Source organism: Eschrichtius robustus, chromosome 11, assembly GCF_028021215.1.
Source record: "Eschrichtius robustus isolate mEscRob2 chromosome 11, mEscRob2.pri, whole genome shotgun sequence".
Lineage (NCBI taxonomy): Eukaryota > Metazoa > Chordata > Mammalia > Artiodactyla > Eschrichtiidae > Eschrichtius > Eschrichtius robustus.
Window position 1 is genome coordinate 35692978 of NC_090834.1, and position 576716 is coordinate 36269693.

The 576716-nt window shown below is 37.3% G+C and overlaps 2 protein-coding genes and 2 pseudogenes across 3 annotated transcripts; 3 read left to right on the top strand and 1 right to left on the bottom strand.

Moving 5' to 3' along the window:
- The first annotated feature begins 4908 nt into the window (after positions 1-4908).
- Positions 4909-104779, top strand: PGR (progesterone receptor). 2 transcript variants are annotated; one of them, XM_068555141.1, is made up of 8 exons: positions 4909-7282; positions 8535-8686; positions 41555-41671; positions 76498-76803; positions 86131-86275; positions 87773-87903; positions 101685-101842; positions 104490-104779. In XM_068555141.1, exons 1-8 carry the CDS (start codon positions 5637-5639, stop codon positions 104643-104645), a joined length of 2811 nt encoding a protein of 936 aa, XP_068411242.1. In that variant the 5' UTR covers positions 4909-5636; the 3' UTR covers positions 104646-104779. The 2 variants fall into 2 exon arrangements, with proteins under 2 accessions (XP_068411242.1, XP_068411243.1); XM_068555142.1 differs by having other exon boundaries at positions 7191-7447; positions 104490-104772.
- A 39403-nt stretch (positions 104780-144182) lies between these two features.
- ARHGAP42 (Rho GTPase activating protein 42) lies at positions 144183-425453 on the bottom strand. Its single transcript, XM_068554521.1, has 24 exons — positions 424782-425453; positions 352844-352939; positions 328407-328468; positions 271060-271131; positions 222765-222866; positions 213070-213180; positions 203559-203663; positions 201424-201553; positions 195024-195124; positions 193193-193302; positions 190820-190898; positions 189386-189425; positions 170728-170790; positions 169704-169778; positions 168982-169066; positions 168318-168376; positions 165423-165528; positions 160646-160805; positions 159286-159430; positions 157644-158024; positions 157109-157265; positions 155006-155068; positions 145149-145228; positions 144183-144785 (listed from the first exon to the last, which is right to left on the bottom strand). Exons 1-24 carry the CDS (start codon positions 424933-424935, stop codon positions 144697-144699), a joined length of 2625 nt encoding a protein of 874 aa, XP_068410622.1. The 5' UTR covers positions 424936-425453; the 3' UTR covers positions 144183-144696.
- LOC137771316 (importin subunit alpha-8-like) lies at positions 343014-344089 on the top strand (annotated as a pseudogene).
- A 69125-nt stretch (positions 425454-494578) lies between the features above and the next one.
- Positions 494579-496736, top strand: LOC137772174 (elongation factor 1-alpha, oocyte form-like; annotated as a pseudogene).
- The last annotated feature ends 79980 nt before the right edge of the window (positions 496737-576716 follow it).

The window sequence follows — 576716 nt, forward strand, 5'->3', positions numbered from 1 at the left end:
GAATTCCAAATTAATTATGTAGATACTCTACCCTAAAGGAGGGAACTAGTAACTCCTTACACGCCCACACGTTCTTAAGTGTGGGCTGTTCATAGTGACTTCCTTCCAAAGAGCACAATATGGTAAGAGGGGAAAAAGAGTAACTATGCAGAGGAGAAAACTGACAAATACTACTTCAGCCAGGTGATCAAGGTCAACGTCAACAGTGATAAGTCATGTTGACAGTGTATACCTTTGATATGTTGTGATGAATATGGCACTTTACCACTGTAATTTGCCTCCCCCAAACCCATAACCCCAGTCTAATCATGAGGTAAACATGAAATTCCAATAGAGGGGCATCCCACAGTATGCCTCAGGACTGCCAAAGTCATCAAAAACAAGGAAAGTCTGAGAAACTGTCATAACCAAGAGGAGCCTAAGGAGACATAACAACAATGTAATGTGGTATCCTGGATGAGATTGTGGAAAGGAAAAAGTACATTAGGTAAAAGCTAAGGAGATCTGAATAAATTATGTATATTAGTTATTAATAATGTATCAATATTGGTTCATTAATTGTAACAAATATACCATATTAACATAAGATGGTAATAAGAAAAACTATGCAGATGATATAGGGGAACTCTCTACTATCTGCTTAGTTTCTCTGTAAATCTAAAACTATTCTAAAAAGTAAAGTCTATTAATTAAAAAATTAAAGCAGACACAGTCCTAAAAATCTATGTGTATATAATTTAATACATTTAATAAATCAGATATAAAGTTAAAAAAAAAAAAACTAATGTATAGTGACAAAAAGCAGATTAGTGGTTGCCCAGCGATCCATAAGGAATGACAAGGATAGGAGAGGATAGAAAAAGGAAGGGATTAAAAAGTGACATGAGGAAACTTCTAGAGGAAAAGGGTATACTTATCATCTTTTTTTGTGGTGATGGCTTCACAGGTATATACTTATGTCAAAACTTAACAAAGTGTACATTTTCAATATAAGCAGCTTACGGTATGACAATTATAATTTAATAAGCCTTTTTCTAATATAAACAAACAAACAAAAAACCTTCCAAATTTGAACTATCTTCTTAAAAAATAGTCTGTAGGAATATTTGGAGTTAGCCCTATCACACCTGAATTTAACAAGTGAGTTTTTTTTCTTCCAGTTTTATTGAAATATAATTGACATACAGCACTGTATAAGTTTAAGGTGTACAGCATAATGCTTTGATTTACATACTTCATGAAATGATTATCACAATAAGTTTAATGAACATCCACATGTTATATAGATACAACATTAAAGAAATAGAAAAAAATATTTTTCCTTGTGATGAGAACTCAGGATTTATTTGCTTAACAACTTTCATACATAAGCAGTGTTAATTATATTTATCATGTTGTACATTATTTAGTACTTATTTATCTTATAACTGGGAGTTTGTACCTTTTGACTGCTTTCATCCAATTCCACATCCCCCTGCCTCTGGTACCCACAAATCTTATCTCTTTTTATATGAGTTTGTTTGTTTGTTGGTTTGTTTTTGAAGTATAATTGACCTACAACACTATGTTAGTTCCTGTTACACAACATAGTGATTCAATGTTTCTATACATTTTGAAATGATCACCATGATAAGTCTAGTTACAATATGTCACCATACAAAAATATTACATAATTACTATATTCCCCACACTGTGCATTTCATATCCCTGACTCATTTATTTTGCAACTGGAAGTTTGTACCACTTAATCTCCCTATTTCTTTCATACCCCATCACCATCATCCCCCTCTCTCCGGCAATCACCTGTTTTTTCTCTGTGTCTATAACTCTGTTTCTGTTTTATTATGTTTGTTCATTTGTTTTCTTCTTTTAGATTCTACATATAAGTGAAATCTTACAGTATTTGTCTTTCTCTGTCTGACTTATTTCACTTAACATAATGCCCTCACAGTTCATCCATGTTGTTGCAAATGGCAAGATTCAATTCTTTTCTATGGCTGAGTAATATTCTATTATTTATATATACTTATATATATATATCACACCTTCATCTTTATCCATTCATCTATTAATGGGCACTTAGGTTGCTTCCATATCTTAGCTATTGTAAGTAATGTTGCAATGAACATAGGGGTACATATATCTTTTCTAATTAGTGTCTGTGTTTTCTTCGGATAAATATCCAAGAGTGGAATTACTGGATCATATGGTAATTCTATTTTTAACCAGTATATTTAACTAGTGACTTTGTTTCACTCAAAGATTCATATTTTTAGGAATTCTTGTGCCAACAATGCTAATCACCCAGCATCAAATTTCATGGCATAATGGTGATTTAGGATATGCTGAGCATCTTTATTATTGTTTCCTTACTTCAAGACTTTCAATCTTATGGAAATATCCTAGTCAGACTTGTCTGGTTTGAGGGAATTTTTATAGTCAATCAAAATTAAGCCAAATATAGTCTGTCATTTAAAATGAGACTTAGTGCCAATTTTATGGCTACAGCAACCTGGAACCCACATTCTGAGCCATTTGCTATTTAAAAATCACACTCCTAAGAAGTCTGGTATTTGAGGTATTTGATTGCCTGGGATCAAATATGGCTATGCTACTTATTATCTTAATAATATTGGGAAACTCTGAGCTTCAGTATTCTCAACTATGAAATGCAGATAACAGTACTTACTTCATGGGACTGTTGAAGGATTAAATAAGTTAACACATGTAAAAGTCATAGAAGACTACCTGGCAGTGCTATCCAGATTCTACAAAATCTACAGATTCTATGGCACTAATCATCAGGGAAGTGTAAATCAAAACCAAAGTGAAATACTACTTCACTCACACACACTATGAGGGCTATAATAAAAAGACAACAACAGGTGTTTCTGAGGATGTGGAGAAATTGGAACCTTCCTACACTGCAGGTGTAAATGTCATATGTCCAGTCACTTTGGAAAACAGTCTGCAGTTCCTCAAAAGGTTAAACCTAGAGTTAGCATATGACCCAGAAATTCTAATCCTAGGCATATATGCCAGAGAAATGAAAATATATGTTCACACGAAAACTTGTACATGAATGTTAATAGCAACATTATTCATAATAGCCTACAAGCAGAAACAGCCCAAATGTCCAACAACTGCTAAATGGATAATCAAACAGTATATCCATACAATAAAATATTATTTAGCAATAAAAAGGAGTGAAGTACTGATACATGCTACCATGTGGCTGCACCTTGAAAACATTATGTTAAGTGAAAGAAGCCAGCAAAAAAGAACACATATGGTATGATTCTATATGAAATGTCCAGAATAGGCAAATGCAGAGAGAAGGAAAGTAGATTAAGAGGTTGTTGAAAGGTTTTAAGGCAAAATGAGGAGTGACTATTAATGGGTGTGGGGTTTCTTTTTGGGGTGATGTAAATGTTCTAAAATTAATAGTGGTGATAGTTATACAACTGTGCATATGCTAAACACCATTGAATTGTAACTTTAAAACAGGTGAACTCTAAGGTATGTGAATTATATCAAATAAAGCATGTTAAGTGGTTTAAAATAGATTGGAAAAGGGAAGCCCAAAAGCAACAATAACAGTATTAATAATAATAAATTAGTTCATCTCTCTAGCCTTATCCTCTTCCATTCCCACATGTACTCTATATTCTATCCATAATGGCCTCCTTGCAGTCCCCATATTATGTCTTCCTATTTGATGTCCTGTGAACATAGTATATCTGCTTCCTGAAGTTCTCTTCACCCCTCCTCTACCCGCCTAACTCCTTTATATTTAAAATTAGTCAGTCAGAGTAAGCTAATGGCTGGAACAATGGATTCCAAAATCCAGTGGCCTAACATGATAAAATTTATTTCTCACTCATGTAGACCCTCCCCAGGTGATTCAGGGATCCAGGCTCCTTCCCTCTAGTAGCTCTGCCCATCCTGGAGTCTTGGAGTCTTCCAGTGTATTCTCTATACCTGGCTGACAGAATATGTGGGGCAACAGTACAGACAGAACTTCGAGGAATTTTCCAAATGATTAATTCACTTTTGAACATGGTATATTTAAGATGATGTCAGGATACCCAACGATCTTGGGTTCAGCACAGAGATTGTTACCTTATAACTCTGTATCTCAAATATATTGCACTACTCCCCCTCTACCATATCTTAGGAGGCAAGAGGTGATCTGCTTAAAAAACTCAAAGATTATTTTTAAGAATAAGAACGCTGAGGGGAGAAAAATACAATTTAACATCTCTATTGAGGAATTTACGATGTAGCACAGGATATAAGCTGGAGCTAAAGAAAACTTTCCTTAAAGTGCTATGTGTTAAAAGTTGGAATGCATTCCTTAGGACAAATCAAAGTGTGACACACAACATCCAAACTTCCTGTACACGTAGGTAAGTGTTATCAACTATCTCCCACTCCCAAATTTCTCTGCCACATTGAGGATTGTTCACGAGGAGCAGGACATGTTGGTTGTAGCAAGAGAAATTTGAAAATACTCACTTTTATGGAAGTCATAAGAGAGAAAATCTCTTTCATGTTATTCAGGATCATCCTTGATACGTTTATTCTAAAAAATAATACACATAGCCAAATATTTTCCTCTATGTAAAATCTTTACAAAACTGAAATCCTGAGAATTCAGCTTCTGATAGAATCCATTCGCTTTTCCAGTTAGATTGGGCATAATTCTTAATTGGTCGTACAAAATCTCATATGCTTATGAAGTTCCATCCCACAGTACCTGTTATTCAGACTAGCGGTTGGAAATACCAACTCCACAATTTCAGATCTGGTCCATAATTGGGGCAGGGAGGGACTTTGGGCGGGGCCTCCAGATAGGGAGGAGGCGTTGTTAGAAAGCGGTGGGGCTAGTCTACTGGCTGTCACTACTCCAGTTAAGCCTAGTAATATTTGAGTGAGCGAGGGTCTGGTGTGTGAGCAGCATTCTCAGTGAGAACTAGTTTCACTTGGCATTTGAGTGGAATCTGCAACTACAGGCGTTTCGTCCCCCCGGACTGCCGAGAAATGTGAGAGCTGCAGAGATGGTTGTCGCCAGCTATAGGCAGCCGGCAGAAACAAGGCTGTTCCTGAGGATGGGCTCTGCCGAGAGGCCAAAGTAGCCCCAGGGTTTTAGTGAGAAGGGAAGTGGAATGCAGTCGGGGATTGGGAGCAACACGGCACTGAAGCGGGAGAAACAGTCGAGAGAGAGAGCCGCTTTGCATCGCTTTCGAAGCCGCCGCCACTCGAGTGCCGACTTGTGAGTACTCTGCGTCTCCTGTCCGCAGACTGAAGTCGGGGAACTCTCTTGGAGAACTCTCCCAGTCAGGAAGCGAGATCCCTACAACTGCCTTCGCCTGCTCTCCCCACCTGCCTCAAGGACGGAGCAACTGCCACCCCTCCCCTGCCTACCGGACCGAGGGCAAGGGCAGTAGCTGATCGGTGCCGCCCCCTTCCGACCCAGGAGGTGGAGATTTCACCCCCCTCTCCACCGTCCGGTCCAGCCAAATTCAACACCTATTTCCTCCCCCCGCTGCTCTTGTATTCCTGACACCCCCTCGTCCTTCCCCTATCCCTCCTCCCCAGAGACAGGGGAGGAGAAAAGGGGAGTCCAGGTCGTCATGACTGAGCGGAAGGCAAAGGATCCGCGGGCTCCCCACGTGGCGGGCAGAGCGTCCTCCCCCACCCAGGTCGGATCCCCTCTGCTGGGACGCCGGGACACAGGCCCCTTTCAGGCGAGCGAGACCTCGGACGCGTCGCCTGCAGCCTCGGTCATACCCCTCTCCCTGGACGGGCTGCTCTTCCCTCGGCCCTGCCAGGGTCAGGACCCAGACGGGAAGACTCAGGACCAGCGTTCGCTGTCAGACGTGGAGGGGGCGTATTCCAGAGTTGAAGCCACAGAGGGTGCTGGAGGTGGCACCTCTAGACCCCCAGAAAAGGACAGCGGACTGCTGGACAGTGTCTTGGACACGCTACTGGCGCCCTCGGGTCCTGGGCAGAGCCACGCCAGCCCGCCCGTCTGCGAGGCCACCAGCCCTTGGTGCCTCTTCAGCCCCGAGCTTCCCCAAGACGCCCGGACTGCCCCTGCCACCCAGGGGGTATTGCCCCCGCTCATGAGCCGACCAGAAGGCAAGGTTGGTGACAGCTCCGGGACGGCAGCTGCCCAGAAAGTGCTGCCCAGGGGCCTGGCACCGTCCCGGCAGCTGCTGCCCCCGACGGCCGGGAGCCATCACTGGCCCGGGGCCGCAGTGAAGCCCTCTCCGCAGCCCGCTGTGGTGGAGGTAGAGGAGGAGGATGGCTCCGAGTCCGAGGGCTCCGTGGGTCCGCCTCTGAAGGGCAAAATCCGGCCTGCGGGAGGCCCGGCGGCCGGAGGAGGAGCCGCGACCGTTGCTCCAGGGTCGGCCGCAGGAGGCGTCGCCCTGGTCCCCAAGGAAGATTCCCGCTTCACGGCGCCCAGGGTCGCCCTGGCGGAGCACGACGCGCCAGCGGCGCCCGGGCGCTCCCCGCTGGCCACTACGGTGATGGATTTTATCCACGTGCCCATCCTGCCGCTCAACTCGGCCTTCCTGGCCGCCCGCACCCGGCAGCTGCTAGAGGGGGATAACTATGACGGCGGGGCCGCGGCTGTCAGCGCCTTTGCCCCGCCGCGGTGCCCGCCCTCGGCCTCGTCCGCCCAGATCGCGGCCGGCGACTTCCCCGACTGCGCGTACCAGCCCGACGCCGAGCCCAAGGACGACGCATTCCCGCTCTATGGAGACTTCCAGCCGCCCGCCCTGAAGATCAAGGAGGAGGAGGAAGGCGCCGAGGCCGCCGCGCGCTCCCCGCGGCCGTACCTGGTGGCGGGTACCAACCCCGCCGTCTTCCCGGATTTCCCGCTGGCGCCGCCGGCGCTGCCTACGCGAGCGCCGTCGTCCAGACCCGGGGAAGGGGCGGCCGTCGGCGCACCTCTCGGTGCGTCTGTCTCGTCCGCGTCCTCGTCGGGGTCGACCCTGGAGTGCATCCTGTACAAGGCGGAGGGCGCGCCGCCCCAGCAGGGCCCGTTCGCGCCGCCCCCCTGCAAGGGGCCGGGCGCAGGCGCCTGCCTGCTGCCGCGGGACGGCCTGCCGTCCACCTCGGCCTCGGCCGCCGCCGCCGCCGCCGCCGCCGGGGCGGCCCCAGCGCTCTACCCGCCGCTCGGCCTCAACGGGCTCCCGCAGCTCGGCTACCAGGCCGCGGTGCTCAAGGAGGGCCTGCCGCAGGTCTACCAGCCCTATCTCAACTACCTGAGGTGAGGGCCCGGGGCGGGGCGCGCCCGGCGCGTCGCGAGAATAGCGGTGCGGCCGCTGGCCGCCGCCAGCTCCCGGCCCTCAGCGCCCGGCTCCGGCTCCGGCTCCGGCTCCGGCTCCCCCGAGTAGCCGCGAGGGGTGGGTGGCCGGGGCGGGGCACAGCGCAGGTTGGCTTCCTTTTCCTTACCTCTTCTCCTCATTTTTTGGGGGGACACCAAGGGGGCGCAGAATATGCTGTTTCCGGAGCGTACCTCCCCGAAAATAGGTTTCTAAACTTTTCAGATCTGCGCGATCCCAAGACGAGACCAGCCGTGATTTCTAAAAGTGCAGCGTCACTCTAGGTCCGCTGTAGCCCCGCGGAGCGGAAGGGGTGCGGCGAGTCGGGGGCCTTATAAAATGCTTTTCTTCGTAGAAGGACGATTACTGGGAATGTCTGTCTTGGAGAGGAGACATTAACGCCCCGTTCTCCCGGGAGGGGTGGCACTGGATGTTGGGTAGCGGGCCAGAACCCAAAGCAGAACCGTCTCAGGGGTCTGGACACTCAACCGCTTCATTTTCATACGAATCTCAAGATTAAAATTAATTTATGTGTAATATGTTTACATTATGGATTGAAACATCAATCACTGCAGTACCTTGTATTCTAATATTGTTTCGAGTTCGCTGCAACTTTTTTTCACACAGGTTTTAAAAAACATTTTAATTTACCTACGGGAGTAATGGAATTTTAAAGAAAAAAGAAAAAAATGCTCTCGGTTTGGAATCTTGTTTTGTGAATAGTCAAAACAGTGGCAGCATACTGAACAATACTTTAAAATGACAAACACCTATTCTTGTTTAATTACAGAGTTGAGTTTTAAAAACTCAGTAGCATCTCTAAGTATGATTGTACTCTTAAAGCAAAACCACGTTTATCGTTACCCAGCGTACAAGGTCAAAACATTTGATTTGTCAAAGACTGAATTGATTCTCTATAAGGAGTTTTGTAGAAAGATGTTTTTCTGGATATAAAATTATATATTAATTCTTTATTATTCTTTCGTGTTGGTGCTCCTGATGAAAGGCTAATAACTTTGACAGTCTGATGAATCCAGTCACAGGTAGTACATCAAGTTTAGTTTGCATGTCTTTCAAGTGTATTCGCTTCTATTTTCTAAAAACCCTTTCACTCTGTCAATTCTGGATTAAGAAAACTTTAGTATTAGATAGTGGTGCACCTAAAAATAAATGGAGTACTTTGTTTTGCATTTCAAGGCCGGATTCAGAAGCCAGCCAGAGCCCACAGTACAGCTTCGAGTCATTACCTCAGAAGATTTGTTTAATCTGTGGGGATGAAGCATCAGGCTGTCATTATGGTGTCCTTACCTGTGGGAGCTGTAAGGTCTTCTTTAAAAGGGCAATGGAAGGTAGGCTCCTTTCCCCGATCCTTTCTTGTTGGTTTAATTGTAAATGGAGACCATCTAATATTTTATAGATTTTAATCAGCCCTTGCTTCCTCTAAGAAATGGTGATATTTTCGTATAACTTATATGATGATGTTTTAACAATATATATTTTATTTATAATACTCCGTATTGAATGGGGTTGGATATTATAATTGCATACTATTTGACTAACGCTTTTAATATTAGACACAAGTCATACTAATCTTGGGAACAATGTGAACATTGTTCATTAACTATTTAACTTTAAAGAAACAGATTTGTTCTGATTGTATTTTTACATTTCTATCATATATATTATATATAATATATACCAAATTAAAATTTTCTTTCAAAAGAAAAACGGTAAAAGTTGTCAAAATTCTATATGTACATATATATATGATGCAGTTACAAATTTTCTACATGATTTTGTCTTTTCCCTACATGCATGTTTATTTAATAATTATATAATGGTAATTCTAAACAAAGTTTAAAAGTTCCCTTTTTGTTTACTATATTTTTGTAAGTGTATAAGAAATAGGTGTAAACAGTTTAAAGCAAAAGAAAAACTTAGACATCACAGTTATATAATTTCTGAAGAAGTATGTTGCTTTAAGTAAGGCTTTCATGTTTTTAAAATCATCTAAATTACATATTTACCTAATGATTTTGGTTTGACTTGCATAGTGTATTTCAGACTTGAACTTTCATAGAATATATGTTTTAATTTCTCTTTCTATCTACACTAAACTCTAAGCAGCCAAACACATTTATATCTGAAGACAGAAATACATTTAAACATCATTTCACATTTGAATTCTAGCAATAAGTGTATTTTATAACAAGCTGACGTGAGTTTAGGGTTCTCTCTGGAGTTCTGATATCACACCTAGACAAGGAACCGAAGATCTGAATGTCTGCTTTTTTGCTCCCTGTTTGTGAGTTCTCTAATTTCAAGAGCCCTCTACTTACGAGCAGGAAAGGAGGGAGTGGGGAGTTTTTACCTTAACAGAGAGTTCAAAGGAGTTGACATGCATATTTAATACACATTTACACCAAAAGAATATTAACCCAAAAGACATTTAACAAAAAAATTCACTCTCCCTGTAGATAGCTAACATATAATTCTTTACAACTGCTATGCCCTTTTGATGAAAATGATTCCCAACTATTTATTAATGGTATGTGTACCCCTCCTACTGAAATTAATTCTTCATAAAAAATAATCGCTTTGTGTATTTCTAGAACATGATTGTTTTCCCCAAAGGATGAATGTATTTAACTGATGTTGAACATATGTATTCAGCTTCAGGGGGTTTTAATTACATTTTAAATTAGTTGAGGTACTGTGACAAGACGTTATGTGAGAAAACGGGACAACTGACAGTAACCTTAACTTTCCAACTGACATCATTTAGTCATAGTTACAGTTTGAAGTCCTTTGTGTGGACGAGTGAATTCTCCGGTGCGTAATTAGAATTACTATTCCCGTCTGACTTTGGTTCTGGTTTCTTGAACATTCCCCCCTGCATTAATATGATTTTCTTTATGCTTACAGTCTCCTTAGTCTAATTCTTAAGTGAATGACCCCCTTGGAGTCCTCTAAAAGCCAGTTTATTCTAGCCCAGCTCCCTCATTTTACAGATACACAAGTCCCAAAGACATAATGAGTTTCTAAAGAGCATACAGCTAGTCGGTAGCTGATTGTTAGTCAACATAGGTTAGATTTTCTTTAATTGCAATCCTTATAAATCAGAGATGGTATGCAAAAGTAGATATATGACAAATGCTACTTCATTCTTGAAAGTTACTTCAAAAGTGCATATAGCACCAAGAATACTCTAATTAAAATACAAATGCTTTCATATCATTATTATCAGAATAGCATCCTAAACATAAAGGAAGTCTTCCCAAATTTACTCTTAGAAAGCATTTGTTGGACCACTACTGTTGGCGTGGTTCTGTTTTAGTTTTGAGTAATAGAAACGAAGTACCTTTATTCAGCAATATTTACAAAGAGGAGCTCAAGATAGATGTTGATAAATCATTCATTTGGCTGTTAAAGGACAAGTAAGATTATTGATCTCTGGACATTGAGGAGAGCTTGTAAGTGTATATGTTCAAGGAAGAGTGAAGAGATTAAGATTAGACTGACTAAGACTCGAAGATTCATATTAGAAAATTATTAGAGTTAAAGATTAGGAAGTTTGATTGCCAGTGCTTGCTTGAATCAGTGATTTAAGGCAAGAAAATAGAATGTTCTGGGAGTTTTCAAGAGTGAGAAAGATGAGGAGAAGAATTTTTGTAATTGGAGAAAAATATCAGGTTTGAAATCTTAAAGTAGGGCTGTGTGATAAGCTGCTTCAAGGTAGAACTATGTGTGGATGCCAATATGTCCAGAAATTGAAAGTCAATAGTCAAAAATATGGATATTAATGTTACCAAGGATAATGATAATACTGGTATTCGGGAGTGCTTTCTATGTGCCAGTGACTAAGTGTTTTATGGGTCTTAACTCATTTAAGCCTTATAATGTAGACATTATTATTACTTTCAATTTACAAATGAGGAAACTGAGGTTCAGAGATGTTAAATTGCCTTAATCACAGTTAAGAAGTGGTGGAGTAGGATTCAAATCCAAGGGGTGTGACTCCAGAATCTGTGCCCTCCACCACTATACTTCCTTTCTCATAATAGGAAATTCAGTTTAAATTCCAAAAAGAAACAATAGAGGGTTGGAGGAAAAAGATGTGAGCCAAGTGATAAAACATCTAGGAAGGTAAAAATGAATCCTAATGGAGAATTCAAGATCAAGGGTGATTAGAAGTGTGTGACGTAAATGGATGGGTGATACTAACTCCACATTTAAGGCAGCAATGAGAAGACACAGTTAGGGGCCAAGAGGCAGTTTCCCCACCTCTCCTCCAAGTTAGAAGTGGGAGACAATAATGCCTATGAAGAAGTCACCCAGGAAAACTGGATTTCCCTTGGTATGAGACAGAAAAGAGAAGAGGCAGAGAAAAAAGATACCACTCAGGAAGTAGGGGTATGGGGTGGGGAGAAATGACCTCTCTTAAGCTGAGAAAAAAAAAAAAAAATGAATTAGCCAAAAAGTAATCGGTTGAATAGCCCATTGCATTCCTTTACTAATACTAGGACTGAACCAGGAAGTGGTCAGAAATTGCCTTAATACCTTTAAAGGAGAAGTCATCATGACCTGCCAGTCCTATAAATGCAGGCTACTGGCCTTGTATTAAGAAGGAAAAGATCATTTCTCACTGGCTTACCTCTGTACTAGCTCAGTGCTAGGAATATACTAAACATTCAGTATATAACTGTTTGCTAAATGAACCAGTCATAACAGATGATGCCAAGCTATTATTCTTTGCATGTTTTACACTGTGACAGCATTTGTAGTGAATACATTGGATGGAATATGGTTGGGAAATATTGTAATACAGTTGAAACATACGATTTAGAAGACACTAGGCTAAGTAGGTATTGATGGATTTTTAATTATATTACATTGTTAGCCTCATTTTTTCTATCTTTATTGAGGTATAACTGACAAATAAAATTGTAAGATATTTAAAGTGTACAATATGATGATTTGATGTATATGTGCATGGTAAAAGAATTCCACCCCCCATCAAGTTAATTAACGTATCTATCACCTCACTTATTTGCCTTTCTTTTTGGCAAGAACGTTTAAGTTCTACTCTCCTAGCAAATTTCAATTATACAGTACTGTACAATGTTATCTATTATAGTCACAATATTATACATTAGATCCTCAGACCTTATTCACCTTATACCCAAAAGTTTGTATCCTTTTACCAACCTCTCCCTATTTCCCCATCCTCCAGCCCCTGGTAACCACTTCTCTGCTCTCTGTTTCTATGAATTCAACTTATTTTTTTGATTCCACATGTAACTGATACCATGTGGTATTTGTCTTTCTCTGTCTGGCTTATTTCACTTAGCATAATTTACTCTATGTTCATCTAATTTTTTGTTCATGTATTCATTAACCAAATATTTATTGAGCACCTGCTGTATGCCAGGCACTATGCTAGGTGCTAGTTGAAAAGCAGTAAAACAGGACAGACCTAACTGGCTGCAGCACTAGTGGAGTTTTTAGTGTAGTGCAGGGAAGGGACATTCTATCAATTAGCATGCAGGTATCAAGTTATAGATGTGCTAAATGAATGGGTTATGCCTGGACAACTAGAGAATTGACCCTTCTGACAGAAGCTGGGGATGGTGGGAAAAGTCTTTTGGAATTCGAAAGACACCATCATAAGCAGACCGCAGAAGAAACTGAATAGAAATGAAGTATTTTTAAGGAAAGCATATTTCTTTCTGAAGTTGAGTAGAGTTGGTGTCATCGTCTAAAAATGAAAACTGACTTGGCAGCATCATTCTCCCTGGTATGGCTTTCAAAACAGAAACAATGAACATTCAAATTTTTTAAAGGTTTTATTATTTTTTAGAGCAATTTTAGGTTTACAGCAAAATTGAGAGGAAGGTACAGAGATTTCCCATGTACCTCCTGCCATGACACATACATAGCTTCCCCTATTATCACAGTCCTCCACCAGAGTGGTACAACTGATGAACCTACATCGACACATCATAATCACCGAAGTCCATAGTTTACATTAGGGTTCATTCTTGGTTTTGTAACATTCATTGGGTTTGGACAAATGTATAATGACATGTATCCATGGTTAAGAGTATCATACAGAGTATTTTTGCTGCCCTTCCAAATCCTCTGTGCTCTGCCTATTCGTCCCTTCCTCCTCCCCAACTCCTGTCAACCACTAATATTTATATTGTCACCATAGTATTTTGCCTTTTCCAGAATGTCATGTAGTGGGAATCATACAGTAGGAAGCCTTTTCAAATTAGGTTTTTCCCTTAGCAATATGCATTTAACCTTCTTGCATGTGAAAAGCTCATTTCTTTTTAGTGCTGTATAACATTCCATTGTCTGGATATTCCACAGTTTATTTATCCATTCACCTACTAAAGGACATCATGGTTGCTTCCAGGTTTTGGCAATTACAAATAAAGCTGCTATAAAAGATCTGTCTGCAGGTATTTGTGTGCACATCAATTTTCAACTCCTTAGGGCAAATAGCAAGGAGTGCAATTGCTTGGTAAGAGTATGTTTAGTTTTGTAAGAAACCACCAAATTGTCTTCCAGAGTGGCTGTACCATTTTACAGTCCCACTCTCAATAAATGAGAGTTCCTCTTGTTTCACGTCCTTGCCAGCATTTGTGTTTCTCAGTGCTTTAGATTTTGGCCATTCTAATAGGTGTGTAGTGGTAGCTCATTATTGTTTTGACTTAAATTTCCCTGATGACAAATTATGTGAAGTATGTTTTCATATGCTTATTTGACATCTGTATATCTTCTTTGGTGAAGTGTTTGTTAAGGTCTTTGGCCTATTTTTTAATTGGGTTGTTTTCTTTCTGTTGAGTTTTAAGAGAATTTTTTGTTTTTTGTTTTTTTTTGTATATTTTGGATAACAGGCTTTATCAGATATGTATTTTGCAAACATTTTGTCCCACTCTGTCTCTTTATTCTCTTGGCAGTGTCTTTCACATAGCAGAAAATTTTACTTTTAATGAAATCTGGTTCCTCAGTTCTTTCTTTCCTGGATTATGACTTTGGTATTATATCTAAAAATTTATCACAAAACTCAAGGTCATCTGGTTTTGCTCCTATGTTATCTTTCTTTTAGGAGTTTTATTGTTTTGCATTTTATATTTAGTTCTGTGATCCATTTTGAGTGGATTTTTGTAAAGGGTGTAATGTCTGCGTCTAGATTCACTTTTTTGCATATAGGTGTCCAGTTGTTCTAACACTACTTGTTGAAGAAACTGTCCTTTCTCCATTGTATTGCCTTTACTCCTTTGTTAAAGATAAGTTGACTATATTTATGTGGTTCTATTTTTAGGCTTTCTATTCTGTTCCATCCATCTATTAGTCTGTTCTTTCACCAATACCACAATGTCTTGATTATTGTAGCTTCATCATAAGTCTTAAAGTCAGGTAGTGTCAGTCCTCCAACTTCAATATTGTGTTTCCTATCTTGGGTCTTTTGCCTCTCCATATAAACTTTAGAATCTTTTGTTAATATCCATAAAATGGCCTTCTGGGATTTTGATTGGGCTTATATCTGTAGATCGTTTTGGGAAGAACTGACATCTTGACAATATTGAATCTTCCTATCCATGAACATGGAATATCTCCCCATTTATTTAGTTCTTTTAGCCCATTTATTAGAGTTTTATGGTTTTCCCCATATAAACCTTATACATATTTTGTTACATTTATACCTAAGTACTTCATTTTTGGGGGGTGCTAATGTAAATGTATTGTGTTTTTAATTTAAAATTTCACTTATTCATTTCTGGTACATAGGAAAGCAACTGACTTTTGTATATTAGTCTTGTATCCTGTGACCTTGCTATAATTGCTTATTTCTTCCAGGAGTTGTTCTGTCAATTCTTTTTGGATTTTCTACATAGGAGAACATATCATCTGCAAACAAAGACAGTTTTATCTCTTTCTTCGCAATGAGTATATCTCATATTCTTTTTTTGTCCTATTGCATTTATAGGACTTCCACTACAGTGTTGAAAATGAGTGATGAGAGGAGATATCTTTGGCTTGTTCCTAATCTAATGGAAAGTCTTCTAGCTTCTCACCATTAAGTGTGACATTAGCTGTAGGTTTTTTGTAGATATTTTTATCAAGTTGAGAAAGTTCCTCTCTATTTCTAGTTCACTAATAGATTTTTCATGAGTGATTGTTGGCTTTTGTCAAATGCTTTTTCTGTGTCTGTTGATATGATCAAGTGATTTTTCTTTTTTAGCTTGTTAATGTGATGGAACACATTAATTTTCAAATGTTGAACCAGTCTTGCATACTTGGGTTGAATCTCATTTGGTCATGATGTACAATTCATTTTTACACTTTTTTGGATTTGATTTGCTAAGATTTTGTTGAGGTTTTTTGCGTCTATATTCGTGAGAGATATTAGTCTATAGTTTTCTTTTCTTGTAATGTCTTTGTCTAGTTTTGTATTAGTATAATGCTGGCCTCATAGAATGAGTTAGGAAGCATTCTCTCTGTTTTCATCTCTGAAAGAGAATGTAGAGAATTGGTATAATTTCTTCCTTAAATGTTTGGTAGAATTCATCATTGAACCCATCTGGGCATGGTGCTTTCTGTTTTGGAGAGTTATTAGTTATTGATTCAAATTCCTTAATAGATAAAGGCCTATTCAGATTGTCTGTTTTTTCTCATGTGAGTTTTGGCAGATTGTGACTCTCAAAGCATTGGTCCATTTCATCTAGGTTATCAAATTTGTAAGAATAGAGTTGTTCATGGTATTCTTTATTGTTCATTTAATGTTTATAGAATCTATAGTGATGTCTCCTCTTTCATTTCTGATATTAGTAATTTGTGTCCTCTCTCTTTTTTTGTTAGTTATCCTCTCTAGAGGCTTATTGATATTATTGATCTTTTCAGAGAACCAGCTTTTGGTTTTGTTTATTTTCTTTATTCATTTCCTCTTTTCAATTTCATTGATTTCTGATCTAATTTATTATTTCTTTTCTTCTACTCATATGGCTTAATTTACTCTTTTTTTCTAGTTTCCTAAGGTGAAAGTTTAGAAGATAGACCTTCGATCTTTTTTCTTTCCTAATATAATATTTAATGCAAAATATTTTCTTTTCTAATATATTTAATGCTAAAAATTTCCCTCTAAGCACTGCTTTTGATGTATACCACAGATTTTGGTATTTGTGTTTTCATTTTCATTTAGTTCAAAATACTTTTAAATTTCTCTTGAGATTTCTTCTTTGAATCATGTGTTATTTAAAGTGTGTTGTTAAATCCCCATGTACTTTGAAATTTTCCAGTTGTCTTTCTGTTACTGATTTCTAGTTTAGTTTCTTTGTGGTTTAAGAACAGACATTGAATGATTTCTGTTCTCTAAAGTTGTTAAGGTGTGTTTTATGGCCTAGTGTTATGGTGTGTTTTATGTGGTTTATCTTGATGAATATTTCACGTGAGCTTGAGAAGAAGGTGTATTCTGCTGTGTTGGATGAAGTAGTCTATAGATGTCAGTTATGTCTAGTTGACTGTTGATGTTGTTGAGTTCAACTATGTCCTTACTGATTTTGTGCTTGCTGGATCTATTTCCGATAGAGAGGTGTTGAAGTGGCTAACAATAATAGTGGACTTATCTATTTCTCCTTGCAGTTCTATCATTTTTACCTCACAAAATTTTGATGATCTGTTGTTAGATGCATACACATTAAGAAGTGTTATGTCGTCTTGGAAAATTGGCCCCTTTATCATTATGTAATGCCCCTCTTTATGCCTAATAACTTCCCTTGCTTTGAAGTCTCCTTTGTTTGTTAAATTTTTTTTTGGACAAACTCATGAATTATTTTTGCTGTCTTTAGAGCTCTATAGTGCTTTCTCCATCTTTTTTAGTCCACAACATTATCCAACAGTCCCTTCCACCATAATGTCTTTGATTTATATTTGGGCTCTTGAGAAGACAATTTGCCAATAATCTTATTTAATTTAATTTTCTCTCCATAGAGTCAACCCTATGGCAGTTTTCCTGTTACTCTAAAAATAAACATGTGGTAATTCACTGGACTTCACTTCTAAACTCTATAAATAATAATAAATACTATTATTAATAGATAATAAATTGGATAATTTATTCTCAAGCTGCAGGTCTCTCAGTTTAGTATTTAGCCTGAGTAGTAAGCTGGTTTTAAGCACATTTTTGCATTATGATCCATTGATATAAGCCTCCGCTTTACTGAAAAGAAATGGTGAGAAAGATGGCTTTTGGTATCATCAGCTCAATATTTGGTTATGTAGGGTTCTTAATCCTACTGCAGGAACATGAAGGGGAAGTATTGGTATGAAGACATCCATGCCAATGCTAACAGTGCCCTTTTCCAGCCTTTAAGTTGTTGTACTTTAAGTACTCAAGTAGTGCAACAATACATTCGCCTTAAAAAAAATCGAAACATCACCAATGAGACTTAAATTCTCTTTATCAATACCTCTAATCTGTTCCCTTCCCTACCATTCTTCTATACCTCTATCTCAGTTTTTTACAAGTTTGTGTATATGTGTGTAATATGTTGTTTTAGATATGTTGATACATAAATGGTATCATATATCACAATTTGTGTATCACTCCTCATTTTTTTCATGAAACAATGACTTGAAGCCAAGCCCTGTATGTTGATATATATTCCTAGCTTGTTCTTTTAACTATTACATAATACTTTATAAGATAGAAACCCTCTTAGCATTGCCATTACTTGAGTAAGCACTTTTTGTTCTTGTCTGCTTGGGTACATGCCTTACTCCTCTTTCTAGAATATAATTAAGTATTTTGATACTTTAAAATAAATCTAAATGAATTAAATGATTAGCTTGCTTCATGCTGCTAAAATGATTTAATTCATTAATTTATTCACTCCACATACATGTATTGATACTTACTGCATTTAAAAGTTACTTGTGCTGGGAATACAAAGATGAATGTGTATGCAGTCCATGTCTTTGACATGTACAAAACCAAGAAGAAAACAAAAACAAAAATCCTGTCAATCAATTAGTGAACATGAGAATACATTGATATGAGTTATGCCAAAGCCATGCATGATCCACCCTAGGTTTCAGTTAGAGAAATCTAGAAGGATTGGAGTTTTTTCCACTATTATATCCTAATGTTGTGTGAGAAGCTTATTCATTTAACAAACACTGCACTTACACTTGATTATGACCAGGCACTGTTCTGAGTGCTTTACTATATTAAGTCATTTAATTCCTCCAAAAGTCCCATGAGGTGGAGGTACTCTCATTATTTGTACTTCACTGGTGAGTATACAGAAAGGTCACTACACAGTGTAGGGACCAAGATTCAAACACAGGGCATCTGACTCCAACTTCTATGTTTTGTGTGCTTCTACACTGTCTCTCCAGATTGTTTTGTACTTGAACAAATATTAATTACTTTATAATTTTTCAAACAAAAACATGATATTTTATGGGGGACTGGTTTTCAAGTTTTGCTCCTTAACTCAGTCCCATTCATTCTTAGCCCAGAAGAGCTCCGCTTTTGTCTGTTTACTTGGTTGACTCTTCCACTTAAGATTTTATTTGAACAAAGAATTCTCTGCCAACATTTTCGTTCAATACCGCTGCGTTATGACAGGAAACCCTCAGGCCGCAGTCAAGTGTTTATTCTGGTACTTGAGCCAATCCTACACAGTTTCTTGACTCTATTTGCTGAAAACTTTTTGACATCTGTGCAAAGATAGGGTGAACATTTGGTCAAGATTTCAAATCTAACTCTTCAGTATTCTAACAGAATATCAACATTGTCACATGAAAATCACATCTGAGTTATAGAGCTCTATCTTTTGTCAGCAAAACAAAGTAACTGCAGGAAATCTTTCAGCAATAACTTCTTTAAAGGACTGATTGAAATAATTGATACTTAAGACAGAGACTCCAAAACAGGAACACAAATTTTTTACTTGCCTGGATTTTTAAGTTTTATCCTCATTTACAACATCAGAAAATCACATATTCTGTCATCTTCCATACCTACCTAATTTGTGGAAGGGTAGATGAACACAATCTCCTTCTTGTTGCTAGATGACCTTCATGTAATAAAGTACATAATGCATACTTCACCAAATTTATCAGCCTATTGTGTTTTCCTTTTTACTTTGACTTCTACAAAGCAAAGAAGTAAATTTTCATACCCAAATTTTTAAAAATGTAATTAACTTAGGTTTCTGGTTTCGTTCACAACTGCTACTACAGCCTTTGGTGTTATGTACTTTATACAACATTTTAAGAAATCGTATAATCTTTTTTGAAACACAGTACTCAATAATAATCATTATTTTTTAAGGGAAAAAATACTTCCTATGTTATTTTTCTCTTGTATGACACAGTGAGTTATTTATGAAATTGAATAAACAAGTAGTGAGTATGGACAATGAGCTCAATATTGTGGTGTAACATTTGTAGGAGACATAAAAATTAAAGTGCGAAAATAATGGTTATTATTTATTAAGTGTTTACTAAATTTAGGCACTCCCCTAGTTTTTTTACATGTACTAACTTATTTAACCCTCAGAACAATCCTTTCAGGCAGGTTCTGTTTTTCTCATTTTACAGATAAGGTTCATTGAGTTAGTGAAAAGTAGGGCAGAACTCAATTCCTGGAGCTCATGCTCTTACTCTTTCCTGAGTCCTTGCAGCCTGTACAGTAGAAGGTACAGTCCTTGATTTCAAGGAGCTTGTGGGCAGCCTACAGTTTAGTGTCTGATTAAATTCTTTGATGCAGACTTGGAGTGCTGAAGTGCATCAGGGAAGAAGGTACCAATATCTATCATTACTGACGGCCTGTGTAATAGAAATCATGCTAAATGCTGTATATTTATTATTTCTCTTCTTATCCCCACTTTTTAGGTATCTGAGCAGAGACTCACGAGTTAAGTAACTTACCAAAACTAGTAGGTAATGCTGGAAGAGCTTATTTATTTTGTCCTGTAATAGTTAGAAAAGGTGATTTATTGGAAACACTAGGATATTCACAACCTTTAAAAAATAGATAAAGGTTAGGAGTTAAGAAGCTTTCATTTTCAGATGGGTTATTCAATAAATGGTCTTGGAACTACTGGCTTATTATACAAAAGAAAAATTTCAGGTGGGTCAACAATTTAAGTGTTTTTTTTTAAGGAAAAAGATTCAAAAGCCTGGAAAGAAAAGATGGAGGTATGTATTTATAATATTGGAATAGCAAAACTTTCTAATATTGACATAAAGTCCAGAATTCAAAATCAAATTTGGTCCATTTTGCTACATAAATAAATTTCAAACTTTTTTCTATAAGGCAAAAAGCAAAGTCAAGGGACACATTGGAAAACTATTTGTAACACATGTATAAATCAAAAGAATGTTATTGCTAAAATGCAGAATGTTCTTACAAACCTTTGTTCTTACAAAGAAAAAAAGATGAACAGCCAAAAAGAAAAATGAACAAAAGATATGAAGACAATTCACAAAACATAGTCTATAGAGCGATGAAAAATGTTCAATGTGCTAATAATTATTACTGATTAAAATAATAGCGGGCATGCCAACAGTCAGAATGATAAAACAATGAATAATGGCCATTTGAAAGTTGGAGGGCAATTTGATATTATCTATTAAAAGTATTCATTACTTTGGCCCAACAATTCTACTTCTAGAAACTGGTCCTTAAAAGAACTCTAGAAATGTGTAGAAATACCTCTAGGTAGATTTTGAGTACCACATTATTCGCAATACTGAGAAAATGAAAACAGTTCAAATGTCTGTTAATAGATTAAGAAATTATGATATACCCTTGCAATAAAATACACTGTGACATTAAAAAGAATGAGTTAGCTGTCTATATTTCAGATTGAAAAGGCATCTTAAATGTATGATTTTGTGAAAAAGCAAGTAACAATATCATTTGGCGTAAAAATAATTTCACCCTTTTGATATTACTATATATAGAAAACTATCTGAAAAAAAAAATACACCAAACTGCTTACTGTTGGGATATGATATGATGATATGTTTTGTTCTTTAAGCAAGAATTTCCTGAAGAGGCCACTCTTGCACATCTACCTAGTGCCTGACTTCTCTCCACACTAGCTCTACCTAGCATGAGCTGGGCTCTGCTCCCCTAGTGCTATCTAGTGGCAGTAATGCACCACTTTTCACCTTCAGGCACCCAAGGAAGTTGAAAGAGACCAACAAAAGGTGACACTTAAGGCAAAAATATTCAGGAGGAAAGCCTGAGGTCTCCCTGCATCATGAATTAAGGAATTCAGCCTGACTATATGGAACCAAGAACTGACAGAAGCCCACAATTCCTCATCATGATCTCGGTATCCAAAAAGACCTGCAAACAAAAGTTTTGTTTTAGTCCCTTGTCAGTAATTACCTGATCTGACCTGATCTGAATTCATTCGGCAGCAGAACCTGACCCAAATTCATATTTTATGGGCTGTGTGAATATTCATACATTTTTCTGCATAAGTATTAATGTGTTTTATTATGAAGTTTTGCTCAACTATCTAAAATCTAAACAATTCTGAATTCTGAAACATATCCTCAAAAGGTTTTAGCGAAGAGATTTGGACATGTACTAAGAAATAAATTCATAGATGTTTTGAACAGAATGTCTGCTGGAGTTTTGCAATGTAGCAGCCCTGAAAATTACAATAAATATTTACTAAACATTTATTGGCATTTATTCTTCCTATACTTTTACTACCATGCTGGGTCCTGCAGAAGGCTGCAACAGATAAATAAACTATAATACCTAACCTCATAGAATTTTTAATTCCATCAGGGAGATAAGACAACCTCATAAGGAAGTGTAACATAGGTAACATAAACTGAATGTGGTTTGGATTTCGAGGGGAAAAAAGATCATAATTAATTAGGGAGACCACAATGTGTTTTGTGGGGAAGATAGCACATTAGATGGACTGCTGAGAATGCATGATTTTGATAGCAAGAGTTGTAATAATGGCTGTTACAAACAGAAAGTATGAGCGGAAGCAGAATTTGGCTAGAGCATGGTCAGGTATCCAAGAATCTTTTGTCATTATGTATAACATTTTGATGGTTTTATCCCTGGGGTGATTGCTTTCATGAGATTTTTCAAAGGGAGATTTTCAGAGGCATCAGTGACACTTTCCAAAAAAGTTAGGTACCACTGCGATAGAGGAATGGTGAGAATTATTATTAAACAGAAGGTTGAAAAAATGTGGAATGACAAAATGTATTGTTCGGCAGTTAACTGAGTGGAGAATACGATACCCCTAAAAATTTTTGAGCACTGTAGTGGCATATTCCAATATGTAGCTTAGGAAATTTAATATGTCAGCAGTGTATAGGAAGGATTGAGGTGGGGAAGCTATAAACCCATGAGAACAGTCTGGAGATGATGCATTAAGGAACTGAGCCGGGATGGTGGCCCAGAAAAATGGGTTCGGTGGGTAGATGGGAGCCAAGATCAGCCAAAGCTGCACAGAAGAATTTTGGGGGAAAAAATGTAGATAGAGGAACACAGACCTAAAGAAAGAGGAAGTACATGATTATTTTATGAAGTAAAGGAGTGATGTTGAAAGTAGTGTTTAGAGAGGATTATCCTCAGAGCACCATGCAAAATGGATTTGAACAGAGGTTATATGCCTTTGAGTCAGAGGGAACACCCGTGGAGCTGATAAATAGATTATGAGATGTGGTTCAATTTCAAATTGTATATATTATATGCTACGTAATATACTTGCCAGGATCTTGAAATAATATAATCTTTTGTGCACAGCATAACTTCTAAGAATTGAGACATTCTGGACTATAAATTCACTTATTTGTTCATTTATTCATTTATAAACAAAAACATGTATTCAGTGACTTCTTTGCACCAGGATTTGTAGTAGATATTGAAACTCAGAAATGAATAAGTCAAGTTAGTAACCTAGGGAGAAAGAAGTAGAAATACATTATTAAATACAGTCTAGTAGTATCTAGGGGAGGTGTGAACTACGAATTGTGGAAGCATAGGATAGTGGGCAGCTAACTCTGGTGTCTAATGACTGGGAAAAGAGGGGAGCAGTATGAATCTTGTGTAAGCATTGGCTGAAAATATTCAATTTTTTAAATCTTTATAATTTCAAAGCTTGTGGCAGCTTTTGAGTTGTTAACAGTAGAGACCACGATGGTTGATCTTTCATTAAGCAGAGCACTTTAGCGAATGTTTCTTTATGCAAATGTCAGTCCAGAGCAAACTTGGGGTTGGGGGAGATGAACATGTGAAGAACTGAACCTCTCTGTGTAAAAGTATAATATTAAGAGGGTTGTCAGCTGGCTGCTGGTGCAAGAGGTAGGAAATAGAGAGAGGGCCTAACAACAGAGTAAAGGGCTAGGGTACAAAGAGAAATAAATGCCCGTGAGAAATTCCCTGTTATAGGGGATGTTTGATAAATCCCTAGGAATGGTAATGTCTGGCAGCAAATTTGGCATTATTTACTGACTTGTGTTTTCATTACCTCCAGCTACCCTGAAACCTTAAGTGAACTTTCACTTTACGTAATCACTCTGTCTTCCTGTTGCTTTGGGGAAATGAAGGAAGGTGGTGATGTCCAGTACATGTGGCAAGGAGCCCAGAAAGAAAGTACTGCAGAAAGAGCCACGAGCATTTATTAGGGCTGGAGTGAGCCATTTTTCCCCAAATATACTAGACCGCCAGTTTTCTAATATGATGCACCCACCCCAGGGGCTGTGCATTGAGGTGTGTGAAGGAAATGTTATTTATTATTATTCAAAAATAAGAAATGAATCATTGATATCAATGGTATCTGTCCTGGCATGCTCTTTCAAAGCATACGTCAAAGGCTTTTGGAGTGCAAGGCCTCCTAATGGAGGTGCCCAAGTTCCATGGTGCAGAGGTGTTGACGAATGCAAATTCCCCCCTTAATTCATGCTTCGGGTATGGCAAAGTACTGCAGCTTACCTGGATCTGCAAACAAACCACAGATTAAAGATAATACCAATTAATTAAGCACAGTGAACAAGAAAAATGGCGGGGCTGGAATTCCCCTAACTCTAGTAATAGTTCCTCAGATGTAGAGCTCTAGACAATGTAGTCAGGCCTGTCATGAAATTGAAAAAATTAGAATTTATCAAGACAACAATTTGAAATATGGATTTATATACATTATCATAAAAAATGAACCTTGCTCTAAGAATATGTTTTGCTAGAGATCTTGGCTAATAACTGTATGAAGCCATTATTGTAAACTAGGCATTAAAAATTTAGTATTCAGAACCTGAGGACAACCTGTACAATTTTTTAGCAATGTTTAAGTTCATGCAATACTCAGTTTAGTCATTCACAAATTGCATCTAACCTAATGAAAAATGTTTAGAAGCCTCCTTTGAGGGTTTCTATGGAAAAACCCACATACACAGGTTTTTGCTGTTCTTCCTACTATAGAATACATGACTGAAATAGTACATCTAAAACAAAACAAAAAATACATGTAAAATAACTGGGTGGCCAGCTAAAATGCATTCAGCAAATACTTTTGGAAAATATATAGAAAACATTGCTCAAGATGTTAAAAAAATAAATATTAGAAAAATTATAGTGTGGGAGGTTTATTAGACAAAAGAAAGAACACAGAGTTTCACATGTCTTGGTTGGTATTACAATGAGTTACTGCCAAAAGGTAATTACCAAAAAATGCAATTTAGTAAACTTTGCAGTTGTGTTACTCGAGGCTAATGAAATGATTGGATCTCAAGCAGTCCACTGTGCAGTCCAAATGCATCTAGGCTCAATTGTTATTTTTACACCATGCTTAAACCAATGGCTTAAAACTAGTGCCTTTACACCAATGGAAAAGATTCTGGATCTCATGGGCAGAGAGTCCAGGAAATCTGGTTGGTTAGTACCCATTTTGTTGGTCTACCTAGGGCGACTAGCACATATCAAGGTTGATGCGGTTGCCTGCCTTTTCTCTGCCCAGCCTCACTCTCCTCTTGATTTTTAAGAATCGGAGATGGCTGGAGGACAGGAGCTGTTTGAGAGTTAATCTGAGTTAACATTATCTCATTATCACTAGCTGCCTTATGATGGGATTTTACTGGTTGCTAGGTTTTATTTCAAGAATGAAATATACAGAAAAAGTGTTTTTGATGAGTCTGTAAAGCAAAGATGTAGTCTCAATAGTAACTGCCTTCTTTACTAAATGAATGTTTTATGGAAAGGCTGCATACACCACTGATAGGATTTTTGCTGTGATATTAAAAAAAAAAAGGTTCAAGTTAAGGTTATAGGTAGCATCATTTATGAAATTCATTTACTGCTTCCTTCATAGGTAAGATATATGTTGCAGTAAATAAGTGGGAATTTTAAGTGAACAAAGCTCTGAAAGATGTCATTACTGTGGCAGATTTTTAACACAAGGCCCTTAAGCTACAGTAGAATCATAACAATACTTTGCAACATAGTGAAGTGTGACAATGAAAATCTTTTACCACACCATGGTTTTCTCATTGCACAGTACTTTAAAGGAGTTGTCAGGTTTAAAGATAAGCTACATATTTTCCTTTATAGAAGTATATGTGTTCCAAATTGCTGACCTTTCCTATGATAACAAGTGTTTCAATTGTATGCTACTTAGCAGAAGGAACACTTGATCTGCCCCTTCAAGTTAAAGACAATGTTTTGGATAGAAAAACAGAAGTGATTCCCTTTTGCAAGAGAGCTTTGTGATGTAGAGAGCATTTTGAAAAACATGTGTCTGTAGATGATTCTGTTATTTGGTTTTGTTGTGAAGGCATCATGAGTACATTATAGATAAAAAGTGTTTCATAAGTACATACACTTGGAAGTAGAATTTTCTAACTTCCTAAAAAATATCTTCCAGGGTGTCAATGATTATTATATTTAGTAGTAATAGTGGCATTTATATAACACTAATTACATACCAGGAGCTTGGCTAAATGTATTACGTGAAGCGCAAGGTGGTTAACTCACTTGGACAGGCAAATAGTGAATAAATGGCAAAGCTGAGATTGGAACCCAGAGAACCTTCTCTCTTATCCATTACGTTTCTTCTTATCCATTATTTAGTGCCTCTTTGTCCTAATTATTTGTAACGAAAACTAATTTACATTAGGGAGGGTACAAATTTGCTAGCTGAATTTCAGGGGAAAAGAAACTTTGCATAATTGATAGGTAGAATTGAAAAATGAATATTTGACTAAATAACCTGTCCTGAAAACATGGTTTCTGGATGACTGTCTTCCACCTTCTCCTTCTTTTCAGCCTTCCAACACTCTCCCATCCTCACTTTCAGCTGATGACCTGGCTTCCTAACTTTATAAGAAAACTTCCGGAAACTGCTACCATCCCATGTACTCCTGGTGGCATCTAACCCATAATTGACTTTTCCTTCTGTTACTAGGGATCTGCACTCCTCCCCAAGGCCAGCCTTCTGCCCTTGTGCATTAGGTCCAGTCTTCTCCTGTTGACTCAAGGGCAGGCTCTAGCAATTTTTCTCCTCCCTGAATCATTTTTTCCCCTCCCTCATTGATCATTCTCATCAGCATGTAAACATGCTATTATTTCTCCCATCTTAAAATAAAATAAAACCAAAATACTTCTGTTAATTTTCTCATCCTTCAGCTACCAACCATTTCTCTACTCCTTTTGCAGCCAAACTCCTCCAAAAATTTTTTTTCTCCCATTCTCTCTTAAGCCTAATCCAGTCAGTCTTCTGTCTCTTACACTTACTTCACCAAGACTTCCCTTGTCAAGATTACCACATTGCAAAATCTGGTGGGCAATTCTTAGTCCCATCCTATTTGATCTATTGGTGGCATTTGACAGTTGATCGCTCCACCTTCCTGGAAATGCTTTCTTCACTTGGCTTTCAGGACACGACACTCTTGATTTTCCTCACTTGTTCCTGTTCAGTCTCCTCTTCTCCTTTAGCTTTTAACATTGGAGGGCCCAGTGCTCAGTATTTGGACCCCTTCCTTTCTGTTTTTATACTTACTTCCTCAGAGAGCTAATCTAGTCTCATGACTTTAGATAAATCATCCATATCCTGATCACACCCAAATTTTTATCTCTAGCCCAGACTTTTCTGCTGAACTCTAGACTCATATATCTGGCTGTCAACTTGATATCTTCACAGATGACTACTGAACATCTTGAACTATTCAGTCCAAAAGTTATCTCCTAATTTACTTTGGATTTTGTTTGGTAAACCAGTGTTCCTCCCATTTTGGTCTTCAAACCTTTCTGCCTGGGAACCAGTACCTGGAGTACTGGTTTAAAATGCAGATTTCTGAGCCTCAACCCAGATATGCTGAATCAAAATGTCTAGGAAAAGAACTCAGAAATCTGCATTTCAGTGACCTGCTCAGCTTTTTCTTATGCATAGTAAAGTACTGCTTTACTCAGAAGGGGAGCCAGAGTCTTTAATCTGGGAGGTAGCAAGATCAGCTTTGTTTTTGAGAAGGTAACTGTAGAAGCAATGGTGAAGATGGGCAAAAAGTTATGCCAGGAGGGCAGTTCTAAGACGATTTAAAATACTATTTGATCTAGATCAGGGGCCTTTACCTTTGCTGAGAAGCTACTTTTCATTCCCTGAAGCAGTGAAGTTAAAGTGTAGAGGGCAGATGGGCAGTTGCCCCTACCAAAAATATTCCCTTCTCCAGAAAGAATTCTAAAAAATGTGAGAGGAAAAGGAGGAAGTGTTACCAAGTCCAGGCTCGACCTGCTTACTGCACAACAGGCCAATAAATTGGGAGATGAGGTATTGAGGCAAGGAATAGCGACTTTATTTAGAAAGCCAGGTGTCTGAGAAGATGTCAGACTAGCCTCCTAGAGTACCATCTTATTGGGGTCACCATGCTAGTTTCTTTTATAGAACAGAGAGGGGGAGGAGGTGAGGAAGTAAAGTTAAAAAGGCCCCAAGTCTTGCAAAATATCTCCTGGTTTTGGCCAGCCTTGGGGAGGGCATGTGTTAATTTCTTATTTTCTGCAGCCATTCACAGGTGGGCAGGGTCAGGGTGTTTCCCTGTGAACTGAACAAAGGCACTTTAACATTCAGGCAGAGGGGCAGGGTTCCCCGAGGCAGGCCATTATGTATGCCTATAGCTATAGACAGAACAAAAGCAATGGAAAGCAAAGGTCAAAGTAAAAGTAACAGATCCAACATGGAGTCAGACTTTGTTCTTCCCTGTTATAGAAGGGTGGAGACTCTTTTTGTGTCTTTATTCTATACCGGAAACAATAGTAGAAACATGGTACTGTTTTCATTATTTCCTTTAATTCTCAGTTAGGAGTTGTTTGAGGAGTTACTGTTACCATCCCCACTCTGCTGATATGAGAATTGAGACAGGGAGGGAAGGTAACTTGCTAAGGTCACCCAGCCAGTTAGTGGTAGAGCTGGTTCTGCCAGACTCCAAAACCTAACCACACCATTCAGCACTATTTGAAGTAAGACACGGTTAAGAGATTTATCATAAAACTCTTAACAATCTGGTAGTAGTACAGTCATATATTTGGGGGCCTAGACCTAAATAACGAGTAGGAAAATGCTAATTAATTGTCCATATAATTCTAGTTTTTTACAAAGCCAATTTCAGGTGAGACTGGGGTGACTCAAGAGAATTATAAGAGAATCTTAAGTCACTTGATATGCCTAAATAGAAATTTGAACAAAATAATGAAGTTGAACAATGATAAATTCAGGATTACTATACTCAAGAGAAAAAATAAACTATAAAAATATGAGGGAAAGAAGCATTTACATGTGTGTAAAGAGTCATAATCTTGCATCAGAGTGGTACAGTGATTTAAACAAACTTGTTGACATAGAGTTTTGTGATTTTTTCATATTTTTTATCAATATATAGATGTCTTAAACACCTCCTTTCTCAGTAGTATGTGAAATTTTCTTAAGGTCAAATAATTGTGTGGCTTTTTAAAATTTTGTATGTAATCCCTTACCTCCCCTAAATGCCTACAGGTTATCTAAATAGATAATTAAAAGTACCAGGTGTAACTAATTGGATGCTGCATACAATTTAGTCTTTTACAACTTTAAAGATACATGGATAATTAGGAGAGAGTTCAGAACAGATCTGGAGGCATCATTTTGTTTATAAAGAGAGCAGTAGAACTAGCCTCAGGAAGAATGGATGAGAAGCTGATACATAGTCAGAAAGAATTTAAATGTAAAAGTGATGAAGAGAAGAAAGAAGAGGAAACAATTTTGAATGGTAGCATTGAGGCCTTTAAAAAATTAAATATTGGAATGTCACTTGGTAAGATTCTATAAACTATTTAGTTCCTTTTTCAGATTATATCCAGAATCTGATCTCTTTTTATCACCACCTCCACTGACCACTTGGTTTCAAGCCACAATTGTTCTCCTTTGGATTTATTTCAACAGCCTCTTAACTGGTCTCATTTCTACTCTTGTCCTCGTAGAGTCTATATTCAACCTAGAAGCCAAAGTGATACTGTTAAAATTTAAGCCAGATCATGTAAGTCCTCTACTCAAAACTCTGCAATGGCACTATATTTCTTTCAGAGAAAAACCAAAGTTCTTACAGTGGTCTCCAAGGCTCTACAGGATCTGAACCCCGTTGCACTCTGACCTTCCTCTCCACTACGATTCTCGCTGACTGGGGCAGCTCTAACCTTACTAATTTCTTCAGACAATCCAAGCCAACTCTCAGGATGTTGGCAATTGGCTCTTTCCATTCTAATTTTGTTTCTTGACACTCTGCACTCACCAACTCATTCTAACTTCCAGCTTCAGTGAATGTCCTGGAACAAACTTTGGTGACCTCCAGTCTCTCATTTAACAGTCACATTCCTCCACTAGAGCGTTTCAAGTTGTTTAACACCTCTATTAGTAATACATAGATTTAATTTTAGGAAAAAGCTTATTTAAAATTGATTTGCTAAAAGAAACAGAAGAAAAATTTGGGTAATAATCTGCTTTCAGTTATTAAGACAAAAGATGACAGTGTCTGCAAAACAAGAATGAATTTCATAGGAAAGAACTAGATGAGATGAAAATGTAGCTGGATGAGATAAGAAAATGCCACAGTAGGATCCAAAAATGTAATAGCAGATTTAAACTCTGTATTGGAATCCATAAAGAGCAGAAAATAAAATCAGTTATGTAGAGTTCATATTTAAAGAGTTATTTCACAATGAAGGAAAAACGGCAAATTGGTGAAAATTTCAACCTGTGATTTATTGTTTTGACTATGTAGTACTCTGTGTGCTATTTTATCTAATTTAGCTCATTTGATCCATATAACAGCCTTTTATAGTGTTTATTTCCATTTTATAGGTGGGAAAATTAAGATAATTTTCTCAAGGTGTAGCTAGTGATGGAACTAGAATTTGAGTGGAAGTCTATTTGACTATAAGGCATATGGTCTTATCACTGTGTTGTTCAATAACAGATATGATGAATAGAGAGCAGATATCCAACCTATAAATAATCAGTGTTTCTGAAAAATAAACTAAAAAACAAGTTAAACAAAATTATTAACTGATTATGAAAAGTAGGCTCCTGGGATCTTATCATCATCACCTAGAAAAATGCCAAGACATGGAAGATATTCAATAAGTATTTGTTTACTGAACTATCATAATTACTATCTATTAAGCATTTATTCTATGTTTGTCATAGTGGTACGTGTTAACACGTTATTTTATTCAACTCTCAAATAGCTTTTTAACTATTATATTATAGATGTGGAAAATGAAGCACCAAGAAGTTAAATGATTTATTCAAGGATTTATAGTTAATAGGTGATAGAACTTGGATGACAGAAGCAGATTAAATAGTTAAATAAAAATTTTATTCTGTACATCAAAATAGCTCACTCTGCCCCGAACAGATATAATGTAAAAAGCTCTACCTTTGCATATATTGAACAAGTTTTTCATTTTACATAGAAAAAATACCTGCTCCATGAGTTTAAACAAGAAAAAAAATAACTGGTTAACTACCAGGTAATAAAAATTGGGCTGACGTTAGACTTCCTGTTTGAAGCACTAAATTCTGGGATATTGCTATCAAGCTGAGTTGCTATTCTTGGGTGAAGACAACATACATTCTCACATATGTGAAATTGGATTCCTGGGATGCCCTCTGGTTCAGGATGAAGCTTAGCAACACTCTTGTTTAAGAGATGGGAGGTGCCTTTCTGTGGCCCTTGCTACATGCCAGGGTGATGTAACTCTCCAGAGCAGCCCTTGCAAGTGCCATGCTCATGTCTGGTGCCCAGTACAGGTGTCTCTGTTCTCAAAGAACATATTCTGTGCCCTCTTTGTTCCCAGCCTGAGCCTCTTATATCTACTCTATCTTTAGGTATTTCCATGTATCTTACTAGCCATTTCCCCTTGGGAAAATTAAATACCTGTGTCATGTCTATTTTATTTATAAGGATTACATGAAATAAACCAGTTAAGTTCCTAGTATACTTACCCATAGTGTGGGTCGATAAAATGTTGTCTCCTTCCTTCTCCCCCTCCCCCCACACCTTTTTTCTTCACTTTACTCAAGAACCCTTGATTCTTACATTAAGATACTTTAAAACTTACTGGTTCATGATTGTCCAGCTTTTTTCACACTCTGCCAGATTTTCATTCTTCCCCCCTCTCTTCACTCTGGTTTTATATGACCAGCCCCTGTTTGGCTAATAGGAAAAACTGGTCCAAACCTTTATCTCATTCTGTATGTGTCTTCAGAATACTTTGCTTCTAGAAAATTCAAAACAATACTGGTAAATGAATATCTGTACTCAACTATTTGAAAGTAAGTTGCAGACGTAGTATTTCACCTCGCAACATTTCAAAAATGTGTTCCTAAGGACAATAACAATATAACCACAATATTATTATCACACCGCAAAGTTTAACATTGGTATAATAATTTTATCTAATATATAGCTAGTATTCAAATTTTCCCAATTGTTCCCAAACTGTCCCATATAGATTGTTTTTTCATGCAGGATCCAATCAAGAACTATGTATTTCATTTGGCTAACAAGTCTCTAAGTCTTTAATCTAAAAGGACCTTCCACCTTTTTTTTTCTCTTTCAGGACTTTAACATTTTTAAGGAGTCCAGGCCAGCTGTTGTAGAAATTCTCACAGTCTGGATTTGTCTGATGTTTTTCCCACATGATTAGATTCAGATTAAATACTTTGAGAAGAATCATACATAGGCCAGTGGTTCTCAAACACTCTGGTCTCATAATCTTTTTACATGCTTAAAAATTATGGAGAACCCAAAGAGTTTTTGTTATGTGGATTATATCTATCAATATTTGTCATATTAGAACTAAAACTGATAATTTTAAAAACATTTTTTATTAACTCACTTAAAAAATAGCAAACCCATGAGATGTTAATTTTCCAAACCAAAAAAATTTAATGACAACAGTGACATTATTTTACATTTTTAAAAGTCATTTTAATGTCTGCCTTAATAGAATGCAGCTGTGTCTCATACCTTCGTCTACATTTAATCTGTTGCAATATGTTGTTTTGGTTGAAGCATATAAAGAAAACATGGCATCACACAGATATGTAATGGGAAAATGGAGGAGTTTTTTAACTGTCTTTTCATACTTCTCAGGTGGTGGTCATTTCCTTAGAGATTGCGAAAGGGTTATATTCTACTTCTATTATTCCTTCTAATTTTATGAGCTATAAAATCATTTTATTCTTTCTCTCTTCCAAAAGGCAATTTGGTAATCTTAAAATTTATACTGGAAGACCTATTAGTTGCTTAATTATTTCTTTTTAATTATCAATTTTCAAAGTAATGAGTTTATGCCCTAGCAACCTCCAGTAGTTTCCAGTGAGTTCATTTTGTACTCATGGCTTTTTATATAGTCAATGTGCTTTAATCACTCTAAACTATATATAGTCAGTGTGTTTTAATCACTTAAACTAAATTCTTTTTGATGTAGAAATTGTCTTATCTTTGGTCAATGTGGCTTTGACACATTTCATTAACTCTCAATAACATGAAACTCTGTCACAACAAAGTATCCCAGTCCTGTATCAGCCACTTCTCCAAGGAGCCCTGGTTGCTTTCAGATGAAAATGATATTAGACTTGACGATCAGTCTGGATCCTAGTGTTTATTGCTGCCATGGTTGTTTTTGCTTCTGGGCATTTTCAATGGACAGACCTAGAAAATACATCTTTTTGAAAAAGCGGGGCAATCATGAGTTAACACCAAGATATCTCAAGCTTGGCACTGTTAGTATTTTGGGCCAGTTAATTCTTTATTGTGGGGATTGTCCTGTGCATTGTAGGATGTTTAACAACATCCCTGGCCTCTCCTCAGTAGCACCTAACCCCTCAGTTGTGTAAAACAAAAGTGTCCCCAGGCACTGTGAAATGTCCCAGAGTGGAGGTGGGGGATGGAGGTAAAATTGCCTCTGGTTGAGAACCACTGGTTTACACTTATATTACTAGCAACATTAAAATAGTTCCCTGATTGTTTTATACACACACACACACATACAATTTTTTTCAAAATACCAATATTAGCATGACCTTTATTCTTCCATCCTCTGCATGAAATCTTAGTCCAATCATATAGTTTTTAATCAGAAGAACAATCTTATTTCAGGATCAAAATGTGCAGGCCAGGAATAGAGTAAAAATTACAAACTCTCATCTAATTTAGGATTTCTCCTTTGCCCCAGCTCAGCACTGCTTGGGGCCTGGGGCCTGAAGCCTGCAGGGAAGAAAGAACAAGATCACTTCCTTCTCACCCTGCTCACACGAATTAAGACCAATTAGCAGCTGATTTTGACCTTTTCAGGGCTAAGGCATGGGAAGAGGGGTTGAAGGGAAAGGCACTGTTGTACACGGCGGGTACATACATGACTGTCACTGGAGTTCTCTGTGTTGGGTGGATGATTGTAGTTGACTCTTTCTCCGGCAAGATACTTTGGTAGGATTCTTGGGGATATTTCACTGGGAAGCCCCAACTGTAATCCTGCAATGCAGGTGATGCCTCTCTTCTTTTCTGGACTCCTTAGCCTCTGTACTTCCAGTGGTCAGCCTTATGCAGACTCCCTCTGTTGGACCACAATGCCTTCTAGGCTGTCCTCATAGGTGGAACCATTTTAAAAAAGAAAGAAGGAAATTTTTTATTGACATAAATACCTTCAGAAGAGTGCTCAAATTAAAGATGTAGATCTTAACGAATTTTCACTAAGCAAACCATGGAAACCTTGTTACCATCACCCAGGTCAAAAAAATTTTCTAAATCATTAGCTTTCCAAAAGTCCCCTTGCACCCCTTCTAATCACTCCCAAAAAGTAACTACCATCCTGGCTTCTAACATCATAGATAGTTTTAACTGTTTTGGAACTTTATATTAATGGAGTCATACATTTTCCTGTGTCTAGTTCTTTCACGTAACATTATACTCATGGAGTCCATTCACATTTTTGCATGGGCTAGACATTCATTCTCATTACTGTATGATGCACTGAATGAATAAAATAGAGTTTGTTTATACATTGTGCTGTAGATGATCATTTGGGTTGTTTTCAATTTAGGGCTATTTATGAACACTGTTTCTATAAATATTCTTGTACAATTTTTTTTTCATATGTGCATACCTATCCTTACAAGATAAGTTTTGTATGTGCCTCTCTGAGGATCCTGGTAATTTCACTGGTCCTGGACCAGTATTTGTTCCGTGGCGCAGGTTTATACACCGTGTGGTAGTGAAAATCGTCTCCCGTAAAGACCAAGATATTTGTTTGTTTGTTTGTTTGTTTGTTGTTTTTAGTCGTGGATAATAACTCCTCTCCCAACTCAAAGCTTTGGACAGATTCCTGGCTTCGATGAAATATTCTTTAAAAAATATTTAAAAAATATTCTTGGTAGTGTTTTTGAGCACGATTTTCATGAATAAGGCAGCCTTTTGAGAATCTCCATTTTGTGCAAACTTCAGTTCCTGCCCCTTTCTCCCATTAAGCCTGATGTCACATATCCCAAACCCTCGTGGGCTTCAAACCCCAGCTCTTGGCTCCTAGGTCCTAGATCTGCATCTGAAATGTTTTTGCATTACTGCAAAGTTCACTCAAGTTTACCCCTCTGGCTTTCATATCTTTCTTTTTTCTGACTTATGAAATTCCCTTTCTTCCTTCCTTCCTTCCTCCCTCCCTCCCTCCCTTCCTTCCTTTCTTCCTTCCTTTGCTCTTCCTTGACTGCAATTTGACAACATGCTTCTACCATAGTTTATCCACTATTTGTGTATTTGTGGTGGAAAGAGTGTTCCCGTTTGCACTAGCTTATATTACCTCAAGCCCAAATTTTGGTGGGTTATATCATACTTTTTCTTCTTTGCTCCTTTATCTGTTGAACATATACTCATTTCTCCTGTCATTTTGCTACATATTTCCCTCTCCTTTTCATAAAAAGCCATGAAACATTGTGACTTTTCTCAAACTAAATTGAAATGTGTTCACTTGTGCTCAGAGAGGCAACACAAATACTATAGATTTCTTATTTTAAAGGTAAATCTCTTTCTAGCTTATAATAAAGAGATTCATTTCAATTAAAATGGAATTTTATTTGTCCTGTATCTAAAATTTTTGTACATCACTAGACAAATAAAATGATCATATTTTAATAGTGCTAATCACATTTTAATAGTGCTTTTATTTTCACAGAATATGATTTTTTAAATAATAGTAACACTTGGAGTTATATTAAAATGTTAAATATAGAGACCAATTAGAAACAGTATATAGATATAACCATTCAATAATCCCTATTTTACATTGTTAAACATACGTTTTTCAGAGATAGTTTAAAATATTTATGTTTTTGCGAAGATAGATATTAAAAATAAGCTTGTTAAAGGCTCTACATGTAACTTATGGTTTACTGGTATAAAAAGGCAAGGAATTTACTGAAATAAAAGGCATTCTGTAATAAAAATAAAAGTTGAAAGGTGGTAAGTAAAAATCTGGAGCAAGTAATTTTTATGACAATAAGTGAAATATTATTATAGACCTTATATTGTTGATTATAAATATATTTATGACTGTTGGCGAAATAATGCATATAATTAGGTTTACATGTAGTTGACAAACATTTATGAAACTCTTACTAGACACAGGGATCTAAAGACCTAGTTTCTACTCTCACAGAGTGTAGGGGAAACAGGCACACAGCATTTATAAGAGGAAGATATGGAATGTGCAGTTGCACAACAGAAGAAAATCCACACCTTTCTAGGATCAGTCAGTTAAGACCAGAATTGAAAGATGAGTAAGAGTTTGCCAAGCAGATAAATTTGGAAAAGGGAGGAGAGTCATAGAGACATTAGAGAGTTTGGGGAAATACAATGATATTGTACAATGTAGTACAACTGGAGCATAAAGAAAATAAGAGAGTAAGGAATTAAAAAGAAAAGACATAATAGTTAGTACTCACCTTTCACTTTTCCCACCATAAAGGAGGTAAGAGGTTTTCCAAGGAGCAAGAAAAAATAGTGCTCTATTACAGACTTCAGGTAATAGTTCTCTGGTTTTCAACAGGGGCAAATGCTGTATATATTAAGAGGGAGCTGTAGATAGTATCTCTTATTTGGGTAAACTCTCCTATTGTTGATCATTATGCCCCTCTTTCTGTTTGTGGTGACCCATAGCTTATAAATACTCCTGAACGTCTTGTAACTCCTGAGGGTGATGGTGTGGGTAGACAGCAAGGACATTAGAAAGCAGAATGCATAGAGTGGTTTAATGGAGTGACTTTTTATAGACTCATTGTATAGCGACAATGTTATGTTGGACTCTGGAGCAGCAGCAATATGCAATTTGAACCATCAATCCGTGACTTACGAGAAATCAGCAAGTGGATCTGGACGTGGATGTGGTTTTCGAAGCCAGGATATAAATTTGGGACTACTGTCTGAAGAAAAGCGATAGCAACAGACATTATGTTGGATTTGCACCCACCAGAGTTTAGTATTTTGCAGACTTCCCAGATAATGTTGTAACAGAGCCAGTGCTTTTAGGTGTGAACTTTCTTCATCTGCATATACAGCCAGGTACTTGGTGGACTGACGCATGTGATGGAGTGGTCCTTTCTACATCCCTTGCCTTCTTGGTGGCTCTGAGTCCAGGCCAAGTGTTGTGCTAGGAGGCAGGCCTGGGCCCCATGCCAGCTTATTTTAGTCATCTCTAGTTGGGATTGGCTGGCTGCAACATTTCTTATGCCAAAAGATCTCTTAGAGAAGATTAACCTCTAACTATACCCCCTATATTTGCTTGCATGATGCTGTAGCTGCTTTGCAGTTTTGACAGCCCAAAATTAGTGTTAAACATAACCATAGCTTAGAGTGGACTGAGCTTCCAGATTTCGTTGTTATTCCATTCTTTATATGAATCTATGTTGATATGAGTCATGCCAATTCCTCAAGGTAGTGACTTCATGCCGGTAGCTTTAATTACCAGAGATATTCCTTCCCATCAAACATCAAATCTTGAAATGCTTATCGTTTTTGCCCCCAAGAGTTATAAGGATCGCATTCTATTTGGTAACTATAATTTCTTTATTTATACTTAAATATATATTTCAATTTATTTAGAACTTGTTATCAATCCTTTCACACCAGACTTCTTCTCTCATGCATTCTCTGTTGTAACTCATCTATTGTTGGCTAGGTTACATCTTTAGGAATCTCTTTAGGAACAGTAGTATATCAGGGCCTTCTTTCCTGATTTTACGCATATTTGAGAATGTCTTTCAATTGCCTTTAAAAGCGAATAACTTGGCTAGGTACAAAATTCTTGGGTCATATCTAGAACAGATCTACCTGTATTTGGCATTTAAGGATGTGATAATAATCATAATTGTAGTAGACATTAAGTACTTGCTATATACCAGACTATTCTAAGCTCTTACATGAGCTCATTCAGTCCTTAAATGTGGCCCAAGTTACTAACATTATCTTCCTTTCACTTGCCATAGGTCACCCAGCTAATAAGTAGTGAGGTTGAATTTCGAACTTAAGCAGTATTGCTCCAAAGTTCATACCCTTAACTTCCTATACAACCTCTTGGGTTAATTAAGCTAAAATGTCTAGTTGTGTGACCTTAAGCATGTTACTTAACTTATCTGTGCCTCAGTTAATTTTATAAAATGGGAGTAATAATACCTCCCAAGGTTGCTGTGATGATTAAATGAGTTAATATATGCAAATAGCTTGTAACAGTGCCTAGCACATAGTAAGTGCTTAGTAATTGTCTGTTGTTGTTGTTATTATTATCTTACAGATTGTAGGTTTCATATATGAGCTTTGAACAAATAATCTGACTTCAGTAACTGCTCTTCAGCACTGCAGTATCAGCAGTTAAGATGGAATTTCAATTAAGTGGGGAAAAGGGATTATTCAAAAAACAGTGTTGGGACATACTCAATAAACACTCAATAAATATTTGTTGAATTAATGAGGATTTTGTAAAAGTGTATATATATTTACTTAACAAATGTTAACAAATAGATGTTAAATACCTTCTAGGTCTGTATAGACAGACTGGAAGAAAACACAAAAATGAAAATAGTTGCATGATAATGGGATTGTAGATGATTTTCTGTTTTGAATTTCCTTAATTTGTTACAAAATTTCTCTGATGATACAATTTATGAAATGAACGATTTGCCCAGATAATCACTGAATTCTTTTTCATATATTTTAAGTTTGAGGTACCTACAGAGAGGTAGTTGGAAGGTCAGAGCTCAGGATGAGATTTTGGAGCCATGCAGAGATGATGAGACTCCCCACCTAGTGTGTACAGTGGAATACAACGTATAAGGAATAGGCAAAGGAAGAGGGATCGCCAGTGGGAACTTAAACTGAACTGTTGGAAAGAAGATGAAAAGTCAGAAGAGACATGCTTCAAATAAAATGGGGGACAGGTGTGGAGAGAAATCACCCACGGCAAATTGTACAGAAAGTCAAGGAAGAATTCACTGTATTTAGGAATGAAGAAAGCTTTGACAACGTTACTCCACTTTATAAGAACAGTGAACGTATAAGCCAAATTACAGTATGCTGAGGAGTAAAGGAAATTGAATGAAGACTGCAAATATAGATGACTTTTTCAGCAACTTAGATGACAAAGAAAGGGATGAAGTCAAGGAGACTTTAGAGTGAGACAGTTTTTTTTTTCCTTGATGCTGGAATTTTTGAAATGGAAAAACTTGAGGAGAAAGGAGGACATCATTGGAGGGGGAGAGAATAAAGATTTTAGGAGAGAAAGGGGGAAGTGGATGATGAAGATTTGAAAGCAGGTGGGAAGGAATGGTTTCAGGAACAGACTGAGTGCCCTCTAATGGGGACTCTTTCTCTGAAACACTGAAAGGGTTGCTGTTGTAAATCATTTAAGAAACAGAAATGAGAAAACTCAGCAGCATTGCAGCTGCTTATGGTTCAGGATTTTTTTTCTGGATATTCACGACAGAGGAGCAGAGAGTAGAACAGCCTCCCTTCAAACAACAATTACATCTCTGACACTGTTTGTTTAAGTTTGTTCTCTGAATAGCACGGAAAATCTTGCTTTCTATTGTCTGTTCTCTCTTCTTGTGAGAAATCAGTGTAGAGTCTAGATAAATGATGATAGATCAATAGGTAAATAGATAGATAAACTTACACACACTTTTACTTCCACACTCACTCCTGCAGCCTGCAAATATAACTTGTGGAAAAAAATTAAACCATAGTTAGATCAGAAAGTAGCATGCAGTACATTCTGCTCATCTAGTGGGCATGGATGTGAAGCTTCATAACTGCCCTTTATTAGGAGGAAAGCTCAATGCCCAGGACTCCTAAACGAGAGAATGAACACTAGTATGTGAGAGTACGTGAATATAAGTTTGTGGAGGAATACATTTTTAAGAAAAGTCTGTCTGTTCTTATCCAAAAATGCCCCAGGTCAAGAACCACTTTGTTATTAGCTATCCCATAGACATGGCCTTTTTGCCATTCGCCATTGGAGCATAACCTTTTCCCTGCTCAGTTAAGCACACATTTAAGGTACCTCTGTGTTCCTGTACTACAAACTTTGGCCAAAAGAGTGGATCTGATTTTAATGTCGACTAATATAAAATACTATAGGAAAATTCCATAATTTTTAAAATTATTTTTTATTTTTAAGTATGCTGGTGATGTTAAAAGTCTCACAGTCTGTTTCATAGGAATTTATTGGAAAATAAGAAGTGCCAAAGCAGTAAATTTTCTAGTTAATAAATATTTACATGTTTAAGCTGAAAAATTTTTTTCATTTTTGTTTAAGTAAGTTAGATTGCTCCATGCCTTATTAAATATAACATATTTTTGGTTTAAATAATCATCATCGTTGAATATTAAATTCTTATTCCAGACTTTTTGAAGGGTATAAGTGGTTTCCCCTACACAAAATGACCCCAGGATCACGTTTTACCCTTATTTTTTTGGAATTCTTCTCTCCTCTTCTTAATTGAATTCTTCTCATTGTTTTAAATTTTTCTCCCTTTGTCATTGTTTCTATTATCCTGTTTTCTAATTTGTTGCCAAAATAAACCAGACAATAAAGTCAGTACAGTTAATGACATTTTGTTTTACATGCTCTTCAAATTCATGAGATCCTTTAAGAGTGAGCTAGCTCCAGGATTTTAAGAATTAAACACATATGTTTTATAAAAAGCCTATTACAGAGACTTCTTTAATTGTCTGTATCTGTTTTCTTGAAGGTTTATATGTCAAAAAGAAAAGATTTTACTAGAACTTGCCTATCTTAACACACCAATGCTTATCAGCCACATATAGCTAATCTTTAAATAACAATGATCTAAGAGCATTCTGATGCTGATGCCATTAGTAAGATGCACAGAATTTTTTTACAAAATATTTTTAAAGGAGTCCTAGAATTGGTTTCTAAGCTGTATTTCCCCTCATTTAGGCTCCTGAAGCCATGGGTAAAGTATTGAGCAAGTTTGGAGCATTACCAGTATTCAGCTATGCAAGCAAGAGGCTGGCTGAGACAGTCATGCACTTGCTAATGTGCACCTCTCCTCTTTTTCAGTTGTCACTGCATAAACTTTCCAGTGGTCTTTAGATATTATAAAAATAATTTTTACTTTTTTGTTTTTTAGGGCAGCATAACTACTTATGTGCTGGAAGAAACGACTGCATTGTTGATAAAATCCGCAGAAAAAACTGCCCAGCATGTCGCCTTAGAAAGTGCTGTCAGGCTGGCATGGTTCTTGGAGGTAATGATGATGTTTTCATCAATAACATACTGTCTGATATTTACATTATAAGATGGTGGGTCAGAAAATCCTAGTTTTCTTATTTCTGTCTTGATTATTGGTGTCTGGATGAGGCAATCAATACCATCTCATTAATGCTGTGGATTTCCAGCATGTTGAAGTTTGTTATAGAGAAGTAGTAAACCGCCATTTGTCTATATTGCCTATAAGAAGATGTTATGGGATGTTCACCAACCTCTCATTAAGTGACATGGTTGGAGTTTAGGCTCTGCTACTCACTGCCTTTGCGGTCTTGAGTAAGTCACCAACCCTTTCTGAGCATCAGTCTCTTTGTCTATAGAATGAGAACAATGAAGTCCCTTCCAGCTCAAAAACTGACTCCATGAATTGGTTAAGTACATTAATCTCCATCCCTTCCTCTCTCTATCAACCCCTCCCTTTCTATTTCCCTCCCCCATTTTCTTTAAGTAACTAGATATTGCACACTCACACTTACCGGGTACTATTTTAAGTTCTGGCAGTGTTAGCAGCAAACAAAATGGACCAAATCCCTGTCTTCATGGAGCTTACACTCTGGGGGGAGGAGCAATAAATATATATGTCAAATGATGATAAGTGCTGTGAAATGTATTAAGCAGGGTCAGTTAATGGGGAGTATCAGGGGGGAGAATCACTCCTGAGCCCTTTACTCTGATTAATATTTTCATTTTATTTAGTCATTTCCTAAAGCAATAATGCCTCTGAAATCCTGAGTTGGATGTTGTAGTTATAATTTTCCTAACACAGGTTTTAAAAATTCATAACTATTTAAATATATATTCAGTATACCACCTAACACAGATCATGTACCGTAAATGGTATGTGTTACCTTCTGAGAAGGAGTGTATGAGACCAATATGTTTTGAATGCCCACTGTGTTAAGCACCCTGCTTAGTTCTGTCTTTGCTGCCTGTGAACACGATACAGTCTAATCAGTAATAAAATAATTATCAAACAGAACAGTAGGTGATTTAAGAGAAGTTCCAAACATGACTATGCAAGTAGAGCAAAAGAATGAATTAATTCTATCTGAGGGAGTTGGCAAAAGCTTCAGAGAGGAGGCTTTCAAAGAGTGAATAGAAACTTTATAAGTGGAAAAGGAGAAAGGTATTTACAATGAAAAACGATGCATTCCAGTGATGATTTTTCTGGAAGTCACCTGTTTACTGGGAACAGCAAGAAATGAAGCTTGAAAGCTATCTTGGGCCAGCTGGGATCTGGAGTTTGAACTCTATTCTGTATGCAGTGGAACCAGTGATCTTTCTAATAAACCGTCTGTGGACCATCCATGGGATAAAGCCCAGATTTCTAAATGCAGCACATGGGCCCTTTCATCACCTAGCAACTGCTCTCTCTTTTTCTAAGCCCTACTCCCACCAATCCTTGGGGAACCCGACACTCCAGTCACCAACTTTCACCGGTCTTTGCACACATTTGACTTTTTCCTGCACCATTCTCCTTTCACTCCTTGTGAACTGTTACATATCCTTCATATTAAGTTCAAGTGTCACAATTTTTGAAATCTTCCCATCACCCCAGTCAGTGCAGGGGCAGGGGTTTTGTGGGGACACAGTTCAAAGTAGGGCTTTTCATATCTGGGGAGGCTGAAAGCCCTTGAGCCGGCCTGGATTGGACCTTGCCCTGATTGTACTTACTTCAGCATTCCTACCCTTGCAATGTAAGGTTGACCAAAGTGGAAGTCATGAGACCCAGCCACCCTACCCCAGCCCACATGAGGCACCAAGAATTCACTGTCTTCCCATAGCTTCTTGTATACCCTTGTTATAGTACTCACCTCATTGCTTTATAACTGTTTACTGGTATCCCATTCAAGGATTTTCTCCTAATCCAAGATTGAGTTGTTTGCAAGCAGGAATTTCATTTTGGTGTTTTACCACCAAAGTACTTTTACTGTACTGTTTAAGAAGTGCTCACTAAAGATTTGTGGCTTTTATTTTGAAGTCATTTGAAGTACAGGTATCTATACATTCTTGAACATGAAGTCCAACTGTAGTCATTTCCAGGACACAAGAAAGAGTGTTTGGAAGAGGCAAAGGGGATATGGTCTAATGTAGTGTTTTTCACTTTGAGGAAGGGTGCTAGCCCTTGAAGCAGTCTTCCATTCTGTGATTGCATTTATTTTAATGGTCTTACTATTATAATGGAAAAGTGATTTAAGATGGACCAAAGTAAAAATGATGAGACACCCAGCCACTGAGAAACTTGGGTTTGTTCAGAAGAGAAACTTGGGTTCTAGCCATCAACAAGACAGATGCTCAGTAAGAAATAGAGTAACAAGGAGAAGAGAACTTCAGAGAAGACTCAGAACTGGGATGAAAGGGGAGGATGTCCATTCCAGGGACATAGTCCAAAGTGGCATCAGAGCAGGGTCAGCAGCAAGACCACAGAGCTGTTGTAATTGACTTCAGCCCCAGCCTCAGAGATTAGAAAGAGAAATAGGCAGAAATATGAGCATATTGTCCTTAATTTTCTTGTGTTCCCATCACGTTCGCAAGGTTCTCTTACTATCCTGTGTCTCAGTTCTCCTGAAATCTTATGGATTTTTCTCCCCTTGCATAATTTATTTCAATCAGTAAGCTACCTTTTATTGCTGGTGACCATAAAAGTTATCATTCAAATCAGGATACAGCTGAGAATAAAATGGAGCATAGGAATAATTAAACTGGCATAACAGATGTAAACTGACACTGTCCCAGGCTATCTGGACCACAGGGCAAGTCCCCCATTTTTCCAATTAGAAGATGCAGATGTGTCCTGACCAAAATGAATACGTAAACTTCTGGGAATGTAGCTGAAATAATCAAGTGTTTACTTATATAATATTTCATTTATTATTCTAGTTAAATACAAATATTTAAATTACATACAAAAATCTATTGATTTAGAGGTATTGCTTTTCTACTCTCACATTTTATAAACAACTTTATTCCAACTAATTTCACAAACCTTTGGCAGCAGGACCTTTGCTCCAGTAGAGCCATTTTTTAAGTCAGCTAATCATTTTCCAGAGTTCATCAGCATTTTATCTAAAATGTTTGATATGTAGCACTTCTTGAATTCATATACAGTAAAAATAATATAATTGGAAATCTATCCTAAGACAAAAATACCTATTCATATAACAGTTTTAATGATTGTCCTGTAAGAGATTTTTTTTAGTGACTCCCCATAAAATAAACACTTGCTGTATTATTTAATTGTGGAATATATCAAGCCTACCAAAATATTAAATGAATAAACACCTATGTGTCCATCACTCAGTTTTTAATATCAGATCATTTTTCATATTTTCTTCATTTTTGTTGTATTTTATAAGGAATAAGACATTACAGGCATTTTGAAACTTCTGATTTGTCCTTCCCTAAACCCATTAAGTTCATTTCTTATTCACAGATAACCAATATGCTGAATTATTGCTCAACGTGTTCATACTCATAATTCTTGTATATGAATTCTTGAGTAATACAGTACAGTATTGAGTATTTCTAAACTTTATATACATGGCATTACACTGTACATGTACTTCTTCAATTTGCTTTTTCACTCCATGTTGTGTTTTTGAGATTTGTTCATATTTGTACATGTAGCTAGGGTTACATTTTAACTTCTCTATGATACTTCATTTTACAAACATTCCATGGTGCTTTTCACTTTCTTCTGTTAATGGATATTTATTTCTAATTTTTCATAATTATAAAGTATGCAGCAATAAACATTCTTGTACCTGTATCTTTATGCATATATTTGAGAAGTTCTCTAGGGCTGTATATCTAGAAAGGAATTAAGTCTGGTTCACTAAGATATTATGTACCTTCAAACTTACTAAATGTTACCTAATCACCAAATTACCCTCTAGAGTCTTTGCTTCCACCAGTGTTTGAGAGTTCTTGTTATTATGCATCCTTACCTGTACTTGGTATTTTCAGACTTTAAAATTTTTCTAATTCGATGGTCATAAAATTGGTATCCAATTTCAGTTTAATTTTTGTGTCCTGGATTAGTGGTGAAGGCAAATATTGCTATCTTTATTGGCCATTTATATTTCCTGTTCCATGAATTAGCTGTTCATATTTATTGGCCATTTTTCAACTGGATTGTTTGTCTTTTTTCTTATTGATCCATACAACTTACCTCTATACTCTCTACTAGTCCTTTGCAATCTATGTCTTAAATTTTTGCCTTATTTATGATGTCTTTTTTCTAATTTTTATATAATCACGTGTCAGTATTCTCCCTTTATATCTCTTAACCCTGAAATTGTACAGATAATCTACTAAAAATCATCTAAAACCTTATAAGTCTGTTTTTCACACTCATGTCCTTAACCTACCTACAAGTATCTTCTTAGGTAGGGAGGCAAGAATAAAACCTTATTTTCTATATGGATAACCAGGTGCCAGAGCACAATTATTGACACATGGTCTTCAATATGTTTTTGATAGTGTACTCCTGTAGAAGTAAAAATGTTCTCAGCCTTCACCCCCAACTCAGGTCTATTTATAAGTAAATTATACATATGTGCTACTATCAAATTATATTATATATTAGTGGTGCTTAATTTCTTTTTATTTCCTTACTAAAAATATAAAAAGTAATTGTAATATTTTTCTGACAGTACTCCAATTACAAATTCCACTGGAATTTTTAATCCATTTCCGTTATATATCTAATTTCCGTATGTCTTTGCTTTTCTTCCTGGCTTCTCTGTTCTGTTCCATTGTATATACCTGCACCACTACCACACACTCTGAAACATTACAGGTATCAAGCTACATATTGATACCTGGTAGAATAAGTCTCCTTAAGTTACACTTCTTCCAAATTGTTGGCTTTTTTTGGCCCTCTAAATTGGTCTTTTAAAGTGATGCTTAAAAGGTTTATTCATAATGGTATCTAACACTTAAAACCATGAGTTCTTACCCCTGGGAATTAGCTATATATCAAAACTCTTTGCCTCTTTTTTTTCCATCAGATAATCTTTACAATCCTGTGGTCAGCATCACACACTGAGAAATAGCATAGTGGTGCATTTCATTATTTCATAAGTAGGTTTGCACAGAGGTTTATTAGAAAGAAGCTGGCAGCACACCCTGATATGTTGCAGTCCAGATGTTGTTCTTCCTGGGATAGTCAGTGGTAAGAGTTTGGAAGTCAGTAACCCAACTCATGGAAACCAGGAAGAAGGTAGTCAATTTATTGGATTAGATTCTAATTGCTAGTCCTGTAATAAGTTTCTGGAGTAAGGGGGAGTGTACTTGTGGTCTACTGAGAATTACAACTTATTTTAAAAGACGATAAGAGTTGCTTAAGGTTCAATTCTTCAATAATTAGAAGAGTTTCACCGAAGTAATAATTGCCTATACACTACTGAAAGTAGAGCCCATGTTCTCTTCCTCCCTTGTTTCCTTCCATCTTTCCTTCTTTTTTCTTTCCTTCTTCATGTTTGTCACTTTTCTTAGGTTTCTCATTTCTAATAGAGTCCATTTGAATAAAAAAAGATGAAACAGAACATTGACTATTGTAAATAATGCTGCAATGAACATAGGAGTGCATATATCTTTTCGAGTAAGTATTTTTATTTTCTTCAGGTAAATACCCAGAAGTGGCATTGCTGGATAATATGGTAGTTCTACTTTAGTTTATTTGAACACCTTCATACTGTTTTCCACAGTGGCTGCACCAATTTACATTCCCACCAACAGTGCATGAAGGTTCCCTTTTCTCCATATCCTTACCAACACTTGTTATTTCATGTCTTTTTGATGATAGCCGTCCTGACAGGTGCGAGGAGATATCTCATTGCGGTTTTGATTTTCATTTCTCTGATATTAGTGATGTTGAGTACCTTTACATGGCCATCTGTATGTCTTCTTTGGAAAAATGCCTATTCAGATCCTCTACCTATTTTTTAATTGGATACATGATTTGCAAATATTTTCTCCCATTCAGGTAGTTGCCTTTTCATTGCAACATTATTTACAATAGCTACAACATGGAAACAACCTAAAGTGTCCACTGGTGGGTGAATGGATAAAGAATATGTGGTGTATATTATATATATACAATGGAACATTATTCAACAATAAAAAAGTGGAATCTTACCATTTTTGGCAACATGGATGGGATGGGACTTAAGGGCATTATTCTAAGTGAAATAAGTCAGACAGAGAAAGACAAATACTGTATAATCTCACTTATATGTGGACCCTAAAAAAAAATGAGCTCAAAGGTACAGAGGACAAATTGTTTGATGCCAGAGGCAGGGGATGGGGGAGGGTGAAATGAATGAAAATGGCCAAAAGGTACAAACTTCCAGTTATGAAATAAATAAGTTATGGATATGTAATGTACAGCTTGGTGACTATAGCTAATAATACTGTATTGTATATTTGAAAGATTCTAAGAGAACAGATCTTAAAAGTTCTCATCACAAAAAAAAATAGTTCCACAAATAATGAATCATCATGTGGTACGTCTAAAACTAATGTAATGTTATATGTCTATTTTATCTCATTAAAAAAAGAGAGAGAACATTGAAAAACTTTTAAAAGAGTTAATAATCTTATGGTAGAATATCAGAGATCAGAAATATTAATGTTTTTGACATGTCATGACATAGATTTGCAGATCGTTCTTATTTGCTTCAGCAGCTATGTTCTGATTATGAGAAATATGTTTGAGTTATTTGGTTCTCTTAGTTGCGTATGATTCTTGTTTTTAATGACTCACTTCCCTTACCTTCACCAGGTCACAGTGAACTTTTGCATTTTGTTCATTGCTGTACAGTACTGAGTAGGAAAGATAGTTCACTCTAAAGGATGGTAATATATCTTCTAATTTAGGTGTTCTGCTTCTAACTTCTTTCCTTTAGAAAACATTTTGTGTAATGACTCAGAAAAATGTTTTTCTGGAATGAATACAGCTCTGTATTTTGCATTTGTGGTAAAAATGCTAAACTATTATAAAATAATTATCTCTTTCAAAACTAAGTAGCTTTCTACATAAAGCAGTGATTAAATGCATAGTTATATTTGCTGATTTTTTTTAAAGCTGGAGACTATTTTTATAGGTTTGTTTTTGTTTTGTTTTGTTTTGTTGGTAGAGAGTCTTATCCTCAAATTTTAAAAGGTTATGTTAGAAAGCAGTTTCTCTCTTACCTCCTCCTACACCTAGATTGACCTCATTCTCTGGGCAAAGATAATGACTTTCTGGGCTGCAGAGTACAGGTTGTGTGGTAAAGTTGGGTTTCTTTTCTTTTTCTTTTTCCTCCTCCTACACTTGAAGCCAACAAAGTCTCAATTTCTTTTCTGAAGAATTCCAAAATTCTTGAATTTGGGACACTTAACACCACCTTTTCTGGCAGTATAGGTGCCTACTCTCTGCCTTTAATTACTATAAAAAATGAAATCTGCCTTCTCTAATGAAGGAATTGCTGTGGGTGATGCCTGCCACCTATCTCTTTAGAACTCTCCTTGTCTTCCTCTTATGAGCACCTCCTTTTCCACCCAACCCCTCGTGTTTGCATCAGCACCCGCCAGAGACAGTATCTCTCACACTGCTCCCCCACTTTACTGCATTGAAACCTGCAGCTAAATAATGTATTTTGGTCACTGTCTGATTGTTCACCCTAAACGCCATCCCATACGCACTTGATAAGGATATTCCTTAGAGTATTTATTCTCACTTCTTTGCTTAAAGTTTTATGGGAGTTTTCAGAGACTACTTTTATGGCTGCCAGCCTGAACTGTTCAATTGTATCTATCAGTATCTACTATTCTCTAGACACAGAAAAAGTCAGGATTGAAGGGTACAAAGATTCCCTTCCATTTGCAGTCTGATTTGTTTGAAAGATGGAGGTGTTTACTCTTTTAAAAACAAGTCTAATATATTTATTGGCAAGTACCTATTTTAAATTTATAGCTCCTATTCTCTAGTATTTTTTGAAGTATTTTGATATGGGAACTAGAATTAGATTCTGAAAAAGGGAAAGCAAGCTAAGTCAGTGCTGTAAGGGGTTGTGAGAGCATAGTCCCAGTGAACTGATATCAGCAACATCATCCTTTTGCTAATCCAAAGTAACAACATGTATCTAGACATAACCTAATGTTGGGATAGTTGCCTGTAAATTCACCCTAACTACAGTGATGCTTATTATGATTCTCATAATGTCAAAGGATTTGCACTATTACTTAATTGTCTGCTGAGCTTTACCCTCTATTTCCCCATTTGATTCTCAGAAATCTTTCTGGCTGCCATAAAACTTACACTTCAGTATCCAACATAATATTCTTCTTTTGCTTCTCTGCAACAGGTCCAGCATTATCTCATGAGCACTTTATGTCTCCATTCAATAGAAAACATTTTTGCCAGAAATAAAAAAAAATAGCAGAAAGAGAGGCCATGGCAAAGTAAACAGCACTCATTTCAGAACATGATCTAGAAATAATACTCATTATTATTTTATTCAGTCTAATAGATTTACGTACATGTTTAACTATTTGCTTGATTTTTTTTCCTAGCTCAGTGCTTCATTCAGTTTCTTTATTTTTGAAATAAACTTTTTATTTCTTCTGTGGGAATTTGTTAAAGTCATTTTTTCCACAGAAAATATCTTTATTTCAGTTTTATTTTTGAGTAATAATTTTGCTGGTTATAAAATTTGGGGTTGACTTTTTTTTCCCTCTACACCTTAACAGTGTCAGTCTACTGTCTTCCAGCTTGTATCATTTTTCCGAGAATTCTCCTGTATATCTAATATTTGTTTCTTTGAGGTAATATTTTCTCTGTATTTGTAGAAAATGTTTTTTATACTTGGTTCTTCAATTTCATTGTAACATAACTAGTTATAAATTTAGTTTTATTTGTTCTACTTGGAAATCATTGCGATTTCTAAATCTGAGAATTAATGTCTTTTATAAATTCTGGGAGCATCAAAACCATCCCAGTATTCTTCAAATATTGCTTCCCTCCTCATTGCCTCTTCCTCCCTCCAGACCACCTGTTAGACATATATTAGACTAGTGCATTTATCTTCCATATCTCTTTATCCTTTCTAACATTTCCTGTATCATTATCTTTTTATGCTATATTCTGTGTAATTTTCATCAGTTCTGTCTTCCAGTTCACCATTCTTTCATTTTAGTGATGGTAGTTTTTTTAAACATTCTACTTGGTTCTTTTATAAATTTGTCTATTTCTTTTTACTAGCTTTTCCATTTCTTGTGTTTTCATCCCTTATCATATATCTTTAATAATTATAAAATACCTATTGCAAATATTTGTATTCAATAATTTCAAGGTCTCATAACTCATGATCTGGTTATGCCATTCTGGTGTGGTGGTTTAAAAATATCTCTGATCATTTATAGGGTTTCCCAATGATTCTGGTGTAAATACTCGCCTATGGTAAATTTCAGGCTGCCAATGGTTTAAACAACTGACTCTCAAAATTCCTGAACACTTAACAATAAGTTTTCACAAGCCAGTATGAGTCAAATCCAGAACACTATTCATTCTTTCTGCTACTTCTCACTCATTGTGTCCTTTGTGATTTTAATGTGGTTATAAACTCATGTTTGGCAGAGTTTAATTTTTTGTAAAAGCCTGTGTGGCCTTAATTGAGGGAGTTTCTCTCCAGAGAGAATTTTCATTTTATTCTTCCAGTTACCGTAGGGATTTCATCAGCGAAGGACCACGTTTCATATTCACTTTTTGCCTCTAGTATTCCCATACCTTGCAGGTAGAATAATTTCAAGCTGCATATCTGGGTGAGGGAAGCCTATGATTAAAAATGATCAAAGAAGAATTTTTTCACATACTGAGCCAAGGATGAAACAGACATGCTTCCTTTTCATGTCCCTTTGTCAGTGGATAAAGATATTCTTCATTTTGGACTCCTTGATGTTTTACTGATTTTTTGAGGAGCTTAGATATGCATTTAAAATAGTGTTGGTTATGTTTTATCCATCATTTTTAGGTGTTCTGGAGAATATTTATGTTATTCAATTTTCTACATTTCCAATAAGAGAAGTTTATATAAAATTTTATGCCAATTCTAATCAAATACATTAACTCCACCTTAAAATTTTTAATTTTATCAACAGTTAGAAAAGGATTTTCAAAACACCTCTAAGAGATAGTATAGCATTGTAACGAAGAGTAAGAGTATAGAGTCAGAACAAGTGGGGTTTGATTTTAACTTCCCCACTAATAGCTGCTGGACCTCAGGCACAGACATCTCTTTATACATCTTTATTTTCTTTTCTAGTATGACCACATAATGAGAGTTATTATGAGGGTACATAAAATGATACATCTAAAGCATACAGCACAGTGGCTGACATATAAAGATTTCTTAGTGGTAGCTTAAAATATCCTTTATTCATAACATCATTTAATACAAATTCTATCATTGGCAGACTAAAGGTTTAACTAATGCAAAACAGATTCTTGTATCTTCTAAAAGTGTTTCATTATTTATTTGCAAGAAGCATTGAAAAATCAGTGCGGGTATCTTGGAATTGAAATTAATTTACCCAGTCATAGCTACTAGAGGTATTTAGTTAACATAATAGTTATTAAATAGTTATTGTATATACTTATGTTCTCAAACCATGTTTCCCATGGGAACATAATCTGAAAGAAATGGTATATGTTTTCACATGGGAGAAAAATTTTCTGAATGACTGAAAATATTCATTAATTGAAGATTTTTTGTTTTGGTTTTTTTTCCTTTAGAGGAGAATGTTCTATTTATTTTGATTTTTAGAAGTGCTTTGATAAGCTGCTTGGGATAGGGCTGTGACCCCAGGAGCATGCTGGGTTACAAAAGATATTTGCTGATTTTATCCATCAAAGGCAAAGAGGAGAATTTGTGTGGCTTAAGATGAAGAGAAGGAGGTAGGAAAAGTGAGGTGAAAAAGGGAGGTGAAAGTGAGATGCTTACTGTGTGTACTACTTCCCTTGGCCTCCCAAATCTTCATTAAAATCCTATTAAAGCATGGGAAATGTGTATATGGCCCTTCCTCCTCAAATCTGTGTATAATGTCTTTGTCTTTTTTTATTGAAGGGTAGTTGATTTACAATATCGTGTTAGTTTCAGGTGATACAGCAAAGTGATTCAGTTATATGTATTTTTTCAGATTATCTTCCATTATAGGTTATTACAAGATGAATATAGTTCCCTGTGCTACACAGTAAATCCTTGTTGCTTATTTATTTTATGTACAGTAGTTTGTGTCTGTTAATCTCATACTCCTAATTTATCCCTCTCTCCCTCTCTTTCCCCTTTGATAACCATAAGTTTGTTTTCTGTGCCTGTAAGTCTGTTTCTGTTTTGTATTTAGATTCATTTGTATTATTTTTTGGATTCCACATTTAAGTGATATCATATAATATTTGTCTTTCTCCGACATACTTCAATTAGTATGATATTCTCTAGGTCCATCCACATTGCTGCAAATGGCAATATTTCATTCTTTTTAGGGCTGAGTGGTATTCCATTGTGTATATGTATATATATATATATATATATATATATATATATATATACCACATCTTCTTTATCCATTCATCTGTTGAAGGACATTTAGTCTGCTTCCATGTTTTGGCTGTTGTAAATAGTGCTGCTATGAACATTGGAGTGCATGGATTTTTTTCAAATTAGAGTTTTTATCTTCTGACAAGAGCTTAATATCCAAAATATACAAGCAGCTCATATAACTCAATAGCAAAAAAGAACAGTCCAATCAAAAAATGGGCAGAAGACCTAAATAGACATTTCTCCACGATGGCCAACAAGCACATAAAAAGATGCTCAGCATTGCTAATTATTAGAGAAATGCACATCAGAGCCACAAGGAGATATCACCTCCTACTGGTCAGAAGGCTATCATCAAAAAGTCTACAAATAATAAATGCTGGAGAGGGTGTGGAGGAAAGGGAACCCTCTTGCTCTGTTGGTTGGAATGTAAATTGGTACAGTCACTATAGAAAACGGTATGGAGGTTTTTTAAAAAACTTAAAGCCACTAGGTGATCCATCAATCCCATTCCTGGGCATATAGTGCCATTGTCTGTAGGCTTCTAATTTAACTGAAAATAAATCTGACACTCCAATTTATTGTCCTTTGTTGAGACCTGCTTCTTTTGCCTGAATGTGTTTCTTAATCCTTGATTTTCAGTAACTTCATCAAGATTTAGCTCTCGCTTAATCTATTAATGTTCTTGAAACAAAGTAAGCCCCTTTTGATCTGAAAATTCAAGTCTTCTTATATGTTAGCAAAGTATTCTCTTAATATGACTTTCAAATACTTTTTTCTGTTTCACGTCTTCTTTCTCTTTTTCATGGTCCCTAATAATAATCTGTATGTTGGCTCTCTGTTTTTTCTGTCGTCCACACCAATCTTCTTTTCTTTACTCACATTTTAATCCTTTTAAACTTCATTTGACAATTTTTCTCAAAATCTCAGTCCAAACTTCATGTCCAAGGTTTAGTATTTACACTGGCAGTTCTCCTTTCTTATTCTTCTGATAAGGTTTTAAAATCTACAATGACTTTACTTTTTTAATTTTTTTTTAACCTAAGTATAGTTGATGTACAATACTATGTAAGTTACAGGTGTACAGTGTAGTTATTCACAATTTTTAAAGCTTATACTCCATTTACAGTTAATATAAAAATTGGCTATATTACCCATGTTGTGCAATATATCCTTATAGTTTTTTTTAGTATCTTTATTGGAGTATGATAGCTTTACAGTGTTGTGTTATTTTCTGCTATACAACAAAATGCATCAGCTATGTATACATATATCCCCACATCCCCTCCCTCTTGAACCTCCCTCCCACCCTCCTTATCCCATCCCTCTAGGTCATCACAAAGCACCGAGCTGATCTCCCTGCGCTAGGCAGCAGCTTCCCACTAGCCACCCATTTTACATTTGACAGTGTACATAAGTCAATGCTACTCTCTCACTTCGTGCCAGCTTCCCCTTCCCCCACTGTGTCCTCAAATCCATTCTTGACGTCTGTGTCTTTTTTATTTTTTATTGTTTTTTAATCAGTCATCAGTTTTATACACATCAGTGTATACATGTCAATCCCAATCGCCCAATTCAGCACACCACCGTCCCCACCCCACCACGGGACGTCTGTGTCTTTATTCCTTCCCTGCCACTAGGTTCATCAGTACTGTTTTTTTATAAATTGCATATATGTGTGTTAGCATACAGTATTTGTTTTTCTCTTTCTGACTTACTTCACTCTGTATGACATAGTCTATGTCCATCCACTGCATTACAAATAACTCAATTTTGTTTCTTTTTATGGCTGAGTAATATTCCATTGTCTATATATGCCACAACTTCTTTATCCATTCCTCTGTCAATGGACATTTGGGTTGCTTCCATGTTCTGGCTATTGTAAATAGTGCTGCAATGAACATTGTGGTACATGTCTCTTTTTGAATTGTGGTTTTCTCAGGATGTATGCCCAGTAGTGGAATTGCTGGGTCATACAGTAGTTCTATTTTTAGTTTTTTAAGGAACCTCCATACTGTTCTCCATAGTGGCTGTATCAATTTACATTCCTACCAACAGTGAAAGAGGGTTCCCTTTTCTCCACACCCTCTCCAGCATTTATTGTTTCTAGATTTTTTGATGATGGCCATTCTGACCGGTGTGAGGAGATACCTCATTGTGGTTTTGACTTGCATTTCTCTAATCATTAGTGATGTTGAGCATCTTTTCATGTGTTTGTTGGCAATCTATATGTATTCTTTGGAGAAATGTCTGTTTATGTCTTCTGCCCATTTTTGGATTGGGTTGTTTGTTTTTTTGATATTCAGCTTCATGAGCTGCTTGTATATTTTGGTGATTAATCCTTTGTCAGTTGCTTCGTTTACAAATGTTTTCTCCCATTCTGAGGGTTGTCTTTTTATCTTGTTTATGGTTTCGTTTGCTGTGCAAAAGCTTTTGAGTTTCATAAGGTCCCATTTGTTTATTTTTGTTTTTATTTCCATTACTCTAGGAGGTGCATCAAAAAGGATCTTGCTGTGATTTATGTCATAGAGTATTCTGCCTATGCTTTCCTCTAAGGCTTTTATAATGTCCGGCCTTACATTTAGGTCTTTAATCCATTTTGAGTTTATTTTTGTGTATGGTGTTAGGAAGTGTTCTAATTTCATTCTTGTACATGTAGCTGTCCAGTTTTCCCAGCACCACTTATTGAAGAGGCTGTCTTTTCTCCATTGTATATTCTTGCCTCCTTTATCAAAGATAAGGTCACCATATGTGTGTGGGTTTCTCTCTGGGCTTTCTATCCTGTTCCATTGATCTATATTTCTGTTTTTTGTGCAAGTACCATACTGTTTTGATTACTGTAGCTTTGTAGTATAGTCTGAAGTCAGGGAGCCTGATTCCTCCAGCTCATTTTTCTTTCTCAAGGTTGCTTTGGCTATTCAGGGTTTTTTGTGTTTCCATACAAACTGTAAAATTTTTTGTTCTAGTTCTGTGAAAAATGCCAGTGGTAGTTTTATAGGGATTGCATTGAATCTGTAGATTGCTTTGGGTAGTATAGTCATTTTCACAATGATGATTCTTCCAATCCAAGAACATGGTATATCTCTCCATCTGTGTGTATCATCTTTGATTTCTTTCATCAGTGTCTTACAGTTTTCCGCATACAAGTCTTTTCCTCCTTATGTAGGTTTATTCGTAGGTATTTTATTCTTTTTGTTGCAATGGTAAATGGGAGTGTCTCCTTAATTTCTCTTTCAGATTGTTCATTGTTAGTGTGTAGGAATGCAAGAGATTTCTGTGCATTAATTTTGTATCCTGCTACTTTACAAAATTCATTGATTAGCTCTAGTAGTTTTCTGGTGGCATCCTTAGGATTTTCTATGTATAGTGTCATGTCATCTGCAAACAGTGAGAATTTTACTTCTTCTTTTCCAATTTACATTCCTTTTATTTCTTTTTCTGCTCTGATTGCCATAGCTAAAACTTCAAAACTATGTAGAATGATAGTGGTGAGAGTGGGCACCCTTGTCTTGTTCCTGATCTTAGAGGAAATCGTTTCAGTTTTTCACCATTGAGAATGATGTTGGCTGTGGGTTTGTCATATATGGATTTTATTATGTTGAGGTAGGTTCCCTCTATGCCCACTTTCTGGAGTGTTTTTATCATAAATCGATATTGAATTTTGTTGAAAGCTTTCTCTGCATCTATTGAGATGATCATATGGTTTTTCTCCTTCAGTTTGTTAATATGGTGTATCACATTGATTTATTTTTGTATATTGAAGAATCCTTGCATTCCTGTGATAAACCCCACTTGATCATGGTATATGATCCTTTTAATGTACTGTTGGATTCTGTTTGCTTGTATTTTGTTGAGGATGTTTGCATCTATGTTCATCAGTGATATTGGCCAGCAGTTTTCTTTGTTTGTGGCAACTTTGTCTGGTTTTGGTATCAGGGCGATGGTGGCCTGGTGGAATGCATTTGGAGTATTCCTCCCTCTGCTATATTTTGGAAGCATTTGAGAAGGTAGGTGTTAGCTCTTCTGTAAATGTTTGCTAGAATTTGCCTGTGAAGCCATCTGGCCCTGGGCTTTTGTTTGTTGGAAGATTTTTTATCAGTTTCAATTTCAGTGCCTGTGATTGGTCTGTTCATATTATCTATTTCTTCCTGGTTCAGTCTTGGAAGGTTGTACTTTTCTAAGAATTTGTCCATTTCTTCCAGGTTGTCCATTTTATTGGCATACAGTTGCTTGTAGTAGTCTGCCTGATCCTTTGTATTTCTGCGATGTCAGTTGTTACTTCTCCTTTTTCATTTCTAATTCTGTTGATTTGAGTCTTCTCCCTTTTTCTCCTGATGAGTCTGGCTAACGGTTTATCAATTTTGTTTATCTTCTGAAAGAACCAGCTTTTAGTTTTATTGATCTTTGCTATCATTTCCTTCATTTTTTTTTTCATTTATTTCTGATCTGATCTTTATGATATCGTTCCTTCTGCTAACTTTGGGTTTTTTTGTTCTTTCTCTAATTGCTTTAGGTGTAAGGTTAGGTTGCTTATTTGAGATTTTTCTTGTTGCTTGAGGTAGGATTGTATTGCTATAAACTTCCCTCTTAGAACTGCTTTTGCTGCATCCTGTAGGATTTGGGTCATTGTATATTCATTGTCATTTGTTTCTAGGTATTTTTTGATTTCCTCTTTGATTTCTTCAGTGATCTCTTGGTTGTTTAGTAGTGTATATTTTTGCTGCCATGTGTTTGTTTTCTTTCCATTTTTTTTTCCTGTAATTGATATCTAGTCTCACAGCATTGTAGTCAGAAAAGATGCTTGATATGATTTCAATTTTCTTAAATTTACTGAGGCTTGATTTGTGACCCAAGATGTGATCTATCCTGGAGAATGTTCCATGTGCACTTGAGAAGAAAGTGTATTCTGTTGTTTTTGGATGGGATATCCTATAAATATCAGTTAGGTCCATCTGATCTAATGTGTCATTTAAAATTTTTTTTCCTTATTTATTTTCTGTTTGGGTGATCTGTCCATTGGTGTAAGTGGGGTGTTAAAGTCTCCTACTATTTTTGTGTTAATGTCGATTTCTCCTTTTATGGCTGTTAGTATTTGCCTTATGTATTGAGGTTCTCCTATGTTGGGTGCAGAGATATTTACAATTGTTATACCTTCTTCTTGGATTGATTCCTTGATCATTATGTAGTGTCCTTCCTTGTCTCTTGTAATAGTCTTTATTCTAAAGTCTATTTTGTCTGATATGAGTATTGCTCCTCCAGCTTTCTTTTGATTTCCATTTGCAGGGAATATCTTTTTCCATCCCCTCACTTTCACTCTGTATGTGTTCCTAGGTCTGAAGTGGGTCTCTTGTAGACAGCATATATACGGCTCTTATTTTTGTATGCATTCAGCCAGTCTATATCTTTTGGTTGGGGCATTTAATCTGTCTACATATCAAGGTTATTATCAATATGTATGTTCCTATTACCATTTTCTTAATTGTTTTAGGTTTCTTTTTGTAGGTCTTTTCCTTCTCTTGTGTTTCCTGCCTAGAGAAGTTCCTTTAGCATTTGTTGTAAAGCTGGTTTGGTGGTGCTGAATTCTCTTAACTTTTGCTTGTCTCTAAAGCTTTTGATTTCTCTGTCGAATCTGAATGAGATCCTTGCTGGGTAGAGTAATCTTGGTTGTAGTTTTTTAACCTTTCATCACTTTAAATATATCTTACCACTCCCTTCTTGCCTATAGAGTTTCTGCTTAAAGATCAGCTGTTAACATTATGGGGATTCCCTTGTATGTTATTTGTTTCTTTTCCCTTGCTGCTTTTAATACTTTTTTCTACTGTTTAATTTTTGTTAGTTTGATTAATATCTTTCTTGGCATGTTTCTCCTTGGGTTTATCCTGTATGGGGCTCTCTGCTCTTACTGGACTTGATTGACTATTTCCTTTCCCATGTTGGGGAAGTTTTCGACTATAATTTCTTCAAATATTTTCTCAGACCCTTTCTTTTTTTCTTCTTCTTCTGGCACCCCTGTAAGTTGAACGTTGGTGCGCTTAATGTTGTCCTGGAGGTCTCTGATACTGTCCTCCATTCTTTTCATCCTTTTTTCTTTATTCTGCTCTGTGGCAGTTATTTCCACCATTCTATCTTCCAGCTCACTTATCCATTCTTCTGCCTCAGTTATTCTGCTATTGATTCCTTCTAGAATATTTTTAATTTCAGTTATTGTGTTGTTCATTACTGTCTGCTCTTTAGTTCTTCTCGGTCCTTGTTAAATGTTTCTAGTATTTCCTCTATTCTATTATTGAGATTTTGGATCATGTTTACTATCATTACTCTGAGTTCTTTTTCAGGTAGTTGGCCTATTTACTCTTCATTTATTTGGTCTTGTGGGTTTTTATCTTGCTCCTTTGCCTGCAAGACATTTCTCTGTCTTCTCATTTTGACTAATTTACAGCATTTGAGGTCTCCTTTCTTTAGGCTGCAGGGTTGTAGTTCCTCTTGCTTCTGTTCTCTGCCCCTGGTGGTGAGGTTTGTTCAGTGGATTGTGTAGGCTTTCTGATGGAAGAGACTGGTGCCTGCATTCTGGTGGGTGTAGCTGAGTTTGTGCCCTCTGATAAGCAGGGCTGTGTCAGGTGGTATGTTTTGGGGTGTCTGTGAGCTTAGTATGACTTTAGGTAGTCTGTGTGCTGTTGGATGGGTTTGTGTTCCTGTCTTGTTTGTTGTTTCGTGTAAGGCATCCAGTGCTGGGAGCTGCTGGCAGTTGGGTGGAGCTCAACTGGATTCAGATAGATGCCTCTGTGAGAGCTTTTGGTGATTAATCTTCCCTGGGGCTAGGAATTCTCTAGTGGCCCAGAGTCCTGGACTTGGTGCTCCCACCCCAGAACCTCAGGCCCGACTTCTGGTCGAGGAACCAAGACCCCAGAAGTCTCTCATCCCAGCAATAAAGGATTAAAAGGAAAGAAAAGACTAACAAAACCCCAGACAAATGGTAAAAAGTAAAATCAAGCAAACAAAAACAAGAGCAAGGAAATACACACACACACAAAAGGAATAAAAACAGAACCAAATAAGTAGAAAGGCAAGAGAACAACCAGACAAACAAAAGAACCCAAGAACGAAATCAAACAGTTAAAAAGAAAACTGACAAAAACATAAAACCACAAAACAAAACCAAAGCAGAGTGCCCAGTGGAGAATGAAGCAAAGAAAGAAAATGGACAAAAATAATAAAAAATATAAAGAAAAACAGAAAAGAGTAAGGGGAAGAAAGACAGAACAACAGAAAAGCAACATAGAAATAGAAATTAAAATAATACAATAGAAAATATATTAAAGAAAAAGAAAGAAAACAAGCAAAACCCCAAAGAAATGGTAAAAACAAAATCAAACAAACAAAAACAAAAACAAGGAAACACACACATAAGAGAAAGAAAAACAGAACCAAATAAAACAGAAAGCAAGAGAACAACCAGACAAGTAGAAGAACTCAAAAACCAAATCAAACAATTACATTAAAACTAACAAAAACACATAACCTAAAAACAAACCAAAGCAAAGTGCCAACTGAAGAATAAAGCAAGGAAATAGAATAAGCCAATAAAAATGATTAAAGAAAAATAATAATAAAATAAATTAAAAAGGGAAAAAACACAGGACAACAGAAAAGCAAAGTAGAAATGGAAACATAAGAAAAATAAAAAATATATTAGAGAAAAAGAAGAAGAAAAAAATAAGGGAAAAGAACACAGAACAACAAAAAAGCAAAGTAAATATAGAAATATATCAAAAAAATTAAAAATATGTTACAAAACAGAGAGGTCATAAAAGACTAAATAAAAAAGTACTAAAACAACAAACAAACAAATTCAAAAAAAGAAAAAGACAAAGAAAGAAAAAAATCCAGAACCAACAACAGAATGAATCAAAACATAATAAAATTAATAGTAAAAATTATGTTTCCCTGGGGTCTCCACTGTAAGTGTCCTTGCACACACTGTGAGCCACAGCCCACCTCTGCCTCCCCAAGAGGCCCTCCTCTGCCTCTGGGCTGGTCTCTGGACATGCTGTGGGCCCTGTGGATATCACTTAGACTCTGATCTGGCCCAATTCCTGTGTGTACTTGCCCCCAAAGTCCACAGCTGCCAGAGCTAGACCGTTTTCATTTGTGGGAACACTCATTGTCTGCTCAGATATTCCATAGATGCAGGGTCTACCTATCTGATCACGAGGATTTAATCTGCAGCTTGTATAGCTGATGGAAAGATTTTCGATCTTCTTCCTTAGTCGCCCCATCCCTGGAGTTCAGCTTTGGTTTTATTCCCACCTCTGCATGTGGTCCACCCACAGGAGTCTGGTCCTGAGGCTGCCTTAGAGCTCTTGGGTCTGCCTCAGTGAGGACAGGGAGCAGTGGTGGTATGGTGCTTGGATCACGGGAGCCCCTGAGGCACCAAATGCGCAGGGAAGCTGGTGGCCACAGGCGCAGAAGGTATCGCCCAAGTGAGGGCCTTTTCTAGTGCCTGGCATAAAGCATGTGAGGGCCAGCCCTGGCCATGCTTTTTTTTTTATTGCCTTGCAGCCAGCGCATGAGGGCCAGCTCTGAGGGGGCTTTTTTTTATTGCTCGGCAGCTGGCACCAGCGTGTGGGGAGAGAGAGGTTACAATAGTCGTTCCTCCCCTTGCCTGTGACTCAGCAATAGCGCCCTGCTTCCCTGGCAGTCCGGTCTTCCTCCACAGACATTCCCTGCTGCGGATTTCCTCCCTCCCATCCCCTCAGTCCATCTCCCCACAGCCAACAGCAGTTCTTGCTCCAGGCCTGTTCTCTAATCCCCACACTCCAGCTCCCAGCCCCCTTGCACTCCTGTGAACACACATCCCAGTCTGGGGCACGTAGGGCCATGGTACAGACCATCTGTATATTTCTCACTCTGTCCCATATGCCACAGATTGGCCGCTTCACCCTCTTCCAAAAGCTTCAAATGCTTCCCTTCTGTCCCAATCGATTTCCCCTTCAGAGAGGGGGTTTCCCAGAATTCGGGAATCTCTTCTCTGCTTCAGTTCCCCTGGCCCTGGGTGCAGGTCCCATCCTGCTTCCTCTCCCCCTCCTTCTCCCTTCTTTTTTACATCCTACCCAGTTATGCAGGGATCTTTATAGTCCTTTCCAGTGTCCAAGGTCTTCTGCTAGTGTTCAACCGGTGTTCTGTGAGAACTGTTGCATCTATAGGTGTATTCTTGATGCATCCGTGGAGAGAGATGAACTCCATGTCCTCCTACTCTTTTGCCATCTTGAATCTCTTATAGTTTATTTTATACATACTAGTTTGTACCTCTTAATCTCCTACCCCTATGTTGCTTCTCCACCCTTTCCTCTCCCTACTGGTAACCACCAGTTTGTTCTCCATACCTGTGAGTCAGCTTCTTTTTTGTCATATTCACTAGTTTGTTGTATTTTTTAGATTCCACGTATAAGTGATATCATATAGTATTTGTCTTTCTCTGACTTATTTCACTTAGCATGATACCCTCCAAGTCCATCCATGTTGCTGCAAATGGCAATATTTCATTTTTTATGGCTGAGTAATATTCCATTGTATATATATACCACATCTTTTTTATCCATTCATTTGTTGATGGGCACTTAAGTTGCTTTCATATCTTGGCAATTATAAATAATGCTGCTATGAACATTGGGGTGCATGTATCCTTTCAAATTAGTGTTTTGTTGGTTTTTTTTCAGATACATACTCAGGAGTGGAATTGCTGGGTCATATGGTAGTTCTAGTTTTAGTTTTTTGAGAGAAGTTCATACTGTTTTCCACAGTGGTTGCACCAATTTACATCCCCACCAACAGTGTACAAGAGTTCCCTTTTCTCCACATCCTTGCCAGAATTTGTTACTTGTGTGCTGTTTGTTGGTAGCCATTCTGACAGATTTGAGATGATACCTCATTGTGGTTTTGATTTGTATTACTACAATGATTAGCGATGTTGAGCATCTTTTTATGTGCCTATTGTACATCTGTGTTTCCTCTTTGGAAAAATGTCTATTCAGTTATTCTGCCCATTTTTTAATGGGGTTGTTTGTTTTTGATGATGAGTTGTATGAGCTGTTTATATATGTTGGATATTAACCCCTTATCAGTCAAATCATTTGCACATATTTTCTCCTATTCAGTTGGTTGTCTTTTCATTTTGTTTATGGGTTCCTTTGCTGTGCAAAAGCTTTTAAGTTTAATTAGGTCCCATTTGTTTATTTTTGCTTTCATTTCCTTTGCTTTAGGAGACAGATCCAAAAAATATTGCTATGATTTTTGTCCAAGAGTGTTCTGCCTATGTTTTCTCATGAGTTTTAGGGTTTCTGGTCTAACATTTAGGTCTTTAATCCATTTTGAGTTTATTTTTGTATATGGTGTTAGAGAATGTTCTAATTTAATTCTTTTACATGTAGGTGTCCAGTTTTCCCAGCACCACTTATTGAAGAGAGTGTCTTTTCTCCATTGTATATTCTTGCCTCCTTTGTCATAGATTAATTGACCAAAGTGCATGGGTTTATTTCTGGGATCTCTATTCTATTCCATTGATCTCTGTGTCTATTTTTTTTTTTTTAATTTTTATTTATTTATGGCTGTGTTGGGTCTTCATTTCTGTACGAGGGCTTTCTCCAGTCGCGGCAAGCGGGGGCCACTCTTCATCGCGGTGCACAGGCCTCTCACTATCACGGCCTCTCTCCTTGCGGAGCACAGGCTCCAGACGCGCAGGCTCAGCAATTGTGGCTCATGGGCCCAGCTGCTCCGCGGCATGTGGGATCCTCCCAGACCAGGGCTCGAACCCGTGTCCCCTGCATTGGCAGGCAGACTCCCAACCACCGCGCCACCAGGGAAGCCCCTCTGTGTCTATTTTTGTGCCAGTACCATGTTGTTTTGATTATTGTAGATTTGTAGTATAGTCTAAACTCAGGGAACATGATTCTTCCAGCTCTGTTCTTTCTCAAGATTGTTTTGGCTATTTGGGGTCTTTTGTGTTTCCATACAAATTTTTAAAATATCTTCTATTTCTGTGAAAAATACCATTGGCATTTTGATAGGAATTGCATTGAATCTGTAGATTACCTTGGGTAGTATGGTCCTTTTAACAGTATTAATGCTTCTAACCCAAGAACATGGTATATCTTTCCATCTGTTTGTGTCATCATCAATTTCTTTCATCAGTGTTTTATAGTTTTCTGAGTACAGGTCTTTTACTTCCTTAGGTAGGTTTATTTCTAGGTATTTTATTCTTTTTGATGCTATGGTAAATGGGATTGTTTCCTTAATTTCTGTTTCTGATAGTTTGTTGTTAGTGTGTAGAAATGCAACATATTTTTGTATATTAATTTTCTGTATTTAAAAATTTTTTTCTCTGCCACCTCCCATTTTATCTTATTCTTTTTTGTAATTTATTCTTTTATTTAATGTTGTGTTTCTCTTCTTTGATTTCTTGAAACTTAGATGCCGCTTTATCTTTGAAATACAGTTGAAAGGATTGCTTCAGGCCATTTCCTACAACACTTCTTACTCTAACTTGTATTCATCTGATTTTTGATTTTACATTCTCTTTTTATCATTTCTAAAAATATTTTTGCTTAAATTCTGTACAATATGCCTACTACTTACTACACACTTAAGTCTATATAATTCTATCTTGGCCTGCTATTGGACTTAGTAATTGTTAGCTCGTTCCCCTCGGCTTCCTTCCTTGTTTAATTATCCCTTTATAATTTGAGCTAGAAGACATGAAATCTCAGCTATTTGATTTGGTATGGAAAGAGGGAAACAGTGGTTGGGGACATAAATGTAACTTTGAAAGGTGTCCACAGCTGGTTTGCAGGCATTTGTGAACCCAGGCATTCTACTATGAAACATACTAGACCTTCTGCACTAGATTATGTCTTTTACTGAAGGGAAATTCCACTTAGATTTATTCCTATTATTCAAGAAGTGGAAGTAATATTGCAGGAAGCCAGATTATTGTTCAAGCCTTTGTGACAAACAAGTTTTTTTGTTGCTGTGCAATTATTAACTTATTCAACAGAATAATTATTACTATATACAAGGGACTGCTATCATCAAGGAGCTTACGTTTTCACTGAGGACGGAGGTAATTACCAAAATAATTATATAACATAGAATACTGTAGCCTGTTAGAAGATGATAAATGTAAAGAAGAAAAATAAAACAGGGAAGCAGGTTTGAAGATGTTATGGTAAGTGTACATTTGTCTCTGCTCAGTCAAATATGATCAGTAACTCCAAAATAATTCCCAGTTTTCCATTACTTCTCTCTCCTCTACCTCTTGTCTGGTCTTCAAATTTAGAAGACCAGGTCATGGGGTAAAAGTAGTTGGTGTGACCACATGGTCCTTATTCAGTTGGAATAAGGACCATGTGGTCCTTATTCCATGCAGTCCTTTTACCTTTCTATTATGAAAATGGACTTAAGGACTTATGTTCTTTGCTTTCCCTGTAGCCTTCACGTGCGCAAAGTGAAGTGCCTCTCACCCACCACTTTTAACATACATTAAGGTGTACTACATGGATTTTGTAAATGTTCCTGGGTTCTGTATTCTATTCTGTTGATCTATATATCCATTCCAAGAAACTATTAATAATTCAGTAGTTTGGTTTAATATCATGTTTGGGTTATGGTAGTATTATTATAAATTTTAATACATAGCATGGCATATATTAAAATCACAGTTGCTCTTTTAACAAAATTCTCTTGGCTACTCTAACACACATTTATTCTTCTCAATGAAGAGTAAAACTATCGTTTCTAATTCCAAAAAATATTGGATTCTGATTGAAACAGTATAAAAGTTATGTATTAATTTGAGCAGGATTGACACTTTAAGGTTTCCAATTCAGGAACATATGTCTTTTCCTTAATTCAAATTTTTGTTTTGTGTCCTGTGACAGCATTTTACAGTTTTAATACAGGTCCCATGCTTTTCTTCAATATATTCTTGAGTATTTTATAACTTTCATATATGTTGTAAAATATCTTCTATTTTTCAAGTGGTAATTATTAGAAGTGGTAAATCTAGTGATTTTTATAAACTTATGTTCTTTCTAGCCATGTAACTAAATTATCTCAATGCATTGATAGGTTATTAGTAATCCTTTGAGTTTTCTAGATATATAGTCATTTTATCTGAAAATAAAGTATTTCATTATTAATATAATGTTTGCTGTTGGGTGTTGGTAAATAGTCTTTATATCTTTATCTCTTTATTTTACTTTGAGGTTTGTTAAAGTAATGATGACTCCTAATGTGGCTTGCAGGATCTTAGTTCCCTGACCAGGGATCGAACCCATGCCCCCTGCAGTGGAAGCAGGTAGTCCTGACCACTGGACCACCAGGGAATTCCTGACTGAGGAATTAACGAAAAGCCTTTACATTAGTTTCCTATTGCTGCTGTAACAAATTACACAAATTTAGTGGCTTAAAACAACACAAATTTATTATCTTACAATTCTGGAAGTCAAAAATCTGAAATGGGTCCCAATGGACTAAAATCAAGGTGTCAGCAGGACTGCATCCTTTTGGAGGCTCCAGGGGAAAATCCATATCCTGACATTTTCCAGCTTTAGAGGCTGCCCAAATTCTTTGGTTCATAGTTCCCATTGATGTTCAAAGTGAACAACAGTCAAGTCTTTGTCAATATGCCATCTCTCTTAATCTGAATCTTCTGCTTCCCTCTTTCCACAAGTACCCTTGTGATTCCATTAGGCCCGCCACGGTAATCCAGGATACTCTTCTTAAGTGTAATGTCAGCTGATTAGCAACTTTAATTCCATCTGCGACTTTAATTTTCCTTTGATATCCAATGTAACATATTTACAGGTTCCTGAGATTATAACCTGGACATCTTTGAGGAGCTATTGTTCTGCCTTTCACAGCCTTTTTATCATCTAGTAACAAAAATCACGTGATTATTTCCCCTTTGATCTGATATGATGAATTATGGTGGTATATATTCAATGTTTAACCATCCTTTTCTTCTCAGAACAAGCTCTACTGGGACATAGTATAGGGTTCTGTTTTTAATTCTGCAGAATTCAACTAGCTGATGGCTTATTTAGAATTTTTAGCTATATAATCATAATTCAGTTTAATCTTTATTTCTAATATGATGTCTTTAAGGTTAAGGTTGCTTCATAAAATCTATAGGGAAGGTTTTGAGTTTTTCCTCTACTTTACGATGGTATAAGAAAATTTTGTTGATAAAAAAGATAAGACTTAGGGGCTTCCCTGGTGGCGCAGTGGTTGAGAATCTGCCTGCCAATGCAGGGGACAGGGGTTCAAGCCCTGGTCTGGGAAGATCCCACATGCCGCGAAGCAACTTGGCCCGTGAGCCACAATTACTGAGCCTGCGCGTCTGGAGCCTGTGCTCCACAACAGGAGAGGCCGCAATAGTGAGAGGCCCGTGCACCGCGATGAACAGTGGCCCTCGCTTGCCGCAACTGGAGAAAGCCCTCGCACAGAAATGAAGACACAACACAGCCATAAATAAATAAATAAATAAATAAATAAATAAATAAATAAATAAAAATTAAAAAAAAAAAAAAAAGATAAGACTTAGGCTGTGAAACTGGTATCAGAGCCAATTTTGGTAATTTATATTCTACTATAAAACTCTCCATTACCTGAATTATCAAATTTATTTCAGGAGAGTTGCACTTAATATTTTTTTCTTATTCTTCTAATTATTTTAGTATATGTAATTATATCTCCTTTATGATACATTGTATGATACATTTTTCTCCTTTTATTTATGGTTTATTTGACCTTTTCTTTATTATTTATGTCTTAACTGAATGCTTATTTAGCTCATTTGTTTTCTGTCTTTTTCCACAACAAAATTATATACTCCTATGTGTATATTTTTTATATTTGACTGCATTCCATGTTTTTTTTTTTAATATTTATTTATTTATTTATTTATTGGCTGTGTCATGTCTTAGTTACGGCATGTAAGATTTTTCACTGTGGCGTGCAAGCTCTTTGCTTCTTTGTGGTGCACGGGCTTCTCTCTAGTTGTGGCATGTGGGCTCCAGAGCGCTTGGGCTCTGTAGTTGCAGCATGCGGGCTGTCTAGTTGTGGCATGAAGGCTCTCTAGTTGTGGCACGCGTGCTTAGTTGCCCTGCGGCATGTGGCATTAGTTCCCCAACAAGGGATCGAACCAGCGTCCCCTGCGTTGCAAGACGGATTCTCAACCACTGGACCACCAGGGAAGTCCCCATGGGTTTTGATTTGAAGTGTTGTCTTCTTTTTGTTAATGTCTAGATGATTAATAACTTTTACATTAATTTCCTCTTTGATCAAGGACTTAATTAGAAAAGTGTGAAGTGCCAAGTTAATTAGTTAATTTTGATTTTTAATTTTGATATTTTTAATGATAATATTTAATTTTTAATGATATTTAAGAATATAGTAAGCTTTCATTTTTAAAAAGTTTATTAAGGATTCCTTATATATATTTTATTTTTAAAATTCTCTATATCTGTGCTTATTATCATATTTACATACAAAATTTGAAAGAAATATATGGGCATTCCCACTTTGTGTTTTTATCAAGTTTTTCTTTTTTGAGGATTTTTCTGTTTTAATTATTTGACTATTATGTTGTTTGCTATTAAAGGCATATACTTATATCATCTTTGAGGGCAGAGTACGTTTTATCCTTTCTTAATATCCCTACTTTGTCTCATTTTAATATCTTTGGACTTGAATTCCGTTTTATCTGTTATTATATTGTTACTTCTGCTTGCCACATTTTGTATTTTCCTGGTTCACCTTTCTCATCTTTTAATTTTCAGCTTATTTTCCTATGTTTTTATTGTGTTTCTTGTAAAAACTACAAACAGAATTTTGTAACCCAAGCTGATCTTCTTTGATGTCAACAGGGAAATTTAGTCCATTAATATTTGTTGATATAATCAGTATATAAAATTTTTATTTCTTCCAACACATTTTCTGTTCAGTGTGTGTGATACTTCCTCATTATTACCTCTTTTCCCTTTTCTTACTTTGCTGGCTTGGTCATATTTCTTTTCATTTCATTTTCCCCATTCAGTCCTTCTTGTTAAATTGTAAGTTTTACTCTGCTTTTCCATTTTGCTAGTGCTTACATTCCCATCCTGATGTCATAATTAAATCTATATTTCTCTTTTATTACATCAGAATTAAACAGTAACTATGACTGATCATTTCACCAATTATTTTATTAACACATACTAAAGAAGTTCAGAAACTGTTTTCCCTCTCCTCTCCAGTTTTTTGCTAAAATAGTTCAGAATTTTTACTATTAGGCTATATTTAAGCTGTCATTTCTAATATGTCTCTTCTCTCTCAAGAACCTTTCTTAACACTTGTCTGATAAATTCCTACTCATAGGAACATCATCCATTCAGATTCAGTCATATATACTGTAAGAATAATTATGCAATACTTTATCCTTTCTTTGCATGTTGTTTGAATGTCATATTCTTTCAGTTTTTCCAGGAAACTCGTAGCTTGAATTTAGGGTCCTTCATTTCCTTGTATAATTCTGTAGGTTTTCTGATTTTCTATGTGTCTCTTAACAATATTCTTGTTTGTTTCGACTTTGAAGGCTACTACATACATTATATACATACATATACATATATGTATATACATACATATAAACATTCTTGCACATGTCTCCTGGTGTTCATGTGCAAGAGTTTCTGTAGTTAAGGTATGTGCCGGATTATAATATATGTTCATCTTGGCTTTACTAGATAATACCAAATTGTTTTCAAAGTAGTTTTACCAGTTCACACCCCATCTCAGCTCTGTATGAAAGTTCCTTTTTGTGTGTCTTTGCCATTCTGGATAGGTTGTATTTCATGGTGATCTTAATTTGCATTTCTCTGGTTACTAATGAGATCAATTGTATTTTTCTTGCCTATTTCTATTTTTCTTCCTCTATAAAATGTCTGTTCATGTCTTTTCTTTCTGATTTATAGGAATTCTTTGTATATTCTGGGTATATATGTTACAAATATCTAATTATAGGATAAGAAAGAACAGCCTATGTGATAAAGTGGTATTTGGGCATAAATTGAAATGAAATGAAGAACAAATCTTGCAAATATTTCGGGAAAGATCATTTCAGGCAAGGGAAACAGGGTAAAGGCCTCAGGTAGGAACATATTCAACAAGTTCCAAGAACATGGGCATCAGTATGGATGGAGCTGGGGAGACTGTAAGAGAGACTGTCTGTGCAAGATTATGTTGGGCCTTGTAGAGCTTGGTAAAGAATTTGGACTTCATTCTAAGTAGGCTGACTAGTCACTGAGAGTCTTGAGCCAGGAGTAAAATAATCTGTAGATTTTAAAGGCTCACTCAGCTGGGTAGTGAATAGACTGTGGAAGTACAAGGATGAAAGCCGGGAAATCAGCCAGCACATGTTGCAATAATACAGCTCTGATGATGGTGGCTTAAATTACGGTGGAAGCAGTGGAAATGGGGAGAAATGATTGGATTTGGGTTATAATTTCATGGCATCCACCAGGATTTGCTGATGAATTGGATATGAAGTGAGAGAATAAGTGAAGTATCAAGGATGACACCAGAGTTTTTGTCCAGAGCAAGTGTGTAAATGGAGTTAAAAAATGGAAGCTGCAGTTTTGGGGCAAGTGTATCAAAGTTTTGTTTTAAACATATTAAGTTTTGGGGGGTGTTATTAGACATACAAGTGGAGATACTGAACAGACAATTAGATAGTTAAGTCTAGAGTTCCCAGAAAAAGTTGAAGCAGGAGTTATAGATTTGTAATCATTCCATATCTATGTGACATTAAAGATATAAGAGTAGATGCTAACACCTATAAAGAGAGTGTAGCTATCTAAGAGAAGTCTGAGGACAGAGCTCTGGAACTCCAAGATTTAGAAGTCAAGAAGATGTAATGAGCAAGCCCGAGAGACTAAAGGAGTGGCCACAAGAGTGAGTTATGTGGAAGCCAAGAGAATAGATGAAGGAAATGATGAACTGTGTCAAGTACCACTGATGGTTTGATTAAGATAAGTACTGAGTATTGACCATTGTATTTTGACCAGTGGAAATCATTGGCGCCCTTGCCAAGAACAATTTTACTGGAGTAGGGAGAAAAACCTGACTGGAATGGGTTCAAGGGAGAATGGGAGGAGAGGAAGTAGAGAGAGTAATTTCTCTTCATGGGATGGATTGTGCATAAGAGGGACTATCAGAGGATGCAGACAAGAGGGCAGATGATTTCAGAGAAAAGTCATTGAGTAGGTGAGAAGAAATAAGATTTAGCTGAAATGGTAGGAGCATAGGCAGTTCATGCATTGTAACAGGAGGGAAGCAGAGTATAGGGGTACCAATATTATACATTGATTACAAAGAAAATGTTCTCCAGATGGATCTCCTCTTTCCCTAAGCCTCAAAAAATCAGTTCCTCTGCATCTGATTCCATCCTCAAAATGATGTCCATCAGGTTGAATGAGAGACAACTATTAAGTCCTTCTCCCCATCTTCTTTCTTATACCCCCATGCCCACCCCTAGCATCTGAACCTGTCTTCCCTCCTTCCCACAAAACAATGAAAGCTTCTGAAGATAGATGCAGCAGGGTGGGAGAATAGTGGGTGGGAAGTGGTTACTGGGCCCACACACCTAGTCTCTACTTAGGTTACCAAACCACCAGGTGCTGTTATTTTTCAGAAGTACATGAGTAATATTGCAATACAGAGTCATTCTAAATTTTTACTGAATTGTGAGTACTTTTTGCCATTATCTAGTTAATCAATCAACAATTATATAAAATTCTATAGATTTGTTTGTTATATTATTTAATAGTGATTTTTATACATGAAGACTAGGAATCATTTCTTTGAAAGACTACCTTATATAAAATCCAGCAAATCAAAAAAAAAAAAAAATCACATTGCTGTTCACATTATCTTTTTAGTACTCTTCCTGTGATATTCCTTTTTCAAGATCTATGTTAAGTCAAAATAATAACTTCAATAGCTCAACAAATATTTATTAGTAGTCCACTGTATGATAGATGGTTTGGAAAGCTTCAGATCTACATTGGTAAATAAAAGAGACCTGGCCCCTATCCTCATGGGGCAATTAGCCTAGCAGAGGAGGAGGCTGTGTGCTCTGAAGGAAACAAATGCAGCAATAGAGAATAACTACAGAAAGGCATAATAATGTATTCTTTCATTCATTCAGCAGAGATTTATTGAGGCACTGCCGGACACTGAAGAGAATATACAAAGCTGACAAAGAGGTGGTATCTTCTTTGAAGGTCACTGTCAAGGACAGGGGAACTTTTTCATTAACCCTCTTCTTCTCTTAACATTATCTTCCCTTGGGGACTCTGATTTGTATCTACAAATGTGTATGTGGTTACAAAAATTATATATCTAAATTTTAATCTAATTTCATCCTCTTTTGGGCTCTGGACCTTAACTTAAAGTTGCCAGTTGTGGTAGAAATAAAGGAAAACAATACTTTTTATATTTTACTCTATGATGAAACAAAGGCAATTTAAAATTAAGATTGGTGCAGATGTACATGTGTCTTTACAGTTCCTATTTTATATAATGTCAAGAGGAGTTAAGGTTAACTGTCTTTTTAATAACAGCTAGTTATTTTATTTAACTTGCTAAGAGAAAAATCAGTGACTGCATGCTTGACAATGGAACTAATGAGGTTCAAATCATAGGCTTGATCTCAAATGCAAACCTCATAGAGAAAAATATTCTAAAGTAGTGTTTTCCAAACTGTTAATCCCATGAGATACTAGCAGGTTTTTCATCAAGTGAAAAAGACAGATATACTTGGGAAACACTATATATTAATATTATTCTCTTAGAGATCCATAATCCATACAACGTATTGAAGGTTCTGAGATACAGTACTAAGTAAGGTAAGGATATCACTTTAAATTTTCTAATACAGCATTGCTTAAACATATTTGACCATAGAAGCCTTTGTCGTTTGTTTTTTTGCTTGGGTTTTGGAGGGAGGAGAAAATAGGTGATTAGGAACACTTTTTAACATCAGAAAATGCAAACTAAACGAAGTTATAGTTTCCCTTCCTCTCTCAAGTCTTTCTAATCAAGTTCCAAAAGTCACAGCTTGCATTAGTGAGTGTCTGCTATATGCCAAGCACCACATACTTCTATACATTATTTTACCTAGGCTAATGGTGATATTGTGAGGTAAATGCCCTGTTTAATAGGTGAGTAAACTGATACTTGGATAAATAAAATAATCCACCCCAGATATAATGCTTCTAAATGATAGGATTCATACCCAGATATGGCCAACCCAAAGTTCATTTTTCCCACATGCCACATGTTCATAAGCTGTAGATAGATGGAAGAGTTATTACATCTCTTAAGATTTATTTTGGGAAGACCAAACATATTCATTGTAGGGGGTGGAGGGTAGAGGTGGCAAGATTGTAACAATTTAGCACTTTAGGAAAACATCTCTTAATAATACTTTACATTTATTCAATTCTTTAAGTTAATTCTCCTGGTGTGCAAAGTTCTCCTTTGACATACACTGCTTGATTAGCTCCAGAAGAGTCATCAGCCTGCAGACTTAGAGAAATAAAGGCTATGTGAAGGGGCAGCAGTGTGCTCTAGTGGAAAGACCATAGTCTTTCCCTGACCGTTCTATTTAATGTCCGGTTGCCTCAAGTCACTCTCTGTTACATTACACGTTTCACTCATAGTGCATACTATTGTGTGGTATTATCTTACTCTTTATTTGTTTGCGGGCTCTCTCTATCTTCCCACCAGAATATAAGCCCCATGAAAGCAGATACCTTGTTTGATTATTCAGAGCTGTAGTTTCAGGACCTTAAACAGTGCCTGGTACATGAAACCACTCAATCAGTGTTTTATGAGTAAGTAAAAGAAAGAATAAAATAAATTAACCCTTGATTAATATCTCTGCTTTGGCATTTATTATCTCTATAAACTTGGCCAATTACTTAGCTTCTATAAACCTATTCCTCATCTTTAAAATGGAAATGCTAGTGTTTATTTCAAACCCTTGAGCTGCAAGTTAAATTACGTAAGATAGATATGTAAATGATCTAGTTCAATGTTAATTCATCTTTCAACTTTGCTTTTATCACATGTCCCCCTTTTTTTCACTGGGACTCATGAAAAGACTGGATCACAAGCAGAAATGTGAACATTTCTATATTAATTCAAACTGCATTATGTATAATCAGCATGTTAGGAAATTGGAATTTATTTTGGGTGTAAGACTTTTTACACTGAACAAAACGTAAAACATTTGCTTTAGTTTTCAATAAGATTCCATGGTTTCATAGTGTAATCAAATCCTGATAAAACCAGAACTGAAAGGGCATTAAAAAAGAGAAAAGGGGTTAAAATAAATGAAAAAGAAAACCATTTTGGAGTTATTATTGGGGAGGGAAGGGGCTGATAGGATGTATGTCTTATTTTCTGTTAACCACAGTATTTTAGGATTGGAAGGAATCAACCTTTGTGCTCTTTCCCACAATCTCTTGCCTAGACCTCTTTTCCAGAATCCCACCAAACGACCATGAAGTCCCTGCCTGAAACGCCAGAGAGATTGTGTGAGAAAGAGTTTGGACTTCAGAGTCCACATAATCCAAGCTCTATCACTCTAACATTGGGCATGCCATCTTCTTGACTCTTCATTCTCCCAATTTACAAATGGAATTAATAATACCTACTTGTTGTGAGGCATAAATGATACATATATAAAATTCCTGGCATATAGTAGATACTCCACAAATATTACTTCCCTTCCCTCTGGTAACTCATTCCTTCCCCAGGAAACTTGTTTGAAACATCTCCTTAAACATTTCTGGATCCTTTCTATATATTGACCCCTGGCATTTGTTTCTCTGTCACCTATCCATTCTAACACAACTTTGGAGGGGGGTGGTCTATAGAACAAGTGTAATCCTTTCTCTTTATGACAATACTTGAGCTCAGAAATCACAAAGGCAAACGCTTGCAGAGACCAGGCAGGTAACTTAATTGGGCAGAGTGACCTGATTTAAGAAAACTGACCAATGGCCTACTACTAGTTTGTGGTGGGAACTGGGATGTGTGGGAGTGTCTGTGCCCCATTCAAAAGCAGCAGCTGTAGCTCGGCTTTAACAGATTGTTGCCACCCAGCTAATTCAGAAATGCTTTCATAACTCTGGAAAGAATTGTGTGAGCCAAACAAAACATGTCTATGAGCCAGAACAGGGATTAGAGCCAGCAAACTGCAGCCTCTGCTTATATGATTGCAAACCATTATCAAGCCTTCCTTAGCCTTTTTTCCTGGCTTAAACAGCACAGACACTTGATACTGTTAAGTAGCCCATGCCTGTCATAGAGCAGATGGGAGCTGGAGTCCAGCCTGCCCTCTGATCACCCCAAGGCACCTGGGAACCAGCAGTGGCCCAGTTGTACATCTTGTTCTCCTTCAACCACTCCTCATGAGGCAGATTTCTACTCATCTCCCTGTCAGACTGTTTTTCTTCCTAACACATGACAATTCAGCAAAATAGAAATTCTAGAAATTGTCCAGAAATACAAATGTGGCCTGACCAGCACAAGATGTAGACACTCTCCTCCCTTAATTTAGAAATTGAATTCTTAGCTTTGGGTCCTTATATCTCATAATAGTCCATGTATTGACTTCAAGGAGTTTCAAATGATCATGAGACCGCTGAATTTGTGCACAAGATTTTGTGGGGTTTGCATATGTATATGCATATCTTTTAACAGATTTTTAAAAGAATAAAACTCAAAAGGAAATTCAATATCTACTAAACACTATGTTTTAATTATGTAGTCTGTAGCATTAACTTTGGGCAGGCAGTCCTGTCAGAATATTGACCAACACTGAGCTTGGTTTCTGCTAAAAGCCATTTGTCTTTTCTACATGTTACTGCAAAGCTCCATAACCTTGCATGGGATACTGGTGTAATTACCCACACCCATCAGCCCAGTGAATGCTGGTGTAATTAATTCTTTAATCCAAGTCTGAGACCTAACATTTTTACTTATTGTGTCTCATTTTATGAGATAGATGCCAAAGCCTGTAATGCTATAATTTTAAGAATTAAGAAAAATCATTCTCTGCTGGAATATTTCATTTCTATGTATTTATATTACCTTCCTTTCTTTTTTTTTTTCTTCTCTGTAGGTCGAAAGTTTAAAAAGTTCAATAAAGTTAGAGTTATGAGAGCACTAGATGCCGTTGCTCTCTCACAGCCGGTGGGCATTCCAAATGAAAGCCAAGCCCTAAGCCAGAGAATCACTTTTTCACCAAATCAAGACTTACAGTTGGTCCCCCCACTGATCAACTTGCTCATGAGCATTGAACCAGATGTGGTCTATGCAGGACACGACAACACCAAACCTGATACCTCCAGTTCTTTGCTGACAAGTCTGAATCAGCTAGGCGAGAGACAACTTCTTTCAGTAGTCAAGTGGTCTAAGTTACTGCCAGGTAATAATTATTTGTATATAAGAGCATGTAATAAGAACTTTACTATGGCTTTTTACTAGTGGGTGGTTAAATAAAACAGTCTGTGCAATAAATTAAATATAGCGTAAGCAGGGTGTTTTAGTATGTGTTTCAGCAGTTCAAAATATTTATCTAGGACCCTATATTATATGTTACTTTTCTAGGACCCTACTGTGTGCTATGGAAATACAAAAGACATAGATAACATTTTGAGTCTTGTTGATGAATCACGACTTACATAATGAAATAGTTAAGGAATAGCATAAATCAATATGTTAAACCATAGATAATATAGTAGTTCAGAAAAAAGACAAATTGACCATCTTCTTAGAAATGTCTAGTTCGTTCCAAATCCTAATTTAACCAACCTCACATGGTTGAAAATAAAACTGAATGTACCTATTCATATAACAAATCAAAACAGTATTCAGAGTATAGAAGAGTATCTAAAGTCAATTAAGAAATAAAATTCCTAAACATAAACAAATAATTTGGACATAGAGAAACCTCCAGTCACTATTTTCTCGAATTTATACCTAGACAGTGAGAATTTGGATTATATCATCATGAAAGGATTTCAGTCACTTTATTTATGAGCTACTTTTGCTCTCTCAGCACATCTCCATAGGAGCCAAGCAGTTCAAAGAGTTACAGGTTTGCAGTTCTCACCTGGCTAAACCTTAGAGTACAAAGCCAAGAGAATACATGGGTAGTAATTACTTGTGGAGGCATTAATCCCATAATTAGAAATAGAACATTTTTTAAAGTTACTTTCTCTTCACACCAATAATATCCTTATACTCCTTTAGACCAGTTTATTTTTCCAATATCTGATCAAGAATTAAACATAGTATGCCATTTTAGTCTCCAGGTAAATTTAATAGCCTTTTTAAAAAAGAATTCATTTCCCAATTTGCCTTAATATTATTTCTCAGTTATTATTCTACCTGAAAGGTTTGAAATACTATAGATGAATTGTTATTGAAAATTCAAGGTTACATGAGATAGAAAGAAAAATAGATTCCTGTTTGTAGAATCTTTTAAAAAATACATGTTGAGAAAAGTTAATTAAATTCACTATTCTAGTGAAGATAAAGTAAAATCAAAAATCACAGTGCCCAGGTTCTTATTAGCTTCATTCTTGCTGAAAAGCCTTGGACAGGTAATATTTTTTTCCACTAGAAAAGTTCTGAATGTTTTTTTTCTTAAGTTACTGTAAAGTGGTTATCAAATTTGATAGATCTTTATTAAATTAAAATATTACAATAACATTGGCAAACATTTTCTGTTTAAAAATGAGTGTTTATGTGTTTAAACTTTTCTGTTTTTCTATGATTTGGAAAAGGTTATTTCTTTGATGTTTGTTGATATAGTTCATATTTCTTTTGTTTGCATTTTGTACGTTCTCTATTGTTTAAAAAGATTCTACTGTCACTGGCAAAGTTAGAAAATAACCAGTCATAATTCCAACAATAATTTATTCATTTTGGGAAAAAACTAAGTGAGCTTCTTAAATTGAAACACTATTATCTCTCTAGATTTTTGATCCCCACACACCCTCAAAAAGAGTAAGAGAAAATTTTTACATTGTATTTGGTGGCAACATTTTTAATGTTACAAAATGTAATTTGTGTGTGAGTAAACAAGAATGATGGCATCACCAGTATTACATGTACTGTTTTCACTAACTGTATAATAAGGGAAACATTAGGATTATTAAAGTATTGTGTGGCCCATGGTCTTTCAAACCATATTTTCATGGTCTGAATTCTGGGAATAACTCGAATGAATGACGAAAATAATCAGTGAACTAGAGTGACTATATCGACCTCTGTGAAAGGACTCTGAAGGACACATATATATATAAAGTAATCTGGTATCATTAGCTACTCAAAAACTTTCGGTTGACTTTAAATCAGAGTACAGTTTTTATTTACTTGATTCACTCGGTAAATGTCTGTTGCCTACTTCCTGTGTGCAAGACTTAACAATTAAACAGTGGTGTTAGAAAGAGAAGGCTGAGCTCATGGTGTGAATGCATTTTGGTGCAGCACATCCTAGCATCTGGTCATCAGTTTTGTACATAAGAGAAACTTATTTTATCCATTCACTCACATGTTACTGGTCTGTGAAAGATGGCCTTGGTTAAATGAAGCTTATTAATAGTTTACTTATTTACAGTGAAAAAAAAAGATGCTGCTAGGAAAACATGTAGGTAGATCAGGTAATTCTTTCACAATAGGAAAGTGTAGTTGGGAAGTCAGCTTATGATCAGATTTCAGGCCCTCTGAGGCATAAAAGGAGAAAAACCTGCCTTGAAGATCTGGGTGAAAGGAATCATGGTCCTAAACTAAACAGGGACAACACTTCTTCACAGGATCATATGTTCTCTGGTTAAGCTCATTTGAATAGCAGACCTGTAGGGATTTGAAGTTAAAATACTGTATATAATAAGTGTTTGCTCAAGAACTAAAACTTTTAGATTATATGTGTTTATCCAAATAAACCAATGCCCTTTAACTTTGCCAAGAAAAAAGATAATCTTAAAAATTTCTCAGGAGAAAAAAAAGATCAGATGCAGAATGATAATCATTACCAAGGTGACAGCATGCATGAGGGCCGCAAGGCATGTATCTGCAGGTCCCTGAGAGGATTTATGTTGCCTGGTCAGGGATTCTCATTTCATCTTTGTCTATGCTCTTCTTTTATCTTGGACCTGTTACAATAATTGCATTGTATTTAACATCGTTCCCATAGTATTTCAGAGATATCTTTGTTTCTATTTAATGGAGACTTGCAAGATACTTTAGCCTCATGACAGTACATGTACAAGCGATCTCTTAGGATACATTGCCTCTGACATACTGTACCTATACATGAATGATTTCACATTGACATTTAGCTATAATTTCAGTGGGTAATGTTTTCTTATTTGAAACTTGAAGCAACACAATATTTACAAAATTTTAAAAATGAACAAGACATATTCCCTCTGTTAAGGAACATTCAATCCAACGGAATATAAGACACCCAAACAACTATACAGTTGACCCTAGTACAACGTGGGAGCTAGGGACACTGATCCTCCGAGCAGTCAAAAGTCCACATGTAACTTTACAGTGAGCCCAGTTCTGCATCCACAGATTCAGCCAACTGCAGATCATGTAGTACTGTAGTATTGAAAAAAATCCTGGGTGAGTGGACCGAGTTCAAACCCATGTTGTTCAAAGGTCAACTATAGAAGTATGTGAAAGTGGCATAAGATACAGATTTTTAAAAAATGGGGACAGAAGAACATTTTTGGCTTCAGGGACAAGAGAAGGATTCAGAGACAAGGTATCAGTTAAAGTACACCATGAAGGAGAAATGAGACTCTGATAAATCGTGATTAAGACGAGAAAGCATTCTGGATAGAAGGAATGGTGTAAAATAAGGAAGTCATGAGGTATGCTTGGTGAATAATGAATTAGACCAGCATAAGAATGGTTCTCAATCTTTTCAGGTGTGAAGGTCCCTTAGTAACATAAAAAATGTCATCATACCTTCCCCCATGGCATAGTAATTAAAACTTTTAATAGCTGCTGATTGAGAAAAAATACATTTGTGCATATGGTTTGTCAAACACTACTGGCCTCCTGGGGGTTTCATCATCCAAGTATTAAGAAACCACTGACAATAAAATTATATTGGGGAGAGTGGCAGAAAGTAAATTTAGAGGCATACATTATGGGCTGAGTCAGGGTAGGCTTTGGAAGTTAAATCATTAAGTACTCATTCCCAGTCCAATTTCATCTTTAAATATTCTTTATCCTGTGTATTAATACACTGTAGCAGAATTGATGTGACAGATAAGTTTGGGAGAAATATTTACTTTTTATAAATGTTGTCTTGATTCGTGTATTTATTTGGTGAAAAAAATGTATTCAGGTCAATGCTTTGACATTTTTAAACATACCTTCTTGGTCTCAGTTAGCCAGACTACTTGCAATCATCAGTATCAGAGGACTCGAACAGTCCTTTGTCTGGTTTTCTGCCTTTGAAACATGCCAAAATATCTTTTGAGTCAGTGATAGCCATTGCATGTGTGACAAAAGATTTTTTTCTCTCGCCCCAAATCAAATGAATAAATTAAATTACTTTCCCCAACAAAGTGATAGAAAAGAAATGAGATTAGCCTTCTAAGAGTAAAGTCAGGCTTTGATAATACTTTTATGAAGACTTTAAAAAAAGATTTTTCTGATATCCTATTCCACTGAAATTACTATTGCCAATGTCACCAAAATGTTTTACTTATCAAATCAAATGAATACTTTCAGCCCTTAACATGTTTCACATGCCTCTGGGGCCATTGACAAAGTAACCATGTTTTGCCAAAACTCTTCCTTTGGCATTCATCGCTTCCCTTACAGACAGATAAAGTTTCTCTCAATTTATGTATCTCCTGTTTCCTTTGTGGATTTGTTCTCCCACTCACACCATGAATTTAGCATTTCCTGGTTCCATCTTATATTCCAGTAGTTTCTCAGTCTGCAAGGCTGGATGTGCTCACTCATGGCCTTGTTTTCAACTACCACTATATTCTGATGACTCCTAATTACATGGTACCAACCCAGACCCTCTACGGAACTACCGGACCATATATTTCTACTGCTTATTACACATTTCCACCTGAATGAACTTCCAAGCCAATATGACCTTCTGCTCTGTGAGCCTAAGGCCTTTTACTGTATCTTGAAATGGCACCTCAGACAGAATCTTGATTATAATCCTTGGCTTACTTTTCTCCTTCACCTCCTGTCTAATTAGTTATCAAATTCTGTCAACTCTGCTTATTATAGATATGATTCATTATCCACGATATTTACACTGCTACTGCCTTGAGCTAGTTTAGGTCCTGGTCATTTTTTCCTAGATTTCGGTCGTAGACCCCTGACTGACACTGTTACCACAGTTTCACACTACCCCCAAACCATCCTCAATTCTGCCACCAGAATCATCTTTCAAAAACAATTATAATCAATTATATTATTCCCTTCCCTTTCCAGAACAAAGCCACACTTCTTAGCCTTAGTACCCCAGGCCTTTCTGTGATATGCCTCCTGAGTTTGCACATTTTCTCTCACTCTCCCACTTCAAGCACCTCTGAGCGTCAGTTCCCACAAAGCTCTTTGCTCCATTTCCTGCCTTTCTTCATCCATATTGTTTTCCTTACCTGGAGGCCCTTCTTTTCTCCTACATCTTCCCTGGCCAGTCCCTAACTAGCCTTCAGGATGCTAATCAACCTTCCCCTAGAAAGATTTTCCTGTGCCTTCCCAGACTGAGCCAAAGGCCCCTTTTCTCTCCGAGCGCTTCACCCTTGCCTTTGTCAACCACACCACTGTCACGCTTGAATGGTAATTATGTTCTACTTATCTGTCTGTCTCACAGACTACAAGTATTAAAGGCAGAAACAGCATCTTTCTAGTCTTTATGCTGAGTTGCAAACATAATGCTTCATCCCAAACAGGTGTTTAAAGAATATTTATAGAAATTTAAATTTTGGAAGTGGTATGAAAGAACTATGCTACCTTAAATCATTACCCATCAAGTCCTTATTCATAATGTCATCAAACATATGTTGGTGATTACATTTATTGTGCTGAAGCTTTTTTGTGTTCCTTAAAGTTCATGCTTTGTGTCATAAGGTGCTGAGGTAGTGAGTGCTCTGCCCTTGTTGTAGATTAGCTATTTCAGTATGCGACTGTTTTTAGAGGAGCACGGCCTGTATATTTTATTGAAACTCTGGAATTAAGCCAGGAGAACCTAGAAGGTCATATAGGCCATGTGTTACTGTACACTTTCTTTTCAGTTTTTTTTTAGGATTTAAGGATTGGACAGCTTGTGACAGAAATTATCAAGTCAAGTCACTTTAAAGGAAAGGGCATTTTTCTTTACTACTTGCTGAACACAATTACGGGTCATCCATCACTTCTCTGTGTGAAGGTTTTCATTTTGATCCTCATCTCAAATGTACTGAGTTTACCTGATCATTATCATCAATGGGAATTTGATCTCAGTGTTCCCGTCTTTGTTTCAGTATAAAGTAATGAATGATATTACAGTTAATGGTAAAAAAAAAAAAAATTGCACTTCTGTACCAAGTATGTTCAAGTCAATTTAACATTGTACATTTATCTCAGATAAGCCCTCTAAAAGGGGGAGTAAATAAAGCTATTTTCTGAGTTGTTTTCCACTCTGTTAAATAGAAAGAATATACTTTCTGCTATAAATATTGGTAATTTCATAAGTTTTAAGTTATTTCAGCAAGATTTGCCTTTTATATTATAATATACTAAAAATAGACCAAGTCTATATGTGCCTCCCTTGAGGGTGTCTTGCTTTGCAAAAATTAGGAAAGTTTATTTATTTCTTATCAAATGATCCTAAACTTGGTGGAAGAACTAATTACTATTACTATAAAATATTCAGTTTACAAGTGGCATTTCTGTATTAGATCTATTGTATTGACTGACTCATAATTTAAAAAAAAAAAAACAGAGAGGTAAAATATATAAACATGAACTTCAAGATGCATGTATGTGGCATATGAAAATAAAAAGAGAATTATGAAAATTGCATGCCAAATTTTTCTTAGCTAGTTATTTAAGGAGTCTTTCTACACCTGAATAAATCAGGATGTAAGCAATAAACACCAACTCTATTAATTTTAAAAAACAGAAACAAAAAACCTCTGGCTATCGAAAACAAAACAAGGATGAATTGGGAGATTGGGATTGACATATATATATACTAATATGTATAAAATACATAACTAATAAGAACCTGCTGTATAGCACACAGGGAACTCCACTTTGCTGTACAGTAGAAACTAACACAACATTGTAAAACAACTACAACTGCCCCACAAAAAAAACAGTTGAGCTTCACAAAAAACAAAAAAACAAAACAAAAAGAAAAAAATAATTTTCTGAAAAAACATCAGGGATTCACTGAATAGAAGCTAGAGGACAAGTCTGGAAAGTAGGCAGAAACCAAGGCATCTCTGGAGGGCCAATAAACAAATCACAAAGGTCCCCATTGGATCCCACTGTCATTAGGCACTAGCACCATCACAAATAAAGCCTAACCATATGTTAGTCTTTGTTTTACTATTTTTTGCTTCAAAGTCCAGGTAGTAGGTGTTCCACAGATCAAACCTAGATCACAAGCCCAGGGAAAGAGGCCTTAGCCAACTTCCTTGGTGGGAAAGTGGGGTACTTGCTCTCACCAAACTACAATCAATGGGAAACTCTATTTGCATAGATGAAAAAAGGGAGGGAGAGAAGGAGGCAGGGGAGAAAGTGAAACACTGAAAAGTCACCCTCCCCCCAAAAAAGGGGCAAATACCTGCTACGGTACCACTATTTATGAATATGTGCTAGGGCTGTTTTTGGTTCATCTGAGACTAAGAATTTCTAGGAAGGGAATAGCAGTCTTCCTGCTATTCACATGAAGTTGGGACTATCTGGAGCGTATGGAGAGAAGATAGATAGCCTTTTCTGCTACCTGCCTTGAGATAGTTAACTGAATCAGGAAATAAATTTCTTTTGCCCTTGAGATCTAAGGAATTAAGTTTTGCTTTGGTTTTACTTTTGAAATAGGCCATTTGTAAGTGGACTTCAGTGAGAGTTTTTGAAGGAATAGATGCTATTTAAAAAGCTGTACAGAAAGTGGTTAAGGTTCCTACCAAAACACTTATCTTTCTTTATACTTTTAATGAAATATTTCATTCACTTTTATTGTTTCAGGTACACTCAGGTACAAATAATTTAAATTTTATATCTTTTGCTCAGATAACTCCTCATACCTCTAATTCATATGTATATGGGTATTCATTCCATCAGTCCCTCAAACAGGTCCAAAACTTAATATTTTTTCTCTAGCCTGTTTCTCCTCCTTTATTTTGTCTCAGTAATGCTGTTATCATCACCCGCCATTCAAGTAAAAAAACTGAAAGATCTATTTGACTCCCTCTTTCTCCTACCTATGTACTATCACTTGCCAGATTTCTTTGATTTTACTCTTTAAACATTTCTCTGATGCACTCTATCTTCTCTACTCCTACCTGTTGACTTATTTCAGGCTTTTATCATCTCTCACCTGGACTTTGGCCATAGCTCCCAATTTCTCTCCCTAACCTCAGACCTTTTCCCTTGAATCCATCCTCCACATGGCTACCAATGAGCTGTGCATAATATAAAGCAGGCTATATCACTCCCATTGCTCCTTAATAGGAATACAAGACCATCCACGATCTGACCCCAGCCCATGCCTCCAAGCACCTCTTTACCCCTCCCTCCTTTGAGCCCATCAGTGCTGAGCTGGTCATCTTCCCCCAAGCAGGCAAAAAGAGAATTAGAAAGAGATGGAGAGAAAACTTTGACTATGTAAATGAAGATACACTTGCCTTTTCCCTGCCATCCTTCCTCTGCCACCAACACCAGAGAAAGGTCTAAAAGAGGGAGGTTGTGAAGGTGTGAAAGACCAGAGCATTCACACCACACATACACACACACACACACACACACACACACACACACACAAACACATCCATACCCACACAGACTCTAAACCTCTTAAGCCATATGGGAATTTAAAATGAGACTAGATTAAGTTTCAGAAAGCAAAAGTGACCAGAAAACTATGGAATCTACCCCAAATTTAATTAAGGATTGTTAAAGAAAAATTAGACATAGCATAATTGAAAGCAGTGGTTTTACAAAATAAAACCAATTTATGTTTAAATCCCAAAGAATTAAGATTCCTCAACCAACTGACTCTGATCTGTTCAGGCATTATTTCTGTTTGGGGGCAATTTTCCTGATCTCCCTATTGCCTGGTGTATTCCCTCTTACCTTCTCTATCGCAATACTTATGTGCTTATCTCTCCTGTTGAGTTGCAAGCTTCTTTTAAGGGCAACGGTTGTGTCTTACTCATCTTCATAACCCCAACATTTTACCACAGTACCTGCACACAATTGGCTTTCAATAAATGAGTGTTGCATGAATGAATGATAGATGTTTGATTTAATTAGTGAATTCCCAGAAATGCTAAATCACAGTGACTAATTTTAATAAATTCCAGAGTCTCTTCTTGTTTTTAGTGTTTCAGACTCTACTATTATTTCCTGCTTTTTTGTGTAAATATATTGAGATTGAAAACATTATATTACATTACCCTACTTACATCTATTTTCAAATTTTTATTTATTTTTAAGGTTTTTGACAAAGTGATTTTTGTGATCATTTATATGTAAATTTATTTTGTAGGTTTTCGAAACTTACATATTGATGACCAGATAACTCTCATCCAGTATTCTTGGATGAGCTTAATGGTATTTGGACTAGGATGGAGATCTTATAAGCATGTCAGTGGACAGATGCTGTATTTTGCACCTGATCTAATACTAAATGAGTAAGTAGTAACTTGACATTTGTTGTTATTGTTATCAAAAGTATATACGTAGGATAATCTTGAAAATTACATTTCAATAGATGATCATACATCTAGTGTCTTAAATAATAGAATTTTCCTGAAAGGTTTCTTAGAACTACCTCGGGATATAGCTTTAAATGACAACATTAATAAAATTGTATTATTTTATCAGTGATTTGATATTTGGAGCTTTTTTCTTTTACTTCAATAGTTGTCACAAATCAAAATTTTTTTAACTTCAAAAATGTATCAAGAAATATACTTAAAGACAAAAGTAAATATTTAGTTTATCCAATTAAAATTTTTACATTGGTAGTAATGAAGATAATGGATTAAATGAGGAATATTTTTGCATGAAAGTATTGACTTACCTTCAAAAAGTAAAAATATTATCTGTCTTCCTAGAGGAAAAATTAGACTGGCAATTTATTTAAAACATTGAAAGATAAATACTGAAATTGAATTCAATTTGCTTCATTATATTGGAATTACTGTAATTAACTTTGTACATGTAACCTTAAACTGAGTAAGAATCTTTTCATGAAAATATTTATACTGTCCTAATGGTGCATGCTGACTCAGAATTATATAACATGATAATTTATATTTGGATAAGTCTTTACAGATTACAGGTAACTTTCATATATTTTATTCCATTTTTTCCTACAATCCCTTGAAGTTGGTAAGGAATCAGCACCCTTTATTTCACAGTTCAGGAAACTGAGGCAGAGGAGATTGCATAATTTGCCAAAGAATCTTAGCTCTTCTGAGTCAAAATCTAGTTTTTTTTTTCACTATTCCTGTTCACTTCTTTGACTAGCACAAATATTACAAAACAGTACAGAGTTGAGAAAATGCCTTAAGTAAATTTCCTTAACATTCAGAATTTGTGTTTGTCTTGTCACTTATTTAATGCTTGTTAATGTTGTCTTTTCTGTATCACCATACATTTCCTCTAGAATAGTTCACAGTGTAACTATTTTATACTGAATACTCTAAACTGAGTACACTGAACTATTCTATACTATTCAATTTCTGTGAATTGAATTCACTCTCCCATTGGATTGCACACAAAATTTTATTTGTGTTTTTCACAGGAAAAAATCAGTAAATAAAGTATTTCCTGAGTGTTCCTCAGCACCACATTTTCAACTCCCACAACTTTGCTCTCCTTTCTTGGTTTAGGTTTTTAAAATGTGATAATAAAAGTGAGAAACAGCATTAATCTTAGTTAATGTGTATTTAATATAATTTTCTAACTTCAAATTTTTTAACCTCAAAAATCCAGTATTGTGACTAAATTTAGAAGACATTTAAAATTCCAAATATTGAGTTTGTTTATAAAAAGTCATTTTCAATAAGTCAGGTAATTACTAAATCTCATAATCTCTGATACATTACATAAACTGGCTAAGATACTCTGTGTTTTTTTTTTTTCCTGTTGCTTTTTGTTTTGTGTGTTGTGTGTGGTGCAAGACAGCGGATGAAGGAATCATCATTCTATTCATTATGCCTTACCATGTGGCAGATCCCACAGGAGTTTGTGAAGCTTCAAGTTAGCCAAGAAGAGTTCCTCTGTATGAAAGTATTGCTACTTCTTAATACAAGTGAGTGAGCATAAGTAACTTAATACAAGATATTTACTTTCTTAATTTTTAATTCATTAGGAAAGTTTCAAACAACAATATGATCATATGATTACACATGAGCTATGAATCTTAGATAACAACTGCAAAAGAGAAACATCCATAGACTATAATAGACTATAATAACATTACTTCATATTTCTCAGGTTTTACCTATCACCTAATATTAAAATAGCCCATCAATTAAGCCAGGTTCTATCCTTTTTAGGTAAAACATAATTAAATGACTTTTTCATATTCATCCAATTAGATATTATAAACTAATTAATATTGCATAATCACAAACTATGCTTCCCTCCATCCCAACCCCACAAAGGATTTACTCTGTAAAACACACAATTTTATTTGTAACTATTCTCTTTATGTCAGGATAGGCTAACGGTTATAACACATAACTGCAAAGATCAGTAGCATAATACAATAGCAGTTTATTTATTACTCACAGTCAGCCCAGTGGGTTAGCAAGAAAACCCAGGCTCCTTACATCCAGGGGCTCTACCCTTTTCATCACCTTGGAGTCCTCCATTGGATCTGACTAGAAGATGAGCACTGCGGAAGAAGAGGTTTAGAGATGAGACCTTGAACTGTCTGCCACCCACATTCTGTGGCTCACCTTAACTGCAGGAGAGGCTGGAAAATGAACCCTAGTTGCATACCCTGAAGAAAAAGGAAATGTTGTACTATAGAACAGCATTGGTAACCAGAAGGATGGGTAGATATCCATTCATTCTTTAATACACAAAGAACACATGCATCTCTGCTTCAGTGGATCTCCAAGGGTCTGGGTGGGAAATTTTTTTAAATTGCTTCTAACTTTTACCCTTTTCTGTGCCATTTCCATGCACAGGTAGACTCAGCCTTTGAATGTCTGAATTGGCCCTTCCTTCACTCATAGTGATTTGAAAGGAAACCACAGAAAGCTAAGGCCTTAGGTAGAAAGTGAGCCAATAGTTTCTCATCAATGATTGTGCAGAGACTTCCTTCTAATGGCATAAATCTTGAATGGTGGGGCTGGGGAGTATATCAAGAGAAAAAGCAGAAAACCTGAACTCTTAAGAAGAAAGTTTACCTCATGAAATCTATGCCCAGATACAGATTAATACAGGATGTAAGGATCCATAGCCTTATCCCCCACCCTTGGAAACCCTATCTGGAGCATACACCTGCAAGCCTAATTTGATGAAAAAGCATAAAAGGGGTTAAGGGAATTGATATGGGACTGGCCAAGAGAGTCAGCTGGAATAAACGTAATAATACAGCAGTTAATACCTGTCATTCTCTTCTTGACAGTAATGAATCCAATAGCAGATATATCATAGATAGTCCTAGATCTCCCAAATTAGTTGATGTCATTAACATAATTCTGTAATTATGGCTAGGCTACATTATGCTGGGGACCAAACAACCCCAAATCTCAGTAGCTTATCAAAAAAAATTTTTAAGTATTTATTCTTCTTACTATATTTCCAATGCAGATCAACAGGGAGGCTCATTGTCATCACTCAGGTGTCCAGGCAAATGGAGGCTACATCTTGACGCATGCTTCCATAATCACTAGAGCAGTGGTAAGGAAAGGGAGTGGTAAGGGAAGGAAGGGAGATACATATGACTTCCACTCACATACCATAGAAGGCAAGGTTTTTGGCCACTTGCAACTTCAAGGAAAGGGAAAATCATATATTTAGTGAATAGCACTATACGTAATATATATATATATATATATATTATTATATGTAATTGTGTAATAAAATTTGCACAAATTTTAATGGGATTTTTGAGGAGAGACTTGGCAATGTTATTGAAAATTCATCATTAAGTCTTAAAAACTAGGTAAGTATTACAAAAATCTGGGGGCAGAGAGAGAATTAGAAAGCTACAATAATTAATAGAGTATGGAAGAGAAATACATACACTGAATTAGTCAAGTCAGACTAGTACATACTAGAACTTAATATGCTGCAGTGGAAACATCACAGATCTTTGAGCATGGAACAAATAAATATTGTTGAGAAAAGCAGCTTTATATTTGGGGGAAACTTAGTTTGAATATTTAGCTCAAATTGTATCCTAAAATAAATGGCACATAATTGTAAGCACCTTAATTGTTAAAAATTAGCTAAAAGGAATATAAATGATTTAGAAATCTCAAATAAGGAATACCTTTTAAAAAATAAATGCAATAGGAAAGTTGGCCAAGAAAAAGTTCTATGATTTGATAAGAATTTAAACCTCTCATTTGCCATTAAAAATTAAAATACAGATATCCAGGAAAATATGGCAGTTTGAACACACACTTTTACCATTGTTCCTAATAATAATAAAACTACGTAAAAATATTAGTCAAGGGATTTTTTTAAGAAATAAAATAAAAGGGAAAGAAAACGAAAGAAAAATCAATAGCAATAAAATTCTGCAAGCCAGCATGTAGAACTAATTTAACATACCTGAGAAGGTGGATTCTAAGCCTGAAGTAAGAAAAGTCAAAAAGCACCTTGATTTGCATCACTGAACCTCTAACATGTTTTGCAATTAGTGACAACAATGATTTTTTTTTTTTTTGAAATGAGAATGAAAGTAGAATTTAAAACACCAAGTTCTGTTGAAAATCTGTTTCCAAATATCACCCAACCATGCAATTGTTCTTCTGCAACTAAGGCAGAGATTGTAGGTTTATTCCCTGAAGAGGATATAACAGAAGGCAGCTGGATTGGTGAATTGCAGGCACTGATGAGGGTGAGGGGTTCGATAGTGGAAACAAATTAAGTATATACTAAATGTTGAGACACCATCCTCCGAACCCACCTATCTTCTGGAACACCATCATCCAAGTTTATATTCTCCAGATAGGAAAATGAAAGATTCTTCTCTAAAGAATTTGTTTAGCTGGAAAGAAAAATAACTAAAAATGCTAATAGCAAGAGTTTCTCTTTGAAATAGCTTAGCCAGATTGCCCTGCACTAAAGCTCACAGTCAATAAGCACTACCCATTCAAACGGAACTATCAATCAGCTTTTTAATTTTCCACTCTTGAATGTAAATAAACAACCAAGGCATCTGAGGAAGGCGTTTGATATCAAAGACAAAGACAAAAAAAAAAAAAAAAAAAAAAAACTTGGAGGAAACAGAAACCATGTAGGGAGATGAAAACTTCAAAAAAATTTACAAGCCATCCTTCTTTAGAAAGATAAAAGAGCATATTCCAACCATAAAACAATGACTGGATACATGAAAAAGGAATAACACAAAGAAAAGAGCTCTTGGAAATTAAAAAAAATATATATATATATATATTTATTTATATTTAATTTAAAAGTGAGTACTGGCATTGGAAGACAGAGTTGAAAAACCTCTCAAAAGTAGAGCAAAAAAACAAAAAAAAATAAGAAAAATCACAGTTCAGAAGGAAGCCCAACACCCAAATCTAGAAAGAGAATAACAAAACATTAGAAAAAGAAATAAAGATGTAAACATTAAGGGAATAGTCTGTCTTTTCAGCAAATGGTATATGGAAAACTTCATTCAAAAAAATTAAGTTGTACCCTTACCGTACGCTATATACAAAAATTGACTTGTTATTTTGGAGAGAGGTGGCCAAGATAATTGAGTAGGAAGACCGTGAACTCACCTGCTCCCACAGACACACCAAAATTACAGCTATTTTCAGAGCAACTATCTATGAGAACAACCTGAAGACTATCAGAAAAGATTTTCCATAACAAAAGAGATAAATAAGGAAGCACAATGACTCAGGTAGGAGAAGTGGAAACATAATATAGTCAGGACCCACATCCCTGGGTCAGCAACCCACAAATAGAAGAAATATCACAATTGTAGAGGTCCATTCCAAGAAGCAAGGGGTCTGAGTCCTATATCAGGCTCCCCAGCCCTGGGTCCTGCACCAAGAAGATGAGCCCCCAGAATATCTAGCTTTGAAAACCAGCGGGGCTTAACGTTTGAGAGAGCTGGAAAGCTATAAGAAACAGAGATGCTGCTTTTAAAGAGCATATGCAAAATCTCACATACTCCCAAGTCCTAGCATAATGTCAGTAGTCTGAAAGGGGCCTGGGTCGGACCCACTTGCTGATCTTGGAGAGCCCCCCAGGAAGGCAGGAGGCAACTGGGACTACCCCTAGGAACAAAGATGCGGGTGGCAGCCATTTTGGGGAGCTCATTCTACCATGATAACACAGGCGCTGGCAAACATCATTTTAGAATCTTCTCTCTGGATTAGCACAGGGGGCTTACCTGCCCTCCAGAAAGCAGGTACCAGCCCCAAGACACCCTGGGCTGCCCAGCTACACAGGGACCCAGCCCTGCCTGCCAGTGGGCCTGTAGCCACCACATAAGGCAGGGACTCACAGGGAACCAGCCCTCCCTACCAGTGCACCCACAGTTGTCAGTCCCATCACAACAGAAGGGCACACACAGTCCACATACTAGAGAGTATAGCTCTGGTGGCCAGAGGGGAACATACTGCTGGGTCCCTAGAACGTCTCATTCATAAGACCAGTTCTCCAAGATTGGGAAATGTAACCAACCTACATAACACATAGAAATAAACACAGAGAGTTGGGCAAAATGAGAATAAAGGGGAATATGTTCCAAACAGAAAAACAAAACAAAATCTCTGAAAAAGAACCAAATGAATTGGAGATAAGCAATCTACCCGCCCCCCCCCCAAAAAAAAGAGTTCAAGGTAATGATTGTAAAGATGTTCATGAACACAGAATTCCAACAAAGAGTTAAAAATTACAAGGAACCAATCAGAGCTGAAGAATACTATAACTGAAATAGAAAGAAAGAATAGATTAGATGATACAGAGGAATGGATTAGTGATCTGGAAGATGAAGTAGTGTATATCCCCCAAGCTGAACAAAAAAAAGAAAAATGAACTTTAAAAAATGAGGATAGTTTAAGAGACCTCTGGGGCAATATCAAGCATACTAACATTTGTATTACACAGTCCCAGAAAGAGAGAAGAGAGAGAAAGGGGTCAAGACCTTAAGAAATAATAGCTGGAAAAATTAATTAACCTGAGGAAGGAAACAGACATCCAGATCCAGGAAGCACAAAAAACTATAAATAAGATGGACCCAAAGAGGTCCACACCAAGACACATGATACTTAAAATGACAAAAATTAAAGATAAAGACAGAATCTTAAAAGCAGCAAGAAAAAAAACCAGCTAGTTATGTACAAGGGAACTTCCTTAAGACGATCTGCTAACTTTTCAGCAGAAACTATGCAAGCAAGAAGAGAGTGGCATGATACAGTCAAAGTGATGAAAGGAAAAAACCTACAACCAAGAATACTCTACCTAGCAAGGATATCATTCAGATTTAAAGGAAAGAAAAAGAATTTCACAGTCGAGCAAAAGCTAGAAGAGTTCAGTACCACTAAACCAGCTTGACAAAAAATGTTAAAGAGACTCTGCTAAGCAGAAAGGAAAGGCCACAACTAGAAATATAAAACTCTGAAAGGAAAATTCTTACCAGTAAAGACAGACATACAATAAAGGTAGTAGATCACCACTTGTAAAGCTAGTAAATGGTTAAAAGACAAAAGTAGTAAAATCATCTATATACAATAAGTAGTTAAGGGATACACACATTAAAAAGGTATAAAATACAGCCTAAATACATGAAGCAAATAATAACAAACAAAAAGGGAAAAATTGATGGTAATACAATAATACTAGGGGACTTTAACACCCCATTTACCTCAATGTACAGAAAATCCAGACAGAAAGTCAATAGGAAACATGGGCCTTAAATGAAACGTTAGACTAGATGGACTTAATAGATATCTACAGAACATTCCATTAAAAAAACAGGAGAATACACATACTTTTCAAGTCCACATGGAACATTGTCCAGGATAGATCGCATGCTAGGCCACAAAACAAGTCTCAATAAATTTAAGAAAAATGAAATCATATTAAGTGTCTATTCTGAACACAATAGTATGAGACTAGAAATCAACTACAAGGAAAAAAACTGGAAAAAATTACAGGGAGTCTAAAGAATATGCTTCTAAACAACCAATGGTCACTGAAGAAATTGAGAGAAAATAAAAATATACCTTGAGACAAATGAAAATGGAAAACAAATTGTTCCGGAATCTATGGGACACAGCCAAAGCAGTTCCAAGAGGGAAATTTATAGCAATACAGGCCTACCTCAAGACACAACAACAACAAAGATATCAAATGAACAATCTAATCTACACCTAAAGGAACTAGAAAAAGAAGAGCAAACAAAACCCAAACTTAGTAGAAGAAAAGAAAGAAAGATCAGAACAGAAATAAATGAAACAGAGATGAAAAAACAGTAGAAAAGATCAATTAAGCTAAAAGCTGGTTCTTTAAAAAGATAAACAAAATTAATAAAACTTTAGCCAGAATCACCAAGAAAAAAAGGAAGAGGGCCCATAAAAATAAAATCAGAAATGAAAAAGAAGTTACAACTGTCACCACAGAAATAAAAAGATCATAAGAGGTTAGTACAATATGTACCAATTAGTACAAATATGCCAATAAAATGGACAACCTAGAAGAAATGGATACATTGCTAGAAATGTGCAATCTCTGGGATTGACATATGTACACTATTGACACTATGTGTAAAATAGATAACTAATGAGAACCTACTGTATAGCACAGGCAACTCTACTCAGTGCTCTGTGGTGACCTAAATGAGAAGGAAATCCAAAAAAGAGGGGATATATGTATACCTGCAGCTGACACTTTGCTGTACAGTGTAAACTAACACAATATTGTAAAGCAACTATACTCCAATAAAAAAATAAAGATAAATTTTTTAAAAACCTAAAAACAAAAAAGAAATGTACAATCTCTAAGAGTGAATTAGGAAGAAATAGAAAACATGGACAGAATGATTACCATTAATGAAATTGAATCAATAATCCAAAAACTCCCAACAAACAAAAGTCAAGGACCAGATGGCTTCACAGTCGAATTTTACCCGTATCATTCTCAAGTATTAAAAAAAGTTAAATAGGCCAGCATTCTATGAGGCCAGCATCACCCTGATACCAAAACCAGACAAAGATACCACAAAAAAAGAAAATTACAGGCCACTGATGAACGTAGATGCAAAACTCTCAGCAAAGTATTAGCAAACTGAATTCAATAATACATTAAAAGCATAATGCACCATGATGAGGTGGAATTTATCCCAGGGATGCAAGGAAGCTTCAGTATCTGCAAATCAATCAATATAATGAACCAAATTTACAAATTGAAGAATAAAATCCATATGATCATCTCAATAGATGCAGAAAAAGCTTCTGACAAAATTCAACATCCATTTATGATAAAAACTCTTAACAAAATGGATGTGGTGGGAACAGATCTCAACATAATAAAGGCCATATATGACAAACCCTCAGCCAATGTCATACTCAGTGGTGAAATCTGAAAGCATTTTCTCTGAGATCAGGAACAAGACAAAGATGCTCACTTTCATCACTTTTATTCAACATAGTATTGGAAGTTCTAGCCACAGTGTCAGACAAGAAAAAGCAATAAATACCATCCATATTGGAAAAGAAGAAGTAAAACTGCCGCTGTTTGCAGATGACATGATACTATATGTAGAAAATCCTAAAGATGCTACCAAAAACTATTTAAACTAATAAATGAATTCAGTAAAGTTGTAGGAGAGAAAATTAATATACAGAAATATGTTGTACTTCTATACACTTATAATAAACTATCAGAAGGAGAAATTAATAAAACAATTCCATTTATAATTGCATCAAAAAGAATAAAATACCTAGGAATAAATCTAACCAAAGAGATAAAAGATGAGTAATCTAGAAACTGCAAGACATTGATGAAAGAAATTGAAGATGACATAAACAAATGGAAAGATAGACCATGCTCATGGATTGGAAGAATTAATGTTGTTAAAATGATCATACTGCCCAAGGCTATCTATAGATTCAATGCAAACCCTATCAAAATACTACAGGCATTGGGCTTCCCTGGTGGCACAGTGGTTGAGAATCTGCCTGCTAATGCAGGGGACACGGGTTCAAGCCCTGGTCTGGGAGGATCCCACATGCCGTGGAGCGACTAGGCCTGTGAGCCACAACTACTGAGCCTGCGCGTCTGGAGCCTGTGCTCCGCAACAAGAGAGGCCACGATAGTGAGAGGCCCGCGCACCACGATGAAGAGTGGCCCCCACTTGCTGCAGCTAGAGAAAGCCCCCACACAGAAACAAAGACCCAGCACAGCCAAAAATAAATAAATTAATTAATTAATTAAAAAAAGAAAATACTACAGGCATTTTCCACAGAACCAGAAAAAATAATTGTAAAATTTGTATGGAAACACATAAGACCCTGAATAGCCAAAGCAATCTTGAAAAAGAAGAACAAAGCTAGAGCTATCAAGAGCCCTGATTTCAAACTATACTACAAAGCTACAGTAATCAAAACACTATGGTACTGGCGCAAAAACAGACACATAGATCAATGAAACACAATTGAGAGCCTAGAAATAAACCCATACTTGTAAGATCAACTAACCTAAGACAAAGGAGGCAAGAATATACAATGAAGATACAGCCTCTTCAATAAATGGTGTTGAGAAAAATGGACAGCTGCATGCAAAAGAATTGAACTGGACTACTTTCTCACACCATGTACAAAAGTAAATTCCAAATGGATTAAAGACTTAAATGTAAGACCTGACACCATAAAATTCCTACAGTATATGTTTTATTGCCTATGTTTGGCAGTATGCACTTTGACATTGGTCTTAGCAATATTCTTTGGATCTATCTCCTCAGGCAAGGCCAACAAAAGCAAAAATAAACAAATGGGACTACATCAAACTAAAGAGCTTTGCAAGGTGAAGGAAACTATCAACAAAATGAAAAAGCATGTTACTGAATGGGAGAAGATATTTTCAAATTCTATATTTGATAAGGAGTTAGTATCCAAAATGTACAAAGAACTCATACAACTCAATATCAAAAAACAACCTGATTAAAAAATGGGCAGAGGACCTGAAGAGACGTTTTCCAAAGAAGATACTCAGATGGCCAACAGATACATGAAAAGATGCTCAATGTCCCTAATCATCAAGGAAATACAAATCAAAACCACAATGAGATACTACTTCACACCTGTCAGAATGGCTTGTCATTAAAAAAGCAACAAATAACAAGTGTTGACGAGAATGTGGAGAACAGGGAACCCTTGTGCACCATTGGTAGGATTGTAAGTTGGTACAGCCACTATGATAAATAGTATGTAAGTTCTTCAAAAAATTAAAAATAGAATTGCCATATGGTCCAGCAATTTCACTTCTGGGTATTTACCTGAAGAAAACAAAAACACTAATTTGAAAAGATATATGCATACCACTGTTCATTGCAGCACTATTTATAATAGCTAAGATATGGAAGCAATGTAAGTGTCCACTGATAAATAAATGGATAAAGAAGATGTGGTGTATATATATATATATATATATATATATATATATATATATATATATATGGCAATATATAATGGAATATTACTCAGCCATAAAAAAAGAAATGTTGCCATTTGCAACAACATGGATGGATCTAGAGGGTATTGGGCTAAGTGAAATAATTCAGAGAAAGACAAATATTATGTGATCTCACTTACATGTGGAATCTAAAAAACAAAACAAACAAATAAAACAAAATGAAAACAGACTCATAGATACTGAGAACAAATAGGTGGTTGCCAGAGGGGAGGGGATAGGGGGCAAAATAGGTAAAGGGGATTAAGAGGTACAAACCTCCAGTTACAAAATAAATAAGCCAGTGCATGTAATATACAGCATAAGTAATATTGCCAGTAATATAATAACTTTGTAAGTAATAACTTTGTATGGTGACAGATGTTTTCTATACTGATTGTGGTGATCATTTCATAAAGTATGCAAATGTCAAATCATTATGTAGTACACCTGAAATTAACATATTGTACATCAACTATATTTCAACAAAAATTTTAATTAACTTGAAATAAATCAAAGAACTAAATCTAAGATCTAAAACTATGAAACCCTTAGAAGAAAACATAGAGGGAAAGTTTTGTGACATTGGATTTTGCAGTGATTTCTTGGATATAACATCCAAAACACAGGCAACAAAAGAAAAAGATAAATAGACTTTATCAAAATTTAAAACTTCCGTGTATCAAAGGACACAACACAAAGAAAAGGCAATCCATTGAATTGGTGAAAATATTGAAAATCATATGTCTGCCAAGGTAAAAGTATTAATATCCAGACAACATAAAGAACCTCTACAATTCAACAATAAAAAAATAAACCAATTTAAAAATAAATAAAGGTCTTGATAGACATTTCTCAAAAGAAGGTTTACAAACAGCCATTAAGCACACGAAAAGATGCTCAGCATCACTAGTCATTAGAGAAACACAAATAAAAAACAATTAGATACCACTTCGCACCCATCAATATGGTTACTTACTCTCAGTAAAACAAAAAATTATACTAGAAAAGAAAAGAAATCATAGTAAATGCTATATGACTTGACTGTAGCAGCATTTTGCATAGCTAAAATAATAAACACTGAATATTGATCTAACCAATATTATGAAAATGATATTAGGAAGAGGAGGAATAGGAAGTTCTATGTGTGTGAGTGTGTTTGTGGTGTGGGGGTAATAGTAGATCTGGAATATGGAAATAGAGCTACAGTCCCATTTTCCATACTGGAAAGTCAAAAGTTAAAAATAAAAACTCAAGGAGCAGCACTATAAGGATGTTATTGAAAGCTATGGAAGGAAAGATCAAAAGAAATAGTTGAAAGAATTGAAAGTGTTTGCCTCTGGAGCATGGCAAAATTTGGATTGCCTGGGCAGTACTCTTTGCCCTAATAAAGTTACAAAACTGATTAAATATTTTAAAACTAGGCTTTAAACCACAAACTGAGAAGAATATTTAAAATACAGCTTAGATCACTATAAATGAATAGAAAACAGAAAAAAAATCACTAAAAAGCTTAAGAAAATTGTTCAACCTCACTAATAGAGAAGTGAAAATGAGATGGTATTTTATTTTTCTCTATAAAAAGCAAAGATTACCTAAAATGAAAATACTCATTACAAAGCACACAACAGTTAACTAGTAAGAGGTAGTTTAGAAATGTATATTATCAGTGTTAAGACAGTTAATACCTTTTACTCTAATAATTCTACTTCTAAGAATATATCCATAAAAAATAAGACATTCATCATAAGTATTGTTTAGATTAGTAAAATATTCCAAATGTCAAATGATAAAACAATTAAATAAATTGTATGTCCTACACATTTTTGTGATATGAAATTTTATGTGAGAATTAAAACATTCATTTTTGAAGAATTTTGAATGATATAAGTAAATGTTCTCAATATAATATTAGGAAATGTCCTAAAATATTGGATTGTAGGATCTCAGGTGACCTGTAATTTTCCATGTATTTTCTGTATTTTCTAAAATTTTTCCAATGAATACACATTATTTTTAAATTAGCTAAACCAAAAATAAGTATTCTTTTTTTAAAGTATTCTTATCTAAAATAGCATCTGGCTAACTGCCCTTCACTCACTCTCTCCCATTTGCCACTAACATAATTACAAGAAATCCTAAAAACCCACATGTGGACTCAATAAGAATCTGAGAGAAAATTCTCCAATCATGTAATGCTGGGTGTAATAATTAAGAAAACAATGAATTAATGTAAAGAGCTCAAAGGAAATAGAAATTTTTTGGAGAGCTGGTTCACCATAGATCTGAAATCTAAGGAAGAGAGTAGGAGAGGAGGATAATTTTCAGAGATATCCCAGGAGCATAGGATGAGAGCCTAGTGATTAAATTATCATATCCTAGGAGCACGTTGTTAGTGTTGATACTAAAAGAATGAGGCAGTGTGGGATTAGGCCCGCTTCTCTTGTAAAGAGGATAATTGGTTCAAGTCTGGTCCTAAACGCTTAGATGGATATAGTGAGGGCTTTGGGTTACTAGTTTTCCAACTCTTTAAAGCCCAATGAGAAGACAGTACTTCAGTAATCAGAAGAAAAAATAATTTTATAGTCATGTTTAAGAGTGAGGAAGATTTGAGGATTGGTTGGGAAGTGTAAAAAGAGTTATGGATGTTTAAAATAGCTGCTATAGGGATTTCCCTGGTGGTCCAGTGGTTAACACTTGGAGCTTCCAATGCAGGGGGCATGGAACTAAGATCCCACATGCCATGTGGTGCAGCCAAAAAAAAAAAAAAAAAATTTTTTTTAAAGTAATAAAAGGTTAAAATGGTAAATTAAAAAAAAAATAAAATAGCTGCCATATGAAGTAGAGGGACAAGATCATAGATACACATAGCATATACATACAAATGTATGTACAACAGTTAAGTTTTCAATTGGAGCAAAAATCTCATATTGCCAAGATTACCTTTCTAAATCCCTTTTATACTCAGGATGTGAGCTCTTGAAAACTCAAAACCAAAGAATTAACTTTTGGTTTCTATCGGTTTGTTATCTGCGGCCGTCTTTTTTCCAAGGGAAGTGGAAGCCAAGGTCTGATTGGGGTAGAGGGAATAAAGTCGGAGTTTTTGAAAAAGGATTATTTATCTCCCTTTGCTGGACACATACAGTTGGCTTTGCTCAAATGAAGTACACTTCTCTATAGAAATATTGCTAAGTGTCAAGATTATAAATCCAGAGATTATGTGATTTTTCTTTCAGCAATCTGGATGTAGTTGCAGAAAAAGTCAGAAACTTCACTTCAGTTTGAAGATTTGTTTGTAGGACAAGTGAGACCAAAGTAAAAGGAAACAAGGAAACTGGGAGTTCTGGTAATAGAGTTGCTAAAGAAATCAACCAGACATCTCAGACAAGTGACAACAGAAGGACCGAAAAGATTTAGGAGAAAAGCAATAGGTAAATTGACTATGTAGTGGAAACAAGAGAACTAGTCATAAGAGTAGGAAGTTGTGCCCAACATTTGGATGTATGAATTAAGGATTTCAGAGGTAGATATATAAATTACCAGTTAACAATCATAATAGGAATGAGAGGTATTCTCAATAAAATCAGCAACAAAATAGGGGTATTTACCATTACTATTATTATTTAATATTGTTCTGGAAGTCTTAAACAGTGCATTGAACCATGAGGCAGAAATGAGAGCTACAGCTGTTGGAAAGGAGAAAATGAAGCTATTATTTGAATATAGTATTGTCTTATACCGAAAAAAAAAAAAAATCAAACAAAAGCTGTTAGATTTTAAAATATAAATAAATGAATAAATAAAATACAGTAAAACCAAGTGGCTGAATATAAGAGAAAATTCAAATATCAATGGCTTTCTCTCATATCAGCAGGAAGGAGACAAAGACAAAAAAGATCCAGCATACATGTAGTTGTAAACTAAATCAAACTAAGTATTTTAGACAGGAATGTAGAATAATGTCAGGTGCTCTTTTGAGCAAATGCTAATAGCTCTAAAATAGGTAAGCTGAAATGTTCTTTAACTTACCTAATTGTTCTTATCATATTCTTCAAAAGAACTAGAAGTTTACATGTTCTAAAACTTTTCCTATTTAAGGTGTTTGTATCTAGAGTTGCAAATCAAAATAAATCATTATACAGCTCAGAAATTTATATTATAAACTGCTAGTGTCATCTTTTTTAAACATAACTGCCACTTGTAATTATCTTCTTGCAGTTCCTTTGGAAGGACTAAGAAGCCAAAGCCAGTTTGAAGAGATGAGATCAAGCTACATTAGAGAGCTCATCAAGGCAATTGGTTTGAGGCAAAAAGGAGTTGTCCCTAGCTCACAGCGTTTCTACCAACTTACGAAACTTCTTGATAACTTGCATGATGTAAGTATTTTGTTTTCTAGAATATTAATGATTATTTTCTGAATTATATCTATAACTTCTTAAATGTGAAATATAAATTTTACTTCATGTGTTTTCTTCAAATGTATATTTGTACTTACATTTTAAAAACCTGTATCATACTGCTCAGAATTTATATTATGCTTTTTTCATTTTTAGTGTAGGTCACCCAAATATCCTTTTACTAGTATTTGTATAATTTGAGAGTAATTTAATGGTTGATAGGAATTGTGACACATTTTTCTGAATATGCTCTCAAATGTTTTTGTCTTAAGCTAGAAAAGATTTTATGTATACAGGAAAAGCAAAGATATGGATGTGGAGAATAAGACTCTCATACCATTTTGGATGGAGTTATAAGTCAGTAACAGTGCTAATGGACAATCTGGCAGCATGTAGCAGTAGTTAAAGTTTGTGTGCTTTTCAAATTCCCACTTTTTAGGGCTTATCTTAAATAAATAATTAGACAAGTATTTAAGATATGTATGCATCATTGCCTATACAAGAGGAAAAAAACCCTAGAAATACCTGACACCAAAACTGGGTAAATAAAATAAGATATATGGGGTTAGTCGAGACATATTGCATACAAGCTTTTATCACTACTGTGTTCAGAAACCACACTAAATTAACAACAAAGCATAAAAAAGCCCTCTACTCACCAGGTCAAATTTGAGGCCTCACTGCTGAATATGAACCGACAGCCAAGATTATTAGCCATTTAGATAAAGCCTCTAAAATGTAAGGCAGAGAGGAAAATAAACAGAAAAAAATGTAACTTAAAGGAAAAAGCAAGAGTGCAGAAAATAGAAGAAAGCTTCAAAAAATTAAGATATTCAGAGAAATAAGAATGATGTTGCATCCATGAAACAAGAATAGAAAACATTTTATAAGGAACATTTAGCAAGAAAACACTTTTGGATAATTAAAGAAGAGCAGAAATTAAAAATTCAATATAAATATAAAACTCAGGAAATATAAATCTCAGGGAAACCCAGAAAAAAATAACAAAAAAGATAAAGATATGAAAAAGTAGAGAGATAGCAAATTTAGGGGATTAATCCATGGGGTTCCATTCCCCAGTTAGTAATTTCCAGAAGAAAGAAGAGAGAAAATCAAGGCGAGGAAATTATGTAAGAAATCATAAAAGAAAAGTTGCTAGAACTGAAGGATATGAGTTTTCTGAGTGTAAGGGCCCAGTATATAGGCACAGCACAACTGAACCAAGGCACATTGTAAAATTTCAGCCTACCTGGAATAAAGAGGGTATCATAAAATATACCAATGAAAAAAGAAATAAGTCACATCAAATCATCAGGATTCAGAAGGATGTTGGACTTCTCAATAGCAATACTGGAAGCCAGAAAACAATGGAGCAATACCTTCAGAATTTTCAAGGAAAGAAAAATCTTCAACAAGTTTTTTACCAGCCAAACCATCAAACAAATATGATGGCATCATAAAAGTATTTTCAGACTTGCAAGATCTCATAGAGATTACCTCAAATACAAACTTTCTCAGGGGCACCTGAAAGATTTCTTACAACAAAACACTGGAGTAAGCCAAAGTAGAAGATTCAACCCAAGAGAGATGCAAAGGGGTGTCCCAGCACACTAACTAATGCAGAGGATTTCAGGACACTAATACCAAGAAAAAAATGGAACTGAGCTATTACCAATTGCATGAACATATTGAAGTGAGTCTTTACAGTTCTGTCAGAAAATCTGACTATGGCTTTGTGATATAGAAAAAACAAAGGAAACAGAAACGTAAGGTGATTAGCCCTAGCAAAATTAAAGTAAGTCATATAAGAAAGAAAATGTAATCCAGCAGGAAACAATAAAAATCTTTGTAATATAAATGTTAGATATCGATTTAGCCAATAATTGAGATATAACTATATAGAGAATGGAGAGAAGAGAAAGTGTGTGTAGTTGAGGAGGGGGGTATATAGTACAAGAGAGCTAAATCCTCATTTAATAGAAACTTAATCAATAATGCAAACTTTGGAAAATAAAATTTATTAGAAATACACAGATAAATATCAAATGACACAGGCTAAAGCAGTTTAAAGTGGTTACATCTGTGTTGTTGCTACTGTTGTTTTTGTTGCTATAGGTCTTCCAGTACTAGCTGACTTTCAAAATTATGTACATGAATTACTTTGAAAAAATTAAAATTAGATTAAAATGGATTATGCTGGGTTGTTTGTACTGAAATAGAAGAGTCTATATATTGTCTATATGTTGTTATATGAAAAAGCTCGATTAAGAAATAGACTATAAAATAATTTCATTTATGGAAATATATATGCATGTGTGTATATTATGTGTATACCTGAGTATGTATTAAAAAAAAACCTTGAAATATACCAAAATGTTCACCTGGTTATCCTGTGGGTTTACAGAATACTTTCATTTCTTTAAATCTTTCTATATATTAGGATATTTTGTCATGAGTATGTAATATTTTACATATTATGCTAGAAAGTGGAGGGAGATGTTTTCAGTTCAGTAAGAAAAAACATCTTAAGTATTTCTATTATTAGAAAAATAAGCTGCCATGTTTGTATAGTATATGAATATATTATTTTTCTTACATGTTTCCTATCCATTTGTTAAACCAACAGCTTGTCAAACAACTTCATCTGTACTGCTTGAATACATTTATCCAGTCCCGGGCACTGAGTGTTGAATTTCCAGAAATGATGTCTGAGGTTATTGCTGCACAATTACCCAAGATCTTGGCAGGGATGGTGAAACCTCTTCTCTTTCATAAAAAGTGAATGCCGTTTTTATCTTTAAAAAATTAAATTTTGTCTGTTTTTGTTTTGGTCAGGATTATGAGGTCTCGGGTTTTTACAATGTTCTTCTCAAAGCCTTACACTTATAACATATCGTACTGTGTAAATTTCAGATAAAAGTTGTGAGGTTTAATTGATTTCCTTTATAAAGCATAATTTGAATTTTTAGTGTTTTCGTGTACCCATATTTTCTTTAAGAGTTTACAAGATTGAAAAAGTATTAGGTTGATTGTTAAAGTTAATCTTATATCATTTCATGCCATTTAGGTGAGATTTTTAACTTTCACATATAACAAATCTTCTACCTTAGAGAAAAAAAAATCTTATACATAAAAATAAAAAGTTATTATATGTTCTTTCTATATAATAGCTCCCTTTGGCTCCCTAACTATATTTACAAAAATGAAACCTTAAAATGGTATACAAAATTCTGTCTATATGAGTGTATATACATTTTCGTGAGAAGGAAATTTATAACCTTAATCAGATTCTCCAAAGGGTTTTTAATGCAAAAAATGTACAGAAAAAGAGTTTAAAATTCTTGAAATAGATTGATGCTCCTCAAACTAGGATGACCAGCTTATATGTTAAGACTGTTTCCCAGATTGGAAACACAAGTCTCTAAGAAAGTTATTAAGGAGAGCCATAGCATTATGACAAGAGCATTATGGGTTTTGTAGTATTTTACTAATCCTTTTTTGGGAATTGTCCTGTAATAAGGTATTCTGTATCAAAATAGGAAGTAGGAAGTCAGAGAGTCTGTGGCCTAACTCCACTCCTTACATCTAGGGTGTGTGGAAAGTCACTTAACCTTACTGAGTCCCACCTTTAATATTGGTGTAATAATAACTTTCCAGTAGAATGTTCCTTTCGGTGAGAGCTCCTTACTCACTTCTCAAATCAAAGAAGAAAGGAAGGAAGGCAAGCAGGGAGCGAGGAAAGGTGGGAAGAAAAAAAAAGGAGGGAAGAAAAAAAAAGAGAAATATTACTCTCTTTCTCCACTCGGTAGGACATATTGGACAAATCACAGTTAAAAAATGTTGAGTGTCTCTGATCCAATCTAAGAAATATTTCAGGAAACATTAGAAACTGGCTGAAAATAATACAACCAATTACAATAACTAGAAAACCCACAATTCACATTGTTATATGAGCTGAAAATATCCCTGTAGGAGACAAACAAGAGTTCTTTTCTGAGGTGTCACTGGAGATCCATTAAAAAAAAAGAATACACACACACATACATAAAACAGGAAGAACCACTGGTAAAAATCAAAACCTATAACTTTTTTTCCTAGATAAAATAATTTATACCAATTTTAAGCATATATATATGTATAATTTTTAACAGCTTGAAGAAACTAGTAGACAATTCTTTTTTGAAATTTCTTTAAAATTGGACGTTACCTTACAAATAAAACATCCTACCTTATGCAGATTAATAGTTGTTAATGAGAAAATCAAAGAAACTCTGAAAACAATACAGAAAACATTTACTGAAGTGTCTGATTTCTTAATGCATTTTTAAATTACCCATTCCCTTCAACTGGTAAATACTTGCAGTTTACCAAGGGAAAGTAACATAGAATAATCTTAATGAATAGTAATATGACCCCCAAAACAAGATCAAGTGATTTCATCTGATCAAAAAAATTGGCCTGATAATGTTACCATAACTGTTTCTTGCCAATAACTTCTTCAATTTTCAAAATGAATTAACTACACAGCATGTGCAAACAGTGAATCCTCATAAGGGATGTGAAATAGGGATTAAAACAAGTTCCAACCAGGGCCCTTGGCTTGGATTCTTTAGGTCCATGTGGCAAATAGATAATATACAAATTTTATAATGCTTGGTTATAACTTTCAATAAGAGTTTAACCCAAGAATTCCAAATAGTCTTAACATTAGTATAAAAATGGTCTGTTCCTTAGTATGTCTATCTACATGTCTTTTTCTGTGACTACATATGTATTACAATAGACTGTGGACTGCTCTTTAGTCCTTCAAAGTCTTAAACACACAGACTCGTTCTGTCTCCATTCTCCAGACCAAAGTTATTTTCCTTAAAAGATCCAATTTTGCCATTACCTCACGTGAAAATGTTCACTGACTTCCAGTCACCTACTGCAGTGCTTCTCAACTATAGCTGCACATTACGGTCTCCAGGGGAGCTTTTTAACAGTACCCTTTCCTGGGCTCCATCCTCAGACATTATATTTTAATTGGTCCACTCTTATTAATGCGGGCACATGATAGTCACTCTGAAATGGTGTTGAAGCATCAATTTCTGTAACTTTACTCTCTTTACTTTCCCCTGTCATACATTCATCTTATGTTCCAGCCACACAAATCTTTTTAGCACCAATCTTCTGCCTTAATTTCCCCCCTTTGATACCAGTCCTATCTCAACCTTCAAGACTCAGCCAGACATACTTCTGTCGTGTGTTCCCTGCATCTTCCAGATAGTGACTTGTTTCCTCCTAAGGATCCGCATGTATTTTGTGCACATCTGGATCACAATAGTGGGTTATTCTGTATTGTTACTCTACTACTAGTCTGAGAGCCACTTTGAGATGATAGGACAATAGCGTTCCTCGGCTGGGAGTTGAATGACATGTTCTCTGGGTTTGGTATCGCCATGGATCTCTCTTTCTTTTGTTACATCGGGGCATATTTCTGTATGCATGGCTTTATCACGTTCTCTTCCCATGCTCCCTGACTTCATCTCTTTACATTTTCCACCTTTCTTTGCTACTTTGTGAGCTCTCTCCTTGTACTGACTATAACATAGGCGAATATAAGTACATTATTTATTTATTAAGAACACATTTTATGCTCCCTGTGCTAAATTTTAAAACAGAATGGCATATTAGTTCCCTCCCTAAGAAAAATTCCACAAACACAATTGTTTCTTATATTTAAGTAGCCCTAAATTGTTTTGTATTATAAACCTCGGTATACAAAATTTTCTCATCTCTGATTTCATTCAATAAATATTTACTGAGTGCCTGCTGTTAGCACAAGAAAACCTAGATGTCTAAATACTAGGATTTAATATTTCAAGTTAAGGTTTAAAAAATGAAAGAAAGCTTTTGGAAAAGAACATGACATCACCAAATGGAAGATATCTAGCCTCTAAATCTTTTCCTCTACAAATTCCTGCCAACTAATGTCTCCATTGCTATGTAGTAGCCATAACCTTTATCTTAATTTTATAGGTCATGTTCTTTCTGGTGGCTCTAAAGTGAAATTAAATCATAAGAAGACAGGTTATATATCAGAAAATACTTGAAGGGTACTGAAATAGATTATTGAGTTAATAAAAATATTTCCCTTAAAAAGGTTTGAGAAGCCATTTGAGTCTGAAGCAATTATACCTCCAGTGTCAGTTGTTATGTAACAATTGTGTTTTTATTAAAAAACATGGCACTTTTATATTGGGCAGTACTATTATTTTTCACATTTAGCATTAAAATAATTTGTTGCAACACACATAATATGCAAATATGGTGGTCAATATGTTTTCTACAAAAACAATGCCTTTCAAATAGCCATACCGGGTCAACCTGTAACTTCTAAATTATCCACAGCTACAGTGATATATTTGACAATGAGTACTGTGTAGAGAGCTGATCCAGGCCTGCACTCCATTTCTCTGCCATTTAGTACCTGGATGAGCTTGAGCAAGTCATTAACCGCTCTGATTAAACCTGCCTTGGTAATTGTTTTGTAATTAATGGAAATGAAAATGAAAAAGTGTACAGGTGTTCAGAAATAGTAACTGCTATTATTTTGTTTTCATTAAGCCATAGTTCTGGTTATGATTTTATCAAATTAATCTGGTATATTCTATAGTGAAACCAAGGAATCTAGAAAATGAAGTTGCTTTATTGCTATCTGTATGTACATATGAATATTTAATATATTTGATTTGAAATTATAGCTCAAAAGTCTTCAATTAATTTCTTCCTCTGAAAAAAATATAGTCTTTTGAGTTTGAGGCCTGCTTTATCAAAAATCTAAAGAGCCTATCACCCTTTGATTATAATATTAAGAGTAATAGTACTGATTTTGACCTTTTTAAAAAAGTATTTCTTTAAAATATAGAGAGCTGGACTAAAACACAGCCCTTCCAAAAATCTATGCTATATACTACATGCTTAGATTATTTTACTATGGTACTAATTCTGCAAAAAGGAACAATGGGCCTAGAAATCATGATAAAGTCATCAACTCCCAAAATAACTTTCTATCCTTAAGACTATGGTATAAAATTCCCAGGAGAGATCTTTATGTCTGTCTTGATCTTGCATTCCTTTGGTGAGATAGCTATTAAATTTCTGGAAGTTTTTGTGTGAATACCTGAGCAATTTCTCTCATGTACACTTACCCTTTACACACCAGATTTCAGGATAGAATATGAATCCTTTTAAGTATCTTTACAATCTCCAGAGCATTATGTATAAGCACTCAAAATTTAAAAAAAAAAAATTTGTTTTTAAATTTAAAGATACTTCATTTTTATACTCAAGAATTCAACAACCATGTCTCTACTGGTAAAGTTAAATCCACAAGCAGACAACCCAAGAAAGGGCATAACTATCTTTTCCTCAAAGTATGCCTTTTAAATACCCGTTGGATAGGGGGAATTTTCACATCTCAAATTTTACAGGAAATACATAGCCAGAAAATCTCACAAGTTTGCCAGGTCCTAAGTTGCTTATCCACACTAGACTAAATCATGTAATGATTTTAATGAAGAAAAAATTGCTTGATTTCTGTGGTTTCGCTGTATTTTCCTTACTCAATGTTTAGTGAAAAGACAGTCTCTGTCTCCATCTAGCATCCATTATCTATTTAATGTACCACTATTCCATACTCCCTGGTCCTTATTAAATCTAAAAATTGAATAAAAAGCAGTAAAATAAATGACTACTTACTTCATATTATGGAATCCAATCCAGCCTGGATTGGTCTACATCCATAGTATGAATCAAGAATGTGAACTGGGCCAAGATAATTGCATTCAGGTTGGATCACATCCCCATATAAGTTCAGGAAAAGTCCCTACAGACCATCAGTTACTTGGGGCCAATAAAATCTGTACCTCCAGAGTTAGGCATGAAACAGGGTGGCTTAAAAATTTGAAAAAAAAAAGCCAAGAGTAGTTTTCTTTAATTATTTTAATAATTAATTTCTTTAATTAATTCCTTTAATAATTATTAATTTTCTTTAATAATTCCTCCCTGTCATTATAGAAGATTTGAGAATTTGGAGGGCATTGATGATAAGTTAAACAGCAGCAGTTCATAATAGCAGTGATTTAACATGTACATTACCTAAGTATCCTATAGCCAAAGCAAAGACAAATACAAAGGGATCTGCTCCTCTTCTTGGAGTTGATCACATTCCAAGGCATTGCTCCGGGCACTTGCCTGGAGGCTGCGCCTAGGCTTGTCCACAGCCCTGTGCAGCTGTGGAGTTTGGAAGTGTATTACAGGACTGCTGGATTAGTCCCAAAATGTCAACCTCATTTTCAATTTACTGGCTCTTGTTGCTTTATGTCATGCTGACCTTACTGTTAAACACGTGTTTGTTTGCTTTCTTTCCACTCATGGAGAGAGGGGGAAAGCATTACTTTTAGCTGGTTGAAAGCTTTAACTGACAAAAGACTTTCAGAGAAATGTGAATTAGGCAGCTAAGAAAGCTTACCCTGTCCATTGCTTTAAAGAAAATTAAATTATTAACTGCAGTGTGACATCAGTATCACAGTCAACATTTAGATATATTTGAGCAAAATATTTAAATGGTATTGTAAATAGTTGTTAAGGCAGGCATACACTGTAGCTTATTTTTATAATCTTTTGAAATTGCTCTTAATACATCAAATCCTGATATATCCAATTTAGCAAACATAACATTCTAAGTGAAACCTACTTAAATGTTTTCCTCTTGTCAATTATATATAAAGCTTAACATCTCTTTTTCTATGAAATTTACTTACCTGTGAGAGGTTTTTGTTGTTGTTATGAATTATTTATCGAAAGGAGTGGTTTAAAACTTTTTGCCATTAGTCTTTTACTAACCCCCTCCCTCAGAAAAGCTTATATTTTAAAGTATCTCCCCACCAAACTGTATTCCTATTAAGAAATAGTTGCTTTGTTTTCTTCATGGTTTACTATTCAAAGACATATCAGGGTTGCTGAGTAGCATATCAATTATGTCCACACTGATTTGATGGTTTTTGTGCAGCTTTAACTTGGTAAATTAAAAATTCGTTTTTAAAATACATAGTAGCAAAATAATCAATGGACATCTATCATACTAAGGGCTTTAAAATTCATGAGAAACACCAAAAGTTTTATGTAGAGTTAATATAATCATACCACATTCTCGTCAAAACAGAGATATGCGGCTCTGCTTGTTCTCCATAGGGTAAAAATAGTCTCCAAAATTTACTTAAAATGGTTAAGTTCTGTATTTAATATAACTGGGGGTAGAAGGAGATTTTCACATAGCAGTCTTTAGAACTCATCACTCTAACCAATAAAGTATCTTCTTATGACCTGAGTATTATGTTCATTTTAACTTTTTCTGATACATGCGTAACCACAAGAAAAGTCAGGGCAAAGAGTTTTAAAAAAAAGCTTTTCATTGGAATTTGGGAAAAAAAAAAAAAACAGAAGAAAAAAATAAAAGTTCTTCATATTTTCCAAGGAGTAAATATAACTTACAAAAGTGAAATGGAGAACTTCTCTAAACAGTAGCTTAAATATTTTTCCCTTGATTAGTGAGCAAACAATAATGCTAATGATACAAAACACGGTGATTATCTACAGTGATAACAATGCTAAATGTTAGAGAAATAATCACGCACTATCCAAGCATATAAAACATAAATTATGCTCACAGGCTTGTTTTTAGCTTTTTAAGAAAGATGTCCATTTTCTAATTTGAGGCTACAAAGTTTAGGAAAAAACACTGATCTCTAAGTCTCTGTTTAGCTGTCAATCAATTAAGTGTCTTAACACTTAAAAAGCAGGGAGAGAAAGAGGAGAGGGGAGAATGAGAGGGAGAGAGAGACAAAAAGAGAAGGAGAGAGAAAAAGAGGGAAGGGAGGGAAGAATTAAAGAGGGAAGGAAGGAAGAAAGGAAAGAAGGAAGGAAGGGGGAAGGTAGGGAGGAAAAAGGTTAGGACCAAATTATCCATTTCAACTCTGAAACTACAAACGTTTTATTAATAGTTTATATCAACATAAAATAGCTGACTCTCAGTTATCTATGTTAACAGAAGGAAAAAAAGCCCTGAAAACAACAACAAAAAATCGTGGGTTTTTTTACAAAGTTGAAAAGTCTTACTTTAGGAGTCATTTTTTTAATTTATTTATCTTTTTTAGGAGTCATTTTATTCTTCAGCAACTAGTTACAAAGCATTATTGTGTGGTAGGCCAGTCATTTAACCAGATTGTGAAGATAAGCAATGAATACATTAGACAGCAATCCTACATTCTCTGAGTTTACAGTTGGATGGGAACTAGATACAGGTAGAGAGTTACAATATTGTATGTCGAATGTCATGGTAGAGGAAGTACAGGGAGCCACTGGAGCACCTAAGAGGGGCACCTAGCTTGAATTTAAGAGTGACAAAGGCATCTTGGAAAAAGGTCTAAGGTATGATCTAAAAGTGGTTTAATAATTAGCTAAGCATGCGGAATCAGAAAATGCCAAAGGCAGGAAGAGAAGAGTATTCCAAACAGGAAGTAACAGCATATGCACAGACCTGATGGTGAGAGAAAGTATGGCGTGGGGGCTGATGATGAGGCTGAAGCAAACAAGGTCCAGGTTATTAATGGTCTTGTACACCATGTTAAATTGTGTAGTCTTGATTCTTGTTTAAGCAGGAGAGCAGCATAATTCAGATTGGTGTATAAGAAAACTCACCCTCACTGCAATACGGAGAAAAGAGCTGGAGATGGATAATCCTGGAGGCAGAGAGAACATTTTTTAGGAAGTTGCAGTATTCTGGCGGAAAATGATGGTCATAAACGTGAAGAGTTGGAGGGGATCATCACCTCCTCCCTAGTTTTCCAGAGGTTTAAAAAAAACATAGAAGTATTGACAGAATTTATGGAAGTAGGTGAAATGTGCCATATAAATTGTCAAACACAAGGTCAGATGCCTATTTATTCTGCTGCTGTGTTGAAATTTCAAAATTTTCATCAATAAAGACAATAAAAACTAAGAAACTTAGTTTACCAAGTTCTAGAATCCTATCTACTCAAACAATCTCTACCCCTCCACCAATATTCCCACATTTGCATGTCTATTAAATCTCAATATCCTGGTTTTTGCACAAAGGTAAGACTAGAACAGCTTAGGAATCAGCAAATGGGAAAGAAAGGGAAACTGCTGTACTAAACTAAGAAAAAATAAATACATCCTTTGTATAGATCCTTCGTCAGATGCCGTTATCCAGTATAGTTACAAAATAATACACACAAAAAATGCTTAGTTCTCTGTAAGGAGTCTTGACTTCCTGATGATGTCTTCTGCACAAAGACTTTTTCATGACTTCTTCACAGTGTGGGGAGTTGAGGAAGGAAGGCTGGTGAGTGATAGAATGGGGAGCAAACTTGGCACATGAAAATAATATATCTACAGCATTCAGTTTCAAAGAGCCTTATTTTGAATTACCTCATTCAGTTTCCATCAAGGGCTGTTCTTCCTTTTCACTTCCACTAATCAATGACAGATAGGAAGAGAAAGATGCTAATGTGCAGGCAGTGGCGGTGGGAAGGGGTCTTCTTTCTCCTGGTCCTCACTGGCCTTGCCAGTCCCTTGCCATGCCTGGTCATAAGAACCCACTGCTATCGCCTCATGTTTAAGTCACTGGCTCATAAACGCATCTGTTCCCTCTCCTCCAGTATTACAGGGTGCTGGGACTTGTCTGACTTTGTATCTTCCATTCCTTGCTGGCTCAGCCTATCCTTCTTAGGCCCAGCTGCTTTCCCAATCTGGCTTCTGTGTGTGGTCACCTTGCCCCTTCAGGAGAGCCAGGGCTTACCACCTGCTTTCTAAGCCACCGTCCAGCTGGCACCATGCTGAATCCAAGCTTCTCTGAGATGCTTGTAGACTTTACAGCATCACAAAAGCCACAGTTTTCTTGGACCTCCCCTTACTTGTTTGGATGTTCTGCTGCCCATCCCACTTCCTTCAAAACTGGGACACTGTCATCTGATTTTCCTACCCTTCCTCTTCCTTCTTCTGAATCACAGAAGCCTCTCACTTCCTCTTCCTGTCTATTGGAGTCTTCCCCTGGGTCTTTGAGTTTCCTTCATCTATTCCTAGGAACTCTCTCTGTTTGAGTCCACTTCTTGAGGAGATCTTTGAGATTTAGAAGACCTTTTTTTTTTTTCCCCTTGAGAAAGTCCCATTCTCCAGACTTGTGTTGATCTAGATTTCAAAGACCAATTGTGGAATCACAAGCTAAACGTCAACTTTAAGCATTTCTGCTGTAACAATTTGAATTCTTCCTGGAGCAACATGGCTGCTTCTAACTGACTAGGAAAAGGGTCAGGTGTCAAAAGGAAAAACACAAAGATGAATATTTTTCAATAACTGTATTCTTTGGATGAGCTTTGGGAATTCACACGAAGTTTTCTGTCAAGAGGATGAGACTCTCCCTCCCCCTGTGTATGCCTAACAGCTCTGGTACTGGCTGGTGACAAAGGCATAGCTATAAAATTTATGGGATAATGGACTAGTAACAACATCACCACATACCTATTTTCAATCTAATGCTTTGTACTTCACCTGAAATATTTAGTAGACTTATTTGCACATAGTAGACTTTTACATTTTGTTATATTGAAATTGATGAAATATTCAGTTATCCTCTTTACCCCTTGATAGTAAAACTAGTGTAATATTTGGCAAGAGATGCAGGGAATCATCGTTTTCCTCTCTCAAGACCCACCCCCCTTTTGGTTCCCATTGTTTCTATCCTATTTTCAGTACATAGTAGGGTCCTAAGTTAATACACCAGACTTACACCTTTAAAGATATTTAGCCCCTGTATACATCTTGAGTCCAGTTTCACACACCTAGCTCCTCATTTTTAAGTGGAGAAGACAATGTTTGAAATTTATCTGAGGTTTTTGCAGAGAGGGTGAGACTCTTCTTCTTTGTATGCCTGGCACTGGTTCCCTGGTGGTGGTTAGGTGACAAATGCAAAGCCATAAAAATTAGGTGAAGTGGGCACCTAACAATAGCGTTACATACTCATTTTCAATCTAATGTTCAAAATTCCATCTTTGTTTTTAAACTAAAAGTGGACTTCAGAGAAAATATTTCGTGATTCACATGAGAAAACTGAGTCAGTCGGCTCCATTTGACAGGTGTCTGACATTAAGTTGGCTGGTAGTTTGAAGTGAATCATCTTCAAATAATATGTTCTCTTAAAAACAATTTACCACTAATTCTTATTATTCTTATTACTACTCTGTGTGATAACAAAAAATAAACATTTCTATATATGTCTTTATTAATGAATTAGAGCACCCAAAACCTGAATACAATTATGTACAAGATGCATAAGAATCATCAGTTCATTCTTCTTTACCAGTCACTTTAAATTTATAATCAACATTTCAGCTTGTACAATAGTGTACGTGGCATATGGTGAGATCATATAGATAGTATCCGTGACTGTGTGTACATTTTAATGAAGCAAGGACTGATTCTCAGACAATTAAATTCAATCCAACTAATTGTTTGTGAAGACAAAATACACTCAACTGTTTTCTAATAAGATTCAATAATGCAGTGTTTTGGTTACTCACACAATGGTAAAGTAAAAGGTTCGATATTTATTATACAAATATTATCTATCTTCATATGAAATTTAATGCACTTAATATTAAAGTGAAAAAGAATGTAATCTGATTGTTAACAAAGTATTTCAGACAACTACTGTGCATTTGGCTTCATTACTATGAATATCATTTAATATAGCACTGGAAATACGCAAATATTCTCCTTTGGTAAATAAGTGCCTAGAGTATATAAGGAACTGTACTTTTGCAACACAAAGAGTAGAACAGATTTCTTGCTTTTAAGTTCTAGAAGTTAAGATGCCAGATGTTGTTTGAAACGTCGATATACTTCTTTCTTATTCAGTCACCTGCATTTGGAGTAGACTTGGAGAAACAAAATAGTTTTATTGAATTATTTGTCCATGAACGTGTTCCCATAACATAAAAAAAGATTTCATTTATTCTCTTTTAACACTGTATTTTCAGTTTTAAAATTAAACATATCCCCATATTCAGATTTACAAACTTAAATGATGTTGAGAAACTTCATATTTGTCTATAAAACCATATGCTATATTTTTATAAATATCTGATTTTTGTAGTTGATGAAGTTTTTCTAACTTACATTTAACTATTTAATGAATAAAGAGAAAACATGGTAAATGGCCATGAGTGTAAATGCATGTGGCATTCTATTCTCTGGTGTCAGAGTCACTATAACAAGCTAAAGAGTATGTATATCACTCAACCTACTTTTTAAAAGCAACATTTTATTTAAATGGTAGAATATTATATTACCTGATCAGATGAGGTCAAATTTCGTCTTATAAATGATCTATTTCAAACAAATAGAATACTTTTTTATAAAATGCAGAGATCTGTCATCAGTTATTTGTGAGCAGTTTAGAATTCATAAGTTTAAACAACTATGAAAAAGCAAACTTTTTATTCTGAATTAAATCAACTGCCCATAATTATGCTGTGATATGAGAAGTAGTTTACCATAGTATTGAAGAGCACATGTTCCGGAGCCAGACACTCTCAGTCTGATTCCAGGCTGCACCATTTGCCGACTCCTTCATCTCTCTGCTTCAGTTTCCTTATTGTAAAATGGGCACAGAATTGTATCTCTCTCATAGGATGCTATGAGGATTAAATGAGTTAGTATAAATAAAGTACTTGGAGTAGTGCCTGTCATGGCATGCACTATCTAGGTGTTTTGTCCAACTTAAATGGCTTTTTCTTTAATAGATGATTAAGGGTACAGAGGACATTTAGATTTTTATCTTACGTAAACTCAACAACAGTAATTTTTAATTTTTTAGGTCATGTGAAATTCAGTAGTGTGGTACTCATCAAAGTAAATTTTTTCAGCAAATGAGATTAAGGATGGACTCTTACAAGTGAAATGTGATCAGATATAAATCAATAAAATATCAGTCTAAGTAGCCACAATTCTTCAATTCTCGTACCTGAGACAGTTTCCCATATGAGGCAGATTGGACTAATCAAATCTATATTATTTTTGTAGAACCAGACTAACAGCTTCTTTTTCTCTCCCCAATAAATAATTTTCCCCATTTCGTAGGAAAAGAAAGAACTTCTGAATTTCTTACATATGCTTACTAAAACAATAATATTGGAAAATCTATTCATAAAATAGCTAAGTTTAGCTTTAACTTAAAATCTAAATTTTTATTCTTTTGGCATTAAAGGACTTCAATATTGCTTACATCTCAAAAATTACTATGGAACAAAAAAGTAAGGTCCTTATTTTGTGTAGTCCTTGTTCTGTCACATGAAGAACATCCTGAAAATTTTAAATATTCCATTTTTTTCCAAGTAACACTTGAGTCAGATTTGTGAATGAAATATGTTTAAAGGGGAATAAAATAAAATCCAACATTAACCATTTTTTACCATTGTATGTAGTAAGGCAGGTAGTGTATTTTGTGACCTGCCTAGTGTATTTTATTTTTTTTTCCTATGGCAGAAGCCAGCTATCATTTATTTTCGTTGATTTTTCACATTTTAAGATCGTAAAACCAGGATGCATCTTATAATTCATGCTATCTTACAATGCCATTGGCCAAGTTGAAGTCATACACAGTTGTGTGAAAATCTTCCCTTGACACCTCCTCAAAAAGTCAGAAAACATCCCTAGCATCAATGAAATACGGTATGAGTATATATTCAATTCTTCATTCATAGAATCCCACTGCTTCTACTTCTTTTAATCTGTGTTGATATCAATTCCTATTTATTTAGACCAGTAATCAATATGCATTCAATAAATATTAGCAGTTTTTTTAGCTGCTACTTATTTGAGTAGCTACTATGCACCAGGTCTTGTACTAGGGAGGAGCTTTACATATATTATCTCTAGCTCTTAATGTAATCTTTGCAAGCTAAATATTATGAGCTCCATTTTACAGAAGAGAAAATAGAGGTTCAGAGTAGTTCAGTAAATTTGAAAAACAATTTCTTGCACTATTGCTCTTCCAAAAAGAAAAGGAGATTCTGTCACATTTTTCCAAATTAAATTAATTTTCCTGGCATACATATTAAATCTTTTAATTTGAGAAATTTGAGTTTTTATTTGAAAAATGAAGAAACTTTAAAAATCCTTATTAATAGATGTGCTGTCTGTTTAAGCCTCATGAATGTGAATTGGCTTTGGCATTCTTAACAGAACTATAAAAAGATTCTGGGGGGAAAACAAAATAAAAATAGCACTAATTTCCCAACATTATAGCCCCTGCTAAGGAATTCATTGAATACCATAAGAAACTCCACTCCTCCCCTACTAAATTTATGACTAAAGATTTGAATCAGATTTAATTACTGAAAAAAAATGTATGTATGTATGTGTGTGTGTATATATATATATAGAGAGAGAGAGAGAGAGAGAAAGAGATTTTTGTTCAAGCAATTCACTGACATGGTCTGTGCATTCTAAAAACGGGTCTTTTTATTGACAGAAAATTACTTTGGATTAAACAGTTAACTGATAGCTTCTAGGTCTATAAAAATTACCAGAATACAGTGCCTTTTGATATATATATATATATATCTTAAAGAAAATACACCTTAAAATCTTACTCAAAGTGAAATTAGGGAGTATTATATAAAGTATACATTCTTGAAAGTCAAAGTTTCTCTGATTTGTAGTCTCAGGGTGGCTCCAAGTGCCTTGGCAAGGAGTGTTTTTTAATGTTTGGAATTTTGAGGATAAATTCACATTCTCAATATTTCCATTATTATATTTACTAAATGGTTCTGATAAAATCAATGCCTTAGTGCCTATCCTATTTCAAATATCTTTATGTTTTAATGCTTATGTACCAGAAAGTTAAGGTAAATAATCATCTAAAACTTATTTAAAAGTAAGATAGATATAGACACAAAATATTTCTGTTGAAAAATACTTAAAGTTGGACCATGTGCTAGGCAAAGAGAAAAAAATGTGGTAAATACAAAGTTATTCAGAGAATTCATATTTAAACTCTGAAATTAACTCTTCCTTAATTTATTAAGACAGTTTTAGCAGAACTGCACAATGGAATTGTTTCCTTTAAATAAGATTTAAATCAGACCAACCTGGATGATATAGAATAGAGGAAATGTTTTTACTTGTCAGATTTATTTTGATCTTCACAAATCTTACACATTTCCTAATAACAACAATGATTTAAAGATGCACTGTTCTTGCTGAAACATTACAGAGTTATGAATAATTTATCAAAGGAAAGAATAATTTTAAGAATTTGGGTCAATGTCAAAAAACTGTTAGATTTTTGTGAAATTTTTTTATAATTTACCAACAAACCATTATTACAGTTATTCAAGTTCCTAAATGGCATTTAAATTATTGAAATTATGCATAGTAAGAAAAACATATTATCTAAATTCCCACAAAATGTGAGAAAATATAGAAAAGGGGGAAAATCTATAAATTATGCAACAAAATTTAAGCTGAGGGGAGAATTACTATGTGATATTCACATTAATTGAGCCAGAGTATTTGCATCTAGCTTGGTCAAATTTCTGAATTTTGGTGGAAGTATATTTGTTTATTTGTTAAAGGATAATTACCACTAAGAATTTCTAAAAAATAAAAATAACAATAATGATCTGATTGATAGAAGGTAAGTATGGAGGTAGAGTGAACCAGAACATGCATACCTGTGCATCTCATAGACAGAGATTGACTAAGCACCAATTTCAAATAGTTGTTAATATCACCCAAATACACGTAGAAAACCAAACAGCAATACTGTACTTAGTTTTAAGACAGGTTTGTCACTTCTCTGAAATGTAATGCTTTGTGATCTTAGTAATCTGTCTTCAGTTCTCTGAACCTCAATGTCTTCAATTATCTAGCAGAGAATATTTCAACAAAGAGCTTTGCTTTTAAAGGAGATAATGCCTATAAAATTCCTTTGCACACTATAAAACGCTATACAGACATATTTTTCCTAAGAAATAGGTAAGTACATGCTAAAAATCCTTAATAGTTACAACATATATTCTACAATGTAGGTAGTTCACATTAATAAATTAATCTTGGTGACCAAACACATATGATTTTTAATAACCAAAACATAGTAAACTCACTGATATAGCTCCTTATTTGTTGAAAAGCCATAAAAAAATGAAAACCCTCCACCTGCAAATTAGAATGCTGTTCTGGCAAAGAAGCACATGAGAGAAGGCAGTTTGTGTGGAAGCCCATCTGGAGGCTGGGTCCCCCGAGTCCTCTCTGGACCTTCAGCCTGCTCACTGTCTGCAGCAGGAGAGCTTTCTGTCCATGTAGACCACGCCCTGTGACGGGCAATCGCTGAGGGGCTGCTTCTTGAAAAAAACATGTCAAAAGTGGTCGTTTGCACATCCCCGTGAATTTTTCCTCCTTCCAAATAGAGAATCATGTTCATGACTACTATTTAAAAGACCTTCATTTTAAAGCATATTTTATGAAAATAAAATTATTCCATGTTTAAAGTTCATGTATACTTAAAAAAAATCTTCTCTACAAGTAGCTCAGTTAATAGAGTGTTTTCTGAATAACAAATATGTTTTTGCAGTGAGGAAACTGGCCCAAGTAGAGGTGATCTGGGGACAGGAAGAGGTTATTGTTTGTTTCTAAATTATCTGATTTGGCTATCTGGGATTCGTGTCTGGCGGTTTATTTTACTTTTGCTATGGAGCTACAAAATATATTTCTTCCGAAAACTAAGAAAATGCTGAACTTACATTCCGAGGCTATTCATACTTTACATCATTTTCATATTTTTAAAAACTTTCTTGCATAGAATTAAGTTACATATATCGTATGGAGCTATAGTTCTTTAACTTACTGCAATCTCAAGTTATCTCTACTTAAGTAGGGCTTACATTGAAATTATTCTGGGATATGAAATGTCTCTTCTTAACTCTGCATGCATGCATGCATGAGTGCAAGCTCATGTACACAGCAATCTAGAGAAAGATGTAGCTAAGTCCCTCTTACAAAAGAGAACAAAGGTTATCGGTGCAGGCTAAAATATAGGGGAAAGAGTTTGGAAGTTTGAATGAAAAAAACGTGGGTTCCAAACTGTATTCTAACACTTCTTATTGAGCCAGTGTGAGTTACTTAACCTATGTGAATCTCATTTTTCCTATCTGAAAAATGAGGGCACATGCTATATAGGTATCTCAAAAAGTTTGGAACTTACAGTACTATTCACTTCATTTTAGACTCTTTAACTTTGCCTTGTCTTTATATTGAAATCTGGACAACAGTAGTTCAATCTAACTTTTAACAGATTTTTATTTAATTTATTCTATAAAGTCTTAGTGGTTGTCTTTGTTTAACCTCATGCAATTTGAACTTGAGTGTTTCCATTTAATTTCTGAAAAATGAAAGGACCATTTACTCTCTTTTTATTTCCTACATATCTATCAATAATCTGAAAATTATGGTACTTACAAATATTCTCTAGAGTTATTTTACCCTCTCAGTTATGAAATTGGATAACTATAGTATATAACACTAATGAATCTTAAAATGTTGATTTGTGATACTTTCAAACCTAATGTTATTTTACTGTATTAAAACTTATTTTTCTGTACTCTATTTTCAGTAAATTTTAATTATCTTTGAAACAGCAATTTTTGTTTTATATGCAAAAACAATTTTCCTTTTGTCTTTCTTTCCATCTCCTCTCTACACATTCCCTTTAATAACACCTTCATTCTGAAAAACAAATTATTTTTTCCATTATACTTTCTTGAAGTTGAATTTAACATTATAGTTTAAAGTGTTAATTTGCATTTTAATTCTTCCCAGTTATATTCATATAATCCTATTGTTATAATGGCTCAAAATAATAAGCAAATAGCCTCAAACCATACCCCAAGGATAAATAGTTTAAATGGAAATATGGAAGTTGTTTTATTGATTAAGTCAAAATTAATTGTGAAATAATTTCAACTAAAGATTAACAGTGTGCATGATAAATGTAAAAATTAGTTATTTAAAAATCATCTTCAAAATACGTATTTCAAATTAATAGTGTCTTCTGTATTAATTTGAAAGTCATTATGTTTTAATTGTTCTCTGAATCAGTATATTTTTCTATATGGAATTTTTGAATGACATGAAAAGAACATGTACCTCTAGAAGATGTATAAGTTAATTCATCTTACAATAAACAGCAATTTATCATTTAAAACATTACTGTTAAAATTCATTGTTAGTGCTGATATATTTTATTCACTTCTGCATATCGAATTCATTATTTTCACCACATTCCAAACATCACAATCTAGTATCCAAATTGATCCTACCCAGATATATGTTGCACTTGAATTATCTTTTTGCTTATAAATATAATGTGTTTCTTCCTTTGTTTTTTTTCTCTCATTATACTATTTAAGCTGATTTAAAGTAAAAATATGTTCAGAGAGTCATAGGATGTTAGAGTTACACAGGCCTTTAAAACTCCTCTGGTCCATGGGTTCTGTAACTGTTTCAAGGACTGGCTTTGAGGCAGCTTAAATCCCAATACAGTCTGTGTATAATATTAGTGTCTGTGTGTACATATGTTTTCCATTGCTTTCATTAACTTTTTAGAGGGCTCATCAACAACAACAAAAAACCTTGTTAGGAAACAAATCAATTCCACCACCTCACTTTACAAATAAAGAATCTGAGACTCCAGAGAGCATGCAACTCATCCAAGGTCACAGATGTTGTGAACGTAAGAGTTGGAGCCATGTGCTGATTTGTAGGTTGACCACAGAATGTTATTGATCAGGTAGAACTCTCAACAGAAGTGGGTTTTCAGCTCACATAGAGGCTAGTAAATTGTGGGTTCCCCTTAACTTTGTTTGCATAGAATTGAAGTAGTGAATTTAACCTCCCATTTCAGTTAGCACCACAATATTATTACACTATAACTACAAGGTAATTATAATTTGTTATCCATATTTTATGCCTTAAAATATGGATTTATGGAAAAATTGAAATTAATTTCTTATATTTATGCAGATAAATGAAGTTGTTCTGGGATACAATAGACTTCTATCATTCTTTCTTCTCAATCAAAAGCAATGATAGAAGTAGGCATTTCTGCTCCACTGATTATGATCTTTTCTCTATTCATCAGTAAATGTGTGAAATCTTTTACTTTCTTATGTTTTCAGGCTAAAAGAGAGACAAAATAAAAACAAAGGTCACGATAAAGTTTAATAAAGAGTTTACTCCAGAAATTTGTATCTTATCCACATCTCTCATCACTAATTTGAACAAAACTCGGTGGAGTGATTCCAAATATAAAATGAATAGACAAATGATCTCTATAGTATACCTTTTGTTTTGAGATATTTCAAATCATGGTTTAGTAGGCCTGGAAGCAGAGTGAAACTGCATTACCTTACGAAAGTGACCATGATCAAAAAAAAAAGAAGATGTAGGTTATCATCTAAATGTTTGCTCCAGTGATCTTTAAAATAGAATCCGATTTTAATGAATGAAGACCTAAATGGGCTTAAAATGGTTAGGGGGAATGAAATAGAAAACATTTCTTCAGACCAACTAAGGACCTGAAAAATGACAAGAAGGAACGTCCCTCACTGTTCCCAAGGCATTAACCAACATACATCAAGGTTGTATCATGTGCCATTCAAGAACTTAGAGGGTTATCAAAGTAGAAGGCAATGTCCACCCACAGTTAAATCATGGTCTTATTAGAGTTGAAGAATATTGCACACATGATAAAAATGCAAGGAAATTTAAGCTATATTATAAGTAAATCTTAAATCACAGGTTTCAATTCTAGTGTTATAGTTCAGAGAAGAGAGAGAGGCTAGTGTAGCCCAAAGGAACCTAATCTGGAGCTGGGTCTATTGGGGTTGGATAGGTTGACAAAAAAGGAAATAGCAAGTCAAAGTTATAGCACGAAACTCTTCATAGTTGCAAACTTTCTTCAGACAAAGTCTTTGGAAACCAAGGGAGATGAAAAAGCCAATAAAAACAGAAAAAGTGCTTGAGTGTCTATTTGAGAACTTTATATTATAAAAACAACAATTTAGTGAATTTAGCAAAAAAGAGTGGGCTTAAGACATGTATCTTAAGTAGGAAAACTACCATGGTTTGACAGTGTCATTAAAAAGATGTTAAATACATGAGAAAAATAGGAAAGATTATTGAAAGAGAAAACTTAGAACTTGAAAAAAATTAAACTGTAATATCACACGAAAAATGCCACAATAAAAAATAAATAAATCTTGTCCCCACAGTCATCTGCAAGGGACTTTCCTTTAGGAATTATTTAATAACTAATTCTTTCTCAAAACTCTGTTGCTGCTATTATGACTTATTTTTATGTTTCTTTTCCAAATAAAAATTTCAACATCTGAAGAACTCAAACTAAAGTATATCAACAGAGCAGCAACTCACTTTATGAGGGCAGCCTACCCAAAGAGAGACAGAAAAAGAGAGTGAATACATGCTGGCAGGCAGGGGGAGGGGAGGGTGGGTTAGTCCCATAGCAGATTGTGGTCCCTTATATGGTCATATTTGATTCACTGCCAGGAACAGCAATTGAAAGAAAATGTAACAAATCAGCTTCTCAATTACATTAACAAAGGTTTCAGCTTCCTATGTACAGTACTTTTAAGGCTCCTCTGTGTTCTAGCTCTGAAGGTCAATGAGCATTCCCATGAATCTTTGTGTGTTTATATCAAAAGTACAATGTGAACTTTGGCAAAAGAGGTGGCTCTGGGTTAGCTGGGCTTTTTAGGTACTTACTGTAAATACAATTGAAAGCTAGCTAATTTTACACTATTGCTAAAGAATTAAAGAACACATTTGTAAATCGCATCCAAAGACTCAGAAGTGATCCCGGAGAGAGTTGTGAAAGTAGAGATTTCTCTTTTGCACCCATAACCGCTCTTAGTTTTCTCCCATCTTCCTTAGGGCATCTTCCACATGTCTGCAGGGTCCTTGTGAACTCAGTCAGCCCCAGGCTACATTAGCCTCCCCCAGGCCAACTATTTGCTGCAGACCTGTACCTGTCCACACTCACTCCCTGCAAATCCACATTCAGAGAACTGCCTCATTAGGAAGCAGCTGATCAATCAATAATCTAAGAAGCAAATAAATAAAAGAATACACCTTCCTGTGACATCTATTTCATGAAGGAAAACATGTCTTATGCGTAGGAAGTGGTGTGATTTCTGTTATCAGGCACAGGCCTCTCGGGGAGAGGTTTTTTGGGCGGTGAGGTCTTGGAATTTAGGTTAATTAAAAGGTATTTTTGAAAGTATTAAATTTTTTGTAGATGAGGATGACTATGGCTAGAAATAGTTCGAGAGTAATTAAGGTCTAATGTCTCTCCAGTTACAGCTATGAGAGAAGACGCAAATATTTTCCAATGAGACGTAAACTGTTGCACAAGTGGGCCCTGATAACATTTCTACATAAATGTGTATTTATTTCTTAGGGGTCTGTTTGAGATCTGGAGAGATAAATAAGGCAGTAAATGTGTTAGAGTCCACAATTCATGTTTATTGTTGGAAGTGTCCAAACATCTTACAAATAACAGACTTTAGAGCAGAAAAGGACTGCCACCATTCCTCTTTGCCCTTTGAGTAAAGAACTTAAAACTTTAAGAAGTTAAAGTTTAACGTCAAACCTTGTTTTTTCACCCTTGACAGATCTGTGGGTATTATGAGTTGGGTTTTGAAGGGACCAAGTATAGTTCAGAGTGAATCAGTACTCAGCTCAGAGTTCCATGGGCCTGGCCAGCACCTACCATCTGCTCTGTCTATCCCTGGAGGTTTTGGTGCGCTCTGATTTTTTTTCATTCTTCTTAGAAGGTAAAAAAGAGGTGCCTCAATTAGAAAAATGCTTTTTAAGAGTACGTTAATTCAAGGAATACTTGCATTCTGCTACATAAACGAAAGTTGCAGCATATATCAATTGCCCATGTGACTAGGCAAATTGTACAACTAAGACATACTAAATTAGGTATAATTCTTAAGTTTAAAACAGGTAAAGAGAAATAAGAATGATGAAATCAATAGTAACAATCTCCTGTGAGTGTCAGAATACTTATGTTATCTACTCTTTGCCGTTGACATTTACTGTGTCCTCCTCTGCTTTGCTATTTGTCTTTTAAATCTTTTTTATCTTTTAAGAATTGAATGGAAATCTCCTTTCCTATGATGATTTCCCTAATCCTTTTAGGAAGAGACAATCTCACCTTCCTAGGAAGACCTTTTTTAATATGGCAGCCAAAGAAAGTTGACACGGAAAACTAAAGAACACTAGAGAGGCTTTGCTGAGAGCCAGAGGGCAAACGCTCCTTAGTTCTGCTTCTAACCATCACTGACTCTGCTAAAATATCACATGAAATATCTGTTAAGCTCTATGGAAAGGTCTTAGTAAACAAGATTCTTAGCTTGGGTAAGAATTTTATAAATTTAAAGAAATTTAAAATCCAAATATTTGAAGATGTTCCTTCCTACCTCATACTATTTCTTCTAGCTATCTATAAGCATTATATTTCCCATAAGATTACTCTTTCATCCTTAAGAAGGCTCAGATACCTTGGAGGTTTAAAGCATCAGAAATAAAAATGAAATAGGCATTAAATCTTATAATGGAATATGAAAAAGAATATATATGTATAACTGAATCACTTTGCCATGCAACAGAAATTAACACTACATTGTAAATCAACTATAAAATCAAAAAAAGGAAAAAATCTTATAATGAAATAGAAGTAGTAATTCAACTTATGCCCCTAAATAATACCTATGGATTCTTATACCATTAGAATAAAACTTTAATTTAGCATGCCTTCTTCACTTGTTTCAAACTGCAACTAAAATATTAATAATTCTTCATATTTGAATTGAACTCTACCATTTGAAAAGCTTCCACAATCACTGTCTCATGTGCATTATCTCATCTGGAAAAACATCCCTGATAGAAAGCAGGCATTTATTACTACTACATTTTTGAAGCACAGAAAATAAAGCTCAGAGAGATATTATGCTTCATCCAATGGTAACTAGCTGAGCTTGAGAAGGAAATGTGGTCTCAGCCATTCTCCTGGCCCATTTCCCTCCCCTTTTTTAGCTCCATGTTTGCTTAAGGTTAGGCTAGCCGCCTCTTTGTTACAGCGGGTCAGTTTGAAGAACAATCAGAATTCTCTATTCTTAACATTTGTAGAGATGCTGGCTGCCAGTCAGGCTGTCTACTACAGAGATTTAATTTTTAAATTTAAATTGTTTTCTAGAATTTTTAAAAAACAATGTGAAAAGCTTTGAACAAGTATACCTAGTAGTGTTGTTTTCTTCCCCCATTAAATAAAAGTTTTGAAAGTCTGGTATTTAAAACTATGTTCATTCATCCTTGCTCTCCCACCCAGCAGTGCTAGCAACATGGAAGGTTTTTTTCGTTTTTGTTTTTTTTTGGCCACAGGATCTTGATTCCCCAACAAGGGATCTAACCGTGCTCCTGCAGTGGAAGCACAAAGTCTTAACCTCTGGACCACCAGGGAAGTCCCAGAAGGTTTTTATTTAGTATTTTTGATCCTGCACCTGAGAATGCATACCTATTAAATTTGTATCTTGTGATGCATTTTTAAGCCAAATCACTTGATACAACCAAGAAACCCAGTACACGTTAGCCCAGTTCTGGCATCATGATGAAGAGGAAAATTATCATCAGTCTTGGAAACTATTCCTTACCTAGGGCTAAAAGAAGCAACAGGAATCTATAACTTCCCGTGAGAGGCACCGGTTATGAAGAAAAATAAAGGCTTTTAAGCTTATTGTACTTTCTTGTTATTGCAGTTTCTTAAATTTGTTCCACATCTGTCAAACTTAGATAATACTTTTCTTTCTAGAATTAATATTAAAAAAAAAAATAGTAATAGCTACTATTTATTAAGGACCACTTCATGTAACATTAATAATCTATGAGGTATCTTATTAGTGTTCCCATGTTACAAGTTAGAATATTAAGGTTTAGAAAATCAGGATTCTTCCAGAAAGTGCAACTTCAGAGTTTAACCACAAGTCTCTTTGCTCCCTGTAAGGTAATTATACTGACGTAGAGTAAAACCATCAATACAGGTGACGCTAACAAGAGGAAAAAAATTCAAGCAGAATTCTATGAAATTGTACAGATATAGAAGTCCTTATCCAGAGAACAGAAAGTTCCTGTATTTTTCTTTTCTATTACTGATCCCTTCACCTATCCTTGTATGAAGAAAGAAACAAGCAGCTTACAGAGTTCCTTCTCATGAGTCGGAAGGGTCCCAGAATCTACACACCTGAAATGGAATTACTAGGAAATATAGACTAGCATAGGGCCTAGGACAGAGTCAGCACCTAATAGGTCTGGTCCTTTTTTACTTTGCAGTGGCTACTCTCCACCCCATAACTGCTCCAGTCCTACTCAGAAACAAGCAATTCCACACCATGAGGAATTTTTAGTTTTGAAGAGTTGATTCTAATAGATTTAATCTATGTTTAAAGAAGCATTTGCTAAATCCCACCTTAGCATAAGTATGTGGCCTCCCTCACCAGAACAAAGAAGCAGCAGAGAAAACTCTTCCCTCTCCCTCACTGCCCCCGAGATGATGCTTCTAATAATAAAACAAAAAATAGAGATAAGGATTAAGATGTTCAGGCAATAAGATTTCAATGACGTATGTTTCATATTCGCAAAGACCTGATGGTATTGATTATGATTGGTCCTGAACCTAAGGATCTCAGACTAAAAGATGATGGACATTGGGTAAAAAATTCATGTTTTTTTTTCTGAGGCCCCAATAAACCTATTTTAGATGACCTTTTAAAATGTTCATGTTCTTGGCCACTTCCTGGTCACCTCCAATCATCCTTACTTCACACACAAAGCCAGTATTTCCTTGGCCCACTCATTGTTCCAATGAGATAATGCAGCTTTTCCTCAACACCTTTAGATTCTGCTGAGTTCTCCTGTTTTTTTGCAGCTGTCTGCATTCAACTCTGCCAAGAAGACTTTTTTTTTTTTAATGGAGCCTGTCTGTTTACTTGTAAGGCAAATGAGGAAGCTGTGTTGCCTACAAGAGCCTCAGACATTGGTTAAGAGTTTCTTCATCCAAGAGGACCTATTCTTCAGCCAGAAGAAAAGAACAGAAAAATTAAAGCCTTCCCCTAAATTTACTGAACCCAAAGATCACAAACTGGTATCCCACTAGCTACATCCAAGATTGTGTTGTTTGGTCCAATAAATCTTTTAACCTTCTGAAATACTTGCCAACATTTTGAAAGCAAGGGATTACACGCAAACACCCAGATTTCGGCATCTCTCAAAAAATCAGAAAAGCTAAGCCTACATTTGTGCATAGCAACAATCAGTTGGAGCTTAATAGGTCTGTGCCTTTTAGCGACAGCACTCTAAATCATCACAGCCTTACTTGGCTTACTTTGCACTTTTATATTACTTGCCTGAATTGTAAGTTCGACTGTAAGACCCCTGCTAACCCATGTTGTCTTGACCATATCTCTGTCGGATGATTCTGTCTTTCATCTCTTAAATTTTGCTGGGGAGTACTGTGGGAGGAGAAGTATACTGTTTTATAAAAGTCTCATAACAAACTATATGATAGATAGCTATTACCTCTATGTTTTCTGATGGGGAAACTGATGCTTACAGACAAGAGTTGCACAAAGTTATACAACTAAGTCCATGGCTTAACGAGGATTCCAACCAGGTTTTCTGACCCCAAGCCCAGCCTTATCTCCAGTAAACTATAGTTCCCATTGACCAGCAAAGCTATAAGAACCAAATGTCCACAAGAATCAACACGTATCCTAACATACAATTTATATTTAGAAACTAGTGAGCTGAAATGTTCTGTAAAGCGAAGGAGGAATTAGGTCTTCCTTGACAAGGAGTGAACTGAGGCTTTGCACAACTGCATAGAGAAATGCTGGACTGGGAGCTGGGGGAGACAGGGGTGCAGACCCCTCTACGACACTCACTCACATGGTCACGTGAAAAGGTCGCCTGTTCATTCTGTGCCTCATGTGTGCTCAACATTTTATCACAGAGTCTGGACATAAGTGACAGCATCCCCTGTTCAGAGCCTGTCACCTCTGTCACTCTGCTACCCCTAAATGCTCTCTTCCTTCTCCCTCATCCCCCTTGTCCCGCAAGTCTACATTTTCTGACTCCCACATTTCCCTGGTTTTTCTGTCATAACTTCATTTTGTCCATCTGAAGTAGAGTAGCCCGCTGGAAAGTGAGTGTTTAGAGATGAATAGAGAGAACGCGTTTATTATAGAGAATGCACTGTATCTAGATGAAGGGTGTTGTTATGGGCCATTTGCTACAATGCATAACTTTTAAAGCAGATTCATCAAATTCTTATGGAATCATGAACAAAACTCCTTATTATTAACAAACGATTCATTTTTAAGGTTAAATAGTTTACAAGTCTGTATTATATAATCAGATTGGTGATTTCAGCCATTGAACATATAGATGGGGAGAAGATGACTCAGTGAAGGTCTGAAATGGGTACATTTATATATCATACATATATATGGTAAGTCATATCTCACAAACACAGAACCTTCTATGTCAGGGTTCCTGGTTCCTTCCAAGACACGAGTGAAATTAAAAGTACTCAGCCACCATGTATGTTAAGTACAGCATTTCTCCATGCTTGATATTCTTCAGTTCTGCAAATGATTTGGGTTAGTAAAATGATGAGGAGGAAGGTATTTCATTTGGCTGACTGTAACTGAAACTCTACTACAGTGCCTAACCAAATAAGGTTTTTCCTCACAAAACAGTACAATTTGGAATTAGTCAGGTTCCACGATGATATAAATGTCCCAGGCTCTTTCTTGCCTTCACTTTTTTAAAAAATAAATTTATTTATTTATTTATGGCTGCGTTGGGTCTTCGTTGCTGCGCTTGGGCTTCCTCTAGTTGCCGCGAGCGGGGGCTCCTCTTCGTTGCAGTGCCCGGGCTTCTCACTGCGGTGGCTTCTCTTGTTGCTGAGCGCGGCCTCTAGGCGCGCGGGCTTCAGCAGTTGCAGTGCACAGGCTCTAGAGCGCAGGCTCAGTAGTTGTGGCACACGGGCTTAGTTGCTCCGAGGCATGTGGGATCTTCCCAGACCAGGGCTCAAACCCGTGTCCCTTACATTGGCAGGTGGATTCTTAACCACTGCACCACCAGGGAAGTCCTGGCTATTCACTTTTATGGCTGCAAAATAGTTGCTTCACCTCCAGGCTCTCATCCATTTCCCAGGCAGGAGGAGTAAGAAGAGAAATCATGAGGAAGAACGGGGTAGCACTTATTCCAAAAAAAGCCCAAAACTTTCACAGAAATTTCCCATTTATAACTTTACTTACATCTCAGTGGCAGAAACTGTATCAGATAGTCTTCGTATTGCACAGGAGTTCAGGAAATACAGTTCTTCAACTGGGCATATTGTCACTTTAAATGAAGTCTAAGTTTCATTAAGGAAGGAGGAAGACCAGATTTGGGGTAGGCAACTTATACAGAACTCCTTCCCTGGGCCCATAGAATATGGTTTCCTGGAGCTCAGTCTAGTGGAACACAAACAGGTAATGGGCAGATGCAACCCAGGTATTATAGGCTGTGATGAAATCATAATTCAGGTCGCAATGCACACTCCTGAATGGAGAAGATCCAGAGTCCATTTCCTGAATTTAGCCCACATGGAAGGCATATGTACTCAGTTGGCGGAAACAGCTCTTCTTTATTTGCGAGGATTACACTTGCTAGTGACAAACTCCCCAATCTGAGTAGCCAGTCACATCTACTTCCAGTTACTCCCTTCCTTGGCAGCACTTTGATCTCATGGAAGCTACTAGGGAAGCCCCTGGGTTGATGGCCCTGTGTCTCTCCTCCTGACATCACTGCTTCCAAGATCTGTAGGTCAGCAGAAACCAAATGTATTAGTTAGCATACAAATGCAGACACATGCAACAGAGGACAGAGGATTTAAACAAAGTACAACTTTCTCTTTCACGTAACAAGCAGATGGTCTAGGAGGATGGCAGTTCTGTTCTATGCAGGCATGCGGGACCCAGACTTCTATCTTGTTGCTCCATCCACACTTTCTGTGTGGTACAAAATCACTCATCTTCCAAGCAGCAGGATGAAGGAACAAGGTGAAGAAGAGCTTGCCTCCTAGCTTTAAGAACCAAAAGGAAGCAGCAATTATTTCTTCTCTTACCCCATTTGTTGGAACTTAGTCACATGGCCACACATAACACCAAAGGAAAATGTAATCTTTCTTTTGAGCTGCTATGTCGCTAGCTAAAAAACTGGGGTTCCTATTACTGTGAGAGAAAGGAGAACATTGAGAGCACTGGGAAACAATTGACAGTGTTCACCGTACTCAGCTACAAAGCAGAGGAACTCAGGGATTCTCATTGCTATGGTCCCATAATTATTGTTTCAATTATTATTGTTACACAGACTGTGTCAAAATTTGGTGGCTTAAAAGGATTCATTAATTTTCATGATTTTACGTGTGTCAGGACTTGGGCAAGTGCGTTCTTCTGTTCACGGTTGCTTTCTGGGGTCACACAGAGCTGGCTGGAGCAAGTGACGGTGCTTTTTCACAGCACAGTGAGTGGCTGGCTTCCCCAAGCTGGCCCAGAGCTGGCAAAGCACATCTACCATGTTCTATTCGTCAAGGTGAGTCATAGGCTAGCCCAGATTTAGGAGGAGGATGACTTGCTCCAGTTCTTGATGGGTGGAGAGGCATGTACTTACAGGGAGGGAAGGAATGCGTGGTGAAGACTGTCTGCCACTCCTGCAAGACTACTTACCACACTCACCAAACATAATTTGGAATTTTGATTCTTTCTGCCCCTCCTTTCCCTCACCCCCTACAACTGTAACAGGCAGAAGGTAGAGGCGAGCTGGTCCTTAAGCCATTCCCCACTGTTTTCATTAAGTTTCATTATCACTAAGAAAAGCAACTCTTTTAAAGCTTTAAGGGGCATTTGGTTTATTTAAAGCAATGTTTCTCACCTAAACAGACCTTATAGCTATGTATTTATTTTTAACATATATTAAGAAAAAATGGCTAACACATCAAAACCATATTTCATAAAGACTGCCACGACAAAACTAAAAATAAAATCTAGTAGTAAATCTAGTAGCAAAGCCCAGCTCTGCCACCTTTGGCAGTTTCACTCACTCTACAACCCCTGAGCTTTGTGCTTCACACCACTCAACACTCCCTGAGTAGAGGGAAGACTGACCTGCCCCTGGAGTCCTGGAGAGGCCCACCATGGAAGAGAGAATGACAGGGCCCTTCAGTTCTGCAATGGCCAGAAAATTTTTTCTGGCACAAGGATCTTGTGAGTTCACAAAGCCGAAGAAAGGCCACCTCCTCAGCTTCTAGGTCATAACTTGGCCCCAGGCAACAGACTGACACTGGGGTCTAAATGCTCTGCAACTCCCACTGGACCCTCATTATGACTTTCCCCTAGGTACGTCCACGGTCTCTTTGAGCATTTCCTCATCAAGTAGGCACAGCAGTAGGCTGGCCTGAGCTTTTAAGCTTAGTCAGCTGAGCCTCATTCCTTAGGTCAAGCTGTCCCCAAGTCAAACTCCACTCCCACCTTCAGAGTCGACCCTTGGTTCTGACAGACACTATTGCCACAACTTGTAGCTACCATGTACACAGCAGCATTTGCAGCACTTGGTACTCTTGGTATTGGGAGGAGATGGGTCAACTGTGGGGCTGAAATTTGAGAGTTTGATCGTATCTATGGACCCTCTTCCTGAGGGGAAAAACATGCATATACACAGACAAACTAGGGAGTTTACAGCCTCCCCATCCCCTGAATTCCATCCTTGAAACCCAGGTTAAAGCCCCTGATTTTATGGGCAGCATGAAGCAATCAGTCTCTAAGCATTGCTGCTAGTCAGTGCCTGCAGGGCTCCCCAAAAGAGGAATGGCTCAGGCCAGGTGTGTCTACATCACCATGCCTACTAACCAGTTCCAACCACTAAATGTGCCCGGGGCTCTTGGCTACTTCTTTCAGCCTTGGTAACTTTGCTCGTTGGTAGTATTGCTGATCCTTCCCCAGCACCCTACAGACATCTGAGCCACATACGAATCCCCTAAATTACTCATTGAAAACAGTGACCATGTCATGTCACTTCGACCTCTGGAATGAATCATTCCCTTGGTCTGGCCCTGTTTGTCTTCTCTAGGGTTGATGTAACATTGCCTCCTCAGCTTGCAGGGGCCAACACACACGCAACACAATGCTCAACCTCCGTTCTGGTCTTCCTAGAGGTAAATCTGATCACATCGTTCTCCCTAAGCCCTCTGTACCACCTCAGATTGGCCCTCATGCAATCAACCCTGCTCACTTGTACCTCATCCTATCCTCCCACGATCTCGTGCCAATATATCAGTGCAAGCACTCGACTTCCCAGCTACTTAGAACTAGCTTTAATCCACGAGAAACCCCAATCAACTTTAAGTCTCTGGGTCTTTGCTCCCTTCGTTCCGTGTTGATGCTCCCTCCTTTAAGGTCGACTTAGGACGTTTCCCTTCATATGTAAAACCTTTCACAATTTGTGCCCCTAACACACTTACCTCATTTGTACTGCTGTTTTTAATTCCTGTCTCTCTCCCTTATTGAGCTCTGAACTCCTTGAGAACAAAGATCATACCTAGTTTTTTAAAATGGTGAGCAACTAGAACAGCGCTTGGCACTATGTTCGTTGAAAGGATGAAGACATGAAAAAAGAATAAGTGCAGGTCATCCCAGCCCTCTCCCATCCTCCACTCTATTCCTTCCCTCAGCCCGTCCCCTCTATGAGTCCCTTCCTCTGTACAAGGTGCGATCCCACCTGACTGCAGAGCCCTGCTCCCTTCAGCTTCTCAGTTCATCCATACTTAGCTGGATGATGGCATTGTGCATCCAGGTACAATCATCCACACTTCTTTCTCGGCATCCAATGTATATACTTTTTCATCGCCTCTGCCGTCTCTTGGATTCAGAATAGTGCCCTATCTCTCTACCCCTATAACACTCAATACTTACTCTTTTTAGCATTTCATTATATTACATTTCATTGACTTTTATTTATCTGTTATCCCACTAAACCATGGTCCTCCTGAAAGGAAGAATAATGTCTAATTTACTTAGGCACTCCAATGACTTGCATAGGTCCTGGTGCTCAGTGATTGTCCTTAGATATTTGTCTAAACTCCCATTTAATTGTTCTAGTTCCTCTGTGAAATCCTGACAAATGGTGAGTCATCCCGATGCACTTAAACACTATGAAAGAAAGCTGTTTGTTGAGTTCTATTCTTTGAAGAGTTAGTGATAAAACTTTTTGTTTTAACCTTTCTATCATTTTTTCTGACTTCTTCTAAGGGGTCCTATTTTTGACTTTTGGAATAATAAGACATACGTGCTGTCTCTTCTTGCCCTTAGATCTCCCCAAAGCGCTCACTGAAAGTTCCACTATACCAGTGCTTTTCATACTGTAGTGTTGATACAAATGATCTTTCGATCTCATTAAAATGTAGATTCTGCTTCAGAAGGTCTGAGATTCTGCATTTCTAAATAGCTCTTGGATGGTCTGAAGGTTACAAGTGGTGCAGCAACACTCTGGTCTTAAACAATGTTCACAGAATAGGGCGTGAATGCCCCCACCTCACCGTCTTCATCTTTCTTCTGGGTAAGGTTGAGTTTGCCAAAGACCTCTTTCAAATATGGTGGCATTTGAAGTTTTACCACACTCCACTTGGTATAGTAAAAAAGTGGTTCATTGTAAAGAGTACCAGATTTTAAATAAGGACACGTGGGCTTGAGTCCAAGCTCTGCCACTACCAACTATTTGACCTTTGGTAAGTTGGAGAAAATAACTTTTCAGTCTCAGTTTTCTTTTCTTAAAAAAAATTGACATCCAATAGCTACGTCCAGTAGTTGGAAGGATCAGAGGATCATGTAACAGTGTAAGGGAGACCATCAGATTTGTGGCTGTGTACCATGTTTTTGGAGCCATTATTTAACTTCTGTTATTGCAGTTTAAGGTTTCACTGGTTCTTTTGCCATTTACATCGAGAGTTGCAAAATCAACTATCAAACACCTAAAGTCTTTAAAAATTATTATTATCCAGTAATATCTACTAGGTACAAGGCACTGGGCTAAATCTTTTATACCTATTTTTCAGAAATTTTCACACACCAAAAAGAAAAATAAATTTTTTTCTTCCTTTTTTTAATAGCCAAGGCTGGCTGAATATTACTTTTTGGCTTCTGTTCCATGTGTACCCATCAGGGAAGACATCCTTCCTCAGAGGATATCCTTTTCAGATAAAGTTAGACTTTTTTAAAGGTCAAAGCATATGACAAGTTGCCCTCCCCACACACCTAAAAATTAGTGGTCAGGTCACAGCAGAGAGAGAATTCCAGGATTCTGCTGAAAACATGTTGATATGGCCCTGAGTTTTCTAATTAGCGATATGAGAGATTTAGACTAAGTCATTTCCAAATCTTGCTCTCAAAAGCCCTAAGGATTCCAGGAGATGCCAAAAGCTGTGGGCCTGGATGGGGGAAGGGAAAACATTCCCTAACACATGTAGATGCACACACTAGCAGCTTGGCTCGTATCTGTTTAACATATTGGGTTCCAAGCATGATTTATTTGAAGAAATAATTCTGCTTTAGTTGCTCCAAAAATGTTTGAGAGTCATTTGAACTGTAGTTGCTACGGCAACTTCTGACTCATTCATTCTGTGAAAAAATCTGCTCGTCCATAGATATGTAACTTAGTGAATATCAAAATCCATGGTGAGTATTGGGAGATATATGTTATTATTTTCCTTTCTCTAGCCCAGGCTGACCCAGGGACTCTTTTTTAGTAGATTGGCTGCTGGTAATTTGGAAAGGTAGAATGTTTCAGATAACTTATTTCTACTAAAAGGCAGAGTCCTGCTGAATGCCATGCTTGGCTCACTGACCCTAAACACCCAGCAACAGCATTTGTAAGTATTCAATCAGTATTTTGGGGATTTGTGTTCCCAAGGGTATCCCATATGAAGAGGTTTCAAATGTTCTCATCTACACCTTTTTTTTTTTTTTTTTTTTTTTTATAGGAAGAATTGCTGTGTAAGAAACTTAGAAAAGATTTTTGCTTCTTGATTTTTGGCTGTGAAAAATTTCAATTTTAAGAACTCAACTTCTCTGGCCCAAGAAATTCAACTAAGTTGAATTTAGTAAGTTTAGATTAGCTTAATTTTCAAAATTTGGGGTTATTTTGCATTTAATGGTTTAAAAAATTGAGTTCTTCAACACCACTCCCAAATCATCCAGCTTAATTCAAGTATTTACAGTTCTAGCAGTGAGAAGATCAAATCTTGCATAATCTCTATCCTTAAGAACATACAGTGTTCATGGGGGAAGGGTATGTTTTCTCCATTATAACTCCAAGGTAGAACCATGTATTCAGAGGGTGTTAAAGAATGAGTTCCACTACTCCTGGGCAAGGAGACACAGATACAAAAACAACACAAGCCTACAACTGCATTCTCTAAATTCTAGAAATGTTTATATGATTGTTCCTTTGTTAACGAATTCATTCATTTAAAGAAAGGGGCTGACCCTACTGTAGACCAAGCTGTGATCTACTGCCTGGACTCAGCGATGAACAGGCAACATGTCCCATATACAGAACACAATTTAGGGGGAAACAAGTAAAAGTATTTAAATCTTGAATAAAAGTAACTTAAATTCCAAAAAGGAAATAAGGTGTCCCCAGTACATGTCACTATCTTGTGGCTACTTTTTGTACTGTTTTAATTTTTCACATTATTAACTAAACTTTAGATTTTATTTGGACATCACCAGTTTTTCCATTTATGTCTTCTTGCCTTTCCTGGATGTAATCCAGGGGTCCAGTCTCCCAAGTCTCCTCTGATCTGTGAGTTTCTCACTATTTTCTTGTTTTTCATGACCTTGACAATCTTGAGAAGTACTGGCCTAGTATCTATACTGTAGAATGTCCCCTATCTGGATGTGTCTGAGTTTTTTTTTTTCTCTAATGATTAGACTGGAGTTATGGATTTGGGGAAAAAAACCCACAGAGGTGATATGTTCTTCTCATCACATCATATTACGGGGTACAAGACAACCACATGATATCACTGATAATGTTAACTTTTATCAATCGGTTAAGATCCTGTCTGCCAGGCTTCTCCTCTGTAAAGGTACAATAGTTTTTCTGAACTTTTCTTTTTAGAAGCTAGTCATTAAGTCTAGCGCATCCTCAAGTGGGGAAGGGTTAAACTTTAATCCCTAGAGGAAAGGGTAATAAAATTCTAATGGTTATTTGAAATTCTTCTCTAAAGAATATTTGCCTCTTCTCTCCTTAAAATAGGAGAGAAATATAAATATAAATACAAATAAATGAAATTTATTGCCATTTCCTTATATCAGTGTGGATTCATGGATATTTTATACTTTGGATTATAATCCGATTATCCAATACTACATGACTTATTTTGTTGCTCAAATCATTCCAGCTTTGCCTGTTAGGAGATGGCTTGTTTTCATTATTTCTAAAATATCAGTTATAAGAGATTCCATCTAGGTCAGTTCCTTCTAACCCAATACTCTCAAACAGTAGCTGATCCACAGTGATCTCTATTACCTATCCTAACAGTTCTTTCCTGCTTAATCATACTGGAATTTATTCACATCAATACCTTTTTATCTCAACAGGTCTTTGTCATGAATTTATTGCTTCTCCTCTTGATATTGAAGAAAGTTACAATCCATTTGAACAAATCAGGTTGTATGCCCAATGGTCCTGTTATTAAGCTGTCAGGCTTAGTTTCTGCAAGGATTTGTTACACTCTAATAATCCATTTAGCAACACAAAATAAATACACGATTCCCTTTTTTTTGATGAAGAAAAGCAAAATTTTAGCTAGAAGTCAAACAGTGACCAAAAGGGTCATAAAACTAATAAAAATCTAAGGGGATTATTTGTATGTTGATGCTTCTTCCATGGCACATTTGTAAACTTTCACAGACTTATTTTCAGGTAAGCCTGCATACCTATTTTTTTGATAATTTGTTTATGGTTTGTTTGCTTCTCTTTCCTGTAGACACCTGCATTATTAACATTTTCTTGATCTTTCATAATGCCAGTTTCTCGGGAAAAGGTCGAATTATCGGGATCTAAAAGTTATCAATTCTGCTACAATTTTTTCCATTCAGCCACACCCAAAATGACCATTCACAGTACCTGAAACTTTGTTTTTTTTCTATGTGAGTCCAAGATAGCTGCCCTCCAACACACTGGGTCTTCAAGTACAAGGACTAAATTAAAATGTGCTTACATAGTTTATTTTTAAAGTAATTTAAAATACAGTGTAAACATACATTAAAGATACTGTGGCAATTTAGATATGGAATAACATGAAGGTATTTACATGTTTGTATATGTATGTGTGCATATATATACATGAAGTGCAGATAAATACAAGACACTACAAAATAAACAAAAAATTCAATATGATAATTTACTGACAATCATTTTCATCATATTTATTACTTAATTTGTTATGTTAATGGCTGCAGACAAATTCCTAATACTGAAATATGTCATCTAAATATTTAGCTTTTATATAAACTATAGTACCTCAAATTTAACAGTATATAAATAGGATTCAAATTAAAAAACAAAACAAAAAACAGTCGTCTTCCCTGCCACACTCCTTATTTATTTGTAAAGGCTTCAGCTCAGAGTTCAAAAAGACTCTTGAAATCACAGCCCTCAATATGTGATATCTCAGCTTTTAAGCATACATCATGACTGAAGATACAGAGGCAGATATAAAATCTCTAACTGCCATATAAAAAACAATGCACAGTTTTAATCTAAGAGGCAGTGGATTCAAGTCCAGGTTGGGCTCTGGAAGGGTAAAGACCATGGGAAACATTGCCAAGAGATGGTAAAAGGGAAAAAAGTGATCATCTAATTAAGGTGGGGTAGGCACTCTCCCCAACACTGAAGGTCCTCACGTGGCCCTGAACATGACCATTGTGGATGATAGAGGTTGTTTATGTTTGTGATAACCGTAAATGGCCCTGCCTTTTGAGACTCCTCAGCTAGCACACAGACTCCATTTCCTCCCTATGGCACCAAGAAAGGAATGTTCAACCTCTGAACTTGGCATCTCTCCCATGAGTGCCAAGGAAAGAGTATAACCTGTTGGGTTCCCTAAGTCATGAAACAGCTTCTAAACTTTGGTCTAGAATATGCGCATCAGTTTTCTGTCTGTGGCTTGCTGTGAGTGCTATCAACTTACTTGACATCTGTTATTTAAAACAGTGAATGCAACTGCCTGAAAAAAAGTGAAAAATCCTATTTGTTGATCTGATCCTCTAAAAGTCCATGCCATTCATAAGTGTGAATTTGTCTGAGGTCACTACCACATAGATTTGAGGCACAGAGATACTGGTGACAACGAACAGATACAGTGAATATGGTTAGGAGATGTGAGACTCGTTGAGAAATACCTGAATTAAGTCTGTGGATCAACGGGAGACAGGCAGGATACAGACTATTCAGAAGTTTATTCAGTAGACTATTCACTTGGAAAAATGTTTTGATTTTGGAAGGTAACCAAACAAGGTAGGAGGGAAAAGTAAACAGCAATTTCTACCCTAAGTGGGAAAATTTTACTAAAGAGGAAAATAACTTCTAGACAATAATCATGTCTCTGCCTTTTTTCTTTACCAGGGGATATGACTTTAGGGTCCAATTCCCTGATTTTAGGACATAGTAACAGCTGCAAATTACAAATGTATTGTAAAACCAAAGAATAAAATCTCTTCCTAAATTGGTCCACCTCCTCTAACTTCAGTCAATAAAGTACAAATCAAGATGGGGTTCTAAATAATTAAGGCATCCCAAATACATAATTGGGGGGCATACTAAAAATTGAAGTTGTTTGAAGAAAGGCTCTGAGGGACTCTTCTAAATCAGCATCCATGTGAATGATATCCTCTGCACATCAGACACGGACAGACCTGAAGATGAGGCTGGGAGAGAAGAGGTCAGCAGGTGCTGTCTCCACAGGACTGCAGTGCCAGATTTAGCTTCCTTACATCATGGTGGATTTTTAGGAGGCATGCCACAATATGTAAAATCAATTATCACAGAATAGGAATAAACTCCAAATCATTATGTCTCCTACTACAAATCATTATGTCTCCTACTTTTGCTATTTGAGATCCTGGATAGTTTGGGATTGTAAGGTGCAATTCAAAAAAAAAAAAATCTCCACCCTTCCTGAAAGAGCCATCAAATGAGCCACTGTTGGGAAGCCTGATTATGCCCATTCACAGTGCAAGGCACAGAGAGCCAACACAACTGGTAAAACCACTCTTGTCTAACAAGGAGAAACGGCAATTTCCTCATACTTCACAGACTTTAGAGGAATACAAAGATTATTTCACTGCTCAGACATTTACACACAACACAAAAAGCCTTCAGTTAACTGACTAGTTCCTATAAGTTGGTGGCATTACAGCACAACAAAAGTCACCTGTAATATACGTAAAAGTTTTGTACTCGACGATTTTTTCACATAACAGATGAGATGATTGACTTGGACTCATCAGTCTCACTCTCATACTGATTATACTGTCAGCAGTGATTAGGGCACCCACGTTGTGTGTTTCAAAGGTGTGCATGTGGCATTTCTAGCATATCTTTACTATGTCTCTGAAAAGCTAAGGTTTCATTATTGAAACGCTGTTATAATTTCAAACGTGATCCTCTTCTAGTGACTGGCATTACCTTCTTGTGTAATTAATATTCCATGTGATTTAGAGCACATATCCTGATTTTTCTCAATGCTCATAAATACTTTTTCTGTTGGAAACATTTCTAGGGAAAAGCAGCTTCAGTCTATCCCTAGCATATGGCCATGACTTGCTTCCACACACAATCCATATGAAGAAAAAAGATCATCCTCACAAATCTGTAAGATAAAAACTTCAAACAAAAGCACAATTTGAACAAGCATTTTTGTAGCTTGTTTCAAAAAAGGGACCATATCAAGTACTGCCACAATATATGCCTCATGATGAGAAAGGAGAGGGGCCTCATGCCCATGTCTTTAACAGCAAATGCTTTAATTCCTCACTGAGCATCTGTGGAATTAGCTCACAGACAACTCAGAGGCAGGAACACTCTGGCCTGTGTTAAAATAAAATGAAGGTTGAGATTTCTCTATGCAGCAGCAAGTGAAGTAGGACTCTGAATCACTTTTTGGAGTCAAGTTGGTCTTTGAAAGAAAAATCAATTTGCCTTAAGAGGCTCTAATTTAGTAGGATGCCAGATGCTTGCAAGGGTGCTTTAACTGAGGGTGTTGTAGACTAAGGGACTGGTCCACTAGAGAGATCACCTCTGTTCCAGCAGAGGGTAGTCAGGGTGTCAGCAATGCAATTACTATTACTAAGGGCCACCAAGGATCCAGAGACAAAGAAGCTCTAGCAACACAAAATTATAGTGTAAAAAATCAACACTAGCAGGTAAAAAAAAAGGAGACAAATGTATCAGATTTTTTCATTATATTACTAATTTTTACAACATTAAATATTTTTCATTCCTTTATTTCAATGCACTGATATTTCTTTCTGGTTGTGATTCTGCCTACTGTTATTCTCTTTACCTTTAAATCCTAATCCATTATTAATTTTAATAATTAATCCATTTTTAATTTTAAAAGTGTAAATGCTCCAAGGCATAGTTGTATATGTGTGTGTGTATAATTTAACCTATTGACTCTAGAAACATTAATTTAAAGTAGAAGAGATTGAGATTACAGATCATAATATCACATAAAAAGAACTGTCTACAGTCAATACCTGAGTGTCTGTACAGTGAAGAACTCTGAAGTAAGAAGTAAAATACTGTGGCCAAGGGGGCCAGTGCTGTGGCAGTTGATGGCAGGGAACCAGCTTTTTGGAATCTTGAGAAGAAAGGCTCTTTGCCATATGCAGATATGTATAGAAATAATATGAGGATTATTAAAATAGAAATAATAGAAATAATGATTGATGAATGATCAGATGTTGATGGTAAATATAAATGGATAGTAAACACCTATTTCTATGCTCTATAAATTCAGTGAAATTCCTAATAAAGGCTGTAAATTGAAAGGCATAACAGAAAATTATGTATGACTTTATTCCTGCTAAAGATGATGAAACAATTACGATCTCTGGCTCAAAATAATTTAAGAATCTTGTACCTTTATGTTCAGATTATGTTTCAACTAAGCGTAGACTTTAGAAGGCATAGTGTCCCTACCACTGTCTTAAAACAGCATCTTTATCATTTGTAGGACAATTTCTCAAAAGCCAAAATTAGATATCAATAAAATACTTTGACACTTTACAGAGTTACAAGTAGAATTTAAGTTGTATGCCTGTGTACTGCACTTTTACATTGTTTTCCTATTACTGTAATTATACATTTGTGATACCCCTATAATGCTACTAGCAGAGGATATGTACATATGATTTATCAGTATTTATATGTTAATGGAATAAAATTTCATAAAATCTCAAAGTTATATAGATAGTTTTACACATCCTCTAAACCAGGGGTCAGCAAACCATGACCCATGAGTCAAATTTGGCCTGTCACCTGTTTGCGTATGGCCCATCAGCTAAAACATTTCTATTTTTAAATGGAATTTTAAAAGTCAAAGAAGCTTAATATTTCATGACACGTGATAATCATGATTTTCAAATTTCAGTGTCCTGAAAGAAAGCGGTATTGGTACACAGCCACAGCCATTTACATGTTGTCTATGGCTGCTTTCTGCTACAATGGCAGAGTGGAGTAGTGTGATGGAGACCACACGACCTGTTAAGCCCAAAATATTTATTATCAGGCCCTTACGGAAATAGTTTGCTGAATCCTGCTCTAAGCCCAGAGAAGGCATCTGGAATGCTGGATAGAATGTTTACAGTGGAATCAGTGTATGACATATTTGGTTTCATTTACAGACATCATATACATTACTCATTACTGCTTTTGAATATTATCATCTACTTGGTAAACAAATAAAAATAAACCTATGTTAAAAAAACTCCTTATTTCCTTGAAATGTTTAGGACCAGCAAAACAATCATATATAAAAGTAGTATATTTTTAAGAAAAAATAATAAATGAACAATTTAAATTACATTTTTTAGTAATGATTTCAAAGTTTCTCAGAGAACACCAGACAGTAAAGGGCAGATCTCAAAAGTCTTATAGCAGATTTCTGGTTTCCAAATTTCTGGGATATAGTACTTAACACAGTATTTGAGATTCTATAATTATTATGAAAGAGACATTGTGGAGAGTCACTTTTCCAAAAAAAAAAGGGGGGTGGGGAGGGGAGGATAAGCTATTTTAAAATATGAAACGAGCCAAAATTAAAAAGAATGGCAAACAATTTAAACATTTTTTCCCTTTCCATTAATAGGGAGCTACATAGTCTGCTGGTGTAAAACTTGGTAGAAATTGACTGTTTTCATTTTAACAGGCTGATCCCCATATCTGTGTCAGATAAAATCATAGCACTTATTATTTGTTACCATGGATACCATGAAGATACTGCCATCCACTAAAAAGTATTAGAGGAAGACAACATAATTTTCTGGGACGAGTCCTGTTTTGCCTTCATAAGTTGCCTTCAACCATCCTGGTTCCACTGATGGGTACACTGGCAAAAATTAAAATACATAAAGAAATATCACTCAGTCAACATTAGCTTCAAATAATTCTACACACAAATGGGTAAAAACCCACATCAGATTGTATGCATATACTCAAGCTGTCAAAACAGTGTCACAGCACCTGTAAAGCTGGAAATGCCTTTTGCATTTATATAATCAATCACTCTCTCTCTGACACAGGGGAGGAAACTGGGGTCTAGAGGGATTTGATGTGTTCACTTGTACAGGTATGAGAGGCTGGACTTGATTCTGAGTTTCCTGGCTTCTACTTTAGACTCCTATCGCTACACTACTCCTTCTTCCTCCTCCCCATGATGATAAACTTAAGCAAAGGGAATGGGTGAACTTACCATTAGAAAATATCGCTCCCTGTGGGAAGGAAAGCTCATGGCTGTGCTCTGCTTTACAGGAGTACATAGCTTTGGCTTGGCTGAAAGAGCAAAAGACAATTTGTGAAAACCACAACGCTCAAGTATATTTATACTTAAAACTATTCTTAAAAAAAGATACTGGTTTTAGTTATAAGTGAAGCATGATATACATAATGTGCACATGTAAGTGTGCATAAGTGCATTTCACAAAGTGAACACATTTGTGTAACCAGAGAACACTGACAGCACAACCCAAAGCCTTTCTTGTGCTTCCAGGCAATGCCCCCAAGGGTAATCACCTGACTTATAACAAACAAAATAAGCTGGTTTTGAAGAACACTATTATTTGTTAGTGTTCTGCTAAATAGGCTATTTTTCAGCTCTGTAGAGGTTCTTAGGTACCTTAAAGCCCTATATATTTATTTGCCACTTTAATTTCAGACTATCAGAGGTGAGATCCACAAATTAAAAGGTCTACAGGGTATGGTAAATAAACTAAGTGGGCATGAAATAAGAAAAACAATAGGATAAGTTGATGATAAATGGCAACCAACAACAGCCTCACTGTCAGGGAGACATGGGAACATGTCTTTGTAAATCAGAGTATACCCATCTCTTAAAAAGGGAAGCCAGCACTCAGCTCTGACCATCTGTTCTCATATGGGAGTTCAGGCTCCAAGTAGCCAGATACTCTGGTTTTTTTAAGGGAAGCCAGAATTTCAGAGTTTTATATGAGAGCTGTTTCAAACCATCGGAGCCAACATTAAAAAAGTCATCATCTGAGGAGGCTGATCAAGTCACCAATGAAGTCGCCTTTACTCTGCCAACATCCAATGACCTGACTCCACCTACTTCTCACCATCTCTACCACAACCAGAGTCCAAGCCAAGATCATTTCTGGCATAGCTCACTGAATGGCTTCCTAACTTCCTAAATCCTCTGGGCTTCCTCTTCTGTCCCCTTGCAATCCATTCTATACAGAGCAGCCAGAGGGTAGTTTGAAAGGTTTTGATGATCACATGATTTCCCTGAAAACAACCCTGAACTGGTTCCCAACTCTGGCCTCCATACCATATACAACCTGGCACCTGCCAGAATTTCCTACATCTTTTGTACCTGCCTCTACTCACCTACTATATGTCAGTCACACCGGCCCTCTTTCTCCTCCCAAAACATGCCAAACCCATCCCCACCTCAGGGCTGGCTGGGCCTCGCTCTGAGGTATTTTCTTGATCTTCACTTGGCTATGGCCCTCTAGTTTATCTTAAATTTCTTGAGTTTCACTGAAGGCCAGGTCTTCCCTGACCACACACTGTAAAATAGCTGCCCAGGCAACTCTCATATTCTCCAGTTTAAAGTCTGCATGGTATTCTGGTGCCATTGTTGATATTTCTGTTGTCTTCTCCCCCAGTTAGAATGTAACCTCTGTGAACAATGCCTGATGCTTAATAGTAACTCAGTAAATATTTGCTGAATTAATGAGTTAAAAAAAAAGGGAAGATGCTCTGGACTCTTTTTCTACATGGTAAGTCCTCTTAAAGATTCAAGGCATCTTGTCTTTCCTCCCTGAGGTCCCAAACAATACTTCATCTGCAAAGAAGCATCAGCGGTATTTGCCATCTGAGGCCTTCAAAGTAACAGTGTTACATTATGATTACATTTCTCTATTGGAGCTGGACCCTGGGTCTTATCTCTAAACTTCCAGAATGAGGCTAGGTCACTTAAACTTAAAGTTCCCAAGTGGCTACCTGAAGATGGGAAAGCTTACAGAGGAAAACTATGGCCCTACCCCCAGAGTCTATTTCATATGAGGTGAGTCTCAGGCTTTACTTTTGGAAACTTTGCTAGGAGAGTCTGCGGTAGGCACACAACACCACTTCCCAATGAAACATGGTCTAAGGAAAAATTGATGAAGTGGAGGCACCCAGAGAAGGACAAGATTTCACACTAAGGAACAGCCATGTGTTCACATGTGCATGTGAACGTGTGCACATGGGTGTGTTGGTTGACATGGGTTGGGGGTGCGGGGAGAGGATGCTACCAAGTTATGAAGACTTCTGAGAATCAGACTATGGTGATCTTATATAGAAATGATACTAGTTTTTCCTATAAATCTTCTAGTCAAGTATAGACATTTGATCTGATATAATTTGATCTGATATAATGTGATCTGATATCTGATATAATTGAGGGTTGCAGAGCCTTTTCTCTAAATATATGTAAAGATTTTTTAAAAAGTCAAATTTTCTAGCAGCAGTGATTTCCACCAATAATTACTGTCTTATTACTTTGAATCATTAAGATAAATTAAGGCATGCATAAGGAAACAAATTCCAGAGTTATAGAAATGATTAAGATATAATAATCCTTGCAATGACATAATTTTTCATACACTTTAAAATGCAACCAAATTATTTATATTAATATTTCAGACATGAGTGTTCTCCTTATAGATTGTTATGGGATTGGATGGTGAGGGAACGCATGCAGAATCATTACATTGCTAAATAAATGGATACTGTTAAATGTGTCAAAATATACAGCACAAAATAATATCTGTCATGACTTTTCAGTTATCTATGCATGTGACTAGACAGGTATAATTTTCTTCTGCTGAGCTCTGTAACTACAGGTGTTAACTCAGCAGAGAGCTTTGATGATTTAATGTAGAATTCTGTGTCAGTGAAGTTTTCTTTCCAGGTGCTAATGCCTCTTCTTTTACTGCCTTGGTGTATTGAAGAAGATGTGAAAATAACACTGTCACCTATTGAGTCTCTGTTCACAAGATTCTAATATCCTTTGAAAAGGATTTTGAGAATCCTGCTTCCTATCGCATTGGAAAGTAAGGTAATGATGCTTGCTGTCCTGAAAGCCATTTCTTCTCTTATCATTTGGAAGATGATCTGTTCACAAGCCCTATTCCTAATTCTAAACACTGTCTAATGCTGATGAGTAGACTTAAAGGTTTGACAGGGTCAGTGTGCAAAATTCTCAATACTCACCTTAATGATAAGCAAAATAGAAAATTCACCAAATCAAAATTGATATAATGTTTTCTGAAGGGCCACTTAACAATGTTAAACACACATACACACTCACTCTCTCTCACACACATTTTTTTGTATGCTGAGAATTTCACTTCTGAAGCGGGTAGGAATGCATGTCTGAGGGGAGTAGGAAGATATAGTCTAAAAGGTGCCAAAGCAGTAACATACAGAAAAACTAAAAACAAACAAATCACCACAATCTAATTATTCATCAGTAGAGGATTTAATAAACAAAATACACCAAATCCAATGAATTATTAGGTAGCTACTATGAATAATGCTATAGAAGAAAACATGACACGAAACAGTGTCAGCATGCAAAGCAAAAATTTTACAGAAAAATTAGTCATTGGCAAGACCTCCAAACTGCCTATGACAATTCGCAGTAAACACTTATAGGTAATGCAATAAACGCACGTTTGTTTCTTAGTCATTGGTTGGAGATTTCTTAAAATTAGTTATATTACTCTTTTCTTAGGTTTTTGCCAACAAATACAGGCTGTTTCTGGCTTGGATGTCTGAGTATTGGATTTCTCAATGCTAAAAATCTCTTACAGGAGCTTGTAGAGTTAAAGTTGCTTGTGTCAAAGACAAGAATATTGCAACTCCATTAAAAAAGTGGAGTGAAAAACTGAATAACAAAGTCTTTTTAGGTTAAAATGTGTATTTTATCTATTTGCCCAACAATTCTGTTGAGCATGTACTTTCTTGGGCACCATGGTGGGAACAATACCACGAACACCACCTTCATGGGTCCTTTTCTGTGTTTATCACAGAGGAGCGGTTCTCAAAGTGCGGTCAAGGGAAATCTGGAAGGAGGGGTAGGTGGGACCCTGAGAGGCACTACTCTGACAGCTAATGGAATGTGTATGAGAATCCATTTATTTCCTATTATGCCAGATATTAAGGAGATCTGCAAAAATGTAAAATAATGCCAGTTCCTGAGCTCCTGGCAGTGACCATCATTAAGGGATAGAAGCTGACTGCTGCATGGCAGGTGTACGGCAACAGCAGAGGAGGGGGCTTCTGTGTGGCCTAGCTTAGGGGAAGGTAAGAAACAACTCCTGCTGTCTTAAACACATTAGAAATATGGCCTTTGGAAGAGGGAAGAGATGGGAAGGCGAGACCCTGTTATGACTTGGGGGTAGGCACATAAACTGTCTGACTTGGTTTTACAGAAAAGGGTGACCCCCCCCCATATGCTGGGGGACTTGTGATCATCCAGGGGACTTGAATCATATAATGAGTTTGGATTCTGAAAGGAAACCTACATATTTCCTTGGTCCATCTTCTTTATGTAGAAATGAAGGCCAAGAGAAATGAACATTATAGCAGAGTCAGGCTAAAATCTACATCTCCTGAATGATGATCTAGTGCATATCTGGTGAATCCACTTAAATATCACTTGTAAAGTCTCAAGATAATGTCACCGAAAAATCACTTCTACTATTAATAATTGTTGACTGTTAATAAGAGTGAATAATCACACCTGCATCTTGCTATTGTCACCCATTAGTTATGAGCTTACTTTTGCTAAATAAATTCATAAACATTTAAAAATTTTCTGTTTAAATTTCTAATACAATAAATATTAATAGATATAACCCACATAAACAAAAGCTCTTTGGAAATCCTCAATAATTTTTTTAGTTGTATAAGTTGTTTGAGAACCACTGTCAACGGGTAAGATTAGATGGCTGTGCAACAAAATGTGGTTATCTTTAGGTGGCAAAATGAGAGGTGGCTTTTATTCACTTTTTTAGTTTATCAGTATTCTTTATATTCCCTAAAAAAAGAAAAAAATGTTATTTTTAATAACCATGGCTTCCTTTGTCTTTCTTATGTGTGTCACAGTGCTTTATCTTATGTATGTCTTACATGTGTCACTGTGCTCTGAACCAATGACTTAATAGCGTTTTAAAAACTCAAATTCACTAAACGAGAAGACTTTGCTGAGCTTTGTTTTGGTGCTTTGTAATTATAAACAAAATATTGGTTTTAAATTATAATAATAGAAAATTTGATTGTTTATAATGGGCCAGGCACTCAATTTTTAATTTATTCTCTTAATTCTCAATTTAACCTTCAGAAAATATTGGTACAGCTTGCCTAAATTATATTACTTTAAAGTGGATTTCCCCACTGCCCAAGTATAACTCACTGAGACAGAGCTGAAAGTTTTAAGGGTACTGTTTTCCACAGGCCTTTGTAATCGTGAGACAGAGCCGAGTGACATTTGGCTCTTGAAAGCATTTTACAGGTTAAGAGAAACAAGTATAAAATAACCAATGTCTGCTTAGGGTCACGCTAAGTGCTATGACATTTTTCTCTATTCCAGTGGTTCTCAAACTTTTTTTTGTACCTAAGAATCACTTGGGGAAGTTGTCAAAAATACATATTCTCCGGGCCTCAGTCTCAGATACTCTGGTTTACAGAGTCTGTGGCAAATTCAGGAATATTCATTTTAACAAGTCTGGCAGGTTAAGTTCCCTGGCAGAGGGGCCCCTCCCACTCCACTGAACCTGATTTCTTAAAGATTTCCAGTGATGTCTTAGAGGTTAAAACCAGTGCCCTCCTCTCATGATCTCCTTGACTTTTTGGTGGCTTCTACCACACTGACCTTGCTTTCTCCTCGTGATCATTCCTCCACTTTCTTCTTTGCCTGACCCTTAAATGAAACCACTCCTCAAAGACCAATGCCCAGCCACTTTACCTTTTCCCTCAGTAAGCCCCATCGCTGGGTAAGCGCGCCTTCATCTATGCAGTATAACTGCTGTGCAGAAGTTTCTGGCATCAAACTTCATGCTCTCTCCTGGTTCCAGCTTCACGTTTCTAACTGCCTCTCAATGCTCCTCAAACACTGGGGCCAAAACGTTCCTTGCCCCTCTACATACTCTCATAAACTAAGCTCAGAAGCTAAATTATCAATCACTCTTTCTGATAGTCAGTCTCGAAGACTTGGAACCTTCTTTACCTGTCTCTCATTCCCAGTATCAAAGCAGTTGCTCAATCCTAGTTCTAGCCATAAAATTCTCCTTACAGTTTTTCATGCTTTTGTTAATGCCCTAATTAAGGTCTTTTAAATATCACCAGTTCCACCTCAAATGGTTCTCTTCCCTTCAACAACCTCCTTGAAAAGCCACTTGAATGATCTGATCAAGTGCATCACTGATTAGATCACCTCTTTGCTCAATGACTCTCAGAGCCTGCAGTGAATCCAGAGGTGTCATTTTTCTGTTGCTCACGACTATCCACTAAAATCTCCCAACTGGTCTCCTTCCCAAATGTGGCTAGTCTCTCTACCACCCACTACCAGTTCTATCATTCTTTGAGGTCCAATTCAAGAGTATCCTAAGTTCCCTAGAAGGAAAGCAAAATAGGCATTGTAGGAGGTTAGTAAGGGAAATACCCTCAACTTCTGTTGTTTAGTTGTATTTTATGGTACAAAAGGATTTCAAATGACTGTTAAGAGTTAATGTTCAAATACCAAACACATATTAATTAGAGGCTTGACGATCTTAAGCAAGCACTCTCAATAATAATAATTATAACAATATTAGTTATTATTGTAGAGACCATCTATGGAGAATTTACCATGTACTTCAAATATATCACTTTGTATACCGACAACAATTTGTCAGAAACAGAATTGTGACCTTCATTTTATAGATAAAGAAAATGAATTTCCCAGAATTCAGACCAAGATGGCAGAGTAAGAGAACATGGACCTCACCTCTACCCATGAACACATCCAAAATACATCTACATGTGGAACAATTCTCACTGAAAACGAATTGGAAACTGGCAGGAAGACTCCTGTACAGCCAAGGCTGTAAGAAAGATACACAAGGAATTGAGTAGGAAGGGAAGAGAAGCATTTGGGTCAGGATCTGTACCCCTGGGAGGGAACTCAGAGGAAAAGAGAGATTAGACAGGCAGAGACCTATCCTGGGAAGTGAGCGATACAAGCCCCAGGTTGGGTGCCCCAGTCCTGAGGTCCTATGTGGGGGAGAAAAGTGCCCTTGGCTGGTTGGAGGACCAGTGGTACCAACAGGAGGGCTGTGGGAAGCCTGGATTCCTCTTGGGAAGAGCACATGCACACTGGCTTTTCCCCCGGCAGGGCGGAGAGCGGTCGATCCTAGCAGCTGCTGGGTTTCTGGCAGCTGCCTCACCACATGCACCCCAGCTCAAGCCCAACCAATGCTCCAGCCCCACAGACTCCACATCACAGCGCAGCACTGGACCTGGGACAGCCAGGACTAGGGAGAAGACTTGACTGTGGGATGCAGAGGTGACTCGGTGCTGGGGCAGAGCCTGGGTGGGGCTGGGGCAGCCACTGGTGGCACTTACTCAAGCAGTGCATCAGAAGCGACCCAGATCTCTGACGGTGGCCACTCCACACTCTGTGTATGTGCGTGTGTGGTGGCCCCCCATACACACAGAGAGTCCGTGCGCGTCCTGCCTGCCTTGCGGAACAGTTCTATGACATGGTAGGGGCAGCAGAGGTCAGGGCAGTGATTGGCTGTGAGGGATAAAGGTGACTTGCACCACAGGCTGTGTCTGAGCAGAGCCATGGGCACCTGCACAGGCAGTGCATCAGACCTCTGTCTGCAGCTGACATGAGCTGAGAGCCTGCATGGGCCCCACCTGCTTTAGCACTTCCCCCTCTGGGGCAAGGGTCCTGGTGCAGGGAGAGGGAAAAACACACACTTAAAGGGAACAGAGCCAGTTCAGGCCATACCTTCAGGGCTTCTGCTCCAGCAACGTGGGATCAGACCCTGTCCCCGGTAGGACAGTGACAGTCGCTAAGCAGAGGCAAAGCCATGCCTCAGGTCCTGTGCAGGCTCTAGTCCCTCCAGCACCAGCCACACCCCCTACCAAGGTGACAGCTGTCTGCACACCCTGAGAAAAGATGTGACTTGCATCTACATCAAATCCAGCTCTTTCACCAAAGGCACTGGGCAAACACAGTCTGTATGGGGATACTCCCATATAAGATCACCCCTTGAAGACCGCAACAGCTAACTGTTTGACCTAAATTGATAAAGGCAGACAAAGTTAAGCAAAATAAAAGGGCAGGTGAAAAGTTATGACACTGCCCACAAGTGCTGCGCACTGACTGACAGAGAAGACTTAACCTTCAATGTATCATTGAGTGAGCTCTAAGTTTACGCCGACAACTATTAGAAGTGGATTTAGAGTATTTGGAATGTAAAAGCATACTGTAAGTGCATGGGTTGATTGTTGAACATCTGAGTAAGCTTATTGTATAACAGAGTAATTAATTTACTGTCATATACTGATTTACTTCATTAATATCTTGCTGTCTTAAAGCTCTTAAAAGATTATCTCTGATTCCAGTACTTGAGTTCTTAAGATTGTTTAGAGCTTCCTAATAAAAGGGCTCCATCTAGTGGAGCAATTCAATCATTTGGCAAGACAGACAGAAGAAGCAAGGTTAAATCCCTTACACTAAGGCCTACCAGTAGTGACAGTTTCAGAGAGATCATGTTTGCTCTGACATGCACAGTGCTTAGTTTTCACCATGCCTTGATAAAAAGGAAGAAGGTGAAGATGTTACAGACAGAGGTAAGGTACATGCAAGTACGCTGGGATTTGCTATATAAATGCAAGGCATTGACCATCGTCCTAGTAAGATACCAAAGCGGCTCTACTCTGTGGAGTTAAAAACACTAACACAGGAGCACCCTCGCTAAGCTCTGGAAAGAAACAGAGCTTGAAGGTTACTGTTATCCCTAGTAACTAGGACAAAGCCCAATATTGTGCAGGTGCTTAAAAAATGTTTGCTGAAAAAGTTCACATACTTTTATATGGTCAATAAAAATTCTATGGTTGAATAACTTCTAAAAGAACGACACAGTAATACTTCAATTCTATGTGATTCCTTTCCTTCACAGCCTCAATTAGCTGGATATGGGAAGCTCAAAATTTCCTCAGTACATCCACAAAAAAAAAAAAAAAAAAAATCAAGGTTTGTCCTTCAAGTGTTCTCATTTATATTCTCTTTCAACAAGCATTCACTGAATACTTCCAACCTGTACTAGTTGCTGATGGTAAAAAAAAAGAAAAAGAAAAAGAAAAGAATCACAAATAGCAAAATACTAAGAAATTCCATTAGTTTAGACATATTCAAAATTAAAACCCAAAGTCCACTGCAGATGAGAAGAATCAATTTGGACCGAGAGAAGAGGAAGCAGATACCTTAGAAGCAAGCACATGAAGAGCAGCAAGATACAACAATTCATGTCCTTTTAACAAGAGAGTGGAAGGTAAAATCTGGAAATCCTGAATGAAGTACTGCACTCAAACAGCAGAGCCGCCTGGGGCAATCAGCTCTACAGCACCATAGTGGCCATTAAGCATAAGCACAGTCTTTAATGCACGTTCATGAAGCTTCTTCCAGAAAAAAAGTTCTATTAACTTTTACAAGTCAAAAATACACATTTGAAAAATTTCCACAAACTAACTGTTATCAAAGGAGTCTTTGGTATGCAAAGGGTTATGGCAACTTGTGTCTTTCTGAAAACCTCTTTGTTTAGAACCCTTCCTTTGTGAAGGTTTTAGGGAACAAGGCACCGCTGTAACATTTTGACATGCTAAATGCTGTATAGGGTCATGACCACTTCCCCGTGAAGAGACGGCAGAGGTGGATTTGACCACCTGTAGACCTGAGGGGCAGAGCTGTCAAAGATGACCTGCCATGTCAACACAAGGCAACAATGTCACCACTATTTTATGTTTTTTACTTGAAGAGTTTTGAGAACTTACCGCCCAGAAGAAACTGACTTAAGTGAACCAACGTTTTCAAACAGTTGGGCCTTTGCTGCCACACTGAAAAATAATTTTAAAATACAAGTTTCATTAAAATCCATTAGAAAATCATGCAGCTCAAAGCGAAATTCAGGGTTATCAGTTGACCCAAACAGAAAAATTAGTTAACATTTGTCCCCAAAATTTGACCTGAATTTTAATTGTTTTAAACTTTAATGTAGAAGAAATTTTTAGATCTAGTCTCTAGCTCACCGAGTACCAGACAGTAATAAACCTATAGCTTCTTCCTCTGGGGATCTTACTGTCTGCATTTTTTGTACCTGAGAAAACCCTGGGAGCAGGAAAAAAGGAACACTTTTTTATTGACTCCCGTGGAGCCACAAGGGAAGAGTCACATCAACAAGACAAAAGAACTGTTTTGTGTTCTGATAGCTAAGACAAAACTAATTCTAAAATTGTTTCATGTATTTTTAAAATATTTGAACACAGTTCCTATAAAGTGAAAAGAGACAACTCTGAAAATATGACCAATAAATAAATTTGTTTCAAATCATGATGAGGGAAAGGCATCTATTTGAAAAGTGAGACTATTGGGTAGAGAGTGAAAAGAATTAAAACTAAGGTACCCTAGATAATTAGAAAAATTCCTATATTTACTAGAAGAGAATATAAAATTCTTTGAATGGTTTTTTCAACTAGATATTTAAAAACTATCTTATTTCTTTAAATGACAAACTTTTTTCCCAGAGCTGAGCCATTTGACAATCTGAAGGATCATTTTACACCTAATACAGAACATACAGTCTCTACATTTTAATTTCTACTTTATCAGTAAAAATCACAAAATAGAAGCTCTTCTCTTTCCCCCACAAAGGACAGAGTTTATATTCTCCCATCTTCCTTGACATATTTGGCTTAAAATTTAATTTCCCTTAAGGGCTAGAGCTATACACACCAGAACTAGAGCAGACAGAGTTACAAATATATCTGCCTACATTGTGGTAGTTGGATTTCTGAACATGAGAGATAACATATGTGAAACGCACTCTGAAACCAAAGGTTCTTGTCAAAGAAAGGGATGTACTAATAAATTTAAGATGCTGTTCCTATGGAAACAGTCTTAGTAAAATGCCTTACTGGACTTACAATGAATAATTAAAATGTCAGGAATACCACCATATTAAGAATGGGCATGGCATAAAAGAAATAGCACAGACTCAAGTTGGAGAACCCTGGCTTACAATCCCAGCTCTGCCACTTACCAGCTGAGTGTGTGTGGACCTTAACTTTCCAGTATTAGTTCTAATCATCTCTAAAACAAGATTTATACTACCTACTGCAGAAGGACACTGTGGACCTTAAAAGAAATAACAATATGCAAGGATGCTCTGTAATACCTCATACAGCATTTGGAAAAGCTCAGCAAAAGTCAGGAAAATAAAATGAAAGGGAGAAAAACCTTCCTCTTTGGATTCTCTTACTTGCTTTTCCAGTTTCTCATTTTCTCCTCTTTGCCCCCTTTCTGTTCTCATCTATACACCCTACCCTCTCGGCCTTTACACCTCTGGGTCATTTCTTTCAATCAGAAGCACTCCCTCTTGCCTTTCATGTTCCCTGTTCTCTCGGAGTTGTTTAAATCAGTGAGTACGCAGGTAGGGGAGACATAACGATGGAGAGGAGAGAAAACCAACCCTCACCAGATAGAAAGCAGCTATATTTCTAACAAAGAGAGGGAGGATCAAGGATATGGGCAGTCCCCACAGCTGAGTGGTGGATGTTTAGCTTTTACAGGAAGGCGTCTAGTTTCAAAACCCCAAACCACTATATTATACATCTGTTTTCATGTCTTTAAATTAAGCCATAGCTCTGCTTCTAAGGAAAGTGCCTGAAGAGTCTCCCCATGAGATTTTATATGTATATCCTAAGCGTACTACCTTTCACATCACTTGTAAAAGAGGACAGGGTCCTGCAGAAGTTGATGGCACCCACTCCACAGATGAGCATTTGGCTGTGGGAACCCTAAGGGTTCTTTTGCACACCCTCAGCCCCTGTATACCCCGGGAGGCACAGCAAATAGCAAACAAAGGCTCTCTCACTTACACGGAGCCGGGTCGCTGGTAACCATTGCTGGAGGCAGCGTCTAGCCTTAACTTCCTGCACATTTTGGGAGGCAGGTCTGGGTTTGGCGGGGCTTTGGGCGTCTCTTTGGAGCCTATGGAAGTTAAGCTTTGAATGGATCCACTGTAGCTCTTGTTTCCTAAAGAGAAAGCCCAAGAAAACAGGCAAGGTGCTATTAGACAAAATAAGAGCCCTAACACAGTCCATGCGCATAACAAAAGGAGGCATTTTTCTCTGAGCCCAAATGAGAAGGGACAGAATGTTCTTTGAGCACAGCAGCCCATCACTCTGGGAGATCACAGTCTACCGTAATTACAAAGACATCACCTCACAGAGATGGAAAGATCCAGGAAAAATGTCACAGCATACAGGAGTTTTAAAAACCCTAGCTCAGGAACAAAGCAGTTAAGCATTGTCTGTCCCTTCACTATTAATTTTTCCCTCCTTCACCATGCTGAACAATCCAGCAGGTGACACAGGGACAATGACATCCTGCACAGGCTCCATGCTGGCTTACCTTCCGCTGCAGAGATGGATCTGAGAGAGGAAGCTGAGGCTCTTTTCAGTCCTGAAAGCCCATAAGGCCCTTTCTTGGCCAGGTCTATGGGTGGGGACACATCCCCTGGGCTAGCGACCGAAGTGACACTCTGGCAATCTGATTCTGCATCTGTTTTAGTTGCATCTTCTCTAGAACTTGACTCAGGACTAGTTGTCCAGAGACCAAGACTTTTCTGTCCATTGGAAGGTGATGGGGATGCAATCCAAGGAATCCCTCCAGATTTCTCCCTGGGAGGGCAGGAAGCGGACTTTGTCGTGCTGTTTTGTTCCGAGGAGTGAGAGGAAAGCGACTCGATGCTCCCCATGGGTGTGCTGTCCGGGCTGCTGCTATAGGAGTCGCCTGAGCAGGGGCAGGGGTGGGAGAGAAAAGAACAGCGGCTCTCTGTTGAAACCGTCACCCCCAAACCCTTCTGTTCTCCAGCGCTCACATGCTCCGTGGCCACCTGACCCCACTGAAGTGATAGGCCTTTACGTGCTATGGAGGACTGTTCCTCAGTTCTGGAGAAGTGCTTTACAATATGCATTTGAACTTGGTGAACGCTTTTTTCAATACTATTCAAGGGAGCTTTTATATGTGCCCTGCCCGTATGAAATAACGTTATTTCTTGAAGCATTAGTGGGCTGACTTGAATTCAGACAAAATTTGCTTCTGAAACAGGACTCACAAGTACGAGAAATAAGATTTCTTGATGATATTAAAGAAATCAATGGAAGGGGGAAATGCTGAGACATATGTCTGCCTTCTTTTACTTTTCTGATCTTAGGTGATTCTGAGTTACAATGGTATCTGAGTCCTCCTTCATTCAAAGGCACCATTAACAGTCAGCTGCAAGTTATAAGCTCCTCACAATTTTTAAAGAAGGATTTTTCTCCTTTTTCTGCTAAGAATGTAGCAACATAAGAAAACTGGCTATTTTAACTGGCTGTATTTTTTAATGTTTCTACAAGTACGGTATAAGAAAAAAATCAGAGAAACTGTAATAAAGTATTCAAATAGTATATCTAAATTAAACACTGATTGTGGGGAAAATTGGGAGTGTGGGGAGAGGGTTGGGAGTCTAAAATAAAATGAAAATGGCCACAGTTTAACACATGCTTTGGGCTCAAGCTGCCACCCACCTTATGGTGGGGCTTGGCTCAGAATAGTAAGTTAGCGATAATGTGTGGTGCAGATTCTCTTTTTATTTCTTTTCTCTCTGTTTCAGACCCTTTGATACCCAAGAGATGATGCTTTAAGAACATAATGTGAAAGGAAGGAAGAAAATGACTGCCTCAGCCAGGCTTTCTCTTGCTTTCTTCTCTACGACTTTGACAACAGGACAAAACCTGCTACGAAGTAGCACCCGATGTACTTAATCACCATTACAGAGAAAAAGGGCATTGTGCAAACTATTTTTTCCCTTTGTAGCAGGAATGAATTTGCTTGTCCAAGGTACCTTCCAACTATACTGACAGAGACTATGTAATGTGGCGGGGGGGGGGGGGCAGGTGTTGGGACGACAGCACCAGTAAGAATATCTTCTATTTCTACCTAAGTACTAATAAGGTATGATAAAGCCAAATTAATGAAGAAGGCATCTCCCTGAGGCCAGTACACTTACTATCGGGTTCTGCCAAGCACGGGGTATACCTCCCTCTGGGCTTCCGGGAACCTGTGGAGAGGCAGATTGCACGTGTCCTTCGGGATCCAGATCGAGACTGAGGCTGAGGAAGAGGGATGCTTGGGTCTGGGGCAGTATGAAAAATCTACATAGAAGAAAAATGGACTGAGGTCAGTAAAAAGGTAAAATTGACATTTTCATCATAAATTGGCTTTGAGAGCTACTAAATAATCTTAGAACTATACGTTACTTCATCAATTGCATGGCAAGAGATGCTTGATACAAAAAATAAATATCCTAGAGCATTTATAACTTTTCCATTTACACTGAGTCATTTGCTTCCTCTGGGTTTTCTTTTTTATTCTTCCCCATTCCCCAACAGTGGAATTCAGATTTTCCAATAATTTTAAGAAATGTGTCAAATATTAACAAATGTCTATGTCAAGACACACTGATTCTTTTTACTATGATATTCTCTTTCACCTTCATGCTGAACATAACCTGAGGGGAAGAGGCTCGTTTTGTACCATTCCCCAGCTGAGCAGCCTCTTGCTTCTCAGGAGAAGGTGCTGGCATGCTGTTGGCCCTGAACTGTCAAGAATAGGACAAGCTGCAGGCAGAGGTCTGAGCACAGCTGTAGGACGCAGCCATGCACTCTTGGGTTTTAAGAGCGCTTCTTACAGTCTTAGCTAGGTGCCAAGGATATCCTTCTACAGGCACTAGAAAGGAACTGGGGAAGGAGAGAGGCGCTGCCATCTTCTCACAAGGACTAGATCAGACATAAATGGATCACAATGTTTAGACCTTCAATGGCTGAGTTTGCTTAATAATCCAATCAACTTGGCTCTCCCAATCTCTCACTTTTATAGTTATTCTAAGATCTCACTCTTTTAAAGAAAGCCTCCTTAGGGATTGGAATATAGAGAGGGTTTCAAGACTGTTCCCTGATTATTTTCTTTTGTTTTATCTAGAATATTAGCTCTGCTGTATAAGGAGAGTCTAATTCCAAAAAGCTCAAAAAAGTTAAAATAGACTTAACCGCAAAATGATTCTAAAGTATTTTCTGAGTATGAGTAAAAAACTCATTATATAAATACTAAAGAAGAAAATCTTGACAAGTAAATAATGTCAAAAGAAAGGAAATCATTTACTTAGAGGATTTTGAGAAGCACTTAAAAACTGAACAAGAGAAAAAGAAAATCAAAGTCCTCATGAAGAAGTAAATTTATACAAAATTTACAAGACTGACGCCAAATAGGAATCTGAGATCATAATGTGAGGACCATAGATGATACAAATGCAAAATTTCTTCTTAGAAGCCAGATAACATTTTATACTTCCACATGAGAATTCAGTCTACCTTTTCATAGTGCTCTATCAGAATTTCAACCACAATATTCTGAAATTTAATATTCATCATGGCAGCCACAGTTTCTTCCTGTGCTCTCATTAGAGTCGGACCAAATATGACACCAAGGTTTGAGACAGTCATGAGATTTTGCTGGCTGTGTAGTGACACTCTGCAAATAAGAGGAACAAAATATTTTAAGTTATATGTTTAATAATTATTAAATGTTCTCATCCACTAAACTTATGGCATAAAATATAAACATGCCATTACAGGCTAACTTTCCCAAACAGTCAGGTTCAGCTACTCCCAACTGGCACTAGTGGGTATAGTCTAAAAAGATGTAAAAAGTTAACACTGGCCAAAGTAAAACATAATTACAAAGGTTAATCTATTGAAGGAAAAAATCTTGATTTCCTAAATTGAGTTCAATCACCCTAGAGAGATTATCAGCTGTTTGGTATTTCCTACAGTACTATACTTCTTTTAGAACAGATGGTTAAGAGTAGGCTGGTTGTCAGTCATAATGGCCATCATTAAAAAGCCTGCAGATAACAAATGCTGGAGAGGGTGTGGAGAAAAGGGAACCCTCCTACACTGTGGGTGGGAGTGTAAGTTGGTATAGCCACTGTGGAAAACAGTATGGAGGTTCCTCAGAAAACTAAAAATAGAATTACCATATGATCCAGCAACCCCATTCCTGGGCATGTAACCAGACAAAACTATAATTCAAAAAGATACATGCACCCTTATGTTCATAGCAGCACTATTCACAATAGACGAGACATGGAAACAACCTGAATGTCCACTGACGGATGAATGGATAAAGAAGATGTGGTACCTATATACAATGGAATACTACTCAGCCATAAAGAAGAATGAAACAATGCCATTTGAAGCAACATGGATGCAACTAGAAATTACAATACTAAGTGAAGTCAGAAAGAGAAAGAGAAATATCATATGATATCACTTATATGTGGAATCTAAAATATGACACAAATGAACCTATCTATGAAACAGAAACAGAATCATGGACATAGAGAACAGACTGGTGGTTGCCAAGGGGGAGGGGCTTGGGGGAGGGATGGATTGGGAGGTTGGGGTTAGCAGACATAAGCTTTTATATATAGAATGGATAAACAACAAGGTCTTACTGTATAGCACAGAGAACTATAGTCAATATCCTGTGATAAACCATAATGGAAAAGAAAATATATATAAAAAGAATGTGTGTGTGTGTGTGTGTGTGTGTATATATATGTGTGTGTGTGTATAAAACTGAATAACTGTGTTGTACAGCAGTAATTAACACAACATTGTAAATCAACTATACTACTTCAATAAAAAAAATTTTTTAAAAAAGTAAAGAAAAGGAGTAGACTGGTTGTAATTATATTCGGATTCACTAAACATATATTGAGAACCTACTGCCAGGCATTTTCATAGATAATATTGCACTTAATCCTCCCAGGAAGCCAGTTATTTTCTATGGTACAGATTTTTCAAAAAGAAGCTCCTTAAGTAAAAATGATGTACCTGAGGTCACAGCAAATTAGGAACAGAGATTTTGTTTCAAATTGGGTCTCCTGACTTCAAGTCAAGAGTACCCCTGAGCTCCCCACATAAGATGACTGGTTAGGGCATGTTTCCATCCTACTTCCCTTCTATCCATCCACCATCCACCATCCATCCAAAACTTCCCTAATGCCTCCCTAGCGCTGAGCACTGGGCTAGGCAAACAGTAAGACAAGGAGATATGGTAGCATCAGTGCTGGCCTAAAAATGAAAATAAAATGAAAGGGCTCTGATACTACTGACCTTAGAAAAGTAATCCCAGTAAACTCTCAAAAATGACTTTGACTAGTTAACTGATTTAATTTGGAAATTGGATGCATTAATAGGAAACCTCATTTATTTAACCAGTCTCCTAGGTTAACCACTGCCTTTTCTATCTTACTTCCAGCCAGGTTGTTAGAATATAAAGTTCTAGGAAGGAGCACAAGATAATGTTTATATCTGATTGAGTATGCACACTAACTTCATTCTAGAAACAAAAGTAAAATTTTATGAGGAGTCTAGGATTCTGGATTATCCATGTGACTTTTGGCACAGGACAGGAAGAGCTGACTGTCCCACCGACTGAATTTTCCCCTTGTGCCCAAGACAGCACTAGCTAAGAAGGTTCTTGGTTAGTATAAGAATTTCATTCCAAGTTTCCTTTTTATACAACCAAATATTATATTCATTGCTTAATATGTATTAGAGAGTCTACTAAGCCATCTGTAAAGGCAGTGAGCCTGTCTGGATTTAAAGATTGGGTCCTTCCAACTTGGAAGCTGGGTTCAATCAGTCACATTATTTAATACCTCTCTCTAGGCTTCAGTTCCCTCATCTATAAAGTATAAGAATGACAATCCTTAGAGCAGTGTTAAGCGAATTAAATAAAATGAGTTAAATTGAATAAAATATGGTCTTAAAATAGTATTCTTCTCTGGAATTAAATTGACTCTAAGCACTTTTGATGTCCTCTAAAATGTAAGAGTTCCTAGTAATATAAGTAACCTAGAATATGACTGAATTAAGCTCACTGGGAATAAATTTAGAAATCATAAAAAACTGGTCTGTTTTGAAAAGGAGAGTTAATAACTATGGTGTTCAGAAGGTGAAATATTTTGATCACCTATTTTCTCTTCATTGCATTTCCCTTCTGCTGAGCTAGTCAGTCAATACAGACCCTTATCATTCCACATTTCAGCCAGTTCTGGAACTCATTCCCTCAACTTGTGTACAAAGCAGATTCCACAGATGTCCTTGTTTTAAAGACAAAGTATTCTCAGAAATACATCAATGATTTATACCATGTCTCAGAGCTAATTAATGGAGATTTGGAATCAGTCATTGGTCCTTTAGGCCAGTGACCAATCCAGGTCACTGATCTTAAATGCTCTTTTCTTATGTCAATAAGGTGGCCAGGGACCAAGAGTGTTATCAGTTTACTTAAGTCAGTCATTGATGATGTGGGCACACATGCTACTGCTGCTGCTCAGACAGTGGAGATTGACCTTTTACAGATTCAAGAAAGAGCCAGGAATGGTGGTGAAGGTTGGGCAGAAGAATTTTAAGTACTCTTCAGTGGCTAGACACTCTCTCTCTGCTATTTCCTGTATCGCATTCATAATTAAAGGTGAAACTTGTGTTCATCTAACATTCTGAATAATTAAGCAAAAACATTTTATGTGACACTCATGAAACTTTAAAGGCACATTTTAAAAGGCTTTGCTAAAAAATTACCTTGAATACAGCAAGAGAATGCCCACTAAATACAGTATGGATAAGTTTCATGAAGAGGTCACAGAACTCAAAAACATAATTCAAGACTATGTAATTCTGACCAAGGATAGTGAGTCCCTATTCATTAGCTAAAAGAGGTGTTGATATGGGCAACAGTTAAAAATGAACTTGAAATGAAGTCATTCCTAGTGGATTTCCTTCTTATTTCAAGGAGGGTAAATTCATATTATCTCAAAGTCTGCAAGTTAAGATGAGACTGATTAATGTACATCACTGTTTCAAATGTGCGTGGCTCAAATTAGGATACATTGGGTTACTACTTGTAGCAAACAAGGAAGGATTAATCATTTGATTGTGAATCGTGGTACTCATTAAGACAAAAAATGTTCCTATTTGTAAATGAGGCTATAAGGGAATTTTTAAGTAAGTTTAAAACCTGAATTTGGACTTTTGTTTCCAGCAGCATGGCAAACAAACTTCTTGATTAAATGTGTGTGTGTGTGTGTGTGTGTGTGAATCAAGATAGATCTGTGATGGCTAAAGTTACGTGTCAAATTTTCTAGGCTGCAGTACCCTGATATTTGGTGAAACATAATTCTAGATATTTCTGTGAAAGTACTTTTAGATGACATTAACCTTAAAATCAGTAGGCTTTGAGTAAAGCAGACAACTGTCCATAACATGGGTGGGCCTCATCCAACATCAGTTCAAGGTCTTAAGAGAAAAAGACTGAGGTCCCTGAGGAAGAAGGAATTGTGCCTCAGGCTGCCTTGGATTCAAGCTGCGACATCAACTCTTCTCTGGGTCTCCAGCCTGCCTTGAAATCAGCCTCTGCAATTGTGTAGCCAATTCCTTGCAATCAATCAATCTCTCTCTCATACATATGTGTGTGTATGTATGTATATATATACATATATGCATATATGTGTGTATGTATATACATACACACACACAATATCCTATTGGTTCTGTTTCTCTGGAGAAACTTGACTAATACAATACCTATCTATCAAGATTTTTAAATACACAGATGAACTAACAGCGGAGTTAGAAAGATCTTCAGAGACCGACAGATACTTTGAATCTGGAGAAGGAAGCTAACATTCAAGTGGCAGTTTGACCTGGTACAACCTGGTGACCCTAGTAGAATAGAGAACTGGTCTTCAAACTTCGGGCTTACAATGTATCTAAAAGAACTGGGAAAGAGCTATATACCCCTTCATATATTTTTAAGTTGACATGAAAATATTCCATCATTAGTATAATGGTTGCAAGGATATAATTATTTGCATGTCATAAACATACACAGGTACACACACACACGTATAGATGTATCTTAAAAACAAACTGCCACACCATTTTTTAAGCACATACAATGGACTCTGATTATAATAGCAAGGTTATAGCTCCATCACACCCTTTAAAAAGACATGAACATGCTTAAGTTTAACAGCTGAACAAGTACTTAAGTGAACAATATAAGTCAGAGAATTACTTGACCAGGTGCTTTATTAAGATGTCCAGCATCTCTCTGTTTTTCTCTGGCAATTTGTGCACCAATGCATGTACAGCCTCCACCCGGTAGTTTTGGTCATCAGACTCTGTAACATAAAAAAGGTTGCAAATGTTCAAATTTTAATTGTATTAAAATGCATATATAAACATTAGTAATTAAAGTATCATAACCACTTCCACCCATCGTGCCTTATAAGCACTGCTTCACACGGTAAGTATTATCACTATCATTTCCTAAGGCTTAGAGACGTTGAGTAATTTGTCCATGGTCTGCAATCAGTAAGTAGAGAAGTCAAACCCAGTTCTATCTAATCCAGACCTGTGCTCTTAGCCCCTGAGCTGTATACTTCCATACAACCATAATTCATCTCCTCCTTGGGTTCTGCTACACAAGGATAGAATAAAACCTTTAGCAATGTGAGTGATCACAGCAGTTGTTGCAAATGGCCTAATGTGCCAGGCACTACAATACACTCTAACACACTGAAACCTCCAAGTGACTCCATCAAACCAGAGGAAGCAGGTATTCCTTTCCAAATTTTATAGATCCAAAGATGGCAGGGAGTTATTTTTGTGAGGTGTCAGGTTTATTGCACAAACAAAGGCCTGGTAGATTTTTAAGCCCACGCTGACAATGGTAAATCTGAAAAGCAAAAAATCATCTAAAGCAAGTCTAGTCTACAAGGCAAAAGCCAACATGTTGACAAGTCTTCTAGAGAAACTTCTAATGCTTCAGAACAAGGAATCGATTTAATAGTCTCTTACTACAATAAACAGATTCTGGGTTGACTGCTCACCCTGCCAAGCCCTTTCTTCAGAAAGTGCCCAACACATAGGGTTTATATTATGGGACCTTCATCTCTTCTGGGCACAGCTATTTGTACATGAGGTAAGGAAAGAGCGTGGCTTTGGTTGGGCCAAACATGAAGTTTCTCCCAGGCGTTGGAATGGAGACACCAAAACTGATCTGCCTGCTGGATACGTGAAAAGGCACATCATGTAAAACCAGGCAGAAAGCCAAGAAAAATCTGTCTGGAAGATTTTTGAGAGTCTGCCTGCCAATGCAGGGGACATGGGTTCGAGCCCTGGTCTGGGGGGATCCCCCATGCCGCGGAGCGGCTGGGCCCGTGAGCCACAACTACTGAGCCTGAGCATCTGGAGCCGGTGCTCCGCAACAAGAGAGGCCGCGATAGTGAGGGGCCTGCGCACCGCGATGAGGAGTGGCCCCCGCTCGCCGCAGCTGGAGAAAGCCCTCACGCAGAAACGGGGACCCAACACAGCCAAAAATAAAAAATAATAAATAAATAATAAATTAAAAAAAAAAAAAAAGAATGAGGCAGATATGCAGCAAAGAACAAAAATGAGAGACCCTCCAAAAAGAGTTGGGAGGATGGGCAGAGAAACATCTATTTCCTACTCTGAGGTTCCTGGTTGCAGGCCATGGAAGGCAGGACCCATCCTCTGCCAAGGAGTTCTGAGGGACTCCCCTAGTCTCTGAATAACTCCCCCTTTCTCCTGAGCTGGAGTTCTCTTGCTTGACCCCAAATAATACCTAATTTTATGATCCTTGACCCAGACAAAAGATAAATTCTTATACATAAGACACATTTTAATTATCATGGTAGTGAATAATATGATCATTATTTGTCACAGAAGTGAAGAAAAAAAATCTTGTGACCAAATGTTTGCATCAGAACAACCAGCTCATTGAGCCATTCTAGCTAAGTGGATCCAACACCATTTGCTATAAAACTAAATTTTTGTAAGAAAGTGTTCTAGGTTAAGGGTCAAAAAAGCTGGCTTGTAGTCCTGATATTGCTATGAATTTACCAGTGTCCTTGGACAAAGTCACCTGCCCCCTCTGGGTCCTGATTTCCTAATTAATAAAATGAGGTTGGATTATATATTTTCTAAGGTCTTGTTCTTCTTACAAAGACAGATTTCTATAAAGAGGATGTAGAGTGCAGAGCTTTCAGGAGAAAGCTAAGTAGTATAGATGTTTATGAGATCATGTGGTCAGTCATGTACGCTGGACTGAAAACCAAGATCATTCAGCTTTACCTGACACTTTTATCAGTAGACAATACTTCCTGTGACGTTACAATGTGTGATAAACTAATGCAGCTGATTTCTTTCTTAGACTGTGAAAAATATTCTTGTTACAGTCATACCTCATACATCCTAACAATGAAATGCCAACTCCTAACTGTTACAACTTGTCGTGATGGGCTCAGATGGCGACCTGGCACTTTGAGCCCAATGTTTTACAAGTACACACTTCTAACTTCTCAGGTTACACGATTGTCACTGGCCCCTTCCCCTCCCTCCCCCCCCAATTTTGAATTAAGCCTATCTATTCATATCACATTATGGCAGTCACAGATCTAAAGAAACAATAAATATCTGATCATCATCAAGAAATATAAAAAGAGAGAAAAGGTGCTTGCTGCCTGCCAAAAATATCTGACTCTTTCTCCAGATTTAGGAACACAGCATGTGAGTATGTGTATAGTGGAAGCACTGGCATAACTGACTGTACAGATTTGTGGTCGTGTTTATTTAACCATGAAATTGCTCTTGTAAGAAACTGACATTCACCAATCAAGTAAAATGTCATTCGAATAATTCCTCACAGCTCTTTCTAAGCACATCATACTCGCCACCCCAATAAGGTCTTATTAAGTAACAAAGTATTTTAGTTCACTCTGTGATTTCTTATAACCATATTGTAAACTATTATATAACCATATAACTATGAGAATGACAGTTTCTTAAGCAATAGACAGGAAAATGTTAACTAGCAGGTTTAAACTTACACCTCTAATACAGCATAAAACCACATCATTTATAATGCATCCAGTGGAAATGTACTTACTAACAGCAACAATAAAATCTTTGTGTAATTTGTAAGTCATCAGTGGTTCTGCAAGGCACCTACAATAGAGAATGAAGCAAATTTTAGAATGGCAGTATCTTCTGATTTCCCCTGACCTTTCAGTGCTTCTTTAAGAATTGGGTAATTAGGTGTATGATAAAGTCCTAGCAGGGAGTCTACAGGTAGTTCTAAAACGCAGACCTCAAAGATACCAATGCCCCTGAGCACTTCTTGCCACCACTGTATTAAAATGGGAGGCTGGGAGACAATTTTTTTTTTTTTTTTTTAACTTTGTGAGAACTATTGGACCATAGGAGCAAAATCCCTCTCAGATATGGGGGCAATAGTTTAAATTTTTTTTTTCAAATTCAACTTGTGGTGTCTTAAAAAAATACATGAAAACCCGAATTCAAATCTAACATGAAACAGAAATTATTATTTAGTATTCATCAATTATTGCAGCCTTTTAAGTGTATTGTTTGAACAAGCACATATAAGTTCCAGAACACTAAACATAACCATTACCACCCTGTGCTATTCCACCTTAAAGTGAAGGAACTGTGCTAAGGAGCGAAGAAACAGGGGCTCCCTGGGATCCATGGTGACTGCCCAAGAGGGTGACGGAGAAACCACAGCACAACAGCAAGAGTTAAGCCCCCCTCACCTGAGGTAGTTTTTCAGCCCACTTGTTATTGTCTTGTTATCCCACAGTTCAATATCAATGTCCATATCAGGAGGGGATTTGGGAGCTGAAAAGAATTAAAATAAGATGTTTAAACTGTGCAATTCAAAACATCACTCACACCATTAAGAAAATGGATACTAACATAAGTAGGTCACAGAGAGAGGCATGTATTTCTTAGAATGCCAATGGAGTTAACTTTAGGATTGTTGTTTGCATGAGTTGGTGCAAAGCTCACTCTGACACTGAACCTCAAAGATTTCTTATGGAATATAGTTTTTCAAATCAGATGTTTGCTAATTGCTAACATCACAGCACACTTACTATGTATTAGGCTTATAAATAAGGAGGTGAAGGCACAGAGAGTTTAAGCAAATTACCCAAGGTCACAAAGCTTTTAACTGGCCCAGTTAAGGTTCCAAGTCAGGCAATCTGAATCCCAGCATCCATAAATCTTATTGTACCTCTAGCTAATCAAAGGATACCTGAGGAAAAGTCCAATATTATAAAAAGGGCCCCTTCTCAAATTCTGATTGTTCATCTATTACAATGGGCATTAAAAGCTGAATACAAATATTAATTTTAAATATGACTCGAAAATACTCAGAGACAACCAATAATCTAGATCTCAAAGAAAACTATAGTTTGAATTTTCTATAAGAGTGCAAAAATTAAGTAAGTAACTGGCTTCATCCAAAACTTACAAAATGTGGTATTCATGAGTTTCTGAACTTTGGAGTTCACTCCTCCTATTCGGTAAAGACCTAAAATGGTGATGCCTAATGAGAAGGAAAAATCACAAGAAAATGGCTTAAGACACAGCTTCCGAAGTACAGAATGTTAAAAACTCAGATATATGCCTACACAAAATCTGAAAGCTACGTATCCAATTTTACAGTCTAACTTTAGCAAACCTACCCTGGAAACACCCATCAGACATGTATTTCTTAGAGCAGACATTGAACAGTGATTTGAAAGTCTATGAAGAGCTTCAAAATAGCAAAGTACACCTGCTTATTCACCACTACTTGACTATAAAAAAGCATCCAAGATGGAAGGGGATGATCAGTATTTCTCATACTCTGTTTCCTCAGTCACAGAGTCCTGCATGTTGAACAGTTTGATGGAATTGATAGCTTCACTTTAAAGGTGAGGAAACAGATTCAGAGATTTTAGGGAACCTACTTAACTCCTCAGAACTTCTAAGTGGCAGCACCAAAATTTGAATCTAAGTTTAAAGAATTCCAAAGCCCAATAGGAGGTTTTGCTTTAGACAAGTTTTCCTGGAACTAAAAGGCAACTGGAGAGGACTTCAGGACCGAGGTCATAACTAGAATGAGGAAAGGTGCTGAAATTGTTGACAATGACTAAAATCACTCTGAGATATAATGTAGGGAAAGAGGAGAGCTGAATTCAAGCTCCTTAGGAATCTTACCTTCCTAAAGCTTGAAAAAAAAAAAAAAAAAAAAAACACAACACAGAGTCCATCAATAAGAAGTAAAGTGAGGCTATATTATGAAAATTCATTAAAAAACAAGTATGTCTGTAGTATGATTTTGGTAAACTGAAGTTCAAAGTATAGTTACTTATGTGTTTGTATAACGTATAATTCATATATTACTTAAAATAAATCTCCTGTTAATAACTAAGTACATCCTCATTCTGAGCAGTTTCTACGTAAGAAGGGACCACACAATAGTAACAGTGTACCCATCAGGCAACACTGACCTCTCGTTTCCACAGCTTGAATGCATTTTCTCACAAAGTTGAACCCTGCTTCATTTAAGTACACTGAAAGTAAAAGAAAATCATATTAACTGTTTATGTTGCACTTGCATTCCTGCTTCAGTTGGCTCTGTAGTTTCATGGTTTGATGGCACAGGGGTTGTTACTGAATTTATCAAATATTTTGGTTAGCATATGAATTTTTATTTGGGGGTAGAAGTGAAGGAGGGAGGTTCACATTCAGCAACGTTTTTATATCAACTTGCTTCATTAGAAACACAGATCTAATAATAATTATATTATTAGATATAATTAATAATTATATTACATAGCTATTCACATATTTTTTCCCAAGAGATTCTCAAAACAACATTATGAGGTAGAGAGAAAGCTTTGCAATCTTAAGATGGTTCACCAAGTTGCTGAAAACTGCTTTTCTTTGTTCTAAGGTCTAGAGCCACATTTTAACTCAGCTCTCCTGAATTCAAGCTCAATGTTCTATTCTATTGCATTTTGAATCATATTCAAATAATTCAAAATATGCTCAGTAAGTCCGTTAAAAATCCCCCAAAGATCTTCCATTATGAAACAGCAATTTATTTTCATTGTTTTTTGACAGATTTTCTTTAGATTTTTCAAATTTTCTTAAGGTTTGGGGGCCAGATCAAGTTAGATTACTTGTTTAAAGAGAAAGGATTTAAAAATACCAAATAACACTCAGAGGAAAAATTTAAAAATTTTTTGATACTATAATAAAATTTTTCATCAGATGTGGTGTACATATTGTATTTCTTAATATTCCCAAATCATAATATATGAAGACAATTCAAACCAATAGAAAATTAAAACTCGTTTCCATTTAATGATGGTGGATTAAATACATCCATGTAACTACACAGATTCACAGACAAAAAAATATATATCAAAAAATTATGCTAAAAAAAATAGGTGCCAGGAAAGACAAAAAACTTTGAAGAAATCCTAGACAATGAAAATCACTGAAATGGAATTGACTGAAAAGTTTGAGAAATCTGAGATTAGAAATGAGAAATCAAAAAAACTAGAAGTACTACAATGAGATATCACCCCATACCTGTCAGAATGGCCATCAAAAAAACAAAAAAACAAAAACACAAGTAACAACTGTTGCCAAGGATGTAAAGAAAAGAGAATCCTTGTATACCATTGGTAGGAATGTAAACTAGTGCAGCCACTGTGGAGAACAGTATGGAGGTTTCTCAAAAAACTAAAAATAGAACTAGCATATGACTCATCAATTCCACTCCTGGGTATATAGCCAAAAAAACCCAAAATATTAATTCAAAAAGATACATGTACCCTAATGTTCACTGCAGCATTATTTACAATTGCCAAGATATGGAAACAACCTAAGTGTCCATCAGCAGATGAATGGATAAAGAAGATGTGGTATATATACACACAATGGAATACTACTCAGACATAAAAAATAATAGCAGCAATTGGGTATTATGCTAAGTGAAACAAGTCAGACGGAGAAAGACAAATACTGTATGATATCACTTATATGTGGAGTCTAAAAAATACAACAAACTAGTGAATATAACAAAAAAGAAGCAGACTCACAGATATAGAGAACAAACTAGTGGTTACCAGTGGTTATCTGTGGAATCTAAAAAATACAACAAACTAGTAAATATAACAAAAAAAGCAGATACAGATATAGAGAACAAACTAGTTGCTACCAGTGGGGGAGGAGTGGGAGGTACAAACTATTGGATGTAAGATAGGCTCAAGGATGTATTGTACAAAATGGAGAATATAGCCAAAATTTTGTAATAATTTTGTAAATGGAAAGTAACCTTTAAAAATTGTATAAAAATTTTTTAAAAATTAAAAAAATCTAGAGGTACTGACTTGGTAGAATATTTATTATACGTTGTTAGGCAAAAAAAAGTAATCTATAGGACAATACAACCCAATTTCTTAAACCATAAAATTTGAGGGTATGAATGTTTCTATTTTCCTAGGAAAAAGCTCTAGAAAGATCATGCAAATTGCAAGTAAGAAAGAAAAGGACAGAAGGTAGAAATTGTCATTTTTATTCATTGGATTTTGTAACTATTTTATATATCTTCTAAATTAGTTTTTAGAAATAAAAAATAGATTTAAACATGTAAAAATGCCAAAACTAAAATATGTATTGCTACCAATAGGAACTGGCTTATTTGTGTGTCCCCATGCCCTAGATGTCAAGGGAACAGAACTCAGTGAATGCCTTGGGTGAACTCAACATACAAGAATGAATGGCCATTAATCAAGCATCTTTCTAGAGCTGACTACCTACATGAGAGGCGAGCTTCTTTGGGCACCAATAGGGGATTGCTTACTTCCAATAACCCAAAATGCCAAGCACAGCATTATAGTATGAATACATTCAGATAACTTAAAATATTTATTGAACATAGGAAAAAAACAGGTAGAATAGAGAAGTAAGGAATCAATTATTAATTTTGATTTTTAATAACAGAAACTGAGCCAAAAAATGTAACCCTGGTAAAAATGATACACTAGCATTTTGTATCAATTAAAACTGCAAGTTCCTGACATTTATAACATTTGGTTCTTGAGGTCACATTTTTCAACTTTTCAATAAAATGTATTAAAAGAAAGAGAAATCCATTTTTTAAAAATTTCAATAAAACCTGCCCTTGGCTAAATGAACGAAAATAATTGTTATATATAAAAACAGATTTTCTTTAAATATCCATTTTGAGAAAAATAAGTAATAACCAGGCTATATCTTGAAGGTATACTGGGATATTTGGTGGCAATACCCCATTCTATCCTAGTAAACCAGTATCACAGGCTAATTATGAAGAAGAAAATCTTACAAACATTCAGTCTGACTGCCAGGTCATTCCATGCGTGCCACTGTCCTGATGTGTCCCATGGACCTTGTGTTTTAGCTCTCTTCACGTGAGTAAATAAAACATTATCGATCAATTCAGAAATGTGAAAAAATACACTGTGTTGGCAAAAATAACCATGCATTTTTGTTTTGTTTCCTATGAACATCCTTTTCTATTGCCTGAAAGAGTATAGAGAGGTTCCATGGTGCAGAGGTAGCACCCAGCTTTGCTTAGAGCCAGGCAAACCTGGGATGGATCTCAGCTCTACTATTTACTGCTGTGTGGATAGAAGTGTGCCTATTAACTTTTATGAACTCTAGTTCTTTCATCTATAAAATGAGGGAAGTAACAATACCTATGTTAAAGGGCTGTAGTAAGATGAAGACAAAATCCACATGAAGCACTGAAGAGTGGAAAACAATGGAACAAACCTAATCAGATGCTAGTTTCCTTCCCCATGTGCTCCTATCCACACATCACTGAGAAACAGAAGAAGAAACGGTAAAAAAAAAAAAGGGGGGGGCTTCCCTGGTGGCGCAGTGGTTGAGAATCTGCCTGCCAATGCAGGGGACACGGGTTCGAGCCCTGGTCTGGGAAGATCCCACATGCCGCGGAGCAACTGGGTCTGTGAGCCACAAACTACTGAGCCTGCGCGTCTGGAGCCTGTGCTCCGCAACAAGAGAGGCTGCGATAGTGAGAGGCCCGCGCACCGCGATGAAGAGTGGCCCCCACTTGCCGCAACTAGAGAAAGCCCTCGCACAGAAACGAAGACCCAACACAGCCAAAAATAAATAAATAAATAAATAAATAAAGGAGTTCCTTTAAAAAAAAAAAAAAAATTTAGGCTTTCAAACAATCCTAAAAAAAAAAAAAAGGGTCAGCCACTAGTACTAACCAGATGAAAGAGACAGTATTTACTCTCCCATTTCGCAGCTGTATTACTGGACACAGTTTTAATCTCTCTCATCCTCAGTTTCCTCTTCTATACAGTAAGGATAATAGTAGTATTGTCTTCACAGGGCTATTCACAGATGAAATATGTTAACATTTGCAACGCTCCTAGAATAGTACTTGGAATATAGTAAGTGCTGCAGAAGTGTTGGCTGTTATCATCGTCATCATCATTATTGGCTAGAGGAGAATATAAAATCTACACATGTCAATCACATGTATTCTTCGGGCCTGGCTGAAGTCATGGGGGCTTGAGGTACTATCTGCCAGAAGTGTTGTTTTTCAGAGGCATACTATATTACTTATTTTCAAAATATTTGAGGCCAGGGCAATTATCTATTTTTTTCTTTTACTATAAATTTATTTATTTATTTATTTATTTTTGGCTGCGTTGGGTCTTTGTTGCTGCACGTGGGCTTTCTCTAGTTGTGGTGAGCAGGGTGTAAGCTTCGTTGTGGTGCACGGACTTCTCATTGTGGTGTCTTCTCGTGTTGCGGAGCACGGGCTCTAGGCGTGCGGGCTTCAGTTGTTGTGGCATTCGGGCCTCAGCAGTTGTGGCTCGCGGGCTCTAGAGCGCAGGCTCAGTAGTTGTGGCGCACGGGCTTAGTTGCTCCGTGGCATGTGGGATCTTCCCGGACCAGGGATCGAACCCGTGTCCCCTGCATTGGCAGGGGGATTCTTAATCCCTGCACCACCAGGGAAGCCCACAATGATCTATTTCTTTAAAAAAATGGAGATCAGGCATAAACCACTCAGGCCCTGTGAATCTAGCTGACCACTGAAGAGACAACAAGTTGGATATTCAGATATATGTCCCTATACTCTCATTAAACGTCAATAATCACAATGAACAAACACATCCTCTCATTGGAACGGAACTGTAGTAGCCTGGGATTACTTCACTCATATTTGCTGCTCCTTCCTTCAGGAAGATTATGTTTCTTAGCTCCCTCTAAGACAGACTTGGTCATATGATATGCACTAGCCAACAAAATATGAATGGAAGTCACAAATGTCATTATCCATCAGCTAGGAAGAGCTGGTATGTATTGTGCAAGCCTGCCATTTTTTTTCCCCCCTCTGGTACAAGATCATCACTGTTACAGAGAGAAGGTACTACACGAGCTTGGGTTTTAGAGTAAAAATTATGTATAAGAAGATCACAGCTGACCTGAATGGACATATCGCATGTTCAAGAGATGAACGTTTATTGTGGTTAAGTCTCTGAGACCACAGCATACCCTGGCCAGTTCTGATTTAATCATGTGTAACTTAAACAGATTGCTATGGCAAAAAGGACTAAATGGAATAAAGCCAATCCCACACACTTCGCTTTTCCTCGCTTATCTGGTATTTATCCGAGTTTCTGGCTACTCATTTGTCAATTCATATAAAAAGGCAGCACCCGTTCATGGCTGCCTTACAAACTACTGATCAACGGTGCCTTCATGCAAGCACTCAGCAGTTTCTGCTGAGGTCTGAGGAGAAGAAGGTGATATGGCTTAAACAGGCTTTAACACCCTCTGTCTCCCAGTGAGTGATGGAGGAGGAAGTCACAAGGAGTGGTGCTTCTGAGGGAAGTCAGAGACAAACACATTTGGTAAAGGAAACCTTTCCACCTTCCAAAGTCATGAAGGGGTTACTACACTTAGTATGCTAGTGCTAATGAAAATTCAGCAAAAATAGGTCTCTATAGCTTAAAAAAGAAAAACTGGGAACTCCTTAATGTTCAAATGAGAAGTCAGTGGAAGGGGTTCTTACTAAATAAAATCACACCATTAAGAGCTGATAATTTATCCTGATTCTTTCTTTAGTGGAGGGCAAGTACTCCTGCTGCAGCGGTAGAGAGGGGAGCATATCCATCTGTCTGAAGTACGAACTACTGAATCAGGGCTCAGTGCCTGGCCCAGAGCAGGCAGCCAACACGTGCTTACTGATCTATAGCTGGCTAGTTATTGGTTTGTAGCTGGCTTGCTCAAGTACCCTCTCTGGCTTCTACAAGGGTTAGAGCTTATCAGCTAACAGGAGTTGCTTTTGTCAACTCCTCTCCAGGGCTCTTACCCCAGCCCAGTATCTCTCCATAGAGAGGACCAGAGGGGTATGCAGAATACAACTACCACAAATTCCCAGGAATTGAAATCCTACAATATTAATGATACCTGGCCTTTGGGGGTAAAGAGGAAGATTGGCTAATGTAAAGAACTTAACTTAGTCAATCAAAAGTTAAGTTGAAACATTACTATTTCCCTCTGGCAACTATTCAGGGCTAAAATTTATATTGAAACTCAAGTAAAGTTTCCATAAGGCAGTTTAGCAGCACAAAAGCTATTACTCTCAACCGAATTCAAAAAGCCATGAGGAGAAAAAAAAGAAAGAATTGCTTTCCATGCAGCTAACAAAGCAAAAGTCCTTGTACCTTCAATTTCCTAGTAATTAAAAACCCAGCATGTCCTTACAGATGTAATCTACTTGGCCTTACAATACATTCTCAGGGTTGACAAAACAAAGCAGCACTTGTCTTTAATTTCCAGTTCACATTTCTAGTCTGCCATTTCAGATTAAAAGGCCCCTATCACAGACAACTAATATCATACTATACATGGCTTGAAAGAAACAGGAAAAGAAGATGAGTGCATTTAATGGCGTTTGTGGTTCCCACAGGACATTTTCTCTTTTCCCTAAAGGTAGCGGTTAACTCTCCACAGCCCCGGCCCAAACTATTTTCTCTTTCTGCTCTGCCCATGAAGAAGACTTGAGCTCTGACCCTCTTCCTGGGTCTCAGTGATGGAAACAGAACTGTATTTGCTCAGTGGCCTTGGGGAGAAGAACTGAACTATCTAAATAGCAGTAGGAAGTGCCAAAACATTTGTGACAGATGGCGCTTGCCAAGGATAAGAATGAGTTCACTTTTTCTGTTTGTTGCTGGAGAGAATACATTCCCTGGGCACACATGGGAAAAGCCACTGAAACACAGAGTGGTAGAGATCTGGAGTTGTTGGGAAATTATAAAATTATCTTCTAGTCCAATCCCTTTGATTTTGTACATGAGAACTGAATGTTAGGAGACTTTACCACTACACAGCCGAGTAGTGACTTTTAATAGCAGAAACATCATTTGAAAGAACTTCCTTTTTCTTATTCACAATGATTGGAATAAAGTAGTTCCAAAATGGAGTATCGCTGAACTGAATTGCATGAGAGAATGAGAACTAGAAACCTTTCCTTTCGCAATTCCCAATTTCTCCAGACCTAGGGTAGAGGGACCAGCTGAAAAGCCACCAAATCAAATGTATGTGTGAGTGGGGACAAGGCTCAGGGCACCAAGAGACAATGCCAGAGAAAGCAAGCCTAGGAAAAAAGGCAACTGCCTCTGTCCCTGTTAACAACTGGTCCCATGATGAAAGTCTCATGACAGAAAAGGTGTCTCAAGACAGATAATTTGCTTCTTTGAAAAATGAGCTCAAATGGCGGAATTATATTTTCAATGGCACGGCTTGAGGAACAGTTTAGTTCTAATCTTTCTTTTTTTTTTTTTTTTTTTTTTTAGTTCTAATCTTAATTGAGTGATAATCTGTGTAGTAAGTACTCTCAAAATAAATCCATTCCCAAACTCTTATAATTTCAAGAAAAGTATACTGTGGTATATTTTACAACCAGAAAAGTATCTGTGGATTTAATATCCTGTAACTGACCAATGCTCTAGCTTTTTAACTTGATGCTTTTTTCATAAAGATGAGTCAAATCTTCCTTCTCTACTAAATTATGCTAGTCTCATTTACAGCATCTAGATTCTGAAAATGGTAAATTAAGAGTAACCACAAAGTAGGGAGACTTTTTCAGGTTAGGCTTGTAAAGAGTCTCATTACAGTCACAGCATAGTTTCACTCTCCATTGAACAGCATATGTTCTCTGTATATTCACAGTATGGCCCTATTTTAGGACACTAGATAGTTCTTCGACTGTCTGTTGCTTTTAGGGTTTTCAGTGAAAGCACAGACACATGACTACTCCCAATTGCTGACATTCAAAGCAGTTTTTTATCTGAGTTTTATATTTTACCATCCTAAGCTTGGCTGTTATCTTCCGCAGTTCAAAAACACACATGCCCAGCAAAACTGAGTTTCCAAAGGATAACAGGAATAATTTAAGATAAGTGGAATCCATCTGAATTACCAAGGCTATAAAGAAGCACTTCTCAAGATGGCAAATGAATCAAGGCTGGTATTGGTTTCAAATACCAACTGCGAGAGAAGTTACAGACTAAAATTGACATAACGCCACCTCGGAGGAGAGTCAAGGGTCAAAAAGGGACATAGATGTCAGAAAACAAAATGATGTATAGAAAAATGGTGGAAGGGGCAAACATAAAGAAGACACAAGCTGCTGAACTCATAACATGATGAACTCGCATGATTTACTCAAGATCAGAGAAAGAGGTTTGAGAACTTCACAATCACTGGCATATAATTTTGAGCTGAAACAAATAAAATTCTGGACCTATTACTAGGAAGAAAACATGATGCTACTCTTAATAGGATCAAGTGCTTGAATCTGGAATACTGTTTAGCATAAAGATATGTCCTAGGAGTCATTAAATCACTGGAAAAATAGTGGCTGATAAGACACATGATAAAAGAGAAAGGGGTAAAATTACAGCCTGAGGAAGAGATTCAAAAGTCCATTAATAAATTTTAGGCCTTGATATAGTAGATTGCTCAAAATTATATGCAAAAAGATTAAATTCTGAGGACTTGGAAAGGCACTTCATTGCATGTTGGATTGAAAATGTTTAGAAAGCCTCCCTCACGCAAATTGGCAACACCAAAAAGTCCACCCCACAGCAAGGAGGAGCTTAGTTGTAGAAGGTGCAATCAATCCTGTGCCTCTACTAGTCAGAGTTTCTTTTATTGGCGGCATATGCCATAGTCTTGACTTTTAAAACAGAGTACTGATTCTGTTCAGGTAAGCAAATATGAATCTCCAAGAATGTGTAAAAACAACCCAAAACAAGTGTTATTTTGGATAACTTGGCTTTATACCAATGTAGCAAGACCTTTTGAAATGACTACGCAATTTCACATGTAACTTCTTAGAACGTTTAGAATACTTAAAAAGATGTTATTTTCTGCATTTATAAGCAAATTTACTAGACTACAAAAGATGCCTAGTGTTTAGGAAGATTATATTTTGCCAGAATCACAAATTTGTCCCATTAGGGTGTTGAGTTTGAGAGAATGAAATTTACTAGTTTTGTATTTATAATTTGACATGTCTGTAGAAGCTTGATTGATTAAATGTATAAGTGGGAGAATTTTATCAAATTTATGGAAAAATAAAGAAGTGAAAATGACTTACTTTTAAAATTAGTACATTTATAAATAAGAGCTGTATGTTGATTAAAAATAGGATTAAAGAAACATTATGGCTTAAGACAAAATAATAAAAATAAACCCCAAAAATAGGTTTAAGATTTATAACTTCAAGTACTACCTATTAATAGAGCAAAGGTAATTTAAAGATTCTTTTCATGATCAAAATCTCCCCCTGGGCAATAAAAGCCCAGTGGCACTGAGTAAGAATAAGAGCAAATATGCGCTGAGCACACATCTCAGGGAAGGCCTGCATGGAGAACTATGGAGAAGAGATGGAATCTGTCACCAGGAGTTCAGGGAACTAGGTGGAAAACTGAAACATCATATCAAGAGCCAGAATGTGATAAATCATACAAACACACGGACTCTCAGACATCTATTTCTCTGAAACACGTATCAATTTATAATTACACATGGTGGCACAATGATGTTTCAGGTGCCTGAGACTACAGGAAAGCTGATTTCCAGAAGAGTGAGTCTTTACTACAAGAAGCACAAACTCCCTCCATCACAGCGTAAGAACATTTGATAACTTTCTCACTCAAATTACCTAGTTATGATAAAAACCCTAGTTCCAAGGTGCCTTAAGTATCAAATATATTCTGATTGACTTGACCACATCCCCATTCAAAAGCTCTATTCAATATCATATATATATTCATTTGTTTTTCAGGAAGGATTTGTCCTTGAGTAGGTTCATTTGAATTTGAAAGGACTATCTTTATACTGGATATGAACAATGAAACCAATGTTAGAAAACACATTTCAAACTCTACTCAAATGCAAATTACACAACAGATTACTTTTTAGGTAATTGTTTAGAATGAACATTCAGTACTTACAAACCTCTTATCGGTTGGTTAATGTTTCCCTGATTAGATAAAAGTGGGCAATGAAAGATTTTATACTAATCACTCTGATTGGCAAAAAAGAAAGGAACACAAGAATAAAAACTGGAAATATTATTTTAACTCTTTAACATTAAAGGTATTTTAAATCATGCATTTTCTTTTGATAATTTCTGAAATTAATCACTAGGAAGAATTTCATCCAGATAAAATGATAGGTTTTTGCATACACTCAATATTTATTACTTTCAAATGAGTGCTTTCCCAGTTTTTATCATTACTCCATTCTAACTTGTATTTTAATAACAATCCAAAAGTCAGGCTTATTAAGGCTGTTTTAAAAATAAATTTAGACATCATGAAAGTCAATTGAGTTAAATAAAATTTGAAAGTGCTTTAAAGGATATACACATAACCTTAGAAACATATAAAATTTGACTTTAAATGTCAAATAATTTGACTATGTAGATTACATATGAAGATACCCTAAACTAACCAAGGATTAAAGGTGGCAGATGAGTAAAAAGGATTCAGAATATGATGGAAAATACATAAAATGTGTTCATTCAGAATGGTTTGACACAAATTCAGTAATAATACAGCCACAACATGTTTTCCTACATATTCCATGTGTTATGACAATGTCTTATACTTCACAATCTTGGGCACAATCTCCTAAAATTAGCAGTGTTCATATCTTCAGTTTTGTAAATTGGAGCAGAGAAAATAAGATAAAGAAACCCTCTATTGCCATTAAAAAAAAATCAAACTAAATATCAATTGCCTCCAATCTCTTTCTGGGATAAAGCAGGGTACATACTTATAAGTAATGAACACCAAATAAATAAAATAATTTTGGTTACTATAAAGCCCAGTAGTTAGTGGTTTTAACATGAGAAACTCTGAATGAAAATTTCAAATTTGCTGAGTACCATCAGATCAAAGGTGTACTACTATGATTTTTCCAGCGTTAACTTTTAATATCACATAATACCTCTGTGATAAAAATAACTACATGGTGGGGGTTGGGTTAAGATGCCAGCATACGAAGATCCTGAATTCACCTCCTCCCATAGACACACCAAATCTACAACTACATATGGATCTGAAAAAGACCTGAACACTAGCTAAACATCACCTCCACAACAAAGGATAAAAGGACCACATCAAGATGGGTAGGAGAGTCAGAAGCGCAGTCTCACCGAAAACCTCACCTCTGGCACAGCAACCCACAAGCACAAGGGATCTCATAAATATGGAACTTCTCCCTGAGGAGCTAGGGGTTCGTGCCCCACATCAGGTACCCCAACACTTACAACCTGCACTGGAGAGATGAGTGCCCAATACTTTTGGCTTTGAAAACCAACAAAAGGATGTGGGGACAGAAAAGTTTGCCCTTAAAGGGCTCACGTGCAGACTCATTCACCTCAGGACCCAGTGCAAAACCAAGTTTGAAAAGCTCCTAGACCATACATGAAGGAGATTCATTAGCTAAGATTAAAGGGTCTTTGGGACTTTCTCCTGGGACAGAGGTGCTGGTGAGCAACATTTTTGTGCTCTCACTCCACACAGCAAGAGTTAAAGGACCTGACTTGCTTCCGTGCTCTCCTCTGGTCCCACTGAAGCCAGGGGGGCTTACCCCACCCTCACGTGTCCCTGTAGTTCTGCTGCAGCCCGTTATCTCACACTGCCCCCATGTGTTCCTGTGGCCTTGAGGCAGGAGATAGATGGGCCCCATGCTGAGCAGCTGGAGTTTGTCCTCTATGGACAGATACTCCAAGATGAAGACAATAACGGGAGGGAGGAGAAGCTGAGCCCTGCCCCAATGAGAAATAAAGAGACCACATATTCTTCATTCTTGAAGTCAAGGAGACCATCCTGACTATACATGCACAGAAAGGCTCCTCGGAGGTCAAAAGGGAGGGGGTGTCACTCCATAGTAAGTGATGTCAACCTACCCATAGGCCTCTTCGCTAGAATCCATCTTGGCTAAGAGATGTGCGCGCACACATGGGAGGACCTTGAGATAAACCAAATACGGATTCAGAGCCAGGCAAAGCAAGATGATTGGCCAGAAGAAATGCCCCATATAAGTGATTCAAACTACCACGAGGGTGTGACTCTCTCTGAGTCAGCCTGAGTCTATTCACATGTACCTTTTTTCCTCCTAATAAACACTTTACTTGTTTCACTACTTTCTGTTTCTTTGTGGGAATTCAAGGCCAGGGGCCTTGTCACTGGCCACTGTCCCTCATGGTCTAGTGGCTAGGATTCAGCACTCTCACTGCCATGGCCTGACATCAATCTCTGGTTGGCCAACCGAAATTCTGCTTCAAGTTGCTGCAGGCTGAGGCCACCCAAGATCAGCCTCACTGTGACCATCATGTGCTTCTGCAGCACCACGGCAGCCAGCAGTCCCACCCCAGGCTCTCCTGTGGCCCATGAAGCCAGCAGGCACATGCATTCCACGTGCAAGACAGCCCTTGAGCACCTGGCTATGGTGTCCAGGGAGGCTTGCATTTCTGGGCCTTATGGCTCTGAAATAATTGAGGAGACAGTTCATAGTATGGAACCACCCCTAAGACAGTGACAGCATACTGAAACACATCCCCAGACTTCTTGTGAAAAAGCCCTATTTACTTGTCCCAGAGCTTAAGCCTGAGGGGAAGGCTTCAAGTTTACCACACACCTAGAAGCTATGGAGGAGCTCTCGGGGAATACAGACTGGGGGATGCCATCTTTGCACTATCCCTTGGCCTCGTGACAGATCACCTGTACCTTCCAGAGAGGAGTTTATGCACTCATTTGGAGCCCTGTCTTTTGCAACTGTCACCAAGGGGACACCTCCAAATCACCTGGTCTTGAGGCCAGTAGGGAGTTACAACCATGGTCACACAATACTATATATACATGTGTTCTTTAAAAGCTGCTACCTGAGGGTCTTCATTCCAAACAGCCTGAAACTAGGTGTGGTATTAGATCCCTCCCGTTGGAACACTGATAGGTCTTGGCACAACCTCTGGGACTTATCAAGAAAAAAATTAAACACTTAGATAATTACAAATGTTCCAGAGACAACAAACAGTTAGGGCAGGGTTGAAAAATCAGGTTCATCTCCTACACAGGGCCACTCCTTCAAGACTGGGAGAGGTAACTGTATTGCCTAATATGTAGAAACAAACACAGAGAGATAAGCAAAATGAGAAAACAGAGGAATATGTCCCAAACAAAAGAAAAGATAAAAATCCAGGAAAAAAAAAACCTTGCTGAAATGGAGGTAATTTACCTGCTAAAGAGTTTAAAGTAATGGACATAGAGATGCTCACTGATCTCTTGGAAGAAAAGATGAACACAATGAGAACTTCCACAAAGAGATAGAAAATAAAAGTAAGTACCAAAAATAAATCACAGAGCTGAAGAATACTGTAACTGAAAAGAAAAATACACTAGAGGTTTTCAATAGCAGACTAGATGAAGCAGAAAGGATCAGCAACCTGGAAGACAGGACAGTGGAATTCATCTTAACAGATCAGAAGGAAAAAAAAAAAAAGATTACTTAAGAGACCTATGGTGCAACATCAAGAGGAATGACATTCTCATTGTAGGGGTCCCAGAAGGAGAATAGAGAGAAAAAGGGGAAGAACATTTATTTGAAGAAATAATGGCTAAAAAAAAATCCCTAACTGGGGGAAAGAGACAGACATTGAAGTCTAGGAAGCACAGAGAATTCCAAATAAGACGAACCCAAAGAGATCCAAAACAAGCACATTATAATTAAAATGTCAAAAGTTAAAGACAAGGAGAGAATCATAAAAGAAGCAAGAGAAAAACAACTTGCTACGTAATAAAGGAAGCCCCATAAGATTAACAGCTGATCTTTCAGCAGAAAATTTAAAGTCCAGAAGGGAATGGCACACTATATTCAAAGTGTTGAAAAGAAAAAACTTTCAACCAAACGTATTCTACAGGCAAGGTTATCATTCAGAACCGAAGAGGGATAAAGAGTTTTCTACAGAAGCAAAAGCTAAAGGAGATCATCAACACTAAATCTGCCTTACAAGAAATGTTAAAGGGACTTCTTCAAGACAAAAAAAAAGGGTATTAAATAGTAACATGAAAACATAAAAAAGTCAAAATCTCATGGGTAAAGGCAAATATATAGTAAAGTTAGTGGATTAACCATTTATAAAGCTAGTATAAAGGTTAAAAGACAAAAGTAGTAAAGTTAACTGTAACTACAATAATTAAGGAATACAGAAAAAAGATGTTAATATAACATCAAAAACATAAAATGAGGGGGGGAGAAGTAAAAATGTACAGTTTTTAGAATGTGTCCAAACTCAAGTTGCTATCAGCTTATAACAGAGTACTATACACACACACACACACACACGTAGTTTTTCTATATATGAACCTCATGGAAACCACAAACCAAAAACTTACAGTAGATACACTAAAGATAATGAGAAAGAAATCTATACACAACATGAAAGAAAGTCATCAAACCACAAAGGAAGAGAGCAAGGAAAGAAAGAAAGGAACAGAGAAGAACTATAAAAGCAGCCAGAAAACAAGTTGCAAAATGGCAATAAGTACATACTTGTTAATAACTACTTTAAATTTAAATGGACAAAATTCTCCAATCAAAAGCCATAGAGTGGCTGAATGGATTAAAAAACAAGACACAATTATATGTTGCCTACAAGAGATTCAGTTCAGATCTAAGGACACAAGCAGGCTGAAGGTGAAGGGATGAAAAAAGAAAAGGAAACAAAACAAAAACAAAAGGAAAACTGGTGTAGCTATACTTATATCAGACAAAACAGACTTTAAAACAACAACTGTAATAAAAGACAAAGAAGGGCATTACAGAATGATAAAGGATTCAATCCAAAAAGAGGTTATAACATTTTAAAATATATATGAAACAACATAGGAGCACCTTAATATAGAAAGCAGACATTACCAGACCTAAGGGGAGAACCTGACAGCAATACAATAATAGTAGGGGACTTTAACACCCTACTACCATCAATGGACAGATCATCCAGACAGAAAATAAGGAAACACTGGCCTTAAACAGCATATTAGACCAGATATACTTAATAGACACGTATAGAACATACTGTCCAAAAGCAGCAGAATACACATTCTTCTCAAGTGCATTTTATGCCACAAAACAAATCTCAATAAATTTAAGAAGACTGAAATCATATAAAACATCTTTTACAACCACAATGGTACGAAACTAGACCTACAAGAAGAAAACTGGAAAAATCACAAATACGTGGACATTAAATAACATGCTACTGAACAACCAATGGGTCAATGAAGAAATCCGAGTGGAAATCAATAAATAATATGAACAATGAAAATGGAAATACAACATTCCAAAATCTATGGGACAACGCAAAAGCAGTTGTAAGAGGGAAGTTTACAGCAATACAGGCCTACCTAAAGAAAAAAGACAAATCTCAAACAGTCTAACTTTAAACCTAAAGTAAGTAGAAAAAGAAGAATGAAGTCCAAAGGTAGTAGAAGGAAGGAAATAAAGATCAGTGTGAAAATAAATAAAACAGAGACTAAAAAAATATTTAAAAAATCAATGAAACCAAGAGCTAGTTCTTCGAAAAGATAAACAAAATGGACAAATCTTTAGCTAGACTAACCAAGAATAAAAGAGAGAGGGCTCAAATAAGTAAAGTCGAAAATGAAAGAGGAGAAATTACAACCGATACCAGAGAAATACAAAGGATCATGAGAGACTACTAAGAACAATTATATGCCAACAAATTGGATAACCTAGAATATAGAAACATATCATCTTCCAAGACTTAATTATAAAGAAATAAAATATTTGAATAGACTGATTATTAGTAAAGAGATGGCAAAAAAATCCCAACAAACAAAAGTACAGGATCAGAGAGTGTCACTCATGGATTCTATCAAACATCCAAAGATTAAATACCTATCTTCTCAAACTCATCCAAAAATTGAAGAAGAGGGAACATTTCCAAACTCATTTTATGAGGCCAGCATTATCCTGATAACAAAATCAGACAAGGGCACCACAAAAAAAGAAAATTATAGGTCAATACCCCTGATGAAAATAGATGTAAAAATCTTCAACAAAATATTAGCAAACTGAATTCAACAATATATAAAAAGAATCATACAACATGATCAAGTGAGACTTATTCCAAGGATGCAAGGCTAGTTCAACATCCACAAATCAATAAACATGATACATACATTTACAAAATGAAGGATAAAAATCATATGATCATTTCCATAGATGCAGAGAAAGCATTTGACAAAATTCAACTTCCAATTATGATAAAAACTCTCAACACAGTGGGTATAGAGGGAACATACAGTGACATAATAAAGGCCATATATGACAAGTCCACAGGCAATATCATATTCAATGGTGAAAAGCTGAAAGCTTTTCCTTTAAGATTAGGAACTACAGAAGGATGCCCACTCTCACTACTTTTATTCAACATAATATTGGAAGTCCTAGACACAGAAATTAGGCTAAAAAAAAAGAAATAAAAGGAATCCCAATTGGAAAGGAAGAAGAAAAAATGTCACTATTTGCAGATGACATGATACTGTATAGAGAAAACAAACTATAGACTCCACCAAAGAAACCTCTTAGAACTAATAAATGAATTCAGTAAAGTTGCAGGATACAAAATCAATATACAGAAATCTGTTGCATTTTTATACACTAATTACAAAATATCAGAAAAGGTAACTAAGAAAACAATCCCATTTACAACTGCATCAAAAAGAGTAAAATACCCAGTAATAAATTTAACCAAGGAGGTGAAAGATGTACATTGAAAACTCTAAGACACTGATGATAAGATGACACAAACAAATGGAAGGGTATACCATGCTTATGAATTGGAAAAATGAATATCATTAAAATGACCGTACTACCCAAGGCAATCTGCGGATTCAATGCGATCCCTATCATTTACCACAGAAGTAGAACTAATAATTCTAAAATTGTATGGAACAATGAAAGACCCTGAATAGACAAAAGAAATCATGAGAAAAACAAACCAAAAAAAAAAGACAAAAAAAAAAAAAAAAAACGCTGGAGGTATCAAACTCCCTGATTTCAAACTAAACTATAAAGTTATAGTAATCAATACAGTATGGTATTGGCATAAAAACAGATGCATAAATCAATGGAACAGAGTAGAGGGCCCAGAAATAAACCCACATATATATGAACAAATAATTTATGACAAAGGAGTCATGAATATACAGTGGGAAAATGACAGTCTCTTCAATAAATGGTGCTGGGAAAACTGGACAGACACATGCAAATAAATGAATCTTGACCACTATCTTATTCCACACACAAAAATCAACTCAAAATGGATTAAAACTTAAAATAGTCCTGAATCCATAAAACTTTTAGAAGAAAACATAGGCAATAAGCTCCTTGCTATCAGTGTTGGCATGGAATTTTTGAATCTGACCCCAAAAGCAAAGGCAACAAAACCAAAAATAAACAAGTGGGACCACATCAAACGGAGAAGCTTCTGCACAGCAAAGGAAACCATCAGCAAAATGTAGTGGTGACCGACTGAATGGGAGAAAATATTTGCAAATCATATATGATAAGGAGTTAATATCCAAAATATATAAAGAATTCAAACAACTCAATAGCGAAAAACAATTTGATTAAAAAATGGGCAGAGGATCTATGTAGATATTTTTTCCAAAACACATACAGATGGCCCACAGGCACATGAAAAGATGTTCAACACCACTAATCATCAGAGAAATGCAAATCAAAACCGCAATGAAATATCACCTCCCATCTGCTATAATGGCCATCATCAAAAAGACAAGAAATAACAAGTTTTGTAGAGGATGTGGAGAGAAGAGAAACTTTGTACACTATTGGTGGGAAAGTATATTGGTGCAGCCACTATTGAAAATGGTACAAAGGTACTTCGAAGTTTAAGAACAGAGATACCATATGATCCAGCTATTCTACTTCTGGGTATTTATCCAAAGAAAATGAAAACACTAATTCAAAAAGATATATCCACTGCTATGTTCATTGTAGCATTATTTACAAGAGCCAAGATATGGATATAACCTAAATTTCCATTGGTGGAGGACTGGATAAAGAAGACATGCTATATACACACAGTGGACTACTACTCAGCCATAAAAAAGGAAACTTTGTCATTTGCAAGAACATGGAGGGACCTCAAAGGCATTATGCTAAGTGAAATAAGTCAGAGAAAGACAAATACCATATGATTTTACTTATATGTGGAATATACAAAACAAAACAAACAAACAAAGAAAATGAAACCAAACTCAGATATAGAGAACAGATTCATGGTTATCAGAAGGGAAGGGAGTTGGAGGGTGGGTGAAATGGGTGAAGGGGGACAACTGTATGGTGACAGATGGTACTAGACTTATTGCACTAATCACTTCACAGCGTATACAAAGATTAAATTACTATGTTGTACACCTGAAACTAATATGTTATGGTACTTCAACTAAAAAAAAAAAAAACTATGTGATAACATTTGAAATAATTATTAAAATGACTTACTTTCTTCTTTCTTGCTAATAATCGCAGGCAGAGTATAAATCTAAAAAACAAAGGAAGTCAGTGAGTTACTTGCAATTAATGACCCAGCACAGAAGATTACCAGGGCGATATTGGTACAATGATACACAAAGGGAGTGTCTTGATTTCAAGGTCTTACAAATACTGTGTCCACAATGCCATCTCCCCAGCCCGACTTCCAATCTCGCCTCCCACTCCTTTCCATCCCCGGCTGTCCTGCCCTGGGCGAAGTTTTACCTCTTTCCCTCTGATCTAAGCATCTCATTCTATTCTCCAACATGATGCATAATTTCCCTTCTTCAGGAAGTATCTCATGATGGATTTCACCTGATTGTTCCTTCCTTAAATTATCTGCTTAGTGTTTTTTTCTCAGTGTGTACAATCCTAACTTGTACTTGTTGAGCTATCACACTGTCTTCTAAATTTCTTCTAGGTCAGGGCTTGCCCCTCAACTGTTAGTGGTAAAGAACCAAGTTCCTTTGTTTTTAATTTTTAATCTGTCGCTGACTGACATTTTTATAAATTACAATAAAATTTAAAGGTAATACACATAATAAAGAATAGATGCAGAGTCCAAATTTTTTATTATTAAATTCAACAGATGTAAAATGACTTCTCATTGCTATAAAATTTTCCAGATGCTTAATCATAATCTCTGCACTCATCTTATTGTAGCCTGGTAACGGTTTGCAGGATGGACTCAGTCTGGGGACCACACTTTGTGTAGCTCTGTTGTTGCATAGGTACTTTTCAGCAAAATGGTCACAGGTTCTCTGCCATTTAAAAGATAGTTTTCAAGGGACAGGCTGGGGTATCCTATTTGCTCTGTGTGCTCATCCCTCTAATCATTTATTGCAGTGTTCTCCACAAAAGTCATCAATGATTTATTCCCTTTTTTATATAAGCCTCCCTGATAATTTTAAGTAAATTATGTCAACATCAAAATAACTATTATAAAAATGGGGATCTGGATAGAGGGAAAATGTCAAGCCACAAACAGTTTTAGCAAAGGAGACTTTTAAACCATGGTCTAGGACCAGGATTAGTTCTTTCCCTGAAACTTGTTCATCATGCTGATCATAAAGCCTAGCACAAGCCTTGCAGAGTGGGCACTCAAGAATTAGTAACTAAATAAAATAATCTAATCAATGTAGCCAAATTAATGATTATAAGTAATTTTTTAAAAGTAATTTTAGGGTTTTAAATTAGTCCTGGAAGTCCCCTGGGGAAACGAATTCAGAAGTTGGTGTCATGTGCCAGTGACACAACACTAGGAAAACAGTAAGAGTCTCTACTCCTCTGATTTGCTATTTTAATATTTTCAAATACACTATAGACATATAAAATTTTTTTCAGATGTACTTTGCAATTATTAGAACAATAAAATCTAAATTATAGAATATGTCATATTCCTACCGGTTCCTTCCCATCCATGGCTTCAAGCCAGAGTTTCCGATTAGCTTCTGAAAAGGCTTGCAATGTGATGATTCCATGCCTATTAAAAAATATTTTATATATTCAATTCACTACTTTTATGCCTTTACACATTTATTATTTTAAAAAAATTCTTAGCTAACTTTAAAAGTAAAATTTGAAGAAAAAGCAGGAAAGAGAAAAAAGAAATGAAAAGAGAGAAAAGAAGATAGGAAAGAGAAGAAAAAAGAAGGAATTTTAAAAATCAAATCAATAAGTGTTTTAGGTATAAGACTATCTGAAGGAGCTTAGGCTCAAACTATTTCCCCTGAAATGACCAAAAAGGATGAAAAGCTACATTCACAGAAGTTCAAAAGCACCGAAACATTCCACAGTATGAGAATGATTAAGATTATGACCCAACGTGGTACAACTAGTCACTAAAAATAACTACAATGAGTATATAGCAATATGGAAAGCCTTATACCATAACTAGTCAATTATTAAGAAGACACTAAAACCAAAGTGTTTACATATACAATGATCACAATATTACAATTAATACGTATAAAAACAACTCTCTCCCATGCCCCCATTCTGAGATAGCTACTTGAGGATGTGCTTCAAGAAAAGAGCAAGCAAAGGGAGGAAGGAAACCAATATAAGAGAGAGAAAAATAGAAAATTCAGAAAAAAGTGAAATTAATCTAATTAATTGTGCAGGCTGTCCATAAGATAAACAGAAAACTAGAGGGTTCTGTGAAAAGGTACATGAAGAAGGAAATTTCATTTAAATATTGTGTGGTTAAAAGCCTGGAGTGAGTTAAAACTGATAAAGGCATATACCTCTACATAAACAGGAAAACAGCTCATTAGACTGATAGGAAAAGAGAAAATGTATTATAAAGATCAAGGTAATTTTATCTTGGAGAATCTAAGCCAGTGTAAAACACAAATAATAACAACAATCAATACTTGTTGGCTGTTTATTATGTGCCAGGCACTGTGTTATAAGTATGTCTCCTTTATTATCTCATTTATTCCTCACAACAACCCTTTGATGTGGGTACTGATTATCCTTGTTTTACAGATGAAACAACTAAAGCACAGAGTTTAACAGTGTGCTCCAAGTATATATCTAGAAAGTGTCGAAAAAAAGAGAAGAGAAATCACTAACATGCTGGTATTTATCTACATAGAAAAACCAGAAGTTCCTACCACAAAACTATTAAAACCAAGAGTTCAACAACTGTGCTGGATATAGACTAATATATAAAAAAATTCATAGCCTTTCTCTATGGCAATCTTAACCATAAAACAAAAAAAGAGTTTCTACTAAAGAATTTAAATAAAAAGAATATACCCAAAAACAAATCTGAAAAAAATATATATGTAAAAGATATGTAAAATCCTTGGGAGAGTTCAACTCACCATTCAACTCCAGTCAAAAGTCCCAAAGGATGTTTTGGAGAGAAAGGGAAACTTAATAAGCAGATCTATAAAGCATAAGAACACAGGGCCAAAATAGCTAACACTATTTTAAAGAAGCATAAGAACAAGGCTATGCCCTACTAAATAGTTAACAAGCTATCGTACATAAGCTATAGTATGTAACAGTGTATATAGTATGTCAGAGTGTATATACAGTGTATACACACACACACACACACACACACACACACACACACACACACAAAGCTAGAGTATTCAGAAAAGCATGGTGGTAACGCAGGGGAAGAAAAATAGATTATGGAATGCAACAGAGATCAAGAAACATACCCCTCCTTATTTTGTTTCTATTCTACTTGTATTGAAACAATAAAGGAACAGAGCTAAATAATTCCACTAGGTGATAAGCTTGAATGCACAACCTTTATGTCTCTCCCAATATTCTGTGGCTAAGAATGCCCAGAACAGTGTTGTGTACATGGTAGGCACTGATTTTCACTGGCTAAAGGAAGCTTATGGAATTTGCAGTTGCGTCTTATTACTCCTTGGGAACAAGGACACTAGATTTCAAAAGCATACAAAAAGGCTGACCCAGGAGCCATGAACAATGCCATCAGGTTCCTTCATTTTGATGGGGACCTCAGTCCACAATATGCACTTTCCCCTAAGGCAGTCATCTTTATTGATTTTCCAGATTCTTCTCTGAGTGATGTTACCCTTTGGTAGCACTCTGTGTCTGATTTATTTTTTTGAAAGCATCATGCAATACTTATTTGTTGAATAAACAAGTGAAAGAATGAAATAAACATATATATTGTCTTTAAAAAAGAGACTGAAAAACAAGCACTTTATGCTGTTTCATATTTACATCTATACATAGAAAGAAATAATTTAGATTATTAAAAAATGTAAAGTGAAAAGTTCAAACCTTTCGACTACTTCTATGTCAAAGCAGAATCGTTTATCAATTGAATCTGTCTTTCGTCGGATACAAGATTTTAATTTAAACATTTCTGGTGAGCTAGTAACAAGGCCATTCTGAAACAAGAAGTGGAGCACATTACTGACATGATGACAAGGTGAACTGAAATATATTAAATACACCATCTAAAGTTTCCATATTAAAATGACAACTTAGAGTGCAGTTTATGTATAAAGATCATAATCACACCCTGTTTCTATAAATACAAAGACTTCTGCCTAATGTTAACTGCCCAACTGTAACACACCAAACCATTTATTAATAAATTAATCATATATACATGTTTTATTCAAAGAATTCTGTGACATACCTGTCTAGTACCCTTCAACATATTTACTTATAATGTTAAATTATACTATAATATGTGTGTGTGTGTGTGTGTGTGTGTGTGTGTGTGTTTGTATTGGAGCCGTAGAGTATTAAATGATAGCTGGCTCAAAACCTCAAGAGAGCTACCAAAATAATAAAGTTCTAGTAGATACTTGCTATAATGTTATTACTATCATGCATACCACGTAATTCCCCTGCTGGTAACCAACTAGTAGTCTGCTGCTAAAACTAAACTAAACCTCTTTTGACAGGATCCAACATAGGCTCAATTCATAATTCTCTTCTATACCTGAAATGCCAGTCAATTTTAAGGGGAATATTTACCTAATGCCTGGTTAATTCTATTGTTTCTGGTTGCAAATCTCTCTTATTAATAGAACTCTGGCTTGGACTATTTATTATTAGCTCACTGACTGTCACATAAACTGACTTTTGGGCAATATCTTTTCTTATGAAACTTTTAGAGTAGAAACTAGGCATGATTATAGCATTTAATAACTTCTTGTGATGGTAGCAATCTAAGGTTTCTTTTTCTCTGGTATGTTCTCCTTTATTTTATGTCTCTTACTTTGAATTATTAGACTCTAATGAATGCCCAAGCACAATAAGTTTCAGCTGATGTATTTGAGTATGTGTCTAAGTTAGATCAACATTTACCTCTGCCATGATCTACACCACAAATTAGCTGAGTAAGTCACTTACTTTCTATTGTCTTTATTTTTTAATCAGGTAAAATGAGGCTAGCCTAAATAATCTTTAGGATAACTCCCAGCTCTAGGATTCTTAGATGATGGTTCAATTATTTAATTCACAGGTCCAATTGTTTGCCATATTCATATCTTAACTCACAAAAAGAGTGTACACTACGCAATAAAGGCGTTGTATTCTGTAGCACTTCCGCATATAAGGTACACTTTGTTCTGTACTGTTCACTACCCATGCGAGACATTCAGTGACTGATTTACTTTAGGGGTAAATAAGCATTGATTGATTTCTTCTGAGAAACTTTGTTGGCCAGCATTTCAGTAAGTAGTACACAGTGCAGAAAAGGAAGTGGCATGCAGGGGCAAACCCGGGCTCCCACAAGAGACCACCTGGAAGAAAGATGCAGATGCCTTGAGCCTGGACCAGCCACTGACAGTCTCTATGGGCTGCTGGCCAACCAACAACGCAAACAACTCTACTGCCAGGGATAGGAGATGACACCTACCAAGGTGTCCCTACATTTAATATAACTGCTTATAAACATTCCATGGCCAAAATAAAAGAAAAATCCTGGCCACTCTTTTTAAGTCTTCAAGGTCACTAAAGTGAGAGAAAAATTTTTGACTTTTCAATTTTTAAAAATTGTGAGCACGTTTATTAGAAAAATAAGCACACATGATTTTTGTTTGTTTTGCTTCCATTACGTAAATAACAAGTTCAATTAAAAATAAAAACAACTCACCATTTTCCCACTGGATTTCATTTCTGAAACACTCATTGTAAATGTTTTACTTCCCTTATCATATGTACAATAATGTTTAGTCCATGTAAAACCAAGTGGTCCTAGTATAAGGAAACAAACATTACAGATTGTTAATAAATGATCTGTATCTAAGTTTGTACAGTTTTTGATGCTATGAAACACAGCTGAGTATTTCCATAGACCATGCAAGTTGGGAATGTTTACTGTGAGTGAGAAAGGCTAGTCTGGAGCAAGAGTGGTGTAGGGTAGAGGGTCTTGCAGCCAAACAACTTGGCTTTATTTACAGTTCCGACACTCACTCTGTAAACTCAGGAGTTACTTTAGATCTGAACTTCAGTTACCTCATCTGTAAAAGTGGTATACTTGCATCCCGTAGAGGTAGGAAGAATGAGAAATGACAGTCTGAGGTACTATAACAGGTCTCCTTACTTCCATCTTTGTCCTCTATTTTTGAAACTGCCAGAAATACCCTGCTAAAAATTTAGCCAGGTCATTTCACCCCTTTGTTCAAAACCCTCCAGTTGTTTCCCACATTACCCCAGATAAAAACCAAAGGCCCCACATGACCTGGCTCCTCAGTACTGATCTCACTGCCTTTTGCCTCATATACTCTGCTCCAGCTACACTGGCCCCCTTGCTGATCTCAGAACTCAGTGAATGCATTTCTACCCCAGGGCATTTGCACTTCACTGGACCACTTTTCCTTCAGATAGCTGCATGACCATGTCACTTCTTTCAGGTCTTTTCCTAAATGTCACCTTTATAAAATGGCCTTTTCTGTAGAGATAGCTAACATCACAGCACCCTCACCTTGATATTTCTTATCTCTCTTTCTTGTTTTAACTTTATTTCTTCACTTTACCACTGATAGGACTAACATTTTACTAATTCACCCAATTTATTGTCTGTCTCCATCACTAAGGCTCTATGCGAACAGGAACCAGTGATGTTCTGCTGACTAGTATATTCTTAATCCTTAGAACAGGGCCAGACATACAGCTGTTCCTCAATAAAGATTTGATAAATGAATGCAGGAATGAATCACTCATCTTTCTCTAAGACCTTACTGACCATAGAGTTATTTCCTCTTAACACTAATCTGAAAAAAGTGAACTCAAATTACTCTTTAAAATGAAAATAATTTCTACCATTTATATTAAAAGCTGTATATGTAAACCGCTCACTTTCTTTTTCCCCATAAACACAATCCTGCTGTGGTGTGCAACCCTTTCCCACAGTGTGTCACTTAATCATCCAGTAGTCTTAAAAACTGTTTAATGCTGCTTCACCAGGGCTCAGGAATGCACCATAAGTTCAATTTTTTCATGACCCAGGTAGAAGACCTTCAGCTTTTCCCCAGGGAAGCCAATTATCCTGCACCCAAATGCCGTAGAGGGCTGAGTGGGTTGAAAATGGAGTTTGTTTCCTATAGCTTCTCCATGTAGGGTCCCATCTGGCTTAACACCTGGATCTCTCTAGCAACAATTATGTACAATGTTATTGCTGGCTTGGTTTTACAACCATATATCCAAAAGCAAGAAACTGAATTGTAAAAATGCACTGCTTGAGAAAAGTGTTTCAAGAGCCATTTGAATTTTTTTTCTTTAATAATAGTGCCCTTGGTGTCATGTTTAGCTTTAATACTTAAACCACTCCAGATTTTAAAATTATGGGGTGCAGCTATATACTTGGTAATTACTGTATAAGGATTACTGCAATTAACTTCAATTCTGTTTTGGGACCATTTCACACTATAATACTTAACAATACTTGTTGATAACTCTGTTACACGTGGTGTAAAACACTTACAGGCTTAGAGCTGATTAGTGGAAAGTGGCTGGATAGAAATCCTTATAGTGACTTTACTACTTAGGAAGTGATTTATGAAGCAATATTAACTGTAATTTTTAAATAAAGCTGCTGCAACACTCTGATGACATTTTAGACCCAAGGTGTTTTTTCCTGCCTCCATCTTAAGTTCAGAACCTCGTGCATTTAATCTTCAAGTGTGCGGCACACACATGCTGCTTTCTTTAAAGTTGCCTGGCACCAGGCCAGGGCAGACGTTCTTAGGCAAGCAATTCTAAGTCCCTAAAAAAAGTCTGGGTAAATAGAATTTATTATAGCTCTAAAGTTGCAAAACAAAACAAGTTTAATTATCTTACCCAGTGATCATCTGAGGTTGCTGAGATGATGTCTGTGGAATGGGAGGGAATTAACATTCACTGAATACCTACTAAGTGCCAACATTTTATCTAGGAACTTTTAAAGTCAGACATTATAAAGAACATTTTACATAAAAGAAAATAAAGCTTAAGAGCTGCAGATGGTGCTACTTTCTTCATCAATAGGACATGAGATTGGAGTTGCTCTTTTCAGAGGAATGATATTTTTCAGGAGTTGTCTTAAGAATTAAATGAGATAAATATAAATTACACAGAATAGTAAGGGCTCCTAGAAGCACAATGGTATTATTATGCACCACTACTGATAACAGAGACATTTTACATACACTGTCTCTAATTCTTGCAATATTATTATGAGATAGATATAAATATCCCTCTTTTATAAATGAGGAGACTGAGCTCAGAAAGTTGCCTACCTAGAATCACCCAGTTAACAGGTAGCATAAAATTCCAACATAGTTCTGTCTGACTCTGGACCCCATGCTCTTCCTGGTTAAACTGGAGTCTACTAGAATGCAATTTAATGTTTGCCTAGAGGTGGGTAACATACAAACCACATATCCAGATAAAGTGGAATGCTATGTCTAAACAGCAATAATCTGCTACCACCCCATTACATCCATGTCCATTTATCACTCAATTTACAGCTCTGATATTTACTATTGATCACTGGTTGCTAGTTGTGTGAGTTTATCTGGTGCCTTCCACTATAGAATAAACACCTTGAAGGCACATTCTTCATCTCATTTTCTGTTCCCCACAGGACTTATTCAGTGATAGCAAGAGTACAATCAATATGTCTTAGTGAACTGGTCAGATTTTCTTAATATAAACGCTTTCAAAGATTCCAAGTAGAAAGGGGCTTTGAATACTTGTCCCTTATAGAAAAATAATTCCAACAGCATATAAATCCATTCATTTTTCCTTTTTAAATCCCTAGGCAAGGGGAAGAGGGGTGGATGGTAAGTGGGAATTAAAGGAGGGAGGGATTATATTGGGGCATAAGAACACTTTTGAAGGTGATGAATATGTTGATTGTGGTGATGGCTTCACAGGTGCACACATATGGCAAAACTGATCAAACTGTACTTTTTAAATATGTGCAGTTTGCTGCATGCCAAGTGTGCCTCGTTAAAGCTATAAAAATAACACCGGCAGATACAGAGAAAAATGGAGGTGGAAGCTGTCGTGGGAGCAGGAAGACAACATCATAAGAGAGGATGCTAAAAACAGAGGAGCCCAACTGTGAGAGCCTCGAACGCCATGCACGGCCAGGGCCATCACAGGAGAGGCACAACTAAGCAAGCATTGCAGGGAGCTGCTGGAAGCTCTCTGAGAATGGACTGAGATGGACAAGCCTGGGGGTGAGAAGAGAACAGTTAGGAGGTCACTGCAAGACTGCGGAGATGGAGAGAAGGTGTGGGTTCAAAGTGAATCGACAAGACAAATGGACAGACTTGGTCCCAGGCTACGGAGAGACACTAGAGTTGAAGATTTACCTGAGTTTTGTAGTCTAAGAGTAGATGTTATCATTTAGAGGGCAAGGAACTCTCAGAAAAAAAGGTCAGTGCCACAAAGGGCTTTATGATCAGTTCAGCCTGACCCAGAGGAGAAGTCAGGTATCTTAGAACAAAAGATACCAACATCAGACAGCTGCATAAAACACTGCATTTTGTCCACCCATCCAGCCCTGAAATTATTAAAGGAACTATGCTTTTATTTTTATTATTTTTATTTTTTTAAACATCTTTATTGGAGTAGAATTGCTTTACAATGGTATGTTAGTTTCTGCTTTATAACAAAGTGAATCAGTTATACATATACATATGTCCCCATATCTCTTCCCTCTTGCGTCTCCCTCCCTCCCACCCTCCCTATCCCACCCCTCTAGGTGGTCACAAAGCACTGAGCTGATCTCCCCATGCTATGCGGCTGCTGCCCACTAGCTATCTATTTTATGCTTGGTAGTGTATATATGTCCATGCCACTCTCTCACTTTGTCCCAGCTTACCCTTCCCTTTCCCCGTGTCCTCAAGTCCATTCTCTAGTAGGTCTGTGACTTTATTCCCGTCTTGCCCCTAGGTTCTCCATGACCACTTTTTTTTTTTTTTTTTTTTTTTAGATTCCATATATATGTGTTAGCATACGGTATTTGTTTTTCTCTTTCTCACTTACTTCACTTTGTATGACAGACTCTAGGTCCATCCACCTCACTACAAATAACTCAATTTTCATTTCTTTTTATGGCTGAGTAATATTCCATTGTATATATGTGCCACATCTTCTTTATCCATTCATCTGTTGATGGACACTTAGGTTGCTTCCATGTCCTGGCTATTGTAAATAGAGCTGCAATGAACATTTTTGCACATGACTCTTTTTGAATTATGGTTTTCTCAGGGTACATGCCCAGTAGTGGGATTGCTGGGTCATATGGTAGGAACTATGCTTTTAGTTTGATCCAAATGTCCAACAGCTGGGGAATGGGTAAGCAAACCACGGCACCATCCAATGGATAAACTACCAAGTAGTAATTGAACAGGGCATATTTGAAGGTTATATACACAAGAATTTTGCTAGGTAATCCAAAGCTTTTTTGTTTAGAACAAGATATTGTATATTCACAAAGCTTTTCGCAACTGTGTTAACAATGGGGGGGGGAACCTCAAGAAATAAAATATTACTGAGTTAAAATGAATAAAAAATCTTCAGGCAAGAGGATGGCACTTCCTCTACCAGATGCAGGTTTGAACAGGCCTCACTATCCACAAATTCTTCCACTCAGCAAAATGTGAGCTCCCCTCCAGGTACCCTCACAGTGAGGCTCTCAAATATGGAATAATTATTCAGTATTCAAACATTTCCTTAGAGTCCTGAGTCAAATCCATATACTGTATATATGACCAAAGAATCGGTCTTTTTCATGAAATTTTGGTAAAGCCTATTTAGGATATTCTAATTAGAGAATAGATAGGCAGGTAATCAGATTTACCATTTTAACATCTGAAAGCAGCAGACTGGTCAAAGGTAGTTACGAGAGAGAAAGTCCTGGAACCAGACCTCCTGAGCCAGCAGCCCTCTACCACCTATGTAGTAATAAATGTTTGCCAAGATAACTGGATCAAACTGTTATTTGTTTGCATATTGCTAAGGATCAAATGAGCATCACCTAGGCATGTAAAATATAAAATATGTTGGCATTTTAGTGATCATTTTGCATCCTGTCCAAAAAACTTTCACAGTCAACCCAACATCTACAGCTTCCGCATCTCAAACCCTTTAACTATAATGTCTTCTAACCAAAACAACTACATTGATCTATTGTCTACGGATATGGAGACTTGGAGCAGTGCTACTGCATGTGGTCTGTGAGTCCCAGTATGTGAGGAAAAGTACAGAAAGTGAGAATAAGCATTTCAAAACTTCCAGAGCAATTTGAGATTACTGCAAAATCCAAGCACGTGATTTTTTGTTTTACGATGACACTGGTCCATGATGCACTGGAAATAAAAACAACTGTTCCTTTAGCACAAACAGTAAGAGAGTGCTTTAGGGCATTCTGGTTTGAAATAGAGAGTTAACTTAGTCAGACTTGTTCCACTTTACGACAAGAAAGGACCCTAGTTATACAAGTTTGAATGGCTTTTTATTAATTTTTGTGAGAAAAACTTTCTTAGTGTGAAGCAATTATAGTAGTGTTCTATTGGGTCTGATGCTTATTTCCTAACATCAGGAAGTAAAGAGTGCCAGTTTGACATTACATAATTGCCAGTTTTACTCCTGAAAACTGTCAGAGCACAGAATTAAATGAAATAATGCTGCTGAAGGGGAAAACTATTACCAAAGTCACCAAGATGATTCATCTGATAAAGGCTTTGATTTTTAATTCTCCATGAAACTTTAAATTGAGATTAGATATCACAATTAAATTCTAAACCTGAACTTGTGTTACTGTATCATCATGAAAAGTGTAAGTTCCAAGTTCAATAACATATCGACTTAGAGAATCTGATGGTGCAAAGGGGAAGAACTTCCACACTTCGGTGGCAGTGGTTGGCAGAGCAGACTAAGTAGTATAAAGCTGTCAGGAATTTCAGTCTTCCTACTTGAAGGAAAAGAAACTAACCAACTCACATCTCACAGAATCAGAATGTTAATCATAAGAGACATTAACTTATGTCTTTGCAACTCACGTTTCTCCTGGACATAAAGGTAGCCTTCCATCGTCCACTGGCTGGGTGGTCTGTAATCTTGACTGGCAGATTTCATCCTTTGCATCAACCGCTCTACCTCTTGTCGCGTACTTTCAAAATTATTCCTTGTCTTAAGTAAACAGAAACAACAATTTCATTCATTGTTTTCTACCAGTTTTGAGGAACCTCAGCCTAAAGTTTCAAAACTGCAAATGGTGCAAAGGATAACCTTGATTCTTTCAGGACTGTTCACCATATCCACAACCCTCTCCGTTGAATCCTATGCTCTAATTTTGAATTACTTTAGTGAAACTTTGCTGAATGACCTTCTGCATGTCTCTCTTTGAATCTGTGTGTGTGTGTGTGTGTGTGTGTGTGTGTGTATGTTTCATCCAATTTCCCGCTTAACATTACCTAGGGGGACAACTTATAGTTTTACAAATACGCAATACTAATTAAATAGAGTTTTATATGCCATAATACCTAAGGTAAAAGGTAAGATACACAGGGACTTAATTTCTTTTGGGGGTTAAAATAAATCCACATACTTTTGATACATGTGGCACTTACCAAGAAAAAAGTTCATCACTTTTATTCCAAACACTTTTTTGAAGACTTATCACTTAGCTTGTTTTTCAGAAATCCTAATATAGTTATCAAGAAGTCAGTGCGTAAATTAACTCATAAAAATGAATAGGTTTCCAAGTTCTAACTTCTTCTATTGTAAGAAATAGCTTATTCACATTATAGCAAGTTTACTTAAGGGAAGACATAGAAAGCATAAGGCTTTTCTCTATGAAAATCAATTTTGTATTCAGGCCACATTATCTCAACAATATTCATTTGGAAACATAAAAGTCATCACCATCCAACTCTAAGATTTTGTTATGGCCCCTACTAAAAGACCTGAATCTCAAAGTAAGTTAAGAAAGTTTTCTTAATTGCCACTTTTGCCACTTTTCCCTTTTAAACATAAGGATCAGAATTTTTTCTAATACTTTACCTGTCTCCTGTTCTTAAATCCCAGGAATCTTACTGTAATTGCATTTAATATGGAGATAAATAATAAAAATACTTTGGATTTTATAACTTTCCCTTTTAATATTTACTGAAAAAGCCCAAATGCATTCCATATTGAAAAACAATGGAATGAATTGAATGTGAAATCGATTCTGCTAGAAAATCTAGGTTAAATAAAAAGCTAAACTCGAAACACAGGTGGAATAAATCCAATCACATATTTCTCATGGGACACTCCAACTCCATATTTCTATTTGCTGAACATCTTTATAATGGCAAGAATCAGGTAAAGAGTGAAAGGCATGCTTTTTATAGAAAATTAAGTGAAACCTTCACAAATTATTTTCGCTATAGAGTACTAGACAGGGTTTCAGAAATAACTTTTCATTTATACAACATCCTCAACAATTAAGATTTTGTTATTTGTCATATTTGATCATGCAGAAATGGATTGGCTAACTTTTTTTTTAAGTGTAACTGGTGTTCAGCATACGTAAATCAGAATTTGTCTAACTATGCAGTCAGATATTAAAAGGATTGATTGGAGAACTTTACAAAATAAACCCTGACAGAAATAGATAGGATGTTTGTAAATAATTCTCCCTGTAGCTTTAAAGCAGCTATTATGAATGCTTCAAAACCACATTTAAATTTATTTTTACGAAACACTAAATATCAGCTATATAATAGTACAACTTCAGGGAGGAAGGGACAGTGTGAAAGTCCACCTGTTCATTTCACAAATATAGACATGCTGCCCTCTCAGGAAATACAACTTGCCTAAGGTTACCCAGTAAAATAATGAAAACGCTAGATAAAGGCAAAAGCTTCCAAGGTTTCTGCACCTCAGATATTTTTATTTTTATGAAATTTGCCCGTTTATATTTTTCTAACTCTAAAGAGTTAATAAGATTAACTCTTTCCTGGCATACTTTCAACCAGCAATTATAAAAAAAAATTAATAAATTTATTAAGTGGTTTTTCTAAATGAGTGAGCTTTTTTTGTACTTAGGTAAGTTTTTGAAAGATTCCAAGGTTCAATTTGGTCATAACTCAGTTGCCCTGGGATCATCTTATTCACTAAGGAGAGGCAGTGAGAACAGGTATAGTCTTACATTCTGCAAGTTGAACTGCAGCTGTTGTTTATATGGTGCAAATTCCTGGGCGAGTTCATATCCCTCGTGGTAAAAAGTAAATAAACCCTGAAGGAATGACAAAAGCTGCAAAAATAAAGAGATAAAAAAGAAACCATGAAAACGTGCTTTTTAAAAATGATGATCAAATATAATAAATTACAGAAATTATATTTCATTCTAATCTCTCAAGCTAACAAATATTGAATCTCCTTAGCTAAGTAGGCACTAGAATTATGGATGTGAAACAGAAGACATGGAAGTTAATTTTTACTTCCTTTTCGGTAGACGTGATTTAATATTTAAGTCTTGTCATGGACAGGTGTCAAGTCAAGTTAAGTACTCTAATCTTCCAATGCACTGACGAAATATCCAGGAGAGAACATTAATGGGGATAAAGACCAAAGGAACATAGAAGAGATTCTAACCAAAATAGGAAGAGAGTCTAACCAAATTCAAACATGTGCAGATGTGAGGAAGACTAAACCAGTAAATTAGAGATAAAAGTACCCAAGGAAAGGAATAAGGATGGTCAGATGAAATTAAGAAAAATATCACAAGGTGGCAGTACTGGTTTGGGTATTAAACAGACAACACTTAAGCAAGCAGCAGGAAGAACTCAAAACAGAGGGAAGAGTTGAGCAAAAACATGGAGCTAGATACAGATCTTTCATGTAAGAGTTAGAGTAAAATCTCCTTTAGAAAAGCACAATTTCTACGATCCTAGCCTTCTAATCCCAAATTCATATGCGCTTATTTATGATGTTCTTATTTGTAAAGCAAGAGCAGCTCTCCATAGAGTTACAGGACACAGTTGTTTGTATGAAATGTTATAACTGAAAAATAATTTACTTAAATTTTTTCATTTAATTCACTGGGATTTTATTCCACAGACATGTCCACCAATTCAATCTCATCCACAACTTCTTCCTACAATAAAGTTAGAAAATATTTTTGAGAAGTGGCTAATGTTTTTCTGATTCAAATAGCATAATATGTCTGTAAACTATTATTTTAAATTAAGGAAGAAACACAATTTGAAACCATTTTCATATGTGAATAACATCCTGTCATTTCCTCTGTCTGGGGAAGAAGGAAGATTCAGCTAAGCATCAACTGGTATGTGTGTTATGATTTCCAACAGTTAAATACTGATTCTACAATGACCTAATGCTCTTCTTCCTATAACAAGTCAACTTCTTACAAAATTATGTTCGTTTTGGAAAGCATATACTTTCAAATTGGTTTTAAGTTGTTATATTTTAAAGAATTTCCTTCACTTGTTCAACAGTTCCTGATAATGTGTCCAAATCTATTGTTTGCAAATTTTAGAACTATTTTACACTGTCAATGTTACAACAATAATTATTATCAAAACTAAAATTCAACAGCTTATCCTTTACTAAAAGGATGCTATATTTGTTAAATTATCCAATAATTTAAGATATATAGTTTGCACATACTGTGGCCCAATTAAAAAGAACTGTATCTTAAAATAGGATTAAAATTACCTTTAATTAACTGAGGCTTGGATATGTAATTTAGAGATTTTCAGAGACAAAATAAGAAAATATTTTTGAAGTATTTAGGCCTTCTAAGTATCTGAATAATAGTTTATGAAGTTGTTGGAAGGAGTATTGTTTAATTTTTTAATGTCTATAATTAGCCCACAATTAAACTGTCTTATTAAGAACTGGATGCCATAAAAGAAAGATACTATTCTAATATCATGCTAAGTCCAAAGAATCTAACTTATGAAGAAGATACTTTAAGAATACCTGCAATAAATATTCCTATGAAACACCCAATCCCCTGAGATTCATCTCCTATTGGCAACTTCTGGTAAAATTCAGATTCACTTAGTAGCAAACAAATATGTTTTAATCTCACAATGCATGCTGAGCACCCACTAGGAACAGCACAGTTCTTTGGGAGGTACAGAAAAATTATATACAAAGAGCCACCTATCTTTTACTTTTGTCCCACATCTACTTTGGAAGTAGCATTTGGGAAAGTTTAATAAAGACAGCATGTATGAAGTAACTGCCTCTAGATGGTAGCAAAGTTAAACATTTCTTAGGTTTGAATATATACTCATTTATTTCATCCTCAATAAATTCCATGATGTTAAATTAAGGAAACTTAATAGGACAGCCTGACAATCTTTAAGAATTGCATCTCCCTCGTGTCATTTTCTCTGTTCAATGTGCCTGAGTTGGTGGAGTGGTGGGAGAAAGACTACTGTCTCAGCTTACCTTAAAGTAAACCTGGCTTTTAAATAAAAGTAACAATCACTACAAACTACTAGATAGATTAGGTTTTAATATTAAGAAAGGCACTTTTATCATCAGGACAAACTCATATAGCATTTCATTATTCCCAAGGGCTTTAGAATCAAATGACTTCTCCACTCCAAAAACCTGACCAAATGTAAAAACTGATACTGCCTTTATAGATAATCATTTAGCAAAACCCATTACAAGTCAGTAAGGGAACAGCTATTCATAATTTCCCAGCCCATTAATCACCGGGTTTCAAGCCTTAAGGGCCCACAGTTACCAGTGATACTGTGAATAGCAAAGTGAAAAAAGGTGTCGGGGTTTAGCATGGGAGTGAGGGGCAGACCTCTGAAGCAATTTAAAGTAATTCCAGTAATTCAAGATGACTGCTGTCCAAACTGAGCAGCACTGGGGTAATCAACACAGTGTGATATTGGAACAAGGACAGACGTATAAATCAGTGGAGGAGAGCTGAAAGTCTAGAAGTAAACCCATACATCTATGGTCAACTTATTTTCCACAAGGGTGCCAAGACCATACAGTGGATAAAGAATAGTCTTTTCAACAAAGAATTCTTGGATCACTGGATAGCCACATGCAAAAGAATGGAGTTGGACACCTATGTCACACCACAGACAAAAACGAACTAAAACTGGGTGAACCGAATGGTATGTGTATTATTATACAACCCAATAAGGCTGTTTTTTTAAAACAATAAAAACAAACACTTATACACAGAGCACCACAATGCACTAAAAGAAATCAAAATCTTATACAGATGTTTACATTTGGCCACTGAAATCTCTAAGAAGATTGGAAAAGCAGCGCAAAGGCAAGGCATCAATTTTCATCCTGTACAGGTGTCTGGCCTGCAAGTTACTGCTGTAGTCTCTGCTATTCTTTACTTGGAGGAACAGAAACATGTTAGAGGACAGCTTCAGAATGACTACAGAGTGCTTTAAGTCTAATGCATGGACGCTCAGAGGAGTTTATTGAATGGAAATGAAAAAGTATCAAAATCTAACCCAATAAATGAGAAAACTGAAGAAAAAAAAGAGAGTCAAGGATGGAAAGTGGTCAGTCAACTGTGGCTTAGGGAGACAACTTTTAAAAGAGGGTGATGAAAGAAGGATGGGAGAACAAATGAATGAATGAATAGATACGTACATAGATTCAATTAATTTAAAGAGCCAAAATTTTTTGAAGTCATGGCTATATACTGCCTCAGCAGTAGAGTCTCACTGGAGTTTCTGAAGGTAAGAATTTCTAAGATCTCAAGGGGATGGAATTCAGATGAAGTAGCAGTAGGGAGAGGTAAAATTCTGTGGTAAAGGAACAAAACAAGGAAGAACAGTCAGCTTATCTTTCAACTAAATGGGAATGAAGAAGGTAATGTGGCCATTGATGTGATTAAGCCCAGCAGAAGCTCCGTTTAGACCAGGGCTTTACATGATGGATTTTTTTTTTTTTTATTTTGGTTGGTTAGCTTTTTGTTTTTTTAATTTTTAATATTTTAATTTATTTTTAAAAATTTTTATTGGAGTATAGTTGATTTACAATGTTGTGTTAGTTTCAGGTATATAGCAAAGTGAATCAGTTATACATATACATATATCCACTCTTTTTTAGATTCTTTTCCCATATATGAAGTACAAGGGGATGAGTTAGCCAAACACATAGAATGCATTTTTCTTACTTTTCCAAAATTCTATTCACTATCTAACTGCTATTATAAATTTCAGATGTTCAATGACAGTATCTAGAACTAAATCCAAAAACCAACACAGTTTTTATTTAAAAATATACGAGCTGAGGAGAGCTTTATTGTTTCATTTTTATAGAATGATTGCACTTAGGTTTTCAGCAGGATAGAAACGTAACCTTTAGTCCTACAGTGTTTTGTTTTTTTTTTAAATGACGTTATCTTATATTCTCACTTTAATTTACCCTAAATTAAAATTTCTACATTAAGGCTAACCAATCATATTGAAAAAGAACACAAAAGGTTTGACTTTCAAGACCTGAAAGTCTATATACTATCTGATAGTCTTTTTTAACTTAGCAAGTAGCTGGTGTTCAGTCTCAAAATTATTCAAACTTTTTTAGAGAACCCACAAAGCATTTTATAGTATACTTCATGATATAATAAGTTAAAAAACTAAAGCATGTTAACTAAATTACCTGAAATTTTCTTCAAAAAATGATTTAAAATTAAATTCAGCAGAATAAGGGAAGAGGATCAAAAGCAGTGTGCTTTAGTTTATATTTAATAGTTTATTTTCATTTATCATATGAATTTTAAACATAATTCAAAAAGACTAAAATGAAGTCTAAAGAACACTCTAAAATGAAAATGTTCTTACGGAATTTAGATGTATCCTTTGAAGCACGTTAAAATTAAAAATGTGTTTTTGAAAAAGCTTTATCTGGCTTTGAAGCCACACTAATAAATGATTCATCAATATTGTTTTCATATCTAGTAATAACAGTCCATGTGAGAGCTCACACTAGCTGATACCTTGCTGATGTTAATAATGAACCAGGCAATTACTCTGTGCATTACCTGTGTCGGTTGAGACTCATCACAATCCTGGGAACTACATACAAATTTTATCCCTGATTGACAGATAAAAACCTGAGGCACACAGAATTTGAAAAGTGTGCCAAATTCACACAGTTATTAAGACCGAAGCCAAATTCCATCTTATCGTCACTCAGCCATTATACTTTTCTGTCTCTACATGGAAAGTGGCCAGTCACCTGTGGCCTGGGGAGACAACTTAAAACAGGATGATGAAAGAAGGATGGAAGAACAGGTGAATGAATGGACAGGTATGTGCCCTGACTCAAATACCTTTACCAAAGTAAAGGTCAATCTCTTACTTTCTTTTTCTTATTTTAAGGAATCAAAATAGCTTTACAATCCAATTTTCTAGGGTCATCCATTGTATTTGGTCAGAGCAAGTATTAAGAAGAACTAATTTTTGTAATCAAGTAGCCATTAAGGCAGTAGGTGGTACAAAACAGTAACTTCAGACTTGGGTTCTCGATTCCTGGTTCTCCCCCTCTTTAGGTTTGTGACCTCAGGCAACTAATAATCTTTCTGTGACTTAACTTCCTCATCTGGAAGGATAACAGCTACCAATAATAAAGCCGTGGTGGGGTTCATGTGGGAGAACACAGAAAACATGGGACACATAGTAGTTGCTCACAAAACATTAGTCCCAACTAAGTACTCTCAAAGGCTATAATCAAAACATACACCAACTGCAGATGAATTGAACCATAAAGGAGTTGTCATAAAAAGATTCTTTTGGTTTTCTGAATCACAAACTTTCATGTCCCATAACAGACTTCTGAGACACTGGGGTTAAACTCTCTTATGTAGGTTGTTCATGTTCAGCTACTTCTCAAGCTTTTTCTCCTAATCCCTCAAAATTCTCAGAAGCTCCGGGCAACTCTGAGAAGTAGGAGGATCTTACGATCAAGAGTCAGGAGATGATGTTTCTCTCTTGCTGATCTCTTTTCCCCCATTACAGATCTGAACTCAAATATCTTTTCGGCAAATCTGAAAGGTTACAGCTAGGACTGCTGGACAGAAATATAATGTGAACCACAAATGCAAACCAATGTGAAATTTTTAACTTTCTGGTAGTCACAAGAAATGTAAACCAAGTGAAATTTAATATTTTGACACAATGTAGTCAAAAGATTATCATTTCAACATGTAATCAATATAGAAGAGGTTTTAATGATATTTCACATGCTTTTAAAAAAATTTTTTGTACTAAAGCCTTTTCAATCTAGTATCTATTTCACACTTGGAGCACATCTTAATCTACACTAGTCTCATTTCAAGGGCTTGATAGACATACACAAGTAGTTGCTACCATACTGGGTAGTACGGGTCTAAAATAATGAGTTAGCTACCATCACTTTCTATATAAAATATGATAGATAAACAGAGGGGAAAAAAGGCCATTAAAATCATATAGCTAATGGAGAACTGAGTTTAAAAAGCTGGCTTTCTGTATACTTCAAAAATAATAATTTATAAAAAATATATAAATGCCCCCTCTTTTTTCCTTGTATTAGACCTAGATTCTCCTTAGAATGATGACACTGTAGGAACATCTATTCCTAATATCATCTGAATATTCTGTAGAAGTTTTATTGTAAGTACAAATTGACCCTTAAACAATTTGGGAATTAAGGACACCTACACACACACACACACACACACACACACACACACACACACACACAACCTTTGCAACTCTGTATATAACTTTACAGTCCTGCCTTGGTACGTTCTGCATCTTCAGACTCAACCAACCAGCAGATTGTGTAGTACTGCGGTATTTACTGAAAAACATCCAAATATAAGTGGGATCCACAAAGTTCAAACTCATGTTGTTCAAAGATCAACTGTCGTAGGATCTTGACATTAATTGAAACAATGTAAAATTATCTCAAATGATCATCATAAAGTAAGGATATTATTTAATGGGAATCACCAGGACTATTTATATTTTCTACTTGATATCATACAATCTGTATGAGATTAGTTGCATCCCTAAAGTATTTTGCTTTACTCTAATGCTTATTTGTTAAATAAATCTCAGCTAAACTAGCATAGACTGCTTCATTTCTGCAATATAAAACTTTATGCAACAGGAATTGGATTTCTGCAGGAAAAAAACTGCAAAGATATTAAAGTATCCTCATGTTCTTTTAGGTTTATAGCTCCTCCGGGCTTTGTTTTTGAAATTTTAAAAGCTTTTTTCCTGCAAATTGATTTGTAAATGCATAACCTAAAGAGCAACATGCCCATGTTCTATTGCTCCCATTTCTATTCTTCTCAACATTGGGGTGGAAATTAAGTAAAACCCCGTGGATGAGACTTTGCGGCTGGAAATGAGAAGGAGACTAAACTGACAGTACTATTTGGTTTGGCCAGACATTCTAATAGGAAAAATCCAGCAGCCAGGAAAATATTTTGGAAGAAGGACAATTTTAACATCGACCTTGATTGTGGTGTCACCAGGAAGGCATGCATTACAGAAGACTTATCAGACCATCCCAGTTCGGGATACAGTAGAGGGAGAGAAGAAAACACATTTCAATTGAAGGACAATTTCCATTTCTCTTCCTATATTATCACAAGAATTCATAAATTCTTATCATTCCTTCTGTGACCTATGAGCAAACAATTTTACAACGTTTTCTTTATATACCTGATGTCATCTTACAGAATGGTCTAGTTCACTGTTCCCAGACAGGATGGGCTATAAGAGAGGCTCAGATGGGGAAATAGGCTACCTGCATACCTCTCCAGAGAGACAGAGGTACTACAGGTGTAAAAGGATCATTCCAGGTGTGAGGAAGAACCGCAGAGAAGATGAGCACAGTATCTGAAGGGAATGGGAACAGGTAATGAAGGAGTATGAAGGAAAACCATCAGAATTAATGGGGGCATTCTAACAAAGAGCTAAAATTCAGAAATTCCAAGAGGCAGGCCATAAAGAGGAAGTTTGCCAGCAAGGAGAGAGGCTTCAAAAACCATGATAGACTTCAGAGGCAGGACTTATTACTCCATGAGAAGGGGAGTAGGAATTTTAAGCATTAGTCATCTTCATTGACTAGGGCTTATTAGGCTGACTAGTTGTCCATGAACCCCAGATGAGTTTCGGAGAGCCCCCCCAAAAAAGTTTAATCAGATCCTCAAAGCATCTGCTAAATAAGAGGTTATCAATTCACCCTAAGGGGTTTAAGGACTTAGCTCTTTGGCAAACGGAACTTGGAGTCAAGGCTGTCATCCCAAATAGAGGGTTAAAGTTAAATTCCTGAGCCTGTGGTGTCGCCTCTGGTTCCTTAAATCCTTCTAGCTGAAGGGCTCGCCTTAGAAACTTGCCAAGTGTCCAGCAGACTGTCAGGTGGCTCCAGCTGAAGGGAGAGGAGTGAAGCAGAGGTGCTGGGAGCCAGGCAGGGGCTGATGACTCTTCCCAGACTCTGCTCTGTCTCAGTTTCCCATCATCTTTAGGGAATCACTGATGGGGTTTCATCAGGAAATAAAATTTTCAAATATATTTTGAAATGGATCTTCCCTTCTCCATGTCACCTCCACTAAAATAGGAATAGGGTATTTTATTTCCCATTATAAATAGATTTTTTATAAACTGACATAGGAAGAAAAGTATGGCTTAAATTATATATTTGATTTCTTACATATTTTATGATTGCTACTCCATCATCACATGGGAACTGAGCACTATCTTGGCTGTAGAACTCACCCTTATTCATCATAGATGATACCTCATGAAGATGCCTACTCAGGCAATATTGTAACATATTAGGGTATTACTTGGGAAAAAAATGCTAAGAAAATGAAGTAAGCTTATAAAGACCAGCCACCTGTTCTTTTCCTATAATGCAGTTTACGTTAGGGAATCCATTACTTTTTACACTGACTTAGGAAAATAAATGACTTCACTGGAAAGTCAGGCAGGTCCCAGCCTTGCAAGGAAGCAGGGTGGAACGAAGGAAGAAATACAGCCTTACCTCTTCTCCCTTCAACTAAAGGTTTGGTAAATGGGTCACTTTAGTTGGTGAGGTATATTCCCTTAGGTATATGTAATATACACGCCTTAATTTTTAATTTTAGGTTTTTTAAATCAATAGGCTATTCTTAGGGTAGTTTTAGGTTTATAGAAAAATTGAGCAGAAATTATAGAATTCATAATATGTATAAAATAGATAATAAGAGCCTGCTGTATAAAAAATAAATAAATAAAATAAAATTTAAAAATTCAAAAAAAAAAGAAATTATAGAGTTCACATACACCCCCTTGGCCCCTACCCACACAGAGTTCCCATTATTAACATCTTGCGTCAGTGTGGTACATTGGTTACAAGTGATAACCCAATATTGACATATTATTATTAAAGTTCATAGTTTACATTACAGTTCACTCTTGGTATTGTACGTGTTATGAGTTTTGACAAATGTATAATGAATAACATGTATCCACCATTACAGTGTCCTATAGATTAGTTTCATTGCCCTAAAGTGCTCTGTGCTCCACCTACTCACCCTCCCCCACTCCTCTCTCTCCTTTTATTTTTAAAAAACATAATTTTCAACAGAAAAAAAATGCAAATTTTGTTTCAGAGATGTACTGTACCTACTATTTTATAGGGAAAATAAATCTTACCGGTTCGACAAATTCAAACTTCTTTTTTTCTTGAACCTCTTGAATTTTAAAGACATATTCTAGTGATGCCTCATAGAAGTTTTGATGCTCTCGGTCAATCTGTGTATCTGCCTAAAAAGCACAAAAAAGGCAAATCATGACGCAGGGAGCGATTACTGAAGGTTCTCTGTTAGAGAGGAACTCAAATCCTGTTTTACTCTAAAATCTTTTTAAAAAAATTAAGTCCTTCAAAAAGTTTGAATATAGCAATTATTATGTCTTGGGAATACAGAGGCTAGGAAAACATAGTCCTTGCCCTCAAGAGCTTATAGTGTTTTGAACGGGAAGAAAAATGCACACACACACACACACACACACACACAAACACACACACACACACAGAGCAAGCACACAACATCCATTACATTAAAACATTATTATAAAAGGGGTATGTAAAAATATATGAAAATCTATGGGAATCACAAGAAAGAGACTAAATTCTGGGAGAAAATGGTGGTGTTCTAAGTTGAATCTTAAGATAAATAACTGGCCGTGAAGAGTCAAAGATAAAAAAGAGTTTACTCCCATGAAAAAGTAAAAAGGCATGAAAGAGTCTGACAGAGTTTGCCTTCAGAGTAAGTAAGTGGAAGGAAGGAGGGAGAAGCAAGGCTGGAATCACACTATAAAAGATCATGAAAACTGCATAATGTTTGAATTTAATTGAGGAAGAATCATCAGAGATTATTTTTGTGTATGGTGTTAGGGAGTGTTCTAATTTCATTCTTTTACATGTACCTGTCCAATTTTCCCAGCACCACTTATTGAAGAGGCTGTCTTTTCTCCACTGTATATGCTTGCCTCCTTTATCAAAGATAAGGTGACCATATGTGTGTGGGTTTATCTCTGGGCTTTCTATCCTGTTCCATTGATCTATATTTCTGTTTTTGTGCCAGTCCCATACTGTCTTGATGACTGTAGCTTTGTAGCATAGTCTGAAGTCCGGGAGCCTGATTCCTACAGCTCCGTTTTTCTTTCTCAAGATTGCTTTGGCTATTTGGGGTCTTTTGTGCTTCCATACAAATTGTGAATTTTTTTGTTCTAGTTCTGTGAAAAATGCCATTGGTAGTTTGATAGGGATTGCATTGAATCTTAGATCTTAGATTGCTTTGAGTAGTATACACTACCAAATGTAAAATAGATAGCTAGTGGGAAGCAGCCACATAGCACAGGGAGATCAGCTTGGTGCTTTGTGACCACCTAGATGGGTGGGACAGGGAGGATGGGAGGGAGACGCGAGAGGGAGGAGATATGGGAATATATGCATACGTATAGCTGATTCACTTTGTTATAAAGCAGAAACTAACACACCATTGTAAAGCAATTATACTCCAATAAAGATGTTAAAAAAAATCATCTGAGAATATTAAACAGCAGAGCCACATATTAGGTAAACTCTTACAGAGATAATACTGGTAACAGAGCCCCCAAATGCAAAGGTTCCAAGCAATAAATCATGCTCCATCAATGCAATGCACATTCTCTTCCCACTTCTATGCCCACCATCGTCCTTGGATGCTGTCTTTAAAACTGACTTTGGTTTAGTAGGGAGGCATGATTTTACTTTCGTTGCCCAGCTACACACTCCTCACTGCCAGCTGAGATTACTAAAAGCAGATGAAAAGAATGGCCTCTCTGGAATACTAAGTATTTGCCAACAACAATTTGGGAATAGGACATTGTTTTGTAGCCATTTTACAATGATAATTTAACAAACAAAAGCTTAAAGAAAGATAAAATTAGGTTTGCTGGCTTAGCATAGCATCTTAAAACTTCATTTGACAGAAAGACCTTTAAAAATAATTATATATACTTACTACTTGCTATGCAATTATTTATATAATTTAAAATGGCCCAATATTATAAGCAACTCAGTAGGGATTTATAAACTTGAGAATTTCAAGTTTATAAACTAATACATAAGAAGAACACATAAATCAGGTAAGAAATATGGACCAGAAGCTTCTCAGCACCCAAAGTCATTATTCCACACAAATCATATATATTTTCTTTTTACCACTGCTTAGAGGAACACACTACGTATAGAACAAACGGTAAGGGGGTACAGGTGGTGGTATGCTAATAAATGTTTAACAATTGGCTCTCTTGCAGGTGGGGGAGCGTGTCTGATTTGCAGTATTTGCTGGTTTCTGTGGTAAAATATTCCCAAAATAGCCAGCTCCAAATCACAAACACAACATCACTGAACGAGTGATGAGAAAGAGATGAAGAAATCAGCTCTCCAAGAGAAAGCTTCAGTACACCATTGGGTGTAAAGGATGCAAGAATAATTTCAGTCTCAGAGATAACAGTCTATTCCACAAGTTATTTCTGAAGCTTTCATTTACTTTAAAAGATAGTCTTTGTGTCAACTAGCACACAGGAACAAACTAGAATGTTGAGACATCTTAGAGCCTAAAATGATTATTTCTGGTCAACAAAGCTGTGTAGAAAAGTTAGCAGAGCAGGCATGAATACTATCCATTGAAAGGCCTGCTTACAAGGTTGGCCCTTGGCTGGCATATGGGAATGTGGATTTTGGGAGGGTTCCCACCAGCCTAACTGATAAGAGTAGTTCACTATGCTGAAACTGTGCAAACAATATGGTTTATTTTGAACACCTGCTTTCTTTCTGGGAGTCTGGTATTTGGGTACATGACGGGCAGAGGGTGCCTATACGACCAGCCCCCAGTAAAAACCATGGGCACTCAGTCTATGAGTTTCTAGTAGACCACATTTCACACATGTTGTCACGACTCATTGCTGGGGGAATTAAGTCCTATGTGTCTCCACTGGGAGAGGATTCTTGGAATTTTGTGCCTGGTTTCCCCTAGACTTCAACAACTAAATTCAATATACCGAATCTGCTTTGAAAGGTCATCTAGAATGCACAGTGCTAAAAGAATACAATAGCTTAATTATTTTCTTCAGTACAAGATTTAGAAAGACATTCTTTTACCTCAGACGAATTCCTTTAGTACTCAAGCTCATAGTGTGTAGCAGACACTTACATACCCCCTAGCAACTGTCACGTATTTTGTACTGGAGAAGTAGAATAACTATGTAATTTATTGTCTAAACTTTTAAAACTGAAAGGGAGTAGTAATTATTCCAGAACAACAGGTATAAGCTGTTATTTATGTGGCAAAGTCATCCTAGTAAGGAACCAAGTTAATTGCATAAGAAAACCACATAGTTCTGTAGGTACCTAACTTCTTCCCCAACCACAATAAGCTGTCTCAATTTAAAATAGAGGAAAAAGGCTCAGGTGATATTCGCTGAATCATTCCCAGAGGAGAAAGGATTTAAGCTGGATGCTGAAGAATGGAGAGGTTAGAGTACATGGAGATAAAAGAAGAGTTTCGGTGAGGGAATAAAGTCAGGAGAAGTTATGTTTTGGTAGATAGATCGAAAGGGTTGGTTTGAAACAGTCAGAAATGAGAATTGAGGCAAAGTAGGGAGAATGAGTGCAAATGTCATCCTATAAACCATGCAAAAGTTTGAGGAGGGTGTAGACAAGATCAGAGGTGAACCTGAAGAAGATTAAAGTGAGGACAGTGTAGAATGTGTTGACTCAATGGTAAAGCTGGGTGCATGTGAGTATAAGGAGAGCTCTTATTTGATAAGGGTAAAGGTGTTTGGTATATCCTAGAAAGAGAAGTTGAAGGATGTGGGTGTGAGAAGCAAGGGGGGAAAAAAAAAGTCAAAGATAATTTTGACACAAGAAATAATACCAGCATTAACAGAATTAAAGAAGTGAGAAGCAGGAGCAAATTTGAGAAAATGTGTGAGATTTCACATGTGTCACTAAGGTGTTGTAGTCTGAAGTCCTGGTAACCAGTCAGTGGACAGTGCAAAGGTGGTCAGGTATGATGGTGGGAGATACTCGCCGAGATGTTACAGACAATGTGGAAGGAGCAGAGCTGGCAGGGACACAGACTGAAGGATACGAATAGAGCTATAAGGTAGAACCTGAGGGATTCCCTTCACTCAGGAAGTGGGAAGAAGAAGAACCTTTTGAAAGCATATTTAGTGATAGATAGAAACCCAAACTCTGGGTTCCTAAAAGGAATCCCTTTACTTTTTTCCTAACTATAAAAGTAATACATATTCATTACTATAAGTTTATTCATTGTTCATTATTATAACAGGAAAATGTAAAGAAAATAAAAATTGCAGCCCCACTATCAATATTTTGATGTGTAACATGCACACAAACACAAACTTACTTTAAAAAACCTGAATAAAAGTGTACATTCTGGTTTAAATCCTGTTTTTTTTTTTTTTTTTTCCTCTTAGGCTAAAAAATATTTCCAAATGTCTTTAAATGATTTTCCAAATAAAACTTTTCACAGCCATATCAATTCCATTTTTGGCCAAGCTATATTTGTATATTTATCCCAATCATTCTTTTGTGCCATTTCAGATGTTTCTAAAATTTGCATTGTGAATAACTCTTGGATCAACATATTTACACAATTTATTTTTATGCTTATTTCTGATCATTTCTTTAGGGAAAATTTCTATCAATAAAATCACTTCAACTCTCTTGTACATATAGCATTGATTGAAATATGATGTCAAATTTACCTCAAAAGTTATTGAATGGTTCCATATTCCCACCAGAAAAGCAAATGTGTGCTCAGTTTCCCATACCTTCACTAACAATGGATATTATATTTTAAGAAAATAAAATAACATGCTGCTACTATTATTAAATTGTACTTTTTAATACATGTGACATTGAAACTTACAATATTTATTATGGTTTATATTTCTTCTTTGATGAAGTGCCCTTTCATATTCTTACCCCATTTTTTCCACTAAAGTCTTTATCTTTTTCACACTGATTTGCAAGCACATCTTATATATATAAGAGATGGTTATCCTGTGTTATATGTTGTATACATTTCCTAACACTTTGCCTTTTAATTTGATTTAATTTTTTTTTGAAATAGATTACTTTCATGCATTCTGGTCTTTCTACATTTCCTTTATGATCTCTTCCTCTTATTTTATGCTTAGAAAGAAATTACGCATTCACATATCAAATATTACTTCTTTTCATCTACTGTAAAGCCCATAATTTTGACGAGTCTGGTTCCAATTCTGTTTGCTCCAGTGGTCCATCTAGTTGATGGCCTTGGAGCTTTACCAACACAAGCTGACCCCTAATTCAGTCCTGGTCATGGGCAGTCACTTATCTTCCATGAGCGAAATGAACAAAGAGTCAGCTGTGCCAGTGAGAAGGCACAGAGGGGTCTTTCTGAGAACTTAATAGGCTTGGTGCTGACAGAAGGACCAGAGCTGCTCTGGAAGGGAACAGATGACTTTTAATGCCATGTTACAGAATTAAATACGTGCATGGCAGCATCACCCTATAACAGGTTTGACTCCTGGAAGGATAGAGGAATAAATAAAAAGCAAGCTACGTTTTTCCTTGTCTACATTATACGCTCTGAGGAGTTCCTCTGCACAATATCTGTTTGTATTCTATTGCGGGCTGTGCCTCCTGGAAAAAAAGTGTGTGTGTGTGTGTGTGTGTGTGTGTGTGTGTGTAGTGGGGCAAGTGGAGGATGTTACTAACCGTGTTATAAGTTTTTCTAGCGTCCAACTAAATACAAAACCAGAATGAATATTCTATCATAGCTCAAGGGATTGAGGGCAACTAACAAGTATTAAATATTGAGCTAGGCTGTCAGGGAAAATTAAATCATAAACTCTAGAGGACTTTAAAATTATGATAAAGTTAATATTTTCTTGATGGTTTAAGCAATGTCTTATCTAAGGGTGGCCCTCATATTCACCAAGAACCTGATAACCCTTTAGAGACTCTAAATTTAAACTACCCTTGATTTTGAGGCAGTTGATTTTTTTTTAATTAATTTTTATTGGAGTATAGTTGCTTTACAATGTGGTGTTAGCTTCTACTGCACAGCCCAGTGAATCAGCCATACATACACATATATCCCCTCTCTTTTGGATTTTCCTCCCATTTAGGTCACCACAGTGCACTAAGTAGAGTTCCCTGTGCCATACAGTATGTTCCCCTCAGTTCTCTATTTTATACATAGTATCAATAGTGCATATGTGTCAATCCCAATCTCCCAATTCCTCTCACCCCACCCTTTTCTCCCTTGGAATCCATACATTTGTTCTCTACGTCTGTCTCCATTTCTGCTTCGCAAATAAGGTCATCTATACCATTTTTCTAGATTCCACAGATATGCGTTAATATATGATATTTGTTTTTCTCTTTCTGACTTACTTCACTCTGTATGACACTCTCTAGGTCCATCCACATCTCTACAAATGACCCAATTTTGTTCCTTTTTATGGCTGAGTAATATTCCATTGTATATATGTACCACTACTTCTTTATCCATTCCTCTGTTGATGGACATTTAGGTGGCTTCCATGTCCTGGCTATTGTAAATAGTGCTGCTATGAACACTGGGGTGCATGTGTCTTTTTGAATTATGGTTTTCTCTGGGTATATGCCCAGTAGTGGGATTGCTGGGTCACATGGTAGTTCTATTTTTAGTTTTTTAAGGAACCTCCATACTGTTCTCCATAGTGGCTGTATCAATTTACATTCCCACCAAGAGTGCAAGAGGGTTCCCTTTTCTCCACACCCTCTCCAGCATTTACTGTTTGTAGATTTTTTGATGATGGCCATTCTTACTGGTGTGAGGTGATACCTCATTGTAGTTTTGATTTGCATTTCAGTAATCATTAGTGATGTCAAGCATCTTTTCATGTGCCTCTTGGCCATCTGTTTGTCTTCTTTGGAGGAATGTCTATTTAGGTCTTCCACCCGTTTTTTGATTGGGTTTTTTGTTTTTTTGATATTGAGCTGCATGAGCTGTTTGTATATTTTGGAGATTAATTCTTTTTTTTTTTTTAACATCTTCATTGGAGTATAATTGCTTTACAATGGTGTGTTAGTTTCTGCTGTATAACAAAGTGAATCAGCTATACATATACATATATGCCCATATCTCCCCCCTCTTGCGTCTCCCTCCCACCCTCCCTATCCCACCCCTCTAGGTGGTCACAACGCACAAAGCTGAGCTCCCTGTGCTATGTGGCTGATTCCCACTAGCTATCTATTTTATATTTGGTAGTGTATATATGTCAATGCTACTCTCTCACTTCGTCCCAGCTTACACTTCCCCATCCCCCTCTCCTAAAGTCCATTCTCTACATCTGCGTCTTTATTCCTGCCCTGCCCCCAGGTTCTTCAGAACCTTTTTTTTTTTTTTTTTTAGATTCCATATATATGTGTTAGCATACAGTATTTGTTTTTCTCTTTCTGACTTACTTCACTCTGTATGACAGACTCTAGGTCCATCCACCTCACTATAAATAACTCCATTTCGTTTCTTTTCATGGCTGAGTAATATTCCATTGTATATACATGCCACATCTTCTTTATCCATTCATCTGTCGATGGACACTTAGGTTGCTTCCATGTCCTGGCTATTGTAAATAGAGCTGCAATGAACATTGTGGTACATGACTCTTTTTGAATTATGGTTTTCTCAAGGTATATGCCCAGTAGTGGGATTGCTGGGTTGTATGGTAATTCTATTTTTAGTCTTTTAAGGAACCTCCATAGTGGCTGTATCAATTTACATTCCCACCAAGAGTGCAAGAGGGTTCCCTTTTCTCCACACCCTCTCCAGCATTTATTGTTTATAGATTTTTTGATGATGGCCATTCTGACTGGTGTGAGGTGATACCTCATTGTAGTTTTGATTTGCATTTCTCTAATGATTAGTGATGTTGAGCATTCTTTCATGTGTTTGTTGGCAATCTGTGTGTCTTCTTTGGAGAAGTGTCTATTTAGGTTTTCTACCCACTTTTGGGTTGTGTTGTTTGTTTTTTTTGATATTGAGTTGCATGAGCTGCTTGTACATTTTGGAAATTAATCCTCTGTGAGTTGCTTCATTTGCAAATATTTTCTCCCATTCTGAGGGTTGTCCTTTCATCTTGTTTATGGTTTCCTTTGCTGTGCAAAAGCTTTTAAGTTTCATTAGGTCCCATTTGTTTCTTTTTGTTTTTATTTTCATTACTCTAGGAGGTGGGTGAAAAAAGATCTTGCTGTGATTTATGACAAAGAGTGTTCTGAGGCAGTCTATTTTTAAAATGGTACTTGGTCATGGCCTTTGGTACATGATAGTGACAATTGGGGGGGGCCCTTTCTACTTCATCTACATACCGCATTCTCTCTTAGGTTTATTCTAATGCTATGTTTAAAGAGATATGTGAGCATTTAAGAAGTTTGGAGTATGTGAACATAATATTAAATGACAACATAGTACTTCATAAGATTAAATATGTCCATGAAAATTAAAAATATAATTTTCCTTAATAACAGATTTTTCTCCATTTCACTTTAGCCCCAAAACCTTTCCATAGGCCCACAGCTGTATATTAAATTGTCCTATTTTAACAGCAGGTGTTAATAACAAGATATTCATTATAATGAACACATATTTAAATAACAAAACTTCCCAACATTAAACATTTTTAAGTGAAGAAATTCAATTCCCTCTAGGGGAAAATAAGAGTACAGAAAAAAGGAATCAGAAGCAACCCTCCTGTGCCTTTTGGACAACTGTTCCACTGCATTTGAACTCTAACTCGTCAAGCATGCTTTATGGCTGAATATGGAGGTCAGGGAAAGAAGAATAGGAGTAAGGAGGGCAGAGGACCAGACTGAACTTGAAAAACAATTCACGAAGGGAGGTGGCTTTGCTAGAGGATCAGGAGGAGGCATTTGAAAGAGGTTCCCCACCACAGTCCCTAGAAGTACAGAGAGGAGAGGAAGAAGAGATGAAAGGAGGCTCAGCACACTACAAGATTCCCTATGAAGGGCTGGAGAGCAGTGATGAGCTGTAGGGGAACTAGCTCAACAACTCCCAGCTCAGCTCTGAGACACACCACTGTACACTGGGGGAATGACGCATGGTGTGTCAAGATTTGGTTGCTGCCAAGATGAAAGACAAGAGAGCCTTTTTTTTAAAAAGAAATATCCCATCACTAGAACTGGAACTGCATTATTACTCAGTCAAAGGACTATTCGATTTGACTAATTATAGTTGAAACACTACCAATGAGAAGAAATTTTCAGAAAAAAGGAAGAAATGGATTCCTTATATGCATACACTGTACATGTTAGTAAATGCATATAAGGAATGTTGACTGTTGACTTGTTCTTTCAGAAAATTGACATAAAATAATGGAGATTTTAAAACATGTAGTTGTATATGTATCTTTTTTCCCCTTAATGCTGATGCAACACCTTAAAAACAGATATTTTTAACTTAATATAAATGCTATAACATGAATTTGGTAGGTCCTGCTATTTAAAATATGCCCAACAAGAAGAAAAAGAAATAGCCTTGTTTCACTCTTTCTCATTATTGAAGGAAATACTAATCTTTCTCTTAGAACTGTTAACATTAAATGTCACAAGGCATGTAAAATGCTCAGCACAGTGCCTGTCTGTAGTAAGTGCTCAATTAACTTAAATATTCTTATCATTATTTTATTAAAGAGGAGCAGATTCTGAGATAATGTCTACTTTTTGAAATTTGGACCTCACATGACAATGTTAATGCTCTTTCCACATTTCATTTGGAAAAACTTACCTCCTGCAAATGAGACTCCTTTTTCTTTGCAGACAAATTTAAATGCTTGTCAAGAATAGAATAGTATTTTTCACTCTCCTTGTCAAATTTCTTCTTTCCATCCTAGGAGATCACAAAAACAACAAAACATTCAAATTAGAGAATCAAGAAAACCTTGATTTCCACCATCCCCATCAAACATCCACTGAAATTATTTAATAAAGATTTAGTGAGCTTCAACTATGTGCAAAACTTGATGAAGTAGAGTAGGAAGAAGAATGTGAAACAAAATCATTTGAGTATGTATTCTGCTCTCAAAGAAGTTCATGGAACTATAGTATGGAGGGGGCAGGCTGCCTACAGTAGAATCCCTTTGAACACCTTATAACTGATTCTCAGCAAGAAATTCTGACATGGGATAGGACCAAGAGAACACGTCTCATTTAGGCTTTTTGGTGATTCAGATGAGTTAATATACAAGCAGTTTAGAGAACCACTTACACACTCTTCTCAAGGAATCATAATATTTCCCAGCCACAAAAAAGATGCCTCTTACTGAGCTCTGCCCACGAGAGCAACAGTCAGCTCTACCCACCACCAGTCCCTCCTATCAGGAAACTTACACAAGCCTCTTAGATAGCCTCATCCACCAGAGGGCAGACAACAGAAGCAAGAAGAACTACAGTCTTGCAGCCTGTGGAACAAAAACCACATTCACAGAAAGATAGACAAGATGAAAAGGCAGAGGGCTATGTACCAGATGAAGGAAAAAGATAAAACCCCAGAAAAACAAATAAATGAAGTGGAGATAGGCAACCTTCCAGAAAAAGAATTCAGAATAATGATAATGAAGATGATCCAGGACCTCGGAAAAAGAATGGAGGCAAAGATCGAGAAGACGCAAGAAATGTTTAACAAAGATCTAGACGAATTAAAGAACAAGGAAACGGAGATGCACAATACAATAACTGAAATGATAACTACACTAGAAGGAATCAATAGCAGAATAACTGAGGCAGAAGAATGGATAAGTGACCTGGAAGACAGAATGGTGGAATTCACTGCTGCAGAACAGACTAAAGAAAAAAGAATGAAAAGAAATGAAGACAGCCTAAGAGACCTCTGGGACAACATTAAACGCAACAACATTCACATTATAGCGGTCCCAGAAGGAGAAGAGAGAGAGAAAGGACCAGAGGAAATATTTGAAGAGATTATAGCCAAAAACTTCCCTAACATGGGAAAGGAAATAGCCACCCAAGTCCAGGAAGCACAGCGAGTCCCATACAGGATAAACCCAAGGAGAAACACGCCGAGACACATAGTAATCAAATTGGCAAAACTTAAAGACAAAGAAAAATTATTGAAAGCAGCAAGGGAAAAATGACAAATAACATACAAGGGAACTCCCATAAGGTTAACAGGTGATTTCTCAGCAGAAACTCTACAAGCCAGAAGTGAGTGGCACGATATACTTAAAGTGATGAAAGGGAAGAACCTAAAACCAAGATTACTCTAACTGGCAAGGATCTCATTCAGATTCGAAGGAGAAATCAAAAGCTTTACAGACAAGCAAAAGCTAAGAGAATTCAGCACTACCAAACTAGCTCTACAACAAATGCTAAAGGAACTTCTCTAAGTGGGAAACACAAGAGAAGAAAAGGACCTACAAAAAAAAAAAAACCCAACACAATTAAGAAAATGGTCATAGGAACATACATATCAATAATTACCTTAAACATGAATGGATTAAATGCTCCAACCAAAAGACACAGGCTTGCTGAATGGATACAAAAACAAGACCCATATATACGCTGTCTACAAGAGACCCACTTCAGACCTAGGGACACATACAGACTAAAAGTGAGGGGATGGAAAAAGATATTCCATGCAAATGGAAATCAAAAGAAAGCTGGAGTAGCTATACTCATAACAGATAAAATAGACTTTAAAATAAAGAATGTTACAAGAGACAAGGAAGGACACTACATAATGATCAAGGGACCAAGCCAAGAAGAAGATATAACAATTATAAATATATATGCACCCAACATAGGAGCACCTCAATACATAAGGCAACTGCTAACAGCTATAAAAGAGGAAATCGACAGTAACACAATAATAGTGGGGGACTTTAACATCTCACTTACACCAATGGACAGATCATCCAAAATGAAAATAAATAAAGAAACAGAAGCTTTAAATGACACAATAGACCAGATAGACTTAATTGATATTTATAGGACATTCCACTCAAAAACAGCAGATTACACTTTCTTCTCAAGCGTGCACGGAACATTCTCCAGGATAGATCACATCTTGGGTCACAAATCAAGCCTCAGTAAATTTAAGAAAATTGAAATCATATCAAGCATCTTTTCTGACCACAATGCTATGAGATTAGAAATGAATTACAGGAAAAAACCGTAAAAAACACAAACACAGGGAGGCTAAACAATACATTACTAAATAACCAAGAGATCACTGAAGAAATCAAAGAGGAAATCAAAAAATACCTAGAGACAAATGACAATGAAAACACGATGATCCAAAACCTATGGGATGCAGCAAAAGCAGTTCTAACAGGGAAGTTTATAGCTACACAAGCCTACCTCAAGAAACAAGAAACATCTCAAATAAACAATCTAACCTTACACCTAAAGGAACTAGAGAAAGAACAAACAAAACCCAAAGTTAGCAGAAGGAAAGAAATCAGAAAGATCAGAGCAGAAATAAATGAAATAGAAACAAAGAAAACAATAGCAAAGACCAATAAAACTAAAAGCTGGTACTTTGAGAAGATAAACAAAACTGATAAACCATTAGCCAGACTCATCAAGAAAAAGAGGGAGAGGACTCAAATCAATAAAATTAGAAATGAAAAAGGAGAAGTTACAACAGACATCGCAGAAATACAAAGCATCCTAAGAGACTACTACAAGCAACTGTATGTCAATAAAATGGACAACCTGGAAGAAATGGACAAATTCTTAGGAAGGTATAACCTTCCAAGACTGAAGCAGGAGGAAATAGAAAATATGAACAGACCAATCACAAGTAATGAAATTCAAACTGTGATTAAAAATCTTCCAACAAACAAAAGTCCAGGACCAGATGGCTTCACAGGTGAATTCTATCAAACATTTAGAGAAGAGCTAACACCCATCCTTCTCAAACTCTTCCAAAAAATTGCAGAGGAAGGAACACTGCCAAACTCATTCTATGAGGCCACCATCACCCTGATCCCAAAACCAGACAAAGATACTACAAAAAAAGAAAATTACAGACCAATATCACTGATGAATATAGATGCAAAAATCCTCAACAAAATACTAGCAAACAGAATCCAACAACACATTAAAAGGATTGTACACCGTGATCAAGTGGGATTTATCCCAGGGATGCAAGGATTCTTCAATATACGCAAATCAATCAATGTGATACACCATATTAACAAATTAAAGAAGAAAAACCATATGATCATCTCAATAGATGCAGAGAAAACTTTCGACAAAATTCAACACCCATTTATGATAAAAACTCTCCAGAAGTAGGCGTAGAGGGAACTTACCTCAACATAATAAAGGCCATATATGACAAACCCACAGCCAACATTGTTCTCAATGGTGAAAAACTGAAAGCATTTCCTCTAAGATCAGGAACAAGACAAGGGTGTCCACTCTCCACTATCATTCAACATAGTTTTGCAAGTCCTAGCCACAACAATCAGAGAAGAAAAAGAAATAAAAGGAATCCAAATTGGAAAAGAAGTGAAACTGTCACTGTTTGCAGATGACATGATACTATACATAGAGAATCCTAAAAATGCCAACAGAAAACTACTAGAGCTAGTCAATGAATTTGGTAAAGTTGCAGGATACAAAATTAATGCACAGAAATCTCTTGCATTCCTATACACTAATGATGAAAAATCTCAAAGAGAAATTAAGGAAACACTCCCATTTGTCACTGCAACAAAAAGAATAAAATACCTAGGAATAAACTTACCTAGGGAGACAAAAGACCTGTATGCAGAAAACTATAAGACACTGATGAAAGAAATTAAATATGATACCAACTGATGGAGAGATATACCATGTTCTTGGATTGGAAGAATCAACATTGTGAAAATGACTATACTACCCAAAGCAATCTACAGATTCAATGCAATCCCTATCAAATAACCAATGGCATTTTTTACGGAACTAGAACAAAAAATCTTAAAATTTATATGGAGACACAAAAGACCCCGAATAGCCAAAGCAGTCTTGAGGGAAAAACACGGAGCTGGAGGAATCAGACTCCCTGACTTCAGACTATCCTACAAAGCTACACTAATCAAGACAATATGGTACTGGCACAAAAACAGAAACATAGATGAATGGAACAAGATAGAAAGCCCAGAGATAAACCCACGCACCTATGGTTAACTAATCTATGACAAAGGAGGCAAGGATATACAATGGAGAAAAGACAGTCTCTTCAATAAGTGGTGCTGGGAAAACTGGACAGCTACATGTAAAAGAATGAAATTAGAACACTCCCTAACACCATACACAAAAATAAACTCAAAATGGATTCGAGACCTAAATGTAAGCCTGGACACTATAAAACTCTCAGAGGAAATCATAGAAAGAACACTCTTTGAAATAAATCACAGCATGATCTTCTTTGATCCACCTCCAAGAGTAATGGAAATAAAAACAAAAATAAACAAATGGGACCTAATGAAACTTAAAAGCTTTTGCACAGCAAAGGAAACCATAAACAAGACGAAAAGACAACCCTCAGAATGGGAGAAAATATTTGCAAACGAATCAACAGACAAAGGATTAATCTCCAAAATATATAAACAGCTCATGTGGCTCAATATTAAAGAAACAAACAACCCAATCCAAAAATGGGCAAAAGACCTAAATAGACATTTCTCCAAAGAAGACATACAGATGGCCCAGAAGCACATGAAAAGCTGCTCAACATCACTAATTATTAGAGAAATGCAAATCAAAACTACAGTGAGGTATCACCTCACACTAGTTAGAATGGGCATCATCAGAAAATCTACAAACAACAAATGCTGGAGAGGGTGTGGAGAAAAGGGAACCCTCTTGCACTGTTGGTGGGAATGTAAATTGATACAGCCACTATGGAGAACAGTATGGAGGTTCCTTAAAAAACTAAAAATAGAATTACCATATGATCCCGCAATCCCACTACTGGGCATATACCCAGAGAAAACCATAATTCAAAAAGACACATGCACCCCAATGTTCATTGCAGCACTATTTACAATAGCAGGTCATGGAAGCAACCTAAATGCCCATCGACGGACGAATGGATAAAGAAGTAGTGGTACATATATACAATGGAATATTACTCAGCCATAAAAAGGAACGAAATTGAGTCATTTGTTGAGACGTGGATGGATCTAGAGACTGTCATACAGAGTGAAGTAAGTCAGAAAGAGAAAAACAAATATCATATATTAACGCATGTATGAGGAACCTAGAAAAATGGTACAGATGAACCGGTTTGTAGGGCAGAAGTTGAGACACAGATGTAGAGAACAAACGTATGGACACCAAGGAGGGAAAACCGCGGGGGGGTGGGGATGGTGGTGTGCTGAATTGGGCAATTGGGATTGACATGTATACACTGATGTGTATAAAATTGATGACTAAGAAGTACCTGCTGTATAAAAAAATAAATAAAATAATATATTAAAAAAAAAAGATGCCTGATATTTCAAACAACTCATTTTTGACAAGAAGGAAAATAGACCTTCAAAAGCTGGTAGCGTGAAATAATTAGAACAGTTCAGTCAAGTCAAAAGGATTAGCAATATCTGTGTCATATACTCAACAGAACTCTAATAGCTGACCTTTGCATATCCCTAAAATGATACTGTTCTGTAGTGGAGCTGTAACCAGGCTAGTCTTTTGTGGTGGAGGAGGATACTTTACCTTTCATCCTCTGAAGTACTTTTATAGAAATGCAAATGGAATAAAATCTTAAAGAGAACACGACATGCCTGGGCATATAATCTTCTTCAACTATAAATATGTTATCCACCAGGTATGTTTTTTCCATTCATGGGTCCATATGAAATAAATACTAGGTGATCACACTCATAAATTTCATTGGCTAAAGACGTACTATTCCTTGCTTTTATTTCAGTGTCTCTTGAAGTGCAGTGGCTGGACCACCTTAATCAGAGTCAAGTATTTTAAAGCCTATTAAAAATGTAGATTCTTACTTCCCTCATATAGAGATTCAGACATTGTTATTTTTAACAAGCTCTGTGATTATTATGCATAATGCTTTACTTCATTATTTGCATATGTATTTGGAGGCGATTAATTAAAAATGATGGATGGATGGATGAGAAGAGAAGAGGAAGGGAGTTTGGGAGTAAGGGAAGAAGAAAGGAGAAGAGGGGCAGGCCTCTGACCTGTCTTTCTGAGGACCCTGAGGGTGTCAGATCCAGGTTAATACATCCACAGAATTCCATTTTGATCCACTGGCACTCTAATCTTTTTATCTCCTCAATTATATTTCCAGGAACCCATCATGATCTAGTTGCATAGATGGAACTTTAGAAACTTAACTGGTAAAATGGCATCAAATGGAAAGAGCAAGTAGGGTTCTGCTGTAAAGGTTCTAGTCACTTTTAGACCTTTGAAGAAGTACTGGTATGTCTGTGCATTACAGTATTATACCTGTAAATGATGGGGCGGGGAATCAACATCTTCAAAGCATTTTTATTATTTAAGGAGAAAATGTGGCTCTACTAGAAGAAACACAATTGAAAAATAAAAAGTGGCATTCCCATCCAAAAGAGGTCTGTTGAGGAACTCACACAACAAAATGTGCAGGAGAGAACCCAAAAGAAAGCAGAGAAGTCCAAGGTTCAGGATGGGAGGAGCTTGTCCTGTCCACGGTTGAAACAGATACCTGGGTGAACATTCCATCGTTTACTCAGTGGATGTTACTCTTTAATCTGGCATTTCATGCCCACAACTGACCTGCCCAAGCAATTTCTCCAAAAGTCTCTCATTAGCCCTTTTGAGCTTTATTCTTTTTTCTATGCAGACCACCTCCTCTCTGATACAAATGCTTACTTCTTCCAACATCCACGTATTCAAGTTAGATCTACTCTTAGCATCCAGCTTAAATAGACCTAATTCACATGTCCCCTCCATCAACTCTCTATCCCTTTTGTATGCTCATATAGCTTTATATATGAGTTTTTTATGGTGTTCATGTCCTACATTGTAGCAGGGAAATTTATGCATGTATCTTCTCATCCTTAAAACTGAAAATTTGAGAGAGTGCTCAATAAATATCTAATGAACAAGTGAAATTATTCCTCTTATAACACGGCACCACAGTCCCTCACAAACATTCCATTTGACCAAAAAACCAATATCCGTGATATAAGGGACAATTCTGCACAAATGCCCTTAACTCAATCCCAGTGGTACATGAATACTGGGGGACAACCAGCTGCCTTACAGTGTAGTACACAAAACTGACTCACTTTCATCTTACAATAGGGGGCTTAAAATTTCTCACTGTGCATAGAATAAACTATTTGGGGGAAAAGAGAACACAGCTGTGGTGACTACACTTGCATCTTTGTTTTTCAGTCAGTGTTTGATGGTGTGTTTGGAAATGTTAATTCCGTGACAACACATCAGCATTCCTGGCAATACAAAAATCATTCCCAGAAGCACTTCCTGGACTCTTATTCAAACCCTGGCCCTTCACACCACCAGGCCAGGGAAAAGGATTTACTCAAAGGGTTCCATGATGTAGACAACACAAACACACTCAGTTCTAGCATAAAATTAAAGAGCTGAGTTGAAAGAGTAGGCTACATGAAGGACAATTATAATCTAAGGAAGCATGTTCTTGAAAGCCAAGAGCACTTCTTGCAACTCACATCTCCCCCCAAAAGCTGTGATTTACTGCTCGTGAAAGTCTAGTCTTATTTGTCCTTAGTAACTTAATACTACACAGCTACCTCCTGTCTTTTGTGCTACTTGTTGTGGATATCAAGTGAAGAATTTTCTCTGAAACCAGTGCTGCAGAAGGAAGGGAAAATAACACACAAATCTTTACTAAACACTGTATGTGATCGATGTCTTCTTATTGTCATAGCATGACTCAAAAAAAGGGAGACTATGTCACAATGGTACAACATTTTCTATAAACCCACAGTAAGTGCATTTGAACTAGGTAATCATGTAAAATGAAATCATATATATGTGTAATATATGTTTGTACGTGTGTATGTGTTATAAAGTCTTAAAATATACCATCAAAAATGGCAAATTAATCCCCAAACCCAATTACAGTTGCAAAAGTGTAAGATAAGTTCAAGGTCTTCAATCAATTTGTGTTCCAAGCTACACTGTATTTACTCTGAGCACATGATCACATTATCACTTAGCTTCTAAGATTAGCAACTGTGGTCATGCTACACCTTCACTGCATACCCTGAAGTAAGGAACAGGAAGAAAACTCCAAGTGTCAGTCTTACTCTTAAAGTTGTTGTATATGACAAAAAAGTCAAATATTCATATAAACTATAGGTCTCTCACATAAACAAAAAGCGTTAAATTATACACAACTGTTAAAATCAAGGCCTAATCAATGTCTTGCATTGACCACAAGAAGGTACCAAAGGTGAAAAATAGACTCTACCACAACATTTAGAAAATCACAAAGAGAAATGCTAAAGCTTTATCTAATTGCATTTTTTTCTATAAAAGACTAACGCAAAGCTTTGTTTAAACAACTGTCTTAGCAACCTTTATTTTAATGTTACCATGATCAAAATATTTTTAAATAGAGGAAATGAAAAAGTATTTTCTATATTCCTTTTTCTTTAAAATGGAGCACATATTTAGGATTTATGCATCTGAATTTTAAGACAACTTCAAGGTTATAATTGCCACTCAGGATATTGCAAAATTTCCCATGCAACTATTTAAGTCAACATGTTAGCATAACCATCAGCTAAATAAGCATTATACATATATTTTGAAAATCCTTCGAGTGAATGCATAGTAGTAGAAATAGTAATACAAAGAGTAATAATAAATACTGATAGCTAAATTTCTATTCCAGAAAAATGTGTAATTCTTATAAACTGGCACCATGCTAGGCATTGAGAGGAAAAGATATAGCCCTAACTACCAATCCCGGCTAGACTTCTTTCTCCTCTGATAGTGGGACTTCCTCACTGCTCAGAACAGCAGCCTAGGGTGACACTACCATTTCTAAGTCTGAGAAGGGCCAGATGCTTGGATATTCCACCCACTTGCTACACAGGAGTTGCCTGAGGTCCAAGAGATTCCTGGTATCCAGAAACCCAGGTTGTTGAGAATCCTAGTATAGCTTTCACAGGAATGTCCCGCCTCTGGGTGACTGCACCCAACCATTCCCAGTCTCCCAAGCCATTCCCCACCAAGTCCCTCCTCCTCAATCTGCTGAAACACAGACATTCCAAAAGGGCTCCTTCCTGGGTAGTTGCACCAGCACAATCCATTATATCTGCCCCATTCCAATTATCTCACCACTACCACGTCCAGGTGATCAGATTCATAAGAGCCAAAGGTTTCATATTTGCCTTTATAATGAACTCTTACAAATCGGAAAGATAGAAAAACAAACAGATAAAAATATATGTGAAGGATATGAAGGAATAACACAGAAGAAGAAAGCCAAAAGAGTAACAAACATATAAAGAACTTTTCAAACTCATTAGTACTTAAGAGAAAAGCAAATTAAAATATTAAGATATCACATTATATCTATCAGCTATTGATTGGCAAGAGTTAGAAAGCTGAATAACACTACATGTTGAGTGAATGTGGAGACACAGGAACCCTTCTATATGGTGGGACTGTAGGGAAGTACAGCCTTCCCAAAGAGAAATGTCGAACTCAACATTTCTAAGTGGCATATATGTGTGCCCTAAAAACCAGCTTTTGGGTGTACATCCCGAAAAGATCCTCACAGAAAAGTCCATAAGGAAACATAAAAGAGGATCTGTGAAAACAGGAAGATAGCCAGGGTATTTATTGGTGGACATAAGTGAATTAGAAGCAGACCATGAAGTGGTAGGCATGAAGTAAATATTACATGTGGATGGATCCTAAAACACAATTCTGAGTGAAAACCACAAAGCACAAAATAGATAAATAACACAAAATCATTTATGTAAATTAAAGAGCCATGCATAGAAAAATAATACCAATTTTGTTAAGAACATAAGACAAAAATATACACGTTGAACTTATGAGAATGGTTGCTATATAAATATGAAAATGTGAATGAGGTATAAGTAAATGAATAAAACAAGAGAGCTGTGAACTAAAAAAGAAAATAGATGAGAAAAGATAAGAAAAACTAGAAGCTTAATCAGGAAACCCAACATCTGACTAACAGAACTACTGAAAGAAAAAAACGTAGGGAGGGAAAGACCAAAAAATAATTCATGAAAATTTCCAGAACTGATAAAAAAGTATCCATATTGAAATGACACAATATATATAAGGCACAATAAATGAGAAAATATTACAAAACCATGAATAAAAATCAAAGCCTAAAAACAGGTCAAATAAAAATCATCAGAAATCAATAATGAATCCACAGCAACGTCACAGAAAGTTGTAAAACAAAGGTGCAGTGCCTTCGAAATTCTCAGGAATAATGAATTCCGACCTAGATTTCTATATCCAAATTGTCAATCTAGATTGAGGGTAGAATAAAAATTTTACAAACACACAAGGTCTCAAAAGTTTTACTGTACTATTGTACTGTACTATTATTATACACTCTTCTCAAGCTCGCATGGAATGTTCACCAACACAGACTACATTCTGGGCCATAAAACACATCTTAGCAAATTTAAAAGAATAGAAATCATTCTCAGAGCACAGTGGAATTAAGCTGGAAATCAACAACATAAAGATAGCTGGAAAATCACAAAGTACTTAGAGATTAAACAACACACTTCTAAATGACACATAGGTTAAAGAGGAAATCTGAAGAGAGATTAAAAACATTTTAAACTAAATGAAAATTAAACATTAAAATTTCTGGGATGCAGCAGAATCAATGCTTATCGGGAAAATTATAGCACTGAAAAACATTAAAGGGAATAAATGGATGAAATGGGGAAAATGGGAAGAAAGAAGATGACAGACGGAGCAGGAAGCAGAGGAGGTACTTATAATGTTACTTTAGACTTTAGGAGAGATAGAGAATGCTACTGAACGTTTTCGATGATTTTTGATTGTTAATCAATCCTCGTGTGGACTGTGTAAAGACAGAAGATTGCGATCAGGAGGGTGGATAGTGTCTGGAGTGGCTATCATCTTATGGGCTCTGGCATGACATCATGGATAAACCTAAAGTTACACAACTCTGCACACTCCAGGCAGGATGTTTGGAAAATTACCCTGAGTGAGTTTAGGGATTTCCTAATTAAAAGTAATCCAAAGCTTTTCTTCATGCCCGGCATTCAAATTTCTCTTCCTCTTGGATGACAGAGGACTTGGAGAATGAAATAAAAATCTCAGTCACAAAATTCAAAAACTATTGATAACATGGAAGGAGAACAAACATGGGGACAAAAGACTGACACCATGACAGAGAATGCTCATGATAAGTACTGCATCTGGCTGAGACAGAGAGAGGTGTTTTTCCTTAACTCCCAAAGTGAAAGCCACAGCAAGTGGAAATTAATTTTTCATATTATATTAATATTATACTTTTTTAAATCCAAAGTTCCTAGAAAACAGAGGCTGAGGCAGAGTTTGCCTGCTACAACTAGCATACAACCTTGTAGAGCAAGAGGAGAGAAAAAGGGAACCGACAGGGAAGGAGGAAAGAAAATACAAGTGTTTATTACTGAATGAACCGCAGGAACAGGTGGAAAAACAGCCAGTTGCTCAGGCAATAAGGTACATCTCCACTCAGGTTTTATAAAACCAACACACCTCAGGACATTTCCGTTGGGTAAGCAAGGATTTATCTGCCAGTTTCTCCCATAAGTGGTCAACATTTGCTGCATGGGGCAGGAACTCTCCTGAGTTCTTTCAGATCGTCATCTGGTCCCTCCAGCAGTTGTGTGAGAGGCCAGAGCCCAGGGTCCAACCTCGTACTCTATCAAGAGTCCATATGTGATGAGGAACAGCCAATGAGCCACTGAGCCTGTGCACCACAGCTGCTGCAACTCCCACTGCAGCAGGGTGATGGGGGCCTGGCTGAAGCCAGGCCCTGATCATGTGTGAGGAATAAGAAGTGACAATCCTAGGCTACAGTTATCTTCTGAGCAAACCCTAAGGTCCTGGGAAGGGCATAAACTGGGCCTAATACCAATACACACATTCCTGAGATATGGATTTAAGATTTTATCTTGCTGACTCTGCTATCTTTATGATTTTTGATAATAAAAGTATAACATTTTCAAGGGATTTGCAGACTCATTCACAACCTTGTTCTCTTGAGCCAATTTTGTACATTCAGTATCATAGGGCTTTCAAGAAGATCATGTTTATAAATAGGAAATAAATAATGTGTTATCATGATTCCCATGTTATACAGTGGAAAAATGAGGTTCATGGAAATTAACTATAGGCCACTCAACCAGCAAAAGGGTGGAGTCCAGACTAAAACACAAGACCTTTCTCAACGTCAGCATAAATAGCACAACTGCTTAGTTTTAACATTTTAAAGGAAAATGACCCCCATCCTCCAAAGGGTTCAAGTGCCTTGGTCAATGTCAAAGAATTACTCACATGAGCCAAAGCTTGGAACAGCCCTATCCTGTGTATAAGCTCATGGAATTCTTTATTCCTACTGCTTTTATCAAAAGCCTTTTTTGGCAGAGTGCCATCCTTTTCCACAGTAATGGAATCCCTAAATTGTAGCAGGGCACACAGCCGCCAAGAATAAAGAATACATTTCCCAATCTCCGAGCAAGGAGATGTGTCCATGTGAATAAGTTTTGTTCACAGAACATGAGCAGAAGCATTGGGGGGCCAGCTTCCAGAAGCCTTCCAAAAATGTCTGGTGCTCCTCCTTCAACCTTTTCTCCCACAAGGGAAGAAACATGCTCCAATCTTGTACTGCAGAATGTCCTTTCTGCTCACTTCCTCTGCCCCTCCTTCCTTGACTTTCAACATTAGGTTAACCTCAGAGGTTAACCTCTCTTTATGAGAACAAGTTAGCATTGCAGGTATTTCTGTCTAAAGTCTAATTTCTACAGACAGACTGAAGGGCTTCCCAGGATAAAGATGACAGGAAAGAGAAGGAGAGTGTGTGTGTGTGTGTGTGTGTGTGTGTGTGTGTGTGTGTGTGTGTGTGAGAGAGAGAGAGAGAGAGAGAAAAGTTGATTTTGATTGATTTATTCAGCCCAACATGTTAATAGTGTGGAGGCTGAGAAATCTTGGACTAGACTGTAAGCTAACATGGTATTTCCCACATGAAAAAAGGCTCAATGTGTAACTGCTGAACGAATGAATTATAATCAGCCAATTCTATAAACACTGTCACACAGTCATAGCTATTCTCTGGATTTTATCACCAAACGTATAACCTTGGACATGTTAACAACACTGGGGCCTTGGTCATCTTATCTGTCACCTAATAGCTGGATTTAATGACTTCAGCTTAAACATTATGGAAGCAAGTAGAGTATAAAGAAGTAGTTAACTACTTAAAGCACAAACATGGTTATTTCTCTGGCATTGCTCTACATAAGCTTTTCCTAGGTACACCCACCATAAGAAATACCTCAGAGGGATGGCCATTGGTGGTGTGGCCCTGCCAGTTGGCAAAAAACCCCTGATACAAAAAGATAAATATCGACAGTCAGTAAGGTAGGGATTAGTAAGAAATAACTACTCTTTCACTTTCAGCAAGTATTGATACAATCTTAGCTACTCCTTGGTCTTATTTAGTTTGGGGTTTTAGACTCCAATCCTCAAAATGTCACACTAACTGCTAAGAACAATGAAAAGCTTAAAGGAAGGAGACAAAGCACCAAAGGTTGCCAGCACTGAAAACTGTCAACTTGGTAGTTAAATGTGGAGGCTAGATGGCATTGCTACCAGTTGGCTACTTTCAAGCCACACAACTTAAGCCACAAACCTAAGAACAAATCTCAATTTTCATCCACAAAAATACACTTAATTTTTTTTTTTTTTTTTTACTCTACTGTGCTAGTTCAGCATTCAGTGCTGTTTGTGCCTGAAGTTTAAACAGCTACATATCACTTTTGCTTTATAAACAAGAAGTCTCTCCGTTTCATCATATAAACATGATGAGAACACTTGTGAGATGTAGTCTGTGTAGTCTAGAGTCACTGTCTTGCCTCTAGTGACGTTACCAAAGTTATCACTCCTACAGGTCCCTGAAGTCTAGACTGTTTATAACGATGCTAACTAAGGGAGGGCTGGTCAAACCTAATCCTGTTAAATTCCGTGAAGGAATATTTGTCAGAATACATTTAGACACTTCTTCAGGTTGTAAGACTAGAAGTGTGGATAACTGAAAAATCTTTTATTTTCACTGGAATGCAGCCATGCTAAAATTCAAAATAGTCACTCACGAACAATGCTTAATTCTTTCTTATTTATCAAAGAATAACAGAGAAAAACAGAAAAGATTTTGGTTAGTAAAAGGTGGGCTTAACTCCTAGGCATGGAGTGATTCCTTATTTCTCAAGAAATAGTTAATAAATGTTTTTAATAATGATCTTAGTCCAGCTTTGAGACTTAAAACAACCAAGTTGTGAAAATGAACAATGGAGAGAAGCTAAAATAAAATTTTCCACCAAGTGTATATAGAGCTTGACTTAAGAAATAAGATTATTCTTCATTAGGGAATTTACCAAATAGAATTAGCAAAAATAATTCTTAAAAGTTTAGTACTGTGGCTACAAAAACTTCAGAATTAATTAACATGAATAACTTGTATTATTCTTTCTGCCAACTATTAACATGCCAAACAATATAAATATTTAGGTATTCTGATTTTCATAGATTTGAATAAATTTCCAAAGACACTGATTTCTCAAAGGAAGTTAAAATTTATGCCAAAGGATATAATTTTCTTTCCGTTAATTAAATTAAAAGAGTAGCCATCTGTGCTGTTTGTCAATTATTTGTGATTCTAAGTTTTCCTTCACCTTAATTCTTGTTTATGCCCTTTGGGTCATTCACTGTGGTCATTTCAAATAAGTGAAAAGGAAAGTTTTAGCCCAACCTAATCTATTTTGTATATTATTAACAATACTCTTAGAGTTAATTAGAAAGTTCATTTCAATGCCAAGGCTAAGAATAGGGGTTATCTATTTGTTCTTTCCTAGAGTCCAAATATTCTCTCTCCTTATCACAAGTCCAACTTGAACCACAAGTTCAATAAATTTATTTAAGCTGAGTAAAATTAATTTAGAATAGCATAAAAGTGAAATTTAAGACCCTAAGACTCAAAAAGCGCTAACTTAATCCCATAAAGAAACACGCACACATGTGCCCCTAAATGTTTCTCTAAAGAGCAGCGCTGGTTGAATAAGGATTCTGTCATTCCTCATAAAATGATCCTTCAACCCTCCAAGGAATCACATTATTCGAATGCTCCTGGCATTCTGATGAACATATGATGAGTACGAGGAGGGAAATCTAAGGTGAAGGAAATAATTTACAAGTTCTTTTAGTTGCTTGTAAAATCTGAGTATTTCACATGGTGACCACCTGTTCTCTGAGTATTTCACACGGTGTTCCACCAGTTGAGGAAACAGCAGAAGGAAATGGACTAAATTTGAGACATTTAGGTTAGTCATAGGGAAGAATTTTTAAACTACTTAGTATATCTGACGATGCTGGTAGACAAGAGGTCATAACAACTAACAAATATGACCAAGTGGGCCAGAGATCTTCCTGAGAGCTCCGTCACTGGATTTACACGGAAAGCCAGAAATAAAAAGTGTTTCTGTTTTATGGGCAGACAGAAATCAATAGAGAACTTGACAGTACGCGGGAACTATGGTGACTGACTAGAAACCTGTCATTTTAAGACTTTTCTAGAAGCAGCTATAAGGCCTTCTTTGTGAATATTTTCTTCTTCATTTGGTTCTAGACAGATGTCATATATAATCAGTCACTTTATAAAAGTGACTTCTAGGGCTTCCCTGGTGGCGCAGTGGTTGAGAATCTGCCTGCCAATGCAGGGGACACGGGTTCGAGCCCTGGTCTGGGAAGATCCCACATGCCACGGGGCAGCTGGGCCCGTGAGCCACAATTACTGAGCCTGCGCGTCTGGAGCCTGTGCTCCGCAACAAGAGAGGCCGCGATAGTGAGAGGCCCGCGCACCGTGATGAAGAGCGGCCCCCGCTTGCCACAACTAGAGAAAGCTCTTGCACAGAAACGAAGACCCAACACAGCCATATAAATAAATAAATTAATTAATTAATTTTTTTAAAAAAAGTGACTTCTTTTTATCATACTTTCTAAACACAGGACTAAGACACCAGATTTTACAGTGTGAATTAGGGATAAGCCTACAGCACTACTTTGTTAGAGCCTGAATCCATCAGTATAATACAACTTATCAACTAGTAAACAGAATCTTCAAGCAACAGACTGCTATTGGTTATAATCTGACACAGATCAGGAGCCACTGAGTACCTGTTTTCGGAACAACAGATTACTCCCAGGACACAGCTCACTTGCCCCAACTGTGCTAGTTCAAAAATACATACAGTGAAAGGCATACCTTTCAGGGACTTCGATTGTTGCAACTTGTTCAGTGTCTGCCCACATTACACAGGGCTTTCGTTCAGTGTATTTTATTATATATATTTTTTTCTTTAGTGCTTTTCTCTGGGAATGATCTAAGAAAGGCTACCCTTCTCCTACAAACACCCTGATTTATTCATTCAATTAATACTGAACAAACATGAGCAAGACATACTGTCTATGCTCAAGGCCCTCATAGTCTAGTGGGGGAGAGAGACAAAGCAAAGCAAAGACAATAAAATGCATTAGTCAGACAAAGGGGACCAGTGCATGACACGGGTCAGGACCAAAAATTATTAGACTACTTCCAAGTACAAAAAGGCCATTTGGGAATTATGGTTGTCAAAGAATAAAATTTCTACACATCCTGATAAGTTTTAGACCCTAGACACCATGCTTTATATCATTCATAAAGTTTTATTTGGAGGGAGGTTGAGGGGCAGAGAAAGATCAGATTTATTTTAAGTGAGATTCCTCTGGTAGCAAAATGAAGGAAGCATTTGAGAGGGAGAGTATAGCCAAGAAATAATTGAGGCCTGAATTTAAAAAAGAAAATACAGGAATAAGTACAAAGGTATCAATTCAGGAAATCATTCATGACTTGGTGACTGTATGGACATGAGGGGTGACAGCAGGTGTGAAGGACGACAAAGCTAGAAAAAACAGGAATGTGCCTATGGTTATTCTAAGAACTAAGACAGGGAAACTTGCCATTCTTTCAGACTGCTCCCTTTCCCTAAACATCCACATCTAGACATCCTGCCTATGATTTCTGCCTCCAAAATGTATTTCAAAACTTCCACTTCTAGATTTCAAATTCACTGCAATAATTTAGGGCCTTGAGGTCTCCCAGCTAAAGTATGTTAATTAACACCTACCTGGTCTTCCTGCAGATGGTGTTCCTTGTCCCTACTCGTTATCTATATTTGAGTTAGAATATTTAATCTAAAACACAGTTCTTACTATCAGGTTTCCCTAGGTAAATTTTCCAAAAACTACAGAAAAAAAGTCCACTTTCAGCAAAGCAAACAAGACCTTCGGTAATGCAGCACTAACATATCTCTTCGATCTCATCTCCAACACTTCCAACTCCATATTTTATGTTCTAGTAACACCAGCATTCCTGAAGTTCTTCCCACAAACCATTACGACCTCTTGCCTGCTCTGCCTATGCTCTCTGTTCTGCCCGAAAGGCCCTTCTTCCCTGGTTAACTCTCACTCATCTCTCAAGACTCACCCCAGGCGTCACCTTTCCAGATATCAGACTTCCACATTAGATCAAGTGCCTTTTGTGTCCCCAAAGCACTCCGTACCTACATATACCTCTAACTCAGCATTTATCATGACATATACATAAACTGTCTCTATTTCATCCATCAGTAGTTGCTGACTTTGAGTTATTTCCTACAACTTACGCATCTTTGCACCTTCAAGTCTAAGAAAAATGTCTACCTTCCCTGTAGAAGGTTAGCAAATGTTTTTAAACCTAAGGATCTGAAGACTATATATAAATAGGGTCAGCTGGGGGATGGGGGGTGGGGAGAAACAAGGACAAGAAAATATGAGGAACTTGCTATAGGCTACACACACTTTTGTTCTTGATTCTTCTGTGAATAAAAGCCCTATGAAACACTTGCTTGGAACTAAAATAAAGCCATATTTTTCATAACGCTTTCTTTTTGGGGGGTTGAGAGTTGTGATATTATGATTTATAATAAGAAATATATAGTTGGTCTTCATTCCCATTTCTGGCACAGGGCTTCTAAATAACCCTTGGAATTTCCCAAGTCCTAAGAATGATAAATATGTCTTGATATTCACAACACATCCCTTTTGCCCACACCTGAGTTTAAGTTAATAAGGTGACTTCTGAAAAGCCCCAAAGGATGGGGCTGGTTGCCAATGGAGCCAACCATGTGATTAGAGGGCTGGAACTTTCAGTCCCACCCCCTTCTCCCTACTCCCACCTTTGGGCAGGGGACAGGGACTGCAGCTTCATCAGTTCAATCACCAATGGCCAATGATCTAATGAAGTCTCCATAAACCTCACAATGACAGGGTTTGGATAGCTTCAGGACTGGTGAACATGTGGAGGTTCTGGGAGAGCACGGAAACTCTGTACCCATTCCCACATGCCTTGCCCTACCCATCTCTTCCACCTGGTTGTTCCTGAATTGTATCCTTTTATAATAAACTAGTAACCTAGTAAGCACAATGTTTCTTTGAGTTCTGTAAGCTGCTCTAGCCAATTAATCAAACCCAAGGAGGGAGTTGTGGGAACCTCCCATCTATAGCTAGTCAGTCAGAAGCATAGGTGACAACCTGAACTTGCCATTGGCGTCTGCGGATTGGGGTCAGGGTGGGCAATGCAGAGTTGCAGGACTGAATCCTTAACCTGTGGGATCTGACACTATTCTGCAGGTAGTGTAAGAATTAATTGCTTGGTGGTATAGGAAAAATACACAAATCAGAAGAGTGCTATCTCTTCTCATCTGTCTCATATGCCTCAGAAGAATCAGCTACTGGATTCATCCAGAAAATAACCCAAAAGCCAGGAAGTAGTTGTGGATAAGGGAGAGACACCACCACTCATCTACCTTGTCTGCCTTGAGATGTTAAGAGCCCTCTCATTATCAACCATAACATCCCCCTTGGAGAGAACCTCAGTGATGTCTTGACATGGCTGTGAAACAGGTGCAGCTGTCAAACACTGGGAGCTCTTCCTTGAAAAACACACTGTCTTCCACCCATCCCCAGAAGACTTCTAGGTACTAGATTATTTTAACTAGTATCCTTGATAACGGGGTATCATTCCTCAGCAATAAAGTTTATGAGAGACTAAAATCTACCTAAAATTAATAAAATACTAGTCTTTGTCACAGGCACAGAGCACAAGCATAGTTCAGGTAGCATTTAAACAAAATTTTTATTTCAAAAACATTAATTAAAATCTACCTTATTAATTAAAAAAGTATTATGTAAAAACAGTACGTTATATCTATACCACAGAATGTAACAGATTATGAGCACAGCTTTTAGTGATAGTCATACAGTCTGCTTCCAAATCCTGATTCCACCACTTAATATCTATGGAAGCCTTAATAGGTTATGTTACTTCTCAGTTTTCCTCATCCGTATAATAGAAATAACAATAGTGCTACCTAATGAAGTCCTTAAAAGAACTGAGGTAATCTCTTGTAAATTACTTAGTACAGTTCACAGCACATAATTAATACTCAGTCCTCATGGAACTTATAGGATAATATACAAGGTTATCAAAAAGCAATTAAACCTTGAAACCATGAAAGGACACAAATAGAAAAGAACTTTCAAAAGATCATTGGCCTGGAAGTTTGGGGAAGTAAAACACCAAGAGTCAGGTGCTGGCTGCACAGAGCTGTTTTAGGCCATGAAGGGACATCAGTGGAGGCAAAAACATGGACCTTCATAAGAAATGGCTGAAGGGGTGGGATCAAGATGGCAGAGTAGGAAGAGCCTTAACTTACCTCCTACCACTATCTATGAGAAGCGCCTGAAGACTAGCAGAAAAGGTGTTCCACAACAAAAGATGCACAGATGAAGTCACAATGAGATAGGCAGGAGGGACAGAGACATGGTTCTAGTCAGCACCTACAGTCCCAGGTCAGTGACCCACAAATGGGTGGGATAGCACAACAGCAGAGGTCCTCCCCAAGGAGCAAAGGGTCCGAGCCCAACATTAGGCCCTGCAGCTGAGGGCTCCTGCACAAAGAAGACAGACCCAGAATGTCTCCTTTTGAAAACTATCGGGGGTTACGTTCAGGAGAGTCAGAAGGCTATAGGAAACAGAGTCCCCACTCTTAAATTGCACACACAAAATCTCACACACTCCAAGTCCTAATGCAGAAGCAGTAGTTGGAAGGCACCTAGGTCAGACCCACTTGCTAATCTTGCCTCCTGGAGAGGCAGGAGGCAGCTGGAACTCCCTCTGGGGACAGAGAAGCTGGTGGCAGGCATTTTGGGGATCATGTTCTACTGTGCTAACCCAGCAGAGGCAAGTACCGTTTTAGAATCCTCCTTCAAGCCTATTAGTGTGGGGTTCAGTCCCACCCACCACTGCACCCTCAGCAACCACATGAGGCAGAGCCTTGCAGCTGGGGGGTGGGGGGAGCCCCTGCCAACCAGCACACCCACAGAAGTCATCCCCAGCACAGCAGAAGGATGCACACAGCCCACATAGAGGACAACCCTGGAGCTCTGGTGGCCAGAGAGGAATGTTCTGCTGGACCCCATAGAACATATCCCACATAAGGCCAATGATCCAAGATCTGGAGACATAACACACCTATCTAATACATAGAAATAAACATGGAGAGTTAAACAAATTGAGGAGATGGAAAAATATGTTCCCAATGAAAGAAAAAGAGAAAAACCTCAGAAAATGAATAAACAAAGTGGAGATAAGCAACCTACTCAATGAAGAGCTCAAGGTAATGATTACAAAGATGCTGACCAAACTGGGGGGAAGAATGGGTGAACACAGTGAGAATTTCAACAAAGATTTAGAAAACATAAAAAAAGAACCAATTAGAGCTAAAGAATACAATAATGAAATAAAAAGTGCACTAAAAGGAATCAACAACATTAGATTAGATAATACAGAAGAATGGATCAGCCAACTGGAAAACAGAGTAGTGAAAATCACCCAAGCTGAACAGAAAAAAAAAAAAAAATGAGGCTAGTTTAAAAGACTTCTTGGACAACATCAAGTGAAGTAACATATGCATTATAGCAGTCTCAGAAAGAGAAGAGAGAAATGGGCAGAGGACTTATTTGAAAAGATAATAGTTGAAACTTCCCTAACCTGGGAAAGGAAACTGAAAGCTAGGCCCATGAAGTATAGAGAGTCCCAAAAAAGATCAATCCAGAGAGGTCCACACCAAGACACACTGTAAATAAAATGACAAAAATTAAAAGACAAAGAGAGAATATTAAAAGCAGCAAGGGAAAAGCAACAAGTTATGTGCAAGGGAACTCCCATAAGACTATAGACTGACCTTTCAGCAGAAACTGTGGAGACCAGAATAGACTGACAAGATATATTAAAGTGATGAAAAGAAAAAAAACCTACAACCAAGATTACTTTACCCAGCAAGGTTATCATTCAGAATTGAAGGAGAGATAGAGTTTATAGACAAGCAAACATTAAAAAGAGTTCATCACCACCAAACCAGCCTTACAAAAAATGTTAAAGGGATTTCTCTAAGCAGAAAAAAAAAAAAAAAAAGGCCACAAGCAGAAATGAGAAAATTATAAAAAGAAAAATATAACTGGTAAAGGCACACATACAGTAAATGTAGTGAGTCAACCACTTATAAAGCAAGTAGGAAGGTTAAAAGAAAAAAAGTAGTAACATTATGTATAAACACAATGGCTAGATAAAGGATACAGGAAATAAAAAGATGTAAAATGTGATGTCAAAAACATAAACGTTATGTGGAGAGGAGGTAAAAAGGTAGGGCTGTTAAAACGCATTCAAACCCCAAAGATCTAAACTTAAAATAGACACACACACCCATATAGTTATATGTGAACCTCATGGTAACCATAAACCTATAATAGATACACAAAAGAGAAAGAAAAAGGAATCCAAGCATAACACTAAATACAGTTATCAAATCACAAGGGAGAAGAGCAAAATAATTCAGGAACAGAGAAGAACTACAAAACAACCAGAAAACAATTAACAAAATGGCAATAGTCCATACCTATCACTTACCTTAGTGTGCATATGTTAATACCAAACTTCTAATTTATCCCTGCCCCTTCTTTCCCCTTGGTAACCATAAGTTTGTTTTCTATGTCTATGGGTCTATTTCTGATTTGTATATAAGTTCATTTGTATCATTTTTTTTGTTAGATTCTACATATAAGCAATATCATATGATATTTGTCTTTGTCTGGCTTACTTCACTTAGTAGGATAATCTCTAGGTCCATCCATATTGCTGCAAATGGCATTATTTCATTCTTTTTTATGGCTGAGTAATATTCCACTGTATATATGTACCACATCTTCTTTAACCATTCATCTGTCCATGGACATTTAGTTTGCTTCCATGCCTTGGCTATTGTAAATAGTGCTGCAATGAACACTGGGATGCATTTATCTTTTTGACTTATAGTTTTCACTGTGTATATGCCAAGGAGTGGGATTGCTGAGTCATATGGTAGTTCTATTTTTAGTTTTTTAAGGAACCCTACTGTTCTCCATAGTGGTTGTACCAATTTACATTCCCACCCACAGCCTATCACTTACTTTAAATATAAGTGCACTAAATGCTACTATCAAAAGACATACAGGCTGATGGATTAAAATATATATATATATAAAATATATATATATATATATATATATATATATATATATATAAAATATGTATATATGCTGCCTATAAGAGACTCACTACAGATCTACAGATATATACAAACTGAAAGTGAGGGAATTAAAAAAGTCATTCTATGCAAATGGAAATGGGAAGAAAGCTGGGGCAGCAATACTTACATCAGATGAAAGAGACTTCAAAACAAAGAGACAAAGAAGGAATTACATAACGATAAAGAGGTTAATCCAAGACAATACAACACTTATATATGCACCCATCATAAGATCACCTAAATACATAACGCAAATATTAACAGATAAAGGAAGAAACTGACAGTAACACAATAAGACTGGGGGACTTTAACACTGCACTTACATCAATGGACAGATTATCCAGACAGAAAATCAATAAGAAAACACTGACCTTAAATGACACCTTAGACCTGATCAACTTAATAGATATTTTCTATAGAACATTCCATCCAAAAACATTTCATGCAGAATCACATTCTTTTCAAGTACACATGGAATATTCTCCAGCATAGATCACATGCTAGGCCACAAAACAAGTCTCAATAAATTTAAGAAGACTGAAATCACAACATGCCTCTTTTTTACCACAGTGGTATGAGACAGGAAAATGACTATAGGGAAAAAAAACTTGAAAAAGCACAAACACCTGGAGTCTAAAGGATATGCTACTAAACAACCAATGGGTCACTGAAGAAATCAAGAGAAAATTTTAAAATACCTTGAAAGAAAAAAAGAAAAAGAAAAAAAATACCTTGAGACAAATGAAAATAAAATAGAAACACAGTGTTCCAAAATCTATGGGATGCAGCAAATGCAGTTCTAAGAAGGACATTTATAGCGATACAGTCCTACATCAGGAAACAAAGAAACAAAAAAATCTAAAATAAACAAACTAAGCTTACGCCTAAAGGAAGTAAAAAAAGAAGAACAAATAAGACAGAATATGACAAGCCCACAACAAACATAATACTCAACCATAAAAAGCTCAAAGTATTTCCTCTAAGATCGGAAACAGATAAGAGTATCCAGTCTGACCACTTTTATTCAGCATTGTATGAAATTCCTAACCACAGCAATCAGAGAAGAAAAAGAAAGAAAAGAAATCCAAAGAAGGAAGAAGTAACAACTGTCACTATTTGCAGATAACATGATACTAGGTATAGACAACCCTAAAGACACCACCAAAAAACTCTTAGAACTAATAAATGAATTTAGTAATGTTGCAGGATATAAAATTAACATACAGAAATCTGCTGTGTTTCTATATGTAAATAATGAACTATCAGAAAGAGAAATTATGAAAACAATCCCATTTACAATTGCATCGAAGGAATAAAATACCTAGCAATAAACCAAGGAAGTAAATGACCTGTACAATAAAAATTGCTGAACAGAACTGAAGACAATACAAATAAATGGAAATATATTCTGTTTGCATGGATTGGAAAAAAAATTGTTAAAGTGTCCATATTACCCAAGGCAAGCAACAGATACAATGCAAACTCTATCAAAATACCAATGGCATTTTTCACAGGATCAGAGGCAAGAATATACAATGGGAAATAGCCTCTTCAATAAATGGTGCTGGGGAAACTGGTCAAATACATGTAAAAGAATGAAAGTGAACCAATTTCTCACACCATATAATAAATAAATTCAAAAGGGATTAAAGGCTTAAATATAAGGCCTGAAATCATAAAACTTCTAGAAGAAAACATAGGCAGTACACTCTTTGACATTGGTCTTACTAATTTTTTTTTTTTTTTTTGAATCTGTCTCCTCAGGCAGAGCAAAAAAAGAAATGGGACTAGATCAAACTAAGTAGTTTTTTCACAGTGAAGGAAACCATCAGCAAAATGAAAAGGCAGCCAACCGAATGGGAGAAGATATCTGCAAATGATGTATCGGATTAGGGGCAATATCCAAAATATAAAAAGAACTCATACAGCTCAGTATAAAAAAAAAAAAAAAAAAAAAAAAAAAATAATCTGACTTTAAAATGGGCAGATCTAAATAGACATTTTTCCAAAGAAGATATATAGATGGCCAACAGACACATGAAAAGATGCTCAACATCACTAATCATCAGGGAAACGCAAATCAGAACCTCAATGAGATATCATCTCACACCTGTTAAGATGGCTATCATCAAAAAGAAAACAAATAACAAGTGTTGGTGAGGATGTGGAGAAAAGGGAGCCTATGGCATTGTTGTTGGTAATGTAAATTGGTGTAGCCCCTATGGAAAAAAGTACAGATGTTCCTCAAAAATTAAAAATAGAACTACCATATGATCGAGCAATTTCACATCTGGGTATTTACCTGAAGAAAACAAAAACTCTAATTCAAAAAAAATATATTCACACAAATGTTCACTGCAGCATTACTTACAATAGCCAAAATATGGAAGCACCCTACGTGACCATTAATACATGAATGGATAAAGAAGACAGCCATAAAACACCAAGCTTTTAGCCTGCCAACTACGGTAAAGTCCTAAAAGCTGGCCTTGGCTGTCTGCCACTAGACCCAGATCCAAGAAACTGAACTCTAAAGAATGGTTAGGACGTGGAAAAATGGACAAGGAAGGATAAGAATTAAGTCAAGGAAATAAGGAAAGCAGCATGCGTAGATGAATTAACAAGGTGTACTGCTAGAAGTGAGAGAGGACTGAAGAGAACGTAGAAACTTTGTCTCAGGACTAGTCTGACTTTTGTCTTCCAGAAAAAAGAAAAAAAAAGTTTCCCATCTTTAAACGTCTATAGGCTAATAGTAAAACAGCAGTGGATTAAATCAGAAAGCCAGAGTGTAGACCAGAACACTTATTAAATGTGCTAAGATAGAAAAGTCACTTAACCTCTTTGATCTTCACTTTCCTCATTTTGTCCAACACATTCAACGACCCTCAGTGATTCATTAAGTATTCATTGAACACTTACTATGTCCTCTCATTGTGCTATTTAAGACGTGGCTTTATTTCGAAGATCTTACCTTCAAGTCGAGGAGAGAATTCAGTACATGTATTTCCACAATGCAAAGTAGAAATTACTATAGTAAATACCATAATAGAAATTTTGATAAAGTGCTTTGGAACCCAGAGGATAAAAGACTGGCTTCTGCTGTGGTGATGCTAGAAGCCTTATTGGGAAAAAAAAGTGAGAAAATACATGTGAAAACACCACACCCAACAGATTTTAATACATTATAAAAATAAGGTGACATGTGAACTACACCACCAACACCACTGTGACCATCACCACTGTTATCTTACCAGCACCCTTCCTCATATCAGGGAGAACATGCTCTTGCTTGTTCTACAATGTTACATGTTCTTCAAGAACCCTACTAAATCCTTCTTCCTCTATAAAGAATATTAGAATCAATTATTTTTATGATTCTAAAAGGTAAGTTACCTGGAATATTATTTTAAGCCTTTTTATGATAAAACAAAAAATTGGTTCCTTTTGGTCAACAGAATCATTTTAAATGCCATGAAACTAATGGTAATTTACTTTTTTCCACAGGCACTTAAAATTTATCTTAATAACTGACCAAAAAATGTTGGAGCTGGAAGGAAAAATAATATGTACGTTTACACAAAAAGCTGCACACGGCCCCCACACATATTCACAACATCCCCCACTTTGTTTTAGGTCAACTATTCCACTCTTCTCCATGCAACAGTTCATAAAATCCCACTTCTCTCTAACATAGAAGTCTAAATTGTCATTTTGAGGGCACTTTACAAAGATTGAAATAATCATTTATGGACAAATAGTTTGTTGCAGCCTGCAGATACATGTCAAGCTAAATTATGGAAAAGCATTAAAAAAGGAAAGGCTGTTTTTCATGGCAGTCAAAGACAGTGAAGCTCTAAATGATGTGTGTGCCTTTAAACCCCATGGTGAAATGTACCTTCTTATCTAAAATGCTTCTATGTCTCTCTGTCTTTACCCTTTTCACCCTGAGGAAGGTTCTATTGCTCTGAAAAGAGCTTTTAAAAAAAAAAAAGAAAGAAAGAAATGAAAAAGCATTTTTAAATAAAATACAGGGCTTGAGGGGTAACAAAGAGGATTTTTGTAAACCACATTGCTGTCAGATGGGGTTCTCCAGAACCACGCCTGGATAGAGAGAGATGTGAACCGTGATGTGGCGACACGGGCCGAGGCTCACAAGGTGTGGCACTCTGGAGCTCGAGTCATCTGTTCCAAGTGTCCTGAAGTGAGCTTTCTGCACCTTTTCACCCCTGCCCCTAACAACCACTGGATGTGGGCTGCCTGAATGTGGCCTGATTCAGGAGAGATGAGTCAGCTGGGAAGGAGCTTACAGCTGCGGGCTGTCTGCTCACTACGGTACTCCAACAGCAGGGTCAGCAAGTCCTCGCCTGAAGGGGGATCTGGGTGTTGGATCTCTGCGTCCATCACTTAACTTCACACAATTATACTGCAACACAGCTCGCATCTTAGTCAGACAAATGCTTCAAATGAAAAAGTTAAAACTACCGTATAAGAACGGCAGGAATTTTTGAGCTAGAAAGGCCCAGAGAAATTATCTAAGCTCTTCATTTCAAAAGGTAGGAAACGAAGACAAAAGGGTTCAAGGTGTTTGGATGAAGGTTAGGAGACAGATCTGATCTCTGATGGGATAATTATCTGATGGAACATCATGGAGAACGGGATTAGACTCCATCAGTTTTATGTGAGCCTGAAGAAGGGAAGCTATGGAGATCCAGAGGAACTTCATAAGAGCCTGGACTGCACAGTTGAAGGGCAAGGACAATCTCTTACTCATCACTGTGTGTCCAGTACTCAGCACAGGACTGGGTCCGTAACAGATATGAAATGTTCAATGAGGAAGAACTTCCGCACAAAGCTGTGAACAGCTGAAATGGATGGCCTCAGAGGAGTTTCTCCCTCACGGGCCTGAGTACAAGACAGGGTAACTACTAAGTGGAGGGGTTGTAAAGGACTGTGGCAGACAGGTAGTTAGTTAGACTACATGTTAAGACCCCCACTTGGGAGCTGCTATGACTCAAAATCCAAGTCTCCTAATTTCTAATTAGTGCTTTTCTTTTAAACTACCCAATTTAACAAAGTACAGAAAGAAATCACCTTCATTTTAAATCAAGGATAGCCTACATAAAGTCTAAACCCTAACTGAGTGTTCTGCCCACTGTAATTTATTTCTTCTCAAAGAAGTTAAACCATTATTGCAATCTTGCAAATAATTACAATCTTCTTGTTAATTTGGCTTTAGGTGGGTCAGCTAGGAAAAAAAGATACACTGATGAATAGCCATTTCTTATGATTAATTTTCAATATAATGTATCAATTATTGCAACAATATGTAACCCCCAAACAGTGATGTGGGCTTCACTGTGCTGTGTAAAATTAGGTCAGATACAAAAGCAAATTCTTTGTGATCATTATTAAAAAATTAGAAGGAATAAAGAGTTACTTCCAAAAGTCTTGTGATAATTTCTAAACCAAGGAATAGCAAAAGGAAGCATCTTTCTAAAAATTTACAAAATTAAGCAATCAGAGAACCCTAGAGTTTGAAGAAAACTAAGAGGTCATTTAGTTCAACTGTATAAATAAATGTATTATTCCATATTCCCTACAGATGATTAGTCAGCCCCTGCAGGAACCTTTTCCCTCACTATTTTTCAAGAAAGTCTGTTCCCTGTAGGATAGCTATGCTTTCTGGATTAAAATAAATCACAAGAAAAATGCTTGTTTTGAAAAAGGACAAGCTGGAAATAGGGTCATTATAATGGAAAAGAATAATAACTAACAGTTGAATAATACTTCAGATTTCATAAAACATTTCACATTAGAAAATTCATTTGATTCTTTCAAAGTACAAAGAGATGGTTATGAAATGTATTCTTTGATACTAAATTTCCCAGAGTTATCCAACTTTAAAGTCTTAGAATAAAAAACACAGACATCAGACTTCTAATGATCTGGGAACATGCAGGAGATGCCACCCATTGACAGAGGTAAGTAAAAGCTCAACTTGTCCTCTTGGCTTTAAACTTACTCCATTGAGAATTGTTTAAATCACAGTGCTATTGGAGAGGAATAATGCACTTATTTTCCCAAAATACTTAATTAGTTCTTTTTGTAGAAATTCGAAAAGGATTTACATTTGGTAATTTGAACTATGTCTATATACATTTATAATTTCATTTTGGTTCCAGTCATCTTATCTGATTTAAAAATAAGTTATCAATTCTTGTAGTTGCATTTATTCATGGGCAACAAAATTATAAAAATCCAATCTGAAGTTGACAATTACAGTTTTAGACAATGCGCTTTTAATTCTATTTATTAAAATTGACCCAAGTACTTATATATGATAAGTCAACAACAAAATGTGTTAATGAAGTTAACAGAAATGTAGTTTTGGGGAAAAAACCCAAAAAAACTCTTTATGATTTGGAGTTTACAGAGCCAATTTTGAATTTAAATATACTCAGGCTCAAAAACAAAGGGTTTGTTTTTTTTTAAGTGGAAGGTAGGACAAAAGCATTTGATATTCCAGTGAAAATAATGGAATTGATTTAAACTGATTTGATGAGAAATGGAATTTTACTCTTGCTTTGCACAAGTTTTAAGGCAACAGGGCAAGTGATACATAAATAACCCAAGGAAACTGTTGACATGAAAGATTCTGTAAGATTCTATAGGGAATCAACTTGGGATAACATAACCAATATACTTAGCTCCCTAAACTTCCTGGCACTAAAAGAGACAGTGAGGCCCAATCTCTGAATTGTTTAACTTAATTTGCCTCGAAGTCCTGTCAGGCATAAGGAAAATAGCTGCTGTTTACTTTTCTTAAGCTTATATGACAGGGCGCAGCCAAAGAACCCGAGTTTTTGAGTCGATCAGAATCCACATCCTAACTCCACTACCTAATAAATTCTGCCTCATCTTTCTATGAGCAAACCAGGCCATCTTTGGGTGCTGCCAGATCTAATCTGGCAACTGTTGTATGTGCCACATACTCAGTGAGGAAAGAAAAATACTCTGAGGTAAAGTAACACCGACACTCAGGCTCGTGGCCAGGGAGGAACAGGCAGGGAGAACTGGCTGCGTTTGAATCTGTGATGACACCCAAATGACACACAATCCAAAAATTTCCTATTTTTCACTGTCATATGACCACCCAGTCTCTCATTCTACTCTGGCATTTTTAAAATTCGCTGCTTTTAGCATTCTTTCTGGGGTGGGGCCTTGCAGTAGAATTCAGCTCCCTTTGCACCATAAGAAAACTCCACATTTCTCCTGAATCCAGAAATTGCTTTATCTGATTATTAGTTCTCTAGAGGTAAGTGCCCAGAAAGGATTTGGAGATACTCTGAAATATGAACAATAAAATTCACTAAAGTCAATGGAAAAAAAAAAATTGAGAGAGGTAGGACAGGGGGACAGAATCTGAATTAAATAGCAAGCAAAATGCTTTAAATCTGTTTTGTTTCACCAATAACTTTCATTTTCATTTTTGTGACTTCATCATCAAGTGATTCCATTTTGGCTTCTATTTAACATTTTTGTACCACTTTGCTAGCTAATAATAAATGATTACTTTCAATGTCTTTTGAGTTCATTAGGCTTATAGGATTTTTCATGAAGATGAATTTCTAGCTTTGAAATGTTAGCCTCCTAAAAATAAATACAACAGAGTGAGAGACAGAAGGCCACACCAAAGCCTTGGATTGGATTTGGGGACATTTAGAGTAAAAGGACGTATGTGGCATATTTTAAACCACTACTACCACCAACAAAAACCTTACTGCTTTTAAAACAAGTTTTAAGTTTTAATTACTATGGTTGTTATAAATTTTGCTGAAACAATAACTTGAGCAATTTATAGTAACTAGAGAAAACCAACTGATACCAATCCCAGGTTGGTAGGTTTTACGTTATGATCAAGGGACTAAACAACTAACTACACATTATATCCTATAATGAGGATATAGTGGAAAGACCACACATAATGGTGTGACTAAATAGTACAAAGTGAATAAAATGAAAGGGAGAGTGCAGGAGTGGAAATAGCCACTAAGTTCTCATTCTAATTATGCCTAAAGTAGTGTAACTCATACAATAAATTTTAAGGATGAAAACCATGCACAAATTGTTGTCATAAATGTTAAATTACTAGCATCAAAATGTCCAGTATTGTACAGATATGATAAACTACCGTGGATATTACGTTCTAAAAATATACTGCAATTGGAGAACCACACTCACCTCTAGGGCTATTCAGGCACCCCACAAAGACCCACAGGGAGTCCTACCTTCCTTCCTGTAGACCCCAGTGACTAACCCTGTCCCTTGCTCTGGTCTTACTAAGTATTTTTATTAACAATCTTCTTTACATTGTTTCCTAAATTCAACATCCAGCCCATTAGTCTTCAGAATTTTGCCATTAATGAGCCAACAGACATAATATATCAATACCAACATTTACACTGTGTTGCTCTGTGCCAGGCTCTGGAGATATCAAACTGAATAAATAATCTGTCTTCCAGGCTCTCACTTGAGAGATGAAGGTGGGCATGTAGGAGGATAAATTACAGCCCAGCTCCGAGGCTGTGTGCTGAGCAGGACAAGGGTTCAATGACTACTAAAGCCCACAGACCCCAGGCTAAGAGGCGATCTTGTAATTTAAGCCTAAAATATTTTTGTTTTAGATTTTAACTCTTTTTTGCCAGATGATTTTCTTACCTGAAAGCCATAATGAGGACAGAGAGGAAATGGTAAAAGTGGAAGGAGACCCGAAGTAAGCTAGAAGAGAGGAGGAAGAGGTGATTATCAACAGTAAAGAAAAGCAGGGAGGGAAAAGCTCCAGGGTACAGCCAGGGAAGGAGGCGAGAAATCAAAACCAACCAAATGTCATCAGCTCAGTCTGATAGGAACGTGACAAAGTAGAGGATGTATGATAAATTGGGGGTCTGAGGGTAGGAGATGGGAATCAGACCAAAAGGAATAATGATACCAAAGTCTGCAATCTTCTGCCCCAGGAAGAAAAAACCCACAGAGACACTGGTGAGCACTTACTATCTTCAAAATAACCAAAAAAAAAGCAAACAAAAAAACCCAACTCTTCTCTGAAGGAGTTTACAGTTACAATCCAGCCAAAGATGACAGTGGTACAAGCAAAGAAGTTCACATATGTGCAGAACTGACGGACAGTTAAGCACAGAAGCAAGGATAATTCTTTCATAGTTCTCTCTTGGGTCATCTCTCTGAAGCCAATTAAGTACTGCAAAACCCAGGGATAATCCCCAACACAGAGAGGACCTCTTCAGAGCTGTGGATCCCTAGGAAGTGATACAGAGCAGTGCTTTTTAAACTTCATTGTGCATTTGAATCAACTAGAGATCTTTTATTTATTTATTTATTTATTGGCTGCGTTGGGTCTTCGTTGCTGCGTGCGGGCTTTCTCTAGTTGCAGCGAGCGGGGGCTACTCTTCGTTGCAGTGCGCGGGCTTCTCACTGCAGTGGCTTCTCTTGCTGCAGAGCACGGGCTCTAGGCGTCCGGGCTTCAGTAGTTGTAGCACGCAGGCTCAGTAGCTGTGGCACATGGGCTTAGTTGATCTGCAGCATGTGGGATCCTCCCAGACCAGGGCTCGAACCCATGTCCCCTTCATTGGCATGAGGATTCTTAACCACTGCGCCACCAGGGAAGTCCTCTCAACTAGAGATCTTGTTACAATGAAGCTATTAATTCAACAAGTCTGGATTGGGACCAAAGATTGTGGATTTCTATTAAGGTCCTAGTTTATGCTGCTGGGCAGCGGTTTGAATGACAAGAATATGGAGAACCCCTTCTCTCCTGCTACAAAATAGAAAATTGACGATGGGGCAGAGAGGATAAGCCAGATTATATAAATACAATCTAAAAGGAGACAGTTTAAAATGAGGCCAAGGAAAAGCTGGAATTAGTCCATTGCTTGGAACAGAATGAATGGAAATTGACATTCATTAAGCATCAATTTTGTACTAGGCACCTTCACACACATTAATGCTCACAAATCCTGGGAAGAATAGGCATCGCTTTTTATTATCATGCAAGTTTAGGAACTGTCCTAAAGTCATCAAGTTCACATACTCCTGGCAGAGCCAGGAGTCAAACCAAGGTTTATCTGACTCAAAAGCCTGTGCTTTTTCCTCTAAAACAACTGACTTTGAAAAGCCAAATTCAGGATACAACCAATCCCGAGGCAGGAATTTTAAGGAGAAGCCACACAAAGCTGCAGGCTTTGTTTTCTAAACATAAAGTCCTATGGAGTAACTAAAGGAAATGCAATTAACAGATGCCATCCTAAAATTCTAATGTGCAGAGTAAACTTACACAAGTGTACACAGTAAAGCATAGTAAAGCCAAAAAGTAAACACAAATTTGCTTCCCAAAGGAGTCTTGTTCTTCAAGGTAAACATTAAAACCAAAATTCCCCAAAGCCTAAGTAAGGTAAACAACATAGTAGACCAGAAAATACATATAGAAAATTTATAAAGTGTCAATGTATTTGAGTTTTAATTTTCAAAGTAGAATACTCTTCTTTCAGATTTGATTTATTCCACAGAACATCAAGAAAAACTAAACAAATACCATTTAACACTCTAATTCTAAAGGATAAAAAATACAAGAATCTGGCTTAAAGAGACAGTACATCTCACAATGAGCTCACCAGCATTACCAGCTGGGACCAGTTAAAAACATTTACCAAATAAGGCAAGTTTTTTCAGTGCTTAGAATCTTTCTACAGTGAGCTCACTTCACTTCTCACTGGGTTTCTACAGTAATTGTAGAGGTCATCTCTCCAACTCAGAGCCAGTAAATCACCAGGCTCTCAATGCAAACAGGGGCTGCATGGTCTCTGGAGAGCATTCGGTTTGGCTTCATTTTATTACTGACTGTCTACAGAAGAAAAAGACGCAAAATCTACTCTAAAGGCAGAACAGTAGGAAGCTGTATTAAGCAAAATCTATTCATAAAGTCAGACAGAGTTGCTTACCACTGTGAATAAAAAAATGGCAGACCTTACTTTAATATATTTGTCCAGTTGCAAAACATGTTTCTTGTTATCTAGTGCTGAGTCTATACAAACATATCCACAAATTTTAATAATTTTGGTTAAATGAGTCATCTGCAAAATCCTCCCCCCATTTTTTTTCCATTTTTAATTGACTGCTTTTGTATAGTGTAGGAACTGTGCACATGGACAAAAGAAGGTTAAATCTATGATGAAGTTTACCACATTTTTACTTAAAAAACACTGTTGGGAGGAAGGTTGTCCACCCTATTTAACAGTTCAAGTTGTGATTTGAAACCTAAACAAAAGCATTTAATTGTAAGTGGTTTTGACTTGGCCTTCTCTTAGGTATTTAAACACATTCTCCTCCAGAGGTAAAAAGGACTCTTCATCTTCTTCTTGTAAATGGCTTGTGTGCCAAACACTAGCCATAAACTGAGAATATATATTTGGCTTCAAAGGTAAAAGATTTCCGTAAAGATAAATATACTTCAAATAAAAATTCTGGTGTTTGTGTTACAAATATGACTTTTAGTCACTAATCTGCTAAAGGTCACACCCAAGTTTATCTTTTTATAAATTCTGTGGTTTTCCAACATAGGAAGACAAATCATCAAACTCATGTTAACTCTGTGATACCAGAGAAGGTCCTGTTTTTTTGTTTTTTGTTTTTTTATTGAAGTATAGTTGATTTACAATGTTGTGTTAGTTTCAGATGTACAGCACAGTGTTTCAGTTTATATATATATATATATATATATATTCTTTTTCAGATTATTTTCCCATATAGGTTATTACAAAATATTGAGTATAGTTCCCTGTACTATACAGTAGGTCCTTGTTGGTTATCTATTTTATACATAGTAGTGTATAAATGTTAATCCCAAACTCCTAAGTTATCCCTCCCCACTCTTTCCCCTTTGGTTACCACAAGTTTGTTTTCTAGGTCTGTGGGTCTATTTCTGTTTTGTAAATGAGTTCATTTGTATCACTTTTTTTAGATTCCATATATAAGTGATATCATATGGTATTTGTCTTTCTCCGATTTACTTCACTTAGTATGATAATCTCTAGGTCCATCCATGTTGCTACAAATGGCATTATCTCATTGTTTTTTATGGCTGAATAATATTCCATTGTATATATGTACCACATCTTCTTTATCCATTTATCTGTTGATGGACATTTAGGTTGCTTCCATGTCTTGGCTATTGTAAACAGTGCTGCAATGAACATTGGGGTGTATGTAGCTTTTCAAATTATGGTTTTCTCCAGAAGGTCCTGTTTGAATGAAGACCTAAGAGACTGCAGAGGTAAAAAATGGAAATATGTTTCAGGCCTTAGACCAAGAATTACAAACTGCTTTCTGCAAGGGACCAGATAATAAATAGTTTATGCTTTGTGGACCACATGATCTCCGACACAACTATCCAACTCTGCTGTTGTAAAGTGAGAGTGCCATAGAAAACACAAGTGGGCAATGCTGTGTTCTAATAAAACTTTATTTATGGGCACTAAAATCTGAATTTCACATAATTTTCACTTATCACAAAATATTACCCTTCTTCTAATTTTTCAAAAGCCATTTTAAAAACGTAAAACCACTTGTAGTTTGTGGGCCATACAAAAGCAGACAGTGGGCCAGATTTGGCCTAGTTTGCTAATCCTTAAACATAAAGCATAAAAATTAATATTCTCAGCTCAGGAAAGGAAATACACCACACAGGAGAAAGGGCTCATTCCCTCCTGTGCCTCCCTTCCTTGAGGAACTTGGTAACAGCAGAATTCACAGATAGGGAGATAAGCCTCTCATAACCAAAGGGAAGGACAGAAGTAAATTAAAAAAGTAAAGATGTGGTAGATTGGAGAACTATACTGACTTAAAAGAAAAGCATTACAATAGCAGAAGCTGCTGAATCAAAGCAGAAAATGAGAAAGACAATGCTGGAAAGAAGCTGGAGGGTTAACAAAGAGGCTCCTCTGTGAACTCCATGGAAAAGACCAGGACTCCAGAGGTTTGTAATGTGCTGGAGGGTAATCAGTGGGAGCTTAGAGTCAAAGACCTTTGTGATCTTACACAGGCCTGAGGTTGTCTACTCTCGTGTCCTTCTGCTGGGGTGATTTTCTATTTACCAAGTTTTGTATGGCTGGCAGGTACACAGAAATGATTGGATCCCCTGATGGTAAAACAAAATTTATCCTGAACATTCTACTGCAGATACTGATGAATTATAGACTGGTAGCTGGTCTCTCTGATTCCAGCCATTCACAATGCCCATAAACTACCTTCTTGAAATACACATTCAAGACTCAAATGGCCACATGAGAATAGTATCATGATTAGGAACATGTGTTTTAGAGCCCAACTGCCTGGGTTCAATCCCTGCTTTGTTACATACTAGCTGCCTAATCCTAGGCAAATTAGATTACCCTCTCTGTGGCTCAGTTTACTCATTGGTAAGAAGAGGGTGAAAATAATAGCCCCTAACTCATACGGTTGTTGTAAAGACTAAACAAAAAGTATGTATGTGAGCTGCCTAGAAAACTGTCTGACATATATGATCAACATCTATTATATCCTGATAATCATCATGATTATCATTAACCAGAAAAACTCCTTGGTGCAGCACAAAACTCCCCATTATTCTGCCCCAGCTGGTATTTCTCACTAATTTGCTAATTAGTGAAATTTTCACTAATTTCGCTAGTTTTTTTCACTAATTTCACTGCCCCATTTTTCACTAATTTGCCCACGTCTTCCATTTGCATACACACACTAAGCTCTAGTCCAATATTTATTCACACTATGGGTTCTGACATACTGGTTAATTATACAGTCAACTTCATGGGTTATAACCAGCATTTGTTTTAATGAAATAGCTTAGAATAGAATACAACAGAAAATACCAGATAACATCACATGTAGTAGTAGAAGTATATTAGCACATATACTCATTGAATTGTGATATAAAGTGCATTTCTTAATGCGGTTCATGTTTTTGTTGTCGCTGCTAAAAAAGGCTAAACGCAACAGCTCTAATCACACTAGAATACATCAAGCTTCTAAGCCACATCACAAATTTTGTTATGTCACTATGACTTTTCTTTCGCCTGGGATGCTATTGTCCCTTACACTGACTGGAAAATTTCTGCCAGCCTTTAAATTGCACCTGCTGAATGTTGAAACTTCATAAAAGTCTTTGCCAGACTCCCCAGTTAAGCAGAATAAATTGTTTCTTCCACTGTGCTTATATAAGACTACAGGCATATTTCAGATATACCACTAAACCCACTCCATCTTAATTATCTGTTTCCCTGCGGCTTCCTCTGCTATTCTGTGAACTCCATGAAGGCAAGCATCATATTTTATTTTTGCATCCTCAAGACTGAACACCATGCCTAGTATAAAGCAGATCAACACCATGCAGTTGAATGTTTTCATATCAGTGACTTAAGGCAAGATGACTGGCATGTGCATCAGATTTCTAATGACTCAGAGCTTGGAAAGGAGGATGAGGTAGTAGACAACCTGTCAATATATTAGATGATAAAATCTACATGCCAAAAGACCTCATGACTTTGGAATGAAGTAACTGAAACATATTATAAGTCTCCATCAAATCCAAAAAGTCTACCAGTCAAGCATGGAATCAAAGAGCTCTAGCTTAAGAGATGCTGAGATTTTACTTTGACCTGAATAAACAATGTGACATGAACAGTGAAAAGCTAAATAATTTTATGGGTCAATATTGATACTTTTTAAAAATGTAGTAACAAGATACTCTTTGGGGCTTCATGTTCAGTTTCCACTGCCAAATTTTTAACAAGAACACTGAAAAATTGAAGCTGTTTATAGAAAACAAGAGTTTGGTAAGTTAGAACAGTGTCATATTAAAAAAAAAAAAAAACCTAAACTTAACAGGGATGTTGAACAAATTCAGATGCTTTCTGACAAATACTGTCCCTGGTAACTTTGACATTTGGTACTCAGTAAATTTTTTTTTTTTTTTTTTTTTGCTGAACTAGACTTGAAAATGTTCTGTATTTCCAATGTAACAAAAGGTTTTCATTAATTTTTTAGGGAAAGTAGTCTGAGATTCTTCATAATTTTTAAATCTGTATACATTTCCTAAATATTTAACACACTGATTCATAGTCTTTAGAGGGTTTCTAATTACTTCAATGTGTATTATAAAGTTTTAATTCCAATTTGATATACATAATATATAGGTGATGGCAATAGGAACAGACCAATAAAGCACCATTAAAAGTCAAGTGCTGGCATAACTCATTTGCAAAACCCCCCAAAAATAGATTACAAGGTGTAAAAATTAGTATTCTATAAAAATGATTTGGAAAATCCTTCATCTTTCATTTTCTTTCTTAGCTCACCCTGATAATAAACTCTGATATTTTTCTGTTTTTCTTTTTTTCACAACAAACAAGCAACTATTACATTATAAAATCAAATAAAGGATAGCTTAGGTTTCTGATGGTGGTCATTTTATCAGAGCTCCGTAGTTAACATCAAATGGTGCTTACTATAGACCAACATATTCCTGACGCTTGAAACGGACTTCTGTTTGTATCTGCAACTTGCTCTGAATTCTAAAATGTAAACATAAAATAAAATGTTTCCAGTTTTATTGTGTTCTCGTTTGAGTTTTCCACAGAAGTCAACATGAAGTCTCCTAAACGTTTCAGAATATTTCCAACCACTTAAATTTGAAAAAAAAAAAAAAAAAAAATGTAAGTCACTGATAGCCTCCCAACCATCTCAAGGACCACTGGGAAGGCAGTAATCCTGAACAACGAAGGTATAAGTAAAAATAGCAACATGTACAGCATGCTCAGAACCAACATATATATGGTGAAATGGATTTGAGGCATAAACTCTCAAGTAGGAAACTCTTCTGCAGCAGGGCGGCCAACAGATGAGGTAGAGGAAAGAATGCATCTACAAATAAAAACACCAAGTCTCAGAACCAAGGAAACCACCTTGTTATCTGGAGAAGATACAAAGTTCACCAGGGAAATGTGCTCTGTGAAGGTGGAACTCTTGATCTCCTCACTGTTGTCTCTGATAGAAGCAAGAGACTTATTAGAAAATGTTCATTAGAGTTTCTCCCTCCACCAGGTTAACCCTAAATAACTGGATTTGCTACAGAGAAACCTTCACGGCAAGGAAACAGGTTTGATTCTCACTGAAGAAGGCTGACCACTGAAGAATGAAAAGAATCTTAACTGTACAGCAGATTTCACTCTCCAGATCTCTGGGCATTGATTTCAATACTGATGCTCCTTAGTGAGACTCCACTGTATTTTTTCAATTCTTATTTATGTATGGCACTTGTAAACTGTGTGAAAATTTTTAAAAATTATATATTTGACCTAAAAATTTAGCATAAGGATCTTCTGTAAAAATACAATTAGTGGGGAAGCTTAAAATGTTTCTTAAGTATCAGTCTTCAGGCATATAATAATTAACATAAATAACATAAGAATAATTAGGAAGGAAAACAGTGATAACCTTATTTACAATTTATTGTAATCAAATTATAAGAGCCTATGTTCTTATCTGAGCAATTAGTAGCCACTTAATAAAGTTATAATAATCTACATATGTATGTAAACACAATACACATTTAATACATACTGATGTAATATATGTAAATTAAATTGTTCAGCAAAGTGGTTTTTGGGTTACATCCCTATCCAGAAGTCCAACTCTATGTGAGGCTCAGCTTTTCCAATGACTGTCAGGTTCTGAAATATACATAAGAACATGATACCCTCAGAATTTTCAGAGTATGTGGAGACATTGAATGGTACCACCTGTCAAGTATACAGATTACTACTGACTCACTGTCTGCAAGGAATGTGATCTGGTTTGTTTTTCTAGTGGTGGCAATGGGGTCAATTAGGGCTGATATTCGCGTCATAAGAATGCTGTAAAGGATGGTGAAAATACACTATAAAAAAAAAAGAAATAAACTATAAAAAAAAAAAAGGTTTACATTCCCATGATGGAGTCTGGTGCCAAACAACTGAATTAGGTATCAGAAGGCCTGGATTTGAGTCCCAGATAGAACACATGTGCACCTCTGGGTTGTTGGCAATGCCACTTGGTCTTTCTGGGTCTCAGAGAGTCATCTGAAGAATGATGATACTTCCAATTTTGTTAGACTGTTATAAGTAATAGTGCCCCATAGACTGTATAGTGTTATTAAATTATAGGTAATGTATATCTAAGGCCTTCTTGCTTGGTAGCCCCGTGAACCACTCTATCTAAATATTTAGCAATCAAGTTGCATTTGTCTCTGTCCATGAAAAAAAATAAGGCAAACTAACCTATATGAACAATGACCTTACTTTTACTGCAGTACGTTGATTAATGCTGACAGAAAGGATATAATAGCAGTAACTATTATTAATTATAAAATAAGAGCAATTAACATCCTAGTACTTATGTGGAAGAAATTATGCTAAGCAATTTATATGAAATGTCAAATTATGCTATCATATTAATTCTATGACGATGGTTCTATTATTGTCTCCATTTTTCTGATAGCGAAACTTTAAAAAGTATTTAATTATCCAAGTTCACATTTCCTATAAGTACTAAGTGCCAGGTTTTGATTTCAAGTTTGTATGACTCCACAGAACTGGCTGCTAAACAATTAAAAGACATTATTTTGCTCTCTAAATGAGCTAACCAGACAATTTTCTCTGAGAACAGAGAAAAGGAATTAGTATTTCTTGAGCATCAAACATGTGGTGGTGCTACTAAAGTACTCTATAGGCTTGATCTCATTTCTGTTTAAAAATCTAACTCTACTCCTTACTAGTCATGTGACCTCGGCCCATTTACTTAACTTCTCTGCACCTCATTTTATTTATCTATAAAATGAGTTTTAGCAGTTTTCTTATCTAATATGTTGGTTGTGAGGATTAAATGAGTTTACATGTAACGTGCTTAGGGCAGTACCTGGTTAACTATTATAAAGCGTTAACTATTATCGTTTAAAAATGTGATCAAATAACAAAATCAGTAATTCTACAACTCTGTATAACATAATAGAGTCTACTGATAGAAGGCACAATAAAGGGATTCATAAGTAGTCTCAAAACAACTATCAAATGGTTTCTAGTTCGCCCAGAGAATTCAGTACCAAATACAGTCATTGCCAGAGAATATCTGTCTAAGAGAGAGACTCAGCTCAGTGGCCATCAGCAACATATGAAAAACCAATCCTGACCATTCTCTGTAGGACCTGTTGAAAACAGGAGGAAAGTAAGGTGATTTAAATCCATACTCTGATCCTATAAACCACTTTCCTTTGTTTTTTTAATTAATTTTTATTGGAGTATAGTTGATTTACAATGTTGTGTTGGTTTCTGCTGTACAGCAAAGTGAATGAATCAGTTATACATATACATATATCCACTTTTTTTAGATTCTTTTCCCATATAGGTCATTACAGAGTATTGAATAGAGTTCCCTGTGCTATACAGTAGGTTCTTATTAGTTATCTATTTTATATATAGTAGCATGTATATGTCAATCCCAATCTCCCAATTTACCCCTCCCCCACTTCTCCTATGGTAACCATATGTTGGTCACTGAACTGAGTTATTCACCTAATTTAATGGATAATAAATACTTTGGACTCATGATGAGAACAATCCAAAAGGGAATTCCCTGGCGGTCCAGCGCCCCCTGCAGTAGAAGCCCGGAGTCCTAATGACTGGACCGCCAGAGAATTCCCTTTTGGATTGTTCTCATCGTGAATCCAAAGTATTTATTATCCATTAAATTAGGTGAATAACTCGCTTTAGTGGTAAACTCTTTTAAATTTGAAATAAGTATCTGTAATTCTTCTAGATTCCCCAAACCATTTGTATATTTGAGACAACAAATTAGAATGCAGCCATTTTTCACATGAAGGAAATTTTAAGGTTGTAAAAGGAATTAATTGTGATACTTAGCCACAGATTTCTTTAGGTACTATACGCTAAAATTATTATTTTTTAACATGCCTTGCCGTGTAATTAACAAATGTTCAGAGGCAGAACCAAACTCTATTATGGACAGAACAAAGGGACAAGAATTATCCAGTTCTACTATAGTTTTCAATAGAAATCAACGTAAAGAAAATCAAGTTCTCTTTTTACATGACTAATATTATATCATTTATTTTTGTTTTAAAACCATGGAAGAATGTTCACATGATTTCCAGTAAGGTCTAAGTGAAAATGAAAACCAGTCTTAAAAACATTTCCCATAGAAATGAAAATGTACCTTTTAACTTTAACGGGTAGTATTTCTCAAGTCTCTTATCTAATAAAACCAGCCCATGTTAACTGCATACTGTGTGCTGAGGAATTTTTTTTTTTAGAAGAAATATGGACTTTAATGAAGATTCTTTCCCTTTGGTATAAGTGAGACATATGAAAACATCCAAACAAAAAGAAAAGAAAAAAAAAAGGGAGGTGAGGATTTAGATAGTCCAGGCTCCCGTATCCACAAGGCCTAATGACAGAGCAGGGCCGGACTGGAGAAGGGATTCAGTAACTGCTGGTTTTAAGTGTCCCCATCCCCCTATGCCCCTGCCCCGTGTGAAACTAACACTCATTCAGCCAAACTTCTGCCTCCCAGCCTCTCGGTGGGAGGTCCAAGTTTCTCTAGTCCTAGCTCACACCCGAATTCTCTCGGCCTCTGGTCTCTCTAGTAGAAAAGATGATGCAACTGGTCCCAACTGCCTCAAAGGCCAGGGTGAGGAAAAATAAATGTAATCGATTATTAGCATTTTGTGCTCAGTAATAAGCTATGGAAAACAAATTAGGAAAGTAAATCTACAGCCCTAAAATATATGCATATAAAATAAACAACAAATGCAGTTCCAAATCTACCGATGGTATCTGGGGATTGTCTACTGCTTTAGAGTCTCAACGCCCCTGTTCCCACCTCCACAGAATCCACCTAGGATGACACTTCAGTCATCCCCCCACCACCCCAGCAGGGGGAGGCAGGGCAGAGGCTACAGGGGGAAGGGCTATACTTTGGCTCTAGAGTATAACATGCATGCAACATGGGAGGGGTGGGCTTACCAAATGTATATATGGACCCCCTGGGGTGAGGGCCCCGGCCAGGAGGCACTGAGCAAGGGAGGGGTCCATCTCCCCACTGGCTGGGAGGGAGCTCTGAGGCAATCTCTAAGGGTTGCATATCCCCGGGGAGAGGGGACAGCTGCCAGCACCCCCATCTTTGACTTCAGGGGCCCAAGAACTCTTTGCATAAAATATCTTCAGACCCAGCAGATGGCCAAAGGCACAAAGTTTAAACGCTGGGAGGGAGGGTTGTTGAGAGGGGTCTGTGGGGTACCCTGAGCCCAGGGGTAGACTAAAGGTGTGATTCATTCCCCCTTCCCAGGAAGGGTGATTGCTCCATTGGGCCTATCACCACAGGATATTTTCCATTACAAGGAGGCATACTGCCCAGGCCTGTGCTGGGGAATTTTTAAATCAAGACAGATACATTAAATAGGTTTGATTCAAAGTGGGCAAGTTCGGGCTTATTTACAACATTTTTATCATTAAGATATTTCACACTAAAACATTTGTTTGCTAAAAGTAGGGAAAAAAATATTTCACAAAAGAGTATTCTAAAGAGCAGCATGGAGTAGTCAAAAGACTGCTGGTCTGAGGAACTGAGTTCTGGTCCTAATTCTGCCCCCAGCCAGCTGGTCAGTCCGTTTATATGTGGAAAATGAGCCACTGGTCACCCAGATTTCTCCCTAATGTATTTGTTTTTGACTAGGAACTCAGATATGAAGTTCTACCAATATTTTGGAGTCAGCCAGTTTATGCAGGAACACGTGTGGAAACTGCAGACATGACGTACAATTCATTCTCTCTGGGGGCAAGGAGGACACTTCCAATACAATGAAATATAGCTGTTAATATATACAAAAAAGTGTGAAAACAAGTTATAACTCATCTTGCTCTATAATAATGCTGCTCTAGGGATATTCATATTGTGGAAATTCTAGCTGGCGTTATTCATTCGGAATACCTATGTTCCACTCATTTCTAGAATTTAAGTCAGCAATGTATGAGGAGATGAATTAAAGAAACCAAACAGGCACTTCTATGTCTGACACATGTAATAGGTCAGGCCTGCAATACAATTTCATTCTGCATACACCCTCAGACTAAGAACCTTTAAATAAATACATTCTTGACAAGTGTTTATGGATAATTCTTCTAATCTTTAGCTATTCACAAAGCAGGACCCATCTCTTCTGTCCTTCAGTTCAACAACCCCGTCATTAATCTTTTCTAATGCCTCTCACAGATGCAGTGTTTTTTTTCCCCACAACTGTAACTCGCTCAGGGCCTTGCTTTCCACAGCAAAGTATCAGGTGTCTCAAAGCTCAAAGCTCAAGTGTGTCTCAAAAACACACTTTAACAAAGGAAATGTTTGCGATCCATGGACTTTATCCACTTCGGTTAAATAGGATCATCTGCTTGTGAGGAGAGGGCCACTCTGACTCAGCTGTTTTCCACTAGGTCCAAGCTGAGGAGGTCCTGACTGCAGTGGACCTTAACTGACACTCTTGCCTTCCAGCTGACTCATCAGCCTGAACACACCTGTGGGAAACCTCCACTGTCAAGACTGTGAAAAGTGTAAGAGTGTCATTTGTAGAATTAACTTTATTTACCAAGTAAGAAAATACCTAAGTAAAACAGGAAGTAAAGCGATAGAAAAAAAAAAAAAATCAACATTTTCAAGATTTTTATTCCTACCAAGGTGTTTCTGCAATAACAGAAAAAAAGAAAATTGACCTATACAAATATTGCAGAAGAGAATGCCTGCTTTCTGTTCACTTTACTAAACAAGGATTACTTAGCAGCTGAGAAACAATATAGTACTAAGAGCCATCAGGCAAATAAAATACACAGAATCACCGCCACCAAGAGGCCCAGTACAACCATATTTATGCTCAAGATTTCATCTGAATTAATTCAACTACAAGTTTAACCTCCCAACGAGTAGGCAAGGTCATAGAACACTGTTGTGTGTCCCCAGCTGATCTGTCCAGCAATTGAGATACTTAAAAAACAAAATAAAATGGGTGTAATTGCTCATGCTACTGCAACTGTAGCTAACCTAAACCTGCAAATAAGAATCTATACACATATGAAATTTACTATTTTAAATGGGCCAAAAAGTTGGAATATTCTGTGCTAGAGAAAGAATTCTTCACAAAGGTTTTTAACTTCATAAAAATATCACTGATGAAGTGAAATATGGTAAATCGAGGCTTTGAAGGAAAATGGCTTGATTTCAGATCCATAGTCTGATTTCGAGCTCTGTGAAATGGTGCATGCAGGTGACCTCATCATTTTCCTCACTGTAAAGCAGATGTAACACCTGTACTCACCACTAAGGTTGCTTGTGAGGACCTAATCAGGTCACAGATGTAATAGCTCAGTGAACTCTATCCTACAGTATAGATCTCAAGAAAGATCAGCTATTATTATTCTTGAAAAGACTTCTTCTTGCTCTGAGACACCACATTCTTGTATTTTCTTCCTTCTTCTGCTTCTTCCTTCTCAGCCTCCTCATCTTTCTTTCTTTCTTTCCAAACATCAAATGTTGAGAGTTCTCAGATTATATAGAATTTAGGTCTTCTTCTCAATCTACTCTTTCCCAAGGGGATCTAATCTATCTCCATGATTTTAATTATCACCTAGAGGACAATTCCCAAACATATTTCTAATTCAGATCTGAACATACACCTGCTAACTCACCATCTCCATTTGGATGACTCAGAGAAACCTCGAATTCATTCATGGCAAAACATCTTTGCCATCCAAACATAAATGTTCCCTATCTCAGTAAGTGGCTCCAAAAAACACCCAATTTTACAACATAAAACCCTGGGAATCATCACTGAAATGTCCTGTTGCTCACTTCCCAGTACGTAACCCATTTCCTACCCTTTCCATTTTACCTCTGAAATACATCCCGTTGTCTCCACAGCCAGTGTTCCCTTCTGAATCCAAAATAACTGTCCTTTAACTCCCAAGCATGGTTTCCCTCAAGCAGTCCTGCTTCCTCCAATCTATGCATGGCATGCAACTAGAGTGGTATTTTAAAATATCAAAATATTTTATAATATTATGATCAAATATAATCACTCCTCTACCTACAACTTTTCTTTATCTTATCAGTGAATAAGAGTAAAATAGAATAAGGAGTAAATACAAAGGCGTGCACATGTCCTCCATCCCCACGGTCCTCTATATTCTGAACACATTAAAACTTTTTCCACTAAAATGCCAGGCTCTTTCCTTCTTCAAGGCCTTTATTCATACCCACTCTGTTCCCTCTTCTGGAGTGTAAAGAAGGCTCCTCCCTTGCTGCCCCTGTATCCCCATTTCTAGCTGTTTCTTTCTCATCATTTAGTTCTCTGCTTAACCAATACTTCCACCAGAAGGCATTTCTTGGTTCTCTGGACAAGGTCAGTTCCATTAATTATACTCTCACAAAGCACCCCGCACTTCTGTATCACAATCCTCAGTGCATTTGTAAATACACAAAAGATAATAAATGACACAAGTGCAGGGAGCTTGTCTGTCTTGTTTACAATTGTATCCCTTAATCTTATCAAACACCATACTTGCCACAAGTGGGCCAACCAAGATACTGATAAATGTTTGCTGAATTAACACAGAAATGGTTCTGGTTTAGTTCTTGACTTGATAATGGCTCATAATTGGTGGAGAAATGCACATAAAACTCTGGTTCAAGGCAGACTGTGATAGCTTTTTACAGGAAATAAGCATAAGGACTACTTGATTCTGTAAGAAAAAAAAATCAATTCTGGAAGGGGAACAGATATATGAGGAAAAACCCACATAAAGGAAGGCTTCTTTCTGGTGCTGGAATATAAGAGACCATGGAGAGCTAGCAAGACTTCAACAAGTTAAGGGTAAGAAATATTCCAAGGAGGGGAAAAGTTCAGGTAAAGCCATTAGTAGAGCCAGGATATATACAGGGACTAGTGAACAGACAGTTGTACCAGATGAGGGAGGTATACTGAAATGTAGAAAGTGGCCACACTGTGAAAAAATTTCATTATCGAGATTAAACTGTCTCTCTCAGAGACAACCATTGAAGGTTTCATCATTGAAGAACGACTGTTAAACATGGCAAAAATTTGTTAACAGATTAGGGTGGGGACGTAGAGACCAACTAATAGGCTATTTCAATATTTCAGACAAAAGGGAGGAGAAATATTCCTGCAGGAGAATGAAAGCACTGCTCAGAGAGGGAAGAGGTATGTCATTGACTAATTGGAAAACCAAATCAGAGAAAGGATAGGGGAAGTATGACAGATGACGGGTTCTATTTTGGAAACCCAAATTTTATGTCCTTACATGATGTTGAGAAGGTAGTTAAACGTGGATCTAAGAAAGAGGATGCAAGTAAATTTCAGAAATTATTAGGCTCAGGGAAATTTTAATTGATCCATAACCAATTAAACATTAATGCAAAGGCCTGACAAAGATGTCTAAAGTTTTCCACAAACACTTTATATTATATTCTTAATATTTTTATTTATATTCTTAATATTTTTATTAAGAATAAAAAATACAAAAAATAATAAAAGGTCTTTTATAATTACTACCTAAATTTTCAATATACATACATCGTGCCTAATTTTATTTTATATAGATGTTAGGAACGCTCCTCATATTTTTACCATAATTTCACCATCTTTAAAACAGTTAATTTCCTACCATTGTTGGGATGGGAGGAACCCACTTATGCTGACTTTTTCTCTATTCAGTAGAAGAATAATATCTTTTCTGTGTTTAAAAGAATTCCAGTCTTTGTAATAGGCTCTGTGCAAAAATTTTAAATGACGTACGGAAGTTTTAAAAGGTCATTCTAATTTCAAAAATGTTAACATCTGAAATTACGTCTGTCATCTTTAATTATCAGGAGAATATCCAAAGAATAATAAAATGCAACACTTACTTTTGCTGCACCAATTTGTTCTTTGCGAAATTTCTCAAGTGGCGCAATTAATACATCATTAGCGTTTTGAATCTGAAATCAAAAATGCAAATACATTAAATTCTGTATAAGTCATGCAAACAATATTGAAATAAAGATGGCTCCTTTATTCCACTTATTTAAATAAATAGCTTTTCTTCTCCTTTGCTTCTATAAATGAAATAAAAATACCTCACATGTTATATAGTCTTTTTCTACTTTATAATTGTTTTCACAAATTATTTCACTTCATCCTAACAATAATGTGACTAATGTGAAAGCACGTACACATGGTGAGATCTTAAATATTTAAATTTCATATTCTAAAATTTAGCTAAAATAGCACATCAGATACTAAATTTTAAAATACCTTTAATTATACTGGTTTAATGTAGTCAGTTCAAGCATCATTTTAAAACTGAGCCATATAAAAGCTCTTCCATCTTGCCACTAGAATGTTATAATTCTACAGCTGCAAAATAAAATAAGGCTTATTTTTTCCCTATTTAATTAGATTCCTTACACTTGGGATTTGCCTGAATGTTCTCATTTCATACTGTTCGCATTTCATTTCAATGAACAGTATTTTAGCCCAAAACTCCAAATTGGGTTTTATCTAAATTTTAAAACAGATAAATCTTTAAATTGATCTGCAAGAATATTGTGAGGGGGTACGAGGTGGGGCAGGGGCAGTGACTGGATACGAGGAGACAGACATTTCTAAGGAGAGCAGTATGCTGGAAGGAAATCTTGATTTTTAAAAAATCCCTTTAGAAAGCATTAAAATTAAACATAGGATCTTAAATGTTCTCACCCCAAAAAGAAATGGTAACAATGTGACAAGATTGAGATATTAGCTAATGCCATGGGTGGTAATCATTTTGCAATACATAAATGTATCAAATCAACATGTCTTACACTTTAAACTTACACAATGTTATGTGTCAATTATATCTCCATAAAGCCGAGGGGGGGGGGGGCTTCCCTGGTGGCGCAGTGGTTGAGAATCTGCCTGCTAATGCAGGGGACACGGGTTCCAGCCCTGGTCTGGGAAGATCCCACATGCCGCAGAGCAACTAGGCCCGTGAGCCACAACGACTGAGCCTGCGCGTCTGGAGCCTGTGCTCCGCAACAAGAGAGGCCACGATAGTGAGAGGCCCGCGCACCGAGATGAAGAGTGGCCCCCACTTGCCGCAACTAGAGAAAGCCCTAGCACAGAAACGAAGACCCAACATAGCAATCAATCAATCAATCAATCTTTAAAAAAAAAAAAAAAAGCTGAGGGGGAAAAGGTAGGCCCAGTTAACAAGATTATCATTCATTCTACCACTGTGATAATAACATGACTTATTACATAATTAGCAAATGCTAAGATGAAAGAAAAACCTATTTTTCAAATAGGTCACTATTTAAAAATAGGTTAAAGAGTATACAGGAGTTCCTTATATTCTTCTTATAATTTTTCTGTAAGTTTGAAATTATATCAAAATTTTAAAATTTCAATAAAAGGGTTTTACTTTCACTTATTTTCACTAAACTGGTTATTCTCTAGTCAAATTATGGAATTTATTTCTTAAATTCCATAATCTAAACACACAAAGATAGTATACACAAAAATAAAAACTAAAGTAGTAACGCCTTCCATGATTCTGTCATTCTCCAATTTGCAGGAAAATGAGATGACCTCTTGAAAAGAGGACCTAAAAATCCTCCATTGTGAAAACATACAAAGTAGATCAATAGTCAAAATCCTTCCCAAGACACTGAGGGCAACTGTAGATACCTCTGACATCCATTACCTACTTCCCATTTGTGAGCTCAAGACAGGCAATCCCTCCAGATACACTGTGCAGGCATTGCATCTTACTACAGAGAGATGATTGGAAACAGTAGCAAAGTAGCTCACTTTAAATTCTCACTCTCTAAATCCTCTTTGCCCTCATGAAACTCCAAATACATTTAAACACACACATATATATTTCTCCAGATTTTACAGAGGTAATAAATAGCTGATTCTGCCTTTAAAGTTTGCATAAGGGGAAAGACAATGTCATGGACACTTTAGTGTACTTTGGAAAAATAGCAACAATAAAGGCTAACAGTCACTGAATGTTTACTTTATGCTGGAAACCAGCATGATCAATGTATTTAAAGTTAATGTACTTAAACAGGGAGGTATGTCTCAAGTGGTGAAAACTCCAACAATGAGGGTGAATACCAAGATATACAGCACAGCACTTAAGTATACGTATTTAAAATCAAGAATGCCTGAGTTTAAACCCAGTTCTATTGCTTATGAGCTGCTATTTAACCATTCTGAGCATCAGCTGCATCACCTATCCAACAGCTTGGTTCTAAGGATGAAGATGATAAATGTAAAACGCTTAGCTCAGTGCCTTACATCTAGTAAGTATTAAAAGTTTAAGGCTTTTAATATGTCCACATAAATACAGATAATGTATCTCATTCTGTAATTATATACCTGATACACTTCTTTACCTTAATCTTCTGTGCTACTCTTTTGGTTGAAGTGCATCTATGTGCACAAAATGAGAAGGTATTTTCCCATGAAAGTCACAAAAGACAGATGGTCTAGACTCTCCTACATTCAATCACTAGGTATTTATGTATGTGCCAAGCACATTGCTGAGCTATGTGGGGAAGGGAAAAAATTAAGACATGGGCTAAACCTTCCAGAAAGTTGATGTCTACTTGTGAAGAGGGAAAAAATTATTCATCCAACAAGTATTTAATGCTCATAAAGCCCTGCTAAAATTTTCAGAAAAACTGAGACAAAACTGATTACATTGAGAATAGTTACATGATAAACTATGCAGAATTCCTCATAAATATGTCAGAATTTTGACAACAGGAAAGATCCATGAGAACTAAATAAGTCAAGGTAGTATTTGCATAGTGGATGTGAATTAGAAGCAGATATGAATTGGACACACCAAAGAGAAAAAATATCCTAGGAACAGGGAACACCATGAAAAAGGCAAGGGGGGGTAAAACTAAGCATGGAATGTGAGAAGGGGGAGTGCAGTGCAGGAAAAGAAACTATTTATTCCACGCTCATTAAGAGTCCATCCCAATTGTGAGTGCATTGACCAAGTTACAGGCCTTCAGTTAACTTTTTAAAAATGGGAATGGCACAATGAATATAAAGTACGTTGAACAGTTTTGGCACATAGCAGGTTCCATATGTTATTAACTAATAACATTATCTAACTGGGGAAAAGCATGTACATTATTAGTAGGAAACTTAACTGGAATAAGTATGGAAAGGATACCCATAATCTAGGCAAAGTAACCTGAACATGGAATCACTGCTGGTTTCTAAAAAGAAGATTAATGTAAAAACTTGTTCTAGGAAGTAATATGTGGGATACTTTGAGAATGAAGATATAAAGACAAGATATGCAAGCTGAATGGCTGGGAGAAGAACACAAGTTTGAAGTGATAACTAGATCAGGGGGCTGAGGTGTTGACAGATGGGTAGCAGGGAACTGCAGAGGCAGGTGTTTAAAAAAAAAAAAAAATTAAAAGGACCCAGAAGGAGAGGAATCAAAGGTGACACTAAGTTTTTTGCCTCAGGCACTGGAACTTTGGCACCACATTAAGAACTAGGATAAATGAGGTAGGGAGTATGTTTGGTAGAGAAAGAATAAAGACAATGGATTTCACTTTGGACCTATTACGTCTGATGCCATGGGAAGACTCAAAAGAAATATTGCAGCAGAGTATACCACCTCAAAATAGCAGAATTAATCAATATGAATAAAATGGTTTTTTATTGGGAAGGGAAAAATTAGAAAAGAGAGTGGATGCGGGGACTTCCCTGGTGGCGCAGTTGTTAAGATTCCCCTGCCAATGCAGGGGACGTGGATTCAAGCCCTGGTCCGGGAAGATCCCACATGCTGTGGAGCAACTAAGCCCACGCGCCACAACTACTGAGCCTGTGCTCTAGAGCCTGCGAGTCACAACAACTGAGCCCACATGCTGCAACTACTGAAGCCCACATGCCTAGAGCCTGTGCTCCACAACAAGAGAAGCCATTGCAATGAGAAGCCCATGCACCAAAATGAAGAGTAGCCCCCACTCACCGCAACTAGAGAAAACCCATGCGCAGCAATGAAGACCCAACACAACCAAAAAAAAAAAAAAGAGAGAGAGAATGGATGCGGATCTGTATACTAAGACACTGGCATTCACATTCATATCCAATAGTTTAAATCTCTGCCACAACTCTTATGTGGCTGTTATGTAAGTATGACCTGGGAATAAAACAAAACTTGAGGATATGAACTTGAACCAAATGTGATCATTAACAACCATGCAATGGGGCAAGTATTACTTCCCATCTCTATTTCTTCCATATTTCTTCATTTTTTTTCTCTTGTTTTTGGACTTGCTCAATTTTTTTCTCTTTCTTCTCCCTACTCTCATTCTATTAATGTGAAATTGAAGGAATAACACATAAATTCCAGAAGTACTAAACAGAGAAAAATGAAGGGGGAGAAAAACATCCAATGGAGTGATAGAGATAACAAGAGAGATGATTTGTTGAGTGTTTACTGTGTGCCAAGTACTATGCTAAGCCCTTCACAATATTGAGATTAAAGTTGATTTTATGTAATGAAGTTCAAAACCTAAAAATCATCTGGAATATATTAAGAATATGAGTGTTAAAGTTAGACCCAGATCCATTTTGAATCTCGGCACCTAAACTGCTAAGACTTGATGTCTTCATTCCTATACCTTTTAAGGTTTTTATAAAAATCAAAGGGAAAATATATGTATTTTTAAAATAACAAGCACAGATTTGGCATATGGCAGGCTTTCGATAAATGTTTGTTTCTTCAGAGAATTCACAACGTCAACTATGTGTTCAGAACCTTCCTAAGCAGTCTGAGAATGTCCCAAGATGATTTAAAATGTAGTTATTCAAAAGGTAGAAATTGAAATCCAAATTAATTTAACAGAACAGAGACCCATTCAGAGTATCCATCTACAGTGGTAGATAACACAGGAACCTAAATTTCTCCATAAACCATAATAACATATGTGTGGTTTTACATCTGAAATATGATGCTTCTTTTGTATGCAGTCGATGGGCTGTTGTTCACATCATGTGAATCTAAATTCAAGAGATCAAAATGGAAATGTCAATACTCAAAGGGTACAAAGTGGATTTACAACCCGATCTGGCTGCTTCTGACCCTCACCTTTGTACACCCCCCAGGGAACACATGCCTTTCATCCCTACACACTGGTCAATCACAGGGATGAAATTCTTCAAATCTGAAGTAATCCAAGTGTGAAGTAAAGAAGGTATCTAAATTTTTGTTAGTTACTGTTACTACCGCATAATAAAGGAAAATAACATACAAAATGCTAGAAAACCATAACTAAAAATGTGAATCTGGGGTACAGCTCTGGTGAGTTAACTTTCACAAGGTTTAAAAAAGAATCCAGAGAAATGCAATTCTGGCTCACATGGAACTCTTTCTCCCCAGATTTACGCAAGAGGCTTGATAAAACTCCTTCCAGAAGGTAATTCTGGGGGGTGAGGGGGGTGGGAATCAAGTCACAGAGTTCAGGAGATTCAGGCTCCCATAATATTTGTGGAACGTGTTACTTTGCATGACCTCACTAAGAAGCTTTAGGAAAAATACAAAAGCAATTTTAATGCTCTCCCTAGATATTGATAATATAAATTCTTGAAAAGGTCATATTTCAGCAATTAAGGCACAATTAACTATTATCTATTTTATAATTCTTAATCATTACCTAAACCTTGGGTTTAGACAACTTATTTTTATAGATATTGGTCCATTTTTAAATTCAAAAATAATCACCAGCTATTTCACTTATTTTTTGCAGCAGAGAAGCAAATCTGATATTGGGTAAGACTTTACAATACTGCATTTACTGGGTAGACACACTTTAACTGTGGGTGTGTTACATTAAACCAGGCAGTTAAGCTTGCTGTTGCTTTTCTTTTGCTATTTCAAACGGTTCTAATAAACAGCCACAAGGGAGTGCTCATAAATCGCTCAAAAGTAATGGCTAGATGTTTTTATGTGGTTAGAAGAATGATTATCCAAACATGTTTGGGGTTTTTTTCTCTCCAAGTATACATGAATTATTATTTTCTATAGACCGTGAATTTTCAAGTGCTGTCCTATAGGAATTTTCAATGCTTGCTTTTCACTGCTGAGAGCCTTACCATAACTTGTTTGTCCAAGGAAGTGAGTAGTGATGGAATAAAACAAATCTGAAAAGTAATTCTTCTTACACTTTTACTTTCTCTCCCCCCTCCACGTTTTGGTTAAACTTGAGTGTTGTTGGTACCAGTCACAGATCATCACATATCAATGATTATAGTGTCCCACCAGGATGTAAGATTACAATTCTGTACCTCAAACTATCAAAGCTCTGAAAGACTCCAGGTTTTGAAGAGAAGATTTAATGATTTTCTGCAGTGCTATCAAAAGCAACTGTTTGACAAGGCTACAACAGAACAAGTTATTTACAGAAGTAAAACATGGATGATGTAGCTCACTGCAAAAACAATTTCCTGTTGAGATGCCTATTATAGCCAATCCACGCAAAGGGGAAAGATCACAAAGGTATGTAATAATGAGTAGAGTGAACACAATCAATGTGGAAGACACCTATAAATAGTCTCTGAAGCAAGACTGGATCATTTTCCCATTGGTATTTGCAACTGGGAAAATCAGATCGGAGTCCTAATTTGGGATTACAGGCAAGTATCTCTCCTCGGCCTGTTCCAATCCCCGTCCTATTGCCCCCTCCTTTTAGATGAAGCTCTGGCAAGTGGTCTAGGGACAGCCCGAGGCTCACGCTGAGACTGGTCAAGTTAACTCTCCACTACCTCACAAGAGTCAGTCCTCTAAGTCAGCAAACCCACAGCTCTTCTAAACTAGAACTCAAAACCCAAATCTCACAGAAAGTGTGAAGGATAGACATATGAACAGGACTTTCACATAATAAGTACCATGATGTCAAAACTAAATGCATTTTACTTTATATCCTTTAATGTGAGCAGCAAAGTACTTTTAAAGATGTCTTCATCTTTAAAAAAAAAATGTAAGGTTATCTGGGTACCACAGTAATCCATTTAATTCCTACTTGAATGTCACTTATTACTTCAGTATTGGATGTTTTGATTCTCTCTATTGAGTCGGTGTTCCATTGTGAATCCTCCTTCAATGGACCTCATCTATTTAGATCCAACTCACTCATATTTAATATTAGTTGCATCTTTACTTTTACCAGTAATTATACTTTTCTTATAGGAATATACTTAGGAAAAGAAATTTAAGTTTTTGGAGAATGGTGCTACATGAATCCCATCTTTTATTTCAGAAAATAAGTAGAAGTACACTCTCCAGGAGAGTGCATGGATTTGTATTTAATTCTCGAATTATCCCATGAAAACTGTGCAATCTCAGTCAAGTTACTCAAACTCTCCGTGTCTGTTTCCCTTTCTACAGAATAAAGATGATAACATGCCTTTACCTCATAGCCTGTTTACAAAGATTTTTACATTTTATGTATAATGATCGTAAGAGCTTATTAATACAAAGTTGTACTTGCTTCCTACTAAATTCATTCTTTTTGAGTAGGTCAATTGTAATGCAATATCACTTTCTAAAATGACTTAGGAAGTTGCTACGGAGTTTTATATAAAAGAGTGAAATCGCACCAGCACATACTGGATGTCAAGGCTTCTTAAATGGAACACACAGGTTCCTAGGCCAAATAGCAAGCAGTCCTCTCTGCTTCTAGAACTTACGACTGTCCCGAATATAACTCAAAGTAAACTCTTTTTTAATAAAACCATCTATACTCATAAGATGAGGGAGAAGAGCATTCATCCAAGAAGAAACTGACCATTTTCACAGAATCTAGCTGAGAAAGGAGAGGAGAGTGGTAAATTGCAAAATTTCATACAACCCACTGTGATCTAATAATGTCATTAACTCTGTTGTACCAAATGAAATTCTCTGAATACTGAGTTATTTGGACTAAAAAGGTAAGTTATTTTTCTTAGATTTTTTTGTCATTCTTAAACTACTTTTGCTTTATTTCTTCTTACCCAGCAATCACTAATGGGAGGTTAAACTAAGAATACTTTTACAGCACTCAAGCATTGTGGAAAACATCTGTAAACAGCAGATCTAACCAGAACATACTGCCTCCTCACAAACTTGTGTCTACTTATTGCCATCCTGATTACTACATGTATAACTATAATAACAGAGGCTTTAAAAAAAAAACAGCAAAAAAGAAGGTCAAACTATATTTTAGCTGTAAATAACAAGATATGTGAAGGGTCATATTAAAACAGACATCTTAAAAACCAGTTAAAACAGTTACTCCAAACACCCTGCACATACCTTCATTGTAACAAATACTTTTCTTTTGATTTTGACCAAAAAGTATGCATTTAGGAAAACACTTTTACAGACTATATGGCTGCATTACCTCACAGGTCACACAAGGAAAATGTTGAGGTTAAATCTACCTTTGAGAACACAGGCTCCAAATAATATAAGAAATGCTGCAACCTCAGTTGTTTCAACGTGTTAAAGAATTGCTCCTCCTTCTGACTAGGTAAGAACATCGTGCAAAGAAACTGGTGATGTTACTTCTGCCAGTCTTCTACCTTTGGACATTCTCAGGAAACCTCAGGATCTCCTGAACTTGCGCACCTCTGGTGGCATTGCTATTAGATTCCAATGATGCCCTTATGGTTGTTAACCCTATAGGAGGTGGCCAAAGATTTTCCTGTAACACAGCTGTCCCATGTATATCAGTGTCCTTGTGCTGATGGGAATATAGCTCCTCCCCGCTCCCCCACTTTAAAAATCAGAAACCCTGTAGATCCTGAGCTGAGACAACTACAGCCACAATAAAGAATTTTTTCTTCCAGGTTTATCCCCGAGCTTAGAGGGGTCAAAGTGGCTTTATGTGTGAGGGCAGGGGGAGGGAGCTTCAACAAATTGATAATTTATGTAATTCAATGTTTATCACCTCCTCCTCTTTTAATACTGTTTCTTCTTGTTAATTTTCCTCTACCCTTCTCAGTATTCACTACTAAAAATATCCTTGGAGAGAGAAATTAGAATCATGCATTTTGCAAGTTTATAAAAGAAATGAAAATTCATTAAGTAAATTCAGTCACAGTTTTAATTTACAGCAATTACGTTTTAGTAGCTAGATGTTAATGTATTTTAATCATAATTGCTCAGTATTTACATAATAGCAGATTGTTAAAACCTTAAGGAAGATTTAAGATATCCCAGTATATATGCAATTTCTTAAATTTCTTACTGCAGCTTTGCAATAACAGAAGGGCTGGAAGACAAAGGAGGAGGGGGGTGAGGAGAGAAGGGAGGAAGGAGTTTTACGCAGGATAAAGATGCATATAAACAAAGCCAAGACTGACCTAACCAAAACAAGGAGTGACTGAGAAAGATTAGGACTTTGGGCTGCGGGCCAGTGCTGTGCTGGGGCGAGCGCACAGGGCAAGCTCACAGTGGCTCCCGGGATCCATTACGTGGCATCTCTTCCCAACCTGCATTCAGCAACTTGGGCCAAAATCATCTGAGGTGAAGATGTCTACACCATGGAAATCAGCAAGCATTACAAATCAGGGTTTTTTATACACACGTACACACACCCCTACCTGGGTGCTGGCAGTTAACTTTTTACCAGCACATCACAGCTTAGAGCTAAACATGTATTTTGAAGGCACCAATACTGAACCATAAACAATGGTAAAGAGTGCTAACTATACAAGATTCCTTTTATCTAGTTATTAAAGCATCTCTTTAAAACATGTATATGTGGGCTTATAAGATTTCCAATTTAGTATGTCTTTCTCAATACCTAAAAGATTGAACTCATTTGTACTTCTTTACACTTAAACTTACTTTTACACAAAGCAAGGCTTTTGTATTTCCTGGCTTCCACAGCGACACCTTGAACAAACTTCTACTATAGCAATAATGACAAATAGTTTACACTTCCCAAGTTTCTCTGAGTGACAGCAGGTTTCTGTAGTGCTGGCTTGAGAAGATTCTGAAGCTGAACCTGGGCACTGAAGGATGATCACAAAATGCTGGCTATAAACATCTCCTGCTAACAAGAGTGGCAGTACTCATGCTGCAGGTTATTTATGTATCTATCTTTCCAGCCCTGTAAAGGTAGAGATAATGTCTTATTGATTTTTTAATAGTCATTGCCCAGCAAAGTGCTTTGACATAGTGGAAACTCAACATACTACTGCTAAATTGATGAATAAAGTTATTTCTGGTAACGTAATTGGTACCTGCAATGAGTTGCTGTAACAAATACTGTTCCTCATAATATTACTAAGGATGACAACCTACCTATAGGAAACTAAATATTTTTGAAAATAAGAAAAGTATTTCTATAAAATGTACTCTGATGTATGCTGTGTATTATAGGTAGCAATCTATAACTATATGGGTAGCAATTCGAAGCTAAGCTCATCACTATTATCTTTAGAAAAAAATTCAGTCACGGAAAAACAAATAACTATTAACTTACAATGACTTCTTATATTCACACAAGGTTCTTTACTTATAAATTAGTTTTGCAAAGAAAAAAAATGCAACACTGTACTTCAAGTCGAAACACCACAGAGGGCAGATTATTATCATACAAACTGCCATAGTGGGCTAAAATGGAAAAAGCAGTAACTCCTCAAAAATAGGGGATGCAAATCACCTTCCAAATTCTTCCTACTCCTCCTTCCTTAAGGCTGGTTACACTGTTGTGATGAACTGAAAACTGGAGAAAGAAAACCATATGGCTCTGTTAGATTTTAGCTGGAAACCAGGACAGGGGTTTGAGCGGAGCAGTATGTTACAGAACATCGGCTGAAAGCATAGAGGAGAAAAGCAAACCGGTCACTCCCATCAGGTAAATGGGGAAATGGATTCTAGAGCACACACATAACAGTAATTCGTGAACACTTACCATGGGCCAAGGGAGTTCTCCTTCAGTCCTCCCAACAGCTCCATAAAAAAGTAAATACTATTATTATTATTCCCATTTCATAGTTAAGGAAATTGAGACCCAAAGAGGATAAGTAACTCGCCCAAGGTCACAAATGGCTGGTAGGTGGCAAGGCCACACCATGAACCCAAGCAGTCTGACTCTAGAGTTGGTATTTCTAACCACTCTACTATATATACCACATTACACATTCTCAGACAATAAGAATACACTGCAGGACCAAAAATAAGTCTTGCCCCCAAATAAAGTTACATGAAATATGAGTAAGGCTGTCATTAAAGAAAGGAAAAAACAAACAAACAAAAAAGAGCTACAGTGTTAGAGCAATGAGATGATTATTTTCCTATTTTCTAATTTCTAAACCCTGAAATGTGGATATATTATTTTCACTATTACAAATCTTTTTTGGAAAATGATAAACACTTTTTATTGCATCCCCAAACAGTTTCACTATTGTGCTGATGTCATATTTATGTGTGTGATAAAAGGTCAAGCTAAGTTGAATAATAATGATTTTCCTGGCTCATGAAATGCTAAGTTGTAATAATGTAACACTGAGGTAAGAATCAGCATAGACAGACGGAAGATTAGGAAGAGATTTCTGCAATTATTAACTTAAAATAGGAGCATTTCCCCACCAGAATTCTATCCAACTAAAGTTTGGGAAATGAGAAAAAAGGGGTATTCTTTGAGAAACATAACCATAAATAGTACTGCCTTTTCCTAGTTCACTTTCCCTGGTACAACACTTACTTGGGATGTTTATGTCACATACTATCTTGATATAAATAAACACAGGAAATACTGTAATTGGGACTTGAACAGTTAAGAAAAAAACAGCACCAGAAACTAATACACACACAGTATATCTTTCCTATAAACGACCTCTGTAGCAACTGCTTGAATGTGACTATTTTAAGGATGTCTGGGGGCTGGGGGAAGAGAAAATAATCTTCTGAAATAAATAATTCCTTAATTGAATAAAGCAACAAATTGAATCGCAGTGCTGTTAAAAATAAAACCAGAAAAAATTGATTAAAAGAGAAAACGTCAGAGCTTTAATACAGAATTACAGAAGTCCATGAGTACCCAAAAGTTATCTAAGTCCTACAATTTAGCAAACAAGAGATATGATTTATTTTGCAAACATTTTCTTTTAAACTTTCCCAGGCATTTGAGCACAGGCTCTTAGTCATAGCTAAGAATTACTTCCCAAATAAGTTCCATATGTTATAAGTCTCGTTCCTGGTCTTTTCCAAAGCCAGATCTGGTCATAAACTATGAGCTAGTTTACCACACTGTACAGCTGTCAAAAACTTTTCTTACCCAATGAAGTAAAGAACCTCATTCAGCCCTTTCTGTGAGGTCTTATATCATGTGAAATACGAGGGCTATGTCAATACTAGAGAAATTCCCTTTACAACACACGGCAAATATAAAAAAAAAATACACTTTTCCTTATCTGTGAAAAGTATGTCCCAATAGAAAACACCGTCATTTAATAAATCATTAACATCTGACCTCTCCGGGGCTTACCCTCAGGCTATGGCTTGAATTACATTCGGTTCATAGAACCGGGTAAAAGGATGTTTAAGATTCTTTTCCAGAAAACAAAGCTTGAAACTACTTTCCTTCCTGACAGCAGCAGACAGCCTGAGACCTTCAGACTCTAGAGCATTTAAGATGACACGCAGAACCTGATACAATGCAAAGCAGTAATGCTATGTTATGAGACACCTGAAAAGGTATGGGAAAAAATCTCGTTTCTCTCTTTTTCTCCTTCCTCTTAAAAAATTAAGAGATACTATACTTAGTGGAGAACAAAAGTTTGCACCTCAGATGCCCAGTTTACACAAACAAGAAGACTGATGCTGCTGGTAAAACCCTACTTCTTATCTCAACATTACCCAGATTCCCAAACAGAAGCCCAACAGGACAATCCCCGTCACTTTGACTGCCGACAATCACATACTGTTTGTAAATTTCTGCTTCTAGTAATTCCTAACATATTCTAGTATACGACCAGAGTTAAGGCATATTTTAATTAATCTAAAAATTAATGAATCTGAAAATGTTGGATGAGAAAATGCACTGTCAAATAATTCAGGAATTCTAATAAAGCTGGACTGTATATTACAACTATCAAAAGAAAAATAGCTTTGCATATACCAACGTAAAGACACAAAGCTAATGAAATCAGTACCCAAAAGCTTCCACCCCATCCCTACTAAGCATATCGTCATGAGATCATCTAGGTGTATCTTTAGGTCATCTTCAACGGCCTTTTGACCTCATCAGCTTTCAAGAATTCCCTTGCAGAATAAAAGAAGGAAAGACAGACTAACTTACCTTTATCTTACATTTCAAGATAAGAGAAAACTCTACATCCTATCCATGGGTGACCTAATGTAGTTTCACACCTCAAATATTACAAGAAGAGATGGCTTATAAATCTTGTCTCCAGCCCAGACATTTCTGCTAAGCTCCCTATCTGTAAACCAAGTGTCTGTCCCATTCCCACAGGCACCTCAAAAACACACCCCCAAGACAGGGCCCAACCTTCTCTACTCTCTCGATTTGTCTCCTCTCAGTGAATGGCACCAAATTCAGCCAGCTGCCCCATCATCCTAGCCTGCAGCCTCTTCACCTTCCACATCCAATCCATGGTCTCCCCATGGCCTCAGCACGCATCCTACCACCTCTTCCCAAGATTACAGCAATATCCACCTTACACATCTCTCAGCACCCAGTATCGAAATCCACTCATTTTTAATTTTCCACACAGCTGCCAGAATAGTCTCTATAAATTAAGAAAGAGTATGTCAATCTCCAGTTTCTATCATCTCTCCACAACCTTCAATATAAAAGACCTTTCTTTAGCCCACTATCCCAAGATCCTTAATGAAGGGAACCCTCCCAAGCTCCTGATAACCTTTTCTGTGGCCACTCCCCCATGGGAAGTCTTCTCTTTACCACACAGCATGACTTACAAGCCCTAGATCACACTGTGACCTTTTCAAAAGTTATCTTTCCCTAGTTCACTTGTTCCATTCACTATCTAAATGTCTCTTAGGTATCCTTTAAACCTCAGCCCAAGTGTCACATCCTTGGTAAGCTTTCACGAATATTCCAAGTGTAAGGTGTTTTGTTTTGTTTTTTATTGAAGTACAGTTGATTTACAATGTTGTGTAAGTTTCAGGTATATAGCACAGTGATTCAATTATACACACACACACACACACACACGTATATTCTTTTTCAGATTCTTTTCCCTCTAAGTTATTACAAAATATTGAGTATAGTTCCCAGTGCTATATAGTAGGTCCTTGTTGGTTATCTATATTATATATAGGAGTGTGTATATGTTAATCCCAAGCTCCTAATTTATCCCCCACCTTCCCCTTTGGTAACCCTAAGTTTGTTTTCTATGTCTGTGGGTCTATTTCTGTTTTGTAAATATGTCCATTTGTATCATTTTTTTAGATTCCACATACAAGCAATATCATATGTCATTTGTCTTTCTCTGCCTGGCTTACTTAACTTAGTATGATCATCTCTAGGTCCATCCATGTTGCTGCAAATGGCATTCTTTTTTACGGCTGAGTAATATTCCATTGTATATTTTAAGGGTCTTCTTCAAACTCCCACAGGACTGGGATCATACCACTATCTCAGCAGATCACAGAACACTGCAGGCCACCTTGTGCCAGTCTGTCTTCCCAACCAAATTATGAGTATTTCTGAGGAAATGCCTATGCCTCCCGCTTTCACTTGTGTATCCTCGAGATCCTAGAGTAGTATCTGAGGCATACTGTTACAGGCCAAAAAAACATTTCTTGGTACAAGCCCACTGGGGTGGGGGAGCAGGTGGGGAAAGGAGCTAGAAGTTAGAGAATAGAAAACGCCAAGATCAAAGTGAAGTAAGATGAACAATGCTGGACTTGGCATTCATGCAAACTAAATGTCATTTTCCTATTCATATACTAGTTTCGGTCTCAAATAATAGTCCATTCATTCATACACTAGTTGAGTGTGAAGTGTTCTGAAAACACTGAAGAAGGGGAAAATGGAAGTATATGGATATCAATATTAAGGACCCCCCACCTTTGTCTCTTTGGGGACAAATGAGGATTTTAACAGATAATGAAGGTAGCCTACCTTCTACTTGGGCATGCCAGATTGTAGATATTTTCACTATATATGCAATCAAAGGCTAATCCCATCAGTAAATTTTCATTTCTACTTTTAAAAGGTGAATGGATAAGATTAACTTCTGTAACTTATTCTGATTCTTTGTTTACTCTAGTTACCATTTTGGAGATAAATCTTGAATAAGTGCTGGGGATAGGGGAGGGAGAACAGGCAAGCTGAATGCTATTTGGCAAACCAAGCTATCCCTAGATGTTTCTTAGGGATGAATAAGCAATGCCTGCTGCCTTATCACTGGAAGATGCCTTGCTACCCTGTGCCAAAACTTCAATTAGGCTTATCAACACCCTTGAAGAATGAGGAATGAAAAACAGAGCTTCTTGCGGCCTTTGAGCTTACCAGCCAGGGAGCACACTACATCAATAAGGTACTAAATTACATTACTGTGTTACAGTTAGAGCACTTAGGCCAAAAGGCAAAAATAAGGGCAAGCTAAGTCAAATTGTGAAGTGGATAAAATTTGTTTTCAGAAACTTCTACCTCTTCAGTTGCCACTACAGAGGCTTTATTTGGCCTTTATTCCAGTGTGTTTATTCAGGTCACACACCACCATCCCCTTTCTCTCCCACTTGAGCCCCTCACCGAAGACTATACTCCCAGGGAACCTGATAAATATTTCCAACCATTACCACACTCGTTGGCCCATCAACAAAGTCTTATTACTTCTACGGCTTCTTTCATTAAGACCTTTCTCCATGTTTCCTAACAACAAGTAAATCTTACTCACTGACAAGTACTAATCTTCTTCTTGTACTCTGAAAGCTATCTGCCCTTGGGAAATGTAAACCAGCATGACAATCCAGTGGTGGGGATTTCAATGCCATGGATGGTCCATTGAGAATTGGGCTGATGAAAAAATAGTTGCCTTCTATATCTACACGTGTGGCAAAATGTGAATAGGTTGTGTCCAAAATAATGACAACTTTATTGCAGACTAGGCTAATTTCCAGATAACCTAGTAATAATGCTTCCCTTCTTGGTTTACATATATAGATGATAGTGAATATAGGATTAACAGGTACATACCCCATGAAGCTTATTGTCCAACCAGAAGCAACGTATAAACTATTCTTCATAACTTTTCAGGTGAGAATTTAAAATTAATCACAAATGAATTGCTTGTAAACCAAACCTAGAAGTTTCTGATGATTTAGTTTAAAATACTTCAATCATTAGGCTGTAATTCATGACTTAATATCTGAACTCAAATGGTTTTCAAGCAAATATTTACTATGAAATACAAAGGCCCTGCTCTTATGACACTATTATATTATAATTCAGAATGACAGGCAAATAAACAAAAAATAAATAAGATAAAATCAGATAACGATAGGAGCCAGGAAGAAAACTTAAAAAGTTGATGTGACAGAAAATTAGGGCACTGGAGATATGAATTTAAACTGAGTGGTAAGCAAAAGACTCAATGAAGAGGCACCTTAGGACTGAGGCATGAATTACAGTAACTACTCACCCCCTAACTTCCACTCAAAGATCTACAAAAAGAGTTCCAGGCAGGGAGAACAGCCAGCACAAACATCCTAAAACAGAAGTATGCTTGACACGTTGATGGAAGGAGAAGACCAGCATGACTAAAGCATAGGGGAAGGCAACAGAGAATGGTCTGAGATTAAAGCAGAGTCCAGAACATGCAAGGCCATGAAAACCACAGTATGAAATTTTAATTTTATTCTATATTAGCTATCACAGAAATACGGAATGTGATAAAATGACAAGGGATGCAAATTATACTCTAAATAGAATTCCCATTTGTACTACTGCATGCCATTACTATCGATGAAAGTATTGTACCTCTTGGGGTTTTTAAAACTACTGTCACTGCAAAGAAGACGGAAATCCACTTAGAGTTGAAGGGAAGTTCTGCCCCTAAATTGAACTCAACTCCTGCACAAACCAAAATGCAACAACAACAACAACAAAAAACTATGGAAAAACCCTTTGGTATTAACTGCCAAGAACTTCCCATCAAATAAACCCAAATACTCATAGCTTTTATCTATGACTACACAGACAAGGTTAAAGCAACTGCTTCCTAGCGTGAAAGAAAGGGGATTTTTGTATCTGAATTAACCTGAGTGGTGACCTCCATTTATCACATTCAATGTTATTTAATTATAAAGTACATGTCTGTATACACAAAAGTGTATACGTCTTGATTTGTCAAGAGACTATAGTTCATGGCATATCTACAAGTTGAATCTGTTTTTCACATGTCAAGGTTAAAGTAGATTGAAAATAATCTAGAGCTAAGGGGCAGCACTGAGATAATCATACCTACTAGTGTCCCTTTTAGAAGGAGATTTAAGCCCTAAGAGGTTAAACCTGAACAAATATTTAATAGTATTGAATAGATCCAAGACTAACACAGTGCCTTTTTCCCATTGAACTCAAATGAACTCATGTCTGTCCTCACCCAGTGATCACTTATTAACATTTTAAATACAAATATGGGGATAATTTTAAACACTATTCTACATTATCAAGAAGCAATTAGGTACCTCATCAGAGATAGACAGCTTTACACAAAAATATTAGAATCCTAAAAGACAAATGCTTCAGCTACCCTGCTTTAATATAATCCCCCTTCTTTTTTTATTTTTAATTTTTTATTAAACCATTCCAACTGGCAGCATATGAGCGAGCGAGAGAGAGAGAAAAAGAAAGAGGGAGAGAGAGAGAGAAAGGTGATCCAGGTCATATTTTCTCTTCTTGACATGTTCTAAAATCAACTTACTTAGTCAAAGAAGTTTTCAGAAATTTGCATTAAATATTAAGTGTTTAGTATTATTATTAGCATTATAAAGATAGATAATTCCAATGTATATACTTTATTTATTGAATATCAAAGCCCCTCTATTATTTGTGAAAAAAGTGGGAAGTCTTGGGTGGTCTCTTGAGCCACCCATGGGAGGAAATGCCCAAGAGATAGACGAACATTTTCAAACCCGGTCTCCTCTTTGAAAGTCCCTGCACTAGAAAGACACTGTTACTGACAGAAGTGTGATAGCGGCCTCCAATGAGCTGAGACAAAGAACAAAGGGACAACAGCTTCGTGACAGTTCTTTGCAAGGGCTGCATGTCCATTTTCCAGGAAATGTAAGAAACATTTAACTATTTTAAGAGATTGTGGAGGGCATGTTTAATGCATGCATTCAATATACGCTTTCAGAAGTTCTTTCCTCCTTTCTAACACTGTTACTTCATAACTTAACAATGTAAAATTTAAATTTACAAATTTAAAATTAGTTCATATTTTTTTACTTCTGATTTAACTTATAGTCTACAAAGTAGAAACTAAGGCCTCTGGGCCACATAGAACATCTAATAGGATGCTCTGGCATTGTATTGTCTTTATAGGTGAGGTCTGGAAAATCATTCTAGCCCCTTAGTTTGCTCCTTAAGAATCACCAATTATCTGACATAAAACTGAACACATCGCCTAATTATCAGTTAGTCTTTATGGTAGTGGTTCACATGGTGTCAACTCCATCCTTGGGCAATGGTACTTCTGCTCTGTGCCATCTCAGGACCGCATTCCAAATACCCTCGAGTTACTCCTTTCTATTTTCTTTATAGTAGATCCTGTCAAGAGTGTTTCTGGCTAGCCAAGGAGTGGAATAGTAAGTTTACTCCAATTAACCAGGGAATGACAACTCCAAAACCGCTGTGTTCAGAGTCACTCATATTCATCTTTATTGACTACAGAGAAAGTTCAGGTTACTTTGATTTAAGATAAAGGATCCTTGTCTTCCCTTAACAATTTATCTGAATGACCATAAAATATCAAAGAAGTAGATTTAGGATTTGCAGATACTACTACATCTCAGGAACACAAGTGTCGTAAGTAATAATAATGGCTAGCCTAGAGCTGTCAGTCACTCTCCATTTCATTCCATAAGAACTGAGTTAGCACATACTACCTGTTTACCACACCTTACTAGATACTAAGAGATGTGAGGTTACAATACTATAGTTGTGTTCTGTAGATGATATGCAGGATGCATGCTAGAACATATAATACATGTAAGTAGTATATAATACATGTCCTAGACAAGGTTATAATTTCACTGAGACGCTAGGAAAACCATGAGAGAGTGCTTCAAAACACTGAATGTTGGTGCAAGACTAAACAATAAAAAAGAGATGGAGATCAGGATGGCTTCCAAGGAATTGAACTGGGCCGTTAATGAAAACCCTATATTTCTGTTCCTGTCAATGACTGATCACTCAACGGTTGATCCTCAATGAAGACTGAAGAGTTGTGTATCCTATAAACAGTCTAAATGTGTCTTTTTTTTTCCTTATGCTATCATGTTCTAAAACAGAATCATCAAACATCTTACAAAGATGCTAAAACACAGCAAGAGAAAACAATTTTAAAACAGGGCTGAAAATAAAGCAAAAGGAGAACAAGGATGGGAAGAGGAAATGGTGATGTGAAACAAGTGAACAGAATGTGTGCCTGGAGCCCTGTAAGAGAACTCAAGAAGGCTTAAACGTTACAGCAGTACTTAAGTAGAAGAGTACCAAAGCTCCATCCTTTGATTTTTATGTGCCATGAGCTAATGTTTAATGCTTACCACCTTTGTATTACCCAAATGATAACATGAAAATTATTAAATGTTCTTTCTGTTGAGCACTACTTCTTTAGTGTTTCTTTTTGTAAACTGATTGAGAGGCATGAAAAATATTCCTTGTTAGAATCATTAAGAGACATTCAACTCGGTGGATGAAAATTTGATGAGAAACAGGACGTCTACACACACAGTCTTCCCTCACAAAGAACTTACTAATTCCAAGGAGGGAATACAGTGAGAAGCAGAGCAGATGCCATGTTAATCAAGAGATCAAAGTTTACAACAACAGTAAAGAGACAAAGTACCTTAATTCCTGCCAAAAATTCACAACTTGAATTTATTCATAAGGAAACACCAGACAAACCCAAATTGAGGGACATTCTACAAAGTAGCTAGCCTAAACTTTTCAAAAATGTCAATGTCATGAAAAACAAAAAAGACGGAGGAACCACTCCAGATGTTCATGTTCAAGGTCAAGAAAAAATTTCTATAAAGGGCGTTATTGTGACAGTTAGCAACATTTCAAAAAAGTCTACGGCAACAGTGTTCTATCAGTGTTAAATTTCCTGATTTGAATAATTATACTGTAGTGACATAAGTGAATGTCTCTGTCTTAGGAAATAAACACTTAAGTATTTACGGGTTTAAAAAAAAACCCAGCATGGTGGTGGCAACTGACTCTCAAGAGAAAGAGTACTAAAGCAAATTTGGCAAAATGCTAGTAACTGGTGAATCTTGGTGACAGGTACATGGAGATTTTTGTGCTATTCTTGAAAATCATCTATAAAATTTAAATTATTTCAAAATAAAAAGTTAAAGGTTTTTAATAGTTGAGAATGCAAATATGAGAAACATAAAATTTTGAACACTCTTCTCTTCCTCATAATATATTTCTATATTTCCACAAACCAAAAATATTTTCCTACAACCAGTCATTTAGTCGTGATATATATACCTCCACAGAATAGAAAATAGAAAGTAATCGGTAACATTCAAATCATACAAAAGGGACAGACTGAAAATAACAGTGAGGTGTTTTAAGTTACAGAAGATATATATTTAGTGGGATTTTTTTTTAATGTATGGCTATTTTGAGGTCTTTCATTTAGTTTAACTAAAAAAAAAAAGCCTTATATGTCTCAAATCAGGTTTATATTTAAAAGAGAACACTAATCGCTCTACAACTAACAAAAAGAGCCTAAATACACAAAAAGTTTTACAAAGTCACCATTCATGGCAAAATTTATCTATAATTTTAACTTATTAGGAAAGGCAGAGAGGACATTGAAACATAAATTCCTACTCATTTAAACTCGACATTTTCCAACTATATTTCACATTTCTTTAACTCAGAGTTCTCCTAACAACATAAATATTGCACAGTAAATTTCAGACCTAAACACTGACATTTAACTTAGCAAAAGGGCTGATTGTCCATGATGGAAAGTTTGTGTTCTACCTTTAAAAGGTCTGCATAATGTAAAATTCTAACCTTCCCTCAGAAACCACTAACCAATCCACTGTTTTATACTGCCTATAAAATTCCATTAGTATAGGAAACTAAAAGTTGACCTGTGAACAATTTAGGAAAAAGATATGGACTATGAAATTAGAAGATTAAACTCTAATAACTGGTTGAATGATCTGGGCAAATCACTAGAACTTTCTGAGGCTCAGTTTCTTCATCTATTAAAGAATGAGATTTAAAACTAACTAATTTCTCATCAGTCATTTTCAAAGCTCTAGTGATTTGTCACTCTTTCTTAAATATGCTCTTATCTGCTATTTTTGTCTTGGTTTTGATGAATGACCCAAAATCTCACAGAAAGAATTCCTCATTTGGCAGCCTTTAAAACCACACTAACTAGATAATTACAGGTGTAGGGTGAGCTTGGAACTCCATGATTAACCATACAATGAGAAACATTCAAACACACTGGTGAAATTCAAAGTCAGATCTATTCCTACCAAATACTGGCTTAAATCAAGGAGGAAGGAAAGAGCAATTAGCTCTTCTATCAATTAGAAATCTAACAGAATATATATAAATACAGAATATATATACAAATATGTACCATAATAGTTATAACCAAATGAAAACTAAGTATTTAATTGAGATAAAAATAAAGTATAGATATAAGCATATAATTAAGATGATCTAAATCACACTCCTTCTGGGATATTCTCAGATATACATAATGTACACACAGACTGTAAAATGGTAGAAATTCATTTAAATTCCTTTGAAACTCAATAATCAATGCAAAGCTGGAGGTCTCTTGGAGGATATTAAGAGGGAACAGCAAACCATGGAAGAAGAGGGATTTCAAGGTTGATTTCCTCACTTTTTTATCCAAACACCTTGGGGACAGGGGCTTCCCACTTAAACAGTATAGAATACATAGATGTAAAGATGAACCTCTATACTAGTTGACACATTTCGGATTTTTCATGAAAGCGTACAATCTAATGTTAAATATTATTTCACTCAGATAAGGTATTTTGTTTATGAAACTGGGTGAATGAAGTCATCCAAAAATTAGTTTATAAGTCTTTAGAAAGTTTAAAACCAAGGTTTCTAGACAGGAAGACCCACTCAAGAGTTGAGAATAATCACTTCGGTATACTGGATCCAGGACCCAGATAAAGTCCTCAAAAGCTCCCTGTCTGAAGTGGAGGGGTGGCCAAGCACACATTTACTGCCTCCTGCTCCTAGTCTTCCTCCCCCCTCACTTTGTTTACATCTTGGTCATAGCATTTCTCATCCTCTATTTTAGTTCATTTGCTCCAGTTTGTCTAGATCTCTGCCCGTTTCCTTTTTGCTACTAATGATGCCTCCAGTACTAATGGATGTCTCTTCATGGTGTGAGCTTGAACTTTTGATCCTCAGTATTGCCTTAGCTTTCACTATTTGAATCCTCCTGTGTCTTTTCAACCTGCCGTTCATATCCCTTGGCTTTGCTTGAGTACCTAATGACAACTCTCAGGTTTGATTTCTGTAGTTGTCTCAATCTACAGACTGAAGCCATATCTCAACCCAGACACTTGCCCTGGACTTGGCCTCAGTAGCCCAGTATATACTGTAGGGATCAAAAGAACATAGGCAGGGCTTCCCTGGTGGCGCAGTGGTTGGGAATCTGCCTGCCGGTGCAGGGGACACGGGTTCGAGCCCTGGTCTGGGAGGATCCCACATGCTGCGGAGCGACTAGGCCCGTGAGCCACAATTGCTGAGCCTGCGCGTCTGGAGCCTGCGCTCCGCAACAGGAGAGGCCGCGATGGTAAGAGGCCCGTGCACTGCGATGAAGAGTGGCCCCCACTTGCCGCAACTGGAGAAAGCCCTCGTACGGAAACGAAGACCCAACACAGCCATAAATAAATAAATAAATAAATACATACATACATACATACATACATAAATACATAAATAATTAAAAAAAAAAAACATAGGCAGACTAAGTTTTGCTCCATATAAAGGAAATTTTCTACTGTTCATAGAGGACCCGCCCAAAAAAGGAATGCTCTGGGTCTAGAGAGTATACAGCAAAGAACTATGAGAGCTGATTCTGGAATAGACAGACCTGGGTTCAAACCCAATTCCTCTGCTGTCTACAGCTACCTTAACCTCCCTAAGCCTAAATTTATTCCGCTGTAGAATGGGAAAAATAATCACCTTAATAACACATTATGTCACATAGCTGTAAATAATGACTTGAGAGTTTTAAATGAGATTAAATGTAAAGGGCAAAGACAATGCTTACCATATAGAAAGCACCGACCTGGTCCACCATTAGAAATTGGATATATCACTTTATTTTTCCAAACCTAAGCTTTTATTACGAGCCCTTGAAACAACATCATATGTAAGAAACTATCACAACTTCCTAATGATACTTAACATCGTTCTTTAAATATCTACCTCTCTCATTTTAAAACATGTCTTCAAATTAACACTCCTCCCATCAAAAGGTGAAACCCACAGCTACATGCAAAAGAATGAAACCATAACACCAAACACAAAAATCAATCAAAATAAGTAACAGACTTAAATGTAAGAATTGAAACCATAAAAATCCCAGAAGAAAAGATGGGGGTAAGCTCCTTAACATCAATCTTGGCAATGATTTTTTTGTATTTGACACTAAAAGCAAAGGCAACAAAAGCAAAAATAGACACGTGGAACTGCATCAAACTAAAAAGCTTCTGCACAGCAAAGGAAACCTACCAAATGGGAGCAAATATATGCAAATCATATATATCTGATAAGGAGTAATATCCAAAATATATAAAGGACTTAATGCAACAGCAAAAAAAAAAAAAATCTGATTAACAAAGGGCACAAGATCTGAATAGATGTTGTTCCAAAGAAAACTTATGGATGGCCAATAGGTGCATGAAAAGGTGTTCAACATCACTAATTATCATGGAAATGCAAATCTAACCCACAATGAGATTATTACTTTCCATCTGTTAGAATGGCTACTATCAAAAAACATGAAATAACAAGTGTTGGCAAGGATATGGAGAAAGGGGAACCCTCGTGCACTGTTGCTGGGAATGTAAACTGGTACAGCCATTATGGAAAACAGTATGGAGGTTCCCCAAAATTTTAAAATAGAACTATCATTAGATCCAGCAATCCCACTTCTGGGTATTTATCCAAAGGAAATGAAAACAGGAACTTGAAATATATCTAACCCCCATGTTCACTGCAGCATTGTCTACAATAGCCAATATATGGAAAAAACCTAAGTGTCCACTGATGGATGAATGGATTTTTTAAAAATGTGATACACACACACACACACACACACACACACACACACACAGAGAGGAATATCATTCAGCCATGAAAAAGAAGGAAATCCTGAGGGCATGGACATCCCTGAGGGCATCAGTGAAATAAATCAGACAGAGAATGACAAATACCATGTGATCTCACTTACATGTGGAATCTTAAAAAAAAAAAAAAATGGTGGATACAGAGAACAGATTGGTGATTGCCAGAGGCAGTGGGTGAGAGGCGGGCAAAATAGGTCAAGGGAGTCAAAAGGTACAAACTTCCAGTTATAAAATAAATAAGTCCTAGGGATGTAATGTACAGCATGGTGACTACAGTTAATAATACTGTATTATATATTTGAAAGTTGCTAAAGGAGTAGATCTTAAAAGTTCTCATAATAAGAAAAAAAAATATTTGTAACTATGTAAGGTGATGGTTAACTAGACTTATTGTGGTGATCATTTCACAATATACACAAATATTTAACCATTATGTGGTACACTCAAGCTAATATAATGCTATCTGTCAATTATCTCAATTAAAGAATAACAAAAAACAAACAACAACAACAATAACAACAAAAATTATACCATAGTTGTTCAAAGGATTAAGGATAGGGTTGTCCCTCTTTCCCTCCACTTTATTTTCTCTACTTTTCCTGTTTCATCTTTCTTACGAAAGCAGCCACACTCCCCCATCTATTGCCTGAAAATGACAGATTTATTTGCCCACAAACTAAATTCATTCACAAACCTGCTCTCATTCAACCCAGAGAATTACCTTCAAAGCACTTTAAAAAGATTTATTCCAACAAGAACCTTCGTAAGTTGCTGGCAGAAATGCAGGTGGTGCAGCCACTTTGAAAAACAAGCATTTTGTTAAAAAGTTAAACATACATTTATCATATACCCCAGCAACCTCACACCTAGATGTATACTCAAGAGAAGTGAAAACATATGTCCACATAAAAACCTGTACACAAATGTTTGTAGCAGCATTATTCAGAATAGCCAAAGAGCAGAAAACAACTCAAATGTCCATCAACTGGTGAATGGTTAAACATTATATGTGCTATGTCCATACAGTGGAATACTATTCAGCAATAAAAAGGAATGAAATACTGATTCATGTTACAACATGGATGAACCTCAAAAACATTGTGCTAAGTGAAAAAAAGCCAAAAACAAATGACATGTAATATATGATTCCATTTATATGAAATATCCCAAAAAAGCAAATCTAGAAAGACAGAAAGTAGATTAAGTGATTGCCTGGGATTGTCCGTTAACTGTAAATGGGCATGAGGAATTCTACTATGGTCATGAAATGTTCTAAAGCTGGATTGTGCTAATACCTGCACAACTGCATACATTCACTGAAAAAAAAAACTGAATTATTTAGTTAAAATGAGTGAACTTTATGGTATGTAAATTATACCCCAATAAAGTTGTAAGGAAAAAAAACTGTGTCGTGTATATACTGTCTAAAAACAAGGTTTACTCCATTCCTACTGCATTCAAAGCCTGGTTAAGTGCAGTGACATAGTCCCTATACTCAACAAACTTTAAATATAATAGAATGTTAACATTTAAAATAACAAAACAAGCTTTAAAAAGAAAGAAAGATGAAACCCAATTCCCTACCTCTTGAATATGGCTGGTCTAAGTGACTCACTTCCGCTATAAATAAAGCAGTAATAGTGCACTCTGACTTCAGGGACTAGGTCAAACAAGGCAATACAGCTTCTTCCTGGCTCTTTTTTCACTTGGGACATGAACTTTGGAAGTCCTGATTCTACATGTAAGAAGTCTGACTACCCTAAAGGACCGTGCTGAAGAGACAACATAGAGAAAGCAACGCCCAAGGAACCCAATGCCAGCCTCCTATTGAGTCTTTCCAGCATCAACGAGGAGACATGTGAATGAGCCTTCAGATGACTGCAGCTCCCAGCCTTCAAGTCACCCCAGCGGACACGGAGTAGAACAGTTGGCGAGCTGTCCCCACTGAACCTTAACCCAAATTGCACATTCATGAGTAAAATAAATGGTCCAGTTTCTGGCCACTAATATTTGAGTTGGTTTGTTACACAGCATTGAAAAATCAGAACATTATCTTAAAATGTTGGCCAGCGCTTATAAGGAACTTAGCGTAAAAAAAGTAACATTCTCTAAGAAAGTATTCAAACTCCCTAAAGCTGAGAACTTTCAGCAACAGGTTGGTCCTGTCTGTTCCAATCAAAATGTACAAATCTCAATTTCCATTCTGGATAATAACTTTATTTTCAATGTTGAACTTTACAGCAGAGATAAAGCATTAAGAGTCAAAATGACCTTTGGCAAAAAAGAGTAGATATTCAGACAACTTAGGATGTAGAAGTATGCAAAAAGAGAGTTAGATTTTTGTCAGCAGGCTGTATGCTGTAAAGGATATAAAACCCACATTCTAGTCAGCTGTGATGCCAATCAAGTACCACACTTCCCTTCTGGTAAACTGAAAAGGAACCCAGCTCACTGCTCAGCATACCATTCAGAAGCCTTCCACATCATATGTCACCATCAATTGGGTGGATTCAGGTCCAGTCTTTTTTTAGTGAAAGGAATTTATTACCAACAGGTTTACTTCCTTCCCATCCACATCCTGTGCCCCTGCAGTGCCCAGGAGGGCACCACATCTGGTCGAGCTAACTTTTTCAAAAGAGCAGGGAAGAGGAGAGAGAGGAAACTGTACCAATCAGAGAATATAATCAATAACCTGTGAGAAATCAAACTGAAGAGTTCGCTGCAACAGTGCATAAAAGTTTGTCAGACATTCTAGTAAACAAAACTCTTATCTAAACTTTCCAATCATAAGAGAATTCATGACTCTTATGTACTACAAGATCCTAAAAGATTTTGTCCACATACTGTGTTAGAAGGACTTTATTCTTATTATTGTATCAGTTACGAGGTTTTAAAGGCAAGAGATGGAAAACCCAATTCAAAGTGGTTTAAATGACACAGAAAGATATCCGTCCATAAAACAGGAGACACAGGGGTAGGAGAAGCTTCAGGTTTAGCTAATCCAGAAAGTCTAAGACATCATCAAAGATTCAGGTTTTTCCAGTCTCTCCATTTCATTGCCCAGAATGTCAGCTTCATCCACAGCTCCCTGTAGGAGAGCCATCAGGAGACTAAGACCTTCCTTGTTTGGGTCTAGCAGAGTAAAGAGAATGCCTCTGCCCACAAAATCAAACCCAAATCCTGTCATTTGCCCAACTATGCCAGCTGAGGCTGTGTGGCTAACGGGGGGATGTCATATGCTGAATGGCCTGGCCATGAGCTCACAAAGCCATCTGGGGCAAGAGGGCCAGATTACCATGATGGGCTTAGAGCTGGAGCTGCACACGGTGAAATGGACCTAATGGAAGCAAGAGACCAACTTCCAAGTCCACTAAAATTCATATCATCTGTTAAATGGTCTATTTGATCAATTAGAAAAAGAGATTCTTCAGTTTCCAAGCGGATTTTGTTCTAAAAGTTCACCTCATGTCAGTTTTGATCTTAAAGTATGATTAGGGCATATGGGACATAGAATGCATTTTCCCACCGAAGTCATATATTTCCCATGTGCTCAAATTAGTTCTTGGTACATTTAAACCATTTACAGTTGAAGTATTTAAGCTGGGAATGCCTCTTTCCCTCTTTTCCCAGTGGATCAGAAAAAAACAGAGACTCACCACCTACAGGTTATCATGCCCTGGCACCAGGGGGGTAGAAACAAGGAACTCTCCACAAGCAACCATCAGTAAGAGCACAAAGTTCTCCAGAGGGAACCCATATTCCACAGTAGCAGCAGCTCAGATGGCAGCAGGGTGAGCTTCCCAAAGGCCATCTGTGCTTGCAGAATACTTGTCAGTCACTGACATAAAAATGTTTTATCTTGACTTTAAAAACAAAAAAAGAAACCTATTAACTAGTTTTTCTAGTACAGTGCTATAATGCCCTAATAATGTGGATGATTCCTTTTAAATTAAGTCAGTTCTGTGTTTTTAATATTTTTTAATGTGAGTTCCTTTCAAGAACTCAGAAATCCATCATGTGATTAAAACCTTGTTTAATGATCTAATGATGATTTTCATGCGTACACTGACAACAGTAAGCAGAGCTATCCCTTAGAGGGTACCCTTCCCCATTTAATCCTCAAAACAGCCTTGCAAGGTAGGTGGTACTGATGCTCGCTCACACACGTGGAAACTCAGGCTTGGGGCACTTTGGTAATGTGCCCAAATCCACATGATTAGAACATAGAGGAAAAAGGATTCCACCGTAGCAGATATGATTCCAAAATGCAAACACAGAAAATTCCAACTAATAAATGTGCAAGCACTTTATTAAATCAGGTCAAATTATCTTTTAAAAAAAATGTTTAAAGTATGACCCATTTCCCATATTTCCCTTGCCCCATACATTACTCATGATATTTTGAGAAGGGAAGAAAAAAAAAAAAATTATGTTCCAAGAATGTTTCCCTCCACTTTTTCCCTTTGGTTCTGAAATAGTAACCTGTGGTGCCCACTGACGTTGCTTTAAGCAGGATGTTGACCTTGCCAGAGCTGACAAATTGTCCACCTGGACACCATTTCCCAACAATGCCAAGATGACAGTTCACTGTATGACATTATTGTTATAGTTGGCACTGAGCCACATAGGTAACTGGTTCGTTCTCTGTTCACTAAAAGCTGAAATTCTACCCAAGCAACAATTTGACAAGAATGTTGGTATCAAAGATGATTTGAGATGTTATTCTCTAGATCAGGTGTTCTCGGACTTTAAGATGCACAGGTAACACCTGGGAATCTTGTGAAAAATGCTGGTTCTTATTCAGTAGGTCCAGGCCATGCCTGAGATTCTGCATTTCTAACACGTCATCAGTTGACTCTGACGCTGCTGTGCCATAGTCCACGCTTTCAGTAGCAATCATTCAGTTCACCGCAGAAAAAGAAAAGCACGGGCTCTTCAAACTGCAGTCGTAGCTTGCCAATATTAATCTTAAACGGCATGGTATCCTTTTCTAAACTGCTACTCTCAAATTTGAATTTTTACTTAGCATCTTCCTGAATCTGTTGCTGCCTCACGGTCAGCACTTTGCAAAGAGCACTCAGTATAATGCTGGTCAAGCCTGGGCAATGTTAGATACTACACACTCTTCTTGATGAGACACAGTGCACACGCCTATTTAAAATTGAGAGGTACTCTAGTACAAAAAGAAAAGCTTGTACTAGATTTCTGAGTACAGACTGTATGATAGTAATTTCTCAAATGTGTCCCTGACTCAGCTTGGAGGGCCTGAAATAAAAATAGCTCTAAGGAAAACCCATGAAAGCTCTTCCACTGAACTTCGCAAAGCGCTGAGGAAACAAAACAAAACTTCTTCGGGATCCTTTTAGAGGGTGTAACACAAAGGGAGAAAAGTCTCACCTGCATGCTTTGTCAATGATTACAAATCAGCTTTGGTCAAGTGAGAAGTCTGGATTGATAATGTCAAATACAACAACCGGTACCCTAAACATGGAATGTCATGATAAGAGCCAGTTGACTTTTACCTCCCCTTGTCCCTCTAGATCTGCTCAGTGGGAGCAGTCCTTCACTCGCTCTCACGATGAGACTCTGGGCAGTCCCCAGGTCTTTTCTGGACATTCAGGAAATGAAAGTCTCTAAATCTCCTACCCACCCACTCCACACTGGTGCAGGGGAGAACTGTTCTCTGTAAAGGGTAAATCCTAGCTGGCTTCTTTTCTTTTCCACATACCTCATTTCCCATTTACTCCTTCCTGTTAATAACCACTTTCCAGGATTACTGTGGCTTACTGGGAAGGAAAATTCTCACTTGATACTTAACAACAAAAGATTCTTGTTCTCTGGCCAGGGAAGCGGCTAACACCAACTCACTCCTGTGGGTATTTATATAGGTTCTTTAGAAACTCACTCCGCTAAGCCCCTCTAACTATGGCTTCCCTAATGCGGCAGTGTCTCACCTTTGGCTAGCCACTCCTGACCCTTATCAGCTGCCAAACCCAGGAATATACCCCACAGTCTCTTACTAATGGGTCCCCTGCCCTGTTGGCATGATCCCTTTTTTAAATGACCACAGGTAAACCTTTCTACCCTGGGTTCCCCAACAGGTCCTTGGCATTCACACATTTTTGACATGCCACCAATTAGAAATACAGTCACTCCCTTAGAGGATCAGCTGTCTGTTCCAAGTGTTACAGGCTACATCAACTTCCTAAAGGATGAGTTAGGCACCAGACCACTATGCACCCCCATAACTACAGGAAAATCGTACCAAGATTCACTTCTTCCCATGACAGTCCCCCATCACTCTATGTAAAGATGTAAGACTCACAGCAAAGCTTGCCCAAAGAATCCTTCTCACAAAATCCTCTCTCCATAGCCAAACTGGTTTATCCATGTGGAATATAAGAATTGTGTAATTAGTTTTTGCAAACTTCCTTTGAAAATCTGTAGCTTGGTCTTTTATCTCACCTCTGGATAGGACGTCAATAGCAAAATATTTTTCCCAGCTGAGCAACAGAAAGAATTGCACGCCCCAGAGAGGCAGTGGTGACATCAGCAGGAGCCATTTCTCTGCAAATGTCTGAGACAGTCCCTGAGGATTCCTGAAAATTACTAGGTGAGAAAAGGAATTTGAGAGTCTGGAAATCATGTAATCTGAGGATTGGGGCAGTAAGCCAGTAAAACACGAGCTTTTACTGTTCATATACTTTTATTAATACTCAAAAGCTGGTAAGAGCTATACAAATTCAGTTTATTGGAATACAAGATGATAAATTCTTAATTATAGACATCAGTGAAGGCCACAAATTGTCCAAATTTACATCTATTTGGTCTTGAGTATTACATGATTCAGTGTAGTTATCAATTACTTTCTAATGATATCGTCCCTAGGATAACACTAAGGTTAATTTGGATGTCCAGAGTATATGCCTCGAAGCTGAGGGGCAGCAAGCAGAAAGGGAGTGAATATATTCAGAAGCACTCTGAGTTAACAGGGGTGGTCAACAACAGGGGTGGTCAGTTTAGAATTTCAAAATCAAACTACAGAAAGGCCACAAAACGAGTAACATACATATTCAATAACCATCTGATTCATGTGTTTCCCCAACAGGAAATTATCGGATGTATTCTACACCAAGCCACAAAAATATTTTCTTAAAATTCTTTGCACAGAATCATTAAAACCCTGGCATAAATGTTAGGTGGATTCCTTCAATGCCATGCTCTCAAAAATACATTAAGGGAGAGAGAGAAAAGAGAGAGAGAAGAGAGAGGAGTTTGAAAGAAACAACCTTTCAGCAGCTAGAATAAACATAACTCATCCATCACTTAGACTCATTAATCCTGGATGCAAGCCTCTAATGTAGAGATCAAAGACTCTAGTGAAGTGAAACATCTGACAATAACAGGATCTCAGTCACTGCATGGTTTTCCTTATCCTATTATATGCTGAGCTCTCTAGCAATCTTGAGCAATTCAAAACAAATAAATAAACACAAGAGACTCTTTTCAAAAATAGCTGCCTAAATTGAAGGCACAAAACACATGCACACTGAATGTGGGTACATGCCCACACAAGCTGGACTTGTAAAGAGTGCAATGAAAGAATGAAAAACAGAAGAAATCTGGGAGTGGCACTTGCAAAGAGATTTAAGGAGCATGCTGTGTAACAGATACATGGCACCCTCACTTCATCCATGCAGAAAAGGACAGCACACGCAGCCAACACAGCATGAGAGAAGAGAGAAGAGAGAAGAGGAAGCACCATCTCTCCACCCCCAAATCACACAGCCAGATGCCAGGGTCCAACCATTTTTTACAAATTAGGAATTAAAGGAATAGTAAAAGTGTTTTTATTTGGATAGCTGACATAAAAGAAACATTTTAATGCCATTACATTGAATGGTTTTAGAGTTAACATTTTCCAAATACTAAATGGGAAATTTTCAATTGCCCTATGAAGTTAAATTACAGTTGTGTTAACCCTTTATATGATTAAATGAGTATGCCCTCTTTTCATAAACTTATCGAATTAACTTCCAACTGGATAAGAAACAAGGTATCATATGAGAAACAAACACAGAACATAATATGAACACAAAATATCATTTAAAATCTGAGCTTACACTATTTAACAATTATTAAATGAGAGTAGTTAGTCCACATTAGTTGATTAATTACAGAGTATTTCAATTTTTCAGGAGAATTCTCCAAAATTCTTAATTGTATGAAAACAAGGCACTTCCATTACTATTATTTTCAGAGTTACATCATTTCTTGTGATTAATGTGCAATACCCTCAATCCTATTAACTATTTTCCTTTGTTTCTCGATTAGTTCATTCACACAAATATTCACTCATCTAAATGACTGAGCCCAGCTGTGCTATGTGCTAAGGATCCTGAAACACATAATAAAGCTTCAAGGAGCCTATAGCTTAGAATGGGAAACAAATAAATAAGCAATGACTGCAAAACAAAGCGAATCGTACAACAGAGGTACACGTTATTCAGAACTTCTCATATTTCAAACTGCTTTCATAGACGTTAAGTTTCTATATAACTCATGAAGTAGGGAGGGAAAGTATTTAAAATCCCAATACTAAAGATCACAGACTCCAAAATTAAATCTTTCATCCGCAATTATATAGCTGATTAGTGGCAGAGTCTCAGCTAAATTAATGGAAGCCGAGACTTACATTATATGTTCTTTTCTCTATACCAAGCTGCATCTCACAGTTCCTGAAGATCTGACAAAAAGTCACCATCGGACCCACAACTAGTTATTGAATTCATGTGCTTCCTAGATCTGCATTCATACTGGAAAGTATAGCAGCTAGTGCAATAGTCTCTGTTCTGATCCTCTGAAATTTTAATGAAGCTGTCCTTTCATTCTCATTTCTAAACTGTGTCTCTTAACCTTTCTTGTCATCCCCTTCCCTTTCAGTGGAAAGGACTTGAGTTGTTAGTGGCCTCCAAATGAAAAACAATGAGGGCAACCGTAAAGTAAGCACCATTAAACTTTAACTTGGAAAAAAAAAAGGGCCAAGGGCAGACCACACAATCTATGTAAGCATGTACATTTAGAGATATGGCCACCTACCAGATGAATAACAACTGTATGTTATCCTGGGAGATTTCTCACAGACGGACATTCCGCAAACTTTACTTCCAAAGGCTACAATGCTCCCCTCACCCTGCCTGTCTTCAGATATGCTTATTGTGTAAGAGCACAAACAAATTGTCTTAATTACAACAAACTAATAAACTAGTGGTTAAATCCTTGGCCAAATTATGCCCTTATTTTTTCAGCAATGCTTTCCTTATTGAAAAATCTTTGTTTTAGAATTTTGCTTCTGAAATTGCCATCAGGATAGCACATTCTTTTCAAATACCCTCAAAAATGGTATTTATAAACTTTAAATGTGGGTGTGGTTTTTGGGAAAAAAATAACTGTTATTAGAGGCAATTCCTTGTTTTGACCAATGACCTCATCATAGGACCAAATGTAGAGCTTCTCAAAGGAGGACAGTTCTTAGGAAGACAAATAAATAATAGTGTATAGCCTATAACCTAATAATCACAATATTTTAACTTGACCATCTGCAAGACTCATGAGTGAAGAGTTAATAAAAGAGGCTTTTTCCAGTCAGAAAAATATCTCAGACTTCACTGGCTGTTGCTTAGTTCAAGGGCTTGCAGAACCCTCCAAAGAAAATATTCCCTCTCGTAATACTTGGATTAAAATGGTGATTTGGGTGTTTTGGCCAATGAAGACACTAGGGAATTGCAGGCCTCAATCAGACACGGCCTTTGTAATAAAAAGCTGAACCATAGGTAGTGTTAGTTTCTCAATCACATAAATTTGGTGGAGGGATGCCAACTAAAGAAGAAAATCTACTGACACACTGTCTACACTAACTCTAGTTATGAAGATGGCTCTGAAATATCCTTTTCCCCAGGAGCCTCTGGAGGAAGAAGTGGTCCACTATCAATTCAGAGAAGCCTGGGGAAAAGGTAGAACAAAAGAGACAACCCTGCAAGCTGTCCTTCAGGGCAAGATCTCTCGTATGCTTTCTAATAAAACAAACCAAATTAAATGAAGCAAACTGTGTTCCTCGAACTAAAAGGGATAAGTTGGTTTCTAATTCTTTCTTCATCCAAAAGATTTTAGTGTGAACCTACCCACTGTCTGGGCTTCCAAGCTTAATATCTATATTTATTTTGCCATATTATAGTTTCCGGGCAGAAAAATAGAGCTTTGAGACAGTATGGTACAGAGCGAAGGTAACCAGACTGAAAGAGTTGGAAAACTGACGACTCTAGTCATTGCACTCACCCCATCCCATTAATAAATTCTTATGTACAGACATCAGTGAAGCCCACAAATTGTCCAAATTTACATCTATTTGGTCTTGAGTATTCTATAACCCCCACCTGCTGTGTGACTGTCACCTGTTTGGGTGCCAGGCTCCTTCACTATCAAATGGACTACCAGTGGGCACTCCACTTCAAAAAGCATCTTTAACCCTCATTCACTTTTGGCTAACAAAGCAAATCATAATTTTTGTATCACAGACTGTTATGCACAGATGAATGTGTTAATTCATTCTTGGAGGGTAGTTTCTGTTCCTACTAAATTATCTAAAGATTTTCTCACCCTTTGGTCACAAGTAATTACCTCTGTCAACTGCAAAACTTACAGATCTGTTGGGGGGAAAACCTGTGCACACTGTAGAGTGAGACCACATGGGCACAGAGCTAGTAAGCATTTTATAATGATGGATGATTGCTCTCCTCAAAGCATCTGCAAGTCCTTCAGATTAAATCACTACAGTCTACAAATAGTGTAGAAATAATCCAATCACTTCCACCATGGCTGAGGAAATTGAAGGATAAAGAGTTTTTAGAAAGAAATTTGGAAGTAAGATCCAAGTAAGTATTAAAAAAACAAACAAGAAAAGCAATGGAATTATGGAAAATGACACTGAAATAAATAGTAATCAGTTTTACTACTATTATAAAACTTGACGTATCTACTCATCACTGACCCTTATAATCCACCAGTGATTCAACAGAAATTTATCTGGGCAATAATGATAGAAAAATAGATGACAAAAAACATTGAAAAATACTCAACAATCAGAAATTCTTAAGTTTTTCTAAAGATACACCCTAAAATTTGTAAATGACTTAAGGTTATGCTTTGAGGAAACTTCAATTTTTATTCCAGGGCCAAATTACTGAAAATATTTCTGTTCTGGACAAGTAGTAAATTGTGTAGCCTCAACTCAGAGAGTATCAAATGCCACCCTCCAGATAGAGGTCGTGACCCTGCCTAAATCCCGTGGAAGGATTATCTTCTAGGCAAATGGTTGAAAAAAATCTCGCCTAATTGAATGTTTTACTCATGCATTTCTCTGTACTTCCAAGCACACTCACTGGATATTCACCATCAGTAGCAGTATCTATCTAGATGAAGAAAACAGGAGAAAAATACAATTCCTGCTCTGGAAATTATTTAAATGTAGAGTCATTAGGAATAATCCCATCAGTTGCCACCGGAGCATATGGTTTAGATTAAGGTAAAATAAGAATGAATACACAAACACATTGCTCAAACTACTTCAGTTGTCATAATAAAAGTATGGCTTCACACTGTGTTGGAGGGAAAAGAAATGTAAATATATAGGAAGGAAGTATTAATAGAAAAATAAGATAGTGAAAAGGATAACTGAGTTGGGTTTTAAAAAGGCAAGAAAAGAGAAAGATGTCTGCTCTTTCTCTGGTTTTCTTTTACTTTTTACTCTTTTTTAGGGGGGAAAGGGGGAGAGGAAAAGAGGAAAGTAAATTGCTCAGGCATACAAGCACAATTTTACAGTCATATTTCACTCCTACTGATAGAACAAGGGATGATCCTCTCACCGTTTTGAACAGGCTGCCCCAAATCATGCTCCCTCTGTCTCCCTGCAACAGCTTACCAACACTCAAAGTTTGATGATCTGGAAACTGGGAGATGGTATTTCCAAACTCCTGCCAACTTGATGATCTGGAAACTGGGAGATGGTATTTCCAAACTCCTGCCAACTAAACATTGCCACTCGCCATCTGCCTCAACAAGGATGAAGTCACTAGCCACTGCATCCGCTGACCATCAACACATCCTGAAAAGAGTTGAGGGTGGAGATCAGGAATGAGGCACTCTGTGCTCTGGGAAAAACTGGCAGAGCAGGCCTTCAGATAGTCAGATATTTTCAGGAGAAGACTTTATGAGCCCAATTTCTTGCATCTTCTCATATCCAGAAAAGCACTAAAATCATTAATGGAGACATCTGCTCCTCGTGACTAGCAGCCACCTTTTTGTGAATCTTCTGCAAAATGCAAGCTTGACTTCCCCTCTTACCTCTCCGGAGCAGTTCCTGAGAGCTATCTGAGAGGCTGTCTCCTGGGTTACAGTCCTCATTTTGCCCCAAATAAAACTTAACTCACAACTCTTACGCTGTGCTTTTTTTTTTTTTTTCTCCAGTCGACACTACATAACAAAGAAGCCTTGCTCTAGTCAGTTTTTCATTTCTTTCCCTCACCTACACTCTGCTCTAGGAGGTAAATCTCTTCACCATACACTCTTAAGTTCCTGCTTACTCAGGGCCTTGGTTCCTCCCCCCTAAAAGAGCCTAGAATCTACCTGTTCTTTTCAAACCAAAATCCTACCCAGTCCTGGTCACCACAAGATCTGGTTACTTCATTCCATTCCATCTCTCTCCACCTCCAAGATCCCGTGTGTACTTACACAGTTCAACAAGTGTTTTCTAAATGTTGCATGGTTATGCTTTTCTTGGTAACTGGACAGTAAGCCATACTCCAAGGTTAAGTCAAATCCTTTTCTTATATCTCCCCTGAGGGCTGGAAAGGGAAGCGCTTAATTTTTTTTTAATTATAATAAAAATGTTAACAACCTGATAACTGGCAATTAATCAAAAAGAGTTCTCTTCCAAAACATAGACAGCCCATGCACTGGTTACAGCCTAGTACAGGAAATCATAAACTAAACCTTTATGGCAGCCTTGAAACACCCTAAGGACATCATACTATGACTTTGGTCTTCATCTGTTTATGGCTTACCCTATCAGAACTCTCCCCACTTCAAATTATCCAATAACCTCACAGGCAGCCCAGAAGTCAGAGTGAAAGTGGTGTCTTTACAAATTAAGAGATATCTGCAAAATTAGGCAAAAGAAGTTATATACACACGCCTTTGGTAATTAACAGGTGTTGTCTAGGGACCATCATTGTGAATACGAAACTCAAGACTTCACTGTGGCTTTAGTACTTTATCACATCTACTGCCAACAAGAATTACAGCAGCACTACTAGCAGATTAGGATCCTGCACCAAAAATTATCAGTGAAAAACTGAGAAATCATATAAAAATACCCAAATATTAATATTGAAAAAGAAATGGGCAATGCCAAGGACAGAAAAGCACTATTGTGCTGCTAAACTCAAAAGGAATATTCTTTAGTCAGAAACTCCTGAATATCAGAAAAAAAAAAAGCAGCTCACCAGCTTAAAAATCAAGTCATTCATATTCTGTCCTTAATCCCCTTCATTATTCTATATTTGGATACAGATTTGAAAAACTCCCTAGTAATTGGATTTTATTTAGCAAATAATGATATAGCCTTAATGTAGCAGGCACTGTTCTAAGAAACTCTGCAAATATTAATTCGGTTATTCCTACACTGGTAGGATTCTTATCCTATTCCCAATGGGGAAACTGAATCATAGAAATATATGTGCCTGAGGTCACACACAGCTAACGATACAGAGCAGACCCAGGGTCCACTCATTTCAAACCCTGTGCTCTTAACCATTACATTATGTTGCTTTTCCTAAAACATCCCAAGCTAAACTCAACACATTCCCCTCCCTCCCCAATCCAGCAATCCCTACACATGCAATGACATCCTCACCCTCTAAGTAACCTACTACCATGTCCATCTCTTCCATCTCCACTGCCCTTCACCAACCGCACAGCCCCCCCCCCTCCACAATCAGGAGTTGTCCCTTAAATTCTATTTCCACTCACCACTTGCTTCCATCCCTTACTCTCCATCTCTACTCGTAGAATTATCATTTAGGACCTCACTTCTTCTTAGCATTAATACAATAGCCTTATAACTAATTTGGCCTGCCTCTCGTCTTCTATGATCTGTTCTAAATACTACCAATAAAATTGACTTATTCAGTATGCACTTATCCATCCAGGTCCCTTGCTAAGTGTTGTGAATGCAAAAATGAATCAAAGCCCTGTTACAGAGGGAGTGACAACACAGGTCTTCCAGCTCTGATCGTGCAACCTGAAAATACTCACTGAAGCTCTACCGTCTGCTGAACTATGTCCAAACTCCTTAGCTGTCTTCCAGGTTTTCCATAACATGAATTTTTTTTCTACCCTTTCACACAAACCAAGTTTTTCCTATTAAAGCCACCTATATTTTGGACTTCCCTAGTGGTCCAGTGGTTAAGACTGCACTTCCACTGCAGGGGGTGCAGGTTCAATCCCTGGTCAGGGAAGTTCTGCATGCTGCATGGTACTGCAAAAAAAAAAAAAAACCAAAAAAAAAAAACCCACCCATATTTTGACATCTCCCTGCATTTGCTCGTGTTCTCTTTCCTATCACAATGCCATCTCTGCCACTTCCATCTAATCTAGCTGAAATCCTACCCAAATACCACAGCTCAGCTTTCTCAGATATTCCCAACCAGACAATGGCTTCCCACAGACCAAAGAACCTTAGCACCTTGAAACACATAGGACATATCCCTGTGCCTTGCATTCTCCTGTTTGCCAACAAACTCTGATTTACAAAGCACGTTTAAGTTTATCCTTTGGGATGAATACCTTCTCTGATACTCACCGCAAGAAGAGCTAGCTCAGCTGAACAGCCCTTTCTCCCTATGCTTCACGCTTCTTGGCATTCCCTTCCCTCCTCTACCCTTCTCCTCCATCTGCTGTTGCTGGTGTATTTCACTTAAGACCTGGTGCAAATGCTGTCTCCTCCACAAAGCCTTTCCAAATCCCTCCAGCTAGAAGTAACTTCTCCCTCCTCTGAGTTCCCATAACATTTTACCTGTGCATCTCTTCTAGCATTCACCATCTGGTACATCATTGACGCTATTTATGTACATCTTCACCAGTAACTTAGCACCTCTCAAGAGCAGACACTCGCCTTGCTCATTTCCTACCTGCTTATCAACTGATGACCTCTGTGCTGTGATAATGATAATGGGTGGATAACAGGTAATGGGTGATTGCATTACACGTGTTGGTCCTGGTCAAGAAGCTAACATAATTAAAGTGAACCAGATAACTCCAGAGGAGGCAGGATGGTAGGACCAGGCCAGACTCTATTGGAGCCAACAGGAATGTTGCAACTTATGAAATTACTGTTTCAGAAAAGCAGTAACTTGGAAGAAATCGAAGTTCCTGACATGCCAAGCTAGAACTCTGATGACAGCCCTACAGACAGATGGCTACAATCTTGGTTTGGCTGTATATAGTCATTCACTGAAGACCTCATGCAAGGCCCTGAGAATTGTATGGCTGGAGAAGCAGTCTTCCGTGCGGTTTAGAGCTGCACTTCTGGATACAGGTTAAATTTTCAGTTCTGCTACTTATAAACATCAACAGTAGGTAAGCCTCAATTTTTCCATGCATAAAGTCAGGATAATACTAGAACTTAGCTCATACAGTGAATGTGAGGATTAAATAAGTGTATGTGGGCATTTCCCTGGTGGCGCAGTGGTTGAGAGTCTGCCTGCCAATGCAGGGGACACGGGTTCGAGCCCTGGTCTGGGAAGATCCCACATGCCGCGGAGCAACTAGGCCCGTGAGCCACAACTACTGAGCCTGCGCGTCTGGAGCCTGTGCTCCGCAACAAGAGAGGCCACGATAGTGAGAGGCCAGCGCACCACGATGAAGAGGGGCCCCTGCTAGCCACAACTAGAGAAAGCCCTTGCACAGAAACGAAGACCCAACACAGCCAAAAATAAATAAATAAATGAAAAAATAAATAAATAAATAAAAATAAGTGTATGTAAGCAAAGTGCTTAACAGTGTCTGGCATGTAAGAAGGGGTTAAGCAACATTAGTTACTATATAAATATGTAAAAACTTTTATTTGACTTTAAGAAATTTACAATCAAGTTGGAGAAGATAATATTTGCCAAAACACTTCATCTGAATTCAATTCGGCAACCATTTCCTGAACTGCAACTTGTTATACAAGAGACAACACTAGGTACTAAGGAGAGTAAAGATAAGAAGCTGAGAATGTGCATAGTCTAGGAGACAAGACCAATAAGCACTCCCAATTAACTATAATAAGTCAGATCATATTAAGGAATACCTACTAGATACACTAGAAATGGCTCCCCAGTAAATACCTAGTCCACTGGTTCTCAACTGGGGACATCTGGCAATGTCTGGAGACATCTTGGCTTGTTCAACTGGAGGCGTTGGGGCAGACGTCTGCTACTGGCATTTAGTAGAGGGCAGAGATGCTGCTGAACATCCTACGACGCTCAAGTCCATCCTCAACACAAGGAATCATTCTGCCCAATATGTCAACACTGCCAGGTCAAGAATCCCTACTCTCCTCCAACTGTAAATGACTCTGCTCTGGAGTTCCAGGTCCCGTATCTCTACCCACTGCCTGATTCACTTCTGATGAGACGGGCTTCCTGAGGCTTTGGGAGTGTGGCACTCTGCCAGTGTTGTGTAATGGTTGTTTCTCTTGCAGACTTATCGTCCCTTTGTTCTAGGTCTACCCTTCCACATGTCACCCCATGCCCAACCAGGCCAGGATCAGATCTATGAAGCTGCCTAAACTCCCAGTTTTATCATCCCCCACTGTGGCATCTCAGCCCCATTCAAGCTCCAGTTATAACAACAAGGAGGTCTGCATGAAAATATCAAACTATTTTAATTTTAATAGCCTGCTTTTTGGAGCTGGCAGTAAAACCTTTTAAACCTTTGCCTGAAAAGAATAAAAGGTAAAGTAAATTACTGTTACCTAACTGTTGCCAATTAAAATAATGAAGCTTCAAATAACTGAATTATGCACTGAATAAACATACTTTAGATTAGACTCTTGTTTCCACAATGATCATTGTTCTTGATGATTTAACAACTTATAACACAGACTAAAAAAAATTTTTTTTGATGTTTTGACACTGTCTGCCCTATCACAAAGCATGGTCTGCGTCAGTGTCTTCTGAAAGAGTCAACATTTCCTGCTGCTTTAAAACATTCGCTATCTGTTAACCTTGTAAATTCACGGATATAAAGCATATATACTCACCCACCCCAACCACATCTAAAAGCAAACTTAAACCCTAAAGTTGTCCCACCCATTAGGATGGCTACTATCAAAAAAACAGAAAGCACCAAGTGTTAGGGTAGACGTTAGGCAGGATGTAGAGAAACTGGAATCCTTGTGCACTGTTGGTGGGAATGTAAAATGGTGTAGCCACTATGGGAAACAATATGGTGGTTCCTCAAAAAATTAAAAAGGATTGAAGGCAGGGTCTTAAAGAGAAATTTATACACTATATTCATTGCAGCATTATTTACAATAGTCAAAAGGTGGAAGCAACCCTAGTATCCATCAACAGATAGATGGAAAAACAAAATGTGGCATATACATACAATGGAATATTATTCAGCCTTAAAAAAGGAAAAATTCTGACACATGCTACAACATGGACAAACGTTGAGGACGTTATACTAAGTGAAAAAAGCAATTATGTGTCTTTTACCACAATTAAAACATCACAAAGTTGTTAATATTTAATGTATCACTTGTAGGAATCATTAACTCAAAATCCTCTCCATATTTACAGTTTTGTTAATTATACCTCATCTCTTGATTAACTCCCTGCATAATCTCAACCGCAAAACAGTGGATTTAAATACCATCTATGCACTGACAATTTCCAAATCTGGCCCTGACCTCTCCCCTGACTCCTAACTCAACAGCTCTAGCTGACTAATAGTTAACATGTCTGAAATAAAATTCTTGAGAACACCCACCACACCTGTTCCCCCCATGATCACTGCATCCCAGGAGCCTGTCAACTAAAAAATTATTCACAACCTAAAAGGTGAGTTATGTTTTATTCAGTGGGAATTTTTAGGACTTCAAGCCCGGGAGGCAGCATCTCAAGTAACCCTGAAAGAACTGCTCTGAGGAGGCAAGCGGGGGAGCCAGGACATATAGGAATTTTGCAACAAAGGGCAGGTAGTCTGAATGTCAAAAGATTATTGTTAACTAAAGAAAACCAGACATCTCAAGTCAAGGAATTCAGCGCTTTTCTATGTATGGGAAGATGCGAGAGTCTAGGCTCACTGAAATCATTCCTTAGATATGTACCTCAGGTACCTGGGGCCAGTATCCTGTGTTTTCATATCCTGAGTTTCCTCAGGGCTCAATGTAGGGAGTGGCTGCAGTCTGATAGCTGCTAGATGGCAGGTATTCTTTTCTGTCCCGAGTTCCCTCAGGGCTCACCGGCTCACCCCCAGCTGGTGGCTTCAATCACCGACTGTGAGATTGTGACATCCTTTGTTTACTGATATGGCAGGCAATATTCCCTTTCTCAATCCCATCAGGCCAAAAGCCTTAGGTAAGTGGTTTTCAATAGGTCAACTCTGCCCCTCAGGGTATAAAATGTCTTGAAGGCATTCTTCACTATCATAACTTGGAAGGAAGGGGAGGGGGTACATCAAGAGTTATAGAGGCCAAGGATCTCACTAAACACCCTACAATGCACAGGACAGACTTCCATAACAAAAATTTATCTGGCCCCAAATGTCAATAGCGCTGAGGTGGAGGAAACCCTGCCTCAGAAGCATAGTTGCCTCCTCTCTGTCAATTAGTATGTGATCAAGCAGCGAATCCTGTTATATCGCCTACAAAATAAGCCCAGAATCTGATTACTTCCACTGCTTTCATCCTGGTGCACATCACCATGGTCTCCAACCTAATGAAATAACTAAAATAGCCTCCTGACTGGTATCTCCCCAGTTAGGAGACAACCATCCAGCCATGTCCTCTACACTCTATAAAAAAAACAATCAGGTAATCCCTTAAAATTCTAAATCAGTTCATGTCATTCCTCTGCTGAAAGACCCTTCCACAGAGCAACAGTCCAATCTCTCCCAAGGCCCTACATACTCTTCACATTCCCCCACCCCACCCCATCCCACTGCCCCTCTTCCCACTTTCCCATTTGTTCCTATGCTTTAACCACATTGGCCTCGTTCCTCAAACACCCCAAACACTCTCCAGCCTCAGGGTCTTTGCACTTGCTGTTGAGTTGTTTGAGCGACCTTAAGAGCACTTCCACCAGAGATCTGCAGGACTAACTGCTCTTTCTTTTGTCTGGTCTCTGATTAAATGACACCTAATCACCGAGGCTTTCTCTGATACCCTACATTAAAACACACCTACATCCCCCCTACATCCTCCTTTACACTCCTTTGCCCAGAGCACCTATTGCCATCTGATGTCAACTGCAAGACAGAAACTCTCTTTGCCCATACCTATATTCTCAACTCCAGGAGAAGAAAATCAATATTTGTTGAATAAATGACTGCTATCTTTCCCAACTATTTCAATGTAAAAAATTACAGAAGTTTTGCTTTGTAAATTAAAAAAAAGAAACCATGCTATGCATACTGGTCTACCACCTGCTTTGCTTATAGAGGTACCCAAATTCTACTATTGACAGCTTCAATTTTTTAGCGTAAGATATTAAGCAAAATCTGGCTTAACCTACCACAAATGTTTTCACTATATGATGGCTTGTTCTTTCATATGAAATTGATGAGATATCAGATCGCTTCAGGTGTAATTCTTTTTTTTTTTTCAATATAAGCTCCATAAATGAGGTAGTGAACTTGGAGACTAGTCATTGGCTATGTCTAGCAGAGCATACAGTCAGAGAAGACAATCAAAATCAAAAACATTTAAAGCATATATATCACCTATGCCATGGATTCCCAAATTTCAGTCACTCATATACTACTTCCACAATTTTGGCCATATCAGTGTCCTCCATTTTTCCTTATAAACTGACCCACTTCTTTTACTAAGCTTCCTGAAAAGCAATAATTTCCGTTAAATTCAGAGTTGTCCTTTATTCAATACACAGTAAAATAAAACTACTAAAATGTAAGTTGTTCATTCATATAATGCTTAATATCTAACACACTGCTGGTAGTTTCCATTTTACACTCTGGGAAACAGAATACTCTTCATTTATAAAAAAGAAAACATAATCCTGAGAAGCTTAGTGTTTTACTTGATGTCAACAATTAATTGGAATCGAGACTTTCCCAACTTCGTGTCCTGTTTTCACTCAGTAGGGAAAGTACATTTTATTTGCATCGCTTAAATAGTATTCTGTTATGTGTGGTGAGTAGAAATTATACTGTGGATGAAATATAAAGTGAACAGAATTAAAAGTCTCAGATCTGTGGGGATATTTTATTTTGCCATGAGAGACTTAAACAGAAATACAATAATTACTATGTAGAGCACTGTTCTGCCACCAACTTGATCAGGAATGGTTATACAAATGAAGAGTACACCAGTTTCTCAAAAAGCAGTGTTTCTGTTGTTGAAAATATCTCAGATCCAAAGGTTTCACAGAAGTTTGGAAATATGATTAAAGTAAGGTCTTCACAGGTGACCACATTTTCCAAATGAAAAAAGGACATACACTAACTTCAGGACTAGCCTGTGGTTCACCACTACACTAAGTAAAAAGTTAATCAAATTGCTTAAGTTAGATGGTTACAGTAAAGCTCTCTTGTCTTAACTGACTCACTGTATTGTTTTTTCTATAAAGCATTGTAATTTCACACATAAAAGTCCTGTACATATTTTGTAGAGTTATTCTTAAGTATCTTATTCTTTCGTTGCAATTTTGAGATGGTGTACAAAAATATAATTCATATATATCTATCAACCTGGCTAGACTCTTATTTCTAAATAAATTCTCTGTAGATTATTTAAGATGTTCTATGTGGGAAAATCACATCAATAGATTATAGAATTAAGGAAAGAAAATTAAGTCTTATATCTTCTATGACTCTGGTTTTATTTTACTCCATAGACTAGGTGCCCTCCAAAACAATATTGAATTTAAGTAGTAGTAGTGTATATCCTTGCCTGACTCCTGATTTTTTTTTTTTTTTTTTTTAACTCCTGATTTTTAAAGTGAATGTTTCTAACGTTTGGATGGTGAATATTATGTCTTGTAAGTCCTGTAAAATTTCAGACACATACACACACACAAAAAAATTTCAGACACAATTCACTGTCATAGTATTCTGCTCAAATGACAATGTTAACTGGAAATGTCTTAAGGCCATTACCATGCTATAATAGACGAGGTCGGTAATTATCTAAATCACACTAATTTCCTCATTTCTGAAAACAGTACTCATATTTAGAAGAACACATACAACATACTCAGTCCCCTTGGCCTTGGTGATTGGTCATGGGTCTTTAAATGATATTGATTGGGCCAATCAGAGCCTTTTTAAATTTTTTTTTTTAAGTTTACCAATGGAAACTAGACAGGCCTCCTCTAGAAACAATGTCTGTGAGGTATGGAGGCAGTGTTCATGACTCTCCATGTGGAAGAAGCCAACTGAGAGAATGAAGTTGACAAGCAAATGAAAGTCAGAGACAAAAAAGCCCTCTCTTTTGGAAGAGTTGATGATTCTAGCTGTTCCCGAATCCCACATGCAACACAGCACTTCCCACAAATGAATGAGACATCCCAGTGTCTTCCCAGTCAATGTGCTGTTTGCCTTGCAAACAAGTGTCCTGGTGACACACAAATAACAGATCCCATCCTGAAGTGACACAAAGCATCTTGATAAGAATCCACTAAGAGTCCGACTTTTGTCTTCAAATGGTGAGTCCTGATTCTAGGACAAATGGCAAGCTTATGAATTTGCAGTTATTTTTAATTAGTATTATAACTTAAAGTAAAATGTAATAAGCTATTTTACTATGATTTTACAAAACGTTACCATTGGGAGAAACTGGCTAAAGAATACGCAGGATTCCTCTGTATGTATGTGAATTTATAATTATCTCAAAATAAAGAAAAGTTTAATTAAAAAAGCTTTCAGTCTCTTTTATCTTGATGGTAATTAAATGTGCAATTTCTCCTGTAGAGCATGAACAATATGACTGTGGTTTAATCATGAAGACAAAAACATTTTGCTCACTGAAGAACACCCCAACTTCTTATTTCTGAATACCTGGTTGGTCTGTCAGCTGATATCTCTGAACCACAGATAGCTTTGTCACATCATTTAAAATTTCCCCTCATGCTTATCTTTTACCGCTGTTTTTCAAGTCTAACTTATGTCTACTTAGGTTTATTTTCTTTGCCCTTTAGAATTAAATGCCCCATCCAGATCTTAAAACTTTGGGGTATGGTGGCAAAATGATTTTACATATTTACTATTTACGGTATCAAAGTATCTTTGTGTTTCCTAACTATCAAAAAATAAATCAAGGGACTTCCCAGGTGGTCCAGTGGTAAAGAATCTGCCTTACAACGCAGGGGACATGGGTTCGATCCCTGGTCAGGGAACTAAGATCCCACATACAGCGGGGCAACTAAGCCCGTGCACCACAACTACTGAGCTCACGCGCCTCAACTAGAGCCCGCATGCCGCAAACTACAGAGCCCACGCGCCCTGGAGCCTGCGGGCCACAACTAGAGAAGAGAAAACCTGCCTGCCACAACTAGAGAAGAGAAAACCCGCCTGCCACAACTAGAGAGAAGCCTTCACACCACAACGAAGAGCCCGCACACCACAGTGAAAGATCCCGTGTGCCTCAACAAAGATCCTGCGTGCTGCAACTAAGACCCAACACAGCCAAAAATAAATAAAATAAGTCAATAAATAATAAATAAATCTTAAAAATAGAAACAAATCAAAACATGGTTTATAAATGTAGTAAAGACTAACACATACCCAACGGTATCAATGAAATATGATGACCAACACCACAGAATAAATGTATTTTTGAAAATATGATATGCAATTATAAGACTCCAAAGTAAAGCCTATACAACTGGGATCAATGGCAAAGGCAGGAAGATGGAAGAACTAGAGATGGGACGCACAGGTGCTGTGTCCAATAGCAGACTCTTGCAGCCATAAGCAACAAAAACCTAACACCCAAATATTCATGCCAAAGTAGCAAAACTGAAAAGGAAATTTTCAATACAGTTTATGTCTTGATAGGAAAAAAAAAGTGAAAGTTCTTTATTCACATATCCTATTTTAAATTGATTGTTTTTAAAATAGCACTATCTGGTGGAAAAGTTCCCCTAAATCCTTCCATACAGTCAAGGTTAATCTTAAAAATATAAAGGGGTCTTTGGAAACAGGAAGATATAAAGACTGGATGCTTACTGCCACATTTCCATTTACAAATCTTTAAATCTAGCAATTTGATATACACCCATGAAATACCAGCTGTGAGAATGGCATCAACCAAAAGAAAAAAAATTATGCCCAAATGTTAATGAAACTGGTATACCTAAATACAAATATATTTCAAAATTAGTGTCATCTCAGTTCCCTCTGCTGACTGCTAGCCAAGACACCAGAACTGAAACAGGAGGGAAGGGGGCAGGGCACAACCTTTAAAAGAATGACACAGCCATAGGACAAGACAAAAACTGTTTAGAACCAACTAGGTCCAAGATGGCGGAATATTCAACTTCCAGTGGACCTTGAGCCTCATTATACACTCGTAATACATTAGCATATGGTAAATGACACACCCACCAGCACCATGACAGTTCTGAGGCTAACTATAAAAGGCCAAAAATGGATGGTGGCCCAATTCCTGGAAACCTCCACCCCTTCCCCAAAATAACTGGCATAATCCTCCCACTCATTAGCCTATGAAATTACCCATCCCATAAAAACTAGCCATGCCATATTTCAAGGTTCTCTCTCACCTTCTGAGATGGCCCACACTCTGTCTGCAGAGTGTGTCTCTCTAAATAAATCCACTTCTTACCTATCACTTCGTCTCCAAATTCCTTCACAATGAAGCAAGGACCCCAGATTCACCGGGAACATAACTTAGAATAGCATACAAACCTTAAATTAACTACAGAAGGTACAAGCTGCTTTCCTTCTTCTGTGAGAGCTGGTACGGAACATAACAATCAAGTCTCAAGTTTTCTCTTTTATCCCCTTTGCGGTACTCTAGGGTAGAAGCGTGAATGAGCAGGGAAATGGCTCAAAGGCAGCCTGTCAGGACAGCTTCACTGTCTGACCACTACACTAGATCTATTCAAAGATCTTTTCAGAATTTTGACAGACATTTCTAGTCATCATTGTGTCCTAAGACTTTTTCAGTTATAGAATCAAAAGACATAACTCACAAATATGAACACTTTGAGGTATTTTTTGAAACCCTAGCAATTACCCTATTAAAGGTCTTCACACAAAATTAACAAATTTTACTCAAAGAAAGTTTATTTCTCTTTTAGACTTAACCATAATGAATTAAGTAAACAATCTGAGAAATGGCAAATAGGAAGCTGTGATAACTTTCAAAACCACCTTTTCTTTTTCTGTAAAGGAGTATGCATTATTCTAAATTTTGGACAACCAAGACAGTTTTCAGAACACCTAATATACACAAGGGAAAAAAAAAAAATACAAAACAGATCAGGCCTCTGTCCTCAAGGAGTTTAAAATTTAAATAAAAAAAGAGAAGACACAGGATGCAACAGAACAATGGGCTGAAGTCCAAAGACCTAAAATTGAGTCCTACTCAATTTGACTCTGTCACTTAGTAGTGGTATGTATCACCTTGAGTAACTCATCTAGATTCTGAGCTCAGTTTCAGATTGTTGGAGGATAAAATAAAAATATATATTAAAAGCATTTTGCACACTCTAAAAAATACAAATCAATACTAGGACTATTACCAATAAAAAATAAAAGACACTATCATTGCAGTCATGATGAATTGTGTGTGACCTGCCACCTCTGAATCCTACCTTTTCATATTTCACCAAATAACTGAAAATCAAGGAAATCATGGGAAGCCTCTGCAATTCAATAAATGTGAAAAATCAGAACTTTGTACATGTAGAACATTGAGTTTTTATTTGTTTTTTTAAAATTTCAGGTGAAATCATTGTATAAAAATGTTGGTATGGGGACTTCCCTGGCAGTCCAGTGGTTAAGACCCCGCACTTCCACTGCAGGGGGCACGGCTTCGATCCCTGGTCAGGGAACTAAGATCCCACATGCTGCACAGCGTGGCCAAAAAAAAAAAATAATAATTAATTAAAAAAAAAAAAAAATGGGGCTTCCCTGGTGGCGCAGTGGTTGAGAATCTGCCTGCCAATGCAGGGGACACGTGTTCGAGCCCTGGTCTGGGAAGATCCCACATGCCGCGGAGCAACTAGGCCCATGAGCCACAACTGCTGAGCCTGCGCGTCTGGAGCCTGTGTTCCACAACAAGAGAGGCCGCGATAGTGAGAGGCCCGCGCACCGTGATGAAGAGCGGCCCCCACTTGCCACAACTAGAGAAAGCCCTAGCACAGAAACAAAGACCCAACACAGCCATAAATAAATAAATAAATAAATATTTAAAAAAAAAAAAAATGTCGGTATGTAGGCCAGCATACCTAAAGTTTGCTTCTAATAAATGTTAACCTAAGACATACCAGAAACATAATCCATACTCATACATGTGGAATGTTGGCATACTGTGCATTATTTATCTGAGATAATAAAAGAAACTGGATTACTTCACAGATAATTGGACTTAAGCATATAACAGTATCAATGCCAGAAACTCAGAGATTAATCAATATCATCTGACAGCATATGTGCAATGCAAAAATCTATGGCAAATTTTCCATTAAACAAAGGAAAACCTTTCACTGAGAGAAATAAGGACATGTAATTTTCTCAACATTTAAAATATTCTCCAATTTCATGAATTCTTGGTTCAAAGGAGTGGGGAGAGACTTTAGGCTCTCACATGCCAAAATTTGATGAGAGAACTGTCAATGGATTAATGAATTGAGTTTTTGCTGAAATGTATGCCTGTTTAAATATGAAGAAATTTAAAAATCTAATTTCAAAACTTGTAATGCCTGTGATCTTCCCTAATTTTTCTAAGATACTGAAATAATACACCTACAGCACTTAATAGAGCATTTCACATACTATATTAATAATATGTTTGCTATTGTTATGCAATTTTTTGTTTTAAAAGTCTTAGTTTGTAACAGTATGAATTATGTGGAGGCTCTGGAGCCCAACAGCCTGGGATTAAACCCTCAGGTACCACTTATTACTATGTGCCTTTGAGTTTGCTCCTCTTTAAAATGGATCTATTAATAGCATACATCTGAGAGGGTTGCTGTGCAGATTAAATTAGGTAAAAATATAAGCAATTGTAGCAGTGCCTGGTACCTTGAAAATGCTCAGGGTCAGCTCTTATTTTGTATAGCAGTGCTTCACAATAGAAATATAATGCAAACCACATAATAACTAACACATCTCAGGTGCTAAATAGCCACAGATGACTAGTGTCTAATGTAACAGACATCACAGATATGTTTTTTAAATCTCTTAAGACTCATATAAGAGACTGAAATCTTATATCAATAATCAAGTAATTTATGTTTGACACATTTTTTCTTTTTTTAATACAGATCTAAAACTATTTTGATTTTATCCCTCATTAATCCTTATATAGGACTGATTATGCTTTTTAAAAAAGTATAATAACAACAACAAAAAAGTATAACAAAGGAAAGCAGAGGTTTCAGAACTCTTACAAAGGAAGTAATTATTAAGGTTACACATTTCGCCTCCTAGTACCTCATCTTTTTGTTGTTGTTGTTATTCCAAAGTAATGCCCAGACACCTAGCCTATTTCAGGAAAGTACTTTCATTGCCCAAGGATAAAAAAGACAAACATGGGCACTGAATAGAAAGAATATAAATCCCAGGAAACCTGAAGTGAAATCTGTAACCTTACACAGGTCAAATGTGAATGTTAAATGTTATGGGTAATAACAGTAAAAATAAGAGGTTTCTAGTATTAATCAAAATGAAAACTATTAAGAAACAAGTTCATCTACATAAATTCTTCACGATAAACACAAGCTAAAATATTCTGAAGTTCTGGCTTCCTTAATTGGAGACAAAGATTAAAAAAAATCTACATTGCTACGCACACATACCCACACGCAAAACAAACAAACAAACAAACAAACAAACAAACAAACAACACACATGCACACCAAAACTTTTTTTGTCAAGGTCAGGGACTCTGAGTACCCAGAAAGTGAGGGCCCAGGAGCTGGGGTGCAGGAGCAGCATAGGGAAAACAGATAATTTGGAGCCTCTATCCTGAAGAAGGCTACAGCCTCTGGTCCACATCCTGTAAGTTTCCATTGATTATTGCCCTACATCTCCATGATACCCAAGTGAATAAATGGGACTTCCAGCAAGCTGTCCAAACAGCTCTCCCCTGGTCCTCTTACTGATCCAAATCTCCTTTGTTGATTCTACCTCATCTGACCAAACTCTGGACTCCGCACCTCAGGGCTTGACCCTCCCACCTTTTCTGTCTGCACACTCACAGACTGGGTGATCTCATACAGTCCCACAGCTTTAAATACTCTCAACATGTTAACAATGTCTAAATTTATATCTCCAGTTCCATGTGCTCCCCTGAACTCCAGACTCATACATATACCCAGATGCTCCCTCAACAAGGCTACTTGGATATCCAGTAAACACCTAAATAGATTCAAATTTTAACTACTTCTCCCTCATCTCCTGCTTCATCCCAATAAATGGCAACATATTCTACCAGGTGCATTATTTTTCTTCTTAGCATTTACCTCCCTCAGACATAATTTGTTTAAATGTCTGTTTCTCCCCAGTAGAATGTAAGCTGCATGAGGGCAGGTATTTCTGTCAAAGAAATACCGAAGGGGACTAATTTAAACTGTATGGAAAGTGCAAGCCCCCAGGAGATATAGAAGGTGAAGTCTGAAGGACAAAATGGAACCAATCATGAGAGGATATATGGATCAGGATATTCAAGGCAGAAGAAATGACAAATGCAAAGGTCTAAATCCAAAAGAAGCTTGTAGAGACACACTGAGAGCAGAAAGAAAGCCCAGGGAGATGGAGAATAGGGAACTAGAGGCAGAGTATTGAGAAGGGAGGAATGAGGGGTGAAGTACAGTTCCAGGGCTTCAGGGAGAGGGGGATGTCAGGGCCAAAGACCTGGAGGCAAAAGGGTCAAATTCAGTATTTCAATAGAAATAACAAAGGAGAAGCTACCAAGATCTCTTCCAGAAGGCCTCAACTGACCATTTCATGCTTCTCCAGAGGGTTCTCTTGTTATGTTAATATTTGTTCAAATTAATTTTGAACAGCATGGGTTAAATGGTAGCATTTGCACAGCCCAGCCAGCTATGATCTGCAGTAAAAATAGAGCAGTTTCTGTGGAGAAACGGAAACTGAAGAGACCTTACCACCAAGTTTATATGGCTTAGAAGCCCCTGTCTACACTGGGGACTGTCCCAATCATTCCACCTAGACACCCAATTTATGACATCTCTAATCAAAAGCATGGACATGCTGCATTCCATGGGGAAAAACCCTAACATTTCCAATAAAGATGCACTTTTTAAAAAAAAAGCCTCTATCACTAATCAATACCATATCCCGACTACAAGTAATAAGCATTTTACTAAGGCCATTACAAAGGGCTATTAAATTATTTCTTACATTTGTCTTGTTAAAAGGCTGTTCTCTATTAGCCCCTTGATGGCAAGTGTCAATTGACATCTTGGAAAATGTCAAATCATGGAAGATGGGTTTTTAAGTGAGAAGTATTACAGGATAAACTATACCCTCATAAGTGTCTGAAATAGATATTTTCAAACTTACTCTGGGTCACTTTTTTGTTGCATTAAAACTATGCATTTTCAGTTGGCTTTAGCAGAGTTTGTTTTCAAAAACTCAATACTTAATGTTAGTAAAGAGCAAAGAGGAAGTTCCATTTCTAAAAATCAATGTTTCTTTAGGCTCTTTCTCTGCAAATAGACTTTAGGTGACCCAGATGATGTACTCAGTATGGTAAATCATTGGAAGCAAGAGAATTTGTTTAAACTGTTGTGTCCTTTTTCATCTTCCTGAGATTTTATTTTTGTTTAGTCACTGTTCTGACATGCTTAGGTTTGGGTTAAATTCAATTAATATACAATGTCATGATTTATCACTAAAAAAAGAATGATTAATTGACTTTATAATCAGTTATAGGACTCTTTTACACTTTCCTAGTACACTTAAAATATCCTACTTCCTAAATGAAGCACTACTTTTTAAAATACAAATTCTTTGCACAAAATCCATTACCAGCTGTATCTTCAGTTATAGTAACACCAAAAGACTGGAAGTGTTGATTAAATACTCCAATATTTAGATTTGTGTGTTTAAATGATTACTTTTATATAATCTTTGTGGAAATGCAATCCATTAGTCTTTCATCTATAGAGATTTTTCTTCATTATTTTGCATTTTTTATCTCAGACCTTCTCTGAAACAACAGGTAAGGCAATCAAAACCCACAGTATGACTTCACTCATGAATGTAGAATTCCCTCTTTGCTCCAACATGAGAAATATGGCTAAGGGCAGAAATGAAGATCCTTGAAACACTATGAGCTGGTGGGCCAATCTCCATCTCCATTGCTTATGAAACACTCTACCACATTCCTCAGCCACTTCTTGGTTTTTGGCCTTTATCCTGTTATCATATTGGATGATCTCAACATCCTGCTCATAAAACTTCCAAACTCCAGAGCTCAGCTTTCCCAATTTCTAGGGTCTTTCTCCCTGCTCAACCACACCTTAACGTTATCACTATCTAAACTAGCTCCGTTGCCAAGTTCACTATGTTTCAACTGCCACTCCTGATCACAATGTCCTTGTCCTCTCTTAGAATCTCCTGTGTTCCTAGTTAACCTTCATTATAGGTAAGCACTCATGCTTGCCCTCTCTGCTTCCTAAGGCTATCAGTATCCTCCTGCCTCAGTCATCGCTGTACTCAATCAGGACCCATTTTCATATCATACAAATCCACGTCCCTGTAATCCAACACCATGTCTTCTGTGCCAACCACCTACCTGAATCTGACCTCCCAACTGTTCTTACCACTCACAATCCAGGGCTCTGGGTATTGTTAGAAAAATCCATGAAAACATGGTTATTAATCTTTCCTGGACATATTCATAATGTTTAACTTCCATGGCTCTTGATCCCTGACCAGGAGTCCCTTTTCTCTTGTAGAACCTGCTCCTGGCTGTTCTAAACTGTTTCTACAATCTCCTCTCACGGCAGATGACCACTCCTTCCTAATACTGTTATCCGTCCGTCCAACCAACAAATTTACTGTCCAAAGTTCTATGTTTTAACCAATCCTCTCTTTTGTCCCAGCACAGAAGAAGAGCTTTTCCCTTGGTGCCTCCAGGCCTCTCCTCAGTGCTAGAAGAGAACATTCTCTTGGCTCTTTTTCCTCCTGCAAGCTACAACACACTTTCCCATACTCTTACACATTTTCTATAATTATAGCCCATGCTAGTTGACTCATTGCTCTCCTGAACTATTTGCACAGGATTTGAATCACTCAACCCAGAAACCTAACTAACACGGGAGTTAAGGGCACAGTGGAAAATCCACATGTAACTGATAGTCAGCCCTCCATATCCACGGATTCAGCCAACAGTAAATTGTGTAGCACTGTAGTATTTACCACCAAAAAAGATCTGCGTATACCTAGACCCATGCAGTTCCATCCCGTGTTGTCCAAGGGTCAACTGTATTCTCCTGGTTCCCATGCCATTTCCAACTCTTTATTTTCACTTCTCTCTAACCACTCTTTCCCACTTCCATCATCAGATTGTCTTCTGGGCCATAAGTGCACATACCACCCACATCTCCCCATGGAACCTGAACTTCGATTGTATAGAAGTTTATGAAGGCTTATGTATAAAGCACTTAAAAGTGTCAAGTCACCCCCACAGAAAAGCTTTTTCTGACCACCCCAGAGAGGGTCAGTCTCCCACAGTGGCTCATCTCTATCTAGAACAGATCACATTGCATGGCTATCTCTCTGATACTGGGACCAGACCTATGGTAGGCTGAGGTTTCCTAAGAAAACATGGTCACCCCTCTCCACAACATTTCTTCCTTACCTAATATGTCTCCCACATGGCCACCAAATTAATCTCTCCTAAATCCCATATTGATCCTCTCATTCTTCTATCAAAAACTTCTAGCAATCTTCCCACAGCCTATAACAAAGACCAAAACTTCTTAGCCCGGCTCTTAAACGCCACATACGCCCAAAACTACCAACCAATCTTCTACTGATAACTTCTAAGAACCCTCTGCCTTATTCTACAAATATACACAGTACTTCCTCCCACCTGTGGCCTCCGCTCAAGCTCACTTATATAACTGCCAAGTCTTAGTTGTGTGATTCTCCCTCAGCTCAGGCAATGTTCCCCAGGAGTCAGGGCCTCCTTAAAGGCACCCTCCTCAAATTTCTCTCCCTCATCTATTGAGCAAAATGACACCAAACTGCTGTGTTCCTAGCCCATTCAGTCCACACCCCGAGCACTTTATTTATGTGTATATATAACTCCCCAACAGGATGGTGAAGCCAGTGATATCAAAGATGATGTTTTAAATGTCTGTAACCCTCACTGTAACTGACAACCAACATCTTTACCACCATCAGCATTTATTTATAATGTGCCAGGTGCTGCTACAAATGCTTTACAACGATCTTGTGGGATATATGCTACTATTTTTTCCATATGCGAATGGGCAGCCTGGGTCATAGACAGGGACCTACACAGAACTTTGAACACAATGGGTACAAAATTATATCTGTGAGTGGATAAATGTATTACTAATAACCATGCTCTGATACTGTCACATAAGTTAATGTGTCAACGTAGAATGCTTTCCCATTCTTCCCAGCCCAGCAAAATCCTCCGAGCCTTCAAGACCCAATTCAAATGTCACCTTTTCAAGAAAGTCCCCTGCTAACACCCTGGCAAAGTTAGTTGCTCCTTCCAAAAACTGTCTTTAATACTTGTAATGTGTCTTCATTATAGCACTAAGGTTATTTAGAAGACTGCTCAATTAGAATGGGTTTCTTCATGGCAGTTTGTTCAATACTTTTAATATTCAGAACAACTAAATGGAAAGTAAAATGAATGTAATTTATATCTGCTGACCAAATGAAACAAAAAGAAACGGTATATCTTATTAGCAATATTTGATCATCATACTCACAAATCTTTTCTGTAACATTCAGTACATGTATCAAGTTATAAAATCTGGTATGGCTAAATCTAATTCAGAAAGTCTATTTTTTCTTTTAACATGTCCAAACAAAGCATTATTCTTAAGAAATGGAGAAGAGACTTACCAGTCTTCTCCTTTCTTCTTCTACTGCGATGAGTAGTCTTGCAAATTCTTTTAGTGACTGAGCTATTTAGAAGATAAGTTAAAAAAAAAAAAAAAGCATTAACCTCTTTACATTGCTGATATACAATTGCACAAGAATAAACATTACAATAAAGATACTTATGAATTTGTATATATTCTGTGGTTTTATGTTTTTATAAGCAGGAAACAGTATATACAATAGGATTTCAATGACTAACAGCTATATATAAGAGACGTTTGTGTGCTACAAATTGAAGTTTAGCACATATCAAGTATAATATTTTTTCTTCAAAGGCACTAGGGGAATATAGTTTATATATTTAATAAATAAAATTCACACCTTAATAAAAGTGTAGTACTGGAATCACTTCTAAACAGGATCTTACAAATAATAAATTCATTAAATCTATAAGAAGCAATAAATCCAGTACTAAGATGTACTTAGTAGCAGCCAGTAATGCAAAGTCTCCCACTGACTTCTTTCTTGAAGCTCAACACTTATATATACTTAAAAACAGATTCTGTATTCTGTAATGCTGTATCACTCTCATATCCAAGGTACTTTAGACCTTCGCTAGTCAGAATGGTCAGAGGGCCACCAGCATCAGCATTTTGGGAGCTTGTTAGAAATACAGATGCTCAGGCCCCAGCCCAGAATCTGCATTTTAACAGGTTCCCCAGTTGATCCCTTTGCACATTAAAGTTGAGAAGCACTGCCTTAGAAAACTATCTGAACCTATATTGTTGAGGCCTGGGAAGTGTTCAGGAACTTTGGGAGGACAAACGAAAAAATAAGTGAATAGGGAGTTACAACAGCATATTCTTTAAAAATGCACAATGCCACACAGTAAACTGTGAAAGATTAATTCATCCACATCAATTTCTGTAACTTATACTTAATATGAATTATTAACTAAAGTCAGAATATTTGGATTACAAAACTAACAAAAGAAATAAGGTGAATGCAAATTTTATTTTGATTTAAGCCTTGAACCTTCCCTTCTATGTCCTTATTCTTTAGGCTCCCACCTCTTCCTTCATCCATACTAAGATTGAAAACATCCTGTGAGACCAGAAGTCTAGTAAGTCTGGCATAAAGTCTACAATAAAAGGAGGTGAGTGAGAACAGCACATCAAGAGTCTTACCAACAAAACTCATTAAGAAAGAGAAAGAGTAGTTTCCATTTAAGAATTTAAAATTACAATCTCGGATTTTTCTTCTCTCTTTTCAAAACCGCTAGGCTTACACTAACTAAGCTGGTTTGAAATTCTATTCCTATGATTACTTCACACTGTATTTTATTCAGTTACCAAAACAGAAACCAAAGGATTACCTGGGAGACTCACATTAATCTCAAAAACACAGTAATAGACTTAAAGTAAGTGGAACTTTTCTAAAGTGTTTAAAAATGTGATTTTAATTTCTGCAGAAATAACTATCATTGCTACATTACAACCCAGTTTTGACAACAATAAGTTGAAGAGAAAAACATTTTACAAATAGATAGAAGATTTTAACTGGAGTGTGCAATAGCATATTATATGTTTGTACTTTCGGTAAAGAAATATCCAGTCATCATGCTGGCAGCTCTCTACTGCCACTGAAGATCTGTTGATGAGCCTGGAAAAAGTCAACAAAACTTTGAATGATGGAAGGTAATGTTAACATGCCTGCAGAGAAAGAAGCCAAAAAGTATGTCAATTAGGGCTACAGAAGGAGAGGCAACGGGTACTCCTGAGGTGAGAAAATAAGAGGAGATGTAAATAGAAAGAGTACACTAGTTGAAAGTCTGTATAAGAAGCACTTTAACCCCAGATTTTTAACTTAACACCTCCCAACCTTTTTAATAAATATCAAAACAAAAACAAAAAACCTTACTCTCATATGCTTCTTTTTATCAGAAGCTATTGGTTAACACACTCTCACAAAACTTGGGGACAAGACATGAAAATGTGAATTCTAGAAAAGCAAAGAAGCAAATGGAATTCTCAGGACAACACTGAGCTATTCTAGGACAACAGTTGTGCCAAAGGTCCAGAGAGGCTCTTGTCTACACTGGAGCAATAGGTTAGAAGCTCCAGGAAATGTCTGCAGAGAAAGAAAAATAGAACTGATCAATATCCTGATGTGTCTAAATGTAATGAGAGGAAATTTACACTTCTTTTTGTTTGTTTGTTTTTAAAGAAAACTCAAAGGCAATTATAGCTAGTGAGCAAAAATATTCAGGGGGAAAAAATTCCAGAAGTTCCAAAAAGCAAAACTTGAATTTGCTGCGTGCCACAAATATTTACGTGGCATTTACATTGTATTAGGTATTGTAAGTAATCTAGAGATGACTGAAAGTAATACGGGAGGATATGCATAGGTTATATGCAAATACTATGGGATTTTATATTAAGGACTTGAACATTTGTGGATTCTGGAAGCCAGGGGGTACGGGAACCAATCCCCTGCAAATACCAAGGGACAAGTGAATTAACTCCTGGGAAAACAAAGTTATACAAATAACACAATCAAAATAATTGAAATAACTGAGTCGTGAGTAATATGTACAAAATCACTGAAATATAAACTTTAAAAATTGAATTCATTTTGCCAAAATGAAGTTTTACCTCTATTGAGAGAAAGGGAAAGGAGCATGTAAGATAGTATGAACTCAAGACATAGTGTGACAACACTATGAAGTGAAAGGATGGTACCTAAAACTAAAAAACAAAACAACAACAAGAAAAACTCAAGAAGTAGCAAGGCAATCATGGTCTTGAAAGAAACTGAGGAATGGCTAAAAGTTCAAAGTGGTCTTGAGACAGTAAAGAAGGGAGCAGGGCACAACCTTTAAAAGAATGACATAGCCATTAGGAAGAACAGGATAGGACAAAAACTGGTTAGAACTCATTAGGCCCAAGATGGCAGAAGACTGGACTTCCAGTAGACCTTGAGCCTCATTATACACTCACTGTAATACTTAGCATATGCTAAATGGCACACCCACAGGTGCCATAACCATAAAAGACCAAAAAATGGGCAGTGGCACAATTCCTGGAAATCTCTGCCCCCTCCCCAAAATAGTTAGAATAATCCTCCCCCTCCTTAGCCTATGAAATTACCCAGCCCATAAAAACTAACCACCCCGTATTTCGGGGCTGCTCTCGCTTTCTTAGACAGACCACATTCTGCCTATGGAATGTGTATCTCTCTAAATAAACTTGCTTTCACTTTACTATGGCTCACTCTTGAATTCTTTCCTGCGCAAAGCCAAGGACCCTCACTTGGCGGTGCATCCCAGGGACTCGCCCAAGACCTGGGACATGACCATCCTCCGATACCCCATTCTCCTGCAACAGTCCTTCTGAGGAATTAAGTGGCAGGGACTGGTAGAAAAGGAGATTGCTAGTTTTTGTAAAGCCTAAAAAATAATCTATAACTTTTTAAACAAATAATGAAAAACACTTTATTTTCCTATTAGCCTACACCCTAGGAGGGCACAGACCACGTACTATTAATTTTCTCAAAGGGTAAATAAATATCTAGCACAGAGAAGCCTGTCAGCAGGTATTTTTGAAATAAATTAGATTATAACTTGATTTTAGACTGACGTGGGTATACTAGAACCTTCCAGTTGATCAACCCAGAAAATGTTCACTGGCCTACGTAGCAGAGCCCTAGTGGTCCCAGGGAGTATTTTACGATGATGACTTCAGAAGTCCAAAGGTTTCCCCAAGGTAACTGCTACTCCAAAACTGTGGTGTTGCCTTAAATCAGATTTTGGTTACAAGGAAGGAAACTCAAGTTCTCATTTTGCTGTTGCACCTCTTTGTCCAAAACTTAATGGCCATTTTCTGCTTTACTTGAATGGTTTTCTGGTCTGTTTCCCTTACAAATACTATTTATAGACTCAGCGTGACAATAGTAGATTATAATGAGGAAGTCTGGGGAGAAATTTTAACATTTGCAAAAGCAACTGCATGTCTGGTTCCTCACAACGAAAACGACTCTCCTTCCAGCAGTTTTCTGGGTCTGCCCCAATTTGACAGTAACTTTTGTTCCCTCTTTTTCTTTGGTTGATTTTTCAGGGAAATGACTTCAAAAAAACTAAGATTGTTCTCTTTAAATATTATAGTCCTAGTTCTATAAAAGCATACTATGTTTCTTGGTCCAAATGAAGCTTTCAGATTCATCATTTGTTCTATAAGAAAAGAAACAGGAACACTAAATAATTTATTTCATGAATTAGGGACAGTGGCCTACTAACTTTTTAAACCCATATCTAATGTTTTTCCCTAAATATTTTTCTTTATAATGATGTCAAAGTATCACATTAATAGTTTACTAAGCACAACATAACAAGGAAAGAAAACAGAAATTAACAATCCTATAACGCAAGTATAAAATAATTCAAGGTATTATCACATAAATTGGGTTTTAGGAGAAAGGGCAGATGGATAGCCAGTCACTTCCCTGCCTGCCCCACCCTCAAAGTCTAACAGGTACCTCCGACACAAATCAGGCAGATCCAAGCTGCCTAGTTAGTGTTCCCCAGCAGTACTCTAGAGATTAGAAGCCAGTATTAGAATCTCTTGTGCATGAGACCCACAAATGCCTTAAGAGACCATGAAAACTAGAGGGAGTCTATTCTCCACCAGACCTTGGGCACAAAACATATACAAAATGACTCTCTCGGCACTCATCACAGGGCCTTATACAAAATGGCTATGGATTTTGTGACTGCTTGAGCCATTTTTTCTAAGACTTTGCTTAAGCAAAATCTGAAAACTTTTTTTATTACATGCAAGTTTCTGATACCCGAATATTTTCTCTTATAATCAATTATTTGTGATGCTCTATATTTTATTTATTAATATTCACATAAATAAAAACCACTGCATTATCTGATTTGGGGGGTCCAGACTAACACTGAATATAACAGCTGGTCCTGCAATGATAGATCTTGATGATACCTAGGTGGTATGACAGGAGTTTGATTTAGTGAGAGTAATATTCCAAAAACAATACTTAATACGCAGTGGGCTTTCAATAGATGAATTTAACAATACATTCCCACCATCTATTTGCTCTATAAGGAGAAACATACCAACTCTTATTCTAGACTTCATAAAATATTATGAAAAGGATAGGCCAGATACTTTGGAAAATTATGTTAGCTATCCACATTCTTGCCACCTGCATGAAACTTTCCTGGCTGTATTTGCCAGTAATAATCTTTCCCCTTCCTGACCATCTGGACCATGAGATTACTGGAGAGCAATCAAAATGTAGCTTTATATACAAATTTTAACTTTCCAAAAAATTATTGAGGTCAAGAACACTGCTATAGGTTTCCTTTTTACCTCCACAATGTGATATTGGAAAAATACTTTTGGAACAAAAGAAATCTATTATTCAGATGCATTTATGACGGGTCCCAAGAGCATAAACATTCACAAAGACAACAGTTGAATTATACCTAGATGGTGAAGAAGTACGATAATGGCTTCTATATTTACCAATATCGTAAATTCTGAAACATTCCTGAACTGTATAAAATATCTATTTCCTAACAATCTCTTCAGCAGGCTTAAATTCATCCTACTATTTCTAACTGTGGAAAATCTGTTTAGTGTCTGGAAGTAAGAATGAGCGAGAATAAAGAAAATTATTCCCTGTTCATTGTTGATATAATTCCACAACCTTAAGTACTAAGCATTATATACTATTAAATGTTTCAGCAATTGAACAGCTTGGGCTTTACAGATTTCACAACTATAAGAACTGAAAAAGCATGTCTCTCTTGCATCTAACCAACATTTATATCACAGTCAGACAATGATGTGCTAAATATTTCTCCTAGGAGTCTTTCCTCAAACCTAAACAGCATAAACACATACTCAAAAAAAAAAAAAAAAAGTACAGATCACAAATCCAGTGACATATACAATTATGTCCACAACACATTTTTTTCACTTTATTTAGAGTGAGCAAATCACTTATGAAGTTCAGATATGCTGATGAATAGAGGGGAACTGGGTTAGCAGTAGGATTTAGACTTGATTAAAACTCAAGGAAAACACGAAAACCTGTAAAAGTCTATAAAAGCCAGATTGAACCAATGCAATCATATTTTATAAATCCAGATGATACCCCAACAGGCACCTGACTTTTCTATTTGGGTGTGAGTGGGCTTTGTCAAGCTTTTTCTCTGGCACTGACTTTTCATGAAGAATAGGAGCAAGGCAGTAAAACATCAGTACTGAACTGAGGATCTGAGCCAGAGCAGGTGAATCCATCCTATCCTTCTAGGCCACATGGAGAATTATTAGAATAGAATCAACCTACATAGCCAAGGGACACCCAGCATTACACTACAAAAGCATGCAATAATCTAACAGGGTATCACATCAGCAGTTCAGGCCTGGAACTTCCACTGAGGGAGTTTTAATTCTCTGAACACTAAAAAGATCAAAGGTAGCATACTGGCTGTAGTATCCAGTGGAAAGTTTTGGTTCAGGGACAATTTAACCCATAAACAAAGCAGGCAGCAGGGTCAGCTTGTGGCATGCCTGAATAATAAATAACTATGTCTATAAAACAGAGTGATATAAAAATTGACACCAACTCTCCCACCAGATATTGCAAGTCTTTGGTAACAATTAATATCCCTACTGACGGGCTGTCCACTCTGTCTGCAATATTGGCATTATTTGCAACCACAAACTCTAGTTATTAGTTTCCAAAAGCCACAACATCAAAAAGATTTTTCCACTCTGTGGCTTCAAGCTCCATGGATGCCTAGTTGCAAAGCCAATAAATTGCTTCCTAAACCAACAGAAAAAAAAAAAAAAAGTCACAGGCCCACTGCGGAATGCTGGCAGGTCACTGTAATACACCCTAGTACTCAGAGGAACTGATTTTTCTTCTAGAGCTTCACAGCCCAGCCCGGTGGAATCCAAGGTCTCACGAAAACACAGGCAAATTTAGTTCTCTTTGAGGTAACTAAACTGGGTTCTCTACAACGTCCTCCAGGTGGTCAGTCTTTTTTTTTTCATTGCCAAACAAATCAAAAGGCAAGATTAATCTTGAAAACAAGCCCCTGAAAACTTGCATTTAAATTTTTTTATATCCTACCAATGCATCACTGTGTAGCATTGTATTCAGGTGAATTAGGTTTCAGTAAATATGAGATGTATCAAGTTGGAAGAGCATATTAGATATTATTTTGGTAATAAAAAGTTAATATTATAGCACAGTTTTCTAATTAAGCATTAAAGAACAATAAGAAATGCACAACCTGCAAATGAAAACAGTCGTAAAATTAAACTTTTATCCAGTTGACCAGGTACTCTGCACAGAGTTAGGAACTGCCTTGTCTCTGCTTCGTCACTTGTTCCATACTGCCATCAGCTATGCTATAATCTGTCTGTCCAGTACTTGGATGCCAGTGTAGACTCTGAACAGGACACAGGAACAGAATCCTCACTTTGGAATCCACTGGCTTAATATCAAGTGATTTCTTTCTGCTTTCTCTCGGTCCTGTTCACCCTCTAACCATATTAGCCAGATTCTCTGCAGGGGTTCTAACCAGTAATATGTCTCCTTTTAAATTCCCAACTCTTATTCCTAGTGCCTCCTTCCATACCTGGGTTCTGACATTCCTTGGGTCCCTAAGCACTAACCTGTGCTAGACTTTAATCTGATCTATCAACGTGGGTCCCAACATTGATTGCCACTGTACATTTGGGCTGAGATTCAGAACTTGTGGCCAAAATGTCAATCTTTCATTCTTCTGGTCTAACTAGATACTCAGTCTGGTTTATCTTATCCTCACTGGCGTAATAACTGGACTCAAAAGAAGAAAGATACCATCTGTAAGCCAGGGGCTTCACCTATAAAAGAAAGCTACCACTCCTACTACTGTTACAGATTGATAACTAATAAAAGTGAGGAGAATTATGATTCCAAGATGAAAGTCACAGTGGATGCACAGAAATAATTCTAGACTATATGTCTAACGATTTTCCTTCATATACTCTCTCTGAACAGGGATAGGACCTTTCAGTAATATCTGCTTTGAAACTGCCAAACTACCGGGTAGTTTGAGAATTCTATTATTATCTCTACATATAGACAGATAGGTAGATATAGATATAGATATAGATGTATAGACTGGGCTTGTTATTTTATATAGATATATATATATAAAGTATATAACAATTCACATAAGGCCAAGTTTTGACAAATGAATACATGCAAATACAGAAAGACGGTCTTTCAATTTTACACAATTCCAAAATTTAATTCCAGCTGGTTTCTCCCAAGACTTCATCCCACTACTCATTACTTCAAATGAATTTCATCTGAATTCTAGTTAAAAATTTTTTTTTACTATGAAATTTTATGTTGATGCAATAAGTACTGTTGTGCATAACATCGTCTGCAAGCCACATATATTTAATTTTCTTTCCAAGCACACATATTAATTAGAAAATGAAGAACTGTGCTATTCTGATGTTGCCTTTTTTTAGTTTTTGTTTTGTTTTGTGGTGTTTGACCTGTTCCCCAAAGCCAAAACAACTCCCAATTCAGAAACCATTTTCCCAAGATGTAAACCACTCCCACTTCGGAGCGGCTCTGCCAAGAGGTAGAGATGTTACATAAACTCTTTCATTTAATGCCCAACCAACGATATGAGGTACTGAAGTTAAGTGTTACCTTCATTTTGCAGATGAGAAAAAGATCAATCAGCTGGGGTAGCTTGCCCCATGATCTCACAGCTAGTAAGTAGAGAAGCAAGTATTCAGTTTTGAATGTTTGATTCCAAAGTCTATTCTCTTCCAGCAAACCATTACTGCGAAACGAGGGGGGGGGGGGGTAGATAAAAGATAGTGCCAGCCTACTACCCAGCTCCACTACAGAAAAGAAGAGGCTTATCATCTTTAAAGGCAAACAGAGCCAGAACTATTTGTGCTCAGAGGATAACCAGGCGCCAAGTATCCTGCCTTAAAGGGAACAACCAGTAATTTGCTGCTAACAAACAAGCATTTACACCAAGTACACTCCCACCCCCCATCCTTATTGGCATCAGGAACTGACCTCCCAACACTTCTTCACATTCCACAAAGGCTGAAGCACCCCATTCATACTCCTCCTCTGCACCCAATCCTCCTGCCACCACCCTACTGAAGCTTCAACATCCGCTTCCTTGTCCAATATGCAGCCTCTCTCTTCCACAACCTCTTAACCTCTAATGACCTTCTCTCTTCTGTAATTCACACACCCACAAGGACACGAAGAGTTCAAGCAATCTAACCCCTTTGCTTCTGCTTCTTGGCAATCCTTTTCTTCAACTCTAGTTTACTCCTAATCTTATTTCCCACAGTGGCCATCTAAAAAGAATTTTCTCCTTTCTCAAGAACCCAGCCCCAAACTTCCCTCACTCACACCAGATGGCCTGGCCTCCTGCTTTTCTGATCAACATGGTCTCCATTCTTTTCAACTTGCCTGTCTCAGAGGAGGGGCCCTCTTCCTCTCAAAAGCTAACAACTCCCCAAGAAGCTTCTAATCTCACCCTTTTCCATCGCCATTCTCCATTTTTTTCTCTCCTGCTCTTATTTCCACCAGCACTGTTCTCTCCTCACAAGCCATTTCTCCTTCTCCTCGTCTACACACTTACTCCAGTGGACTCCCATCCTCATGAAGGAGGAAGACAGGAAGACCTGGGAGTGGGGAAGAAGGAGCTTTGGTACCCGCACCAGCACGGTGCACAGCTCTTTAACCCTCACAACACCCTACGAGGCTCTCACAAGTAAAACACCCAAATCTTCTATCACCATTCTCCTACTTTTCAAATAATGAAACTGACATGTAGAGGTTAAAGAATATGCAAGGCCATAGAGCTAATGACTGTCAGAGCTAACCTCTGAACTCAAATTAGCTCACCTGAAATTTATACACTTTCCCTCTATTCTAGGCACAGTCCCACAACCCCACCTCACTATTCTAAATGTAACAAATCTGATTATATATCCTGGGAATTTCTACTAGGAATTTTGTCTGAATCTCAAAACTTAACATGTACCAAAACTTAACTCGTAATTCTGCTCCACCCCCAGGTACCCTGGCCACATATAAACATACAAATGGGCCCCTAACACCGTTCTCCTAGTAACTCGAGTGATGGATTATCCTCAGTCCTTCCTTCCACAGAATCAATTGCCAAATGCTGTTGATCTCTCTCCTCTACCCTTCTTCCATACCCATGTAAGGGTATCACTTCATCTTTGCTGTACTATTACAACAGCCTAGTTATTGGTTTCCCAGTTCCTATGGCTCCAGCTCGCCCTATGTAGTAATGGTCAGAATAAAATTCCTAAAGGGCACCTTTGATTGTGTCATTATCCAACTCAAAAACTGAATGAGTAAATAAAGTCAGAAGTCCATATTGCAAATGATTTGGGGCCTCCATGATGTGACCCCAAAGTACCTTTCCAACTGTGTTAGCTTGAGATGCTACTACTTCTGATCTCTTAGTACTTTGAAACTACTAACATTCCTATAGTATCCCATTTCCATGTCTTTCCTTTAACTACTGGGTTGGCCAAAAGGTTCTTTCATTGTTTTTCCGTAAGATGGCTCTAGTAGCACTTAGTTGTCTTTAACTTCATTTGAAACAATTTTGTTAGATTGTACGTGACAGCTGTCGTATCAGAGTGCATTTTAAAAGAGACTTATCAAAACTGGTGAATTTTTGTGTAGCCATTTTAATACTGAAGATGGAAGAAAAAAAGCAACATTTTCGGCATACTATGCTTTATTATTTCAAGAAAGGTAAAAACACAACTGAAATGCAAAAAAGATTTGTGCAGTGTATGGAGAGGGTGCTGTGACTGATTGAACGTGTCAAAAGTGGTTTGCGAAGTTTCATGCTGGAGATTTCTCACTGGACGATGCACCACGGTCGGGTAGACCAGTTGAAGTTGATAGTGATCAAATCAAGACATTAATTGAGAACAGTCAACATTATACCACGCAGGAGATAGCCGACATACTCAAAATATCCAAATCAAGCACTGAAAATCATTTGCACCAGCTTGGTTATGTTCATCACTTTGATGTTTGGGTTCCACGTAAGTTAAGCGAGAAAAACCTTCTTAACTGTACTTCCGCATGTGATTCTCTACTGAAACATAATGAAAACGTTCCATTTTTAAAACAAATTGTGATGGGCGATGAAAAGTGGATACTGTACAATAATGTGGAACAGAAGAGATTGCGGGGCAAGCAAAATGAACCACCACAAACCACACCAAAGGCCAGTATTCATCCAAAGAAGGTGATGTTGTGTATATGGTGGGGTTGGAAGGGAGTCCTCTATTATGAGCTTCTTCCGGAAAACCAAATGATTAATTCCAACAAGTACTGCTCCCAATTAGACCAACTGAAAGCAGCACTCGACGAAAAGCATCCAGAATTAGTCAACAGAAAATGCATAATCTTCCATCAGGATAACGCAAGACTGTATGTTTCTTTGATGACCAGGCAAAAACTGTTACAGCTGGGAAGTTCTGATTCATCAGCCGTATTCACCAGACATTGAACCTTGGGATTTCAATTTATTTAGGTCTTTACAAAATTCCCTTAGTGGAAAAAATTTCAATCCCCTGGAAGACTGTAAAAGGTACCTGGAACAGTTCTTTGCTCAAAAAGATAAAAAGTTTTGGGAAGATGGAATTATGAAGTTGCCTGAAAAATGGCACAAGGTAGTAGAACAAAAGTGTGAATACATTGTTCAATAAAGTTCTTGGTGAAAATGAAAAATGTGGCTTTTATTTTTACTTAAAAACCAAAGGCACATTTTGGCCAACCCAATACATTTCCTAAGCTGTATCTTACCTAGACATTGGGACTCAGCTCAAATAACATCCTCTTTTTAAGCATATTCTGATGTCCCTTCTCCAGCTTTGGTGCTCTCACAGCATTTCTGTTCTTACTACTCTACCTAAAGCACTCAGCACATTCTCCTGAGTAACATAGTGATGATATCATAAAGCTATTTTTGGACCCCCTTCTATTACAAGAAGATCTTATTCATGTTGCATGTACCAAATTACCCATAAGGTTCTTTGCACTCAGAAGATATTATTAGTAGAGAATTCCAGAGAATCCAAAGTCAACATGAACTAAATGACATCTTATATGGGATTTTAATTTGAAAAGTTGATTTTTTCCTTCATCCCTGAGTAATCTGCACAGCATCTACACTGGCCCATAAACACTATCTCTCATTCTAAGATAGATAGATAGGTAGATAGATAGATAGACAGACCAATTTGTTCTGCATAAACCAAAACCTTTTTTCAGGCTGTGAAGGAAAAATGGGGCAACAAATGACCAGGCTTCCCCACAAACACATGGCTTCTATAGCCTCAGTGGCTCCACTGGCAAAATGCTAGGCATCAGGGATCTGGTGACCCACAAAGCACTCCTCTGGAACAGACCTTTTCCCAGTTTTAGTACCTTCCCCAGCTGTGCCTCCCTCCCTCGGTATAAAGCACAAGTATATTGTTTAGAGTAGCAATTTTTCCCAGGCTGCAACAGACAACACAAATCTCCATAAAATGAAAGGCTCCTAACGTCTCAACCCAGAGGATTCTACCTTAGTTCAGGTCTGGGGGTGAAGCCCAAGAATCAAAATTTTAAGGCTCCCCATACTTGATTCTGATGCTAGGCAGCTTGGCAACTGCTGACTTTGTGGCAGGGGTTGGGGGGAGGAATGCATGCTTTGTGTGAGGAATTAAGAGTTAAAAATATATTTAAATAGAAAACAGTAGATACGCATGAGTGTGTGTGTGTGTGTGTGTAATTGTTTAAAATAAGATTTGTAAGAATGCTCCTTGCCTAAAGCACATCTGTACTTTCAATGGCAGAAGTAGTTACTCGTGGCCCTCTTGGTAATGGAAGAAACAGAACACTATGTCTGAGTCCTAAGAATCAAGCAGGACCTGAAAGCTCTTCTCTCGACAGCCCTCCGAATCATGACTCAGCAACTATGCTGAATTCTCTCAATGACCGAGAAATTACTCTGAATTAAGCTGTTTTTTTCCCAGCCACATATTCCTTGATAACTATCCAAGGCAAGCTTTTCTTTCTTTTGTAGGCCTGTTATTCAACTATTTTCTTGCTTTCCTCCTCCCCTACCCCAAGGCTGTCTCCATTGCTCATATGCTGTCCTTGCCTTTTGCCAGTGAGTTTTCATTAGTCTCTGGGTGCCCACGTCCTGCCTCCTAACTCACTTATTTCAGATACAGTCTCCAGGACTATTGCCTTTCTGGTCCAAACCTTTTAATGTCAAAATTGAAACTGTACTTTTATTATTTCATTCATATTTAGAAATGTTCTGTCTTGGTCCATTAAAAAAAATGCTGATGAAGGCAATCCTTGACTCAACTCTGAACTGGCAAAGACTTCCATGCTATAATTCATCACATAAATTGAATCCAGAATAAATCTCCTAAAGGGCAACTTCAATCACAAGCCTCAAGTGTCTCCTGAGGACATGTAAAATAAACTTGAGACTATGTGGCAAGCCCTCTACGATATTCCGTGGCTCCCAATCCTTGTACGCCAGCTAAGAAGATACCTTTACACCTTTTGCACCAAATGGTTTCAAATCCAGAAACAGGTCAATGTTTACATAGTCATATAAATTTGATTGATCACACAGGGAATGGAGGGTAAAATGAGGTTCATTTTATAAGCAGTTTACAGTAATACCACTATCTTGAAATTAGATATCTGTATATTAAAAATACTAAAGAAAAATTTTAAGTAATCTCCCTTCTTTTTGTATCTCTATAGCACTTATGGTCTAATAATATATAATGAAGTTATATATTTTATCGTCTAACTCCTCAAACGGCAAACCCATTAGGGTGGGGATTTTTTTTTTTTTCTGTTTTGTACATTGATGTGTCTTCAGCACCCAAACGGTGTCTAACAAATCACAAGTGCTTTACTGAATAAATGAACAAGTAAACTCAAAATTCATGACCCAGGAGCCAGGTGATCAAGGTTCTAATGCTTGTGTGACTTTAGAAAATCATTTCACCTGCATCTCAATCAAAATGACAGGTTTAGCTCCCATGTTCTCCAAGGTCTCTTTCTACTCTACGATACTAAACTTGCGATTCTAAGAAACCAGGCCAACATTTCTGTCAGAAGTAGCTCTTTCTGATAATTCAAAAAAACAAAACAGACAAACAAAAAAAACAACAGCTTGTGCAACTTCCCATCTTCCCACCCCCATATGTACATAAAGAAGGTACATGAATTATCCTAGAACTAAAGAAATGCAGCTCCCAAATAGAAAGATAGAAACTACTCCACACCAAGAAGACAACTGTGACACAATACTATCTTCAAAAGCTGTTTTCAAAGTGGATGCACAATTTACATGATATTCAACATGGGTGGATCAACTCTATTCAGCAAAGCAGGAAATTCACCAACAAAGGTAGAAACTATGCACCTACCACACACATGGGCCACAGCTTACCTTTCTGATACCTAATATTTACCAATATGCAATAAAACATGTTTCTGTTCCTGAAGTCATCCCTTCATCCCCGCTTGCAGCTCGAGGCAGTCTGGGCTCTGACCAACATTGCCTCGGGGACTTCAGAGCTGACTCGGGCCATCCAGCCCTCGGTTGAGCTCCTGTCTTCCACTCATACGACTGTGTGTGAACAGGCAGTGTGGGCCCTTGGTAATACAGCAGATGATGGACCAGAATTCAGAGACAACGTTATCTCGAGTGATGCCATTCCACATCTGCTGACCCTGGTTTCATCAAGTATACCAGTCACATTCGTGAGCAACATCGCGTGGACCTTGTCCAACATGTGCCAGAACAAGAACCCGCACCCTTCTGATCACACAGTGAAGCAGATGTTGCCCGCCCTCTTCCACCTCTTGTGGCACCCAGACGGAGAGGTTCTCTCAGACACCTGCTGGGCCCTGTCCTACCTCACCGACGGCTGCAATGCACACATCAGCCAAGTGGTGGACACCGGGGTCCTGCCCAGGCTGGTCGAGCTCATGAGCAGCTCAGAACTCAATGTCTTGACCCCCTCTCTGCACACTGTGGGGAACACTGTCACGGGGACGGACCACCAGACCCAGCTGGCCCTGGACACGGCCATCCTGGCTGTGCGGCCCCAGCTCCTCACACACCCTGGCTCCTCCATCCAGCAGGAGGCAGCCTGAGCCCTAAGCAATGTGGCCGCGGGGCCCCGCCAGCACACCCAGCAGCCGATAGCTTGCAGTGCGCTGCCTCCCTTGGTGGCTGTTCTAGAAACCGGAGAACTTAAAGCCCAGTAAGAGGCTGTCTGGACAGTGGCTAACTTCACAACTGGGGGCACCGTGGACCAGTTGATCCAGCTTTTCCAGGCTGGCGTCTTGGAGCCTCGAATAAATCTTCTCACCATCCCAGACACCAAAATTGTTATCGTCATCCTCGACGTCCTCTTTTTATCCTCCAGGAAGAAGAAACTGGCACAACCTTACCAGCCCGGGACCAAGATCGTGAATTCTGAAAGCACTTAACAAACACATACCAAAGCTCCACAACTCCTAAACCAGGGACCAGACCCAAAGAGTCACTTCTTTAAGAACCCCTTCCCCTTGGTGTACCACAGGTATAAAGCTTTTAAAACTGAGTGATAATAAAATTTTCCACACTTTCACCTCCAACAACAACAACAACAAAAATGGCATGTGTGAAGGTTATGGGCAGGTAGACAAGACCTAATAGGCCATGTTAGGGATGTGGAATTTCAACCTGAAGACAATGAGAAGCCATTTCAGGGCATTAATCAGAGAAATGACATCATCTTTGCATTTTAAAAAGATTACTCTGACGGTCTTTGGAAGAAGGCTGCCCCAGATGAGATTTTCTTACAAGGTGGAACTTGGCCATTTCTCTGGGTTTGTGCCCAGGAGAAAATGGGGCATGGGTAGCTTGACTTTATAATGTAACCTATGGATACCTGGTTTGTTTATTTGTTTGTTTTAACGCACTTGCATTGACCCACAGAACCACAGTTGGAGTACATCTCTTTTATTTTAGGTATGAATAGAATGGCGTTGGTAAAATTGGAATCATATGGTTAGTTTATAATTTTAAGCCTGAAGCATGGCATACTCTTGATGACATTTTTGTCATAATTTTTTGCATAATAACAAAGCCCCAACTGAATTTTCTTCTTTAATACACTTTAGCCTATTGCTCTTATAGAAGAGCAAACATCTATCCTATTTGTCTTCAATGAGTCAAGGCTGCCTCATGCACCTATAAAATGCACCATATTTTATACAGTAGATTCTCCACGAGTCAGGTGACTCAACTTTTTCACCTCTCTACAGATGACCACGAATGACCACAAAAGTGCCAGGAGTATTGATTTGGGGGATACCAATAAATTGTAGAGGAAGCAAAATTGCAAATACAGAATTTGTGGATAATGGGAATCAACTGTATATTCCTGCATCCCAAGTTATATTGGGCCAGAGCATTTATCTCACCGTCTAATCATTTTGTTGAATTTTTTTGAGCTCTTATAAGTCACTAACCATAGATAAAATTCTCTTTTCACTCTCTATCCACTCACCCTGAAATAAGCCTTTTTTAAGGCATGTTATTCCTAAAGGAAGGATATTGCTACCATCTTATTCTTTCGTCTGTACACTCCATGAGGGCAAAAGCTTTGACTACTCTTTTCACCACCAGGTCCCTGGGGATTGGCACAGAGCTTGTCACCTAACAAGTAGTCAATAAACATTGAATAATAAACTAAAGAATATTACGATATTTAGCTCTGGTTTGAAACATTTACAAATATTAAGATATTTGTTCTAAATCATTCTCAATTATATGCAAAAGTTACATATATGTGTGTGTCTGTGTTTGTGTATTTATATATAAATACAGTTGGCTCTCTGTATCCAGTTCTGCATCCTCAGATTCAACCAACTGTGAATTAAAAATACTTGGGAAAAAAAATTCCAGAAAGTTTCAAAAAGCAAAACTTGAATTTTCCACATGCTGGCAACTATTTATATAGCACTTATATCATATTTATAACTATTTACATAGCATTTATATTGTATTAGGTATTATAGGTAAGCTAGAGATGAGTTAAAGTATATACAAGAGGATTGTGTAGGTTATATGCAAATACCACACCACTTTACATAAGGGACTTGAGCATCTAAGGATTTCGGTATCCATGAAAGCTCCTGAAACCAATCTGCTGTGGATATCAAGGGATGACTATATATGAACTATTTTCCCTCTCAAAATTTAGTTTATTACCATACTGAGAAGAATCATTCTGGATATACCCAAATACGTACATTTTATTTTTTAATATATGACTCTAAAATTTTATTTATGCACCTTAAAGTGATTTGTTTCTAGAAACGTTTACTAGGTTTTCCAGGGGGACTATTTATGCAACAAATATTTACTAAGCTTCTGCTACAAATAAGATGCTAAAGAATTTTGCAGGAATAGAAATGTGAGAAAACTTTCTGACCTCAGACAGCATAAAATTTGCTGGAGGAGATAAGAGACTGATTTCTCTGTGATAAAGACAGCCACTTTTTGTTCAGCAAAACAAATCACAAAAGACAGAAAGGGGTTTCAGGGGATTAACGTATATAGATAAATTAAAAGGCAAATTTTTTCTTTGAGATGTGACTTTTAACATGATAAGTTTCTGAATTTTTTTTTTAACTTCAGATTCTGGAAAAACAATCTAAGCCTTTGAACTTCAAATTAAATCAAATAAAGTTCTTTAAAATACAGAGATAATATGATGAAAACATCTCTCTCAAGTGGTGTGTTTTTTTAAAGAGAGGAACTCCACCTGAAATGTGCAACTTTCCCAGCTGTTTCAATCCTTAATTGTGGGTGGTTTCTGTGTGGGTGCAAAAATAAGGGTGGTAAAAGAAAATGGAAAACAATAATTCAATTGTCCAACTGAGAGCCATAAAAAGTCAAATATGCTTCCTCTACAGAGTTCAAAAGAAAATGTTATTTATATAAACAATTTAGGCATTTGGAAATGTTCCACTTTAATAGAGGACTTCCTGATTTATATAACCACATTTAAGTGGGTTGTAATGAGGGTTCGTAATAGCTGATGGATTTTCTTTTGATTCAGCAAATGAGAAGGTAATTTGTTTCCCAGAATTTAATAAAATCACAGGTCTTTTTTTTGAAGAGTTCAGTTGTGGTTGGTAATGGCATCGTGTCTGGTTTGCTAACTTTTTCCTAAGAGATGCCCAAGAAGAGTCTCATGGCCACACTACCTTATGCAACCCAATATCATCAGACAAATGGTAGTAGTGATCTGTATGGATGAGTATCTGTAGCTCATAACTGAATTCTGAAGAAAATCTTTACAGAAGCATTTTCAATTTAACAGCTTAATAGCTGAATTTTATTAGTTTAACTTGAAGAAAATAGGTGTGTTTTTTTCTTAGCTAAAATCATTTATGATCATTTAAGTGCATTTCCTGGGGTGTATAAATATACTAGTTCTTTTTAACCTGAAACACAGGTTACTATCTCTCAAAGTGTTTCTATTCTATAAAGGAATCCCTTCAAAACACACAAAGCAAACTGTTTGCCATACTTCCCACACTAGACCATATTCTTATTTATCACTTGGAAAACTGGATCAAATACTACCTTTCCATTGGACCTAACAGATGCATCCTTGAAGTGAATGAATTTATTTGGTAAAAGATTTATGCATTTTCCCCCAGTAATTCCTCTAACAAAGAAAATGAAAAAAATTTTTCAACCACCCCCTTGAAAAAGGTCTTCTACTTCACACCCTCTGAGCAAGCATCCGTGATCACTCTCAGGCTTCTGTCTAGGCGATTTCACTTAGCCACTGCATTACACTGATGCACACCCACCTTCAGAGAGGTAACCTAACAACAAATAGTTGCACCTGGGCAAAACACTGCTTGCTCAGGAAGACACAATAAAGTCCCTGTGAGTTAAAATGTCACTATTTTAAATTAATTTCCTATAGTCTCACCTTTCAACGTATTTTCCAAAAGAAGAGAAAAGAATTCAAAACATAAGGCACATTCCAGCCAATGCAGTATACAAAACTTGGTTCGCTTTGAGTTACCATCCGTCAATCTGTACACATAAGATTTGTAAGGGTTTAAAAAAAAAAAGATATAACATGTTCTTCATTCTAAGAACTATTAAGCATTAACCACTGTTATTGCTATGTGTGCATATCTGTATTCAAAGCAGAGTAAATACCTGAACACAAATACATGAGTTAAGTCAGAACTATCTGTACAATTATCAATATTATGAAATATATTTTGATCTGAATTACCTACTTCATGGACTCATTTCTCCACTCCGAGTTGGGAGCCATAACCTTAGTTGACAAGTGCTTGTATGTAGCCTGTCTCTACCACAGGAATTTTCTGTTTAGGTATGTCTAAAGGAATAAGTCCCCACCTAGAATATTTACTAGCAAACTGACTCTCCTTCTTGGTAAATGTTTAATCTCTTGAGTGCAAAGTTCACATTGTCCAAGACTTTCCTGAGCACTACAATAGGCCATCACACAACATCACTAGCCAAGCTATTTATGGAAAACCACAACTGGACTTTCCAATGGTTTCCAAGATTACATAGAATGAATGAGCTTTGCCTCATATTAATGACTAATATTTTTATTGGCACCGATTCAGCGTGACTAACAATATCTGATTTTGTTTTTAATGTAGACTTTTTTTAAGACTTGGTTAAAAGTGATTTCAAATTATAGGCACTAAATATGCATAACAAAAACCACAGCCTCAGACAGATTCACAGTAATATCTTTGAGCTTCTACTTGTTCGAATGAACCACTGTAAAGAGTTTTCAAAAGAATAGTGTTTTATTTTCTGTAGAGATAGTTTTTTATTTCCTACTAGTAAGGTTTTAGGGCCGGTCACATGACATTAGCAATTCCCACACACATACCAGGATTAATGCAGTAGGTATTGTCTTTTGTATAATTATGGTTAAACAACGGTACATTTTGTTTCCAGTCTACCCATATAAATTTATTATTTGAGGAGGCCTGAATCTTATACCAGTTTGTAATCATTCCTTTCCCCTCCATCACCAATTTCTAATCCGCAAGCATCCAGCCACTCAATTCCTAACTTACTCCTAACTCAGTGTCTTTACTCAGTCCAGAAAAACGAAGTAGTATAAAAAGTGGGCAGTTAGAACAGCTGTGGGAAGTTAAGTTGGATGGCCTCCCACTGGGCCAGCGCTGTGGTAGGCAGATAAAAGGAAGCAATCAAAAGTTCACAGGCAGCTCAATCATCCTTAGAGGAGGGAGGAGCAAGGGCCTCTTGCTGCTGTAAGATGGAAACGAGGTGCTCAAAGGAGAGTACAGGATGCTGCCCTGCTTGGGACTTCAGTTCTGGAAACAACTGACCTGCTCCCTGAGCCACAGGAATTCCCCACTGGGTCCCAGACAACTAATCCCATTTTGCTTCCTTCCAAGCCAGCACTGTCTCACTGGCACCAAAAAACAAACACACAAACCAGCAAGCACAAGGCCAGAAGGGTGGGAGCAGATGGGGACAGCTGAAGAGTGGGGCCGATTTACAGGACAGACACCGGCCTACGTGCCTAACAAAGTCCCGGAACAGCTTGCACAAGTTGAGTCATCATACTGATACAGTAACAGAACCCTCTTTTCCTTACTTTGCTCAAAATCTGTTTTTTGCCCTATTCCACCGTAAACACACTGAAAACAGACATCTTACTCATCTTCCACCCCCTCCCACCACCATAACTTATACGCAGAAAGTTTGCAAATGCCTTGACTTTACAAGTTATTTTGCACTGACACTGCTCCTTTATAATAAAAGATGAGCTTTTTTTGTAAGTCATCATCTTCAGTGGTTACATCAATGGTAAGTCTCAAGGCTACTCTGGCTGAGAGTATTATGGCTATTATTCAGTGCTAAGCGTCACAGCTGTCCCTATTTCATTCCTCTTTTATTAAATCAGAGGAATAAAGAAGGAGCTGAAACTGGGGCTTCAACAAGCTATTTTTTTTTTAACTTTTCATTTTATATTGGAGTATAGCCAATTAACAATGCTGTGATAGTTTCAGGGGCTCAGCAAAGCAACTCAGCGGAACATATACACGTATCCATTCTCCCTCAAACTCCCATCTAGGCTGCCACATAACATTGAGCAGAGTTCCCTGTGCTATACAGTAGGTCCTTATTGGTTTAAAGACAGCTGAAACTCTGTATCTTCCCCCGTGGAACTGAAGCTAATGAAGGTAGGTAGGGATAGTTCTTGCACTCCATCCACACCAGCCTTACCCATTATTCTCAGGGATACATTCTTAGATCACTGTCCTTGGTACAACAGCTTGCGTTAGCCTCACAATTCCTCCATGTTTGGAATGATTATTCAAAGTCTTCTACTATTTCTTTATTATATACATAGTTATTTTTAACTATTGACAGTGCATTTGGGGGCTCAGTAAAAGGATTAAAAGTGCTGGATGGTGAGGATATGGGAATATATCTATATTTTTACATTAGTTGTTTCAGAAATAATTTTCGTTTATAAATCTGTGTCCTCTAAGTTAGGTTTTCCTAACAAAGCATTGGTGTTTAAATCAAATTCCCAGTAGGAGTTAAATAAGTCTCCTGATTTAAAAGTAGGGAGCCATAACATCTACCCCTATATAGTATTCACCTTCCACTCCCCAACCCTGGATTTAATTCCTCAAAGCCCTGAAAGCATTAGAACTTAATATTCAGCGCCTATCATAAGCGTTCACATACTGATCAATTCACACCTTTCCAATCTAATCTGCAAGAGCCACAACAATAACATCCATCTAGACAAAGTGGAAAGAGAGAAACAGAGCAAAGCTGAGATATCAAGTTCACCACAACGGGGGGGGGGGGGGGGAAATCGCCTACCATCCATCTGCCTGCAAGGTCAAAGAGCACAGTGGTTAAAAACGCCCACCTCTGCCATTACTCCATGTGGCTTCAAGAAGATATTTTAAGTAAGAAGCTTAAAGGAAATTGTGAAATATGCAGAAATATATTTATTGCACTGTTAAAAAGCAAAAGACCAACTAGAAGCAGTCTGAGTGTACCAAAGAGATGATTTCATACATTCATGTACATGAACCTATGGAATATTTTAAAATCATAAAATCATTAAAACTTACAATATCTATAAAAACCCATAAGTATTTGCTAGAATCCTCTTTATAAAGGAGAAGTAACAAATTATATACAATATGTAGTTATATGTAGTATAACTATATTAATTATATTAGAAAAAGATACACATAAGTGAAAAAGTTAAGTTTATAAGGAAAATTATATCATTTATACAACAATTTAACCGAAGGTTTACCACGAGTCAGACCCTGGGTCAGGGGCTAAAGTGAAATGATTGAAAGAAAAAAAAAAAAAAAAAGATCTGGCCTCTGCCTTCTTGGATTTTACAGTCTCATTACTAAGTGAAAATAATGGCTGTTACGTGAAGTATATGGGTGTTCTTTCTTTCTTCTAAATAATAATGCTACTATATTAGTATTTTAGTAATATAACCGAGGCTTTTGTCTGGTGAGGTGTATTCCAAAGCCAATGTTGGGGGCTAGACATTTATGACACAAACGTCATGAAACGGCACACAGGATGACAACTGTTCCAGCTGTCAGTGTCACGTGATCACTGATGCTGGCCTTCCGCATGTGTCCTGTAAAGAGGAGGAAGTCACGCTGCCTGAGGCCCATGTGGCAGCCCTCTCCCTCCTTCCTAGAGGCTCCCTACCTACACCTCAGCCAAGTCGGGCTCAGCCGCCTCTCCCCACAGACCTGAGGGTGTACAGAGCCCCTCACGATCCCAAGACCAGCCACCTCCACACCCCCTCAGCATACCTAACACTCCTAAAGGAGCAGACAAATCAAGCAACCACCCGGCACAGCTCCTCTGAAAGAAGCCAGCTGGGCCATGTGACAACTGCACAACACGAACCCCACACAAGAAACAGCTTGTTTGAGGACTGTGCACGTGATTTCTCCAGACGGAACTTTTGTGAATGTAACAAGCTAAAACCGCACAATGAATCGGAAACTCATTCGGCTTATCTTCTCCTGAGAGCTCTTTCCTTTCACAGCTAGGTTTGGACCTGATACTTTAGGTCAATAAAAATGTATTTTTTAGAAATACATATATAACTGACAAAACTATATAAGAAAAGGAAAAGGCAGAGGAAGGAGAGGAGCATGATTGTGGAGAAGCATGTCAGGGATTCCAAAGCCCTGCTACTCAAAGAGAGGTCCGTGGACTAGTGACACTGACATCACCTTCAAGTGTGTTAGAAACACAGAATCACACACTTCATCTGAGACCTTCTGAATCATAGTCTGCACTTAATGAGATCTCCAGGTGTATCATATACACATTAAAGTTTGGGAGTCACTATTCTAAATGCTTGTAATATTCTATTTTTACCTGGAAGGTAAGTACACTTAGTATATTATTCTCTAAAACGTACGCACATATTTTATACAGTCTTCTGATTGCGTGACTCTAATCCAGCCTACAAACGGACCCCATGTCTACAAACTGGCAAGTAGGGATTGTTTAAATGTGAGGAAAAGAATGCTACATGAATCTGATCTTCAAACAGTAAAAACTCAGATACAGATAAAACTTGAGACCACATAACCCAACCTCTTCACTTATGGGAAATGAAACCATCCGATTCAGGAAGGGGTATACCTTCACCAGGGTCAGATTGCTAAATATCTGTGGGAAAATCAGATGAGGGCTCAAGTCTCCTGATCCCCAGTAATGTTCTGTGTCCTACACTAATACTGGTTAATACGTCCTGACTGATTTTTTTTTCTTTATAAACAAATACTGAAGTTAAAAGAGAAATCAGTATTAAGTTTTAAAAAAAAGTAAGATAATTCTTAAACCAGTACCTTGTACATTTAATGGCAGATGACCAATATGTATTTGTTTGAATGAATGATTCACTTTGAGGCAAAGAAAAACAGTGTTATCCACATCTTCTCAAAGGGCTGAGCTGAATTATAGAATGATTAAGCAATTTCCTTATGGAAAAAAACACAGAGCTCAATTTTAAAACAATTCATAATACTCTCCTCCACAGAAACCAAAAAAATCGCCCTTATGCTTTTATCAAAGTCAGAATATTTGACATATTTAGTATTTGGGTGTGTGCATCTGTTTGATTTCAATCAAGTCATTATCTGAAGTAAGACTTTTAAAATTATTACTTAGAATATTGAAAAATATCACAACTCACCAATACTAATTTCATCATCTGTTTCAGCATCACCAATACATTCAAACTGGAAATCTTGCAGTGACTGGGAAAATTTCTGTACTGCCATAGACAGATCTGTAATTAAAAGTTTAAAAAAAAATCGTAAGTTGAAGGTACAATACCATGGAATACTCAAGAGTTTCCACATGTATTTACATAACTTTGCTGCTAATGCTATATTAACCAGAACCTTTTAAAATACCAGCTTGATAAATTTAAGCAGAATTTAAAGGGACTACTAAAGAAATATTTTAGGGATTAGATCTGCTCTGCTTCCAAAGGAGATTTGCCCCTTTAAGAAAGTTTTGGTGCCAGTTGTGTATTATCTGGGAGCCAATTTCCCAAAGCCTTTATCAAAGAATTACCATTCATTCCCTATAAATGGAGCATTTATTTAAAAAAAAAAAAAAAAAAAGAAGAAGAAGAAGAAGAAGGAATGCTACCAAGGTTACTGGTGGGAAAAAAAAAGAAAAGTAGCGAACCTTTGATGAGAAAGGGTCACCGATGTTATTCTATATAGACAGGGAATGTGGAGCAGATAGGGAATGTGTTTTTACCAATAAACACATTCTCATTCTAAGGTGAAAGGCCACCAGAAAAGTTGTTTACGAATAACCTTTTGATTTATAGGAGACCTCAAGCTAAATATACTCCTCAGTCCTGACTTCAGTCTGAACAAATTCCAGAGAGTGACTAAATCCAGAAGAAGAATTCTTCCTTAATCATGGAGAGAATAAAGAAAAGTCCAGAATAATGAGAAGTAAATTCCTGGGAGGCAAAAGCCTAGGATGCAACCTAACAGTGACTAAGAATGCAGACTCTGGAGCCAACGCGGCCTGGGTTGAAATCCAAGTCCTGCCATTTACTCATTATGTGACCTTGGGCAAATTTTTTTAACTCCTCTGGGCCTCTATTTCCTCATCTGTAAAGAGTGAATAACAGTAGTATAACCACTTAATAGAGCTGTTTTGAGGACTAAGTAAAGTAACATTTGCAAAGCGTTTAGAACAGAACCTGGCACTTAATAAGCACTATTTATGTTTGTTAAATAAAATTAAATCAATCTGACAGTGCAGCATCAGGGAAGCTTTAGAGGTCCCACCTCTCAGAGCTACTGTGATCTTCCATGCTAACCCTTCACAGAAGTCTACGGGCGTAGGAAACACATTTTTATGGAAGTCTCTCCACACTTTATTTAATGTTATCTCCCATCGTTCAATTCTGATACCTTGAATGCTTAACATTTAATTCAAGCAATAGGACTTGACAAAGACTCTCTCCTTGACCAATCTGCAGTCAGGCTCCTCTGAGCCCTCTTCTTGACTATGCCTCTACTTTGGCTCTCTGTCCTCACTGGGCCTACATAGACCAGTTTTAGCAAAAGTCCTGCCAAGTCAGTTTAGAGAATATCTAAACTAATATCTGATCAAATTCCCCATCCCCCACCTTTGATGCTTAAGCCCTTGACCTGCCTTCATCAAGAATCCTCCAAACCTTTACATCTTCTCCTCTTAGTAACTTTCCATCCACTGACAGCCCCCCCAGCCCCGCCACCCAACATGCTCCTTGGCTATAAATCCCCATTTGTTCTTGTTTCATTCAGGGTGGAGCCTGAACTCTCTCCCCTATTGTGACACTCTAGACATCTACAGCATCCGACCTGAATAATGTCCTCCTTACGATTTTAACTAGCATCAGAATCATTTTTCTTTAAGAGAACAATTACGACCTGATGCCTAGACGTGACACCAGGACTTAATGTGGTAACCCACCACTCATGAAACTGCAAGCACAGGTACCAATCACAGTAAGCACCCATGAGTGAATAGGTCTCCAAACAAGAAGGTCACTTACTGCACCATGTGAATCAAGAACTCACCAACACCCTCACCAACAGGAATTCTGAAGACCACAGGTCTTGAGCCTCAGAGAGGCTTTTAACACACACACACACACACACACACACACACACACAAAGATTGACATTTTTTAAAATCTTGTTTGAAAAAATAAATTGTGCCCTAGAAAGAGGGTATTACTACTCACAGACTAACACCTCTTCCCAAAAGAGGGGTAGAACTTTGGCGCCAGCTGCACATTCTACTTAAGAGGTACTTTGGATTTAGGAGAATAGAAAGGTCTGTCAGCTTAAGAATGGTTCTGCTTTGGGCTCTCAGGAAGAAAGATGAAAAGAGCTTCCTTAGTGGATTGTTAGTCAATGAGAAAAACAAAGGCTTCATCAGAACTAGACTTCACCAATTGGCTGTGAGGTCCTAGACAAATCATTCATCCTTCACAAGACCTGTTTTTCTTACCTATGGAACAGAGAAGGAATACTCATCTCACAGGTTGTTATAAAAACTAAATGAGGTCTGTGCCTGGTACAGACTAGGCAACTTAATAAATGGCATCAGTTGTTATCATTCAAGCCCAGTTCAAAAGGTGGGAAAGCTGACTGGCCTTCCAGACAGAAGGGACCCATGCATGCAAAAGTATGCATTTATCTGACATTGCATAGCTCTGGCTAAGGGTAAAGAAATCATAACACCTATATCAAATGTTATGAGAAGACAGAAAACAAAAAAAAAAAAAAAAATCAGACTCCTAGGATAATTTTTAAGCCAAGCTGTGCGCAGGTACTCTCCGTGAGAAATGGGAAAAGCATTCCATTTAACGTTTATTTTTCTATGTACAACATATAGGCCTTATGCTAAACTGGATTTGAAGTCACAGATGGAATTCCTAAAGCAGAGTGGGGGTAGTAGGTAATATGGGTGGATCAGGATGCTTAGGAATCTCCTAACAGATAGCCTTCCTTCTCTCCCCTCATCACCGCAAGTTCCTCTGAGTTCCCCCTCAAACTCAAGGAGATACCTGGAAGCTTTGTCCTAGGGCAGGGGTCCCCAACCCCCAGGCCAGGACTGGTAGTGTGGTCCGTGGCCTGTTAGGAACCGGGCTGCACAGCAGGAGGTGAGTGGCGGGCGAGCAAGCGAAGCTTCTGTATTTACAGCAGCTCCCCATCACCCCCATTACCGCCTGAGCTCCGCCTCCTGTCAGATCAGTGGCGGCATTCAATTCTCATAGGAGCTCAAACCCTACTGTGAACTGTGCACGCGAGGGATCTAGGTTGTGCACTCCTTATGAGAATCTAATGCCTGATGATCTGGCTGGGGAGAGGCTGCAAATACAGATTATCATTAGCCGAGAAGTTCGACTGCACAGAGACCATAATAAATCATGTGCTTGCAGACCCATATCAAAGCCCTATCAGTGAGTGGCAAGTGAAAACCAGCTCAGGGCTCCCACTGATTCTGCATTATGGTGAGGTATATAATTATTTCATTATATATTACAATGTAATAATAATAGAAATTAAAAGTACACAATAAATGTAATGTGCTTGAATCATCCTGAAACCATCCCCCTTACCCCCGTCTGTGGAAAAATTGTCTTCCATGAAACCGGTCCCTGGTGCCAAAAAGGTTGGGGACCGCTGTCCTAGGGAACTGCTGACATAAAACCCCACAACCAAACATTTCTTCCTAGACCATTCTTTGCTTCCCATGGCCTTGCTCCTTGACTGAGAAAGGTAAGCTGTTTCATCCTTTCACAGAGATCTCAGTGAGTACATTGTAAAAATTCCCATCCCTGAACAAGAACACGGGAGCCCACTGTCCATATAGCCAAGGGATCGAGAGTATGAGCTCTAGTGGCAGATGAAATGGGTTAGCTTCCTGTTTCTACCAATCAGTGGCATGATCATGGGCAGTCTTCATAACCTCTCTGTACCTCAACTGGTAAGTGGGACAGAACCCATCTCTCAGGGTTATTGTGAGGAGTAAATGAGTTAATATAGATGAAGCATTTAGAACAGTGACATACAGCTAAGCACTTAAAACGTGTTGGCTGTTTCCCTGTTGAAAGTCTCAGAAAAGAAAGGAAAAGGGGAAATTTCAGGAATGAAGGTGGCAGCTGTTAGGCCTTAGACAACCTTGGAAAGTGCTCAATAAAACAGTCTGTTGATTGCAGTTTCAAATTCTCTCTTGGTGCACTGCAATCACGCCGTGACAGAGACTACCTGATCATTCAGTATTTCTATGTAAGAGATGGGTGTCTATTTCAATGCTGGATAGAATCAAGAATTCATGAATGATCTTCATGAAGCATAATGAGACATAATGAAGCATAATGAGACAGGACTATACAAGAAAATATGGTTCTCAACTAGTTCAGATAATCCCAAAAATAAAGGGGAAGTTCGAAAAACGACTTATTTTCAACTTCAAGCGTCTGAGTTCTCGATTTTCCTTTTGTTTGTTCTCATTTTCCAAAAACCAAAGTAATGATGAAGTCAAAAATATGACCAAAGTAAAGAACTTCTGATATTTTCTGGCAGTCATATGGATCAATCTGAAAAATGAGGAATCCAGTTCACACTTTTAATTTTGGCTCCATCTCCCACTGAGTGCAATTCTGAACTAGAAAGAACAACACCTTTCACTGACATAACTCCAGGGAACACATTCTTCCCTAATTGTCTAAGATTTCTAAACAATGGTCAGATGCACAAAACAGAAGTACTGGTACTAAATCCTTGTAAATAAAATTGATTCACATCCAGTTATATAGACCTTGAATTTAAAACCTAATTCAGTTCTTAGAGTTTATTGTTGAATTTTAAAGTATCAAATTGTGTAATGACAGAATCTACATTTCTCTTAAATACAAAAAGAAAGATCAAATGTGTAAAGCATGACAAGCAGGGAATCTAGCATAGGCAAGACTGTCTCTTTCTCCCTATTTCTACTCAACTATTAGAACATGAAGACAAACAAGGAAAAAAATCCCAGTCGGAGCCACCCTGGCTGTATTCGAGGCGAAGGTGGGGGAGTAACAATTACTAGGGGTCAAAGTTGTACATAGTAAAGATGCTGCAAGTATCACTCATACCATATCCTTTCTATTTACCTAATGAGTTAAGCATAGGGTGTCTTCACATGTATTCACATTATAACTTGGAAGAATTACAGTAGGCTTTAATTAGTCAGCAATGTTTTTATATCAAAGAGTTAACCCGTAGCACCCACAATTAGATGATGCTAATGAAGCACTAAAACTTCATTTCATTAGAAACACTTCAACCTCATTAGAGAAATAAAAAACACTTAGTAAATATTTAATTACAACTCTTCTTACACACAGACTGAAGAGCTAGAGTTACCTGTTACTTTAGAAGTGTCAATGGAATTACTTTTACAATGTTAGCTGTATTTATCTCAGAACAAGTACAACCAGACAGTCCGTTGGTCTAAGGCAGTTTTTCTTGAAATCTAGTTGCTCTGGGATTAGATTTAAGCAAGACTCAGAGGAGCAGACATATGTGTCATAGAATTATTACCTTCACACTACAGCGCAGAAGGCACACAGGATGAAGCCATGGGAATACAAAGGTAAGAACAGAATACACCCTTCCCTCAAAAGGGCACAGTCCCATAGGGACATGAGGTATGTAAATAAATCATATCAGAGGACAATGGATAAAGTCTCCGACAGAGGCTAATAATAACAACATCACCGCAGATAGTACTTACTATGTGCCTGATACTTATCCAAGAACTTAATGTAAACTAAAACCATTAATCCTCACAACAGCCTCATGAAGTAGACATCATCACTCCCATTTTACAGATGAAGGAACTGAGGCACACAGAGGTTAAGTGACATCCCCAAGGTTGCTCAAGCTAGTAAATAACAGCAAGCATTTTGACCCAGGGAGCCTGGCTCCAGAGTCCCCACTTAACCACACTGCCAGACGGCTCTGTGCACAGAGGTAACAAATAAGAAGGCACAATCAGTCCAGCTGGAGTGCATGGGGGAAGGCTCCTCAGAGGATTCAATGAAGACAAGGACTTGAAAGACGTGACAACACCCCAGGCAAGGCCACATTAACAAAATGTCCAAAAGCTTTCAAAAGGCAGCTTCTACCTACATATCCAAACACCTCTATCATGACTCATATCAAGCTGAGTACTGGTTACCACCAGCAACAGACCATCCAGTCTCTTGTACCTATTTTTATATTGTTATTCCACCTCCTTAGGATAGACTCTTCTCCCAAGTTCTCTTTCAAGATCTCTCTCTCTCAAGTCCCCATTTCCTCCAAAAAGCTCTTCCGGGTCCCTTTCAATGTGGCATTATTTCCTCCTTTATACCTCCTACTACATGTTGTGACGCTCTTGCTGTGCTTTCTCTATTTTTACCTTTTATCAAGTTATTCATAAACCTAGGTTATCCATCTTATTTTAAAAAGTGTTTTAAAGGTAGAAAACTTTATCATCAATGAATACTACCCAAGTATCCACTACCATATCTTGTATACAACTAGAGCTCAACTGTTGAAACCATTAATTTCTGCAAGGTGGATAAATACTTAAGCCTTCCAGATGTAAAACATGAGTTATCCACTTTCCAAACAAGAAGCTTTAATATACATTCACAATAACGATAGCAATAGTGTCGGTAAGATGTTTTACTCTTGCAAAGTTCTTACGTATTTTTCTTAATTCTCACACAAAGCTATGAGGGCTGAAGCTCTGAAAAGTTAGGTAATAACTTAATTTGTCCAGAGTCTAAGAGCTCGACTCCAACCTGGACTGCTTCCCAAATTGGATGTTCTTTCTACTACATACCATAGCTACTTCCCAGAAAGTAACAAGCATTAAAACCAGGGAGCATGTGACCTTTAGACAACATCTAATTAATCCCTTACCTGCTGTATAAAATCTAAGATAGTAAGACTCTCTGTACTGAACTATATGAGAGTGAGCTAGGTATGCTTATTAGCCTGGAATAAGCTACCAGCAAACATATATTAGATGGCCTAAAAGTCAAAGGAAATGCACATTCTTTCTTGTACTTTCTAGTGCCACCAAGATAACTGAATAATGTTCTAGGTGTTAAGCTTCTAAAGGTAGGTATATATTCTTCACCTCTCTTCACCATTAGTGCCCAAAAGAAAGCAGACAGAAAAGAGAACAGAGGGACCAGAAAGAGAAAAGTGTACACCAACTACCAATGCATTCATAACATAAGAATCCACCATAGATAAATTACTGAAAAGCTTATGGTACTGGGAACATGAATATCACTCCAAGCCTTAATAATAAACAAACCATACATTATATAGGAGAATACGTCAAGGAATTACCAAATAAGCCTTGGCTTTTAATACCTGCAGTTATGCTTTTAATGTTCTCTCAGAGAGCTACAAATGTCAGATTGCTGGATGGAGAAAAGTCAGAGGAAAAGAACACTGGGTTTGTGGCAGAGTATAAGAAAGAAACACAATGAGAACTTCTTGTCAGTAAGAATCATTCCTATGGCTCTTATTTGAACAAAGTTTGAAAATGCCTACTTTGCTATTTTCTACTTTACATAAATGGCTAGAAAATCATGGTTATCCAATATTATTAAAGAAAGTCTTCTTAAAGAAGGTCCAAGACAAAGCTTGGTACTAGTAATCACTCAATAAATATATGTTGAGGTGAAGTGAAATTAACTGAGTGACTTGTAATAATGGAATCAAGGAATTCTCTTTCCTTGAAGCCCTAGAGAAACACTGCCATGTCCATGGGAGGTGAATGGAGACAGAATCACCAGAGGGCAATGGGGCACTGATGCTATTCTTCATCCCCCTGGAAATGCAAAAGGCACAGACTACACTAGGCCACTAAATTAACTTGTTATATTCTAGGATGGAACAACATGATTGTCTTGGCATGGTAAAACAAATTAGCCTACCTTTAGACAGCCTCATTCATTTCCACACTAGATATGCATTCAGGGTTATGTGAGGGATGTGCTCAGATAGGGGAAAAAAATCCTTCCTTAGAATCAATCATTCTTTCATGTCATGGACTAAGTGTGCACAAGACTCAGATAGACATGGACACCAATCCACCACTTACTGAAATATGGCTTAGAGCAAGCACTTACCTTCTCTAAATCTCAGGTTCCTCATGTACAAAAGGAAGATACTAATCCCTTACAAAACTGTCAAGAATATTACATGAAATGGACTTAGCACAGTGCCTGGTACAGAACAGAAACTTGAAATTCTGGTTCTCAACAAATGTTAACTATTAAACCACTATTTATTATGATGGCAAATGCAGAATATGAAATATTTTCATTGTAAGCATAACATATTTAATCTGTGTATTAAATTACTATCTTCAGGAGAGGTTCAATGAAAATAAATAGTGGTACTGGCCTCTAATGAAGACCAAACAGTTTGTAATCCCATAAATGATATGTGTCTGGCAAGCAGTGCCAGAAGATTCCAGCCTAAAAACAACAAACAGGAACAAACACTTGGCCAGATTTTATCCATAGTTTCTATAAAGCTACAAATTCCATAAAAATTAAAAACGAAAAACCACAAAGACTTCACTATTGCTACAACCCAAGTTAAAAATAGACAGTTGAAAGGATGAAATAAATCACCCATCTTCCTACGCTGGGGGAAAAACTTGGGGGGCGGGGGGGGGGGAGGGGGAACGGGAGGCGAAGGAAACAACGGCACACGACAGTTTCTCTGGATTTTCTTCCTGCCTCAACAAGCATTCCTTTGAGATTTCTCTTCCTCATACTCTTTCCTTCAGGAAAGATAAACCTATCTTTAGCCACCTTGTTTTAGCTCAATACACGTTTTCTTTTAAAAAGTACTACTTATGTATCTATATGCAGGCAACTCCTAAGTGGCAATTTAAGTTTGGATGCTGGAATTCCAAACAAAATTTTATAAAATATCCCACTTGACCTTTTTTTTTTTTTTTAATTTTATTTATTTATTTATTTATGGCTGTGTTGGGTCTTCGTTTCTGTGCGAGGGCTTTGTCCAGTTGCGGCAAGCGGGGGCCACTCTTCATCGCGGTGCGCGGGCCGTGATAGCACGGACTCTCTTGTTGCGGAGCACAGGCTCCAGACGCGCAGGCTCAGTAATTGTGGCTCACGGGCCTAGTTGCTCCGCGGCACGTGGGATCTTCCCAGACCAGGGCTCGAACCCGTGTCCCCTGCATTGGCAGGCAGATTCTCAACCACTGCGCCACCAGGGAAGCCCCCACTTGACTTTTTTGATTTAACTAAAAAATTTTGAGTTATCCAGCATGGAGGACCTTGCAGGTTTCCTAAACTTCTCAGCAACACTGGTTATGGCCTGGCATGCTTTCCTGGACTTCCTGGTCTACCTTCCCACACATGACCTCTTCCTTAGTCCAATCATTGTTTTCTGGGCATTTACAACTTATGCCCTTATTAACAGATTTGGTAATGGAAAGTGTTTAGTGTTCTAGCTTCACTTCTAGCCCTCTTTTCTCTGGACTACCTGAAGTATCTCTCTGCCCAAGATAATGACTCTGGAAGAGCATTTTGTGTTACCTTACCTTTCATGTCACCTATCAGCCTATTTCCAACTCTTAAAACTTACTTCCCTTTTCCATCAGCTCCTTCTTGGTATCATACGACAAACACATTTGTGATAAAATCATGATTTGACTAGTTTAATCTCCTTTTTAAAGCATCACACTAAATTATTACCTATTAGGCAAGTCAAGCATATCATCTTTCCTCTTTCCTTTTAAGTCATCTTTTTTCTCAAACTGGTCTTTGTACCTTCAATGTTCCAGCCAAACAAAACAATCTAAACTTCTGTTCTCCCAGCATCCACAGAGTCATTCTTCATGTTGGAAACAGCCCTTTGTCTCTGCTGTGACCTTCAATTACCTTCAAATGAATCAGTACTCACAGTTCCACTGTGAAGCTGGATTATACCTTACAAGAGCAGTGGGCTATACTTGAGGATGGTACCTGGAGCTTCCTTTAGTTCTTTTAAAGTAGCTTTAAGATCTGCCTCTTTCTAGATTAATCTGAAAGCCCCACCCTAAATAATCCAACCAGGGCAACATATTTGCTGATTTACAGATACCAAATACTGACACGCCTTATGGCACACAGCAGTGTGCCAGGAGTTCAGAAAGCCATGAATACTTTCAGTGTATCTTCTGGTGCCACAACATTTATTAGAAAACTAAAGAGAAGGAAGTGAAGTAGTTTTATCCTGTTTTACATTTTTTTAAAATGCCAGGATAGCAGAATTTATATGAATTAACTTGTATCTTGTTACTTCCATTGAGGCAGCCAGTTTGGGTCATGTTTCCAGACTACTGAGAGTACATTTTCCCCCTCATCTGATAGAAAATTCTAAGAAGTACTATACTACTGTAATCTAGCTCCTTATTGAATGTCTACTGACATACCCTACATTATAATTTTGTTATATTATATATTTATTTGTGTGTAAGTCTCATTACCCTCATCAAACATTAAGCCCATGGTGGGCAGAGAACCTCTCCAGTCTTTATTGCCTCCAGCATAGGGCCTTGAAAATAAGGGGTTGTCAAATAGAATAGAATGCAAAAATTCAGAGTATTTAGAAAAGGTAAAGTATGGCCTTTCTAGGACTGGCAAAGAGCAATTAGAGATAAGAAGCCAGGTGGTAAGACTCAGACCCGGATCCAGCTATAAAAGGGGCTATGGGAACAGAGGAGCCCCAGCAAACAAACACACCTGAGTATCTGGACATCAAGTCAAGTAGATGAGATCGGAGGGCCAGAGGGAATGGCTAAATGGTTCTTTCATTTAGGATCTATTGGTTAGCTTTGCAAAAAGCAAAGCAGTGGAAGCTGACAGAAGCAGCCTAGGTGTTCTAGGTGCTAACCTAAAATCTCAGTATTGCTTTAGAATAAACCCACCTCTAAAAATAATTCTGGTAATCTAATCAAGCTCAATGGGGAGAGAATCCAGTTTAAAAAAAAACAAAACAAAAAAAACCTAAAAGTTCCACAAACTTAAGTCACTACAGAGAAAGCTAGTCTAGGTTTTTATTTCTTTGCATCATCTTCTAATATAAAGAAGTCTCATTTAAAAAAATGATAAAAGCAAGGATTTTGGTGTCAACAGACTACCAGTTTTGGTATGTGGGCAAGTTACTTAAGCTCTTCAAGTTTCAGTTTACCTGTTTGTAAAATGAGGATAATAGTAATATACCTACTTCATAAGATTGTCGTAATGACCAAATGAAATCATGCATGTAAAGTACATAGTATGAGCCTGGCAAATTGTCATAATTATAACTGCTATTATTTTTAAGGAGGAAATCATTGGCTAGAAAGCCACACTATTCTTGTCTCTTGGTTACTACTCCTATGTTAAGCTTACCTCTCAGGACCTAAAAAGATGCCTACCATTATATGATGGCACCAAATTTAATGCAGCCAAAGTGCCTGCCAACCAAGGAAACACTCAAGTGATACCAAACATCATTACAGTCAATCGTCTCTATTCCAAAAGGTAATTTATCATTTACTTAAGTGCATTTTCCCATCAGCAGTTTAGCACCATGTACCATTAAAAAAATTTATACCACACTCATATTGCCTCTGATGAAACTTCAAAATATCATCCCAGTGGTTAACAGATATCTGCATTCCAGCATTCCCTAAGAAAACACTGCTAGACCCAATAATGAAATCTGCTTAACCAAGCAAAGAAACAATCTAACATACATGAACCTCCAAAAATATTCTAAGTTCAATTTAAATGAAGTGATGAGCTTAGAATGTGGGTATAGCATAAGTGGCTGGCAATGTTTATTGTGACCACATATTTGGGTTTTCACTATTGCGTTTTTATTTATTTATTTTCTTTGGCCAAACTAAAGTATATTATATCATGTAATATCATGGCTATCCATGAACAGTAATGGTGGCAAAATAATTTTTTCACATAGCAGCATGACTAACATCCTCTTAAAGATTGGAAATATTTTATAATGAATAGTAATTGAAAGCCGAATACATAAGCCTCTGTCTTGGACAAGATGTGGAAGTATGCTGGCATCACGCCTTGTTCTTCCAAAAAGAACAGAAAAAAACAACACTGCAAAACAAGGTTGAGCCTGGGTTGCCAGGGAAGTAAGGGCACAAAGATCATTATTCTCCATTTACACAATGTTTTTTGTAAGTTGTTTTCAATAAACTTGCTATCCCACATGTCTACAGACTTCATTTTTCTGCTGTCCTACCCCATGTTGAAACATTAAAGGAATGTTTCAGAATATTTCAGGAAAACTTGCATTTTAACAGTAGGGTTTCCATTTTGTACCTTTGAGCCAACACCCCATCCCATCTTTAATGTACCACAATAGAGATAATTTTGTTGGGATATATTATTTTATTACTTTTTTAAGTTCCAAGTGTTCTGCTTTTAATAAAATGACTTACTATAGCCATCTCACTATCTTAAATACAAATGATGAGATTTTTCAAGTCATATTTGTACCCCTTATCTCACTAGAAACCTACTGGGCAAACAGACTGAGTAGATAATCACCTACATTCTACAGATGAGAAAACTAAGGTGCACGGTTAAGTGACTTTTCCAAGCAATAGAATCAGAGCTGGAATCTTAATCTCCCATGTCTAGGCCAACCCTCCTCTTTCCATACCATCTTAAATAAATTATCCTCTTACACCTACAATTCTACCATACTGGGCTTAGCTCAGTAGTAAAAATTTTTTTTTAAAAATTTTTTTACCAGACCATTTGCAGTTTTCTTATCATTTCCTCACTTAAAAAAAAAAAAAATCCTCATTTTTATGGATCTTACTATATCTCCATTATGTAACTAGTTTAACTGTTGGTAAAAATGTTTTAAGTGGCTTTGAGGAAGATACTTTAAACATATGATACATTTTATTTTTATTTAGGGGTGATTGATTATACTCATCGAAAAACATGAAGATAAATCTCAACCTTTTATTCCAAAAACTAAAACTCATTCACCTAAATGCCATGCTGTTTGAGTTGCCAACATGCATGCACAACCATCTGTACAGAGTCAGCAGCTGCCTGCTGTGATTCTGAATAGCTGAGACTTTTATTTAGCAATCAGAACTGAGGAATTCCAACTGTGTCAACTTGTGCAACTATGTCTGGCTTTAGAGCTTCCCACACTCTGGGAGACAGATTGTCTCTAATTATTTTATTGCTGCAAAAAAAAGGGACTTTTCATAGAAATTATACACATAATTTATGTCAGGCTTTTATCAGACAGCATGTAGTCAACCCATGATTAGGCCATCCTTAAATATATATGTGGCTTGCAACTCTTCTTACCTGGTATTTTTTATTTACTTCAGAACTTATTAGTTCCTCAGCTACTAAAAATTTAAGGTGATTTACCATAGTTCATACATTCTAAGCTGCTAAATTGTAAGCCCCCTACCCAATTTTAAGAGATATTAATATAAAAACTACAACGTTGGCTCCCTGAGTCCCAGTATATCTTTATATTTTATATTTCGTCCAGTCATACTGAACAATGGCATCTTTTGCAGCATCTGACATTGCCAAGTAAAGAAAAGCATTATCCCTAACCTCAAGGAGCTACTAACCTGACAAAACAAACAGCACACAGTGCATTGCCTCGATTGCCTTTTCCTATCTTTGAATGCCACAAAAACCTGACACCAGGAAAAGCCTGTTTCAGAAATATTTGAGCTCTGTTGTCCCTAACCATTACGAGAGTGGGAAATAAGAAATCAGCTCTCTGTAGCTTAGCTTCTCATTCTTTTGACATATAAAGGGCCTGAAGCCTTGAAGCCACCCAGCCCCTTGGGCTTGTTTCTGGGCTCCAAGCCTAAAATAAGGGCTGAAGGGGGCTTCTATCAGCTGTGTGCTCATGAAAGCCATCTGAGACCACCAGAAATGCTGTAACCGTGGGACTGTGGGCAGTATTTCAACAAGGGCTCTCCAGATAGTGAACAAGACAGTCAGGCACTATAGACTCTCTGTATTTTCAGAAAGAAAATTCATGAAAGAGATACACAACCAAGAAATGAAATTGTGTATACAGTTTCTGTTTGCTCCACATGCTCCCTGACCTTAACTTTTTAAGTATAAAAAATTGTCTATAATCTAAGACTCACATTCAGTGCCAATGCCATGCAGTTTAGGGAGGCAGCCCATTGTGATTCAGGGTCAGTGACCTTGATGGTAAATGAAGTAACGTCTGTGCATTAGTTACAGAAGGCTGGGCACAGGTAAGTACTGTCTTCAGCTGATTAATTTAGTAACTTCAGCTACATCAGAATAGTGAAGGGTATAACCTAGACTTCTCTCTGAGAATCCCTAGAAATCATGCTTATGAGTGACTAAAATCTGCTACTATAGCAACACTGCAAAGTTACACTGAATATCAAACTAACAACATCTAACTTATTAGATCATTTCAATTAAATTAAATGGCGTATTTCTTCAATCACAACCCCTCAAACCAAAAGAGTAAAGAAGTATTGGCTGAGTAGAAGTCCTTAAGGTTTTAGCTTTACTGAATTGTAAACCTGATAAATAATCAGCTTATCAATTACATATAAATGGTAGTTTCTAAAAGGCTTGAGAGATTTTCTTCCTAAATACCTTGACAGCTATCCTGCAAACAAATCTTTGTGCTTTGAACTTGCACCTTGGAGAAACTGTCTGCTTAAGTAAAGGTAAATTTTAACCCTGCATGAGTTGCAACTGCAATGAATCCTCAGTTAAGTACAACTGAATGAGTTTCTTATTGAAAATGTTATGATGCAATAGATGAAAAAAATAACAAAGTGGTTCATTTTATCAAAACTTTCCCACAGAGGCTCATTTAGTCAATCAAAAGGTATGTATTAACTTCCTTATCTATGAAACTTCTACATTACTTGTTCTACAAGATCCCACTTCCTTTCACCCACTTTGGTAAGTAAAAACTGGAGTGATTTGGAATGTCAAACTGCTCCATGACTACTAAAGATTAGTGGAGAACAAACTGCATAATTATAGACACTGAAGAAACTACTTTCTCTAACCCCAATCAAGTAGCTCTGAGAAGAGTTTGTCAACTTGCAAATCACTTAATTGAGAATCACCTCCAGATTCTAAAGGCGGTACAAAAGGAGTGATAATAGTATACCAGCTAGTTAAAAATCAATAAAATAAATGAGAATTTACTTAAATGTTTTTCCCTCAGGTTAAGAAGAAATTGGTTCTTAATGTTCACAGCAGCACTATTTACAATAGCCAGGACATGGACACAACCTAAATATCCATCAACAGAGGAATGGATAAAGAAGATGTGGTACATATATACGATGTAATATTATTCAGCCATAAAAAGGAATGAAATTGGGTCATTTGTAGAGACGTGGGTGGACCTAGAGAGTGCCATACAGAGTGAAGTAAGTCGGAAAGAGAAAAACAAATATCGTATAATAACACATGTATGTGGAATCTAGAAAAATGGTATAGATGATCTTATTTGCAAAGCAGAAATAGAGACACAGATGTAGAGAACAAATGTATAGGTACCAAGGGGGAAAGAGGTGGGGTGGGAGGAATTGGGAGACTGGGATGGACACATATACACTATTGATACTATGTATAAAGTAGACAACTGATGGGAACATACTGTATAGCACAGGGAACTCTACCTAATGCACTGTGGTAACCTAAATGGGAGGGAAGTCCAAAACAGAGGGGATATCTGTATGTGTATGGCTGATTCATTTTGCTGTGCAGTGGAGGCTAACACAACATTGTAAAGCGACCATACTCCAATAAATATTAAAAAAAAAAAAAAAAGAAATTGGTTCTTGAATTATCTAAATATAGCCTTCCTCCCTCTCTCACTCCCTTCCGGTCTTCAAATGTCACCTTCTCAGTAAGGCCTTCCCCTGTAACTATCCAAACCTATAGCCACCCCTACAGAACATGAACTCGAGCACACACACAAACTTATAATAACCTCCCCAATTTACTTTTCTCAGTAGCATTTTCACCATCTGATCTATGACATATGTCTTTGGATTTATAATTTTTTTAATTGAGGTAACACTGGTTTATAATACTGGTTTCTTGTATACATTATATTTCGACTTCTGTATACACTACAGTGTGCTCACCACCCAAAATTTAGTTTCCATCCATCACCATACAATTGACCTCTTTTATGCATTTCACCCTCCCCCGACCTCCTATCCCTTCTGGTAACTAATACTCTATTCTCTGTATCTATGTGTTTGTTTTCATTTTGCTTGTTCAGTTATTTTGTTTATTTTTTTTATATTCCACATGAGTGAAATCATTATTTGTCTTTCTCTGACTTACTTCCTTTAGTATATTACCTTCAAGGTCCATCTATGTTTTTGCAAGTGGCAAAATTTCATATTTTTCTTTTTATGACTGAGTAGTATTCCACTGTGTGTGTGTGTGTGTGTGTGTGTATATATATATATATATATATATATATATATATACACACACACACATACCGTATCTTCTTTATCCATTCATCCGTCATGGGCACTTAGCTTGTTTCCATATCTTACCTACTGTGATTAATGCTGTGATGAACATTGAGATATATGTATCTTTTCAAATTAGTGTTTTTGTATTCTTTGGATAAATACTCAGAAGTGGAATAGCTGGATCACATGGCAGTGCTATTCTTCATAAGTTTTTGAAGAATCTCTATACTGTTTTCCATAGTGGCTGCACCAATTTACATTCCCACCAAGAATACATGTCCACATCCTCCCCCATACTTGCTATGTCTTGCCTTTTTGATAACAGCCTATAAGCATGAGGTAATATCTTATTGTGGTTTTGATTTGCATTTTCCTAATAATTTGTGACCTTGAACATCTTTTCATGTGCTTTGCATCTTCTTTGGAAAAAATGTCTCTTCAGATCCTCTCCCCATTTTTGAATCAGGTTGTTTGTTTTTTTGTTGTTGAGTTGTATGAATTATTTATATATTTTTGGAGATTAACCCCTTATCAGATAAACAATTTGCAAATATCTTCTCCCATTCAGTAGGTTTTCATTTATTTTTACAAGTTGAAAATACAATTTTTATTTATTTATGGGGGGAGGGGGTTTGGGTTCTTGTGCTCAACATTTTTTTAACTTTTTATTTTATATTGGAGCATAGTTGATTAACAATGTTGTGTTCATTTCAGGTGTACAGCAAAGTGATTCAGTTATACATATACATGTATCTATTCTTTTTTAGACTCTTTTTCACTATAGGTTATTACAAGATATTGAGTATAGTTCCCTGTGCTATACAGTAGGTCCTTATTGGTTATCCATTTTAAATATAGCAGTGTGTACATGTCAGTCCCAAACTCCCTAACTATCCCTTCCCCCCAGCCTTCCCCCCAGTAACCATAAGTTCCTTCTCTAAGTCTGTGAGTCTGTTTCTGTTTTGTAAATAAGTTCATTTGTATCATTTATTTTAGATTCTCCATATCAGCACTATCATATGATTTTTCTCTTTCTCTGTCTGACTTACTTCACTCAGTAGACAATCTCTAGGTCCATCCATGTTGCTGCAAATGGCATTTTTTCATTCTTTTTAATGGCTGAGTAATATTCCATTGTATGTATGTACCACATCTTCTTTATCCATTCCTCTGTTTCATTTTACTGATGGTTTTCTTCACTGTGTAGAAGTTTTTAGTTTGATGGAGTCCCATTTGTTTACTGTTGCTTTTGTTTCCCTTGCTTGAGGAGACATATCTAAAAAGATACTGCTTATACCTACACCAAAGAACATACTGCCTATGTTTTCTTCTAGGAGTTTTATAGTTTCAGATATTAAAGTCTTTAAATCCATTTTGAGTTAATTTTTGTGTATGGTGTAAGAGAGTGGTCTAACTTCATTCTTTTGCATGAGCCTGTCCAGTTATGCATATACCATTTATTGAAGAAACTATCCTTTCTCCATTGTATATTCTTTGCTCCTTTGTCATAAATTGTGTGGCTTTATTTCTGGGCTTTTAATTCTGTTGAATTGTGTGTCTGTGTTTATGTCAATACCATGCCGTTTTTTGGGTTTGTTTGTTTGTTTTAAAGTTTAGTATATATTTTTTTTAAATTCTTGTTATTTATTTATTTATTTAATTTATTTGGCTGTGTTGGGTCTTAGTTGCGGCACATGGGATCTTCGTTGCGGCATGTGGGGTCCTTCGTGGTGGTGCACAGGCTCCTCGTTGCAGCATGCGGGCTTCTCTCTAGTTATGGCACAGAGCACATGGGCTCAGTAGCTGTGGCACACAGGCTTAGTTGCCCTGCGGCATGTGGGATCTTAGTTCCCTGACCAGGGAGCGAACCCACGTCTCCTGCATTGGAAGGCGGATTCTTAACCACTGGACTACCAAGGAAGTCCCAATACCATGCTGTTTTTATTACTACAGTTTTCTAGTATAATTTGAAATCAGGGAGTATGGTACCTCTCTGGCTTTGAACTTTTTTCTCAGGATTGCTTTGGCTATTTAAGATCTTTAATAGTTCTGTATAAATTTTAGGACTTCTTTTTATTCTACTTCTCTGAAAAACAACATTGGGATTTTGATAGGGACTGCACTGAACCTGCAGATTGCTTTGGATACTAGGGACATTTTAACAATGTTAATTCTTCCAATCCATGAGCACAAAATATCTTTCCATTTCTTTGTGTCTTAAGTTCTGTTCAATAATGTCTTATAGTTTTCAGTGTATAGGTTTTTCACCTCCTTGGTTAAATTTATTCCTAGGTATTTTATTCTTTTTGTTCCAACTATAAGGAGGATTATATTCTTAATTTTTCTGATAGTTCAATGTTAATGTATAAAAATGCAACAGATTTTTGTACGCTGATATTTTACCCTGCAACTTTACTGTATTCATTTATTTCTAATAGGTTTTTGGTGGAGTCTTTAGGGTTTTCTATGAATAAAATTATATCATCTGCAAACTGTGACAGTTTTACCTCCTTTCCAATTTAGATGCCTTTGTCTCTTTTTCTTGCCTAACTGCTCCTGCTAGGACTTCTAATACTATGTTGAATTAGAATGGCGAGAATGGGCATCCTTGTATTGTTCCTGATATCAGAGGAATAGCTTTCAGTTTTCCACCACTGAGTATAATGTTAGCAGTGGGTTTATCATATATTGCCTTTATGATGTTGAGGTACATTCCTTCTATACCCATTTTATTGGGTTATCATAAATAGGTGTTGAATCTTGTCAAATATTTGGTTTGCTTATATTTTATTGAGGATTTCTGCATCTCTGTTCACCAGAGATTTTGGCCTAGAATTTTCTTTTTTGTGTTGTTCTTGACTGGTTTTGGTATCAGGGTAATGTCCTCATTAAATGAGTTAGGAAATGTTCCCTCCAATTTTTTTGAAAGAGTTTGAGAAGGACAGGTATTAAATCTTCTTTGAATGTTTGGTAGAATTTGCCTGTGAAGCCACTGGTCCTGGAATTTTGTGGAGGAGATTTTGGGTTACTGTTTTCAATCTCCATACTAGTGAATGGTCTATTCAGATTTTCTATTCATGATTCAATCTTAGAAGACTGTATGATACTAAGAATTTGTCCATTTCATTGAGGTTGACCAATATGTTGGTATATAGCTATTCATAATATTCTCTTATAATCCTCTGTATTTCTGTGGTATCCATTGAAATTTCTCCTCTTTTGTTTCTGATTTTACTTCTCTGATCCTTCTCTCTTTTTTCTTAGTGAGTCCAGCTAAAGGTCTGTCAATTTTGTTTACCTTTTCAAAGAACAAGGTCTTAGTTTCACTGATCTTTTCTATTGTCTTATTAGCCTCTTATTTCATTTATTTTCACTCTTATATTTATTAGTTCCTTCCTTCTGCTGACTTTGGGCTGTGCCTGTCCTTCTTTTTCTAGTTCCTTAAGGTGTAAGGTTAGATTGTTTATTTAAGATTTTTCTTGTTTCTTGAGATAGGCCTGTATTGCTATTAATTTCCCTCTTAGTACCACTTTTGCTACATCCCACAGATCTTGGTGTGTCATATTTTCATTTTCGTTTACCTTCAGAAATTTTCTGATGTCTTTATTGACCCAATAGTTGTTAGGTAGCATGTTGTTTAGTTTCCAAATACTTGTGATTTTTCCACCTTTCTTGTTATAGTTGATTTCTAGTTTCACAGAAACTAGTGTGTTCAGAAAAGATCCTTGATATGATTTAAACTTTCTTAAATTTATTGAGACTTGCTTTATATTCAACATATGGTCTATCCTTGAGAATGTCCCATGTGCACTTGAGAAGGATGTGTATTCTGCTGCATTTGGATGAAATGTTCTGTATAAATCTATTAAGCCCACGTGGTTTCATCTAAGGTCACTATTTCCTCATTGACTTTCTATCTGGATAATCTATCCATTGATGTAAGTAGGGTGTTGAAGTCCCCTATTATTACTGTGTTGCTGTAAATTTCTCCCTTTTGGTCTGCTAATAATTGCTTATATATTTTGGTGCTCCTATGTTAAGTGCATATATATTAATAAGTTATATCTTCTTGATGAATTGTCCCTTTTATCATTATATATCCACCTTTGTCTCCTGTTACCATTTTTGCCTTGAAGTTACCTTTAAGTCTATTTTGTCTATGTCTATGGCTACACCTGCTGTCTTTTGACTGCCATTTGTATGGAGTACCATCTTCCATCTCTTCACTTAGAGCTTCTCTGAGTCTTCTGGACCCAGCGTATAGTTGGGTCTTGTTTTTCAATCCATCCAGCTACTCTGTGTCTTTTGATTGGTGAATTCAATCCATTTACATTTCAGGTGATTATTGATAGATAAGGTCTTAGTATTACCGTTTTATATTTTTTGTTTTCTCGTTGCTCTACATCTCCATTCTTTCCTTGTGTTTCTATCTGCCATTTTAGTTTGATGGTATTCTGTGATATCTTTCCAGTTTCCTCTCTTCTTGATGTTTAATGTCTCTTCTCTAGATTTATGTTTTTTTGTTTACCATGAGGTTTGTATAAAATGTCTCATAGATATGATCCTTTTTCTGCACATAGCATCTTATCTTCATTTGCCTATATGGGTTCCATCTTTTTCCTCGTCCCCTTTTATGTTGTCTCAAATTATCCTTTTTTATGTTGTGAATTTGTTACCAAATTGAAGTATCTATGGTTATTTTTACTGTTTTACCTTTAACCTTTATGTTATAATTAAGCATTTAACAACCTATTCCGATAGAGTTGCAATTTTCTGACTTTGTCTATTTACCACCTTATTCAAAGTTTTGTGTACTTTTGCCTTTTCATTTTAGGTAGAAGCGCACCTTTCAACATTTCTTGCAAGGCAGATCTAGTGGTGATGAACTCCCTCAGATTTTGTTTGTCTGGAAAAGCCTTTATTTTTCCTTCATATCTGAATGATAACTTTGCTGGATGGAGTATTATTAGCTGACATTTTTTATCTTTCAATACTTTTGAAGATATCATTCTACTCACTCCTGACCTGTAGAGTTTCTGCTGAAAAATCTGCTGATAGCCTAATGTGGGTCCCTTTGTAGGTTACTGTCTCTTTTTTTTCCTAGCTGCCTTTAAAATTTTTTCTCTGCCATCGACTTTTTTTTTTTTTTTTAATAGCTACTTTATTTATTTATTTATTTATTTTTGGCTGTGTTGGGTCTTCGTTTCGTGCGAGGGCTTTCTCTCGTTGCAGCAAGCGGGGGCCACTCTTCATCGTGGTGTGGGGGGTCACTCTTCATCGCGGTGCGCGGGCCTTTCACTATCGCGGCCCCTCCCATTGCGGGGCACAGGCTCCAGACGCGCAGGCTCAGTAGTTGTGGCTCACGGGCCCAGCTGCTCCGCGGCATGTGGGATCTTCCCAGACCAGGGCTCAAACCCGTGTCCCCTGCATTAGCAGGCAGATTCTCAACCACTGCGCCACCAGGGAAGCCCTGCCATTGACTTTTGAAAGTTTTAATATAATGTGTTTTGGAGAAGGTCTTTTTGCATTGAGGTAATTAGGTGGTCTCTTATTAGCATCATGGACTTGTATATCCAGTTCCTTTGCCAGATTTGGGAAGTTCTCAGCTATTAAACAAACTGCTTCCTTCCTCTTTTCTCCTTCTGGGATACCCACTATCCTTATGATGCCCTTCCTAATGAAGATGACTAGTTCTCATAGAATTTCTCCATTTTTCTTAGCTCTTAGCTCTCTCTACTCTTCTACCTGTATCATTTCTAGATTTGTCTTTGAGTTCACTGATTCTCTCTTCCATATGGTCTTCTCTGTTTCCAATACTATGTTCATCTCATTTATTGAGTTTTTCAGCTCCAGAATTCTGTTTCTTTTTTAAAAGTTTTAATGTCTTTGGTAATGTCTTCTGTTTAATAGTTTTACTTCTGAAGTCACTGAACTACCTTTCTGAGTTTTCTTGTAGCTCATTGAGTTTCTTCATGACAGCTAACTTGAATTTTCTATAAGTAGATCACAATACTATGACTTTAAGTGTGGTTTCTAGGAAATTATCATTTTCTTTTCTGTGATACCAAGGCACTGTGGTTTTTCACGGTGCTTGATGCGTTGTTCCTCTGGCCAGTGCATTTGAAGTAGCAAACACCTTTCTTCTTCAGGTAAAGCTTTTTTTACTTGTTTCTAACAACTCAACAGGTTAGTAACTAGAAGCCTCTCTTTTGTTTTTCAGTAGGTGGCACTATAGCACAGGTTTTTCGTTTCTCTTACCTGACTGCCTCTGGTTATATTTGAGAATGTGCACTTTCCACCCTCCACTGCCTCTTGTCATCTGGTGCCGTCGTTGTCACTGCTTGCGCCTCCAGTGTCGCTAGTGCCTTTGTTGCTGCCAGTGTTGCCATTTTTGCTGGCATTGCTGCCTGGGCACCAAAATGGCAGGCACCTCCACCATGTCCAGGGTGGCCTGGGTCACAGGCTCTGCAACCATGGGCAGGGGCAGCCAGTGTCATGGGCACCTCTGCTGCACACAGGGTTTTGGGGTCCGCAGGCACTGGTGCTGCAGGCAGGGGGGCTGGAGTCACAGGCACCTCTGTGGCTGGAGGGACGGGGTTGCAGGCTCTGCTGCCCCCTCATTCCCTGTGGCCATGGGTGCCACTGCAGCCAGCAAGCTGGAGTTGTCCACACCACCTCCCCAGCTGCTACCAGTGGAGTTGTCTGAGGCTCTGGGCCCAGCCAGCATGGCCAGGATCACAGGCACCACCTCCACTCTTCCCCCAGTTCCACCTCCTCTATGTGTTCCAGTCCACTCACCTTTAGATGTACAGATGTGTGGAACTACCTGGTGCCCTGGTGTATGGGGCAGAGGAACCTTTGCTGAGTTATGGATGTTTTACTGGTTGTAGATTGAAGGGAAGAGACAAAGAAAGCATCTCATACTGCCATGATGCTGACCTGACCAATAACATTTTATTCATTGATTTGTCTCCCCCAGTTAAAATTAATTTCTATGAAAGCACAAAATTTTGCCTTTTTTGTTCACTGTTCAACAAATAGATCTGAGCCTGGTACATAAAAGATATTTAGTTTTGCATAAACAGTCGAAACAATAAAAGCATATAGTAAGACCCTCTAATAGTGCCCTTTTTAAAACTGGGTATGTATATACTGTCGTGGAGTAACACAGGATAAGCATACCACTTTGGGTTTTTTTGTTTATTTGTTTGTTTTGTTTTTAATGGAAACAAATGCATAGTATGGAATAGAGTTAAAAAAAAATACACTCAAAAGCAAGTTTGGCTTGTGATAGGAAGAATGGAGCTATTTAGTCATGTAGGGAAACAGTAGTAGGTATTTAGAATGGGGTAATATTGTGAGAATGTATGGAAAGTAATACTCTGAAACTAAAACTTGACCAACAGAAACAATTACATTTTGTTAATACACCTGAAAAGAAATAAATGTTTCCCAGTTATGTATCCTGCTATTAAGGAATCTTCTTTAAAGCTAATTTAAATCAAGTAATCAAAGACTAAAATGTTCACAGTTTATTTCCTACAAGTATGGAATAGAACTTAGCCAGGGAAAAAGGATAGTGAGGAATTGACAAAAAGAGGGACACGGGCTGAAATCAAATTTCCTTAAGGTACCAGTTGGTTTCTGAGATGAAATAGGCCATCCTCAGTTGACTACACCTTTTTTACATCATAAAGTTAGCACTTGTTACATGAAAGATCTTTTATTTAGTCTTTCTTCTCCCACTAAAGATTTTACACATCTTTGTTTTCTAGGTCAGTGCTCAGTTTTAATACCAAATTGAGGAATAATTCTTTAATGCTCCTCCACAATCTACTACTGCCCTTGTTTACAATGACTGTATTTATCCAAATAAACTACTATGGCTAAGTGCTCCAAGAACCTTACCAATTTGATGAGAATGATTTTTTTGAAAGTCCTCCAAATCAGCCAACTTAAATTTCATTTGTTTTATCATGTGGTTATAAACAGTTCTAAAGGGAATTAACTCAAGGTTAAAGATTTAGAATTAAAATGCTCATCCAACACAACAAACATTTATGCCTCATGAGACTTAAAAATATGTAGACTTTGGATTATTACTCACACATAACTGGACAGAGTGTCAGAAGTCAAGGCTTGTAGTCCCAGTTCTACCGGCATTAATTACTACATGACCCTGAGTGACTACTAGGCAATTACTTCTCTGGGCCTAAGGAGGGGGGAACCTCACTGTGGCATGTAACAAGTGCTCAGTAATTCAACCAAGAAGACTTTCTAATTAATAGGATCTGTTGTTTCAAATTATAGAACATGTTCCTTCCAAAGGAACCTCAAAGCCCTTCAAGTATATCACCATCACCAACCACAGGTTACATGCCTGAAACCTCAGCTATACACAGAACTGAAAAGTAGAGCCCTCGGAATCTCACGCTCCACTGCCCCTGCACTGTGTTCCCGCAGGACAGTCAACTGCAAACTGTAGTTACTGAATGAGACATTATGGCCATTTCAGTCCCAAAGCCAGCTTCCTGTCAAACTTTCAAAAGAAATGAAGGAAGACACTGATTCTAGTTCAACGATGATAATCATTTAACATTATAAACACAAAGGCCTACCTATTAAGTTATACAAAAAATAAGACCTTCTCTCTCATCCAGGAGTTAATAGCCTGGTAGAGAATAAGCAGATTATTTTCATTAATAGGATTGGTGTGATGAAAGTATTTGACTCACAGTGAGAAAGAAGCAGAAGGAGATGGTTTGAAGCATGAGTATGAGCCTGCTTAGGGAAACAAAAGGGAAGAAGACTAGCTATAATTTTAGGACAACTGCCCTTCATTTTTTGTTTCCTGAGAAGATCACTAAGATTTCCTCTAAAGTTTATTTTTTTTTAAATCCTCAAAAAAATAAAAAGATTGCAAGTCTCAGATTAAAGCAGACCACCTGGTGGATTTCCTTCTAAGCCCGGGCATCCCAGAACTGCACCCTGCAGTCACTAGTACAAATGCAAAGTAATTCATGCTCTAAATTTGGTTAAGGAAAAAATGACATTTTCAGCTTAAAAGAAGTACTTCCCATACTAAGTTGTTTTATCAAAATTAATCTCTACTTTCACAATGGAACACCGCAGGGAAAAAAGTCTTACACAAGAGAAAGCTGCTTTCCAGGCAGCATTTCAGGGACATGGGTCCTCTAACACTTTCATTCAGGCTCAGAGCTGTTAACTGGTGTGGCCATAATTCAGATTCCTAGTAACTGAGACAGGACAAGGAAGCTAAACCTTCAGGGTTCTTCAGTTCAGGCTAGGGCCTGCAGAGAGCAGCCAAGGGATGTGTAAAGGTCAGTGACACAGCGGATATGCTGGAACAGGAAACGGACCACTGTGGAGTTTCCCGTATCCCACACTCCTCTCACACACACTTAACCCTCACGCCCTGCAGCTTTGAGAAGGCATCACATCTCACTATCTATAAGAACAAGGCTCCTTCTTCCCTCTCTTATAACGTGTACTCCACAAAGTGGCCCGCAGTCCATCAAATAAACCTGCCTGCTTTCCACCTAAGCCCAGGGAGGTGGAATGAGGCCTCATGTCGTCGCTCCAGGAAAAACTGCACTTTATACAGAACCCTGACAGCTTCTGTCTCCTTAGGACAGGGGAAATAAAGTATCACCACAGGTATTCCATTTACTCTACATATATATTGTTTTTAAATAATACAATAAGTTCCCAAAACTGGGTCAGGCTCAGGGTCAGGGTAAGGGTCAGGGCTAGGGTTAGGCTCAGGGTCAGGGTCAGGGTCAGTGTTAGGGTTGCAGGAATCTTCCCTGGAGCAGCAAAGTCTGACACTGGAAGAAGCAGATGGGCCGCTACCAGGAGCAGGTATTACCCAACCCTTTCTCTTGCACTTTCTGGTCTCAGACACTTTCACTTTCAGGACCATTCCATATATAAATTCTGTCTTCTAGGCTTTTTTCCTGCCCACCCTCCATTCACTTGCCCGTAGACCATAAAGCTCCTGGATAATGTTTGTGGCTTGAACAGTATTATCATCAAATGGCAAAGAATAGTACTTTAGCATCAAACAGTTTTAAATCCTAGTTCCATGACCAACTAGCTTTTTGTTACCTTGAGCAAATTACTTAACCTTTTCTATGCGGTCTCAATTTTCTATATATAATAAAAGAATGCTATTGCCTATTTCACTGTGTTAGTGGGAAGTTTAGAAAAATTCAGATCCCTGGTGTTTTTCAAACAAATATGTTTCTCTCCCCTCTATTCCAAAGGAAGAAATGTAGTGCATCATATATCCCACTTGGATATATGATGTCTTGGAACAAGGTAATCTAAAGTATGTGTTAGCAATTAGATGTCATGGAACAAGGTAATCTAAAGTATGTGTTAGCAATTAGATTTCATTGTCAGCAGCAAAACTTCCAGAAATAATACAAAAGGATGTACAGGCACACACATACAAACTAGCTTTAGTGAGTCCAAAATTAGAGGGGAAAAAACAGACACTAGTCAACCTGTAGCTTCCAGGATTATACCAAGTAACTTATTCTTTTTTTAATTTTCTATACACATGCAATATATCACACACAAAATGTTTTCACAGATATTCACTGCTCTAGGTAAAAGCCTTCCCTACTCGTGTTGTAAAAAGCTGCAGCTGGACTATGGGTCAGATGGCACTCAGCAGTTTTGTGTGTGTCGGGGGTGGGGTGTGTCAGGAATGAATGTGGTTATCAAGGCATTTCTAAGTAGGGAACCCTTGGAACAACATTAGAGTAAAGGTCATGGGAAAAGAAGTTTTGCTCACCCTACTTCCTGGCAGCATTTTCCGTACACAAGCCACAAGCAACTCATGTTTACAAGATGGAACAAGAAAAGAGGGGCTTATTAGATGAAGGGGGCCAGGGGAGTCAACGCATACATACACACAGATTGTAAATTATGTACGCTTTTTGAATTTTTATTTTAAAATTCCAGAAAGAGGTTAAAAGACTTACATACCATACTTCACTGTGCAAAATATCCTTAGTGCTTTAATAAACTGAATTAAGTTAGAATATTTTTATTAGCGTCAATCACACAAATGAAACTCAATTAGGAAGAAAACAATCATGATATATCTATTTTATCCTTCTCAGCAAAAAATGCAATTTGAATTATTTTTCAGAATCATACAAAAAATATTTCTCAGGATTTCAAACTTTCAAACCTAGAGTTCTTCATGTTAAACCAAAACTGTTTAAGAAGGTGAATGTATCCTGAAATAGATGTAAAATTCAAGAGCATTTTATTTACCGTAGGTCAAGTTTCTCACTTTTTAATCACCTTGCTAAAACTCACAGACAAAAGATAACCAGTTAACAAATCTCAAATTATACAACTAATACAAGCTACCTCTTTTTTAAAAAGAGGAGTCTAAGACAATTCAACCTAAGGGAGGAATAAGCCACTGCCAAATCTATATATTTCTATTTTGTGTTTCCTTGTCTTAATCCTGGAATTCTGGAAAAGTATAAGCACTTTTCAAAAATATCTCAAACTAGGTCTGGGTGTTACAAGCAACTTTTTTCTTAAATTCTGAAGTACATGCTTTCTTTATAACTATGGATTTACCAAGGAAAGTGTCTTCCTGATTGCCTCTATGCTTGAGTGTTATTGAACTAAACAGTCAGACAAAATATGAGGAACTGACCTTGGCATGAAATGCAACAGGCATAGTTTTTTTTTTTTTTTTCTCCTCTGCTTCTTCTTAAAAAGAAAACAAAATATCCAAACTTGTAACGTAATAATACAGATTTCCGCATGTTCACTTTACTTGTAACATAATATTTCCACTCTGTATTTATCTTTGGTAGTTAGTAGTAGTAGTAGCAGCAGTAATTTTGTAACAGACTTTATCACTTTATGTAGGGGAATATATTGTTTACCAGCTTCACACATATTACTCTCATGGATAAAAATCAAAACCTCTCCTTACACAAAAAAAAAGATAAAATGCCCATAAGCAATGTTCTGATTGAACCGCAAAATGAAAAGAAAAAAAAAAAAAATCCATTAGAATTATTGAGTTACACTCGTTTTATAACTTTAAGCTAATGTCAGATCCTTTACATGGATACTCTTTTAAACCTAAAACAAAGCTGACACTAAGCTGTTAGATTCAGACTTAAACATTTCCCTCACTAATCACAGTACTGAGGTCCTGAACAGACTGCATCTCTGAAGTATCAGCATCTAACCTCTTCTTGTTATTTCAATGGCTTTCAGCTCTTTCTACACTTGAATGCCAGTCTACATTAAAGAAATTCCTCTTTCCCACACTCACTCCCAATTATTAATATTCAAGATGAAGAGAGAAAACATAGGTAAACAATTGCCTCTGAAGCACTGTAATTATAATCAAATCAGTATTTGACAGCTATAAATTAAAGGCTACCCCAATATCTCTACAACTAAACAATTTCTCTAAGCACGTAAAATCATTTCTTACAGCAAATATTCTCCTAACTCCCCATCAAGATATCCAAGAACAATTCCAGTACAGAAAGAGTCCTCTTTTGACATCTAGCATCTGCCTACTATGTGCAAGACACTAGAAGGGAGTCTAATATGCTCTCTCACCTTTAAAGAGTTTATAATCTAATTAGAAAGAAATGGCCACAGGAGTACTTTCGGAGGAAGAAGAAGGAAAAGGGACCTAAATGGGTAAAAAGTGAATGACTGAAACACTAATGTGAGGATCCAGACACCAGGGTCCACTACAGTGCTAGAGTATGGGCCCCTTTTAAATCCTCACCCAGCAGGTTGGTCAGTATAAGTCCGTTACCATTTAGTACTAATAATAAGTGTTTCAATAAAGATTAATTTTTCTGCTATAAGTTTTGCAGAAAGTAGAGCTTATTCATTCAACAAATAATTAAACATCTACTCAGTGCCAGTCACTGGGCCTGGTATAGAACTAGGTGCTAACAGTAAATAGTGAACAAAGCCAAGATAGGCCAAGATGTCTAAGCCTAGTGGAACAGGCCACTTAGGATAACTGTCAAGGTATCGAATGATAGGACACCAATATGTTCACTAATAGGGAAGCACTCAAAAGTTTTAAAGAACAAGCTCAGGTTAGAATTAAAATGATAGATGAAACATATAGTAATGGTAATAATGACAGCAATAACAGCAACAAAGCATAAGAATCCCTGGCCAGATTGTGCTAATACCATCTCATTCTATCTTCACATCAACCCTACAAAAGCCTCCACAATAATCATCTTCATTTCACAGATGCAGAAACTGACCCTGGGAGAGGTTAAAGGACTTGCCTCGTTTGTGAGCATCTGGGGACAGGGGAGGCAGGGGGGCTCTTGCATAACCATAAGGCTATTCTCATTTATAACAAAATTAATAATGATTCTTTAATATCATAGAAAGCTAGTCCACATTCAAATTTCTCCAATTACTTTAAGATTTGTTTCCTACTTGCTTACAAATAAGGATCCTGGCAAAATCTACTCATTGCATTCACTTAAATTTCTTAAATCCCTTTTTATATAGAATAGTTCCCTGTTCATTTTTTCCTTCTTTTCCCAAGACACTGACTCTTGACTAAATTGTAGGATGTCCCAATTTCTGGATTCAGCTGAGTGCTTCCTCTAAGTGTTGTTGAGTTTGCTACTCTATCCCTGGTGTTTTGTGGAGTCAGGAAGTTATGTGTAAAGGCTTAATCAAAGGTAGAAGGAAAACCAGAACAAGTGTGCTTCTCCTGTCCCTTTTTCCTTTTTTAACAGAAAAAAAAATGTTTATGTATGCCAAACTGATAAAACATTTTTATTGAAAAGAGACAAACTGTTTGGATACAGCAATAAAAATCCAGATCCTTTCAGAGAAATTATTATGTTCTCTCCAGATCTAAGTATTTAAAATCACCCTATTTCCTACAAAAGGTACTACAAAAATTTTTGCTGTTTGTTTTGTTTGTTTGTTCTTGTTTTTGTTTTAATATTAACTGAGAGAGGAAGAAGAAAAGAATTGCTAGAAAAACACACACACTCAAAGATCCCTTCCTGGGCTGTGACTCTTTCTGTACAACCCAATCCCAGTCTATCACATTTGATAAAATGGTAGTAGCAACTCCACAATTTATCTACCAGCCATCATCTGCCTAGGGCCCCATGATTTCTCAACCCAGGTTTATTCCAGGAAGGCAGCTCAGGGGATTTCCACCAAGTTTTCCCTCTCACCAGCCATCTTCAAGTGATAATCGGGAAGCCCTCGGCGTGGATCCACAAGAAGGAAATTATGAGGTGACTGTGGAAAATGGAGAAGTAGAAGAATGAAAAAAGCTCACAAACTCCACAAAATGAGAGTTCTCTATCCCTATTCCTTGCTCAAATCCACTGAGGCCACGGGTTTCAAAAAAAAATCAAACCTTGGGGTAACTGCAATATGTCCTCTCCCATTGTCCTACTCTAGATGGTTCCCAGGAGAAATAGTTGGACATGACTTTTTAGAAAAATATGTCCCAACTCTGAAAACTAACCTTCTCTTTCTACCGTTTTCCTTTACTTTTTTGATTTCTGAACACTATGTATGGCCTTTCCACATTACCTATGTAAAGAAAGACTCAATAATATATGAAACAACACTTAAATGGTGTAAGATACTGTCCTATCACTGACTTTTCTTTACCCATTTCCTCTTTCCCCAGTTCTTTCTTATTTCTAACTCTTAAAAGCCCCTGAAAGACTGGATTCCATGCAGATTTCTCCCTGAATAAGGAATGAAAGAGAAAATGACGGTAAAGTAACTTTGAATTAGAGTCATTTTTGGCATTTCCTCTTCCAGAGTTTAGCAAGCCTCTGAAGAGGCCAGAGACAAAAAGGGGGATTCCACTCACTAAGAGAGACCAAAGTAGGAGAAGGGGCAGGAACTCATTTGATCTGGAAATGGCTTAGCATTAAACCCCAAACACATAAATTGAAAGGAATCATTTTAAAAAAAGTATATACAAGAGAAAATCAGAGCAAGATGGGAAACTAGAGATTGTTTTGTCAGGCCTAACTCTTCACCTCACAGTGAGGATATGGAGCCCAAATGGTCAGGAGGAAAGTTTCACATCCAGTGTTTTTTTTTTTTTTTTTAAACTATTTCACACTGTCATTAATGTGTATTTCTATCCCACTTCTGTGAGCCAACTACCTCTTTATACTGATGAACTCAATACATTAAATGAAAAGTTTCTATGTGGTTTCATATCACACTGGAACCTTCAGTTCCACTGGAAAACTTCAGTCGATTCTGCTATAATGTCTTTCTGTAATGTGAATTAAGTTATTCATGATTAATAGATAAGGCATGACATAAAAGTCACACTGGTTTGAATGTGATTTTTTTTCCAACACAATGACATTTTGAAGACATCAGGGACAGGCCTTTTCACAATTAAAAAGTGTTTTACCTATATAGAAGGACTTTAAGAGAAAAGCTAAAAATCCTGCAGAAGAGCGTTCCTTCGGCTCAAAAACAGGTGGATTTGGTTGATTCAATATCCACTATACTTCCCACAGAATTAAGCTATTTGGTGAAGCTGCATGTGCAGATTCTGAGTGCTTATATTAAAAACAAAAATTAAGGAAGTCAACATTATGGAGCAGATTTTTCTGAAGGAAGCAGGAGCCCCAGAGTTTAAGGCTGCATGGGATCTACTGGTGCTGGGTACAAATGCCAGTGTAATTCTGCTGGTATTTTTATCAGAACACTTTGTTTTTCTTGGTGCTCTAGTTAAAGTCGCAGAGGTTCTTAATTATGTGCCCTTAACTCTATTTATTCCCAGTAAGTCCTGATATTTGCAGGGGTGTGTGTGTGTGCAATATCCGAAGATGGTAAGCTTTTTCAGAAATACATATGTCTCATTATGGCAGAAACACTTGTGTGTGAGAAAAAGCAAACTCATAAGATATTCAGGTTTCACAGATCCATCAAAAGTATGCAAAATCAAACTACCCTTTTGTACTGCACATTTGCTTGAGAACTATTTACTGTCCTGACTATACTCTCTTACATAGTCTAAGCCAGCGGTCCCCAACCTTTTTGGCACCAGGGACCAGTTTCGTGGAAGACAATTATTCCACAGACGGGGGTGGGGGGGTGATAGTTCAGGCGGTAATGCAAGCGATGGGGAGCAATGGGGAGCGGCAGATGAAGCTTCACTCGCTCGTTGGCCGCTCACCTCCTGCTGTGCGGCCTGGTTCTTAACAGGACACAGCCTGGTACCAGTCCACGGCCCAGAGGTTGGGGACCCCTGGTCTAAGTGCTTCTCAAACTTTCATGTGCATTTGGATCACCTTGTCAAACACAGATCTTGATTTCGTAGGCTTACCGAAGGTCCTGATGAGCTCCGTACATTAAATAGAAGCTGTCGGGATGCTTCTGGTCCATGGACCACACTTCGAGCAGCAAGACTCTAGGAAACACTACTGTTCCCTGGCATTAAGTTGACATCATATTGCATGATTTACTTCTTTTTTTTTTGAATTTAGGGTCAAGCACTTTCTGAACATTTCTTCCAACACACATTACCAGGAAAGACAGAGATAGAGGGAGAGATAATTAAAGCAAAAGTACATTTTATCCACAGATCCACTTTTGGCAGCATGTATTCAACAAAAAATGTATTCAACAAAAACTTTGTTGAATCAATAAAACTCATTTCAGCAGACAATTCTGTGTCAACACTATTAGGAAATTTTTTATCTTCTATGAACAAGTTATATACTATTTAATAAATACCTTTTTGAAATTTAAGCTTTTTTGTTTAGAGCACAATAAAAAAATTCTGTAGGATACTTCAATCATAGTCAAAATTGAATAGGATATAATATTTACTATTGTGTTTTTAAAATTAGAACTTACTTGAGGACAAATGCCAGACTCAAGATAAATCCACAGGCCTCACTACACTCCACGAGTTTCATGTTCATGAAATTGGCCTCAGTGATGATTTTAAATATTGAGAATTAAGGTGTTATCTTGCAATTTCTCTGTTCTCAAGCATTACCTTATTGAACAAAAACTTTACTGCATAATCCAGCTAATATTTACATAATAGCTGTTACACTTATACGATAGTACAAAAAAATTCATGGAATTTGATATGTTCTAAAAGTAAATGCTTTCGTGATCAAGTGTGTGTGTGAGACCTAGGGAAGAGAGAGGGTGGGGGAAGGGACCATGGAGAGAGAAGAAGGCAGAGCCAGAAGAGATGTAAATTATATCCACATATTTTATGACCTTCAAATGTATTCAGGCCTGCTCCTTTAAAACCGGAAATTCAGCCCCATTTTCCCTTTTCACCTTCCTCTTAGTCTCAACAGAGGTTAAAAATCAGATAGCTAAATAAAGCACTCCAGGTTGCATTAAATCCTTTGGTTTAATGACAAAGATCATTTAAAAAAAAGAACTATACTAAAACCTTTGCTTTTGCTGCAATAGTTTCTTTACTACTTAAGGGGTTTTCTAGAAACCATTGTGTGCATCTAATTTTTGTAAATAAAGTTCATTTTAAACATATAAGGAGAGATTGATCTCTTAGGGATTTTTTTTCTTAATCTCAGTCTATGGGATCCCACTCACCAATCCATTCATAGCCAAAGTATGCACTTAGAATTTGGGTTTACTCTGTAGTGCTGTAGACACAAAACACCTTTAATAAGTGAATAAATTCAAGCTAACATTTACTGAGCACTTACTATGTGCTAAGCACTTTGCCAAGGGCTTTATAAGAAATCTTACATACTCCTCATGACAACCCTATGAGTTAAGTGCTTTCACTCCATGTCATAGATAAGGAAACTGAGGCTTGGATATATTAAGTAACTTGCCGTAAGTCACCTGGCTAGTAAGAGTGTGAACCTAAATCTGAATCCAGCAGTCAGACTACAGAATCAGAGCTCTTAACTGCTATTTTTACACTTGCTTTGCATAAACTGAGTGCATGCTAAATCCCAAACTTACATGTGTATGTGTTACATTGGATTTGTGGTGAAATTAAATATTTCATTATCAGTAAAATGAAGTTTGTGACTAAGTTAATCTGACAACATTTGGGGGTCAGCTAATTAACATAATAAGTGTCCTAAGTGAATCAACATCTTGATGTTAGATAATTCATATATAAAGTATCTCTCAAGATTTTAGGGCCACCATGAAAAAGAGTAGAGATTATTTTTCCATTGGTAACATTGCTGCTTCAGTTAAGTGTCTGATTTGCAGAGGAGTAAAAGCTCCTCGTCTTATGAATAAGGAATAAAACACTCACTATGCCACGGGCCCAGCTCTCCACATCTAGAGCCTCCTGGCTTGTCTCCACGTCAGAGATTCTGGCCACTTAAGCTGATCACAGGACCTACCGATCTTGTCCCAAGAATGTCCTAGCATCTGATTTAGAGAAAAAGTCTCACCCAAGAAGTCGATCATTGTAACTGAGGGACCTATACGAGGAATTCCCCCAGCCAAACGTGGCTGTTTCCTCTTACTTGTGATTAAAGGCTCACAGTTTTGGCTAAATTTGGTCTGAGGCAATATACCTCCTGGTAAGAGTTTGCAGGGGTAGAGATTATAGACTCTACCTGCTTCTAACCAATGAAAGCTATTCAATCATCATCCATTCAACATTTATTGAGCACTCTCTCAGCTACTGGGATTCAGCAGTAAACAAGAGATAAAACCCCCTGCCCTCATGGAACTTACCTTCTAATGGAAAGATAACATGAAATAAAATGCACAGTATGTTAGCTGGTGATAACTGCTACATGGGAGGTCAGAGAAAGGTGGGGGGGGCGGGGTGAGACAAGGAAGTTATTCAACTTTAAGATGGTAAGGGAAGGGTCTCTCTGAGAAAGCGACTTCTGAACAAAGATCTGATGAAATACAATATTCACCAAGTAGAACCGGGCATTCACATAACTACTAACTGAACTGGGCAGCTGGCTACAAGAAGATTCTCTTCTCACCAGTGATTTATTTAGAGACTCAGCAAAAACCAGCTCTACGCACCCAGTGGCCCAAACAGACAACTCCCACCCATACCTGCTCCCAGTGCCCTCAAAGTGGCCCACAAAAGCCAGTCTCACCAAGTTCAAGAACCCATTTCTCAGAAACAGCACCTTCCATTGACCAGAGCTGGACATCCAGCAAAATGAAGAGATCTTCCCAGTTATTTAGAATCACTAGAATAAAATTCTTTAGTCTTGACTTCAAACCTTTAAAAGTACATAAAGATGTAAATCTAGGTTATACTGTAAGGCAAAGTATCACTCCTTATTTTAAAGAGTATTAAAAAAGCCATTATACTGAAAGATGAAAAGATACTGAAAGACTGCACAAAATTATACAGAAAAAAAAAGAGTAAAAATAAACTATTATTTAAGCAACCCACTTCAAGGAAAAAAATGCAATTCAAACTTTCCAATTTATTTGACATGGCCTATGTCAGCATTTGCATGAGGTTTAATCAAAGACATATGCCATTCTGATAGTCCTTGAGAGGAAAGGAATTCAAGCTTTGACGTGCATCTTCAGTGTTTCTTAAAAATCTCCTTGTGAGAAAGCAGCACTAGCTTTCCAGCTGTAATTAAATTCCAGCCTAAAGAGGCCATTCTTGGTCAGAGGATATCCCTGCACTCACTCACACACTCAGCAGCATTAATACACAAGGTTTAACAGCCACAAGTACCTCTGAGGTCAAATGCAAGACAGCTGATCTTCTCCTAAAGAGAATTCAGCTGCAAATGCTCAGCAGCAAGCAGAAAGATGTACTGCAGAGAGCAAACCCATGACTCAGTTTCGAGCTTCTTTCTCTCCCTGCTGTGCACTTGATGAAGGAAACCATGACACCCAGGTGGAAAATGCAGCTACACAATTCACAGTATATCAGACCTTCCCAAAGTAGAAAATCACCACCCCGTGTATTCGGTCACATTAATCTTATTTGAAATTTAGATGACAAACTTACTAATCAGGAACTTTACAGACTTCATAAACCCTGTCTTGATATTTAACTGTTAATAATAATTAATAAATACAATTTTCATAAAGGTAAAAGCTACCTCCATTCATTGTATAATGAGAGGAAGGGGAAAGTAAACCTCAATGAAATGCTACTTGAAAAAACTCCAGGCCCTTACTCTCTAAAATACCTTTTTACATGTGGAGTATGTCATTAAAAAGTGAAAACTGAACTATTTTTCTGCAGTGTGAGCGGGTCCAGGCCAAGGCACACCTGGCAAGAGAGATGACTCCAGACAAAAAGAAAAGGAAGGTGTAAACAACTGAACAGAGGGACTATCGTGGGCTCGGAAGCTGGGGGCCAAGAGTCCCAGTAAACTCCCCGGCAACCTCTGCTGTACATCAGCAGAAACCAGTGTCATACGATGTTCGTACGCTCACACCCGGCATCAAGAGATTCACCTAGTAGACCCCGTGCTAAATAGGAACGCAAGTAAACTATTTCGGAAATGTCATTTAAATTACTACTTTTTGAAAGTTAGCATCATTTATCTATAAAATTGAGGCGCATAGACACTTTGTTTCCTCTCAGTGATGAGTAAACTGACATGAAGCATGTCTAGAGGATGACGACAAGGCACAGCAGACTCTCTTCATAGGCTAGAAATATAACTTCAGTCTAATCCTTCCCTTGACTACACGAGCATCGGGCATATTCTCCAAAACCAGACCAAATTCACAACAGGGGCACAATCTCCTAAACTGGTAGTAGCCATGATTTTCTTATGCTTTAATTTTCAACTTCTTGATGCACAGGTTTCCTTTTGCCTCTTGAAATGTGGATATATATTTACTAATATCTGTTGAATGCCAAGATTCAGGGTTTACCCTTACTCAGTAAGTTTGTCATGTCATCTAAAAGTTACCAAACATCCTTTGGCCACTATATTAATGATGTAAATACAGGTCTATTTTTTGTTACAGTTAGCATACAATTAAATGGTTTGGCTAACTAAGAGAAACCCCCAACACATTATTTTCTGATTCTATTACTGGAGGTAGGAAAAATATAGAGTAAAGAAAGTTGCTCATATAATTTCACTTATTCAAAATGTATTTAGACCTACTATGTGCCAAACACACTGTTAAAGATAGTTTTCTACTTCTATAGAGCTTAGATGAGGAAAACAAAAGTAAACAATTGCAATGCATGTTGTAAGTGCTACAGTTGACAACTACTCCCACAGAGGGGAGAGGGAGAAGAGGGCAACTCTGTGTTCTTCAATGTCACTGTTTCTCTCCTAAGTCATCCTTATCCCTCTCAACAAAAGCGCTTCTAGTCACTGAATCCGTGACTAAATCGGAAAGCTCTGAACTCTTACCCATGGTCTTCCATGTCTCTGTCCAATCACCACCCCATACGGGTTGCTCCACCCCTACGCCTACTGCAGATGGAAACCCAGGTGCAGCCTTTATAGCAGGCTTGTTGACAGAGGTATCAATGCATGCGGTCTTCCCAGAAGGGAACAAAATTTATCAACTAAGCCCAAGTATATTTTAGCGATTACTAGCATATATCAACCAGTACAATAAATGTTAATGGTTTTCAAGGTTTGCTGCACAAAACTGTTTCAAATCAAGCTATTTATTTCAAAAACGGAAAGAGAAACTTTTCAGAATAAAACAATAATAAATTTCTCTTAGCCTTCCTTTCTTTCATCTATGGCTCTTCAAACACATGACAGCAGGCAGGAACTCATTCTCCCTGATCCCTGTGAAGAACAGAGGAATTATAACCAACATGCACTTAAATCATGCCCCTAAATTGACAAAACAATTCTGCAGCATTCCTCAACTTTCAGCCCCTCTAGGACCACCTCACCTCCCCGATGGAAAGATGATTTCAAATTGAGCAAGGTCAGATGAATGCCAAATGAAGCCCAGCTGGCACAGATATAATTCTAAAAAAAAAGCACCACGGAGAAGTTCACCCAGCTGAGCTCAGCCACTTAAGAGAAAGTAATTCCAATCATCTCCACAACAACGGAGATGGCAGCAGCTCAATCATCCACTGAAGGAGCTGAAATTTGCAGGGCTTCCCTGGTGAGGTTCTACAATGACTTTTTGGTAGAGGTCCATGTCATTTACAGATATAGAAATAGAGCTCTCCAAATAATAATGCTTTCTTTCACAAATAAATTCCATTTTCCTTAAGAGTAAAAAAAGTTTTGGTCCTTTTTTCATCTGCATGACACAGTAGTTCTAAACAAAACAGTAGCTGCCATTGCACTTACTAGCTTACGTTCACTAAAAATGCACACACAAAAAAGATATCTTTTACCCAAAACTATTATGTGGCACACACCTGAGTTTGGGTTTTATTACTACTGTTGGAGAGTAGTGACCATTTAATGAGTACTTGCTGTGTGACAAACACTGACTTAATTACTTTACCTCCATCATGTCATTTAATCAACTTAACCCATCAGCATCATCAGTATCTCCACATTTAATAGAAAACAGAGCCAGGAACTTTAAGGGGCTGTATTTCAATTCCCTTGCCTTAACCATCAGGCTTGGGAGATACTTTCTCAAGTGGGCAGAACCAGAAAGCTTGCTCACTACTCTATGATCTACAGAGTACATCACTTTAACCTGTAATGTAAGAAATCTTTTATTTTCTACCCCTTAATTCAGCCTGCAGTTAATTCTCTGTTCTATTAAATTGTAAATAATTAATCAATCATTTGGTCAACAATCTGGACAAATTGTTTAGAAAACTTGGAGAAAGAAACTTGGGAAAGGGAACTTAGTTCTTAGCACTTTGGATTCTAATTTTAGCACTTTGATACTGTGGTGAGTTTCCCTGATTTAGGGTCTCTAAATTTGTCTATAGGGACCAGCTCTGCTGCCAAAGTGATGTATCCACCTCCTCAATTCATAGCTCCCACTACTTCTATAACCCAGCAATTAACCCTGGACAATGACAACCCTTATTCTTCTATTTACGCTTACCTAACTTGTCTGTTGTGCCTTAATGTTTCATTTTTACTTCAGTCAATCTCATACCATAACAAGCAGCTGGCTCTCAAATATTTGACGCCTCCTACTCATTTATATATTATGCTTCTGCTTACACTTTATAATGGAAGACTCAATGGTACACTTTTACCTTCTTCTGAAAATGAAACATGCATATAATAGTTTAAAGATAATTATTTAAATCTGTAACATCTACTAGGATATATACTAAATAAGCAATAGATACACATTTACATATAGGACACACTCAGAAGTGAAACACTGGCAAAAAAATTTTAAAGTAGCAAACACTTGGGCATATTGGAAGGCTACAATTTCATCATGTGGTCCCTCTCAGGGTAAGTGAACGAATGGACAAGAAGCGGTCCCACCTTTACTATAGTTCCACAGTTTCTATTTTTGGATACTATACTGTTATGTGGAAGAATGGTAGTATAAACAATACACAGACAAGATTTCATTTACAAATGAAAATAAAAGGAAATAGACAATTAAGCACTTATGTATGTCATGCTGATAAAAATATAGCGCTCTCTACCCAGTTAACTATTATTTATTTAAAACCCAGTTAGTCTATTGTCTGCATACTCATAGTGTTTGTTTTCTGCAAAATGAACTGAATGAAAAAGGTAATTTAATGTTACTTTTAATATTTAATGTTAATAATTAATTTTACCTTTTACATTTAATATTAATAGAAAAAGACCACTAACCTAAAATTCTGTATCCAGTGAAATTATCTTTCAAAAGTGAAACAGAAATAAAGACTTTCTCAAACAAAAAGTGAGGAATTGTGTCATCAGTTGACCTGCCTTGCAAAAAATGTTAGAAGTTCTTCAGTCCTACATAAAAGAAACAGAAGAAATAAACGTAAAATAAAATTTTTTCCTTTTTTTTCTTAATTCACCTAATAGATAACGATTTTTTATCCATTAGGTGATAATGTATTGGTTAATTACAGCATACAGAGAAGTAAAATGAATGACAGCAATGTTATAAAGGAGAGGAGGAAGAAATTGGGAATACCCAGAATAAAGGTGACTGCACTGCGAGTGATGTGGTATAGTATTATTTGAAAGTGGACCTGCATTAGTTGTAAATGTAAATATATTGAAGATTCAAGAGCAAACACTTTAAAAATAATAAAAAGAAATATAATGGTATGTAAGAGAGGAGAGAAAATGGAATCATATAAAATCCCCAAATATTTGGAGATTAAACAACACATTTCTAAATAACACATGAGTCTCAGAAGTCACAAGAGGAATTTTTAAATATTTTCAACTAAATGAAAATGAAATAAACAACTTATTAAAAACTGTGGAAAGCAATGCTTTGAGGGAAATTTATAGCATTGAACACAAATATTAGAGAAGAAGAAGATCTGAAATCAATAATCTAAGCTTACACCTTAGGAAACTAGAGAATTGAAGAGCAATACAAGCCTAAAGCAAGCAGAAAACACAAAATAATAAATATTATAACAGAACCCAATAAAATTAGAAACAGAATAGCAATAGAGGGAAAACAAAAATCAATAAAATGAAAAGCTGTTTTTTTTTTTTAAAGGACCAATAAAACTACTAAACCTCGAGCCAGGCTAACTGAGAGAGAGAGAGAGAGAGAGAGAGGAGAAGAGAGAGAGAGATGACACAAATTACCGTATTAGAAATAAAATTAGGGTCATCACTATTAATAACATGGACATTAAAAGGATAATTAAAGAATAATATTGTATGAACAACTCTATACCTACAAATTTGATAATTTAGATGAGGTTCACCAATTCCCTGAAAGACACAAACTACCAAAACTCACACAAGGAGAAACAGATTATCTGAATAGACCTATAGATACTAAAGAAAGTGAATCAATCATTTAAAATCTACCAAAAAAAACCAGCACCATGCCTAGGTGGTTTCACTGGTGTATTCTACTAAACACTTAAGAAAGGAATAATAACAATTCTCTACAAGTTCTTCCAGAAAACAGAAGCTGAAAGAGTCATTCTATGAGTCCAACACTACCATAAAACCAGAACTAGACAAAGATATAACAAGAAAGGAAAACTACTTCTCTCGTGGATATAGATGCAAAAATCCTCAACAAAATATTAGAAAACTGAATCCAACAATTATAAAACAACCACTTGGGATTTATCCCAGGTATATAAGACTGGTTCAATATTTGAAAGTCAATTAATGTAATCCATTACATCAACACTCTGAAAGAAAAAAAAAATCATATGATCATATCAACAGATGTGGAAAAAGCATGTGACAAAGTCCAACACATGTTCATAATAAAAACTCCCAGTAAATTAGGAATAGAGGGGAACTCCCTCAACTTGATTAAAAAAAAAAAAAAATCTAAAAGAAACCTACTGCTAAAATCATACTTAGGTGAGAAACTTAAAGGCTTTCCCCCAAGACTGGAAAGAAGGCAAGGATGTTCCCTCTCACCATTCTTGAATATCATGCTAGAAATCCTAGCTAATGCAATAATACAAGGAAAGGAAATGAAAAGTATACAGACAGAAAAGAAATAAAACTGTTTTTGTTCACAGATGACATGACTATCTATGAAGAATGTCCCAAATAATCAACAAAAAGACTCTTACAACTAATGAGAAATTATAGCAAGATTGCAGGATACAAGGTTAATATATAAAAATCAGTTGTCTTCCCATATACCGGCAAAGAACAATTAGAATTTAAAATTAAAAATAATATTTACATTAGCCTCAAAAAGTGAAATATTGAACTTTAAATCTAACAAACTATGTACAAGATCTAAATGAAGAAAACCACAATACTCTGATGAAAGACATCAAAGAAGATCTTAATAAATGGAGAGGTATTCCATGTTCATGGATAGGAAGACTCAATATCATCAAGATGTCAATTCTTCCCGACTTGGTCTATAGAATTAATACAATCCTAAACAAAAATCTCAGCAAGTAATTTTGTCTAACTGATTCTAAAGTTTATATGGAATGGCAACAGACCCAGAATAACCAACAAAGTATCAAAAGAGAAAAACAAAGCCAGAGGACTGAAACTAGCCAACTTCAAGACTTAGTATAAAGCTGCAGTAATCGAGACTGTGGCCTTAGCAAAAGACAGATCAATGGAACAGTACAGACAGCCCAGAATAGATCCACAAAAGTAAACTCAAATGATATTTGACAAAGTAGCAAAGGAAATTCAAAGGAAAAAGAACAGTCTTTTCAACAAATAAGGCTCAAACAACTGGACATCCATACACCAAAAAAAAAAAAAAAAAGGAATCTAGACATAGATCTTACATGCTTTGCAAAAATTAACTCAAAATGCATCCTAGATCTAAATGTAAAACTACAAAACTCCTAGAAGATAACACAGGAGAAAATGTGGATAACTTTGGCTTTGGCTATGATGTTTTAGATCCAATACCAAAAGCACAATCCATGAAAAAAATTGATAAGTTGAACTTCATTAAAATTAAAAACTCTGCTCTGTGAAAGACACTGTTAGGAGAATAAAAAGATAGGCCACAGACTAGGAGAAAATATTCGCAAAACACATATGTGATAAAGAACTTGTATCTAAAATATACAAAGAACTCTTAAATCTCAGCACAAGAAAACAAACAACCCACTTAAAAAAATGGGCCAAAGATCCTGACAACTCACCAAAGAAGATACACAGATGGCAAACAAACACACACACACACACACACACACACAAAAACTCCATATTATATGTCACAGGAAACTGTAAATTACAACAAGATGCCACTACATACCTATCAGAATGACCAAAATCCAAAACACTGACAACACCAGGTGCTGGAAAGAATGTGAAGCAATAGGAACACTCACTTATTCATTACTGGTGAGAATGCAAAGTGGTTCAGCAATTTTGGAAGATATTGATAGTTTGGGAGTTTCTTACATAACTAAATGTACTCTTAACATACAATCCAGCAATTACACTCCTTGATATTTACCCAAAGGAGATGAACACTTATATCCACACAAAAACCTGCACACACGTGTTTACAGCAGTTTTATTATAACTGCCAAAACTTAGGAGCAACCAAGATGTCCTTAGGTAGGTAAATGGATAAACAAACTGTAGCAAATTCATACAATGGTCTAATTATTTAGCAATAAAAAGAAAGGAGCTATCAAGCCACAGGAAAACATGGAAGGACCTTAATGCATATTGCTAAGTGAAAGAAGCCAATCTGAAAAGGCTATATATAACATTCTAGACAAGGCAAAACTACAGAGGCAGTAAAAAGATCAGTGGTTGCCAGGGGTTTGGGAGAAAAGAAGAGAGGGTTTTATTAAGTGATGCACAGGGTATACTTTAGACCTGTGAAACTACTCTGCCTCATACTATAATGGTGAATAAATGACATTATGCATTTGTCAAAATCCTTAGACCCATACAACATAAAGAGTGAATGCTAATGTAAACTATGGTCCTTAGGTAATAATAATATCAATACTTGTCCATTCATTCTAGTAAAAGCACCACACTAATGCAAGATGTTAATAATAGGGGCAACTGCATATGTGTGTAGATGTTGGGAAAGGGTGAGTAATATGAGAACTCTATTATTACGTGCTCAGTTTTTTGTAAACAGCTTTTTTAAAAATGTGTATAGAAACTGAATGATAAGTATATGGTTGTTGATTATAATATTCTCTCTAATTTTGAGTGTGTTTGAAATGTTTATAGTAAAAATCACTAAAAAAACTCTAACAAAATCCTAGTTAGAAGACCATCCATATTTATATTTTAAATTGTTAAAATATGTGCTCAATGAATATTAGATATTCAAAAAATAAACAATATTATCCCAAACAATAGTCAGATAAAATTAACATAAAAAGTCCACATTTTAAGTTTTCTGGATTTTTTGGTTTGTTTTTTCAAAGATTCTTCAAGATCAAGAATCTAGGCATGTTTTAACTTTTATAAATGGGTAATTTTCAACTTGGGCTTTTTTTCCTCACAAGAACAAAACCAGTTCTATTATTATTAAAAACTATTACTATTATTACATAAGCAATACTGAAACATTAAAGAAAAATGGGAAAAAACCCAAAAATAACTATATTCCCAACATCAGAACAATTATTTGTATGAATTATCTTCCAAATTTTTTCCCAACATTATTAACAACTGTTACACATTAACAATTTAAATATGGAATCCCTTAAGGCCAACCTAAACTTTCCACTCACTTTACCTTTTAAGCAAAATAATCCATTTAATTTTATCACATCATCTACTTGCTGTGCACTCAGTAACAGGCTGGTGAACTGAATTAAGGGGTGATTTGTTTAGATTTCTCAGACTCACATATACCAGATCATCTTACTTTATGGCCAGCAACCATGGTGTGACCCCTGGGGTAGGTCTCCAGCACCTGCAGATTCCAATTTAGGAAAACCATGCTATAGGGTGCATCACAACCGGAGCATGGAGACCACTTCCCCACAGAGAGACAGATGAGGAACAATGATCTTGCTCTAAAGCAACGATTCCAAGGCTATAAATGTTGACTACAGCACCAAGCCAACTGGGGCGTGATGACTCATCTGACAGCAGACATTGCACCAGCCAATGCATCATAGGAGGCAAGGGTGGGGCTGAAACTATGGCCTAGAATAGTGCCTGGGATGCAGAAGTAATAAAAAACTTTGCTGATAGGCTTTCTCTGCTTCTTTTTCTTTTTTCAAGCACATGTCTCTACTGAGTGTAAGAGATGGCTTCATTTTTCTTCTTTGTAAAATAACAGATTTAGGATGTGCAATATCTGAATGACAGGCAGAGCTGGTAGAGCCAAGAGTGTCCCTTTGCTGCCAGTTTCACCGTCTGTTAGTCTGAGCCTGCCCACACACGTGCACATGTGCATGACACACACACACACACACACACACACACACACACAGAGAAAGAAGAGAAAGGAGGAGAGGAGAGAGGGAGGCAGAGATATGGGTGAGGCTCCCTGTGAGCAAATACCAGAAGCTGGAGCAAATGGCTATGTTTGCAGCACAGACCTGACCTCCAGCCTGCTGCAGAGTGCAGGCAGACACAGAAGCTAAGGAAAATGCTAATATGATGCCCAGAGAAGGCCAGCTACGGCTTCTACTGGACTTGACCACTTAAGTTCCTCTGAATCAATCTGTTTGTCTGCCTAGACTTTTCCTCTGTTGCCAGGCAGACCGATGTTAACTAATTATCATGGCCAAAATTTCCAACTGACATCTAAGTGGCCATATCCTGCAGTCATGGCCTTAATCTGCAATAAAATCTACCTAACTTGAAACTATCATTGAATATTCAATTGTTTTCTTTTTTTTTTTTTTTAAAGGAACATTTATTTACTTATTATTTATTGGCTGTGATGGGTCTTCATTGCTGCACACGGGCTTTCTCTAGTTGCGGAGAGCAGGGGCTACTCTTCGTTGCGGTGCGCGGGCTTCTCATTGCGGTGGCTTCTCTTGTTGCGGAGCACAGACTCTAGGCGCGCAGGCTTTAGTAGTTGTGGCACGCAGGCTCAGCAGTAGTGGCTGACGTGGCTCTAGAGCGCAGGCTCAGTAGTTGTGGTGCACGGGCTTAACTGCTCCGTGGCATGTGGAATCTTCCTGGACCAGGGATCGAACCCATGTCCCCTGCATTGGCAGGCTGATTCTTAACCACTGTGCCACCAGGGAAGTCCTATTCAATTGTTTTCTGACAATATTTAACATGGCTGGTATTTCAGCAAAAAGAAAAGGACAATATCCAATGGAAGCAAGAAATCTGAGTTCATTTAGCTGTGCCCTGACATTTTTTATGTTGACCCAGCACCACGTACTTATTCTTAGTTTTTCATTTAATTTTGAGGATTTTTCCAATACTTTTTCAGTAATATTGGTTTTCTTTGAAAGATGTACAGTCCTTTCAATCTATTAAGGAATCACTGTATTCAGTAAGTCACATAAATAAAAAATGTGCAGTGAAGCATCACAACTTCCCCTAACTTCCTCATTCACAAACACCATTCATTAAACAATTTAAAGCTTGAATCAAGTAACATAGGATCTATCAAACGCAATGCATATTTAAATAAGTTATGTCAAATAAAATATCGAACCATTACTTGCACAAGAAATTAATTTACATGATAGTTTACTCAACATAGGATTCAATTTACTTCACATTTTTTGATAATTTGTGCACTCAGTATATAAACATATCCCTAACTGAGAAATTATTATGCACCACATAGTAGATGATTCCAGTTTCATCAAATCCTTATTCTTCAGAGACTCATTTGTATTTTCCTTTTTGAAATCCATTTTTAAATGTCCTACCTATATGTAACTTTATTTTTACTCTTGATATATTGAAACTTTGTCTAATTTATTATCCTCAGCTAACCTTATAAGATGCCCTGTGCTCTGTTTCAAACTCGCTCACTTAGTTAAATCCTTTTTCTAACAACCAAGCTATGCTCCTCCAAAACTCTGAAATATTCTCAATAGAACAAAATAAAAAGACATTGTTTCTTTTGGAAGTATAGGAGTTCACATAGAAAATATCTGCTTTCAAGAACTAGATAAATTCTCTTTCTTGAACTTCATGTCAGTTGCCTCACAGGACCCATGCGATGTGCCACTTGCCAAAGAACCCTGTGACCTCAAAACATCTCCGTGGCACCAGAGAATTTCTCTTCCCCATGCACCTGCCCACTCACCTGCCCAAAGAAAACTTAATCAGGCTTCACCACATACATCTTAGACAGACACAACCTAATTCATCAAATGACATACTCATTTTTTTTTTACAGTTCTTGAAAAAACACTGATTTTTTTTTTTTACATTTTTGACCCTGACTCACAGTAAGAACTGTTTTACAATCCAATACTGTCTACTCATTCATGCATACTTATAAAACAGAAACAAGTTTCATTAAACAATATTTTCCCTTAATACATTCAATACACAGTGATATCTTATTTATTCTATTTTTTTTCCTAATACTAGTTCAACTCACCAAATCCATTTCAAGAACCCTCTAGGATCACAATCCACAGTCTAAAAACCATTGGAACATTTGAATATATAATATCCTACGTGAGTGAACTTGAGTGCCAGGGTAGCACTCAAGGCAGCTCTGTGAAGGGTAAATACTAAATCCACATCAAGTGTGGATTATGTTTCCTTCCCTGCTTGCAAGAAACAAAACCAGGACTGCTTCTCCATGATTTCCTTTTTAGAACTTGTCCTCTACATAACCTAGAATCATACTGAGATGATAAATGTTTAGTGATATTTGTTATTCAACAGATGTCTAAGCTGCTGAAATCCCCCATGAATACTTAATTCTGAACTTGAAGTACCTCAAGAGCTCATCCTGGAATTTTCCTCCCTAGCCCTCCTTCAGTTCAGGGGCTCTGCACTGATACCCACTGTCCTTCTCTCTTTGCTTATTTAATATTTCTTGTTGCTCTCCACTCAACACATTCATTCTCAAAATAACCTTGAGACAGTTATCTTCCCCCTAATGAAACTAACTTTAACTCCAAAGGACATAAAACCATAAAAATATGGTTCTATTTCATGTCATAGGAGTAAGTCAGGAAAAAGAACTGATGCTTCAGAAATCAACAGTTAGCACCAGTTAGAATGGGCATCATCAGAAAATCTACAAACAACAAATGCTGGAGAGGGTGTGGAGAAAAGGGAACCCTCTTGCACTGTTGGTGGGAATGTAAATTGATACAGCCACTATGGAGAACAGTATGGAGGTCCCTTAAAAAACTAAAAATAGAATTACCGTACGACCTAGCAATCCCACTTCTGGGCATATACCCAGAGAAAACCATAATTCAAAAAGACACATGCACCCCAATGTTCATTGCAGCACTATTTACAATAGCCAGGTCATGGAAGCAACCTAAGTGTCCATCGACAGATGAATGGATAAATAAGATGTGGTACATATATACAATGGAATATTACTCAGCCAGAAAAAGGAACGAAACTGGGTCATTTGTAGAGACGTGGATGGACCTAGAGACTGTCATACAGAGTGAAGTCAGAAAGAGAAAAACAAATATCGTATATTAATGCATATATGTGGAATATAGAAAAATGGTACAGATGAACCGGCTTGCAAGGCAGAAATAGACACAGATGTAGAGAACAAACGTATGGACACCAAGGGGGGAAAGTGGGGGGGATGGTGATGATGGTGGGATGAATTGGGAGATTGGGACTGACAGATTTACACTAATATGTATAAAATAGATAACTAATAAGAACCTGCTGTATATAAATAAATAAATTATGATCACTTCCTCCAAAAAAAAAAATCAACAGTTAGTAAATTCACTAACTAGAAAACTTCTACTAGTTTATTTCTTAAGTACTGAATTTCATCAGCTTCATTAATTACCTATAGCATTTCTTTGACCCAGGATCCACCAACTTTTTTCACTTACTTATATATAATTAAATTCTGGTTTCTTAATTATGTAAGCTTTAAAACATCCTTTGCTATGTACCACAAACTAGTTTTAACCAAAATTCTGCTTTGCTGGTCAGGGCCTGTGTTCAACATCTGATTCCACACCACCCAAGGACCCAGCTCAGTTCACGAAACAGAAACTGCAGTGAATCAAAATAAAGGGTGGGATAGGGAGAGTGGGAGGGAGGCTCAAGAGGGAGGGGATATGGGGATATATGTATACTTATAGCTTATTCACTTATTCACTTTGTTGCACAGCAGACACCAACACAATATTGTAAAGCAATTATACTCCAATAAAGACATAAAAATAAATAAACAAATAAATAAATAAATAACATTAAAAAAAAAAAATACAGGGTAGGCAAGGTCCCCAAGGAGCTTACATCTAGTGGACTCTTAGCTTGGCTACCTTTCAAAGACATTCACAATATGCGTTTCCCAGTTCTCTTCCCATTTCTTATTTGTTAACTGCTTTAGTTAATACAAGAAATCAATTTGTCAGCCCTGCCTCTCTACTTCAGTGCCGTCACTGTGCTGTCCTACATGGCTAGACTCTCGTCCCATACTAGGCCAACCCGTGCACATCACCCTCTCCAAGACATGCTAACTGCAATTCCTCTAGTGACCTCTCATCCACCGAAACCCATCCACTTTGGTTCTTTTCACATATCTGTGTTCTGTTTAGGTTGTAAGCTTTTCAGGAACAGAAATCATTGCTTCCTAATTTTTATAAGACCCCTAATGGCTGGTATAGTTGCATTGTCCCTGGTAGTTAGCAGGTGAATCCTATTGACATTTAGCTTTCCTTGTGTTGGTATTTTATTATCCCTTTCAATTATGGTTTTAATTTTTTTAAAAAAAGAAAACTTTTTAATACGGCCTGTAGTAGTGAAAAAGAGATGATTATCTAATAAATCAGAACAAACATATACCTAGAGCCGTAAGGAACTGCACTGTTTATTCTTGTTACCACCTTTAGATAAACATGTTCCCAAGCAGCAAGTTAAATAGAGCAGGAAATGGAATGGGGAGAGGGAGTCTCCTCAAAAGCAGATTACTACCTCCACCGTGTTTGAAGTCTTGCCCCAGCCCTACATATTTAAGGACAAAAAGAGGAAAGTTAGTTTTCCCTATTCTCCAACTGGAGACAAGAGTTTAACAAGACTGCACAAGGACATAATTAACTTGGGATCCAAAGTCAAAATTAAATAAGAATTGTGGGGCTTCCCTGGCGGCGCAGTGGTTGGGAGTCTGCCTGCCAGTGCAGGGGACACGGGTTCGAGCCCTGGTCTGGGAAGATTCCACATGCCACGGAGCAACTAGGCCCGTGAGCCACAATTGCTGAGCCTGCGCGTCTGGAGCCTGTGCTCCGCAACAGGGGAGGCCGCGATGGTGAGAGGCCCGCGCACCGCAATGAGGAGTGGCCCCCGCTTGCCGCGGCTGGAGAGTGCCCTCGCACAGAGGCGAAGACCCAACACAGCCAGGAGTGAATAAATAAATAAATAAACAAAGTAAACAATGCGTTTAAAAAAAAAAAAAAGAAAGATTAAAAAATAAAAAATAAAAGAATTGTGTAGGTCTGTCTCATGTAGTTCAATCTAACCAAGAAAAAAGAATCTGAGAAGGCTAAAAGGTGTCTCCTCTCTTCTCTGACTGATGACTATCTCTTTATCGGGCCCAAGAACCATCTCTAGATGTTAGAGGGCTGGCTGTCACATCTGCTCCAGAAAATTCCTTTCATGTTGGAATTTTGAATTCCCATTCCCACTGGTAGTAGGAGAAAGATAAAGGACCTCAGCAACTTTGGAAGTAGGGGTAAGTGGGAATGGCTGCTTCAGATGGCAGTAAATTATCTCAAATATCACACACATTAAAAACACATAATACAAATAATTTGTAAGTTTTCATATAAGTGGACATAAAATTCAATTCTCTGTTCATCCTTTGAAGTGTTTTTATAAACTTTAGCAGATTTGGGAAAATAAAATGCCATTAACAAAAACCTTTTCACGTTGCAGCATTTAAGAACTGACGTCACAGGTAAATACATTTTAATCCTCCTTAAGCAAATCATTTCATAGTCTCTCCAGATCATTTAGAACCTCTGCTAAAAAGATTGCATCTATTTCCACAAAAACAGGGTTTCAGAAATCTTTGCATCATTCTGCCCACTATGGTTACTCATGATTTAAGTAACAGAATGCACAGGATACTGATACCATATTACAAAACCATACCTGTTCAGAGTGGCCAGACAGAGCCGATTGGCCAAAATTCTTGCCTTAGATTATTTTTTCCTTTTCATTAAAAAAAAAGAATAGATAAGACAACTGTGACATAACTTTATTAGAAAGGATGACTAATAAATACAATGAAATTCAAATCACATTACAAATACAAACCCATGGATTACTAAAGTTAATAGAATGCAACAAATTTGTTCAAATTTAAGCTTGGCACAGAAAGACAATGAATACAGCAGACCACTTACAGTAATACTTCCAAAGGAACAAATTTTTGCAGATTCCCTAAAGAAATCCCAAAAGTATAGCCAATAAATAGTTGATGTTTTATTATTCCAAATTCTTCTCAACTAAATGCTTTAAAATTTCCAAGAATTTTTTAGCAGAAACTAAAGAGAACCAAATTATCATTTTATTGTTATCCTATAAATGATAATTTGGATTTACTTTAAAATACTATGTTCCTAGAACAATGCTTGTTCACAGTAGGTGATTAATAGTTATCTGATAAATGAATGGATTTAATTATCAAGCTTTCTCCTTTTAACCTTGACCCATATGCCCCAATATTTGTTACCTCAGAAATGATAAGGAAATGATAAATTATAAAATGTGTTACCTCACACTTTCCTCCAAGGGATTTTTACAGGACTAGATTTGCTTCTTATAGTTTATAAAACATTACAAAAGAAATGAAACTCACCATGGGTTCTGTTGCTTAAACCATTACCAGAAATATATTCTCAACATCTTTAAAAGCTAAATCTGTTTTCCAGGAGAACCCTTATTGTTATTAATACTAGTTATATATATATTTTTTTTTTAATGAAATCTTCTTTATTTATTTATTTATTTTTGGCTGTGTTGGGTCTTCGTTTCTATGCGAGGGCTTTCTCTAGTTGCGGCGAGCGGGGTCCACTCTTCATCGCGGTGCGCGGGCCTCTCACTGTCGCGGCCTCTCTTGTTGCGGAGCACAGGCTCCAGACACGCAGGCTCAGTAGTTGTGGCTCACGGGCCCAGTTGCTCCGTGGCATGTGGGATCTTCCTGCACCGGGGCTCGAACCCGTGTCCCCTGCATTGGCAGGCAGATTCTCAACCACTGCGCCACCAAGGAAACCCCCAATACTAATTATATTTTAACAGAACTCCAGGTACAATTATTTGTCCATGAAAACAGTGTGCTTACCTCTACCAAACAAAACAGCCCATGCCTGGGTATGTGTATTTTATGATAGCCTCAATATGCTATTTTTCAAGGAATAAAAAGAGAAACTGCTCAAAAACAACTGGATAAACGAAGAGAAAGCAAATTAAATAGCCAGCAATTGGAGGGTGGGAAAGGATGTTAGGCCTATAAATTAAAGAAGTTGCTGGCAAATTATTTACAGGGAATTGTTAATGGATTGGAAAGAAATGTAGTTAAAGAGTAAAGAATAGAAAGACAGTATTTATCTGAGCTTCTACCTCATCAACTCTCAGAAATTGGCTGGAGCTTGAGAGCTCGTGGCCTCCCACCCTACGTCCCCTCCCACCCCACTGGAAAACAGTGAGCACACCTGGAATCACAGCTGCAAAGCCCTAAGGAAGGGGGGGAGACTCTCCAACACCTTCCACTAGGTTCTCACTAACTTCCTTTTCCCCACTACTGGAGGCAGGGAAGCAAGGGCTGGGGAATCTCTCTCAAATCACCACCCTAGTATGTTTACATACAGGCATTTCTTTTTTGTACTAAGTTTTATCTCAAGCCTATTTTTCCCTCATACAATGACAAAAGCAGTACACATTTCTGTACCTTGTTTTTCTCTTAGATTTATATCCTAAGGGTTCTGTTTAATTGGCTAGTTAAGTCATTACTGTCAAAGTATACGAAATTAGTTGTTACTGCTAATTATTTTCTATTGTAAGTAAATTTTCATTATTGTCATAGGTTGGGACCACGGTTCCCCAATTGCATGCAGTACCACAACAAACTCATGGGGGCGCTGTGAGTCACTGAAACTTGAGAGAAACACAGCTGATGTACGTTACATCAAATTGGTTAGAAGTGGGTCATGGGCAAGGGGAAATGTGTTACCATGAGTGACTCAACAAATCAGGATTTATCCCTGATCTGGGGCGAGGATTGTGTTCCAGAACAAACTCAAGGTTTTTATAGAAAGAAAGGGCACAGACACTGTGTGGGAAATCAATATTACCCACTACAGGAAAAGTACCATAATTGGGATCACTGTAGCTGTGGGTATAAATCCTTTAAGGTTCTTGAAACACATTACTAATTTACACTGCTATCAGCAGTATAATGAAAGAGTCTTCGTACACCCTAATTAGCACAAGGCATTTTTTAAAATATTTTGGCTAATTTAATAGATAGAAAATGGATACCTTACTCATATTCATTTGCATTTCTCTGACCCCTGGTAAAGGTTAACAACTGTATTTATCCTTCAGCTAATCAACTGTCCTGTGTCTAGTGCTCACTTATCTACAGGCCTCCTCACCTTCTTCCCCCTTTTATCTTATAGATACAAACCATTTGGTTTCAGTTATATATTCATCACCAATTTACATCTATTGAGAAAAAATTCTTGTTGTACAATATGAACATCTACATTCAAGAGGAAGGAAGAGTTGAGGGAACTCTGAAAGACTAAGCAGAAAAAGTTAGCAAACTGATGAAGATTTGTAAGAGAATATGGCTCCACAGAAGCCAAGGGAGAAGCAGCTTCAGGAAGCAAGGAGTGGCTGGCAGGGTCAAATATACCACAGTCCACTAAAAACGAGAGTGTCCTTTGGATTTGATAAGTGGTCACTAGAGTTCTAAGCTTCAGATTTTATCAGTGTTAAGATTCCACAAGCTCAACATAACCATGTATTCATTCAACAGTCACCTGGCCACAAATATGTACCAGGCAGAGTACTAGACATAAAGAAAGAGACAGAGACCATAGTTTAGAGGAACCTGGATTGGAATGTGTGCACCTGTACAATTTGAGGGGGGCTGGAGCAGTAGGGGTAAATTTAACAAGCGGTCAGAAAGACCATCTAAAGCCAAAAGATGCCCTAAGGAACGAGTTTCTCCTCTCTAACTAATTTAATAAGTAACTCCTTTAAAAAGTACAGTGTTTATAACATATAAAAGATGAAGTAATGTATAATCCAAATAAACTAATAATTTAGGGCCCGAAAGGAAACATACAAGAACTAAGTTGTCCACGTTAAGAAAAAGAAGCAATCTAAATGTCCGAGCCTGAAGAAGCTTTAAAACTAGTTATTTCTGATTTCTGGTTAAGTTCAGCGGATGCCACAGCTGCACTCCAATGACAGAATATGTTGGGGCTCCCCAAACTCATGTCACAATGTATATATCACAGGCTTCATTTCAGAACAACAGATGAATGCAGATTTTAGGCAGGAAAAATTCTTTAAAAGATGAAAGTCTTATTCGATCACATAGCTGATACATGATCCAATTTCCTTTGGGTGAACTGCGGCAAACTGCAGATGTTTCTTTACTCAAAATGGAACCCACTCTGGTTTCACTTACATTTCATATGTAGACTGCTTTAAATTACTTACACTTAAGTATCACCTTCACCTGAGGACTTTTAGCCATAAATATGCTAAGAATAAAAATATGCAGAAGGAAAACATCTGATATAATGGTATTAATTTATATATAAATGGTATATATGTTATTACTGTATATTTTTAAGTGTGTTCATGTGGACATGGAAGGCTAAATGAAAAACAGTTTATTATCACAGAAAGGCACTGAAAATGTTTCCCATTTTAAACATTTTTTATATTGAGATTACTTCATTTTTTCTGCTAAATGTTATAATGTGATGATAATATCAACCATTTGCTGATTTCTGTGTGCCAGGCACTATGCTAGGTATATCTCACAAGAGACTTAATCCTCATGAAAAGAAGTAAGGATTATTATTATTATCCCCATTATAAAAATGAGGAAACCATGGCTTAAGAAGGAGAGTGACTTACTAGGGCCACTCAGCATACAAGTACGCACACACGCACGCACACACACACACACACACTCAATATCTAATACAGTATCGAGTGCCTGAAGTGTGGTAGGTGACCACTAAGTGTTTCCTGAATAGGTCTGACTGGATGAAGAATCGACATCCAGATTCTTAGGTGAGATCCTTATGCTGTGTTGACTGCTATAATGGAGGCGTGTGCAAGTCACTCTGTGCAACAGAGAAAGGGTGTCTAGAGGAAACAAAGGGTGCACATGGTACCCACTAAGTCCTAACACCAAGCACTAACAACCCACACACCACACAATATTAGCAGCATGCCCTCAGTAAACGTGAGCCCAGAAAAGCTGGGCCTCTGTCTGTTCCGTATTTCCAGGGCCTAGAGCAGTATCAGACATACAGCAAGTGCTAAATAAATATGCTGAATGAATATGTGAGTAAACGTTCCATTTCCTCTTTCTTCTCCACAACTCTTCTGGCCCATCACATTATGTTCTTTATATTTTCTCCTTGTTTTCTCCTCTCTACTCCTCTTGCCACTCTTTGCACATATGTAAAAATTGTTACTATCCTGCATTTACATTATGAGATTTTTAAATACTTATCCATCTATAATGAAAATTAAAAGAACACGGGAATGCTTCCTCCTTAAATATCCACCAAATGATTCTGTTTTCTCTAATAAAACATAAGGGCCATATCTGAATTTGTTATGCGAAGTTATAACTTTGCTTTAAATATACATTTAGCTCTCAAAGTGCTTTCCATCATAAGAATGTAACATATATGCTTATAAACCTATTAAATTTCTATTTATAATGGGAAGTTCCAACACAGTTACCATATGACCCAAAAATTCCACACCAAGGGATATATACTAGAGAATAAAAACATATGTCCACACAAAAACAGGTACGTGAATGTTTACAGCATTACTCATAATAGCAAAAAAAAAAAAAAAAAAAAGGAAACAACCAAAATGTCCATCAACTCATAAATGGGTAAACAAAATGTGGTGGTATATTCACACAACTGAATATTTGGCAATGAAAAGGAATAAAGTACCAATACATGCTAAAATACAGGTGAACCTTGAAAACATACTAAGTGAAAGAAGTCAGTCACAAAAGGCCACAGATTGTATAATTCCATTTACACAAAAAGTCCAGAGCAGACAAATCACAGAAACAGATAATATAGTAGTAACAGTTGCCAGGGGCTAGGGAAGAGAGTGAATAAGGAGTGACAGCTAATGGATGTGGAATTTCTTTTAGGGCAATGAAACTATTCTAAAATTACATAGTAGTTCCAAAATATATATTAAAAAAAAAACTCATGCAACTCAATAGCACAAAAAGATAAAAATAAAAATCTGACTTAAAAATGAGCAGAGAACCTGAATAGACATTTTTCCAAAGAAGATGTACAAGTGGCCAAGAGGTACATGAAAAGGTGCTCAACATCACTGATCATTGGGGAAATGCAAATCAAAACCACTTCACACCTGTTAGAATGGCTATCATCAAAAAGAGGAGAGATAACAAGTATTGGTGAGAATGTGGAGGAAAGGGAACCCTTGGGCACTGTTGGTGGGAATGTAAATTGGTTAAGCCACTATGGAGGTTCCTCAAAAAATTAAAAATAGAACTACCATATGATCTAGCAATCCCACTTCTGGGTATATATCCAAAGGAAATGAAAACAAGATATCAAAGAGATATCTGCACTCCCATTTCCACTGCAGCATTATTTACAGTCACCAAGATATGAAAAAACCTAGCTGTCCATCAATGGCTGAATGGACAAAGAATATACATACACACAATGGAATATTATCAGCCATGGGAAAGAAGGAAATCCTGCCGTGTTGTTGTTGCAACAACACGGATGAACAGAGAGAGCATTATGTTAAGTGGAATAAGCCAAACAGAGAAAGGCAAATACTGCATGGTATCACTTATACGTTAAGAAAAAAAAAAAAAAAATCAAACTCATAGAAGCGGAAAGTAAATTGGTGGTTGCCAGGGGCTAGAGGGTAGGAGAAATACGGAGAGGTTGGAAAAAGGATACAAACTTTTAGCTATTAGATGAATAAAGTAGGAGAATATAACATAAAACATAGTGACTATAGTTGGTAACACTGTATTATACAACTGAAATTTGCTAAGAGAGTTGAACTTAAATGGTCTCACCAAAAAATAAAAAATAAATAAATATGCAAGATGATGGATAAGTTAACTAGCTGGCAGGAATCCTTTGGAATTCTTTCACAATGTATACGTATATCAAATCACTAGTATGTACACCTTGTCAATTATACCTCAATAAAGCTGGAAAAAAAATTTTAATAAAATTAGACAATGGTGATAGTTGCACAACTCTGTAAACATAAAAAAAAAACCAATGGATTGTACACTTTTTTTAAAAGGATGAATTTTATGGCAGTGAACTATACCTCAATAATGCTATTTAAAAAGTGAATGACATTTTTAAAAGAAGGCATTTCCATAAATTAAAATCAACACTTTGAAATGGCATCTGGAAAATAACACATGCAATGCTTTGTTACAAATAGGAAACAACATAAATTGTCTGTGCAATTACACTTTCCTAGCAACATCTCTTGTATTTGAGCCTAACATATTACTGTCACTGCTGAAGAGAAAATTCATTCTTTAATACACATATCAATTCCTTGAATAAGCCTGCTCTAATCAATCTCATTCTGGTAAATCTACATCCTATGCTACCGGCTTTTTCACTAAGATATTTATCTTCATATAGAAAGTTTTGGAATTGGTTTCAATATTAAATGGAGTGACAACCTGTGGATTTCTGCATCTCCAAACATTAGTTTGACACAACTTCCTACCTATAAGTTCAGTCATGTAATGGACATTGACAAAAAATGTATCATATGTCCAGCTCCAGATCCCAAAGACCTGGTACTAACTCTTTCAGAGCTGACTTTCTAGAGAGAAAAACAGGCAAATAATCAAATCAGCATGGTGAACACCATGTTTTTTTACAAAATCACAAAATCTCTGATGTGGAAAAGTCCTTAAAAAGCTAGCTACACCATTCCATGGAAGCAATGGCTTACTCCCGCTGCAAGTTACGTGCATGGTACCAAGTAATGACACATGGCCCACATCCACAGCTCTCTCACATCAACATTAAATCCAGTGCTCTCTCAACATATATTGTACATCTGTCCTGGCAAGGTAAAGATTTTGCTTAGAAAAGCCACCTCACATTCTTTTTTGAATAAAATATGGTGGCAGTTGTTGTTCATAACTTGGTCTCAACATTAGCTAGAAATGAGATAGATGAGAAAATTAATATTTAATATCAAGTATCATACATTGTGCTAAATACTTTACATGTGTTATCTTATTTAATGCTGCAAATATGCATATGAAATAAATATTACTTCCATATTATAGACAAGGAAAAGCACAAAAGAAGCCAAGTGACTTGCTCACAGCCATGTAGCTAATAAGTGACAGCACTGGGATTGAAAAGCATTGCTCTGATTCTGAAGCCCAGGCTCTTTCTACTACACCAGGTTGACTGCTGTTAACGTTAAATCTTCAATGAACCTACTTAACATTAAAATGTTCTAATGATTAAAGATTAAACATTATTAGCACTGCACCTGTGTGAATAACACTAAACTTAGCCGAAGACCAACCCCTCTGTTTCTTTAAACCAGATTTAATGTTCAGATTATTTGGATAAATTGGGATTACTTTAAATTAACATATGTTCTGACAGAAATGCAAAACACAATCTTAAACAAGAAACAAGTCAGCCTAAGCTGTAACTTAAGGACTTAAAGCGGGAAGAGTATCTTGCACCTGACATCTTGCTTCTCCTCTCTCCTCCCCTCATCAGCGGGTGTCACAAAACATCACGTTCAGCCAGTCACAAATACTCACTGAATTCTAGTTTCCATTAGAGCAGTCTGAGGCACCAAGGCAATAACGGGAGAAAAAAAAAACATGCATCCAACAGTTTAAACCTGACAAATCTGAAAGTTCTCACTCACTTGCTACTACTATCCCTTGTTCAGGCTTATTCAGCATCTCTATTTTCTTTCTTTATCCCCTGAGACTGGCCTTTTTCAGCCCTTGCTTTGCTTTCCAAACTGTCCCAAAAGTCCAGACTTCCTGTTCATCATTCCCTACTTGCCCCAGCCCCAGAGTAGAGCTTCCTTTAAGCTCACAGATCGCTAAAGAAAAAAAATTGTTTAAATAATCTATTTTGTCTTTAGGGTACCATCTAGATATACTCTCCTGGCGATTCTGACAATTCAATCACACCACCTTTCCTGGATCAACCAGCTTACAGGTTCAATTCAATTTTCTCATTGAGCCAACTGAATTTCCTCTTCAATTCCTAATTCAATGTTCTTTTTTTCCCATAACTCCCTGCTCCCAGATCCTCCAGCAACACCCTACCAGTCTTATCATTTTCTTTTCTCACCAATAACCACTAGGATGATCTCACCACAAACATGACATTTACAAAACATCTGTGCAGCATAAGAAACACCTCAGAAAGCACTTTTCTAAGCCACTGTCTGCCTTCAATGCAGAAATCAATGTGGAAAAAAGATCTCTCATCTGCATTTTGGCCCGTTATATTACATGAAATTACCCAAGTATTTATTTCACTTCTGACAAGTGCAAGTTACGACCGTCACTTTTAACAACTTTTATAGACCGCTTGACCTAAGCCAGTAGAATCAAAGTACCAGCAGATACATCAATAAAGTCTCAAAATCTACACTGCCGGTTCAGGATTATCCCTAAATGGCAGCCCAATGCTTCCTGTTCCTTGGTTCCCAGATCATAATAGATAACTATTTATTTGTTTAAAAGTAAAAAGCTAAATCAAAACCATGCCACATCTCCTAATCACTTCCTACCAAAGAGACTTAATTTGGGGGACAAACAAACTCATGCTTTAACATTCTATTAAAGCATTTCCATCTCAATCATCTTGTCTGTGGGGTACGATAATAACACTGACAAGAACCTGTTAAAGTTAAGCCTTGAAAAAAGCTGAAGTTATCTGGATTACAAAGATCCTGCCTAAAGCAAATAAAAATAATGTTACATTTTTAAATTATGTTATTATGCATTTTGTCCATTGGCCCACATGAAAACCCTACAACGAATATACAGCAAATGCGACTCCCATTTTTTATGAAAATAGGGTCTAGGACAAATGGCTTGTACCCATGCCACTAGTCAGTGGCAGCAGCAGGACTAAAATGAAGTTCTACCTCCTGATGCTATCTGCTGTCCCCTGGATTACCCAGTCCTACAAGTCAGTGCAACCAGGCCAGAGCAGTTACATTTGACGCCTGATGGGAGAAATATTAAAGAACAAACTTGCAGTCCCCATTCCCTGGCTCATTCACTCCACAGATAATGAAAATCCTCCTCCATATAATGTTCTTAGTAAAATGTAAACTGGTTCATGTTCACTATTACTGAGTATCCACAATGCAGTCAGATTAGAATACAGATAACCTTGGCACCTAGAAGCTTATATTCAAAAGACTAAGTAAAATCTAATAAACAGAGACACACAGTGAGTACTCTCTGTGACTGCAGAGGCATAGACAGGAGTAAAACAGCTACAAGGCAAAGGACTGTCTTCGACTGCTGACAACACCACAAGCTAGTAGAAGCAAAAAAGATCCTCCCTTAGAGCCTTCAGAGGGAGCATGGCCCTGCCGACACCTTGACTTTGGATTTTGGCCTCCAGAACTGAGAGAATAAATTTCTGTCATTTTAAGCTACGAAAAAAAATTATTTCGTATCTACATACATACATATACACATACACACAGAGACACACACACTGAAGGAGTATTAAGGCAGGCAGAGAACATCACATTTAAGATACTGTGAGCACAGAATTGCAGGACTAACCAAATGTTAGGATCTGGGTGGAATGAAAAAAACACCAGCTTAAAAATGGGGTTTCATGATCAAGTGGGGTTTATTCCAGGAATGCAAGGATTCTTCAATATATGCAAATCAATCAACGTGATACACCATATTAACAAATTGAAGGAGAAAAACCATATGATCATCTCAATAGATGCAGAGAAAGCTTTCGACAAAATTCAACACCCATTTATGATAAAAGCCCTGCAGAAAGTAGGCATAGAGGAAACTTTCCTCAACATAATAAAGGCCATATATGACAAACCCACAGTCAACATTGTCTTCAATGGTGAAAAACTGAAACCATTTCCATTAAGATCAGGAACAAGACGAGGTTGTCCACTCTCACCACTATTATTCAACATAGTTTTGGAAGTGTTAGCCACCGCAATAACAGAAGAAAAAGAAATAAAAGGAATCCAAATCGGAAAAGAAGAAGTAAAGCTGTCACTGTTTGCAGATGACATGATACTATACATAGAGAATCCTAAAGATGCTACCAGAAAACTACTAGAGCTAATCAATGAATTTGGTAAAGTACCAGGATACAAAATTAATGCACAGAAATCTCTTGCATTCCTATATACTAATGATGAAAAATCTGAAAGTGAAATTAAGAAAACACTCCTGTTTACCATTGCAACAAAAAGAATAAAATATCTAGGAATAAACCTACCTAAGGAGACAAAAGACCTGTATGCAGAAAATTATAAGACACTGATGAAAGAAATTAAAGATGATACAAATAGATGGAGAGATATACCATGTTCCTGGATTGGAAGAATCAACATTGTGAAAATGACTCTACTACCCAAAGCAATCTACAGATTCAATGCAATCCCTATCAAACTACCACTGGCATTTTTCACAGAACTAGAACAAAAAATTTCACAATTTGTATGGAAACACAAAAGACCTCGAATAGCCAAAGCAATCTTGAGAACGAAAAATGGAGCTGGAGGAATCAGGCTCTCTGACTTCAGACTATATTACAAAGCTACAGTAATCAAGACAGTTTGGTACTGGCACAAAAACAGAAACATAGATCAATGGAACAGGATAGAAAGCCCAGAGATAAACCCACGCACATATGGTCACCTTATCTTTGATAAAGGAGGAAAGCATATACAGTGGAGAAAAGACAGCCTCTTCAATAAGTGGTGCTGGGAAAACTGGACAGGTACATGTAAAAGTATGAAATTAGAACACTCCCTAACACCATACACAAAAATAAACTCAAAATGGATTAAAGACCTAAATGTAAGGCCAGACACTATCAAACTCTTAGAGGAAAACATAGGCAGAACACTCTATGACATACATCACAGCAAGATCCTTTTTGACCCAGCTCCTAGAGAAATGGAAATAAAAACAAAAATAAACAAATGGGACCTAATGAAACTTAAAAGCTTTTGCACAACAAAGGAAACCATAAACAAGACCAAAAGACAACCCTCAGAATGGGAGAAAATATTTGCAAATGAGGCAACTGACAAAGGATTAATCTCCAAGATTTACAAGCAGCTCATGCAGCTCAATAACAAAAAAACAAACAACCCAATCCAAAAATGGGCAGAAGACCTAAATAGACATTTCTCCAAAGAAGACATACAGATTTCCAACAAACACATGAAAGAATGCTCAACATCATTAATCATTAGAGAAATGCAAATCAAAACTACAATGAGATATCATCTCACACTGGTCAGAATGGCCATCATCAAAAAATCTAGAAATAATAAACGCTGGAGAGGGTGTGGAGAAAAGGGAACACTCCTGCACTGTTGGTGGGAATGTAAATTGATACAGCCACTATGGAGAACAGTATGGAGGTTCCTTAAAAAACTAAAAATAGAACTACCATATGACCCAGCAATCCCACTACTGGGCATATACCCTGAGAAAACCATAATTCAAAAAGAGTCATGTACCAAATTGTTCATTGCAGCTCTATTTACAATAGCCAGGACATGGAAGCAACCTAAGTGTCCATCATCGGGTGAATGGATAAAGAAGATGTGGCACATATATACAGTGGAATATCACTCAGCCATAAAAAGAAACGAAATGGAGTTATTTGTAGTGAGGTGGATGGAGTTAGAGTCTGTCATACAGAGTGAAGTAAGTCAGAAAGAGAAAAACAAATACAGTATGCTAACACATATATATGGAATCTAAGGGAAAAAAAAAAAGGTCATGAAGAACCTAGTGCAAGACGGAAATAAAGACACAGACCTACTAGAGAATGGACTTGAGGATATGGGGAGGGGGAAGGGTAAGATGTGACAGGGTAAGAGAGTGGCATGGACATATATACACTACCAAATGTAAAATAGATAGCTAGTGGGAAGCAGCCGAATAGCACAGGGAGATCAGCTAGGTGGTTTGTGACCACCTAGAGGGGTGGGATAGGGAGGGTGGGAGGGAGGGAGATGCAAGAGGGAAGAGATATGGGAACATATGTATATGTATAACTGATTCACTTTGTTATAAAGCAGAAACTAACACACCATTGTAAAGCAATTATACTCCAATAAAGATGTTAAAAAAAAAAAAGGAAAAAAAAATGGGGTTTAAAAACTGGAGTAGAAGGACACTGGAAGCATTAGAAAGACTCAGCTGTTTCTCTCTAAGATGACCAGGTGGATGAGGATATAACTGAACAAATGAGAACACAAAGAGAACAAGCTGCAGGCGGAAGAACTTTGTCTTGACACGCTGAGTCTGAGGGGCCCGCAGCACATCCAGGTGGTGATAGGTAGCGGACTGGTGAAAATCAGACGCAGAGCTCAGGAAAAGGAAGTCAGAGCTGGAGCCCTGGCAGCAGATGTTATCACATAAGGAAAGCAAACAGTAAAAGGACTCAGAAGGAATCCTTGCACACTACCAACATTTAAGAGAAGGATAGAGGAAATAAGGAAGAGGGATTCAACAACAGTGCATCTGAGAAAAAGGGGCCATGATGCAGCTGGGATCCAAAGGAAGTAATAACGTTAAAAAAGGGTCATGTGAGGAAAACCAGGATTGCTATGCAGTCAGTACAAGCCTGCGGAAGTCCCTTCCTATCATCTATGTTGACATCATTTTTTCAGGAGTACACAGCTTTCTCAAATCTTCCCCAAATGGTGTACCCCTTAAAAATTCACACCTATTATCTCTTATGTTGACAATTTTTAATTGTCCCTCATATTTTCTGCAACCAACTTTTAAAACAGCTGGAATCTCTTATTCCTTTGATTCTCAGTGTCACATAATAATTTTTTCATAGACGGCACAAAAAAGTCTGAAACAAGTTCCAAAACCACAATATTTTAATTGCTTTCACAGCTCATTTTGATCTGCTTCTCCTTGCTAATCTCTCCCACCACTCCTTTTGTATTTGTTTTGTTTTGGGCCATATCTTTCATTCAGACATTTTAAGGAATAAAAAATTAAATAAATGAAAAAGAGAAAATTCTCAAAGCAAAGTAAAATCAATTTACACAGTTTCCATTTGAAAGGGGATAAATACACTATACAGAACACTCATTTCACATATCACAAACATGTATCAGTTTTCTAAATTAAATCATCACTCTTCCTGTGCACTAAAGAGAGAACTGAAGCTGGGTCTTTCATTTGGATAAACTCCAGTATATGTGTACACATGAGGGAATACTTTTGGCATGTCTTTCATAAACTAGCAAGCAGTATGGCTTTTTAGATTTGCGTGAGGAAATACAGAAATTCCACTACTGAGAAATGTGTCTGACTTCCAAATGAAAGGGGTCATTTTGTGTCTACCCACTTTTTCCCTGAGTAAAGTCAAGGTTCAGGGAAAGTACTATCAATGTAGCAAGTTTATGTCAATTGTGCATTTCTTCCCAATATTTTCATACCGCCCAACATTGAGAATCATCCCAGGATGGTTCCTCATCCTTCACAAGATACAAGATGCTCGCCATTATACCTGATAATCACCCAAATCAGATAAACCAACAACATAAAAAAGTCATGTTTTGGCATTTTAAAAATACTATTAGGCATAGAGACTTTTACCACAAAATCTAAAAATTGGAAGTGAAAAATCTGTAATACTTAATATAAAATAATCTACAAAGAGTTAACTATTAGTCTTATCCTAGCCTTTTCCCATCATGTTCCACGTAAAAATTACAATTAGACAAATTACTCTCAAATGAAAGATTCAAAATCCTAGAAAAGTAGGGCTTATTTTTTTCTTCTTTTATGCATACACTCCTCTGCAACGAAGGAAAAAGGTTGGAAAAACTGACAGATTATCAGCTACTGTATGGCACCTTACTATTCCACAATTCACTTTTTCTAAAACAAATCACTTTCCTTACACAGACTATTGTACATGCGTGTTTTGCTGTAACACTTTCTTCAGCATTATAACTGGATTCTTGATTATAAAATCAGAAAACTGCAGATACGAACAATGGCATATTCTGATGAACCAAACATTCCAGTTAGCTGTAATCCTACAGAGAAGGCTCCACAGTACCAGAAATATCCAGGCCAAGTTTAAGTCCACCTGGCCAAAAACAAAACCATTAAAATAACCACATTTCCATCGTCTGTCCTGCTATCATCCTGCCCCAAGGGCCATTAAGATTAACAAATATTATGGAAGTCACTACACTTATACGAAACCCAGCCATGAAACTCAGAATATGGCAGCTGCAAAAGATGAAGCACAGATTCCTTGAACTAGAGAGCCAGGTGCTCGGCAACTGGTTTTCATTTTCAGGATGAAAGTCAGCAGGAAGCAGGTAGCAAGCCCTTGGTTGGTAAGGCCAGATCCACTCGAGATACACTCTGAGGAGGATTAGATGCTGGGCAGAGATTCAGCAGGCTGGAGGAAAAAGGAAGACTGGCAGAGCTGCAAACTGAACCGGGTGGGCAGCAGGTGCAGCCATGGGGAAGCTGGCACCTGCCAAGATGCTGAAACGAGCAGAAATGACCATCCAGACAAGACAGCGGGGATGGCTGAGGCCAGAACAGGTGGCAATCACCTGGCAAGAAACAACATTCAGGAAAGAGATTCAAGACTAAGTAACCCCCCTTCCTTCACCCTTTCTCATCTGTCCATAATAAACATTTCACTGGTGCATAATATTTACTGAATGCGGCTTAATAGCCTGAAAACTTTAATATTTCTCTTTATAAATCTAGAGAAAAGATTTGCCACTCTACGTATACATTACTTGAATAAAATTACATTTGGCACCACAGCAATACTGAATGTAAGCTTTATTATTTTTTTCTTATATAATTGGAGAAATGCTTCTTAAGCATCACCATGAACACGATTAACACTGTGCTCTAAGAAATGTTAATAACTGAAAGCATGTTTGTTAAAGCAGCTTTTCAGTGACTTCAATGTTTCGTGGTTACCTGAGTTTTCTGCATGCTCAGAGTATCTTGATCGTAACTGTCATAGGAAGCAGTGTAAAAGGTGGTTATTGCTAAGCCATTCTCCTCCAAGAGACAGAAAACATGTTCTGTTCTCCCAGCAACCCACTCTTTCTAACAGGACAACCCCTCAATTACTATCTGTGGAAAAAGGAAATCCAATGGAAATAAAGATACTGTTAAAGGGCACCGATTAAGCTCATGTAGACAATCAGAGAGAGGTAGACAGTAGTACTCAGCCAGCCCAATTTAATTCCACTTTGATGAGCGCCAAGGCTCCCATTTAAATTAACACAAGTCTAACTGCTCTTACTCATACATGTCTCTGAAGCAGAACCTTAAAGCACCACATTTCTAATCTACCAGTTCCTAAATTAATTACAGTTCATTTGAAAGATACAATTATTTCTTCTCATTTAACTCAAATTCTAATGAATAACTATAAGAACCAAATGAATAGTGGAAGTAATTACACATCTACACCTTTGACTAGGCTGCCCAGCTAAACAAGCAAAACAACATTAGTGGAATAAGCAACAGTGAAGTAGCTCTTGCAAGGTAAGCAAGAATCTACAGTGAGTTCTGGTAAACCAAATATAACCTAGGTGCAAATTAAAATACCAAAAATAGCTTAAAACAATAGTAGTTCTCACTAAAAGCTGAAGGATGACCAAGGAAATAGTGCAATAACTACAGAAAGTCTTTCAAATTCCTTCAACTTGTCATTGCTCCTCCCTTTTATTTAACTCCTTCCCTGTGCCATCAAAAACTGGTAGCAAAGTGGACCCTGAACACACACAAAATAGAGACTGGCTTAAAGTGAAACACAGCAAATGGAAGGCAGGAGTACCTCACCCTTTCCAAGATAGTTCAATGTGGCCTTGGCATTTAGGGTTATCTTTCATACTAAACAACTACTTTATCCCCAGATCACAAGTGCACCACGACAGTATACTTCCAACTGAGGTCTGTGGCCACAGAGGGTAGACACCTTTAAGAAACTATGTGCTTCCCAAATGAACTTATCTATGAAACAGACTCACAGACACAGAGAACAGACTTGTGGTTGCCGGTGGGGGTGGGTATTAGGAGTTTGGGATTAGCAGATGCAAACTACTATATAGAGAATGAATAAACAACAAGGTTCTACTGTATAGCATAGGGAACTATATTCAATATCTTGTGATAAAACATAATGGAAAAGAATATGAAAAAGAATGTATACGTATGACTGAATCACTTTGCTGTACAGCAGGAAGTAACATAACGTTGCAAACCAACTATACTTGAATAAAATAAACTGTGTGCTTCCTCTTGCTAATGTCTTAATTAACTGCATATTCTACATCAATTTATGAGTGACCAACTTCTACCACTCAAATAGGTGCCCTTCTTATTTGTGTCATGGATCGCTAGTTTCAGGAACAACTGCTTTAAGAACAGAGGCAATACAACCAAGAAATAAAAGTTTGTGAGAGAGACAAGGCCATCATCAGGACAAGCTGATTTTGAGGAACTGTACTTTCAATCAGGAAAACAATGAGAAAATGAATCATCAACACACACAAGATATTATCAGCAGTCTTTATATGAGAGAAAATGTCATTTCAGCAAAATAACATCATCCATTGGTTAAATGTAGTTTAAAAGTTTTGAATTGGTTTCACAGTATTATTTATATTTAATGTGTAAACTGATTTGCTTTTAAGATTGCATGAATAAGCATAAGAATTACAGTTTCATGCAGGTATATTTTTAACTATCATAATTAATAAAATTATATTAGAGTCCACTAACTTTTTTTTTCTTTGAAAGAAGTCCAGCCATACAAGGTTGAGAAACACTCTCCTAAAGGTAGAGGAAATACCTGGCCAATTCCACCTTAAGGTGATGAGAGGAAGTGGGCAGTGATAAGAAAGGAGGGATGGCCAAGATGCTGCTGGGCAGGTGGGAGGAAAGAATGTCGACATGCTTAGGCTCTCTCCACCCAATCAATTCAATCAATTCGATTCAATGAGTAAAATTCCATTTCTGCCTTCTTTTCCCCCCTCTTTTTCTCTTCTTTTCTTGGGAGGGAGGGTCTGTCTATTCTTGTAAAGACAAAGCTCTACTCAACGATGGTTCTTTGAATTCAAAAGTATAAAAAGAGAAAGTAAAGGGGGGAATTATATGAGAAAGCCATTTTGAAATGTTTCTTTGGATATAATCTATAAAAGGAGAAAATTAATAAGCAAAACTAGCCTATAATTTCACAACCCAAATTTTAAGACTGGCACCTGTTAAAGGAACAAAGTTCATAGAGTAACATTTGATAAAAAGGGTGAAGATTGTGAGTCATACAGCATGAACTAGAACCCAATTCACCTGTACCATATATTCTCAAACACCACTCACCAAATGTCTATATGGCATGTAACAAAATGAACAAATAATCCTAGTGGTAAGATTTTTATAGATGCTCCCTTATTTTACAGGAAAGGTAGGACCCAGAGATCAAGTTATTTGCTAAATATCACAGAGCATTTGACAGCACCAGAACTTAAACTCAGGTCTACGTTAAGTCACTATGTTAACTCACTTAGTTAACTGTCATCCAGTTTCTCAGAGTGGATATGAATGTGAAATGCAATAAGTCATCTTAAAAATATGGTAAGTATCTTACATATATTATTTAAAATTCAAAGTTATTGTTATTTAAAATTATTTAAAATTTTAAAATTTAAAATTCAAAGTTAAGGTCCTCATTTATAAGGATCCTTCAAAATACTCTACTAAAGAAATACACATCCTGAACAAAAGATTAAGGAGCATATGTGACTCCTACTGGAACAGTAAAGCATGTATTACCCAAGAGAGCATGCCAAGACTTTCACCAGAAAAGTTATTAACTAGGTTGGAAATAATATAAGATGCTTAGAAATGCACTGATGATTGCCAGCTCAGGAAAGTCTTATTAAGAAACCATTAACTATGAATGAAAATGACAGCAAAGTGCTACAAATAAATCTGAAATGGATAATGGATATACGTATTGAAACAGCATGTACGGAGAAAGGAAAGGCATAGTTTAAGGTCAGGGAAAGTGAAGGCTTCCTAGGGCAGAAAGGAAAAACAGTCAGAAGGGGCAGGACTGGGGGAAGGAGGGCTCCTTGGTGGATCTCTGGGATAGAATTAAGCTGGCTTCAAGTCCTTTAGACACACTCCGATCCTCCTACAGGAGCAGCTCCAGAGGCAGCCTAGCCTCAGAGCATCCTCCCCAAGGGACAGAAGGTCACTTGGTGGGAAGAAAGCAGCACCATCACGTGACTTCAAGGGTTTCTCAGCTCCAGATCTTTCCCATTTGGAAGCTAATGTTGGGAATTCGTTTAACAAGGAATAAAACGTTTTCTTTCTACTACAAGAGAAGTAATCATCAAGTGTTAGTTAACGTAATGTACTCTCATCACAAACCTAAGAATCCTAGAAAGACAGGTTGTATATTTAAGCGTACAAGTTCAAGTTCATGAGGCAGGGTCTGTATGTTCAAGGAACTTACACTCTCCAGACTTCTTCACTTATGAATGGAAGAACAAACCTATAAAGATGGGAATCACCTGATTTTTGCAAGGTTAGATTCAATCACAGTAAAGTTCGTAATATTACTAGTAAAACGGTGCACATTTCAGAGGTTTTATCACAGCTATGTGTTTTCAACTTTTGAAGCAACAGAACTGATCTCCAGCAGAGCGAGAGGAAAATGTCATTTGTAGACCATATGGTAGCTCCAGCAAGAGTCAGACTGGCATTCAACACTGAGATGGGGAAACTCTTTTTGAAAAGGCATCATGCTCCCTAAGATGCAGAGGCTAGTCCGGAGACCTCAAGTGGGATTTGCAAATCAGAAGGAAGGAGAGTTCACATGTGTGTATACATAAGATGGACAGAACTGCAGATAAACTAGTAGAGTTTTCACAGATCAGTAAATATTATCATTATCAGTAGCCTCAAATTCAGAAATTAAGTGAATGTAGACATAGAACATTATTTCCTTTACCCTGGTTAAGTAACACAAGTGATAAGTAGATGTTTTCACATTTGGGATGGTAAAATAAAAAGCATTTGGGAGCACACTAATTTCAAGACATTTTGCTAAGATTCAACCTTAGTACGAATACATACTTCCAAATAGAGATCAGATGCTAACGTTGTCTTAGTTTCAGGCACATGCACATCTCCATCATGTTGTTACTGACCTTGCACTTGACATATCAATGATGCTTCCCCTACCTATGCCCTGGGAATTGCTAGATGGATCACCCTAAGGCCTCTCTCCACCTTAACAAAAATATCTGGCTCACCTATGGGAGGTCAGAATTTCCAGGGGTTCGTTTCAGAGGCTTTCAGAAACCTCTATTAAAGTGCAAATAGGTCCTGGGGAAGGTAACAAAACAAATTAAGCCTTATCATTTAGTCAGTCAATTCTCTGTAAGAGAAACTCTAGAGTTTCTTTTACTAAGACTCTCGTAGGTCCTAGTAATTGAAAATGAAGATCCAGGGGACGCAGGAAGTACAGAAAATCTGAACAGGAGGTGTGTGGGAAAGGAGGTGGGAGAATCTCCTAAAGGCAGTCTTTACTTTCTGTAGATCATCAGAAGTTCTGATTGGTCTTTAGCCACTGAACGCTCATCCCCAGTGACTGGACCAACACCAGTTACAATGCAAACCAAAAATTAAGACGCACAAAAATCTTGTAAAGAGATAAGATCCACTGGTGCCGCTCTGTCTTCATCTTACTAAATCGCAAAGCTACAAATCTATATATGTTTTTAAAAGGCCAATTCAATGACTGATTGTGCCCAATGAAAAGCCACTGAGGTACAGAAGAAATTAATCATTTTCTTTGAATATCACTAAAACTAGCTTCATTTTTATCCTTAAGATAAACTCTCGAATCCCTCCTTAAGGACTTTTTTTTTAAGTGTTCAAACTAGGCACAGTGAAGTTACAAAAAAGACCAATAGTCCCCAACATTTTTCCAGGAGCGTTATACAAAAAGTTGACTTTGAACAACGTTCCTCAGGATACACTCCGGGGTCTAGTAGAGAGAAACCTTTCCCTTCTCTGTAGACTTGGGAGTAAATAAGTCAAGAACACCTACTAACAAACTTTGTTGGTCACCAGCAGGGGAGCTCTTCAGCTTTTGTCCCCAAACCCATTCAAACAAAAGAAGCTTCTCTTCCTCCAACCCACCCCTCAGACCAACACCCCGGTGGGGGGGACTCTCCAGATCCCCGCGCCCTCTCCACCCATTCCCCGCCGGGGAAACTTACTCCTCAGCGCCCCGATGAGCAGAGAGCCGTCCTTAATGAGCTCTTTGATGAACTTGTTGGTTCGCTCCAGCTCAATCTCGTGACACTGCAGGCGCTCCCTGAAATCCGGGCTGTCCAAGTAGGAGTCGCTGAACTCCAGAGTCGGCAGCCCCATGGCACAGGCACTGCCAGCGGCCGCCGAGGACACGTCCGGGCCGGCGGTCAGGGCGGGGACAGCCGGCGACCGCGGCCGGCTCCGGGGACGCGCGATCGCAGGGAACTAGCCGGCACGCAAGGGGACGCGCAGGGGAAACGGGTCCCGCGCGCCGCGCCGCCTGCGCGGGGCTCCGCGGCGCGCGGACGCCTCCGGGCTCAGGCTTCTTCCCCGGAGGCGAGGCGAGCGTACACACGGGAGGCGGGCCGAGGCGCGGGTCCGCTCAGGTCGTTGTCACCCGGACGCATCGTCGCCGGGAGCGCGGAGGCCGCGGAGGCTCAGGGCCGCGGCCGGAGCAGGAAAGTTCTCTCGCGGCGCACAGACACTTCCGGCAGCTCCGCTCTCCTGCTCCCTTGACAGTTGTTTGCGCTGGGAGTCTAAAGCGCCCAGCCGCCCCTCCGGCCGGGCCGGGGAAACCCTCCCCCTCGCTGGACGCAGGCTCAGAGCGCTCGCAGACCCTGCCGGGCTCGGAGACCCTCCTCCCGCCGCGGCGCTCCCAGCCCGCGCCGCCCCGCCCCTCCTGCCATTTACCCTCCTGCCCCCTCCCGCCCGCACTTAGCTCACGGGCTCCGCGCAGTTGCCGTGCGACAGCGCTCCTGCCTGCGCCCGGGGGTTAACTCTGCCCCTCCTGGACGGCCGTTCCCCCTAGCCCGCGTTGACGCTTCGGGGTCCGCCACCCCACAAAATGATCTCCAACTCCCAACATTCCTCCCTACCCCTGCCTCACCATCCACTCCCTGGAATTCTCTGGGAGAGAAGCCAACGTTAACTTTCTCTAAAGTTTGAAGCCTGGTTGGAAGATGCTACTTTCGAGCGTTAGTTTAGATTTTGCTTCGCGAGTCTGCACTGAATGCATATATATTCCAGGTTGAAAAGCTTTACTTTTTCCCACCGTTCACTGCATTGATCCTAAAAAGTCAGGTTTTTTATATTCAAAACGAAAAGCTACCATAGGCCTAAGGCTGTTTTTTGTTGTTTTTCTTAGTTGCTGTGAAGGTGGGAAGATTTTAGGTCGTTTTTATTCCCCAAACAAGCACCTCGGACTTAGGTGTTCCTCTTGTAGAAGAATGACTATTTGTATCACAATACTTTTTATCGTCACCTTGATGGAATTGCCCCAAAAGCATGGAGCTTTTCAAACTGTTGAAGTTGGCTGAAGTTCCAAATGAATAGTTACTTCATACCAAGAGGCAGTTATCCCTCTGGTAGAGGATCACCTAATAAATTTCTGTTCTCTCAAAACCTTGACAGCAAAAGAAACTGCTGCTTTACATCTAGTCCTGCCATCATCTATAGGATTTCTGAGAACTCAGTTATTTTCCTTAAAGATCTGCTTTTAATTTCTATGTTTTCATTGCTTCGTCCTTTTGAACCATCTGTTTAAAAAACTCTTCTACAGATCATGGGAAAAATTCCATTAAAGTGCTTTACATTTTTCCCAATTAAGTTTCAGAATCTGTCAAGACTTTTAGTTTTGTTTTTTTTTTAAGTACACATGAACATTAAAAATAGCATGGAAATCTTAAACCAAGACTGATAAGATGATGTAAACAGTGTATTTGATAGCTTTGATTTTATTTTCTTCTGAGCCAGGGAAGTTGGACTTTAACCTTCCATCCATATTTACATCATTAGACCTCAAAATATTGGCAGAATGGCCGATTACCACTAGAGTCCTCTTCACTTTTAGTGTCTGTCTTGTGTCTGTCAGTTAAATACGCCTCATTTGGGAAGGTGGGGTGGGGTGGAGGGCAATAATGCTATTTGTTAGTTGATGGAGTGATAGAAGCTGCAGTGGCGCAGTTTTTCACCTAAGGTGATTTTACATCTATTCATCACACAGCCTGAAAGACAAAAAATTAGGCCAAACAAGTAGTTCCCTTTCAACTTTTGCCATGTTGCTGTTACAAGCAACTAAATCCAATACCAACTGCTGAGATATGGAACAGGATAAAATATAACAATCTCTTCCTGTTTTTCATTAAATGGAAGTCCTGTGATTAATTCTTTAAAAATGCAACATTCTTTGATAAATTTCATTTAGTAAGTTGGATTTCAATTTTCATTTTTTCTTTAAAAGTTTTATATGTCAGGACAGATTTATTCTAGGTTCTAAGATATAAATTATCATTTACCCATTCATGTATGTAATTGCATGTTTTATGCCTACTGTATACATTATTAGGATCTGGGCAGAGAAGCGATTTATATGGAAAGATAAAGCAAAGTATTGTGCCTGACCTCAAGCAGTTCTCGGAATAAAAAACAGAGAATGAGTATCTGTATACCACATGAGGCAGAATATGCTGTTACAGAGTCTCACACAGACATTGGACAAATAATCACTAATGCCGTTATCAACATGTTTCCACTCAGACCCATCACTGCATTTACATGGGGTTAGGATATTTCCTCCTACCTTCCATCATTTAGCCTCTAAAGTTTAGTATGTTATAATGGACTTTTTCCCTTGTAGGTCCTTTCAGAGTTACTCATGACTTATTCCTGTGAATCATACTTTAATTATACCTGCTAGTCAGGCTTTCTCTTATGCCACATTAACCCAGCCACTTGAGAGACACCAGAAATGGTTTTGCTTTAAGGTGGATTTATGGTCAGTCTTGAACTGTTGTTTTCATGCTTTATTTCCCTACCATAATAATGGAACTAGATTCTTTCTAGAAGAATAGCCTTTCTAAAAAAAAAAGTGTCCATACTTGCAAGTTCTTTTTCATAGGAAATTTCAATGGATTGAAATGTAGCCTCTCCAAAAATTTCTGCTTCATAGTATGTGGCCCTGTCAGCTGCATGGTGAGTTTCACGAATACCATTGGCTGACACACTCTTTGGCATGGTTACTGGCACAGAGAAATGTCTGTTTGCTTGCTTAATTCTGAAATGGGGTGTGCGGGGCTTTGTTTATTTTAAAGAGCAAAATAGTGAGGTGAGGATAGTAAACTAATATATGTTTGTAAATCTGACCAAAACATTTTTCTTGACCTATATCATGTCTGGCACTTAAGCCTGGTGCTTAATTTGTACTCAGCAAGTGTCACTGTTGGATTATTATTATTTTTCAATTAGTTTTGTAGATGTAGGCCTCCCAGACTCAGATATTCTGAGGCTAAATTCAGGCCTGGTAAGAGATGACAAAACAGAAGGCGAATGTAGCTAAGGAGACTAAACGTACCCTTCAGTACCTTTCCATGGTGAGAAGGCCGTGTCACTGTCGCTGTTTGCATTTCACCCCGGGTGTTATCTTTTCTCTTTTCTCAAAGCATACTCCTTGAAAGTGGGTTTTGTATCATTCTATTTCAACTTTACATCACATGTAAAAATACAACATTGAATCCAAATGAGCAAAACACATGATTCAATTTTTTAACAATTTTTTTGTTGTGATAAAATGTATAACATAAAATTTACCATTTTAACCATTTTTAAGTGTACATTTCAGTGTCATTAAGTATATTGTTGTGCAACTAGCACCACCATCCAACTCCAGAACTTTTTTATCTTCTCCAACTGAGACTCTATTCCCCTTCAACAACAACTTCCCATACCCCTCTTTCCCCAGCCCGTGGTCAGCACCATTTTATTTTCTGTCTCTATGAATTTGACTTCTCTAAGTACCTCATACAAGTGAAATCACACAATATTTGTCTTTTGTGTCTGGCTTATTTCACTTAAATAATTTCATTATTAATTAGAGAAGTAAAGAAGACATAAGAATCAGTTAGTGGAAGCAGCAAGTCAAGACCACCAACTAAGGGAGCAGGAATAACTGCAGAGGGTAGAATTTGTCCCATGTGACACTATGACTTCTAAAGTACCTTCTAGAGCTAAGATTTTATGATGATGACAGATTTCTGAAGAACAGGCTGAAGGAAAAGAACAGAATTCTAAGTATGAAAGCATCGTGGACTAACTACATTTACAAGGGAGAAGAAACAGAGAGAGAGAGAGAGAGGGAGGGAGAAATTGATTTAACTGAGGAAAGTTTTTTGGTATTTTGTTTTGTTTTGTTTTGTTTTAGGTATAGATTTCAATTTCCATTTAGTATTATTGCCCCCTTGTGGCAAACCATGATGTTTGCTGACAAAAATGACAAAGCTATAAAGAAAGCAAAACCTAAGGGGACTAAAATGTCCTGCGCACCTCCATGTGCTGGGTTTGATGCACAGAGTGCTTTCATATATCGCAGAGTGCTTATGTGTATCACCTCATCTAAGCTTCTCCACAAGCCTGTGAAATAGGTATTGTTTAAAGACTGCGAACCTCATTTTTAAGAGGTGAGGAAATTATGACTGAAAGTGGTTAAATAGATAGAAGGTACTGGAGTTGGGATCTCAACCCAAGTCCATCTAGTTCCAAAGGCCATGCTTAAAAGAACCAAATACACTCAACAAAGAGTTTTAGGCATCAGTTATACGCCTGTGCTGCTACAGATGCTGAGAATACAAGGGTAAGCAAAACTCACCTCGTTCCTGCTATAAACTTTCAGTCTAGTGAATTATAGTAGAGACATTAATTAAATGGTTGCACAAAGGCCATTTATTAGCTATGTGATTTAGCGAGTTTCACCTTTCAGGCTTTCTGTCTTCCCAAAATATAAAATTATTTTATATTTTTATATAAATTTATATAATTCTTTAATTAATTAATTTATTTATTTGGTTTTGGCTGCATTGGGTCTTCGTTGCTGCATGCAGGCTTTCTCTAGTTGCAGTGAGCAGGGGCTACTCTTAGTTGCAGTGCGGGGGCTTCCCATTGTGGTGTCTTCTCTTGTTGCGGAGCACGGGCTTTAGGTGCGCGAGCCTCAGTAGCTGTGGCACATGGGCTCAGTAGTTGTGGCTCACGGACTCTAGAGCGCAGGTTCAGTAGTTGTGGCACATGGGCTTAGTTGCTCCGTGGCATGTGGGATCCTCCCAGACCAGGACTCAAACCCGTGTTCCCTGCATTGGCAGGTGGATTCTTAACCACTGTGCCACCAGGGAAGTCCTATATAATATAATTAATAAATAATAATTATTATTTATTAATAATGATAATGGCTATTATTTATTAAGCACTTGCAATGTGCCAGTCACTGTCCTAACCTCTTTACATCTGCTGTTTCACTTAGGTCCCTTTTAGCTCTATACCTGAGATATTGCTGTGCCTCAGAGTTAGGATGGGGAATCTCCTCCACACTTTCAATAAGAATTAACTGTGGGTGGAGTGTTTTTGACATTTTGCCCATGTGTAGTCAGAAACTTACCGCTGTTTGGAAGAGGACGTTTTGAACCCCCTTAGCTCTCACTGAAAGCCCTTCAGAGGTGGCCCCTGTGGATTCCGCAGCGACCACCGGGCACACGGGAAGGAAGGAAGCTTTGACTGAGCAGCTACAGTGCCCCTGAGCCCACCCGGCCTATCACTCCTCACCCTAACTCGGGAGGTAAGAATTTTATAATGAAGATGAGGACACTGAGGCAGAAAACCCACAAACAACAAATCAACCCTCCAGGATAAACAGAGCTGTCTCTGACTCCAAGACCACACGACGATGAACATCTCTGTTAGGACACAACATACGCATTTGTGATCATTTTTGTATAGCTCTTCGTCCACACTTGCATCCTCTGTTTTTAGACTCTAAACTTTTAGACCATGTCTTATTCTTGGTATCTCTTGCACTTCACACACTAGCAGCCCACAGAGGACGCCTAACAAATGTTTTGAACCCCTGATCATCTTCTAAAACTAGTTTCTTGGCTTTTCTGGTAGAGGCGCCTGAACAGATCTGTAGGGACACAGAGGAAGGGTCCTCCCATTTGGCTTGGAGGGCTCTCTGAGCATGAAAGGCAGCATGGAGCTCATTATCCGTGCTTCCAGGCCACCAGCGTGTCTGTGCCCCCACTGCTGCCCCCCGGCCCACTGTAACAGGCCCTAGCTAAGGCGGTGAAAAACACGAAGAAGAAAATAACAAGCCCAGAAGAAGCTTAAGGAAACTAACTCAAATAAATGAGTCCACACCCAGCAAGGAGAAGTCATAACTCAATCAGAGTGAAGCACACTAATGAGTGTGATAAGAAGGATAATTGAAAAAGAACAGACCCACGGTCTCCATAGTCTGAGCATTTCAGATGGAAAAAAGACCAAATCTGAAAGAGAATCTGCAACCCGTAGTCACAGTGGCAACTTCCTTTATGAGAAATAAAACGCAAGCTCTTATCCCTGAAAATGTACATTCACTTACATCCTGTCAGTCTGAATTGCATCTGATAATGGAATTAGAAAATTTTACAAAATTTTATGTAATAATGACAGTTATTTTTTCAGAAAGGGTGAGTTCTTAGTTTTACATTTATTAGAGAATTCTTTTTTTTCCCTCCTGCTGCCAGTTTATTAAACTTTTATTGAGACAGACATGACTTACAGAGATTAGCTTTAGTTTACTCAATAAATAAAAGTAGTCTAACTGGTCTCAATTTCACATAATGCTGCAGCACATTTAGCCTTTCTAATCCTTTCCTCTGTGATCTTTTGAAGAATGCTTCAAAGATTTGTGAAGCTCTCTGAACTGTGTTACATTATGGTGTCAAGTAGAACAACATTTACCATATAGTGAAAATCTCGTTGGTATGAGAGACAAATATCTGATGAATTATTGTAACTTTTCTAAACTTGCTTTTCCACCCAAACTTGGTATTATAAAAATTTTCAAACATACAAAAAGTTGAAAAAAATAACACTATGTATATATATAGTTGGTTGAGATGCTCAGACCATCTGTATATATGTAAAATTAGGAGAGCAAAATAAATATGGCAAAATGTGGACATTTTCTGAATATAGGTAGAGAGCATGTAGGTATCTATTATACACAAAGTTATAATATATATAATCTATCTATCTATAATATCTAAATATAAAACATGTTTTATCTACTGTATATAATAGACATCTAGATATAGATATAACAATATAATACGTACATATGTAATATATGTATATATTTTTTCTGAAACGTTTAAAGTAAATATTAGACATCTTGACACATATATCACCAAAGAAAAATGACATTCTCCAACATAATTAAAACTTAAAGAAAATACACGATAAAAAATATCATCAAATATCCCATTGTTCCAAAAATGCTCTCTGTAGCTTAAGAAAAAAAGCAAAACAGGATCTAACCAATGTTCCAAACTCAGTCTTAAGTGGCCCATGTAGCCGCGAAGTACCATTTTGTAGGGCAGAAAACAAGTTTATCAATCATCACCTCACCAATTCAGAATTTGAAATAGTTGAGCCTAGATTATATGAGGTTTCCCTTCACACTGTACAGAAGAAACTGTTTGCTAATCAAATTAGTGGAATAAGACTGTTGAAGAGAACCATTGCAAAATCCCTAAGCCCCTAAGTTTGTCACTGGGGGCTTCTAGGAGAGGACTGCCGCAGGGAAAGAGAATGCTACACAAAATGCACTGTCTGACAGAGTGTGTGATCAGTAAATATTTTTTGACTAAATTAATGAATGAAATACTGGGGACCTAAGGCAAACAACATCAACATTACCTGGGAACTGGTTAGAAGTGCAAATCTGGGGACTCCACCCTCCTTCTCTGAAATCCAAAACTCCAGGTGGGACCTGGCATCTGTATTTTAACAAACTCTCCAGGTAATATTGATGCTGGCTAAAGTTTGAGAACAGCTGATCTAGAACGATTCCTAGTAGGTGTCAAGATGGAAGAGAAGTCTCAGAAAACGGAGTGGAGGACATAGCTTGCCTTGGGAGAAAAGGTAAGTGAAGTGACAAGCAGATGCTTACCTTTTCGGAACAACAGGATATTTGGTGATATTTTTTATCGCGTATTTTCTTTAAGTTTTAATTATGTTGGAGAATGTCATCATTAACATCAATTTAATGGACCAACATTTAAACAATTTCCCTGTTTAGATCTTCAGTCTTCTACCTAGACAAAATCTTTCTGAATCTGAACAGTTGAATAAATTTAGTACCCTAAACTTACAAAATGGCCAATCATAAGTTCTCTTAAGTATTCTAGTATTTTCATAAATTTTTGTAAAATGTCAATTTAATTCTGCAAGTCAATTGAAGTTTCTAAATTGAAGTTATTTTTAAAAACCAAATTTCATAAACATTACAAGTATATAAAATATCAAACTACGTTTTACCTGAAAATATAATACTATAGTTTTGATTCTTTTAAATCTTTCTCAATGTACTAAATTTTAAATTTCCTTGGGGTTAAAAGATACATTTACCACTTAGAAACACTGTTATCGTGTCAGTTGACTGAGGTTATTTAGATCAGATAGTTCAGCTATGATGCTGACTAGATTCTTGTTCAGAACTAGAATGGGACTCTGGATAATCTTTTTCATAGCTACTGTGTCATTCTTCCATAACTCAAGTAGGTGGTCATGAGCCATGAACCTGAATTGAAATTATTCACACTATATCAGTGGCTTTCCATATTTTTGACTCAACTCATATAAAAAGAAATGAATACATTTCATATGATACAGGTATATTATATATATAAGTATATATATATATTTTTTTAAACAATTGCTCATTCCAACCCACAAAGTAGATTCCATGATACATTAGTAAGAAGCACTTCCCATTTACGAAAAGTTCCACACTACTTCATTTTTTGTATCCATTCAAAGACGTCTTCAGTGCCTATCCAGAGTGATCACTTAAATTGAATTTGCATTTTAGGACTCTGTTATGGACTGAATTTTGTCACCCCCAAATTCATACATTGAAGCCCTAGCTTCCAATGTGACTGTACCAGAGGTAGTCTTTAAAAAGGTTAAATAGGTCAACTCTATAGAACTGGTGTCCTTAAAAAAGAGGAAGAGACACATTTCTTTTCACCATGTGAAGACACAGGAAGAAGGCAGCCATCTGAGCCAAAAACAGAAGTCTCACAAGAAACCAAACCCTGCTGGAACTTTGATCTTGGGCTTTCCAGCTTCCATGAGCTGTGAGAAAATAAACTTCTCTTTTGTAAGTCACATAATCTATGGTATTTTGTTATGGCAGCCTGAGCAGTCTAGGAGAGACTCTATTAAAAACATGTAAATGCAAAAATCAATGGGATTCTTAATGGAATGCATTTTCTTATATTTTGGGGGCTTACAACTCTTAAAAAGATATCTGATTGAATTGTGGGTATTTCATGTCAACTAATCTAACTTGCAATCATAATTCATGAGGCTATTTTACACGTATTCTCCTGTGTCTAAACTCTTATGCTGCATTGTGCCCATTTTTAAAACCATAGAGAGGTGTCAGTTTTGGAGACTGTGTATAGTGTGAGTACCCACCCTGGGAGGGAAATCAGCTCATCCAAAACATCAGTGTAGATGAGTCTGGGGTTGACCGGAATCAGGTGAAATCCTGGGAAATGGAACAGGCAGGAGTCATGTGGTTCATCCAATTTCTTCAATACAGAGCAGTTCTCTAACTGAGGAGAAAGATGGAGGCAACATGAGAAAGTGCTCTGGGTCAGGAGTAGACTCAGCATAGTGATCCAAGGTAACACTTAAGGTGTCTTAAGTTATTCCTTAAACACAAAGAGGGCCACCCTCCAGGTGCTCACAGCTTACTGTGTGGGGAAGCAGAAGACTCTTTATGAACATTTACCACTGATGCATCTGCCATACCATCCAGCTGGGTTCCATTTGTTCTGGAGGAGAGGCCAAGAACGCACAGAAAGAATGGGACTAGGTAGGAAAGACAGATGTAGCTGGGTGACAGGATGAGTTTCTTTTCCTGACCCAGTCCCTTCTCTTGGGAGGAAAACTTAGGTAAGACAGGGAAGGGAGGACCTTTGTTTCCACAATGACTCCCTGGATTAGGTTTAAGGTCAGTATCAGCATGAAACAGGTATGTTGGTATCATGCCTTGTAGGTGCTTCACTCAGAAGGTAGACGGATGACTCAGGACCTGAATGATCTGACTTTTCCTTTCATGCTGGGGATGAGGACAGTGGAAGAGGGAATAAACATATTGAAAGAGTGCATTTGACAAGGATGGGAGAACAGAGAGGAGGGACTTCCAGGATATCCTTGCGGCTCAGGGGTCCTCCTAGGTGACTGAGGGTGACAACAGAAAAAGTGTAGGACGGTTGTGCACCATTCTTAGAAACCATGTGCATCTGTTGGTGAGATTTTATTTCTGATAATAGTTTCTTTCTGCCCTTCCAGAGAGTAAGTAGTGGCTGATTTATGTATTGTACAAAGGAGACTGCTACTTTGTACAATGAAGACAGCTACTGATTAGCCTTCTCTAAAGCAGGAAAAAGTGTTACCTAACATTACATTTTTTTTCTCAAGTAAGAAACAAAAATCACAGTTCTCTTCTAAGCCGTTTCAGGGCACCTTCAAAAATGAGAAAAACAATTAGTAGCTGAATCATTTCTTTAAAAAGACATCTATTCCTGTTAACGTATGAGGCAAGACCCTTAACTGTGACAATATGGAAAGAATAATAATTTTGGTCGAGGATAAAACTAAAGTAGATATTTCATAAACACCAAGAATCTATTTTAATATATAGATTATATGGGGAAGCAAGGCAATAATTTAAAATTCCACATCTTCTCCATAAGTTATTCCCTGATGATTCTGTTTGCAATTGCCTTCACTCCTCCCAAATCTACATGCCCAGGCACACCTTTGTCGCAGCTGCCCACTGGACATCTCCACAGTGGGTATTCCAAAGTTACCACAAGCCCAATATGTACACTTTGTTATGCTTAATCCTTTTTCCTAAACCTGCCCTTGGAATTGCTTTTCCTGCCTTAGTTGGCTGAGAAAGAAACTTGACATGTAATCAGTCACCAAGCTACTTCCTTGCTATCTGTGGTGCCCACCCCCTCCTCTCGAGCCCCAGTTTCAACCCTCGGTCAGCCCTCGTTGCCTGGGCAATTAGAATAAGCCCTTAGCTTGTCTCCATGGCTCCAGTCAGCCATCCTCTAATCCATGATTTCAGCCAGAGTAATCTTTCTAAAAGTGCAAATCTCATCATTCTCTCCAGGGCTTAAAATCCTTCAGTGGCTCCTCATTGATTAACAGATAGAGTCCAAACTCCTTAGTTTGCCACACCAGTCCCTGTTATCTCTCCAACCTTATTGATTGCCATATCTTTTGCCCCTGGAATTATGCTTCAGTCAAGCTGGATTTCTTTAAATTCCCTAATGGGCTAGCGAGAGAGACCATCAGGAAGTCAAGAGGTCTCTATGAGAAGTTTTCTCTTTCATGTTTTAATTCTGACAATTATCTTCAAAAACAATATAAACATATTTTGAATCATCTAGGGTAGTGCTTTTCAAATTTTAGTGTGTCCAGGAATCACCTGGAGATCCTCTAAAGGGGCTGTCTCTGATTCAGTAAGTCCTGTGTGGCCCGAGGCAGTTCTAAAAAACTCCCAGGCAATGCCAGTGTTGCTACACTTTGGACCACATTTTGAGCAATAAGGGTCTAGAGTGATCACTTTCTAAGTGAATACGACCACAAAATTGTCTCATTGTCATGAATTAATGAATAAAGAGGAGAGGTAGACTTAATATTTTTAATGACACATGCATTACAAATGAAGACCAAGTGATGTCACAGCTTGCTGTATGAATAAAGATGTGGCAATGGTTCTAGTAAAAACAAAAAAAGTGTTGAAAGAACTGAATCATCATTTTGCACAAAGTAGTATATAGGCATGTCAGCCTCGAAAGATTCATAGCAATCAAGACAATATTGTCCCAGTAAAAAATATCACTTATACCATTCAATTGATATTGTTATTTGGAATGGTATTACTTTTGTATTTTTCTTTATAATTAATTTGTCCATCTGTTTTGGTTTTATAATTATATAGTATCTATAAACATTAAGGTTTATACTTAGTGTTATGTCTCCACTTAAGAAAACAACTTAATTTGACTTTAGGGTACAACAGAAATTTTATGAGTTCTAAATACTATGAAAGTTTGAGAAACAGTGAACTAAGCCAAGTCATGCCTCTTTGCCTTTGCTCCTGCTGTCACCTCTGCCTGGAGTTCCTTCCCTAATCCCTTGCCAACCTTGCCACCCTTCCATGTCCACTTAGCAAACAGCTACCTTTCCTTATGGTTCCTTTTCAGAGATCTGTGGCCAATGTCTTATTACAACTGTGCCTTATTCTAATCTCTTTCACAACCTCTGTAACATACTGTTGCACACTTGGCTGGAAGTGTTTGCTTATTTTGTTGACTGTCTCTTCTATCCCAAGAAAAATATCTTGTCTTTGTCTTCTTTGTATTTGTCCAATGCTTGGCACATAACACTTGCTCAATAAATGTTTTTTGAATGCATGAATGGATACTAAACTTGTCTTGCTTCTTCCTAGAGAGAAAGAAAGAATATACAAGAGTATGTCAACATACCATGTGTTCACATTTGTGGGTAAAAAATTAAAGGAATAAAATAATTGCAGTATTCTTCTACATGTAATTTGCTTTCAACATGGCAATTCGAAAGCCTTGTTTCCTAGAGTATCTGCGGAAAGTCTGTGTTTTCACTAATTTTTCAGAGATCTGCTTGTGGAGGTTAAAGCCTAGAGAGTTTTAAAATAATGCAAAAAGAACATTGTGATTACATTTTGGTGACACATCACCAGAACTAAAAATAGAATGGAAAGACTGAAAAATCTTTACTCAAACTTCTAGCCAAAGTATGGTTAAACATTATGGGTGAGCTGGAACTGTGGCTAACTTTCAGCTTCCAGTTATGCAGGATAAATTCTGCAGCCCATAGAGACTCCTGGCCCCAACTTCCTTGTGTCTTGATTTTCTCATTCAGTTTTGGTTAGCACCTTCACTGGAGCTGGAAGAGGGAGTGAAGCTCAGTTTGCCTTTAAAGGACAATGCCTGACATATGTTCACCTTTATTTGATAGCGAAACTGATTTTCTGGCCTATATATAGCAAGAGGCCTACTTCCTAATAAGACCCTCTCTAAATTAACCAGGATGATATTGTGGGGTTGGGGTTGGGATGAGGAGCTAAAAAACACAAAATGGGGGACTTCCCTGGTGGCACAGTGGTTAAGAATCCGCCTGCCAATGCCCAGGACATGGGTTCAATCCCTGGTCCGGGAAGATCCACATGCCACAGAGCAACTAAGCCCGTGCGCCACAACTACTGAGGTGCGTGCCACAACTACTGAAGCCCGCGTGCCTAGAGCCCGTGCTCTGCAACAAGAGAAGCCACCACAATGAGAAGCCCGCGCACTGCAACAAAGAGTAGCCCGTGCTCACCACAACTAGAGAAAGCCCACGCACAGCAACAAAGACCCAACACAGCCATAAATAAATAAATTAGTTAACTAATTAATTTTTTTAAAAAACACACAAAATGGGTTCCACCCATTTCTATCCCTAATGTACAAATATGACTATAGTGCTATGCAAATACTGTTGGAGAGAATGGCTCTGATGGAACAAAGCTGGGCTGGCACAACACAGAACTATATTTTTATTTTATGTGTATAGCTGCTGCCGTGTCATTATCAGAACAATATTCTTTTGATCCCAGAGCCATAGAAACTTGCACAGTTCAGTGGTTTTGGAGTATAATTAATTCGTTTATGGCTTCAATTGGACATTTCTCTACTTAGAATACATAATCTAAGGGGATTTCTCTTCCAACTCCTTTGGAATTAGTATTTCACTCTCTAGTATTATCAAAGTATACACTAAGCTCATCGTGATTTTCTTACCTCTTCCTGGAATGTCCCTCTCCATCTGTGGTGGTTAATTTTGTGTCAACTTGACTTGGTTAAAGGATGCCCAGATAGCTGGTAAGACATTATTTATGGGTTTGTTTATGAGGGTATTTCCAGAAGAGATGAGCATTTGAATTGGTGAACTAAGAAAAGCAGATGGCCCTCGCCAATGTGGGTGGACATCATTCAATCCACTGAGGGCCCTAATAGAACAAAACACTGGGGGAAGGGTAAACTTGCTCTCTCCATTTGAGCTGGGGCATTCATCTTCTCCTACCCCTTGGACTTTGGTGCTCCTGGTTCTCAAGTCTTTGGGCTCCGTTGAAACTTATACCATTGCTCCCTCTCTTTCCCTCCTCCTTCCCCTTCTCAGGTCTTTAGCCTCAGACTGAATTATACCACAGGCTCTCCTGGCTTTCCAGCTTGCAGATGGCAGATTGTGGGACTTCTCAGTCTCTTAATCAAGTGAGCCAACTCCTATAATAAATTTCCATGTATGTCCTACTGGTTCTCTTTCCCTGGAGAAACCTAATACACCAACCAAGGAAAAATAATTTTTTCAAAACTCTGCCCAGATATTACTTCCTCAGAAAACTTCCCAGCTATCCCCAGGGAGAATTACTCAATTTCTCCTCTGGGCTAGTTTTACGTCTTATATGGGCTTCATGGGGGTACTTAATATACAACATTCTATTTGTTGACCTGATCTAAACAGGGAAGGAATAGATAAATGTAGACATGTGGAATATTAAACCCATGCTACAGTGGAAAGATCACTTGATTGGGAGTCAAAAGAAGTGGTATCAAACCCTCTTCCTCCATATAGCCAAGTAGCGAAATTTCTCTTTCGTACATCTTATACATTGGGCTTCCACGGTTGATTTTCTCTTTGGGAGTAGAATATTAATCAGTTTGTATGCCTACTCTCTCACCCCATTCCTGTCACAGTGAGTGTGTGTTCAAATATTCATTAACTTGAGCTAAATTAGCCATTGCATTCTTGTTATTTCACCAACACTGTCATCTGTGTTTCACACACAGAACCTTGGTGCAAAATTGCAGGTCCTTTTCCATTAGGTAAAGAGGAAATCATTGAGTGAACCTTCCAGACTTTATTTTCCTTGATGTCTTTGCTCTACCTGTGCACTGTGTTCGTTTCCAAATAGACTCCTATCCTGGGAATCCCATTTTTGAGATAGATCTCTAAACCACAATCTGCATTCTGAACATCTTAAATGCCTACGCACTAACCACAACTGTTTGTTTATCTGCTATTACAACAGGGACAAATATAGTCACTAATTTTTGCCTTTTAATTTAACAACCCAATTTAATACTTGGGAGGAGGAAGAAAGCCATCATAGTTGTAGAAGAAACAAAGTTACAAAATATCATAGCAATCTGTGTTCTTTGAATATTCACACTGAAGACTAAAACAATATTTATACAACATTATTTAAGGGAATAGAGAAATTTATGGTAGGCAGTCTTTTTGGTTTTTTTCTAAATGATTGCTTTTTTGGGCAGATTTTGAAATTTTCATCAAGAGCTATGGTTCATCAGAGCCCAGTTTGAATTTTCTTTATCCATATGCTATTGCCAGAAATTCAGAGTGATCTCTAGGAGGGAAGTTCCCCCCTTATTTTTGCTTATGGGATATGATTGCAGACCATGTAATGAGGATGTCCATATTTACCAAGTGACTCCCACATGGTACAGTCCTGACTATATTTCTCTGACATCAATTTTCTCCTCATGATAATTTGGGAGGCTGTCATCCTTGAACAGTAGTTATACCTTAACGTTGGTATACATCTCTATATTTGCATATTTTGTCTCACTTAATCCTTTATATTTGTCTCAACTTTTTCAGTTGCAAGTGATAAAAACCATTTTGAACTAGTAAAGCATTAAAAGCAGATCTCTTTTGGAGGGTAAGGGCTTACTTGAAAACCTCAGGGGTAGATCTGACTTTAAACATGGCAGGACTAAAGTGTCTAACTGTATAACTCTCAGGTCAGCTTTTCTCTCTGCTAACTCAAAGTCACCTAACTTTAGCTTCACATGTTTCTTTGCATTTGTTATCCTAGAGGAGAGATTCTCTTTGTGTCTTCATAGAGCAAAGCTCAAAGAAGGACTCCAATCGGCCCTTTGTAGGTCATGTGCCCCTCTCTGGGATCAGTCACAGTGGAGAGAAGGTTGAGGTATTCTGATTGGCCAGGTTGTTGTCACTTAATAAACTTGTGGTCTGGAGATTGGTGGGGCTCTGGGAATTAACCATTTATCAGAACTACATGGGGTAGAAAGGTTCAGTTCCCTGAGGGCAAAAGGGTTGCTGGGAATTTGATGATAGATGTCCACTCCGTTATCATGAGTACTATGAGAGATACTTTTTCCTATTTTAGAGGCTCAGAGAGATTGATTTGCTAAAATTCATGCAGCTGGTAAGTAGCTAAACTAAATCTTCTAATCTATTTTGTTCCTTTTGCTGATCTTCAGATAAGAGAACACATTAACCACTTAAAAAATTCTCTGTGGAAGGGACGTAGATTGGCACATAAAATTACCATTTCAAAGTAAAAGAAATTTGCTGCACTTTATGACCTATGAAGAAATCTGGAATATTTTGCAAGTGGTTTCAAACAACAACAAAAGGGCATTTTAACTATAGTACAGCATTGTAAAAACAAAATACAAAAATGTACAAGAATTTTGCTGTAACTTCTTTTACTTATTGGAAATAACTGTCTGTAAAAAAAATTATAATTTCAAGTTTTACTGTTGGTATCATTTCAAAATAAACTTGAAAAAACCACCACCAGAAAAAAAAAAGCCCCTTTTAAAAAACAGTACAATGTGTTTTTAAAAATACTATTGCAAAAAATCTACAAACAATAAATGCTGCAGAGGGTGTGGAGAAAAGGGAACCCTCTTGCACTGTTGGTAGGAATGTAAATTGATACAACCACTATGGAGAACAGTATGGCAGTTCCTTAAAAAACTAAAATTAGAACTACCATACGACCCAGCAATCCCACTACTGGGCATATACCCTGAGAAAACCATAATTCAAAAAGAGTCATGTACCACAATGCTCATTGCAGCACTATTTACAATAGCCAGGACACGGAAGCAACCTAAGTGTCCATCATCGGATGAATGGATAAAGAAGATGTGGCACATATATACAATGGAATATTACTCAGCCATAAAAAGAAACGAAATTGAATTATTTGTAGTGAGGTGGATGGACCTAGAGTCTGTCCTACAGAGTGAAGTATGTCAGAAAGAGAAAGACAAATACCGTATGCTAATACAGATATATGGAATCTAAAAAAAAAAAAACGGTCTGAGGAACCTCTGGGCAGGATAGGAATTAAGACGCAGACGTAGAGAATGGACTTGAGGACACAGGGAGGGGGAAGGGTAAGCTGGCAAGAAGTGAGAGAGTAGCACTGACATATATACACTACCAAATGTAAAATAGATAGTGGGAAGCAGCTGCATAGCACAGGGAGATCAGCTGGGTGCTTTGTGACCACTTAGAGGGGTGGGATAGGGAGGGTGGGAGGGAGATGCAAGAGGAAGGGGATATGGGGATATATGTATACATATAGCTGATTCACTTTGTTATACAGCAGAAACTAACACAACATTGTAAAGCAATTATACTCTAATAAGGTTGTTAAAAAAAAAAATACCATTGCATTGATCTCACTTTCTCATAAATATTCTTCTGGGATATCTAGGTGAGGTGGCAGAGAGTTGGGTCAAAATGACACAGGGGAAAGGGCAGGACCAGGTAAAGAAAGCAGCTCTTTTTTTAAAGGGTAGCTTCATGCAAGTCTGGTGACAGAGGAAGCCCAGGATCAGGTGAACAAAGGCAATAATAGAGGTCAAAGAGTCTGGTCAAAAAGCTTAGTGTGTACATCTGACTTGTATTTTGTCTGCTCCTGGAGACAAAGAAGGAACCCAGTGGATTGATCTTCCCCAAATCCTAGAATTTCCAAAGCCTAATTACGAAGAAACATTTATTCAAATTTAGCGATTGATTATTGTATAATTTCATCATTAAGTTTTCTTGCTTTATAAAGTTCTCTAACAAGCATAAGAAGCATCAGGATAACCCCTCAAAAAATTTGGAAGTTAAAAATAAAAACTGCAAAAATCATTGATAGAAGTTTTGTGAAGAAAATAATTAAGAAGAACACCAGTATTAGATTGGACTGAAGAGAAAACAAACTCCAGTCCCTGCAGAGGGTTTACAATGTTAGATTGTAAGAAAAATGAGTTAGATTTTATGGAGAACCTTATTAAATAAGATAACCAAGATAAATTGTAGGTATATAGTTTTAGGGAAGCAAATCCCTGTATCATATATCTTGAGGTCTGACCAAGAAAAAAAAATGACCATAACTTAGAAATATTCCATACACCATAAAGGTTTTTTAACCACATAATTATGAGGCTTCTCAAAAATAACCTAGTACTTAAAATAGTCTTGTGGCTTTTTACTGTGAAGATGGGACAATGGTTTTGGTGTTAAGAAAAACAGGCACTGGAGAATTAAAAAATGCTACACATGTTTAAAATAAACACTATTTTCAAAATCAGTTGGGGAAGAAATACACTGGCCCCTTGTTGTCTGTAGAGATTGGACAATGTCTATAAATTTATATTCAATGATAAATAACAGATGTGTTGGTTTCAATGTTTTTAAATATTTTCAAAATATCTATGAATATAACTTTAAAAAAGGAGTGGACATTTTATACTAATCTTGGTTATTTCATCTTTTATTTATCAGTCTTTCCAAAATGTTTCTGAAATATCTTACTTTTTAGTAGCTAATGGTAGTCTATGCCAGTTCTTGTGTAAGTCAGATCAGTTTGTGTTTTCAGACCAGCAGGAGGGAAAAACAACAGTGCCAGAAGTTTTTAAAAAAGTTGATCATCTCACTCTCATCCTTGGATTCTTATTTGCATTCTGGTACAGCCAGAGAGTTCTTTGGCTCCTAAAGCAACGCTGTTCATTCTGGCACCTGGGTAGTAGCTGACCGATGAGCACAGCAAGCGACTCACCTGGAAGGGCCCAAGGGAAAAGCATTGGCAGTGTATCCTGATAAATATGCTCACCTGTTGCTCAGTGCTTCCTTTATCGATAAACTTTCAACTCACCGACTTTCAGGTAGGAGCAAAAGATTCCTGATCCCTCCTGGAACACAGTGTTGGCCATCATTTGTCTAAATCACCATGGACTAACAAAAGCTAAACTCTCATACGCTTCTTGGTGTTTCACCTTTTTGAAAATAGAGGAGTTTCTCCATTTCCTAAGTGATGCAGGGAGCAGAGCTTATGTGTAACGAGGATTGTTTGAGGAACTGGACAGTAGTGTGATAGCTGTACCCTCCCTATTCACTCTATAAACCATCTTAAAGCTACACTGAGAAGATTGCATTCAATTTTGCAAAACTGGAAAACCTTTCAAGCCTCAGCTCATAACCAAACATGCTGACACTGACATTTGTTTCCAACTTAGGTGAAAACTCACAGTGACTTGGACTTTAGCAGTAGAAGCAGCTATTTTAAGAACAAGAGCCTACTCATTTTTGCAAAGAAAATATATGCTTATTGCTAGATCCTACAACAGTTACAAACTTGTTTCCTTATTGTCTTGTTTGGTAAGTAGGTCTTGCCTCAATTATGATTCTGTAGTCTTTGCTCCAGATTCACGTAAAGACTGGTATCAAGGAAAATGATGCTTTATTTCTAGCTGTCCTCTGTATCTCTGTGCTTCTATTTCACCATCCATAAAAACATTTCAACATTTCATAGAGGGTAACCAATTTCAAACATCTTTCAGGACTCAGACTAAAGAAGCTATACACATTTAAAAATTATTTTTATGGGCTTTACCATTTGGCATTCTTTTTCATTTTAACAATTTTCATGAGAGCTTAAACGTAATAACGCATTTCATATAACGCTTAATTATTATTATCTACTATTTATCCAATGATATCATGGTAGCTTATAAACACTAATTAATTGAGGTTTACAAAACCCTGTGAAGTTCCAAGTACAATGGCCAGGTTTGATTTAACCAATTATTTCTCTAAATGCTGCTTTGAAGTCTTTGAATGTTTAACTAGTGATTATAACTCATGTTGCTCTCTGGGAAACTTGAAGCAGACTCATTTTTATCTTGTTCCCATGGTTTTCAAATTAAGTTTTATTCATGATTTCTGGAATGAACCAGAGAAAATTTGATTAAGTAATTTTGACTTAGAGTTGAAACTATATCTTTAAGAATTTTCAGATCAGTGAGAAAGCTACGTTGACATCGTCAGTCTGCTACAACTGTAGTAGTGACATACCTCATTATTCCTACTATAGCCTGCTCCACAGCAGTCAGCCTTTGAGGCTTCAAACTCTGGCCCACAGAGTACCCTGATCTCACAAAGATTTTATTGTGAGCCTGTCTCCTCCTTTTAACACTTTCCCTGCTTCTCTCTTTTGACCTCTGTCTCAAACTTAAAGTATAGAATACAACTATGAGCTGCTTATCCAAAGGCTGAGGGCCCTCTAAGTATGTAACTTAAAGAATTAATTTCACCTGTTTAAAATTTTTTTCTATGAGAAATGCAGGCAAAATAATACCTATCCTACTATTTCTCAACATTGTGGCCATTACAAAGTGAGATAATATATATGTATATATATAGTTGTTCTTTTTTGGACTCCCTGCGTGGTTTATATCCACTCAACAAATATTTATTCAGTGCCTATTATGTACCATGCCATGTTCAAAGGGCTGAACAAAGTAGTGAACAAACAAACTAAAAAATAAACAAATAATTGCTCTTCTCATGGCGCATATATTCTAGTGGGCAGGAGGAGATAAGTAAAAATGTATAATGTATTATATGGTGGTAAATATTATGGAGAATCCTGATTCAATGCAAGTTCTACCACTCATGAGCTATGTAGCCTTGGGAAAATTAGCTGACCTCACTATACCTCAGTTTTCAAATCTGTGAAATGGAGAAAAGAATACTACTTACATTATAGGGTTGTTTTGAGAATTTATACCCATCTTATCAAAAATTGTCCAGTTTGATATTCTAGTAAGATTTAATAAATTCCAATACATTTTATAATCATTATGATAACAAGAAAGCAAAGAGACTTTCTATGCAAACAGCTAGTATTTCTTAGACATGCTATTTGAACCCAGATGGTTTGACTTAAGGTTCCTGTGCTTAACTATTGGCCTACATTACCTCCACCAATAATAATAGCTAAGAGCTTCACACGTGTAACCTCATTTAATTCACACAAGAACTCCATAAAACAATAAAAATAATGTTCCCACTTTACAGGCCCCTCCAAGCTGCAGAGTTACCATCACAGCTGGGTAGAATTCTCTTCTAAGGGACCTGAGTGGCAGCTCTGCGGGGCATTTCCTCCAAGCCTCAGGTGCCAATTACATCAACCTTTTCTGTTTGTATCCTTTGCCACTGAGGTGACAGAGCTTCCTGAAATTGTTAGCTATATGTTACCTTAGTGTCCTCCTTTCACATTTTCAATTATCCAATAACAATTTAATCAATTCCTTTGAATAAAATGTCTCTGTTAAATGGATGGATAAAGAATAAATGGATAAAGAAGATGTGGTACATATATACAATGGAATATTACTCAGCCATAAAAAAGAATGAAGTAATGCCATTTGCAGCAACATGGATGGACCTACAGAGGATCATAGTAAGTGAAGTAAGCCAGACAAAGACAAATATCATATGATATCACTTATATGTGGAATCTTAAAAAAAGAAGATACAAATGAACTTATTTACAAAACAGAAATAGACCCACAGACATAGAAAACAAACTTATGGTTACCAAAGGGGAAAGGGGTGGGGGAGGGATAAATTAGGACTTTGGGATTAATGTATACACACTACTATATATAAAATAGATAAACAACAAGGACCTACTATATAGCACAGGGAACTCTACTCAATATTTTGTAATAACCTATAAAGGAAAAGAATCTGAAAAAGAATATATATATATACACATATATGTGTGTATATATATGTATATATACATAACAGAATCGCTGTGCTGTACACCTGAAACACAACAGGTAACACAACATTGTAAAACAACTATACTTATATATATATAAGTATATACATATATATATACTTTTATATATGTATATAATGTCTGTTTAAATACCTATGGTTGTTTTTTTCTTGCTTTGACTCAGGCTGATTCTGTACTTGGTACCAAAAGTGGTTCCTCAAAATCTCACAAAGATGGAATTTGGGGATTGGCTCAGTCATGTCCTTGGTCTTGAATGCAGGGCTCAATTACTTGTCAATAAGAAAGGATATACTGTGCTAGTAATCCATGGCATGCATTGCCAAGTGCCATCACAGTTAAGTTTTTACCTGTAGTTGATTGTGATGAAGTGCTAACTCAAGCAAATGTCCCACACTTTCTAACATAATAGTCATTTACGTAGATCGCACATGATTTATTTACCGCTATACATGGGGTAGTTTTCAATTTTTCATTATGATGATACCATAATAAGCATATATATGTTATATCAATATGTGTCATATATTTATCTTTTTTCATTTGTGTACTTGGTAGTATAAGTATTTCTTTAGAATAAATCATTAAAGAGCAATGGCTAATAATGTTGAGAGATTATTTCTGGCTGGGGAATTATGGACGATTTTTATTTTCTCCTTTATAATACTCTGCATTTCTGGTTTCCTTTCCAATAAGAATTGTTTAATGATGAGAAAAATGAAGTTATCCCCTGTTCCCCAATTAATGCCATTAATTTTGCCACTATCACAGCATGAGTTTTACTCTGCTGTGATTTAGTGAGGTTTACAGCAACTGTCAACTGTATAATAATCAAAATAAGTCATTAAGTCAGCTGAACTAATCACTATGGTTAATTTGTTTTATCAATTCTTTCTCCTCAAGGATGAAAGTAATTTTCAGGTAATCTGAAAGTAACTCAGGAAATCATAGCATCTCTAGGTTGGAAAGGGCTGTAAAATGTCCTAAAGAAGACTTCAATTTTAATATTAAAATATATATAATGTCTATAATTTAATAAGCAGTTAAATATTTAATATATTAAACATTAGGAAATCCTCAAAGCTTTCTAGTCTTCTCACTCTGCTCTTTTCCTTGGAAAACTCATCCAAAACAAAAGCTTCAGTTATCAACTATAAAGCTGGCACCATTCAAAATTTTATCTGTAGCCTGGAAATTCTCTGATCTCCATATAGGTTTTTAGAAAAATCAAGAATAAAGATTTTCATTGGAGGAAACAGGATATAGATTGTATATATAATAAAATTGGATCAAGATTAGAGGCAGAAGGACATCACTATATATCCAGCACCTGCAGAGGTAGAAAAGGATACCTAATTTGCAAGTGGAATGGAGGAGGAGAACAGGATATGACCTCAGATGAGGTCCAGGCAGATAGATCTCATTTAATCCACTTATACTTGGGTGCATGGTGGGGCATCAGATGGAGAACTCAAGATCAGGGTGTTGCCTAACTCACTGATGAACAGTACCAGTGAGGCGCCTGAAAGCCAGATCAAAGCATGGAACCCAGACAAAGCCTACAGAACAGTGTCTCCCCTTGAGCAAGCACTGTGTATTGCCAAGAAGAATTGCATTGGTTGTTTGATTCTTCTTCCCCCTTTACGAAAGTCCAGGGTCCTCAAACACACCAAATCATCAGTGAAAGTAGGAATGGAAAGCCCCAGGACCAGTACTGGGCAGGGGCAGAGTGGAAACACTTTATACAATATTCCCCACTTTGGTGAATGAAATCTGGTTGGGCAAGCTAAAAAATTAGGAATAGTACAAAAACATTCTTGAATAACTATCACTCACATTCTTCAAATGTCAGCAGTTTACTACATTTGCTCTCTTTCTTTGTACACACACGCACACACACACACACACAGACATTTTTTTTTCCTGTGCCCTTTAAGGGTTAGTTGTATACAAGATGACAATTCCCCCCCCAAATACCTCGGTCATTATTTGCTAAAATCATAGGAATTCTTCCACATTAAAGCAGAATATTATCAAAATCAGGAAATTACCATTGATACAATATTACCTAATCCACAGACTTTATTCAGACTTCCTCTAAGGCCTTAATAATGTCCTCTATAAAAAATAATCCAAGATCATATATCAATATTGTATTCAGTTGTCATTTCTCTTTAGTCTCCTTTAATCTGAACTATATTTCTGAGTCTTTCTTCATATTTCATAACATTGATTTTTTGAAGACATTAGTTATTTTTTTTATTGTGGTAAAATAATATAGCAAATTTTACCATCTTAATCATTTTTAAGTGGTTCAGTAGTGTTAAGTATATTCATATGGTTGTGCAACAGACCTCTAGAATTTTTTCATCTTGTAAAACTGAAATGCTATACTTGTTAAACACTAATTCCCCTTACCCCCCTTCTCTGCAGCCCTTGTCAACCACATTTCTACTTACTGTTTCTATTATTTTGACTACTTTAGATACTTCATATTAGTGGAATCATTCCATATGTTTGTCCTTTTGTGACTGGTTTATTTCACTTAGCATAATGTCCTTGAGGTTCATTCATATTGTGGCATGTGACAGAATTTCCTTCTTTTTTGAGGCTACATAATATTCCAGTTATCCATTGATAGACATTTGGTTGCTTCTACCTCTTGGTTATTGTGAATAATGTTGCAATGAACATGGGTGTGCAAAAGTCTCTTCAAGATCCTGCTTTGAATTATTTTCAGTATACTCCCAGAAGTGGGACTGCTGGATTATATCATTATTCTATTTTTAATTTTGAAGGGAACTTTCTTACTATTTTTTATAATGGCTGCACCATTTTGCGTTCCCCAAAACAGTGCCCAAAAGTTCCAATTTCTCACATCCTCTTCAATACTACTTATTTCCTATACTTTTGATAGTGGCCATTCTAATAGATGTGAGGTGATATCTCATGTGTTATTGATTTGCATTTCTCTTATGATTTGTGACATTGAGCATCTTTTGATATACTTCTTGGCTATTTGTATAACTTCTTTGGAGAAGTTATATTATTCAAGTCATTTGGGTTATTTGGTTTTATGTTGTTGAGTTGTAATAGTTCCTTATATATTCTGGATGATAACCCTTATCAGGTATATGATTTGCAAGTATTTTCTCCCATTCTATAGGTTGGCATTTCACTCTATTGATTCTTTCCTTTGGTGTGCAGAAGTTTTTAACTTTGATGAAGTCACGTTTGTTGATTTTTTTCTTTTGCTGTTTGTGCTTTTGGTGTCATATCCAAAATCTAATGTCAAAGCTAATGTCTTGAAGCTTTTTCTCTGTTTTCTTCTAGGAGTTTTATAGTTTTAGGTCTTATGTTTAGGTCTTTAATCCATTTTGAGTCGTTTTTTGTATATGATACATGGTTAAGTATCCAAATTCTTTCTTTTGCATGTGAATATCCATTTTTCTCAACACTGTTACATAGGAATTTCACAGAAGTGATAATGGGCGCCTCTCATTCAATTCATTCATTTCTGATGATAACATTAATCGTTTGGTCAAGGGTGATGTCTGCCAGGTTATAGGAGTCATCACTTGACAAATTGTTTTCTTTCTTTCTCTATGTCCAGTGCATGACTTCCTCATGTGGATTTTACTATCTAAATATGTATTGAATCCATGTATTTTTCTTCTGCGTTTTTGATCCAGTCTCACTGACCTTCACTGCCTCAAATATGCTTTTCTTTTTGCTGGAAGCACCTTTTCTCACCATCTTGGTCCTTTGTTCTTTTTGTTTGTTTGGTCTTTTTTCTGATCTCACCTTAAGCACCACTACTTCTGGGAGGCCTCCCCTGACCCTCCAGAACAGCTCAGGTCTTTTATTTTACATTCTCATAGCACTGTATGGCTCTCCTTCACAGGAACATAGTAAATTTAGATTTGTTTGTGTAATTCTGAATAAACATCTATCTATCTCCTTGATAAATGGCAAATTCAATGTCAGCAGAATTTGTTGCTTGCCTTTGTGACAGCACAAAATGTTTGGCTCATAGCATTCATAAATAATAGTCTAGTAATAGTCATAATAATGATAGCATCAGTGTTGGGTATTTACTATTTGCCAGTAACGCCACTAAGTTTTCACCATCTCTGTATTATCTCAGAAAAGCAAATGTGAATAAAATATAGTTCATGGAAACAGCTTCTTTGAATGTTATTGAATTTTCCATTTACATAATCTTGTATAAATTATATAATTGTGTATCTGCTTTTGGTAACTTATTAAATAGGTAAAACATATTATTAACTGCAATAAGGGATCTACCAAAAAACTGTAATTTCACAGAGAAAAATGTATAAATAGTAGCCAGTACCTCTTTAAAATAATCTTTGTGTTGAAACACATACTTTTTTTCCTGCATTTGTAAACTTATAAAACTCAAACTGCATGAAGAGTTCTTTTTTTTTAATGAAGAGTTCTTTTTAAACAATGATCTGGTGCCATTAGCAGCAGAGTATACAGTGAGAATATTATGAATTCACAGTGGAAAGTAAACCAGGCTCCATAATTTTAAATGAATGAAATTGGAGAAAGAAAGAAGTCATTCCCCAAATAATCACACTATGGTTTAAATGTCATTTTTGTTTTTCAGCAATTACCTACCAGTGTTTATTGGCCAAATCTTCCTTTGAAGTCTTTGACTCCCATCACCAATGGCATTCTCTGGTTTTAACTGTTGTGCCTGTGGTTTTGTCTACTAAAGTTCAACTGGAGAACATTTGCTTTGGACAACCTTCGAAAGGATGAACAGACTAGATTTACTTTATCTGCCTTTTAATTACAAATCGTATGCATGCAATTTTGAGATCTACAAGAGCATCTACAGGGTCCCCAGAAGAGGAGGTAGTTGTCTTGCTGCTTTAGAATTTGTTTGCAGTAGTTGTCATTAACTTGCAACTTAATTAATGGTGTGTGTTGCTTGGGTTGAAGCCGTAAAGAGTTAATTCTTTTTAGCACATGTTGTACTAAGGATGAATAGTGAAAGTTTGCTCATATACCTATAATTTATAAAAGAAAAAAAGATGTATGTCTAGAGTTCAAATAGTCAAACATCAAAGTATTTGCTAAGATCAGCTGATTGAGTGAATTTTTCATTACTGGAAAAAATTAGGTGTTCCATGTTCTTATAGATACAGAGAATAGTCTGGTTATCTACATAAACTAAGAGCTGCCTGAATTTGCCTTGTTTTGGAATCTGGTTTAACCTCCTTGTCCTTTTAAAGAGACTGAAAAAACCTTGGCAATGTCAGGGCACAAGCCTGGGTTGTGGGGGCCAAGGTTCCCTTTAGGGTGTGTGTACAAACTATTTAATGGAATTAGGGGGGAATTCTTTTATCTATGAACCTGACTGAATAATATTTTATGATTAGCCAGAACACAAAGGAGAAATTGAAGTGCAGCCAGTTGATTCAAAATAGAAGTGATGTTGTAGCTCAATTGCTGGGAGCAAATAAACTAAGAAGCTTCTTTATGGTACACAAAAGAAATGTTAAAAGAAAAAGAAAAAAGACGACGAAGAAGAAGCATTGTGTGATGTATGTCTGAATTACAGAGCAAAGAAAAAGTTGACTTTTTTTTCTTATCATATAAGTAGTCATAAATGTTACAGAAAACACAGAGGCAAAAAGTAAAAACATCCATATATATCATATATCTTTAATACACACATGCACATATACTTTTTTTTTTTTTAGAAAAAGTGGAATCCAACTGTACATAGTGTGTATTAAATTGCTTTTGCCACTCAACTTTATATCACTAATCTCTTTCTGCAATTTTAAATATTCATCTATAAGGCTTGTTTTAAAATTAATTTTTAAAGCAGCATAACCCTTTTATCTATTATATAGTCAGGTTTTATATTACATTTTGAAAAAAGCATAACTGATCTGATTTAATTAGAAAAGTGGTCGTAATCCACAAGATGGCAACCCCATAGCTCCAGGGCAAGTTCCTACAGCACAGTCCCCATCATCATTTCAGATGCTGCAGAGTATCCCTCAATATTGCCACATCATGATTTATCAAACATATTCACTACTGCTGAGCATCATGTTGCTCCCAGTATTTCCTAATCAAGTACAGAGCTGCAAACAATACCACTGTGGCCGATTTACGTCCACATCTATGATTGTTTCTTTGGAGTGATTTCTTGAAAGTGGAATTCCAGGGTGAAAAGTTTTATATTTTTTAAAAGGTTTTTAAATATAGATTGCCAAATTGTTCCCCAGGAAGGACTTTTTAAAAAAATCAATATATTGTCCCAACAATAATGTTGGAGAGTTTAATTTCACCAAAACATTGTCAAAACATCACTGGAATGATAAAAAGAATGAAGTATTGCTACATGCTAGAAAATGTATGAACCTTGAAAACACTATGCTTAGTGAAAGCATTCACAAAAGACCTCATGTTGTGTAATTCCATTTATGTGAAATATCCAAAATAGGCAAATCCATAGAGACAGAAAGTAGATTAGTGATTACCAGGAGCTTGGGGGAACAAGGAATGGAGAGTGACTGCTAATGGACGTGTGGTTTCTTTCGGGAACAATGAACATGCACTAAAATTAGACAGTGGTGATAATTGCACAACTCTGTGAATATATTGAAACCACTGTATTGTGAACTTTAAAATGGTGACATTTATCTCAATAAAGCTATTTTTTTAAAGTTATTAGAAAACTTGACCAATGAAAGAAAAAATGGTAGCTATGGTAAATGGCTTTCAATTAATAGTGATATTGTACTTTTCTTTTTCCATACGTATTGGTCCTTTATATTTCTTTGATGAGTTATTTGTTGTGTTTCTCATTCTTTTCTTTTAAAAAGTATTCAAACTTTTCTTAATGATTTGTGTATTTCTTTATGAAGGAGGATAATATCTGTCTTTTAATATGTAACTATCTAAATACGAAAGAAAAAATCTTTAATATACTATTTTTAAATTTAATATTCTGGGCACCATGATACCTATTTCATATCAGTGAGAGGCTGAAACAGGGTTTTAATACCTTAATTTAATTCTAGAAGCCCTGCAATTTTGATAATTCTTTGGGAAGTAAAAAGCAAAAGCTACTGATTCTATCTAAATTAGTTTCAGTGCTACAGGTAGTCACAGCCTGCAGCAGCTGCCATTTGCTCAACCCCTAAATTAAATGTCAAATGTAGCTGTAGAAGGAGCGCAACCTGGCAAGTGCCCTAACAACATATATCAGTACATAACACACTTTGGAAGAGTAGAAAATGCAGAAGACAATTGATGGCACTAAATGGAAGATGTGTCATTGGTTACTTTATGATGAGGTGACACTTAATTCCATACTTCAGGGTAAATTAATCAAGGGCTAAAAATTCATGAGCTTCCTGCTGAGAAAAATATTCATTGGGTAGAGTAAAAAATGAAAAAAAAGTAGCATTCTTTCAAAAGTGCTATTTTGAAGCACTGAAATCCAAATTTTACCTTGTATTTGTAAGAAACGTCACTAATGGTTGAAGGGAAAAATCAGCACTACCACAATAAATGTATGCATCTTTTATAAAATTCATCACAATTTTAGAAATGCTAAATTGTGAAAGGTATGACTTAGTATTGTGGATATGTGGTGATTCTGTGCTTTTTGATGTTAAAGAGGTTGTGAGCATCCAACTGGTAGGAGATCTTGGCTCCCTAAATGAACATTAAATCTTTTTATCTCTTAGTGTCAAAAGTTCATTTTCAACAGTGGAGCCCAGAAAATGGTGCATTACATGCAAATGATGATTATAACTAAGAAAAGAGTAGAATTATAGAGACCAGATTATAATCTACACTGTGATGTTTATTGTGAACTTTGTTATCTGGCCAAACTGAGGCCTTCAAATGCAATCCAAGAGCTAATTAAATGTAAGTTACTGCTTGCAAGTCACTGTACTAAGAGCTTCTGGGGATGTAAAGCTGAATAAAACCTTATTCACTGTTTCTGCCCTCAGGGAGCTTTATACAATTGTTTTTTTTTTTTTTTTCTTTTTGTTTGGGAGGTTGGGAGAGGCTGGGGAGATAAAACAAGTACAAGAGACTTTAATTTGCTCCTTTTAACAAGTGAGAAGAGGGGTAGTTTCTTGATATGATTAAAGAAGGATAAAACAGAGACAGTAGTGATAGAGAAGTTTGGGCCTAAAGAAAGAGCACAGCGGGAGAAGGCAAGACAGAAAGTCAAAGAAAACATAAGAGCAAATCTTCTATTAAGATGTTGGGGAGAGGGCCACATGAGGACTTCTAGGTCAGGGGTGGTTTGACAGGCTCTGAGTCACACGAGAGCAGAGGCAGCCTTTGCAATGGGAAAATTGATGATGCATCACAGCACAAACGAACAACCTTCTCAAAGAGTGGGTCGCATGTTGAGAATGCTGAAGAACAAGAGCACGCAGGCTCCCGAGGAAGCCCTGTGGTGATGAAGGGAGCCTGCTTCTGGGAAAGCAGTCAGAATAGTGTAGGAAGTTTGTAAGTAAACACATTTTTCAGACTCAGTTAAAAATGTGTTTATGTAACACCTCTCATCTAAGGACCTAGGAATGTTTTACTGATATTTACATTGATAGCTCACTTGTATTCCCCAAGACAGGAATAAAATTAGAATGATTTTGAGATCTGTTTCTAGTCCTGCAATTTCTTGGAATGTATTTCCTTCAAAAGAGAGATAATACAGACTCAGGGTTATGTTAACAATAGCGAGATAACAGTAGAGAGAATAGAATTTTAGATGTTTTCTAATCCCAAATTGCATACAATGGCAGGCCATGAACAGGTTTGGTAACTTTTAGCTTTGTTAACACACCTCTGACGTAGGGAGAACAGCACTTTCATACAGGGACTCTGTGAGGTTTTGATGAAAGGCAATGGGATCGTATCTGTGCTTTGCATTTCTTAGAAGTGGTACAGGGTATTCATGCATAAGTACTGCACAGTTTTAGTTTTTTACACAACTATAATGAATATGGAATAAAGTGAGGCATGAGTTTCTAAGACCAGAATTTGATCCATTTTCTTTGGAAACAGTTTTATCCAAGATTTGACGTATTCCTTCTACCAGTTTGTTTGCTTTTTCAACTCTTCTTGTAACTTCTCAGAAGAAACTCTGCTTACAATTAACATAGGAGTTTTAACAAATTTCTCAGGAATTGGGATTTGAAAATAAAAGATAAATAATGTATATGCGTCTAGAAGGATATATGCAAAAATGTTTTGCTTATGTATAATTTCTAACTTTGCCATAATAAATATGGCAAAAAATAAATAATAAATATGTATTCCTAATACCACAACCACTACAAAGAAGAAAAATTGAGATTGAAGGACAAAAAATGACCATGAAGAAAGACTACATTCATAATTTTTTTGTTAAAGTGTATCTTTCCTATGAAGAGCCTAATCTCATATAGGAGAAACTTCCCATGTAAAAATTCATTCTTGAGCTATCAGGATGTATGAAAACAACAGATGGTACCAGAACAGTGAGAGATAGAAGATGGGAGAAAGAGGAAGGAGAGGAGGAATAAGAACATACAAACATGGGAAACTCAGCTGGCAGCAGGCAAGCACAGAGGTCCAAGTGCAAGCTGGTAGGAGGCAATAGGGATATGGAACTTGATAGGATTTTAGAGACTGTTGAGTTCCATCCCTTACTTTTTTGTGAAGAAACTGCAGGCCAGAGAGTTGCAGTTTGCCAATAGTCCCAGAGCCTGCTCTGTCTCAACACTGAGCTCTCAATCATTTTCCTATACTATGAGGGTCTCTGCCTGGTCTCAACTTGTGACAGGAATCCTTTCCCCATGCAAGCATGAATTAACAATCCTTAACTGTGCTCTTTTCTTTTTCTAAAATAATTGAAAAGAGTCACAAGGAAAAATTGAAGAAGTCTGTAAGTGACAAAATCCCAAAGATTGAAGATAACGCTATACAACATCATCTCCCTCCTTTATTTCTCTTGTGATTAATGCTCCAACCCCTTAACGAGATCTCTCATTTTTTTAAATCTCATCTTGTTCTTTCAGTAGGAGGAAAATTTGCATTGTGATTCAGTGTGCTCTTATCTCCTGGGTTCGAATCCTAGACTCTAGAAATGTGTGTGTGACCTTGAGCTATTTACGAAATGCCTTTGTGCCTCAATTTTCCCATCTTTAAAATGAGGATGATAAAATTATACTGACCTCCTATGGTGGTTGAGAGAATTCAATGGTTTGCTTAAAAGAGTGAAAATGAAATGCTTAGAACAGGGCTGACACTTGAAGTGCTCAGCAATTTTAGTGATTATTATTATTTCAATCTCTTTTTCTTTGAGTGTTCTTGCCTCTGCTACAAATGTCCAATTCACCTTTCACATCTCAGTTCCTCTAGAAGCTTTACCAGACTTTCACAGGCTGCCTTGGATGACTTCTCTTTTATGCTCCTTTGAGCTTGTGCACAATTCCATTAGAGCAATTATACGGAGTGGTATAACAGAAAACAATATATCAAACTCATAATTTAAACCTAAAATGATTTTTAGCCACTTTTGCTTAAGGACCTCCACTGAATTTGGTAGATCTGAATGGGAAAATAAATATCCATGCTATTCTTTTCCCTTGTAAGGAAGCTCAGGGCAGAAATTTCAAGATCCCTGAGAGATTATCAGGGCTGCTCAAAGGATGGAGAACTGCTATTTGGCAGGGCTCTTAATTAAAAATGGTCCCTGGATTTGCAAAGGTAGATTCTGAGACAGGTGTTAGTGGTTGTGCTGGTAGGGAGGGGTCGGAGACATACATTGCCTTGTTTTTGGTAGTCAAGTTGAGTATGAAGGGAGAAGTTTGTCTGCAAAAGTTCAGGATAAGCGGGATATCAGAGGCTTTTGAGGTCTATGGGGTCTGAGCAGCAATACAATATAAAACACAACCTAGTGATGTCAGCTATTTACACAAATGCTGTGAATTAGTAATGTGTGCATGTGAATGAAGGAAAGGGTCTCAGTTCTATGGCTGGGTTAGTCTGGTCAAGTTCTGGGTCCCCAAATATCACTAACATGATCTGTTGACAAGGCAAAGCTGAGTTTATTGCTTACCACAGTGAGGAAGCACCCCACCTTAACAGAGCTTTGGCACTGCCTTGGAGTGGGTAAAGCAAGGTCAGAATTTATGGAGAACTGGAAGTTTGGTTCAGTGTGAAAGTGTGCACAGGACAGTGAAAAGATGGAATTCAACTCAAGAAGGTGCTTGGAGCTAAAGGTTACTAGGAAAAGAGGAAGCTACTCCCAGAATTCTCAAAAGACTAGAAGAGACACAGGGTTGAAAATATGGAATAGGCTTTGGGCCACTTACTCTTTGGCCTTCAGCAGTATGTCTTCCACTTCACCACTGGCCAAGGTCAACAATGACTCTGAAGACCTTCAAGATGGCAGAGGAGTTAGAAGTGGAGATCACCTTCCTCCCCATAAATACATCAAAAATACATCTACATGTGGAACAACTCCTACAAAACACCTACTGAATGCTGGCAGAAGACCTCAGACTTCCCAAAAGGCAAGAAAATCCCCATATAGCTGGGTAGGGCAAAAGAAAAAAGAAAAGACAGCGACAAAAGAATAGGGACGGGACCTGCACCTCTGGGAGGGAGCTGTGAAGGAGGAAAAGTTTCCACACATTAGGGAGCCCCTTCACTGTCGGGCACAAGGGGTGGATGGAGGGGAAGCTTTGGAGCCACGAAGCAGAGCACAACAACAGGGGTGCAGAGGGCAAAGTGGAGAGATTTCCACACAAAGGATCAGTGCCAACCAGCACTCACCAGCCTGAGAGTCTTGTCTGCTCACACGCTGGGGTGGGTGGGGGCTGGGAGCTGAAGCTCGGGTTTCGGAGGTCAGATCGCAGGGAGAGGACTGGGGTTGGCTGCGTGAAGACAGCCTGAAGGGGGCTAGTGCACCACAGCTAGCTGAGATGGAGTCCATGAAAAAGTCTGGACTTGCTGGAGAGGCAAGAGACCTTTGTTTCAGGGTGCATGAGGAGAGGGGATTCCTTCCCAGTGTGCACACAGAAGGCAGAGCACCACCTAAGTAAGCTCCAGAAATGGGCACAAGATGCAGCTATTAGCTTGGACCCCAGAGACGGGCATGAACCATGAACGCTGCTGCCACTGCCACCAAGAATCCTATGTGCAAGCACAGGTCACTATCCACACCCTCCAGGGAGCCTGTGCAGCACTCCACTGCCAGCGTCCCGTGATCCAGGGATAACTTCCCCAGGAGAACACACGGCACACCACAGGATGTTGCAACGTCATGCCGGCCTCTGCTGCCTCAGGCTCGCTCTGTGTTCCAATTATGACTACTGTACCCCTCCTTCCCCCTGGCCTGAGTGAGCAAGAGAGCCCTAATCAGCCACTGCTTTAACCCCTTCTTGTCTGGGCAGGGAACAGATGCCTGAGGGCAGCCTACATGCAGAGGCAGGGCCAAAACCAAAGCTGAACCCCAGGGGCTGTGCGAACAAAGAAGAGAAAGGGAAATTTCTCTGTGCAGCCTCAAGAGCAGCAGATTAAATCCCCACAGTCAACTTGATAAACCCTGCATCTGAAGAGTAGCTGAATGTCTAGACAATGAATGTTCCCAAAATTGAGGCGGTGGACTATGGGAGCAACTGTAGACTTCGGGTTTGCTTTCTTCGTCTGTTTTGTTTCTGGTTTTATGTTTATCTTAGTATAGTATTTAGAGCTTATTATCGTTGGTGGATTTGTTTATTGGTTTGGTTGCTCTCTTCTTTTTTTTTAATATATATATATATATATTACCTTTTTCTCTTTTTATCAGTGTGTATCTGTATGCTTCTTTGTGTGATTTTGTCTGTATAGGTTTGCTTTTACCATTTGTCCTAGGGTTCTCTCTGTTCATTTTTTTGTTTGTTTCATTTAGTTTTTCTCTCTTCCTTTTCTTCTGAGCCATATGGCTGGCAGGGTCTTGGTGCTCTGGCAAGGTGTTGGGCCTGAGCCTCTGAGGTGGGAGGGCCGAGTCCAGGACATTGGACCACAAGAAATCTCCTGGCCCCACGTAATGTCAATTGGCGGTAGATCTCCCAAAGATCTTCGTCTCAACACTAAGACCCAGCTCCACCCAACGGCCAGCAAGCTCCAGTGCTGGATGCCCCATGCCAAACAACTAGCAAGACAGGAACACAACCCCATGCATTAGCAGAGAGGCTGCCTAAAGTCATACGAAGTTCACAGACATTCCGAAAACACCACCAGACATGGCCCTGCCCACCAGAAGGACAAGATACAGCCCCACCCACAAGAACACAGGCACCAGACCCATTCACCAGGAAGCCTACACAAGCCACTAAACCAACCTCACCCACTGGGGGCAGACACCATAAATAATGGGAACTATGAACCTGCAGCCTGGGAAAAGGAGACCCCAAACACAGTAAGTTAAATAAACGGAGAAAACGGAGGAATATGCAGCAGATGAAGGAACAAGGTAAAAACGCACCAGACCAAACAAATGAAGAGGAAATAAGCAGTTTACCTGAAAAAGAGTTCAGAGTAATGATAGTAAAGATGATCCAAAATCTCGGAAATAGAATGGAGAAAATACAAGAAACATTTAACAAGGACCTACAAGAACTAAAGAGCAAACAAACAAAGATGAACAACACAATAAATGAAATTAAAAATACTACAGAAGGAATCAATAGCAGAATAACTGACGCAGAAGACCAGATAAGTGACCTGGAAGATAAAATAGTGGAAAAAACTGCCACAGAGCAGAATAAAGAAAAAAGAATGAAAAGAATTGAGGACAGTCTCAGAGACCTCTGGGAAAACTTTAAACACACCAACATTCGAATTATAAGGGGAGGGGGAATTATAGGGGTCACAGAAGAAGAAGAGAAAAAGAAAGGGTCTGAGAAAATATTTGAAGAGATTATAGTTGAAAACATCCCTAACATGGGAAAGGAAATAGTCAATCAAGTCCAGGAAGCACAGAGAGTCCCATACAAGATAAATCCAAGGAGAAATATGCCAAGACACATATTAATCAAACTATAAATACAAAGAAAAAATATTAAAAGCAGCAAGGGAAAAGCAACAAATAACATACAAGGGAATCCCCATAAGGTTAACAGCTGATCTTTCAGCAGAAACTCTTCAAGCCAGAAGGGATTGGCAGGATATATTTAAAGTGATGAAAGGGAAAAACCTACAACCAAGATTACTCTAACCAGCAAGAATCTCATTCAGATTCAAAGGAGAAATTAAAAACTTTACAGACAAGCAAAAGTCAAGAGAATTCAGCACCACCAAACCAGCTTTATAACAAATGCTAAAGGAACTTCTCTAGAAAGGAAACACAAGAGAAGACTTACAATAACAAACCCAAAACGATGAAGAAGATGGGAATAGGAACATACATACCGATAAATACCTTAACATTTAATTCCAACAAAAGACACAGAATGGCTGAATAGATACAAAAACAAGACCCGTATATATGTTGTCTATAAGAGACCCACTTCAGACCTAGGGACACATACAGACTGAAAGTGAGGGGATGGAAAAAGATATTCCATACAGATGGAAAACAAAAGAAAGCTGGAGTAGCAATTCTCATATCAGGCAAAATAGACTTTAAAATATAGACTATTACAAGAGGCAAAGAAGGACACTACATAATGATCAAGGGATCAATCCAAGAATATATAACAGTTGTAAATATTTATGCACCCAACATAGGAGCACCTCAATACATAAGGCAAATGCTAACAGCCATAAAGGGGAAATTGACAGTAACACAATAATAGTAGGGGATTTTACACCCCACTTTCACCAAAGGACAGATCATCCCAAATGAAAATAATGAAACACAAGCTTTAAAAGACACATTAGAACAGATAGAATTAATTAATATTTATAGGACAATCCAACCAAAAGCAACAGAATACACTTTCTTCTCAAGTGCTCATGGAACATTCTCCAGGATAGATCATATCTTGGGTCACAAATCAAGCTTTGGTAAATTTAAGGAAATTGAAATCATATCAAGTATCTTTTCTGACCGCAGTGTTATGAAACTTGATAACAATTACAGGAGAAACCTGTAAAAAATACAAACACATGGAAGCTAAACAATACACTACTAAGTAACCAAGAGATCACTGAAGAAATCAAAGAGAAAATCAAAATATACCTAGAAATAAATGACAATGAAAACATGATGACCGAAAACCTATGCGATGCAGTGAAATCAGTTCTAAGAGGGAAGTTTATAGCAATACAATCTTACCTCAAGAAACAAGAAAAATCTCAAATAAACAATCTAACCTTACACCTAAAGGAATTAGAGAAAGAAGAACAAACAAAACTCCAAAGCTAACAGAAGGAAAGAATTCATAAAATACAAATTAGAAATAAATGAAAAAGAAATGAAGGAAACAATAACAAAGATCAATAAAACGAAAACCTGGTTCTTTGAGAAGATAAACAAAATTGATAAACCATTAGCCAGACTCATCAACAAAAAAATGGAGAAGACGCAAATCAACAGACTTAGAAATGAAAAAGGAGAAGTAAAAACTGACACTGCAGAAATACAAAGGGTCATGAGGGATTACTACAAGCAACTATATGCCAATAAAATGGACAACCTGGAAGAAATGGACAAATTCTTAGAAAAGTACAAACTTCCAAGACTGAACCAGGAAGAAATAGAAAATATGAACAGATGAATCAAAAGCGCTGAAATTGAAACTGTGATTAAAAATCTTCCAACAGATTGGGATTCACATGTATACACTGATGTGTATAAAATGGATGACTAATAAGAACCTGCTGTATAAAAAAAAAAAAGAAAATCTTCCAACAAACAAAAGCTCAGGACCAGATAGCTTCACAGATGAATTCTATCAAACATTTAGAGAAGAGCTAACACCTATCCTTCTCAAAGTCTTCCAAAATATAGCAGAGGGAGGAAAACTCCCAAACTCATTCTATGAGGCCACAATCAGCCTGATACCAAAACCAGACAAAGATGTCACACACACAAAAAAAGATAACTACAGACCAATATCACTGATGAACATAGATGCAAAAATCCTCAGCAAAATACTAACAAACAGAATCCAGCAGCACATTAAAAGGATCATACACCATGATCAAGTGGGGTTTATCCCAGGAATGCAAGAGTTCTTCAATATATGCAAATCAATCAATGTGATACACCATATTAACAAACTGAAGGAAAAAAACCATATGATAATCTCAAATGCAGCAGGAAAAGCTTTCAAAAAAATTCAACACCCATTTATGATATAAGCTCTCCAGAAAGTAGGTGTAGAGGGAACCTACCTCAACATAATAAACGCTATATATGACAAACCCACAGCCAACATCATTCTCAATGGTGAAAATCTGAAACCATTTCTCTAAGATCAGGAGCAAGACAAGGTTGCCCACTCTCACCACTATTATTCCACACAGTTTTGGAAGTTTTAGCCACAGCAATCGGAGAAGAAAAAGAAATAAAAGGAATCCGAATCGGAAAAGAAGAAGTAAAATTGTCACTGTTTGCAGATGACATGATACTATGCACAGGGAATCCTAAAGATGCCACCAGAAAACTACTAGAGCTAATCAGTGAATTTGGTAAAGTAGCAGGATACAAAATTAATGCACAGAAATCTCTTGCATTCCTATACACTAATGATGAAAAAACCCTGAAAGAGAAATTAAGGGAACACTCCCATTTACCACTGAAACAAAAAGAATAAAATACCTAGGAATAAACCTACCTAGGGAGACAAAAGACCTGTATGCAGAAAACTATAAGACACTGATGAAAGAAATTAAAGATGATACAAACAGTTGGAGAGATATACCATGTCCTTGGATTGGAAGACTCAACATTGTGAAAATGACGATACTACCCAAAGCAATCTACGGGTTCAATGCACTCCCTATCAAACTACCAATGGCATTTTTCACAGAATTAGAACAAAAAATTTCACAATTTGTATGGAAACACAAAAGACCCCGAATAGCCTATGCAATCTTGAGAAAGAAAAACAGAGCTGGAGGAATCAGGCTCCCTGACTTCAGACTATACTACAAAGCTACAGTAATCAAGACAGTATGGTACTGGCACAAAAACAGAAATATAGATCAGTGGAACAGGATAGAAAACCCAGAGAAAAACTCATGCACATATGGTCACCTTATCTTTTACAAAGGAGGCAGGAATATACAGTGGAGAAAGGACAGCCTCTTCAACAAGTGTTGCTGGGAAAACTGAACAGCTACATGTAAAAAATGAAATTAGAACACTTCTTAACACCATACACAAAAATAAACGCTTAATGTGTTAAAGACCTAAAGGTAAGGCCAGACACTATAAAACTCTTAGAGGAAAACATAGGCAGAACACTCTATGACATAAATCACTGCAAGATCCTTTTTGAACCACCTCCTAGAAAAATGGAAATAAAAACAAAAATAAACAAATGGGACCTAATGAAACTTAAAAACTTTTGCACAGCAAAGGAAACCATAAACAAGATGAAAAGGCAACTCTCAAAATGGGAGAAAATATTTACAAATGAAGCAACTGACAAAGGATTAATCTCCAAAATATATAAGCATCTCATGCAGCTTAATATCAAAAAAAACAAACAACCCAATCCAAAAATGGGCAGAAGACCTAAATAGACATTTCTCCAAATAAGATATACAGATTGCCAACAGACACATGAAAGAATGCTCAACATCACTAATCATTAGAGAAATGCAAATCAAAACCACAATGAGGTATCACCTCACAGCAGTCAGAATGGCCATCATCAAAAAACCCACAAACAATAAATGCTGGAAAGGGTATGGAGAAAAGGGAACCCTCTTGCATGGTTGATGAGAATGTAAATTGATACAGCCACTATGGAAAACAGTATGGAGGTTCCTTAAAAAAACTAAAAATAGAACTACCATATGACCCAGCAATCCCACTACTGGGCATATACCCTGAGAAAACCATAATTCAAAAAGAGTCATGTGCCACAATGTTCATTGCACCACTATTTACAATAGCTATGACATGGAACAACCTAAATGTCCATCGACAGATGAATGGATAAAGAAGATGTGGCACATATATAAAATGGAATATTACTCGGCCATAAAAGGAAATGAAATTGAGTTATTTGCAGTGAGGTGGAATGATCTAGAGTCTGTCATGCAGAGTGAAGTAAGTTAGAAAGAGAAAAACAAATACTATGTGCTAACTCATATATATGGAATCTAAAAAATAAATATGTTTCTGAGGAATTTCAGGGCAGGACAGGAATAAAGACGCAGATGTAGAGAATGGACTTGAGGACAAGGGGAGGGGGAAGGGTAAGCTGGGACGAAGTGAAAGAGTAGCATTGACATATATACACTACCAAATGTAAAATAGATAGCTAGTGGGAAGCAGCTGCATAGAGCAGGGAGATCACCTTGGTGCTTTGTGACCACCTAGAGGGGTGGGATAGGGAGGGTGGGAAGGAGATACAAGAGGGAGGGGATATGGGTATATATGTATACATATAACTGATTCACTTTGTTATATAGCAGAAAATAACACAACATTGTAAAGCAATTATACTCCAATAAAGATGTTAAAAAAAAAATGACACTGCAATTACCAGACCCAACAAGCTCTTTTCAGGGGTTGACTGATTGTCACCCTTATTGCTGTTGCTGTGGAGGTAGCAGGAAACCTTCCATCTCTCAGGTGAACTCCCGCTGCTGTGTCCAGTTGGCCTCCTCTTTCATCAGACCTTCCATAACTTGCAGTCAAAGAGTTCTTCTGAGGCTCCTCTACACTTTCTTGGAAAATATTGAGTATTAACTTGGAGTACAAGGTGGTTCCTGATGGACACTTGTGTTTTATTTACCTCTCCAGCCTCCTCACTTGGTGAGCTTTATTCCTTGACCCTGTTTTCAACTGCACAGAACACTGCCAACCTCTCTGCTTAGAAAGTACCCTCCTAGTCTTTCCCCCTTCTGGTTAATGACACTTGTCCTTCAAAACTCTAACTCATGTTCCTTCTCTTAAAGCTCTTTCTTAATACTGGTGAAATTGGTAATATTTAAAGTACTGAACTTAACAGCTGGTACACATGGACACTAACGAATCAAAACAGACACTGAATGGAAACAATGTGATGTTCAATATAATGCATGTGCTCTGTCCCCTGAGCCAAACACACAAATTCTTATGTTTATCTATACTCAAGGCCATCTTTCCCCCAGACTGTAAGTCTCATGACTGCATGGACCGTATTATCCATTTCTTTATTTCTAGAACCTAGTTGTAGTAAAGGCACACAGTGATTCCTAATGTTTACTGACACTAAAAATATGAAATATCAGAGAAGACTGAATGCAGTCTTGGCCAAAAAAAAAAAAAAAAGATATTCAAACATTTACCAAAGTGAGTATGACAGAGGTTAAGTAATTTTCTTTTTTTCCCATAGGTCCTTTGTAGATACAAAACCAAGACAGCCTATCTCACGGCTGAGTCAGCAACTTCTTTGGGTAGGTTAAGGGTCTGTGGCTGTAAGGAGCATAGGTCACCATTCCCTCCTTTCTCCAACACACTGTGGCATCCAACCTGATAACCTGGGTCCTTCACTTATAGGTGCAACCCATTCGTTTCTTCCTTAGTTCTTTCATTGTTTTGTTTCTTAGTTCCTCCTCCCTTCCTTAAATATTCTTTGAAAATATTTTAAATGAAGTAATGCTTAGATATATGTTTAAAAAAATAGTGAAAGCAGGAATTCAAACAGATACTTGTACACCAGCATATTAGCCAGAAGGTAGAAACATCCCAAATGTCCATCAACAAATAAATAGAGTGTGGACTACAATAGAATATTATTTAGCCATAAAAAAGAATGAATTTCTGATGTATGCTACAACAGTTATAAATTTTAAAAAATTATGTTAAGTGAAATAAGTCAGACATAAATTATATGATTCCATTGATACAGGCTACCTAGAATAGATAAGTTCAAAGAGACAGAAAGTGAAATAGAGGTTACCAGGGGCTGGGAGGAGGTGGGTATGGAAAGTTATTATTTAATGGGTATAGAGCTTCTGTTTGTGATGATGAAAAAGTTCTGGAAATGAAAAGTAGTAATGATTGCACAGCCTTGTGAATATACAAATGCCACTGAATTGTACATTTTAAAATGGCAAATTTTATGTTATGTATATTTTACCACAATTAAAAGATACTACTATAAGACATGTAATAAGAACTAGCTGCCTCCCTCCATGTACCTTCCCATCTTCCAATTCCAATCCCTAGAGTCAACCATTTGTTACTCTGTTTTCTTCTATATTTCTAAATAATTGTACTTCCAATCCTGTTATCACTTTTTGACTAATTTGACTAATAAATTATATCTAATTATTTCCTATTATTGCAAATGAGGATTTGGCTCTCATAATCTTCCCACTTTTGAGTCCCATCTTCCCAATAGTGCTTGCCTATGTTTCTTTTTTCTGTGTGTTTTGTTCACTCTTTTCCATGTTGGAACTTGAATACTGCTGTTAAAAGACTAGTATCATGTGTTCTTGACACGCAAGACTTAGCCCCGGTGCACAGTGTGTGGGGATGGAGGCCAGGCTACTCCCTACAGAGTATGCTTGTCCCTGCTTAGACTGCAATGCTGTCCTGAATATCTACTCACTTGTCTGGTGACCTGGTAGCCAAGCTCAGAGCAGTTCTCTTATTTTCATGGCTGGACCCTAATATGTATATTCCCACCTGCTGGTTCTGGCTGGATCCTGCTTCCAAAAGACCGATCTCTTAAATTCTAATGCTGTAGCCTGTATGACTTCAATTGGTCTCACTGCCTAGAGATGTCTGCTGCTGTGGTCTGCTTTCCAGAATGAATCCCCATGGATTAGATAGTAGATAGAATCAAAGACAAGTTCACCATGCCTCTTTGTACCCTGTAGTTAAGTTTATTGCATGTCCGCAGCCCTTAGCTTCCTGGTACTTTCTGCCTTCCCTTTGGATGATGTTCCAAAATGGCTCATAGTTAAGCCTTCCAACGTCATGACAGGCAGCCTTTGGAGCCAAGCCAAAGCAAAGCAAAACAGAACACCTTCCTTTCCCAGAGATCCAGGGGATGAAACTGGGAACTTGGGCTAGGCTTGGAGAGAAAAAAATCATACATTCACAGGAGAACACTCTGCCATGAAGGTGGGGCTCCTGGAGGAAGTAGATGACTAGAATAGGACAAAAACAAGCAATAACTAGAAGAAAAAATAGAAGTTCTGGATTTGAGTACTTGAACCTCAGCTTTTTCTTCTGTAGTAATAATATCTATCATACTTTCCTCACAGGGTTACTATAAACAGTGAGTTAAATGATACATGTGAATGTGTTGTAGCAGGTGTGAATTGCAGTCCCAAATGTCAAGGGGCAAGAAATTTAACATTATTTTTTCATTGCAAGCTCCATTCCCTCTACTAGCAGAAACTTCATTTTGGTCAGTTTGGGGTTCTTCTACTTCCTTTCCTTTGCTTGCAACTGAGCTCCTTGAGATTCATTTTGGATTATTAAATCAATATCTGAAGACGTACCACAGGCAAGACACTTAAGAAAATAAAAAAAGATTTGTTCTTTTTCACAAAGAAATATGAAGTCCAGTACTTTGCTCCTTTTTAAAACTTTACCTTGAATCCTTTGTGGTTCATGAAGATATCTGACTTTCTCTTGTGGAAAATGTCCCATGGCTTATCTTGCAGGCTGTGACTTTCTAACTCTACCACGTAGAATGCGATGTGAATAGGATGGCAAACCTGTGCAGTGCATCTGTGTGAAACACATTTTATTTTTTGATGTTCATTTTACCCTTTATGCATTCCAACAGAGATGCACTCTTTTGGTATATATGAGAATTTCACAAATACAATTGTGATTTATGAAGGCTGCCATTATAGAGAAAGGAACATGCATTAAAAATAATGTCATTCAGGAGTACTATTTCTAGGCATTGCTCTAATTAGTTATTCACATGCCTAGCTAGTTCTGTGAGTGACTTAACAATATTCTGTGAGTAACTTACAATATTCAATAAATGTACTCTGAATGCATGAATGAATAAAAGAATAAAGATAAAAAAGAAGGTGATATGAAATCACAGTTAAATTTGTTCTTTGGCGGCTTAGTGGCAATTGCCTTGCCTCCCCACGCCCCACCTCCACCTCCACCACTAATGAAAAGTTGGCTCTCTTTCGAGTGTCTGCTCAAATTTGATTGTCTGAGACACAGTAATCTGGCCCTCTTCTGATCTGTTTTCCAGGCTGGACCACCTGCTTGCAACACCTTCTTGGCTTCTGCTCTCTCCAGACTTCTTGTCCCATTCTTCAGAGAGCTCTTGGAATTGTACAGCTCCAGATGGGTGAAAATGCAGGAGGTGGCCTTCCAGAAAGGGGAGGGTCCTGGAGGATGGCCAGGAGTGATTAATTTAGTACCTGAGGTGAATAGAGAGAGGCACCCTGGAGATCTGAGGGTATTGGAGACTGTGAGGGACAAGTCAGTGAAGGTCTTAAAGCAGAAGGAGAGGCTCTATAATTTAACCCAAAGGTGACTGGGAATTTCCTGAGTACTTCCTGAAAGCAGTTAAGTCACGTGGGTTATTGTCTGCCTCAATTATCACATATGAGAACAAGCAGCCTGGCTGGAGCTGCTCTCTCTTTTTCTTGTTCTTTATTATCTCATTGACCTTCTAATTTATATATATGTCATTGTCTGGATAAAAGCGTTTCTAGTAGCCCTTCTTTCCCTAAAGGCTATGCATTCACGGCTCAGCTGTGACTGGCCATTCCCAACTCGTGTGTCTTTATCTTCCTACAGGAAAATATGTGTGCTGCAATTTCCAAAATCCTTTGGTCCCCAGGCAGAACCCCACCTCTCTGCCACTGTTTCATTTACTGAAGACTACTCTTTTTTCATTTCTCCAGTTGCTAAATTTTCCTCTCCCTTAAAAGTTCCTCTCAAGCTTTACCTACTCCCCACATCTTGGTGATCTGTTTTCTAGGCTCGGAACACCTCCAAACCAAATAATCTTTGCACCTAATGTGCTTCATTACCTAAGTCCTGACAGCTATCGTATTGGTTTTCATATTTTTTGAGTAAAGTTGTTTCCCTATAACAAGAGACATATTTATTTTAGAAAAATGAGAAAATGAAGACAAATGAAAAGAAGAAAATTGAGATCAACTTTAATTTCATCATTTTGTAAAACTGCTTCTTCTCATGTAAAAATATTTTATGGATTCTGCACAAAATAGTTGCACTTTTAGTATCTTGATTGAATAAATACATAATGAACACAAAACTACTATGATATCAGCAGTGATTTTAAATAAATTAATAATTTCTTTTCATAACGATATTACCCATATTTTTGGAAAAATAGTAGTACATACATGACAGAATAGGTTGCCTAGGTTGCATTTTGAGTTTGCTAACACCTATTTTCAGGGTCCTCTGTGTATTCTGGATTGACAAGCTTCCTTCTTTTTATGCAATATTATGTCATTGAGTTAGAGATTTGTACACTCTAAAGAACTAGGCAAGCATTTAAACACGTATATCTCTGTAACATTTGCATAGTCATGCATATATTTACACATTTTTAATGTTATATATAATGTATATTATGTCACACTTGTGTAATCTATGTAAAAATCACGTGGCTGAACTACCAGTGAAGGTCAGTGTTTTCCAGGTGGACACACCAGAATTACATAATTGTTGATGCTCTTGATGTTTTTGAATGCCTAGCAATAGAGTAGCAGAAGACCGTTTTTAAAAAAAATTAGTATTTTTGTGCAAGGAATGCCTTGCATGCTAAAATGGTTTCCCTTTGTCTCTGGAAAACTGTGTAATCCTGTCCAAAATGTCCCTTTTTTGTGAACTTGGGCCTATAGCCAGCAAAATCTCTCCATGGTAACCCTCTGGGGACAGAGTGGGTGACAGGCAGCTATACCATGTGTCAATCTGAGACACACAGCAGAGCTGAGGTTAGAGAAAATAGACGCTATGGCTTGGATGCTTCTCCTTGGAGTGAAGGCGAGACCCAGTGCAATAGCAAAGTTGAGATTTCAGTAAAAGCTCAACTCTAAATTTGGCTTTGGAAACATGACAACCACACTACCCAACCAGTAAATCTATGCTGCCCTGGGCTTGCCGTGTTTGACCACTTTGTGGGGATGTGTACACTAATTTGAATGCCAGCAGGAGAATAGAATAGTTCCAGTTACTAAAACAAAAGTCTGCCGTAATAGCACCTAACACTTCCCCTTGTAGTGCCTAGAGGTTGTAGATACCAGTAAGAATAAGCAAGTGAGAAAGTCAGAGAAGATGAATGCAAAACAGTGATCCTGGCTCCAGGAAAGTAATCCATAAAGCAGATAATTGACAGTTTAGTCTAATCCTTTATAGAGCTGGCTTCTTTCAGATTTTCTCATTACATAAATTGCTCAACAGGATTAAACTAAGCACTTTCAAAGCTCCATTAACATATTCAATCTGTGAAGTTACTGTTAATGCTCTAAGGGATAACTTACTAAATTGTTAAGTCTTCATGGCAGAAAAAACCAATAATGAAGCTACTACAAGTCCTTAAGATTGTAATAAGTAGCACATATATATGTTTGGAGGATCTGCTTAATTGACATCAGTTTACCTTCTCTAAGAGAAATAATTTTGGTTTCTGAGAAAAAGGAGGAGACAAAAGGAGACCACCACGAATAAGTGATTCTTTGCCTCTAGAAAATTCTCCTGTCTTCTCTCTCTGGATACTATGTTATTTTAGTTCTCCTGAGTAACTCAGTGTCTCTAAAAATTTGTTCCATAGAAAATTAATTCCATAAGGTGATCTTTAAAAAAGTTTCCTTAATCAAATAGATTTGGGAGATGCTGCATACTATGTCACTGTCTTGGAAATTAACAATGCACACTAGCATATTAACCATCTTAAAATTTTTGTATGTTAAAGAACTCTATTTATCTTTGTTTAATAGCTCATTTCCAAAACTTATATAATGGAACAATATTAAAAAAATACCTACAGATGTTTATCCATACCTGTAAATATTGCTGTTCCAAGTTCCCCACCTTTTGAAGCAATGAGTTTTGGGGTTTCAGAGGAAGGTGGGTTGAACTAGAATGATAAAGACATTATTCAATTCTGACTGTCAAATAAAATATGCTTTGGGCACCTAGGAAGGCAGTAGTCACAGGCAGCAGGCTTTGTTGAAAGTTGAGATTCCTATATGCCACAGGTAGAGAACTCTAAAGAGACAGTATAAGGTAGTCCTTGCCTCAGGGAAGAAAGCCTGAGTCTTCTGAATGTAGGAATGTGGGAAGAAGAGAGTCAAAGGGAAGAGAAACACATGTGTACGATGGTTTCACTTTTAGACTAAGATCTTGTGGCAGAAGATTGTTAGGTAAATCTGCCATGAGGAAAAGTCAAAGCAGAGGGTCTTGTACATCATTTCTGGGTAAGAACTCTAGGAGAACATCACTAACCAACTGTACCGACTGGAGGGTTGGCATTAGAGTAAAAATAGCGGTGTGGTGCGTTCCTGTAGCCATTGAGTCCAGGTTAACAACTTTGAACCTCTTTTGTTCCCAAATGGCATAGAAATGTCCCAGGAATTTTTACAAGACCTATGGGAGAAGAGGAAAATAGGTGAGTAGAGAGCCAGTAGGCCTACTGCTGAAGATGAGTGAGGCAAACCACTGTAAAAGATGGACCATCTCAGAGGTCAAGGGAAGAGACTTGTCAGCAAGAGGTCTGATCAAGGACACAGTGGGGGTTTTCAGAGTTATCTTTACTAATTAGAGTAAGGTGAGGTTGAGTCAGCAAGTGAAGACCCCTGGGTCCTGACTAAGCCAAGAGGCCAGGTCTTGTGTCGACCAGCTGTAGACATCTTCAGTGGCTACTTGGAGGCTGACCAGTGACTGAGAATACAAGAGACATCTTTGAGGAAGATTAGAGAAACCAGAAGACAATAAGAGAACCTCCTGTTTTTCACTGCCACTAGGTAGGTAAAAAGTGATGTGGACTTACATCATGTGACAGCTTCTGTGGTATAAATATACCAGGCCTGATTTTAAGCTACCAACATGATATCACCAAATACAGAGTTGGGAAGAGGTGTGTATAGTTGCCTCAGACTTCATGTAAACCCCACTTTTATGCATAAACTATACCTGGATGCCAAATTGAGAAGGGATTGGGGAGGAAATAAGAGCCTGAAAGAACATTTATCTAAAGAGAATCAGATACATACTGTTAATGGCAAGTTAATGTTCTTTCCATCCCTGCTCCTCCCAAGCTACTTAGTTGAGTGGAAGATTATAAAAAATAATAATATTGGAAAAAAACATACTTTGCACATCAAAGTGTTAAATTTTTTAGCACGCTCCATTATTTGAGCACAGAATGATTTTCTACCCCTGGGTTACCAATTTGTGAATCACTACTCTTAACTACTCTGTCTTCATCAATCACTGATTTCTCTTCTTCCCATAAATTTGGGCTCAGGCTCAGGGCAGGGGGAGCCATTACTGATGCTTATGGAGACAATGCATCAGAAGCAGTCCAGGAATCTGACTGCAGCTGGGGCCACCAGAGCCCATGCCCAGTCTCATGCCAAGCTCCTGTGCCAGCTCCGCTTGCTCTAGCACTGCTCCCCTGTGGAGCAAGGGGGCTAGTGCTGAAAGGGGGAGAGCACAGACTTAAAGGGAGTGGAACCAGCTCAGACCTGACCCTCAGGGCTTCTGTTCCAGCAACTTGGACCTGTCTCTGCCCCCAGTAGGATGGTGCTTGTTACTGAGGAGAAGAGAAGTCCCAGCTCACACCTGACTCTGACCTAGCCACTCCATTTCCAGCCCCAACTCCTACCAAGGTGATAGCTGCCAGAAACCTGTGGGGAAAGATGTGACTCATGCTCATGTCAGATCCACCTCTCCCACCAAAGCCACTAGGCACACATAGACTGTATAAGGACACTCCTACACAAGGACATCTCTTTAAGACCACAGTATATAATTGTTTCACCAAATTTTATAGAGAAAGATAAAGTTAAGCAAAATGAGAAGACAGAGAGATAAGTTTCAATTAAAAGAAGAAGAGAAAATCCCTGAAAAAGCAACTAGTGAAACAGAAATAAAAATTTACCAGATGAAGAGTTCAAAGCATTAATGATAAAAATGCTACGTGAATTAGGGAAAAGAATATGTGAACACAGTGAGAATTTTAACTAGGAAATAGAAAATATAAAAAATAAACAGAACTGAAGAATACAAAATTGAAATAAAAACACAATAAAAGGAATTAATGACAAACTAAGTAATACAGAAGAATGCATAAGTGATCTGGAAAATAGAATAATGGGAAACACCAAATCAGAACAGCAAAAAGAAAAACAAACAAACGAACAAAATAACCATTTAAGGGACCACTGAAACAGCATCAAGTATACCAACATTTGCATCATAGGGGTCCCAGAAGGAGAAAAGAGAGAGAAAAGTGTTGAAAGTGTATTTGATGAAATTATGGCTAAAAACATCTCAAACCTGGAAAAGGAAACAGATATCCAGCCATAGGTAGCAGAGAGGGTCCCCCAAAAGATGAACCCAAATGAACCCACAACCAGTCATATCATAATTAAAATGACAAAAGTTAAAAATAGAGAATTCTGAAAGCAGCAAGAGAAAAATAAATACTCATATACAAGGGAACCTCCATAAAGTTATCAGCTGATTTTTCAGCAGAACCTTTGTAGGCAAAAAGGGAGTGACATGATATATTCAAAGTGCTTAAAGGAAAAACCTGCAACCAGGATACTCTATGCAACAAGATTATTATTTAGAATTTAAGGAGAGATAAAAAACCTCTCAAAGAAACAAAAAACTAAAGATGTTCATCAATACTAAGCCTACCCTAAAAGACATGCTAAAGGGTTTTTTCTAAGTGGAAAAAGAAGGTTATAACAAGAACTAAATATCTATAGGAAAGAAAAAATTCCACTAGTAAAAGCAAATATATAGTAAAGGCTGAGGATCAACCACTTGAATAGGCTGGTATGAAGATTAAAAGGCAATAAATTGCAAAACAACTATAACAACAATAATCAGTAAAGGGATAAATATGAAGATGCAAAATATGCCATCAAAAGCACAAAATGTGGGAGAGAGGAGTAAAAAATGTAAATCTTTTAGATGTTTGAACTTAAATGACTACCAGTTTAAAAAAAGTAGATATAGGTCAACATATATGAACCTCATGGTAACTACAAATTAAAAACCTGCAATAGATACTCAAAAACCAGAGAGAAAGGAACCCAAGCATACTACTAAAGAAAATCATCAACACACAAGGGAAGAAACTAAAAGAAGAAGAAAAGAACAGAAAAGAACTACAAAAACAACCAGAAAATAAGTAACAAAATAGCAATACCTATCAATAATCACTTTAAATGTCAATGGACTAAATACTCCATCAAAAGACATAGAGGGTTGAATAAAAAAAAAAAAGACCCATCTATATAAAAAGACCCATCTTGTATGCATACAAGAGACTCACTTCAGAGCTAAAAACACACGCACACACTGAAAGTGAGGAAAGATTTCATGCAAATGGAAATGACAAGAAAATGGGGATAGCAATATTCACAGACAAAATAGACTTTAAAACAAAGTCTATAGCAAAAGACAAAGAAGGACATTATATAATAATAAAGGGATCAGTATAAGAAAGGGATAAAACATTCATTAACATATATGTACCTAATACAGCAGCACCTAAATATATAAGGCAAATATTAACAGGCATAAAGGGATAAATTGACAGTGGTACAATAAGAGTAGGGGACTTTAACTCCTCACTTAAATCAATGGACAAACACCCAAGACAGAAAAATCAATAAGGAAACAGTGGTCTTAAGTGACACATTAGAGCAGTTGGACTTAATAGATATCTACAGGACTTTCCATCCCAAAACAGTAGAATACACATTTTTTTCAAGCGCACATGGAACATTCTCCAGAGTAGATCACATCCTAGGCCAAAAAGCAAGTCTCAACAAATTTAAGACAATAGAAATTATATCAAGCATCTTTTCCAACCAAATGGTATGAAACTAAAAATCAATTACAGAAACAAAAATGGAAAAAAACACCAACACATTGGAGACTAAAAACATGTTACTAAAAAATCAATGGATTAAAAAGAAATCAAAGAGGAAATCAGAAAATACCTAGCAAGAAATGAACATAAAAACAGAACCTTCTAAAAGCTATGGGATGCTGCAAAAGTAGTTCTAAGAGAGAATTTTATCATGATACAGGCCTACCTCAAGAAACAAGAAAAATCTCAAATAAACAACCTAACCTTCTGTCTAAAGGAATTAGAAAAAGAACAAAAAAAGCCCAAAGTCAGCAGAAGGAAGGAAATAATAGAGTGGAAATAAATAGAGACAAAAAAAATATAGAAAAGATCAATGAAACCAAGAGCAGGTTTTTTGAAAAGATAAACAAAATTGATAAACCTTTTGCCAGGTTCATCGAGAAAAAAGAGGATGCAAATGAGCAAAATAAGAAAAGAAAGAGGAGAAATAACAACAGATATCACAGAGATACAAAAGATCATGAGAATATTATGAACAGTTATATGCCAACAAATTGAACAACTTATAAGAAATTGACAAATTTCTAGGAGCATATAGCTTTCCAAGACTGAATCAGGAAGAAACAGGCAATCTGAACAGACCAATCACTAGTAGTTAAATTGAATTTGCAATTAAAAAAAAAAAACTCTCAACAAATAAAAGTTCAGGACTGGACATCTTCAAAGGGGAATTCTACCAAACATTTAAGGAAAGTTAATACTTTTCAAAATATTCCAAAAAATTATAGAGGAGGGAACACCCAAATTCATTCTATGAGGCCACCATTACCCTGATACCAAAACCAGACACAGACACTCCAAAAAAGGAAATTATAGGCCAATATCTCTGATGAATATAAATGCAAAAATTCTCAACAAGATAGGAAACCAAATTCAACAATATATAAAAAGGATCATATACCATGATCAAGTGGGATTTATTCCAGGATGCAAGGATGGTTCAACATTCAAAAATCAATCACCACACTAACAAAAGGAAGGATAAAAATCACATGATCATCCTGATAGATGTAGAAAAAGCATTTGACAAAATACAACATTGATTCATGGTGAAAACTCTCATCAAAGTTGGTATGAAGGATATATTTCAATATAGGAAAGGCCATTTGTGACAAACCCACAGCTAACATCATACTCAACGGTGGAAAATTGAAAACCTTTCTCTAAAATCAGGAACAAGACAAGAATGCTCACTCTCACCACTTTTATTTAACATAGGATTGAAAGTACTAGTCACAGCAATCAGACAAGAAAAATTATATAAAAGGCATCCAATGGGGAAAGAAGAAGTAAAATTGTCACTATTTGCAGATGATATGATACTATGTATGGAAATCCCTAAAGTCTCCACCAAAAAACTATTCAAACTAATAAATGAATTCAATGAAGTTGTAGGATACAGATTAATATACAGAAATCTGTTGTATTTCTATATACTAATAACAAACTATCAGAAAGAGAAAGCAAGAAAACAATCCCATTTAAAATTATATCAAAAGGAATAAAATACTTAGGAATAAACTTAACCAAGGAGGTGAAAGACCAGTACTCTAAAAACTGTGAAACATTGATGAAGGAAATTGAAGGTGATACAAATAAATGAAAAGAGATTTGTGTTCATGGATTGGAAGAATTAATATTGTTAAAATGTGCATCTTACCAAAAGCAATCTACAGATTTAATGCTATCGTTATCAAAATACCAATGACATTTTTCACAGGTTTAGAACAAATATTCCTAAAATTTATAGGGAACCACAAAAGACCCTAAATAGCCAAAGTATTCTTGAGAAAAAGGAACAAAACTGGGTGTATTAATATCACACTCCCTGTCTTTAGACTGTACAACAAATTACAGTAATCAAAAAGAAGATGTGGTGTACACACATACACACACTCACACAATGGAATATTACTCAGCCATAAAAATGAAATTCTGCTACTTGCAACAATGTGAATGTGTATAGAGGTTATTATGTTTAGTGAAATAATTCAGACAGAGAAAGACACTCTATGTTATAATTTATACTTGGAATCTATAAAATAAGACAAATGAATGAATATAATAAAACTGAAACTGACTCAAATGACATAGAAAACAAACTAGTGGTTACCAGTGGGGAGAGGAAAGGGGGATGGGCAAGATTGGGTAGGGGATTAAGAGATACAAACTACTTTGTATAAAATAAATAAGGACAAAGATATATTGCACAGGAAAAACATAAATTAAATAAAATATATTGGGTTCAGCCTCAAAAGTTGGTTTCATGACTCAGGTTTGCTTTCCTCTTGGTTCTCTACTATAATTCTTTATATCTATACTGTATGTAATATATTAAAATATATATAACATATAAATATATAAAACTGTATACATATGTAAATTTGTGAGTCTCTATCTGCAGTGTGACACCATCTCTAATGCTCAGCCAAATCATGTCTTATTCACTTCCCCTTGGTTCTCTGTCATCCCATCTAGCAAAATATTCATAACCAAAGCTAGTATTTTCACTGCTTTCAAGTCAATCTTCACTTTCCCCACTTAACTTTCCAGTATTCTTGGAATCATCCTTTTTCCTTCTGTTTACACTCACTTCTAAGTAATGTGTCTTTCACTTTTTATCCTTATGTTTCACTCTCATTGCCACAGCCCTAGTTCAAACATTCAAGACTTCACATCTAAATAATCAGAATAGTCTTTTTGTATAATGATTTTTGTTTTATTTTAAAGACATATCTTTTGTAAATATTTAAAATAGTTTATCATAAAATATAGCTAAACAAAAATAAACAAACAAGCTAAAAATAAGCCCAAAATTCCACTACTCTATTTGTTAAATAGGATTTGTTTAATCCCATTTAACCAACACTATTTGTTAGACATTTTGGTCAGTCTTTTCCCAAGTATTGTGAATATGTGTGTGTGTGTGGGTGGGGGAGTGAGAGAGAGGTGCTGTGCTAGGCACTTTACATATAGAATATCCTAAATTATTCAGAAAATTCCATGAGGTAAATATGATTATTCTCATCTTACAGATGAATTAACTGGGGCTTGGAGAGTCCTGCAAAGTTATGGAGCTGGTTAAGTGGAGGAACAAAAGAAGTTGGATAAATCCCCAAACCTGTGCCCTTATCACTATATTATAATACAACCATGAGAACACATTGTACACACAATAAATGTGACTATTTTTAATGCTAAATATACATTTTATAAACATGGAATCATAGTATGCATATTACATCTAGCCAACTTTTAAATTATATAATATAATTTCAATTTTTATATCAAACATATATTTAAATTTTTAACAATATTCCATTGAATGGGTGTAACATACTTCATTTATCTCTCTCCATTGATAGATATTTCATTATTTCCCTTTTTGCACTATAAGAAAGAAATTTCAGTAAATATTTGTGAACGTATATCTTTATGGATGATGGAATTACAAGTATTTTTTATGTTTATGTGAAATTCTCAATATTGAACACATATATATAGTGTGGATTGGCACCAAAGGGGGCAAGAGAATGAGGGGAAGCCATCGCCAGGCGCCAGGTCTGCTGCTGCTGTATTCTCACGGACCACAAAGGAGGGTGAGAGTTCTAAATTCAAACCTGGCCTTTTAGGTCCCCATGATGTAGTAGTTTTAAAAGTTTTAAGAAAGAAGAAGAAAGAAAACAATCCCAGCCTAGAGGTTGCCTAATCTGTGCTTGAACACTTGCAGAAGCAAGGAGCTTACTATTTTTCCAAAACTCCCAATTCAGTTCATGCCTGTCTTTAACATTTTGGGGGTCCAAGGCAAGAAGCTCATATATTATGTGCCTAAATATTTAAAATAAATCCTTCAAGCTAAAAAAGAAATAGATTTTTTTTTTTTCTACTCTTGGCACCATCCCGTACTATGAGGTACCTGGCCTGTATGTGTGTGGACATCTTGCCCACAAGTCTGAAGTCTGCATATTCCCCCTTTGGAGCCCCCAGACTTGGATGCACACACAGGCTTGGGTGCATATATTAGAAAGCTGGTAGGGATTTTGTAAGACAAAGACCTATGGTAGGTTAGGAGGACCTAAAATGATGTAAGGAGGTGGAACTTTATGCTATAGGTAGTGGCAAATTACTAAATTTGTGAGCATGGAAGTGACATAGTTGATTAGATCTGTATTTTAGGCCACCAACTTCAGCAGTGAAATTGAAGGTGAATTGTAGGTATAGATCAGTAGAGAAAGTGAATAGTCCTTCAAATTTCCTGCCTCTGAATTTTTCCTCACAACGTTCCCTCACAGTAATGGAATAAAAATTATTACTTCCTAGGCAGTCCGTCATGAAGTGTGGAAAGACAAATGGTGAGTTTAATACTGGTCCCTAGGTCTACCATCATGCAGCACATATAGCAGAGGACTAATAGCAGTATCCCAGCAGACACTTGCCTTCAGAAAGATGTCCAGTTCTGTTAGTGTAGAACCCATACAATGTCTTACAAGAGTTTGGTTTTCTGGAGCTTTGGCAATAGGTTTGTTGTGGGGGAGGGTGTGTGTGGCATTAAATATACAAATGCTGAAAACCTGAACCGTATTTGCTATTTACAGTCTGGAGAGGGGTAGAGAGCAATGGGTCTCCTGTATGTCTCTGTACTGAAGGAGCTGATAAAAAGCAGAGAGAGAAAGATAAAGACAGTTACCTTTGGGATCTAATTTGGGAATCTGAAGAACATTGCAAAACAAAATCTGTGTACACACGGGGAAAGCAAAATATCTAGCAATTATACTCTGTTACTCTAGGCATAGTTGTGGACTTTAAAAAGTACATATTATTTATAAGGAATACTATAATTATAATCATTCCATGAAATACATTATTTCCTGGACTACCTGTAATAGCTCCTTTGAGGCTGTCTGTGGAAGGCCAAATTGTTGTTCTAATTTTGGTATGTTGGTTACGGCACAGAGGTGAGGGTTGGTGGCAGTCATCACTGGCTGTCAAATATGCACAACCACATGCTGTGAGGAAACGGGGTTTTTTAGGGTGAAGTTCAGATATTGCACATAAAGCTTCTCAGTTTAAAAAAGGCGTGTGACTTGGGTTTGTTGTCTTATCTATTTACTTTGTGAAATTGAATGCAGAGCTGTTAAAGATTTAGGTATCGCCCTCCTCAATCTCTATTCTTATAGTTGATGACATCAGCGACACCATTTCCTTTTTTCTTTGCTCTGATTATCCAGTCCTTCGTTCTGCCTCACAGCTTTTCCTGCTGACCTCTTCCTCTCTATCTTCTGTTTGTCATACTTCCTGACTGCTCACAAAGGAAGATCAAACAAAGCAGACCATCAAGAGACTTGGGTTTTTATAATCTCAGCTCTGCCACTTAGTTGGTGGCATAACTTTGGGCAAATCCTATTACCTTCCTTATCCTAAATTTCCTTCATCAATACAAAGTGGAGTAGGAAATAGATGACCTCCAAGGTACTCTTCAACTCTGACATTTGTGACTCTAACAAACCCAGAATGTAATTATTATAACAATAGTAAGAGATATAACTAAAGAAAAGCTGCTCAAAAATATGAAGTGTTTTTGTGGTAATACTACAGAGACATCATGAATGCTGCAAAACACTCCTTGTGAATTAATTTTCTTATATTTTTATGAGGTTTTTTTCTCCCCCAACCCAAAAACTATTTGTCAATGGAGAAATTTACTCTGTTTTTCCCTTTAATCACCATGCAGTACTATATTCAAATTTAAGGATGCTCTGGCCACTAATAATATATGCTAACATTTCTTGTGGAAGAATATTCTGAGATCTAGTTGCTATTGCACTTACTAAATCCCATGGATAACTGATTGGTTATATAACAGACTCTGTTCTACATCAAATAATGAATGAAGAACAGTTATCCAGAAATTAAACATTTTGCAGCGCATCAATTACTACAAAGAAACTGAGATTTGAAAGCTGAGACCTGAGTTTCAGTCCTGGATTCAACAATTCTTAGTTTGTACCCAAATCCAACTGGGTCCAAGTGACTCAAAATCTTAGCATTATATTTACTCTCGTCGCAGAAAATATTCTTGAAAGACAATGTGATGTAATTTCTAGCCAGGAAATAGAGTAATAGCAGTATTCATGAAAAGAAAAAGATATTTTAGAAAATAAAATACCTGTTTCTGTTATTAAGCAGAAATCACAGTTAGATTTGTGATCAAGGGAGTTATATTTGACAAATATATCTCCTGGTTAATGAGATTCAGGCCAGAATGATTGGGAGCAGAAATAAAGTCAGAAGCCATTTGAGGGAGGGAAAAGAGAAGTAATGAGCATAGTATTAGAATATATAACTTCGAGGTGGTAGCAAAAGTTATTTGTGGACATGTCTGATAGGAAATTGAAAATAAAGCCTAGCGGTATATGTTGAGGTACTATTTGTGCAGAAATTATAATTGAAGCCTTATTAGTAGATCTCTGAGAGAGACAGTATAGAGTACAGATTTTCAGACTTTAGTGGGAATAAGAATATCTTGGAGTTGGTGGTTCTGACCTCAGAGATTCTGATTCAGTGGGCTTAGGATGGGACAAAGAAATCCGTATATTCCACTAGCACCCCAAGGATTTTGATGCAGATAGTCTGTGCCCTACACTTTAGGGCAGTGGGTCTCAAACTTTAACATGCATCAGAATTACCTGGAGGGCTTGTTAAACCACAGATTGCTGGGCCTCACCTCTAAGGATTCTGATGCAGTAGACCATCGGGTCAGGCAAATTACCATTCTAACAAGGCAAATGCTTATGCTGCTGGTCTGGGGACCACATTTTGAGAATGCCTGCCTTAGAATGATTTCACTGACATATAGATGTTAAAAGAGATTCAAGAACAGACTTCTGGAAAATAATCACTTTCAGGGGCAGCAGAAAGAAGAAGAACTGGTGCACAGTTATAAACCCGGAGAAAAGCACCACAGGAGTAAGCTGGCTTGAAGACGCAAGTGAGTGAGGGACTAAAAAAGGGAGCAATGGTCTGGAACAGTCTAAAAGGATGTGGCTAAGTCATCGGAAGAGTGAGCTTTCAAAATGAAGGCCATGCCACTTTGGCAGGACATGGTGAAGTAGGAGGACTTTGAGCTCACCTCCCTCATGAACACATCAAAACTATAACTACATATAGAGCAACTCTTGCTGAAATTGACCTGAGGACTAGCAGACCGGCTCCTCTACAACCAAGGCTGTAAAGAAAGAATCACTTTGGGTTTGGTAGGAGGACGGGAGAAGTGATCTAGATGGGACCTGCACCCCTAGTGGGTGACCCAGAAGAGGCGGACGATATCACAGGCTCATGGATCCTCCCTGGGGAGTGTGGGGTTCAAGCCACACATTAGGCATGTCAGCCCTGGGGTCTGACACCAGGAAGACAAGCCCCTTCGTTGGTTTGAAAACCAGAGGGGCTTATGAGAGAGCTGTAAGAAACCCAGAATCTGTTCTTGGAGAGTGTGCACACAGTCTTGCTTACTCCTGGGAACACTGTGGAGGCTACAGATTGAAAACTGCCTGGTATTCTGGCCTGCTTGCCAGGACCACCCAGTATGCCCTCCAGCCCACACTGGGCTCCTGCTCCTGCATCTCCTCTCTGGCACTGATCCCCACTAAGGTGGAGGCAGCCATTGCCAAGGAGAGTGTGCACACTTGGAGGGAACAGAACTGGTTTGGGCCCTGACCCTGCCTCTGACCAGGGCAGAGGCAGATATTGCCAGGGCAGAGGCAGATATTGCCAGAGCAGGAGTCTATGTACAGACTTGGGAGGGAGTGGAACCAGCTCCAGGGTAGAGGTTGCCACTGCAGGTGTGTGCATCTGTGTGCAGACTTGGGAACATGTGGAAACAGCTGAGTAGTATGACTCCAACCCCTCCAGTCCCGACCCAGTCTCTAACCAAGGTGGCATACCTGGGAAAAAGTAAAAGCAGTGCAAAAGTGCAGCCCCAAGACCTCAGGCCCCAGCCATACCCTCAATCATCACAGAGATGGCTATTACATCTGGGAGAAACCCAACTCCCTCAGGGCTCCTGCTCTAGACCCTTGGGCCCTGACCCCACCCCCAATAGGGCAGTGACTGTCATTGAGCCTAGAAGAAGCCCAGGCTCACACCTGGCTTTGGCTTCAGCCCCTCTGAATCCAGCCCTACCTCCCAGCAAGGTGGTGGGTGCCAGATCACACAAGGGGAAGGCACAGCCTGTGCTCATTTCAGATCCAGATCTCCCACCAAAGCCACTGGGCACACATAGACTGCAAAGGGACACTCCCACACAAGGATTTGCCTTCAAAGACTGGGATAGATAACTGTTTCACCTAATTTTGTAGAGACAGAGAAAGTCAAACAAAATGAGAAGACAGAAGAATATGTTTTAAACGAAAGAACAAGAAAAAAACCCTGAAAAACCCTAATGAAAAAGAGATAAATAGTTTACCTGATAAAGAGTTGAAAGCAATAATAATAAGAATGCGAAATGAGAAATGACTTTGGGAAAACAGTAGATGAACAAGTGATAATTTCAAAGGAGAACTAGAAAATATAAAAAAGAAAAAAACAGAGCTGAAGAATATAATAATGGAACTGAAAAATACAGTAGAAGGAATTAACAGCAGATTAGGTGATACAGAACACTTCAGCAATCTGGAAGACAGAATAGTGAAAATCACCCAATCAGAATAGCAAAAAGAAAAACAAATAAAAAGGAAAAAGAGGATCATTTAAGGGACCTCTGGGACAACATCAAGCGTACTAACATTTGTATTATAAGGGTTCTAGAAGAAGAGAGAAAGAAAGGGGCAGGAAATGTATTTGATGAAATTATGGTTGAAAACTTCCTATACCCAAAGAAGGAAACAGATATCAAGGTACAGGAAGCAAAGCGAATCCCAAACAAGATGAACCCAAAGAAACCCACAGCAAGATAAAGATAAAGATAATGGGGCTTCCCTGGTGGCGCAGTGGTTGAGAGTCTGCCTGCCGATGCAGGGGACACGGGTTCGAGCCCTGGTCTGGGAAGATCCCACATGCCACGGAGCAACTAGGCCCGTGAGCCACAATTGCTGAGCCTGCGCATCTGGAGCCTGTGCTCCGCAACAAGAGAGGCCTCGATGGTGGGAGGCCCGCGCACCGCGATGAAGAGTGGCCCCCGCTCGCCGCAACTGGAGAAAACCCTCGCGCAGAAACGAAGACCCAACACTGCCAAAAATAAATAAACTAATTAATTAAAAAAAAAAAAAGATAAAGATAATGATAAAGATAAAGACTTTTAAAGGCAGCAAGAGAAAAACAAAGAGTTACATGCAAGGGAACCCCCATAAGGCTATCAACTGATTTTTCAACAAAAACTTTGCAAGCCAGAAGGGAGTGGCATGATATACTCAAAGTGCTGAAAGGAAAACCCTGCAACCTAGGATACTCTACCCAGCAAGATTATCATTCAGAATTGAAGGAGACATAATAAGCTTCTCAGACAAGTAAAAACTACAGGAGTTCATCAATACTAAACCCATCTTGAGTCCTCTCTAAGTGGAAAAGAAAAGGCTACAACAAGAAATAAGAAATCATAGGAAGGGAAAAATCCCACAGGTAAGGGCAAGTATATGGTAAAGGAAGTGGTTCAACCACTTAAATAAGCTAGTACAAAGGTTAAAAGACAAAACTTATAAAATCAACTATAACTACAATGAACAGTTAAGGGATAGGCTTGAACATGTAAAATATGACATCAGAAACACAAAATGTGGGGAGAGGAGTAAAAATGTAGATCTTTTAGAGTGTGTTTGAACTTAAATGACCTCCCGTTTAAAACAAGTAGATATAGTTATAGGTCAACATATATGAACCCATAGTAAACACAAATCAAAAACCTAGAAAAGACACACAGAAACTAGAGAGAAAGGAACACAAGCATACCAGTAAAGAAAATCACCAAACCACAAGGAAAGAAATGAACAGAAGAAGAAAAGAACAGAGAACTATAAAAACAACCATAAAACAAATAACAAAATGGCACTAAGTACATTCCTATCAATAATGACTTTAAATGTCAACGGACTACATGCTCCAATCAAAAGACATAGGGTGGCTGATTGGATAGAAAAAACAAGACCCAAGACCCATCTATATGCTGCTTATAAGAGACTCACTTCAGAGCTAAAGACTCATGCATACTGAAAGTGAGGTAATGTAAAAAGATATTTCATGCAAATGGAAACAAATGGGAGATATATATATATATATATATACAACGGAAAATTACTCAGCCATAAAAAGAATGAATTTTTGCCATTTGTAACAACATGGATGGACCTGGAGGGTATTATGCTTAGTGAAGTAAGTTGGACAGAGAAAGACAAATACTTCATGTTTCTACTTATATGTGGAATCTAAAAAATAAAGCAAATGGACAAATACAACAAAACAGAAACAGACTCCTGGATACAGAGAGCAAACTAGTAGTTACCAGTGGGAAGAGGGGTTGGGGGAAGCCCAGGATTGGGGAAGGTGATTAAAAGGTACAAACTACTAGGTATAAAATCAATAAGATACAAAGGATGTAATGTACAGCACAGAGAATATAACCAGTATTTTATAATAATTTTAAATGGAGTAAAACCTATAAAATATTGATACATTATGTTATACACCTGAAATTAACATAAAATTGTAAATCAACTATACTTCAATTAAAAAATTTGAAAAAATATGCTCAACATCACTAATGAGGAAAATGCTAATCAAACTAAAAATAAGATACTAGGACATACCTAAAGTAGATCTTAAATTTAAAAAACTAAAAACACCAAGTGTTCACATGGAGGTGGATCATTTGGAGCTCTCATACATTGCTGGTGACAATGTAAGACAGCATAACCATTTTGGAAAGCTGTACTTCAGCTCCTTATAAAGTTAAACATGTACCTACTGTATCACCCACACAAAAACCTATACATGAATATTTACAGCAGCTTTGCTTATAATAGTTAAAAAATGGAAAACAGTAGCTATCATTCCACAAGTGCTTAGAAAAACAAACTGAGGTACATCCATACGATAGAATACTGTGCAGCAATAAAAAGAATGGACTTTAGATTCATGCGTAAACATGGATGAATCTGAGATGCATTTTGCCAAATGAAAGAACTCAGACCTGAAAGGCTACATGGTGTATGATTCTAATTATATGACATTCTGCAAAAGGAAAAACTATAGGGAGGAAAACAAGTAAATGATGCCTGGAGCCATGGGGTGGGCAGAAGAGTTGTCTTTAAAGGAGTAGCACAGGGGAATTTGGGGTTGGGGGTTAGAACTCTTCCGTATGGAACTGCGGTGGTAAATACATAACTCTATACACTTGTCAATCCTTTAGATGTATACACCACAAAAATAAACAACTATTTACTGCACATTAATAGAAAATCAACAAGGATGTGAATAAAGATGGAATATAGACTGTGCAGAAAAATGAAGGCCATAGCTACCTAACTGGATGTCAAAAAAGGATGTCAAGATCAGAAAAATAAAGGGGAGAAGTCTTCAACTCCTTATTCCATTGAAAAGTCCTTGCTTTCTTTCCTTTCTCTGGTGCACTTGTCCTGCAAAATCCCATTACATGTCTGGTCAGCTCCCATACATGGCTATTGAGTGCCTCAAAGTAACTAAAATCTTTACAGAATAAAGCTATTCAACCCCATGTATTGTCCTATTTTCCCCAGCTAAGCTCTCTTTCACATTTCTCATGTTCCCAAAACCCATTTTTGAAATTACCTGGCATTTCCACCATATCTCCCCAATACTCTCAGCAGATAATCTGGTGATCTCTTTCAATGTCTTGAGCCTTGATCCTTTCCTTTTATTTGCCAGTGTACGGATTAATTAGTTGGTTCTCTATCATCCTCCAAAAGTGAGCACTGAGGTTGTTTTTAGTGTGATCCTGAACTCAGGGATTTAAAATTATTTTATTATGTTTTTATCCATTAAATTATTGTTCTTTTTTGATACTCACATTTTATCAATTTTGGCCAGTAGGAAATACTTCAAACTGGACCGTTATCCTGCTGGCACAACCTCAGTAATCACCGATAGCTCTTTTGCTTTCCAGTATGACAAAATTTCCAGATCCATATTGTCTATATCTTGTCTGAGACTGGGATTCGGCCATTTGTTCAAGAAGCCTTTACTTATTTTAATTTTTAAAAAGGTTACAAGCTGGAAATTGCAGGGTGTTCAGAATTACAGGGTGTTTTCTATTCTCTTTTTGAAGCACTCTCCTTTTGTTTCCAATACATTACTCTCTTCTAATTTTTCTCTAACTTGACTGGATGATTCTTCTCAGTCTTTATAAATGTTGATTTCCCACACAATCTCAACATACACACACTCTCTGGGTGATCATATCTATTCCTCTAATCTACATAAACTACACCCTTGTGACAATATTTTTCAATCTAAGCTACCAGCAAGGGTCTCTCTTATAAACTTTCTATTCCTCATCACATTTCTTCATTCTTTTTTCTTTTTAAAAATCCCTCCCTTACACCTTGCACCACCCTTTGTCCCCTCCATATCTGTGAACGTCACTCCACCACCACCCATGAAGATTTTCAAGCCAAAATCAAGGGGTCCTTGTGGAATCCCCCTCTTTTTCTCATTTACCACTTGCAGCCCATTACTGAGTCCTGTCAATATGAACCACTACCAGAGTGGACCACAACACCCTAACCTCCAGAAGTATTCAGCACCTCCTAATGGGTATTCTGCCTTGACTCTTGGACCCTCTTCAGTCTACTCTCAGCAGAGCAGCTGGCAGAATTTTAAAAAATGCTTAGACATTTACTAATCTCAGCCTAAAACCCAAGGCTTACCATCACATTTAGAATAAAACCCAACCCTTTATCATGGCCTTCCAGGCCTCTGTTTACTTCTCAGCCCTGATCTCTTCCCTTGTTCACACTTTGCCAGCCAAATGGCTGTGCCTATTCCTTAGACACACCAGGTTCATTCTTCTCACTGAGTCTCCACTCTTTCCAATAACTCTTCTGGGAATGTACTCCCCTATCACATCTCTTATTTCTAATAGCTCTCTTAGCAGTTTCCTTCATCCATCTGGAATTTATAGCAAACGTTTATTAAATAATAGAATGAATAAGTGGATAAAGCTGAATAAATCAATATTTCTTTCTTCAACTTTGTTCTCCTTCAAAAATCTTCAATTTTGATGTCAGAATGAGATCAAGTACCAGGAGTAAAGGGAGAGGAAAGATACAAGAACTTGAAGGTAGGAAATGCTTAGTATAATTATTGTAGTTCAAGTACTTGAAAATTCAATGAAGAACATGTAGAAGTAAACTGGCATCTCTGTTGGAGTCTTATGTGAATATTAAACTTTAGATTGTTAACAATAACAAGGACACATGATATTTAGATCTATAGCTTAGGCAGTTTTAATTGATATGGAGACACGCTACTGAAATGCCTATGCTCCTAAGATTGTACCAAATTTTCACTTAGAGTTCTGTGATGTGAGACTTGAAAATTTGTGAAAAGAAATGGAAAAAAACACTATTTTCATATATGTGTGATATGGTTTTCCTTGGCTAACTATGAGAAACAATGTTTTCAGGGAATTTTACAGCACTTACAGTCTTGTTCTACTGTCTTTTGGCCTCCATTATTTCTGATGAGAAATCAGTAGACATTCAAATTGTTGTTCCCTAACTGTAATGTATAATTTTTCTCTAGATGCTTTCATGGTATTTTTACTTTGATTAATTTTTTTTAACAATGTGACTATGATGTGCCTAAGCATATGGTTTTCATTGCATGATAATGATAAATAAATGATAAATAAATAAATGATAAATAAAATAAATGATAAAATGATAAATATATCATTTACAAAATTTGAGAATTTTAAATCTATTATTTCTTCAAATATTTTTTCTGCCATATTCTCTCCTCTCCTTCTGGGACGACAATTACACATATGTTAGATCCTTTGTTATATTCCTATAAATCCTGATCATTCGGTTTCATTCTTTTTTCCCTCTGTTACTCAGATTGGATGATTTCATTGATCTATCTTTAAGTTCACTGATCCTTTCTGCTATGTATTCATTCTGCTTTCAGCCCATCTACTGATTTATTTTTCACATTTCATGTTTTTTTCATTTTAGAATGAAAAACTTGATTTTATTTTATAGTTTCTATTTCTTTGCTGATATTTCCTATCTTCTTATTCATCACAAGCATGTTTTCCCTTACTTCACTGAGCAGAGTTATAACAGCAGGCATAAAATCTTTGTCTACTAATTCTAACACAGAGGTTACCTTGGGATTAGTTTCTGTTGATTGTCTTTTCTCTTGAGAATTGTTGATATTTTCTTGGTTCTGCATTTGCAGAGTGATTTGGCATTATATTCTAGACATTCTGAATATTATGTGTGGTGGCTCCAAATTCTGTTACTTTCTTATGAGGAATGTTTATTTTTTGTTTGTTTGATGTTTGTTTGTTTAGACAGACAATTAACTTGTTTGGACTCAAACTGAAAACTCTTTCTCTTGGGTGGAAGCTCCAATTTAAATTATACTCCCTTATCCTTAGCTGGGTGGCTTCTGGTTGCATGGTTCAGGGGTTACCAGAGATTTGGGCACAGTTATATAGAGAAGCTGAGGGTCTTCTCTATTTATCTCTCTTTTCCAGAATTCCCCCTTCACTATCCAGTTGCTGCAGTTTCTTAAATTCTTTCTTCTAGTTCTTCAGTCTACAAGGACTATCTATGGGTTTTAATAAATACTTTTGGCAACACCACTAGGCACTGACTACCTGCACCCTCAGGTTAAAAGTCATAAAAACAGGAAGCTCACCAAGGTACTTTCCTTTCCCTTTGTCCAAGTGCCGACTTCCCTCTTCCTTTTGGTCACTCTCCAGTAATTTCAGGTACATTTTTGTCTGTTTATTTGTTTTATTTTGTTTTGATTTTGCAGTGAGTTTATAGTTGGTATCTTCAGGAGACTCAGTATGATAGAGGTGTATTTAGCTATCCTGGCAGTTTTAAGGAATATTCTTTTTTTAAAAAATTTATTTATTTTATTTATTTATTTTTGGCTGCATTAGGTCTTCGTTGCTGCATGTGGGCTTTCTCTAGTTGCAGCGAGCGGGGCTACTCTTCCTTGCGGTGCGCAGGCTTCTCATTGCGGTGGCTTCTCTTGTTGCGGAGCATGGGCTCTAGGCACGTGGGCTTCAGTAGTTGTGGCACATGGTCTTAGTAGTTGTGGCTCGTGGGCTCTAGAGTGCAGACTCAGTAGTTGTGGCGCACAGGCTTAGTTGCTCCGCGGCATGTGGGATCTTCCCGGCCCAGGGCTCGAACCTGTGTCCCCTGCATTGGCAGGCGGATTCTTAACCACTGCGCCACCAAGGAAGCCCAGGAATATTCTTTTAAGAATAAAGTTTACTTAAAATTTTAGTATTTTTGATATCAAAGTACTAAAATATATTTAAATGAGAGATAATAGTTAATGTCTATTATTATCCAAAATCAAAGTCTTTTTTTTTCCCTTCAAGACTTTGCTTGGACTTTTAGAATGAAAGATTATAGAATAGTTTCATAGTTTATCCTTTTCTGTAACTTATTAAATGCGATTTTCATTACTTGGTTTTATTCAGTGACTATTTTGCATAGGCATAGTTTTTGACCATGGATATACATTGAAGGGTAAATTAGAATATCTACCCTTAAGAAGCTCTATTTAATAGAAGAGACCAAATACATCAACAAGTATTGTAACAGAGGTATTAACTGCTATATCATAGATAGATAGGTCCAAAGTGCTTTGGGAACACATGGAAAGGTAAAATTAGTTTGCTTGTAGAGTAGGTGTGGTGGGACCAAGGAAAACACCATAGGAAAGATAAGATTTATAAACTGAACCTTGAAAGTTTATAAGAGCTCACAGGTAGTTCAAACAGCGAGTAGATATATATATGTATATATGCACATGCATACATACTGAGGGTCAAAAGCCGTGTATAGTTACCTTTTAATGATGCTGTACACACTATGTAGCTATAAATTTAATTAATTTGATACCATAATTGACATTTCAGGAGAGAATGTGATTTCATTAGGGAAGGCAATGATTTCTTTAATTCATTTTGAAAAACTTTTGATTTTGAAATATTATAGATTTAGAGGAAGTTGCAAAGATAGTACAAAGAGTTTCTGTGTATTCTTCACCCATCTTCTCCCAATGGTCACATCACACATAATTATAGTACAATATAAAAACCAGGAATTTAATATTGGTATAATGTATGTGTATAGCTCTATGCCATTTTAACACAAGTATAGATTTGTGTAGCCACCACAACATCAAGATAACAGAACCATTCCGTCACCACAAAGACCTCCCTCATGCAACCCCTTTATTATCACATGTACCCGCCCCCTCTAACTATCCCTAACCTCTGAAATCCACTAATCTCTTTTCCATCTTTATAATTTTTTCATCTTGAGAATGTTATATAAGTGGAATCACCTTATGTGACCTTATGAGACTGGCTTTTTTCACTCAGAACAATGCCCTTGAGATCCAACCAACTTGTTGCAAGTACCTATATTTATTGCTGTATGTTTTTCTCTCAACATTACTCTAGCTGCATTCCTAACTGTTGATAAGTTGGGTTCTCATTTTCATTAAATTCAATATATATATTTTTATGTCCCTTTAGACTTCTTTTTGAACCCATGGATTATTTTGATTCCAAGTGTTTGTAGCTTTTCCTGTAACCTTTCTGTTACTGATATTGATTTAATTCCATTGTGTTCAGAGAACATACTCTGTATGATTCCAGTTCTTTTAAAATTTGTTGAGGTATCTTTTATGACTCAGGATAGGGTCTGTTTTGGTAGATGGTCCATGGGTACTTGAAAAGAATATGTGTTCTTCTGTTGTTGGGTACAGTGTTCAATAAAGGTCTCTTAGCTTCTGTTAGCTGATATCTTTGTTGAGTTCTTCTCTAGTCTTGTTGATTTCTAATTGTTCCGTCAATTACTGAGGGAGGACGTTTAAAGTCTCTAACTGTAACTATGACTTTATATCTCCTTTCACATCTATCAGTTTTTTTTTTAATTGAAGTATAGGTGATTTACAGTGTTGTGTTAGTTTCAGGTGTGCAGCAAAGTGATTCTTTTTCAGATTCTTTTCCATTGTAAGTTATTACAAGATATTGACTTTAATTCTCTGTGCTATGCAGTAAATCCTTGTTGTTTATCTATTTTATATACAATAGGGTGTATCTCTTAATCCCAAACTCCTAATTTATCCCTTCCTCCCCATCCCCTTTCCCTTTGGAAGCCATAAGTTTGTTTTCTATGTCTGTGAGTCTGTTTCTGTTTTGTAAATATGCTCATTTGTATCATCTTTTTAGATTCCGTATATAAGTGATGTCATATGATTATTGTCCTACTCTGTCTGCCTTACTTCAATTAGTATGATAATCTCTAGGTCCATCCATGTTGCTGTCAATGAGATTATATCATTCTTTTTTATGGTTGAGTAATAGTCCATTGTGTAGATCTCAATCTCTTTCTCTCTCTCTCTCTCTCTCTCTCTCTATCTATATATCACTATATACATCTCACATCTTCTTTATCCATTCATCTGTTTAGGTTGCTTCCATATCCTTGGCTATTGTAAATAGTGCTGCTGTCAACATTGGTCACCCACCCTCTCTTCATCCAAATATCCAATCCGTCAAGGAAGAAGTCTGTGAAATTGGGCGTGAGGGTAGAGAATGGCATTTCCTAAATCAGTTTTGGCTCTGGGCGTTAAATGTGGGTGGAACCAGAAGGAGGGTCCAGTGCTAGGTTTATGAAAGGAGGAAACAAGACATCGTGATGTTAACTATCATCACAACTGCTGCAGTTCTTGCTGGGTCGACTTCGTTCGTTCTTCCCTGGAGGTAGGGACTTGCAGGGGGCAGGGGAGAAGCTGAAAGTATGGAATGTCAGGGCTTCTTGTGCAAAAAAGTGGGTCAGGGGTGGGGGTGGGGTGGGGGGATGGGAGGAATGGGGGATGGCTAAGCCCCCACATGTTCTGGGGAAGGCCCACACAGGAGAAAGACGGATGGGCCAGGACTATGTACTTGGAAGTACTGGCTATGCCCCTGGGACCCTGACCCTTACCGGGGTGTGAGCCTGGCAAGTTGGTTTTACTTTTCAGTTGACACTACCCTGTCCTAGGCTCTGGGCTACGCCATGAAGTGGGGAGGGGGGTGCTTGGCAGGAGCAAGATAGAGGGGAGGAGAGGAGAGAGGGGGGTCTGCCTGGAATGCTTTGGCCTCACCCACCCCATGCTCCAGTCTAACAGTGACTGAAGGAAGGAACCCACCACCATGGGCAAAGAGAAGACCCATATCACTATCATCAGCCATGTGGACTCTGGCAACTCCACCACCACCACCGGGCATCTCATCTACAAGTGTGGAGGGATCGACAAGAGGACCATTGAGAAGTTTGAGCAGGAGGCAGTGGAGGTAAGGCACCCGCGGTGTCTGTGTCTAGGACTGGCGGGGAGCTGGAGGAAGGATGTCCAGCTCCTGGGTGGGTCTGGTGGCAGAGCATGGACAGCAGGGTGTGCTGTCGGGTCTAAGGCACCGCTGAAGTTGCCAGGCTAGACCCCTCTGCTCACCATCGATGCTGCTCTACTCACTGCCATCCCTCTGTAGATGGGTAAGTGCTCCTTCAAGTACACTTGGGTGCAGGACAAACTGAAGGCAGAGAAGGCAGAGAGAGAGCAGTGGCATCGCCACTGACATCTCCCTGTGGAATTCTGAGACCAGCAAGTACTACATCACCATCATCGATGCCCCGGACCACAGGGACTTCATCAAGAACATGATCACGTGCACCACCCAGGTAATGCAGCCCATGTTCCCAGGGGCCTTCCTATGGGGGAGGGGCGGTGGAGGGAGGGAGGAGAGGTTCAGAAGGGGAGGAAACTTAGGCTTTATTTCTGGGACTTGGGGAAGGTCAGTATCATAAGTCTTAGAAGGTTTTCCTCACCCCATACCAATCATCAATTCTGAAAGAACTGGAGGAGGACAGACTCTAATGAGGAGGCTTGGACACCGTCCCCCTTTCAGGCTAGGGCAGGGACCAGGTTTTCTGACACCCAGACAAGTAGGTCACTTGGGGTCCAGGAGGAAGGAACTAAAACCTCATGTGTGCGACTGGGTGAGAGTTTAACTGGAAGGTGGGACCTCTGTGCACAGCAGCAACCAAGGGACCCACGAATTTGTCCACTTTTGGAGAGCGTCCCATCCCGTTCCATACGTTCCCGGAGCTTTACCAAGGGTCCTGGGCCTGCCTGAAGCTCTAGCGTCTTCCCAGCTGGTCCGGCACTCCCTCCCCTAACTAACCCCTTGACCCCGTGGTGTCTGTGTCCTGCAGGCTGACTGCGCAATGTTCATCGTGGCCGGCTGCTGGGCGAGTTCGAGGTGGGCACCTCCAAGCAGGGGCAGACCCTCAAGCACAGGCTGCTGGCCTTCACCTTGGGCGTGAAGCAGCTGATCGTGCCCGACAACAAGATGGACTCCACCGAGCTCGCCTACAGCTCTGCGCGCTTCCAGGAGATCATGGAGGATGTGAGCGCCTACATCAAGAAGATCGGCCTCAGCGGTCTTTGTGACCATCTAGGGCTGGCACAGCGACATGCTGGGGCCCAGCACCAACGTGAGTGTGGGCTGGGTCCATGGGCGGCCGGGCAGGTGGGCAGCTGGCACGGGTCCTGGTCCTGGTCCTGGTCCTGGGGTGGGCACCCAGGTAGCCACGCCCCAGGCTCACCTCTCTTTGCTCCGCATCCCCATCCCCGCAGATGCCTTGGCTCAAGGGCTGGAAGGTTGAGTGAAAGGAGGGCAGTGCCACCAGGGTGACTCTGCTGGAAGCTCTGGGTTCCATCCTCCCTCCCACTTGCCTGTCAACAAGCCCCTGAGGCTGCCTCTGCAAGACTTGTACAAGATTGGAGGTGAGGTGACAGGGCTTCTATAGGAATGATGGAGTTGAATGAGCTCTGGTGTCTGATTTGCCAGGGTTCAGATCCTGACTTGTGAGCTGGGATAAAATGCCAAAGCCCCCAGCATTTCCAGTTTATCTGATACATAGCATAAATAGCCAGTCATGAGATTCAGCGCTTCCTACCATTGCTGCAGGTGACCTTGGTCCTTGATCCCAAGAACCAAGGGAACTCCCAGGAAGCCAGTTCTCACTGGGTGGGTCTAGAATTGTTGTGACTGCCTGCCCTTCTTCTATTGCACAGGTATCGGCACTGTGCTCGTGGTCCGTGTGGAGACCGGCTTCCTGAAACCCGCATGGTGGTCATCTTTCCTCCAGCAATGTCACCACTGAGGTCAAGTCTGTGGAGATGCACCACGGGGCCCTGCCTGAGGCCCTGCCCGGTGACAACGTGGGCTTCAACATGAAGAATGTGTCCCTGAAGGACGCGGCCACGTGGCCAGAGACAGCAAGAATGACCCCCCAAATGGAGGCCCGTAGACTTTGTGGTACAGCTAAGCACCTGGGGAAGTCAAGGGCCTTGGCGCTCGTCGGTGGTGGAAGTGCTTGTTAGGAATTAGTCCTGAGGGACTTCCCTGGTGGTCCAGTGGCTATGGCTCAGGCTCCCAATGTAGGGGGCCTGGTTGGATCCCTGGTCAAGGAACTAGATCCCACATACTGCTAACTAAAGTTCCCAACATGCTATGAAACTAAAGTTCTATTTTAAGGCCCATAGGCTTTGAAGTGTTTCCCTACACAGGGCTCTATCCCATCCTTCTCCCGTTTCCCTCAAACGTAAAACTATATTACAATGGCACAGTGTCAGTAGGTTAGTCCAACACTACCATGTCCGTCCCTCTCACCCACCCTCTCTTTAATATGTATTTTTTTAAACTAAAGTATAGTTGATTTACAGTGTTGTGTTAGTTCAGGTGTGCAGCAAAGTGATTCAGTTCTCTCTATATTATCTAACTATATCTATATCTATTCTTTTTCAGATTATTTTCCATTACAGGTTATTACAAGATATTGACTATAGTTCCCTGTGCTATGCAGTAGGCCTTTGTTATTTATCGATTTTATATATAGTCGTATGTATCTGTTAACCCCAAACACCTAATTTATTGCTCCCCCCCACCCTCACTTTTCCCTTTGGTAACCATAAGTTTGTTTTCTATGTCTGTGAGTCTGTTTCTGTTTTTTAAATAAGTTCATTTTTATCATTTTTTTTAGACTCCACATATAAGTAATGTCATATGCTGTTTGTTTTTCTCTGTCTGACTTCCTTCATCTTAGTATGAAAATCTCTAGATCTATTCCTGTCCTCTCCTCCTCTCCATTCTGTTCCTGCCCAGCATGCCCCTCCCCACTTATAATGGAAAAGAATCTGAAAAAGAATATATATACATACATATACATAGATATATGTCTGAATCACTTTGCTGTACACCTGAAACTAACACAACACTGTAAATCACCTATACTTCAATTTTTTTAAAAAAAACTGATAGATATGAAAGGAGATATAGACAAGTCACAGTTACAGTTAGAGACTTTAAACCCCCTCCTTCAGTAATTGATGGAACAGTTAGAAATCAACAAGACTAGAGAAGAACTCAGCAAAGATATCAGCTAACAGGAGCTAAGAGACCTTTATTGAACACTGTACCCAACAACAGAAGAACACATATTCTTATCAAGCACCCATGGACCATCTACCAAAACAGACCCTATCCTGAGTCATAAAAGACACCTCAACAAATTTTAAAAGAATTGGAATCATACAGAGTATGTTCTCTGAACACAATGGAATTAAATCAATATCAGTAACAGAAAGGTTACAGGAAAAGCTACAAACACTGGGAATCAAAATAATCCATGGGTTCAAAAAGAAGTCTAAAGGGACATAAAAATATATATATTGAATTTAATGAAAATGAGAACACAATTTATCAACAGTTAGGAATGCAGCTAAAGTAATGCTGAGAGAAAAACATACAGCAATAAATATAGGTACTTGCAACAAGTTGGTTGGATCTCAAGGGCATTGTGCTGAGTGAAAAAAGCCAGTCTCATAAGGTCACATAAGGTGATTCCACTTATATAACATTCTCAAGATGAAAAAATTATAAAGATGGAAAAGAGATTAGTGGATTTCAGAGGTTAGGGATAGTTGGAGGGGGCGGGTACATGTGATAATAAAGGGGTTGCATGAGGGAGGTCTTTGTGGTGATGGAATGGTTCTGTTATCTTGATGTTGTGGTGGCTACACAAATCTATACTTGTGTTAAAATGGCATAGAGCTATACACATACATTATACCAATATTAAATTCCTGGTTTTTATATTGTACTATAATTATGTGTGATGTGACCATTGGGAGAAGATGGGTGAAGAATACACAGAAACTCTTTGTACTATCTTTGCAACTTCCTTTAAATCTATAATATTTCAAAATTAAAAGTTTTTCAAAATGAATTAAAGAAATCATTGCCTTCCCTAATGAAATCACATTCTCTCCTGAAATGTCAATTATGGTATCAAATTAATTAAATTTATAGCTACGTAGTGTGCACAGCATCATTAAAGGGTAACTATTCATAGCTTTTGACCCTCAGTATGTATGCATGTGCATATATACATATATATATCTACTCGCTGTTTGAACTACCTGTGAGCTCTTATAAACTTTCAAGGCTCAGTTTATAAATCTTATCTTTCCTATGGTGTTTTCCTTGGTCCCACCACACCTACTCTACAAGCAAAGCTAATTTTACCTTTCCATGTGTTCCCAAAGGAATTTGGACCTATCTATGATATAGCAGTTGATACCTCTGTTACAATACTTGTCAATGTATTTGGTCTCCTTTATTAAATAGAGCTTCTTAAGGGTAGATATTCTAATTTACCCTTCAATGTATATCCATGGCCAAAATCTATACCCATGCAAAATAGTCACTGAATAAAACCAAGTAATGAAAATCGCATTTAATAAGTTACAGAAAAGGATAAACTATGAAACTATTCTATAATCTTTCATTCTAAAAGTCCAAGCAAAGTCTTGAAGGGAAAAAAAAAGACTTTGATTTTGGATAATAATAGACATTAACTATTATCTCTCATTTAAATATATTTTAGTACTTTGATATCAAAAATACTGAAATTTTAAGTAAACTTTATTCGTAAAAGAATATTCTTTAAAACTCCACTGCCAGGATAGCTAAATACACCTCTATCATACTGAGTCTTCTGAAGATACCAACTATAAACTCAGTGCAAAACAAAACAAAATAGAACAAATAAACAGACAAAAATGTACCTGAAATTACTGGAGAGTGACCAAAAGGAAGAGGGAAATCAGCACTTGGACAAAGGGAAAGGAAACTACCATGGTGAATTTCCTGTTTTTATGACTTTTAACCTGGGGGTGCAGGCAGTGCCTAATGGTGTTACTAAAAGTATTTATTAAAACTCATAGATAGTCCTTGTAAACTGAAGAACTAGAAGAAAGAATTTAAGAAACTGCAGCAACTGGATAGTGAAGAGGGAATTCTAGAAAAGACAGATAATCAGAAGAGACCCCAATAGCCAAAGCAATCTTGAGAAAGATGAACAAGCTGGAAGCATCACATTTCTTAATTTCATACTATATTACAAAGCTATACTTATCAAAACAGTACTGGCATAAAAACAGACACTTAGATCAGTGGAACAACAGAGAGCCCAGAAATAAATCAGTAGTCATGCATGACTTTGAGCTGTTCAAGAATTCAGTTAAGGAAGTATCTGCAAATGTTGTGGAAATAAGAAGAGAACTAGAATTAGAATTGGAATCTAAAGATGTGGCTGTATTCCTGCATTCTCATGTTACTTTAATGAATGTGGAATTGCTTGTTATAGATGAGCAAAGAAAGTGGTTTCTTGACATAGAATCTACTCCTGGTGAGATGCTGAAGATGGTTGAAGTAACAACAAAGCATGTAGAATATAACATAAACTTAAGTTGATAAAGCAGTGGTTGAGAGAATTGACTCCATTTTTGAAGGAAGTTCTACTGTGGGAAAAATGCTACCAAGCAGCACTGTATGCTCCAGAGACATTGATCGTGAAAGGATGAGTCAATCAATGCAGCAAACTTCATTACTGTCTTAGTTTTAGAAACTGCCACAGCCACTATAGCCTTCAGCAAACACCACCGTGATCAGTCAGCAGCCCTCAACATCAAGGAAAGACCCACCACCAGCAGAAAGATTACAGCTTGCTGAAGGCTCAGCTGATAGCATTTTTTAGCAATAAAGTTCGTTGTTAAATTAAGGTATGTACACTGTTTAGACAATGTTATTGTACACTTAATAGACTACAGTATAGTATAAATATAACTTTTATATTCACTGGGCAAAAAATTTGTGTGACTCACTTTATTGCAATATTTACTTTGTTGCTGTGGTCTGGAAACTGAACCCATAATATCTCCAAGGTATGCCTGTATTTTGCATATAATATCCAGAGTTTTTAGCTGTACTTAATGAAAGGAATAGCAAAATGTACATTTGCTCCATTTTTGTGGAAGCTGAAGTCTAAGAATTTTCTAATCCACTTTTTTTGAATACGTAGTTTATTAACATGACACAAACTCCAACAAAGTATAACAAATTATATCGTAAAACGTCTCTTTTTTCTTATTCTTCTTCTGCCATATTACTACTCTGCCTCCGTCCATAGTTTCCTTTTTATCCCTTCTGAGTTATTTATGCTTATATGAGGAAATGATAAATACAGATTATTTTTATCCCACCTTTTTTACATAAAAGGTGGTCTAATATATACATTGTACTGATCCTTTTCCTCCCCTCTCCATTTAGCTATATATTTCAGAGACCATTTTATATCAAGGACATAAAGAGCTTTCTTGTACTTTTTGGTTTTTTAAATTAATTAATTAATTAATTAATTAATTAATGTATTTTTGTCTGCGTTGGATCTTCATTGCTGCATGCGGTCTTTCTCTAGTTGCAGTGAGCAGGGGCTACTCTTCGCTGTGGTGCGTAGGCTTCTCATTGCGGTGGCTTCTCTTGTTGCGGAGCATGGGCTCTAGGTGCACGGGCTTCAGTAGTTGCAATGTGCGGGCTCAGTAGTTGTAGCGTACAGGCTTAGTTGCTCCGCAGCATGTGGGATCTTCCCGGACTAGGGCTGCTCAAACCCGTCCAGGAAGCAGATTCTTAACCACTGTGCCATCAGGGAAGTCCTCTTGTTCTTTTTTATAGTTCCAGAGATTCCCACTGTATTAGTAGAAGACAGTGTTTTGATGGTATTTTCTAAATTATGTTGGTAAACTGTGAATTTCCTCAGAAGTATTAATATCTTTTTATAATACATAATCTACCAGTGTTTATTCTTAGTTAAACTGTCAGATGTTTGGGAAAGTTGGAGCCAGCTTGTGTGTTTTTCCTTCTAGAATTGCTTACATGTAATATGTTTATTTTGAAGATTAAAACATTTGTCATATATATATATTTTTTGTATACTGTGTTTTCCAGATGATCTCAAGGATTCCATGATTCTGACGTCTTAGGAGAAAAAGAAAAACGCCAAGTCTAATTATGGGAGTTACAGAAGTGTTTAGTGTTTCTAATTGCAAGAAAGTGTTATGCAAGATTTGGATGTTTTCTTTCTACTTTCAGAAGAATGCCAGTAAGTGTAGGCTTTCCCTAGGCTCTCATGCCTTCCAAGGGCATGTCTCATGGAGCCTACAGTCAAGTGCTGTCCATCTAAACCAATGTTGTGATTTGTATGAGGTCTTTGGCAAAAACAATTTTACAAGATTTGCCAGCTCACATGAATTAATCCAACCTAATCACCTGGTAAGAAATTAGAAGCTTCTGCTTGAAACATAGAAAAAGCAGTTCACTTGTCACAGATAGGGAAACTGCAAAGAAGGAAACTAAAAGTTTCGAGAATTTTTCTTCAGAGGAGAGTTCTCTTTTTAGGTTTCTTGGCAACATTCTCACAGGTTTTACTGTGATTGCTGTCTGTGAGACTTACCCCCTGATGGGAGAAAGGAAAGAATCAAGATTGTAACTTTTCCTCCTATTTCTACAATTACCATAAGGAGTTAATGGTATAACTGGAGGTAGCTGAATCAGAGTATAAGGATTTGGTTTATTTTAATGCAGTCATATTGGTAAGTCAAATGGTTAGTAGAGAGTATGATAGCCATACTCTCTACTAACATACAAGGTAGCCATCAGTAAGCATTACTAAATAAATAATGCCAAGGAAATTAAGCAAGCTGCTTTGGAAGTATCAACTTAGATCTTAATTGGCTCAAGACACTTGTAGCTGACATACAATCTTTTTTCACTTTTTGTTTTTATTAATGAAATCAAGACTTTTGCTGAGGGAAGGTGATCCTAGACCCAACTCTGCGATAAATCCTAATTAGCCCAAGCCAGTCACTTGCCAGTGTTTGTCCTAGCAATAGGCATGTGATATAATTTTGACCAGTGAAATATAAAAGGGAGTGTTATTGATTTTATTTTGTTGTTGTTGTTGTTTGTTGTTGTTGTAGTTCTTTTTTTTGCAAAAGGTTTCCTTACACAAAAAGAAATCCTTAGGAAGAAACAGGCTTTCTTATTCCTGGAAATGTGTCAGCTACTTTGTCTGATCTTGACTGAAGACAAAGCCAGTTCTCTGAGGATGGCAGCGTGGCAAATGGGAGGAATTCGAGACCTTGATAATGTTATCAAGCCTAGAATTTACCAACTCTGGAGCCTTGTTATATTTCATTTATGTGACATAATGAATTCTCTATATTTTTTGAATTATTGTAATTTACGTTTTCTTTTATTTACAAACAAAAGCATGCTAACTGATAAAACATCTTAATGTGCTACATTTGAACAAAAGAGCAGTGATAATTCATTTGTGAAAGTGCATATATTCAAACACACATTGGTCATGCAGATTTGCACAAATGACAGTTGACTAAGTTTCCATTTGATAATTCCATTTCTCCCCTGAAGAAACATGGATTTTGAACTAATGTACAATTATTTGATAAATATAATGTTACAAGTTCAGAAGTTACTTACAGATTTTGAAGAATGAAAGACATACTATTACATTATTTTGCAATCCTCTGGATATTTCTGAATTACCAAACAGTATAACTTATTTTAAAGAAAATCTGAAAGAGTTGAAGGAGATCTCTGTTCATCAAGAAAACATAGTTTTCGTAAACTTTTCAGACCAAGTTTATGAATCCTTGGGTTACAGTGGAGTTTCTGACTATGTGATAAAACCCTGAGATATGTTTGAACCAATTTGCTCTCTGAAAGTATATTTTCTTATGAATTTACAGAACTCAAAATTGAGTGCTATTGATGTAAATCTGAAACCAGAATTGAGTTCTGACCCATGAACATTTCTGTAGTTCCCCAGAAGAGTTCAGTTCAATCTCCTAAATATCACCGTTTTTAATGATTAACCATGGCTGATCAATGACTTTGAGGGTGGCAACAGTCTTTTCTAAGAAGTCTTCCTTGTTGAAATTACAGCATATTACTTTTAAGCCAGTATACCTTTTCAGCAGCCTTGGAAATTTCACAGCCATTAAATCAAGGTATGATTTAATTCTATAGGGGATTATATTGAAAAGCTGAAACTGAAGAAGCAGCAATCAAGGTGGCCATATTAGACAGACAATAAACATTTGCATAGAGAGCCAGAGATAGGAAAAATGCCTTTAGTTACATTATTCGTTACAAAAAGCAAAGAAATGGCAAGCATCTTATTGACATTGTAGAGGAGAAGTTTATAAAATTTCTTGGTGAGGAGGAGGGTCAAGGTGGCAGAGTAGAAGGACATGCTCTCACTCCCTCTTGCGAGAACACCGAATCACAACTAACTGCTGAACAATCATTGACAGGAAGACACTGGAACTCACCAAAAAAGATACCCCACATCCAAAGACAAAGGAGAAGCCACAGTGAGATGGTAGAAGGGGTGCAATTACAATAAAATCAAATCCCATAACTGCTGGGTGGGTGACTCACAAACTGGAGAACACTTATACCACAGAAGCCCACCCACTGGAGTGAAGGTTCTGAGCCCCATGTCAGGCTTCCCAACCTGGGGTTCTGGCAGTGGGAGGAGGAATTCCTAGAGAATCAGACTTCGCTAGTGGGAAGTAGAATTTGATTGCAGGACTTCGACAGGACTAGGGGAAACAGATATTCCACTCTCGGAGGGCACACACAAAGTAGTGTGAGCATCAGGACCCAAGGGAAGGAGCAGTGACCCCATAGGAGAGTGAACCAGACCTACCTGCTAGTGTTGGAGGGTTTTCTGCAGAGGTGAGGGATGGCTGTGTCTCACTGTGTGGACAAGGACACTGGAGGGTAGAGATTCTGGGAAGTACTCCTTGACATGAACCCGCCCAGAGTCCTCCATTAGCTCCACCAAAGAACCTCTGTAGGCTCCAGTGTTGGGTTGCCTCAGGCCAAAAAACCAATAGGGAGGGAGCCCAGGCCCACCCATCAGCAGACAAGTGGATTAAAGTTTTACTGAGCTCTGCCCACCAGAGCAACAGCCAGCTCTACCCACCACCAGTCCCTCCCATCAGGAAACTTGCACAAGCCTCTTAGATAGCTTCATCCACCAGAGGGCAGACAACAGAAACAAGAAGTACTACAATCCTGCAGCCTGTGAAACAAAAACCACATTCACAGAAAGATAGACAAGATGAAAAGGCAGAGGGCTATGTACCAGATGAAGGAACAAGATAAAACCCCAGAAAAATAATTAAATGAAGTGGAGACAGGCAACCTTCCAGAAAAAGAATACAGAATAATGATAGTGAAGATGATCCAGGACCTCAGAAAAAGAATGGAGACAAAGATCGAGAAGATGCAAGAAATGTTTAACAAAGACCTAGACGAATTAAAGAACAAACAAACAGAGATGAACACTACAATAACTGAAATGAAAACTACACTAGAAGGAATCAATAGCAGAATAACTGAGGCAGAAGAACGGATAAGTGACCTGGAAGACAGAATGGTGGAATTCACTGCTGCGGAACAGAATAAAGAAAAAAGAATGAAAAGAAATGAAGACAGCCTAAGAGACCTCCGGGACAACATTAAACGCAACAACATTCGCATTATAGGGGTCCCAGAAGGAGAAGAGAGAAAGGACCAGAGAAAATATTTGAAGAGATTGTAGTCAAAAACTTCCCTAACATGGGAAAGGAAATAAGCACCCGAGTCCAGGAAGTGCAGAGAGTCACATACAGGATAAACCCAAGGAGAACCACACTGAGACGCATAGTAATCAAATTGGCAAAAATTAAAGACAAAGAAAAATTATTGAAATCAGCAAGAGAAAAATGACAAGTAACATAAAAGGGAACTCAATAAAGTTAACAGCTGATTTCTCAGCAGAAACTCTACAAGCCAGAAGGGAGTGGCATGACATATTTAAAGTGATGAAAGGGAAGAACCTACAACCAAGATTACTCTACCCAGAAAGGATCTCATTCAGATTCAATGGAGAAATCAAAAGCTTTACAGACAAGCAAAAGCTAAGAGAATTCAGCACCACCAAACCAGCTCTACAACAAATGCTAAAGGAACTTCTCTAAGTGGGAAACACAAGAGAAGAAAAAGACTTACAAAAACAAACCCAAAACAATTAAGAAAATGGTAATAGGAACATACATATCGATAATTACCTTAAACGTGAATGGATTAAATGTTCCAACCAAAAGACACAGGCCTGCTGAATGGATATAAAAACAAGACCCATATATATGCTGTCTACAAGAAACCCACTTCAGACCTAGGGACACATACAGACTGAAAGTGAGGGGATGGAAAAAAATATTCCATGCAAATGGAAATCAAAAGAAAGCTGGAGTAGCAATACTCATATCAAATAAAGAATGTTACAAGAAACAAGGAAAGACAGTACATAATGATCAAGGGATCGATCCAGGAAGATTATAAATTATAAATATATATACAATTACATTGTATATATATTATATATACAATTATACATATATATACAATTATATTGTATATATAAATTATATATACAATTATAAATATATATGCACCCAACATAGGAGCACCTCAATACATAAGGCAACTGTTAACAGCTATAAAAGAGGAAATTGACAGAAACACAATAGTAGTGGCGGACTTTAACACCTCACTTACACCAGTGGACAGATCATCCAAACAGAAAATTAATAGGGAAACACAAGCTTTAAATGACACAATAGACCAGACAGATTTAATTGATATTTATAAGACATTCCATCCAAAAACAGCAGATTACACTTTCTTCTCAAGTGCGCATGGAACATTCTCCACTGTAGATCACATCTTGGGTCACAAATCAAGCCTCAGTAAATTTAAGAAAATTGAAATCATATCAAGTATCTTTTCTGACCACAATGCTATGAGATTAGAAATCACAGGGAAAAAAATGTAAAAAACGCAAACACATGGAGGCTAAACAATACGGTATTAAATAACCAAGAGATCACTGAAGAAATCAAAGAGGAAATCAAAAAATACCTAGAGACAAATGACAATGAAAACACGACGATCCAAAACCTGTGGGATTCAGCAAAAGCAGTTCTAAGAGGGAAGTTTATAGCTATACAAGCCTACCTCAGGAAACAAGAAAAATCTCAAATAAACAATCTAACCTTACACCTAAAAAGACTAGAGAAAGAAGAACAAACAAAACGCAAAATTAGCAGGAGGAAAGAAATCATAAAGATCAGAGCAGAAATAAATGAAATAGAAACCAAAAAACAATAGCAGAGAACAATAAACTAAAAGCTGGTTCTTTGAGAAGATAAACAAAATTGATAAACCATTAGCCAGACTCATCAAGAAAATGAGGGAGAGGACGCATATCAATAAAATCAGAAATGAAAAAAGAGAAGTTACAACAGACACCACAGAAGTACAAAGCATCCTAAAGACTACTACAAGCAACTCTATGACAATAAAATGGACAACGTGGAAGAAATGGACAAATTCTTAGAAAGATATAACCTTCCAAGACTGAACCAGGAAGAAATAGAAAGTATGAACAGACCAATCACAAGTAATGAAATTGAAAACGTGATAAAATATCTTCCAACAAACAAAAGTCCAGGACCAGATGGCTTCACAGGTGAATTCTATCAAATATTTAGAGAAGAGCTAACACCCATCCTTCTCAAACTCTTCCAAAAAATTGAGAGGAAGGAACACTCCCAACCTCATTCTATGAGGCCACCATCACCCTAATACCAAAACCAGACAAAGATACTACAAAAAAAGGAAAATTACAGACCAATATCACTGATGAATATAGATGCAAAAATCCTCACCAGAATACTAGCAAACAGAAACCAACAACACATTAAAAGGATCATACACCATGCTCAAGTGGGATTTATTCCAAGGATGCAAGAATTCTTCAATATATGCAAATCAATCAGTGTGATACACCATATTAACAAGTTGAAGAATAAAAACCATATGATCATCTCAATAGACACAGAAAGAGATTTTGACAAAATTCAACACCCTTTATGATAAAAACTCTCCAGAAAGAGGGCATAGAGGGAACCTACCTCAGCGTAATAAAGGCCATATATGACAAACCCACAGCAAACATCATTCTCAATGGTGAAAAACTGAAAGCATTTCCTCTAAGATCAGGAACAAGACAAGGATGTTCACTCTCACCACTACTACTCAACATAGTTCTGGAAGTCCTAGCCACGGCAAACAGAGAAGAAAAAGAAATAAAAGGAATACAAATTGGAGAAGAAGAAGTAAAACTGTCACTGTTTGCAGATGACATGATACTATATAGAAAGAATCCTAAAGATGCCACCAGAAAACTACTGGAGCTAATCAATGAATTTGGTAAAGTTGCAGGATACAAAATTAGTGCACAGAAATCCCTTGCATTCCTATACACTAATGATGAAAAACCTGAAAGAGAAATTAAGGAAACACTTCAATTTACCATTGTAACAAAAGAATAAAATACCTAGGAATAAACCTACCTAGGGAGACCAAAGACCTGCATGCAGAAAACTATAAGACATTGATGAAAGAAATTAAAGATGATACCAACAGATGTAGAGTTATACCATGCTCTTAGATTGGAAGAATCAATATTGTGAAAATGACTATACTACCCAAAGCAATCTACAGATTCAATGCAATCCTTATCAAATTACCAATGGCATTTTTTACAGAACTAGAACAAAAAACCTTAAAATTTGTATGGAGACATAAAAGACCTCGTATAGCCAAAGCAGTCTTGAGGGAAAAAAATGGAGCTGGAAGAATTAGACTCCCTGACTTCAGACTATACTACAAAGCTACAGTAACCAAGACAATATGGTACTGGCATAAAAACAGAAATATAGATCAATGGGAAAAGATAGAAAGCCCAGAGATAAACCCATGCACCTATGGTCAACTAATCTATGACAAAGGAGGCAAGGATATACAATGGAGAAAAGACAGTCTCTTCAATAAGTGGTGCTGGGAAAACTGGACAGCTACATGTAAAAGAATGAAATTAGAACACTCTCTAACACCATACACAAAAATAAACTCAAAATGGATTAGAGATCTAAATGTAAGACTGGACACTATAAAACTCCTAGGGGAATACATAGGAAGGACATTCTTTGACATAAATCACAGGAAGATCCTTTTTGATCCACCTCCTAGAGTAATGGAAATAAAAACAGAAATAAACAAATGGGACCTAATGAAACTTCAAACCTTTTGCACAGCAAAGGAAACCATAAACAAGATGAAAAGACAACCCTCAGAATGGGAGAAAATATTTTCAAACGAATCAACGGACAAAGGATTAACCTGCACATTATATAAACAGCTCATGCAGCTTAATGTTAAAAAAATAAACAACCCAATCAAAAAATGGGCAGAACACCTAAATAGACATTTCTCCAAAGACGACATACAGATGGCCAAGAAGCACATGAAAAGCTGCTCAACATCACTAATTATTAGAGAAATGCAAATCCAAACTACAATGAGGTATCACCTCACACAAGTTAGAATGGGTATCATCAGAAAATCTACAAACAACAAATGCTGGGGAGGGTGTGGAGTAAAGGGAACAATCTTGCACTGTTGGTGGGAATGTAAATTCATACAGCCACTATGGAGAACAGTATGGAGGTTCCTTTAAAAACTAAAAATAGAATTACCATATGACTCAGCAATCCCACTACTGGGCATATACCCAGAGAAAACCATAATTCAAAAAGACACATTCACCCCAATGTTCATTGCAGCACTATTTACAATAGCCAGGTCATGGAAGCAAACTAAATGCCCATCGACAGATGAATGGATAAAGAAGTAGTGGTACATATATACAATGGAATATTGCTCAGCCCTAAAAAAGAATGAAATTGGGTTATTTGTAGAGATGTGGATGGATCTAGAGACTGTCATACAGAGTGAAGTAAATCAGAAAGAGAAAAACAAATATCATATATTAATGCATATATGTGGAACCTAGAAAAATGGTACAGATGAACCAGTTTGCAGGGCAGAAATTGAGACACAGATGTAGAGAACAAACGTATGGACACCAAGGGGAGGAAGCGGCCGGGGGTAGGGGTAGGGGTGGTGGTGGGATGAATTGGGCAATTGGGATTGACATGTATACACTGATGTGTATAAAATGGATGACTAATAAGAACTTGCTGTATAAAAAATAAATAATATTAAATTTAAAATTCAAAAAAGAATTTCCTGGTAACAGTGCAATGATAGATAATAATTAATTTTGATGTTTCCATTGTTAGTAATTTGCTATATAAAATAGTGTAATTGATTTTTTTATTCAATGTGTAGCCTATATTAATTTATTTGAATAAATGTTATCATATTTGTATGTCTATAAATCACTTTAACAAAAACAGTTGTGATTTTGTTTCTTTAACCCTGTTTTCCATCATCTTTTGTCTTCTTCAACCTTGAGGTTTTCAGGAATCTAGCTTTTCTAATTTGGAAATGTCTGCTGTATATTTACTTTTTTGGGGGGTACAGTTCTCATATTACTGCTAAAAAATCCATTTCTTTGAATAGCTTTAAAAAATAAAAATTTTCATGGAGAATGTATGTATACATGTGTTCCACTTTTGGAAAAATTAGTCTTTGCATATAATCTTTTAGCAAATGCCACCTGAGCTATTGTGATATAATAAATACATATTTGGTTTCTGTCCCTAGCTCCTGGCACAGCACTCCTAAAACACTTGAAATTTCCTGAATGATAGAGATGAGAGGAACATGTGTGTTATTCAATAATAAGCCCCTTTTAACCATACCTGAGTTTATGCTAATGAGGTGATAAAAGATGGAACTTGGTTGCCAGAGGAACCAGCCATGTGACTGGAAGATTAGAACTTTCAGTCCCATCCCCTGAGTTAGTCACCAACAGCCAGTGATTTAATCAATCATGCCTACGTAATAGAAACTCTATAAAAACCCTAAACAGAGGAGTTTGTAGAGCTCCCACATGCCAGGAGAGCGGTGCACCCCAAAGTCCATGGGGACAGAAACTCCTGTACTCAGGACCCTTCTGGACCTTACCCTATATACCTTTTCATATGACTGTTCATTTGAATCCTTTATTATAAACCAGTAATAGTAAATAAATAGTAAATAAGCTGGTAATAAGTAAAGTGTTTCCCTGATTTTTTTGAGCCATTATAGTAAGTTGTTGAACCTGAGGAGGGGGTCATGGGGACCCCCAATTAGTAACCAAGCCGATAGAAGTGTGGTTAACCTGGGGAACCCAGTACTTGCAGTTGGTGTTTGAAGTGGGGGGCACTCTTGTGAGACTGAGCCCTTAACCTGTCTGCACTAACTCTGGGGAGTTTCAGAATGAATTAAATTGTAGGCCATCTAGTTGGTGTCCTTAGAGAACTGGAGAATCGCTTGGTGTGGAAAATCCATATTTGGCATCAGCAGTGTTATGAGTAGAAAAACAGCTATATATACATATATATTATACATATATAAAATAAAAATATACATATTTTTTACCTTTACCTGGGTATCCTATTGGAACCACAAATATAATATTCCTACAGCCAAAGCTCATCATTTGCATTCCTGAAAACCACTACCCTACCTAATATTTCTATCTCTTCAACATTCTTTTCATGGTGATCCAGATTTAAAACCTGAGGCATTTTTGTTTTCCCTTTGCCTCCAGTGTATAATCTGCTTCCAAAATGTATTTTCTGCTTCAGGTGGTATTTTAAGTCAATCAAACACCAAGCATTTATTAAGCCCCTCCTTATATTCATTACCATGCTAGCTATATTGGGGGACACAAAAGAAACATTAAATTTGTTGCAACAAAAGCAACAGAAGGTCACAGCCGGGTGGTCTCACCAATTTCCTTATCTGCTGGAATAAGAAGCACCAGTTTTAACTTGTCCAGCCAGTAGTCACCATGTGCATAGATATGACACCATTTCTATTCAGTGGTGCTTAGGAATTAGATGCCTAATTTGTCAGAGGAATTTGTTGCAAGAATCTCAGCACTTTGAAAATGGGCTCAAAGTGTAACAAGAAATCACAGCTCAAAATAACCCACACAGGATCATCCATTATTACATGAAGTATGTACTCATTTCACAAAGTCTAGATGTTAGATTAGGAACCTTCTTTGCTCCACCTGAGAAGACAGTCGAGAGTATGGCTATGAATATTATCACTCCCCCAGCCATGCCTCTTCCCCAAGAAAGCTCAGATTGTGTACATGGAATGCCTTAATTTTTGTATCCAGTATCTGTTATGGACCATTATTTCAAAACTATCACTCACCAAATCTCTTTTCAAATGAATTTGGGGTATTCTTACCAATTACAATACTTATGCCATTAACTACAGCCTTTACAGGTGAACAGAATTCAGGGTGATGATTACCAGGATAGAGACAACCGGTGAGATTCATGGGATTACATAGGACTGGCACCTTCTGTCTGAGGCTCTGGGACAGAGCAGAGTGGGGATCAAGTTAGATGTTGTAGAGGAGATAACATCTGAATTGACTCTTACGAAACAAGTGTGAATCCCACTCAGTTGAAAGAGATTAGAAGGAGCAATTTAGGCAGAGAGTGTAGAACGTGTAAAAGCTTGAAGATATGAGCGAGCATGACACTTTCAGAGAACTGTAAATTAAGATATGGAGTACGGTATACAAAGTGGAGGAGGGGAGTATAAATGAGGCTGGACTGAACTGGGTGTCACAGACCAGAGCATGATATGCCATGTTTAAGAGTTCATGAAGGCCATAGGTAATCTGTAAATGATTTAATGAAGGGATGTGACATCATTATATCTATATCTATCTTATAGATATCTATCTATATCTATATTTGCAGTAGACTTTAAAATAATGGATTGTTAGAGGCCAAGACAAGAAACAGAGAGTGCAAGAGTGCAATTAGGAGGCAGCTGCAACAATCCAAGCAAGAAGTAATGAGTATTAAATAACTGCAGTGTCATTGAAAATGGAGAGAATGGAGGATTCAAGAGGATGGTGGTTCAAAGAGCACAGGAAATGAGAGATTTCAGTTTCTGTCTTAGGCAATGAGAAAACAGTGCTGTAACTTAGGGTATAAATAGCTGATGGAAGGGCCCTGCCCAATTTAGCATGACCAGATTTTCAGAGGGGCAGTTAAGGAAATTTATGAGGTAAAAGTCCCCTGGATTTGATGGCCACTAGAGAATTTCAAGAGAGTAACCTAAGTGAAGTGAGGGGGGAATGTAAGGCAAATTTTAAGAGCTTCAAGGAGTGAGTAGGAGTGAGGAAGTGGAAAATCTGGTTTAGACCAGTTTTATTTTTAGACTTTTGGCAGAGAGAGGACAGTGAAACATGATGGCTGATAGAAGGAATAACAGGGTAAAGGGAAGTTTTGTAATTAATTTAAAAAATTATAAATGAGATCTAAGCATGTTTTTAGACTGAGAGGAAGTAGGGAGAGATTGGAGACCAAAGAAGAATTAGAACAATTAAAGAAAGAAGGGTCCAGAAGAGCTAGAAAAAAAAATGGAGACAATAATAAAAATGGTGGGTTTGGTTTTGGGAACAATGACTGTGAATGAATCCTTTTCTCTAAGACAGGAGAGAAGGGAAAGTTGATGTGAGAAAGATAAAAGGAGTTTTATATGGAAAGGAGAGTGTAAGTACGGAAGAATTTAGAGGGGGAGTGACAAGAAGTCCCAGCAGCTCATGTGAACAGTGGCCAACTCCTGGGGACGCACTTCATGCTCATGGAAATGGTTTGGTATAGCAGTTGAGGGGATAAGACTCCGAGTCAGTGAGTGATGACTGACAGCAATACAAGCATGAGCAAGCGCTCATTTGGTATCAGCATGAATTCATAGAAAACCTCTTAGTATGATTTCAAAAACCTTTTTCAGGGTTCAGCTGGCTGTTAGGGAAAGAAATACAAGGGGAAGACCAAGAGAGCAATTTGACAGTAGCCTCCTTCCTTCTCATTTCTCATGTCCTGCATCCACTCTGCATAATGTGTTTCTCAACTCGTTCATGTTTTCCAAGCTTATCAGCAGCTTTGTCTCGACAGTTAGTCACAGTGGTCACCAGTAGAATGCAGTTGTGTTGGGCTTGGAGAAGCACAGTGTGGTAGGTAAGCCAGATATTGCTGGACAAGGAATCTTCTACACCCCAGCCACATCAATGGGTTTACTCTTTCCTGGATGGAAAACATTTGCTTTTACCTGCCTCTACACCTTTGCTCTGCTTCTCTCCCAGAATTTCCTTCTTTTTACCATCTGAACATAGTTAAGATCTACCTCAAATTCTCCCTTTGGAAGTCTTCTCTGGTCACTTCACCGAGAATAGATCTCTCATTTCTGAATGTACTATATGCACAACTTTCATGGACTTCATCAGGTTTTATATTATTTCATTTATTGTTTGCATGTGTACCATCCTCATTTAGTTTGTGTGATCCTCAGGCAGAGCAGCCATGTTTTAAATTTTTTTGTATCTTAGACCAGAGACTATCACAGAATAATTGCTCAATAATATTTATTTAAAAAAATACAAAATAAACAAAGGAGAACTACCAAATGATATCTTTGAGTTGCAATGGCATAGTGAAAAGACCATGAGTTTAAAGTTAGGCAGTTTAGGCAGTTTAAACAGTTTGTAATCAGATTACTAGCTCTGTGATCTCAGACTAGCTACTTAACCTCTCTGAATTTAACTATAAAGTGGGGATAATAACTGTTTTTACTGACTTGTTAGGAAAATTAGAAATAATGTAATCATCTGGCAAAAAACTTGGTAGGTAGTAAATGCTCAGTAAAGAGGTAGCTAATATTGCTATTATTTGCTTTATCCTTTGTTCTTTTATTCTTAAAACTTAAGTAACAGAGTTGCAACGACCCACATATACACTCTATAGCTTAAATAGTAACAAGAGGAAGCCAGAAACAAACTATTGACATGCTTTAAACTGAACTGGAAGAAACCCAGGACATTCTGTTTATACTCTGGTCTTGGATCTAGTTAGCAACTGACCACAGCTGCTGGATGGAGGCACTGTAAGAATGCCAGGTGCTCCCAACCTCACTGCTCGGTGCAAGTGCTTATCCAGGGGTCCATACTAACAACTCGAAAATGGCTTCATGCACAGATGGTCTGGGCTTCACTTCATTTAGTTTGTATAGTTGACCACAGCCAATCTGTCACAGGGAATAATCCTACCCTAACCAGATGGAGGGATCAATTCACCAAGTATTGTCTCTTTCTCATTTCTAACAACTATAACAAGATGAAGTAATCTTTCTATTCAGCAAACATCTTTTACACTAACAATAAATCTCACGGTTACTCTGGAAGAATTCTTTGCTCAGGAGCTCTGGAATTAGTACATGTGTTGTTGGATGAGCAGCAGGGAACTGAAGTCTGCCACCCAAAGTGAAACAGGCTGCAGGGCAAGAGCAACCACTGGGGTAAATGGATGCGTGCATTCAGGGAACCACAAGGTTGCCAAGGAGAAATGCACTGTGAGGGGCTATTTAGAATAGAGCAAGTATTTTAGGAAGAGTAAAAAATATCCAATTCTATTTTGCCAGACATCTTTTGTAAATATCTTTCCATCCAGGGATGAAAGATTATATGCAAACAAGTACGCCAATAACTCTTTTCAACAAACACTTCTCTAAACTTGGCTAAGAAACTTAACATTGTCAAGGAATTTGTTGCAAATGGTGTGCTTCTCCTTGCTAATATCAAACAGTCTTGAGCTGGCTAAACCATGCTCTTCTCAGAGTCACATTCTGGGAAGGTGTATGGGTAGAGCTGTGGGTGCAGCAAGCTCTGTGAGTAGATTGCTGGAGCTAGTAGTAATAATCTGGGTGGCAGGTGCTGATGGTGCTTTAGGCATTTCCAAAAGGTCATCTTCTGGGATCCCTCCTTCCCAGGCTCAGGTCCTGACACCCTTTTGCATATTCTCTGCTTCAGTTATTCTCAGCTCCTTGCAGTATCTACAGTAGGCTATGCTTCTACTTTCCCCTCCAGCTCTTCTCTGTATGCTGTTTCCTGTGCCTGGACACACCTGCTGTATTTTTTCCTCCTGGGTCATTCTTAGTTTTCCTTCAGGTCTCAGAAATGCACTGTGATGGGATGTCAAATCCCTCCCTTTAGAAACTTTTCCCAGAATACATCCTAAGATACCTGTCCTCTGTTCTCCTCTACCACCTGGTATTTCCCCAAACATAGCACAAGTCACATTACGTATGATGATTATCTGCTTATTTGTCTGTCTCCATTAGTCTAAAACTCCTTAGAGGTAGATGCTGGATCTCGTTCATAGTTAAATTCTCAGCGCCCAGCAAGTTACTTGGGACATGATGGGTGATCAGTAATTGTTTGTTTAACAAATGAATGAATAAATAAATAATTGTACTCCCCAACAGCCTAAGAATACCAAAAGTTGAAATAATGTGTTGGCATAATGCTAAAGAAACCAGCCATGAAAGAGGTGAAACAAAAAATTTGGTGGAAATGTTTTACTTTTAAAAAATAGTTCACTTTAAAAGAACCTTAATTTACAGAAATAATTCAAGAACAATACAAAGAACTTTTATGTACTGACCCATTTGAGAGTAAATTGTTGATTGAATGCCTCATCATCTCCAAACACTGTATTGTGTATTTTTTTTTAAAAAAGGGCATTTTCCAACTTAAAACACAATACAGAGAATCAAAAAATTAACTTGATAAATAAGCTACCAGGATATATTGCACAGCACAGGGAACGTAGCCAGTATTTTATAATAACTTTAAATGAGGTATAATCTATAAAAACTTTGAATCACTATATTGTACACCTGAAACTAGTATAATACTGAAAACCAACTGTACTTCAATTAAAAAAATAAAATAGAAAGCTAAGTTGGATTACCATCTAATCCTCAGGTCCCCTTCTAGTGCCACAAATTATCCAAAAGTCCAGTCTAGTCCAGAATCACAGGTTACATTTAGTCATTACGTCTCCTTAGTCTCCTTCAGTCTGGAGCAGCCCTTCAGTCTTTTCTTGACTTCCATGACCTTGACATTTCCAAAGATTTACAGGTCACTTTTTTAAATCAAATTAAATTTATTTAAAAAAATAATATCTTCCATTCTGGATATGGCAGACATTTTTCATGATTAAGTTAAGATTAGATTGGCAGGAATATCACAGAAATGATGTTGAATTATTATCTTTGCATTTTATCAGATGGCACATGATTTTGACTTGTCCCATTATTGGTGATGGTCATTACTTGAGCAAGGTGGTGTCTGCTAGGCTTCTCTACTGTAAATTTACTACCCCCTGCCACCCCCCCCAGCATGCCCTCCTACCCCCCCTCCTTGAAATTAATAAGAACTTCTTGGAGAGTTACTTTGAAACAATGTAATATCTTGTTTCTCAACAAACTTTCCGTGTCTGCCTATCTGTCCGTCAGTATAGTTTTCTATCTTCTTTTGTAGACTAAAATTCATTGCTATCATTTATTTTGATGCAAAAAGAGGCCCATATTTGGCCAATGGGAACACTTTAAAGCTGACTTTTGTGTACTTTTGACATATCCACATCACTCTTGGAGCATTTCTTTACTTTCTGGCATAGGAAGATATCCAGGCTCATCTTATACTTTCCTTGCTGCAGTCCTGGAATCAGTCATTTCTCCTTGGAGCCCTGTTTCATTTTAAAGGTTTATGGTGTTTATGATATGATAGCCTTTATTCTAGGGGTATTATTTATGCTAGGTGTGCTCATTGCCATTGGGTCCTGCTGCTCCTATACTCTCTCAGTGGACAGATCTAAGGAATTTATAAAAATTCCATTTATATTATGTCTACATTTATTTACATATCTATATTATTGAAAACCATGAGTTCACAGTGATATCTCCAATTTCAATCTGACACCATAGCATTCTGTCTCATTCTCTTCTTTTCCATATTTGTAACTCGCTTTTACAACACCGAGAATCCTGGCTCCCATTATCCTAAATATGCTTACTTAATTGATCCTTATCCCCTGTATGTAACCAACCTTCCATCTCTGATGCCACATTCCTCCTGTACAGACACCTTCTTTTTTTTTTTTTTTTTTTTTTAAAACATCTTTATTGAAGTATAATTGCCTTACAATGGTGTGTTAGCTTCTGCTTTATAACAAAGTGAATCAGTTATACATATACAATATGTTCCCATTTCTCTTCCCTCTTGCATCTCCCTCCCTCCCACCCTCCCCATCCCACCCCTCTAGGTGGTCAAAAAGCACCGAGCTGATCTCCCTGCAGACACCTTCTTTATCCTTCTTGAGCTCTGACATCCCTTGGGTCACTACTGTTGCTATCTCCTCCCATGTTGTAGCAGGATTGGTCAGTATAACCAATAGAATATGTGACAAGTGATGGTATGTCACCTCCAAGGCTAGATCATTAAAAAACAATTTCTTGGCTTCTGCCTCTCTCTTTTGGATCATTTGCTCTGGGGAGAGGCCCACATAGTGAGGAACTGTGGCCTCCAGCCAACAGTCATAGTAGTGAGCCATCTTCAGAGTAAATCCTTCTGTTCCAGTTGAGCCTTCAGATGGCTGCAGTGCTGGCCCTCAACTTGACAATAATATCATGAGAAACCCGGAGCCAGAACCACCTAGGTAAGCTGCTCCTATAAATTCCTAACCCTCAGAAACTGAGAGATAAATAAATATCCATTGTTTTAAGCCACTAAGTTTTGGGTAATTTGTTATGCAGCATTTGGTAACAAATACAACACGTTAATAGGGTGACTAAATCTCCTGCTTTGACTTTAATGCTCCTGACTTTAGCACTGAAAGTCCCGCGTCTTGGGAAATCTCTCAGTCCTGGGCAAATCAAGACAGTTGATCATTTTACACGTTAGCCACAATATACAGTACGTTCATACTGTAATAATTCGTCATGACACAGAGTCATGAGTTAATGTGCATGACAGATAGCAATAGCTTAATCACCAGTGTAGTTAATATCATCTTTAAAATGAAATAATTAAAGCAGATATATCCTAAATCCCTTCCCAGCCCGAAATTAATCCTGTAACTTAAGTTTTTAAGTGGTGGCTGTAAAAATGATTCCAAAAACTGGTAAGCTGAGGGTAGTCAGTAAATTTTAATACTAAAGCTTCATCACTGCAATAAGGGGAATGTCTTGCATCAATTCATGGCCCACAGAAGAGTCTCTGAAACCATGGGATTTTTAATCTAACTCTTGCCTGACTGAAAAAGATTTAGGTCCCTTTTTTTTCTCTGTAGTCTATGTGGGATTTTCCAAAAACACAAATTAATAGTCCCAATCACCTGTCACTTAAACAAAAGAAGATTTATTATTTTTATCCAAAGAACAAATTATTACCTAGCCCAGCAGAAGTTTTGTGTGAAACTGCCCTTTTGTATGTGTGTGTGTGTGTGTGTGTGTGTGTGTGAGAGACTCCTTACACACTTTAATATTGAAAAGGAACCTTATTTTCCCCTAGAAATCCCAGGAACTTCAAAAATAGATAGTGGCTGAGGGTTCCATGGGGGAGCCGAGGGCACTTGTACAATCTGAGGAATCTGAGCACGGGCACGGTGGGCCTTCCTGGAGGAGAAATACTGGAGGAGGGACAAAGAGGATGAGGAAGCTTATGAGAGGCCCACCGGGTCATAATTAACACACAGAGTGGGGATGTAGCCATCACTTTCTCTGAAGACGGCTGTGTGGAGACCTGGGGCAATGAGATGGTGCTGTTCACGGCTGAGTAGTTCCAGTCTAACAAACATTCAACAGAGGTTCTGCAAAGCCTTGGAGAGCAGAGATAACCATCATAGTAGCCAAGGAGCTGCCAGAGTTCTTCCCAGTTTGCACAAGACCTTTCCTGAATTTCACGTTTATATTGGGTCCTTTTGGGGTACTATGTGGTGCAGAGGACAAGGGCAAGCACAAGAGGATAAAAGTGGATCTTCTGATATGGTTGTTTTAAAATACGTTAATAAATTCTCCAAGCTTATGGACCTCTCATAAGCTTCCTCATCCTCTTTGTCCCTCATCCAATATTTCTCCTCCAGAAAGGTCCACTCCATGCAAAAGGTGGAACCCAATCCCAAGAGGATTTGCTTCTCACGAATAGACTGGTGGAAGATGCACGACTTTTGAGACTATATTGTAATAGGCATTGTGGCCTTCTCCTTGCTCTCTCTTGGATCACTAGTTCTTTGAGTCATAAGGACACTCAAGCAACCTTACAGAGAAGTCCACATGGCGAGGAATTGAGCCTACCTGCCAACAATCAGCAGGGAACTAGACTGAGCATCCTGCTAACAGCCGTGTGAATGAATGAGCCACCTTGAAGCAGATCCTCTAGCTCCAGTCAAGCCGTCAGATGACCGCAGCTCTGACCAGCATCTCGACTGCAACCTCATGAGAGGCCCTGAGGCAGAATCATGCAGCTAAGCAACTCTCAGATTCCTGGTCCAGAGAAGCTGTGAAACAATACATGTTCATAGTTCTTAAAAATCACTAAAATTTAGAGGAATTTTTATGCGTCAATAGGTAACTAGTGTATCTGCCAATCTAGAGATTGAATCTTAGGCTTGTTTTAATAAAGTTTGGTGCAATAAAGGAATATGACTCTACTTACCCTCTGAGTAGAATATCATGTGGACCCATTACAACAGGGATTTTAAACATAATGGAAAATGGTAATATACACCCCAGCTTGTGGGCTGTGTAGGCTACCAGGACCTTTCTAAGCATTTGCTCTTCTGCCCTGCTCCATGGTTGATGGGATTCTGGTCTCTGGGGACTGGTATTCTGAAGGTGGTAAACCCTGGAATCATCATGTCGTTTCAGGACCTATGACTATATTCAGTTATGACAAGCCAATATAAAAAAGCTGGTCTGTGGAGACAAGAAGCAAAAATGGAGCTGAGATTATTTGCCTCCTCAGAGAGGGGAGAAGTATCCACATGAGGACCTTAGTTTTCAGGAGGACCCACTATATTTTCTGCATTTGAGTTCTATGAGATTCCACTCTATCCTTTCAATTGCTCTATTTATAAATATTTGAGCTAGTTTGAATAGTTTCATCTTCCTTGCAACCAAATAATCTCTGTAAGAGAGCATTCCAGGGCCTTGTTGCTGATTCCTTGATTTACTCTATAATAGCATCTGGGGAACAGAAGCAATTGCCCTTGGGGTCATATTTTCTGCAAGGCTCATTCTTATAACACAAGATTGGACCACATATATGGAACTATTCTTATAGAAAGAACTATTTTTTTAGCCAGCTAACACCTAACAAGCAAGCCATTCTTGGAGGGCTTCAGGGTATAAGTCCAAGGTAAAGAACAGTCATTTCATAGCTGAGTTTAAAGACAATAGAAATATGCTCCTTTCTTGAGTCAAATGTGTTCTAAGCAATCTTAAATTCTGGTGAAAATGAATTATTTCAACCAAAAATGATTTTAAAACCATATAAGACATTTCCAAATAATCAAAATGTCTCTGGATTTTCTCATCTAAATTTCAACAAATATTTGAGACATGATAATATGAAGTACCTATAACAACTTCAGGAACTTCTTACAATTAAAAATAAATAAGATTCAAGAGAACAAAAAAGAATATCAACTGTTTTAGCCCCAGAATAAAAAGCCTGTGAATAGTTTCCTTGAGAACTGAAAGCCCTCTGAGCTGTGCCACATTTATTCTTCATTGTTAGGTGAGCAAATGTCATTTTGCAAAGGCAGAGTGGTCTTTGCAGAGTGTCTGCAAAGGCAGACAGACATTTACTGGCAATCTTCCAGAAAAAAGTACCCCTTATGGGTGGAAATTCAACATAGCTAAGGTTGCTGTTCAAAAACAGAGTCACTTGCAGGGTGAAAAGACTTGCCTGTACTACCCACATTCCAAATACAAGCTGGTGATTTCTCAAAGGTTTTGTTTACTGGTTCAATCATGACCTGATTCAGGCCCCTGGAAATTCCCCATGGGCAGCTTCAATTGCAAAATTTAATTTTAGTTCAGAGATGATTTAAATAAAAACTGACTGTTCAGGTTGTCAACACTATGAACATATAGAAAGAGAAGCACACACACACACACAATTCCAATAGGAAGATATTGCTACACTTCTGGTAAAATTTAGTTAAAAGTAATTATTCTGCTCAAAAATTCCCTTTGCTAAAGACTAAAAATTCTTTCACAGTACACTTATTGGACAATTTTGAAAAAATCTTAGGTGGAGATTTTAGAGGTCAGAGCATGGATGGGAAGCAAAAGATCGTTCAATCAAATGATTTCTTTCTAAAAATGTTAAGGAATCTCATCGGAGGCTCTAAATGAAGCAGTTTGGTTTCTTACCAAGATGCCCGCGCTCATTTAGGATGCTGAGTAGATGTATTAGCTTTGCACTTTTGGAGATCTGGGTGGGATGGAAGAACACAGTGGCATTTGGGGTTTGGCAAACCTCTCAAATTATTTTTCAAACACTTTAGGTTTGGCAAAGGCAGACTGGATTTTGCCAAATGCCTTTTTCCTTACTTTGGAACTCAAGTGTACTTCAAGGAAAATTTAATCCATATGCTTCTGATTTACTTATTCTTAAGTCATCAAATTATTGTCTCGAAACAATGGATTAATGCTCAAGAAAGTCTTTTGAACAATTTCATGAAATTGTTGTAAATCTCCCTGCACTCCATTCCAATTACTTTGCCCTGAATGTCAGTGCATGTGATGTTAGCATTAAATCAAGCCACAAATTTGGAAACTTTACATTTGTTTCCTAGTTAGAACCCTGTGAGTATGAGGTGTGTTGACCTAAAATTAAAAGATTACCAGTTATTTCTCCAGCCAAAAATGGGTTTCTTTGGGATCAGCAAAGAATTGCAATTTGGGGTCTGCAAACATGGCGAGCCATGTACAAACCCCCATATGGCAAGGGAAGGAGAATGCTTTTATAGAGGGGAAAAGGAAGCTGGGGAGGGCTGTAGTAAGCAGAGAGTCCATGGCTTTTCATTGGTTGAGTCCTTGTCATCATAGAGGAGTCTTTCTTCTTCCTGTTGGGTTCTGAGAGAGCTCCCCTTTCTAGTCTCCCAACTGTTTTTAATTGAGGCTTCTGTTTATTTTTTACAGGTGGTTCTAAGATTAGCCAAAAATACAGCTTATTGTTACTGGATAATATGATTACAGAATTATACAATTTTTGAGGTCAATCTTTACCTCTGCAAGATTACTTTTTGCATCCTTCTGAGCCAATAATCACCCACCCTCTGTAGCAACCCACAGCAGGAAATGGTCCCTTCTAGCACTGGATAACTCTAAATGCAGGGTTTTTTTTTTCTTAATTCACGATTAAAGTTCACAGTAGGTGAAGTGGTTATTATCCAGGGAGATTATGCCATGGTGACCTGGGAAATGTCAGCTGTCCTTGGCATCATTTCTCGAGGCTTAGGCTAGACTCTTTGTTTGTGTGGTTGTTCTAAAGGCACTGCAAATCGCAAATGTTGTGAACTGATCTAATTTCTTTATCCAAACCTACTTTTTATTCCTATCTTTTCTGGCTCAAAGAATGGTTCCAGACTCTCTCCTCTGAGCCTTCTTCAGGCAAAGCCTACCCTTCACCTCGTCTAGCGTGGGGACTCAATCAACAAGCATTTATTGAGTGCTACTTTGGTTAGCAAATGAAAAGGACTGAAGCCAAAAAGAGAAAGGTCAAATGGATATTGAATGCATATGCCAAGTTCTGTTCTGTTCTGAGTTTAAACGGCAAAGTGAGACTGGTCAGAGCTTTGAGCTAGAAGTGCTTTCTGGTAATGTCTGGCCAAGCAGAGGCAGGGGATGGCCATAGTTCTAAACCATTTGATAAGATCAGTATCGAGATTATGATGACCGCATGTCCTCAACTGACCCAGAGGCATCCAGAGAGGTTTTTTTCATTAAACATTTTTTTCAGTGGGCCTCAAATTCTGTGATAGAGTTTTGGTCACATTGTTGCCATTAAAAAAGTACTGATTTTAAAAACTAATAACTTAAAACTGTCACACACAAAACAAATGGTTCACAAAACATTCTCCTTTCCTTCTAAAGGTTTTACGATGCATTGTTATTACTAACCAGTTTTTACTATTAAACTTAAATGGCCAATTCAGACAAACTGAGACTGTTCTTCCACCACTGATCAAGACTGGGGTGGCAGGTATTGGGGATAATATTCATTGAGCTTTCTGAGCTTTCTGGGCAGACTTGGTGACCTTGCCTGCTCCAGCTGCCTCCTTGTCCACTGACTTGATTTCACCCACAGCAACTGTCTGTCTCATGTCACGAATAACATAAATTCCTTGGGCTATATGACTATTACCTTACTCATAGGAAAGTGATTTTTGTGTAGGAGAACAAAAAATTGTAGGGGGATTGAATTGGATGGGGACAATGGCCTAATTTAGGGGATGGCACAAGGTGGGGATGAACGGACTACCTGGGTTAAGAGCACCAGGCCATGAGGCTGGTTCATCTCCTGGCTGTGAGGGGTCTTGCAATGAACACACAGCATGCAGTTCTCAAATAAACCTGTCCTCATGCTTGTAGTCAAGAGAGTCCTATCATTCTCTGTAGTACACAGATGTCTGGCCAAACACTATGCTATGAGTTCTTGGTGCTAAGAAGTATGTGCCAGGTATGCATATCTTTATAATTTTCTTTAGAACATTCAAGAAAGCAAATGATATAATAATAAGTATGTGACAGGACAGAGTATAATGGGTGCTTCTAGCAGAGGCAACTGTGATTAGAATGATGAGGAAAGGTTTACCAGAGGAGGTGGCAGATGATTTGAGTCTGGAAAGACAGCTAGGAGTAATCTCAGTAAGAAAATGAAGGGGGACACATAGAAGGGTATTCCTGGCACAGGTATAGTTCAGAAGACAGACATGCAGGTCAGGAATTGTTACCATATGGGTGGCTTTTGCAGTCAGAGAAGAAAATGTCCTCTTTCTGGAAGAATATATATGGTGGAAAGAGAGCTAAAGACAGTCCAGTGGCAGAGTTTTCTGCCTGGTGTAATATGGCACTGATTTTCCAAGAAATACTGATCCCCTCACATTAGGGAAGCTGAGTAGGATTAACAGTATTCAGAGTCCCTGGGCAGGTTGCCTCTAGATGTGGCAGCCATTTTCGGGGATCCTCAGTGGGATGCTTGAACATAGCATTCTTGTAACTTAGGTTGCAGTCTTGAAGATTTCTAGCATGATGAGGGTTTTCTGTAACTTTCATTGCTGCAAAAATCAGAATATTGTCAAGGATATAAGCTACCACCTCAATATCTATTTTAGAGTGGAGGTAGCCAACTATGGCATTTCTGGAGGAATTGATGGTCTAGGTACCCAAGAAGCCCTAAATGTGGACACTGAGCGAGATGGAAGGTAGGAGGGTGGTAGGAAGGCTAGACAGGGTGGTAGGTTCAGCTCCAGGTGGTGGCCCCAAATCTCTGACTTCACGTACAATGGATAGGTCTGTTAGTTTGTGGCCAGGGTGGTACCCAAAGTATCTGTAATACTGCGAGTACTTCAGATAAGGATGTCACCATTTTGAAATCCTTGATATGAAAAAGTTCAGTCAATCAGATTAGAAATTCGCTCATATTTTCACAAGAAATTTTAACATTACATTTGTCAAGGAAAGAAATGGAAGAACTATTAGATTCTGGAAATATGATGTCAACTGTTGTAAACATTTGAATAGTTATCAAAATTAAGAAGATATTTTTATCACCTACTTAAGTGAACAAAGTTTCTTGTTGACGGTAACTTATCAAAAGTATGAAGGAATTACCACTATAAAGCCTTGACAAGAAATTGTGAGTAGCCATTTCAAGAATAAAAAATTTTAAAAAAAATTTGGAATTTCAAACAAATTCAGTATTTAATATCTTTTCTAATTCTTTTTTTTTTCTTATTACAAATTATACAACATAAAGAGAAGACAATTACTTTTTTCATCAATACCATTTAGATACTTCCATATAGTGTCCAATTTATCCCAGAATGTTGTAGAAATAGTTTCATTATCCATGTACATTATGAGGTAGCAAAGGTTGGAAGGTACTGACTTGGGAATACTGACATTTAAGGCATGAGTAAAAAAATAGTCCATGAAGGAAGTTGAAAAAGACTGGCCAAAGAATGTATGTCAAATAAAGAGAGAGTGATATCAAGGAAGCCAAGGAAGTAAGTGAGTGTGGTTCACAGTGTCATAACGCATAGAGAAGTTAGATGAGATGAGAAAACCCCTCTCTACTTAGCAATGAGGAGATAATTGATGATCTCAATGAGAACAGTGTCAGTGTGGTTCCCGGGCCCGATGTGGTTTGTAACAGGTTAAGGAGTGAAGGGAAGTTAGGATGTAGAGGTGATAAAATATTCATCACTCTTTCAGGAAGCTCTACTTGGAAAACATGGAAAGGATGGCAGCTAGAGGGAGAACCATATAGAACCAATAAGAATTGTGAGGTTTTCCCTCACAGAACTGGAAAAGAGAATACAGTCATGAGTTGACATAAAAGCCAGTTGAAAGAGAGTGGTTATAGCTATAGGCAAGGGGGTGGGTGGTGGGGATAAGTAATGGAACAGTCTCTGAGGAGTAAGAGAAGATCAGAGTACAGGGAAGAGGGTTAGCCTCCAACACAAGGGGCACATCTTTCTTGGAACTTGTAAGAGTAGAGATTAGTGAGATGTTCTCACAATGTGGCTACAAATAGTTGAGGGCATACAAAACACATAGTTTTGATTTTTCTTAGTGTATTAGGAGGTTAAATTAACCTAGAAGAAGAAAACTTGAGAAGAGTGGTTAAGTTTGAAGAAACTATGGCTGGAGACTTGTTTTCATAATGGTGCTAACCTGAACCAAGTGATTTTCTCCAGCCATATTCAGCAGATGTAATAGTAGAGAAGACCGATGGTTGGGTTGATCCAAGATTGAGAGTTTGCAGAGTGGCCACAGTGGATAAGCTAGGTGGCTGGAACGATGAATGTGCTGGAAAGATGGTTGAAAAGACAAACCACAGCATCTGGGCAACAAAGGGAGGAAGTGAAGCAACTTGAAATCTCCAAGGTAGTAGTGGGACTAGGCATAAACCAGGCTTCACAGTATTCAAAGAATGAAGGGGGAGAAGACACCTTGTGCACTGTTTGAGGGGGCTTAGAGGCTTTTATTTCCAATGAAATGAAGATTCTGCAGACACAGGGGAAAGCCTTGGGGAGGGCTAAAGAGCAATGGAAAGAAAAACAAGAGTGAGGAAGCACAAGGCAGGCAGTAAGAGGAAAGAAGAGAGGATGCTGGAGGTTTGCGTTTTAGGTGGAGTTGTAGGAGGTCTAGGATCGCAGGCATGGGAGGGATCAGTCTAGATGTCCAGGGGGAAAGAAGGATGAGCTGCAGACCAAGGGGCCCCAGGAGGCTGCTGTGGCCTTCCCTCGGGTCCTAAACAGAATATGGTAAGGAAATATTTGGTCCCTCAAGAGGTGGAACTGGAGAGGGCGACGGTGATGAGAATTCAGCCTGAGGGGCCACCTGCTCAGGGGGTCACTCATCCTTTAAGCCTTATTTCAAAGCTCGGCTCCTCCAGAGTGCTCTCTCTCCCCCTCAGGTAGTGAGCAAACATGTGGCCAGGAAGGACACTGGGCAAAGAAATAGGACGCAGCAATGCGCTGGAGCAGGAAGCAGTTCTACCTTTGTGTTGTCTCAGTTTCACCTTCCAGGAAGTGTTCTGGACAAAAGGATCCTGAATCACAGTCAGCAGGTCCAGCTAGAGCACCCCATGACACTGGGAACACTGCCACATGCAAACCCAGTGAAAGTCCCAGAGTCTAGCCTCTCGCCTGCAGGCCAGTCCAACTAAAACACTGCTTTGGCTCAAAAGAAAAAGGCATGTTACCATCCAACTTTGCCACTTGAAATGAAACTAGAAAAACATCCTCAGAATAGAGGTAAGTCTTGAGTCACCCTTTTTTTTCCTGAAGGAGTTAAGGTTTTAATTACTATATTATTTCTGTCCTAAATCTGATCTAATAATGGAATTATATGATTTTTGATTATTTACAGGTTTGATGCTGTATGTAGCATTCATTTTACCATAATTGTGTGAGTTGATTTGATGAAGAGGAAGTGCTCATTTTGGGGGAAATGCTATTTGGAACATTTTTTCAGAAATAGGATAACCCATAATGGCATTACGAACCTTATTTTTAAAAACTGTGAGACATAAGTATAACACATGTTTTTAATTATAGGCCTTTAAAATATTTTTTATATAAAAATGGAATTTTGTTTTCATCAGATGCTTTACTTAATTTTGTTTAAAACAGTTGACAGCACTGAGAAAATGATGGGGAGAGGAAGGGGAAAGAAGTAGGTTGTTTATTCGTAGTTTGATATTATGTATTTAAATAATAACTCTGCCATACATTTCATTCCATCTCTTGACCCTACCCAGTCTCCTGCTCATCGCTATTCTGGTTCCCTTCCTTGTACTCCAGAGGGCAAGGAACATACGTGGTATTTTGTGGTAACCTTTTCCTACACACTATGAAAGCTATAGGTCTTCTGCCCAGAAAAATGCTTATAGGCACTCATGGGCACACACACACACACACAATTTCAGGAGATGCAGGCATTCTGCATCCACTCTACCCCCTCACATCCCATCCTTAGGCTCCCAAATTAAGTCCCCCTACTCTATAAAGGGACATTCAGTACAGAACGCCAGTCAATGCCAGGGGCTGCCTTTATTATCTCTGTATCCCTGAGGTGCCTAATGCCTTCCCTGGCATGGAGAAGGCATTCAATCATGTTTGATGAGCTACAGTACAAGAAAGTCATGCTATTTCAACTAAGAGCGTGTAGGGAAGAAGGGGGGAGTCTTGAGCCTTGGGTTGTTAGGTGAGCACTGGGGTACAGGGAGGGCTGTCGGAACAAAGGTAGGATGACTGTTTATTGAAGTTTAGCACTTGTTTTCTCTTAAATCTCAGCCAGCCAATTAGATAGACTGGTAAAGAAGCATTCTTTGGTTAAAGAAAGGAATCCTAAATTTCTGAAGCTGCACTGTGTTTATCGTAGGAAAAAGTTGGATAATCTCAGAAACCAGACTAACTTCTAAAGAATGATGTGGGTAAAAGAAATATTTAAAGGAGTGTTGAGACACAGAGTAAACCACAGAGGTGCCAGCATGATGACTACTACTGTCAACATTTTCTAGGTGAAGCTTTGCCCCCTTGCTTTTATAGAGCCATGCAAGGCTCCCGAAGCAGTGGGTTTAGGACACAGTCGCTGCCTGTATTGTTGCCTCCTAGACAGTGGCACGAGGTCACTTATCCCATGGTACTCTCCTATATCTCCTGGAGGACCAGAAATCATGCTGCATTTGCGTGGCATTTCCACCAAGAGAGGTTCAGTTTAATCACCGTCACAGGCAGAGAAAGCTCTGGACTGCTTTCTCTGCAGCCTGTTTCAGCTGGAGCTGGTGTGCTCAACTCTTGCCAGAAATGAATTCCTGACGTAGAGGACTAAAATAAAACTGCCTGTGAAAAGCTAGTTTATGCATTGAGACAGAGACATAGCTCTAGCTGCAATTGTATTTACAGGGAAAAAAAATAAACAACAGAATAGATCATCAAATAACACTCTCTCCTTCTTTCTTCCCAACCCAGCTTTCGTTCTCTTTTGTGCTCAACCAGGATCTCTTTGTGGGTAGTTTATTTTATCAAAGAAGCTGTTTGGTCAACTTGGAATATATCAGCTGAAAACAAATCTATTTGATCTGGAGAAGAGTGTCAAGAACGCTTTGTCTTTAATCTGAAAAAATGGCTGCTGAGATGATAGTTACCATGGGGACAGAGGAAAGACATCATAATCTCTGTGTCTTCTATCACTTTTCACTTGGATTCCACTTAAAACGAGGTCAGCTCCTCATCCACACACCAGTTGAAGGTCAAAAATCACTCCAGATTTTTTTTTTTTTTTTTTTTTGCTGCTTCCCAAATACAGCCCTGATGTGTCAGATTAGGAAAAAAGAAGGTGAGACCTTCCTGTAGGTCCTTTCCCTCTAGGAGAGTCTGAGAGAGGAATTTGTTTTGTGACTCTCTTGGTCGGCAGGGTACACATGATACTGATCTACTAAAGCAGACCATTTTACAGCTGGGAGGAAAATAGCTATAAACTCTCCACCTCAGTTTGCTGGATTATTTCATCCTCTGTCATGATACCAATATCGATGACGTTAGAGAGAGAAGCTTGGTCCGAGATATTATACCCTTATCAAAATATGTATTCATTATTGTTAAATCACAGATTGATAAAATATGATCTAAATCGTCGTTAGTAATCAGGATTTGGTTTTCCTTTGGCTTAGTTTTTCCCATCTGGTTTTGGTTTTGTGGTTGCCTTTCCAGTTCTGAGTAAATGTAATAAAAAAAAGATTAAGAAAATAAAAACACAATATGATTTGTGAATCTCATCCAGTTCAACCCTCTAAATAAACAGATTTTTTAGGAAATCAAAACTGAGTATGATATTATGCTTGAGACTCATGTATTAAATACCCAAACCGGTATACAGACAAAATGAACATATTTCATTCTTGAATGCCATGTTCAACAGAAAAAAGTGATTATTCCACCCCACCCTGATACCCTGTAACAATGACAATAACAGAAAAAAAGAAGGAAAGAAGGAAAGAAAAGAGAAAGAAAGAAAGGGAGAGAGAGAGGGAGGGAGGGAGGAAGGAAGGAAAGAAGGAAGGAAGGAAGGAAGGAAAGAAGGAAGGAAGGAAGGAAGGAAGGAAGGAAGGAAGGAAGGAAGGAAGGAAGAAGGAAGGGAGGAAAGAAGGGAGGAAGGAAGGAAGCAAGCAAGAAACTCAGTCATGAGGGGAAAAGCACAAAAATATATTGGTTAGAGTGGCCAAGAGCTTGGAGTCTAGTTCTTGTGGGTAACCATCAACCCTCCTCTTGATCCAGAGGATCCTAATATTCTCCTCCACCAGATATCATCTATCATGACACAGTGAAAGCAAGTGCTCTCTGTGTCATGTTGGTCACCCCCAACTTGGGACTATGGAGTCTGTCCTAAGTCTATTGGTCATAACGTGAAAGTAATAATAGTAATAATGATAGTTCAGAAAAATTGTGTGCCAACTGTGGTATCAAGTACATTATAGGCATTATCTTTGATCCTCCCAGCAATCCTCTATGGTGGGCTGTGTCAGTATTATTACTGCATTATTGAGGGAAAAATCAGAGCTTGGAGAGCTTGGGTCATAGAGTTAGTAAGAGTGTGGAACAGGATTTGAAACCACACTTACATGTCAGCCCTTATCCTTTAGCCTAGATCTCTATAGTGTGAGCTAGGCACCAACCAGGAAAAGCAAACTACCTGGAAGGGCTGCAGCTGTCCCTCCTTGGTCTGTTTGAGCTGTATATGCCCTATCAGCACACTAATTATTACAGTCTATCTCCTCATCTGTCTACTTGTCTTTCTCTTCTACTAGACGAGCTCCTTGACAGCGAATCCAGAACACTGACAATGCCTGACCCACAGTAGGTACTTAAAACATTGGGTGAAATATGCTAAAAATGATTACATGCTGGGGATTTATAATAATAATTGATACCCATCTTAGCATAGCTAATTCTGCATTCTTTTCCAAATATTCAATAGTTTGTTTGTAACTGGGTGCCAACTTCTAAAATGTAGGCAGGTGTAGTTGAAAATACAATTTGATGCATTATTGCCATTATCATACTTGGTATTTGCAAATTTAATTCTAATTACAGAATTAACTGTTGCATTGTATTGAAAAGAAAAGGAAGTGTTTTAATTTAACATTTTAGTAGGAAGTGTATGCATATTTACTAAATTTATTATAAAACTATCATCAAGCAATTTTTGAATATCTAGGCCAAGAAAAAACATTTAGCTTTTTTTGATGGAAGATGTAGTCTTATTTTAATAGAGGCTTGTTTTACTCACAGCATTGTGTTGTACTTAGCTTGGTTCTCAGATGCCCTCTAGTGGTGATAAATAGTAAGTAAATAATAAAGTAGTTGAAAATAAAATGAATTTATCTGGTAGTGACTACTTTACAATCAGTAACCATATCTGTTTTGACTTATTATATAGATCAAATATAACAAAAAAATAGAATATTTGCTTTGTTTTACCAGGTTAAGGTAACAGCTTTTAAAAATATCTCATAGTATTAAAAAATACTAGTAAAAGAATACACACACAATGAATAAATAAGGTATAGAGAATAATGAAACAAATGTGTGTGTACCTAGGATCTGGCTTAAGAAATAGAAAAGAAGAACATTCAGTATTTGTTTGATTTCAAAGGCCATTGTCATTCCATGATGTCATACTACACTCAGCCCTCCGTATCTGCAAGTTCCCCATCTATGGATTTTGAGCTGCAGTTGGTTGAACTTGCAGGTATGGAGGGTCAACTGTCCTATGTCATTTTATATAAGGGACTTGATTTTGGTATCCGTGGGGGAAGGGTGTGTGTGTGTGTGCGCGCCCTGGAATCAATCCTTCTCACCAAGGGTCGACTGTTATTTCCCAAGAAGCAAAACAAGAAAACTCATCCCCATGTGAAAAATATCAACTCTCAGCCTCATTAACAAACATGCTGTAGACAGCTGATCAAAGCAGTAGGTTTTAGGAGGAAAAAGAAAGCAAGCATTCATAATGCCTTGTACATAGTTTGCACTCAATAAATAATTATGTATTTGTTTTGTACTTAGTAAACCATCTTCTGCTAATAAGCCTTGAATATTTTGAATCTTTTAAAAGATATCCGGGGGGGGGGGAAAGGATTTTATCATGGAGAAAATTTAATACTATCTATCTGCTTTTAAATTATTTTAAATCATTCCCAGAGGAAACTGTTTCATTTACATTCTAAAAACAGAAACAAGATAACTGTTTTAAATGTCTACTGGTATAAAACTCATGCAGTATTACTATCAGGATCACATCTCATGACTCTATCAATTTAGACTACTTATGATTCAGAAATAATTTATTATTTTTCAACATATTGGAAATGGATATGAAACTCTGTTATCTTAAATATGTATAGCACCAAACTATATTTCAATGGTCATCATCTCAAATGGAGTCTGATGACAATTTCTACTTCATAAAGAGAAAAAGTAGTTTTGAAACATTCAGAAACATACAGATGCAACTCAGCATGCTTTTCCCACAAGATGTCACTATGGTACCAATGAAATATAATCATAGATGTATATATCTATCTGTTACTTTGTTTTTAAAAAACAAACAGTTAGAAAAGATCTATCCATAAGCATATGATACTCAAATTGAGCACACACAGGAAATAAGTGAATTCATAGATATCCAATATCTACTATATATATATATATACACATATACATATACATGTGTATATATATATATATATACATATACATATGTATATATATGTATATGTGAAAGCAAACATATTTGTTTGGATACATACTGAAACATTAACTATATGCATCCAAAGAGCAGTATAAAACTAATAATACAAAACAAGGGCTGTATTCAAGGTTATTCATTCTTTGACAAATATTCTAAAAGTACCTAGCGTGTCACTCATACCATGACTCTTCTCACCAAGTATGCGATACACTCATGGCTGCTTACAGATTGAGTTTACATCTTTATGTGCATGTGTGATGGTTAAAAGATGAGGGAGGGTAGGAGGGAGACGCAAGGGGGAAGAGATATGGGGATATATGTATATGTATAGCTGATTCCCTTTGTTATAAAGCAGAAACTAACACACCATTGTCAAGCAATTATACTCCAATAAAGATGTTAAAAAAAAAAAGATGAATACTGAGTGATTTCTGAAGATGAACAACTGGCAAATTTACACCTGTCCTTTGTTTCTGCTTTAAGTGAGCTAGAGTTTAAGAACCAAGAAGTCAGATAGAGCAGAGCTCAAAATCTAGCTCAGTCAACTGTATATCCTCTGCCCAGTTAATTCACCTCCTGAGTCTGCTTTCTTATTTATAAAATGGGTGTAGTTATATCTATCTCATTAAGGTTGCTATGACAGTAAATTGAGACAATGCACGTAATACACCTAGCACAGAAGGGATTACTTAATAAATAATAGCAGTGATTATTAATTTCAAGAGGGAGATGTTAATCAGAATCACATTTTATGCTTTGATCACAGGCCGTAGCATATGAAAGGCCTGAGTTTTAGTCACAGATGTGAAATGCTTATGTAATAAAATTCAAGCAGATCTATAAAAATTTAAGCACTTGTAATAACTGATATTCCATAATGGCCTCTAATAACAGTTTTGTTTGTTAAACCCAACTATATGTTTAAAGAGTAAATAGAGGTCTGGCCTTGCTTTTTGGAATGACTCCCTTCTGCTGGTGACAGTAATTGAAATTTGCCTTAACTTTGGCAGCTGCACATAGTTAAACATCATTTGGCCAATTGTTAGGCAACCTGTGGGGTTTCTTATCCTCTTGTGTTAGTCCCCCTGGGTAGCACTGTATTATTCTCCTATTTTTAAGCCTTCCGTAGCTCCCCAAGGCTCTGAGGACAAAGTACAAACATGGCAGTCATCTGCAGCTTGCCCAGTTGGTTGAATCAGCCTCAGATGTCCTAGGCTAGATATTCTCACAAGCAGCTGATCAGCCACACTTTATAAATGAGGAGTCTGGATGCTGGAGGCTGAAATGACTTGCCCAAAGGAATACTGCTCCTAAATGGATGAGCTGAGACTAGAAACCAAATGCCTCATTGGCCCCATCTCTGGCTGAGGAGGACTCCTAATCCCAAAAGAGCAAGGATTATCTTCTTCAGCTAAGTGCTGTTACAGACCTAGGCCAGGCTGGGACGGTGGAGAACAGCAGGGTACATGCTTTTCCAAAGCAGTCAACTTTTACCAAATGGTGAGAAGGTGTTTCAGGGGCCATAAGAAAAGACATCTTTTTGTTTGATATTTCTTATTTATTTCTAACTTTATTTTTCTCTAAAATTTAACTAGGTAAAATAAATAATACTATACTGCTAATCATTTCTGCCAGGCTAACTGGCCTGTGGGCCACTCTGAGGTCCAGTCTTACCCTGCCAAGTGGGGACTCCGTGTTGCATTAGAAGTATTTATAGCAGTTTTAGCAGTATTGACAGCAGACCTTTGCTACTCAAAAGCATGGTCTGCTGGTCAGAAGCACCCATATCACCTGAAAGTTTGTTGGAAATGCAGAATCCCAGGCCCCACCCAGATCTTTTGAATTGAAATCTGCATTTTAAGCAGGTTCCCAAATGACTGGTGTATATATTCAGGTTTGAGGAACACCATCTTTAGCACTAAATGAAGCAGTATTCCTCATGGAAACAGTATTCTGTTTAGAGTCCTTCCTGATGATCTGGCTTGGTTGCCCAAGGGAAAAACTTGTGAAGTCCTTGGCATAGTTATTGATACTTCTTTGAAATTCCACAAATGATACTTTCCTTCTCTTTTCTTGGAATTTTATTGACTCTAGTTTGTCTGACAAGAAGTTAGTTTTAAAAAAATGGACAAATTGTTTGGCTTCCTCTTTTAATTGTAAAAGAGACATTTTTTTCTTTAGAGGAAATTTGGATGACACATTTTGAAAGAAGAAAATAAACCATCTACTCAACCATCTCGGTATATTGCTTTCCATATGTATATACACACATATATGTATTTAATATTTTGAATAAGTAATGCAGTCATACGGTTCAAAAAGTATGAAAAGATGGGTAGTAAAATCTTTGGCCCATTTAGGTATTGGGTTGGCCAAAAGGTTCCTTCAGTTTTTAAGTACAAATAAAAGACACATTTTTCATTTTCACCAAGAGCTTTATTGAAGAACATATCCACCGTTTTGTTCCACTACCTTCTGCCATTTTTCAGGTAACTTCATAATTCCACCTTCCCAAAACTTTTTATCATTTTGAGCAAAGAACTGTTCCAGGTGCCTTTTACAATCTTCCAAGGCATTGAAATTTTCTTCCATTAAGAGAATTTTGTAAAGACCTAAATAAATGTAAATCCGAAGGTGCAATGTCTGGTGAATATGACGGATGAATCAGAACTTCCCAGCCAAGTTGTAAAATTTTTTGCTTGGTCATCAAAGAAACATGCAGTCTTGCATTATCCTGATGGAAGATTATGCGTTTTCTGTTGACTAATTCTGGACGCTTTTCATCAAGTGCTGCTTTCAGTTGGTCTAATTGGGAGCAGTACTTGTTGGAATTAATCGTTTGGTTTTCCGGAAGGAGCTCATAATAGAGGACTCCCTTCCAGTCCCACCATATATACAACATCACCTTCTCTGGATGAAGACCGGCCTCTGGTGTGGTTGGTGGTGGTTCATTTTGCTTGCCCCACGATCTCTTCCATTTCACATTATGGTACAGTATCCACTTTTCACTGCCCATCACAGTTTGTTTAAAAAACGGAATGTTTTTGTTACATTTAAATAGAGAATCGCATGAGGATATATGGTCAAGAAGGTTTTTTTCGCTTAACTTATGTGGAACCCAAACATCAAAGCGATGAACATAACCAAGCTGTTGCAAATGATTTTCAGTGCTTGATTTGGATATTTTGAGTATGTCGGCTATGTTTATCTCTCGCATGGTATAACGCTGATTGTTCTCAATGTCTCGATTTGATCGCTATCAACTTCAACTGGTCTACCCGACTGTGGAGCATCGTCCAGCGAGAAATCTCCAGCATGAAACTTCGCAAACCACTTTGATACATTCGATCAGTCACAGCACCTTCTCCATACACTGCACAAATCTTTTTTTTTTTTTTGCATTTCTGTTGCGTTTTTACCTTTCTTGAAATAATAAAGTGTAATATACGGAAAATGTTGCTTTTTTTCTTCCATCTTCAATATTAAAATGGCTACACAAAAATTCACCAATTTTGATAAGTTTTTTAAAACGCACGCTGTTATGACAGCTGTCACAATACAGACTGACAAAGTTGTTTCGAATGAAGCTAAAGACAACTAAACGTCACTAGAGCCATCTTATGGGAAAACTGAATGAAGCTTTTGGCCAACCCGATATTATATTTGCTCAGTTCCACCCCTAACCCCAATAGATAACTACTCATTAATTTTTTGTGTATCCTTCAACAGATATTTTTAAATATAGTCACATAAATATTATGTGTATACTTTCTCCATTTTATCACAGATGATAGATTTATTACACAGTTCTGCACCTTATGAATATGTTTTTACATTTTGTAAATTGCATTTCACTTTATAGTTTACAATCAACATTTCCCATGTTTTTACAGAGTTTTCATAAATGTCATTGAAAATGGCCACATTTTCAATGTAATAATTAAGTAATAATTTACTTAACCAGTAGGGGTTACTGTTGCACATTTTGGTCCTTTCCTCTCCCCCCTCTTCTATTGAAGAGAACTTTATGATAAAAATCTCTGTGCATAGAGTTACTACCACCCAATGAGTACTGGGGGAACTTGGGTAGATACACCCAATGACTGCTGCTGAGAGCCCAGAGCAGCCCATATTCTTTCCCTTCCTCAGTCTTGTAGTTCAATTCCTTTTCAATTTTAGGGATTACTCTGTAGCCTACTAATATAATCTCTCTTTTCTCTTAATATATAAAGAGGCATTTATAGCTTGTAACAAATAAAGCTTAACTAATACATAAAACAATGGGAAAGAGAGAGAAGATGACTCTTCCATCTGTCAAAGTGTTAATCCCGTATTTGATAGTAAAGGAATGGGATTACCTAATGAGGCAAGTAGAAATGAAAAACAGACAAAAAGGAACCCAAACTCACCTAACACTGAGGAAATGGCAAAGGAACATCCATGGGAAATGAACATCATAGAGGAGTTAGTTCTTGCTACAGGAGGGAAAAAGATTGGAAAAAGAGAAGTCTTTCATTGAAAAGGTTTCTTGAAAGTCTGGGGAACTCAGCTGAGGAAACACAGGTTGTCAGGGAGGCGTGCGTGGTCTACTTTCCATCTCTGAAGCAACAGGCTGGGAAAGTATCAAACAGAAGAAAGTTCTTGTCAGAAATTTTTTGAGACTGATTCACTAACCAGAGCAAACTCCTAGTGCCATAGTTTATCTCCAGGCAAATTCTAGAGCAGGAGGCAGCCAACCACTACAGTGTAAAGAGACAAGAAAGGATTGGGAAATACATAGAGAAAAACATGATTCTGGGACTGTTGGGGAATGTCCATTCTTATGGTGGGGTAGGTGAGGATAGCAAGAGCCAGTTAATTCTGTCTGGGGCGGGGTGGGGTGAGGGGGTGAGGGGTGGAGTTGCTGTCTTCCAATCCAATCCAATTCCATCCAATCCAATCCAATGCAATCGTATCCAATATTAATTTCAGCCTCAGAGAGTCAGCCAACCAGGGGTTAGAGGAAATTTGAAGCCTCAATTATTTGTGATGGATTCCAAAAGGAAAGAGGTCTTAGAAAAGACCTGGGGACTGGAGGAGTATATATATATATATATATATGTATATGTATATGTATATCTATTAACTAGAATACTGAAATAGCAGAACTTGTAGGATGCAATCTTTTTCTTTTTTAAACATCTTTATTAGAGTATAATAGCTTTACAATGTTGTGCTAGTTGCTGCTGTATAACAAAGTGAATCAGCTATACATATACATATATCTCCATATCCCCTCCCTCTTGCATCCCCTCCCTCCCACCCTCCCTATCCCACCCCTCTAGGCGGTCACAAAGCACCGAGCTGATCTCCCTGTGCTATGCGGCTGCTTCCCACTAGCTATCTATTTTACATTTGGTAGTGTATATATGTCCATGCCACTCTCTCACTTTGTCACAGCTTACCCTTTCCCCTCCCCGTGTCCTCAAGTCCATTCTCTACATCTGTGTCTTCATTCCTGTCCTGCCTCTAGGTTCTTCAGAAACTTTTTTTTTTTTTTAAAGCTATCACTGTGCTCTCTCATTCTCTTACACGATCCATAGGAAATCTGCAACTTTGACACTTCGTAAATGGGAGTTCACTTACTCTGAAAATGTTTCCAGAGACTGCACTGTTATAGGTCAACCCAACTAGCATCTCACTCTTTAGATTCCTCAGTCATGAGTGGGATACCAATACCATGTTTACCAAACTCATAGCAGACATATTTAATTCCAGAAGCCATTCTTCACTGGGCTCCAGGGAAAGGAGAACTCCATTCCTTCCATGGGTAGGGAAAGTTCTCACAAAATCTTTTCTTACCTCCTACTCCAACTCTTGGTAGGCTGAAGGTGTGTAGTTAGCTAAGGGCTATAAAGCTGACCACTTGTTTTGCAATTCATAGTTTGGTGGTCTTGCACCAACACTTTTATATATGGTGTGATTAAAATAGTTAACTTTTAGTCATTTTTCATAATTGATAGGCACACACATATGTAACTAGTTCCTGTTCAAATTCACATCAGTTTTAGAGTTGCTTTGTAATACTGAAAATACTGAGAAACTTGTGTGATATGTTATTCTAGGAACAACACAGCCTAGAAGGGTCTTGAATTTTCTTGAATTTCATTTTTATGTCAAAGGGATTGCATAGTCTTGAAGATTTAAACTTTCAGGTTGGAAGTGTATTTTATTTTCCTGGGAAAGTTCAATACTATTTTCTAGAGGAATAAGGAAATGAAATGCCACAAGTGAGGAAACAAATTAGGTTGGGGATTGTGTATGTATGTGTAAGTTGCTGGATGTCTATGAGACAAATCTGTGTGGGAAAATGTCATTTTGGGATTATATTTTTATGTTGTGGGAAGGAGAGAGATGACTAATTGACCCTTGCCATTTTAGTCTCCACTGGTTTCTCCTGCAAGTAGAGAAAATGCATAAATACTAAATGCACACATAAAACTGCTCCTTGGCAGATGTGGATTATATTCTAAAGGGACACATTTAAAGAACATCACCCAAGTTTCTTATTTATTCTGCATCCCCTAAGCATGTCTCAGGGCAGGTCTACAGTATTATCAGGTACAGTTTTACACAGCTCTCTGTAATTGCTCTTTTGCTGTTTTAACCCTGGGTGAACCTCGCTTTGAGCAAACCTCCTATACAATTCAGCTTGAGCAAGTTTTTAAATTGTGGTTGGAATATTATTTTTTTAATACTAAACAACTTTTCAGTTTACAAAAGTGTCACTATAAATTTTTTCTAATATTAAATCTTCTTCAGTGTAATTTTAAAAATTAAATTTTTACCAGTTGGTCTAAACAACATATTTTTAGTAGCCTGGAGTTTCCTCAGAGGACACTAAGGGTATACACAGTATAGAGGTGCCCCCAGCATCTGATGGACAGTGGAAGACACTAGACAGGGAGAATGGATGCAGACATATTCCTGAATACACCTGAGGCCAGCCCTGCCTTTGAGGGCTGTGGATGTAGCTGGGGAGACGTTAGGGATCCTGTGTATACAGGTTGGGGATGTGAGTCAAAAATATTTCCTTATTAATATTAATGTCCTCTCACTTGTTCTCACAGACAAAGGGTGAGTATGGAGGAGGAACTGGGGATATTTAGGACATGTGTCTTAAGGAGTTTCTTTTCCTCTGGGCCTTGTTTCTCTAACAAGATCACTTACCTTTAAAAACAGGTCCAGATTTGGCAGCTTGGTCAGGATCTAATGGCAGCACATAAATGAATAGCAAGATGTCTGGCACAGGGAGCCCCAGAAGAACAAGCCATGTCTTGTTCTAGCATGAAAAGTGGGCAAAAAAGTAAATGTTCACGTGGACTTCTTGAAGATGTGGACAATGTCCTCACGAGTGGCCATTCAATAAATGTTGCTTAATAAAAGAAGGACTGAATCAAAGGGCAGGCAGCAGAGAGTCTGATAAGATGTCAGCCCCATCTCTGATGTAGAGCATCAATTTCTCAGAACATGAGCTCTTGGAGGGCAGAGCCCACCTGTGTGGCTTTTAGCCTCTCCCTCCCCTCCCTGCCTCCCTCCTACCTGAAAGTACCAAGGAAGGATTGTACATCCACTCCCAGCCTAATAAATGATTGTCTGGGATGATCAGATTAGAGTCAATAAATGTCTGAGAATATGGCTGCTACCATTTTACTTTTGAATTTTAAGAATTACATGAGACACATATGTGCAATTTATAAAGAGTGGAAAATAGATAAGTTAAAAAGAAGAAAATAATTCACTATGGCACTAATTAGCAATAGCAAGATAGATACTCTGTACAAAAATGGGATCACACTGTACATATTGTTTGTGTCCTGTTTTTTTCCCTATGTGACAAACTATGAACATCTTTTTTTGTGGTGTGATTTTATAAGTGCTCTATTAATGTAATGCCTATCCCCTATGCTCTACTGTAACCAAGATTAATCAGCTACAGATTTTTTAAACTAAACTTGGTAGTTTCCTCCCTGCTTCTAATGAATCGCTACCATTCGTTAGAAGATCCAGCAAACTGTCAGTTCTGCATGTGATATAGTAAAGAAATGGGCTCATCTAAAGAGGGGAGTTTTAAGTTTAAAAATCCAGCTAACAGTACACAAAAGTGTGGCAAAACCTCAAGAAAAAGCTGAGCTTCAGCAGCAAGAGAGTGAGGCATCGTGGAGAACATGGCACAGCCACAAACCTCCCCTCCCTTCCAAGCACTGGTTCAGGTGCAGGGAGATACCAGGAGTGGGGAAGAAGCAGCTCCTTGGAACAGAGACACTCATTCACAGAGATTATTTGGGTTTCAATAAGTTTGTGACAGCGGTCCTAATCCTAAACTCAAATTCAGAACCACCCTGGTGTAAAGTCTACGAGATCAGAACGGGGTGCCTGGGAGAGAGCTGGACCCTGTCCGGTGCTGTAGAGCTGGAGATGGGGACACGCCTCAGAGACTTCAAGCCATGGACTTTGCTTTCTCCCTTCAACCCCAGTGAGGATGTGACCTCACTGGTTGGACTTTAGTTCAATAAACAGAGAACCTAATTTTTTTATTGTGTACATTTCAGTGGGTTTTAGTGTGTGCACAAGGTTGTGCAACCACCTCTACCATCTAATTTCAGAACATTTTCATCACTTCAGAAAGGAGCCCTGTACCCAATAGCAGTCACAATCCATTCGCCTCTCCCCTCACCCTGGCAACCTAATCTCCTTTCCATCTCTATGGATTTGCCTCTTCTGGACCTTTCATATAAATGGAATCATATAAAATGTGGTCTTCTGTGTTCATTTAGCATGATGTTTCCAACACTTATCCATGTGGTAGCACGTATCAAAACTTTATCCTTTTATGGCTGAATAATGTTCCATTTTATGGATATACCATCTTTTTGTTCTTCCATTCATCAGTCGACAGATGTTTGGGTTGTTTCCACTTTTTGGCTTTAATGAATCATGCTGCTCTGCACCTTTTTATGTGAACATATAGTTTCAGTTCTCTTGCAGAAGCCGATGTGCTTGAATATTTCTTTAAACAAAAATGCAAGGATTGGGGAACAATTTGTTTTCAATTTTTCTGTAAACCTAAGACTGTTTTATAAACAAAGTCTGCTAATTAATTTTAAAAATGCATGGATCATTATTTTTTAGTGTGAATGGTGATTTATGCCTATGTGTGAAAGGCAGTGGCACACCAAGAATTTGGCTGTTTTCTCCCCCCTGCCCCCAGCTTTATTGAGGTATGGTTGACAAATAAAAGTGTATATGGTTGACTCTTGGACAACACAGGTTTGAACTGAACACAGGTCCATTTATACGTGGATTTTTTCCAATAAATACATAGTCTGGCACACACAGTTCTGCATCCTTGAATATGGAGGCCCACTGTGGGACTCGAGCATACCCAGGTTTTGGTATCACTGGCAGGTCTTGAAACCAGTTCCCCTGGGGATACTGAGGAACAATTGTATATTTAAAGTGTGCAAAGTGATGATCTGATATATGTATGCATTGTGAAATGTTCATGTCAATCAAGCTAATTAAGACATCCATTGCCTCACATAGTTACCCCCCTCCCCCCACTTTTTTTTTTTTCTGGTGAGAATGCTTACAATCTGGTCTCCTAGCAAATTTCAAGTATACAATATTATTAACTATAACCACATGTGGTACCTTAAATACTCAAAACTTATTCATCATATAACTGAAAGTTTATACCCTTCAATCAACATCTCCCCATTCCATCCACCTCTCCAGACCTTGGCAATCACCATTCTACTCTCTGTTTTCATGGGTTCTACAATTTTTTTTTTCTTCCAGATTCCACTTATAAGTGGTACTATACAGTATATGTTTTTACGCCTGACTTATTTTGCTTAACATAATGCTCTTCAATTTTATCCAAAATTTGTTGTCACAGATGGCAGAATTTCTTTCTTTTTTAATGGCTGAAATCTTTATCTGTTTATATCTTTAACCATTCATGCATCAACAGACACTTAGGTTTTTTTTCATATCTTGGCTATTGTGAATAATACTGCAATGAACATGGGAGTGCTTTTGTTTTCTTTGAATATGTTTCCAGAAGTGGGATTTCTGGACCATATGGTAGTTCTATTTTTAGTCTTTTGAGGAACATCCATATTGTTTTCCATAGTGCCTACATCAATTTAAACTCCTATCAACAGTGTACAAGGGTTTCCTTTTCTTCACATCCTCGCCAACATTTGTTATCTCTTCTCTTCTTGATAATAAAAACTTGGCTATTTCTCAATGCTGATCAGAGTGACCAACAGTCCCACAGAGAAACCAGGCCTGAGGAAAAAGCCAGGGCAGGAATTACTGCATTTTCACCAGCTCTGTGCAACTGCCTGTTTTCCGTTAAATTCATTTGTTGCCTAAATAAAATGGAGCACACAGTAAGAATAGGAGAGTATGTGGTCTCCTCCCCATATGGTAATCTGGAATGCTGCAGGTAATATTCTTTCTTTTAATATATTAAAAAATATAAAATCATTCAATTTGGTTTGAAGAAGTTAGGAAACAGAGATGAGCATAAAAAAGAACTTAATTCATTTCCACATAAATTAGATAGTTTTGTTAATATTTCCTCTTACAAAACATGAAATCACTTTTTTGATGACTGTAGTTTGTGTTCTGCTTTTTCCACTAATCAATGAACTATGAATGAATTTCAAGGCATCTGGTTAGCATTATCTACTAATGTGGTACTGTTTTTCCTTTATGTTCTGCTGTAAACAAATTTAATCATATTAAGACTTTTTTTCTTGAAGAAAACATAGGGTGAGCAATTCTGTTTCTAGTCCAAAGCGGGCACTTCCATTTATTTTATCCTAGGATCAAACAGTGCTGACCTTACATGAGGCAGATAGCACTGAGTCTCAGCTAAAGGGACACACAGACATTTAAAAATTATAGTGGATCTGTCTGGAAATGGTAGAAGAAACTCAGGAGAAAATGGGAAACCAGGAAGAGAGAGTTTGGTTATGTTATAGGATGAGAAGATATAGAAAAAGGAAGTCTGGAGTTTCACTGTGGTGGCAGGGGTTACTTGACCTGGAAATTTTGAAAGGCAAGGAAAGGGAAGTCTAGAAGAGCTTAGGATGTAGAATTCCCAGACCCCACTGCCAGACACCCAGGTCATGCCAGCAATTTGAGGTTAACAAATGCTTGCCGGTGATGATCTATTCAACAGACAATTTATTTGTGATTATTATCATAAGCAGATATGATGTGTTCTGTTTCAGAGGTAATATTTCACCATTAAAGTGTTAAAATTATCTGTAATATATGTTTATTTGAGGATAACTAGAAAATGTAGGTAATAAAAATGAAATAAATTTATTCATTATGTCTCTTCACTTAAAGAGGTGTGAAATTATCTCTTTTTCTAAATGGCATGATACATTTTTTTTTTTTTGAACAACATCTCTATTTTTTTTAATACAGCAGGTTCTTATTAGTTATCTATTTCATACATATTAGTGTATATACATCAATCTCAATGTCCCAATTCACTCCACCACCACAACCCTTCCCCATTTTCACCCCTTGGTGTCCATACGTTTGGCATGATACATTCTTGCTATTGGTGTCCTGGCTTTTCCCATATGAATCGTCTATAAAAATATTTTCAGTAGCATAGCTTTTGGGAAATGTATTGTTGATTTGGTGATTTCTCTCCTTACCTTCAATTCTAACATCAGATAATGAAAGTAAGACATTTTCTGTATAGAGGAAGCAGGCATGCTTCCCCTTCACACTTCTGGTCAGTTACTGCCATCTGATGTGCCTTCAGAATCCAATAAGGAACATTGGTTCTGCATAGTTAGAGAAAGAATGGGACCACGTAAAGGAGCATGTGGAAGCTAGAAAAAAGAAAGAAAGAAAGAAAGAAAGAAAGAAAGAAAGAAAGAAAGAAAGAAAGAAAGAAAGAAAGAAAGAAAGAAAGAAAGAAAGAAAGAAAGAGAGAGAGAGAAAGAAAGGAAGGAAGGAAGGAAGAAAGAAAGAAAGAAGGAAAGAAGGAAAGAAGGAAAGAAGGAAAGAAAGAAAGAAAGAAGGAAAGAAGGAAAGAAAGAAATAAAGAAGGAAAGAAGGAAAGAAAGAAAGAAAGAAGGAAAAAGGAAGGAAAGAAAGAAAGAAAGAAAGAAAGAAAGAAAGAAAGAAAGAAAGAAAAACAGAGAACTTCTGCTGCTAGTGTCCTTGTCCCTGTGGTGAACGACAGCCACCCCCTGCCTCTGCAGGAGACCCTCCAACACTAGCAGCAAATCTACAAGGAAGCTATGATTCTCCATTTACAGATAAGGTAACTGAGGCTTAGAAATACTCTTCCAAGTTCACCCAGTTTGAATGTGTCAGAGCTGGTGTTTGTGTCCTAAAGATCACCCTACGTGCCTTGGAGGATAAAAGAACCCTGAACTGGGACCATGAGAAGGCATCAAATTAGAGAAAGAGTGGATTTAAAAACTCAGAGAAGCCCAAGCCGTGTGTCTGATAGGGTCTTGGTGCTCCGGCCGGGTGTCAGGCCTGAGCCTCTGAGGTGGGAGAGCCGAGTTCAGGACATTGGACAACCAGAGACCTCCTGGCTCTGCATAATGTCAATCGGCGAGAGCTCTCCAAGAGATCTCCGTCTCAATGCTAAGACCTAGCTCCACTCAATGACCAGCAAGCTCCAGTGCTGGACACCCCAGGCCAAACAACTAGCAAGACAGGAACACAACCCCACCCATTGGTAGAGAGGCTGACACCCCAAGTTGTCACAGACACCCCAAAACATACCACTGGACGTGGTCCTGCCCAACAGAAAGACAAGATCCAGCCTCATCTATCAGAACACAGGCACCAGTCTCCTCCACCAGGAAGCCTACACAACACATTGAACCAACCTTAGCCACTGAGGGCAGACACCAAAAACAACAGGAACTGCGAACCTGCAGCCTGTGAAAAGGAGACCCCAAAACACAGTAAGTTGAACAAACTGAGAAGACAGAGGAATATACAGCAGGTGAAGGAGCAAGGTAAAAGCCCCCCAGAACCAAACAAATGAAGAGGAAATAGGCAGTCTACCTGAAAAAGAATTCAGAATAATGATAGTAAAGATGATCCAAAGTCTTGGAAATAGAATGGAGAAAATACAAGAAACGCCTAACAAGGACCTAGAAGAACTAAAGAGCAAACCAACAATGATGAACAACACAATAAATGAAATTAAAAATTCTCTAGAAGGAATCAATAGAAGAATAACCGAGGCAGAAGAACAGATAAGTGACCTGGAAGATAAAATAGTGGAAATAACTACCACAGAGCAGAATAAAGAAAAAAGAATGAAAAGAATTGAGGACAGTCTCAGAGACCTCTGGGACATTAAGCGCACCAACATTCGAATTATAAGGGTTCTAGAAGAAGAAGAGAAAAAGAAAGGGAATGAGAAAATATTTGAAGAGATTATAGGGGAAAACTTCCCTAATATGGGAGAGGAAATAGTCAGTCAAGTCCAGGAAATGCAGAGAGTCCAATACAGGATAAATTCAAGGAGAAACACGCCAAGACACATATTAATCAAACCATCAAAAATTAAATACAAAGAAAAAATATTAAAAGCAGCAAGAGAAAAGCAAAAAATGACATACAAGGGAATCCCCATAAGGTTAACAGCTGACCTTTCAGCTGAAACTCTGCAATCCAGAAGGGAGTGGCAGGACATATTTAAAGTGATGAAAGGGAAAAACCTAGAACCAAGATTACTCTACCTAGCATGGATCTCATTCAGATTTGACGGAGAACTTAAAACCTTTACAGACAAGCATAAGTCAAGAGAATTCAGCGCCACCAAACCAGCTTTACAACAAATGCTAAAGGAACTTCTCTAGGCAGGAAATACAAGAGAAAGAAAAGACCTACAATAACAAACCCAAAACAATTAAGAAAATGGTAATAGGAACATACATATCGATAATTAACTTAAATGTAAATGGATTAAGTGCTCCAACCAGAAGACATAGACTGGCTGAATGGATACAAAAATGAGACCTGTATATATGCTGTCTACAAAAGACCCACTTCAGACCTAGGGACACATACAGATTGAAAGTGAAGGGATAGAAAAAGATATTCCATGAAAATGGAAATCAAAAGAAAGCTGGAGTAGCATTTCTCATATCAGACAAAATAGACTTTAAAATAAAGACTATTACAAGAGATAGAGAAGAACACTACATAATGATCAAAGGATCAACCCAAGAAGAAGAGATAACAATTGTAAATATTTATGCACCCAACATAGGAGCACCTCGATACATATGGCAAATGCTAACAGCGATAAAAGAGGAAATCGACAGTAACACAATCATAGTAGGGGACTTTAACCACCCCCCCACTTTCACCAATGAAGAGACCAACCAAAATGAAAATAAATAAGGAAGCACAAGCTTTAAATGACATATTAAACAAGATAGACTTAATTGATATTTATAGGACATTCCATTGAAAAACAACAGAATACACTTTCTTCTCAAGTGCTCATGGAACATTCTCCAAGATAGATCATATCTTGAGTCACAAATCAAGCCTTGATAAATTTAAGAAAATTGAAATTGTATCAATTATCTTTTCTGACCACAATGCTATGAGACTAGATATCAATTACAGGAAAAAAAGTGCAAAAAACACAAACACATGGAGGCTAAACATAACACTACTAAATAACCAGCAGACCACTGAAGAAATCAAAGAGGAAATCAAAAAATACCTAGAAACAAATGACAATGAAAACACAACCGCCCAAAACCTATGGGATGCAGCAAAAGCAGTTCTAAAAGGCAAATTTAGAGCATTACAATCCTACCTCAGGAAACAGGAAAAATCTCAAACAAACAACCTAACCTTACACCTAAAGCAATTAGAGAAAGAAGAACAAAAACACACCAAAGTTAGCAGAAGGAAAGAAATCATGAATGTCAGATCAGAAATAAGTGAAAAATAAATGAACGAAACGATAGCAAAGATCAATAAAACTAAAAGCTGGTTCTTTGAGAAGATAAACAAAATTGATAAACCATTAGCCAGACTCATCAAGAAAAAAAGGGAGAAGACTCAAATCAATAGAATTAGAAATGAAAAAGGGGAAGTAACAACTGACACTGCAGAAATACAAAGGATTATGAGTGACTACTACAAGCAACTATATGCCAATAAAATGGACAACCTGGAAGAAATGGACAAATTCTTAGAACAGTACAACCTTCCAAGACTGAAACAGGAAGAAATAGAAAATATGAACAGATGAATCACAAGCACTGAAATTGAAACTGTGATTAAAAACCTTCCAATAAACAAAAGCCCAGGAACAGATGGTTTCACAGGGGAATTCTATTGAACATTTAGAGAAGAGTTAACACCTATCCTTCTCAAACTCTTCCAAAATATAGCAGAAGGAGGAACACTCCCAAACTCATTCTATGAGGTCACCGTCACCCTGATACTAAGACCAGAAAAAGATGTCAAAAAAAAAGAAAATCACAGGCCAGTATCACTGATGAACATTGATGCAAAAATCCTCAACAAAATACTAGCAAACGGAATCCAACAGTAAATTAAAAGGATCATACACCATGATCAAGTGGGGTTTATCCCAGGAGTGCAAGGATTTTTCAATATACACAAATCAATCAATGTGATACACCATATTAACAAACTGAAGGATAAAAATCATATGATCATCTCAATAGATGCAGAAAATACTTTTGACAAAATTCAACACCCATTTATGATAAAAACTCTCCAGAAAGTAGGCATAGAGCGAAGTTACCTCAACATAGTAAAGGCCACATATGACAAACCCACAGCCAACATTGTCCTCAATGGTGAAAATCTGAAACCATTTCTACTAAGATCAGGAACAAGACAAGGTTGCCCACTCTCACCACTATTATCCAACATAGTTTGGGATGTTTTAACCACAGCAATCAGAGAAGAAAAAGAAATAAAAGGAATCCAAATTGGGAAAGAAGAAGTAAAACTGTCACTGTTTGCAGATGACATGATACCATACATAGAGAATTCTAAAGATGTTACCAGAAAACTACTAGAGCTAATCAATGAATTTGGTAAAGTAGCAGGATACAAAATTAATCCGCAGAAATTTCTTGTATTCCTATACACTAATGATGAAAAATCTGAAAGAGAAATTAAGGAAACACTTCAATTTACCATTGTAACAAAAAGAATAAAATATCTAGGAATAAACCTACCTAAGGGGACAAAAGACCTGTATGCAGAAAACTATAAGACAGTGATGAAAAAAATTAAAGATGATACAAACAGATGGAGAGATATACCATGTTCTTGGATTGGAAGAATTAACATTGTGAAAATGATTCTATTACCCAAAGCAATCTACAGAATCAATGCAATCCCTATCAAACTACCAATGGCACTTTTCACAGAAGTAGAACAATATTTTTACAATCTGTATGGAAACACAAAAGACCCAGAATAGCCAAAACAATCTTGAGAAAGAAAAATGGAGCTGGAGGAATCAGGCTCCCTGACTTCAGACTATACTACAAAGCTACAGTAATCAAGACAGTATGGTACTGGCACAAAAACAGAAATATAGATCAATGGAACAGGATAGAAAGCCCAGAGATAAACCTATGCACATACGGTCACCTTATTTTTGATAAAGGAGGCAAGGATATACAATGGAGCAAAGACAGCCTCTTCAATAAGTGGTGCTGGGAAAACTGGACAGCTACATGTAAAAGAATGATATTAGAACACTCCCTAACACCATACACAAAAATAAACTCAAAATGGATTAAAGACCTAAATGTAAGGCCAGACACTATAAAACTCTTAGAGGAAAACATAGGCAGAACACTCCTCGACATAAATCACAGGAAGATCCTTTTTGACCCACCTCCCAGAGAAATGGAAATAAAAACAAAAATAAGCAAATGGGACCTAAAAGCTTTTGCACAGCAAAGGAAACCATAAGCAAGACAAAAAAACAACCCTCGGAATAGGAGAAAATATTTGCAAATGGAGCAATTGACAAAGGATTAATGTTCAAAATATACAAGCAGCTCATGCAGCTTAATATTGAAAAAACAAACAACCCAATCCAAAAATGGGCAGAAGACCTAAGTAGACATTTCTGCAAAGAAGATATACAAATTGCCAACAAACATATGAAAGGATGCTCAACATCACTAATCATTAGAGAAATGCAAGTCAAAACTACAATGAGGTATCACCTCACACTGGTCAGAATGGCCATCATCAAAAAATCTGCAAACAATAAATGCTGGAGAGGGTGTGGAGAAACGGGAACCCTCTTGTACTCTTGGCAGGAATGTAAATTGATACAGCCACTAAGGTGAACAGTATGGAGGTTCCTTAAAAAACTAAAAATAGAACTACCATATGGCCCAGCAATCTTACTGCTGGGCATATACCCTGAGAAAACCATAATTCATAAAGAGTCATGTATCACAGTGTTCACTGCAGCACTATTTACAATAGCCAGGACATGGAAGCAATCTAAGAGTCCATCAACAGATGAATGGATAAAGAAGATGTGGCACATATGTGCAATGGAATATTACTCAGCCATGAAAAGAAATGAAATTGAGTTATTTGTAGTGAGGTGGATGGACCTAGAGTCTGCCATGCAGAGTGAAGTAAGTCAGGAAGAGCAAAACAAATACCATACGCTAACACATATATATGGAATCTAAAAAAAAAAAAAAAAAAAAGGTTCTGAAGAACCTGGGGGCAGGTCAGGAATAAACATGCAGACGTAGAGAATGGACTTGAGGACATGGGAAGGGGGAAGGGTAAGCTGGGACGAAGTGAGAGAGTGGCATGGACAAATACACACTACCAAATGTAAAATAGATAGCTAGTGGGCAACAGTTGCATAGCACAGGGAGATCAGCTCAGTGCTTTGTGATCACATAGAAGGGTGGGATAGGGAGAGTGGGAGGGAGATGCAATAGGGAGGGTTATGGGGATATATGTATACATATAGCTGATTCACTTTGTTATACAGCAGAAAATAACACACCATTGTAAAGCAATTATACTCCAATTATGATGTTAAAAAATTATAAGAAAGAAAAGCCAAAAAAAAAAAATACAGAAAAACAGCTGTAACTGCAGGGAACTACTGAAGAATATCAGAAAGAATTGAATACTTGAAAAGGGGGTAGGGTATAGATCTTGCTGCTTTAGGAAAGAGAAATAAAAAAGGAGGAGGGGCTTTCTGTTTAGTAGTAAGGTTTACTGAAGCCATGGGAATTTTTTAAAATGAGGAAAAGCAAGATATTTTATATGAGCACATGGCAGAGTCATGGCTTCATTCTTTGCTGCAGTCTCCACAGCGTCTAGTATGGATGGTGTTGTGCATTTCCTGATAGAGGGTGTACCCTCCAAACCCTGTGAAGATAGCCATATATTTAATAAGGTTATTTAGAAATAACCAGTGTTAGTTAATGATGGGGTTAATATCAAGTTCATTTTCGAAGGTATGATTTTACCTTTCAGATCTTCAAAATGGTGGAAGAAATAGGTTTATTTAAGGAAAAATAGAAAGCACAGATGGACAAAATGGTAATAATTATTCACTATTTTACATTAGGGGGATCATATTGTTCACTTCAAAAATTTTTCCAAAATAAGAAGCTGTAACACACTTTAGGTGGCATCATTTCTGAGGCCCACAACAACTTTCATGGTGTTTTTTTTAAAGGAATTCCTTTATTTTTATTATTTATTTATTTATTTTATTTTTGGCTGTGTTGGGTTTTCGTTTCTGTGCAAGGGCCTTCTGTAGTCGCGGCAAGCAGGGGCCACTCTTCATCGTGGTGCGCGTGCCTCTCACTATCGCGGCCTCTCTTGTTGCGGAGCACAAGCTCCAGACGCGCAGGCTCAGTAGTTGTGGCTCACGGGCCTAGTTGCTCCGCGGCATGTGGGCTCTTCCCAGACCAGGGCTCGAACCCGTGTCCCCTGCATTGGCAGGCAGATTCTCAACCACTGCGCCACCAGGGAAGCCCTTCATGGTGTTTCTTTAACCCCTATGGATTATTTCAGGACTTTTATTCTGTATTGGACAGGCAGCCATATTTTCATCTCCTGTCCCTAGCCAATCACTACCATCCACTTATCCTCATTGTCAGCTGAGTGTGCAGTAAGGCAACGACTGCTCTATCTTCCAGGGACATGCCGAAGTTTTAAAATCCAGCTGAAGCCTCTTGAAAGTTTAGAAAAACACAGAGGGAATGAAACACTGGAAAAAAGAGTTAGGTCAGGAAACATGCTAGGTAAAGGGAATCCTGGGCTTTCACTGTGGGTAGTGAAGATTACCCAGAGTTTAAAACCCCTGAAAACTGAGGCAAGAGCAGGTTTTATGGAGGGGTGCATGGCAAAGTCACTGGCCCCCACCCTCTTTTATCTAGGACAGTACTGTGCACTTACTCTGAGGTTAATGGAGCACTTAGATTGAGTGGGATAATGGCATTTGTAAAGATATTATATATATTTATAAATGACCACGATGAACTTAAGGGAGCCGTTGGACTCAGTTTCGGTGTTACTGGGGGAAATGGATTTCTGAACCATGTCCTAGGATCAAACTAATGATCAGAGTCACATCAAGTGTGGCGGTGACCCAGCAAGAATTTAACTCTTTTTATTTTTTCCCAGCTCTGTCAGGATTCTATCTGGCCAACAAATGCCTCAGGCCAGCTGCATACCCTGTAGGGAACTCAAGGGCGAGGGAAAAGCCAGGCCAAGGTCAGTTGCATTTGTTCTCGCTCTATGCAGTTACTTCACTTCCATGATTTATGAAATCTTGGCTGCTAAATTGGGAAAATACAGCAGGGTATTTGTGTGTACGTGGTCTCTTCCTGTCAATATGTAACCCACCTGCAGTTATCTTTTTACATTTCTAATGTTTCAAATACCACAAGTTTATTTAAGGAAAAGAAAAGAAAAAAAAAAAAAAAGCCCAACAAACCAGGAAACACTGAACTTCAAAAAAAAAAAAGGGGCTTCCCTGGTGGCGCAGTGGTTAAGAGTCCGCCTGCCAATGCAGGGGACACGGGTTCGAGCCCTGGTCCGGGAAGATCCCACATGCCGCGGAGCAACTAAGCCCGTGAGCCACAACTACCGAGCCTGTGCTCTGGAGCCCACGAGCCACAACTACTGAGCCCACGTGCCACAGCTACTGAGCCTGCAGTCTGGAGCCCGGGAGCCACACCTACTGAAGCCCGTGCGCCTAGAGCCCATGCTCTGCAACAAGAGAAGCCACCACAGTGAGAAGCCCGTGCACCGCAACGAAGAGTAGCCCCCGCTCGCCACAACTAGAGAAACTAGAGAAAACACGCACACAGCAACGAAGACCCAATGCAGCCAAAAAAAAAAAAAAAAAAAAAAAAAAATTAGTTACCCAAATCAAAAATAGTAATATAAATATATTTTCACAAATGGAATCATCTTGTATATACTGTCTACATCCTGCTTTTTCTCTTAGTACAGACTGAGAATGTCTTATCCCTAGCATCATATTTGAACTGCATTCAAAACCGAGTGCTGTTTCTTCTTTATGCTATTCTCTAACCAATATTACGTACCTTAAAATTTTATTTTCCTGTTGAGACAGTCATAATTCCCTTTCCTGTCCCACAAAAGGTAATAACACCCCCTGTCCTCATGATCCAACAAAACACTGTTACAGAAATAACGACGTCTTCTAGAACTGAGTTCCTGTGGGAACTGCATGGAAAGGGTAGCAGAATAACAGAGGGAAACAGAACATTAAAGGAATCACTTCTTTCTGCAGCAGGAGAACAGAGCAGATAAAGGAGACTGGGCCTTTTCTGGGCAGTGAAGTTTATTCCAATTTCAGGCAATGCAAAAGCTGCCAAGTCAACACCCTGCAGAGGTGCGAGTGGAAGAAGCTTTCCTCTCTGTCCAAGGAGAACATTGGGTCATCACCAGCCACTGTTAAGAAACACAATGGATGGTTATGATGAACAAGGAGTTCAAAGAGGTCATTTTTTTCATAATCCTATGACAGAGAGATGTTTTACTTTCAAACTTCTAAAATTATAAAAGTAATACATATTCATTTAAGAATAGATAAATGTAATGAAGGAAATCATTATTCTATATGCCGTCCACTTATGATAACACTATACCTGATTTCTTTTTCAAAACTGGGATCATGTTGTAAATTCCATGTTTTAGCCTGTTTTCTCCCAATATACTTTTCAGTTACACAGTGACTCATTTTTCTATTTGACCTGATACATGATAATTGAAAGAAAGTTCATGAACTCCAGCTGCTGTGATACCTTCAGCTGCCCTGGTTCCTTAACTTACTGAGTCTTGAGTGTTAAATTCTTCCTTCAATTCTGTGAGATACTCCAGGGTCCTTTCAATAAAATATTCCTTATCCTTGAGCTGAGGAATCACCAAAAAGTGATTACACAAGAATTATGGGGAAGATGAAGAAAAACGGAGGAAGACACTCAGAGCTAGTAAAGGTGTTGCTCCCTATGGGGCAAGTTGAAGTTAAAAATAAAACAAAATGAAAAAAACCCTCATCTGAGACTGCATGAAAAAGAGAGAGAAACTTACAGAGAAGTGGGACATTATTAAAAACAGAATTAGATCTTGCTGTAGCAAGGAAAGATATTAGAAATTGAGGAGTCTGAAATTTCATAAACTTAATAAATGATATCCAGAGCTTTAAAAAAATCTCAAGAAATAAAAAAGGCAAGATTTTAGGGGGGAGTATGTGGTCTAGAACTCTCTAAAGATGTTGGTGTGGGAAGAACCAAACAGTAGTAATCCTAGCTTAGAGGCTCTCCGAGGATTCTCCAGGTGGCAGATCCTCCATTGCGTGACAACAGTGACTGGATGAAATGCCAGGGAAGAAGAGGGGCATCGGCCAGTATAGCAAGAAAGAAGATGAAAACAAGAATTCATTGTTTCCTCAAAAAATTTTTTAAACGTTTCTATACATTGCAAATATTCTAAATTAAACATGAACAGGGCAGGCTCTGTTTCCTTTAAGATAAAGTACACCTTTTTTAATTAAAATTTTTAATTAGTTTACAATTGTCCCATTCAGAAGAAAGATCATGTAAACATATCAGCTCTTCTTAAATAATTTATCATATTTCTTTGTTAATTTTTTCCTCACTTAATTTTGTTAAAGATATAAGGAGACCAGTTTGAATTAAACTAATATATGCAGAACAAATTGGATACATTAAATCTCTAGGGTAAGTCCATCGTCTCCTAAGGGAAAAAACAAAAAATTCCAGGAGGAAAAGAGACTACATGTGGATTTTTAAAAAATTGAGTGTATGAGCTGGGAACATAACTTGGTCCCTTAAATTATTCTGCATTATACTGCTCTCAAATTCAGGTCTTGTATGACTACCTGTGGTTGGTCTGTGTCCTATTCTATCAAGTTTCAAGCTTGCTACTGTATTTACTGCCAATCAATGTTCAGAGTTTACTAGGGCACTAATGGATCTTGATCAGTGAGAGATCTCAGTTCTTCAAAATCCTTAGCCATTATTTTGTATACTTTTAGAAATAGATATTCATCTTTCCTAGTTGGCAGAGAGAATGGCACACTCATAGACAATAAGCAGTCATTGAGAAGCTAAAATAGATTTCTGACTGTCAGTCTGCATTTCAGAAGCAATTACTATTATTGGGCTCAATTCCACTGGTAGTATAGAGAGTTACGTTAGTTTTGGATAGCAGTTGAATAGACAGTTATATGTCTGGGGAGTTGGCACTTACTTTTGTTTTTCCTCTAAGATGCAGTATGGACAATAATGAGAGTAATAAATCTGATGACTTCCTTTGAACACATTAACTTTGAAATGGAGGGAAGAAAGGTAAATGGTCACTGAGACCTCTTTGAAACCCCATGCTAAGGGAGGAATAGGAGATAGAAAAGGAAGTGGTGAAGGGAGAAATACTATAAGTATGGAGAAAAGGTGATTTGTTTTATTTTTCCAGACAGGGTTCCCCAGGTAAACATAAGAAAAAGGACAAGGAATTTTAATTCCCATGAACAATATTATTTGTAGCTTATTTAACGCTACATCAGAAATTGACTACACTTATAAATATTCTTTGGTATGGTTTTACTTTACAGTTTATGTTGCATTCGAAAAGTTCCAACCTTGTCTCAGCTGAAGCAAAGGAAAAATATTGCTTTTCATTCCTTCAAGCTTTATGGTTTTAAACCTTGCAAGTCAAATCTGCCAGCAAATTCAAAGACCCCAATTAGGAATCAGAGTCAGAGTCAAAATCTCAGAGACTGTTAAGTATAAGAAGAGATTTTGAGGCAAGAAGCAAGATGGAAACTGAGTAAAAAGAGCCATTTGCCCTCAGAACAGGATTGAGATGCCCAGACCTCCTTTTTACCAGGTGCTAGTGTCCAATGACTATTCCACTGTTCACAAAATTACTTTTAGAGTAGATTTATGGATGTGCATGAGGTTGCTTCTGGGGATCATCTCTGGGAAGACGTAGCATAGTCTTCTCTAAATTTATGTCCACATTCTTGTTTAGCTCCCAGCTTTTATGAGGAGGTCAGCTCCATCCCCAAGATGGTTCATTATTAGTATACTTTGCCATATACCTAACTGGCATCAAAAAGGAACTCTCCTCAAGTGCTGATCAAGCAGTACAACCTTAAACCCATAGCTGCCAGGTAGCTATACTCTGAGGAGTACTGGAAGGGTATGCTATACATCCATATATGTAGAAACCTAACATTTTCCCATGGATTATCTTTCCATCAAAAAATAGATCCCCAGAACTATTGTCGATTTTCTGTAGAACTGCTTTTACTGAATTATGCCTTCCTGAGGGGGCTGGCTGGGTAGTGTGTAGGTTGACGTAATTGGATCAGATGGGCTCTTTCTGAATAAAAGCTAGCAACTGGTTAGCTAGATTGGTTCAGGCTTTTGGCCTCAATCTTTCTGCCATGTGCGGAAAGGAAAACTGAACCAAGCTATTTCTTACCCAGGAACACTGAGTTGGCATACTTTTAAACTCTGATGAGCCGTTGGGCTTTCTCCAAGTAGTTACACTTTTCTCTGGGTTTGCGGAATAGACTGTTCTTTCTGGTCCATAGATATTCCGTATTCCTCTCTTCAGCAATCTCTCATCTCTGGGCAAAGAAGGTTGCTATGAAAAGGTATCAAAACTTGGAAATAAGGCCAAAGGATGACTGCATGTCATTTCAATGTCATTTTGGAGTGTTCTCTAATAGGTTTACCAAAGGATTACCTAATTCTTTAGAGAAAAAAAACTTTGATTTACTATTTACTATTGACTAGGGCCTGAACTCTATATAGTTAGATGACTAATAGGTTATAAAATGATTTTTACCAGTAGAAACTAATTGTATTCTTTAGTAAAAAAAATTAAAACTAGAGATTATGGTTTTATTGTGTTACAAACATCAACCAGTATTCAAAAATCTAATTTTATCTAATTTGTTTCATCACTACTTTCCTGACTGACTGTATAAACCCCTGCTCTGCAAATGCTCTTTGAACCAGTTTTACCATGCTGCTGGTTCCATCATTAATGAGTTAAACAAATCTTCGACACGTGGTCACCATATATTTGAATGAAATTGTATTTTTATCATTTTGAAAATTGCACTTTGACAAAGCCTTTCCCTATCTGCTCTGTGAAGGCCCATCTTATACTATTTCAGGGTTTCTTTTATCTCTTCTAAAGAGCTCTCTGTTCTTGTATCCCTGTGAGTCAGATTCTTGCTTTTGATGATTGTTATGAAAGGCAGAATAGCGTCATGAGCAGACTATTATTTTTAGAGTCAGCTAGATTTGAGCAGGAATTGTAGCTTCCTGACATACAAGCTTTGAAATCTTTTTTTTTTAATTAATTTTTATTGGAGTATAGTTGTTTTACAATGTTGTGTTAGTTTCTGCTGTACAGCAAAGTGAATCAGCCTTATGTATACATATATCTCCTCATATTTGGATTTCCTTCCTATTTAGGTCACCTCAGAGCATTGAGTAGAGTTCCCTGTGCTACACAGTAGGTTCTCATTAGGTATATATTTTATACATAGTAGTGTATACATGTCAATCCCAATCCCCCAATTCATCCCATCCCCCTTCCCCCCTGTTTGTTCTCTACATCTGTGTCTCTATTTCTGCTTTGCAAATAAGTTCATCTGTATCATTTTTCTAGATTCTACATATAAGCAATATTTTATAATATTTGTTTTTCTCTTTCTGACTTACTTCACTCTGTACGACAGTCTCTAGGTCCATCCACATCTCTGCAAATGGCACAATTTCATTCCTTTTTATGACTGAGTACTATTCCATTGCATATATATACCACATATTCTCTATCCATTCCTCTGTTGATGGACATTTAGGTTGACAAGCTTTGCAACCTTGAACCGAGCATGTAACTTCTCTGGTCATATTTTTCACTGAGAATGAATCACATGTGTTGCAATCATTAAATTTCTCAGTTTATTCATTTGTAAAGTGAGGAAGTCAAATTGGTTGATTTCCAAAGTCCTCTTCAGTTCCGTTATTCTCTGATTCCAACATTTAAGAGCTTCTTATTCCCATTTAACTTTTAAGAGTCAGCCGTTTAAACGTGCAAAGTTCACGTCTCCCAGTTTAATACTCGGTTATAGAACAGCAATGGTAGGTTGAGCAGGGAAAACTCAAATATCCTCCACAAAGGAGCCTCATAAATTCCCAGGATGCCAGGTCGCCATGTAATCTCCAGATCACTTCCAGTTCCACTAATAAAAGTATCAGTTGCTTCACTATTGTTTAAATATAAGTATCTAACAATTCAGGGATCTGACATCTAACTTTAAAAGAAAGATAGCTTATAGGTGAAAAAAATTATTGCAACTTGTGCCAAAGTCCACTGGAAAAAAAATACCAGATGAAGCTAGTTTATTCCCAAGGCTATGATACTATCTTTGAGGATAGACCTTGGCAGATGGTGTTCTTTCAGGAAATTATACAAAAATGAGACTCTAACAAAAAATGATGTTTCTCTATTCCTTTGGACTCATAAAACTAATTTTAATATTTCCTTATATAAAATCCTAAAAACGGGATACTTCACCCTGTTTGTGAGCTTAACAGTCTGTTCCTATTTTAATTTTTTACATTAACACCAAAATACATTTTAATAATATTCTTTTATAGATGTTGGCATGGTGTTATCCTGATAACATTTTTGACCTCAGTTAACCTGTTTTCACTTTCTAAAGTTATTGAAAAATTATTTTGCAAGGAAGAATAATAATTATAATAATAACCTAAATATTTCCAAAAACAATTATTTTACCACAGAGCTGATAATTTCCTGCATGTGAAGCATATATGAATTTTCACATCTTCTAGTTTGCTTTAGCTAGTCTAAGTTTGAATCTTATGTAACAACGGGATGTTTGTGAAACAAGTCCCTGGCCCCATTCACGGTTAAGGGGAGAGGATTACACAAGGGCATGAATCCCAGAGGCAGGGATTACGGGGAGCCCATTTTAGAGTCCGCTCACCACAATTCACAAACAAAAAGAGTCACAAAGCTTTACCTATGATTTACTTACATAGATGTAATATTTTCCAATGAAATCATTCTATGTCTAAAATTTAGGAGTATCTTCTCTGGTATTTCAACCTAACTGAACATGCAACTCAGCAACTGTATTAACTTAGACCCTATTCTCTTTGCCACATTTAATTATTTGTTTAGCTATAAATATCTTGGGGAAATAATAAATTTTATATTCCAAAATTCTAGCTGGAGACTTAAAAAAATAGCTCCCCTTTTCAAGTGGCAGTAGCTATAAATAGCTATATTAACTCTCATTTATTAGACTCAACTCATATGTCCCCAGTTTGTGCTAATGAAATACTCCTCTCAGATTTGTTCTGCCATACATTTCTACCCTCCTAAAGATAAATGAAAAATTCTATTTTACTGTTTTTACTTTTTAAAGCTGTCTTGGGGATTTTACATTTCATGAAGTTCTCATGCATATCATTGAGTTGGCTCATTTATGATGGTATTTGAATTGACTGTTGCATGAAACATGCTTGTTTTATAACTACTGTTATCAAGAAAATGATTTCCATGGAGAGAAGTCTGGAATATTCTTATAATAGGATAAACTCCAAACTTTATCCCTCTATTTAAGCACATAACACATCTAAGTGCTTTAGGATGTTAGTAGGGTATGCTATGGACTGGGGATTGGTAGCCATGGTGACTTGGGAGCTCGGAGTTGTATATGCCAAAAGTACAGGATCACCAATGGGGAATCATGAACTACATCATGAAAACATCACAGTAAAGACAAAATTGTGGAATCAAGAAAGCACAAAATGTCACAGCTGGAAATTTTAGGTCTTCTAGCCCAACCCTGGGTTTATTATTCAAAGTTTTATGTGAACAATTTGACGTCTTATAGCTCACTGCAGAAGATCCACTGAAATGCGTTTGATGTAATAGTGAAGGAGTCAAATTGGTTAATCTCCAATCAAGAGAAGTATGTATTTTTTTCCTTCTGAGGAATGGTAAGATTTCAGCCCCTTTGCAGTCAGATCTTGCTTTGTTGCTAGATGACTTACACTGGGTCAAGCCGACAGCATGTAACTTTTAAATAAGAGCTTTATGTGTTATACTTAACCAGAAAGCATATAATCACACCTTATTTAAAACAGCTATTACAAACCATTTATTTCAATTATTTCTCAATTTTCAAACATTTTCTTAAAAAAATTTATTTTAGTTTAATATGGTACACAAATGTAAAAACTAAAAAAATCTTGTAACATTTTTTCATGTTTACATCTCCTACCCCACAGTATATAGTTCCTTCTCACTTCTTTCCAAGAGTTCCATCCAAAGTAGGGGGAAAACAGGCTATTATTCCAGATTCTACCATTTGGAAGGAACTGAAGGGAAGCAACCCAGAAGAAGACAAAGCATTGTGTTTTTAAAATTTAGTTTTTACTGATTTTTAAAAATTACATCAGCAAGGTAGCAGGATACAAGATTTACATACAGAAAACTGTTGTATTTCTTTACACTAACAAAGAAATATCAGAAAGAGAAAGTAAAAAAAAAAAAAAAAAATCTCTTTTAAAATCTCGTAAAAAAAAACCTAGGAATAAGCCAGACCAAGGAGGCAAAAGACTTATATGCTGAGAACTATAAACATAGATAAAGGAAATTAAAAATGATTCAAAGAAATGGAAAGATATCCCATAATCTTGGATTGAAAGAATTAATATAGTTAAAATGGCCATACTACACAAAGCAATCTATAGATTTAATGTGATCCCTATCAAATTACCCATGACATTTTCCACAGAAATAGAATAGTTGTAAAACTCATATAGAACCACAAAAGATGCAGAATTGCCAAAGCAATCCTGAGGAAAAAGAACAAAGCTGGAGGCATAACCTTCCCAGACTTCAGACAATACTACAAAGCTACAGTAATCAAAACAGCATGGTGCCAGTACCATGAAGAAGAGCCCAGAAATAAACCCACACACCTATGGTCAATTAATCTTTGACGAAGGAGGCAAGAATATACAATGGAGAAAATACATTCTCTTCAATAAGTGGTGCTGGAAAAACTGGACAGCTACATGTAAAAGAATGATATTAGAACATTATCTAACACCATATATAAAATAAACTCAAAACGGATTAAACACCTAAATGTAAGACCGGATAATATAATACTCGTAAAGGAAAATATAGACAGAACACTCTTTGACATAAATCAGAGCAGAATTTTTTTGATCCATCTTCCAGAGTAATGGAAATAAAAACAAATATAAACAAATGGGACCTAATTAAACTTAAAAGCTTTTGCACAACAAAGGAAACCATAAACAAAATGAAAAGACAACCTACAGAATGGGAGGAACTATTTGCAAATGATGCAACCAACAAAGAATTAATTTCCAAAATATACAAATACCCTCCAGGTCCATTTATGTTGTTGCAAATGGCAAAATTTCATTCTTTTTTATGGCTGAGTAGTATTCAATTGTATATGTATATATACCACATCTTCTTTATCAGTACATCTGTTGATGAACACTTACGTTGCTTCCATATCTTGGCTATTGTAAATGCTAGCAAAATGAATGTTTCTGGTTTCATCAGTTATGTACCAGGAATTGAACTGCTGGATCGTATGGTAGCTCTAGTTTTAATTTTTTGAGAAAACTCCGTAATATTTTCCATAGTGGCTGTACCAATTTACATTTTCACCAACAGTGTACTAGGGTTCCTTTTTCACTATATACTTACCAACACTTGTTATTTCTTGTCTTTTTGGTGATAGCCATTCTGACAACTTCAAAGTGATATCTTGTTGTGGTTTTGATTCGCATTTTCCTGGTGATTAGTGATGTAGAGCACATTTTCATGTGCCTGTTGGCCATTTGTATATCTTCTTTTCCTATTCAATTTTCTGCCCATTTATTAATTGGATTGCTTGGTTTTATTTGATGTTGAGTTGTAAGGAGATCTTTATATATTTTGGATATTAACCCCTTATCATTTGCAAATATCCTCTCCTATTCAGTAGGTTGCCTTTTCATTTTGTTGATGATTTCTTTCACTGTGAAAAAGCTTTTATGTTTGATTAGGTCCCACTTCTTTATTTCTGCTTTTGTTTCCCTTGCCTGAGGAGACATATCCAAAAAATATTGCTAAGACTGATGGCAAAGCATGTACTGCCTATGTTTTTTTCTAGGAGTTTTATGGTTTCAGGTCTTCCATTTAGGTCTTTAATCTATTTTGAGTTTATTTTTGTATGTGGTGTGAGAAAATGTTCTAATTACATTTTTTTTTCATGTAGCTGACCAGTTTTCCCAGCACCACTTATTGAGGAGACTGTCTTCTCATTGTATATTCTTGCCTCCTTTGTCATAGATTAATTGACTGTGTGTGGGTTCATTTCTGGGCTGTCTCTTTTGTCCCATTGGTCTATGTTTCTGTTTTTTTGTGCCATTACCATGCTGTTTTGATTAGTGTAGCTTTGTAGTATAGCCTGAAGTCAGTGAGTGTGATACATCCAGCTTTGTTCTTTTTGTTTTCATGATTGCATTGGTTATTCTGGGTCTTTATCCAAACTAATTTTAGGATTATTTGTTCTAGTTCTGTGGAAAATGTTGTGAGTATTTTGATAGGGATTGCATTAAGCCCATAGATTGCTTTGGATAATATACACTTTTTAATACTATTAATTCCTCCAACCCAAGAACACGAGCTTTTCATCATTGAGTATGATATTTGTTGTGGGTTTACCATAAATAGCCTTTATTATATTGAGATATATTCCTTCTCTACCCACTTTGTTGAAAGTTTTTAACATGAATGGATGTTCAATTTTGTCAAATTTTTTTTTGCATCTATTGAGATGATCATGTGATTTTTATCCTTTGCTTAGCTAATGCGGTGTGTCACACTGATTGATTTGCAGATATGGAACCATTCTTGCATCCCTGGGATAAATCCCTCTTAACTATTGTGTACGATACTATTTATGTATTGTTGAGTTAAGTTTTTGCTAATATTTTGCCAAGGATTTTTACATCTATGTTCTTCAGGTACATTGGCCTGTCATTTTCTTTTTTTGTGGTGTCTTTGTCTGGTTTTAGTATCAGTGTAATGGTAGTAACTCTTAGAATGAGTTTGGAAGTGTTCTCTCCTCTTCAATTTTTTGGAATGGTTTAAGAAGGATAGGTAATAATTCTTCTTTAAATGTTTGGTGGAATTCCCCTGTGAAGTTGTCTGGTCTTGGACTTTTTTTAGGGGGGCAGTTTTTTGAATACTGATTCAATTTCAACACTTGTAATAATATGTTCAGATTATCTATTTCTTCCTGATTCAGCCATGGAAAACTGCATGTTTCTAGGAATTTATCCATTTCTCCTAGGTTGTCCAATTTGTTGGAGTATAACTGTTAGTATTATTCTCTTATGATTTTATTTCTATTATATCCATTGCAACTTCTCTTTCATTTCTAATTTTATTTGGATCCTCTCTCTTGTTTTAAAAAACTTTATTTATCTTTTTAAAGAAGCAGCTCTTAGTTTCATTGATCTTTCAGATTGTTTTTTAGTCTCTATTTTATTTATTTCTGCTCTGATCTTTATAATTTCTTTCCTTCTACTAACTTTGGGTTTTGTTTGTTCTTATTTTTCTAGTTCCTTTGGATGTAAGGTTGGGGTGTTTATTTGATATTTTCTTTTCCCATGAGATAGGTTTTTATCATTATATACTTCCCTCTTAGAACTGCTTTTGCTGTATCCCATAGATTTTGGATTGTTGTGTTTTCATTTGTTCCTAAGTATATTTTAATTTCTTCTTTGATTTCTTCAGTGATTCATTGGTTATTTGGTAGCATATTGTTTAGCTTCTGCATGTTTTTTTTCTTGCAGTTTTTTTCCCATTGTAGTTAATTTCTAGTCTCATAGTGCTGTCAGAAAAGATGCTTGATATAATTTCAATCTTTTAAAATTTATTGGTATTTGTTTTTTAGCCTAGCATGTGATGTATCCTGGAGAAAGTTCCATGTGAACTTGAGAAGAATGTGTATCCTGCTACTTTTGGATGGAATTTCCTGTAAATATTTATTAAGTCCGTCTGGTGTAATGTGTCATTTAAGGCCACTGTTTCCTTATTGATTTTGTCTGGATTATCTCTCCATTGATGTTAGCTGGGTATTAAAGTCCTGTACTATTGGGTTGGCCAAAAATTCCATTCGGATGTTATGGAAAAACCCAAACGAACTTTTTGGCCAACCCAATATTATTGTATTACTGTCAATTTCTCTCTTTATGTCTGTTAATATTTGCTTTATATATTTAGGTGCTCCCATATTATGCACATATATGTTTAAGAATGTTATATCCTCTTCTTGGATTATATGATTATTTCATACCCCTCTTTGTCTTTTATTATAGACTTGGTTTTAAAGTCCACTTTGTCTGATATGAGTATTGCTACCCCAGCTTTCTTTTTGGTTTTATTTATATGAAAGATCTTTTTCTTTCCCTCACTTTTATTCTCTGTATGTCTTTAGCTCTGAGGTGAATCTTTTGTAGGCAGCATGTAGATGGCCCTTGTTTTTTTGTTGTTGTTGTTGTTTGTTTGTTTAATCCAATCAGCCACCCTATGTCTTTTGATTGGAATATTTAGTCTATTGAGATTTAAAGTGACTTTTCATAGGTATGTACTTATTGCCATTTTGTTACTTGTTTTCTGGTGGATTTTGTAGTTCTTCTCTGTTCTTTTCTTCTTTTAGTCTCTTCTATTGTGATTTGATGATTTTAATGTTATGTTTGTGTTCCTTTCTCTTTAATTTTTGTGTATCTATTGCAGGCTTTTGATTTTTGGTTATTATAAATTTCATATATGTCAATGTATAACTATATCTACTTGTGTTAAACTGATAGTCGTTGAAGTTCAAACACATTCTAAAGCTCTGCATTTTTTTACCCCCTCTCCTCTATGTTTTGTGTTCTTTATGTTATAGTTTACATCTTCATGCCTATCCCTTAACTGTTTATTTTGGTTACAGATGATTTTATAATTTTTGTCTTTAACCTTAGTACTATCTTATTTAAATTGTTGATCCACTGCTAACTTACTATATATTTACCTTTAACAATGAGAATTTTCGCTTCCTATATTTTCTTGTTTCTTGATATAGCTCTTTATTTTTCACTTAAAGAAGACCCTTTAACATTTCTTGTAATGTTAGTTTACTGATGATGAACTCTTTTAGTTTTTGCCTATATGGGAAACTCTTTATCTCTTCTTCAATTTTGAATGATAAACTTTCTGGGTAGAGCATCCTAGGTGGTAGGTTTTTTCTTTCATCACTTTAAATGTCTTATGCCATTCCTTTCTGGCCTGCAATATTTCTGCTGAAAAGTAGGCTGATAGCCTTATGGGAATTCCCTTGTGTATGACTCTTTGTTTTTCTCTTACTGCCATTAAAATTATCTTTTTATTTTTAAATTTGCCATTTTAATTATAATATGTATTGGTGTCAGTCTCTTTGGGTTCATCTTGTTTGAGACTCTCTGTAATTCCTGGACCTGGATATCTGTTTCATTCCTCAGGTTAAGGCAGCCATAATTTTATCAAATATATTTTATGCCCCTTTCTCTCTCTCTTCTCCTTCTGGGGCCCATATAATGCAAATGTTGGTATTTCTTGATGTTATCTCAGAGTTCCCTTAGACTATGTTTATTTTTTAAAATTTGTTTTCCTTTTTACTGTTCTGACTGGGTGATTTCCACTATTCTATCTTCCACATCACTTATGCATTCTTCTGTATCACCTAATCTGCTGTTAATTCTTTCTAGTGTATTTTTCTTTTTGTTATTGTATTCTTCAGCTGTGATTGGTTCTTTTGAAAAGCACTTTCTAGATCTTTGTTGCAGTTCTCACTGTGTTCCTCTATTCTTTTCCCAAGTTCAGTTAACATTTTTATTACTGTGACTTTGAACTCTTTAGGAGGTAAATTATCTCTGTTCAATAGTTTTTTTTTAAATTTGTTCTTTTGTTTGAAACATATTCTTCTGTCTTCTTATTTATTTGTTTATTTTTTGACTTTCTCTGTTCATTCTATGAAATTAGTTGTGGTCTTGAAGGCATGTGTTTGTGTAGGTGTATCTCTATGCAGTCTATGTGTGCCTGGTGGCTTTGGTGTGAGAGCTGGATCTGAATTGAGCATGGGCTTCATGTTTTCCTGGGGTGTGCTGGTGGTCACTGCCTTGGTGGGAGGTAGGTCTGAAGTCTGCGGGCCTAGAGACATAGGCTGGTGTGAGCCAGGGCTTATCCTAGGCTCAATGGCAGTCAATGTCTTATTGGAGGGGACAGAGCCTGAGGGGCTGGAGCAGGAGCCCATAGGAAGTTGGGTTTCTTCCAGGCATGATGACAGTCTTTGCCTTGGTTGGCAGCATGGCTGTGGCCCATGGGATTGGAGATTCACGTCTGAGCTGCTCTGGGTCTCATCTTTGGCTACAGGTAGAGTTGGGGCCTGAGTTGGCTCAGCAATATCCCTGGTACTTGAGGCTCACAATGGCACTGTTGTTTCTGCACTGGCTAGAGGCAGAGTCAGGCCCAAGGTGGCTCTGTTCCTTCCTTGGTGCACACACACACATTGGCAATGGTGGTCTCCACCTTAGTGGGGGCAGTTCTGGAGCAGGAGGTGAGAGAGTAGGAGCCTGGTGCAGGCTGGAGTGTGCAGTGGGGTGGTCCTGGAAGTCCAGTCAGAGCTATAGGCAGTTTTCAGTCTTCTGCCCCTGCATTGGGACTAGGAGCAAGCAAGTCTGTGCTCATGTTCTTTAAGACCTTGGTTTCTTACCACCCTCTGGTAAGCCCCATTGGTTTTCAAACCTGCTAAGGAGGACTTATCTTCCTAGTGTCAGACACCAGGGCTGGAGTGCCTAATATAGGGCTCAAACCCCAAGCTCCTTAAGGAGGATACCTGAGCCTGTGTATTCCTTTTCTCTTCTGGGTCACCCACTAGGGGTACAGGTCACAATTAGATTGCTTCTCCTCCCTTCCTATCAGACTCTGTGTGGTTCTTTCTTTACAGCCTTGGTTTAGGAAGAGCCATTTTGCTAGTCTTCATGTAGTTCTCAGTGAGAGTTTCTCTATATGTAGTTGTAGTTTTGATGTGTTCTTTGGAGGAAATGAGTTGAGGGTTTTCCTATTATGTCATCTCGATCCCTCCTCTGGATGTGCAATAATTTAACTAACTTTTTTTCCAATTCATTGACAGGGATTCAAGATGTCTCCAGTTTTTCTCTACTATATTAATGTGAGTTCCTTTTATTTAATGTAATCTGCTTTACAACAAGTAATCCAAGCATATTCAGTGGGTAACTTCACATTACTCTAGTTGAAAATAAAATGAATTTGTCAAAAAAATATTTCTTTAGTAGCTGCCATGTACTGAGAAAGCACAGTGCTAAGTTCTTAGGAATCAACGACGTATAATATAGAGGTTTACCCTTAAGGATCTTGTAATAGATTGCTTTAAAGAGTGATGTGTCAAAGGTCTTGAGCTTAATTATTCTAATCTCATGTTTTGATTTAGAATTACAATACAATGCTGTTTTTCTGAACAAATTATTTAAGTGGATAAAAAATAATAATCATAAATTAGTTTTTTATTGTTATCTATCAAATTACCACAGATTCAGCAGCTTAAAATAACAGCACATTTATTATTCACAGACTGTGGGTCAGGAATCTGTACATGGCTTATCTATCTCCTCAGGTTTAAGGTCTCTCATGAAGCCACAATCAAGACCTCAACCAGGGGTCTTATCCAAGGCTCAGATGAGGAAGGATCTGGTACTAAACTCATGTGTTTGTTAACAGGACCCAGTTCCTTGTGAACTGTCATACTGAAGGACTTATCTCCTTTTTGGATGTTGGTCGAAGGTTTCCCTCTAGTCCTTGCCATGTAGACCCCTCCATATGGTGGCTGATGAAGGGAGCAGAACTGTCTCCCCAGAAATGTCATTTTGGCATAAGGATTCTTTTGAATTGAAGGCAATTGAGAAGAAGCATATACTCACTGCCCATAGGCTCACTGCCCTCTCCCTATTTGCCTAAAGGCAGGACATCAATTTGTAAAGGTGTCTCCTCTCCATTTTTTACCAAGAAGGACAGAAGTTAATCATGGGAAACAGCACAGACCCTTATCAGTCCAGAGACTGCACCAAAGGAATCTACATGATGAACTGCACTAACTAGCCCTTATCTTCCATTACTTCCTCCATATATTTACTTTCCCACACTTTTCTGCCCTAGGAACTCAAATTCTTTATTCTTTGTCTTGTCACTTCTCTAAAAATTCATTATTCTTTTGTTAAGATGCTATATAAGCCCCAGTTCTAACCACCCCTTTGAGTTACTCATCACAGTGCTCCCATGTATATGCATGAGGCATGCACATGTTAATAAACTTCTGTCCGTTGTTAATCTGTCTTCTATCAGTCTAATTTATAGAGCCCCAGCTGGAAAACCTAGGATGGTAGAGGGAAAACATTTTTTTTCCTCCTCTACACTTATTTCATCAAAGCTGGCATGACAGAATCAATAAAAAATGTCTGCCAGCAAGACACTTATGTAACAAAATCACAAAATGATATTCCTTTATCTTTGCTGCATTCTTTTGGCTAGAAACAAGTCACAGGTCATGCTCTCACTCAATAAGAGGGGATTACACAGAGGTGTGAATACCAAAAGATGGGGGTCATGAGGTGGGGGGGACATTTTAGAGTCTGCTCACCACAATTCACAAACAAAAAGTGTCACAAAACAATAGTTGTTCAGAAACCAGAGAAGGCACTGTACCAAAACAGATGAAAAACTATTTGTGTGACTTAGCCCAAATTGCTTTACCTCTCTGGACTTATTTTCATATCTGTAAAAATGACTAGAAGACAGATAAGGTCCTAAACCTCTATGGTTGCAAAATTACTTAACTACTGAGTCTCAGTTTTCATATCCATAACATTTTATTTGTTATTATTATCTTTCAGGGTGAATTCAAAGTCAGAGAATCTGCAAATAGAAGGAACTCATAAGCTTTGAGATAGTCTTATTCACGAAACCAATTAAAATATTCACGATGTGACTAACAATATTTTTTTGTTTGCTTGTTTGTTTATGATATGTAGGATACTGATTTAAGGTCCTGTTTCAGAAAGTGCCTCCTGCTCTTTGTAAAACACAAATATAGATCTCCGGGCAATGGAAATCCATCTCAATGCCGGCTGTTGGCATGAGCCCATGAACACTGTTTGAGAGTTCTGTGTCATCTGAGAATGGAGAGAAAAAATTAGGTAATTGTTTTCTATCTGTTTTACCCTGAAAGAAGAACCACTCTCTGGATACAAGTACCCAGATACTTTCAAACTTAGGGTACACAAAATGGGCCCCAGTGAAATTTAAAGGGTTATACATTAGTAGAATCATAATCAGGAGATTCACTAGAAACCAGTATAAAGCCACAATATTTGAATTAGGAAGACAGCAAAGAAAAAAAACATGCTTTGCATTGGCAAGTCCTGAAGAGTGAGGAACATTGGATTATATCAAGATAACCGAAGAAACTGCTCACACAACTGAATAAGCAAGTGGAACAAAGTCTGCCTAAAAAGGGAGCAAAAACAAGTTGAAATTATCCTACTAGGGCATTTCAACACATTCTTTTTGGATGAATTCTTAAACTTGGAGCTGATAAGAAAGAAAGTATAAAAATAATTTCTAGGAAACAAATTCCACTTCCTAATCATTATTCTTTTACAAATTGCCTGTTTTTCTACCTGTCACTCTCCGGAAAGTTCTGTTGACCTTCTCATCATATCAATCAAAGTAATTCCATCTTGAATTTGAGATTTCATTGCATTCTCCCTGTTATGTTTCCTTAATCATACCTCTGGATAATAAATCTGCAGTCTCTTTCTGTGTGTGAGTTTCTGAACTTCCTTTCTCTTTTTTCTCTTGAGTTCTGTCATCCTGATTTATTGAAAGGTATTTGAAATTATATCTTGAACTTTTGCAGTTGAAGAATCATTCTACCTGAGTCTTCTCAGGGTATCAGGAGAAGCCTGTTCTCCTTGTGGGACTGCGTATGGGGTAAGGAAAGCAGAAGGGAGCTTCCTGTGCCTAGTCTCAGAGTCCTGCCTGGACTGCACCTGGACAGGCCAGCACATCCCTTAAGTCAGCAGCTGGTGCAGACAGTGACTCTTATGCTGTCTTCATGTCTCCAAATCTAAGGTAGCTCTGTTGGATGGGAAGCTGTAAGGAAGTAGTGTTCCCATGAGTAGTTGCACAAGTCTGAACAGCCCCAAACAAGCATCTCTTAAAAAGCAGGTGGCTTTTAACCTGCCTAGGTACACGCAGGCTCATTAAAGTCAGATTTCAGCATTTCATGGGTATGCTTTCAAAGGTACAAGCTATTGGTTTTGGAAAGGTCAACAAAGATGGCTAAGGTCTTGATTTAAAATGAGACAAACACCAGAATTTTCGACTTAGAACAGAGCTTTCTAGTTCAGACTTTGTATGCATGTGAATCACCCATGGATCTTGATAATATGCAGATTCAGATACAGTGGTCCTGGGTGAGGCCTGAAGTTTGAGGTTTGACATTTCTGGCAGGATCCAGGCTGACTGTACTTGGATAGCAAGGGTCTGTCTTACTCCTTCATTTTCTAAGTCGCTAAGCAAGTTTCTGAGAGTCAGTTTGATAGCAACAGAGCCAGTGAAACTGAGCAGGACCCTGTGGGGCTTCCAGGTACAAATCTTTTCTGTGTCTTCTGTTCCTTGTTTGTAGGAAATAGGCTTCATTCAGTCTCCTTGACCTTCCCTGAGTTCCAAAGGGCAGGTTCAAACAGTTACTAATCAGGGAAAGGAAGGGATGCAGAAACAAGGGAGGAGCAGTGAAGAAACAATAGTGCAGCTTTGGGGCAGGGTCCTGATTGCTCCTCAAGGAATATACATAACATTATTGTAGAGCTCTTTTGCAGAACCAAGGCTCCCACCCAGGTGGAGGATGGTAACTTCAGGCTGAGCACAAGATTCCTGGAACACCACCCTGTCACCTCACCACCAACCAATCAGAAGAAAGTCACACACCCTTCAGCCCTTACCCCAAATTTTGCCTATAAAAACTTTCCCCCCAAAACCATGGGGGAGTTCAGGGTTTTTGAGCATTAGTCACCCATTCTCCTTGTTTGGCCTTGCAATAAATCTTTCTCTGCTCCAAACTCCAACATTTCAGTTTATTTGGCCTCACTGTGCATAGGGCACACAGCTTTGTTTGGTAACACCAGGACTATAAGCTAGATTTACTGATTTTCAGTTAGACACACTTTGTCAAATATTTATAACACTCTCTCTTCCCTCATAACATCCCCAATATTAGCTTCATTAAATTTTAATACATGTAGATTTCAAAGGTATCCAATTTACTAACCAATGTTAGAGGGTGTGAATTTTTATCATTGTAGAATTTTATTTCAGTTATATCTCTTTTTCTTTTTTTCTTGGAAGATAGAACTGGGTTTTTGTATTTTCCTTAACCAAAATGTTCTTGATTCTTTTGGAGTCCCTTAGTTAATATGAAGCATAGGAAAAAAGTTTAAGAAAATAAACTATATACCACTTTCATGAAACAGATCTTCAGTAAACCACAAAGCTGAAAACCCCCATATTTTATATGTAGGCTTCCTTCTTCTATATGAACATTAGTACATAAGCAAGAGAAAGGACAGTGAATGAGAGCAATGAGAAAGAGAGGACTGGAAAGACACAGGCAAGGTTGTAACTAGGATACTCCTCTGTCCATATCAGGAGCAAAAGAACACACAGAGGTGAAAAGCTTTGAAAAGTGTATATTCAAATGCCAGATCTAAAGCAGAAGTAAAACCACACAACTCAGATTGGAACTCAAACGCATGGGCTGGCACTTGAACCCAGCCAAGACTAAGATTAGGACTTGAACCAAATGTCTTTTAATTGAAATCGCGCACCTGGTCTCAGGACTTAATGAAGCTCAGGTTCTTTATGTCTCAGCCCAGAAGGAATTCAGCAAGAGGCAAAGTGATGGGTAAGAAGTAGATTTATTGAGAGAGATACACTCTCCACAGATAAAGTGTGGGCCGTCTCAGACGGCAAGAGGCCCTGGGACATACACATTCCATAGACAGAATGCAGTCCATCTCAAAAGGCAAGAGTGGCCCTGAAATATGGTGTGGTTAGTTTTTTTTTAATTAATTAATTTATTTTTGTCTGTGTTGGGTCTTCGTTGCTGCGTGCGGGCTTTCTCTAGTTGCTGCAAGTGGGGGCTGCTCTTCATTGTGGTGTGTGGACTTCTCCTTGAGGTGGCTTCTCTTGTTGTGGAGCATGGGCTCTAGAGAGCAGACTTCAGTAGTTGTGGCTTGCAGGCTCTAGGGCTCAGGCTCAGTAGTCGCGGCACATGGGCTCAGCTGCTCCACAGCATGTGAGATCTTCCCAGACCAGGGTTTGAACCCGTGTCCCCGGCATTGGCAGGTGGATTCTTAACCACTGTGCCACAAGGGAAGTCCTGGTGTGGTTAGTTTTTATGGGCCCAGTAATTTCTTAGATTAATAAGTGGGAGGATTATTCCACCTATTTGGAGAAGGGGCAGGGATTTCCAGGATTTGGGCCACTGCCCACTTTTTGACCTTTTATGGTTAGCCTCGGAATAGTCATGGCGCCTGTGGGTGAGTCAGTCAGCATGCTAATGTATTACAATACGTGTATAATGAGGCTCAAGGTTTACTGGAAATTGAATCTTCTGTCATCTTGGGCCTAATCAGTTCTAACCAGTTTATGTCGTATCCTCAACAGCTATGTCATTCTTTTAAAGGTTGTGCCCTGCCCCCTTCCCTCCTGTCTCAGAAGCAGGGAAAGATAAACTAGAGCTCCATACCCTGGTGTGGAATGCATAACAACTCTCGGAAACAACAAAGTTGATTTGAACTATTTGGCTTGAGTGCACTGGTTGTCTACAAATCCAACAATCTAAACATTTGCATATTGAGCATCGCCCTGAAGCAGGGCTGGATGTTCTTTTCAGCAGGAAAAGTCTCCCCTTCTTCCAAAGGCCCCAGTATAACTCCTACAAAGGAGCATACACTGATAAAGTGTTGAAATTGATTTTCTGGGTCAAGCTCTGCATTATAACAAATATGTATTCAACCAGAAAAGTAAGCCTTAAATTGCTTACTCTTTTTTGTGAAAAAAGAGTTCCCTTTGCTGCTGCCTAGATTGTTACACAAGCATATAAATCCTTTTAATTGGCCCACCTCTGGGGCAAACAGCTCACCCCAGTAAGTAATCATGTGGAAGAGTGGAGGCTGCGGAGGTGGGGTGCCTTCTGCTGAACATTCTCTGCTTTTATTTTACCAACTGATTTTAAAAGGTGGCATTGTAACTTGGCATTAAATATTTAAGAATGATATTAAGGTAAGATTGATTCATTTAACAGGCATAATGGAGTAGGGAAGCCGCGTGGAGTGACTAAAGGGCTTCACAGTAGGAAATCTATGCTAGCAGGCATCAATCCGCACCTGATAATGGTCATGAAAAGGCTCACAGTCTTGCTATTTAAATAAATTGATGTGAAATTCATCTGCCGTTTAGAGATATTGGAAATGCAAGGCACTAACTCTATTTCTTGGCAAGCAGCCCAATTAAGTCCTGGGACATTTATCAGAGTGCCAAGTGTAGTTCAAGTTGCTACCAAGATTTTACCATTTACCAAATGGCAATTTGTTCTAAAAGGGGATACAGGGGATGGGGGGAGCTTAAGGGTGTGGTAGAAAAAGATACTGGACTCAGAAAACTGCAATTTAGTCCTGACTTCTCTACTAATCAGTGTATGTCATTGAATCTCCCTAAAGTTGTCTCTTTATCTCTATAATGGGAAGAATAACATGCCTGCTTTACTTACTTGTGAGGCACAAAACAAGATAATAAAAGCAAAAACACATTTCAGTTTAAAAAGTGCTAATCAAATTATGAGTTATTACTAATAGCATAATTCTTGTGGGGGCACCGTAAGTGCCTGCCGTTTATTTCCCTTAGTGTTCTACACTGTTCCCTCTCCTCCCTTTTCTTGTTTTGATCAGACAATCTCAGAGCTGGAAGGAGAGTAAAAGTGTCAACCTTTTAAAAGGCTCACACCTTATGAGATACATAGGTTTGTATTTCTTGTTGCTAAAATGTTCAGAGTAGTCTTGTAGTTTTATTAGCCACATCTTGGTGAAATATAAATCAATAGAAGACACTTTAAAAGCACTCAAAATGATCATAAAGAGAAGCTGCCTAATTTGAGAATATTATTTATTTTATGGTAAGACTTTAACAGATCTTTGTTGATTCCAGTTATTTTGAAACATGACATTCTTTCTTTCATCTTGCCCAGGTGGATGTGTTTGGCAGATTCGTTGTGGAATATAGAAATCTGATTTATGCTTTTTAATTTTAGAGAAATATAACTCAAAACAAATTAAGTCATGCTTTGCATTGAAATGGGAGTTCTGAAAAACAATATACTTACTTTTCAATGATGAATTGTCTCCCATTAAAAGTTTGAAACAAGCAATAAGATGGATTATAATCACTTGTGGTCCATGTTTCTCTGTTGAGTCAATTAAACAAAGTACACAGTAGCCCACTAAATGTCCACTGATAGAGTATGTATATTAGAAATTATGTTAAGTTGTTTACCATTCTGATTCCTTTGTTGTTTGCTTTTTTAATTATTTTGTATACATTATTAAATACAATACTTAATAAAATGATTGACTATAGTTTGCTGAATATTATTTAATCATTAACATCTAATATACTTCAATATCCTCTATGATTGAACCTGATAGCTTACTTAGTCAAATGAAGATATTTCCATTAAGGGCAAGCAGTGCAACAATAATTCGACTATACCCAGTGTGACCCTATTCAGTGTCTCCTTTTATGTGGCAAGGTGATATTTTCCAACACTTCTCACTATGCTCTGGCAATTGCCATTATACTGGCTATAACTCATCTGTCTTATTCAGCCTTACTTTATTGATTTTTATCTTTCCTGGCTGTCACCAGAATAATGGTTTCAACAAGAATTTAGTTGGTATTAGCTTCTTTTTGCTTAGGAACCAGCACGTGCAAAGAAGCATTAGCTATATTGATAAAATTTAGTGGAAAAACAGCTGGCCACTCTCTTCCCAGATTAGCTTGGAAGAGAATGTCTAGTATTTTTCAACTGAACATTCTTCACAAGATATTAAGAAAGAAATAGTGTTAGTAGTTGATTAGGGAGATAGTGGGACACTGCTAAAATAGACTGCTGCTTATTGGATTTTTGATCTGAATAGATGCTTAATTCTCTGATGTTTTATGTAATAAAAGTCCAATAGAACTCACAATTCTCTTCTTTTTTTCCTTCCAGTTTTATTGATATATAATTGACATACAGCACTGTATAAGTTTAGGATGTACAGAAAAATGATTTGATTCACATACATCATGAAGTGATCACCACAATAAGTTTAGTGAACATCAATCATCTCATACAGATACAAAATTAAACTGGAAGTGTGTACTTTTTGACTGCCTTCATCCAATTCCCCCTTCCCCCCCTTCCCCTACATCCTATTTCTAGTAACCACAAATCTGATCTCTTTTCCTA

What these genes read in the sequence shown, in the direction of transcription:
- PGR (XM_068555141.1), top strand. Translation starts at nt 5,637, where the DNA reads ATGACTGAGCGGAAGGCAAAGGATCCGCGGGCTCCCCACGTGGCGGGC. An exon ending in CTTTAAAAGGGCAATGGAAG is followed by an intron (nt 8,687 to 41,554) that starts GTAGGCTCCTTT and finishes TTTGTTTTTTAG; the next exon opens with GGCAGCATAACTACTTATGT. An exon ending in TTCTTGATAACTTGCATGAT is followed by an intron (nt 101,843 to 104,489) that starts GTAAGTATTTTG and finishes TTAAACCAACAG; the next exon opens with CTTGTCAAACAACTTCATCT.
- ARHGAP42 (XM_068554521.1), bottom strand. Translation starts at nt 424,935, where the DNA reads ATGGGGCTGCCGACTCTGGAGTTCAGCGACTCCTACTTGGACAGCCCG. An exon ending in CCATGGATGGGAAGGAACCG is followed by an intron (nt 189,426 to 190,819) that starts GTAGGAATATGA and finishes TTTGTTTTTTAG; the next exon opens with ATTTATACTCTGCCTGCGAT. An exon ending in TATTAGCAAGAAAGAAGAAA is followed by an intron (nt 170,791 to 189,385) that starts GTAAGTCATTTT and finishes TTTTACTTTCAG; the next exon opens with TGTACTTAAATGAAGCAGGG.